The sequence below is a fragment of the Felis catus genome, chromosome A2 (assembly GCF_018350175.1).
Source record: "Felis catus isolate Fca126 chromosome A2, F.catus_Fca126_mat1.0, whole genome shotgun sequence".
NCBI classification, from domain to species: domain Eukaryota; kingdom Metazoa; phylum Chordata; class Mammalia; order Carnivora; family Felidae; genus Felis; species Felis catus.
The window spans coordinates 147,019,949-147,596,664 of record NC_058369.1 but is presented as its reverse complement, the minus strand read 5'-3'; the positions used below and the strand labels follow the sequence as shown (position 1 = coordinate 147,596,664).

The 576,716-nt window shown below is 42.5% G+C and overlaps 2 protein-coding genes and 5 long non-coding RNA genes across 14 annotated transcripts; 5 read left to right on the top strand and 2 right to left on the bottom strand.

Moving 5' to 3' along the window:
* Positions 1-43,712: 43,712 nt before the first annotated feature.
* LOC109497801 lies at positions 43,713-80,156 on the top strand. Of its 3 annotated transcripts, XR_006594577.1 has the most exons (5): positions 43,713-44,190; positions 44,853-44,958; positions 65,360-65,501; positions 77,304-77,552; positions 79,984-80,156. It is a non-coding gene; the product is annotated as an uncharacterized LOC109497801 (long non-coding RNA). The 3 variants fall into 3 exon arrangements; XR_006594578.1 differs by lacking the exon at positions 77,304-77,552 and having other exon boundaries at positions 43,723-44,190; XR_002154228.3 differs by lacking the exons at positions 65,360-65,501; positions 77,304-77,552; positions 79,984-80,156 and adding an exon at positions 59,481-59,747 and having other exon boundaries at positions 43,735-44,190.
* Positions 57,373-65,459, bottom strand: LOC123384033. Its single transcript, XR_006594579.1, has 3 exons — positions 65,282-65,459; positions 61,450-61,489; positions 57,373-59,323 (listed from the first exon to the last, which is right to left on the bottom strand). It is a non-coding gene; the product is annotated as an uncharacterized LOC123384033 (long non-coding RNA).
* Positions 80,157-96,633: 16,477 nt separating the features above from the next.
* PODXL (podocalyxin like) lies at positions 96,634-150,389 on the top strand. Its single transcript, XM_003983072.5, has 8 exons — positions 96,634-96,988; positions 138,308-138,961; positions 141,489-141,856; positions 142,145-142,216; positions 144,387-144,534; positions 144,773-144,834; positions 145,084-145,251; positions 146,271-150,389. The coding sequence occupies exons 1-8, from the start codon at positions 96,922-96,924 to the stop codon at positions 146,466-146,468; spliced, it is 1,737 nt and encodes a 578-aa protein (XP_003983121.3). The 5' UTR covers positions 96,634-96,921; the 3' UTR covers positions 146,469-150,389.
* Positions 150,390-162,492: 12,103 nt separating this feature from the next.
* Positions 162,493-540,850, bottom strand: MKLN1 (muskelin 1). 4 transcript variants are annotated; one of them, XM_003983064.6, is made up of 19 exons: positions 540,709-540,850; positions 514,212-514,336; positions 302,982-303,051; positions 278,314-278,456; positions 277,004-277,092; positions 269,132-269,241; positions 266,336-266,528; positions 248,481-248,558; positions 246,448-246,513; positions 236,173-236,285; positions 226,020-226,232; positions 218,713-218,934; positions 215,884-216,013; positions 197,099-197,246; positions 192,846-192,960; positions 191,190-191,329; positions 184,186-184,288; positions 173,201-173,255; positions 162,493-162,845 (listed from the first exon to the last, which is right to left on the bottom strand). In XM_003983064.6, exons 2-19 carry the CDS (start codon positions 514,226-514,228, stop codon positions 162,724-162,726), a joined length of 2,127 nt encoding a protein of 708 aa, XP_003983113.1. In that variant the 5' UTR covers positions 514,229-514,336; positions 540,709-540,850; the 3' UTR covers positions 162,493-162,723. The 4 variants fall into 4 exon arrangements, with proteins under 4 accessions (XP_003983113.1, XP_006929442.2, XP_003983112.1 ...); XM_006929380.4 differs by lacking the exons at positions 514,212-514,336; positions 540,709-540,850 and adding an exon at positions 383,118-383,140; XM_003983063.6 differs by lacking the exons at positions 514,212-514,336; positions 540,709-540,850 and adding an exon at positions 350,768-350,916.
* LOC102901703 lies at positions 350,122-360,262 on the top strand. The gene is made up of 3 exons (XR_006594876.1): positions 350,122-350,775; positions 351,039-351,160; positions 359,800-360,262. It is a non-coding gene; the product is annotated as an uncharacterized LOC102901703 (long non-coding RNA).
* Positions 441,913-459,695, top strand: LOC109497614. Of its 3 annotated transcripts, none has more exons than XR_006594877.1 (4): positions 441,913-442,048; positions 442,719-442,868; positions 455,505-455,972; positions 457,519-459,695. It is a non-coding gene; the product is annotated as an uncharacterized LOC109497614 (long non-coding RNA). The 3 variants fall into 3 exon arrangements; XR_002153924.3 differs by adding an exon at positions 448,144-448,264 and having other exon boundaries at positions 455,505-459,695; XR_002153925.3 differs by having other exon boundaries at positions 455,505-459,695.
* LOC123384160 lies at positions 512,390-514,493 on the top strand. The gene is made up of 2 exons (XR_006594878.1): positions 512,390-513,092; positions 513,902-514,493. It is a non-coding gene; the product is annotated as an uncharacterized LOC123384160 (long non-coding RNA).
* Positions 540,851-576,716: the final 35,866 nt, after the last annotated feature.

The following is a 576,716-nucleotide window of genomic DNA, read 5'->3' as shown; positions in this document are numbered from 1 at the left end:
GGGTGGCTCAGTTGGTTAAGCATCTGACTGTTGGTTGTGGCTCAGGTCCTGATCTCACAGGTTCATGAGCTCAAGCCTCACATTGGGCTCCTGTGCTGACAGTGCGGAGCCTGCTTGGGATTCTCTCGCTCCCTCTCTCTCTCTCTCTGCCCCTCCCACACTCGGGCTGTTTCTGTCTCTCTCAAAATATAAAAACTTTTAAAAATATATATTAAAGCCAGCACAGACTCTTCTCCTCAAACCTCTGTCCCACTCAGATGTCTACCTTTCCACAAACTGATCTACTTGGGTGCCATGTAAGAAGCTACCAACCCAGAAGGTGGCTGGTTTAGCATGTGCTCCATGCCAGCTGGGAATCCACTGCCAGAATTCTGACACCTAGCTGCCCAGGCCCATGGTCTTGGCATCTGATCCTTCTTTTGTTCTCCAGGCTCCGAGCATGGGTTCCAGGCAGCTGCCTCAGCTGAAGTGGGCTGGCCCTCTATTACCAGACCTGGGACACTCACTCATTTCTCCCGGTCTTGGCTGACCTCCCCATTTTACTTCAGACATGCCCGCCTTTCAGTCTTCCTCCTATCCGCCTAGATTCTCCTGCTTCTTCCTCAATAAATCTAATTCCTGGCTGAGTCCCAGATAACAAGTAGCAGCTCAATGACCAGCCAGAAGTCAACAATGGCCACTTCAGGGAGTTTAAGGGAACACCCAAGACAAAGCCCTGCATTCTCTCTCCCATAAGGAACAGTATCGACTGAAACAATTACTCCGGAAGGCAATTTGGCAATGTCTAGGGAAACCAAGGATGTGTGCCCCCAATCACCCAGAAGATCCATTGGTGGCAGTCACAAATGGATAGACTAAGACAGTTTGCAGCAGCTAAAAACAACTCACACGTGTCAATGGCTTAAAACAACAAAGGTTTATTTCTATCTCATGCTACCTGTCATCACAGCTCAGCTGGGATGTCTGACCCACACAGTCCTCACTCCGGAACACTGACAGAGCCTCCTTACCCAGAACTTCAACAGTCAGTGTAGCATGGAGAAGGAAAGGTCAAGTGACACACACAGGCTTGAGGAGGCTTCAAATGCTCAGCCATTGGCCAAAGCACGTCAGTCACATGAACTCGTCAATCCGCAAGGGGACAGGGAAGAGCAATCCTAGGTTCTCCCATGGGTTGGTAGTGGGGAGATGACCCCTTGTCTCAAATGGAAAGACAGCACCTGAGTTCTGTTTCCTGGACTGGAACCTTCCTCCCTCAGCAGAGAAGATGGAACTTCTCATAGGCTCAAGGTCGTTAGGGAAACCCAGTAATGCCAGCATCCCAAATCCAGACTGCCCAACATCAGACATCCTGCGTCTTCTTCTGCAAGAAGGCACATTCTCAAACTCCCTACGAAAAGGGAGACTTCGGTGTGAAGGGAAACCGTGTTGGAATGAAACCCACACCATGACCGGCAGGTGGCCTGGCCTGGCATGCCTCTCCCAGAGGTGATGGGGAAAGAGAAGGCACATGCAGCTCTGCCTTGCTGAGCCCGGTCTTGTGAGGTTTTCCTTTTGCCAGTAAAACCTATTTCTTTTTTTTTTTTTTAATGTTTATTACTTATTTTGAGCGGGGGCTCATGGGAGGGGCAGAGAAAGGGGGAGAGAGGGGATCCCAAGCAGACTCCACACCACCAGGACAGAGCCCAATGCAGGGCTTGAGCTCAAGAACCATGAGATCGTGACCTGAGCCGAAATCAAGAGTCAGACACTTAACTGACTGAGCCACCTGGGCTGCCCCAAGCCTATTTCCTTATGCATGTCTTGTGAACTGTGGGATTCATTTCTGACGAATGTCAGACTAGAGGGACCCACCTAGTATAAGAGCTCAGACGGGGAGAATCAGAAATCTTGGTGAACAGCAGTAACAACTGCCCAGCCAAACACCCAATATTTGATTACTCTCATTCTGGATGCAAAATATATTCACCCATTCCCCAAGGGAGACAACCCAAAAGCCCCATTCCAGCACAACACCAAGCTTGAAGTCTAAGATATCCAATTTTTCACAATAATTTCGACATCAGTGGGCAGTTGTCTCTATATCTAGATGTGATGCCTCTTCATCAGGAGACTAAGAAGGCCAGTTATCTTCTCCAACATACCAATACTTAATGACAGAACATGGGACAGGAAAATAGAAATAAACACTCCCACTCAGAAAAAAAAGAACAATGGGACATAGCGGACACTGGTCCATAGCAATTCCAAAATCTCAGAACATTCTTCCCCATGAATGAAGAATATTCTTTGATTAGATCCTGATCCCACCTCCTGAAATGTTTTCTGCAGGCTCTGGCCCTAACCTCCAAGAGATTTCCCTTTCTCCTTATGCTCCTTGGCCAAAGCTAAAGCAGACACCAGAGAATCTGCTCTCCCCGTGGACTGAACATCCTTCCAGCATACTTCCTGGGGGACCCAGATGCTGTTTTAAGATTCAAAGCCAAGATCAGGCCAGTGGTTTGGGGCAGTGTAATTCTCTTAAAACCTACAGTCTCTTATTTTATGATTCCAGGAAGCACTAAGTACCAACAGACACACTCCAATTTCCTTTCTAAATAAATCTCCTAAAATAAATATACATATATACATATGTACATACATAAATCTATTTGCTGTATTTCTTTGCTTCCTGACTACCATGCCACTCTGGATTTAATTGAAGGTATTTTGGTCTAGACCCTTAGTCTTCCCCCCCACCCCATACATTTTGTTCAATTGAAAAAACCTGGGTAGGGGCAGCTGGGTGGCTCAGTCGGTTAAGCGTCCAACTTCAGCTCAGGTCATGATCTCATGGTTCCTGAGTTCGAGCCCTGCATCAGGCTCTGTGCTGACAGCTTGGAGCCTGGAGCCTGCTTCAGATTCTGTGTCTCCCTCTCTCTCTGCCCCTCCCCCACTCCCACTCACACTCTTGTCTCTCTCTCAAAAATAAAAAATTAAAAATTTCTTCAATAAATAAATATAGATGTGATATCTATAGCGTTGATGCAACCCTTGCTTACAAAACTGAATTTCAATCATTCTTTGTCTCTCTAAGCCTTTCTCTTACTGTTTCAAAATCAGAAGCACTTGCTTTTTCTAGCCCTAAAAGTGTTGCACATGGAGTGCCTGGCTGGCTCAGTCGGACTCTTGATCTTGGGTTTGTGAGTTTGAGCCCCATACTGGGGGTAAAGATTAGTTAAATAAATGAATTTTCAAAAAATAAAATAAAATAGGGGTGCCTGGGTGGTTCAGTTGCTTAAGCATCCGTCTTCGGCTCAGTTCATGATCTCATGGTTCGTGAGTTCAAGCTCCACATCAGGCTCTACCCTGACAGTGCAGAGCTTGCTTAGTATTCTCTCTCTCTCCCTCTCTCCAACTCATGCTGTTGTCTCTCTCAAAATAAATAAACTTTAAAAATATATAAATAAATAAGTAAAATAAATAAAGTGTTGCAAACCGGCCAACTCTTCCCTGACCTCATCTTTTTCTTGTAATAGCTCACCAAACACTGTCAAGAGTGACTAACCCAACAAATACTCTGCTTTCCAAACTCTTTTCCTAAATCTCCAAGTTCATCATCTGCCCCCCAAATTCCTACAAGTGCAGTTTTAAAAAAAGTCTCTCTCGCGGGGCGCCTGGGTGGCGCAGTCGGTTAAGCGTCCGACTTCAGCCAGGTCACAATCTCGCGGTCCGTGAGTTTGAGCCCCGCGTCGGGCTCTGGGCTGATGGCTCAGAGCCTGGAGCCTGTTTCCGATTCTGTGTCTCCCTCTCTCTCTGCCCCTCCCCCGTTCATGCTCTGTCTCTCTCTGTCCCAAAAATAAATAAACGTTGAAAAAAAAAAAATTTTTTTTAATAAATAAATAAAGTCTCTCTCCACTGCATAATGTAAATGGCTATTTTTCCAGCTGGTAGTAAGTTTCTTCACTACACATCACCCAGCTACTAAGCCAGTAACCATAGTCAGGTGTCTTGTTATGGGATGCCCGTGTCAAGAATACCCTCCTAGTACAGATTCATATTTCAGACAGGATAGAAAAGTTGTGTTGGCTTTTAAAACTAACCTAAATTTCAGGGATTCAGATTAAGGTTAATCCCTTCCTCATGCTACACAACCATCATGGGATCCTAGGGGTTGGGCCCCACATCATTCTCACTCCAAGAAGCTGGCTGACGGACCTCAGCACCCGGAACAATGCTGGTCGCCGCGGCAGCAGGAGACAAAGGGCAAGCCACGACTAGCTGTCCAAAGCTGTCACCTGTAAGTGGCATGCACCACCACCACTTCTATCTGTTGGTGGAAGAAGTCACACAGCGAGGACTAACTTCAGGGGGAGAGGGAGTGCAGTTCTGCCCTGCGCCCCGCAGGGGGACAATGGAAATACTGGTGAGTGATAAATAGCACAAGTGATTACCGTTCCATTCTAGCATATGTCCTTGAAAGAGTCACATCTATGAACAGGAAGACTCAACTACAAGCCCATTTCTTGATACAGAGTTGGTAATAACAAAAATAGTAAATGGGGGACAATCTCTCCATTATTAGGAGAATGGATTTTTAAAAATTGTGGTATATTCAGATGGTGAATATTATATTCATTCGTGGTGTATTCATATAATTTTCATATAATGAAATATTTGTCAACAGTTGATTTTTTTGGTTTTTTAGATTTTTTTTAAGTTTATTTATTTATTTTGAGAGAGAGAGAAAGAGAGAGGAAGCACAAGCAGGGGAGGGGCAGAGAGGGGAAGAGACAGATTCCCAAGCAGGCTCTGTGCTGTCAGCACAGAGCCCAACATGGGGCTCAAACTCAGGAACCATGAGATCATGACCTGAGCCAAGCTCAAGAGTCAGACACTTAACCGGCTGAGCTACCCAGGCGCCCCTAGATTTTATTTTTAAGTAATCACTACAGCCAATGGGGGATCGAACTTACAACCCCAATATCAAGAGTCACATGCTCCAACTACTGAGCCAGCCAGACACTCCTTCAAAAATTTAAATGAGGGGCGCCTGGGTGGCTCAGTTGGTTAAGCATCCAACTTCAGCTCAGGTCATAATCTCGCAGCTTGTGGGCTGGAGTCCTGCGTTGGGCTCTGTGCTGACAGCTCAGAGCCTGAAGCCTGCTTCGGATTCTGAATCTCCTCCTCTCTCTGCCCTGCCCACGCTCATGCTCTGTCTCTCTCTGTCTCTCAATAATAAGTAAATGTTAAAAAAAATTTTTTTTAATTTAAATAAAAAACTTGAACTACAAGCATCAGCCTGGATGAATCTCAAAAACATAACATTGAGTGAAAAGTGCAATTTGCAGAATGTAACGGTGATGCTATTTGTGTAAATTTTTAAATATATATAATATTATTATACACTGTTAATGGAAATACATGTAACTGTTAAGTTGACCAAGCAGGACTCATGGGGACAATCAGAAAACAACTTTATTCTTGTCTATTAATGCTCCTTTAAATTTATTTGGAGCTGTTTCGGATTCTGCGTCTCCCTCTCTCTCTCTGCCCCTCCCCCACTCATGCTCGCTCTCTCTCTCTCTCTCTCTCTCTCTCTCTCTCTCAAAAATAAATAAACATTTTTAAAAATTTTTAATACAAATTTTTTTTAATTTATTTGGTTAGGCATATTCTTCCCCAACCCAGAATGAAATTTAGGTGGTTCTAGTCAGTAAATAATGTCTACCTTAGTGTAATCATTACAATTTTCAACTTTACTTGATTACTCCTTTTGTCAATTACTGCCATTGTTCTCAGGATTAATGCCACATAATAAACCATTCCAAGACCAGTGGCACACGGAAATAAGCACTATTTCTCGTTCGCAAGTCTGTGGTGGTTCTGCTGATCTCAGTGGCGCTTGGCTCCAGGCTGCGAGCTCTGTCCGGGGCTGCCCATGTCTTTCATCCTTTCGAAACCACACTACCTGGGGCATGTTTTCCTGAGGACGGCAGAAGTACAAGAGGAAAGTCCTCGATGCAAAGGAAGGAGGAGAAGGGGCAGGAGAGCTCCTACTTGCCTAAGACTGGCATCAGTGTCTCTGAGCCAGGAGATACTTGATGGTGACTCACCAACACTCCCTTCCTTGGGTTCTCCGGGGTCTTTGGGGATCTTCAGAGTTCTAGTTGATGCCTTTGGGATTTACGGTGAGAGAATGGTGCCCACAGCTCAGAGCTCACTAACAACAGCTGATGCCCTAAGTCCTCGTTGAATCCTGAACCCCTGACTCATTTATACTGTCATGGTAGATGAGGGTTAAGGGTTCTGCAGCTGGTTTTCCTTTGTAAATTCTTTAACATGGCCTCACACTTCATCCGCTGTCTGGGTGCCTCGACTGAACCTTCCACCTTACCCTGACACACAAACCTATGCAGTAACAGTATGAAAACATGGGGGAGGGGTGCCTGGACGGCTCAGTGGATTAAGCATCCCACTTCAGCTCAGGTCATGATCTCAAAGTTTGTGAGTTCAAGCCCCACGTCGGGCTCTGTGCTGACAGCTCAGAGCCTGGAGCCTGCTTCGGATTCTGTGTCTCCCTCTCTCTCTGCCCGTCCCTTGCTCACACTCTGTCTCTCTCTCTCTCTCTCTCTCTCTCTCTCTCTCTCTCTCAAAAATAAATAATAAACATTAAAATTTTTAAAGATTAAAACCTGGGGAAGGAACACACCAACTTCAGGATGGTTGCTACAGCCCTGGGAAGGAGGTAAAGAAAGGGAAGAGCATCCAAGAGGGACAGAGGGGGTTGTGTGATGGTGAATTTCATGTGTCAACTTGGCTAGGCCACATGATATTTTGTCACACATTATCCTAGCCATTTCTGTGAAGGTGTTTTTATTTTTTTTTTTAATTTTTTTTCAACGTTTATTTATTTTTGGGACAGAGAGAGACAGAGCATGAACAGGGGAGGAGCAGAGAGAGAGGGAGACATAGAATCGGAAACAGGCTCCAGGCTCTGAGCCATCAGCCCAGAGCCTGACGCGAGGCTCAAACTCACGGACCACGAGATCGTGACCTGGCTGAAGTCGGACACTTAACCAACTGCGCCACCCAGGCGCCCCTGTGAAGGTGTTTTTAGATGAAATTAACATTTAAATCAATAATAGACTTTGGAGAAGCAGATTACCCTCCATCATATGGGTGGGTCTCATGCCATCACTTAAAGATCTTAACAGAAAAACACTGAGCTCCCCCAAAGAAGAGGGAATTCTTCCAGAAGACTGCCTTTGGACTTGACCTGCAACATTGGCTCTTCCAGGGGTCTCTAGCCCACTGGCCTACCCGGCAGATGCTGAACTTGCCAAACCTCCACAGTTGCATGAGCCAATTCCTATAAAGAAATAAACACAGACACACACGCGCGCGCGCACACACACACACACACACACACGCATGCATCCTGTTTTTTCTGTTTCTCTGGAGAAACCTAACACAAGGACTTCTCTGCAGGAGGGCAAGGTGGAGTGAGATGAGCATCATAGCTGGGGAAAGTTTTCATTTTTTCTTTTTATTTCAAAACCTGCTTGGGCAGTTCCTGTCTTTTGCCACAGTGCATTTTATCCTTGGGTCAGGTTATGTTGCTTTTGGCCAAAGACTGCTTCGAGATAAATGCATTCCTGGAAACGACATTGTAAATCCAATTGTCATAAAGCAAGTTGAGCTTTCCCATGGAAACAATGTTATATTGAATAATAACAGCGGGAATAATATCAGGCACTTGCATAGATGTTTGCAGTTCAAAAAGGACTTTCACATACACTGTTGCCTTTAGTCCTGGAAAGTAGGCAATATGTTCTCTTCATTGGACAGATGGAAGAAACTGAGGCTTAAAAAAGTGTCTTGCTCGAGGTCACATGGCTAATAGGGACCTGCCTACTTCAGCAGCCTTTCCAACATCCCCTTAACTAAGTCAGGTCTCAGCTTCAACTGAATCATACACCTAACGAAAAGTTCATCAAATGCAAAGCTTCTAGAACTTAAGCCTCCACAACTGTTTAAAATTGTAAAGTTTTACTCTTAAGTCACATAAAACTGGCAAATGAGCATACTCATTACTCAAGAGACCCCTGAACTATAAAGCAGGCATAGAACACATAAATAATCATTATTACCTACCACAAAGCTCCGTATCCAAAACTGCTACACCATCAACATAAAGGCTTCATGGACAATCATTCACTCCACTGGAGGAAATGCGAAACTGCACTGAGACCACCTAAATCTATTTTTCCAAACCCTCTCCAATGCCTTTTTGTTACTCTGGTCTTCCTGACCACAAAATTTAAATTCATAAACAGTGCGGTTGTGTCTGTCCAGGTTAGGGGTGGAAGTGAACAGGGGCCAATAAGGCTGGGCTACAGGCGCCATGAAGTAGAGGCAAAGAAAATGCGGGTGGGATGGGTGGAGCTGGGGACCCGGGAAGGTCAGGCAGGCCCCTCCCAGCCGGGGCTGCCAGTGTTCCCAGAAGGAGCAAGACTCCCTCTGGCTCCTGACATCTTCCAGCCTGGCACTGCTTCAGCACTGTCAGGAAACATCACTGAGGCCTCAGTCTTCTCTGCCCCTGTCTCAGGGCCTTCTGACCACAGGGCCTGCCTGGTTTCCTTCCCTGTAACCTCTCCCTTTGCGCCTTGCCATCTCTGCGGATTCAGCCAGGCCCCAAGCTCTGGGCTGACCCTGTTCCTGGTGGGCTAGAAACAAAGGAGACCCTCTGGGGACTCAGCATCCATCAGCCCTGCCAGCTGTCTTGCTCCGCCTCCTTCCACTATTCACTCTGCAGGCTTCACTTCCAATTCTGGTTCTCGCTCTAGCTCCGTGTGGAAGAAATGGCTGTGGAAACCAGCTGGATCCTCTGGTTCCCCTAGACCTGGGATCTGGGGCTCTTACTGCTACTTGGACCTACAGTAGCCCTTGGCATGCTGCTTCCTGCACAGACCATCAGCCAACTGCACCAGGACTCCAACTCATTCTTGTTCCTGCTCCCAAGGGCTGCCCACGCTCTTCGTACCCCCACTTCTGGATGGCCCTCCTGAAGCTAGACGCCCATGCCAATAACCCATCAGCACCCACCCAGGCCACTGGGCTCACCTCGATAGACTTCCCTTCATCCTCACTTCCCTGTGACAGGATGGGACTGCCTGCATAGCTCCAGGGGTCGGGCATGTAGGCCTCTGTCCCACACATAATATGCTGAGGGCATCTTGGGCCCAAAATGCCTGGGCAGTGATTCAGGAAAGCAGAAAGAAGGAAGAAGGGATTCCAGTAGCTAGAGTTACAGAAGAACTAAAAAATATACACATAATGGGGCCTGGGTGGCTCAGTCGGTTAGGCCTCCAACTTCAGCTCAGGTCTTGATCTCACAGGTTTGTGGGTTCAAGCCTTGCGTTGGGCTCTGTGCTGACAGCTCAGAGCCTGGAGACTGCTTCAGATTCTGTGTCTCCCTCTCTCTGCCTCTCTCCCTCTCCCTCTCTCTCTCTCTCTCTCTCTCTCAAAAATAAATACTAAAAAAAAATTTTTTAACATGCACATACAAATTAGATTTAAACCACCAGCCCCTAAACGAAGGCCAGTGACAAAGAATGGCATGGTCTCTCAAATAGCCTCAGATTTTTATCCTTGAGGTCCACGTGAATTTCATACATACTGAAACACAGAAGGAGAAACTCAGTACCCAGTATGGAGGATCACCTGTGTGATTTCCTTCAGCCCCTGGGCTGAAGGGTTAATTCCAGCAGGTCTGGGATTCACCTTGTCCAGCAGGTGTGGGATTCACCTGGGACTGACCGGGGTTGAGACATGAGCACACTGATTAATAGTGTTGCTTTGTAACGATGCCCCCGAGGAGTTTGGAGTGGTTTGTACAAGCTTGTCAGAATGTGCTTTGGTAGCATTGAGATTGATGATTTACACCTGGTTTAGATGAGCACCCACCCCCCCCCCCCAACCCCGCCCCACAACGCACCCGAGGCTCTACCATTTGGAGGTGGTTACATAGTGAGACGATGCCTGCATGTCAACATTATAAGAAACCTGGGCCAGGACTCTGGGGCCCTGAAATATTCCACGTGCCCGTTGGTGGTTCCTAATTTGAAAGAGCATGTCCTGCCATGGCCCCTAACAGAGGGAGGCAGCGGGATCTGGGCCTTGGCTTCTCCAGGCCCCTTGCCGTGAACGGCCTTTGGCTGTGATGGTATCTCTACTTTGATGATGTTGCTGTGCTATGATAAATTGTAGGTTTGCAAGGGCTATCACTTTGGACCTCTGAGCCCTCCTTAGTCCTCGAATCTGTTCAGCTGCTACTCTGAGCGCATCCCCTGTTGCCCTGTTCAAGTGTGTTCCCCATTCAACTGTTGTGGGTTGAATTGTGTCACACCACAAGGCATGTGCTGAAGTCCTAATTCCTAGTACCTCAAAATGTGACCTTATTTGGGAGTACGGTCACTGCAGATATAATCAGTTAATGTGAGTCATTCCTGCAGTAGGTGGGTCCCCAATCCAATACGATTGATAACCTTATAAAAGGGAGAAATTTGAACAGAGGGAGAACTTCGTGTAAAGATTGGTATTATGGTTCTACAAACCAAGCAATTACCAGAAGCTAGGAGAAAAGACTGGGACAGAGTCTTCCTGAGTGCCTTCCAAGGGAGCACGGTCCCACACCATGATCTCCAAATAAATTTCTGTTGTTTAAACCACCCAGTTTGTGGTACTTTGTTATGGCAGCCTTAGCGAGCTAGCACATCCACTGGACGGCTTTGTTCTCTCCTTCTCCCTCTGCAACAAATCCTACAGTCAACAGGCACCCCTAGGCCTCCCCCCTACACATGGGACCCTAGGACTTTAATGCTCTTCTTCCCATGCAAATGTGTATCTTTTTTCAGTAAGCTGTACACCCAACATGGGGCTTGAACTCACAACCCTGAGATCAAGAGTCGCATGCTGTATAGCCAGGCACCCCCGTTTTCTTTTTAGCAAAAAGTATCGTTACCTACTCCCGGGATACAAGGAGTTTGCGCAGAACACGGGGGAGTGCTTGCACAGAGCCCTACATACTCTGCTTTCCAAACAAGATGTGCTGGCCAGGTTCACAGTCCATTTCAGACAAGGCAGGGCCTTAGAAGTCAGGTCGTCCAAACTTGGCCACTTACAGATGAGGAAGACAGGGACCAGGAAAGGGAAACCATTTTCCCAGGGTTGCACACAGCTCATTATTGTGTAAGGGTCGTGATAACAACCCAGGAATTCTGGTGCTCAATCCAATACTGTTCACTGGTTCAAGCCTAGATTTCTTCCGCAGGGATCACTTGCCACCAGCTGCCCTAAAGTGTGTCTGTCTTGCTCATTAGAAGTTAATCGCCTTTAGAAAAGGGGCCTTAATTGAGTCATCTTTGTAACCCCTACAGTCTTTCAGCCTGTAGATGCTGAGGAAATGTTTTGATTGATCAGAACACTCCTTTCTGTTCAGAGCTAACAGATCCACAAAAGTGTAAGACGTTAGGCCAGAGTTTCTCAAAATGTGCCCCGGGGAACCTTTGCATGGGTATCACTGCTGACAGTTTTGAGAGAAGTGTCCCCAGCCTCCACTGCAGACCATGCACTTAGAATCTCTATGGGTGAAGCCGAGAAAACGGGCCCCAAGTGATGCTTAACCCACGCTAAAGCCTCCGCTTTGGCTGCACAAAGGAATCACCCACCTGGAGAGTTTTTTTTTAATGCAGATGCCTCGGTCCCACCTAAATTAATTAGTCTGATTGCAGCCCAGGCCCCAGGATTCTTAAGAACTCTCCCAGGTAATGCTGTGTGTAGGCAAGATTGTACCCACCGCACTAAAGCTCCGGAGATTTAAGCATCCTGTGTTAAATGTCAGGTAACCAACTTAGCAGTTTGCCCAGGATGTCCCTGGTTTTGAAACTCAAAGTTCCACCTCCTGAGAACCCCTTTAGTCCAGAACAAAGGGCCTGTTGGCCACCCTGGTAAAAACCTGCCTCTCCGTGGAATTAAAGATCAAAGGGGCACAGATACACTGTGTAAGTAATGAAGCAAAGGACTGAGCCTAATGCTTTCCCAGTGAGTCCCTGCTCCCCACACCCTAGCCCAACTCTGGCTTCCTCCATTTCCTTCCATGGAGAGGACTCACAGGGAACTGCAGTTTTGCCACAGGGTGGTGGCTGCCCCCACAGCTCTAATCCTGATTTCCTGATAATTCAGAAAGCATTTCCACGTTGGCCCAAAGTTTCTGTTTCCTGTTCCCTCCCACGCTATTTTTAGGTGCAGTGGACATTTCCTGCCTTGGCCTGCCCCACCCACCCCAGTGTCTATCCCAGCCTCTGATATCCAGCAGTGTGGGCCTATAAGACGAAGTATCTCTTCCCTAGGGCCTGGGACCCTGATGCCCAGGGGAGCAGTGTCGCACCCAGCAGGAAGTGCTACAGCTATCTCTGATGGCCAGCTCTCACATACTGGGGTCCCCCCACCACCACCCCAGGTGGAATTGATTTTTTGTTTATCTTACAAGCTTTAAAATAAGTATTTTCCCATTTCCGTTTCCCATAGACCCGGCTGTAGCAAGTTGCAGGTATCTTTATGCTTCTGTCTACAGCCTAAAGGCAGAAAAGCCCAACACGATGGCCTATTAGCCAACTCTGCCACAAATCCACCGTGGCTAGCAAAGTTTCAGGCCTAAAGGTACATAGCCTCTGTTTTCCAAACACCTTCTGTAAAGCTCGCAGAGATCTCACGAGGTGGTGAGAATCTCTAGTCCCCAGGAGAAGAATCTGAAGCTCCGTGGTAAATTACCTACCTCAAGGTCACCCAGAGGCAGAGCTGGCACCCAATCCCAGTCTGACCTACTGGAAGTCTGTGTCCGCATTCCTCAGCACTGCTCTTCTAAGGGGCCTCTTTAGACAGTTTCCCCCCTAACTGCTCCCTGCCCCTTGAAATTTAATGCCACAGGTATATACCATATATCTCTTTATGTATTATAAGGATATCTGTGCATTAAACATGAAAAGAATAAGGCTTCGGGGTGCCTGGGTGGTTCGGTCTGTTAGGCATCTGGCTCTCGGTTTCGGCTCAGGTCATGATCTCGCAGTGCATGAGTTCGAGCCCTGTGCTGGGCTCTGCACTGCCAGTGTGGAGTCTGCTTGGGACATTCTCTCTCTCAAATCAAAATAAACAACCTTTTTAAAAAAAATACAAAAAAAAAAAAAAGAATAAGGCTTTTTCCTTCTTCAACAACCAATTTCATCCCCTCAAGGGTGACAGCATTCCAGTTAAGAGTGCCCGCCTGGTCTGCGGCCTCACTGACTTGTTCCCTTTGCACTGGATGGAAGTGGAGAGGAAGGATGGGAAAACCATAAAGAAGCTTCTTCCAAACCAATGCTCCCCAGAACCCTTGCATGAAGAGAGGAGACAGTTCACAAAAAGAGCCCCTTGGCCAAATACATCTGGGAAACGCTGAATGCAACCCCACCCTACCCTCCTGGAAAGTCATCTGATCAAAATCTCTGAGTAGCTACTTTAAAAAAAAAAAAAAAAAACCACTATTTTTACAGCAGTGCATCTTAACTTGAACATGAATCAGTATCTCTTCTCTCTGTCTCTACATTTGAAATTACTCTTTATGCGTTAATATTTATAAATGACTCTCAGTTCGTGCTTCCAGAACACACTTTTGGAAATGTTGCCATAGATACAGAGCTGCTTTCTTCCCTGAAGCGCATCTTTCTGGTGATGTTTGGCCACGAAGGTGAATAAACAGCTTTTTCCCTGATACCGTCAGGCCAGGCCAGCCAGTCCGCAGAGCTCTGTCGGCCCAGAGAAAACACAGCCCAGACCCAGTTCTCCGTGCCCCACCAAGATGTAGGCAGTTTTGAGAGTCACCCTCCCCCATGAGGCCTTGTCTCCACTATCCTATCCCAGTCATGGCCTAGAGAAGGGGTTATAAACCTGGTTTTCCATTAACTTTATAGAAGTCTGACTCCTGACTCCTGAATCCAATCCCAGACCTGATATACTAAGAACTCTGAGCATCACGATATGAGTTTTTACACAAATGAGTCTGCTGAGACCCGTGCTCGTGTACCACTAAGCCGCCAAATCTTGAATCCACCCCCCATAACAGGGACCACGGCTTTAGTGCAGGTGGAGGCCCCTGCTAACAGCCTCATGGGAGCATTTATCCTAAAGAAACTTCCTAGCCTGCAGTCAAGACCCTCGGGGGAAGGCGTGTTTTATTCATCTTTTTGACCCTCGCTCATCTAGCCAAGTGCCAGATGTGTGCTGAGCAGTTAGTAAATATTTGTTGCATCAGAAACAAATGAGTGAATGAATCAATGCATGAGGGGGGCAAAAATACCAACCCGTTCACTGGCTGTGTCTTAAAGGTCCAGGGCCAGCTCTTAAGGGAGCAGGAAGCAGGAGTTAAACCCAGAATAACACCTGTACAGGCACACCTGCCGTTAGTCCCAGTGTGTTCAATTATTTCGGAAACCTGCGCAATGTAATTTTGTTGGTCTGGAATCACGCTTTGTTTGCTTTAAAACTCCTTCTTAGGAAAAACAAAGCCGTTGGGTACTGTGTGGAGTAGAAATACTTGAACCCAGTTGCATCCTCCACCCTTCCCCATCACCCAGTCACTGCTTGAAGTCCTGGCAGGGATGGATAGTCCTCTGGGGTCCCAAAGGAATCGTTCCACAATGGCCACCTAATTAAGAATGATTCCACCCTGGTGCCACACTGGTACGGTCATTCACAGGGGGCCTAAGATCTACAAAATCCTTTTCATCCCCCCCCCCATTTATTTCATCCTCACAACTAAGCTGGGAGGCAGAAAGCTTTGGAGTTATCACCCCCGTTTATGTTTGAGCAGTTCAGGGGAATCCAGAGAGAAACCCACCCTCCTTGGAACAGAATTGGAGGAATCAGAGGGTACAAAACAGAGGCCGCGAAGAGCAGAAGCAAAAAGAAAACAGGAGAGGAGGACAGCAACAGACTCTGCAAGAGGATGTGTCCAAACCACAGCCTTGGTGAGACTCCCGTCACCCTGCCACTCTCGGCCACCAGGTGGCGGGCCCGGGCCGACTGAACCACTGACCGAACTGAGGCCCGAAGTGTAGCCTGAGGCTGAGGCAGCTCTAACAGAGGGGGAAGCGGACTAAGAGGGATGGACACACACACACACACACACCCCATCCCCCAACACACACACCCACACATATACCACATACACACCCCGTATCACACATACCACACACACCCCCACACATATACCTCCCACATACCACACACACATCACCTCCACCACCCCCAACACACACACCTCACACACCATGCACATACCACACACACCACATATACCATCCTTCACACCATTTTGGTAGATGCTGGCATGACCCTTTTCCAGCTTATCCCCTTTTCTCCTCGGTATCTATAAATTCCAAATTTCTCATCACCTTTTCCCTAATACTCCTACCCCATGCCTCTCTCTCCTACCATCCTATCCTCCCCCCAAATATCAACATTTTTCTTCCCTCCACCATCCATTCCTCAGGGGTAAAAATAAAGCCTCCCACCAGCACATTTTCTGCTCTGTCAAGTGCTTTCTCACCTGCCTCTCATTTGATTGCCTCAACAGTCTGAAAAGGCAAATATTATTACTGCCACTTTATAAATGAGGAAACAGAGTCTTGAGAGGTTGAGTTCCTTGCCCACTCTCGGTGGTCAGGACTACAGGCCAACTCCTCAGGCTCCCGGGATGTCCCTTTGCCTCTGCAGCCCCCAAATACCTCAGCACTTGTCCCTCCACACAGCTGACACCCACATTCTCACTCACTATCCCCCTCTCCTGACACAGGACGTCTGCACTCTGTCCCCATGTGATGGGTGGGAGGGGTGAGGAGATTGAGGGTCTGGCTCCCAAGCCCCACTCATTGGTGGGAGAGGAGGCGTGACTGAGAGAGGCAAAGAGAGGTCAGGCCTGCTTCTCCAGAAGTCTCTGCCCTCAGAAAGAGGTGCTTGTGACCAGAGCTAAATTCTCTGGGGCTGTCTTGGATATAAGCAGAAAAGACTGAGAAATGCGTCCCATGTGTTTATGACTCAGCAGAGGCCCCGCGGCACAGAGGTTCCCTCGGGCCCAGCACAGGGAGAAGCTGGGGAGAGGGCTCCGTGGGCCTGAGACCTCCACCTGCAATTCCTAACTTCAAGATGTCTTAAATGCAACAGAGTGGGCCACACCTCCTTCTGGAGGCATGAGGCACGAGCACAGGCTCTATGTGGCACAAGTGTCTTCGTCTGCATCCGCAGCCCCTTCAGGCGGCCCCTCTCAGGGACACTGAGAAGCAGTACTCAGGGACACACAAGGGACAGGCAGAGGATGTGCCTGGAACTCAGGCACCGTGCAAGTCCTGGGGTTCTGCTGCTCTCAGGCCAAACCCTGCTTACCAGGAGCCCAGATCACAGAGGAATCCCCGACTTCCAACCCATCTCAGGGTGGCTCTCGGACCCTAGGGCTGTGGCCAGCTGCTCCCGACCACGGGGAGGCCTCTCTCAGGCTCAGCCTCCAGCCGGGGCCTGGACTAGGGTGGGAAACAAGATGCCTACGGCCCAACACACAGGGGCACCCCCACCTCAGGCGGGCGCTCACCCTACTCTCGGCTGAGCCCCACAGCCTCCCTTCACCTTCCCAGCCTCCTCTTGTCCTCATCCTCCCACTCCTCAGAATCTTAATCCTTCTGTTTTCTCCTCTGAAAAATGGGGACCGTGCAAGTCTCACGTGGTGGTGCGACGACCAAAGGAGATAAAGCTGAAGTTTCCAAACTTTTTTCAGCTACAAATTCCATTGTTTGTTCTTCTTTATGATTCTTTTTAATGCTTATCAAAGCAGTACAGGTTCACAGCTAAATCCTTTGAAGGTTCCTCTGGCAGGGCAACGGGGATCTTAGGGGTCAGGAAGGTGGGCGAGTACAAAGACCCCACTTGTGTCCGTCTGCAGTGGATGTTCCTGACAGTGTGAGAACATCCCAGTAATGGGTTCCCAAGACACCACAACAGTCAGCCGCATTATGGAGTCGGTGCTCAGCAACGGCCAGCTGGATCAGAATCAAAATCCCAGCTGAACATTCCACCGACAGATGAATGGATAAGTAAATGTGGTATATCCCTACAACGGAGTAGTATTCAGCCTTTAAAAAAAGGCCATCAGGTCATGTACCACTATGGGGGTGAACCTTGAAGACATTCTGCCAAGTGAAATAAGCCAGTCACAAAAAGACAAAGGCTGTCTGATTCCACTTATAAGAGGTCCCTAGTCAAATTCATAGAGACAGAAAGCAGAATGGTGGTTGCCAGGGCCTGGGAGAGGTGGAAATGGAGAAGTTCTGCAAGATGAAAAAATTCTGGAGATTTGCTGCACAGCAATGTGGATCCATTTAACACCACTGAATGCTTACAGTGGTTAAAACGGGCCCCGGCTCACTCAGTCAGTGCAGCGTGCAACTCTTGATCTCGTGGTTGTTAAGTTCAAGCCCCACGCTGGGTATGGAGATTGCTTAAAAATAAAATCTTTCGGGGCGTCTGGGTGGCGCAGTCGGTTAAGCGTCCTACTTCAGCCAGATCACGATCTCGCGGTCCGTGAGTTCGAGCCCCGCGTCGGGCTCTGGGCTGATGGCTCAGAGCCTGGAGCCTGTTTCTGATGCTGTGTCTCCCTCTCTCTCTGCCCCTCCCCTGTTCATGCTCTGTCTCTCTCTGTCCCAAAAATAAATAAACGTTGAAAAAAAAATTTTTTTTTTAAATAAAATCTTTCAGGGGTGCCTGGATGGCTCAGTCGGTTAAGTGTCCAACTTCGGCTCAAGTCATGATCTCACAGCTCGGGAGTGTCTACGCTGACAGCTCAGAGCCTGGAGCCTGCTTCGGATTCTGTGTCTCCCTCTCTCTCTGCCCCTCCCTCACTCATGCTCTGTCTCTCCTCCAGAAATAAACAAACATTAAAAAATTTTTTAATAAAATATTTTTTTTAAATGGTTAAAATAGTAAAGTTTAGGGGCACCTGGCTGGCTCAGTCAGAAGAGCATACGACTCTTGATCTCGGGGTCATGAGTTCGAGCCCCACAATGGGTGTAGAGATTACTTAAAATGAAGAAATAAATTTTAAAAGTAGTAAGCTTTAGGTTATTTTTTACCACAATTAAAAATAAAGAAAAATAAAAGAAATCTCTTGGGGGCCCAAGAGAGCACTGGGTTTGAAATCTGAGTGGGGCAGCCAAGAGCATCCCTCCCTCCACCCCACAACCCACTTCAAAGGGGAAAGGAAGTCACAAAGAGCACCGTGGAGGAGACAGGAGTTTGCTTCTGAGCTGCTTGGGAGAATTTATGAGGTAACGGTCTGTTACATGGGTCAAAGGCCATTTTAAGCACCAGCTGAACATGTCCCTCCTTCCCTGGCACACCGGCCAGCCCGCCACCCACAGTCCAGCCCCCAAACTGCAGGTGCCGGCTCGGTGCTGAATGACTGCCTGGATGCCCAGTTCCCCACCCGGCACAGGCCTGGGACACACAGCCAGGGCTCCTCAACACACTGGTGGTTCCAGACGTCCCTCGGCGGCAGCTCCTACCGAGGGAGCACCATCGGTGGCCAGCCCGCGCCCCCTAGTGACTGCACAGCTTCCACCTATGTCCACCTGAAGCCACTATCCTGGAACGTGAACATCACCACCTGGTCTTTGGGGTAGCAAGTGCGCCGGCAAGGTGGGACCAGGGTGGACCTATCGGTAAGACAAGTGGTGAGGGCATCTCTGACCCCTTGGGCAAAGAACCTGTGCGGGAGCTTGAAGAGGCAAGCCCGTTGTGGTAGCCAGGGGCTAGAGATGGAGGCCAAGCACCATCACCACCGGCCGTGGTCCTACCACTTAAGGAGGAAACGCTTCCAGAACTCATGACATACGGTAGACATTTTACACAGCTTACCTTATTTAGTCCTCTTAACACCCCAAGAGGGGTGTGCATGCTCTATCTCACAGAAGTGGAGACGAAGGCTCCGATACCTTGACAAACAGCCAAGACAGCCAAGGTGGGTAGAGGAGGAACTGAAAGTCAGGTCTGCCCCTCAGGTCCCAGCACTGTCCCTCACGGCCTGCCTTGTACTTGGACAGTCAGCTGTGGCGGTCCAGGACCTTGGACCTCACCAGTGGTGACCTCGCCAATGTGGCATCCCCAGACAGGGCAGAGCATGAAGAGCACCCTCCCCAGCATCAGGCAGTAGATGTGCGAAACTGACAGCTTCACAACCAAGCTCCTTCACGCCTGCTCCCTACCCCCCACCTTCCCAAAGGCCCTCAGGTTTCCAGACCTCACCTTCCTCCCTGTGTAGCCTCAGATGCCCCCAGCCTTAGGGAAAAACTGACCCCACATGTCACGTCCTGCCAGTTTCTTCTGCTTCAGCTCTGAGTCTGCCAATCCTCCCTCTCTCCTTTTCTTCCCTGGCCTCTCCTTGTCAACTCATAGGACCACTCTGTAATCCTGCTCAGAGTTCTCCTACCAGGAACACATCCCTCATTTTCACAGAGGAGAAACACAAAACGCAACAGCACAGTCACCACACACAGAAACAGATGATTCCAGAGCACCGGGAGCAACCCCTCGCAAGGATGGGCATTGGGCGGGGGCAGGAGACATTCCTGGATTGGGGGCAGAGAGTCTAGGGTTATCTTGAGCTGACTGCACTTAAAAGTGGTTGCTTCACTTCAAAGGGGCTTTTAGGGGCCCTTTTTGTGGGTTCTGGCAGTCAGAGCCTACCCCCTGGGCAGGCGGTAAACCTATGAGAAGGAGCAGAGCCACAAGCCTGCCCACGTCACCCTGAGCCCCATGCACAGAACCGAGGCTTTCAGGACCGGTTTCAGAACTACTATTTAGTCATTACTGTGAATCTTGCCTCTTCCCAGGGTAGCCTCTTTTGTGACAAAGAGAGAAACTGAGGCAGGGGACAGGTGGCACCCAGTGCTCATGGAGCAATGAGAACTCTGGGACACACTGGGCCTATCTCTCTGCACCCGCTCCCCCGACCCAAACAAGTTTCTTGTCTCGCTGAGAGCCTTTCAACTTCCCAGGCTACGGGGGACAGTGCTGACAGAATGAGTCTGCAGCATCTAACAGAGAGACCCAGTGCTACACACAGTCCCTTCATACGTGCCTCCTCAGAACCTGGGCTTCAGGCTGAATCTCTAAGATAAGTTAGAAAAAAATAGTAATCGATGGCCTTTACTGAGCACTTACAGGGATGTTGCATATGTTTTTCTCCTCTAAGCCTCCTAACCACCCTGTGAGATTAGTGTCACACTCACTTTAAAAATGAGGAAAAATGCTCAACATCACTAACCATCAGGGGATGCCCATCAAAACCACAAGGAGATAACACCTCGCCCATTAGGATGGCTACTATCAGGAAAAGAGAAGAAAGAGATAAAGAAGGAAGGAAGGAAGAAAGGAAGGAAGGAAGGAAGGAAGGAAGGAAGGAAGGAAGGAAGGAAGGAAGGAAGAAGGAAGAAGGGAGGGAAAAAGGGAGGGAAGAAGGAAGAAAGGAAGTGAGGGAGGGAGAAAGGAAGGATGAAGGGAGGGAGAGAGGGAGGGAGGAAGAAAGGGAATGAGGGAGGGAGGGAGGGAGGGAGGAAGGAAAGGAGAGAACAGGTGTGGTGTGGCAGCAAGGATTTGGAGAAAAGGAACCCTCAGGCACTGTTGGTAGGAATGTGACATGGTACAGCCACTACAGAAAACAGTATGGTGGCTCCTCAAAAAACTCAAAATAGGATTACCATATGATCCAGCAATCCCACTTCCGGGTATACACCCAAAAGAACTCAAAGTGGGGTCTCAAAAAGATACGTGTACACTCGTGCTCACAGCAGCATGACTCACACTAGCCAAAAGGTAGAAACCCAAGCATCCATCAACAGATGAACAGGTGAACAAAATGTACATTACAATGGAATATTATTCTGCCATAGAAAGGAAGGAAATTCTGATACATGCTACAACATAGATCAACTTTGAGGACATTATGCTAAGCGAACTATGCCGGTCACAAAAAGATACGTATTGTATGATTCCATTTATATGAAGTACCCAGAGTTGTCAGATTCACAGAAACAGAAAGTAGGAGATGGCGGCTGCCAGGGGCTGGGGGGAGGGAGGAACGGGGAGTTGCTGTTTAACAGGCACAGAGTTTCCCTTTCGCAAGATGCAGAGTTCAGAAGACTGGTTGCACAGCAATGTGAATATATACTTAACGCTACCAAGATGTACACTTAAAATGGTTAAAACGGTAAATTTCATGTTACATTTAATTCCCATAATTAAAAAGAAAAAGAAAATGAGGGAAGTGAAGTATTCCAATAAAGGAACTCTCCTGAGGGGCAGAACTGAGATCTGAACTCACATCTCCTGGGGCGAAAATGTGCTTTCAAGCACCCAACCTCCCTGGAGCCAAAGGTTTTTGTAGAGTCAGCCACACTCCCTTCCTAGCTTGTGCCCTTGGCTAGCGCGAGCAGTCTCATCCTAGATGACAAGCTCTCAGCACAGTTCCGGGCATGTGCACCTGCCAACCAACGTGTCTCTGCTAAGCACTTTTCCAGGCTCTGTGCTAGGCAGCAGGGCGTAATGATGAATAAATAAAGCAGAACCCTTCCTCATGGCATTTACATTCTAGCGAGGTGAGCCAGACAACAGGTACATAAATACATACCCAAGGAAAGTATGAGCAGTGATAAGAACCGTTAAGGGAATAACTGTGAATGTAAAGGAAAATAAGTGAGGGTAGGGGGAAAGAACAGGTGGCTTCGGCTGGACATGTCAGGGACGAGCTCTCTGAGGAGGGGACATCTTAGCTAGGTCCCATAGACTGACCCGGAAAGGGTATTCCAACCAGAGGATACAGTTCACACAAAGACTTTAAGCCAGGAACAAGCTCCAAAGCTGGTAAGGGGATGGCCAGAGTGGCTAGCACAGAGGGAAAGAGAACAAAAGAGCTAAGACATTGGGGCAGAGGGCAGGGTCACCAAGGACCTCACAGGACTTGCTGCACAGCTTGGATTTTATAAGGATAATAGGAAGCAATTGGAGGATAGCAAGCAGGGGGAGACATGGTTTGATTTTTGCTTTAGAAATAACTCATGGTTATTGAGTTGAGGTGGGCAGTGTCCCTATGTGAAGTTAACTTTCCCATGGGGTGTCATCAAAACTCGGCTCTAATCCATGGAGCTCAGGGCTCAGACCAGGACCTCTCAGAGTGACCTGTGAGGCACACACACTGCCCAGGATTTTCTGTACACCTGCCTAATGGGGGAAAACTGACGTTTCCACAGGGCCACCCTGGAAAGCACAGGGGCTTAGAGATAACATCACCACCCCAGAGTCACGAGGAAATGCTCCAACTCACCACTGCAGGACTGAGGTCCTATTTCTGTCTGCTCCAAGCCTTGGCTTCCTCCATCTATAATACGGGGTCAGTATGGATGAGTTCTCCCTATTGCTCATCCCTAATAAATTATGAGTTAAGGAGGAACACGGGCATTGATTTCCCTAAGTTATAAGCTGCTCTTTCACTGAAATGTGGAGTGTTCTTAGCACCATCAACTTCAGCCTCCTAAAAAGCTCGACAGCGTCAGGAGCTGTTGACACACTAGACAGCTGATGTGCAGAAGTAAAGGTTCTGAAGGCCCTTATCACTGATAGAACCCAGGTGTTCCGCTCCTCCAGCATGTCAGCCCAGGGTCCCCTGTGCCCACCTCATCAGCAAGCAGGAGCCTGCACTCCCAGATTGATCAGTCTTGTGATTATGACACGTGCTGTCATCCAAGGCCCATTTAGGACCTTCTGACCTCTTTATCAGCTCCCAGCCCTGATATTACACCTCTCTCCATCTACCCACAATGTCAGAACTGCATGGGGGAGAAGCAATGCTTTCCTTGACCACCATGATGGATTACATGGAAATGACCCAGTGTCAGTGGGGGTGCTGAGCAAGCTCCCTGTGGGATCAGACTCTGGGCTCATCATTCGCTCTTTCCTGATATTCAGTGACCCCATCTCTGAGCTCTCCTCACTCTAACCCCTGACTCTCCTGCCATCTGCGTTCTCTGGTTTCTATCATGGCTGCCCCTTAAAAGTTGAGGGGGAGTCAAGGCTCCCCCTTTGGCCCTCTGGTCCTCACTCTACACTCTCCTGGGTTATAACCCTCACCCCTCTGCTGGTGAGCCCAAAACCAAAGCACCATTCTTAGTTTTGTTCTTGGTCAGAGAATGTCCTTCACGTACCTTAAACCTAGCCTGACAGGCATGAAAGTAGTCACTTCCTTCCCCAAATGGGCTCCTCTCTTGGGTTCCCCATCTCCCTTAAAAGTCACATCAGTTGGCAGCCAGACATGCATCATCTCTGACTTCGCCAGTGCTCACTTTCCACGAGAGGTCACGAGATGAGGTCAGTTCTACTTCCAACATACTTCATACCTCTCTCCTGTCCTCACCGTCCCCACCATCAGGACCCTCACTCGGGTTTTGCCATCTGTTGCCTGGATCACTACAGTGTATCTCAAATGGTCCCTAAACCTCCAAGCCCTCTGCTACACCTACTACCAGAGGTATTTTTCCAAGACGTAGATCTGGTGATATTATTCCCTTACTCCAGATCCCTTCCTGGTTCCCCAAGCCTTCTAGCCTTTCCTAATGCGACTCCACCACCTTCTGGTGTTGGCTCGAACCACTCCCCAAAAGCACCCTACTCTTCAGCAAGCCCGCGCTAGTCATTGTCTAAAGCCATGCACTCTTTAGGCATCTCTCTCATGCTGCACCTCTGCCCGGCATGTTCTTCCACCCTCCTCCCACTAGGCAAAGTCGAAGCTCTGAGGTGCTTTCTCAGACCCGCCCAGCCCTATTCCCAGATGGCCACTCTTTCTTCTGGATATCACTGCCTTGGTCCCGCCTCTGTGGCCCCAGCCCCTTTCGGTATGGAGTACGTTTGATGTTCAAACACTGGCAGAATTAGATTCATCTGTTCATATGCTAACTTATTCAGTCAATAAATATTTATTTAGACCCTATTCTATGCAAAGCATAGTCTTAGGCATTGGAGGGAGGGAGGTGTGCAAGGATTCTTGACCCAGAATCTACCAGGGAGCTAAGACGTGTGTCCTCATACCTGTGCCACCTGACGCCACGAGACGGGCACAGGGGCTCCCTGGACGGAAACCTCCCAGCACAGGTGCTGCCTCCACCTTAACAATCCAAGTGGCCCACTGGGACCCCGGACTGGGAAGGGGTTGGCAAGCACTGCTGAATTCCAAGCATCATCAAGCATCCCAGTTCAGCCCTGTTCAATTCTTGGGGCACCATGCTAGGAGCCACACAGAGCCATCTCGGTCCCCACCATCCTTCAGCCCCCCTATCCTTTCTGAAGTCGTCCCTGTCTGCCCCAGACCACTTGAACTTTCATGGCCCCCAACTCCTATAGCGCTCACACGCCTCTGCGTTGCGTACAGTTCCGCTCCGCTGCTTATTTTCTGTTGGTCCTGCTGTTCACATCAGCCAGTAACCCCGCAGGGAACAAACAGCACACTCGCACGAGGATAATTGTAGGAGAGTTTTTCAATGAGGGATGGGTTAGAGAGGAACCAGAAGAGATGGGACTACGCCCAGGGCTCTGTCACAACCCTGGAACTGAAGAGCTGAGGGAAAGGACTCTCACTGGACCCTGGAAGGTGGGGGTCAAACAGGATCCACGCAGGCAGAGCTGGCATTCCTAGCCAGCACCCAGGCTCTCTTCCCACCCTCTTCCCCCGCTCTCCCACCCCCATGCCACCCACTGTCCTGCACCTTTAGGACCAGAGAGGTGACCTGGAGCTGGAGGTGCTTCCTCCAAATGCCAGTGCTGATACAGACCCTATTGATGACCGAGAGGAACCCATCTGCCGGATGCCAAGACCCAGTGCTGGCCACGAATTTATCATCTGCTTGCCCTAACTTACTCAGACACTCTGGGCTCTGCCCCCCAACACTACCCCAGCACCCGGGCTGTGCAACACTGGGGCCATGTTGCCCCTTTCTAGGGGTGCCAATGTTTCTCCTTCCGAGAGAAAGCACATCACCTGGCTTGTAAACGTCTAAGAGGGAGGCTACGGGAAAGGGGCCGCTGAAATCCAGGGCTCTTTACCAACACTATTTGACATCACTCCCCAAGTTGTACCAGGAACGACGGGAGCCCGTAAGTCTGCCTGAAGTTTCTCTAAACAGCAGAGTCCTGGATACAAGGCAGCTCCAGCCACAGCCCCCACATGAGAGCTCGCAGGGGGTGTGGGGCTTTGCCCTTCGTGTCAGGCCGGCCAAGAGCCCAGCCTCACGAGCACCATAAACAGGGCCCTAAGAAGGGGGTGGGGAACGGAGGCAGAGGAGGTGATGGACTGCTTTTTTTTTTTTTTTTTTGCAACACAGTCAATTAATAAGAAAGTTAAAAAGGCCATTGTGTTATTCCACTTATGAGAAGAATGTGACCTGGGGCCGTGGTTCCAGGTACCTGCTCCCGGCAGCTCTGGTGGTGCTCTGGGTGATAAGGGAGGCTCTGGGGGAGTGAGGCTCTGTCTGGTCTCCTGTAAGTGCTTACACTGAGCAGCCCGCAGGGCCCGTGGCAAGGAAACCCCAGTCAGCAGGTTCATCTGAGGCTCTCCCCAAACCCTCCGCTCTTCTCCGCGAGCCCCAGGCGGCCCCGCAGGGGTCAAGCCCCCCAGCAGGATGCCCAGGCCTCTGTAGCATGTCCCCTCCTGTCTGTTCTGTGTGCTGCCTCTGTCTTCTAAGGCCACACATCAATGCACAGTGTGGCCTTGTCAAGTGTGAGGTCTGAATGGACAGGCTGCACCGCGGCAGCACCAGGGCCTGTGTCACTGTCAGCGCAGAAGCCCAGGACTGGGCAGACGCTTGAAGGCACCCAGGAAGCGCACTCTCACACACTGGCCAACGCCTGAAATTCCACCCTCAGACTTTCATTCTTTTCACTTAAAACACTTAATCATCAGGAGTTCTCTAAGAGAGAGGCGTGACCTGCCCCCCTCTTCCCTCCAAGTGGCCACATGTTCATTGTTCATCCTGAAGGCAGCTCTCCAGAGACAATGATCTTGCCCTTGCCTGAGTACGTGAGCCCTAGCACAGATGGGGTTGTGGCCCGCTACTGAAGAGGTGCTGCTGTGGGCTGGCCCCATCGAGATCAAATCGGTCACGGAAAGAGCAGGAGCCAAGGATCAGCAGCTGTGGATCCCAGGCTGGGTGAGCTTAAGAAGGTCGCTCCTCTCTCTAGGTCTCCATTCCCCCAGCTCTAAACTGAGGAGGTGGATGAGTGGTCTCCAGGCTTCCTCCCGGCGCCACAAGGCTCCACCATGAAAGGTCCTGATCCTCGGGGACCAGAGAGGCATAGTCCCAGCAGGCCCTGTGGCAGGCTGCGGGCCGTTCCCCCTTGCAGCTCAAGTTCAACATACACAACAGTCGCTTCCATTCTCCCCCACCTCTTCCCTCTGGCCCTCAGGCCCCTCCCACCAGGCCCCAGCCACAGGTCCCATTCCTCCTTCTGACCCACACCTGATTCGGCCCTCACCCCGCATCAAATGGTCTTCCAGCCCCTGAGTTCCTATAGGAGCAAGGTCTTTTGCCACCAGGGTCTGTCCTTCGTTGGACATGAACTTTCCAGGAGCCACCTCCAATGCCGCATCGCGCCTGTGTGTCACCGAGGGAGCTGGGCTTGGGGAGCCACAGCTGCTCTTCCCCCCAGGGCTGCTCTCCCGGCTGCTGCCCAGCAGCCTGCCCCAGAGCCCTCTCCTCAGGCCTCCCCACAGCCCCAAGTCCTGAGCTCCTTCACCTTCACCTCCAGCACTTCCAAACCCCAAGTCCTGGGCTTGTGAGACCCTTGCCAACTCTGGGCGAGGGAGCCCCACTTCCCACAGGCTCCTTGGTGATCCCTATCCCCCTTCCAGTAGTCCAAGGTCACATGAGGACAGAGGCCAAGACCAAACTGTATAGTTTCTTTCCTGATTTTGGTCAGCAGCCATGACAGCTCTAGATCTCTCTCCCACACCCATAACAGCTCCCGACTGACAGGAGAGAAAGATGCCAGCCCAAAGCCACCCTAAACTTTCTGTGTGAAAAGACTCAACCGGAGTCCTCCAGCAGGAGAACACCGAGGTCGTCAAACACCCCCTTCCACAGGGCAGCTGCCATCAATCTTAAGCCCCAGGACATCACAAGAAAGCAGTTTTTAAAAGCTGACCTCTACCATTTCTCAAGAACATCCGGGCACGTTTTCATCTGCAATCACTTTGGCAAAGGGGAGGTCAGGGGTTGCTTTTTTCTTAAAGATTTCCTCAATCTTGCCAAGTGCTGGGTTGGTGTCCTGTCTCTTTAGCAAATGTTGGGGTGGTGGGAGGAAGTGATGGTCATTCAGGGAAGGGAGGCGGGGGCGAGGCTGACGTCTGTGAGTCCTGTCTGCAGGTACGCCCCGCAGAAACCACCGTGCGTGCAGGCGTACCACTGACAGAAAACGGTTGTGACTTTGTGTTTCTGCCAGTGATTCATACCTCAGCACAATTTAGCTCTTCTGAAAGACTTAATGCCTAAAAAATCACTGCCCCAACTCCACCACAGAATCCTCTCAGGAGGTTGAAGGGACGTGGCTTGACATCAAATGTAAAATATCCAAACTTAAAATACAGATGCAGCACATTTAATCAAACATATACACACCCATGTTTTTTTTAATTTTTTTTAATGTTTATTTATTTTGAGAGACAGAGGGACAGAGCACAAGCAGGAGAGGGGCAGAAAGAGAGGGAGACACAGAATCTGAAGCAGGCTCCAGGCTCTGAGCTGTCAGCAGATTCCGACGTGAGGCTTGAACCCATGAACTGTGAGATCATGACCTGAGCTGAAGTCAGACTCTTAACCGACTGAGTCACCCAGGCACCCCCATATTTTTTTTTTATTTAATCTGTCCGAACTAGGACAGCTATGATTAATGCTATGGCTAGCTGGTTCTCCAAATTCCAGGACAACAATAGAAAGCGTAGTGAGAGGAAAGAACAGGAAAGAAAACACCACTTGAGGGGCGGCTGGGTGGCTCAGTAGGTTAAGCATACGACTTCAGCTTAGGTCATGTTCTCGTGGTTCGTGAGTTCAAGCCCCACATCAGGCTCTGTGCTGACAGCTCGGAGCCTGGAGTCTGCTTCGGATTCTGTGTCTCCCTCTTTCTCTGCCCACCCCCTCCTCTCCCCCACTTGCACACTCTCTCTCAGTAATAAACATTAAAATTTTTAAAAAAAGAAAAAAGAAAACACCACTTGAGTAATCAGTACTCTGAAGAGACGGGTCCAGGTAGGTATATAAACTGATAGCAAAAGTTTAGGATAAAGTTATAGATAGCCTATCCATAGTGGAATATTAAGAGCAAAATGGAATCTGGAGGCTGTCTCTGATCCTAAGGGTGACATCAGGGGAATGATCACCCACAAACCCAGGGTGCTCCCTTATCAGACACAGCTCTTCATCAGAAGACCACAGACCTTAGCCCACATGGCATTTCCTATACCCTCGTGGACACCCTCCAGCCTGATGAGGCCAGAAATTCCCTCTTCCAAACAGCTGAATATCAGCCAAATGCCTCTGCCCGGGCCTGAAGGTCAAAGCACAGAAGGTGGTGTTTTTTCATTTTGCTGCCTTTCTGTCTCTTTGTTCTTCCCCGTGCCTCATTATCTTGAGAGGTCTTTAATAACTGAGCAGGCCTGCAACATTCCTCCTCCCCTTCTCCCACATGGGCTTTTGCCATCTCCCTCCGTGGAGGAGGACGGTGAGAGTGCCAAGCTAGCTGGCCTGAGTGTCTCCTCCTGGGGCAGCTGGCTCACAGCCCCAGGGCAAGAACTGGGAACAGAGGGTCCTGGAGCCTCCCCGGAATCCATCAGCCACAGGAAATGAGATTTTAGCAGAAAAGAAGGAGGTCTGTCCACCAACACTTCCACCCTGCCCTGTGTGTACAACCGCACGCGCGCGCGCACCCCCATACGCCCCTGAATTCTCCAGCCAGCAGGGCCTGAGTCATGGTGTCCATGAGTTCATAAGTGAGAGGGGTTTCGAGGGAGGTGCCCTGGTTGGAACATGCCAAATCAGGTGTTTTCCAACAACTCAGGATGACGCTAGGAACACACCCCCACGGACAGGATATTACTTATGTGAACAGTAAGTCCCCAGCTGGTCAACATTCAAGTGGCAACTATAAACATCCCAGATCTCCCAAGTGCTCCTCAAACCATCACACTTCCTGTCAGTCCCAGAGCGAGGAAAGGTGGCTGGTGTAGTCAAGTCCTCAGACGGAGCACTGTGCTGAGATGGGGGCCCTGAGGAAGAAGCTGGTCCCTGACCCCCGGGGCCCCCAGGCTTTGAGAGGAGCCAGCACCACACACAGGAGGCTGCCAGTGGGGTTCTAACGAACTAAATCCCGTGAGAGCACCTACATGGGGTCAAAGGGAGGGACCCCAGAGGAGGTGGCACTGGAGCCAAGCCTTCACCTCGGAGGAGGATCTGAACTATCCCCCAAGGCAGGCACGAGGGTGTGAGCCCAGGGCACCACAGCCTGTCTGGAAGGAGGCAGAGCAGCTAGAGCGCGAGCTACTTGAGAGCCGACGAGTCTACAGAAAAAGCACCGGGTCACAGAGGACTTGAGTGTTGTGATGAGGGTCTGAATTTCATTTGCTCCAGGACGAGGGTTTCTAGCAAAGGCTTCCTAGTAAAGCAGAGATCCAAGAGGCTGACAGCCTGGGTTCAGGTCCCAGCTCTGCCACTTACTATGTGGGCCCTGGGAAATGTATTTCATCATTTGGGATGACTGTGGGATAATGTATTTCATCAATTACAAGATACATCCTTTTCATTCTACCTTTTAAAATCTGTAAAGGGGTGCCTGGGTGGCTCAGGCGGTTAAGCATCTGACTCTTGATCTCAGTTCAGGTCTTTGTCTCAGGGTCGTGAGTTCAAGCCCCACTTTGAGCTCCACGCATGGAGCCTAAATACACACATATGTACATACAAACACACATACATAAAATGTGTAAAATCATCTTAGTATCGTTGGCTAGGTGGGAAGAATGACACAGTAACATCGGCTGTGCATGCATAGCAAATATTACAAAATCAATGTCAGCTGTCTAGAAAAAAATTCATGCTTTTTTTTCTTAAATGTTTATTTTTGAGAGAGAGAGAGAGAGAGAGAGAGAGAGAGAGAGAGAGAGAGACAGCATGAGCAGGGTAGGGGCAGAGAGAGAGGAGGACAAAGGATCCAAAATGGGCTCTGTGCTGACAGCAGTGAGCCCACTGTGGGGCTCCAACTCAGGAACTGCAAGATCATGACCTGAGATGAAGTCAGATGCCAACTGACTGAGCCAACGGGCGCCCCAGAAAATTCATGCTTTTAAGAAATACTGCATCTGGGGCGCCTGGGTGGCGCAGTCGGTTAAGCGTCCGACTTCAGCCAGGTCACGATCTCGCGGTCCGTGAGTTCGAGCCCCGCGTCGGGCTCTGTCTGGGCTGATGGCTCGGAGCCTGGAGCCTGTTTCCGATTCTGTGTCTCCCTCTCTCTCTGCCCACCCCCCCGTTCATGCTCTGTCTCTCTCTGTCCCAAAAATAAATAAACGTTGAAAAAAAAATTTTTTAAAAAAAAAAGAAATACTGCATCATTGTTAATGGCACAGAGAATGTTATGGGGGCGGGGCGGAACATAGATTCTGAGGGCTCTGAGTGTTAAAATAATTCAGAAGGGTGGAAGCCTGAAAATGAGAAAATGTGGAGAACACCTAGACTAATTTACTTCATTGTGAACTTAAGTATGTGCTAGATAAATATATGACTTTGAAAATTTATGTCTAAACAAGTCTAAAAGAGCTCTTTCGGGTGCATGGGTGGCTCAATCAGTTAAGCATCCGACTTTGGCTCAGGTCATGATCTCACAGTTTGTGAGTTCAAGTCCCATGTCAGGCTCTGTGCTGACAGCTCAGAGCCTGGAGCCTGCTTTGGATTCTGTGTCTCCCCCTCTCTCTCTGCCACTCCCCCTTGCACGTGCTCGTTCTCTCTCTCTCTCTCTCTCTCAAAAATAAACATAAAAATTTTTTTAAATAAATAAAAGAGCTCTTTCATTAAATAGATAATAAAAATTTGAAGTGATAAAGAATTGTGTCAGAATTTTTCCTTCTTGTGGTGCCCTGGTGACTCAGTCTGTTGAGCATCTGACTTCAGCTCAGGTCATGATCTCATGGTTCCTGAGTTCGAGCCCTGCATCAGGCTCTGTGCTGACAGCTCAGAGCCTGGAGCCTGTTTCAGATTCTGTGTCTCCCTCTCTCTCTGCCCCTCCCCTGCTCATGCTCTGTCTCTCTCTCTCTCTCTCAAAAATAAATATTTTTAAGAAATTTTTTAAAAAGAATTTTTCTTTCTCAGTGTTACAAACATAAGGTGCATGTTACAACAGACAGCATCTTCAAGCCCATCACATACGCCTCATACAACTGTTCGGAGGATCAAAGGAACTAGTATTTATATTAACCACTGAGAATGGTGCCTGGCAAATGGTGATTCCAATATACACGCTATCAAATAAACAACCTGATTTGTGTCTTAGAAACGTTCCTAGCAGGGCTGTGCATTAAAGGAGGGAAGTGAAGTCACGGGCCAGGAGAGCCCTGAAGAGGACTGGGACAGAGACGGTGAGAGCCCGTGTCAACAGTGGCCGTGTGGACAGACAAGTGCCAGGCGGGCTGGAAAACGTTTCGGAGGTGGGCCCTCAAATATCTGATACCCCATGTGTGTGTATGAGGAAAAGGGAGGAGGTGGAAACACCACCACAAGTTTCTAGCTGGGGCCACAGAGCAGTGCTTTCACGTGAGATGGGAAATGCAGAGGAGCAGGTATGGGGGGAGAAAAGAGTGACATGGGTAGGTCATGTTGAATGGGGACGGCTGTGGGACATCCAAGTGAAGTACCTGGCAAGAAGCTGGCACTTAGGGTTTAGTGCTCAACAGACACACCCAGGACTGTAAAAAGAAAGTAGGGGAGGGAAGAAGGCAGGGAAGGAAGGAGGGGAGCTGAATGGATTCCTGCCACCACACAGCTTATGTCACCTGCACAGCAACCCCCCCCCCACGACCGTTCTCCTTAACACTTGAGGTATTCGTTTATTTGTCAGGCTCCCCACTCAAGAGCGAGCTGAGGGCAGGGATCAGGTCTCCCCTGTATGTGTAACTCAGTGCTTAGCCCAGAACGCAGCACATGCTAGCCATTCCATGAAGGTCTGTGGGTACCACCCCCATCAAGGGTAGAAGCCCTGACGCCCCGTCCTCTGGTTCATTTGTTCTTCACTCTGCTCCCTCAATCTGTGCTTGCCAACTGCAAACCGAAACTGATCTGAGCAGGGAAGAGGCACTGGTGCTCACCAGGCGAGTAGGGAAGAAGAGAGGGACAAGAGAGGGGCCAGGAGAGATGACAAACAAGACAAGACAGGTGAACACAGAGGATGACAGAGAGAAATAAGGACATTCCAAGGTTGGCCATGAAGGTCTGCTTGCTGTCTCCTGCTGTGGCCTCAGTGTCCCCCATGAGGAAACCCCACCCTCTCAGCCTTCCAGTTCAAGTAGTGCCTGAAGCGGGGGTTGAAAGAGGCCTGACCCCAGGAGCTTAGTTGCAGGGCCATCGGCCTCTCTATGGCAGGGTGACCACGAGCCAAACCCCTCACCTCCCTGGGTGGGTCTCAGTTTCCTCTTCTGTGCCCCAAGGAGGTGATGGATGTGGATGCCTGTTCCATCTCTACTCACAGCCCCTCCCCTGCCTCCCACCAGCATGCAGGGAGAGCGGCTACACCATGCAAATTTACCTTCGTGGTGCTTTGCTAGCACTTTTCACGGTCAGTGTGGTTCAGGTCTTGTCATCTTCTCCCACTCCCCTCTGTCTTTGCTACTTTTGTATCCAGCACCCTCCTCTAGACTCTGGTCTGCATCACCTGGTGGGCTTATCACTGGGGGCAACCCTCCGAGAGTCTTTCAGATGGCCCCAGGGCACCCCACATCCTACAACCCGAGGACCTGGCTTCAGCCCCACATACGCTCCTGCGATCGCAGGACTGTTCTGGGTGAGTCACTGTCCAGTTCGCGGAGAGTCTGAAAGGGAAGTTTGGGACCACCTCCCAGTACACACCCTCAGCCACAACGGGCTTTCTGACGAGCCCCCACTCGTAGGGGACAGTCCAGTCCTACCCCGCCTGCCCCCAGGGCCCAGGTTGAGAAAATGGACAGGAAAAGGGGCAGCCCACAGCTGTCCTGGTGTGAGCAGGCCCTGATAAAAGGCAGCAGGGGCAGCCCCGCACTGGGAGACAAAGGAAAACAGACACGGGATGAGATGAGGGAAGTGCCGGCCCACCCTGCTCCACACCACCGCACTTTCCAGATGCCCCAGAATGAATCCAGGCTCTATTTTTGGCCACTGCCCACCGGCTTCCCTGCCCCAGGCTCATCACAGAAATGCTGGGCCTGCCCAGCCTGAGGGTTATCACAGGGACACTCCACCCACCCCTGGAACTGGGGGACTTTCCAAAACCCCATGGCACATGCCACTGCCCCTTTTGCTCTCTCCTTGCCCCAGATGGCTGGCAGTGCATAAAGTCACTTTACTTCATCATGGCTCAAATTGGGGAGCTGGGACACTGAGCAGGAAAGGGGATGCCCGGAGGTCCCCGGGAGCCCACAGAGCCTGCAGGCTGCAAAATAGCAGCCGTGATGGCCCCCTGAGACCAGAGGGCTTTACAAGGAGACCCTGGAACAGAACAAGAGTTGGGATGGGCAGGGAGAGGCATACTCACAGGAGAAAGGAATAAGTTCCACAGAGAGGTCCAGAAGCCAAGCATTGTAACGTGAAGTTTTGCAGGGAGGAGGAGGGAGCGGTATGAGTGGGGGATCTGAGGAATGAAAACCCCAAAAGGCCCCGAGGTGTATGCAAGAAGAGGTCCTTGGAGGGCAAAGGCTGGCAATCCAGCCCAAGCACCACTTTTTCAGAGGGGAAAAGACCAGAAGAAATAAAAGAAAAACAGTACAGGTCTTGGAAATGGGTTTTCCTAGGTGAGTAGGGGCAGAGGGGGTGGGCAACGTGAGGGTTTCGCTCAGGAAGGCAAATGCTGGGGAAAGTCAGTTTCTTGATGCACTTTATGTCCTGATGCTTGGTTTATCCAGTTGTCAAAACAGCTGCTTCACCAGGCACGATGGACAGTCAGTTGAGTGGTCTGACAAGGTGCATGCTCTTTGAGGGCAGGGAACATCTTTGGTTCACCCTGCACTGATGGGTTTTTAGATATTTTAAGTTATAGATGTAAAAACCCATCAGAACAGCTGTCAGCCAGCACGCCACACCCACAGCTACCAGCTGGGTTTGTATCCCAAGCCATGCTCAGCCCCAGGAAATATTTGTTGCTTTGAACCGACTTGAGGTAGAAAGAAAGTATCGGTCAGTTTAGTTAAGTAGTAGGTTCGACTTGGGGACTGAAGGGACTTTCTTCTCCCTGAATTATGGTCCTAATCAGGGCTCTAGGCTGCCACACAGAGCTTGGAGCTGTTAGCACGTGGAGGGCACGGCCCTGGCTGCCGGCTGTTTCACGTGAGCTGGTCCCCGACCAGGACCAGCCCAAAGGGAGCAGCTGGGCCCTGCTGTGTTTTCAGAACTCAGGATTGCCTCTGGCATCAGCAAATAGCACCAGAAAGTTCCATCACAGACCAGGGACAAAATAAATAAATAAAAAGAAACCAGTGACAGCTGCCTGCCATCACCATAATTAAAATAAACATGCAGCCCACCATGGCCAGTCAGCCTTCTGCCTCCCTGGCACCCCCCCCCCCCAACACACACACAGGCAACAGCCACCTGTGGACAGACGGAGGTCACAGCCCTGGGGGGAAAGGGGCTCCCCAGCTCCAAGTGTGCCCACTTAGGGTCCTGTGCACCCTCTCCCTTCAGCCCATCTTCTCCAGTCTTCACGTTCTAGAACCTGCCAAGCTGGGTCTCTACCTCAGGGCTTCCAAATTTGCTGCTCTCGATGGCTGGAAAACATTCCTGCCTCATTTCCTCACTGCTCCACTCAAAAATCACCTCCTTAGAAAGGCCTTCCTTACATGCCCTGTTTAAAATAGCACGTTAGGGGCGCCTGGGTGGCGCAGTCGGTTAAGCGTCCGACTTCAGCCAGGTCACGATCTTGCAGTCCATGAGTTCGAGCCCCGCATCAGGCTCTGGGCTGATGGCTCGGATTCTGTGTCTCCCTCTCTCTCTGCCCCCCCCCCCCCCGTTCATGCTCTGTCTCTCTCTGTCCCAAAAATAAATAAAAAACGTTGAAAAAAAAATTTTTTTAAAATAGCACACGTGCGGCCCTCCAGCATTGAACCCTTGATTCTATTTTCATTTTCTTCTAAGCACCCACCTCTATGTGAACTTATATGTTTATGCTTTGCTAATCTGTTACTGTTCCCACCTCCCCAGCCACCCCTGCCCCAAGCCCCAGTCCTGCACACGTGTGCACCCCAAAGGACAGGGACTGTCTTGCTCACTGTTGTTTCCCAAGATGCCTGATACATACAAGATCCCAAGTACCTGCTACATAGTAACTTTGAATAAATAGGCATTTACTTACTGAATGAACGAAGTGTCATTCCTTCCACGCCAAGATGACCCATCTGACTTATATCAGAATAGCTGCCATTTCCAGTAAAGGGTGAGGTGAGAGAACTCCTATTCACTGATGTCACAAGGCCACCTACCAGATGGCAGCACAGGAATGACCATCATACTAGTCTCCTTGTGCCAGGCCCTCTACCAGGTTCCCTACACATAATAGATCTTTTCCTCCTTGTAGTCAACCTTACACATGCAGCATTTTCATCCCCATTTAACAAATGACAAAACCAAGGTGCAGAGAAGAAACTTTCAGTTTCCCATCTCACTGAGTTAATCCATGATGAAGCCTGGATTCTTTTTCTTTCTTTTTTTTTTTTTTTGTTTTTGTTTTTGTGTGTGAGAGACAGAAACAGAGTGTGAGTGGGAGAGGGGCAGAGAGCAAGGGAGACACAGAACCCGAAGCAGGCTCCAGGCTCTGAGCCATCGGCACAGAGCCCGAAATGGGGCTCAAACTCATGAACCATGAGATCATGACCTGAGCTGAATTCAGACACTTAACCGACTGAGCCACCCAGGCACCCCAATATGCTTTTTTTTTTAAGTTTATTTACTAATTTTGAGAAAGAAAAAGTGCGAGTAGGAGAAGGGCAGACACAGAATCTGAAGCAGAATCCAGGCTCTGAGCTGTCAGCGCAGAGCCCGGCACGGAACTCACATTCACTAACCCTCACATTCACTAACTGTGAGATCGTGACCTGAGGCGAAGTCGGATGCTTAACCAACTGAGCCACCCAGGTGCCCCTAGAGAGAGGCTGGACTCTTGAAGCTTTTTCAAGGGACAAAACTAGAGGAACTAGACCATCCCTACAACCCTCTTCCCTCCCCCAGGTACTTTTCCTACCCACTATACCGACAGCACTGAAGGAGTTAATGAGGCCTGTCCAGCCTCAACCAAAGCTTCCCAGAAATTCATCAAAGCCTTGAGGGGTAAGGGTGAGGATGAGGGGAGAAGGAAGAAGGGAGAAAGTGGCAGAGGACAGGCTGGGAGGTTAAATGATCTAAGTATGGCCCACCAGATATCTCAGGGCAGCAAAGGGCTCACTCAGACCCTCCACCCTTTCCCTGAACCTGATAGATAGACATCTCTCAAAGTTATCTCAGCCTCAAAAGGAAACTGTCAGCCCAGCAGCTGGGCTCCCCAGGCCCAGGCTGCCTGGGACAATGGGGCGGGGTTTCCGGCAAGGGACGACAGCAAGACGGGAGGCAGGGCCCCAGGCTGACCTGTGGGAAGCAGAAACTCAGTACACTAGCAAGCAGACCAGCCCACAGGGAGAGGTAGGCTCCAGGACCCCCAAGCTGTTGACTCACTATGTCTCAGGGACCTGTCACTTCCCCTAGGGACAGCTTTGTCTCCTAAGGACAGCCACCCACACCCATCCTCACAGGCTGTGAGGAGATAGACAAGGGCAAGGAAGAAGGAAGGCTGGCTCCGAAGGAGCACCCTTCAGGAAAAATGGTTTCTCAGCCTTAGTAAATTTCCTGTGCTCTGTGCTCCCTGGGCACTTTGTAAATATCATCTCCGTTGAACCTCCGCCACACCCTGTGAAGCCAGTTCCTTTCTTGTTCCCACTTTACAGATGAGGAAATAAAGCTCAGAAGGGTCAAATAATTCGCCCCAGTCACTTCAGTGCGGCATTTCTAATTTTAAAGGAAAATGAGCTCAGCCTTGCCACCTTACACCCGTTCTCGTCACCATCGACACAAGCAGGAGCCTGGAGCCGTGTGAAATCTTCGCAGGGGATGAGGGTATCTGTTTTGCCTGCAGGGACCACCTCTGGCCCGGCTAGGCCACATACAGCATGGACACAACGACAAATGTATGGAGACATGGGAATTGTGTTGTCCTCTTCCGACCCTGATTACACACCTTCCTCTTTACGCAACGGCCACAGTTTCTGGAGCCTCTGGGCCGACAGTTCACCACCTGGAGGAGGGCAGGGTGGCGATCCAGAGATCTGAATTGCAGCTCAGTTCTGCTGCTCACCAGCAGCATAACTCCATGTGTTGGGTGCCGGGAAACCTGCTCACAGAGGAGTGTTCGAAAGGCCCGTGATGAGCGGGAGACCCCCTCCCGGCCACTGTGTATAAAGCACCTGGAGCTGAGTTGAGCTGGTGAAAGCACAGGAAAAAGAAGGACACTTCCCACAGAGCGAGGAAGGACACCGGTGACGTCAACACTGGTTCGGCACAGTCCTGCTGGGGATGTCAAGGCAGAACCAGTTCTCCCGGGAGGCCCCATTCGCAGCATGAGCTTAGAGAGGACACCCACACACGCCTGAGGCAAGATCCAAGGCTGAAGGTGGGCATAACAAATCCTGCCAGGTCCCATCTATCCAAACATGAGTTATACCACCTAGTTCCTTTCCCCCTCAGTTACAATCTCCTCGGCCACACATGTAGCTAATCTGAACCTCATTAACCCCAGAATCCAGGTTATTGACCAAAAAGGCCCAAAAAGCACACAGATCTCTAAGACTCTTAACAGCAGCAGGAACAAAATCACTTTCTTGTGAGACATCACCTGTAGAGCACCAGACATTAGTTGCTGATGCTCAAAGTCCAGTTTTGATCAGGGCATCTGACAGCATCCAGACCAAAGATCCAGTTGATTTTTCTAGGTGTAACCCTCGTACCTCAGCAGACCCTTTGAGGTTCCTGTCAACTCTATTTTTGTCCCTGTGTCTGGGAAAACTGACTAAATTTCCTTTTATTTGGAACCAAGCCCAACTCTGAAGTTGGGTGGATGTAGCCACACTTCCGCACCCAAATTTCCGTAGGCTTGAAAACAACACTGGGTGTTGCAGAGAACAGCTGTGCTAACAAGCACAGTTCTTATCTGTCAGAGCCTAGTCTGCCGGGGTGTCCTGGAGAGCTGGGGTAGTGACTGAAGAGTGGCCAGCCACACCCAATTGGGACAAGAGTTACAAAGAAGCTGGTTCATCAGATAAGGAACCTGAGAGAAAACCCTTGGAAAGGACCAGAAGAGTCAGTGCAACATTGTGAAGGCCTCTCCCCCCGACAAAACTGCCTCCAGAACTTCTTCCAGAAAGACCAGACTGATTACTCTCAGGACACCCGAACTGCCTCCTTCCTCAGCATCTTCAACAGCCATGTCTGAACTGGCACAGGTTGGATACGGTGGGCATCACACCGAGTGTTCCTGTCTCTTTGTGTACAGGTTCTAGCTTGCTCACCAACATTGTGGTCAACTACAAGCCCCCAGAGGCTGGGCAGGCATCTCTGTACTGGCCCCTTTGTCCACTCCGGGGACTTTCTGCATCTGCCTCAGTGGTCCTCAACCCTGGCCACACATTGGAGGCATCCTGGGAACCTAAAAATCACCCCTGTTTGAGGGCTCACCCCAGAGGTTCTGATTTAAGGGGCGTGGCATGGGACTCAGACCTTGGCCTTTTAATTTATTTATTTTTTAAGACCTTCACATTTTAAAAACATGCAGCCAGCTTGGAGTCAAAGACTGCTCACTCTAAAGGCTGGGAGGCTGAAACAGGTAATCCAGGGAAGAGGAGGTAGAAACCCTTCCTGCAGCCACTGTTAGAGGAAGCAAAGAGAGCATCACTGGATGGGAGATGCTGGCTTGGGGAAGGGAACTGACCCCAGATTACAATCTTCCTCCTATTCAAAGAAGAGATATCATTTCTGGACTGGGGAGGGTTTTTTTAATATATTTTTTAAGTTTATTTATTTATTTTGAGAGAGAGTGATCAGGGAAAGGGCAGAGAGAGGGGGAGAGAGAATCCCAAGCAGGGTCCACACTGCCAGCACAGAGCCCGACGCAGAGCTCAAACCCACAAACCATGAGATCATGCCCTGAGCCGAAATCAAGAGTCAGATGCTTAACCATATGAGCTGCCCAGGCATCCGTGGGCAGGGCAGACATTAAAATATTTATTAATGGGTGTGGGACAGGCACTGGTCAGTCAAAACAGGTCACTGGATGCCTGCTGAATGCCAGCCCAGCTTCTGGGGCTTCTGTGCTCATCCTTTAAAGCTCACCTCAACCGTCACTACTCAACAAAATACTCAATAAACATTTCTCTTTTTCCATCTCTAGTTCCTCTTTTGAGAGTGTAAAAGTAATGTTTGCTCATGGTAGAAAATGCAAGAAAGCATAAAAAGAAAACCAAAATCATCCACAATCCACCATCCAGAGACAACCACCATGAACACACACACACACACACACACGCACACACGCACACAAACACACACACGGCACCTCTCTCCCCTCCTGCTCAGAAAGCTCACCCATCTTCCTCTGCTCCTCTCTGGCATGTGCCTTCCTTGATAGGGAAGGTGTGCCATCTGCAGTCAAAGGAAGAAAGTCCCAATGACCCCAAAGCCTCCCCAGGTCACTTTCTATTACCCAAGGGAGTAGGAAAGGAAATCCTAGTCCCATTTGAAGAGAAAGGGAAAGTGAGTAACCAGGATGGGATGTCACCTCCCAAGGACAGACCGAGTCAATCAGCAAACATTCCTGGAGTGCAAGGAATTTGGGGGATATAAAGATGTGTTACCCTAGTCTCTGCCCCTGAGGACTTCACTATATAATTAAAGAAATTAGACAGACTCCCTCAACCCCAACTACTGAGATTAAATGAACTAGTAACTATAAAGTGCTTAGAATAGTACCTGGAACATAGTAAGTGCTCTCCGTGTGTTTGCTGATAATCTTATTTTTATTACCCAAGACACTTGGCATGTATGTTCCAAGAGAGTGATAAAGATCAAAAGCGCTCTTTGTTTGGAGGAAGGAAAGATTGTTAGGGTTTAGGGGAGGCAGGGATGGGTTCCTGGAACCTGAGAGCAGACAAAGACCCTAGCCCTGAGCTTTGGAAATATCCCCAGAGCATGCAGGAACTTGGGACGGCCATCCACCCAGCTGGGCCCTGCACCCTGCAAAGGAGACTGCACACCCCACAATTAAACTCTTCTCTGCTTTAGGAGTGGTGGGATGAAGGGAGTGCCTGACTGGCTTAGTGGGTAAAACATGTGACTCTTGATCTCGGGGTGGTTGAGTTCAAACCCCACACTGGGTATAGAGATTACTAAAACAAAATAAAAATATTTTTTTAAGAGAAAAAAATTTTTAATTAAAAACAACAACAACAACAACAACAACAACAACAACAACAACAACAACAAAGGAGTGGTGGGATGAGGCAGGCCAGACGCACCCTGGGCAGGTTTAAGAAGGCACTCAAAGCACAGCTATTTATAGGGCAGCTGCTGGCTGAGGCGACTCTGAATCTGTTTGCTGGGTGAAAGCCGCAGTCTACAGACTGCAGGGAAATCCCGAGGAGGCCTGAGGGAAGGACCTGGGAAAGGCCCCGTTGCACTGGAGAAGAGAGGGGGTTTTAGAGTCTGAGTAAAGAACAGAAAGGGAAGAAGGGGCTGGCAGCCAGTGCTGAGGAACAAGGATGCAGAGAGGGCCAGGATGTCTACTGGGCAGGGAAGTGTTGCTGGGGGACTGGTGTGTGAAATGCCCTCTTCCTGACCTCCACAAAACGTCCAGGAAAATCTACTCTTCCTCCAGGACTTAGAGGCTAGATTACAGGCTGTAACAAAGTGTCCACTGACCCCAAGACTGGCATGGGTGGGCACAGGGCCCCCCAGGGGTCTTACTGAGGCTCACAAAAGCTGCTCATGATGTTAACTTCAAGCCAACTTGGGCCCCCAGGGATAAACCTGAAAGGACACAGGACCAGCCTTACAGGAAGACCTGGGGGAGGGCAGGGGGGTAAGACCCCACACCAGAGGGGTGGGGGGCTGTGCAGCAGAAGGTGCACAGGCTGCTTCACACACAAGATGTTTGTGCAAAGGGCTTCAAAAGGAAACACAAAATCCCCTCCATGTATATACACATGATCTGTCTTGTCACTCCACCCACCCGGTGGTGGATCCCGACTTAGTGGTGTAGGAGGCTTTGGCCCCTTTGATCCATCCTTATCTACCCTAGAGCGCTGTGAGGCCCAGAACTCCCCAGCTCAGCCCCCTCACCCAGCTGGGCTTGGCCTATAATTCATACACTCTGGCCTGGCTTCAGAGGGGCTGTGGTGGTGAAACTGCAGTCCCGGCTGGTACCAGCCGCACTCTGCCTCTCCCCCAGGCCCTGGGGATTAGGGCATGGGGGGCAACTGCATTCCTGCAGACCACCTCACCTCCAATCCCCTGCGTTAGGACCTCTCAGACTTCTGTGGGCCGGGCCCAGGGGCTCTAACAGCATTTCAACTGGAGAAATGAGGAAGTGAGACTGTTTCTCCTCAGGAACCTCAGGCCTTCCTCTGAGACAAGCTCTTTCCAATGGCATCCGTGTGAGTCAACCCCCAGTGCCTGGAGCCAGGAAGCACCCTCCTTAGTGCGTGACAGACTTGCCTCCGCAGCTCCAGTTGAGAAAGAACCAGCCAGCAGCAGTGGGATGGGGTCGCCCACCCACCGCTTCTGCCCCTGAGACGCCTCTGCCTTCACTGCTCCCTAACAAGGCAGGGTCTCTGCCCTGGATAAGGGCATCCATCTACTACCTATTCAACCACAAGCTCTTTGAGGGCAGAGCTGGACCCTCAGTCCCTATCTCCCAGAGTTTGACATAGGCCTGTGCAGAGAAAGGACATGGGCATTTCCAGGAAGCTTTTTTCTGCTTATGACTTCTTTCTTTCTTTTTTTTTTTCTTTCTTTCTTTTTAATTGGGGGGGGGGGGGGTGTGAGTAAGAGGCAGAGACAGAGCCCAAAGTGGGGCTTGAGCTCACCCAAAGCAGGGCTCAAACTCCCAAACCATGACACCATGACCTGAGCTGAAGTCGGATGCTTAACCGACTGAACCACCCAGGTGCTCCCATGACATATCTCTTTCATTTGTCCTTGGTGGCACAAGAACCCAGAGCTGATCTGGGAATCAGAACTCCTAGATCTAACCTGTTCTGCTCTCTGCGTCAGCTGCCCCATGTGTGAACCCCACAGTGGCTGTGGTGGAGGAAGATGGGCTGGGCCCCTTGGCTGGCCAGCACACCCCACACCCGCTGGAGGCTCCCTCCACCACTGCTTTCAGAAGCCTGTGGAGACGTGGCCAACTCCACAGTCAAAGAGCTGTGTCCCTTGAAGTGCTTCCAGTTAACATTTCCTCTCCGGAGGAGATAAACAGCAGGCCTGGTGACATCAGTGTAGCCGCCTAGGGCTTAAAGCGGGAGGACTGTTCAGGGGCTCCTCTAAATTCGGGTTTGTGCTTGGTGCTCCTCTATCAGCAACACTATCTCTCACCTTCACAACAGCAGATATTACTGTCTAGATTTTATCCACGAGGAGATGGAGACTGAGAAAACTTATTTGGCTTGCCCAAGATTTCATAGCTACCATGTGAGAGCCAGAACTAAACTTCAAGCTTCTAGCTCTGTTCTGTGAGCTGCATACCCTAGGGAAGAAAGGTCCCCCAACACGGGTCTCTTCTCTGGCTCCCCGGGACTCTGAAGGCAGGAGCGAGGGGACAGTTGCTCAATGTGAACCTCAAGGACGGGGATGCTCCCCCATATTCTACACCTCCCTACAATCCGCCATTTGTTCACTCATCAAATATTAAGTACTACCTTGAACCAAGCACAATAGCGCCCCCCCCCCATCTGCAGGGGATATGTTCCAAGACCCCCAGCGGATGCCTGAAACTGCGGGTAATACCAAACCCTATATAAACTATGGTTTTTCCTATACATACCTACCCATAACAATGTTAAACTTACGAATTAGGTGCAGTCAGAAATCAGCAATAATAATACAAAGAACATGTGTAACAATATACCGTAATAAAAATTAGGCGGATGTTATCTCTCAAAATATCTTACTGTATTCTACTCACCCTTCCTGTTCCCGTGATCACGCGAGATAGTAAGGTGCTGGAGGGATGAGAGGAAGTGAGGTGATGACGTCACACTGTGACGTAGAATGAGGCTACCATTGACCTTCGGCAGATTCGTCAGGACGATCTTCTGCTGCCTGAGCGAAGCTGACAACAGGTAGCAGAAACCCGGGAAAGCGAAACCGAAGATGGGGGACGGGTACCACTGCACTGTGCTAGGAGCCGGCCACAAAGATGCAATAACCTCTGGGCGGGAAGTGTGAAAAAGTTTCAGCCTAAAATGGAATCGGAGAATAGGAAATGGAGAATCTCACGCATGCGCCCTCAGAAGGATATGCCCGCTCTGGGCCTGATTATGCAAGACCGACGCTTCTCTCCTGACCAATGAACTTCCGCCAAGAATCCCTCCCCGTCCTCAAGCCAATGAACTTACAGCCTGGACTCTGGCGGAACTCCCCACTTTGCGTTCCTTGCGGGTAAATACTCCAAAACGCTCGAGGGACTGGCTTGTGGCTTGCTTCAGTCCGCGTTTCCCGTGTTACTCAAACTCTGGTAATTCGCGAGTGCCTCAATTTACCTTTTCATTTAGATTGATGGAAAAGACAGATGTTAATCAGCTAATGACAAGAAAGCCTGAGCCATGGGGGCCAGGGTGGCATTCTCGGAAGAAGTACATTTCAGGGGAGACCTGAGCGTGAATAAGAGTTACCCAAGTCACAGCAGAAGGCACCTCATCATCCAGGGGGAAATCTTTAGCACGCTGTTGTATATAAGAGAGGTATAGACTGCATAGAAGACATTTGAAAATTATTAGCCTAGGAAAAGATGACATTAGCCTTCCCATGCCCAGTATCCACGAGTCTCCCAAAGAGGCAGACTCTTGAGAGTAGCATGCAAACAATTTCTAAATAAGTTCTTTATTTGCAGTTCTAATCAGTTGGTCCCAGTAAGCGCTTTTCATATGGCAATTGGCTAACATTCTGCCTGGAGTTGGTCATCTCTCCCTTCTGCCCTTATCCCCACCTGGACTAGGTTTGCTTTTGTCTTACTCTACTCTGTCCCGCTCCCTCAGGCCAGTAGGAGATCCATCAAGAGCAGCCTTTCTCATCCCTGTGGCTCCCTCTAGCCAACATCCTGGTTCTCTCCTTCCTTTTCTGGGGCAAGCATGTTCCTACCGCTCTCACATCCCTGTTCTCCTCTGGTCTGTACTGCAGGAAGGCGGACTCCTGCAAGCTGTGTTCCCCACCCGTCGGCTGAGAACCAGTTTCCAGACAGGGCTGTCCAGTGAAATTGGGGAGCAGGAGAAAGAAAGAAACCAAGGTATTTGTCCCCCTTCTCTCTGCTCTGATTGGGGCTTCCAGCAGGAGCTTCACTTCCTTGGTATTTTCAGATCCTCTCAAGCAGCCCCTAACATGATTCTGGTTCCCACTAGGTAGTCCTTTATAATGCCAAGTCCCAAAAGGAAGCTATTGCTCCTGGCCAGTGGTACACCCGACCCCACCTTTGTCCTTCAGCCTCAAGGGCAGTAGCAGCTCCCAGTTAAGCCCCTCTGGCTTCCTGTCCACCCTCTGGCTTTTCTGCAATTCCAACAATCCTGTAACTAGCTACCTGCATTGTGTTCCCTGTATTGCTTCTCAAACTTTTTGGTTTTAGGATTCCTTTATATTCTTAAATATCGTTGGTGATATTTATAATAAGATATATTTAGTCTACATCCCCATCCTTGCCACAGAGCTCCTAAAACCCTTGGAATTTCCTACGTGTTGAGAGTTATCAAGGTGTCTTTTGTTATGTTAATGAGATGGCTCCGTGAAAGCTCCTAGGAAGGGGGACTGGTTGCCAGGACAACCAAGGTTGTATTTAGAGGGCTGGAACTTTCAGTCCCACCCCTCTAACCTCCAGAGAGGGGATAGGGGCTGTATACTGAAATCAGTCACCAACAGCCAATGACTTGCATGCTTATGTAAAGAACCCTTTATAAAAACCCCAAAAACAGGGACGGTAGGGCTTCCACATTGGTGAACAGGTGGAGCCCGAGGACAGTGCCATGCTGAGACAGCCCTATGCAGCTCTAACGTCTAACTGCCAGAGTTATACCCTTTTATAATATACCAATAATCTAGTGAGTGAAATGTTTCTCTGACTTCTGTGAGCCACTCCAGCAAATTAATTGAATCCAAGGAGGGGATTGGAACAGGTGACAACCTAGGCTTGTGATTGGGATCTGAAGGGGTGAAGGGAGTCAGGGGCAGTCTTGTAAGGCTGAGCCTTTAACCTGTGGGATTTGATTTCCATCTCCAGGTAGACAATGTCAGAATTGAGTTGAATTGTAGGAGACCCAGCTGGTATCAGAGAATCGTTTGGTGGTTGGGAAAAACACACACACACTGGAATTGGGTGCAGGGTCTTACGTTAAAGACACTAAATAGCTGGATTCTATGTACTGCTATTGGTCATATTAGAAGTTAAAACAGGGGCACCTGGGTGACTCAGTCGCTTGAGTGTTGACTTCTGCTCCAGTCATGATTTCGCAGTTCTTGAGTTTAAGCCCCACATCGGGCTCGGTGCTGTCAGCACAGAGCCTGCTTCAGATCCTGTCCCCCTCTGTCCTCCTGTCTCTGTCCCTCCCCCGCTTGTGCTCTCTCAAAAATAAATAAAACATTAAAAAAAAAAAGATGGGAATGCAAGCTGGTGCAGCCACTCTGGAAAACGGTATGGAGGTTCCTCAAAAAACTAAAAATAGAACTACCTACGACCCAGCAATTGCACTACTAGGCATTTATCCAAGGGATACAGGTGTGCTGTTTTGAAGGGACACATGCACCCCAATGTTTATAGCAGCATTATCAACAATAGCCAAAGTATGGAAAGAGCCCAAATGTCCATCGATGGATGAATGGATAAAGAAGATGTGGTATATATATACAATGGAGTATTACTCGGCAATCCAAAAGAAGGAAATCTTGCCATTTGCAACTACGTGAATGGAACTGGAGGGTATTATGCTAAGTGAAATTAGTCAGTCAGAGAAAGACAAAAATCATATGACTTCACTCATATGAGGACTTTAAGAGACAAAACAGATGAACATAAGGGAAGGGAAGCAAAAATAATATAAAAACAGGGAGGGGGACAAAACGTAAGACTCTTAAATATGGAGAACAGAGGGTTACTGGAGGGGTTGGGGGAGGGGGATGGGGTAAATGGGTAAGGGGCACTAAGGAATCTACTCCTGACATCATTGTTGCACTATATGCTAACTAATTTGGATGTAAATTAAAAAAAAAAAATTAAAAGTACTTCCTTTAAGATCAGGAACAGGTCAAAATGCTCACTTCTATTCAGCCTACTACTGGAAATGCTAGCCAGAACCATTAAGCAAGAGAAAGAAATAAAACAAAATTGGAAAGGAAGACATAAAATTACCTCTGCACATGAAATGATGGTATATGTAGAAAACCCTAAAGAGTCCTTTCCAAAAAATGTCAGAACTACTAAATGAATTAATTCATCAAGGTAGCAGGATACAAAGTCAACAAAAATGAGTTGTATTTCTATGTATAAACAATTAACAACCTGAAGAAAATAACAAAAGAACAATTCTATTTATAATACCATCAAAAAATAATAAAATACTTAGGAATGAACTTAGCCAAGGAGACGAGAGACTTGTAAAGTAAAAACTACAAAACATTGTTAAAAGAAATTAAAGAAGATATAAATATATAGGAGCACATCTCATGTTTATATTCATGGATGGTTAAAATATTAAATGTCAACTATTAATATACCAAAGTGATCTGCAGATTTCAATGTAATCCCTATCATACTCACAATAGCCTTATGAGCAGGTACAGTTATTCCTATTTTAATGAGGAGGAAACTAGGCAGTGGAAGGCCAAATTAATAATTGGATGCCACATGGACAAATGCAAGATGTGAATCAGCAGTGTGACTAGAATCTCTGTTTTTATATTACATTCCCTCCTATTGAATAAACCATTGCATGTAGAGAATTCTCCAGAGTCACAGGGTAAGAGAATTTGCAAAGCTGTATATATATTTTGCTTTTGTATTATTTTCTTATTCAGCTAGACTGTATATTTCACCCAGTCTTTGCATCACATGAAGTTCCATGATGTTCAGTTCCAGGAAATACTGCTCAGTTTTCTGTTTCCTTGGTTATTTTATAATTTTGGATTTTTAATTATTTGTAGCAGGATTTTTAATCTAGTGAGACTTTATGGGAATCTTTTGCATTTACTTTTTGTCAGTTGCCCCTGGCTGCTGACAAACTTAGAATTCAAGAACCATTTAACATCATTTTACTAATGTGGTCTTCCTTGCATGTTGTGAATGCCAAAATACACAATTTTCCTTTTTCATCTACTTTTGCTAGTCTAGGGTATTTTTCTCAACATTTTCATTGAAGCTATCTTCTAGGGTCCAGTATTAAACCCTAGTATTCTTAATTACTACAACTAGAAACGCCCCAAGTGTGACTATAGCTTGAGAGTTATCTTGCAATTTTTGGTTCAGATTTTATTTTTATTTTTTTGGCCTCTGGGATTTTTCTTATTCTTCTACCGGCACAGTGTTGCATTAACAAATGCTTTCTACATTTTCATAGCATTTAGAGGTGTTTTGTGTCAAGAATTTTCTCAGAGCATCTGTCTTGGCTTACCGATGGAAAAGCCTGTCCAGGTACTCTCTACTTTCTGCCAGTATAATAAACAAAGATCTTTGAGCTTTTAAGTTCCTAAGAGAAACCGTAACACTCTGAAAGGAGAAAGATGTAAAAGTCTATAAGGTATAAAGATATAAAAAGATATAAAATTTTGAGAACAAGGAAAATTCTGCAGTGTGGCCACAATTTCATAAATCAATAAGGAGGTAATCAAAATACCTCAATGAAGTGAGAAAATGTTTGTGTCGCTTATATCAAAGATGGATTTTTATGACCAATAAAAGCGATTTCTTTTTTAAGTGTGAAACCATTTGTAACCTCTGAAATCAATTGTTTTACTTTTGCTATGTAGAGAATTTCATTATAAAGTACTATAAAGTAAAAATCTCTCATAAAAAAACATTAAAAAAAGAAAGTAAAACAAAAAAATTAGTATAGACTCATTTAAATTAAAAATAAACCCATTCCACGTTAACGTAAATAACATTTTTATTTTTAAAAATTATAAAATCTGGCACCTGCTTGGCTCAGTTGCTTAATCCCCCGACTTCAGCTCAGGTCACGATCTCAGGGTTCATGGGTTCGAGCCCTGCTTCAGCCACTCTGCTGTCAGAGCCCCCTTCGGATCCTCTCTCTCTCTCTCTCTCTCTCTCTCTCTCTCTCTCTCTCTCAGTGTGTGTGTGTCTCTCTATTTGCCCTTTCCCTGCTCACACCTGCGCACGCACGTGCTGTCTCTCTCAAAAATAAACATTAAACTATAAAAACAAAAATATACTTGTGAACAGAGTGGCATTGTTTTACATGTCTGCAAATCTCTTCCTTGTCTGGATGAATAAAGGAATAGCTGGATTCTCATATCTGCTTCTGCATTCGATCTACCGTGATATGTTGTTTGGAATGAAATGTGAGGAAATTCTGGCTTCACTCAGATTTGCCATTGAGAATGGGTATAGTATTTTCATAGTCTTTGCTGATACTTGTGGGTATTGTTCTTTGATACCATACCAAAACTCAACAAGTGGTATAGTTTCTTCAAAGTAACTTGCAGTGTGGAACTTGAAAATACATTGTTGAACTTTTGTACTCTGTTACAATGATACATTAGTCTCTTGAATTTTGAATGGATCTTTGTCTCCGCGGTGTTGCAATCTCATGTATTGATCATTTACAAAATACCGGTGTGGGGGGGAGGGGCGCCTGGATGGCTCAGTCAGTTAAGCCTCCAGCTTCAGCTCAGCTCATGATCTCACAGTTCATGAGTTCAAGCCCCATGTTGGACTTTCTCCTGGCAGCACAGAGCCTGCTCGGGATCCTCTGTCCCCCTCTCTGCCCCTCTGCCGCTTACATTCTCAATCTCTCTCTCTCTCTCTCTCTCTCTCTCTCTCTCTCTCAAAAAAGAAATAAGCTTTTAAAAATATATATTGGTGGGGTGTCTGGCTGACTTAGTCAATAGAACATGTGACTCTTGATCTCAGGGTCATGAGTTCAAGCCCCACATTGGATGTGTAGCCTGCTTAAATATATATATATACACATATATGTAGATAGATAGATAGATAGATAGATAGATAGATAGATAGATATAGATTCACTAAATCATAAAAATCTTCCAGGTGAGGGAGAGCCCATTTCATATAATATCAAAGGCCACAGTCATTAATATGAACATCAATCCCATCAAAAAAGTCTTTAAGTATTGGGTAGCTGTCAAGCTCACAAAGGTGCTTTCCAAACCAGAGGTGGTTTGGAATTTGGAAACAAGGTTTCCAAAATTCTAGTTTCTAAAATTTTTTTTTAACGTTTATTTATTTTTGAGACAGAGAGAGACAGAGCATGAACGGGGGAGGGTCAGAGAGAGAGGGAGACACAGAATCTGAAACAGGGTCCAGGCTCCGAGCTGTCAGCACAGAGCCCGACGCGGGCCCGAACTCATGAACCGCGAGATCATGACTTGAGCCGAAGTCGGCGGCTTAACCGACTGAGCCACCCAGGCGCCCCCCCCCAATTCTAATTTCTACTTTAAAGCTGAAGTTTTATAATTGGCAACAAACAATTACTATCAGTTGTTCTCATTATAGTGACAGTCTCACTTTGATCACTCAAAAATAACTGCAAAATATCCAAGTGTAATAAAAAAATTGTCATTCTCTAAAGTAAAAAAATATATATACAGGATTCTATGAAGAAAGCAGTTAGTTCAGTTGACAAATCAAAAAAATCGCACATGCTTTTTCCTTAAAACAACCTTCATACTTCAATAGGCACTAGCAGTGTTTTATGCACACTTCCTATATCAACACTCAGAAGGATTAAAAAAAAAATCATGAGTTAAGTGGGGCACCTGCGTGGCTCAGTCAGTTAAGCATCTGCCTGTCGGTTTTGCCTCAGGTCGTGATCTCACAGTTCATGAGATGGAATCCTGCATTGGGCTCTGGGCTGACAGGGCAGAGCCTGTTTGGGATTCTCTCTGTCTGTCTGTCTCTCTCTCTCTCTCTGTCCCTCCCCTGCACACACACTCTCTCTCAAAAATAAAAATAAACATTTAAAAAAATCATAGGTTAAGGTTTAATAAAATTAATACCTTTTACAGCTTCATCAAAAACATTCTTAAGTGAAACTGACCTCCCCCCCCCCCCACCATGTGCCCAATGATGAAGAATACTGTAACTCCTACCATTTGGTGCTACTGCCTTGACTGATGGATGCTAAGTCCCCAGACTGACAGCATTCTGACATTTTTTAACTGCTTATTTATTTATTTTGAGGGTGGGGAGGAGCAGAGAGAGAGAGAGAGAGAGGGAGAGAGAGAGGGAATCCCAAGCAGGCTCCGTGCCGTCTAAACAGAACCTGATGACTCAGGGCTCGATCCTACAAACCACGAGATCATGACCTGAACTGAAATCAAGAGTGGGACGCTTAACCAACTGATCTGCCCACGTGCCCTGCATTCTGACGTTTTGGAAACTTCTTTACAAAACTTTCTTCTTCACCGATGGGCTAGTATTTTCCATTTGCCCCTCCAGATTCACTCCGCACCCTGAGCCCCAAGAGGCTGACACATAGGGACCATGCCAATGGACTTTCCCTCTGGCTTCTGGGCAGATGCAGCCAGTGGGGAGCCCCAGCCAGAGATGGAAAGATGGGAAGGAGGAGCCTGGGATATTTTTCCCCAGGCTCCCCCTCTCTCGGGTCACTGCGGGCTGCCCACGTTCCTGTGAGGGAGCCCTTCCATACAGCTGTCTCCCCACATTCTCTCCCTTTTCCCTTCGATCCACAGAGTGGTAATGGCTCCCAGCTCCTGCTGTTCCAGGGGTACTGTGCCCTCTCTTGTTGCTTTCTCCTACCCCTGCCCACCTGTTATAAAGTCATTTATTCAACTCTCTTCAGTAATCTTTGTGCGTGGCCTCATTTTCCTGCAGAGACCCTGACAGGCCATTAACACTCCCCAACGTGTGACACCTGACACTCCCCAACGTCATGGTCCAGGCTGTCACCATTGCTTCTCTAGCCAATCCTTGCCTTTGTGCTAGTGGCTCTTTCCTTTCTCACCTACCTGCAGGGCCACCAGCTTTATAAATGCTCCACTCCTCCTTTGCTTACTCACCCCTTTCTTCAGACATTCCTCCTTCACCTTTCATCTGGGCCATATATATGAGAAGAGGGATCGATGGATAGATAGAGAGATAGACAGAGACACCGACACAAATAATAGCACATGAAGCACCATCTGCTTTTAAATGGTCATTACGTACGATTCCTTTAAAACTAACATCATGAATACCCCCAAAGGAGCGACCCAGCTTCCATCTGAAGTTCCTTTTGCACCATCTTGCTCACAGCCCTCTCCATCCTCTACCTCAAGGCAACAAGGTGAAGGTTTTTTTAATTTTTAACTTTTTAATTTTTATTTTTTTTAAGTTTAATTTTTTTTTTAACGTTTATTTATTTTTGAGACAGAGTGACAGAGCATGAACAGGAGAGGGTCAGAGAGAGAGGGAGACACAGAATCTGAAACAGGCTCCAGGCTCCGAGCCGTCAGCCCAGAGCCCGACGCGGGGCCCGAACCCACGGACCGCGAGATCGTGACCTGAGCTGAAGTCGGATGCCCAACCGACTGAGCCACCCAGGCGCCCCTATTTTTTTAAAGCTTAAATAAATTTCTTTATTTTGAGAGAGAGAGAGAGAGAGCATGCAAGCAAGGGAGGGGCACAGAGAGAATGGGACAGAGGATCCCAAGCAGGCTCCCTGGTGATAGCAGAGAGGCCAGTGTGGGGCTTGAACTCACAATCCGTGAGATCATGACCTGAGCCCAAGTCTGACACTTAATCTGACTGAGCCACCCAGGTGCCCATTTTTTATTTTTCAAATGTTTTACTTATTTATTTGGATGGGGGCAGGGGGCAAGAGGGAGAGAGAATCCCAAACAGGCTCCACACTGTCAGCACAGAGCCCGACGCAGGGCTCGATACCACAGACTGTGAGATCATGACCCGAGCCGAACTCAAAAGTCAGATGCTTAACCAACTGAGCCACCCAGACACCCCTAGGTTTTTTTGTTTTGTTTTTGTTTTATCTTACTTTTCAGAGTATCTTCAGTGCCTTTGTATGCATCCCTAAACAACTATTTTTTTTTTAATGTTTATTCTTGAGAGATCGAGAGCACAAGCTGGAGAGGGGCAGAGAGAGACGGGGACACAAAATCAGACGTAGGCTCCAGGCTCCCAGCTGTCAGCACAGAGCCTGACTTGCATCTTGAACTCACAGACTGTGAGATCATGACCTGAGCTGATACTGGATGCTTAACGGACTGAGCCACCTAGGCAACTTTTTTTACTAAACAACTATTTTTTAAGTTTAGTATGGTTTCGAAGTCAGTTACGTTTTTTCTTTTTGCTAGTTTCCTGTCAGGACAAGCAGGCCATGCCAAACCATAATTTCCAGTCACAGCTCAGGACTGTCGGGGCTCCTCCTTGGCACTTCGGAGCTACTTCTAACTTGTGAGGCTGTGACCTTAAACGTAGGACTGAAGTGGAAGGAGCATGGACAATACCACATTCACTTCTGCCACATCCCATTGGTCAGGACTCCTATGGCCAAACCTAGCGGCAAGAGTGTCTGGGAAATGTAGTCTTGCTACGCGCCTAGGCAAAAGGAAGCAGGACTTAGAGAACACATTGCGTTGTCTCTGCCTCTCCAGTGTAACTCATGCTCCCAATGAGGGTATTTACTCCTTAAAGATATGCGTCCTGTTCAGTATAACTTTATTCCTCTCCTAGAAAGCACTAAATGCATTTTAACTGACTATTCAATTTTGGACCCATGGAAAAGACCATTCTCTGTTACTTCACACTCCAGTGTCACTAAAACTTGGGCATCATCTTTCGTCTCTGTGGCCTCTGTAATTTTGTAATGTATTTCCTAGGCCCTAGGAAACAATTGCCTGTCTACTGACTTTAGACTTTATGTGAGGATACAAAGTTTGACCTGTAAACAGCAGACACTCTTCAGATAGAGCACAGAGATAAGGGGAAGTCTGAGAGGCAGAATAATAGGGCAGAAATAGTCCTGGACTAGCAGTCAAGTCTGAAGTGTTTAGGAAGCTGAGATGTATCACATTAGTCATAAACACAGGGCTTGAATTCAGGGTTTTATGAGCTGAGAGGATGAAAATCTGAAAGATGAGGACTCACGTTGTACGTTTGTTGTAAGGATTAAATGAAATAGCATAAATAAAGTACTTAGCACAATACTTGTCACACTGTAAAAATTAACAAGTGGTAGTTGATGTGGGAAACCAAGGCAGAAGGAAAAGGGAGATCAAATTAAATTTCCTTATAACCTGCAGCCCACTGACAACTACATGAGGCAGACAGAGTATATTCCTTCAGGAACTCCTTACTGTCTTAAAGCTTTGCTAGAGGGAAAAACAACCTTAGGTTGACAATAGCTAGGCCTCCAGGATCCTGGGAGTCCTCTTTAGCGTATGAAAATCCCTTTGGAAAATTTCCCTTGCTTTTACCCCCGCCCCAATTCCCAAGTATATAATGAGTCACTCCTCACAATCCTGGGGCAGCTCTTTCTGCCCAAGGGTCCTGTTCCCATGCTTTAATAAAACCACCGTTTTTGGTCTCAGGTGAGCGTCCCACTCTTGATCTTAGCTCAGGTCATGATCTCATGGCTCGTGGGTTCAAGCCCTGTGTCAGGCTTTGCACTAACAGCACAGAGCTTGCTTGGGATTCTCTCCCTCTCTCTCTGCCCCTCCCCTGCTCACATGCTGTCTCTCTCTCTCTCTCTCTCTCTCTCTCTCTCTCTCTCTCTCTCTCAAAATAAACAAACATTAGAAAAAAATAAAACCGCCTGGGTGTCTCAGTCAGTTGAACATCTGACTCTTGGGTTTCCACTCAGGTCATGATCTCGTGGTTCATGGGTTCGAGCCCCAGGTCGGGTTCTATGCTGGCAGCACGGAGCCCACCTCAATTCTTTCTCTTTCTCCCTCTCTCTGCACCTCCCCAGCTCACTCTCTCCCTCTCTCTCAAATAAATAAACATTAGAAATAACCAAAAAACCTCAGTTCTCTGGACCTAAGGAGTGTGGGCACTGGAGGAGCAGGGCTCATGTTTAAGGAGCACAGAAAGGGGTCTGCAGGTCTCCCCTTTCAGAAAGTAAGGCAGGCAATCAGGGCTGTCACCGTCTCTCTACCCAAAACTCCCTCCTGCCTCCTGTGGCTCCCCTGGGTTAAAAAAAAAAAAACTGCTTAAAAAAAATTGTTTTTTTTTGATGTTTACTTATTTTTGAGAGAGCACACAAGTGGGGGAGGGGCAGAGAGAGGGGGACAGAGGATCTGAGCTGGGCTCTGCACTAACAGCAGCAGCAAGCCTGATGTGGAGCTCAAACTCACAAAAGGCGGGATCATGACCTGAGCCCAAGTCGGACACTCAACCGACTGAGCCACCCAGGCGCCACCCCCCAAAAAAGTTTTAGAACTGCAGGGGGCTTTCCCTAACATTGGGCCCCCCCAGCTTTCTGTTCCAGGAAACTTCTTTTTTTTTTTAAGTAATCTCTACCCAATATGGGGCTTAAACTCATAACCCCAAGATCAAGAGTCACATGCTCTACAAACTAGCCAGCCAGGTGCCCCATTTCCCAGGAAACTTCCAAACACGGTACCTGAGCACTGCCCAGCACTAAATCACTGTAGACTGGAGCATGAGACCAAACACTTGGCCTCATTCGTTCAGTCATTAATTATGATGCACCAGGCACTAAGTGCTAGGGCACAGTTAGGTGAAGAAACTAGTCTCTGCCCTCCTTCCATTCAAGTTGGGAAGGTAACACAAAATAGGCAATTAATTTCAGGTTGTAATCAGTATCACAAAGAAAAACCAGGTTGTAATGGGGTCACTAGGGTGGTTGAGAGGGACTTGTTCATCCACGTCACCCTCTCCTGGGCTAAGATGCAGGGGCTGCCAGCTGGGATGGAGAGAGGTATAGATAGGGAAAGTGAGAACAAAAGAGAAGAAAGGGTACAAGGAAAAGAGACTGGCTCATGAGGGGCAGGGCCCATCCTGGTTAGCTGAGCCCTTTTAGGAGCCAAAAGCTGCTGGTGGCCCAGGGCCCTGGCTTTCCTGGTGCTCACCTTGAGTTCATACCCTCTGCCTCCAGGCTTTTTCCAGGGGCCTTCCTGTCCCAAGTGTGAGAAGGGAGATGATTCATTTTCAGAAGTACTAAATAAAAGCTGTGCTGTTCAGTTAACAGTAAGTCTACAACCTGCTGGAAATATGTACAAACCACCCCCAACAGTGGAGTCCTAAACCTTTTTATACACTTAACTTTATACCTTAACTTAACACTATACCTTTATACACTTAACTTCCTGGTTCTTCTCCTGATTCAATGGCTATTTTCGTGGGCTTTGCAATGAACATGCCCCATAGAAGAAAGGGAGGAGGGACTGGAAGTCTCAGGGTCACCTCAGGGAATGTACATTTGTTCCAGTCAGCCTACTTGTTGCCTTACATGGGCATAGGAGACTTCCAGGAAAGGCCAAAACCTCTGGAGCACTCAGCCAATGAGGAACCAGGGGAGGGACCTGCGTGCTAGGAGATAAATCACCTGCTGTGACTGCCCTGGATGTGCCTCTCCATCAGACACCTGCTCTTGCAGGAATATTAAAGCCTGGCTTCACTGTGCTCCGAGTCTCGGCGTTCCTGCTTTGATTGGGCTTGTTTCACACACCAAGGTTGTGAGTTTGTAACAGCCTGGGAGTGGCCCCAGGGGAGACCTCTGAAGCAGACAGCTGGACACCCCAAGTGTGACCGCCAAACATCCTGGTGCCCCAAGATGACCTGGTTGGAATCATTGGTTTCTGATGGAAGGGTGGAAGCAGAACAGCTTTTCCCTGAAAATCAAGTGGCCCCTGGAGGCAGCTGTCATTTTGATGGGGCTGTGTATGCAAGACTCTCCTGGGGCTGCCTGTCTAGGAGCTCAGGAAACATGAGCCCCAGGGAGCGGGGAGTCACCACTTCGTGACAGCCACAGCAGCCCAGCCTGGAATTAAGAGCAGACACCAGGAGGACTGACTCAGGGCTGCTCTGGAGACAGGGGCAGCAGCCAGGAGAAACTCAGGCCTCAGCCTTCCCAGGTGCCCCACAGCTCGCTCCCAGAAGGCCACTGACCCATCTCTACCCTGCAACACCCCAGTCCACCGTGTAGGCCCCCTTGTCCATGAAGGACAACCCTCCTGGGTTTCCATCCAGGAGATCAAGAATTCTCTCTCCTGGATGGGAATCATGTGCTCACTCATAAATACTGAGCCTTCTATGTGGCAACAGATACCAAAAAAGGAAAGAAAACAATCCTTCCTTTAAGGAGATCACAATCTCCTAGAGCAGATTAGGAACTAAGCATGAGGAGTGCCGGGCATATGTGTGCGTGTAAATGTAAGAGTGTGTGTGTGTGTGTGCGCGCGTGTGTGTACATGTGTGTGTCACATATGACACTGCAAGCCCATGAGAGGCCATCTCACCCAGCCTGGGCCTTTTGGAGGGATGAATGGAACCTGCTGGGCTGAGTGCAAGAGTCCTTCAAGGGAGCAAAGAAGTAGGGGATCAACGTGTCCACCGAGTGAAAATGGGGAATGCATGGATGCCTCCTCAATATACTTATGCTAAATAAACATCAGCCATAACTTGCTTCTCGATTTTATTTGAACCAGGGCTTCTGCAGACCCACCACATCTGCAGACAATACACCATTAGCCATGCTTGCAAGTGGCAAAACAGTCCTGTCCCCTTTTGTTATCAAATTTTTGGTGGGGGAGTCATGAGAGAGAAGTATGAGAAGTTTCAAATGCAACAAAAGCTCTCCAGGATGAAAGTAGGGTGACAGTTGTCCCAATTTTAGCCCCAGATGTTCTGCATCCTGGGAAATCCTTGGTCCCAGGGAATCCAGGACAATGGGTCACCCTAAAAGAGACAGTGCAAAAGGGACAGGAAATCAGGGACCTGGCTAGCTGGTCAGTTAACCACCTTGGGGAAGTGAGGGTTGGCTGCAGGTGATGGAGAGGGTGTGTCTATATGTGATGGAGGGAAACTCTTCTCCTTTGGTAGCATTAACCCCACCTCTCTCCCCCACCCTCATTGTCACCCCATTCTGAATGCTCCTGGGCAGACTCCAAACAGCAGCCCCCCAACAGCGCTTCCTGACCTCTCAATAACCCCTTGGGGGCGCACAATGGGCTTGCATCCCTCTTAGACAGAAACAACATGCCTGGCATTGTCCCTGGTCTTATAGCAAGCCCCAGTGGAGTTGGGCTTTGGCAATGTCTCCAAGCAGCTATCTTTAACCCGTTCCTGCCCAGTACACATGGACCCCCTTGCTCACATTCTGTGCCCCTGCTACAGCCTTGAACCCTGACTGATGGCCCATGGGGGGAGGGGGATGATGTCCAGGCAGCTTGAGCTACGGACACTATGACTCTTCGAGTCTTCTCCTCTGAAAGGAGACATCTGACCTCCCCCCCACCCCAGCCAAGGCAGGGTCAGGAGGAGCAGCAATGTTGTTCCACTGATGCCACGCGTCTACCAGACCCCACGTCTACCCGAAAGCCACCAGTCACGCTCAATGCCGCCTCTGTTGCGAGGTTGCTCGTGAAAAGCCCCTGTGTTGTGGCTCCTGGCTCCAGTGAGGTCTTCGATACAAGGTCTCCATTCATGCCACGCTGGCCCTCCTCGGCTGCACAGGCAGCCCCTGCTCCCTGAGGAAAGCTGCCTGGGGTACAGGGTGGATCTTCCCCTCAGCTTCCACAAAGGCCAAGCACATACTGCCTGTATTCCCTCCCTCCACCCAGCACCGCCTTCCATCTGCCTTCTGGGAAACCCTGACACAGGTGCAGAGAAGCAGGGCAGGAATGCACACCACAGTGGGTCCCGGAGAGCCTGTACCTCTCTGTTAACAGCCATCCAAGCTCCTGGCTGCCACAAAACGTCAATGAGGACACACACAACGAAACATACAAAGGAAGCATACAAACTGTCTGAAAGGGATCTACCTCTACAGACTGAATGGACAGTCAGCTCTGGGGAATGGGGCAACTTTATTGGTTGGAGAGCTGGTTGGCTTTTTGAAGCTTATGGAGCATGGTGAGTCCTGTAGTATTCTGTAGTGCATTCACACTCCAAGCAATGGAAGAGAGCAGTGGTTCTCAAACATGAGCATGCACCAGAATCATCTGGAAGGCTTGGTACAGCGCAGATGGCTGGACTACCCACCAGAGACAGTGGTTCATCAGGCCTGGGGTGGAGCCTGGGAATTTGCATTCTTAACCAAGTTCCCAGGAGATGCGGATGCTGTGGTCAGAGGACCTCTCTGTAAGAACCATCATAATAGGGGTACCTGGTGGTTCAGTCGGTTGAGAGTCCAACACTTGGTCTCAGCTCAGGTCTTATCTCATGGTTCTGAGTTCAAGTCCTGCCTTGAGCTCCATGCTGGGCATAGAGCCTACTTAAAAAAAAATAAAAAGTAAGAACCATCACAATAGGGTCTCCCCTGTTAAAAAAAAAAAAAAAGAGAGAGAGAGAGAGAGAGAGAGAGAATAGGCCCAAAATGGAGTCACTTGTGCTAAGGCCGATGTCACCTAACCAAACTGCTGTTTCAGCCTTTCCCAGGAATGTAATTTTAACCAGTCAGTCTGGAATTTCCTGGTCAACACCAGTGACGAAATCTCCTTGACAGACTCCCGGCGTGCTCCAAAGGAAGGTGACCTTGCCTGAAACAGTCTACTCCTTGCTGGAATCACTACCTTGCCCTGACTCTTTCTGCCTATCAGTTTTCCCTTTTGTACAGCTTCTTGGAGCTCCTTTCCACTTGCTGGATGGGATGCTGCCGATTCATGAATCATTGAATAAAGCCAGTAAGATCTTTACACGTATTCACTTGAATTTTGTTTTTTAACACCCCGACCTCAAGATTATAAATCATTTGAGTTCCCAAAGGCAGTTCCAAAGCAAAAAGTACCCACAAATGCAGTGCAGACTAAATACATCCAAACTGAGGGGATTTGGGGGAAAAAGAGGTAGACATGTATTGAGCACTTATTACAATGTTCTCATCATCTCACATGATCATCATAAAGTCCTATAAGGTGGGTAATCATTTCCCAACTTCACAGATGAGGGAAGAGAAAGGCTCAAGGTCCATCCTTTCCCAAGGATAAGTAAGGGTGTCAGGCTACTCAGCGCTGTGAGGCCAGGCCTGCCTGAATGAGGGGAGGTGGGGTTTGTCAGAGGAGCTTCCTAGAGGAAAAGGAACTCAAGCTGGATGGTGAATGTGATGGGCAGTGAAGAGGGGAGGAGAGTTGGTGAAATGCCATGTTGAAATGGGGGACAGGAGGAGGGGAAGGGAGGTGCCCTCCATATTGGATGGGATAAGAGTCAAGGAGGTAAGAACAGACTGTTTGGGGAGAGGGGTGGGATAAATGGCAGGAGAGGGTGGCCCTGTTGAGGAGCAGTGAGAGGTGAGTTGTAGAGACTGGGAAGAGGGGACCCTGGGCTGCTGTCAGACCTTGAGTGCCACACCAAGACCACTGAGCCTGATACAGTGGTCAGCAGGTGCTCCTGAGTGTTCTAACATTGGCAACGGCATTGATGTGGGAAACAAAAGCAGAATTTAAAAAATAAAATTCCCTTATAACTTACAGCCCATTGACAAGTCTTTGAGACAGGCAGAGTGACATTCCTCTAGGAGCTCAGCTGCCCCCATGACGACACTTTGCTAAGGGGCAAAAGGCAATCTTAACAGTATCCTGACCCCCAGAATCCTGTAAGTCTGCTTTAACATATAAAAACTCCTTTGGAAACTTCCTTTATCTCTACCCCCCAAGATATATGTTGGTAATCATCCTCAAAGCTTAAGCCTCACTGATATCCATCTGAAGGGTCTCATGACTGAGCTTTTACTAAACAGCAATAAATGACCTTTCCCTAACAGCAGCTAGCCCCTCAGGGTCCTGGAAACCTTGTTGCCAAAATTCCTTAGAGACTTAATGGGATCCCTAACCTCCTCTCATCCTGAAGGTATATAATCAGTCACTCTTCACAACCCCAGTGCAGCTCTTTCTGCCTGTGGGTCCTGGTGCTGTGCTTTAATAAAACCACCCTTTTGCACCAAAGAGGTCAAGAATTCTTCCTTGCCCATCGGCTCCGAACCCCAACACTCCAAACCACATCAGCATGACTAGGCTAGGGCATGAGGAAAGCTGGGGAGCTAGGCGCATGCCAGCAGGGAGCAAGGAGAGAGCCTGCAGTCAGCCTGCCTACCAAGTTGTAGTTCAGGGCAGTCAGTGAACAAGGTTATTCCCTAATATTGCCATCTGATAAGTGGAACAGTCCATGTAGGACTGTGCAATCCAATGTGGGTTTTGGTTTTTTGGTTTTCTGGTTTTTTGAGATTTTATTTTTAAGTCATCTCTACCCCCAACATGGGGGTCGAACTTACAACCCCGAGATCAAAAGTCACATGCTCCACCAACTAAGCCAGCCAGACGCCCCCTGTGCAATCCAATGTTACCATTCCCACGCCACCCCCTCAAGATTTTCTATAGGTTGTTATCTTCTGTTTTTTCTCACCTTCTGATGGGTCACAGTGACCCCCAAAGAACGCAGCATTCTGCAGGGAAAGAAAAGGAAATTAGTGGTAAATAAGTGGGCACAGTGCGGCCAGCAGACATTGCCCAGACTGCCAAGGGCCTCAGGACCGTGAGTCGTCCCTGTCTGTGTTTCAAAGGTGTCTTCAAATGAGAATTCTGTGGGCTCTTTCCCAGTCTCTTTCTTCACTCCTCATAACGTCCTGGAAGCTTATTCCCTTTTGGTCAGCCTCCAAAGGCGAAGGAGAAACAAAAGAACCCTGAGCCGAATGAGGCTCCTTTCAAAGGCCCTCCCTCAGAAAGTGAGGACATTCTCATTGCCCTGGAGTGGGTGAGGTGCCTGGGTCTCCCCAACCCGCCATCACAGCAGTTACCCTCCCGCTGGCGGGGGGGGGGGGGGTGGGCAGGCAAGCAGGGGAGCCTGTGGGCTGCCCCCCGCCATGTCCCTTCACCAGGCCCACCCACTACCTGGGTTCACAGAGGTATCTTCTTACAGGAGCACAAGAGCAGGAGGCTTAGCAGGGAGATTCCTAATTTCATTTGTCCTCAGATCCAATCTTTTAGCGAGTGGGCAGCAGGCCAGGCCAGGCCCATAGAAGAAAGCCACCATTCCCATCGTGGTGCTGGTGGAGCCGAGCCAGAGGGTGGGGGAGACGCTGTTTGCAAGAGGCACTTTGGAAATTCCTCACATTTTTTGGCTTTTGTCTCTGGGCATTGAGATGGAGATCCACGTTTGACTCTACCCAGAGCTCTGGGACTCTCCTTTGCATTCAAAAGGAAGCTCCTAGCCAAGAGCAGAAAGAATTTGGTGGCTGTTTTCTCATCTCAATGACCAATTGAGTCATTTGGGGGTAGGGGGTACAGCAGAGAGATCGGTTTTCTTTTGCTGCTTCTTTACTACATTTCCTTCTCTCTCACCTCTGGCCCCAGCGCCAGGCCCAAGTCCTAAGTGATGTAAATGTGACACCTTTTCAGAGAAGAGCTGCCCTCTTGTGCTCTCAGGGCTCCATGGGAACATCAAAGGCACCTGCACACCACCGGAAGATCTGACTGGGAGCCAGGACGCCTGGGTACCGAGGACGCTGCAAGACCCCAAGCAAACCATTGCAGACTTGAACACCTGGTTCCTGCCCCCTCCCGACGTGGACAGGAGTTTGTTCCTGTCCTCCCATTTCCCATCCCAGTAGTGGTCAGGGAGGGTTGGATGTAAGACCAGCATTAATGAGGGGCGGGGATGCCAGAGCAAGGCTCCATGAAAACAATGGCCAGAATCCCCCGTAGGTCTGTAATTTCAGAGTTCCGCATTTCTCTCTGTCCTGCAAGGCTCCTGCAGTTGTTGTGAAGGAAGATCCCTGAATTACCAGTTTGGGAGCCTGTTCTTTCATTCTCCTGCTGAACTGGTGCCCCTCTCCCATCAGATGCCACTTTGCAAATCAACTGATTTGCAAGCAGCAGGGTGGGAGGAAGAGAGGAAGCAGGGAGCCTCCATGCTGTGACTAAGGTCACTCTGTGCTCCTGAATGCCATCAATTAGCTTCTCCTCCGTTCATTCTCTTCCTGAGTCTGTCAAAATCACCTACTCTTGGAAGGACTCAAGTCACTGTATCTCCTTTATGACCGAAATTAAGTCTTCATCAAGAATAACTGGCCCAAAGGAGGGGAGACCCTACAGATAAAATGAAGCGGAAGCTTCTGTGACAGTTTCCCAGTGGTTTCTCAGAGACACTCGTCCCTACTGTCAAGTTTTGTCCCCACCAGCCCAACCGCACTGACTTGATCTCCCTCCAGAAAGTTAAAAGAAAACTGATGTAGGGGCAGCAGCCATTGATGAAGAGTGCGCCAGGCCACCATAACTCACTGCAGGACCTCAGGGAGTCACTTAACCTCTGAGCTTCAGGTCTCTCTGAAAAATGAATGGGTTGGCAAGATCTCCCAATGTCCCTGGCAGACGTGACAGCCTAAAGCTTGAGTGTGAGCTCCACATCCTACCCAGGGAGCAACTCATCCATTTCCCCTTGCTGCTGTTGAGGTGTTGGCCCTGCCCCAAGGGACTGGCTGTGGCTGGAACCCACACCCTTCGTGGTCTCAACACCCCCTCTGGGTGCCTGTGCAGTGAGAACCACAGGCAGACAACAGCCATCCTTCTGGGCATCATGGGCGCTCCAGCCCAGACTGGTCATTTCTCCAGACGCTCGGAATCTTCCAGGGCTTTCGGGGGGGGGGGGGGGATTCTGAGCGGTGGGTCACAGACTAAGCAGACTCTCGGAACTCATCTGGATTCTTGCAACTTCTCCAAAAGCGTGTCTACTCCTACTTTTTTTTTTTTTCCTTTCCAACTTCAAGAAACACATTTTCTTGTGAAAAGGGATTACACTGAATTGGTAGCCACAGCACTGCACCCTCTCCTCTCCCGAAGATGAGCCGAGCAACTGCTCTGCCATGACATCCTGGGCATCCACAAAGATGGCCCTTTTTTTCCTTTTGCGCTGGATGCCTCCACCTCTGTGTGAAGGGATGAGGCAGCCTTCACTTGCACCAGACTAGGTCCGCTTCAGCCACAAGCTCTCTTCAGATCTCTGCTTGTGTCAGTGCATGTGGGTGTGCCCCAGTGAGTGTTGTGTCTCTCACTCTCTGTGTATCTCTCAGGGTTTGGATCTCTCTTTGTCTCTTAGTGTTGCAGGATTTCCTACCTCAATACCTGGCGTTCGTTTTCTCGCCACTTGGAAGAACAAAGAGGTGGACATAAAATGAGCAGCAGAGTTTAGTAGAGCATAAGATGACAAAGTAAGAATAGGATGAAAATTCTCTTTAAAGAGAGGGGGCAGGGGTGCCTGGGTGGCTCAGTCATTTGAGCGTCTGACTTCAGCTCAGGTCATAATCTCCCAGTCTGTGGGTTCGAGCCTCACATTGGACTCTGTGCTGACAGCTCAGAGCCTGGAGCCTGCTTGGGATTCTGTGTCTCCCTCTCTCTCTGCCCCTGCCCCACTCATGCTCTGTCTCTCTCCCTCTCTCAAAAATAAATAAAAACATTAAATAAATAAACACATACATACATACATGAATAAATAAAGGGGGCATTCGAGGTGAATACCCATGGACTGTAGGCAAGGGTCTTTGTTTTATAGGGTTCTGGTCAGCACCCCCCTTTTTCTCCCTCATTCCTTCTGAGGCTCTACCCTTATTGGTTGGATAAGTCTACGTGCTGGGTTGTCCATGCCTGATCGGCTCGACTCAGTTGTGTGAGGAATCACACTATGGTCATGCTGTCCCTTGTATAACATAAGTTTTATGGTTTACTTATTTTTAGTTAGGTATTTTGATTGTCAGGTTCCTGAGGGGAACCTGAAGGGAGGAGGTGGTGTCTGTTACATTCTTAAGAGGAACCTTACCCCCAAGGGGTTCGCTGTGGTCCCTGCTCCCAGTATTGTTACGAAATACGTGTTTTTCCCACCCATGGACCTCAGGTCCCAACTTTTCCCTGCCTATTTTATCGTATCTTTGTCTATCATATTAGCGTTCTGTCTTTCACTCCGTGTGTGTGTGTGTGTGTGTGTGTGTGTGTGTGTGTGTGTCTCCCCCTGGCATCTGTGCACACGTCTCCTCTGGGTCAATGTGCAGGTGATCCCGTGGAGGCATCCTATTTTCTCCTTCCACTCAGTGCCCAACTTCTCAAGTGTTTTCTACAGGTAACCAGTTGTGGGCCCCCAAAACCAGCCTCTGTTCTACACCTGTGTCCCCGCAGAGGCCAGAGTCAGCACAACCAACCTCCCTCCGAAAACACAAGTCTAAGGCCCAAAGTATTGATGCGCGACGCACATTTTACACGGATGACGGGGGAGAGATGGTATCCGCCATTCAGTCAAGCTTCCTTGAGACGTTTTTTTCTCTCTCCAGAATTCCTCTGAAAGCATCACTTGATCACGTGGTTTACGTCGGCCGGAGGAGCAGGCCCGGAAGACCTGCCGCATGGGCAGCCCCCTTGCTGCGCGGCACCCTGTGAGCCGGGGCCTGTGGGCCACAGCTGATTGGACCAAGGGTGAGCACCTGACCCGAGCGCTGCCCCTCTATTGGTCAGCCAGCCTCCTAGAGGTAACCAGACCGAGGGGCTCGTGAAACCTGAGCCTATACTTTGGGAGTTTGGGTCCATGTAGAGGGAGCGGGAGTGAGGGCGTTGTCAGTGAGAGAGGCCGAATGAGGAGGAAAGAAAATCGAGAACAAAGAGAGATTGAGATAGGTCCGTGGCAGAGTAGGATTGAGTAGGGCCAAGCGCTCCTGCTGGCAAGAAGCTGCAGACTCAGGGCCGTGTGAAGTCCTAGAGGCGCTATCACCATGCACCTTGCATCCCTGGTGCCTATCTTGGCCACCAGCCAGCCTCAGTGAGGTCCCGATACAGCTTGTTACAGGGGCCTGTATGCATTCCCGAAACATTGCTCCCCAGAACCACACCCCGTGTGTCTTCATACAGGTTAGGAGTACTGCTCGCTGGGGGCTCTGGTGCCCTTCCTGGAGTTATAATCTGTGAAACTGAGGCCCTGGGGGGAAGTGTGCCTTGATTCACTATTTCCAGATTTCAAGGTTGGGAGGGACCACCACCGAGAGGCTTTCCTCCCCCATCGTGTCCTTCCAAGACCCTCAGTGAGGACACTTCTTCCGCATTGTCCGGTCAAGAGAAATTCCAGATCTCTGTGTTTGGGTGGTGAGGACCATTCACAAGCACCCACTATTTGGTTGGGTCCCCATGAGTCCCCTCCACCCAATGTGTTCACTCTGCCTGGGCCATACAGTACAAGGGGAGTGAGTGAAACTGGAGAAGAATGTGTGGAAGTTTGTGGCTTTCATCTCTTAAACAAACACCAAATTCCTCCAGGCCAACGCTGCAGGCATTAAACAATGATGTGTTCGGGAAGGCTCTAAGGCGTTACCTTAGCAACGCCCAGGCTGTTTTCAGGCAAGATCTCATTAAAGAGGAAAAAGAACAAAAATAATAAAGGGACGAGTCTGGATGGGGTCCAGGAATGGGGGTCTTTTGGCTGAATGTGTGTGTTTTGTGTTCTGATGTGTTTGCAGCCTGCCTTTCAGCTAAGTTTCCTCTCAGCTCCCGGGTGGGGTCCACGGTGAAGGTCACCCACTGGCATACTAATGGCAGCTAAGAAAAGATAGCATGCTACATGGAGGACGGGTAGGAACGGGAAGGACATCATAGCAGGGACCACCTCAGCGGAAGAGATGTGTATAAAGCCTGCCAGGCTGGCTCTTGAAATCAAAAGGTCATGGGAGAAAGAGGGCAAGTCTCTTCGCGTGTGACCAATGCTTACGCCTTAGGGCAGAGGCCTGCAAGGTGGCAATCCATCAGACCCTTGCTACTCACACTGTGATCTGCCGACCAACAGCAGAGGCAGCACTGGGGAGCTTGACAGAAATCCAGAATGTCAGGCTGCCCCAGGCCTACAGACCAAGTCTGCATTTTCACAAGACCCCCCAGGTGATTCATGTGTGAGCTGCAGCTTGGGAAGTGCTGGGCAGGACCCACCTTTGTTGTGTGGAGGCATCTGCTAAAATAAGGTGGCTCTCTCACACAAACACAGGCATGTCCAGTTTGCTGATAATGCACTTGGGTATGTTTGCTTGCTTGCTTGCTCTAAATACTTTATTTTTAAGTAATTTCTATACCCAACGTAGGGCTTGAACTTACAACCTATAGGATCAAGAGTAGCATGCTGTGTCTACTGAGGCAGCCAGGCGTCCTGGTGTGTTTGTTTGTTTTTTAATGTTTATTTGTTTATTTTGAGAGAGAAGAGAGAGAGCACTTGCATGCACAAGCCCATGCAGGGGAGGGACAGAAAAAGAGGGAGCAAGAGGGAATCCCAAGCAGTCTCCAGGCTGTCATTGCAGAGCCCAACACAGAGCTCCATCCCATGTGCCAATAAGCTCCTGACCTACGGTGAAATCAAGAGTCTAATGCTCAACTGACTGAGCCAGTGTGTGTGTGTGTGTATGTGTGTGTGTGTGTGTGTGTGTGTGTGTTTATAAAGTTTATTTATTTATTTTGAGAGAGAGAGAGAGAGAGAGAGAGAGAGCATGAGTGGGGGGGAGGCAGAGAGAACAGAGACAGAGAATCCCAAGCAGCGTGGGGCTGAAACCCATGAAACCATGAGATCATGACCACAGCCGAAACCAAGAATTGGATGCTTAACTGACTAAGCCACCCAGGAGCCCTGTTTTTTAACATTGATTCTTTGTGGTGATGATGACAATGATGGTGCTGATGATGAAGGGGACATTAAGTACTATAATGGTTTGGATTGTGTGCCCACAAAGAGATATGTTCAAGTCTTAACTCTGGTACCTGTGAGTGTGACCTTATTTGGAAAGCAGCTCAGGTCATGACCTCACAGTTTGTGGATTTGAGCCCTGCATTGGGTTTTCTGCTGTCAGTGCAGAGCCCTATTTGGATCCTCTGTCCCCCTCTCTCTCTGCCCTTCCCCTGCTAGTGCTTTGTCTGTCTCTCTCTCAAAAATAAATAAACATAAGAAAGAAAGAAAGAAAGAAAGAAAGAAAGAAAGAAAGAAAGAAAGAAAGAAAGAAGAAAGAAAGAAAGAAAGAGAAAGAAAGAAAGAAAGAAAGAAAGAAAGAAAGAAAGAAAGAAAGAAAGAAAGAAAGAAAAAGAAAAGAAAGAAAGGGAGAGAGAGAGGGAGGGAGGGAGGAATAAAGAAAGAAATAGGGTCTTTGCAGATGTAATCACGTTAAGACTTGGTCACTAGGGTGGGCCCTAATCCAATAACTGGTGTCCTCATAAAAAGAGAGAAATTTGGATTCAGACACCCAGGGAGGATGTTGTGTGATGACAGAGGCAGAGATTAGAGATGCTGTCACAGAATGCCAAGGATCGCTGATGGCTACCAGAAGCTAGGACAGAGGCCTGGAACAGATTCCCCTCAGAGCCCCTAAGGAGGAGCCGACCTGATTTCAAACTTCCAGCCTCTGGAACTGTGAGACAATAATTTCTGTTGTGTTAAACCCATCCAGTGTGTGGTGCTTTGTTACAGCAGGCCCAGGACACTGATGTAGAAGCCTTATTTTTTATTTTTTAATGTTTACTTATTTTTTAGAGAGAGAGAGAGAGAGAGAGAGAGAGACAGAGCCCAAGCCAGGGAGGGGCAGAGAGAGAGGGAGACACAGAATCCTAAGCAGGCTCCAGGCTCCGCACTGTCAGCACAGAGCCCGATGCAGGGCTTGAACCCATGGACCACAAGATCATGACCTGAGCCGAAGTCGGATGCTCAACTGACTGAGCCTCCCAGGTGCCCCGAGAGAGAGAATCTTAAGCAGTCTTGACACTCAGCACAGAGCCTGACATGGGGCTTGAACCCATGACCTGAACTCAAGACCTGAACTGAGATCAAGAGTTGGCCGCTTAACAAACCGAGCCACCCGGGCGCCCCCTAAAGCAACTCCATTTAAGTTATCTTGTGAAAGCGGAGGCAGATTAGGTGTTTTATTCAGTTTTACAAATTAGAGAGTCCCCTTATTACTCTGAGAGGTCACAAAAATGAGGGAGTGCTGCAGCTGGGCCTGGCCCAGTGCTCTGTCATGCCTGCCTCGTCTGTTAGGGACTCACTCCACGGGGCCGTGGGCCTGCTGAGCAGCCTGTGTACCTGTATGTACCCATCCCTTGGCAGCTGTCCTGTACCTGCTGCCACTGGCCCTGAGGACACCAAGTAAGGAAGAGGCAAGACTCATGCCACAGGGTTCCTCTCGTCTCCATGTCTACCGTCCACATCATATGGATTCACTGGTGTCACCAGTAGTGTGCATCCTAGTCCACACTGGACGGGGCCCAAGTATGCATCCTTCTTGTTCTCCAGAAGTTTCTATTTAGTTGTCAAGTGTCACCCGAGAGTGACGTTTTCCCAAACCCTCTGGTTTTATTTTCTTTATCACACTTAACACCATCCCTAGTGCTCTGGCTTGTTTATATAATTACTGTTATATTTCCTGTTTTCGTTACTTGAATGTAAATTCTGGTCCACACAATAGAGCTTTATCCATGACACTTTCTCAGTAAAGAATGGGAAGTGAGCCTGTTAATAATATGGCATGTGCCTGTACTGAAATGTCAAGCAGTCCCTGAAAAGAAAAAGTTGGGTCCATGTGCCTTCTGTGGAAAGGTGGCTGTGACCTTACTGAAGGAGGGGAGTGATTTGAACGTGATACACATTGTTTGATCCTGTTTTTAAACATATGTCACTAATATAAACAGCTAACTGTTGGCAGGGGCTGCCTCTTGGAAGTGGCATTAGAGGGGAGCGTGGTGTGAACCCAGAGCCCAGGACCAGGACCGGGGCCAGGCTAAAGGAGTGGGGGACAAGTCAGTTACTCACAGAGACAGAGATTATCCTGAAGTCAGGGGAGGAACATGCAAGAGGGACACCAAGGACAAATCCTACCTCACTCAAGGGCTGACCAGGCCACAGGTCTGGGGAACCTCTTGTCCCTTTTTCCATTCCTGCTGCCATTGAACTGCGCAAGCCTGGGAAGGGTGGCAGCTGGTGGGAGTCTACAGGAAGAGCATCCCAGCTGCTCCCCTGTGACATAATGGAGGAGCCCCCAAGAACTGTTAGGCTCGTTGCTGAAAACCAGTAACAGAAGTGTGGAGCGGCCGCTCAGCTGTGAGGTTGGGGGTTGGTCTGGTGGGTGGGTTAAGACTGGTGACAGCATGTAACCAGGGGGATATGCTGGGAAGTGGGCACCACCCCAATTTATCTTCCACCCTCTGTGACCATGACAAAGGTACACACACCCAGATGCTCTCGTGGGCAGAGAAAAGCGGCTTCTCTCTGCGTCTCTCCTGCCCTCATGGAGACTGCAGTGTGACTGGGGCATTTTAAAGTTCAGCCCAAGCTCCCCCACCCATTGCCGCCTGAGGTATAAGGAGTAACCTCCCCTGCCCTGACCTTCTCCCACCCCCGCCCCCAAAGCAGCAACTCTTTTAGGAGAGCCTCCCACAAATTTCCTGCACTTGGCCAAAGTGCTCTTCCTTATACAAGCCCCAGCTCTCCTGCCTCTCTCGCCAATAAGCCTCTGGCTGTTTCCTCTGAGTAAAGGCTCCTTCCTCCCCATTCCCCCTGGTGTCCTGGGTCCAGGTGACCGAAGCTGGGTCACGAGCTTCCTTAAACCAGCACTCAGGGAGCTCCGAGTCCCTGTTTGGCACCAGCCTAGATTCTGGTTTAGCTCTGTTGCAGTGAGTCCCTAAACTTCTCAGCCTGTACGTCCTCACCCAAAAGCAGAGCAGAGCTGTCACTAGGATTAAAGTGATGCAGAGGTAGAGAACCACCCCGCCACCACCACCCCCCGCCCCCCCGCTGCCTCCAAACCTGCCAGGAACATAAAAGCTGTTCAGTAAAGGATGAGGTTGTTGTATCAGAGTGTGCTCTGTTCTCAGCACCTCACTGGACACCATGAGGAAATAAAGATCAGTGAGCTGATGTGCCCATACCCACATCCCAGAAGCCAGTGATCTGCTTGGAGAAACAAGACGGGTCTGCAGGGAGAGAAATTTCTGGAGACTAGGAGGGACGTGTCAAGTAGTAATAACTCCAGGCAGCACCTGGCCTCACGTATTCCGCACCCACCCTTCCCCCAGCCGTGGCTGTAGCAGCCAGCCTTGCCAGCACCTGCCAGATGCACCTGTCACCATTCTGCCCCCCAGGCTCCTCCATGACCGGGTACTCTGGACACTCATACACGTGACAGGATAATTCTTGGCCAGTGGGGGAATGGGAGCTTCTAGGTATATGTTGTCCCATTCTTCACAGGACAATTCTGAGACCCTTTCTATGTTTCCCTCAGAGGTTTCCAGCAGGATGGAGCCCCAGCTGCCACGGCAGTAGCCAGCCTGGAAGGGCTTCTTTGGACTGGCTTGCCCTCCTTCCCGCTTGGCTCTCTTCAAGCCCCCACTCCTATTCTTTGGGATCATTTTCTTTATTTTTTTAACTTGCTTTATTTGGGGGGTATTTTATAAAATGAGCCACCTATGGTGCCTGGGTGGCTCAGTCAGTTCAGCATCTGACTCTTGATTTTGGCTCAGGTCATGATTTCATGGTTTGTGAGTTCAAGCCGCGCATTGGGCTCTGTGATGACAGTGCAGAGACTACTTGGGATTCTCTCCTTCTGCCCCTCCCCAGCTCATACATGCATTTTCTCTCTCTCTCTCTCTCTCTCTCTCTCTCTCTCAAAATAAATAAATAAACCTTAAAAAAAAGTTTTTTTTAAAAAATGAGCCACCTAGGTCCAGGTGCTCACCTCAGGCTTTCTTTCCCAGTGGGAACGAAGTGCAGTGGCTCAAGGCACAGGCTGTAAGCTCAGACTGACTTTGTGGCTGTCTGGGGCTGTGAGCTAGGGCAAGGAGGAGTGGCATCCGTTCATTTACTCTGAGTGTACTAATCAGGGCTCTCTGGAGAAACAGAACCAACAGGATACCTAGAGATACATACAAAAGGAGATTTACTGTAGGAATTGGCCCATGCCATTATGGAGACCAAGAAGTCCCAAGATCTGCCATTTGCAGGCTGGACAACCAGGAAAGCTGGTGAGATAATTCAGTCTGAGGGAGAAGGCAGACACCCTCAAGAATGCACCCAGAAACAGTTTACCCACTCTCTGGGCATCCATCCCTCAGCCAGTCAAGTTGACCTATAAAGTTAATCATTATGCTAAGGGTTGCTGTGAAGTTCACCTGAGAGAGAAGGTTTAGCACTGACATTGAAGATACAGTCTCTGGAGCCAGACTCCTAGATTCTTCAGCTTGTTACCTGTGTGACCCTGGAGAAGTCACTTAACCTCTCTGTGCCTCAGTTTTCTAAAATGTAGCCTGGGGATGATAGTAACAGTGCCCACCTCCCAGGGTTGTGAGCATTGAACAAGTTAATACATGGATCTGAAGCAGTCTCCACCTGTTAAGTGTCTGCAAAGTGTCTGCAAAGCACTTACAGAGTACCTGTCACTATGGAAAACACTAGATAAAGTATAAGCCTGGTACAAGAAAAGGTATTAACCTTGTAAGGCTAGTCTAAGAAAGTATAGGAGAATATTTTTTTTATTTGTTTTGAGATGGGAAGGAAGGGCAGAGAGAGAGGGGGGGAGAGAGAGAGAATTCCAAGCAGGCTCTGTGCTGTCAGCACAGAGCCCAATGTGGAACTTGAACCCACAAACAGCAAGACCATGATCTGAACCAAAATCCAGAGTCGGACACTTAGACTGACTGAGCCACCCAGGCACCCCCATAGGAGAATATTTTTGTGACTTAGAAACTGGAAAGGACATCTTAAAATTTCAAAAGCATGCACAAAAATTTAAAAGTTTGATTTTGGGGGGATGCTTGGGTGGCTCAGTCGATTAAGCGTCCAACTTTGGCTCAGGTCATGATCTCTTGGTTTATGAGTTCTGTGCTAAAAGCTTTGAATCCTCTGTTTCCCTCTCTCTCTGCCCCTCCCCTGCTCATGTGCACAATCTCTCTCTCTCTCAAAAATAAACACTGAAAAAAAATAAAAGTTTCCTTTTTCTACACCAAAATGAAGGCCTCATTGACAAAGAAGGATACTATGAACAAAATTAATAGATGGATGATAGAATGGGAGAAGCCATTGCCAACACTGAGTTTATTCTAATTCTAGGTAAAATCTAGAATATACAAAGGACAGGGGTAGGTCATCAAGCCCAACAGAAGACAGACAAGCCTAAGGTATGAACAGACCACATGGGGGGAGAAAGCTCAGAGGCACATGAAGTGCTCTGTGGTTGATAACAAGATAGGCAAGTTGGGAGTGGAGCGGTGTGGCCGTTCTGGAAAGCACTGTGGCAGGACCCATTCCTTGGCTACCCAAGGAAACGCTCACCCAGGTCTGTGGGGCAGGGTTGGGGGGCTGTGCTCTGGATGTTCCCTGCTGCGTTGTCTCTAGGGGGCGAAGGAGTTGTCACCTTGACCCTAACCAATACTTCATCAATGTTTGCTGTTACTGCGTAGTCTAATCAGAGGAAATCAAAACCTGAAGTGGGGAAGGACAGTGACAAGAGACATCATGACATCTTCTTCCTTGTCATGAGTCCAGCCACTGACCAGAAGAACAGATGTGGTCAGTGACTCGTCTCCCTCTCTCTCTCCCTCTCTCTTTCTGTCATGCACACACACTCGAGCGTGCATACACATGCAGGACAGTGGTAGAGGCCCAGTTTGTTCGCTTTTTTAAAATTATTTCTGTAATGTTTATTTATTTTTGAGAGACAGAGTGTGAGTCGGGAGCAGCAGGGAGAGAGGGAGACACAGAATCGGAAGCAGGCTCCAGGCTCTGAGCTGTCAGCACAGAGCCCGACACGGGGCTCGAACCCATGACCTGAGCCAAAGTCAGATGCCTAACTCACTGAGCCACCTAGGTGCGCCCAGGAAGCCCAGTGTTTAAGCCTGGGTGCCGGCAGGATGGCAGTGCCAGCAGGAGAGTCAGGAACTGAGGTGCAGAACCAGGTGTGAGGTCCTGTAGAGACGGCCATGAGAAAACGTGCTGCAGTGAGGCCCGTGTGTGGATGGAGCAAAGCCTTGCCGGGAGGCCCGGAGAGGAGCCCGGGGGCCGGGGCCAGTGTCTGGGCCCGGCTCCCCACCCTCACCCCCGTGGTGTCTCAGTGCAGCGGGCTCAGCACATGGCCACAGCCCCACCCACTGCCATAAGCCTGTTTTAAGGGAAGCTCTGAGCCGGGAGCGGACGGAGGGCAGCGGGCCTGAACCAGGAAAGCGCCCATGAAGGTGTCACTGTCCGGGGTCTGGGAGCCGAGCCTTCAAGGACAAAGATGCTTTTTGAGGTGGAGAGGATGGGCAGGGCCTTCCACAGAGAGGAAATGGCGCAAACAGGGGCCCAGAGACAGGAAAACACATAGACAAGGAGGTCCCCCGGAGGGCAAGGTGGGCACGGTGGCTGCCTGCGGCCTGGAACTGAATCCTGAAGGCGTCTCGTGGTGGTTTCGGGCTTCAGAGCGTGTTCTGAAGTCGCCGAGGGCCACCGCTTGTCACAGCGCTGTTTTCAAGGAGGTGAGGGGTGGGAGCTGGGCCCGGAGCCTGCCAGGACTGCCCGCCCCTCACACCACGGGCACGCGCCTCCCGCTGGCCGGAGCTGCACACACGTGCTACTCACGCGTACACACCCATACCCGCAGCCCCGCACACGCGCCGCACGCTCGTACCGTATACACGTACTACGCACACCCCCCACGGTATACTGGACCCACAGACCTCACACGCACACACACACCCTCACACACACACCGCACAACATACTGTACTTACAGTCCCCACACCCACTGCGCGCACACATCCACACACACACACACACACACACACACAGTACACACGTGTACCGCACCCACGCACACCCCGCGCCCACCGCACACCCGTACCCCACGCGTGCATGCTGCACACACACATATATATGGCACACATACTTCACCCCCATACCACCCCCCACACACCACACACGTTACACGCACACATCACACACACTCAACTTCTACAACCACCAGCCCACACACGCACGCACTGCACCACCCCGGGCCGTGCCTCCAGTAAATGCGGGCAGGCAACTGATTCCCGGACAACGTGAAAGAGTAAAACATAAAGAGCCTGCGATCCCGGCGCTGTTTGGGGGCACTCGGACCCGAGTAAGTTCCAAAGCTTCTGGACTTGAGGGAACTTCCTGTCTCCATTTCCCATCAGAATCACAGGGGCTTCTGCCTGGCAGGGCCTGGGGATGAGACGCCCCCTCCCCAGGTGCAGCCCCACACCTCCCCCCTCTGACGCACCCTGGCACCTTGCTGTCTCGAAGGACCCTGTCCCCAGAGGGCCCTCTTGCCTTTCCTCCGGTAAGCACAGGTTATCTGTCCATCTGCTGGCCACTGGCCTGTTTATCTTCTTAGGACTCTCTTCCTGAAATAGCTCTGGGTTATCTAAGCTGCTAGAGCGGGCAGGCCGGCCTGCCTGACAGCCCCCCTCCCGGAGAGAGTCCCTCACTGGCAGCTTTCAACTCCTTCAATCCAGGCCCGAATTCCACACATTATTGAGTCAAGCTGGAGATCTTCCTGGGAAGGGCCAGCACCCCCGCTCCCATGGGGTCCCCCCCATCCCCCGACTGCAGCCACAGGAGCACCAGGTGGCCTCTGCTCTCCCGTCCCTCGGCGAGGAGGCCGGGGTCCCTTCCCCGGCTCTCTCACTACAGCCCTGGGCGGCTGCACACTTACACTCGCCAGTCCGGCCATCTCAAAGCTGGCAAACCCGTAGCCAGGCTCATGGGTCTTATCCCGAACCTCTTACCTCTCCCACATCTCCCTCTGTTCAGGCATGTCAAAACTTTCCTAGACTCCCGAATGAAAGTCTCAGTCCTCCCGCCATCCTGGCAGTGCCCCCTCACCAGCCCTACTGCCCACACCCCCACCCCCTGCCCTTCCAGGTTGGAGTCCTCTGGCTGCTCCCCAGGCTCTCGATTCCGAGCCCTACACACCAGCTGTCAGGGTCATCGCCTTCATCTAGCATTTCACCCTGGCACTGCCCTGCTCAAGAACCTGCCATGGCTCCCCCATTAATGGCTGCATCCAGTCCAAACACATCTCAAGGCGCATCTGCACTTATTTAACATCAGAGCCCACCATTCCGATTAGTACTGTCTCTGCTTCAGTCACACTAGTCCCCGCAGCCCCCATACAAGCGTGTTCTTTTGGGCCTCTGTGCCTGTGCTTGGGCTGACACGCTGACCAGCAATACCTTTCATTATCTCCGCCCCCTCACCAAGACTTCCTCCCCCTCCAAGTCCCAATTTTCCTTTTTTAAAATTTATTTTGAGAGAGAGAGAGTGTGTGTGCATGTGCGAACTGAGGAGGAGTTGGGGGGGGGGTGGAGGGAGAGAGAGAGAATCCCAAGCAGGCTCTGCACTGTCAGGGCAGAGCCCAATGTGGGAGCTCTATCCCACGAACGATGAAATCATGACCTGAGCTGAAATCAAGAGTCTGATGCTCAACTGACTGAGCCACCCAGTTGCCCCCCAAGTCCCAATTTTCTTAAGTCCTCTTCAGTGGTTTCCCGTCATTCGTTACTCAGCCACTGTTAATTGAGTGCTTGCTATGGAAAAGACTGTCTCGGGCCAGACTCCCCTCTGAGCTCCAATGGCACCAGTAGCTTTGGTCCCACACTTTGGCACAGAGTCCCTTGAGATTTTGTAATGTGTCACCATTGCAGGTCTGTGGCCCTCCACCAAGCCATAGCCCCTTGAGGGAGACAGCCCAGTCTTCCTCTTCCGTGCACCTCGTGTGGTTCCTTTACAAGCTGCAGGTGCTGGTGGTTGTTTGGTTTTTGTTTTTGTTTTTTGTTCAGAGGGCTAGCATAGAACTGTCACCTCTTTGTTCAATCAAACAAAAACACTTATTTTTTAAAATTTATTAAAGTTTGTCTGTTTGTTTGTTTGTTAAGTAATCTCCATGCCCAACGTGGGGCTCCAACTTGGAGATCAAAGGTCCTCTGCTCTTCCGATTGAGTCAGCCAGGGGCACCAAGTAAACACATTTTAAAATGACTGGGATGTCATAAACAAAAGCACATCTTAACACTAAGAAAGTCATGTTAGGGAGGAAGGAAGAAGATAATGCCAGCATAAAGGACAACCCTTAAAACTGAATACACTTAGCAGCGTGGGGAAATTCACATTTTTCTTTTTCTCCACTTCAGAACATAATCTCAGAATGAAGGGATGGTCCTTTCAATGGAATAAATTTAGCAAGCTGGAAAATATATCACGTTTCTCTTTCTTCAGTTTACAGGGGACAGGGGACCACTGGACCAGTGTTTATCCCAGTATCTGGGAGCCACTGTGTGCAGCTGAGCACAGCCCAAGTGAGCAGAGCGGGTGGTTAAAGTCTTCCGTCGTTGCCCAGAGAAGTGACCTGAGTCGCTGAGTCCCAGGATGCAGCTGGGAGCCAGGGACATGGCTTCCAATCCTTGAGCCTCTGTTTCAGACACATGGCCTGATTTTTTGCTCCAGGAGGCTCACCTCTGTGGGCATGTAGGTATTCTGGATGCTGATTGCAGCCTACTCTGGGGCAGAGAAATCCTGGGGTCCCAGGGGAGACAGGTGGGACAGAGACTCTGGAGTCTCGTTCGGGAGAAGAAAGCAAATGGGTCACAGAAGCAGACACCCCCACCCCATGGCCTCACAGCTCCAAGCCAGTCTGGAGCAGAGCCGGGGTGGGACCTCGGGGCTTCTTTCTGTCCCCTGGCCCTGGGATCCTGCCCTCTCCCTGCTGTGTCTGAGCCAGGCTTCTTCAGAAGAGAAATACAACTGAAACTTTCCATGGCTCAGCCCTGGATCCCCCCGGCCTCTTCCATAAAAAGCCATCACTGCCTGGACAGGAGAAAGAGAGAGAATTTTTCCAAAGGATGTATGTGTGTATTGTTGGGAGCAGCAAGCATTTCGGTGAACTCTGGGTCACAGCACAGCCTGACAAATGGCAGGAAGTTCAGGACTTGGGCCTGACATTTGTTGCACAAAGACCCTACAGCCCAGCCAGGTGAGCTGGGTCTGGGGACCGACACAGGGCCACCGCCCGGCACTTCCTGCCCTTTGTTGGGCCATGTGACAGCCTTCCCAGCGCTCTAAATGGCCTTTCTTTCGTGCCTGACTCCTGTTCTTTATTTATGGAGAGGAGCTCCTCAATATAGAAACGGGTGGGCCCGGAGTCGGCAGCAGGATGTGGGAATGCAGACTGGCGGGATGCCCACCACCGGGGACAGGATCGCTGAATTAAAATAATGCGGCTGTATACACCCAATAATAAGCCTGTCCGGTATTTATATACCTGATGAGACGTTCCACACACTCCCCTGGCGCATGTCAGGGGATCACAAGCCTGCCCTGCCATCAGCACCCCCGTTGGCACCGTCTTCTGGTTGCCTAGTCTGACCCTCGAAGTCGGCATGGGCCCCATAGAAGGAAGGGACGGACCTTTTCTTTCTCCCAGAGCAAAATCTTTGCTGTCTGTCTGCTTCCTCAGGGTTAGTCTTTGCCTCCAGATAGCTGGTGTATGCGTTTGGGGGCCACAGGGCACACAGGACCTCTGTCGGATCCCAATCTTTTCTTCATTATCATCATTTACGAAGGAATTCTTTCTAAAAGTAGGCACACATGTTCCCGATGTCTCAGATAGAAGACCTAGAACAGAATCTGAGGTTTTCTTGGGAACTTGGGGTCTCAGTTAGGATCCCTGTATGAGCAGTGGAAAGAACCCTGGGCCAGGTAGGACAAGGAGACCTGGGTGCCACTTAAGCTGCCCGGCTGGCTATGCAGACTTGAGCAAGTTCCTTCACCTCTCTGGCTCTCAGAGGTTGCCCTGTGTAGCATGTGGTCATACGATGAGGTCAACACAAAAGTTATTGAGGTATACAGAAGGCCATTTTCCGCACACGCTAAATCACAGCTGACTCTGACTTTCAAAACCAGTTTTGCTAGATTTCCTTCTCTCCTACCTTGTTTTTAGGCTAATTTTAGACCACTGTTTATAGACCCATCCATAGTAGCAACTCTCTTTCAAGTTTGTAACATCTAAATCTGTTACAACTGGGAGGCCTGGCTGGCTCAGTCCTGGAGCATGGGACTCTTGATCTGGGGGGTTGTGGGCTCCAGCTCCATATTGGGTGGAGACATGACTTAAAAAAAGAAAACCTGAAAAAAAAAAAAAAAAAAAGGCGGGGCAGAAGGGTGGCTCAGTCAGTTAAGCGTCTGACTTTGGCTCAGGTCATGATCTCACAGTTCATGGGTTCAAGCCTCGCATCAGGCTCTGTGCTGACATCTCGGAGCCTGGAGCCTGTTTCAGATTCTGTGTCTCCCTCTCTCTCTGCCCGTCCCCTGCTCACACTCTCTTTCTCAAAAATAAATATTAAAAAAAATTTTTAACAAAAAATAAATAAAAAGGCATAGCCACAACTATTATTTAAAACAAAAATAATAAACAAATAAACAGATAAATAAGTTTGCTAGAGCTATGTGCAAATTAAAAGTTAATAGGCCCAGGGGCGCCTGGGTGGCGCAGTCGGTTAAGCGTCCGACTTCAGCCAGGTCACGATCTCGCGGTCCGTGAGTTCGAGCCCCGCGTCAGGATCTGGGCTGATGGCTCAGAGCCTGGAGCCTGTTTCTGATTCTGTGTCTCCCTCTCTCTCTGACCCTCCCCTGTTCATGCTCTGTCTCTCTCTGTCCCAAAAATAAAAATAAAACGTTGAAAAAAAAATTAAAAAAAAAAAGAAAAAAAAAAGTTAATAGGCCCAGAGTAAATATACAAATGTGTGTATTTATGTGTGTACTTTGTGGTGTATTTCTGACTAAAGAAAAAAAAAAGAAAAAAAAAAGTTAATAGGCCCAGAGTAAATATACAAATGTGTGTATTTATGTGTGTACTTTGTGGTGTATTTCTGACTAATCAATGACCTTTTTTCCTTCCTAGTTCTTGACTCTCTTCCAGAAGGATGGATTGTCAGAAATGTGAGATCTGGAACAGTGCAGTTCTACTGTACTTTTTTCATATATTCCTATGGTGCTTTCAGAGAACATAGTAGAAATTTAATAAATCATTGTTGAACTGATAACTTCCCCTTCTACTCAAAATTCACCTAGAATAAAAGTCTGCCTCATGCAAGTTTATTTCTGAGCTCAGGTGCAGGATGCAAACTGGTCAGGCCTCCATGCTTGTCTGACAAACTCCTGCTCCTCTTCCTGCTCCCTACAAAACATATGTCCCCCGGGGGCGCCTGGGTGGCTCAGTTGGTCAAGCATCCAGCTTCAGCTCAGGTCATGGCTCACATTTCGTGAGTTCGAGCCCCACCTCAGGCTGTCGGCTGTCAGCACAGAGCCGGCTTCCGATCCCTTGCCCCCCTGACTCTGCCCCCTCTCAAAGATCAATAACCATTTAAAAAACAGGTGTCCCCTCCCTTTCCCATTCCCTCTTCCCTCCTTGCACGGACCCCCATCCTAATGCTCTCCCCCACAGCACTTTCCCCCAACACACACAGGAAAGACACGAGCGTAAATAGATGTCCCTCCCTTTCTCAGAGTGAGGTTTGGAAGCCACACAGAGACATTCCAGAGAGGTTGAGCTCAAAAGATGATAATAATGAACATTTGCATTGACTTCAAAATTCACAGAGTACTTCTGCATGCTGTACGTCACTTACTGTGCAATCCTGAGATGGTAGTGCCAGCATGTGCTGGATTAACTGAGATTGGGTACAGCTGCGTTGTTTTCCAGACCAATTTGGGAGCCCAGGACTTTCGCGCTGTATCCAGCTATGTCAGCTGGGGGGGGGGGGGGAGGCTGCAGGGAAGCAGGGAGGGCAAGGGGTGTCTTGGGAGCTCCCCTTCTTCCAAGAAGGTAAAGACAGTTGTCTTTGAGGAGACAGGGAAAGGGGGAGGGGGCAGGAGGGAGTGAGCAGGGGTTTGAAGTGAGACCAGGGCTCCCTTACTTGGCTCACTTGCTTGCCATCAGCGTGGAATGGGAAGTACCTGGGCCAGGGGTCAGAGGATCAGAAGACTTGGTCTGCACCTGGAGCTCTCCTGGTCCTGGGGAAAATTAAACTCAGAACAATACAATGATAACAATGGTAACAATAATAAACCCACAGCAGCAAGGGAGCAGACCCCGTGGAGATGTTCTAGCCACACAAACCACAATATCCCAGCAACTTGTTTTCACTCATTTCACAGAGATTCCTTGAACACCTACTATGCTCTGGGCACTGAGGCACGCCCTGGGGATTCAATGATAAAAAAGACAAGACCCATGATACATATCCTCATGGGTCAGTCTGCTGCGTCCCCCCACACCCCCCCCAACCCTGCCACTTTGGTCCCACCGGGCTGTGGACAGTGTGGGCCACTATTCAGGCACCGATGTCCTTATCCCTATTACTGTTAGCTCTTCTCCAAAAGCACCCTTTAATGTCACACCCCTCTGTGGACAAGAAGGTTAAGATTTGTGTGCCCTGAGCTTAGTCACCGACTAAAATATTTCCCCTCCCTTGCACCCCCCCCCCGCCCCGTCAATGCAGATGAATGCAGACCTCCAGTGCAGGCTTGGGCGTGTGTGTGTGTGTGTGTGTGTGTGCGTGTGTGCATGTGCGTGTCTGTGTGTGTGTCTTACCTCTCCAAATAGACCACAGGCCCCTGGAAGGTAGAGATTCACTCTCTTTCCGTGGTGGGTGCCAGAGGGAACAGACAAGTTGGTGAGAAATCCCTTGCAACTCTGGTGTTATTGATTTTCTTCCTGGCTCACCACTGAAGTGCGAAGCGCCTGACAGCATAGCAGGAAGTGTCTGGAAGTGCCTAGGACACTCGAGACGAGGGGGACCCTTCACTGATTTGAGGGCCAGAAGCTACTCTGTTTTGCACACACAACTAGTTCAGGGGCAAGAAAGGCCACCAAAGCTGTGACCTGGACAGTTTTTTCCTGGATCCCTGCCGCACACACCCTGCCCTCCTGAATCCCCAGCCTGTGGGTATTCCATGTAATGTCACAGCCGTCCAGCCTGGCCACCAACATCTTGCCCTCCTGTTGTGATTCCAGGTCCAGAAGGCACCTTTGTGCTAGTAAAGGCAAGGGGACCCCATATTCTAGGCAGGCCACATCCACACCAGGGCATAACCTTCCCAACCGCTCAGCAGCTCTCCAGGGACACTCTGCCCTTGATGGAGCTTCTGTCAACCAGAGCCCCCATGCCCTCTTGGTGCCCAGGAGAGATGTTACCTAAGAGTCTCTTTTTGCTTTTCTTTTCTTTGTGATTCAGCCCCCTCTGTATGGCAGCTGGCCCACAGCACAGCCTTGGGAACAGACGCTTGCTGGCCCGGAATTGAATCTCCTCCCTGACCTTGGCCTGTTGTTCTAGAACCTAAGCGATGTGCATGACTCTCTTGTTCCTTAGGCTGAATTCCCTGTCGGGAGGCTCCTCGGCTCTGACGCAGGCAAAGGCCTCCCTCTGATAGACCCAAGTCCCAGTGGAAACAGAGTCTACCCTCGTGTCAGGCCCTGGTCTTCATGGAGCCATGCTCAGGGTCCAGGAGTTTTAGTCTAATGACCTTCCATGCCCCAAGGCCCACCTGTAGTGCTTCTGTTGAACCACTTTAGTGATAGGCCCTACTGGGGCCATTTTACTTTTATTTTTATTTTAAAGTTTATTCATTTATTTGGGGGATGGGGAGGGGCAGAAAGAGAGAGGGAGAGAGAATCCCAGGCAGGCTCTGCTCTGTCAGCACAAAGCCCGACGCAGGGCTCCATCCCATGAGCCTGGAGATCATGACCCGAGCTGAAACCGAGAGTCAGACGCTTAACTGACTGGGCCACCCAGGTGCCCCTCCCCCACTTTATTTTTTAAATTGCTTTCACTGCTAGAAAGTTCTTCCTAGGTTCATTTGACAAATCTTTATAGAAGATATCCCTAACTCCCAGACCTGGTTCTCAATTCTGGAGACAAGCTAGATCAGGTCCCTGCTTAGGTGGAGCTTAAGTTTAAGGGCAGACAACACAGAGTATGCACATGGTAATCAGATGGTTTCAGTTATTGAAAAGCGCCATGATTAATGATCACGGAACATGGTGATTGATCATGAGGAAGCCTTCCTGGAGGCAGAGGGTGGGTACCTCTGAGGCCAGACCAAAGGGCCAGAGGGGACAGCCACAGGGATGGTGAGGGCAGGGGCTGTGAGGGCAGAAGAATGAGCCCAGGAAGGCCAGTGGAGCTGGAACAGGCCCTTGGACTACAGCAAGGAGGTAACAGACGGGGAAGGAAAGAAACGGTGATTCGATCCTCACTTTTAAGGAGTTCTTTTTAAGGGCAAAACCCGCCACCGCCTGCACCAGTCACACTGACCTGCTGTCATCTCCCCAGCTCCCTCCTGTGCAGTCATTTCTGCCTCTGCATGAGGAGGCTTCTGCCCAGCCTAACCTTCCACCGCCACCCTCCCAGCCCTGGCAAACTCCTGCTTAGCCACTGAGATCCAGCTCATAGGTCCCCTCCTCTGAGAAGCCTTCCTAGATGCCCAACCTTGGGCAGAGGTGGCTACTCCTCTCTGTCCTCCACAGAGCCTCCGGCCCCTCTGCCACACTTCTCCCACTCCTCAAGATGGTATCTGAGAGAGGGGGCTCAGAGGCAGATCCAACCTGGGTCCACCTCACCTGCTGTGTCCCCTGGGGTGTCCATTTCCTGGGGCTGCTCTGACAAAGCAACCCAAGCCGGGCTTACAAAACTCAGAACTGTATCGTCTCACAGTTCTGGAGGCCAGAGGTCTGAGATCAGGGTGTTGGTAATGATTTTTTTCTCGGGGCCAGGGGGGAGCTGTTTCATGCCTCTCCACTAGTGACAGCTGGCGATCCTTGACACGTTGCCTTGCCTCTCTCTTCACTCTGCCGTCTTCCTGCATTGTGTCTGGAGAGCCTTCTGCTCTCTGTCTCTCTCCTCTTAGAAAGACACCAGTTTTGGGGCGCCTGGGTGGCACAGTCGGTTAAGCGTCCAACTTCAGCCAGGTCACGATCTCGCGGTCCGTGAGTTCCAGCCCCGCGTCAGGCTCTGGGCTGATGGCTCAGAGCCTGGAGCCTGTTTCTGATTCTGTGTCTCCCTCTCTCTCTGCCCCTCCCCCGTTCATGCTCTGTCTCTCTCTGTCCCAAAAATAAATAAACGTTGAAAAAAAAAATTAAAAAAAAAAAAAAGAAAGACACCAGTTTTATGGGATTAAAGGCCAATCCCACTCCAGTTTGAACTCCTTTTAATTTACCAGATTACATCTGCAATGACCCTATTTCCAAATAAGTTTGCATTCTCAGATGCTGGCGGTTAGGACTTCAGCGTATTATTTGTCGAAACACAATCTAATCCATAACACCCGGGTAATTGTGATGTGTCCTCCTCTGAAATACATGCAAAGGAATACCTTCCTCTTAGTGGGAAGATAGAATGAGCTAACTGTACCAGAGCATAGTACCTAATAAATATTCAAAAAGGCAACTGCTGTGGATTCTATGTTCATAACTGTCCAGCCAACTATGAGTTGACTGCAGGTTTTTTTCCCCTTTTTTTTCTTTTAAGTGTATTTATTTATTTTGAGAGAGACAAAGAGAGTGTGAGCAGGGGAGTGGGAGAGAGAGGGGGGGGGGGAGAGAGAGAGAGAGAGAGAGAGAGAGAGAGAGAGAGAATCCCAAGCACGTTCCATGCTGTCATGGAACTGATGTGGGGCTCGAACCCATGTACCACTGAGATCATGACCTGAGCCAGAATTAGGAGTTGGATGCTCAACCCACTGAGCCACTCAGGTGCCCCTCCTTTTTTAATCCTCAGTGTTTAACACAAAGTTTGTGCTCAAAATTTTTGCCTTCTGAATGAGCCACTGCTACTTTGAGGGCAACGTTAAGATCAAAGGGATGATTTTGAACATCTCCGTTTCCATCAAAGAAAATTTACTGGGGAACAATTAGGCAGTGGTTCAAACTTTCTTGGATAAGTTTTTAATGAGCTCAGGATGCCTAAAAGGTATCTCAAAATTTATTGAATTATTAAATCAAAAATGCCTCTTAATCATTATCTCAAAATATCTTCAAATTATTCTCAAAAGCCTTTCTAACTTCTATGAAGGGCAGGGAGAATTATTGTTAATTAATCTTTAAATTAATGCTTATCACAAGTAATGTATCAGTCCTGGGAAGATTTATGAGGCAGAAATGCTGTACTTTTTATGTGCTACATGTACGTTTTATGGCTGATTGGGGCCCTTTGTGTAATCAATATGATTGGTACATTTATGTACATTTGTAAAACGCTTTGGAGCATAATTTTATTATTTTAAGTGATTAGAAAGGTTTATCGTTCTTTGCTCTCATGACATCTCTAGTCGTATCTGTGGTTTTGGATGCCAAGGCCTTACTTAGGATGTGACCTCCAGCTGCCTCATTATTTTTATGAAGAAAATGTGATCTGCTTTACAATGACTCACTTTATGGTGAGTTTCCAGAGACACAAAGTAGAGAAAAGTGGTTAATTTTCCTTTAAAACTTAATGCCACCCCATCTTCTCTCCTTACCCCCCTGGTCCCCACTCCCTGCCCAGCCTACTCCTGAGTGTAGGCTGAATTAACTGAAATAGGACAGGTTTTAACCAATCCTAAGTGGGAGCTGTTTGCAGACAAGGTTTAAGTTTTCTGTTATATTCCCCTTGGGATCCACTTTCTAACAAAGCCTGTGCAGATAGTGAGCTTATTAAATGTTGGATTTTAATTGATGGCCTATTATATTACTGGATATCCCAGCCAAAAGCAATTCATAAAATGCATATATATTACATGTTACATATTTTAGCCATAACATATATAGCTAATTTATTTGTATAGCTAATATATATGTTTTATATACACATATATGCACAATATATTATAACTAAAACTATTTTTTCTGGCACATGTATAAAATCTCTCTGGAAGAACACAAAAGAGAGGAATAGAGTTGGTTGTCTGCATGGAGGGGAATAAGGAGTTGGGGGGAAGAGGAAAAGGAGAGTGGTCATAATCCACTTACTTCTGAATCCTGTGACTTGCTACCTAGTTCAAAAAATGTTTTCAGTTCATGTGTGTCCAAAGCGAAGATGTAGATAAACATCTTTGTGCCCTTGCTGCTGTGTCCTCATAAAGCCTTGGGCTATATAGTTCAAAGGTGCATGCGTAACCTCCCAGTTAGACTGTAAATTTTTTAAACCTCTGAGATCATCGCTTTCACTCCATCTCTCTTCTCCAGGACCCCAACTAAGCACGACGCTCTCCTTGGTCCTCAGAATTGCTTGTGACAGAATCCACCACCTTCGTGTTTACCATTTTTTCTATCAGAAAACATTGGTGGGGCTTCTCAAGGAGCTGGGGGCGCCAGTGAAGGATGTAAGGCAACACCCTCCCTGTAAAGCAAGGGCAGGGGTGGGGAGAACAGGCTTGGGTGCCACCATTTTTTTTTAAGTTTGTTTATTTATTTTTTCAGTAATGTCTGCACCCAAACCAGGGCCCGAACTCATGACCCTGAGATCACAAGCTGCACGCTCTTCTGACTGAACCAGCCAGGTACCCCTCAGGCGCCCCCATGGATCCTGGAAGGGCCAGAGCTCCAACGTTGTGTGAATAAAGTGCCACAGGGGGGAAAGGCTCAGGACAGGCTCGCGGAAAGGGTGTTTGCGAGCTGACCCTAGAAAAAGAGCCCAAAAAGTTTTCAGTTGAAGGGCGGATTTCTTTTCTTTTCTTTTTTGTAATTTTTCTTTAATGCTTATTTATTTTTGAGACAGAGCGCGAGTGGGGGAGGAGCAGAGAGAGAGGGAGACACAGAATCCAAAACAGGCTCCAGACTCCGAGCTGTCAACACAGAGCCCGACGCCGGGCTCAAATCCACGAACCGCGGGATCACGACCTGAGCCCAAGCCGGACGCTCAACTGACTGAGCCACCCAGGCGCCCCCGCATTTCTTCTAAATAACTAGAGCACAAAGGTTCTGAGCATGCGCAGGCGGCTGCCACGGTTCTGAAGCTCCGCCACTAACTAGTTGTCTGCCGCTGGGCAAGTTACTGAGTTTGTTTGCTTATCTATAAGCTAGGAGAACCCTAATTCCTTCCTCACAGGTTTGTGGAGAAAATGAAATAAGACAACGCTTACAAAGCACTTCGCACAAGGCCTGGCACAAAGTAAGTGCTCAGCAAACCTTAGGGGGGGATTATTAGTTGTACTTGATGCATGAAGAAGAAAACCTCTTTAAGGACTGAGTCCTGGGTGAGAAATCTGGGCAGGTCCAGGCTCGCTGACTTTCTGTGGCCCAAGGAGTCCTTTGTGATGAGTGCACCTTAGTTCTCAAGTAACACCTTGCCGCCTTGGTGATTTTGATTTCAAAAATGGAGGGGAAAAAACAAAAACAAAACTCTGGCAGGCCACTGGAGGCAAATGAGGGGGCTGAGCTTCGGGTTTGGGGGTGTGGGGCTATGGGGCCGAAAGGTGGGGCACCGAGGAGCTTATGCGGGCTTGCACAGCAACAGATGAGCACGCAACAAAGAGGCAATCCCGTTTTCTTTTTTTTAAGACTAGATTTTTTTTTAAAGTTTATTTATTTTGAGAGAGAGAGTGAGCATTGTGTGTGCATGCGTGAGGGGTAAAGAGAGGAAGACACAGAATCCCAAACAGGCTGCGCACCACCAGCACAGAGCGCCTGGAGGGTCTTGATCCCAGGAACCTCAAGGTCATGACCTGAGCCCAGATCGAGATTCAGAGGCTTAACCAAGGGAGCCACCCAGGTACCCCAACAGCCCAGGCCTCTGACCCTGTAGGTGGGGGTTGCTCTTAAAAAGGCCTTTGAGTCATCAGAAGGGGAAGGGGGATGTTCTTTGTGACGGGTGGTCCCCAGCGACACTTTCGCGCTGAACTTAGGCTCCGAGTCTGAACAGTTTTAACCAAGGAAGCTCGCGTCCCTGATGGAGTCGGAGACAAGAACTCTGTGGACACAGAACTGCCGGATCCTCCCTGAGGGGCGAAGGAACTGTGAGTGAGATTCCCTCTCCAGTGTCTCTGTAGGAGGGAAGGGGAGGAAGCTGCCTCCTCCAGAATGGACTAGGTGCTGCCCGCCCGCCTTAGGTCTTGACCTCAGGTGCTCCTACGTCCCTCACTATCTCTGGGGGCACTTACAGAGATTCTCAAAAAGCAGCACAGAGAAGTGTCCATAAATGGGCTTCCAGGATTTGGGGGCTTAAAAAAGCAACAATCGTGAGGCACTTCCTGAGATAACATAGCATTCGTTCCTGGGGTTAAAATGATTTGCCGTGGCCGGAATCAGACACCAACCTGTGGGAACGCTAGGGGAGACTGAGAAAAGAACCCAGAAGAAGGGAGAGGGGAAACAACTACAAAGAGGGTTATATTTTTCTTTTTTTTTAAGATTTTTAAGAGACGTTTATTTATTTATTTCGAGAGAGTGAGAGCAGGGGAGGGGCAGAGGGAGAGAGAGGGAGCCCAAGCAGGCGCCAAGCTGTCAGCACAGAGCCCGATTCGGGGTTTGAACTCACAAACTGCCCGATCATGACCTGAGCCGAAAACAAGAATCGGACGTTTAAACCAACTGAGCCACCCAGGCACCCCTTAAGATTTTATTAAGTAATCTCTACACCCAATGTGTAGATTTATTAAGTAATCTCTACACCCACTGTCCTGAGACCAAGTCTCATGCTCTACTAACTGAGCCAGCCAGGTGCCCCAGAGTGTTATATTTTTCAAAGTTCATCAACAATTTTTGCTTCCAGAGTTTTATATCTCTGGAGGCAAAAATTATATATAAATATATATGTATATATTTATATATAATAACATATATAACACAAAATTACATATAATATTAAATTATATATAATATAAAATTATATATACTATAAAATATAAAGATTACATATATATATTTGAGAGAGAGAGAGAGAGAGAGAGAGAGAGAGAGAGTGAGCATGCACATTCGAGCAGGGAGGAGGGGCAAAAGGAGAAAGAATTGTTAGTGAGCTCCACTCTCAGTGTGGAGCCTGATGCAGGGCTTGATCCCACAACCCTGGGATTATGACTTGAGTCAAAATCAAGAGTTGGCTGCTCAACCACTGAGGTGCCCCCCTCCCCGAGTTTTTTTTTTTTTTAAGTAAGCTTTGCACCCAATGTGGGGCTTGAACTTACAACCCTGAGATCAAGAGTTGCATGTTCTATTGACTGAGCCAGCCAGGTGTCCCTTGCGTCCAAGGTTTTGAACCATCTCTGAAAAGGAGTTAGGGCAGATATTTTTTTATCCCATTTGGCAGATTAGGAAGGAGACACTTGGAGAGTTTCCTGATATCATAGGCTAGTGGATGGTAGAAGAATAGAAATACAACTTTTTAAATGATCTTTGGAGACGGATTCATTTATCCACCTGTATTTACCAAGCACCTACTATGGCCAGGCACAGTGCTAGATCCTGGGGATGTAAAAGTGAACCGAGAGAAAAGGACTGTGGTCTCATGGAGCTCTGAGTGCAGTGGAAAGGCCAGAAATGCACACACAGAGAAAAAAAATCTAGAAATATACCAACCATCCCTGCTATGAAGGAGTCAGGGGAGAACCCCTTACCCTCTAACACTCTCTGAACGTGGGGTTTTATTCAAGCTTCGCTGCTACATGATTGTCAGGATTCCTTCCAATCTGAGAATTCAGCAGTTCCCATGCAGCCTCCCCGACAAGAGTTTGTGATTGTACGAAGTGGAAAGTGGGGAGGTTCGGTTTTGTCTTCTGTCCCCACAGCCGCCCCTGTGTGGACTTGCCGTCCCTGAGCTGCGGGCTCTGCACGGTGTCCCTGCTGCAGAGAGGCAGATCTCCCAACCCCGGCTGTACACTGAGCGTGTAAATGTTATCAACAAGCCCTGGTGACAGGGGAAGAACAATGCTTCAGAGGTTAATGAAGTCATGGGAACCTCCAGTGCTGATCCCAGCCCTGTCCTGTGTCTGTCGTCCATCCATATCTGGGCCAGCTTGTTTATCTCTGCAGGTCTGTAGCCCTGTCCCTGTGGGTCCCGGCAGGCCTTGCAGTAGGTTTACTCATTCTGTAGCAAGGAAGAAGGACACATGGGCTAGATACCTCTCTTGGAGACCGAAGGCCAAGAAGCAGAAGTCATTCTGGGGTTGGATAAACCCGGGTTTTGTGAATCAATCTCCCAGTTAGAGTGAATAAAAACCCTTAAACATACCAGCCGATTAATGCAGTTTGGAAGAAGATCCTTGGGAGCGTGGAAAAGGAAGAGTTGGAGTGCAGTGGTTTCAAACATTGGGGAACGGTGTGGCAATTTTGATTTTTGCAGACGGGGCAAGTGGCCCTGAGATGTGATTCAGTGAAAAGTTCTTGCTGTATTTAACTTAAATGCAGGGCAGAGACGACTGCTCTGGGAATAATGAAGTTTCGGTGAATGAAAACTGGAGGGTAAGTCCATGTCAATTTTTTGAGTTGGGTGGACGTCTTTGGGGAACCAGAGCAGGACGGGTTTTGACAAGCGTAGGCGGGGTTGTGTGGGTGAGCAATCACTTCTTGAATGGAGAAAAACACCAGTAGTCTGCTTCATCTGTGTGGTGTGTTTTAGATTGCCCCTGGGGTAGGCATTTCCTCTTAACCATGTTTATGAAACACAGCAGGCAAAATTACAGTATAATGAATATCACTATTCATTCATGCATTTATCCACTCTCCGAATAGTATAGTTTTAGTGTGGTTTTAGGAGGCAGGCTGCCAGGTTGGAATCCTGACTCCGCTACCTAATAGCTGGGTGATCGTAGGCCAGGTATTTAAGTTCCATAAACACCTCAGTTTTCTTATCAGTAAAAAAATGAAAGTCTATGCATGTAAAATGCCGAGCCTCGTGCTAGCACGTGTGGTTAGGATCAACAAACTCCGGGTATTCTTTGCATTGTTTGTTATCAAATGCCCACTGCTCAACCAGGCTAGATATGGAACACACAAATAAATAGAGAAGCTTGCCCTCAGAGAAAGAACCTATGGGCTGTATGTGTATATAACTATGAAAAAACATTCCAAGTCAGTGAATCAGGGCACGAACCCAAGGCAATGGGAACGCAGAGGAGGAGATTATGATCTCGGAGGCAGGGGGGCAGATCAGAATAGGCTGCATAACATCTGATCCTTCCAACCTGGTCCGACTTCGGCTCAGGTCATGATCTCGCAGTGTGTGAGTTCGAGCCCGACGTGGGGCTCTGTGCAGACAGCACAGAGCCCTCTTGGGATTCTCTCTCCCTTCCCCACTTGTGCTTACACACACTCCCTCTCTCTCAAAATAAATACAAAAAAATAAATAAATAAATAAAAACAAAGGGGCAATTCTTAAATCTTTTAAAAAAAGAAGAGTGAAAATGAGTGTTGTAGTTGAATCTAAACAGCCATCTCCCTTTCAATGGGAGAAGAAGGTAGAAAGGTTCGTTGGGGCCAGATCTTGGAGACCTCGAATGCTGTTTGGGAATGCATTCAAGAGGCAGGCAGACAGGAGTTTGAGCAGGTGAGGGACAGGATTACACCTGATTCTGAGGACAACATTCTAGTGCAGGGGGAGGTAAGACAGGGGAGGAAGGAGGTGAGGGTGTCAGATGCAGAGCTGGGGACTGCCAAGGGTGCAGGGATAGGGCACGGCTGGCTCTTTCCTCAAGGAGCTCAGAGCTCACCGGGAAAACTGGACACATGCACATCAACGCCCAGAGAAGAGGGCCATGTGACAAATCTATCTCTGCCTTCAGGTGGATGCCAGGGAAACAAGGTTCTTGATACCTTGTCTGCAAAATGGGGTGATGGCAATATATTTACCTCTCCAAATTGTATGAGGATATAGTCATTTTAGGCAAGTGAAGTGTTTAGCACATGCCCGGAATACAGGCATAGCTCCATGCAGTTCTATTCAAGCACACGTTCTGGCCCTGGTCAGCCTCCAGGGTGGAAGAAGCTGACTGCATTCTGGTTTTTTGTTTTTTTTTTTTGCACAGGGGCAGAGGAAGGAGGGGGAGCTCAGGGGCTAAGCGGGAGATGAGATTGGAAAGCAGGTTGGGGCATGCGTGTCATGAAGATAGCCGGAGCCAATGGATCAGGCTTCTTTTATTTCAACTTAATTAGGACTTGACTCCTATCTCCTTCCCCTGGTTCCATCCCCACCGCACATCTTTTGTTCCTGCCATGGGACCTGTGGCTTTTTGAGTTGAGAGACCAACAGCCCAGGACACAGATGCATGAATGCAGATAATCTTGATAGGAAGGCACCAGGCTGTGTTACAACAGTGGCCAGAGTGCTATCCTGGTTCTTCTGGAGCCAGCACTGTTTACCCGCTGTGTGAGCGGGGACAGGTCAGCCCAACTTGCCTGGCCTTTTCTTCTCATGTGATAAGGGTGTTGGCCACTGGCATCTAACATGCCCTTGGCCCTAGCCTATCTCTGAAGCTGAGGTGTTTGGGAATTCCAAGGATCACAGGTGCATGGCTGCAATCCCTGCTTGCACGTCGATGGCTCTTCAATGTCTCTTTCCCGTCCTTTCCTCAAGTCCGTGCTTCAGTGTCACAGACACAACTTCTTAAGTGCCCCCTGGGTAATCAAAGTCAACATGTTCAAAATTGGACTCATCATTTTCTTCTCCCAAACTTGTTTCTCGTCTTATGTTCTGCATCCCAGTTAGTGACGTTCAACCACAGCACTCAGATAATCCACCTAGTAACCCAGCAGGGGAACCAGGACTCTGGAGCACCTGCCATGCCTTCATGCCCTGAACATACCACACACATCACATCCAATGAGCTGTTAACGCCTATTAATTCTGTCCCCCCCCCCCCAATACCTCTAGTGGCTGGTCCCTCCCCTTCCCTCCCACTGCTACTGAACTCATGCCCTTGGAACAGGGACAGATGCATTGGCCTCTCAAAGTGCGTGACCTCCTGGGTCTCCCATCTACATTCTGCTTAAGGCAAATACCTGCAGTTGTCAGCTCCTTACTCCACCTGCCTGAAATGCCTTTTCTTTTGCTCTTGCCCTCATGAGTCTTCCTCCTCCTGTGAGACCCTGTGCCCTCCTCAGGAGCCTTCCCTGACTTCCCTCTCCAGGCCAAGCTGAGCCTGTCCTGCTCTGTGCTTTGTGCCTGCTCACAACACTTGCCGCACCCTCTACTGCGCTTCAGCTAGGTGCGTTTGAGAGGGCAGGGGCTGTGCCGTCCAGGTGTGCATGTTCAGCACTGTGCCCAGAATGCGGCACGTTTTGCATGGTAGAGTGGGTGTTGCTGTGTAATCGTACCTAAGTGCATGACTTTGGGGAGAGGTGCCCAACTTGAACCCCAGCTGGTAGTCACAGAATCATACAATTTGGCAAAGATAAGGCCCAACCTCGTGGATAAAGTCCAACCACTCATTTATCTATTCATCAGTCTTTGTGTTTTGACTCCTTCTTGGAGTCAGGCACCAACTGTACTGGGCGCCGAGATCCCAAGATGAACGAAATACCACTCTGGGCCCCCAAGGAACTTGGAGGTCAAGGGTTAGAAAACCCAGGTAAGGGTGTCCTGTGCAGCTTATGAACAGCTGCTACGGCCTCAGGATGGATAAATGTATGCATTTGTCTCTTATTGGGAGGTGTGGTGGCTGAGGTTCTGTCCCACCTCTCAACTGAGATGTTGTGACGGGGGATTGAAGTTATTTAGTATGAAGATGAAAAGGACTTTACCAAACCAGCACTTAAGAGCAGGGTCAGCAACATGACCAAATTGCATGTAGAGCCCATAATCATGTCCCCTGACTTGGACAGGAACCAAGGGAAAAACCATTTTAAACCTTGTGCCTGTGTAGTATCTCCTACCTGGTGTTCATGTTTGCATTCAGTATCTGTATCTGTTGCTGTGATGTGATATGTTGATCTGGGTGGTCTGAAAAAGTACAAGTTGAGTAAGAAAGACCCCCATATTAAGAAGTTTAACATCTAGGGGAGCTAACTCATGCATGAATATAACCAAAATGTAATAAATCCCAGAAGGATTGTGGGATAGCGTTTATAAAGTGCTTTGAGGTTGATGGGGGGTGGGAGGGAGGGGAGGATAGGTGATGGGCATTGAAGAGGGCATCTTTTGGGATGAGCACTGGGTGTTGTATGGAAACTAATTTGACAATAAATCTCATAGAATAAAAAATAAATAAACAAATAAAAAGTAAAGTGCTTTGAGTTTCCGCTATAAGCTCAGGTGATCTGGGCCAGCGAGAGCTTACAAGTGGCAACAAGCTGCTAAGTAGGACCAAGGACACAGGCCAGTTACCTGGGGACAGATCTGCTCACTGACCATAGGTGACCCATAAGTCCAGCCAGCCTCAGGCCTCATTCCTGAAACTTCTATTGCGCGTAAGGTGTGTGTGTGTGGGGGGGTGCTTGGATACTTGGGGTCCAGAGCATTCTAATTTTGCAGAGTCTTCAGTAACAAAGAGAGGGTACCGCTTCTTAAACCCAGATGTCTGCTCTCATTTAAAATTTTTGGCAGTCTGGTAATGGGACCGATCCCAAATCGTGGGGATTTACAATGCCCCAAGTTTTGAAATATACATCCTCCCGGTACAAAACTAACACGTTCCTTTCCTGGTTTTTAGAGAAATTGACTCACTGAGTGCAAAGCACTGTTCAAATCAGAGAACATATAATGCAGATTTTTTAATTCCCAGTTTTTTAATTGCACTGCTTGGTCTCAGAGAAACAAGCTTTTGTTGACATGGATATTAGAGGAACAGTACTAAAATACACCAAAGATGGTCACACAGCCCACGGTGTTTACAGGGAACACCCTCTGTCTTTCCCATATGCTGCGTGGAAAACAGGGTCAGAACGATCCTGCAGAAACTTCCCGATGAAAACAGCATGGTCAGCCGTTCCCAAGGCTGAGCCTGGCTCCGGCGGAACCCCAGCTAGGGCTCCAGCGCTCCCTTCGCTGCTCCAAAGACTTGGTGCCAATCCGCCGGCGCTTGTGTGCAGCCGACAAGAGGGGCTCGTGGAGTCCAAGGTCCCTAGAACGGGGCTAGGTACAGGCACCCCACCCCACCCCCCTCCCATCCCAGACCCCTCAGAAAGATACTCCGGATTATCAACCCAGGAGTCTTGCGAGCTAAATCCAGGCTGCCCCTGCGCCCTCCCCGCCCAACCTCCAGGGTTAATCGCCCCTCCCCCTCGGGGTCCGCTTCACCCCACTTCCCCCGCCTGGCGCCGCGGAAGCGCCTCCCCCCCCGCAGGGGGTTCCAGGACCTGCATCACCAACCGCCCCGACAGCTTCCGCAAAACACAAAACAACAACAAACAACCAGGGGGTTCTTCTTTGTTCTTTCACTGGGTTAACTCGGTTTTTGGAACGCAACTCCCACCTCCATCCCAAGTAGGCAGATTTCTCTCACCTTCTCTTCAAATGCGGGCCGCTTCATTCTGTGTTCCCGGCCCAGGGCTAACGGCTCGTTCCGGATTAAATCTCATAGCAAGCCTCTGAGGTGGGCGGTGGTGTCCGTATATTACAGATGCAAAAAACCTGAGGTACCCAGAGTACCTTGCTTAGGGTTTTAGCCACTAATTAGATGGGCACAGCTGGATTTGGAGCCCAAATCGGGTTTGACCCCAGCGCCCTAAATCTTTATTGCTGTTCTTTACACACCGAGAATGAGAATAATAGCTAATACTTATTGAGCAGTTACTATTTGCCAGGCACTGTGCAAAGGATTTCTCCAACCTACTCTCAGAGGCGGGTATGCCACTTAACCACTTACTGGATCTTGAGCAAGTTTCTTAAACTCTTCTTGACTCAATTCCCTCTGCAAAATGAGGCTAAAAATATGGCTGCTGTAAAGAGTAAATGAAATAATAGGGGCAAAGCTCTGAGAACACAGACGGACACATATCAATCCCCCCAAAAGTCCTATTTATTTATTTTCTACCATCACCTCAATTTCACAGGTGAGGAACCAGACTTGGAGAGATTAAGCAACTAGTTAGCCCAGATTGCTCAGTGCACACTGCAGCGTGGACTTGCTCGGAAGTGGTGCGGCACGCGGGCCCGCCCGCAGGTGAGTTGCACCTGGCAGCTGGGAGACTCGCTTCTCCGGAGTTGGAGCACCGTGCTCTGCAGCCCTGAGGCCTCGAAAGATCCTTAGCGCACGCACGAGGCTGGGGGTCGCCACGCTCCGGATTTGGGCGTGCGAGGGCCCTGGCGGTGTCGGGGGTCCCTCCGGACCCCCTCAGAAGCACTGCGGACGACGCCTGTGTGCCAGGGCGAGCTCACCAGCGGGCGAGGAGCCGTCCGGCGTCAGGAGCCGCCCAGCCGCCCCGCGCACACACACTCACCACCCCGCCCGCCCGGGGGCCGCTAGCCCGGAGCCCGCCGCCAGCCCGCGCTCCCCCGCCCGCCGCGCTCCGGGCGGAGTTTCCTCCTCTGCTCATTGTTCCCGGCCCAGCGCCCGCCCCGCCCCGCCTGCCCCACTGCAGCCGCCCGCGCGCTCCTGGGCGGCGGGGCGGGGGAGGGTAGGGGGAGGAGGAGGGGGCGGGGCCGGGGGCCGGCGCGGACGGGACGGGAGTCGCCGCAGCCGCCGGCCTGGCCCAGCCGCTCAGACACCGCCCGCGACGCAGCCACCCGCCGCTCCTCCGCCGCCTGGCTCCGCGCCTCAGTCCAGCTCTGCCGCAGCGGTCGCGAGGAGGGGCCGCTGGAGCGCGACTCGGGAGCCCTGGGTCATCACCCGGCCGCCGGAGCCACAGCCGGGCCTCCCTGAGCGGCGCCCACGCTCTCGCTGTTCGGACGCTCGCACCCGCAGCCACCTGCTCCCGGCCCGAGGCCAGGACACGATGCGCTCCGCGCTGGCGCTCTCCGCGCTGCTGCTGCTGCTGCTGCCGCCGCGGTCGCTCTCTGATGGTGAGTGGTGGCCCGGACTCCGCTGGGACCCCACCGTGCGGGTGCGCCCCCGGCCGGGCCGCACCTCGTGGCGCGACCTGGAGCAGCCCCTGTGCTCGCCTTTCGCTGGGGGCACACGCGGAGCCCTGACCTTGAACCATTCACGTCCCTTCCGAACCCGCGAACACTGCAGGTGCCGGGCGGGAGCGCGGATCGTCCCTGGTCTCCATTCGGGTGGAGTGGGCGGTGGATTGTGGATTGTGCTGGGGCAAACCGAGGGGCGACAACCCTAAATGGGTTCGCGGGCAAATAGAGCGGGGAGTTGGGGCATGGCGAGGCTCAGCGTTTTCGCGGGATCTCCCCCCCCCCCCAGGTCTGGTCACTCTTTCTCTCCGTTTTTGGAGGGGATGAGCAACGGTATTGTGTAGTCGATGATTCCAGCAAAACAGCAGGCTGGAAGCTCACGCGGAAGTCCCTGAAGCAGGTGACAAGCCTCCAGTAACAGCTCAGGCGGCTGATGTCTTCTGCGTTTGCAGAGAGGTTTTTTTTTCGAGCAGTGTGTGCAGTTCAGCCCACCTGAGCCTGTGTTGGGACAGGTACAAGGGGAGTAAGTGGACCTTCCACAGTCTCAGAGTCGCCTAGCTGAGTAGGACCCCTGTCTCCTTTGCCACCAAAGGAACTGCTCCCTTCTTGGCCATGGCCAGGAAGGTGAGACACCCCCCTCCCTTTTATAAACAGGAACTTGTCTCCTGGAACAAGCTTGGATGCACGTTAGAAACAGCCCTCCTAGTTTTTTCTCAAGGTGAAATGTTATCCTTTGGGGGAGACGGGTGGCTGCAGACTCCTCCAAGAAAGTGTCCCAAGGCCCCTGAGAACAGCTGGAGGCTCGGCCCCAGGAAAGAGATGAATTTCTTTGTGGCCCGCCTGAGCACATGTCTGCCGCGAGAAAGAGTGGGGGTGGCGCTCCTACCCTAGGTAGGGCCAGGAAGACTTTGGTGACAGCCCAGAGAGGGAAGGGACCTTGCTGCTGGCAGGCGCTGGCATTTGGGGCTGAACTCTTAGGGCAGAGTGGGAGGGAATGGCTGTACAGCCTGTTCTCTGCACTGCATGGAACCGTTCGTGGTCGGGGGCTGGGTCTCAGAGGGCAAACAGGTGTGACCACTCTGTGGCCCTGAGGCTCCACCAACTTGGCCTGTAAAAAGGAAAGGGCACGGTCAGTGGGCAAAGGTGTTGTGCCCCCAAAGGGTATTTTGTGGTGTGAAGACTGGTCTGAACGGCTCTGAGGGTGACCGTCACCTTGGATTTGTACAACCTGCAGGGCCGAGAAGATGCTGGAGTGTGGCCACTCCTGAGCCCTGCTCTAAGAGCAGCCAGACTTCAGCATGGGTCTTGACGTGCACCTTTTTGGAGCGAGCTTCTTAGCACCACCTAGAAGGGAGATGGGTTGTGTCAGGAGGGATAGGCTAGTTTCTGGTGCTCCAGAGCCTAGAGACTGAGCTGTGAGGAGAGGCTGGGGGCTGTTGTGCACTAAGAAATGCGCCAGAGCCACCCAGGGGAATGCTCGAAGCCCAGCTTGCTGCTGGCTTCAAGGCTGGGATTGCCTTCCCCAGCATCTGGGCACTGCCCAGAAACTGCCTCTTTCAGGAAGCCCTCCTCAAGCCTAGCACAGGGCAAGGCACGTGGTAGGAGCTTGATACATGTTAAACAAGTGTGGTGAACAGGACCATACTCCCATCCCCCCCTCCCCAGTAGTCTCTGGGCCTTTCCAAGCCCCCAGTGCCCAATCCCTAAAATGCTAGTGCCATATACAATAAAGGGATAAAAGGAAATACTTTGAAACATGTAAAGCACAAGGGATTATTATAGTAGTAGCAGTAAAGTTTATTTATTTATTTTGAGAGAGTGCATGAGAAGGGGGGAGGGGCAAAGAGAAGAAGAGAGAGAGGGAGAGAATCCCAAGCAGGCTCTGCACTGCCCATTCAGAGCCTGGAACTCAGGAACCATGAGATCACGACCCAAGCTGTAATCAAGAGTTGGACACTCGACTGAGCCATCCAGGCGCCCTTATTGTTATTTTTCATACCTTGAGGCAGAAAAGGCTGAGGGGTGCAGGTGTGGTGTTCAATGGCTGCGCTGAATTTAATACCCTCCTATAGGGACTCCGTAAGGACTGTTCCATCTCTGCCCTTCCAAAGGTGGGGCCGCCTGGGCTGCAGTCACCAAGGATGGTGTAACCCCCGACGCCATTGGAATACCGTGATGCGATTGTAAACAATACAGGATTATAGTGAGTCTCCTCCACAAAGGAATTACCCCACCCAGGTCCCCTGAGAGCTTACCTTTTAATTAACAGGGGAGTGACACAGCCTACAGCATAAGCAGCATTAAATCCAGGGGGCCTGACAGTCCATGAGACTCCTTTTCGTACTTTTGGTTTGATATTCATTTAGTGGAACCACATGGCGAGCTGTACGAATGGGCCTCAGTTCCCTTATCTATAAGATAGAATAAAAGAGCAGAGAGCACCTCTAGTTTCATGTTATATAACATTTCTGGGGTTTTCTGGCCCGTTATCTGCCAGCTGAGTCGTACTATCAATCTGATCGAGTCATTCCATGGGTGAATCCTGGAGAGGGAGAGGCAGCTTGGTGTGGTGGAAAACACTCAGGGGCACCTGGGTGGTTCGGTTGGTTAAGCATCCGACTTTAGCTCAGGACATGATCTTGCAGTTCATGAATTGGAGCCCTGCATTAGGCTCTCTGCTGTCAGCTCAGAGCCTGCTTCGGGTCCTCTGTCTCCGTGCCCCTCCCTGCCCCCACTGCACCGTCTCTCAAAGTTACATAAACGTTAAGAAAGAAAGAAAGAAAGAAAAAGAAAGAAAGAGAAAGAGAGAGAGAGAGAGAGAGAGAAAGAAAGAAAGAAAGAAAGAAAGAAAGAAAGAAAGAAAGAAAGAAAGAAAGATTGATTGTGGGTCAAATAGACCCCCGGAGACCATAGACAAAATAGTGAATCTCTTTGAGCCTCAGTTTCCTCAGCTGTAAAATGATAAAGCTATCTTGCAGGTTGCCCTGAAGGTGGGTGATAACATAGAGATAACATAGAATGAGCTTGACAGTGTGCCCAACTACTCGAGGTCGGAGCTTAATAAATCCTGGCTGTGATGATTACTCAAGCATATTAACTGAGAACTTGATTGGTCTGGGGCAGCTGAGTGTCAGGATTCTGCTAATATCTGTGGAAATCAATGGATAGGTAGTTGCAAAGACTGAAGCCTTAGTGCCATAAGGTGTGGGAAAAGGAGGCACGTGGAAAAGAAGTGGTAAGGTGTGGGTAGGGGTGACCTAGGCAAAGCTGCCTGAAGGAGGTGGGAGTTTACACAGGGGTTTTAAGATAAAAAGGGTCACGGTGGGGTGGGCTAGCTGGGGCTGAATGAATTGCCGCTGGAGAGGAGACACGGGCTAGGGGTCATGATATGGGTTCTTGAGGTGGGGAGAGCTGCAGGAAGGCCATGGGGAGGAGGTGAGTTTTCAGAGCCCGGGGGGAAAGTTCTATGGGATGAGGTCAGAGCATGGTAGATATTCCAAGCATGGTCCTGCTTTGGGCATGGCTCTGAGGCAAGAGGGAGCAAGCCATGGGGGTTGGGAGCAGACTGGGCTCAACAGGTGAGGGGCGAAGGGGAGCGGTAGGGGTCACAAAGGCACCAGGTGGTAGCTTTGCCCAAGCTGTGGGGTGTGCTCCCTCCCTCCACCCCCCGAGGAGGGGCAGAGGGGAGGCATGTGTTGGAGGGGTGTCCTCTGGCAGGGAGCAGGGCACAGAGGTGGGGCAGAGGCACGGATTCTGAGCCACATCTGCCTTTTCCTCAGGCATCCATGTTTTGTTTTTGTTTTTTAATTTTTTTTTTCAACGTTTATTTTTGGGACAGAGAGAGACAGAGCATGAACGGGGGAGGGGCAGAGAGAGAGAGGGAGACACAGAATCGGAAACAGGCTCCAGGCTCTGAGCCATCAGCCCAGAACCCGACGCGGGGCTCGAACTCCCAGACCGCGAGATCATGACCTGGCTGAAGTCAGACGCTTAACCGACTGCGCCACCCAGGTGCCCCCAGGCATCCATGTTTGAAGGGAGAGGAGGGGCACCTGCTGGGTGGGGTTTGATACCTCTGCCCTTGGGAAGCAGAGAGAGGAAAAGGCTCCCACCTGATTCGAATTTCTCTGAGCAGGGAAGACTAGAGATTTAACTCTGGTTTACACCTGTCCTCAGGTATCATCTCTGCCAAGAAGCCTTCCCTGGTTTCTAGATGGACACAAACTATGTTCCGTGGTCTGTTTGGGTCTCTTGCAGCCTGTGGGGAGCCCCTCCAGGGTAGGGGCCACAGCGCATTTATCTCTCCATCCAGGGCCCCAAGCAGCAATGGGCACTGAGCAGTTGCTCAAAATTTTATCTGCACCTTTCAACTGAGGGGAGCTGGGGCCTAGGCCCTGGTTTCAGGCTCTTGGAAAGGGAAGCCGTAGCCCAGCTCACATCCTGGGCAGTGATGCTGGCCAGTGAGCTCTTTCTGCAGAAGCCGGAACTGGCAGGAGTGACTGCTGAGGGTTGGGGCTTCGGGGCTTCGGGGCTGGGGATCCAGGACCTGACCAGCGGCTGCTGTGGGGACAGCTTGGCCAAGCTTAGCTCAAGGCCCTCCACTCCTAAGGGAAGTGGGAGGAGCTCACCTGTGGACAGCTCACCGCACTTCTTGGGAGGGGGGTCGGGATTTAGATGGTCCTACCCTAGTGAGAGCTTGTTCTTCACATCCTTGGTGCAGAGGCTCCGGGAGCCCTCTGCAAGTTTGCTCAGTGGAAGCTCAGAGAGAGAGTGACCCTCTTCAGCCCATCCCCCGCTCAGCAGCCCCAGCCTGAGCCCCAGCCTGCCTAGAGACTTCCTCAGACCTAGAGGCCAGGGAGCTCGTCCCTCAGCTCTGGGCTCACTTCCTATTTGTGCTTTAAGGTATGATGCAGGGCCGGGAGCTCAGTTGGTGGGTTTTCCCTCACATTCTGTTCCCAGGAACACGGGTGAATTTGCATAGAGTTTCTCTTGTCATGGGTCTTGTCAAACAAGGTTGCAGATCTAGGTTTATGACTCTGGGCCATACAAGCCTCGTGACTGTAGGTATTCTCTCTCTCTCTCTCTCTCTCTCTCTCTCTCTCTCTTTCTTTCTTTCTCTCTCTTTCTCTCTTTTCTTCCTTCCTTCCGAGAGAATCTTAAGCAGGCTCCATGCCGAGTGTGGAGCCTGACACGGGCTCCGTGCTAGTGAGATCATGACCTGAGCCAAAATCAAGGGTCGGACGCTGAACCGGCTGAGCCACCCAGGCGCCCCTGTAGGTATTCTCTTAAGGAAAGCCTTCAAGAGAATCTCCACAGAAGATCCATTGCAAGGAGCCTCTTCATATTTGCAGTAGCATTTACCATTAGATTGCTACAAGTAGGCTGTTCAAAATAGAATTCAACTGGCAAAGGGTAATTTCCACGCTGCTTCTAAATAACCTAGAAAATCACAGAACACAGAATCCTAGAGCTGGGAAGCCTTCCGGAAATCATCTTCTGCACCCACATGTTTTTCAGATGAGGGAACGCAGACCAGGGAGTGGGTTCACTTGGCCAAGTCCTAGTGACTCCCAGTGAGATGCATGTGCAGCCATAGAATGTAAGAACGGGACTGAGCCTTTCTGTGCTAATTCCCTCCCGGGCACTGGAGAAACTCATTAGAACCCTTTCTAGAAAGGGTTTCGTGAAGGTGAAAACATTATACTGTGCCCAGACTCTCCCCATCCCTCCGCCTTCAGGGTATGTTGAGAGTTGGAGCTACTTTATTCCCCAGGAGTTAGGCTCTCCAAAGGTTCTCCCTGTCATGTCATGTCATGTCATGTCATGTCATGTCATGTCACAGTGCGGGCCACCATGCTGGCCACTCTGTATATGTCTGTCTCCCATTGCCTGTGAGCCCCAGTAATGACTGTAGCATCCAGCCAGAGTCTGGAACGAATGAGTGGGGTGCTTACCTGGTGCACAAATTCAGCCCTCCTCACATGCCCCCCACCCCAAGCCCTCGTTTGGCTCTGGACTGTGGTCTCACCCTGTACCACGATAGTAATGGCTGGCGCAGACCCTCAGCTTTGCTTGGCCTCCTGGCCACCCATCCTCCCTCTGTCCCCACCCCTTTCCCTGACAAACCACCGCCACCCTCTCTTCCTTTGTAGCCTTATCCCCCTCGGGTCAGCCACCTCGCACTTCCCTGCGGCCAGGGCGCAGGGTGGCACCCTGTCCGCCAATTGTCATGGCCGGAAGGCCGTGTGCCTCAGCCCAGGGGGAAGAGAATTCTGACGAATGGCTGACTGAGGCTTGCCATGCAGCCCCAGGTTGGGGTGCTGGGAGACACATGGGCTGACCAGGAGCCCAAACTGTCTGGTCTCGAACCTTTTAGCGCTCTGACCCAGGTCAACGTAGAAGGGACACTGGGGAGACCAGCCCTGGTGAGAGGGGCACTTTGCAGGCCTCACACCCCTTCTTACCTGAAATTCATGGAGTGCTGTCCAAGGGCACCCTCTGTCCCCATCCAGTCCGATTCCCATGCCGACTTGGCTTTGAACATCCTCTCTGGAGCCACAGTCTTCAGCCAGGATAGCACGAGGTTGTCTTGGGATGGCTTTTGTCTCACAAACCATTCCAGAGAGGGGAAACTGAGGCATAGCACTGAGGACTTGGAGTAGGTGACATAAACAGCTTTTCCCCCCAAATATCCACGTGCCTCACTCCCTCATTTCTGTTAGCCATCGTCTCAGAGAGAGCTTCCGGGCTGCTCGCATAACACGCCCTCCTCTCCTTACTCAGTGTATTTTCTCCATAGCGCTTATCACCCGATGCATGCTCGTTTCTGCCTTTGTGTGTCTCTCTCTTGAGTAGACTATAAGTTCCATGAGGGCAAGGTCTTCTGTTATTCATTGCTGTAGCCCCAGTACCTGGAACAGTACCTGGGAAATAGTAGATACTCAATAACTGTTTGCTGAATGAATGAGTGAGTGAGTGGCCGAGCTGGCTTAGAACCCAAAGTCTTGTCTGCTAGTTCTGAGCCGTCCACTTGCAAGGCTCTAACCTGGTTCCAGAAGAAGAGAGGCAGGTGGCTGGTGAGACCAGCCCGGGACGTGGGAGGGATGGTTGCCTGGGCACGAAGGTGGAGCAGGACTCCTGAAGGCAGGGGTGCTGTGGGAGGTGCAGCCGCCTCATAGCTGCTTCTGGCCACCTCCCCGCCCCCAGAGGACCCTTCTGTTGAAGGTTAGGGCTGCTGGTTGTTAAAACTTAATTTGGCTGCTCTTAGCAACTAAAAAATAGTGGACTGACCAAGACAGAAGTTGTCTGTCACTCACGTGAGAGAAGTTCAGAGCGCTGGGATGGCGGTCTGTTCTGCCATCATCAGCAGGCTGCCTCATGGTCCAAGATGGCTCCTGGGGCTCATCTATCAGGAGAAAAGAACAAGAAGCCTGTGGCCCCTCTTTCGAGGGCACCTGCCAGAAACCACACACAACACTTTAGTTACATTTGTTGAACAGAACTTGGTGCTTGGCCACACCTAGCTGCAAGGGAAGCAGGGAAGAATACTTTGATTAGGGAAGAGTATTTTTTATTTCAGGTACCCATATATATGCCTAAGCCAAAACCAGTGGTTCAGTGATAAGTCAGAAAGAATGGATATTGGAGTAGGTCACTGGCAAATACTACCACAGGCGAAGTCCCTGAAAACCTTGGGTTTCTCTGCAGCTGCCCTCAAACCTCGTCTTGCCAATCAGATCAGCTCTGCTTGCGTGAAACCCAAGTAGTTGTCCGCCATGGCCAAAGGCCTTGCCCCCGCTCTGGCTGAGCCATTTTCAGCTTATCTGTTGTCTTTTTTGTGGCTCCAGCGTGTTGGTGGACTGATGGAGGGTTTCCTTGTAATGCGCAAAGAAACCCAGCTCCCTCCCACGCAAGCCCCCTCGCCTTGAGCTGCACTAGTGTCCTGGGGAGGACAGATGAGCAGGGCTTCCTCCAGGGCTGCCCCTGGGGCACCTACTTTCTCCCACTGCCCTTTGAATGGCAAAGAAGTATTTCTACACCCTATCCTCCCCGTCCTAGCTCAGCAGGGGCAAGTATGGGGCCGAGGGAAGTACTGTCTTCAATGTTTGGTCCATGGGGCACCTGGGTGGCTCCATCGGTTAAGTGTCCGACTTTGGCTTAGGTCACGATCTCAGTTTGTGGGTTGGAGCCCCGTGTCAGGCCCCGTGTCGTGCTGACAGCTCAGAGCCTGGAGTCTGTTTTGGATTCTGTCTTCCTCTCTCTCTACCCCTCCACTGCTCGGGCCGTTTCTCAAAAATAAATAAACATTAGAAGAGATTAAAAAAATAAAATAAATATTTGGTCCGTGGACACTCCTGAGAGCACCAGCTGGAGGCCGGTGGCTTTCCAAACTGGTGGAGGTACTCTGTGGAGCTGTCGTGGGGACCACCGAGAGGTTGGGGTACACACCTAGAGAGGAAAGCTAAGAGAAGGCCAATTTGGGCGGGGGACTTTTCATCCCACCCCACTTTGCACATCTCCGTTTTTATCTGTTCTGTAGGGTAGGTCTCCACATAAGAGTTCCTCTGAGAAAAGTTCTGCTGTCAAGGAGAAGAAAAACTGAAATCTCTCGGTATGATGCGCCAGGATGTGAAGTTAGAGGCGTGGAGTTTAGCCTGGGCTTTGGCACTTGCTGGCCTTGTGGTTTCAGACTTGTTCCTTGGCCTCCGTTTCCCTGGCTGTGAAATAGGTATAATGCCTTCCTCTGCAACTGTGGGTTACACACTGGTGGTGTGCCTGACGCAGTTTGGTTTTACTTCTTTTACTGGCTTTAGGTCTAGCCCAGCGTGCGATATGATGAAGCAGACCTGTTCCCCCCTCCCCACCCCCCAGCGTGTGCCATGACCTCTCTGCGCTAAGCTTGTGCCCATTTATTCACTGTCCCACAGCCAGGCCCTTCAGGACGAGGGCCCCGCGTCTGAGGCTGTGGTAAGCCGCACTCCCAGGAAGGGGCTGCAATGTCCACCCCCCTCCCTGCCTCCCAGTTCCTGGTTCCCACCTGGTGCTTCCCACTCCATTTCTCAGGGACGCTGCCCTTTCACCTTAGGCTACAAGTCAGACATGTTTTCCAGAAGCCACCAAGGCCCTGATCCTGGAGCCCCTGAGGTTCTGGCCATCACGCTGTGAAATGGAGGGTCACATCCTACTGCTTTTTTTCTGGACCGGTGTCCCTCTGGCTGCTGTTTCTCTACTGCCCCTGTGCAGGCCACAGATCTGAGTATCACCCTCTAAATAGCTTCCTTCCTCCTCCTCCAACCCTCCCTGACTCTAGCACCAAATTCACTGTGGCACCATCCGAGCCAGGCAGCGAAACCTGGTGAAGGTCTTTATAGCCTCTCTGCACTCCCCTTCGAGGAGGAGGGGAAGCAATCCAGCAGCAAATATAAACCAGGGAACTGAGTATCTCCTCCCGGAGGTGAGAAGTGGGAGGAAGATAGAAACTACTCACCGAGCTGCATTTGACTTTCTGCACCGTAATCCCCAGGGACTGGTGTTGTTGTGTCTCACTTTACCCCTATGGTAAATCAGGGCTAGCACCCCACTTTTTTTCCTTTGGTCTTGTTTTTTACTTTTAAGTCGGTAGAATAAGCTGGGTCTCAAACTGTGCCCAAAGAGAACACCAGTAGTCCTCAAGATAGTAAGAATTCTGCTCCCAGTAAATGTTTGATAAATGAATAGAAAGTTTGTTGTGAGTAAAAGAGACGCGTGATCCAAAAGGTTTGGAAAAGGCTGCCGACTCGATTCCCCTTCTTGGAAAGTCAGTGCCTGTTAGGATCTTAAATGCTCCCAGATGCCCCTTACCGAATAGCCTTTGCTTAATTCAGCATCCTCCAAATGTACTTTAACTGTGGAAACAACCTTTCCTCCTCCTTTATAGAACATCCACGAACATCTAGTGGGGGGAAGTACGGATATGAAGATAGAGGGACCGCCTGCCCCAGTTTGCCCAGGACCGAGAGGCATCCAGGGATATGTGACTCAGGGCTAGAACCCACGCAGTCCTATGTAAAGACCGGACCACTGGGTGTGTGCGTCCAGTCTGGAGCTTTGCTAAGCAGGACCTTCTGGAAAGGGAAATGCAGCCTGACAGCGCCCTCCTTCCTGAGGGGATTTGTAGGAAACCACATGGAAGTTTGTGGCCAGAATAAAGGCTGCTTGTACCAGAGTCAGTGTAGGGAACAGGTTCCATTCCAGGCCAGTGGCCCTGCATGGGTGCTTAATAACGGTGTTGTTTCTCAGGTAGGAGTTGAAGGCATTATTACGAAAATTGTGGGTGGGTGTGTTTTTGACGTTTGATCTTTCCACTCAGATGGGGGCAGACGTGGCTTGCTGGTTGATTCTGGCTGCTTTTTTTTTTTTCCTGTTGTGCCTCTGCTCCTACTGCTTTGAGTCCCTGTTCCTGACAACATCACAGTTTCTGTTTTAAATCCAGTCTGAGGCTGTCCCCCTGTCCCAGGGGCTTGGAGAAGGGGATTCCCAAGGCTGTTCTGCCAGCCAGCACTGCCCTGGTGGCTCACCCGAGGCAGTGGTGCTGGGGCTTTGTCCTCAGCCCAGGGTAACGCCGAGCTCCTCCACCTTCGGGCTGTCATTTTTCTGGGAGCCAGGGAGCCAAATGGTGGAAAGGGGGTGACTCGTTGGATGGAATCACCGGCTTGCCCGTGCTTTTCGAGCTGCTGCCAGCACATCATACATCCTCCCAGCGGCGGGTCAGTGAGCTTGGGGTCCCCTCGCTCAGGCACATGTAGCTCCACACCCCAGGCGTAGGGGGCGCTGCTGAGTAGAGCGCGTCTGGGTCTCAGCCCGTCCCTGCGCGCGGCAGCCCCGCGCTATGAGCCCAGTCCCCAGCATGCCCCCTTCTCCTGGCCGGGCCACCGCATCCGGAGACCCCGGAGCCCCACACGGAACTACTTCTCACCCTGAGCTCATACTCGTTTTCAGCTTCTCAGTGGCCACAGTGGACATTGGAGGGCACGTGCTGTCGACAGCTGGCTCCTGGGGAGAGGCAGGGTGGGAGCTTGTCCACAGGCTCTCATTCTCCCCTTGGCATCCCGGGAGGTTGTACTTGGCTGGAAAAACACTTTGGCTTTCCTCCCAGGCACCAGGGAGAATCTGGAAGCCTGGTCCTGACCGCACAATATCACATCTCTGAATTCCATGAGCTCTCTCGGGCAGTCACGACATCACACCAGCTATAGCTGCCCCAGAGCCTCCTGTTAATTAAGCTTCAGTGTACGTAAGTGTGTCTGTGTGTATGGGGGGTGACGGCAGGCATAGGGCAGATACCCAGGAGGGTCCTGTGTTGGGTGTTGAATAAAGGGCAGGGAAAAAAAGAAAACAGGTTTGTAAGAGGAAGATGCTCCCTCCCTCCGGGGCCGGGAGTCCTCCCTGTGGGCCTCAGTTTTCTCATCTGTGGATAAGGGGCTGTGCCCAGCCGCCAGTTATGCAGGGCGGTGGACTCAGCCACATGTTGGCCCTGACTGCTCGGTAGCTCACTGCCTCTCTGGCCCCTGCTTCCCCAGCTGCTTCCTCAGCGGAGGGGTGGACATCAGCTCCTTTTCCGGTTGCATCTTTAGGCATGATGTCATTACTGTAAAAGCAAAGACCAGTCTGTAAGGGAAGACGAGAAAGGCAACAGTCTCTGGGGGCTAGTATCTCCACAAAGTCCTGTGGCCTTGGGTTGTGCCACACTCCAGAGGATTGCACCCGTTTTCCAGATGGGACATCCAAGGTGGGAGGATGGTGGTGAATTACCCAGCCACGAGCTAAGTCTCGGAGTCTTGAGGTTCCAGCTAGCTCCTTCCAACTTAGGTATGACTTAGTGCTCTGGGCCTGGGAGCGGCCAGATGAACTTGGCCTGGCCATCTGTACCCCTTGCATGGTAGCAAGACTCCTAACACAATAAAGAGCGTGGAGAAAGAAAGGGGAGATGGGAGCATGGGAGGCCAAGGTGTAGGGGATGGTTCTTCCCCTGCCTCCACCCATTCAGGAGCCCCAAGTCTGACTTTGGTGTCAATCTTGTGTGACCTAAGCAAAGCCTTGACCCTCTTTCCTGACCTAGGAAGTTTCAGAGGGAAACATTCCATTTTGCTCGAGGTTTCTTCTGAAAAGAAGAGCCGTGAAATCACCGTGTGTGCGTGCGTGCGCACCTTCCGTCCCTCCTCTGATGTAAGCCCCCTTGACTACTTTTAGGGGATGAATTTTCAGCTGCGTGGACACCTGGCTCCAAGCAGGCTGGCCCTGGGATTCTTGATTCACTTCCCAAGGCGGCGCCCCGTAGGAAACCCCGCTTCCTTGACGAGCTCTAACATCTCAAACGCTGGGGGACAACTTGGCTTTGTTTAAAAGGAATGAGGCTTTTAACTTTCCCCCCACCACCGGCCTTGGCGGGAGGTGGGGGGGGGGGGGGGACAAGAGAGCCAGCCCTCAATTGTTTAGCTGTATTCATTTATGAGGTTTGTTTGTTTCTCTTTAAGCAGTACTCCTACCAGATCCCTACTTCCCCACAGGCAAGCGGACCTCCTTTGTCTTTAAACTCCAAAGAAATCTAGATTTTGAGCTTAACAGGGGAGTAGTCCTGTTTTTCCCCGTTTCTTAGGGCCAAGCATAGTCTTGGGTGATGGAGTTTAGACTTTTTTTAAATTGTTTTTTAAAATTTTACTTGGGCGGGGGGGAGGATACAAGTGGGGTAGGGGCAAAGGGAGTGGGAGAGAGAATCTTAAGCTCCAATGCAGGGCTCGATCTCAGGACCCTGAGATCACGACCTGAGCTGAAATCAAGAGTCAGACACTTAAGTGACTGAGCCACCCAGGCGTGCCTTGGCTTTATTTTTAACTTGCTTTGCAGAGTAAGTGGGGTTTCGGGTGGGGAGCCAGCTACCCTGAGCCTTAGCTCCCCTCACCCCAGCACACACACATTTCGCCTAGGGAACGTGTACTAACGTGGATTATTCTGCAGCAAGAAGGATGCAGGTGTTATTCCTGGAAGGGGAGAATTCTCTCCAGGACAGAAAAAAAAAAGTTTGGAAATTTGGAAGGCTGTGCTTGCTGCCTTAACCTTCAGCTTCCAGCAGGCGGAAACTGGTCATTCCCGAGGAAGTTCACAGGCCCCATTTCACAGAACTTTCTCATTCGGCTCATAGAGCCCACTATCTCACCTTCTATTTGGGACTTCCCTCTGGCTTCTGGCCCTTGTTTGTTTTCAGCCTGGAGCGGAGACTGGTCCCTGGTGGAGGTTTCCAAGGGCGGTGGAGAAACCGGTACGCATCTGGTTATTTTCACGGCCTCGGGACCGGGAAGGTGGCGTGGGAATGACAGCGTGCTCCCTCAGAAAAATATTTACCAAGGTTGTCTTTGAACTGACCACCGAGGGAAGAGTTGGATTCTGAGTGTGCGCAGGCTTTGGCCGGAAGCCTGCGTGTGCCCGAGGGTTTAGAGAACAGTAGGTGCCCCGGGGGAAGCGGTGTGGTCAGTTGCAAAGTTGATGAGGCATGCGCGAGCCGTGGTGGTTCATTGTCATGGGCGCGCCTCCTGTGGACAGCCGGGGCTGGATCTGCTCTTGCCCCCACTGCCCCGGAGCCAGTCCCCAGTCTGCTCTGCAAAGAGCACAACGATGGGACCTTCCCAGAGAGCGTGGGAGACGCATGCAAAGCTCTCAGTTCAGTGTCTGGCCCGAATGATAAGGCCTCAGTAAGTGCAAGATAAAAGCTTAGGAGTGATACGATAAACTGGTTTGGATGGGGGGGTTTGTAGAAAATGCCACTGCGTGAGGAGGGAGGAAGTACATACTTGTGTCCTGTGGTCTCAGACCTGACGCAAGCCCAGGGGGACGCGCGGTGCCCCACCGGTTCCCAGCCCTAGCGTGCACACATTTGTGTCTCCAGCACGCAGGAGGGTGTTGGCAAGGTTGTCAGCCTGGCTTCCCATCCAGCCAGACCTGCCCCTCTGCAGATTTGAGGTATTTTGACATTTCCCCCCAAAATTTATACATTTTTTTAAGTGCTCATTTTGTTCCAAGGTAGCTATTTCTCTCTCCCTTGGCTGACAAGGCTCCAGACGCCTCAGGCTCACACAGGACCTGGGGTTCACACCCCAGGGCTCGCTCTTTTTGTGCATCATACACGGGGACCTTGAATCTGATCCTAAAGATGGGCCACAGGGCCCTGCGTTTCCTCCCCGGAGCACCGCCCTGTTGTCCTGACCCTTGTACAGGAGCCCTTCCTGGAGCTGGCGAGCTCAGCTGGCTGGGCATCACCCCTGCCGGCGCCCAGGCCAGGGGGTTGGCGGCTGCTGGGCACGCTGCCTGGTCAGACAGATCAGGATTCACATGGTCTGCAGCAGCTGAAGGGATTAGGAGGCCCTGGGAAGGGTATTGTTTTAAGGAGGTTAGCCTGTCTTTCCAGCTCAGGAAGAGCCCCAGCCCCTTTCCTGGACAGGCTGGCTGCCCTCACACCAAGCCTGAAACACCTGCCCCAAACCTCCAGGGGTCAGCACGTGCACACTCCTCATTAGGAATAGCAACGACAGGTGGCTCAGAGGCCAGTAGCAGGCCCCGGACAGGGACATCCGGGTGGGTGGAAGGAGGAACCCGGCAGGGGCAGCGGGGGCTCGGGGTAGAGGCAGGACTACAATCTTGGGTGGCACAGTTGACCGAATTCCAAGCTCTCCTCATACCTCTCTGCCTCCAGCAACAGAATTAGAATAATGAGTAATCCAAAGAATGTATTTAGAAGCTTCCTGCTGAGGAGCTCAGTCCTGTACAGGATGGGGGTGGGGTTCCACCCTCTGACCCCCACTTGGAGAGCTTCTGATGAGGGTGGGGTGGTGGTGTGCAGTCAAGTCTGGCCCCTCATTGTCATTAGGGGGGACTGCCGAGGTCATCGGAGCCACCCCTCTGTGAATCCTTTGGAAATCAAGGCCTCCTGAGGCTGGTCCTCCAGGGAAGCAGGAGAGAGCACAGTGCCCCAGAGCCCCTGAAAGCCAGATCTGAGTGACAGCTAGTCGGCCAGGGTGTGGGTCTGGGACGACCAAGCTGAGTGGAGTGGCTGGAGATTCCGTCTGGGTGCGGGATGTGGAAGCTCAGGAAATGGGGCCTGGGGCTAGCAAGCATTCCGGTTCCTAAGGACCCGCCGTGTCCACGCAGCTCAGCCTCCCAGCCTCTGCACGGAGCTGTGTGCAGGGCAGGCAGATGTTCCCCCAAAGGCAGGAGCTGCAGTGTTCATGCAGAGTGATTCTGTGCTGGGAGCCACCCGAACACCCATCAGCAGTGGAATGAGTGAGACATGGGGGGATGTCCACACAACAGAGAACAAACAGTCCACAGCGACGCGCCGTGGGAAGGATGAATCGTGCAAATAAGATGCCAAGGGAAAGAAGCCAGACCTAAACGTCAGTAGTGTGGGATACCATTGATAGACACACAGTTAGCCCGGGTATTTAAGTCAGCTGAGAGCTTACCCTTGGGGGATGGAGAGTGACTGGCAGGGAATACGGTGGGCTTCCAGGATCGTGCGTCCTGTTCTGTGATCTGGGTATGGGGTGTGTTCCATCAACACTTGTGATGGCTGCAGTTCTCTGAACGTATGTAATTCTTTTTAAGTTCCTGTATTCATTTTGAGAGAGAGAGAGAGCGCGAGCAGAGAGGTGCAGAGAGAGAAGGAGAGCGAGAATCCAGGCAGGCTCCATGCTGTCAGCTCAGATCCTCATGCGGGGCTTGAACTCCCAAACCGTGAGCTGAAATCAAGAGTCGGTCGCTGCTCAACCGAGTGAGCTACCCAGGCACCCCTGAATACACGTAATTCTTTACTAAAACATTGTTAAGATACAGGAGGAGGGGCTGTTCTCTGAGGATCTCCTGATCCAAGCCAGCAGCCCAAACCCCAGGGCTTCCAGAGAGTTCGGAGGGGCGTCCCAAGGAGAGAGGCTCTGTGGACCAGGAGCAACCAGCCTCGAGGGGAAGAGGAAGGAAACCACGTTAGGTGCACCGACCTGCGTGTCTGCTGGCTGACTTCTACCTTGGCCATTCCCGTGAGGGTCAAAGGGAGTACGGTTCTAGGCGGCCCCGAGCTTGGGAACATGGCAGGCGCCTGCTGGGAATGGGTGCCCGACAGGTTCCGGTGCAAGGAGACCGGCCAAGGCCCCTCCCACGATACCACCAGTAAATGGTAACAAACAGGGCCGAAGAAGCAGGGGCGGGGGTCCCTCTGTAGGGACCACCATGCACGCTCACCTCTCCGATGTCTGTTATTGGACTGTGGTGCTCTCGCATTTTTTAAGTCCTCCTTTTCTATTACCTTGAGTAGGTAGCAGTTTAGGTGTTTCTGCTTGTGGTATGAATTGCAAAACCTTTTTGCCACCGTGGTTTCTAATAGTCTGCTGGTACAAGTGGCCCTCACTGGGTCCTTCGGGGAAATCACAGAGGCTCGTGCACACGAGGCGGCGGTGGGGGGTGGTCTGCAAACTACAGCTCAGGTGCCTGCATTTGTCCCTGCAGTTTTAGTGGGACGCGGCCACAGCCATGTGCACCACACATACTGCCTGTGGTGGATTTTCTGGCTACAGTGCAGTTGAGGCCTAAAGCAAGGTCTAAAATATTTACTCTCGAGCCCTTTGCAGAGAAAGCTTGCTAATAACCCCTGTTATACATTACTGTGTCACGATGTCATTGTTCCACCAATGGAAAGCAAGGCCTGAGGAGTGTAAGTGGCCCCAGGCTGAGAAGCCGCCCGAATCAGCACCACGGGCTGCTCTGGGAAGAAAGCTGGTCCTCGGCTGACTGCGGGCCTAAGCCGCCTGACCCTTCAGTCGCTGTGGTGCTGAACAGGTCAGTTACCTTTTTTCACCTCCGTTCCTTATCAGAAACTTCCGGAGTTTTTCAGCATTAAGCGAGCTACCACATCAAAGCCCGCCCGCCCTCGGTTGGCATGAGGACATTTTAATATGTGAGTTCCCCACCTTTAAAAAAACATTTTTTTTTTTTAATGTTTATTTACTTTTGAGAGAGAAAGAGAGCACGAGCAGGGGAGGGGCAGAGAGAGAGGGAGACAGGCTCTAGGCTCTGAGCTGTCAGCACAGAGCCGGAGATCCATGAACCACGAGACCATGACTGGAGCTGAAGTCGGACGCTTAGCCGACTAGGCCACCCAGGCACCCCAAGTCCCCCACCTTCTTAAGGGCCAGACACTTATCAGGTTCTGTCATCTTCACACACACCCCTCAGGGTGGGATGGGGAAGGAGGCCGAAGGCATATAGTTTCGGTTCACCGAGGAGGAAACCCAGGCCTGAGAGAGAGGCACACCCAGCGTCTCTCCCCCCTGGTGCCCTGTGCACCCCCATCACGTGGGCTCTCACGCCAGACGCTGGTCCCAGAGCCCATGTAGCCTTAAACAGCTCTCCCTGAAGGGAGCCTGAGGCTGCCCGGACTTGCCCTGTGAGGCTGTGGTCTGGGGTTGCTGTCAGGGCAGAACTGGAGGCTGCCACCAGAAAAGCCCCTCCCTCCCTCACCCCTGCTCTCATTCCCCCCCCCCCAGGCTTCTCTGAGGAGGTGAGGAAACACTTCCTGGAGCAGGAAGATTCCCACTTATCCCTTCCTCTTATCTTGGAATTTGCTTGACCATAGCCACCCTGATGCTGTCACCTTCCCCTGCCCCTTCTCCTAAGAGGCTGTGCTGCCCTGGGAAACCTCGGAAGAGACCCAGTGGGTCCGAGGATGCCTTGCGTCCACCCTCCCCTGTGTCCAGGCCTGTAGAGATGTGAACACCCCCAGAGGGGGAGGCATGCGGACAGTGTGGCTCTGTAACCAGGGGAGTTGTGGCCGAGGGTGTAACTCCGGGCTCCCAGAGGGTATAATCATTTCTTTTTTTTTTAATTTTTTTAATGTTTGTTTATTTTTAGAGAGAGAGACAGAGCGTGAGCAAGGGAGGGGCAGAGAGAGGGAGACACAGAATCCAAAGCAGGCTCCAGACTCTGATCTGTCAGCACAGAGTCCGACACGGGGCTCGAACTCACAAACTGCGAGATCATGACCTGAGCCAAAGGCAGACGCTTAACTGACTGAGCCACCCAGGCGCCCTGAAATTGATTTTTTTTTAAGTTTATTTATTTATTTTTGAGAGAAAGAGAGTGTGAGCAGGGGAGGGGCAGGGAGGGGGGGGAGGGAAGGAGGGAGAGAGAGAGAGAGAGAGAGAGAGAGAGAGAGAGAGAGAGAGAGAGAGAGAGAGAGAGAGAGAGAATCCCACCAAGCAGGCTCCGTGTTCTCAGTGTAGAGCCTGAGCCGGGGCTTCAGCTCCCAAACTGTGACCTGAGCTGAAATCAAGAGTCAGATGCCTCACCAACTGAGCCACCCAGGGGCCCTCTGAGTACGTGCTCTTAACCATCACCCCATACTGCTTTCGTGGAGGGGAAGGGAGAGGGTCACAGTGGGACAGGGCAGGGATGTGTGTAGGCTGGAGCTGGCCACCCGCAGGCTCTGGGCCACCCTGTTGGTGCAGGGAACAGGAGAGAAAGGAGAGTTGTTGGCTTGGGGAAGAAGAGGTGGGATGAGGTCCTCTGGCTGTGTGCCCTCCCCTTCAGGGAGGCGAGTGCCCAAGGGAAGCCTGCCTTTCTCCACTGCTGAGGGACATCCACGTTGGACAGTGGCGGCCCTCTCCTGCCCAGGGAAACAGCCAGACGGGGCCCCACCCTGGGAGCGAGTGTCGGGCAGGCCAGCTGAAGCAAGCTGATAAGGGCAGAACAATTCTAGATTTGAAGAATGCCCGGAATTATCTCCCTTGAGGGGGCAGCTCTGCGCCCCTGTGGGAGAGGCGATGCCGAGGAGCCAGGCCCGATAACCCCCTGGGGTGCTGTCCTGCTGTCCAGAGACCCCAAGAAGGCAGGCTCATAGTGGGGCCAGCAGAACTGCCGGGGTGGGGGCCCCGGGGAGGGACAGGGAGGCTGGACCAGAACCTGTGGCCACACGTCTGCCTGGCCACTCAGCCTGCGTGGGGTGATGAGGGCCGGCCGGCCCTGGCCTTCCCTAGGCGGTTGAGGCAGCTCTTCCTGCCGTTTCTGGTCTGTTAACCTCCATCCGAGCCTCTGGTCTTAACTCGGTTTGCAACAGTAAGACACCACAGACTGGGTGGCCTAAGCATCAAACATTTGTTTCTCACAGTTCTGAGGTTGGGAAATCCAAGACCGGGGTGGCAGCGTGGTCGGGGGGCCCTTTTCTGGCTTGTAGATGGCCACCTTTTGTGTCCTCACTTGCCAGAGAGGGGCGAAGCTGTGTCCTTCCTCGTGTAAGGACATTACTCCCCCCTGGGGCCCCACCCTCATGACCCCATCGAACCTTAATCGCCTCCCAAAGGCCCCCGTCATACCATCACATTGAGGGGTAGGCCTTCAACCAGTGACTTTGGTGGTGGTGGGGACACAGCCGGTCAGTTCATAGCACCCCTTAGGCCAGGCAAGTTGACCAGGTGCATTTTGGGGGCCCTCAGCCCAAGAAGGGGGCTGTTTGGAGGGGGTACAGAGAACAGCCCCAGAGGGACCTGTGGCAAAAAATACCATGCTACCTGCTCCCCCACCCCACCCCCCAAAAAACCAACTTTAAATCCTCAAACCTGTCATCATCACCCTATTTGGACAAAGCGTCTTTGCAGATGTAACTAATAAGCTAAGGATCTTGACGTGAGGTTATCCAGATGGGCCCTAAATCCAATGAGGGGCTTCCTTATAAAAGAGACCAGGAAAAGAGGTGACAGCAGTGTGACCAGGTGGCAGAGATTGGCCCGTGCCCCCCAGAGGCTAGAGAGGCAGGGAACGGTCCCCCTTGGAAACTCCAGAGGGCCTCCAGAACCGTGACAGAATATACATTTCTGGTTTTTTTAATTTAATGTTTGTTTGTTTATTTAAAAAAAAATTTTTTTTTCAACGTTTATTTATTTTTGGGACAGAGAGAAACAGAGCATGAACGGGGGAGGGGCAGAGAGAGAGGGAGACACAGAATCGGAAACAGGCCCCAGGCTCTGAGCCATCAGCCCAGAGCCCGACGCAGGGCTTGAACTCACGGACCGCGAGATCGTGACCTGGCTGAAGTCGGACGCTTAACCGACTGCACCACCCAGGCGCCCCAATGTTTGTTTATTTTTGAGAGAGAGACTTGAGCAGGGGAGGGGCAAGAGAGGGCCTGAGAGGGCTTGAGCAGGGCAGGGGCAAGAGAGAGAGAGGGAGACACAGAATCCGAATCAGGCTCCAGGCTCTGAGCTGTCAGCACAGAGCCCGACTCGGGGCAGGGCTGGACCTCATGAACCACGAGATCACGACCTGAGTCGAAAGTTGGACACTTAACTGAGCGACCCAGGCACCCCTACATTTCTCTTGTTTTAAACCACTCAGTTTGCGGGGATTGGTGTGCAGCCAGAGAAAACTGATACAGGTCCCAAGGCGTAAAGAGGGTCTGGGCTTTACCCAGTACCCAAAGAGCCACGGCTCTTTCCCCAAAGAGCCCAGTGCACACCTGAGGAGAAAGTCGAAGCTGATTGGGAGAGGTGAGGGGAGTCAGCCTTCCTCTTCCCCTCCCTGGGCTCCCAGCCCAGGGCTCTGACTGACCTTTCCCAGTCGCTGTCCTCTGCCCACTGCCCACAAGCCCCTTGCTGATGCCGTCCCCCCAGGTCAGGCTCCCCCATCCTCCCTAGCCCCAACCAATGCCTGCCTGGGACCTTTGGGAGGTGGGAGCAGGGACTGGCTTTCTTAGAGCCATAGGGACGAGCATTTATAAGGGATGTGGATAGGGCAAGTGAGGAGAACATCGTAGCAACCAGCCTCCAAGGATAGGACCCATATTGGGTCAGAGGGCAGAATCCAGAAGAGCCTCTTGGTGGAGGCAGTGAGTGCTGAACTGAGTAGGAGGTGGGAGATAGCAGGGAAGGATGACCAGATAGGGCTGAGGCAGGGGACTGGTGAAGACCTGTATGGAATGAGGAGTGTGTGGGAGCACAGAGGTGGGGACATAACATGGATGAGCCCAGAGGAGCGCAAGGGAGTCAGTGTGGTGTAGAGAGTGGGCGTCTGAGTTTGGGGCTCCCCAAAGCTCCCCATCTGCCCCACATCGCTTCGCTCTAATTCCCAGCTACCACCCAGAAGCAATAAGCCCAGAGCAACATGGGCAGCAGGGTTTGGGGTCTGAGAAGGGTGCGCTCTAGCAGGCTGGGAGGGGCTCAGACTTCAGCCAGGCTGCACCTGCGGCAGCATCTGGCTCCTGGGGTGGGGGGGGTGGGGGTGGGGTGAGAGAGGCTCAGGAAACAGGTGGCACAGGCTGGAAAATGAGTTTTGAGGTCGGTCAGTTCTTGGAAAGGGGTGCCCAGAGGGCAAGGCCACTGGAGCAGCTGGTTAGCGTGGCTCTCTTGTCAACAGCAAAAGCAGACCTACCTGTGCCATGCTTAGGGAGGTGCCTCCACATCTGCAGGGACCTGAGAAACCTTGTCGCTTTCACAGATGTGCTTCGTGGGGGATCAGAGGCGGAACTGGGATGTGAAAGCCCAGATCTCCGGATTCCCAGTCTATGTGCTTTCCTTTATTGCTCCAGTCCCGGAAGACGCCAGCTTACCCCACCTGGTTTCTGCCATTTTACCGTGCCCCCCCACCGTCCCCCCTGCCCCTGGCTTTTTGGTGTTATTTCCCTGGAGATAAAAGTGTAGTTGGGGGTGATGAGCTGGGGGTAACAAAGGAAGGAGGGGGTGGACGCTGGTGGCCAGGCCTGGCCCTCCCTCCCATCTAACTGCCTTCCTGCCCTCCTTCCACACGCCCTCTTCCTGGGGCATTCTTTCCAGTTTCCTTTCTCGCTATTAATAGCCCAGAGTCACCCCAGGTCTGCCAGTGGCCAGGAACAGGAGGAAGGCTGGGAGCAGCCTTCTCCTCTCCCCAGGGGAGCAGACAGGCCGAGCCTCGCCTCCCACTCTCCCAGTGCGGACAGGCGTGCGGCCCCCTTCCCCCGCTCATTTCTTTCAAGACCTGCTTCGCTGTCCTCTCCTGCTCGCTCTTATCTCTGACCTCTTCGGCACCCCTCCCTCGCCGCACCTTCATTTCTTCCTCTCCTTCTTAATTCTGGGTGACCTCAGTGCCCACCCGTATAAACAGCGAGATACCGTGGCCTCCCACTTTCTTGACGGTGTCCCATCTCTGCTGTTTCACACCCTGTACCTTATCACCGCCACAAACTACCTCCTCTGAGATCTAAGCATTGCGTTCTTTGATTGCTCTTCCTCTGCTGTCCACTTCATTTGCTCAAGTACACCCGTACTTGAACCCGTACCTATACGTAATGCTCGAACCTAGACAGCCCGTCCTAGCGACCCACCCTCTCCTCGTGGGCCCCCATCTGTCCATAAGGATAACCCTCCTGTCCCTCGCCATTCACCATCATAGCCCGACCTCACAAATATCGAGTCCCTTGCACCCTTTCCCGTCCCTGTGCTCACCTGGCAAACCCCATTCCCGGATGGACCCCGCCTCCATTTTTTGCGTGCCCACACCTAAGGACTGGAACACTCCTGGGGCAAAGCCACGCACTGGCTGATGGGATTAATTTAAGATGTGTGAGTCCAGGCCTCAGTTTGGCACCAACTACTACTTGGCATTCGTTCTTTATTTCTCAAGGTGCAGACCTCTGACCAGCAGCGGCAGAATCCCCGGAACTGGTTAGAAATGTGAATTCTCATGCTCTATCCCAGACCTGCTGAATCAAAGTCTGGGGCTGGGTTCTGCACTTAGGGTTTTAACAAGTCCTCCAAGTGATTCTGATGCTCATTGAAGTTGGAGAACCCTTTTCTAGTAGGCTGTCTTTTCCCCTTTCCAAAACGAGCGTTGCGTACTTTTTCCTTCCACGAACTTCATCTGTAACAGCATGACTTGATTGAGAACACTTATCTTTCTGCCACCAAAATTACAAACGCACTTACGTCTGTGCCCGTCTTTTTTCCATTTCCAAGGCAGAAGTGTCCGACCTTCTAACGAAGGTCGGGTCTGCGGGGGGCGGGGGGGGGCACTTGGGATTCACACGCTTATATCCCCTTCCGTATCTTAAGGACCCAAGGAGACAGTAGAGAGGAAGCAAAACAAAAGGAGCTTTCTTTTTTTTTGGTGTTTGTTTATTCATTTGAGAGAGAGAGCGCGCGCGCGCACACGTGAGCTGGGGAGAGGCAGAGAGGGAGGCAGAGTCGAATGCAGGCTCAGCGCTGTCAACACAGAACTTGATGTGGGGCTTGAACTCACAAACCATGAGATCAGATGCTCAACCGACTGATCCACCCAGGCACCCCTAAATTTTTTTTTTTTTAACATTTACTCATTTTTGAGATAGAGACAGAGCATGAGCGGGGGAGGGGCAGAGAGAGAGGGAGACACAGAATCCGAAGCAGGCTCCAGGCTCCGAGCTGTCAGCACAGAGCCTGACGTGGGGCTCGAACTCACGGACCGTGAGATCATGACCTGAGCTGAAGTTGGACGCTTAACCGACTGAGCCACCCAGGCGCCCCATTGTTAGGGGCATTTTTTAAGTTTATTTTTTGATTTTTATTTTGAGAGCGAGAGCAAGCAGGGGAGGGGCAGAGAGAGGGAGAGAGAGAGAATCCCAGGCAGGTTCTGTGCTGTTAGCAAAGAGCTCTACCGTGACCTGAGCCAAAGTCGAGTTGGACACCCAACCAACTGGGCCACCCGGGCCCCATTAGGGTCATTCTTATGAATGCATCCTGATTCATACATGGCTCCCTAGGATAAATGCCTAGTGGTACAACTAAAAGATGTCTTTTTTTTTTTTTTTAAATTAAAAAAAATAAATTTTTTTAATGTTTATTTTTGAGACAGCATGAACAGGGGAGGGTCACAGAGAGAGGGAGACAATGTTACAAATATTTTCTGATTCGTTTTCATTTTCCTTTTGGTTTCTTTTTTTTAAAACTTTTTTCTTTTTAAACAATTTTAGATTTGTCGAAAAGTTGCAAAGAGGATACGGAGAGTTTTATATCCCTTTCCTTCAGCGTTGGCCTAATGTTATCGTCCTACATAATTGTGGTACATTTATCACAACTGAGAAATTACCACTGGCACAACACAACTAAACTACAGACTTTATTCCTGTTTTACCATTATTTCCACTCATGGTCTTTTTTGTTCCAGAATATATTGCATTCAGTCACCATGTCTGAGTAGTCTCTCCCAATCTGTGACAGTTTTTCAGTCTTCCCTTATTGTTTATAATCTTGCTGGTTTTTAAGAGTAGTAGCCAGATATTTGTAGAATGGCCTTCAATTTTGATGTGTCTGATGTTCTTAAATTTTTCCCGTGATTAGACTGGGGATATATATTATTTATTAATTTTTTTTTTAATTCAAGTCTTGCAGTATACTAATACAATCGTGTATTAGTTCTAGGTGAACAACGTAGTGATTCAACAACTAATATACATTAGGAAATGCTTACAGCGATAAGCGTAGTTACCATCTGAGGGGTTATGCATGTTTAGAAAGAGGAGGGCAGAGCTGAAGTACCCTTCTCATGACATCTTACCAGGGGACAAGATGACCGGTCACTGCTTACCATCGGTGATGTTAACGTTGATCGTTTGGTTAAGACGATGTGTCTACCAGATTTCTCCACTTTTTTTTTTTTAATAATTTTTTGAATGTTTAATTATTTTTGAGAGGTGGGGGGAGCAGAGGGAGAGGGAGACACAAATCTGAAGCAGGCTCCAGGTTCTGACCTGTCAGCACTGAGCCCCACGTGGGGCTCAAATCCAGGAACCCTCAGATCATGACTTAAGTCGAAGTCAGATGCTTAACTGACTGGGCCGCCCAGGCACCCCCCAGAGTTCTCCACCGTAAAGTTGCTACTAGTTTTCCCTTTCCATTCTCTGCTGGAAGAGAGCCCTTAAGGGGCGCCTGGGTGGCTCAGTCCGTTGAACTTCGGACTCTTGATTTCGTGTCAGGTCCTGATCCCAGGGTTGTGGGATCCAGCCCCACCTCTGGCTCCACGCAGTACACGGAGCCTGCTTGGGATTCCTCTGTCTCCCTCTGCCCTCCCCCCGTTTGCACAAACACGCAGTCTCTCTCAATTAAAACAAAAAAAAAAAAAAAAGAAAAGAAAAAGAGCCCCTAGGACCTGCACACCCTCTGATGGGGATGAGGGTGGGGGAATATAGTTCCTTCTGGAGGCAGGAAGGGTATCTACAAGTTGTTGGAATTCTGTAAACGATTTTGTTCCTTCTGCCCGTCTTCCTTTACGTGCAAGGACTCTCTGGGGCTCAAATCGCTGCAGGTATGGCCACTGGGGGCTCCTTCAGATTGCTCCCTAGGTCTTTTGGACTTGGCCCACTTTTTTTTTTTTTTTTTTTTTTTTTTAGCACTTCCTTACTTTCTGATGCGTCCCAGCCTCATCCTGCATTTTCCCTACATCAGCACTGGAATCAAGCCATTTCTCCAAGGAGCCCTGGTTCCTGATTTTGGAGAATGGTTGGGTATACTTAAGGCCACTACTTTTTTTTATTGTTTTATTTATTTTAGAGAGGGAGACAGAGCGTGAGTGGGGGAGGAACAGAGAGAGAGGGAGACATGGAATCTGAAGCAGGCTCCACGCTCCGAGCTGTCAGCACAGAGCCTGACACGGGGCTCGAACTCACGAGCCGCGAGGTCATGATCTGAGCCGAGGTCAGACACATAACCACCTGAGCCACCCAGGGGCCCCTGTGTATACTTGATAGTGCTGGCGTGTGGCTGCTTCTAGACCCTCTCAGTGGACAGAGCTAAGAAATACACATTTGTTTACCCACTTGTGTGTGCACACATCTGGATCGTTTCTTTGTATGTGCGTGTTAAATCATGCATTCATACTGACATCTGTCACTAATCAAACATCATAGGGTTCATACAGCTTCTCCCCTACCTGCCTTACTTATAACTTCCTTCTCTGACGTGGAGAAACTTGGCTCCTGTTATTTATTCATCATTTATTTACTTATATACCAACTCTAGTATACATACAAAGTAGATTTTTAATTGACAACCCACACTCTTTTGCTTTTTTTTTTTTTTTTTTTTTTAAAGTAGGCTCCATGCTCAGTGCAGAGCCCAGCGTGGGGCTTGAACTCATGACCCTGAGAGCAAGACCTGAGCTGAGATCAAGAGTCGGATGCTTAACCGACTGAGCCACCCAGGTACCCCAACAACCCGTACTCTTGTGAGGAACAAATTTACCCCTTAGAGTACACGGTTTGTGTATATTCTTTTTGTCTTTAGCTTTACAGTACCCAGTCAGTGAACTATTTTCACTTTGGTTAGCTGTTTTCTCCCATCTCTCCAGGGAGGTTATGTTATACATTTGTAACATCGTTAAGTTTATTTTCATAGTCTCCATGCATCCTAGGATTTTTTGATTTTTTTTCTTCTAAATTTGCACCAAGTTAATTCTTTGGGTATTCAATTCTATGGGTTTCAGCAAATGCAGTCTTATATCCATCACCCCAGTACTATAGAGAGCAAGCAGTTCCGGGGTGCCTGGTTGGCTCAGTCGGTAAAGCATGTGAGTTCGAGCTCCCCCGTTGGGTGCAGAGATTACTTAAAAAATAAAATCTTAAAAAAAAAAAAAAGGTTCCATTGTACTAAGTCAGTTCTTCTCCCTTCCCTCAAACACTGACCCGTTTTCTATTCCTACCGTTTTGCCTTTTCCATAATATCATATAAATGACCTCAGACACTTGTAGCCTTTTGGCTTCTTTCGCTTAAAATATCTTTCAGATTCACCCATGTAATGTGAATCAATAGTTCCTTTTTTATTCTTTTTTTATTTATTTTTTTTATTTAAAAAAAAATTTTTTTAACGTTTATTTATTTTTGAGACAGAGAGAGACAGAGCATGAACGGGGGAGGGACAGAGAGAGAGGGAGACACAGAATCGGAAGCAGGCTCCAGGCTCCGAGCCATCAGCCCGAGCCCGACGTGGGGCTTGAACTCACGGACCACGAGATCGTGACCTGAGCTGAAGTCGGACACTTAACCAACTGAGCCACCCAGGCGCCCCCCCTTTTTTATTCTTAAGTACTCGTTGTATGGATGTGTGACAGTTTGTTTATCCATTCATTTGTTGAAAGATATCTTGGTTGTTTCCAGTTTTCAATGATTATGAATTGGTGGTAAACATTAGCATTTAGATTTCTGTGTCACCACGAGTTTTCAGTCCTTTTGGGTAAATACTAAGAATGTAACTGCTGGGTCATATGGTAATTGTATGCCAACCTAAAAGAAACTGCAAAACTGTTTTCCAAAGTTTGCATTCCCGCTAGCAATGTGTGAGAGTTCCTGTTTAACTTGATATTGTCAGATTGTTTTTAGCCATGTAATAGATGTGTAATGGCATTGCAGTGTGGCTCAAATTTGCATTTGCCCAATGACACTGAAGATCGTTTCATATGCTTATTGGCCATCTGTATCTCTTCTTTGGTGATTTTTTCCTTGTAGATCTTTTGCCCGTTAAAAAAAGATTGAGTTATCTTTTTATTGTTGAGTTTAAGTTATTTAGGAGATGTTTTTCCCTTCTTACTGAACTGCTAGGACTTCCTGTACAATGTTAAATAGGAGTGGGGAGAGAGGACATCCTTGCCCTATTCCCAGATTTAAAAGCAAAACATTCAGTCTCTCCACATTAGGTATGTTAGCTGTTGGCTTAATTCAGAGATATCATTTATTAGGTTAGGAGAATTCCCTCCTATTCCTAGTTTGCTCAGCGCTGTTTTTTTTTTTTCAAGGCATTATTTTTAAGTAATCTCTACACCCCATGTGGGGCTGACACTTCCAACCCCGTGATCAAGAGTCCCATGCTCCACTGACTGAGCCAGCCAAGTGCCCAAGTTTTTTTTTTTAATCATAAATGATGAATTTTGTCAAATGATTTTTCTGCATATATTGAGATGATCATATGGTTTTTCATTTTGTTGTTAATATGGTGAATTGCATTGATTTTTCAAGTACTGAATTAGCCATGAGATGAACCTCGCTTAATCATGATATATTATCTTTTTTTATATATTGCCGGGTTTGATTAGTCATTAGGGAAATACAAATTAAAACCACTTCATGCCGAGTAAAATGGCTGTAATAAAAAGGTGGTAACAGTTGCTGGTGACGAGGTGGAGAAATTGAATCCTTACACACTGCTTGTGGGCGTGTAATACGGTGCAGTCATTTTTGAAAGCAATTTGGCAGTTCCTCAAAACGCTAAATCTAGAGTTACCATATGATCCAGAAATTCCACTCCTCAGTATATATGCAAGAGAAATGAAAACATATGTCTGCACGGAAACTTGTACATGAAGGCTCATAGCTGCATTATTCAAATAGCCAAAAGTTGAAACAACCCACGTGTTCATTATCTGACAAAAGGATAGACAAAATGTGGTATATCCATACACTGGAGTATTATTCAGCACTAAAAAGAAATAAAGAGCAGACACATGCTATGACTGGGGTGAAGCTGAAAAACGTTACACGAAGTGGAAATAGCCAGTCACGAGAGACCATTCGTTGTAGGATTCCATTTATGTGGGATGTTCAGAACGGGCAAATCCCCAGAGGCAGTAGCTTGCTGGTTGCCCAGCACCTGGCTTTCTCCTCTGCTGTGTCTTCAGTGTGAGGGTTTTGCGTTCATGCAGGCAAGAGTTGGGCTTCGTTTAAAACCTGTTGCGGGGCGCCTGGGCGGCTGAGTCAGTTAAGCCTCCGTCCGACTTCAGCTCAGGTCATGATCTTGCGGTCCGTGGGTTCAAGCCCCGCATCTGGCTCTAGCTGACCGCTCAGAGCCTGGAGCCTGCTTCGGATTCTGTGTCTTCCTCTCTCTCTGCCCCTCCCCCACCTATGCTCTGTCTTTCTGTCTCTCAAAAATAAATAAACGTAAAACAAAAACAAAACTGTCGCACCACGGGCTGCAAATCCCTGTGTCTCCCTGTTTGGCTGTGGATCTTCCCTTTCTGCTGCTCTGCAGAGCATCTTTCCCAGTTTCCGCCAGCTGTAGTCCACTCACTTGTACTTCACACTTGCTATTGGTAGTGATGAGGGTTTTGGGGGGTGATAGTGGAGTGTGTGGGGTCCGGAGTTGACGATCAACAAAGAATTCTTGAAAATGTCTTTGGTGCAAGAAGGTAGATTTTATCAAAGCTGGAAGACAGGACCCGCGGGCAGGAAGAACTGCCCAGGGGCCATGAGACCCTGGTGGTATACTCTGGGGGTTGGGGGAGGTAAAATCCTGGAAGTCTCCTCGAATGCTAAAGAAGACTCAGAGGAAGCTGGAGGCCTAGCAGTTGTCTGGCTAAGGTTGTTTTTCCCTCTAGCAAAGCATTAGCATTAAGACTGTAGAGTTAAGTAGTTCCTGAGAAGAAACGTTTTCCTCCGCCTGCCCCAAGTATTTGCCAGTGGGCTGCAGGTTATAAGGAAATTTAATTTTATCTGCCATTTCCTTCTGCCTTTGTTTCCCACATCAGCTAGCACTTGGGTTACTGGCAGGGAGAAGGCCATTCTCTGATGTTTTGATTAAACGGGATTCTTCCATAGGTGCTGGAACCTGGGGCTTGAGGGTGTGGCCTTCCTTGGCGTTCTACTTCTTTTCTAGAAGTTACTCTGGACTTCTCACGTATCCTTGCCCTCCCTAGGGCTAAAGAGCTTTTTTTAGTTTTCCTGTTCCCTTTCCCAGCTGCAATGGCTTTCCACCAGTGCCTCCAGGCTATAATGTTTTGCCTTTCTCCGGTAGTGTAAGCTTTTGATTCCTAGAAGAAATGGGAGAGCTGAATCTGGGCAGGGTTTCATTGCTATCATTTTCTATCCCCAGCTTTGGTGAGTTTCCACCCATGTCGTGTCCTCAGGCTATAGGTTTTGTTGACTCTCACGGAAAGTAGGGATTTTTTTTTCCCATAGGGGGTGTGGGTTTCATGGAGTTTCAGCAGTGACTACTGTTTTCTTCCCCTAGCCAGTCCCACCGGGGAACTTTCTTCTCAAGGTTCTCCCCAGCCCTCCTCATGAAGCCCTGGTGGGGTTACCAGGGCGAGAAAGCCTCCACAGGGTGGGAACCGTGTCTGCAGCTCCCGGGGCTTCACATGTTCACACTAGCCCATACTCAGCCTTTCATGATTCATTAATCTTATCAAACTCTGTCCCAGGCAAACAAATGCGTGGGTCTCATTTCTCCTGCAGTTGTGTCTCCACTTTTCAAGAGACTTGTTGACCCATGACCTCAGTTCTCCAGTGATTCAAGAAAAGTCATTAATTTTGTTTCTTAAGCTTTTTTCTTGTTCTAAGGATGGGAGCAATGTTCTTTCGGGCTCTGTTCTCGTTGGTTTAAAACTGGAAGTCCTGTGGTTCTTTGGATGCACACAAATTCTTAATTTTGATAAAGCCAAATTTATCCGCCGTTTTCTTTGGTTTGTACTTTACATGTTTTGTTGATTGACAACTGTGTATGAGCTAGTTCTTTAAAAAAATTTTTTTTTTAACATTTATTTATTTTTGAGACAGAGAGAGCATGAACAGGGGAGGGTCAGAGAAAGAGGGAGACATAGAATCTGAAACAGGCTCCAGGCTCTGAGCTGTCAGCACAGAGCCCGACGCGGGGCTCGAACCCACGGACCGCGAGATCATGACCTGAGCCGAAGTCAGACGCTTAACCGACTGAGCCACCCAGGCGCCCCTGAGCTAGTTCTTTTAACAGACACGCATATTAAGGCAGGCAGACTATGCTGTAGAGAAGTTCATGTAAAAGGCTGGAATTATTTGATCCTTGAATCCAGGCTTAGATTTTCTGTATGAGAAAGTGTTAACTAATTCACTTTCTTTAAGCGTATAGGATAACTTATTTCTATTTCTTCTTGAGTCATTCTGGTAAGTTGTATTTTCTTAAAAATTTGTCCATCTAATCTGCTTCAGACTTATCAGCACTCATACTAGCCTATACTATAAGTATCTGTTATTTTTATACTTCATATTTTGTATTTATGCATTCTGGGTTATGTTTTCCTTTGGCCAACCTCACCTAAGAGGTAGGTTTTAAAAAAATGTTTATTTATTTTAATTTTTGAGAGAGAGAGAGAGAGAGAGAGAGAGAGAGAGAGTGCGCGCGCGCGAACAGGGAAAGGGGCAGAGAGAGAATCCCCAGCAGGCTCCATCCATGCTCAGCGTGGAGCCCAGTGCTGGGCTTGATTCCACAACTGTGAGAACATGACCTGAGCCAAAATCAAGAGTCACATGCTTAACCAACTGAGCCAACCAAGCATCCCTTAGTTTTTAAAGAAAATCTGTTTTGGGGCATCTGGCTGGCTTGGTTGGTAGAACATTCAACTCTGGATCACGGGATCATGAGTTCAAGCCCCATATTTGGTGTAGAGATTACTTTTAAAAAAGTGAGTAATAATGGGGTTCCTGGGTGGCTCAGTCAGTTAAGAGTCCAACTCTTGATTTTGACTCAGGTCATGATCTCATGGTTTTTGAGATTGAGGCCCATGTTGGGTTTTGCATTAACAGCAAGGAGCCTGCTTAGGATTCTCTGTCTCTGTCTCTGTCTCTGTCTCTGTCTCTCTCTCTCTCTCTCTCTCTGCTTCTCCACTCGCGCTCTCTCTCACCCAAAATAAATAAATAAGCTTAAAAAATGAGTAATAAAATTTTCTTAAATTCCTATATTAAAAAATCTGTTTCTTTGTTGATATTTGCTATTGTCTTTTGTTTTCCATTTCATTGATTTCTGCTTTTATCTTTATTTCATTCCTCCTTTTTTTTTTTTTTTTTTTTTTTTTGCACCTTTCCATGATCAAATTGCAGAATATATACAGTACCAGATCTGAGTGGGTCCTAAATGCGTTGTAAATTGCAATGTGGCTCACACTCTAGCATGTCTGTTCCTGCCATACTGCCAGCCTTTCCCTCAACTCATCCCCAAAAGGCCCAAAGAGTATAGTTCCTTGTGATCAGTTGTCTGACGAGTGTGAATAAAGCCAAGTTATGTTTATGTATGTAATATGATGGAGCCAGGCAAGAGTGGACTGCTGTGGGATAATAGCCCTGTTTAGGGGAGACACTGAAGCATAGTAAGGAAGGAAAGAAAGTTCTTCCAATGGGTAGCACTTTGAATAGTACATTTCATAGTCGGGTTTTTTTTTGTTTTTTTGTTTTTAATATGAAATTTATTGTCAAATTGGTTTCCATACAACACCCAGTGTTCCTCCCAACAGGTGCCCTCCTCAACACCCATCACCCCCCCTCCCCTCCCTCCCACCCCCCATCAGCCCTCAATTTATTCTCAGTTTTTAAGAGTCTCTTATAGTTTGGCTCCCTCCCTCTCTAACTTTTTTTCCCCTTCACCTCCCCCATGGTCTTCTGTCAAGTTTCTCAGGATCCACATAAGAGTGAAAACATATGGTATCTGTCTTTCTCTGTATGGCTTATTTCACTTAGCATCACACTCTCTAGTTCCATCCATGTTGCTACAAAGGGCCATATTTCATTCTTTCTCATTGCCACGTAGTACTCCATTGTGTATATAAACCACAATTTCTTTATCCATTCATCAGTTGATGGACATTTAGGCTCTTTCCATAATTTGGCTATTGTTGAGAGTGCTGCTATAAACATTGGGGTACGAGTGCCCCTATGCATCAGTACTCCTGTATCCCTTGGGTAAATTCCTAGCAGTGCTATTGCTGGGTCATAGGGTAGATCTATTTTTAATTTTTTGAGGAACCTCCACACTGTTTTCCAGAGTGGCTGCACCAGTTTGCATTCCCATGTTATTTGTTTTTTTTGAAGGCAAGCTATACTGAGGTGAGGATCTGACCAGATTCACAGGCAATAGCTAATGATAGATAAGGACTTAGAAGGAACAAGAATAGAGAATCAGTGCAAGGAAGTGTATGGAAGAGGCGTGTGGATAGACCTCTTGGGATAGATCTGGAGTGCAAGGATTTAAATCTCACTTGGGATCATCAGATGAGTGAGATACTCGTTATGCCTCGGCTTCTTTCTCCATCCACCTACATGATTGCTCTGTGGGCTCATGAACAAGTGGCCGTGACGCAGGGAGGCTGAAAAGGACACATTCTGGATCTGAATGTATTTTCCCACGTGCCATGTTCTGTTGGCAACCCCATTCGCCATCATGATATTCCACAGAGCAAAGGGCTTCACCAAGGAACTCACTCTAAGGCAAAGTAAGTGGAGCATTATTAACAAGATTTTCTCCTCTTACTATGAATCGTACATGCTGCTGGAGGAATATGGTTGGGACTCAGAATACCTGTGGTGCCTCCCGACATTCATCCTGACAGCATCCCTAAGACCTAGATCTTTCAGAAATGAAATCAAGAAAGGAAGGAAGGGAGGGAGGGAGAGAGAGGGAGAAAGAAAAAAGAAAGAAAAATAGGGAGAGAGAGAAAAAAGAGAGGGAGGGAGAGGGAGAGAGAACGAAATCCAGTGTCTAGTAGTAATGTCATTGATGCGTGTACTGAATTAACCCATGTTTGGTGGTAGAAATGATGTCTTCTTAGACAAGTTCAGGAGAAAGGTTCTAGGTATGGTTTCTGACCTAAGCCTGGTTCGTTTGCCATCTTAAGTGATTTTGTTAGCTAAGGGATTATCTTTTTGTTTGTTTTAACCAGCTGCTTGGAGTTTATTTTCCACTTGGTGGGAGGCACACCTTCCTGGGGGTGTCAGGAAGGCTTGCATGTGGCTTGGATAGTAGAGGGTGGGGTTCTCTCAGCTTCCTTTTTGGTGTTTGCAGTTTTGATGTTAAAGACCCCACTGCTTCTGCCTGCTGCAGCCTGCCTAGTCTACGGGGAGGGGAGGAGAGGGACCCCGGGGAGCCTAGTGCCTCTTGAAGCCTGGTGGCTGGTGGTGGCCACTCAGGACTGGGGCGGGGTGTCGGCTTTGCCAGGCTGGCCGCCAGGCTGCTTTCTCGTGACTTCCAGAGCCAAGTCACAGGTGATTGTGGTGTTGGAGGCCTGGGGAGGTTCCAAGCCTGCGGAGTCTAACGCCGTAGCCATGAATGGGAGAGCGGACTTCCCGACAAAGAAGCTTGCCCACCAGTGACCTGGGTAGGCCTTGGGGGACCAGGGTGGTGAAGGATGGCTTCCCCAGGATATTCTGCACTTCCGCAGGAGCTGTTACTGGAAGTGGAACCCAGGCGGTGGCGGTAATAGTCGTGGGTGGCTATGAGCAAGCCGCGATAGGGGGTGGCTTCCTTGCTGTCGTTTGTGGGCTGGTGGAAACCTTGGCAGCGACCCCTCCCAGGCCTCGGCATGTGATCGTGGGTGGTGAGGATGGTGATGGGGGCGCTAGGCCACAGAACCAATTTGCAAAAGAGACCAGGGAAAACCGCTGCACAACTGAGATGCCCACAGGGCTCCGCTTTCTGTTTAATGCAGACAGAGTTGACTTTAAAAAATTTTTTTTAATGTTTATTTGTTTTTGAGACAGAGACAGAGCACGAGTGGGGGAGGGGGGTTGGGGGGGGAGGGAGGGAGGGAGGGAGGGAAGCAGATAGACACAGAATCCAAAGGAGCCTCTAGGCTCTGAGCTGTCAGCACAGAGCCTGATGCAGGGCTCGAACTCACAAACCATGAGATCATGACCTGAGCTGAAGTCGGATGCTTAACCGACTGAGCCACCCAGGTGCCCCAGACAGAGTTGATTTTCAGTGTTTGAAACTAAGAACCCTGGTTTCTACAGCTAAATAAGTCGGGTGGAGGAACAGATTAGGAGGTTGAATAGCATGCTCCCCAAAAGATGTGTTCATACCCTAATCCCCAGTACTTGGTGTCAGCCAATGTGACTTGATTTGGAAACAGGGTCTCTGCAGATATAATCAAGTTAAGATCATACTGGATTAGGTCATACTAGATTCGGGTGAGCCCTAAATCCACGACTAGTGTCCTTATAAAAGGCCAGACACACAGGGAGGAAGGCCATGTGATGCTGGGGCCATAAATTGGAGGGATATAACTATAAGCCAAGGAATCCACAAAGAAGCAAAGGGAGATGCTTCCTGAGTCCTTCAGAAGGGAGTGTGGCCCTGCCGATTTTGGATTTCTAGCCTCCAAAGCCACGAGAGAATACATTTATGGTTAAGCCACCCAGTTTGTGGTCATTTGATACAGCAGCCTTGGGAAATGAATACACACTTCATTCAAGGTAACCAGAGTCTGTGGAAAGATTCAGTTCTGTGAACTGGGTGAGTGGCTGACTGTGTTCTCTACCGTGGAGATTTGACACAGGCCTCTGTTTGCTGAGCCTTGAGGGGGGGATGTTAGTGGGCGGCCCCTAAAAGACCACATGATAGTTAGCCCCGGTCCCAGGTCCCTTTAGTTAGATTATTCCGATTAGCATGCTGATCCGGCTGTCCATTATGGTATTGTACCCACCTTTGTTCCGAGAAATGAAATCCTACTCTTCCCCCTACTACCCGAAGAACCTGGCTTCCATGCCCACTGAAATCAGTATTATCTCCTATGAGCATTCCCGGCCAATGAAAAACAGCCACACCAGTCTCTTAGAATATGCTATTAGTCTCCTCAACAATATCCCCAATTTAATCAAATCTAAGGCACCATCAATGATAAGACACACTATTACTTTACGAACTACTTAGAAAAAAAAAACACTGTCAAAGTTTGACCTGTAATAACTTATAATGCATCCGCATTTCACAGGCATGAAAAGATGTGCGTCTTAGAACTCATGGAACACAGTATTTCTCAAAGCCTTGGTGAAACAAGTGTCATTTGAACTCAGAACTCTCCGGAAAACAAAAGTGTGAGGGAGCAGATTATCCACGATAAACCATTCTACCCCTTGTGTCTCTCTGAGGTTTTGGATTTCTTCCTATTCGTTATTCCAGGGAATTTCTGGCAACTTAACTTTATTTAGTGTGGACTAACGTTGAGTGCAGCTTTCGGTTCACCAACTAAGAAAACGATGAGAACCCAGCTGCTTTAGGTCAGCATATTGAACCCCAAATCTCTGATACGCGTACCCATAACGACCGATTCAGCCTGATATGATGATCCCTCCTTGATCTAGCACCCTCCTGTCATATAACCAGACACACTTGCTAGGGTTATTATAGGTATTTCTTAGGGTGTAAGCCTTCTCCTGGGCCAGACTCTGTATTTGTCTTTCTGGAGCATACTGGAGTCTGACTGTCGTTACAGGTTTGGAAAAAGTGAAGAGTCCTAGAGACGATGAGGAAATGTGGCTTTCTGTGTCCGTGAGCTCACGTGAGCCTCTTTACGAGTTTTCAGGCAAGGTGGGAACTGCATCATCAAACAGAATAGCAGTTGAGTATAGGCAGGTGAGCACCATTCCAGATTGAGACTTAGAAAAAAAAATTTTTTTTTTGTAACATTTTATTTATTTTTGAGAGACAGCGCTCAAGCGGGTTTGGGGCAGAGAGAGAGAGCGAGACATAGAGTCTGAAGCAGGCTCCAGGCTCTGAGCTGTCAGAGAGCCAGATGAGGGGCTCGAACCCACAAACTGTGAGATCATGACCTGAGCTGATGTCGGACGCTTAACTGAGCCACCCAGGTGCCCTGCAGATTGAGACTTAATGGAAACTGTGACTCATCTGCATCCTCTCCTATGTCGCCATTTCAATTGTCAAGGCCCTATTTTCACCTAAGAGACTTGGTGAAGAATTACACTAACATTGGGGCACTGGGTGCCTCAATCGGTTAAACGTCCGGTTTCAGCTCAGGTCATGATGTCGCTGTTCATGAGTTCGAGCTCCGCTTAGGTCTCTGTGCTGACAGCTCAGAGCCTGGAGCCTGCCTCAGATTCTGTGTCTCCCTCGGTCTCTGCCCCTCCCCTGCTCGTACTGTGTGTGTGTCTGTCTGTCTGTGTCTCTCTCTCTCTCAAATACATAAAACATTAAAAAAAAAGAAACTAACGTTGTAATTTGGCAACTCGTGGGATCAAACTTTCACATTTGTCTTTTGGTCTTCTCTGTTCTTCAGCTGCAAACAATAAGAGATTCCTTTACTGTAGCCTCAGAAATTTCAGTCTGTGCTTTCGTAGGAGGATTTAGGAATTACAGCTTCTCTTTCTTTTCTTTTCTTTTCTTTTAAGTAAGCAAGCTCTATGCCTGCTGTAAGGCTTGAACTCAGAACCCCCAAGATCAAGAGTCACGGGGTCTACCGACTGAGCCAGCCAGGCACCCCTGTTAATTCTCCTTCTTTAAGCCAGTTTTCACTGGTAGTGATTTTTGTCTCTCCCAGGGTCCATGTGGCAATATCTAAAGATATTTTTAGCTGTCACAGCTGGGGAGGGATGTGTGTATATGTTACTTGCATCTGGTGGATAGATACCAGAGATGTTGTTAAATATCCTGTCATGCATAGGATACCCTCCTATAACAAATAAATATCCTGCCCAAAATGTCAGTAGTTCTCGGGTGAAGAAACCCCATCTTAAGCTACTCACCACAGTAAGAAGCAACCACCCTATCCCACGTCCCTTAGTTCCTCAAATATGCTTATATTCCCTTCAACAATCTCAGCTCTTTTGCCAAAAAAGTACCATGACATGATCAATGATAAGAAGCACCGTTATTTTATGACTGTGAAGGAAGAAGCGCTGGCGAACCATAATGGCACTTTGATTTTCAACACGCCCTTTTATGTGTGCCCTTCATGGGCACTTCATTCTAGATGACGGGATAAGGTAGCTGCTTCTCCACAGGATGCCACACGATACTAGAGTCACGTCCCCTCATACTTGCAGGATTCTCCCTTAAGCCCCAAGTAGACCCAATAACCAATCCTTGAAGTCCTCTTGCCTGCAACCACTTCTGATACAAATTTCTGCTTTTCAGCAGCACAGTTGGGTCCGTGTGCGTGTGCACGCGCATGTGTAAGATACGGTGGGTTCCTGTGTAGCTTGGGGAGGAACTGGGATTGCTGGAGACCACATTTACAACTACTTTTTTTTCACTTATTTTTTTTTTCTCAATGTTTACTTACTGATTTTTATTATAAAATTTTTTAAAATTATTTTTGAGAGAGAGGGAGAGACAGAATGTGAGTGGGGGAGGGGCAGAGAGAGAGAGAGAGGGAGACACAGAATCGGAAGCAGGCTCCAGGCTCCGAGCTGTCAGCACAGAGCTCGACTCGGGGCTCAAACCCATGAACTGTGAGATCACGGCCCGAGCTGAAGTCGGACGCTCAACCGACTGAGCCACCCAGGCGCCCTTAGGGCTGCTTTTAATAGCACCCAAGTTAGGCTACAGAAGTGGTCCTGCTGACCAGTGCCAAGCACTAGTGGCTGCAGTTTGGCTGTGGACACTCACTCTAGCATCACGTCTGCTGCTTGCACTTGAGCATGATGTCACTGTTAACTGCTCTCAGCCCTCCCTGCAGGCTGCTGCCTCTTCACTCGCTCACTGGCTGGGCTGGAAGTGCCTAGTTCACTAAGGATGGCTTAGCACATACGTGCTCGTGCTCCAGTCATAAGGAGGGATGGAAAAGGAAGTATTTGGCATTTTCAGCATCTATAATAGGAGACAAATCCTGCCACCATCAAACTTTTATTATGTGGGGAGTTCCCCGAACTCAGAGAAATGGCATAGATTTGGCTACAAAGAATGGTAAAGATCCACTACTACCCTTCCCACCACTCTCTCCCTTCTCCAAACAGAAAACCAGAAACAATCCTGGGTTCCCTTCTTCTGGATTTCTTTTCCAAAATATGATCCTTTTTCTTAAATTTTGAAAAATGTTTCATTACTTTTTAAGAGCATGAGAGAGAGAATGAGTCAGGGAGGGGGGCAGAGAGAGAGAGGGAGACATAGAATCGGAAGCAGGCTCCAGGCTCTGAGCTGTCAGCACAGATCCCGGTGCAAGGCTCAAACTCATGAACTGTGAGATCATGACCTGAGCCGAAGTCGGACACTTAACTGACTGAGCCACCCAGGAGTCCCTAGTCTTTTTTCTTAATGTAAACTCTAGCCCCAATGCAGCACTTGAACTCCTGGCCCTGAGATCAAGAGTCACATGCTCTACCGACTGGGCCAGCCAGGTGCCTCCATAATACAGTGTTGAACCATCCTCTTTTCATCGCCACTGCGAGTAACTTTGTACAGCAGACTGTTATCCATTCTGTCTGGATTACCGTCCTGGCCTTTTTCTCCCCGCTTCCGCTCACTCTCCCTTCCAGTCCACAGCCCTCGAAGTAGCAAGTGTGTTTCCTTTTCCTTCTTCTTTGCTTACAACCTTCCGTGGCTTCATTTTGCACTTAGAATAAAATCCAAAATCTTTATTTTGGTTTCTAAGCAGGGTGATCAAGACTCTTCCCTTTTGTTTTTTTTTTTAAGTGTTTGTTTATTTTGAGAGAGAGCGAGTGAGAGAGAGAGCACATGCTTGAGCAGGGAGGGGGCAGAGGAGAGAGGGAGGGAGAATCTCAAGCAGGCTCCACACGCAGCACTCGTGAGCCACGATCTCACGAACTGGGAGATCATGACTTGAGCTGATATGAAGAGTCGGATGCTCAGCTGACCAAGCCACCCACACGATCCAAGAGAGCCTCCTTTTATTCTCAAAAATTAATGCTTTGGACAATAAGTTACTGGCCCTTTACTTGTATGGCCCTGATTTTCTTTACATTTTTTTTTTTTAACATTTATTTATTGAGAGAGAGGAGAGAGACAGAGCGTGAGCAGGGGAGGGGTAGAGAGAGAGGGGGAGACAGACTCTGAAGCAGGCTCCAGGCTCTGAGCTGTCAGCACAGAGCCCACATGGGGCTCTATCTCAACGAATCACGAGATCATGACCTGAATGGAAGTCGGACGCCCAACCGACTGAGCCTCCCAGGCGTCCCTGTAAGGCCCTGATTTTCTGGACCCTGCTCCCTGACCCCCTGAGTCACTAACCCCCGCTCACATCTCCTCTTACCTTTCGCCCCTGCTTTGGGGCCTTTGAAGGTTCTGTTCTTCTGCCTTCTGTTTTCCACACAGTTTTCTCCTTGTCATCCTTCAAGTCTTAGCAAAATGGGCATCTGAGATGGCTTTCGTCACTTTTTTTTTTTTTTTAAGGAATCTTTATACCTCATGTGGGGCTCGAATCCACAACCCCCAGATCAAGAGTCGCATGCTCCATCCCCCCCCCCCCCCCGCCTGCCGAGCTGTCGAGGCACTCCCTCCTCACCTCTCTACCTAAACAGCCTCTATCTCTGTTCTCTGCACCATTTCCTTGCTCACTTCTTCCATAGATTCTCCAGAATTTGATGGCTTTTTTTTTTTTTAATTTGAGAGAGTGAGAGACCAGGGGAGGGGCAGAGAGAGGGGGAAATAGAATCCCAGGCAGGCTCTGTGCTGTCAGCACAGAGCCCAATGCAGGGTTCGAACTCAGAAACCACGAGACCGTGACCTGAGCCGAAAGCAAGGGACGGATGCTTAACCAACTGAGCCACCCAGGCGCCCCCAGAATTTGGTGTTTGTTCTGGCCACTTGTTTATCGTTAAATTCTGTCCACCAGAACGTAAGCTCCCCGAGGGTATGGATTATGTGTGTTTTCTTCACCGTGTGTCCTGGGGCCCACACGCCACAGTTCCCTTAATGAATAATATGTTAAACAGAAGAGTAAGATTCACCAGGCCTTCCCTCCCTGACCTCCTGGTAGGGGCAAGCTGCCTCGCAGAACAGAGTCAGACGGTCCGTCGTTCTCTTCCTTGCGCGTCTCACAACTATTCTTAGACGGCCATTTGTGTAATGTCACTATTGTCAGTTTCTCCTAGATTATACTTCCATGAGAACGGAGGCACATCTCTCTTGCCATGCCCACAACAAGGCAGTTCAGGAGGCATGAGTCTGCGGAACCTTCCGGAGGCTCATGTGCCTGCGAGCTGGGGAGAGGGAGGAGGAGGGGACCTTGGCTCTGTGGCGGCACAGTGAAAACAGGAAGGGCACGTGCGCGGCTCCGCAGGCCTCCCCGTGCAGGGTGATTAAGTGGCCCGGTCTTTCTCTTCTGCAGAATTTCCCTGGACTTCCTCTGCTTCACTCTTGTTGTGCTTAGAGGTTTCTTAAACTTCAGCAAATCTGGGTACGTGGAGGACCCAGGCCTTCAGCCAAGGCACATGGCAGGGATGGCAGCAAGGCCTCTGGATCCCCGGGAAGACTTGGAGGAGTGTGGAGAGGAACACTTGCAGCTGATGCCCTAACTTCTTTCTGTGTTGTCTTTGTAAACAGCAGTCCCGACCACTACTGGCTCAAAGACCACAGTAGAACATACAAAGACCGCAGTACAACATATAAACTCAAGCAACTCCAACGCAGCATCAGCACACGGTGGTGAAAGTCCAGTTGAAAACACAAAGACGACGACGGCCATGATGACCACGACGACCACGGTTCCACCAACTCCTGAGGAAAGGAAGCCGTCATCCACCACGTCAGCTGTGGTCACCAAAAGCCCATCTACGGCACCCGGCAACTCACCCGCCGCCCCGTCTCTAGCCCCGACGCAGAAAGACACAGTTGCCACTCCCAGTAACAAAGAGGGGGTGTTAACCAACCCCCCGACAGCTCCTGATCCACCAACCAGTAAGTCCGTGAAGCCCGACACCACACAGAGCCAGCCAGCCGGATCTGGAGCCCAGAGCAGCACCAGCGTTCCCACTGACCATACGACCACGCAGGGCACGGGGCCTCTGCTGCCACTGGTTAGCCCCACCCGCGCCACACCTGCTTCTTCCACGACCACCCCAGCAAGCCCTCACCAACCAGCTGCGACTGCTACTTTGAAGCCCCCGGGGGCACCAGACAAAGTCTCTACGGCTTCAAGTACTTTAGGCACCAAGACCAGTTCCGACTCCACATTACACGGGGCGCCTATCACGCCAAGTAAGTGATGTGCTCCCTACCCCCCCGCCCACCCCAGCAGGAAGAAACTTCTGAATGCTTATATTCTATACAGTTGCTCAGCTGGAAGATAGAATTCATGCTGAGGGTTACACACTGTGACTACACCACCTTCATTCAGGCCTGGGGTCCCCTTCAATGACAAGCAGAGGCTAACAATGCTGTGTTGTTCTGATGAGAGCTCGGGGTTTTGGCCTGCTCGGTTGAGCGCATAAACAAGCCAACAGTCTATTCATGGGTAAGACTTGGGCGGTTGGTTGCAGGGTGGAGGGAGCATTGAAAGTAGTTCAGAACAGCGGCGCCTGGGAGACTCAGTCTGTTAAACGTCCGACTTCGGCTCAGGTCATGATTTCACGGTTCGTGGGGTTGAGCCCCGCATTGGGGTCTGTGCTGACAGCTCAGAGCCTGGAGCCTGCTTTGGATTCTGTGTCTCGCTCGCTCTCTGCCCCTCCCCCACTCACACTCTGTCTCTCTCAAAAATAAAACAAACATGAAAAAAAAAAGAAAGAAAAAAGAAAAAGCAGGACTCCAGAACAGTGTTCCTCACATGTGTTTGATAGCATTTACAGTAGGAAATACATTTTAATTTTACACCACGATCTGGGACACGAAAATGTAACACACGTATAACAACACATGTAACTGATAACAAAAGTTTCACGTATCAGGGCTTATTCTTGCTGTATGGGATACGTCCTAATCATTTTCTACTCCATCCCATTCCTTTGTTCCTTTTTAAAAGTGCTGATCTTGGGGCGCCTGGGTGGCTCAGTCGGTTAAGCGTCCGACTTCGGCTCAGGTCACGATCTCGCGGTCCGTGAGTTCGAGCCCCGCGTCAGGCTCTGGGCTGACGGCTCAGAGCCTGGAGCCTGCTTCGGATTCTGTGTCTCCCTCTCTCTGCCCCTCCCCCCTTCATGCTCTGCCTCTCTCTCTGTCTCAAAAATAAATAAACGTTAAAAAAAATTAAAAAAAAAAATAAAAGTGCTGATCTTAACCCAGTAAGTAAATTTTAAAACTCACTGATGGATCATGAGCCTCAAGATCATGACCCATAGCAGATCTATTGAATCAGAACTTCTAGGTGTGAACCTGAGGGTCTGCATTGTCCAGAACTTCCTCGGGAATCGGGATGTACGCTGCTGTTGCCACTGTGGTGGTGCTGTCCTGCTGTTAAGAGCAAGGGCTCTGAGTTAGGGGCGCCGGGATTCACGCCCCTGTTGTGTCTCCCTGTTGTGTCGTCTTCTTTTTTTAAGTTTACTTCTTTATTTCGGGAGAGAGAGAGAGAGAGAGAGCAAACGGGAGGGGTAGAGAGAGAGAGACAGAGAATTCCAAGAAGACTTTGCACTGGCAGCGTGGAGCCTGGCATAGGCTCGAACACATAAACTGCAATCATGACCTGAGCGGAAACCGCGAGTCAGTCACTTAACCAACTGAACCACCCGCATGCCCCGTATTGTGCCATTTCTTAACACTGTGACCTTGGGCAAATCATCAAGCCCCTCTGACCCTCAGTTTTCTCCCTTCCCTCCCCTCCCCTCCCCTCCCCTCCCCTCCCCTCCCCTCCCCTCCCCTCCCCTCCCCTTCCTTCTTCCTGTCTTTGTTAAAACATTTTTTTTCATTTTTACTTAGAGGGCAGGGGAGGGGTAGAGACAGGAGAGAAGAATCCCAAGGAATCCCAAGCAGGCTCCACAGTGTCGGCACAGAGCCCCATGTGGGGCTCAAACCCACAAAATCGCGAGATCATAACCTGACCCGAAATCAAGTGTTGGGCGTCCAACTGAGCCATCTAGGCACCCCTGAGTTTTTTTAAATGTTTATTTATTTTTGAGAGAGAGAGTGTGAGCAGGGGTGGGGCAGAGAGAGAAAGAGGGAGACAGAATCCGAAGCAGGCTCCAGGCTCTGAGCTGCCAGCACAGAGCCCAACATGGGGCTCAAACCCACCAGCAGTGAGATCATGACCTGAGCCGAAGTCGGACACTTAACCACCTGAGCCACCCAGGCGCCACTCAGTTTCTTTATTTATAAAATAGGTTAATTATGGTACCTTCTTCGTAGGGCGTGGTGAGGATTAACTAAGAAAGTAACTCGGAAACACTCAGTACGGTCCCTCAGATGGAGTAAGTCCTCGTCTAGTATTAGCTGTTGCTGCTGACACCATTGCCATTGTGACTGCTTTTATGAGGCCTCACCCATCCTGGACTATGTTATGAGAATGGAGTTCAGGTGTTTACTTCTTCCTCCCAGCCTTGCTCATTACTCCAGCTTGTAGTCTAGGTGGGAGATAAGATCAAAGAACCTTAGGGAGCTAAGAACAAGAAAGACTGTCCTCTTAAAGGTTCCACTTATATTTTTTACTTTTAAAAAAAGTTTTATTAATTTTAGTAATCCCTACACTCAACGTGGGACTTGAACTCACGACCCCGCAATCAAGAGTTGCACACTCTTCGGACTGAGCCAGCCAGGTGCCTCCCACTCATCTTTTCTCATAGCATTTGCTTTCCAATTACAGCATCATTTGTTGCCTCACAAGGAAATCATGAGCACTCCAGCAAGGTGCCAGCTGTCCCTGGGACCTCTTCCTCCATCACTGGGACCTCTTCCTCCGCCGCTGGGACCTCTTCCTCCGCCGCTGGGACCTCTTCCTCCGACACTGGGACCTCTTCCTCCATCACTGGGACCTCTTCTTCCATCCCTGGGATCTCTTCCTCCGTCCCTGGGACCTCTTCCTCTTCGTCGGGACCTGTGGCCACATCTACTGTTATGGGACCTGGAAGCTTTGGCACTCACTTGGCTCCAACTACCCCCCAAGTCTCCAGCACATCTTCTCCTGCCTTGACTCATAGGGATGATGGGGTGCTGCCAGCAGCGGTGGGACAGGTAAGAGACCAGACTCAGATGGGAGGGGGCTCTAAGAGGTATTTCTAGTCTTCCTTATAGCCCAGGGCCCCTGGCGAGGACTGTTAGAAGTAGGCAGCCATCCACCCCCTCTGCCTCGCTTTGCCGGACAGCCAGGCACACACCTGGCTCTGTAACTGGCCAGCCCAGCTTGCCAGAAACTCCTTCCTTTGTGTCACCCACTCAGGGGGAGGGAGAGAGGGAGGGAGGAATTAGTGATGAGACCCTGCCAGGCTGAGCCAGAATCTGAATCTCAGTGGCTTCTTCTAGATACAGTGCGGACATCCCGAAAATCAAACCGAGAGGATGCTCATCCTGAACTTCACGAAAACCAGCCCCTGTGTGAGTACCCTGCTAATCCAGGCTGCACCCTGAACTACACCCCCAAACTGTGGTTTAGCGGCAGGGTCAGAGAAGGTAGAAGGGAATGGTGTGTTCCTTTTCCTGCCCTTGTTTTTTTCCTAGTGGGAAGTGGCCCCTTCCAGCTTACAGAGGGACAAAGTGAAGTTCAGATTCCTCTAAGTCAAGTCCCATGGGGCTGCTGTCAGGCCAGAAGAAGTACCCAGGTCTCCTGGACTCGCACTGTGTAATTGTTCACATGTTCTCAGAGTCTGGAGACCTCAGTCCTAGTTCCTGTTTGCCTTTCGCTCAGGCTGTGATTTAATTAAATTGATCTCTTTGGTCTTCAGAGGCTCAGTCCGCCTGCCTAACTTTTCCTGCTCTCATAGTCTGTGGTTTTATATTTGCTGGCCCATGTATTAATCTGATGGCCTCAGTGGTTGAACAGCAAGGAGATAATCTCCCTCTGGTCTGAGCAGTCCGTTCCGAAGCATCAGGGAGCCATTGCCAGCACTCAGGGTGGTGTGTGTGTGCTGGGGTGGGGGTGTCAGCTTGCGCATGACTCCATTTTCATGAAGGGGCGTGTCCTACCAGCCCAGATGGCTGCTCCCTTCTGCTGGCACCTGGGAGTGCAGCTGATGGGTGGCTCACTGCTGCCCTCTCCTGGTCAGTGACTGTTTTTGCAAACACCCCCTAGAATTAAGACAGGCTGTCTAGAAGAGGAGAAGGTGGGTTTACAACATTTTAATACCACCTGTATTTTTCCAGTCATTTTCTTTTGGGTGTTCGTTTTGCTGGGATTTTCCAAGTGAATTTTACAGAGCATGCATTTAGACTGGAGTTTGAAAGGGAGCGGTGCTGCCCTGGCCTTGGGTTATTGGACAAGGCAGGAATCCCACTGATGCGTGCCCAGCCATTCTCCTCAGGCTCTCTTTTTTGCTAAAACTTGCCAGGTTGTATGATTGGCTGGGAGAAGCATTTTTCCCCCCCGTGTGCTGTAAAAGGAGGGTTGGAAGCCCTGGATCCCTACCTGGTGTGAGGCTGAGGGATTGGGAAGCCTAGGAAATCCCAGGTAGAAACCTAGGGATGGTTTGTGGGGGTCCTGAGGTGAGCCATACCAAGAGTCCTTTTCTTTTTTTAACGTTTATTTATTTTTGAGACAGAGAGAGACAGAGCATGAACAGGGGAGGGTCAGAGAGAGAGGGAGACACAGAATCTGAAGCAGGCTCCAGGCTCTGAGCGGTCAGCACAGAGCCCGACGCGGGGCTCAAACTCACGGACTGTGAGATCGTGACCTGAGCTGAAGTCGGAGGCTTAACCGACTGAGCCACCCAGGCGCCCCAAGAGTCCTTTTCTTTATCCATCTCCATACCTCATTCCGAAATCAGGTCAGAGAAACGCCAGCTTGGTGTGCCTCTAGATGACATGGCAGGACCTGGTAAAAGCTGCCCACACTTTGCTTCCTCACCTTCAGCCCTAAAGCCATGTCAGCCATGCTCTGTCTGTTTAGAGATACAGGGCTTCCTTCCAAGATGTCTCCGTGTGCCTCTTCAAGATCTCCCACCGTGCCCTGTTCAGTGATGGCCTTGCCTTTTTCCCTGTCAGCCTGTTTATGGCTTCATGGACAGAATCTTAGTTTAGGGAAGGGCGTGCATCTTTCAACTTTGGGATAGATGTCCTTGGGCTGAGAGCTGGGGCTTCCCCTCCTGAGGTCTTTGAACTGGGCATCAATGCCTGGAAGGTTGAGAGAGGGCTGGAGTCTTCCCCACTGGCTGGGGGCTGGGGGTAGGGAGGGGTGGCAGTGGTTGCTGGGAAGGACCTCCACAGTTCCTTCTAGAGCAATGATAAGGGCATCAGGTCATGACCCCTGAAGAACTCTGAGAGAGAAAGGGAGTAGTGAGGTGAAAGGTATTGGTCAGCCACAGACAAGATAAACAGGGTGAGGGGACCCGGGGAGGAGATTCGCATGAGTCAGGGAAGGCAGGGACTGGCCCAGCTCGGCACCTAACCTCTGACTCCTTCCGGGCCTGCAAGTGGTCCCAGTTGAGGGAATAGAGAAATAGGTCCACACCAGGCAAATGCATTCTCCAGACCTTGGGTCCGACGGGCAGCCCCCAAAACCTAGGCTGTTGTTCTGATCTTTGAGGAATCACTTGTGGTCTCCCTGCAATAGGAGACGAACTTTTCGGATGACAAACTGGTCACACTACTGTGCAGAGCAGCAAAAGCCACCTTCAACCCACCTCAAGATCGGTGCCACATACGGCTGGCACCTATTCCCGAGACCCAGGCAGTGGCAATCAAAGAAATCGCTATCCAGAGTGAGTTGAGGGGAGGGGGTGCTGAGGCCTAAGGGGGGTGGGAACGGGGCAGGGGGTGACAGCTTAGGAGCCACGAGGATGGGTCAGGGCTGGTCCTTCCTCAGTACCCTAAGAAGGGTCGCGCCAAGAGAGACAGCACCCAGGAGACTGAGGTACAGCGTGTCCTCTTGGGGCCCTGTGTCCATCCCTAGCACATCACTCTGAGCTGGACCACTAGAAACGTCTCTTCTCCCCACAGCAAACCTCCTGCCCAGGGACGCGTATGAGTTGCTGAAAGACAAATGGGACGAGCTGCAAGAGGTAAGCGGGCTCCTCCCGTGTGCTGGGGCGGAAGCCTGTCCCTCGGAAGTCTACAGTTACTCTGCTCCGCAGCGCTTCTCGCTGTAGAGGGACCTCCCGCTTGCGAGCAGCTGGAAGACGGGAGGATTAGAGAGGGGACAGCCGGTGACGGAATAGGTCCCCCAGCAAACGCCAAGCAGAAGAGATCGTAACTGACCGGGAGTGACCCACGTTCCGTTTTCTGCCACATAACCTCCTCCTTCCTGGCAGGTGGGAGTCAGTAACATGAAGCTTGGGGACCAAGGGCCACCCGAAGAGACGGAGGACCGGTTCAGCATGCCCCTCATCATCACCATCGTCTGTATGGCCTCCTTCCTGCTCCTCGTCGCTGCCCTCTATGGCTGCTGCCACCAGCGCCTCTCCCAGAGGAAAGACCAGGTGAGGACTTCACTCCCCTCGCCAGGGAAGCAGGCCAGTTCACCAGATGACTTCACCCCGTCACCCCCATATTAGAGGAACCCTTTCGGACAGGCAGAGACCCTCCCTTACAGGAACTGCAAAGTTACAGGGAAATGAAAGAATCACGCGGGGGAAGGGAGGATCGCGGCCGCGGAGTCCAGACTTGGGGTAAAGCCCCGGCTCTGCCTGTTACCCACGTGGCCATGGGCACTTCCTGGAACCTCTAAGCTCCAGGTTTCTCATCTGCACGTGGGGAGAACGGTCACCTTGCGGAGCTGCTGAGGGTTCCCTGAAAGAAGTGGACCTAGGCCCACGTGTCTGACGTCTGACAGGAGGCTCTTTTACCCGCCTTCGTCAGATTCCCCTCATGACGGCCCCACCCAGACACGTAGTCCTCAACCCTGGCTGCACGCTATGGGGCCAGTTAGAGAAATTCGCATGCCGGCCTCCTCACAGGCCAGTTGAGACAATCTGGATCTGAATGTTTGTTCAAAGCTTCCCAGGTGACTCGACCGTGTGACCCAGGTTGTACCTCGGGTAAAGACGAGAGAAGAGCACGGGCTCCAGGTGGCTCCTGTCTGTGGCCGAGACGGCTGTAGGTCGCGCTGCACCCGTCTTGCCGGGGCTTGGAGAGGTCCTGGGTCACCCGGCCTGATGAAAGTCATTTCCAGCCCTTCCTGATTCAGTACAATGGGTGGGGTGAGGCAGGTGCCTGGAGAGTAAGGTTTGGAGGGAAGGAATGGAGGAGAGCGATCAGAGGACTCTGCAGAACAGAGTCCGTTTCCGCTTGCCTTCCTGGATTTGCCAGTAGGGGAAAGGTCAAGTGAGCTGGGAATTCTAGGATGCTGGGCAAGGCCAGTAGCCACGATGATCTCCAGGAGCACTTACTGCGCACGTTAGCCAAACTGAGGTTCCTGGATTGTGGGGCTAATGTGTAATATTAAGGCTATAGCCCCTAAACATTACCCTTTCTTCTTGGGTCATCTTCTCTGCCCTAGCAACGACTAACGGAGGAGCTGCAGACAGTGGAGAATGGTTACCATGACAATCCCACACTGGAAGTGATGGAGACCTCCTCAGAGATGCAGGAGAAAAAGGTGGTCAACCTTAATGGGGAGCTGGGGGACAGCTGGATCGTCCCCCTAGACAACCTGACCAAGGATGACCTGGACGAGGAGGAAGACACACACCTCTAATCAGGTCTGCGGGTGGCCTCCGACAGTGCCACAGCGCTCCAGACTGAGCCACCTCAAGTGCCATTGGGACAGGGGAGGAACATCCTTCCCAGCTGAGGGAGAGACTGGCAGGGGAAGGAGACTTGGTGGCTCCCTCCTCCCAATCCCCACGGGGCCTTAATTTCCCCTTTTCAGACTGAACAAGTCACATTCTGTCTAGATCTGTCTTGTAAGATAACCCACTAGTGCCTGAGCTCAGTACTGCTGGAAGGCGAGAGGGAGCTCACTCACGTGACCGTCTAGTAGGATCCCTTCATCCCACATACGTGGAGACCAAGGCCTGACAGGGGTATAAGGTCCAGCTCACACAGCCCCTGGCGGCAGAGTCAGGATGACCACAAAAATTCCCTTTTCCGGGCCGGTGTGCACTGCCACCCCACCCCACTGCTGTCACCACCCCCCCGTGCCCTCCCCTCCGATCTGCTCCCGGCTGGATGGAAGGGGCAGCGGGGCCAGATCCTGTCTCAGGGGAATCTGATTCCTTGAAAGTACGGGTCCAAGCTGTCCATCTCCTGTCCCCAGCCTCGCCTGCCAGTGTTCCATCCCCTTTTTGCCTCCCCCTTCCTTCACTCTGTATCCCCACTCTGTCCCAAGGACCCCTGGGACTCACACAGGTCATTGATGATTTTGAGTCCCTGGTCCTGGATTCTGGCTTCCTTGCATTTGCCTAGTGGGACTGAGTGGGACTCGACCCACACCAGACAACAGTGTGAGCGAGGTCAGGGATCCACCGGCAGGTGAGGATGGGTCCTGGCCCAGCACCCAGGGCCTCCTTGAAGGGGCTCCCCAGGAAACTGCTTGGCTTCCTACTCCCACTGGGAAGTAAAATTTGCAGCAGCGATGAAGGCCAAGTGCATCTATTTTGTTGTTCACTGCTCAGCCAGTGGGGTGAAGACCCAAGCTAGGTCCAGCAAGAGTGACAGACAGCTGTGGGGCAGACTTTCCCGGAGCCCAGTCCACGGAGAGGTGTCTTAGGAGACAATCGATTGACAGGAAGGATGGGCTTTACTCTCTGTTCCATAGGAAACTCAGGGACTTTTCAAGTTGCTGAGAATTTTGTTGTATTTGTGTTTTAGTCCAGCCCTCCACTGCCCAAAGCCAAAGCTCCAGCCATTGGGGGACTTTTCAGTTAACCGATCTCACCGATTTCTGGTTCTCCTGTGTCATAGGGCAAGAAAGGTCTAGAAAGCGTGATACATCTTAAGGTGCACAGGGGCAGCTTCGGGGGGCCTGTGGGGTTCCCGGTGACCTCTCACTGTTCCGGCATGGAGTTGGCCCTTGTCGTGTCCCTTGCCGTGTCCCCTTCTCTATATCCTTAGCAGGGCTACCCAGTTCTGTGGTTCTGGTGGCATCTCAGGGAAACAGCACCATGGAGGGTTTAGAGAAAGCTCAGCGGTCAGTTCCCAAGCAGAAGGCACCTGAGGACTGGGCAGAGTGTAGTTTAATCTGGTTTTCTGGGAAGAAGAAATCCAGTGTGGAACTTTGCCCACTGTCTCTTGTTCCTGGGTGTAACTTTCCTGACACCTAGGAAGATGGGCAGAACTGCTTCAGAGAGTGAAAATGGTAATATCAGAGCAAGAAGCCAGAACCTCAGAAACTGGAGGCCCAGGCTCTGATAGTCTTGATGAAATAGGTGGCCTGCTTTAGGACAGCTTATTTTGAAGGAGTTTAGCGAGGGAAGATCTCTGTTCTTCCCTGGCTGCCTTGATTCTTTCTTCATAACCTTTGGCCTTTGATATCTTAGGGGAAAAGAAAGGCCAGGGGTTCAGGTGGGGCCTCCAGTGAGTTTCCAAGAGCTAGAGAGATGCTAAGCTAACAAGGAACCAAAAGCATTTGCCTAGATCCTCCAGCATTTGGAGGTCAGCAGGATGGATAACAATGCTCGTTTGGGGGAAAAACAGAAGAAATCTTGTTACACTGGGAAAAGATGTTTGCTTCCTTCCTGCCCAACATTCAGTTCTTTCCACCCATTGGGTTTCTGTGGAAGAGGCCAGACTGGATTACTACTCTTTTGCTGATTCTGGGTCACATTTTACCAGCCAGGCATTCAGACAGAGACAGCAAATATGCCTCCACAAATAGATCAAAGGCTATAACTCCCAAAGGCTCTTAGGGAGAGATGATGTCCGGCAAGGACTAGAGTAAAAATTATATACTTGGTCAAGAGAGATGACTGTAGTTCTGTCCAAGGGGAATCTTGGGAAGCTTCGGGCTGGTTCACATGTTCCTTTTGGTGCATCCAGATTGGGTTACGCTGGCCTTTTAGGGCAACTTCAGAATCCAGTACCTTGCCTGGCCTTGCTCTTGTCACTAGACCTCTAGGTCAAGGGCCATACAGCCACGCATGTGCAAAGGTCATCTTCATCCCACGTCTGCATTGAGTTCTAAATGCTGTCTGATAAGTCAGATGCTGGGGCTGAGAAGAAAGAAGAGGAACACCAGGAACTCAGCATGACTTTCAACAGGCTGTGCCACAGAAAGATGATAAACTTTACATCGGTGGCAAACTGGTTTCCGTAAGCTGCGTAAAAGGCCAGAAACCACGGCTGATGACTGGACGGAACCCAGCAGGAAGCACGCTCTCCTGTGAACAAGGAGTGACTGCTTCTGAAGGAGGTACAGAACATGCTTTGCATCGTAGGACAGAACACGGGTTGAAGCTGGTCTAGACACCAGATTCTTCTTTTGCCCCCTCTTGAGAAGGAAAGCTGGCAGAAAGTTTATTTAAACCACTTCTTGAGCTTTAACCTTTTTGGCAACATACTGGAGAAACTTGGAAAAACTAGTCCAAGCTGATACATACTTTTTGATAATGTAAATACAACAGCCACATGTTAATCCACCCTGCACTGCTTTAAGTGAGTATCCTTTGTAAAAACATTTGTTAGTTAAGTGAGGTGGCTTCCCCCCCCCCTCTAAAACAGGAATGTAAATGTCTATTTCACTAGAAATGACAAGTTTTGTTTTGTTTTTTTCCTTAATGAAAAAAACGAAATGGAAGACAAGCTGATGACAAAGTATTTGTCTTACAGATCAGGCATCTTTGTTTTTAAATCTGGTCCTCACCCCCTCCCCAGCCAAGTCCTAGTCTATCACAGGCTTGGAGTCAATATGCACTGGTTAGAAAGTGATACTCTAGTCTTAGGGAGAGGCTTTTAGACACCTAGTCCAAGCTTTGTTTTGTTCTTCCAGAAAAAGACACTGAAGGGCAGAAAGATAAAGTGACTTGGCCAAACACATGGTTAGTGACAGAAACAGGATTAAAACACCGGTGCCGTGGGCCTTAGAAGGAATCCGGAAATTAAGGACAGGCACCAAAATGACACAGAATGCCCTTCTCAAATCTTACCCTGCAGGAAGCCTAGGGAGGGCGTGAGGACAGCAGTGGGAAACATACTGGTCTCTTCCTCTGAGTTACTTAGGCCTCAGACTTGAACGGTATGCTTTTCTGTCAGTTTTGGGTGAGCTTTGACATGGATCTTCTAGTAGGGCTGAGGCTTAAAGGGAGAAAGGTAGGGGAAGGCAGAGGGGGCAAGAGGAAAGCGATGGCGTATTTTCCATCATTCGCTAGCTGATTGGCTCAGGTTGGGGAGAACCCACTACTGAGTGGAAGGGAGGGAATTACTATTTGATGTGTCTTTTTTTTTTTTTTTTTTTTTTTTTTTTTTTTTTTTTTTTTTTTTTAAATTAGTGAATGTCAAACAGTTTGCCCAGGAGACTGGGGGAGCATGTGTCTTCATGGACAGGGGTCTGAAGTACACTGGAATTTACTGAGAAACTTGTTTGTAAAGACTATACTTAATTATTGCCATTTTCTTACAAAACTATATTTTGGAAAATTGTATACTGTCAATTAAAGTGCTTTTGTATAAGCTGGTTCAAGCCCTGTTGGTTGGACTTGACTGATTGGCTTGTGTTCTTACCCTGTGCGTGAGGCTCCTGTCTCAAGCGCCGCGGACGTGAGGCGTTCCGGGGAGTGCAGCGCCCTCAGCTCGTCTGCTATATGGCCGAACTGTGGGGGTGCAGAGAGCAAAAGAGAAAGCGGGAAGCTCAAAGAAAGGGGATCCTGGAGGTGATGACGGTTCCCCAGATTATCTTGGGTTGTTGGAGCGATCATGACGGAATTTTCCCTCACGCTTTTATCAGTGGTCTACCTTCTTCCTTTCTTCCACTTCCGCCTCAGATACAATTATGAATCACCCACCACTAAACATCCTTGAGCCCTGGTCAGGTGTGAAACACTGGTGTGGAGACAAATTAAAAATATAAAGAAATAAAGTTCCCTCCTGGTCCTGTTACTGCTCACAAAAGGGTTTACTTATCCCAAGAAGCCTCCCCCTTGTTCCTTGTCTACAGAGATGTTAGTGAAGATGAAGAATGTTCAGGAAAGGGAGCACTCAAAACCCATCCTGATTCTCTTCCTCTCCTGGGGTGGTACCATCTCCCTATACATTCCTCACTGGAAGGGGAAAACTGTCTCTCCCAACTTCCGAAGAGAAATGGTCAGATGACTGGGTCCACGTTCACACTGCTACACAACCATCTCTTCTCTTTGCCTGGCATCTTACAGTTTACAAAACATTTTTACGTTTCTTGTTTAGGAATGGGCGCTTCTCTACCAATAGGTAGAATTTAGGTACAGAGATGAAGGCTTCTGAGATGACACAGCTATTTAAGGGGTTAGTGTGAGGCCTTGAAGCTGTATTGTTTCTCTTCAGTCTTACATTCTTTTCCCATTCACATCAATGCCGGGGTTCCAGCAACAAGTACATTTCTAGAATGCATTAACAATATGATTTTGCTTCTATAGGGGAGTTCTGAAAGCCGGTTAACACTCTTAACTGTGGGCCCGAGTTGGGCCAGGGGTATTTTGAGGTTAACTTCAAGAGTGGGCCAAGAATACAGAAAAGAATACAAATACCAGGAACTCGGGCAGGCCCCTTGGCCATGCTTGAGGCACACTGTTCTAAGAACAGAATGACTCACAGTTTATCGTTGGCCACAAATTAGACCTGAGGCCTGAGGCTCTGTGGCTCCATTCTCTTCCTGAAGAGGTCATTCACCCTGCTCCCTGCCCTGCCAACCAAGAAGCAGTCACTCAGTAGTCCTAATGCACTAGGCCTCTGTCACTGGCACGTCCCCTGTCCCCCATCCCCCAAGCTTTCTTCTGTACCCTAAGGGAAAAAAGTAAAAATAGGACTAGTACTATAATTAGCACGTGATAAATACTGAGATAGTATTTTTCAAAGACCTTGGCATTTTACAGATTCAAAAAAAAATCAGTGGGATTCTAGCTAACAGGATCTGCCACCAACATTTACTTAGAAGATGGCTTGAGACTTCTAGAAGAAGGCTTGAGACTGCCCAGTGCTACACAGAAGTTCCTGCTGGATCTGGACATAAACCTAGGATTCCGGACTCTGCCCTGGGCCACCCATCCTGGGGCCTGAGCTCAGAGGGCAGCTGTATGAGGTGTGCTATACGTCTTGCCGAGTGCCCTCATCTCCCTGCTTGGGATTTGCCAACTATCAAAACCTACTGGCACAGCAGTGCACGGGCTGCCTCAACCTATAGCTTCCCTCTCTTCCCTGTAATAACCTTTCTGGAAAGGATGTAACTGCCTTTGCTTTGCCGTGGGGAGGAAAGTCCTCTGCGAACATCAGAAGTTTCAGAGTAAGAAGGATAGGAGTTTCAGGCATCGTGTGCTACTGTCCCGCATTCCCTATGCAACAGAAAGCCAGACTTCAACTCTTATTTTTCTTCCGAGACATTAAAAGGCAAAAGACGTTGCATATGTGGTGCTAAAGAAAAAACCTAACCAGCTGGTACTTAAGCCCAAGCCGGGACTGACGTGGGCTTCAGGAGGGCCCGCGGTTTGTGTTCCCACTCATACCTTCAGAATCTGGAGGACTGGTGGTGCCTCATGTTGCCCTCATTAATGAGGAAAATATTTTCTCAATTTCCACGGTTGACTCACACTCGGGAACGTGAGCACACGTGGCCATTTCCCTGCTGGCGCTGGATAGTCCCTGGGTGAGCAGAGGCTCTCGAGGGGGCACATCCAGCTCCTGTGGGTCCCCACACTTGCTGTGTGAGCAGCCGCCATCTCAACTGTTCACCATAAAGTCCTCTTGGCTTATTTGCTGTCTTCCCACCAGAGGACAAAATCTGTCAAGGGAGAGGGGGTAGTGTCCCACATTTTGATCCTTTTGAGTTAATTCTCTGGAGGATTAACCAAGGAAAGGCCAATTTTTTTAAGTATTTTTAAGAGTTTTTTTTTTTTTTTTTTAAGTTTATTTTGAGAGAGAGTGAGCGGGGGAGGAGCAGAGAGAGAGAATCCCAAGCAGGCTCTGCACTGTCAGCATGGAACCCAGTGTGGGGCTGAAACCAACTCACAAAACCTGAGACCATGACCTGAGCCCAAACCAAGACTCAGACGCTTAACTGAATGAACCACCCAGGCGCCCCTGGAAAGGTCAATGTCTTACCTTAACACCATACATCATGTTTTTCTGTTTTAAAAACAAAAATGTTTACTTATGAGTCATGTTCAAATCAATCAAAGCACACTCTAGAAATGAAAGCTACGTAGCAAGACACATTATTTGGTTTATGGATTGAGAAAACATAATCCCCATTTTGAACAAAGCTGACAAGTAACACGCACTGCAGAATACAGGATCGGACACCTGAGAATGTAAATGAGACCAGGAGAAGAAAAGGGTCAAAAGGAGGTCCTGTTGAATCCTTCTGGAGAACTCATTATTTTTTAAAATTTTTAAAAAACGTTTATTTTTGACAGAGAGCATGAGTGGGGGAGGGGCAGAGAGAGAGAGAGAGGGAGACACAGAACTGGAAGCAGGCTCTAGGCTCTGCGCTGTCAGCACAGAGTCCGACATGGGGCTTGAACTCACGCACCGTGAGATCATGACCCGAGCTGCAGTCGGATGCTCAACCGACTGAGCCACCCAGGCGCCCCCAGAACTCATTATCTTTGTTTGGCCTATCTGGGTTTATTTTTTCAAAGGTTCAGTCCTTAAAGTTCTTTCCCCTTCATCAGGGACAGGGATCTAGAATTTTTCAAAACTTTGCAACAGCTCCAACTCTCTCTTCCCTGTCTTTTCTACAATCAATTTTCTTCTAGTTCTTAAACTATACAGGTATGTCTCCCTTAAAGGAAACCTGGGAAACACAAGTCCAATTTACAAAACAGATCAAACAGGGCTGGTCAGCAATGGGACATAAAAGACACCATCTTATGAAATAACTTACCAGTATTCTTTCAAAATGGAAACTTCTCCAGGAAACTTTGTGAGATCCATCAGAACTTCTTTACTTCAGCACTGTCTCAAAGGAAAACACCAAAAGGCCCTTCTATGGTGTGTATCATTTTTATCTTTGGAAGCCTGAACAAAACTCAGCTTTTTGAGGGAAAAATACAACATATGAAAAGTATGTAAACATTTTAAAAAGTTGACTTCAAAGGTAGTTTCAACAAACACAAGAACCATTTTGTAGTGTCCATATATAACTTTTTATTAAGAAAATGAACAAAATACATTCTTTCTCCATATGTACATTACATACAACAGAATTCTACAATTGCAACCGTTCAGCAGATCACTCGTTTATTCACAAAGCAGTGTTAACACATTCACCAAACCTGGGATCAGAAAACTACTTGTACTAAAAAAAGAAGAGAAAAAACCCCTACGAGTCCATACAGACTGGGCAAAAATAAGATAAACCAAAGAGGATCATGAGGGGACTGGGGAAGATTGCAGAACACAGGTTCTAACACAACCTGGAACGCCAAGGATGAGAGAAGAGAGCTCCAACCAGCTCACACTGTTGCTCCACAGCCCCCTCATGATTTGTTTCAGATTTAGGTCCTTTAGGATACAGCCCTAAGCCACGTTGCCACACGAGAGGAAGAGTAAAGGAAAGAGTAGAACCTTGAAAGGGCTGCAGCTTTCTGCTTTACACACTAAGAAGAAAAGTCTCCTATGAAATACAAAACTTCTGAATCCTAGCTGGGGAGCAGAGAACTACACTTTTAGGGGGAGACATTTGTCCAAGTGTGGTAAGGGAACTCTGGTTTCCAGGACTCCTAATTCACATTTAGGTTCACTTCATCTGTTTTGCTTTTGCTTTGTTTTTTCTCCGCTTTTCCTTTGGCCTTTGGAAGTACTTCATTCTTTTTGAGTGTGGGTTTACTTATGGTCATATTAAAAAGTCCACCTAAACAAAGTTCTTTGTGGGTATGAATACGCTTCAAACGTCCACGATGGTGCATAAGGGGCTTAAAAGATCAAAATGAATTTTAGAGATGAAGTTTCCAATAAACTGAACAAGGCAGCTCCCTATAGGCTTCTGGGTACTACTCGACATCCTTAGTTCAGGCTTAAAAGATACACATCAAGAGAATTATTTTCAGACTGTCCGCCTGGAAAAGGGCACGGCTTGAGGGAATCTCAGTAAGGTAGGGACATAGGCTCACACCTCAGTCCTCCACACATATGGTAAAACATAATGAGAATGGCTGTATCCTTTTTTTTTTTTTTTTTTTTTTTCTGGGCTTTCCCACGTGGGGTAACAGAAGAAAGTCAGGAAAAACAAAATGAGTTAAGTCTCATCAGTTAGTTAATAGTGGTTTTCCTTCTTTACATTTAGTAATTTCCTAAAGTTCAATGATAAATGTATTTTTTATATCACAAAAATCAATAAATGTTTTTAAAAGTTCCATAAAAGAAATTTAATACTCTCCAACTTCCCGGTGAGCTGGTTGCTGTAACATCATGTTTCCAGTCTAGGAGATGTTCTAACAAAGAGAAGGGGCTGCCCACAGCATTAATAAGCAACCTGGGAAGACAAAATCTATTGTGCATATCCGGACGGAGCTGTATCTTCCTTCCCAGTCTAATTGCCAGTCCAACTTTAGTTTTGAGGATCTTTCTCTAATCTGAAGGGATCTTAATTTTTGGCCACTGAATACTAATTTTTTTTTAATGTTTGAGAGAGAGAGAAAGCGCGTGAGCAGGGGAGGGATAGAGAGAGGGACACACAGAATCTGAAGCAGGCTCCAGGCTCTGAGCTGTCGGCACAGAGCCTGACATGGGGCTCGAACTCATGAGCCGTGAGATTATGACCCGAGCCAAAGTCGGACGCTCAATCGACTGAGCCACCCAGGTACCCCCAATGAATACTAATTTATAAAGGAAGTAAAAGAGTGGACTTAAAAAAATTGTAGCTTCTTTCTCAATCTGCTTATAACATAAATAAGCCATTTTGGAAAGATGGGATAATGTTTGTTACCAAGACAAGAAAAGGAGGTTCTTGTCTTAGCTATCCTATACTCCTTCTGAGGCTGCAGGTTCAACTTTACATGGAGTCTGAAGTGGTGACAGTGAAGGAATCTCTTTTAAAAAGAAAGAAAAAATATCTCTATATATATGTCCATAAAGGAAATTTGCTCATAGGAAAATGCCACATTATTTTGCGATTCTGCAATTGAGCTGAAGACTATACACAAAGGAAAATGAATACTATACTAATTTATTCATTCAAAAGATATTTTGCACAAGTCAAAAAACCAAGGTGGCTTAAAGAATAACACAATCATAGCATCTCTTGGCCAGGCTGTATATAATACTTAAGAAAGGAAGTCCACTTTTATTTCTCTAACCGGGTGGTTTACAACTGAGGGAGAAAATAGTTTACAACTGGTCAGTCACCACAACCATTTTTTCTGGGAAAGGAAAAAAAAATCTCAAAAAGGAGACCAAGTGTATAACTTTTTGAAACACACATCTTCCCCACAGAAGACTACTCATATTTAAATTTTGGACGTTGGTACCCTACCGTCAGATTTGGGGTTGCGTAGACAACTACTTTCGTATGTCTTACAGTCTATATTCAGTGTTCTTGCAAGTATAGCTCATGTGTCTAGGTAAAATTAAGCGAGGCCTTTACAGAGGTGGAGTATCTGAGGACTTCTAAAGTAGGCAACTGAAAAAAGGTAAAGCCATGCATCCCTGTCCTCCACTCCCCCCCCCCCCTTCATCTGAAGAAGGTAAATACGGCAACTACAAGGCAACAGGCTAAAAAGGTCACTAGCAGAAATCTGAAGGCACAGCCCTGTTGGTATAAGATCCTCCTCTTTGTTGCAAAAGGAATTTATAAAGCTCTGCCAGCTGCAATGGAATCACACTTATTCCAGGTACCTTCTCTAATTACTCACTTTCCAGATGTGAAGGAGACCTAAAGAACAAACCAAAATTATGAAATACTTCCAATGCCAAGCCCAGAACTCGTGTATTTCCTGGCAAAGTGGATAAACAGAAACCCATGGGACTGTGCATAATTAATTTTAAAGTATGGAAAGCAACTGATGTCAGTTCAATTCTGTACAGGTTGTAAGTTAAACATGAAATGGCTATTTTCTTCCCATTTTAAAAGGCCAGAAAATAAGCACCAACAAAATGACACTGGCTAAACTATAACAAAGGCTTTTCCTTGAGATTTTTTTTTTTTAGTTTTTGTAAATCTTTATTTTTGAGAGAGAGGGAGAGACAGAGCATGAATAGGGGAGGGGCAGAGAGAGGGGGAGACACAGAATCTGAAGCAGGCTCCAGGCTCTGAGCTGTCAGCACAGAGCCTGATGCAGGGCTCAAACTCATGGTCAGCGAGATCATGACCTGAGCCGAAGTCAGATGCTCAACTGACTGAGCCACCCAGGCGCCCCTTGAGATTTGTTAACAAAGGAGAGAAATAAAGCTCAAAAAACCAGCTACTTGAGCAACTCCTTAATCATGCACACAGGCCTGTTCAGTATATCACACAGTGTTTTTCCTTCCTGCCAATTAATTTGGCATTAAGCATTCAATGAAACTGAAGAATGATGATCTCTTCAGGCTGGTATTTGTGTGGCAGACAGCTCAAATATCCAAACTAACTGCTGTGAATGTGAGCATCCCAGATGGCACAGAGCTGTGCTGCAGCAAGAGCTAAACGCGATGAAAAACCAGGTCCTGTGGGAGCCCACCAAAAACTGCAGGTTAAAATGTTTCATTGCCGGTTTTTCCGCTGGATCCTTATCAAGGAACTGGCTGAACCTAAGAAGCTGCTCACCTAGTTTAAACTCTAGAGCCCATCACACTGGCTTTTCTGTTTCAAGATCTCTAACAGTTATTTGGGAGAAATGGAGAAGAGAATCTAACCAGGAAATGCCGCTTTCCAAAAACTGTACAGAGTAAGTGAGCTTTGATGCCTTTTGACAGTCATCTTCCCAGCACTTCATTGGTAAAGTGAATTTAGGGTCAGAAATGAAGAGCTTTCTTTTTCATTTAACTTTGTGGACCTTGGAATCCAGGAGCAAAAAGCTCCTATTTTTCTTTCTCTAACATATCCTCATTCTCCCCTCTCCAGGGGTTCAAATGCCTCCAAGTGAAAAATGCCATATAGACAGGCAAAACAGAACCGCACGCCAATGTTTCCTAGTTCATTGGACTGTTTGAACAGCAGATAAAAAGGTAAATTATTTCATAATTATAAGTGATAATTTTAAAAAATGAGCAAATACCAATCACTGCATAGCAATCAAAGCTATTCCTAATACACGATTATATCAGAAACTGAAAGTCAATTCTTAATACAAATCCCAACTTCAGCAGAAACATCAATGCTACTCAGAGGTGGTAGGAGTAGAGGAAAGAAGGCTAAAAAATATAAAGACAAAGGCAAATGGAAATCTGGTGATGTGCTGCATTACACAAGCCCTGCTATGAAACTTGTACCTGATCAACCGTTTTGGGATGACATGCTTCCTAGTGCCAGGAAAAGAAGCTACCACTGGCTCCTCCGTTGAAGCTGCCATAGCCACGTTACTATCCTCCAAGCGAAAACTGACTCGAGGATTTTTATAGCAATGTCTGAACATTAATAATTCTTTACTAACGCATAATTTTTAATTTTACTATCTGTTGTCATAAACAAGGATAAAAGAGCATGTTTGCCTCAGATTTTGACTTTTTTTCTTAAGCAGTACAACACTTCTAAGCAATGCCACAGAAAACCTAGGGCTAAAAAAGCTGAGAATAAAGTCAGTTTAGCTAAGGAAATAATGGATACACAATATACACTATTTGGTAGGTAGGAGGGGATCAAGGTTAAAAAATTATGTAAAATAAAATCTCTAAGACAGCATTTTTTTTTTTTTTTTGAGGAAAAAGAGCATCTGGTGAAGAAATTAACAAACTGTAACTGAGTCCTCCTGCCAAAACAAACAACGGCAACATCATTGAGCTGATCTGGTTGGCTCCCAACGAACTGTTTCAACAAACTTGGAAACTTACACCTTCAATTGAAATACCTCTAGACCAGAAATTTTAGACAGCCAAGTCATTTCAGCATTGGTACAAATCACAGGGAGATATAGGCTACAGTCAAAAATCACAAAAGAATAATGTTATTTGACTAATAATACAAAAACCTTTGAGTGAAAGAGCCCAAAGATCTAATCTACAAGTATTGTCATATGCAGAGAAGATACTCTTCAATAACTATAAACTTTTACTGAGGAAGCATGCAATCCCAGATGAAGGACAATTTTAAGAATTTAAACCTTTGTAAAAATTCAGGCCAGAGTTTTATGAAAAAGGATGGAACTGCAGACGATCATGGATTTTTAAGAAAAGGAAGGTTCTGAAGGCTATATATTTTTTTCTTACAGCTAGATGACGTCGTTTAGAGTACACATTTGTAATGATCCCCTCCCACAGAAATCACTTCAAATCATAATTCTCAACTGCTGTTCAACATTCAACCATCTAAAGAGTTAATATAACATTCACTCAGGAGATAAGTAAATGACCCACAATTTTACCCAATGAATTCCCTTTATTGTCAAGAATAATTATGACTTCTTCATGTTGTAATCATGAAATGGAGTACAATTCAGAGACTAAAATCAGGAATATCATCCTAAATGCTTTATGATCCCTTAAACATCATTCTCAATCTAGTTTTTGTTTGTAAGTTAGATTTTAAAACTTTTTTATTACGTGAAATTTTGTTAACGTATCTCCAAATAGTGGGCCAACGTGAAGAGATCCATTAGAAGGATAAACTAGAAACCATTTACATTCAACATATATATTTCACCCAAGAACAGTTTTATCGTCTTAAATCATTGTGCTCTAAACCCAACAAGCCTTTCTGTGATAAACCAGTGACTTAACTTTCTAATGTTTTCTATCAGTTTTTACTTATTTAGACACGGACAGGTCTGTTTTAGAGTAAATGAAAACCATGTCTAAAAGGAGGATTTTGTGAAGAGTTAAGACCATCTGTCAGCTTGAGTAGTGAGTCAGGCACCCAAGTCTGCAATCCTTTGCTTGAGTAAGTGATGGATACATTTGAATTAATCAAACTGGCCACACGAGGTCTCTGTTATTCCACAGAATACAAATGCATTTTAGAATTATCTTTCAAATCAGGTAATTTCTCATGAAGTACAAGCACTGAAAATAATGTTAGAGATCTAGTTTACTATTCTGGAATAATATATTCCATTGGGAAAGAGAGAAACGGGAATGAAGTTGGAGCTAGGGATGACGACATTGAGCAAACTGTACCCTACTAACGAATGCATCTAGAGCATTAGCCCGATGTTTCAATCTGGGACTCACTAAGCTAGAAGGAAAGCCTTTCAAGTAGTAGAGCACAGATAATTTGGCCTATTTAAACACTGTGTCTAAATACCAAATTAGATTATTTAAATTATAATTTAAATTATACTGCTGGAATTCTTGGAAATATATGTAGCTTCTCACTATATATATATGTAATATATACTATAGTTTCCAATCAGGTTGTGGTGTGAGATGTGAGTAGTGTGTCAGTCCTGGTCATGGATCTCATAAAGCCCTACAGTCTCCTGCAATGATTACCAGCAGTGTTCCTTTAAAGCCCCATGGAACAAATTCTACCTAGTCAATAACCTCCTCGATACAGTCCACTCAAGTAACACTGAATGGTTCACTATGATTCAACCCTATCTAAACAGGTTGGTGTAAAAAAAAAAAAAAAAAAAATCCAGAAACGAAGAAAAGGGTAAAGGTTCCACCTAACTAAAGTGGAGAAAGATAAAATTCAAGCAAGCACATGTTAAAAAGCAACTAGTAGAGTAGTGAGTTAGGGAGAAACAAAATCACTGAGGTCAAGAACTGAGTTTCTTCCAAATATGGAGTCTAAGGAACTGGTGAAAAAAAAACAACAAAGAAAGCACTGTAGAAATAAATGGTGGAGGGCAGCAGAATTTCATTTGGTTAGTGTGTTTAAAGTGCCAGAATTCACAGTAAGCAAAACTAGAGCTTTTAAATTTAGAAACTCTTATCGAGTTCTTCCCTATCAACTCTGATTTGTACCTGTTTCCACAAAACTAGATTCAACAGCTACAACATTAGTGATAATATTTTATGTTCTTGACTGTCACTCAGGGGAGTCATTTTATGGAAACTGTACAGGAATGTAAGTAGATTCTATTTGCTTACCTCTAAAGTCAATTAGTTATTCTGCAGCTGCACAATTTGGTACTTAGTAAATTACATACTATAGCTTTCACAAGGCAAGGTACATATCTAATTATTTAATCACTACAGATAGCTTTGGGATGCTTGGAAAGCTAAGGAATCCAAAATTCAAGTCTAGAACTAGGAAAAATATATTGCTGTCCATTCCCAAATAAGTTAAAACCAAGCAACAAAGACAGAGTGAAGAGGGATCTCAGTCTCATTCCTATACATGAGACTTTTCAAAAGTGCAAGTCAATTTTTTCTCTTTCTTTGGTGAGGCCTAATCTCGCTATTCAGGGACATACTCAATTCCATTAGGTCATTACTTTTCACAGCTACTGGACTGATGAACATTTATTGTACCTAGTCGGCTTGAGGCACGGTGGGCATCGGTTGCATACAGCACACTTTTTGAGCAAGTGTAAGCACTGGCCAGGTGTGGGTTTCCTATACTGCACTCCACAGCACCTCATGGAATGACACATAATACCTCCAACCCCCACATCTGCCCTTCTTTCAATGAAAAAATATCTGTACCATTATTTTCTTTTTCTCCATTTAAAAGCCTGCGTGTGCTTAATGAAATCCCTGTCAGCTGTATTCCATCGGACAACTACAAACCATTATTCTTTAAAATATCAGTGTACAGAAACAGATGTAGGAAGCTAATGTATATGGAAATAACAAAAGCATAGCTCTGGAAACCCACCCTCCCAAGTGAAAATGCTACAAAAAGCACAAAGGAGAAATGGAAGCATAGCTCTACAAGAGAAGAGAGTCGTTTTCTTCCAAAATTTGCTACAAAGACATCAATGAACATATTAATCACTACTGGAATCTTCTTGCTGGTAATTTTTATAATGGCTCTTAAAGGTTTTAAACTATATTCTCCTCAGTTTAAGGTTTCTGTGACTCAAAGCTATTGTAATATCCACTATAAAATATATCATTATAGAAATACTATAGACCAATCTCAGATAAGTGCCTGGATCAATCTTGGGTTTCATTTTTTAGTTCTATGACAAGGGGCATAGAGCCCTCTGTTCTTCCTATTGTTTAATGTAATACAAGACTCTAGTCAACAGAGACACATACATCACTTTTACATCATTTGCCCTACAGAACTCCACACTTTTAAGAATGAATTAAAGAGGTAAACAAGTGACATGACTTATAAGCAGTTTGCATGATGCGAGGTAAACTGAAATGGGAAAGGAGGAGAAAGAAGGCCAAAACAAGCCAACAACAAAACCCCAATTCTTACATTACAGCACTGAGTCTGTTAATAGTGCTTACTTGCCCCAATTTTATAAAAATGAAATAAAAATCAGAAAAGGGTAAACTGCCTGATTACTTTTTCTTTTATACTCATTAGTTCTTAAAAGTTAAAGTAAGAAAAAAATATATATATATTTAAATGGAAAGTATACCAATTTCACTTTATTAGCCTAATTCAGGAATGGGATGAGGAGAAAGGGGCTGAGGTCAGGTATGAAGGAAGAGGGTTAAAACTTGTGACAGTAAAGATCCCTTCAAAATTCTGGTGCAGTCCTCAATCACTGCAGCCTAATTGTCGGTCAACAGAGTTGGACTCCAAAATACTGAAATCAGACGTTCTCCATTTCTGTCCAGTGACTCTTCAGTTACAGCGTGATGAGGTCTACCAGGTTGCCTTTGGGAGGAGTCATGCTGTCAGGAAAGAAATTTACTAAGGTGTCAAAGAGCTGAGTTCTTTGAGCATAGGTGTGATCCACATCGGAAAAGCCTGGTAAAGGGAGAGATACAAAGAAACTCATCCATTGTGTCTAAAACATGTAACGGAGAAGCTAGTTGAGAAAAGCAGCAATGTAGAATGCAAAAATCAAAACCAAATCTGATTTTAAAACCAGACAAACGTAGGTCCCGAACCCAGGTCTAGTACCTGGCAGTGGTGTGATCTTAGGTGAGTTAATCAGCCTTTCTGCAACTGTCTGGTCAGCTATAAATTTGTATTAATCTTGTATACTCATGGGGATATTGTGCATATTAGATATAATTATGTGAGAAGCACCTGTTCTGATGACTGGCACTTTAGTAACTAATATTGACTCTCTTCTTTTCTTTACATTTACCTCTTCTAGTCCACTGAGGAAATTTCTGCCTCTTTTCCAACTTTATAATACTTCCGACCACTAACATTTTTTTATAATAAAAAAAATACAATAAAATCAAAATGAAAAATAAAATCACTTTCTTTAGAAAGTGGTCTAAAATCATTAAGGTCCCAAGAGCTGAATGTAGTCTCAGAGAACTGAGTGAAAACATAACTGAGGGAAAGAAATACATGTATGATAGCAGAGAACAGTACCTGGCCATACATGTTTGATACTATGCACCATGCTCTACGCCAGGCATACGTTGTGTGAAAAACAGAGCAATGAACGACTTTTCTGCAGGTAAACATTAGAAAGTGGATGACAGAGGTGCCTGGGTGGCTCAGTCAGTTGAGCATCTGACTTTAGCTCAGGTCATGATCTCATGGTTCGTAGGTTTGAGCCCCACGTCGGGGTCTGTGCTACCAGCTCAGAGCCTGGAGCCTGGAGCCTGCTCAGGATTCTGTGTCTCCCTTTCTCTCTGCCCCTCCCCTGCTCATGATCTCTCTCTCTCTCTCTCTCTCTCTCTCAAAAATAAACATTAAAAAAAAAAGTGGATGACATTCTTAAAAGGTGGGGGCCAATGGAACTACAGGATTTTTTCCCCTTTAACCTTTAGTAAACATTTAATTTTCAAGTTCATTCCAGTCAAAGGAATATTCAGTGAGATGCTTCCTTCCTTTAGTTAGCTGCTGTATTGCTTTAAGCTGCCTCAAATGTCTTATGTACATATAACGAATGATAAACAAAGTAGTCTTTTGATTTCCCCATTCCTGAAATGGCTGAGACATGAGAGCCCTATAGACTACCACAAGAAACAGAAATAGTGCCAGAAAGAGTTATATATGCCATAATACTCAGTGAAAATTATTTCAAATTGGACCAATTTTCATTCAACTTAGAATACTATTTTAGGTGCACTGTTTTCATTCTTGTAAAGAACATGAACAGAACAGAACATTGCCAAGGATATCAGTTTCCTGGAAGGAAAATAAACAATGCCTCAAGAAAAGTACATTCTTTTTTGTTAAAAAATGTTTTTTTACTATTATTTTAAGTTGGAGAGCAAATGTTTACTTCTTTGGAGCTTAAGATTTAACAAAGAAATATCATGGAAAAGAACAGAAGGAAATACTCCAAAATGTAAGCAAAGGTTAGCTTTGAATGATGGTATTACTTTTTCCCCCTATTTAAATTGCTTTTCTGAATTTCTAAATTGCTTTATTTTCAACTTATTTTGAAAATTTTCAAATTCTTAGACAAGTTTCAATAATGCAACAAATATTCATATACCCTCACCTAGATTACTTAATTGTTAACATTGTCACATGTTCTCATTCTTTCTGTTGTTTGTACCCCACACATACTTTTTTTGTGGAACTATTTGGGAGTAAGTTGTAGACATTTTCACTCTTACTTGAGTTCATTTCACCTAAGAACATCACTTGAATAGCCACTATATATTAAATTTGGGAAACTTAACAATAGTCTTTTTTATAGTCATTTTCTCCACTGAACTAAAACTCAATCCACTATCAAGCACTGTATTTAGTTTTTGGGTCTTTTAAAGTTTATTATTTATTTTGAGACAGAGACAGTGCAAGTTGGGGTGGGGTGCAGACAGACAGGGAGACACAGAATCCCAAGGAGTCTCCGCACTGCCAGTGTGAAGCCCGATGCAGGGCTCAAACTCACAAAACCGTGAGATCATGGCCTGAGAGTCAGACGCTTAACCAAATGAGCCATCCAGGTGCCCCTTCAAGTCTCTTTGGCCTGGAATAGTTCCTCAGCCTTTTTTTTTTTAATTAAAAAAAACCCGTTTATTTATCTTGAGAGAGAAAGAACACAAGTTGGGCAGAAGCAGAGAGAAGGGGAGAGAGAATCCCAAGCATGCTTCACGCTCAGCATGGAGCCAGCCCAATGTAGGGCTCGATCCCACCTCAAGATCATAACCTGACCTGAGATAAAGAGATGCTTAATAGACTAAACCACCCAGGTGCCCCTCAGCCTCTGTTTTTTTAAATGGCACTGATATTCCTTTTTTTTTTTTAATGTTTATTTTTGAGAGAGAGAGAGACAGAGCACAAGTGGGGTAGGGGAGACACAGAATCTGAAGCAGGCTCCAGGCTCTGAGCTGTCAGCACAGAGCCTGACACGGGGCTCGAACACACAAGCTGTGAGATCATGACTTGAGCCGAAGTTGGATGCTTAATTGAGTCACCCAGGCACCCTGACACTGATATTCTTGAAAAGTACAGAGCAGTTATGTAGCAGAATGTGCTGGATTTGGGTTGTCTGACTGCTTCCTCATGATCAGAATGAAATTTATGCAGTTCTGACAAGAATACTACATAAGTGATACTGTGTCCTTCTCAGTGCATCATGTCAGGAGGCACATGCTATCAGTGTGTCCCAATGTTCACTTTGACCACTTAAGCTATAGTAGCCAATTTTTTTCCAATGTGAAGGTGTTCTTTTCTACCACTATAATTAGTAAAATATTGACGAGGATACAATTTGAGACTGTGTGAATATCCTGTTCCCCAAGAGACTTGCACCCAATGATATTAGCATTCACTGATGATTCTTGCTAAAATAATTATATCTTGCTAAACAACTACAATGCTGTTTTTCTAATTACAATTCCTTCTATATTTGTTGACTGACATTAATTATAAAGTTTTTTTTCCCTTCCATTTTATTTGTTTGCATGAGTATGTTCTCATGGATCCTTTTCTTCTTCAATATATTGTATTTATTACTGTCATTATTCATTTTAATACTCATACTGTCCCAATTTGGGCCAGTGAGAGCTCTTTTGAGCTGGTTTCTATGTCTTTTTTAAATGTTCCCATTAACGGGGCACCTGGGTGGCTCAGTTGGTTGAGTGTCTGACTCCAGCGTAGGTCACGATCTCGTAGTTTGTGGGTTCGAGCCCCACGTCCAGTTCTGTGCTGACAGCTTGGAGCCTGGAGCCTGTTTGGGATTCTGTGTCTCCCTCTCTCTCTCTGCTCCTCCCCCACTCACGTTCTGTCTCTGTTTCTCAAAAACAAATAAACATTAAAAAAGAATTTTTTTGGGGCGCCTGGGTGGCGCAGTCGGTTAAGCGTCCGACTTCAGCCAGGTCACGATCTCGCGGTCCATGAGTTCGAGCCCCACGTCAGGCTCTGGGCTGATGGCTCAGAGCCTGGAGCCTGTTTCCGATTCTGTGTCTCCCTCTCTCTCTGCCCCTCCCCCGTTCATGCTCTGTCTCTCTCTGTCCCAAAAATAAATAAACGTTGAAAAAAAAAATTAAAAAAAAAAAAAAAAGAATTAAAAAAAAAAACTCTGTTCCTTTCTGGCACAACAAGATATCCAAGCTCATCTTTACACAGTTCTGGAATGAGCCATTTTCCCAAGGACGCCTTATTCCTTTTTAGTGGTAACATTTAGAAACCAAGATCAGTTGTGCTAATGGCCAAGGGTGGTGCTGTTTCTAGGCCTATCCACATATGTACACACATATTATATAGCTTTTTTTAAGCCAAAATCATGAGTTCATGATTTCATTGATGATTCTCAGTTTTTAATAATGTTAAAGGATTCTTCCTCTCCTTATCCCATTCCCTATTTATAGTACCTCCTTTCTTCCACTAAGAAAACTGACATTCTGCAATATCATATTTACTCATTTGCTCAACCTGAAATACACACAAAACACATTCCAGAATTACTATACCCAAACCACTACAGGCAAAACACAAGATTTCTTTGCTTTCACTGTCTTTAAAATATATTTCAGTAGGAGTATGGTCTAAGCATTGTACTAAACATTTTCTCTCTTCCCCCCTGCTATTGGGTGGTAATGTTACCAACTGGATAAACAGGTTTCTGTTTGTAGTCAACTTTCAGGTTTTTCTTTATTTTCTATATTTGTAAAAAGGTGATGTTTTATTTTTAGGAGAAAATATTGATTCTGTGGTAATCCTCTAATGAAGTAATACCTATGTATTACTAATGAAACACCTGTCTTCTTATGAAATAATATCAAATGAAGTAAATACATTTCCATGAGATTAAATGATTTAAGAGGGAGGGAAACACTGAGTTCCTGCTGTGTGCTAGGTAGTTTATACATGACCACATTTCATTCTTATAAAAAAAATAATGAAGCGTTTATCATAAACTCCCCTTTCGTGTGAGACAGGTTAGAGAGATTCAGTAATTTAGTAAGATCTCACAGCTGATGAGAGAAGAGAATAGAACGTGGACCCATGTCTGTCTGACTCCAAAGCTCATTTATGTATTTTTATTAACAAATATTCACTGAGTGCTTAAACTGTAAGCAGTGTGCTAAGTTTCTTTAACCCTTAAAAGAACATGTTTAATTCATTTTCTGACTTAAATATTTTTATCATTGGAGTATACTGACATACAATGTTATGTTAGTTTCAAATGTACAACTTAGTGATTTTTTTTTTTTTAATTTTAGAGAGAGAGAGAGAGAGAGTATATGTGAGCAGGGGAGAAGAGCAGTGTGGGGGGAGAGAGAGAGAGAGAAAGAGAGAATGATTCAACGAATGAATGAATGAATGAATGAATGAATGAATGAATCTTAAGTAGGCTTCACAGTCAGCACAGAGACTGACATGGGGTTTGATCCCACGACCCTGGGATCATGACCTAAGCTGAAATTAACAGCCAGACACTCAACCAACTGAGCCACCTAGGTGCCCCACAATGTGGTGATTTTTACTTAACAATTCCATACATTACTCAATACTCCTCACAGTAAGTATAGTTACCATCTGAACAGGTTTTATTTTTATTCACCATTTACCAGTGAGAAGACTGAAATTTACACTATCATTAGATGAATGTTTAAATTATGGTAGATCCTATTATGGAATATCATAGATCACTCAATAAGAATACAATAGATTATAGTTTCTTGCAAACATCTCCACGCCACATCATTAAATTTTAAAATGTTATGTTGTAGAATACATATTTTACATTGTGTAATAAAACCAGAACATACAAAACTATACATCTGTGTCTGTGTGTACAGTCCATCCTTATTATTCAGATATTTGTGCATTTGTCTGCCCATTAAAATTTAGCTGAAACTCAAAATAAATACTTGTGGCACTATGTGGTCTTGCACAGACAAGTGGACAGCTGCGAAAATACACACACGTTCTCAGCTGAGGATGAACTGGGTGATGCTCTGCCTTCTTTTTTCACCTCTCACATTATAAACAAGCGTCCTTTTTGGTCTATTAGTGTCATGTTTTTTGCATTTTGTGCTTTTTGTTGGTGACCTCACTGCTTAAAATGATCCCCCAAATGTAGTGCTGAAGTGTTGTCTAGTGTTCTTAAATGCAAAAAGGCCATAATGTGCCTAATGGAGAAAATGTGTGTGTTAAGACAAGCTTCTTTGAGGAAAGAGTTACAGTGCTGTTGCCTGAGTTCAATGTTAATGAATGAACAATATAAGGAACTTAACTCCCTATGTCCCATAGGGTAATGGTTCAGTATTCACTAATTCAGCCGTAACAGAACAGACTGATGACTTAACAGAACTACTGTAAATAAAGAGAATCAGCTGTATTTGTTATCTGTGTATATGGTTGTGTGTATATGTGTGTTTGTGTAAAGATCTGCCAGATATGAAAGGTTACACTTGAGAGGAGACAGAGCTGAGGAAAGTTGTTCAGGAAGAATCTTAAGCTTTATCTGTAGTCAATGTTTTTTTAAAAAATACATTAAAAAGGGTAGGCACTAGGAATGTAACATGACTAATTAAAAGGCAGAGCTGGGACAAAAACGGTTACATTGATTATCATAAATCTCACACTCCTAATCAATGTTTCTTTCACTTGATTTTCATCATAAAATGGAATAAGAAATTAATCAGAGTAGTAGAAACTGGTAGAGCTCAATGAGAAGCAGTATAGTTGGTAGTTTATAGAGAGTGAGCTCTGAAGCCATACTATTCAAGTTTCTATCCTTGTTTTGCCATTCACCAGCACTATTCCCGGGCAAGCGTCCTAGTTTCTTCATACATAAAAGGGCCTCACAACAGTAGCTACTTCATAGGATTATTATCTAGATTAAATGAGTTAAGACATGTACAGTACTTAGAATAGTACCTGGCCCCATAGAAGTGCTCAATAAATACTAGCTATCACTTTATTGCTACTATCATGACTAAAGATAATGACTGCTCTAAAAAGAAAAGTGAACTATTAGGAATATACAATACTTTTAACTTAATATCCTATACGGACTAGGTAAGTTTTCCTATTCACATTTTTCTCCTGGATATAAGTTTATTTATACTTTCTATTGCTAATAATAAATTCACTATTATATAAAAAGTATCTGTAAACATGTGGGTTACAGACAAGAGGCTGAAGAAAGCATCTTTTATTAAAAAAAATTTTTTTTCATGTTTATTCATTCCTGAGAGAGACAGAGTGCAAGTGGGGGAGGGGCAGAGAGAGAGGGAGACACAGAATCTGAAACAGGCTCCGGGCTCTGAGCCGTCAGCACAGAGCCTGAAGTGGGGCTCAAACTCATGAGCCGCGAGATCATAACCTGAGCTGAAGTCGGACACCCAACTGACTGACTGACTCTCAATCTTTCTCTCTCCTTCCAAACAAACAAACAAAAAAAGGCAAAATGCTCTACAGGACAGATTTTTTCCTAGTTCTCACATACCTTGCTGAAAGTACTCTTAAACTGTACCAATGCATACTTTCTGGAACCAAGACACAGCTCTAAAAATTAGCAAAATGTCTGAGTTCAAGCTTAAAAGTGCCCACAGCCACCAGAAGCTCTAAAGATCCCCAGAGGTTATTTTGCTCTCAAGTCTGTCATTTTTCAAAATTAAGATGTCAGCTGTCTGTAAATCACTTTCCATTTTTCTATTTCTTTAAGGTACATAGGACATTAGTCGATAATTAATTCTCACTAGGAGGTTAAGAGAAGCAATTTGGAAGGAAGTCTGTCAGAAACTTTAGCAGAGGCAAATTTTTTGGAGAATTTAGAAAATGAAGTGTTTAGTTTATCTATACATGAAAAAAATGTATACAACTAGAGACACTGGGCTGGCTCAGTTGGTGAAGCGTGTGACTCAATCTCAGGGTTGTGAGTTTCAGGCCCACATTGGGTGTAGAGATTACTCAAAAATAAAAATCTTAAAAAATGTATATATCTACACGTGAAATACCCCACTTGATTTCAACTCTAAGTGGAGTGAAGATAAGACAATCTGATGGGAAATAAACAAGAGTCAGGAACTTGAAGTAGGCATGAAACATTAAGAAAAATACATTTTGTTTATAAATAATATACCAAATTTCTCCTTATTAAAATTGGCATACAGTCTGAATTTGCCTTTCATCCAAACTTACCAGTGTTACAAAGATTACATTTTTTTTTTAAATCCTTTTCTAATTTATTTATTTTGAGAGAGAGAGCGTGCACCCAGAGGGGCAGAGAGAGAGGGAGAGAAAGAATCGCTAAGCAGGCTCCGAGCTGTCAGCACAGAGACCGATGTGCAGCTTGAACTCATGGTTTGTGAGATCATGACCTGAGCCCGAAACCAAGTTCCCGATGCTTAACCAACTGAGCCACCCAGGTATCCCAAGAAGATTATGTTTTTGAGGGAGGTAATATTAATAGTACTCTGAATGGGGCACTTACTGTTTTATTGTGTTAAGTGTTCGCCATAATTATTTCACCTAATTCTCTCAACTTAAGGTAAGTACTCTTATTACCTCCATTTTATAAATGGAGAAATTAAATATTACAGAGGTGACTTGCTCGGGGCACCTGGGAGGCTCAGGTCACGATCTCACGGCTTGTGGGTTCAAACTCCCCATCAGGCTCTGTGCTGACAGCTTGGAGCCTGAAACCTGCTTCGGATTCTGTGTCTCCTTCTCTCTCTCTGACCCTCCCCTGCTCACACTCTTGTCTCTGAAAAATAATAAATAAATGTTAAAAATTAAAAAAAAAAATAAAAAGGTACTTGCAAAAGGTCACTTTTTTTTAAGTAGGCTTCACACTCAGCGTGGAGCCCAATGTGGGGCTAGAACTCACGACCCTGAGATCAAGATCTGAGCTGAGATCAAGAGTTGGATACTGAACCGACTTAGGCACCGAGGCACCCCTCAAGGTTGCTTTTTGAAATTAATTTGGTTAAAATTAGCAAGTGGCAGAACTGATATCTGAACCTAGATTCTGACTCTTAATCACTCTCCTACACTCTCATCTCTAACTACTAAACATACTGCCTCCTTCAAACACGGTAGGAAGTAAAACCCCACAGGAATTTTCTTTTTGTATTTTTTTCTATTGTTTGTATTGTTCTCAGTGTATCTGAGGTTTGCTTGGAATCCAAGTAAAACAAACTGTTCCTGAAAAATATATTAGCTGGCAGTGAATGGGGAAGAGACCAAAGAAAGGAGTTAAGTTAAAGGTAAAATATTTGCTGACACCAACCTAACATATTTAAATGACTGCCAAGACATTTTTGTTCTAAAGGCTAAATATAAGTCAGCCAGAGACATTTTAGTGCTGCCCACCAATAAAATAGAAATAATGGCCCTGGGCTGTGGTATCCATGCATAACAAGGCACTTGTTCATTCAAACAATATCTATGTGCCAGGTTCCTAATTCATGTATCACTAAATCTGTCTCAAATGATGAAATTCACAAGGGTATGGACTTTCTAAAATAATGCTTATACTTAAGTTCTTCATCACAGGGTTAAGCTCTCTGTTAGCCTCAAAATATTTGTATGGAATAGTGCTAAACAATTAACTAAATTTTCAGAGAACCTATGTTTTATAGCAAAGTGTGCTCAGTCCTACCCTGTGGAATCCTATGTGTTCCGGAATTAGAACTCAGGACCAGAGGTGCCTCTATCAGTGGAGAAGCCTCGATTACTGGTTATGGAATAAGAAAGGGCAAGACCCCAAGGAAAATTGCTATTCTTTCCCATCCCACTGAAAAACACCAGAATTATATATGTTCTGTTCCTTTGAGGTATAGCTCACCTTTAGGAGACAGAAGGATGATGAAGAAATTAAATTGCTATCCCAAAGTGTTATTTTATGCTAGAGATAAAGACTAGTATCTGTATTTCATATACTGGAAAATCTCAATACTACTGTTCAGCTCTAAGGCAAATTATAACAGCAGTGGCATGAATGGAATTAATAAGCATTTACCATGTGACTGTATTTGTAATGCCAAGAGGGGGGCTGGAAATTCCCATACTTCAAAAGCCTACAGTCTTGTTGAAAACATAAAGCTATCATAATGATGTATCCTAACAAAAAGATTCTTGAAAATTCACCTGATTTCTGCTGGATTCTGTAAGATTCCCCACTTCACTACAGTCTAGTTACGTTAATAATCCATTGATACTAAATGAGAGTACTCCTAAATGGAGACTGATGCCCATATCTGGAGTGTCAGAAACACTGGAGTTTCAAGTAGAGTTTATCTTAAACAATTAAAATAACAGCATACAAAATTTGGCATTTTCAGGGAAGAGATAATGCATTTTCTCTGATCTCAAAATGATTTTTTCACTGCCTACCTGTCACCAATCTGTTGATTCCACAAAGAATAAACTGAGAGGAAAAATCATCCCACCAAGAAGTGTCATCTAATAGTTAAGTGTATGAGTAGTACACCTACATTCCAAAACCATGCTATACGAGTTAATTTATTTTGATCATGCTTCTACTGCCATGTGTTTGCATAAGAACCCAGCAATTGGTGTAACAGGAACTGCAAACTGACCCATGAACTGGTGACTGATGCTTGGAAAATAACTCTGTAGCAGGTTATTAGAAATTTTGCAGGCTACCTTGAAACTTGTTTTGTTTAGATGAACATCTCGCCTGATGTTTCACTTAAAAGAAACCAAAATCCAATCCCCCAAATGGTAGGGCATGTAAGCTAGATAAACTAGGCTGGAATACTTACCTAGAGCTGTAAAATCTGAACCAGATTTGAATAGAGCAGAAGCTAGGAGCTGAAACTGTAAAAGAAAAATAGAAGCAAATTAGCTGGCTAAGCATATTAGAGAAAAACTACATGTCAGTTTGACCATTTATTAGCCACTGTAGGTCTCTGCACATGTGCTGCAGAAATCTGTTCACTAAATAGTAGCAAGAACACTACACTTAAAAAAATATGCTGATTTTTCTTTTTATTATTATTTTTTTAACGTTCACTTGTTTTTGAGAGGCAGAGAGAGACAGAGTGCAAGCAGGGGAGGGGCAGAGAGACAGAGAGAGACACAGAATCTGAAGCAGGCTCCAGGCTCTGAGCTGATAGCACAGAGCCCTAAATGGGGCTTGAACTCACGAACCACGAGATCATGACCTGAGCCAAAGTCGGATGCTCAACTGACTGAGCTACCCAGGTGCCCCAGATTTTTCTTAAAAAAAAAAAAAAAAAAAAAAAAAAAAAAAAAAAAATTAAATGTTTATTTATTTTTAAGACAGAGACAGACAGAGCATGAACGGTGGAGGGTCAGAGAGAGAGGGAGACACAGAATCTGAAGCAGGCTCCAGGCTCTGAGCTGTCAGCACAGAGCCCGATGCGGGGCTTGAACTCACGGACCGTGAGATCATGACCTGAGCCGAAGTTGGATGCTCAACCGACTGAGCCACCCAGGCACCCCCCAGATTTTTCTTTTCTTGAGACATTTTTTTTTTTTTTTTGAGAGAGAGCGCGTGAGCATGCACGAGCGGGGGAGGGGCAAAGAGGGAGACACAGAATCCCAAGGAGGCTCCAAGCTGTCAGTACAGAGTTTGATGATGTGGGGCTCAAACTCACAAACTGTGATTTCATGACCTGAGCTGTAATCAGGAGCTGGACACTTAACTGACTGAGCCACTGAGGTGCCCCAAGAATATACTCATTTTTCTACCAGACTGCTTTCCAAGATACTGGACCAAGTCTTGGAATTACTTTATTTTTAAAATTTATTAAAGTATGTATGTACTTACTAACACATAACGGGTCAACTGAAATTGAGAAAGTTTATAAGAACTACTATATTTACTTTAACTTGGGAGAACTATTCATCTTTATCTTGAATGAGGATGGCTGGAAAATAGGTAAGTTAAAGGAAGGAGTAGACCAATGAAGAGAATCTCAATGGAATTACTTAGCACTTTGTAAGATCTGAGTGGTTGATATCACTGATTCCTCAAGATGTGCCTCCAGTCTTTAAAATTTCAGGTATCAATCACATCAATATTTGTAAGCTCTGACTTATGGCCTTTTGAAGGGCAGAGACTGGACAAGTATTCCAGAAGTAATTATTTAAGCAAGAGTTAGGAAAAAAGGGAACAAAAGGAAGAATTTAAGATACATGGGAAGTGTTTTTGTTTTGTTTTTTTAAATATTCTCGGGGTGGGGTGTGCCTGGGTGGTTCAGTTGATTAAGCGCCGGACTTTGGCTCAGATCATGATCTCATGGTTCGTGAGTTTGAGCCCCGCGTTAGGCTCTTTGCTGACAGGTCATAGCCTAGAGCCTGCTTCGGATTCTGTCTCCTTCTCTCTCTGCCCCTCCCCCAGTTCACACTCTGTCTCTCTCAATAAATAAACGTTAAAAAAAAATTAAAAAAAAATTCCCCACTCTTAGAAAATATTCTGCCAATGGAATAAAGACAGTCTCTTTAGCAAGTGGTGCTGGGAAAACTGGACAGAGATACGCAGAAAAACGAACCTGGACCATTTTCTTACACCATACCCAAAAATAAACTCAAAATGGATGAAAGACCTAAATGTAAGACAGGAAGCCATCAAAATCCTTGAGAAGAAAGAAGGCAAAAACCTCTTTGATCTTGGCTGCAGCAACTTCTTACTCAACATGTCTCCAGAGGCAAGGAAAACAAAAGCAAAAATGAACTATTGGGACCTCATCAAAATAAAAAGCTTCTGCACGGTGAAGGAAACAATCAGCAAAACTAAAAGGCAACTGATGGAATGAGAGAAGATATTTGCAAATGACATATCAGATAAAGGGTTAGTATCCAAAATCTATAAAGAACTTATCAAACTCAACAACCAAAAAAACCCAAATAATCCAGTGAAGAAATGGGCAAAAGACACGAATAGACACTTTTCCAAGGAAGGCATCCAGATGGCTAACACACACATGAAAAAAATATCACCCATCATCAGGGAAATACAAATCAAACCCACAATGAGATACCACCTCACACCTGTCAGAATGGCTAACATTAACAACTCAGGCAACAACAGATATTGGCGAGGATGCGGAGAAAGAGGATCTCTTTTGCACTGCTGGTGAGAATGCAAGCTGGTGCAGCCACTCTGGAAACCAGTATGGAGGTTCCTCAAAAAGTTGAAAACAGAACTACCCTATGACCCAGCAATTGCACTACTAGGCATTTATCCATGGGATACAGGTGTGCTGTTTCGAAGGGACACATGCACCCCCATGTTTATAGCAGCACTATCAACAATAGCCAAAGTATGGAAAGAGCCCAAATGTCCATCGATGGATGAATGGATAAAGATGATGTGGTATATATATATACAATGGAGTGTATATATACTCCATATAGATGAACACAAAGGAAGGGAAGCAAAAATAATAAAAAATAGGGAGGGGGACAAAACATAAGAGACTCCTAAATATGGAGAACAGAGGGTTACTGGAGGGGTTGGGGGGGGGATAGGCTAAATGGGTAAAGGGCATTAAGGAATCTACTCCTGAAATCATTGTTGCACTATATGCTAACTAATTTGAATGTAAATTAAAAAAAATTCTGGGTATTAGTCCTCTGTCAGATATATCTACTGCAAATACTATTTAGTCTGTGACTTGTCCATTTTTCTAAAGTCTTCTAATGAAATTTTACTTCTGATGAAATCCAACTTAGCAGGCTTTTTACTTTTAGGGTTAGTGACTTTGTGTCATGTCCATGAAATTTCTGCCTATACCAAGGTTGTGAAGATGTTTTCTTCTTGAAGCTTTATTGTTTTAGGTTTTATATTTAGGTCCATCTTTTTTTTTTTAATTTAATGTTTATTTACTTTTGAGAGATAAGAGCACAAGCAGGGAGGATCAGACATAGAGGAGAGACACAGAATCCGAGCAGGTTCCAGGCTCTGATCTGTCAGCACAGAGTCCAACACGGGGCTCGAACCCACAAACCGTGAGATCATGACCTGAACCAAATTCAGACGCTTAACTGACTGAGCCACTCAGGCATCCTTAAAATTCTTATTTTCTCCTTCTTCTTTTTTTTTTTTTTTTATTAAAAAAAGCATTAAAAAAAATGTTTTTATTTAAAAAAAATTTTTTTTTAACCTTTATTTATTTTTGAGACAGAGAGAGACAGAGCATGAACGGGGGAGGGTCAGAGAGAGAGGGAGACACAGAATCGGAAGCAGGCTCCAGGCTCTGAGCCATCAGCCCAGAGCCCGACGTGGGGCTCAAACTCACGGACCGCGAGATCATGATCTGAGCTGAAGTCAGACGCTTAACCGACTGAGCCACCCAGGAGCCCCTGTTTTTGTTTATTTTTGAATGAGAGAGAGACAGAGCATGAATGGGGGAGGAGCAGAGAGAGAGGGAGACACAGTATCCGAAGCAGGCTCCAGGTTCTAAGCTGTCAGCACAGAGCCTGATGTGGGGCTTGAACCCACAAACTGTGAGATCATGACCTGAGCCGAAGCTGGACGCTCAACTGACTGAGCCACCCAGGCACCCTGAAAAATTCTTATTTTGTAATTGTTCATTGCTAATATAAAAATCACTTTTTGGGGCGCCTGGTGGCTCAGTCGGTTAAGCGGCCGACTTCAGCTCAGGTCATGATCTCACGGTCCGTGAGTTCGAGCCCCGCGTCGGGCTCTGGGCTGACGGCTCAGAGCCTGGAGCCTGTTTCAGATTCTGTGTCTCCCTCTCTCTGACCCTCCCCTGTTCATGCTCTGTCTCTCCCTGTCTCAAAAATAAATAAAACGTTAAAAAAAAATAATAATCACTTTTCCCCCCTATTGACCTTGTATTCTGTAACCTTGCTAAATTCACTTATTTTAGCATATTGTTTTGCGGACTGCACAGGGTTTTCCATATACACAATAATGTGATCTATACACACAATTCTGCTTTTCCCTTTCCAATCCATACACTGCTTATTCCTTTTTCTTACCTGATTGCACTAGCTATAACTTCTGGTACAATGCTGAGTAGAGGATGTCTGTTGATAACAGGCATCCTTTCCTAGTCTTAATCTTCAGGGAAAGAGTTTTATAATTAGGAGTGAGAGCTTCATAGATGCCCTTTATGAGATTTAGAAAGGTTCTTTTCATTCCTTGTCTGCTAGTTTTTTGTTTTTTTGTTTTTTATCATAAATGGGTTTTAAATTTTGTCAAATACTTATTCTCCACTTATTGAGATGATCTAAGGTTCTTCTCCTTCATTCTATCAGTGTGGTGAACGACTGATTTTCAAATGTTAAACAGACTTTATATTCCTAGAATATACTCTCACTTAGTCATTATGCATTAACCTTTTTATATATTGCTGAGTTAGATAAAATTTTATTAAGAATTTTGCATCTCCATTCACAAGAGGTATTATAGCTTTATAATAACACAAGAGGTTTATAGTTTTCTTTGCCTGTAGTATTTTGGTTGGGTTTTTAATCAGTCAAGGTGCTTCATAACAGGATGTAGAAAGTGTTCTGTCTTCCTCTCCTTTCTTAGAGTCTGTGAAGAGTTGCTATTTTTACTTCCTTCATTCCTGAATTTAGTGAGATAGCCATCAAGAGTCCAGTTTTATTTTCTTTCAAAAAACACTTTGAAAGTGTTTTATTTTTTTATTTTAGAGAGAGTGTGGGTGAGACAGCAAGCGGAGGAGGGACTGAGTTGGGGAGAGGGAAGGAGTGAGGGAGGGGGAGGGGAGAATCTTAAGCAGGCTCCCTGTTCAGCACAGAGCCCAATGTGGGGCTCTATCCCAGGGTCCCAGGATCATGACTAGGTGCCCTGAAAGTTGTATTTTGTTTGTTTGTTTTTTAAGCTTATTTATTTTAAGAGAGAGAAAGAGAAAGAGAGAGAGGAAGGGGCAGAAGGTTCAGGGAAAAAGAATTGCAAGCAGGCTCCATGCTGTGAGCAGAGCCCAGTGTGGGGCTGGAACTCAACTCACTGGAATTTATCCTTTACATTAAACCATAAGATCATGACCTGAGCTTAAATCAAGAGTCGGATGCTTAACTGACTGAGCCACTCAAATGCCCCCCCAAAGTTTTTAATTACAAATTCAATCTATGTCTGTAACTGATATGGAGCTCCTTAATATTTTCTAATTCTTCTTGTGTCTGTTTTGTTGTGCTTTCCAAGGAATTTGTCCATTTCAGCAAGTTGAATTTGTTGGTAGTTCATAATATCTCCTTATTCTCTTTTAATATATATAGGGTCTGTAATAATGTTGACAACTTATATTTTCACTATTTTTTTCTTCCTAAGTTTGGCTATTTTATTCACCTTTTCAAAGAACCAACTTTTCACTTAAAACATTTTTTTCTATTATTTGTTTTCTAGTTCATTATTTTCCGATCTTCTACTTACTTTAGGGTTAATTTGCTCCTCTTTTCTGACATCTAAGGTGAAAGATAAACATTACTGGTTCTACATGTGGAAGGATAGGGAGAAAACTATTATTTTAACAACCTGATTTTGTGGAACTGGTATGTACTGACCTAGGATTTTAACAGGTATCAAGTGATACTATATAGTCTGAATAAAGCCAAACCTGAATATCTAAGTATCACCTCAATGTATAAGGCTGGCCGTTCCACAAGCATCTCAAACTGAAGATATATCCAACATTATACTCCTGGTCCCAGTCAGGAGTCCCCACCGAGCACCCCGAACTGGGATGACCCACAGCCTTCTCATTTCAGTTGATGGTAACTCCATCCACTAAGGCTAGTAACTTTGGCGTCATTTTTTTCAAACACTACATCCAGTCGATGATAAAATTCTGTTGGTTCTACTTTTTAAAAAAGTTTTTAATTTTCAGTTAACATACAGTGTAATATTGGTTTCAAGTGTACAGCATCGTGATTCAACACTTCCATACATCACCGTGTTCATCACAAGAGCATTCCTTAATCTCCATCATTGACTTAACCCACTCTCACCCACCTCCTTTCTGGTAACTGTTAGTTTGTTTTCTATAGTTAAGAGTCTTTTGGGGCACCTGGATGATTCAGGTGGTAGAGGATGTGACTCCTGATCTCTGGGTTATGGGTTTGAATCCCATGTTGGGTGCAGAGATTACTTAAAAAAAAAGAGAGAGTCTGTTTCTTGGTTTGCCTCTCCTTTTTCTCCCCCTTTGCTCATTTGTTTTGTTTCTTAAATTCCACACATTGAATAAAATCATATCGTATTTGTCTTTCTCTGACTTATCCATTTAGCATAATATTCTCTAGATCTGTCCATGTCATTGCAAATGGCAAGATTTCATTCTTTTTTATGGCTGATAATATTCCACTGTGTATACGTGTACACACACACACACACACACACACACACACACACACACAATCAATCGATGCACACATGGGCTGTTTCCATAATTTGCCTATTATAGATGGTGCTGCTATAAATATCAAAGTGCATGCATGTATCCCTTTAAATTAGCATTTTTGTATTCTTTGGGTAAATATCTAGTAGTGCAAATGCTGGATCATAGGGTAGTTCTACTTTGAACTTTCTGAGGAAACTCTACACTGTTTTTCACAGTGGCTGCACCAGAGTTTGCATTCCCACTGGTGATTCCACCGTTAACATCTACTGAGAATCTGATCTACTCTACTTCTCACTATTTCTACTGCTGCTACTGGGTCTGAGCTACAATAATGCCTTCCTTAGAATTTCTGTGGTCTCCCTTATAGGTCTCTCTGCCTCCATTCTTATTCTCCTTTAGTCTATTCTCAATACAGCAGTCAGAATAATCTTAGATCTTAGTGATCTTAGGTAAGACATAAAGCAGATCTTATCACTCCTTAACTGGCTCCTTATTCATTCAGAGTGAAAACCAAAGTCCTAACAGTGACTTAAGAAGTCATTCACCATATGATTTCCCAATCCCTGCTCTTACCTCTCCGACCTCGTCTCTGACTCCTCTGAACATTTTTACCTCTGCTCTAGCCACAGTGGCCTCCTCGCTGTTCTACACAAAGCCAGAATGTTCCCACCCTCAGGTCCTTGTTCTAGCCCTCCCTTTGCCAGGAATTATCTTCCCCAAATTAGCTGCTTAGACTCCCTCACACCCTTGAAGTGTTTGTGTGCAGCTCATTTCTAAATGAGGTCTGTTATGATCATCCTACTTAATACTGCAACTGCCCAATTCTCACCCCTTCTAACTCTGATCTCCCTTTATTTACCCTTTTTATCTCTTTTTAATTTTCTCATTATACCTATTTCCAATGTACTATATAACTTATATACTTTATAAACTGTACTTTATAATTTGCTATATAATAGTTGATTGTCTTTCCTCAGTGGTAGTAATTACCACCCAAGAAGGTATTTTGCTTGGTTCACTAATGTACCTCTTGTGCCTAGAAGAATGCCTGGCATTCTTAATGTGTAAGGACTTAATACACATCGGTTAAATGAATGACACCAGTACTTTGGAAGCTCAGTAGAAATATAATTAATACAAAATGTGTAATACTGGCTGAAAACTTGTTTTTCTCATTCCTTCTCTATTATAGAATCTTCTGAAAATGGCAGAAATAATTTAGGCAACCTTCTCTTGGGCCTTTTCTAGAAAATTATATCATTTTCATAAGGTTTATCAGGACCTCATTGCCAATTTAGAATCCATGTTCTGGAGACTGAAGGAAAGCAAAGAATCATAATTTGGTATATAGCTGGTAATCCACCATCATTCCAATATAGGCACAATGATGATGATCATTATAACAGGTGCCCCCCAAAAGAGAACCACTTTTAGTTGCTGATACAATCATTTAATACACAGAGAACAAAAACAAGTTACTACAGAAAACAGCAGTAAGGTCTGTTTTTGATAAGTGGAACAGTATGTTATAAGGAGAGTGAAGATCTCTATGCCTTACTAACAAATACTGTGAGCATATATCCTAGAACTGTCACCAAGGGATTTCTTTTACCAAAACAAAATCCATTCACACATTTTAAAACAAAATAATAATCTCACAGACCAGTAATTCTCAATGTCAGGAGTGTTTTCAGTTTTCTGTTACATAAGAGCAGACAGAGAATCTTAGGGTGAGGGTATTGTTTTGAAAAAGTTTAGAAGTGATTCAGATGCTGACACACATGTGCACAGCACCATTTTAACTAACTTCAACTAGGGCTAAACAACTCTTAACAGATACAGCTATTAAGAAATGGAATGGGGGGCGCCTGGGTGGCTCAGTCGGTTGAGCGGCCGACTTCGGCTCAGGTCATGATCTCGAGGTCCGTGAGTTCGAGCCCCGCGTTGGACTCTGTGCTGACAGCTCAAAGCCTGGAGCCTGTTTCAGATTCTGTGTCTCCCTCTCTCTGACCCTCCCCTGTTCATGCTCTGTCTCTCCCTGTCTCAAAAATAAATAAAACGTTAAAAAAATTTTTTTTTAAAAAAAGAAATGGAATGGAAGTCTGTGGCATACAAAATCATAATTTGAAACTACTGAGGAAGCGATAAAAAGAGAAACCTGCTACCAAAATTTAAAAAATGGCTCAATTTGAACTCAAGATACCTCCCTGTCCTGGCTTTTCCCATTAGCTTAGCTTTAAGGACGAACTGTTCTCTTTGGCCTACTTGCAGCTGGCACAATTGAATTTATTTACTTTGCAATATTTTGTTTTAAGTTTTTAAGTCGTTGGGTTTTTTTGAGAGAGAAAGAGAAACGGGGGCGGGGAGGGGCAGAGAGAAAATCCCAAGCAGGTTCTGCAATGTCAGCGCAGAACCGGACTCACGGCTAAAACTCACAAACCGTGAGATCCTGACCTGAGCTGAAGTTGGATGCTTAACTCATTGAGCCACCCAGGAGCCTCTGTTCTGGCTTGGTTTTAAAAAATAAGAGAAAACAAAACAAACCAAAACAAAAAATAAGAGAAAAATGAATGTTCCCAGTAACAGCCATGTCAGAATAACTACGGAGAAAACACAAGGAAATTTATTTATAACGTTCAAATGCCTGGTCTAATACAATGCACATTAATGGACTCTTTACAACTATGTTCAGTTATAAGCCGTAACAGATTAAACCAAACATATTCTGCTCCTTGGGGATAATTCCCCATTTCAAATAGTATCATGAATTGATTGAAGACGCAAGGAAGACAATTAACTGTCCCCCTTCAGATGGTCCTAAATTGTGTTCTGCTGATTCTCCACCTAGGGAAGGGTTACAACCAATACTAAGTAAGAGCAACTATGAAAGAGAAGCTCTTTGTTTTGGTGCCAAGGACACACAGGTTCTACTGCTTGAAAGTACAATGAACCTGGTACCTGAAAGTGATTTGACATTAAATCAGAAGCCTGTGTTACTGGGGAACAAAGAAAAGCACTGCCTGATGTTGCTATTACAAAGTCAAAGTGAAACAACAGATAACAGGGAAGTAGATGGAAAGGACAGAACTAGATATCGTCAGCACCAATTCTGTGAGTAGAAGGTAAAATGGATTGCAGTTCAGATGTTGCAAGATGAACTATGAACAAGGATGCTTGGCAAAAGTTAAAGTGACAAAAGAATCTCAGAAGTTAGTAGGAAGACCAGCTATGACTATGAAATTCACTGCAGGTATATTCACACACCACAGACAAGCAAATATTCCCCACACTGGGGGTACAGATTACCCTTAAAAATATTATATCTTCTCCTTCCCTCCCATATTAGGTAACCACCACCACAACAACAAACCCCTGAAAAGTAATGACCTGCTATTAATTCTCAAAGTTAAGGACTCCTCATGAATGAAGTCAGTAGAATGTAGTCCAACTATCCTGCTATGACATCAAGGTGGAAGGGATTCTAACTCCTACCAACCTCTCTTCACTTTGTCCCTACAAAAGAGGAGAGTTTTCTTTCTTCTCTTAAGGGATTTTGGAGTACCAACAGAAAAGTTCAGGGACATGCAGGAGGCTCAGTCGGTTGAGCATCTGACTTCTGATTTTGGTTCAAGTCATGATCCCAGGGTCATGGGATCAAGTCCCGTGTGTGATTCTCTCCCCCTCTGCCCCTTTCCCCTGCTCACACTCTCTCTCTCTCTTAAAAAAAAAAAAAAGAAAAAGAAAAAAAAGACTCAAACTGAGGCATGTAATCCTTAAGTGAAAGAAGCATGGGACTATGAAAGCAAAAATTTCTATTTGCTTCCCAACACACAAAACTAAAGTCTAAATTAAAATTTTAAACCTGAGAATCCTTTTCTGAATGGATCAAGGGCTTTTTGTGTGACCTGAACCTTTTGTTATCACATGAAAGTAAGCCTTTTCAATTTTTATTTCATCTGCTCTGTGCCACTTTATTATTTTTTTTCAGAGACGGAGAGACAGAGAGAGAGAGAGAGAGAGAGAGCGCGCGAGCGAGCGAGTGTGCATGTGCACGTGTGCATAAGCAGGGGAGGGGCAGAGAGAGAGAGAGAGAGAGACAGAGAGAGCGAGCGAGCGAGCGCGCGCCAAGCAGGCCCCATGCTGTCAGTGTGGAGCCTGATGCAGGCTCGAACCCACAAACTGAAAGGCCATGACCTGAGCTGAAATCAAGAGTCAGAGACCCAACCGAATGAGCCATCCACGTACCCCCTGCTCTATGCCATTTTAAAAATTATTAGTGTCATCCCATTTTCCCCATTTTCCTTTAAACATCTAAGAGCAAAATCAGCAAGTAAGAGTTAGAAAGACTTTTTTTCTTTTAATGCTCACTTTCTGAAGTTTATTATCACTTTTACCTCTTTTGTCTCTTCTGGGTCTGAATGATCCACAGTTATATAAAGATCGTTTTGTAAATATTTCAGAGCACTAAGGGGATCCATTTGGGCCTTTTCTTCAAACCTAGAAAATGTAAACAAGAACAATAATTGTCTGGAGTTATGGGAAAACATCAGAAATGTCATTCAGACCTGGAGTAGAATATTGTGTCTAAGGAGTCACTGTAGATATCTAAAAAAAAAAACAAACCCTGTGTTTGGGAATCCAGAAGTAAGAATACTGCCATGGAGACAGTACAGCTGTGGAGTTCCTGGGGATGTCATGGTGATGCCAGGAGGTCACAGGCAGCTGTGGAGCAAGAGACTGGGTAGGAGTACCTCCTACCCTCTTCTTAAAACTACAAGCTAAGATTAAATCAACTACAAAACATAGTGAACATGTCAAATATTTTACATAACAAAACTGCAAAAGAGCCAAATATGTTTCATGAGAAACAAGTAGAGATAAAATAAAAATACTCGATTAGATTTGTGCAATATACATTCCATTAAAGGTCCTTAACAGGTCAGAAACAGACATGAGTATACTTTCTTTTCACGAGTATCATGGACACTGATTGAATATATATATATTTTTTAAATTGCTCAAATATTTTTAACAAGATTATTTCCTGTCTCAGTCAATAACAATAACAATTGTAGCAACCACTTATCAAGTATTTGTTATATGCTAGACAATGTATCAAGTATTTTACATATATTACTTCATTTATCCCCGTTACTATGACGATGTTTTATTATCATTTCTTAGAAAACAGATAAGAAACTGAGGTTCAGACAACGAACTTGGCCAATATAAGAGCTAAAAAAGAAACAATGCGTTAGTTCTCCAAAAGAATAAAATCTGCTTGGGACTATTTATCTATTTAAATAAGATACTATCCCATTGTTATAATTATATATGGATTTATTAATAACTAATAAGTTAGGATGTTTTTCAAAATATTGTATAGAGAATAAGTAGAGAAGACAATTTCATTTGGGTGAGGAAAATAATGAGACTTTCACAATGGTGTTCAGGCTGATGGCATCAATAATTTCCTGTCTTTAAGAGTTAATCTCAGTGATAGAATACCTGTATTTCAAGCAGGGCAAAGAATAGCAAAATATTACAGCTGTATTGTATCAGATAAGTGCCATGATGGTCAGTTAGCCTTTAAGCCCTCGGATGAGAGAGCTCCTTGGGCAGAGGTCATGTTACTCTACCATCTTGTCCAAAATGGTTTAGACCAGTTTTGCACCTGAGACTAAAGCAATCCTCTCAAGCTTGATCAGTTTTTAAAGTGTCCTGGCAGAATTATTCCCAATAGGGATACTATCTCCAGGGAGCCCTCTCTAAGAAGGTACTCTCTTAAAGAATCTGAACGTGAGATACACAAGGACACAAAAGGCACACAAAACACACAAGTCAGTAAACAGAAGGCACAACATGGTAGGTAGATTCCTTCCCTTCCTACCCCTCTTTGCCTTCCTTTTTTCCTATCTACCTACCTATTTATTTACTGAAGCTACATCTATCGATTCCTTCCTTCCTTCCTTCCTTCCTTCCTTCCTTCCTTCCTTCCTTCCTTCCTTCCTTCCCTCCCTCCCTCCCTCCTTCCACCCACCCACCCATCCATCCATCCATCCATCCATCCATCCATCCATCCATGGATGGATGCTAGGAGGTTAGGGAAAGCAGAGACTGTAATAATCAGCAGACAGGAGAAGTAGGTGGAAAGAAGCAGAAAGACAAGAGGCTGAGTTACAAGGAAAGCTATTATAGTGGCTCCTCACTAGAATTGTTCTAAGACGCTAAACGATTCTCCATTAGGCCTCACTGTCCAAATGCTGAGGGAATGCCTTAATTCTCTGGATATTCTCATAATAATTTCTCTTCTAGTGAGGGATCCTAAGAATGTCTTTATCCTTTGCTACCTGAAATAACCTAACCAACGTGCCTACCATCCTATTAAATCCAGTCAAGAAACCCATTTTCCCGGAAGGTATGTTTTCACTCATCTTTTTTCTAAGCTTTCTTTAGCCTGCAAAAACTTATCATTGGACTTATGTCTGCGATCTAGAATTCTATTTAGGCCAACAACTGGGCCCTGTACTGAAAGGAACAGGAATTAATCCTATAAAAAAGTTTTTCTTTTGCTCCTTTCTACCCCCAAATCATCGACAAATTTGGAAACTTGAACATTACAAGAAAAAATAATAGTGGCACTTTATTTACTGTATTGTGCAGTACCATTAAGAATAAAGACAGATTTCTTGGCATACAATATAATTCTCTCCCTCTAAATTTATATTTTAACTAAACAGAATACATAAATGTTTTCCATAAGAACACCAGAAATAAACAAGCTAGCCCAGTAGTATAGGGTAAGGTTTCATATAATGAAATACTAGGTATCTAATATGAAATTTAAATTAAAAAGGTAATTTTCATGCTCTACTCAATTCATATAAAACAACTTCTGTTTATTCTGCCTGCAATGTATCAGTGTTCCTCAAACTCCTGAATTCATCTAAGAGTTGGTATAAAAAGTGGTCTATGTTTTTTTCAAGTATCTAAAACAGGAGTGCCTGGCTGACTCAGTTGATAGAGCATGTGATTCTTGATCTCAGGGTTGTGAATTGAAGCCCCACACTGGGGGTAGAGATTACGTAAAGATAAAATCTTAAAACAATAACAAATATAAAATAAATATAAATATAAAATAAAATAAAATAAAATAAAACAAATAAAATAAAATAAAATAAAATAAAATAAAATAAAATAAAATAAAATAAAATAAAATGGGACTTTTATTGTATGTTGAAATTAGTAGCAGACAAGATTCTCAAGATGCCCTAGCTGTTCCCTGACTGCTCTCCTCTCCTACCCATGTCCAATCCATCAAGATATTCTGTTGGTGCAATCTTCAAAGCTTATCCAGAATCTTACTGGGCCTTCTTGATCTCTTTTATAGAATGTCTCTTCCTCCACCTTCCCTCAAATGGTGATGGTCTTCAGAGAAGGCCTGACATCTCTCTACTCTTCTCACGCTCTTGAAGCAAACTCCTTTTCCTTGTTGATGACTCATAAAGGTAATAATCGGCCCATGCCTTTCCTCCAAATGCTAACAGATGATCTCTAAAACCTAAAGTGCACTAAACTGAACTCATCTTTCCCAACACACGAACCTGTTGTTTCTGAAGAATTCCTCATCTGAGTGAAAACAGCCACAACCTTTTACTCAGTTCTTTTGGAAGAAAACCCAGAATGGTTTTATTAAAAGAAGACTGAGTGTGTTATTATTCCTCTACATAAAATCTTTCAATGCTATTCCTTTCACTCAGGGTAAAAGCCAAAGACTCTTCACCAGCTGTCCCCTTCTTATCACTCTGACCTCATCTCCTCCCACAATCGCCCTACTCATTCTACTTCCACCACACTGTCTTCCTCAATTTATTCCTCAAATAATCCAGGCATATTTTTAACCCTAGAGGCTTGTCTATTACCTATCTGGAATACTCTTCTTCTCAAATATCTACATGATTCATTCCCTCCTGTTCTTCAGGTCACTAGTCAAATGTCACCTTTGCAGTGAGGTCTATCCTAATATTCTTATTTAAAAATCATCTGTACAAAATAGTTCTTAACCTGTTTTAGTTCATTATACTTATTAACATAAATTTATTATGTTTATTACCAGTCTTCCTTCCTAAAATAGAAACTTGGGGCAGGAATTTTTGTTTGTTTTCTTCACTGACATATCCACAGAGCCTAGGACGATGTCTAGCACACTGTAAGTGCTCAGTTAACTTTCTTAAATAAATAAAGTTTCACTGATGTTTATAAAGACCCTTAGGTGAATGCTTTGGTCATTTTATACATGAGCAAAGTGATCTCCAGAAAGATTAAGTTACAAGGCTTGAAGATCAATCCAAGGTTCAGGTCTAGTACTTTTTCCAATATAAGACATTAGCTCGCAGCACTAATGTCAAAAAGTCTCACAATCAGAAAAAAAGAATACTGTGCTCCACATTTTTATGCTACTATTACTATTCTAATTGAAAATAATCTATATAAATGGATGGGGGGGGGTCTTTAAATATTCTTAAATGCTCCTTTTCTGGCTTTTCTGGTTTCCTTCTGAGATGGGCTAGCATACTCCTTTTCCCATGTAGAAAATTTCAAAGGCTGCCTCTTTGTTCAGTCACACAAACTTGTTGCTTCTCAGCTTCAGTTACTATTTATGAACCATTTTAATATTCAGAAAATTCGAGTCTTTTATCCTATATTTAAAGTTTTAAATGATTTGTTACCAGTTATTCTTTTATTCATTATCCACTTGCATTCCTTACTTTTATGCCTTTTTAGCAGCATAAGCCACTAACAATGATGTTTGTGCTTTATTAAAATTTAAAACATGCCATAATATGTAATATTTCAGATTCCCACAAATTGTCATTTAGTCTGTCCACGGATACATTTTCTTTTTTTTTTTTAAATGTTTATAGAGAGCATGAGTTGGGGAGGGGCAGAGAGAGAGGGAGAAAGAGCGTCCCAAGCAGGCTCCACATTGTTAGTACAGAGACTGACATGGGGCTAGAACCTACAAACTGTGAGATCATGACCTGAGCCAAAATCAAGAGTCGGACGCTCAACAGACTGAGCCACCCAGGCGCCCCGAACTGATATATTTTCACAAGAGAAAAACAACTGTCAAAGATTAAAAAAATAAGAATACTTCTTAAAATGGCTTGGCTGTGAGAAAATGAATAACCCTACTTATTTCTGGAAGGAATGAAAATTAACTTTCTGGAGGGCAACTGATAATTCATCAATTCTACCAATATCCTACAAAATTTTTAGATAGGGGTACAGATGGAAGAATATAAAAATATTAAATACAGTATTACTTATAATAGCAAATAAGCTGGAAATAATCTAAATATTTCATCCAAGTAGACTAGTTAAGTAAATTACACATAAAATAGAATACTACTGCAGTCATAATCATAATTTGTATTAAGATGGTGATATTTGTAATATATCATTCATTAAAAGAAATCAGATTCAAAGCAATATGATTCCTGTTTTTTAGCTAAACAAAACAAGAATCTACGTGTGCAAATATAAAACTTACAAAACAGTAAGTTGTTTTTTCCTCAATAATAGGATGATGATTCAATTATTTTGAAGGGTAAGAGGACTTTTTTTTTTTTAATTAACTATGCATTAATTTTTTTCAATTAAAAGACAGAGGAAAGTGGTTATAAAGTGAGTTCCAATTCTTTACATATAGTACTAAAAAATCTCCTTTAATCTAGGGGCACCTGGGTGGCTTAGTTGGTTAAGTGTCTGACTTTGGCTCAGGTCATGAGCTTGCAGCTCATGAGTTCGAGTCCCACATCAGACTCTCTGCTGTCAGTGTATTGGTAGAACTGATGACCTGCTTCATGTCCTCTGTCTCCCTCTCTCTCTGCCTCTCCCCCAATAGCTCACACCTCTCTCTCTCTCTCTCTCTCTCAAAAATAAACATTAAAAAAAAATCTCCTTTAATTTCTAATGGGCTTTTGGTCAGGAAATCTTTTATAAAGAGCTTAACTTAATATTCCAATTACCAGTTGTTATATATGTAGTAGAAAAAGAACACTAAAATTTCCCCAAATTTGTCTCATCCTTATAAAAACTTAACTTTAACATTAAGTAAAATATTAAGGAATAACATTTTAGCAATGCAAACATTAGTTGACAGTGCCTCATTAAATCTTATTAATAAAACAGAATTTATCTCTTGTCAGCCAGCCAATGTGAAGATTCAGACCCTTTCTCCTGTAGATTCTATAGGAAATACACTATTTATTCACAGTAATGCCAAAGTAACAGAATACCTAGCTTCTGTTACTAATTTTCCTCTCAAGTACAACTTGGGAAAGCAGAGAAAGGAACAGTAAGTAAACATGATATGATAAAGGAAAACAGTCTAATAACTTATACCTACTTATATTCTATACAAAACATAAATACATTATATATAACAGACATCTGAACGTGTCTGTGTATATAAGTATACACAAAGACATCTGTGTGTGCATGTGTGGTAGTCACAGTGGCAGTAAGGTGATGAACTCTGGAGTTACAATAGTCAGGATCACAACCTGGCTGTGTCACTTATGGCTTAGTGATCCTAGATGAATTATATAACCCATTTAAAAACACCTCATTTTTTCTTTTGCAAAATAGTGATAATAACAGAACTTATTCTGTATATTCTTATAATATACAAGATCTAGCACACAAAAATTGCTCAATAAACAGTAGCTATTATCATCAAAGTCTAAACTCTTTCCAAACTATAAATTTTTATTACCACAGAACACTGTCAATAACCAAAAGGACACACATGCTTTTCTACATTTTTCAGTAGCTTATCACTCACTACTAAAAAGCAAACATGACCAGGAGATATATATGAAAATGTTTGCTGACATGATTTTACAATTAAATGGCAAAGATAATTGATGTAAAATCACAATCATATTTGAAGTTGTACTGTGAAACACCAGATTAGACACCATTTAGTCAACCATACCATCACATCCACTGTTAAGAAAGCTATCAACAGGCCAGGCATACAGCAAGAATCTAGAACTGATGTGATTTGTAGTGATTAGGCCGTGAGTAGTTACTGGAAGGTTAGGCTCATCACCTTCATAGAAATTTCTTCCATTTAACACTTTCAAAATTTCCTTGTTCTATATTTAGAAAATTTTAGCATCAGTACGTATTTTCACTTTGTATCTTCCTTTGAAAAAGGAGAGCAAAAATAAGGAAAACAACACGGTAGTTATAAAAGTCATGATCTTCACAGTACGTACACTGTCATATTACTAAATTTCCAGAGACAAAGTCATATCTTCAAAATTTAGGTAATACCAACAGTAGCTGATAATGTTAAATAAAAGTTTTCAGTGAATTATTTTTATACCTGTGTTTTCTTATCAGGTACTTGCAGTGCCTCAGTAAGTAATCTTTTGAAGGCCTACATAACTTCAGTGACCAGAAGTCATCTAATCTCATCTTTGGGGAGCAAGATTTTCCTGGATTCCCACCAAATAAATAGTGAACCTATAATAAACAAAACAAGCCACATTTTAAGATGCAAGCATACTCAAGAAGCTACGGAAGTCCTAATAAAATTTCTTCACTTTGGTAGCCGTGTGTAACAGTAGTAAAACATTACTGCATTTCTACCAAATGTTTCTTTTGATTTTTCTTGTTCCCATTTTACTTTAAAATCCTATGGCTACTTCCTTAAATACTCTGCATTTTATGTTAAAATGAGTTGTATTACCACAATTATACTGACAATGGAAGACCTGAAGCAAAAGCAATGACAGTAAGAAGCTAATCCAAGATACAGAGTTTATTTAGGGCAATAAATATGGGGATTATTAATTTAAACAAGTGCTGGTCATAATAACAAACAAGAGGATTAATAAAACTCTGACACACATGTTGAATCACTGAAGGTCAAGAGTAACTAGAAACTTTTTAAATTTTAGCATCTTAATTTTTTAAAATATTTTTTTTCAACGTTTTTTATTTATTTTTGGGACAGAGAGAGACAGAGCATGAACGGGGGAGGGGCAGAGAGAGAGGGAGACACAGAATTGGAAACAGGCTCCAGGCTCCGAGCCATCAGCCCAGAGCCTGACGCGGGGCTCGAACTCACGGACCGCGAGATCGTGACCTGGCTGAAGTCGGACGCTTAACCGACTGCGCCACCCAGGCGCCCCTTTTTTTAAAAAAATTTTTTTTTCAACGTTTTTTATTTATTTTTGGGACAGAGAGAGACAGAGCATGAATGGGGGAGGGGCAGAGAGAGAGGGAGACACAGAATCGGAAACAGGCTCCAGGCATCTTAATTTTTTTAGGCTTACTGCCAAATATTAAATGATGTATATAATTGGTGATACTTTTTAAAATATTATATTATTCAATACCAAAAAAAGGAAATGAAAAAGGAATACAATAATGATTTCACTATTATAATTTTAGTGATATTCTGTACTTATACAAAGTGTTAAAGCAGTTCCTGAAATTTTGAAAACATTCACTGAACTACATGTAAAGTTTAAGGGAGACATAATTTAAAGAAACCACTCTGAACATTTAGTGACTCTAAAACTTCAGAATGCAAGACTGTTTTCATGAGGCCAATTGAAAAGACACATCACTCATAGGGGAAAAAAGAAAGACTTCGTACACAATGGGAAAATCTAAAGTCAGAAGTTACATATACTTTTTCATATCATGGGACAAGGTATCCTAACGCTAAAAACTGTACATCTTTTACTTGGGTATTCATAGTGCAGAAATAATAGGTTATACTATGAATCTGATCTATGCAGCTACAAAGCAAACAGAATAAGTGCCAGGAATTTTGGACTATGGAAAGTGTTTATTCTATTAAGGGGTTTAGAGAGAAATGATATTGAATGTCTGCTACATATTCTATGGATATCTGCTATGTATTATAACTTTTTATTCAAATACACTTAAAAATAGTAAGAAACCTATTTTGGGATTCTTTCAGATTATAAGTCTTGGAAAGTTTACAGGCCGATGCAGTTTAGGGTACCTTATGTAACTCATCATATACAAGCTGATGGGCAAATCTTGGACATGGCTCTTCCTCCTGAAGACTTTTACTTGGATTATCTTTTGCAGCTTGATCGTTCTTATAGACGCAAGACCTGTAAGACAGTACTTTTAAGGCATTCTATCCTTAACATACATAATGTTTATATATATTCTATCTATAACATACATAATGTTTATATACTTAGCAAGCAAATTAACTGGACGTCTAATTACCAACAAAAAATTTATAAATTTGTTCACATCAAATCTTAAAAGTTCTGGTCATTCTCATACAATAATGTGAATTTGTTAGAATTAAGTTCTTATGTTCTTTTAGTGTCAATCCAAAACCTCACTTAAGAACAACGTACTTCATGTTATGAAACACAAACACCATATATGAAAGCTCAAACCAAAGTCTGAAAGAGAAGATAATCCCATCTATTTATTCACAATGAAAAACTCATAGATTTCTTTCCGTTTTACTGCTTAATATAAATGTTCTACTTAGAAAATAATAAATTCTAGGGTGCATCAGTGGTTTACTAGGCTAAGCGTCTAACTCTGGGTCTTGGCTCAGGTCATGGGATCAGGTCGTGGGATTAAGCCCCATATCGAGCTCTGCATTGCCAGCATGGAGTCTGTTTGGGATTCTTTCCCTTTCTCTCTCTGCCCCTCCTCCACTTGTGCTCTCCTTCTCTCTCAAAAATAATTAAAAACAAATTCTTAAAAAAAAGAAAAGAGTAATTTCCTTAGTTGCTCTGGGCAGGTAGTCCTCTGAAGCGCCTGTGTTTGTAAAATATCCACTTATGCAGTAATCACAGAATATTACAGCAGGATTCTCTAGGCCAGTGTTTTCTGAAGCAAAACGTGCAGATACTCTATAACAAAAAGGTCCCGGTTTGAAAACACTAAATAATACCCCCTACCCTGCTCTACTGAAATCACTTCCTTTACCAAAACTAAGACCACCTGGAAACATGAAAAAAACCATTTTTCTCATGTTCACACATCTACTTGGTAGCAAATTCTAGACTAAAGTATAATTCTCTTGATTTCTGGACCAGGAATCATCTACTAACTGAAAAATTCAGAGGTAAAATCCATTCACTGAACATCACTGTAAACACAGGCACCAATATTGACTTCTTTACCCAATACAGGCATGCTTCAGGGATATTGTAGGTTTGGTTCCAGACCACCACAATATTTTTTTATATAAATGTTTGTTTATTTATTTTGAGAGAGAGCGAGCAAGCACAGATGTGTGAGTGCAAATGAGGGAGGGGCAGAGATAGAGAGAGAATCCCAAGCAGGCTCCACACTGTCAGCACAGAGCCTGACATGGGCTCAATCTCACAAACTGTGAGCTCAAGAGTCAGACACTCAACCAAATCAAGAGTCAGACACTCACCCAACTGAGCCACCAGGCGCCCTCAGACCACCACAATAAAGCAAATATTGTAGTTAAGCGATTCAAAGGAATTCTTTTGCTTCTCAATGCATATAAAAGTTATTTTTATACCATAAGGTAGTCTGTTAAGCGTGCAACAGCAATATGTCAAAAAAAACTATGCATATACCTTAATCAAAAACTACGTGATTGCTAAAAAAGGCTAACCATCTTCTGAGCTTTTAACAAGTCATAATTTTTTTTTTTTTGCTGGTGGAGGGGCTTGCCTCAGTATTGATGGCTGTTAACTGATAAGAGTGGTGGTTACTTAAGGATGGGGGAGCTGTGGCAATTTCTTAAAATAAGATAATACAGTTGACCCTTGAACAGTATTGGTTTGAACTATGTGGATCCACTACAATGCAGAGTTTTTACAATACAGTATGGTAAATATATTTTCTCTTTTCTCATGGTTTTCGTACTATTTTCTTTCCTCTATCTTACCTTATTGTAAGAATATGGTAAATAATATATAAAACATACAAAATATGTGTGAATCAACTTTTTTTGTTATTAATTTATGTTATTGATAAGGTTTCTGGTCAATAGTAGGCTATTAGTAGTTGGGTTTTTCCTGGGATTGTTTTGTTTTAAGTAGGTTTCATACCCAGCATGGAGCCCAATGCAGGGTCTGAACTCATGACCCTAAGATCAAGGCCTGAGCTGAGATCAAGAGTCGGAACCTTAAGCAACTGAGCCACCTAAGTGCCACAGATGTTGGGTTTTTAGGAAGCCAAGTTATACACAGATTTCCAACTGTGTGTGGGTTGAATCCTCGTGCTGGTAAAGGTTCAAGTGTAATGAAATTGGCTGCATCAACTGATTCCTCTTCATGAATGATTTATTTGTAGCATATGATGCTGTTTAACATTTTACCTATTAGAACTTCTTTCAAAATTGGAGTAAATCCTCTCAAACCCTGCCACTGCTATATTAACTAAGTTTATGCAATAACTGTAAATCCTTTGTTGTCATTTCAACAATCTTCACGACATCTGTTTCAGGAGTAGATTCCTTCTCAAGAAACCACTTTATCATGAGAGATTGCAGCAATGCAGTCTTATCTTCAGGTCCCACTTCTAATTCTAGTTCTCTTGCTATTTCTACCACATCTGCAGTTACTTCCTCCACTGAAGTCTTGAACCCCTCAAAGTCATCCAGGAAGGTTGGAATCAACTTCTTCCAAATTCCCATTCATGTTGGTATTCTGACCTCTTTCCATGAATCTGAATGCTCTTCATGGCATCTAGAATGAAAGGAATCTTTTTTTTGAGCAGTAGGTCTCAACAGTTGGCTTAAAATATTCAGTATGGGGCGCCTGGGTGGCGCAGTCAGTTAAGCGTCCAACTTCAGCCAGGTCACGATTTCGCGGTCCGTGAGTTCGAGCCCCGCGTCAGGCTCTGGGCTGATGGCTCAGAGCCTGGAGCCTGTTTCCGATTCTGTGTCTCCCTCTCCCTCTGCCCCTCCCCCATTCATGCTCTGTCTCTCTCTGTCCCAAAAATAAATGTTGAAAAAAAAAATTAAAAAAAAAATATTCAGTGAATTATGTTATAAACAGATGTGCTGTGTTCTGGGCTTTGTTGTTCCATTTGCAGAGCACAGGCACAGCAGATTCAGTATAATTCTTAAGGGCCCTAGAATTTTGAGAATGGTAAAGGAGCATGGGCTTCAAGTTAAAGTCATCAACTGCATTAGCCCCTAACAAGACAGTCAGCCTGTCCCTTTGAACTTTGAAGCCAGGCACTGACTTCTCCTCTCTAGCTATGAAAGTCCTCGATGGCATCTTCCTCCAATAGAAGGCTGTTTCATCTACAATGAAAATCTGTTCAGTGTAGCCAACTTTGTTAATGATCATAGCTAGATCTTGCTAGATAACTTGCTAGAGCTTCTACATCAGCACCTGCTGCCTCACCTTGTGCTTTTAGGTTATGGAGATGGCTTCTTATGTTAAACCTCAGGAGCCAACCTCTGCTAGTTTCATACTTTCCTTCTGTAGCTTCCTCAGCTCTTAGCCTTCACAGAATTGAAGAGAATCAGGGCCTTGCTCTGGAGCAGGCACTGGCTTAAGGGAATATTGTGGCTGGTCTGATCTTCTATTCAAACCACTAAAACTTTCTCCATCAGGTGTTTTGCTTTCTCATCATTCATGTGTTCACCAGAGGCACACTTTTAATTTCTCCAAAGAACATTTCCTCCGCATTCACAACCTGGCTGTTCAGCAAAAGAGGCCTATCTTTCTTCCCTTGACTCAAACAATTAGAAGCCTTTGTAGGGGTATCAACTGGCCTAATTTCAATATTGTTGTATCTCGGGGAATCAGGAGATCCAAGGAAAGTGAGAGAGGTGAGGGAACAGCTGGTCGGTCGGTGGAATGGTCAGAACACATACATTTATCAATTATGTTTGCCATCTCATTATGTGTGCAGCTCATGGTGCCCCAAAACAATTACAAAGGTAACATCAAAGATCACTGATCACAGATGACCATGACAAATACAACAGTCATGAAAGGGTTCAAAATATTCTGAGAATCACCAAAATGTGACAAAGAAACACAAAGTGTGCCAACACTGCTAGAAAAATGTCAACATGTTCGACACAAAGCTGCCACAAACCTTCAACTTGTAAAAACTGCAATTATCTGCCAAGTGCAATAAAATGAGGTGTGCCTGCACTGACATTTAAATGCATGACATCACAAATTGACATAAGCCTTCCATATTCCTCTTCTTTTGAATAAACCAACAACCTCAAACAAATATTACATTGGGATTGCAGCACAGACAAGAGCTCCTTACCAACTATTCCTCACAATGTCATAAATCCAGAATGAATTTCTGACATTCTCCTCCCTCTTCTCCTTGTCTTTGCTGAGTCCAGATAAGACATGTATTTCATTCAGTTCGGGATCAATGGTTGCTCTCTGTGTGAATCCTGTCATTGGAACTATAAATTGAAAAGAGGAAATAAGAGGACAACATTTGTGTTAAGTAAGAGTAGAACTACTATATACAAGATTAATCCCTCGTGACTGCTCTGCTTCTGTCCACAGCACTGATCTTCTCACATACTATAGAACTTTTATATCAAACAATAAACAATTGCTTATTGTTTTCTTCTAACTCTAGAATACAAGCTGTATGAGGACAGAGGTAGTTTGGCTCACTATTCTGTTCCCAATGCTTAAAACAGTGCCTGGCACATAACAATTACCCAACTATTTGTTGAAAGAATAAACGAATGCTAACTATCCGGAAGGAGTTACAAGGAGGGAAGAGGTAGAAAGTGGTATACTATGTCATCATTTTTATTGAGGGAAGAAAGGTCAATGTGTTAGTTAACTGATTTATTATCTGGATCAGTTCTAACTTAATAGTAAAGGTAAAATATTCAAATGTTGACCTGGAAAAACACAAATCTGACAGGAAGTAAAATGCAGGTTTGTTTAATAAGGTCAGGGTTGTTTAAAATATCTGTTCATGACATACAATGAAACGACATAATTTCCAAGTAAAAATAAAACATTTTGGGCGATAATATGCCATTTTATTTTCCTGAGTGGCTCAAAGTGACCAGAGTTAATAATGTTTTCTTTTTCTTTTCTTTTTTAATGTTTATTTTTGAGAGACAGAGAGGCACAGAGCGTGAGCAAGGGAGGAGTAGAGAGAGAGGGAGAGGCAGAATCAGAAGCAGGCTCCAGGCTCTGCGCTATCAGCACAGAGCCCAACATGCGACTTGAACTCATGGACCGCGAGATCATGACCGGAGCTGAAGGCGGACACCAAAGTGACTGAGCCACCCAGGCGCCCCAATGTTTTATTTTTCTAAGAAATCTATTAAATGAGTGATTGTTATTCTGCATTATCCAGTAATTTGCAAAACACAGCAAATGCAAATTTTTCTCACCATTGTTATATGGAAATATTAGTTGAAATGTAATTTTATGGATCATGACATAATTGCCTTGAATCTAAAACAATGTCATTGTTTCAACACTACATTCCCTTTATACATGAACAATCATCATATGCTCAAAACACAAAGTAAATATTAGACTGAAGTAAAATATTTCTTTTTTTAAAAAAATGTCTACTTATTTTTGTGAGAGAGAGAGAAAGGGGGTAGAGAGAGTCTCCAACGCTGTTAGCAGAGCCCAACATGGGGCTCAAACCCAACAAACTGTAAGACCATGACCTGAGCTGAAATCAAGTCAGACGATCTACCGACTGAGCCACAAGGGTGCCTCTGAAGTAAAATATTTCAATCAATCAAGAATATTATGGCAAGAGATGTTAGCCACATTGATTTTCATTTGTCTTTATCTACTTTAGCAGGGCCAAATAACCCAGCATTTATTTTTGCCTCATGTACTGAAATTCAAGTCTCCTTTCATGGTCCTCTTTAATAAATTTGTTTGGAATATTTTAGAGACTATCCAAATGCAGTCCATAGTATATATACTAAAATAATACAGACTCACACTACACAACACATAATTTGCATCTGTCCATACACAACGTTTATATTTATACATACATGCACATCAACCTAATCTGAATAATAATCTCAATCCTCATGCCAATAGTCTCTAGTGGGTATGTAAAGTCTGGTATTTTTTTTATTTTTATTTTTTTTTTTCAACGTTTTTTATTTATTTTTGGGACAGAGAGAGACAGAGCATGAACGGGGGAGGGGCAGAGAGAGAGGGAGTCACAGAATCGGAAACAGGCTCCAGGCTCCGAGCCATCAACCCAGAGCCTGACGCGGGGCTCGAAATCACGGACCGCGAGATTGTGACCTGGCTGAAGTCCGACGCTTAACCGACTGCGCCACCCAGGCGCCCCAAGTCTGGTATTTTTTAAATGAGGTTTGGTAAACTTTCAAAAGTGCCAACGTTCTACCCTATTTCTCAGATAACCTTGGAAGAATAAATAGTAAAGAAATGACAACACTTTTGTTAGTGGTAAAAGGAGAGGATTTAACTGCCTAAATTTACTGTATTTAAATCTCTCCATCCCATTACATCTTAATACTCAGCCTTTAAATTCAGAATTCTCTAAGATGGGCTGGCAAACTATGGTTTGATCTAGCCTGCCTAGGGTCAAATCAGGTCTCATCCATTCATTTACATTTTATCTGCGGCTATATCACCCTGTAACAGCAAGGTTGAATACCTGCAGCAACAGTGTAAGGCCTACAAAACTGAAAATATTCACATCTGGTTCTTCATATTAGAAGTGTGCTGACCCCTGTTCTATAATCTTCTAAAATACAAATTTCAGAAATGTATGACTTATAAATTAATCCAATAACCCACTTAAGTAAGAGCCTACCGAGAAAATTGGTATTTTGGGGTGGAATGGAAATCAGTGGAGAGGGAAAGAAATTTTGAATTTTACAAAATGGGAGTGGAATCACCAAAGAGAGGGAAAGAAAGGAGTATTGGGTTGGAGGAAGAAGCATGTGAGAAGATGAAGAATGCTAAGACCAAATTTTATATGCTTCTCTTTCTAGATCGTCACAATTTGCCTAGAAGCAGCTTAGGAGCAGAAGAGAACAAGGACAAGGATTGTTTCTTAAAAACAGAAGCAGTGGGGGGGTGCCTGGGTGGCTTAGTGGGTTGAGTGCCCAACTTAAGTCGGGTGAGTTCAAACCCCGCGTTGGGCTCTGTGCTGACAGCTCAGAGCCTGGAGCCTGCGTCGGATTCTGTGCCTCCCTCTCTCTTGCCCCAACCCACTCGCATTCTGTCTCTGTCTCTCTCAAAAATAAACAAACCTTTAAAAAAAAAAAAAAAAAAGAAGCAGTGGGCAGGTTTTCAATACTCAAGGGTATCACGCTTATAAAATCTATGCCGTAAGGTATTACAAAATATTACTTTGATTACAAAGCATACTAGAAACTATGTATTTCCCCATTTCTTTTATTTTCCACATCCACTATGCTTTTCACTCTTCATAATGTTGTTTTACCTCCCAGTTATACATTCAAATCTGTTACTGACTTTTAAACAGCTTTACAGAGATAATTCATATACCATACAATTCACTCATTTAAAATATTCACTGTAAAATCATCATCACAATCTAAGTTTTGACTATTTATAATACAGAAATCAGATCTTTGTGTTCCATAGGTTTTTGAAGGCCAATCTAGGAACTTAAATATGAATAAGCATTGGAAATAAAATAGAAGTAGAAAATCTTGTTTTAGTTTACCTTCCTCAATTAACTAAGTGATTTCATGCAAGAAACTTTTTTTTTTAATTTTTTTTTTTAATATTTATTTATTTTTGAGACAGAGAGAGACAGAGCATGAACGGGGGAGGGGCAGAGAGAGAGGGAGACACAGAATCGGAAACAGGCTCCAGGCTCCGAGCCATCAGCCCAGAGCCTGACGCGGGGCTCGAACTCACGGACCGCGAGATCGTGACCTGGCTGAAGTCGGACGCTTAACCGACTGCGCCACCCAGGCGCCCCTCATGCAAGAAACTTTTAAATTATTTTATCAATGTTTTTTGTTTGTTTGTTTTGTTTTTTTAGTAATCTTTATACCTAACATGGGGCTTGAACTCACGACCCTCGAGATCAAGAGTCGCATGCTCTTCCGATGGAGCCAGTCAGGTACTCCCTTGCAAGAAGCTTTTTTAGACCTCAGTTTTCTTATCCAAAATTTCAAAGTAGAGCTAGATAATGTACTGGGTCTCTTCAAAGTTGAGATTTCTGTTAAGATCAGACTCTGGAGGGTGAGAGCAGTAATAGTATGGGCACTTTCAGTAATATTAAATTAGTACTTACATGTAGCACAGACAGACTCCTGAGATACATGGGTCAATTAGGAAGTTGTTATGATTATAATAGGAGTGGACTGGAAGAAGGAAATAAGGAAATACTGATAGAGAAGCATTACTTCCACGAAATGGGTGTCATCAGCACAAGGAGGGTAAATACTATGTCCTAAGCACAAAAGTCCTCTGGACTGACACAACAGAGACCAAGCTTGAAGCAGAAATGCGTGAAAAGTATGAGTAAAAATGTTTCACTGAATTTTCTTGGAGGTTTCCAAATATTGCATTTAGGAATACTCAAAGGCAAAATTTCTATTAATCTTTATAGACTTTTACAAATATAATTTTTATTACATACTAAAGATAAGGAAAAATGTTTATATATAAAATGTTTATAATTAGAAAAAATGGAAGAACATACATCAAACTATAAATAATAGTTATGAAGGCACAGTTAGAACACTTTTACTGTCATTATATACTATGTATTTTTCCAATATACACTGCTTTTATAGTTATAAGGAAAAAGAAAAACCCAAACCAAAATATAAAAAACATATATCCGGGTATAAATATTGGGGAATTTTAGCAATGTGAAAAATTCTCACATATCCTCCCATATCTGTCATGAAGAAAATTTTACATGAATATCTGGAATGTTATTATTTAGATGGAAAGGGAATTCAGGTTCCAAGAGATGGTTTATTGGCACTAAAACATTTTTTTTCAAAACATTTTGCTGGCATGAAGTTACAAAACTGAAACTAGGCATTACTTTAGCTGAATTAAAGTATTTTTGACTTTTCCCCTAAAAAATAAAAATGGAAACTTGTACCTGAGGAGTTAGTTCCTAACAATCAGGGGATTAATTGAACCTTACACTAAATATATCTATGTTAATGGCCTTTTGCCTCAATTTTACAAATTGCACTTAAGCTTAATTCTTACTTCTACTCCATTCCACATGCAATAACAATTCAAAAACATTTCAACAACAAAAAATAATAAAGTTTTCCATATCCATCTTCAAAAGCACTCTAGATTTCTTGAAGAAACTATTAAAAATGTCACTTTCTGGGGGCGCCTGGGTGGCTCAGTCGGTTAAGCGGCCGACTTCGGCTCAGGTCATGATCTCACGGTCCATGAGTTTGAGCCCCGCGTCGGGCTCTGTGCTGACAGCTCAGAGCCTGAAGCCTGTTTCAGATTCTGCGTCTCCCTCTCTCTGACCCTCCCCCGTTGTTCATGCTCTGTCTCTGTCTCAAAAATAAATAAACGTTAAAAAAAAAGTCACTTTCTGTAATACTCCACATCTTTTACTTTTGTAAACAGGAAAAAAAAAACTTATTTTTTATTTTAAATGGAAAATTCACATATTCTTATTAAAGAAATATGTAAGAATTATAGCGTGGCACTAGTAAGCATTTTAGACTCAGATTTTCACTAACAGAAGCTGCTTACGATATCTAAAGTTTGGGCCTTTTGGTTTCAAATAGTAAACTAAACACTACATTATCCTTCTTCCCCATCACCCCACAAAATTGGCAGGAAGGATATTCTGGCAAAAAGAAAGAAAAATAGCACTAGAAAAGAAGAAAGTATGTCATCAAGAGATAAGAAATTTTGAGGCTCTCACAGCCAAGAAAAAGAGAGCCTACTCACCAGAGGTAAAAGATGGAAAACTTCCACATAAGTAAGTCATCAAATACAAAAGCACAAATAGGCTGTGAAGAGGACATCCCTGTGGGGAGCGTACTAAGGACACAAGGGCCTAAATGAGAATGAGAGCAGAGCCTAAAGTAACTCCCAACACAGATACTAGGGAAGAAAGCCTGGTGGACAGTATGTGCCATGCACTTATACAAAATCCCTGGTCAGTGTCTTACGTAAGGGAGAAGCCTGTGGGGAAATACGCCTATATACTGCACAGGAAGTCACTATCAATTATCTTTTTTTAACAGATGTAGTCCTTTATTCATAAATTTTAATGTTTAGACAGGAATTAGAAGACATATGAGAAAAATTTCAACAAAGATAGGAGCCTAGATAAACATACAGAATGGGAAAAATAAATCACAGAAAGAAACTTAAAAACAAACAAACCCCAAGCTCGTTATCTTTGTAAAGAATAAAAGAATATTACATGTGTAAAACAATAAGTTCCATAAAGAGGAATAGAAAATATAATATTAAAAAGTAAAACTGATGAAAAAAAGTAAAACTAACAAAAAAAATCAGATGACAAAATGAAAAACAATGTGCATAGTTAAAAAGTCAGTGGTCACAGGATAAAAATGATACAAGTATAGCAAAAGATACAGAAATTATGATAGAAAAGTTAAGGGACACAGAGGATAAAACCAATGAAGTAAGAAATCTGTCTGAGAAGAACTCTTGGGGTGGAGAAATCAGATAGAAGAAAAAAATAATTATAGAAAATTTCCCTGAATGGAAGAAACAAGTGGGAGTCCCGTCTGAAAGAGCCCTGGGTGCTAAGCATATTTTGCAAAAAAAGACTTTATATATAGGTACTCCCTGCTTTTTCAAAGTTTACATTAGGCCACTTTGCTTCTATGTAAGATCTATATTAGGACTTGATTTTGCTAACTGAAAGAGATCTGAGGAGGATCTTCAGTTTTATGAAAAAAAGGTAAAGGGCAAAAATAGCATTCAGGGCCTGTTGTGCAGTAAGCCCTTGTAGAGGCGGCGAGCACCCTGCAGTGAGAGTGGCCCGGCCCAGCACCTCCCCAGGAATCAGACTCAGCATCTCAGCATCAAGTAGCCAGAGCCGTGAACTGTGTGTGTGAGCTCTGTGCTTTATCTCAATTTATCTTGTGCATCAGTTAGCAAGATGTGTCCTAACGTACCAGAAAAGCCTGAGAGAGGGTTTTTTAGGGAATCTGGGAAGACGGAAAACGTTTTCTTTATAAATAAATGGTAATTGCTTCTTTGCTTTATGCCATTTTGGCTTACCAAAGTTTTCATAAGAATGCTATTTTTGGATACTGGGAGAAATTGAAAGAGAGAGATCTCCTAAAGAAACTTTAGAACTATAGGAATAAAAGTTCTAAAAGCTTCCAGAGAGGGGGAAAAAGCAGGCTATTACCTATGAAAGAATAAGTATCAAACTAACATTAGACTTTAAAAAAAAAAAATTTTTTTTTTTAACGTTTATTTATTTTTGAGACAGAGAATCTGAAACAGGCTCCAGGCTCTGAGCGGGCTGACGCGGGGCTCGAACTCACAGACTGTGAGATCATGACCTGAGCCGAAGTCGGACGCTTAACCAACCAAGCCACCCAGGCGCCCCTAGACTTTTTATCTGTAACAATGAATGCTAAAAAAAAAAAAACAAAAAACCCAAAACAATGAACGCTAGAATATAATAAAATAATAACTTAAAATTCTGAGGCATAAAAAGATGGAATTAAATTCTATTTCCAACAATGAGGGTGAAATAAAAGAATTTCTGGATCAGCAGAAATATGAAAATTTATATCAATGACTGCACATGAAAAATTATTTGAGGAGCTATTCCAACAAAACAAAAAAAAGGAATCCAGGAAAAAGAATGACACAGGATATAAGAAACAGTGGCAGTGACAGATGACACAGGAAAGCAAAAGGAAGCTTGAAAGAAAATAAAGATCCATTAGATCCTGAGCCTTGAATAAGACATTTGGAATGATAAAGTTTTAATAGAGAATATTTTCTTACCTGTAAGTCCAACTACAATACTTTAATTATATATGGTGGCCAATTTCCCCTTCCCTCATTTTAGTTTCATTGTTTAGAATTTTGGTCGTAGTGTTTTTCTTCTGGCAACAATCAATTTTCTCAAGAAAATTTGATCCATCACTTATCACATACTTTCAACATCTCAATTTATTTCTGAGTCTTGCTTCCAAATTGGTTTCCAATATGGGTCTTCCTATAGCAAACTTTCTGAGGCAAATATACCTAAGAATATTTTACTTCTCACTAACACATGAAAGTTGGGAGAATATAAATTTCTTGGTTTACAGTCATTTCAGGGTGCCTGAGTGGCTCAGTCAGTAGAGTGTCTAACTCTTGATTTTGACTCAGGTCATGATCTCACTCACAGTCCAGGGATTGAGCCCGCATTGGGCTAAATGTGCTAAATGTGGAGCATGCTTAAGATTCTCTCTCCCTCTCTCTTCCCCCTACTAAAGTCATTTTCCTCAAGTATTTTTAAGCTTTACTGTTTTCTTCCATTTACTACTGCTGTTGAGCTGTCTGATATTCATCCTTCTATCCATCTATCTTATTCCCTTGTAAGTCATTTTCCTCTCTGAAATGTTTCAGAATTTTCCCTTTGATTTTTTTAAAGTAAGCTTAACGTCTAGCACAGAGCCCAATGAGGGTCTTGAACTCATGACCCCCAGATCAAGACCCAAGCTGAGATCAAGAGTTGGATGCTTAACTGAGCCACCCAGGTGCCCCTTTGATACCCATGAACCATGAGGTCATGACCTGAGCCGAAACCAAGACTTGGACGCTTAACTGACTGAGCCACCCAACTGCCCATCCTTTGATATTCTTAATCTTACTTTAATGTGTAAGTAATATGTAATCTTACTTTAGTGTAAGTGTTCCCCTTATTCTTCCTTGCTGGTAGACTATATAAGCCCTTTCACCAATCTGAGGCCTTTGGTCTTTTCTTAATTCTAGGAAGTTTACTTCTATTATTTCTTCAAGTATTTTGCCTTCTTAAAATTTTATGTTTCTCTCCTGTTACTGCTATTAAGATGCTGGTACTTACACAATTCTTTTCCATGTCCTTTGGTTTTTCTTTTATATATTTTTTTATCTCTTTGTCCTTTTTTTTTCCTATTTCTTCCTGAAAGAGTATTCATTCTAATCTTTCAACTAATTTATTCATTCACATCCATTCTATTTATAATATTTGTTGCAGTCTTCATTTCAAATACATTTTTCATATCTAATATTTCCATTTGGTTCTGTTTTTATGATTTTTAGATCTTATTTCATATTATTAATATATAATACCTTTATTAATATATTATATATTAATAATTCTGGCATATAATATTCTGGCATATAATATATTATATATATTATATATTATATATAATATTCTGGCATATAATATATATTATATATATATAATATTCTGGCATATAATATAATATTCTGGCATATAATAATTCTGGCATATAATTCTGGCATATAATATAATATATAATAATTAATATATAATACCTTATTAATATATTATACCTTTAATTATATTAATCATGCTTATTCTATTGTTATTTTTTACAGTTTATTCATTTATTTTGAGACAGAGACAGAGAGAGAGAGAGAGAGAGCGCGCGCGCATGCAGGCAAGCAGGGGAGGGGCAGAGAGAGAGAGAATCCTACTGCAGAGCCTGACACGTGGCTCAAAGTCACGAACCATGAGATCATGACCTGAGGTGAAATCAAGAGTTGGACGATCAGCTGACTGAGCCACCCAGGTGCCCCAATCATGCTTGTTTTAAATTCCTGGTTTACCTATTATATTTCTGCTTTAGATCACATATGTTGTCAGTTTACCGATTCCTTTTGAGATAGCTGTAGTCCTCAACTATCTAGTTATATTGCTCTATGAGGTAATATTTTTCAGGGTGTCAGCTATTCTTTCATTAAGATATATTACATTGGGGGGGGGGGGGACCAAAGGTCAGGCCTTAACTAGCATCAGCACCAGTGAATTTAAGGAAAATGGAAGAGAAGAGCCATAAGCTAGTGAAGCCTAGGCACAAAGAATCAGATTAATCAATTCTACCATCATCCTCCTATGTAAGGGTTTCACACCTTTTGACCTTTTGGAGGAAGTAGAAGGCAGTCTTCTTGGACTTGAAGGGTGATGGGAGGGAGAAATGAATTTTATATATGTATATATGTATATATACGTATATATGTATATATTATGTATGCAAACTAAGAAGGAAGAAATGAATTATAGAGAGTAGATGGTCAGTCTGTATCTAGTGATATCAATTTTTTTTTTCAACTTTTTTTTTTTTTTATTTATTTTTGGGACAGAGAGAGACAGAGCATGAACGGGGGAGGGGCAGAGAGACAGGGAGACACAGAATCGGAAACAGGCTCCAGGCTCCAGGCTCCGAGCCATCAGCCCAGAGCCTGACGCGGGGCTTGAACTCACGGACTGCGAGATCGTGACCTGGCTGAAGTCGGACGCTTAACTGACTGCGCCACCCAGGCGCCCCAGTGATATCAATTCTTAATGCCAGTAGGGTTTATGCACTAATGTTATTCTTTGAATTCTGGCACTAGTTATACAGGCTACTGCTGCTGGTTTCTGTAGTGAAGGAGTAAAAATTAACTCAAGGTAATTTAGGGGACAGACAGCATTTGATCTCATTTAAAGAGTTTCTGGAGGCCAGTTGCCTCTCATTTTATTTTTCCAGGACTTATTTCTCGGGAAGGGAATCAGCCACCTATGTTAGTTTGCTACTTTGGCAGAAACTTTTCATATTATAGCATTTTATATTGTTTGAATTGTTTTATTAATTAGCACAACTGCATTACTTCTATAATAATTTTATAAAAATAAAAACTGGTTGAACAAAAATGGCATTATCAAAAACTAAAAAGACTTAAAGGTCAAAACCAAAAAAGTTTTCATTTTAACATGTTGTAACTATTAACACAGTCTTCTGTATTAATTTTCTTCCCAAGAAGAAAACAAGGCTATCTTTTCAATTTAATGGTTTCTAATGGGTCGTTGCGAGGGGAGGGAAAAAGGAGATTTACAACGTATAGTATTTTAAAGCTTTTAGACTCAACTGCCAAAAAGCTCAACTCAACAGCAGGAATCTTAATCAGTCTTTATAAATAAACTGACTCACAAAGAAAAATTAAAACAGATCAGTAAACAAGACCATATGTTAATCGTGAACTCATTTTGAAAGGACACTTGTCTGAGAAAATAGAAAATAAGAATAATACAACAAGCAACTATTACAGCCAACCTGTTTTTAGTTCTTCCTGGAAATTAACAATGATAATCCTTCGACTCTCTCATTTTTTCTTTAGCATCTTTAAAACTTGAAATAGGACAGCTAAAAAATATTTTATCTGACAATCTGAATCACAGTTTTTCTTTTCATTTTCTTCTGTTGACCCAACAGGGGGAAATTAAAAAGATCACAGAGGTATTTTTTATTTACTTATTTTTTTAATGTTTACTTATTTTTGAGAGACAGAGACACAGCACGAGGAGGGGAAGGGCAGACAGAGAGGGAGACATAGAATCCAAAGCAGGCTCCAGGCTCCAAACTGTCAGCATGCAGCCCAATGTGGGGCTTGAACCCATGAACCACAAGATCATGACCTGAGCCTAAGTGGGACACTTAACTGACTGAGCCACCCAGGTGCTCTGATAATAGAGGTATTTTTGAAGTCATTTCAATTCTTGAGGAAGATACATTATTCCATTAATTCATAAACTAATCTCAACTCTACTTTTGCTTCCTGATCCAAAGAACATATTATTAATCGCTTTAGTTAAGACACAGGAAAAATACAATTTTAGAACTGTCATGGACACATAAGTTTCATAAAAACAGCTTTCTAAAAATTGTTTTTTAGGATAGTTTCAGCTTTAAGTAAAAGAAAACCTGAATAAGTTAATTGGCTCATATAACAAAATTTTGCAGGTAGGCAGTTCCAGGATTGTTTCAGCAATTCAACCAAATCACGGTGCTAGGTTAGTTAACATCCCTACAATTCTCTTGGCCTTCCTTTCATTTCTGAAAGTTGCCAGTACCAGCTCTAAGCATTACATCCTTTCATACTACCTGTTCTGTTCCATTCCATTAACCTGTACAAAACTGTATCTTTATAAATATCCGGTAGTGTTAATACCACTTCATTACCTTCCATTTTCAAAACTGTCTCTAGTGTTCTTGCACGTTTGTTTCTACTGGCAAACTGTAATTCCCATTTACTAACAAATGACCTAAATTTTATATTAAAAATATGAGGGGCAACTGGGTGGCTCAGCCATTTAAGCATCCGAATCTTGGTTTTGGCTCAGGTCATGATCACATGGTTCATGAGTTCAAGCCCCACATTGGGCTCCGTGATGACAGGGCGGAGCCTTCTTGGGATTCTCTTTCTCTACCCCTCCCCTGCTTGAGCTGTCTCTCAAAATAAATAAACTTTAAAAAAAAACATATTTATAAGCTTGTAACGAAGCAAAAATACCTCTGGGAGAGTGGAAGGGGGCATTATGGAAAGTTATTATTAACTATAACATTGAGAGAAAAAAAGTACATAATCCAATTTTATCCGAATAATGGCACAAGTGGAAAAGATGCTAAATGGAAAGCAATGAAACCCATTATACTGAAAATAAGCACTACCGTTACCTAGCTCAGTAACTAATCTATGTTAATGACAACAACGCATTAGCTTCAGAATCTTCTCTATATGGCTGAATTAGCCTGATTTAGTTAATTGATAAAGTCTAAAAGGATAAAAACCGTAACGATTTATTCTATATAATTACATTCATACAAACACATACACTCTGTTATTAAAAAACAATGCCAATAATGTCAATGTTTGACCAATTCTGAAAGTTGAACTAAAAATCAGTAAGATTTTAAGGTTTTCATGAAAATATGTTTATAGCTAAATCAGATCTTGCAGACGTTACAAGCTTAGCCCTCATGTTAGTTTCACAGCCTGATAGCAGAAGGGAATGAAATTTAACTGTCAAAATTTTGGAGCTAGATGAGGCCTTAAGATCAACTGGTTCAATTTCCTCATTTTCAGATGAATAATCAGGCCCAGAGGAATTATGCATATAATTCTGCCAAAGTTGCAGAGGGATGAGTGGCAGACCCAGAAGAAGAGAGACCAAGTTTTCTGATTCTCAATTCACTATTCTTTCAATTATACCAATCTGTCACTATGGTTAGAACAGAATGGAATAAACAGTGACAGATGTGGGAAAATACAGTCAACAGATGTTAAGGAACAAAACAAGTAAACACATAACTACTAGAAGAACAGGGATTAGGTTGTAAGAGCTCTGTATCACCAAAGCTCGACTCAGCATCTGGCAAATGGTAAAGACTCGATCTGTGTGTGTTACCTTGAATAATACAGATATGAGAAAGTAATCCTATTACAATAAACTGAGTTTCTATAGCAAACTATAAAGCTCTGGTGGTGTAACAGACTATCTTCTAAACATAATTTTCAATTAGTGTTAAATACAGAGCTTACATATGGGGAGTCTGCTAAACCCCCTGTGCTTGCCAAAAGTTATTCAGAAATAAACCCAAATTTTAGATGTGCTGAATTTTGATGTAATTATGTATGTGTTAGACACAATACTAATAAATCTCTTCTTTCTAAACAGCTGCCAATCCGCTGATTTAAGTTGTAATCTCCTTCTGAGGGGAGCATAAAATTGTTATACTTTAGTAACAGTTGAGGTTTCTTTAGATCTTGAGATGTTAAATCTAAGACAATTCATTTAAATAATTGTAAAGAGCAACATTTAAGATTTTATAGTATCTGATACAAAAAATTATAATAAGCAGCAGTAATTTTACAATTACATATGCCGTCTCTAATTGGTGATCTTAATAGTTCAAATTTCTTCTATGATTTCAAACAATCCAATTTGAAACTCACATCATAAATGCAGTTTTAATCAAATAACCCACATTACTGAATCATAGATAAACATAGTAATTATATGTTAAGTCCATCTCAAATTACAGTAATTAACTGTAGTAGACAAGCTTTAGAAGAACAGTTAATAAACAGACTGTTTAAATAAGCTACAGAGCATCCATGTAATGGAACAAAACTGGTGTTTTCCAAGAATATTTAATAATGTGGAAATTTAAATAGTATCCTGCCTTGTCCTTAGAAGGACTTTTCATGGTTTAAAAATAATAATCTAGTAAGGTAAAATAAAATTAAATGGACTTTTAAAAATCAGGTGAAAGTAATCCTATGGGAGGACAATACAATATAACATAGTTCTGACATGAGGTTTTCTGATTGGTCTAACTTAATCCAGTGAAAGATTTTTTAGGAGATCTGGAGTACTGAAAAGATTGAACGCTCTTTAGGCAATCTTGATTAAAGTCTATGTATTTCAGATAAGCTTTTCACAGGTTTGGAAAAGCAGTCAAGATTATACTGTCAGATGAATATCTAGAATTGTGTTTACAATGAATATTAAAACCACATGCTTTAACCCTTCATCTGGGCTTGAGGAGTTAGAGAATTTCAGGAGACAATGATTTGTAAGCTAAGACCTGAAACACAAGCACAACATAGCTACACTTTGGAAGTCAGAGGGAAGAGTGATTCAGGTAAGGAGAAGAGCACGGGCAGAAACCCAAAGGCAAGAAAAAGTACTGTATCTATAAAGAATTAATATTCAGTAGTCATAAAACAAAGAATTGGTGGAAAGGTGAAGGTGGATCCTAAAAATACGGCTGCAGAACTAAGGTGGGGCATATCATAAAGGAATCTGAGAGCAGGCTGAGTTTAGACCTAATCCTGAGGGCAAGGGAAACCATGAAAAAAATTTTAATCAAGGAAGAAGACCTATCAAGTTGACATTTTAAAAAGAGATTTTTTTTTTTATCTCGCTAACACTAATCAAAGGTAAGGTTGTTAATCTACTTCTCTGTTCTCCCCATACACAACTGTAAGCTCTAGGAAGATAGAGCCCTTATTCCCAATTGTGATCTCTAGCACTTAGCTTGTAGGTGCTAGATACAAAAAGTATCTGTTGAATAAATGTTAAACCACATGATTCTGCACTGCACTGGTAACACAAAACTGCTATATTCTGCCTGCAGTATGGAGAAAGACTTGGGGGGAGAGGTGGGGTACACAAGAAGAGGAAGACCACTTATTACAGTCAAGTGTAATCAAGTAAATATTTATCAACTATATTCTCAACACAAAATGACTATAGTAAATACAAGAACTTGATAAGCCTTTGAGAGGTTTTAATGAGATAATCAATGTAACAGTCTCTGTTCAGAGTATATATGTTTTCAGGGCCCCTGGCTGGCTCAGTCGATGGAGCAAGCAGCTCTTGATCTCAGGGTTGTGACTTTGAGATTACTTAAAAATAAGATCTTTTAAAAACAAATAGACAAACCAAAAAAGAAGAAGAAGAAGAAGAGGAGGAAGATCAGGAAGACAGGCCAAACAGGTGATGACAGCCCACACTAGTGAGGTTGCAATGGGACAGAGAAAAGATGGAGGTAAAACTAGCATGAGTTAATTACTGAATAGATCAGTGAACCTACAGGTAGCACTGGCAGACTCTTGTGAAAATTGAGGTACCCAACAGTAACACCAGCTGAAACTAGAGGGTCAATCTGGCCACGAGCAGGGATACTACATAATTTTGGTTACTTATAGACACACAAGCTAAGGCTGAGAAATTAGGTAACTTGTCCAAGGTGACATGACTACAAACTGAGATGGGCTCTGGAGAGCTAACACAGTGGTTCTCAATTCTGGCCACAGGAGTATCAGAAACCCAGGAGGGGAGCGGAGTGAGGGGAGACAGACAGAGATATATGGGTGGGGGGTAGAGAGGAAGGGACAAATGGGAAGGAAGAGAAAAAAAAGAAGGAAAGGAGGAGAGGGAGAGAGACGAGGAAGGGGAGAGAAGGAAGGAGGGAGGAAGATGGAGGAAAAAGAAAGAAAAACAAAAATGAGAAGAACGGGATTTCAGTTTCATTTGAACACACCCGACAGAGCTGCTGAGGTTCCACAATTCTAAGTAAAACCACAACACTGTTAGGCGGGAAAACTTCCCAAGTATGTAGTCTAGCCAGATGCTCAACTCTGCCAGAAAAATCCTCTCTTAAAGCACCATACGACCTTTGGACGCTGCAACTTGTAGACACTGTCAAAATTAAGCACTTGAAAAATGTGTATCTGGACAAAAGAGTGATATTTGGACACAGAGTGATATTTTCAAAACTTCAATCAATCAGATCATGACCCTGGCATTAAACTTTTCAATAAATTCCTATTCTATTTAGAAAAAAAGAATTCCACATTTCTTGCATTTGTACAAGGCACTGAATAATCAGTCTTAACCAGTTTGCTAACCTCATTTGATACCAACTCTCCCCACCCTCAACTGGCACCAGCCCCATCTCTTTCTGGAATACGTTAAGTTCTTTCCTGCTTTGGGACCTTTGTACTTGCTCTTCTCTCACTTCTTAATGTGGTTCTTCCTAACTCTACTTCTCATCTTAAATCTTAAAGATGACCTCTGCAGAGATGGTTTCCAACCTGCTTTATCTACATGGGACATGTCTTATTCTCATGGGAGGTTTCTTCACAGCACTGAATGGCAACTGCAAGTCTCTCCAGTAGCATGTGAGTCCTCTAAGAGGAGGGATCTTAACCCCCAGGCCCACAGCTATTTCTCAAAGTTCTTAAACATACACAGCATACGGAAGGCACCAAAATATGTTAGGAGGGAAGACAAGAGAGGGTCAAACTTAAGATGTTAGCAGATGACCAACAAATATCATTAAATTAATAATTCACCATAAATCAATTAAAAATTAAAGAACACATAGCAAAACTGGTGATTCTGATTTCACAGAAGTTGACTATAGCAATAATTAGGGAATGAATCCACACTTGTCTTTTTTCCTAATACTTGTAGTCCAAGGTAGTAAAACCATATGATGAAAAAATATTAGCACAATCTAATGTTAATTTAAAAGTTGAATATAAAACTCTGCAAAGTTTCATACAATAAATACCTTTTTTTGAGAAACTGTTTAAAACAATTTTAATATTTATGTATTGTTGGGAGAGAGAGAGAGCATGCATGCACGTGAGCGAGTGAGCAGAGGAGGGGCAGAGAGAGAGGGAGACACAGAATCTGAAGCAGCTCCAGGCTCTGAGCTGTCAGCACAGAGCCCGATGCGGTGCTCAAAGTCACCAGCCATGAGATCATGACCTGAGCTGAAGTCAGACGTTCAATTGCCTGAGCCACCCAGGCACCCCTGGGAAACTGTATTATTATTATTTTATTGTTAAGGAATCCACTTCTATGACTATATTGAGGCCCAGGCTGGGTTAAGAGTAATGAGTCCTGGAGGTAACTACACCAGACTCTGAACTTTCTGGTTATAAGCACTGTATTCTCTCTCTACCTTAGCTGAAAACCCAGACTCAGGAGGCCTCAATCCCTGCTTCTCTATTCCCAGAAGATGCCAAAGCCAACTCTAAGAGGCTTTTTCAGAGAAGAAGACGACTTTGCCTTCCCAAAAGACAAACCCTTTACTTTGCTTTATGAGTCACAATAAATATTCAAAAACCAGACAGAAATATATCAAAATGGTAACAGATTATGTCTGGATAGTTTGATACATTTTCTTTTTTTTGCATCTTTCTAATATTTTCCAAATTCTCTACATATTATTACTTTTATAATGAAAACAAAATTGAACAAAAAAATAATTATCACATGTTGCTGGCTCTAAAGCTAGCCATAACCGTAAGGAAAGCATTATCCTGATCAATTCTGCAAGTTACTATATAATAACAACTAATCTTGAAAAATCTCCAAATGACTGTCATTAGAGCTTACTTAGAGTGAATTTTTGTACTAGGTCTTTGCTACTATCACACTTTGCTACTATCTTGGAAGTAGCTTAAGTATGGTGGAAAAAAAACACCTCTGTACTCATTTCCCCCAGAAAATAAAGCTCTAGCCTCTGTCTAGTAAGAAATATGGGAAAAGAGTCCTAAAGGTCCCTTCATGTCCACTTTTTAAGTATGGTGCTCTTTTGTCAAAAAAATTTTTTTAAGTTTTTCCTCATTAATATCAACTATTTTAATAAAAAGATCTATTTTCCTAAATAATAGCTATGGGGTGCCTGGGTGGTTCAGTTGGTTAAGTGTCTGACTTTGGCTGAGGTCATGATCTTGCAGTTTGAGTTTGAGCTCCACGTTGGGCTCTGTGCAGACAGCTCAGAGCCTGGAGTCTGCTTCGAGCCTGTGTGTGTGTCTCTCTCTCTCTCAAAAATACACATTAAAAATTTTTTTTAAAAAGCTAAAAGAAAAAAAAAAGCAAGCTGATCTAATTTCTCAAATTAGACATTTCAAACCATTGGGTCTTAAACAAATATTATTCTTCTGTGTGTGATAGTCACAGGGTAACTATGTAAATTATTATCCAAAATAAGACACCTGAGAGTGAATGGGGCACTATTAATAACCATGCAGGGCAATATGCATAACACTGGGACTATCTCAAGCAAATCAATCACCCTAGTACTTAGGAGAATAACTTGGATGCTGAGCTTGCAAACTTAAAAGGCATTACCAGTTACATTAGGTCCTCCCTCAGAACAAAGACATACTCTATCATGCTAGTGCCTGTTATATTAGTCACTATAGGAAAAGCAGAAGGTGGAAAGGATTAGCAAAAATAGAATAAGAGTTTTTAAGATACTAATTTTTGCAAAGCCCCTCCACCAAACAAGCACACACATAAATAATATCTTTAGAAATTTATAAAAGGAAATAATATAATAACTTATATATTTTAAACAGATAAAACTGAATAATTTAGCTGGTAGATTTTTCTTCCTCTTACTCAGAATTATTTCAATTAAAGACACAGGGAAAGGGTGAAGAATGGTTAGAAAGAAAAGATAATGGTCTACAGTCTTCTTTCTAAAGTAGCTAAGACGCGAGAGAAGAATCACTAAATGCCTTTACCCATTCCAGAGTCTTTCTTGGTGCCATCTGATATTATGTCTACATGATCAGAGTCCACATCATAACTAAAGAAATCATTCAAATAGGTCTTCGATCGCTGGCCACCAAATACATATAAGCAACGATTTTTCTGAAAAATAAGGAAAAAAGGGCAAAGAAGGGAGAAAGTAGTCACTTCCATGAAGAATTCAGAGTGATCCTTTTAAAATTTAAACCTCTATAAAAGCCATTTTATGACAGATCCATGCAATGGAGTACTGTGCTGGTATAAAGAGGGATGATGAAGTTCTCTCATACTAAGAGGTGGTGATCTCTAGGATACCCTATGAAAGTAAAAAAGCAAGGTATAGAATAATGTATACAGTGCTTCCTTTGCATAAGAAAGGGAAAAAAGGAATATGTATATGTTTGTTTCTTTCTTCAAAAAGAAACAAAGGAAAGAAAGTAATAAAAGACCTTTATGAGAAGGGACAAAGCAAGAAGACAGGGATAGAGAAATCTGATCACTCCAAAAGTATGGTTTTGCCTTTAGAACCATGTATACTGTTTTTATTTAATTAGAAAACAAAATTAACTCAAAAGAAAAAAACAATCTCTGAAATTTGAAAAACAATGAAATAAATCTATCTGTACATAAAGATATGACCACACAGGGACATAATCACACAGAGAAATAGTATTTCTAGTGATTTTAATTCATGTTTTTTGACTCTCCATCCCTAGCTATATCCTAAACAGAAAAATGAGAAAGCAACCTGAAACAACATTCAGTAATTTTTGTTAGTTCTGTGATTCTGTAACTATTACAGAAAAACAGAATAATGTAATATTGCCATTAAGAAGGATTTTAACCTTAAAAGATACACAAATACAAAATCAAAAGGATATTAAATTTTAAAACTCTATGATTTTTAATTTGAATTGGCCATGTTAGTAGGAACTAATGACTTAATTTTTCTCTTACTAAAAAAATATATAGATATGTGCATATATACATATAGCTATATGTGTACATAGCTCTATGTGCGTGTATAGTGGGAAGGGGGCACTCTTGGACAAAGAGAAAAATTGGGGCATCAATAATGACAGCACTGGATTAAACACATCAAATATATAAGTCCACAAGTTCATAATAATGCTTAAAAAAATACACTGGTTAACTGTGGAGCCTCAACTTATTAATATGAAAAGGTGACAAAGAGAAAAAAATCATGTATTTTTCTGTGTGGTGTACACATCAGGGTAGCCAAATCGTTAATGAGGGTAAGTTTTTAATATCAGAATCAATTAATAAATACAGAATAAATAACATAATTAGAAAAATATGTTTCACAAACCCTACACAATGATTATCAATGACTGCAAAAACCATTCAGTAAAAAGTTGACAAGAAACTTTATTACTGATGAATCAGGCTGTAACACCTAAACCCACAGAATATTCTTAACATCACCAAAAGTATGACAACTACACATTAAATGCCTCTTGACATTTTGCAATCAGACCATCTTTTAAGTATTCTTGCACCCCTCTTTTTGCCTTCCCTGCCTCCAAAAAAAGAGAATCTAAAATGAATGAAGCCTCTAGATCTAACTACCAGCTTACAGGAAATATAGAGACTAGACAATCACAACACTACAAGGATAAAATTAGCCAAATCAAGAATACAGGAAATTTGAGAGCACACATGATTCAGTTTAACAAGTAAATAAATGGCATGCAAGGGGGAAAAAAATAGGAGCAGGGAGTACTGTTATGGCTTAAAAGAAATCTCAGAGACATAACAACCAAAAACAATACACAGATCTTTTTTAGAGCCTGACTTGCCGAAACCTACTATAAAAAGGTATTTTTCAGTATTTCAGAAAACAAAATAAATGCAAACTATATATTAATGATAATATGAACTTGCTGGTGCTTTGGTTCAGTATTATAATGGTATCATAATTATGTTTATAAAAAGTCCTTATCTGTTAGAGATACACTACTGTATTTACAGGTGTAATGACACATTGTCTGGGATTTGCCTTAAAATACCCCAGCACAAAATTTAAAAATAAACTTAAAAAATCTACTCCTGAAATCGCTGTTGCACTATATGCTAACCAACTTGGATGTAAATTAAAACATAAATTAATTAAAAAAATAAACTTAAAAATCAGAGAAACATCAAAGAAAGAAGTGAAATATTAAGGGGCAGATATATGAAAAATGAATAGTGGAATATTGCTAATTGTTGAGACAGATAAATAAGTACACAGGAATTTATTACACTCTTCTCTATACTTTGATATATGTTCAAAATAGCCCACAGTATGTTTTTAAAGTTATGTTCACAGAAAGAAGCCCAGGTTTTCATTATAACATCTGAAAAGGTAAAACAAATGTTTCTATATTGGTTTTGCTGATAAATTTAAATTCTAATTCTATACAGTCAATTCTTAATTCCTCACACTTAATGGAGAGTGGCAAAGAGGAAAAGAGAACAACTGATCTTCTAGTTACTAAGAGAAATCAGTAAGTAGAAAGGTATTAAGAAAGAGAAATAGCTACAGTATCTGTATAAGCAGTAAAGTTAGTCATAAAAGTGCCTTGATTAATAGTTGAGTAATAACTATTAAGGAATTACTAGGTTAGTGGGAAGAGTCTCATAATTACCAAACAGTACATTGGCTAAGGAAGTTTTATTTTTGCCTCTCATTGCTAACACTAATCATGTATTTTTAATAAAAAGTTTTGATCTCTTTCTGAAGATTTAGATTTTACTATTCCTTTTCCTATTGAGATATACATGACAAAATAAGAATACGATATATAGAATATTCTTACTGAGTGGAATAGCATGCAGTGTCCTATCCGAGACTGGATGTCCTCAGGCCCAGCATTACAGGAGTCCTCTCGAAGAAGTTTCCAAGTTTGACATTGACAGTTGAAAGCAAACAACCCACTGAACTGTGGTTCACTGGCTCTGCTGTCGTCTACGCTGCCATTACATGTCAAAATTCTACCACCAAAGGTGTAGATCATATGTTTTTCTGAATCCATACACATCTATCAGAACAAGACAAGATTGAAGAGTTATAGATTGTTCCTGTCATATGTGCTAAAATGAAACCAACGTGTGCAGTTTTAGATTCTCAAAAAACTAAACTTCGCCTTAATAACACTAAATAGCACCCTTGATTACCGTGTGCACTTACTGTAATAATGCTCACCATCTGCAGAGATTCAGGATGGATTCCTTAATACTTGGTCAGGTTTCCATTTTTCCCAGTGAGAGTAAAATATATAGGGTTAAAGAGCTTTATGCTTTCTTTAAACTGTGTAATTTTTACCAAATCAATCAATAATACATGAAGTGCTAAGTTATACCTAAGATTGAATACTGATCATACTCTATGGGTAAAGTGATCACACCCTCCTGTTCATCCTCCTTATAAAAAAAACTCCCTTCTTTCTATTCTAGGCAAGCATCCATCCTATTAATTTTGCTACCATTTAATCAGACAGCAGATATGTCAATAAGAGTGACACAGCTGAATTCATCTTTCTGTATTTATTTTGCAACTCTTCAGATTATGTTGTTACAAAATAGCAAAAACAAACAAAGACATTTGCAGTCAATCCAGACTGACTTCTGTGGTGATGACTTTACCTCCTTTAACACACTACATATTTAATTTTCTTTGATGTATGTTTTGCAATTTATGTTCAAAAGCCAACCTTGATTCTTTCATTCTTTCCACTCAAGGAGATCATGGCTTTTCATAAAAGTATCTCTGAGAAAAAAGTCATATGCCGCAAGACAATAAGAACCAAATTCTATTTCAAAGTGGATAGACAAACTGGACAAATTCTATATAAGTCCAAGATGGGAATCAGATGTTGAACACAAGTGGCACTGATATTTAAAGAATAAATTGCGTATACAAAACATCTATTTTTTTGGCCAAAGCACAAATACCAGCCGTTGTATGCTCAATTTTCTCCTCCCATCAAATTGTGACATTCATCTCTTTTTGTACTGTTTTTAGGAAAAACCTATTTTAAATATAAATTTTATTTTTTAAATTCATATTAAAAAGAAAAGATTCTAGCATCTCCTAATTTTCCCCTAACCACTAAAAAAGATCCAGTCACTTGCCAGGTTTCTGACAACCTTCCATAAATTAAGGTGAAATTCTACTATTCCTCAAGGGTGAAATCTTGGTGAATATAGTTGAAAGTATTCCCACTCTTGAGACATTACCTTGTCTCAAGTACTTAATGCTCAGATCTCTCCAAGCACCTCAGAATCAGGTTGAAAATCTTGACTGACTCATTATATGACCCTATTTAAATTTTCATAAATTTACAAATTCACACTATTTTTGGCCAATCTCTGTTATCCAGTCCTTATGTTTCTGCTTCATATAGCTACAAAAGGGGTTTCTATTTCCTTCTGGGGATATTGAAGTTTAATTTTAATGTGGTTATTCTCATTTGTTATTAGTGGTGAAGCATAAACATATCTTTATCTCGGTAGCTCTCTCCAGAATACCAGACCAAACCAACTCAAAAAAAAAGAGTAAGATATTGTAGCAGCTTCACCAATTCTTTCCCATATCTTAGAACGAACAGGACACAAAACAGAAATAATTTTATTCCTTCAGTTCGGTTCTTCCCTGGATAAGATAAGCAGTTTCAATGAGAGTCAATTATCGAACAAAAATTGTTAATCACCCTAGGAAACTTTATGCTGTTCAGCAGTTTATAATTTCATTTTCACTCTTAATCTCTGAAAAAATTTTCTGAACAGCTAATGATTACTAAAGTTTGTATGGTAATATTAACATCTTTTCTCTGAAGATTTCCAGAGATCACCTAAGTCAAAAATTGGAACACCACTCACTCATCTACTCTATCAAGTTAGAAATTTAATTTCTAAAATCAAATAGTGGATAGCCACTTATTCCACACCCCAATGTTTTAAAATCCAAAAGAGTCTTTATTCTACTCTATCAAATGAATACAACATTGGCTAGGATTACCCTGGGTTCAAAATAATTCTCTCCTCACAAAATTTCAAGCTTTCAAAGCAGTGTTGCCCAAACCACCAACCTCTAAAAACGCCTCATACTAATCTGATCCTTGCTTACTTACAAAGGTAACCAGTTTCCTCTCTGCAGCCTTTAGGATTTTCTCTTAATTCCTGGTTCTAAAATTTCATTAAGGAAGTATCCAGGTAGGGATAGTTTTACTTCATTCATCCTAATCTGTCCCTGGTGTTTTAATTCTAAAACCTGTCCTTCTTCAGCTCTGAGTTTTTTTCCTTTTTAACCTTGAGGTTTGCTGTTTTTGGTTTGCCTCCATTCTTTTTCTAGAACTCCTATTAGGTGGATATTAGAACTTCAGGATCTTTTCTCTTTTCCTTAACATTTCTCTCATAATTTCAGCTAATTTAGTAACCACTTAAAGGTGACAGCTTTTTAATCAATTCACTGAGATTGCTGTTTTGCTGTCAAATCTTTAAACATATTTTTTCTAGATACTTCTTTATCATGGATGAAACAGCCTCCTGAGTTACTCTAAGAACATCACTTAAATTTATCTTAAAGGCTTCTTCAGTTTACAGTTCTAGCTGTTTTTGTTAATTCTCACTTTGCTGAATTCAGTACCCCTGTCTCATGGTATTAATTATTTGGAATTTTTTAGCTGCTGTTATAGGCCTTTTTGTATCTGTGAATCCCTATTCATCCGCCTCTTTATATCCAGCAGCCTTCCCCAAGGGAGCCGGTGGGGAGAAATGAGACATGATGCCATCAAGGGTGCCGGAGCAGCTCTCCATTGCCTCCTGGGAGTACTGTTCCATCATTCCAGCTCCAGTGTCTATGCTCAACACCTGATCTGTAGACAGTTATCAAAGGTAAGTGCTGCTCAAACTGGAAAATGCCCTGCTGTTCAGTCACCAATTGTTCATCTAATATTTGCCCTAGCTATATACACTTTGAGACTCAAGGAATTCTCCCCATTTTTTTAAGTTCCCCAAGAACACTCTTTCTTGTTTATTAACATTACTACCAGTGTATTCTTTTGCATTTCATAGATTGTGGGGCAGAAGGGCAGTAAAAGTATACATTCAGCCTGACAATGATCTAGTGGCCCGGGGAGAATGTTAATGAGCTGAGATCTCCAATGCTTTGATTAAAGTTTCTCCAGCCACTTCTTGGCTAGATTGTATTCTATTTTCTAGTAATTTCCCCCAAAAATGTTTATACTTGAAGGACAATTTGGCTTGATATAAAACCCTTGATTCACACTGTCTTTTCTTGAATACCTTCTAGATGTTGCTCTATTGCCTCTCTTGGCATTGAACATAGCTGTAGAAAAATCTGACACCAGTCTCATTTGATTTCTCTTCTAGGTGACTTGATAAGTTTGCCTAGCTGTATCAAAATGCTCTATCTTTGAAATTCAATATACCTTAGAGTTGAATGTCTAGGTCAATTTCCCCTGAAGATAGCATGCCCTTTCGATATGTAAGTAGTCTTGAATTAATTATTAATAAATATTTATTCTATTCCATGGTCTTGGTTTTCTTCTTTAATGTCTCCAATTATGTGTATGTTGGCTCTCTTTTGACTGCATTCTCCATCTATAATTTTCTGGCTAATCCTTTTTAAGTCTTTTTTCTGTTTTCTTTATCAGCTCTTCTTATTTCTATGCTATATGACACTTACCTATTCTTTACACACCTTGTAGATTATTGTTACTTTCTGGAAGTGCCAATATAATTTTCTTTTTTTTTTTTTTTAACGTTTATTTATTTTTGAGACAGAGAGAGACAGACCATGAATGGGGGAGGGTCAGAGAGAGGGAGACACAGAATCTGAAACAGGCTCCAGGCTCTGAGCTGTCAGCACAGAGCCCGACGTGGGGCTTGAACTCACGGACTGCGAGATCATGACCCAAGCCGAAGTCGGCCGTTTAACCGACTGAGCCACCCAGGTGCCCCCAATATAATTTTCTTTAATCTCTTTCCTGAATTTTATCAGGTCCACTTTCATTTGCACCTATCATTTGGCCATCTCATCTGCATTCTTGAACTTATGCTTTGTAGTCTTCTTGACAGTTGCAAGCTTCCTTAAGCCATTTAATTCATTTTAGAATACTGGGATATAATTTTTCACCTGCTGTTACATGAAGGAAAGTTTTGCTGGTTCTTTTTCTTCAGAGTACCTCTCTAAAGATTTGGTGTTTATTGCTTTTTCATTTTTCATATTTAAATGAGTTGAACTGCCCTGGATGGGATAACAGAAGGTTCCTAACAGAAGGGTGATGCTCTTGCTCCAGGATTCTCTCCTCTGCTGCTACTGAATTAAATGACTTCTTCAAAACCTGGTGCTACTGTGAAGTCACGTTATCTCTAACTACAAACCTTATCTGGTTTAGGGAGGGGTTTCTGTTTCATGCCTTGAGCTCTCCCCTATTACACTGTTGTGGGCTTCAATACTGGTTCTGGGCATTTCAGTTGTTTCTGGCTAAACTTACAAGGAATTGGGAGTCATGGGTTTTCTCTGGCTCCTGGTTTTACTGAAATGTGACCTATGGGGGTGTTTTTCCTTAATCTTTTTGTTTGGTTCTCATTGTTACTGAAAATCATACAAAGAAACAACTTGGAAAATTTCAGAACTAAGCTACCACTGTGATCTTAAGAAATCCAAAAGCTTTAAATTTTAGGGTATTTTTTTATGTTAAAATTCAAAATGGCAAAGTAACTTCTAAACATGTCTTCATGCCTCTAGCTTTCTCACGTTCTTCTCAAATTTGAATGTGAAGTGTCAAGTCTTAATGTGTCATAAATGACCCTAGGTAATTTTTGGAGTAAGTTCCAACGTATAGTTTTATTTGCATGAAATCGAATACAAAATGAAGACTTATAAAGATTGTGTTAATTGGTGAAATCCTGGTTTCTTCACCCCTAGTGTTCTTCTATTACATCTAATCAGATGAAAATCAAGCATCATGTAACAGAACCTAGCTTCCAAAGAACATTCAATTTTATTAAAGTCAAGACAAACCAAGGTCACACACAAGGACAATAAATGTGCTCCACTCAGACTACCCCTGAGCTATTCTTTTTTCAATCTATAAAAAGAAAGACATAAGCATCTTTTGTAAAAGAAATTTGTAACCAGTTGGAAGAAAATAAATGGTTTCCCTAACAGTGTTATCTGCTGATGCTCTGTTTTTAAAAGATTGGAACCAGCCTAACATTTTTTGGAGTATTTATTTTCCACATGAGCAACACTGAAGGTGTCAGCAGGGAAGTGCAGAGCTTTGCAGAGTTCAGTTATGTAGAGCCAGCAGAAGTTCTAAATTCAATCTGGGGAATACTCTGAAGACTAACATTTTTGATTTTCTACCCACTACTCACTTGATAGGCATAAAACCCACTCCTCTTTTCCTTACCATTCTCCTATAAAAACTACTTGTTATTATAAGTATGTCAGTAGAATAGTTTAAAGGCAAAGAATTAACAAAAACCTCCAAAGAAAATAAAGACTGGGGTTTTAATTCCTAAATAAGATATTAGGCCTAAGCTAAATTCTGTGATAATCTTAGCACCACCTACGATTTCTCAAGTACTAGATAATACTATGTTCATCAATGCAGTGCTACAGAGTTTTAAAAAGTCTTTTCTCCCTCATACTACAAAAAACCCTTTGGATATGGGGTGAGCCAAGTAAAACTGCCTACAGAATTGTTACTGGTTATTGTTTTGGGTACTGACCTAAACTGATATACACTAAATATCTAAAAACAGATAACAGTGACAATGACATTGATGGGGATAGTGATGAGCGTATTAAATTGTTAATATTAAAAAGGTTTACAGATCACTGTGTGTAGTCTTCTAGTTTATAACACCATTATGTGATTTCTACTGTTGCTCAGTTTAAATTTTGTTGTTGTTGTTGTTGTTTTTTAACATTTATTTATTTTTGAGAGGCAGAGGAGGCAGAGCATGAGCGGGAGAGGGAGAGAGAGAGAGAGAGGGAAACATAGAATCCAGGGCAGGTTCCAGGCTCTGAGCTGACAGCACAGAGCCCGATACGGGGGTTGAACTCACCAACTGTGAGATCATGACCTGAGCCGAAGTCGGACGCTTAACTGAGCCACCCAGGCACCTTTTTAAATGTTTATTTTTTTTGAGACAGAGAGAGTGTGAGCAGGGGAGGGACAGAGAGAAAGGGAGACACAGAATCTGAAGCAGGCTCCAGGCTCTGAGCTGTCAGCACAGAGCCCGATGTGGGGCTTGAACTCACAGACCATGAGATCATGACCTGAGCCGAAGTCGATGCTTAACCGACTGAGCCACTCAGGCACCCCTTATTGGTGCTCAGTTTAAACTTCATCTAGTATATGTCAAATTCCTATCTGCTTTATGATGATATACAAAAGTAAATATATTTCACTCCAATTGGAAGAAAAGCTCTGGATTTCAAATTCTCAAACTCATTATAAAATAATTTTAAATTTCTTCCAGGAATGCAGAATAAAGTTTTAAAAGTGTAAGTTGTTACTGTTATGAGTTATGACTGTTTATTATAAAATCAAAATTTGTTTTCCTAATATGTACTGCTCCATCTACTCTATAAAGTTTTTATAAATTAACACTTGTTCTGATATTAGTATTTTATCTTGCATCAAACAAGAGAAAAAAATTTTATTTATTTTTTATTTTTATTTTTTTTAATTTATTTTTTTTTTAATGTTTATTTATTTTTGAGACAGAGAGAGACAGAGCATGAATGGGGGAGGGGCAGAGAGAGAGGGAGACACAGAATCGGAAGCAGGTTCCAGGCTCTGAGACATCAGCACAGAGCCCGACACGGGGCTCGAACTCACGGACCGCGAGATCGTGACCTGAGCCGAAGTCGGATGCTCAACCGACTGAGCCACCCAGGCGCCCCGAGAAAAAAAATTTTAACTAACTTTATACCTACTGAAACAATAGTTACTTTTATTATCTATTATAGGTATTTATAGGAAATCACTAATAGACAACACAGCATAACATGCGAAATAAACTCTAAGAGCAAGAGTTACTGAGCACTAATTAGTTCCACCATATATTTATCTGTGCACCAAACCTGATGATCAAACACCAATTTTGGCCCTCCGTCAGCAGCAGTATCCTCACTGAGTAACATCCATGTGTTTGTGTCAATGTCATAACGATAGAAGTCACTTTTCAGAGATTTGCTGTTCCTCACAGAGGAATCCAAATAACGCCCCAATGTGTAGATTTGCCTTCGCTGAATGTCAATGCACATCTTATGACATGATCTGGCGCTAGGACCATTCTGTGAGAGCAAAACAAGAAAAAAGAAAAATACTCAAAGACCAAATAATAAAAAGTAAAATTAAATGTTCTTTTTTGTTGACTTTTATTGAAAGGTTTGCAATATAAGTCCAACACACAGTTAGATCTTACCACAGAAATGCTTAAAATCTACCAGGAAAGATGAGATGAACTATTCTGCACATGGCACTCTGCTTATAACACTCATACGGCTTCTGTGATATACTCACTGCACTGTAGTCATTTGTGCACGGAACTCTATTCTCTAGGACATGTTAATCTAAAGACACAATTGGTCTTTTAAAATATTTCTCATTACAATTTCTCATCTGAATCTAGCACAAAACAGACACCCCAAGAATAAGTAGAATTGCTGAATTTCGTAACTGTAAGGAACCTTAAAAAGATCTCTAGTTTAATAATCTCCTTTTAAAGATGAGGAAACATAACCCAAAGAGAAAAGGTATCCTGAAGACTAGTAAACTAGTGACAGCACCAGAATAAAAATCCAAATCTCTGACTTCTTCATCCATACTTTACATTATATAAAACGGACACTTCCGCTCGGACAAACAACACAATGAGGGAAACAGTATGAATAACACTATATTATCAACAAAAATTATTTAGTTGAGATCATTTGTATCACAGGACTGAATAAAAGGCAAAAAAAATATATTGCAGCATAAACAAAACAGAGTTCATGGAAAAAAAAGAACTTCAATTGGGCAGGATTTGATTAGTTGAAAGGGGAAAAGGAGAGATTTAATATTTGTTAAATATGTCCTAAATTCTATGTATACTAATTACGACATGTCTATGTATATTTCATTCAATCCACATAACTCTATAAGAAAATATTACCATTTCACAGATTCTAAGTAATCTGTTCAGTGTAACAGAACTAGGAAGACAGAGAATCTAAGCTTCAGTGTAACTAGAACCAAAAACTGTGTTCTTTCCACTCTTCTAGATTAGTTTTCCACAAGATAAGAGAAACAAAAGCAAAAATAGACTGAATACAATGTGTGTGGTTATGGCTGAGATGAAGAATTCCTACTGCAGAAATAGAAGAGTAATGCACAAATACAAGCCTGGTGAATGACTGACAGAGGAGACTGGATATAACCTCACAGGCAGTAAAGGACTATCATGGGTTTCTAGAGCAGGATAGAACATTAAAAAAGCAGTATTATATCGAGCCCTGCGTCGGGCTCTGGGCTGATGGCTCAGAGCCTAGAGCCTGCTTCCGATTCTGTGTCTCCCTCTCTCTCTGCCCCTCTCCCGTTCATGCTGTGTCTCTCTCTGTCTCAAAAAAAACAAAAACAAAAACAAAAACAAAAAAAAACGTTAAAAAAAAAGCAGTATTATAAAAAGAGCATTCTAGCACTGTTATTTACATTAAATGAATAAAGATTAGGCAGGAAGAATAATTTGACATTAGTGTTAGGAATCTAGATGTTAAGTTGATTTGAATCTGCACTTTAGTATTCATACTAAATATTATTTTAAAACTTATTTTTAAAGATTTTTGCCAAAGAAAATCTCCAGCAGATAAGGTGGAAATATTATTTTTTGAAAGAATTTTCTCCCTAATTAATCTCAAAAACAAAGATAGGGTAATGCATAATAAATCTATGCCATATATTCTAGAATGTGAAATTTGAAATTTTATTGGGGGGGGTAACAGAACTTCTTGCTTCAGCTTAATTAGCCTAACTGCTATTCAAATGAGCAAATTATACTCTTAATATGAAGAAAAATGGAAATAAAAAATAGGAACCAAGAGAATAGAAAACAGACAAAAAATTTGAGATAATTAACAAAGTTGGTTTCCTTAAAGATTAGAATTATAAACCACTAGCAAGACTAATTTTTTAAAAACGAAGAGAAAACACAAATTGCCAAATATGAGAAATGAAAGCAGGAACATAACTTACAGGCTCACTAGAAGTTAAAAAGAAAATAAGGGACCATTATGAAAAAACCTAGGTAAAATCTGGCAATGTTGATAAAATGGACATATTCCTTGAAAAACTGTAAACTTACCAAAATTGACATGAGATAAAAGAGACAATCTGAAGTCACTATATCTACTGAAAAATTGATTTCATAATTTAAAAACTTCCCATAGTGACACCTGGGTGGCTCAGTCCGTTAAGCCACTCTTGGTTTCAGCTCGGGTCATGACCTCACAGTTTGTGGGTTTGAGCCCCACATCAGGCTCTGTGTTGGCAGTGTGGAGCATGCTTGGGATTACCTGTTCTCCCTCTCCCTCTGCCCCTACCCTGCTCTCTCTCTCTCTCAAAATAAATAAATAAACATTGAGGTTTTTTTTAAATAGAATCTTCCCACAAATAAAATGCCAGTCCTAGATATGTATACAGGTAGATTTTATCAAACACAAGAAATAATATTCCTAACTTATTTTATGAGGATAAGAGAACACTAAAACCAATTAACAATAATACTACAAAGGAGAAAGAGGAAAAATAATTTACAGGCAACAAACACCAACCAGTATAACTCATGAACAGACACAAAACGAATCTTTAACAAAATATTATCAAATAAAATGCAGCAATATATAAAAAGGATATTCCTTAACTAACGGGGGTTTATTTCAGGAATGCAAAGTTAATTTTACATTTGAAAACTGATCAAGGTAATTCACCACATTAACAGAATTAAAGGGAAAAAATATGATCTTATCTATATAGAAAAAGCATCTGATGAAATTCAACAGACATTTATGAGGAAACTCATAGAAAACTAGGAATAGAAAGGAATGTCTTCAATCTGGTAAGAATGCATGAAATCCTAAATCTAATTCTTCACTTTTTAAATTTTTTTAGAAGGAGTGAGCGCTCAGGTGCATGCATGAGAGAGACAGAGAGAGAGAGGGAGAGAATCTCAAGCAAGCTCCACACCCAGCACAGAGCCCAAGGCAGGGCTCAATCCCATGACTGTGAGATCACCACCTGAGCTGAAATCAAGAGTTGGACACTCAACCGACTGAGCCACCCAGAAGCCCCTAATTTTTCACTTAACAGTGAAATAATGAACGTTGTCCTGCGAGAATCTGAAACAAGATAAGGATGTCTAGTCTCACTTGCTCTATTTAACACCATATGAGAAGTCCAAATCAGTGCAATAAGGCATTAAAAAAAAAGGTTAGAAAGAGAAAAAAAAAGAGCAAAAAGGAAGAAAGAAAATTGTCTCTATTCATAGATGACAAAACTGTTGAAACATCTTAAGAAATCAACAAAGAGAAATAATAAATGAATTTAGAAGTGTCATGATATAAAGGCAATAGTAAAAAAATAACTATATTAGCAGTAAGCAAAAAGATAAAAACAATTTTAAGCTCCATTTACAATAGCATGAAAAAACAAAATACACTGAGATCAATCTAATAAAAATATTCAAGACCTCTAACCTAAAAACTCCAAGAGTGCTGACAAATAATGAAGACTGAAATAAATGGAGATTTAATTTAACTATGCTCATGGATTAGAAGATCTAATATTATTAAGACATCAATTCTCAGCAAACTGATTTATAGACATTGCATTCTCAATCATAATCCCAACAGTTTTAGAAATTGACAATATTATTCTAAAATTTATATGGAATGTAAAAGACCTAGAAGAATCAAAATAATTTCTTTTTTTAAAGTTTATTTATTTCTTTTGGAGGGGAGAGGGGCAGAGTGAGAGGGGAAGAGAGAATCCCAAGCAGGTTCCACACTGTCAGTGTAGAACCCAACACCAGGCTTGATCTCATGAACCAGTGAGATCATGACCTGAGCAGAAATCAAGAGTCAGATGCTTAACTGACTGAGCCACCCAGGAACTCCTCAAAACAATTTTTGTTTATTTATTTATTATTATTTTTAATTATTATTGTTTTTTAATGTTAATTTATTTTTGAGAGAGAGAGAGACAGTATGAGCAGGAGATGGGAAGAGAGAGAGGGAGACGCAGAATCTGAAGCAGGCTCCAGGCTCTGAACTGTCAGCACAGAGCCTGATGTGGGACTCAAACTAATGAACCATGAGATCATGACCTGAGCCGAAGTCGGATGCTTAACCAACTGAGCCACCCAGGTGCCCCACAAAATAATTTTTAAAAAGAATAAAGAGGTCTTGTGTTACCTGACCCTCAAGAAGTGTCATAATGGTATATGAGCGGACCAAAAGATAATGGAGCAGGCTAGAGTATTCAAAAAGAGACATATACTTATATGATCAATTGATTTTTGACAAACACGCCAAAGCAATTCAATGGGGAAAGAAGATAGGGAGCAACCAGAACTTTCATACATTTCTGGTAGGAATATAAAATGATATAATCACTTTGGATAAAGCTTTAGTAGTTTCATCAATAGATGCTAAAGGTGAAAGTTTGATGAGTAATGGGGTATTTTCATAATCTCAAGATGTCTCCTCACAAATTACATATTAACTATAGAGGGGGAAAAATCTGGAGGGCACTCTCCTTAAACAAGTGATCAAAGGTACCAGACAAGCTGACACAATGCACCTCCTGACAGGATATACTAAGGGCTACCCGATGTCATCCATATGGTATTCCTGCTAAAAATGCTCAACCTAAATCCAATCCCAAGGAAAGAAGAGACAAAGCAACTGAGTGACAGTCTACAAAATAATTACTATGTGTTCTTCAAAAATGTCAAGGTCTAGAAAGATAAGGAAAGGTTGAGGAACTATTCCAGACTAAAGGAGACTAAAGAAACATGACACTGAAATGAATGCATGATCATGAACTGAGTCTTGGTCAGGGATGGGGGTTGGGAGTGACAGTGGGACACATATAAAGGACATTACTGAGGTATTACATGATTAGTGTCTAGATCTAAAAAGGGTCTGTGGATTAAATTAAAGCAGCAGTTCTCAGTGCATTCTGGGGTTTCCAATATACTTCAGGGAGTCCACACAGTTTTCTTTTGTTTGTTTGTTTGTTTAATACCACCACTAAGGGTAAGAATTTTGTCCTTTCACTCTTATTATCTTTTGAGTGTCCACGAAACTTTCCAGAGGCTACACAACTTCTGATATAATCACAGATTGGATACAGAAGCAGATATGAATCCAGCTGCCTTCTGTTGAGCTGAACATTAAAGAGATTTAGAAAACTAAAACAGGGGCACCTGGGTGGCTTAGTAAGTTAAGCATCTGACTCTTGATTTCGGCTCTCATGGTTTGTGGCTTTGAGCCCTGCGCTGGGCTCCACACTGCAGTGCAGAGCCTGCTTGGGATTTTCTCTCTCTCCTTATCTTTCTGCCCCTCCTCTGCTCTCTCTCAAAATAAATAAACTTAAAAACAAACAAACAAACAAACAAACCCATACTTAAAAAAAAAAAGAAAACCGTAAAACAGTGCTACCTGACACGCAGTGGTTATTTCAAGGAAATGTACCTTATGTGACTGAGTTACAAGCTGACCTAGTTGCTTTCTCCATGGAACACTATATTTACTTGAAAGAAAATTAACAATCCAAATATGGTTATCCAGACATCATGGCTATGACAGGCATTTTCTGAAAAATGAAGTATGTCATTTTGAAGGAAAACAGACAAAATTTGTATCCAATGATAAAAGCAAATTTTATTAAAATTTTAAAAAATACATATTAATTTTAAAAATTATTAAAAATTAATTTTAATGACTTTTATTATTAAAAACATTTTAAATAGGCTTCATGCCCAGCACAGAGCCAACATGGGGCTTGAACTCATGATCCTGAGATCAAGACTTGAGCTGAAATCAAGAGTTGGATACACTTAATCGACTGAGCCACCCAAGGGCCCCATTAAAAGCAAATTTAAGGAAAGAGCGTCCAATGGAAAAAAGACAGTCTCTTTAGCAAATGGTGCTGGGAGAACTGGACAGCAACATGCAGAAGAATGAAACTAGACTACTTTCTTACACGATACACAAAAATAAACTCAAAATGGATGAAAGACCTCAATGTGAGACAGGAAACCATCAAAACCCTAGAGGAGAAAGCAGGCAACAACCTCGATCTCAGCTGCAGCAATTTCTTGCTCAACACATCTCCAAAGGCAAGGGAATTAAAAACAAAAATGAACTATTGGTACCTCCTGAAGATAAAAAGCTTCTGCACTACAAAGGAAACAATCAACAAAACTAAAAGGCAACTGACAGAATGGGAAAAGATATTCGCAAATGACATATCGGATAAAGGGTTGGCATCCAAAATCTATAAAGAATTTAACAAACTCAACACCCGAAAAACAAATAATCCAGTGAAGAAATGGCCAGAAGACATGAATAGACACTTTTCCAAAGAAGACATCCAGATGGCCAACAGACACATGAAAAGACGCTCAACGTCACTCATCATGAGGGAAATATATAATCAAAACCACACTGAGATACCACCTCACATCAGTCAGAGTGGCTAAAATTAACAACTTAGGAAACAACAGAAGCTGGCAAGGATGTGGAGAAAAGGGAACCCTCCTGCACTGTCAGTGGGAATGCAAACTGTTGCAGCCACTCTGGAAAACAGTATGAAGGTTCCTCAAAAAATTAAAAATAGAACTACCCTACAACCCAACAATAGCACTACTAGGAATTTATCCAAAGGATACAGGAATGCTGATGCATAGGGGCACGTGTACCCCAATGTTTATAACAGCACTTTCAACAATAGCCAAAGTATGGAAAGAGGCCAAATGCCCATCAACTAATGAATGGATAAAGAAGATGTGGTTTATATATACAATGGAGTACTACTTGGCAATGAGAAAGGATGAAATCCTGCCATTTGCAGCAACGAGGATGGAGCTGGAAGGTATTATGTTGAGTGAAGTCAGTCAGAGAAAAACAGGTATCATATGTTTTCACTTATATGTGGATCCTGAGAAACTTAAGAGAAGACCATGGAGGAAGGGAAGGGAAGGGGGAAAAAAAAGTTACAAACAGAGAGGGAGGGAGGCAAACCATAAGAGACTCTTAAACACAGAGAATAAGCTGAAGGTTGATGAGGGCGTGCGGGAGAGGGGAAAGTGGGTGATGGGCATTGAGGAGGGCACTTGCTGGGATGAGCACTAGGTGCTGTATGTAAGCGACGAACCATGGGAATCTACCACCCTCTGTAAAGAGCACACTTTACACACTGTATGTTAGACAATTTGACAATAAATTTTATTTAAAAAAATAAAGCAAATTTAAAATTTTAAAATTTGTTTTTAAGCAAAATTAGAATTTTTTAAAACTTTTATCTGCCACTGTGATCTTGACTTCTATCTGCCACTTGTGATACTTAAAAGAGTTTTCTAATGAAATTGATAGGGATGTTAACAAAGATGGGGGATTTTGGGTATTGTATAATAAAATGTCAACATTTGGAAGATATGCAGAACTCAGGAAACTAGTAATTTTCAAGTGGTTGATACATGGGTAAAAAAAACCATGCATGGGTAAAAGATCCACTCAAAGAGCAGATAGAACAATGGATTTTAATGTAACAGAAAATGTTAGCTGATATGGTTTGAGTCTATAATGCAATCAATCACTTTTAAGAAACAACCACTTGTCAATTTGGGATATGAGACCAGATCAAAAAAGACCATGTGCAAGTATCTGAAAAGGCTATTAAAATACTATTCTCCTTTCCAGAAACATATCTATGTGAGGTCCAATATTCTTCATATATTTCACAGAAAACAACATGTCACAAGGGACCAAACAGAGAAGCAGATAGGACAATCTAGCTGTCTTCCACAAAGCCTGACATTAAAGAAACTTTAGAAATGCAAAACTAAAGAAAAATATATTTTTTTAAACCTTTATAAAAACTTACTTGCATATCTAAATGAACATTTAAAATAATTATTCTAGGAGGTGAACCACTCTATTATCTTTCAATCTCCTAAATGTGTTATTAGATACATATTTAAGTAAATTAAAATGAATTAAATTAATACTGCTTTACTGTACATCATACTTTTAAACCACATGTCTCACGGTATCATCAAACAATAACTTGTACTCACTGGTACAGAAAATAAAATTAGATATATGAAATACTAACTAACTGTTTAATTTTGGAAGAAATGAATATGAATATTTATGCTACAGCCATATACCATTACTATTTACTTCATAGATCAATAAAAGGTTTTTCAGCATCTATATGAAGAAAACAATAATAAACTATAATAAATCTGAACTCCAGTAATGGGTCATCACTTATCTCTATTGACTTCAAAATAACAGAAACAAAGTATTCTCATCAAAATAAAGTCTATATTTTTCCAGTATTAGTTTTAAATATTTATTAATTGCATTCCAAATATTGTTTATAACATATATAAATAATATAAAAGTAATACTCATGCCCAGCTTCAAAAGTAGAACATTAATATGACCTTTAAGGCTCCCTGTGAACTAACCCATCTTTTGCCAAAAGAGCCACTCTCCTGATTTTGCATTTATCTTCCCTTGCTTTTCTCCAGCATTAACTTTTCATCTATTGGAGGCAAAAGTTTAAGAAAGAAACCATAATGTTGGAATTAGTGTCAAAAGGAGTAGAGAGGAAGACATGTGAAATGCAATACTGGGTGCTAGAACTCTTGGAACTTACGCACCAATTAGGCATATTCAATGATGAAGAAGGAGGATTTCAGGATGAACCCTAGACTTAGTACTGCAAGAATAATTACAGATGCAATCAACTTGGATTTAAAATAGTTTAAGAAAAATAAATTAGGAATTTTTTTAGATCACTATTTTTGTTGAAGATAGAAATAATGACTTCAGAAAATAGTACTTTAATACTGAAAGACAAAGACCATTTTTATATATTTTTATGGGAAAACAAACAGAAATCAGAATTTTAAGATAGCTTTGAAAAGATAAAAACTACTCAAATTAATCAATGAACACCTCAAGTAAGCAGGAATCCAATTTCCTAGAATTAAAGGCATAGCACCAGATCATTCTAAAATGGCCATCCTGGATTAATAGGAGTGGATTTTGAATTAGGTCTCTTCCCCTCACTTTTCATTTTCAGCTCCTACCATTTTGTTAAGTTTATTTGTCACCTCATAATCTGAAACAGCTTAGATGGGAAGGTACGATAAAAAATTCTAGGGGCACCTGGGTGGCTCAGTTGGTTGAGCATCAGACTTTGGCTCGGGTCATGATCTCACAGCTCATGGGTTTGAGCCCTGTGTCGGGCTCTGTGCTGACAGCATGGAGCCTGGAGCCTGCTTCCGATTTGGTGTCTCCCTCTCTCCCTTCCCCTCCCCCTCTTGTACTCGGTCTCTCTCTCTCTCAAAAATAAATATTTTTAAGATTTCTATAAAGATTTGGAAAAAATAAATGAATTAACATTTGCTTTATACTAGTGTATAATTATGCACTTCTTTAATCCAAAGCTGTAAATCCAAGCCATCGTATTCACTAAGAAAATGCTTTATGTATATATGTATCAACACACACGTGAATACAATTTTAGTTAAGAATAAAATATACATCATTTGTGAAAACTGATATATATAGTCAAATAATAAGGGGCCAAAATAGTGAAAAAGCAAGGACATTAAAAGCATATTTTCCCAGAGGAAATTAAAATAAGACGAATGCTCAAAGTAAGAGTAGAGGTGACAGAGACATGAGAAAAAAGATCAATACATAGTTACATTTCCAGGCTAACATAGTTAAAAACTATATTATATTCAATACTCATTTCTATTTATCCCTATGAAATAGATTTGTTCATGTACCAGTAGTTGAAGAACCAGGTATAGAAGTTCACCTGCTCACCACGAATTCTTCTGCTACTACTGTGGACAGACATGAGAAAGGACTACAAATCATCTGGAAAAGGAAGTGTACACCCACACCCCTATCATTATACAGATGGATGAAAAGTCTGAGAACTTGCCTCTTTCTCAGTGTCTCTAGAGATACATGTCCACTGGTTCTCCTTCACACTGTACGCCCAGAAGTCAGCAAGATCTTGAGTTCCATCCCAGCCACCAAACAAATAAACGGTCTCTATGAAAATTAGAAAAATATGTATAAAAAAAACTTAACGATAAAATTTAAGTAAAGGCACCCAGATCTAGCCTTTGTTTCTAAGATCATTTAAGGCATATCTAAATAAACTTAAAAACGAAATTTGTAAATGGATGGCATTCCAAAATATACCCTAGACTAGTATCTCCTAAACATGGGTATATGGAAAGGCTGCTGTAGGACCACCATTTCGAGAGACTTATAAAAGTACAAATAACTAAGAGACATCCTCAAGATTCTGATTTCATAGGTCTTCAGTGGGTAAGAAGAGTCTGCATTTTTTAAAGTTTCCGGGGTGAATCTGATGTGCAGCCAGTTTAGGACTCTCTGTGTTAGGCTGTGGAAAGTTCACATTTGGCAGTTTCTTAGCAATGCAGCTTCACATCGTTAAAAAAAAAAAAAAAGAAAAAAAAAAGGAACCCTAAGGGAAAAGATGGCCTAAAATACAACATAAAGACATCTCGCGACTTCTGGAAAAAAACAAACAACCTTCACATTAAAACTATTTCCCTCTATCGCAATATCAAAAACGATGGTTAAAACTAGCTGTGAGTTAGTTAGACACCTTAAGAATAAGGTGATGTACAGCCTTGTCATTCCAATGGAAAATGGGGAAATTTCTTCCAAATATACAATGGTAGGGGTAACTCCTCAGAAATCAACCTTTAAGTCATTCTAGGTATCTTGAGAACTTGGTTTCTTTTAACTCTGAAATGTCTATTATATACCCATGGACTGCTGCACTGCAACAAAATAGATTTCTTGCCCAGTGGGTAGTGAAAATCTTTACACATAACACCATGTCCCATCCACATCCTTCTTTATAATAGTGCCTTTCTTTTCTTCAAATATAACCCCCTTTTAAATGACTCTGTCTACTTGTTACACAAGTCCCACCAATTTATTTATTTATACTTTTAAGTTATGGCATTTCTTTCCTTTTTTTTAAGTAAACTCTATGCCAACGTGGGGCTCAAAGTCACCACCCCAAGGTCAAGAGTCACATGCTCTACCAACTGAGCCAGCCAGGTACCCCCCTTTTTTAAAAAGTTAAATAAGACATACAGGAACGCTATAAAACCACCTACTACCTAACTGACACGCCCTAGGCCTACATATGTGGAGGCTGGCATCTAAGTTATGTCCTACCATGAAGGGTTACAATTCAAAGTGCACTTCGAAATACTGTGACACCATTAAGAAAATTCTTGCCATTCACAGAGCTAGGCTTTTGTCTAAGAAATTTTTATCATATTTTCATATAATTTCAAACCCTAAGTGAATTTTCTAAGTGAAATGCCCCATTCTATGCCCCAAGAAGCTAGGGAAATCAAAACAATGCTTCTGGGTAGGAACATACCATTGGGACAGGACCGAGTTCTAGTGCTAACTGGGTAGTCAAATCAAGTACAGGCCACAGAATCTCCCTGGGTCTTAGTTTTTTCACTTACAAAACTCTCAGTGTTGTGGTATAGTTCTTCAGATGTAAGTTACACAAAAACATTCTGAAGTCTATCAAGCATGAACAGCATTTTTACCTCTAAGACATGCACAAAAATAACAAATCCTCTGTGGTTACTAAGTGCCACAGATGCAATAAAAACAGCATTATTGTATCTGATTTCATGTCTAACTCAGTACCTAGAACACTCTGGCTCTGTACAAATGTGAAATAATGGCAATTATTTTAAACTGTTAAAAAATAATATCTCAGAACTATACAACAATCCATTTTCATTAGTTAAGTAACATTCTGTTTCCCAAATGACATGCGGTGATGCCCAGATACTTCCAAGTTTTACAAGAATAAAAAAATTAAAGAATTTTCATCTGCCTTAAAAATTATTTGCCAAGGCTTCACTGTAAATGAAATTAACCCTGATAAATTCTGAGGCCAGGAGAGGGAGGCGATATATAACTAAAATAGCAATAGCAATTGACCTTTTGTTTTATAGTGTTTCTGGGTACCCTTTGGATAAGGTTACCCTGGTTCATTAACTTTAATAACCCTTCCTCTTGGGCTCTGGGTTCTCAATGTTCTTTCTGAAAAGCAGGTCTCTTTGTACGCATAAATTCTCACAGCAAAGAAAACCCACATTTCCACAACAGCCTCATTGATAGCTGAGCAAAATAAAATCTGGCAGAGAGCAAGCATCCCAATGGAATTAATCCAAGATGTCATTCTTGTCTGTGAATGCTTTGTAGTCCCAGTTGAAGTTTAATAGTAAAATTGAATGAGTCGGATGGAAGCAGGACCTTTTGACATACCTGAATGAAATGCATGACAAATTTTTAATTAAATCATCTCATCATTTAAATCATTCAGAGATGAAATATTATCTAGGAATAAACACGAGCAAAAGTATTAATTAATGAGTAAGGGGTATCAAAAACTTTTAAAGATTACAGAAATCACTGGAGAGAACTGTAGGGAGAAGGAAACAGAAAAAACATTATTCGCGACGGGGTCCAGTCTCATGCTTATAGGTTATGTAACAATTCACGTACATCCCTGGGCAGTACAGTCCTCCTCAAGCAGCAGCTCTTTCTCTATATTTTTTTCTTAAAGGAGCACAGGCTATTGTGGCTATCCATTTCTCCCAGCACGCAGAGGATCTTGCTTGGGATCCTGTCTCCCTCTCTCTCTGCCCCTCCCCCTGCTCACACTAGCACGTGCTCTCTCTCAAATAAACATTAAAAAAAAAAAAAAAAGAACATAAAACAGGCACATAAGTCACCATAACGCAGGGCAGCCTAAGTGCCATAAGAAAGGTAAAAAGCACCATGGGGAGTTCAAAAGAGGGAAGAGAGTATACCTGGTGGAAGGGACTCAGGAAAGGTTTCATGGTGGCAGTGGCATGTGACCTATCCATCAGAAGATGGCTTTGGTGGCAGAACGGGAAACGGAGAGGAGGACTTTTCAAGCAGAGTAAAAAGTATAACAAAGGTACAGAGACAGAAAAACACATGAGAAGTATCTTAAAGCACATGGATTCTAAAGTCAGGCAGATCTCAGATAGAATTAAAGCTCTACCACTGTCGGTCTCCTTACATCCAAAACAGCACACAGCACCTAGTTTATAAAGCTACTGTGAGAGTTAAATTAAATAATGCATGCAAAGTGGTTAACACTGTGTGATGAATAAACGTACTGTTCGATTTAAAAGAACACAAAAGGTTAAAAAGACAGGTAGTGGCCAGATCGTGGAAGGGGTTAAATAACATAAAGGCTCTGAACTCAACTCCACAGACCATATAGTAGCTTCAGAAGATCCTAAGCAGACATGCAACTAGGCCAATTCTGAACGTGAAGCATGATAGGACTTGATCAAGAAGGAGAAGCCGGCAAAAGAGAGGGATTGGAAGTAAAATGACCAATAACGGCCTAAGTTCAAGATGTCAAACCAATTTCATTCTAAGAGACTGAATCAATGATCAATCAATCAATCAATCTGTTGTTACTGAGGCCACAAAAACTAAAATTCAACCACATTCTTAAGCACAAATGTTTTTGGCACCAGTACTAAATAAACCCTATAATTACTTACTACTAGCAGTACTCGTATACACATCTTATTTACACTAAAAATAAGATAGAAATGTTAACACATCAGTGTCTTAACACCATTCTGCACAAAGAGGCAGGCTTTTTATCTTATGAGCCCGACTGCAGTACCAATCCTCCTACTAATTCTTCTGGGTAAATCTGACTTTACTGTCTGAAAAATCCTCCACAAGATGGCACACTATTTTCGTAATTAGATCCATGCTTCCACTTTGAAACTGTATGGAATACACATACACTCACATAGCATGGGCCCAACCTTAAATAAAATTTATGTGCCAAAAAGGAGAAGGTAGGAGAAGAGTTAACAAGATAGTAAAGGAAGTTACTTTAATTCTTAGTTCAATTAATAATATAGACAATGAGAAAAACAAATGAAATTAAAAAAAAGTTTTAAGAAACACAAATTCATAGTCAAGATAAAAATGAAACCCTGTCAGGGCATTTAATTCAAGAGTTTAATCCTTCTGAAAACGCAGTTAGTAAGACCTTAAATTAACTTGAAAATTTTGAAGAGAGGAATACATGAGAAGGGGAAAGCTGTTTTACATATTCTTCAACCTTGTCTTCTTTAGCCTTGAACTCCCTTGAACTCTCATGACCCAACAAATTATCAACTGGATTTATCTGCCTCCCTTTTTAAATAGAACCATATTCTTACTATAGCTATAATTACAAAACTATCTTGAGACTGATCCTTTGGTTAAATTCAACATACACTTTCCCTGCTAAAAGGCTGTATTTTCAGTATATATATTTGAATATATTTTGTATCCTTAATTAAGGCTGGATTTCCAGGGTGTCTGGGTGGCTCAGTCAGTTGAGCATCCAACTTCAGCTTAGGTCATGATCTCATGGTCCAGTCCATGGGTTCGAGCCCCGTATCAGGCTCTGTGCTAACAGCTCAAAGCCTGGAGCCTGCTTCAGATTCTGTGTCTCCCTCTCTCTCTCTCTCTGCCCCTCCCCTGTTCATACTCTGGCTCTGGCTCTCTGTCTCTCTCTGTCTCTCTCTCTCAAAAATAAATAAACATTAAAAAAAAAATTTTTTTAAAGGCTGGATTTCCAGAATTCTTTTCTGGTAACTGTATAAACGAAAAAACACTCATGACATAGCTAAAGAAATATAGCCAAATGAATGTATTTGTAATTCACAACTAAAACTCATATTCACCTATTTCCTTCAAAAGTTTCTTTAAGGAATTTAAGGAAAATCTATATATGGCATTGTGGAAAGAAAGAAAAGAAAAAAGAAAAAAGGAAGGGTGGAGGGAGGAAGAGAGAAAGAAAGACAAAGAGGGAGGGAGGGAGAGAGGGAAGGAAGAACAAACGAACTTTCATATAATTAGTACAGAATAGTCAAAGGTTCAGATTTCCACAAAAGGGCTCTACCAAGTGACAAGCAACACCCCTTTAATTTCTTTTGTAGATATCAAATACCAGGACTTTGCCTGAGTCTTACTACCTATTCCTGAGAGAGGAAAAAAGGCTGCACGGCACTGCAGGTTCTCAAAATTCAATGAGAGTTCCACAGCAAAGAACTGCCTGGTACAATGGATATTTAAATTTTCATCTGACTTCTTCAGAAGTCTTTCAGACTTCTACACTGAAACAGAACAGACATGCCATTTCTCTCTTTAAATTTGCGTTATTTTACCCAGAGCTGAAACATAATTCAGAGTTGAAGAACTGAAGTAGAGAGGTACCAGGTATAGGGATTATAGTCAATAAAACTGACATCCACATTCAAAATAGGACAAATAGGGCAGTAGGACAAAATACCATATTTCTTCTCTACCACAGTAGAAATGATAGAATTCGCTTAGGAAGGTAGAAAGCTCTGAAATTAAATAGTAAAATGTATGCCATCAAGTACTTTTCTAAATAATTACTCCATCCTTAGAGCTGTAGCAAAATGAAAAAAAAAAAACAAAACTATCAAGTGGAAAAAAAAAGAAAATTTAGGCACCATTATATTTTTAATATTTAAGAAAATGAGACACATGAAACACTGGGAAGCAATAATTGCTTTGAAATACAAGCCACTTTAAGGAAGTTGAAATGAACTTTATGAAGTTTTACTGTAGTGAAGGTGTTCTTAACTTTTTGAGTTAAGGTTCTTTTGATAATCTGGGGGCACCTGGGTGGCTCAGTTGGTCAAGCATCTGGTTCTTGATTTTGGCTCAGGTCATGATGCCGTGGTTCGTGAGATCAAGCCCCACGTCAGTCTCTCTACTGACAGAGAGGAAGGAGCCTGCTTGGAATTTCCTCTCCCTCTCTTTCTCTGAAAATAAATATATAAATTTAAAAAAAAAAAAAAAAGAGGCTTTTGATGATCTGAATTCATGGATTCTCTCAGAAAAGTGTACATACAAACAAAATTTTGTATATATCTTCACCAGGTAAAGAGCTCTTGCCCTGGAGATCTTTAAAATGCATACTTAAAACAGTGACTGGGTGTCTCTAAACTACATTTTACTACTTTGGCATCAACTTTATAAACGTAAACTTCTAGGTTCTTTAAACTATTTGGGGAAAGTCATTCTTTACTACTAAACCTACTTAATCCTTATGAGCAAAATTCTTAAATTTTCTAAAAATCTTAGAAGTGTATTTATGATTTCCCTTCCTTTCTAAAACATCCATGACAATGTATATAAAAGATGAAACAAATTATACTGAAATAACATTGGTTAGTTAGAACGTGGGATTATGGGTAAGTTATTTTTTTTTCCTTAAGACTGCCTTTCAAGTTATTTTAAATTATTTTTCAAAAGGTTTTAGTTGTTTTAAAATATTTCCACTGTAAGATTCTGTCAAAAACACAAACAAAAAGAAAGGTCTCTAGACTTGCATAGAATTCTCTCGTCAGAACCAATCAGTATATATTGTATATTACTATGTTGCACACAAAAATACATACTGTATAAATAATATATACATTATATATATTATTTAATTCTCCCAACAATTTATTATTCCTATTTTTATCATCATTACAACTCATTCACGTTCAAAGAAAAAGTCAGGATTCAAACCCAGGTATGTCTAACACATTACACCCCTTTCTCACAAACTCAAACCTCAGCCTATACTTGGTTGCTATGTCAATAAGACTGGACTAGAAAAAGTCCTTTCAAAGATTTGCAATAAATATAATCTCTTTGAGGATGATTAAGGTCAACCTCATGGTAGCAGTTATAAGAGGGCTCTGGTACATATATTATGCAATAAAAAAGTATATGAAAACACTTTGGTAAATCATGCTATTAATAGTTTTATAACAGAAATAGAAAGATTTCTAAAGAACAAACCCAAAAACATCACAGATTCTGGTTTGTACCCAAATTAAATTCAGAAAGCACCAAATGTTGCCCTAAAGAATGCGAAGCTCATAACATTTAATTTTTCTACGTTGATCCTAAACTAATGATAACTACAGCTTTAAGGAAGCATAGTCTATGTTCAAGAGTAAGCAGAATCACCAGAAAAGTTAAATATATTAGAATATAACAACATAAATTCACCTCAGAAAAATATTAGTCTGTTATAATAAATGACATTATAACACAATCTACTCATCAAGGATTACAGCAATGTCAGGGTATAGTTTCCAAGTAAATATTTTTCTTTCTACTTGAAGGAAAATGGATTTTAAAATTTTGATTCAATTCAATGAATATTTAGTGTACAATTCCTCCAGACCAGGCTTTGTGGCCATAAAATTAACCAAGGCAAGAGGTCTGCCATTCCCCTCTCAGTAAGACCACTAAGACTGGGGGACAGAGATGGGGAAACTGCATAGAGAGGCAGGGGATACACACCACACATTCAAGCAGCTCTAAAACGATACGGAAATCGTAGTAAAAATAATAGTATGAAAAATGTGCTGTGTAAATACACAGAGGGAAATGATTATTCTGCCCAGACCTGTCTACTGAACCTCAAACTAATATATCTAACTACGTATTTGACAGACCTACTTGGATGTCTAACTGGCATCTCAAACTTAACCTGCCTAAACCTGAGTTGCTGAACAATCTACCATATTTGATCCTCTTGTTTTACTCAACTAGGGAATGGCTACACTATTTTTCCAATTGCTCAAGTCACAACCTTCAGTCATCCTTCACTGCTTTCTCTCACACCTCACATCCAATCCATCAGCAAATAATGTCAACTGACACCTTCAAATACATCCAAAATTCCACCAATTCTCAACATTACTGTTACCACTTTGGCGTAAGCCAATGCTATCATCATTCTCCAGTAAGCCAACTGCTTCCTAAAAGGTCTCTCTGCTTCTGCCCTTAATCCAATTTGTCTTGTTAAAATGTAAAGTCAGTTCATCACACTTTTTTTTTTTAACGTTTATTTTTATTTTTGGTAAGAGAGAGGGAGAACAAGCATGCGTGAAGTGGGGAGGGGCAGAGAAAAAGGTAGACAGAGGATCTGAAGCAGGATCTGCCCTGACAGCAGAGAGCCTGATGAGGGGCTCGAACTCACGAACTGTGACATCGTGACCTGAGCCAAAGTTGGACGTTCAGCAGACTGAGCCACCCAGGTGCCCCATTTCATCCCACTTCTTCAAGTCCAACAATGCCTTCCCATCTCACTGTGAATAAAGGTAAAGTGCTAACAAAGGCCTAAAAGACTGAACACAATCTGGCCCCTCATTACCTCTTTGACTTTATCACCTACTACTCTCTTCTTCATACACCCCAGATTTAGCAACAAATAATCTGGGAAAAATACAAGGAGAGGGGAGGGGTGGGCAACGGTTTACTTTGTAACACTATTATTTCAAATATGAATACCACTTAAGAATAAGTAATGAATTTTATTTGAAATTGTGACTACTTAGTTCAACACTATTTACCATAGAATGTCAAAAATTAATATAAGTATTAACCTTTAAAAAATATGGTAATGCAGGGTGCCTGAGTGGCTCAGTCAGTTAAACGTGCAACTTTGGCTCAGGTCATGATCTCATGGTTCGTGGGTTCCAGCCCCACATTGGGCTCTGTGCTGAGAGCTCACAGCCTGGAGCCTCTTCAGATTCTGTGTCTTCCTCTCTCTCTGCCCTTCCCCCACTCACGCTCTCTTTCAAAAATAAATAAACATTAAAAAAAATATACATATGTGTGTGTGTATATGTATATACGTATATGTGTGTGTGTATATGTATATATACGTATACATACGTATACATATGTATACATATACACACACACATATACGTATATATATATATGGTAATGGATCTTTGCAGTAAACTCCACAAAGACAGACAAAAATACTAAAAATCGTTTCAAGAGTATCCTGGGCCCCCATAAAGCCCATTCATAAATAGGACAGAGAATGGTGGCAGAAAAGAATATACGTGTAAAAGTTACATCTGGTTCATTAAGAAATAAGCATATGTATATTTATTGGATGCTCAGGTAGAAAAACAGATACTTAAGATTCCACAGCTGAGTCAAACTTGTACCTGTAGGAGGGAAGAAATTTGGGGAGAGAGACTAGGATTAGGAAAGCAAGTTCCTAAGCCTTGAAATGAACCTTTTCCAGAGACCCCAATAATACTCCTAAACCAGCTCACAGGTTACTATACAAATCTAGCAGTTAATTTTAAGAGAAATATTATCATTGCTCTTTTGTTACTTATAAAACATTTGTGAAAATATATTAATGCCTAGAAGATTATTACCTATGCTGTGATAACTTTTGTACTTAATTGTTTTATGATGTGAATCAACAAATTATTCCTGAAGCACTATGAATCAGCTTAATACAATAACAGAACTGCAGAAGTAAAACTAATTTATTACGTGGATCGATATTGGCACTCCCTGAAGTAAAGTTTTCTAAAACCAAACAATAAAGTAAAATTACACTGACTTCTTGGTATTATTTGCTTTTCCAGATGGTAATTTGAAATCTACTATAATTTTAGCATTAACCTCTAAATACAATGGTACCTAAGCTGTCCTAGGCTGTAGAAACCTAGGGAAAATTTTCAGTACCAAGGTACAGAATAAAATTTGAAAGGCAGCAAAGAAGAATAACTAAAACAAATTATTTATAGGCTTGTGAACAATGTTAAGCAATTAGTGGGTCTACCAACACTTAAGCTACTTAACTTGATATTCTTTCTCTCAAAAAAGATCTTAATTCTCTTTTATTGCAATAATGCCCATATTATGGCATGAAAATATGAATGCACTGAAAAGCCAGAAGAAATACTCCAACAGTTTGCTATGAAAATCAAAAACATATACAATCACACACACACACACACACATACACACACACACACACACACACACAGAGCTACAAAGGGCTACACGTTTCTTTTAGTTTATCTAATGTTCTCTGTGCAGCAGCCTCTCCTCTCTCATATATCGCTACCTTGTCTATATTAAAGCTATGGCTAATGTCTATTTTCTTTGCAACCTGGTTATGGTCGATAACATTTAACCTCTGCAACGGATGGGAAAAAGTACATTCGTGCTTACCTGATACTTTTAAATGTGTAATTTTTAAACGAATTTGCTTTCCATTGCAAGTATTCCTCACCTGTTTGAACATCAATAACCATCTGATGGCCCCCTCTCATTCCTGGTCGGTTATCTTCTCCATCACCTGAAGAAGAAACAATATTTTATCTTAAAAGAATAACACAGAATAACTGTAAATCTAGACTAACTTCGTAAGTCTGTAACGAGTAGTGTAAATAATACATTTACTCATTCAATATTAAGAACCAGTAAAAAGACTCAAAAGAAGAGTGTAACTGTGTTTACAGTAATTACCTTGCTCCTTTTCCTGCTTTCTTTCAGGCTATTAATGCAACAGGAAACTATTTTCAATGTATTTATGACCAGTGCCATAAATCAGCAAGAACAGAGGATATTCCACAAAAGCATAAGACAATAAACTCTAAAGTACTGGAGTGACACAGTAAAGGTGGAAAGCAGTTACAGACTGAGATCTCAGGTCTCTGTACCAGGCATACCTAACTTAGTATAATGAATTTCAAAGTTCATACAGCTAGCTACTGAAAACCAAGATGTTATCAAGTTTCATATTAATTTATATTACCGCGTAGTTTACCAAATATTTTGAGTACTGACTGAGAAGTGTTAAGATTTACTTCCTTTTGATTCCTATTTCCATCACAGAGCTTAATGGGAAGTTTGAAATATAATCAAGGAAACTTTAAAACTTCTGTAGAACTACTGTTCAACTTGTATCAAATCTTACTTTATACCAAATCTTGTATTAATGAAGATATAACTTCATTTCAGTGGTTCAGTAGGGTTGTAGGATTCTAATGTCTTACTTAATGTAAACCAAAAAACCTAAGATTTTCTTTATACCTCTCCTAATAATTGAAATACATTACTTTGGTTAATAATTTTCCCTGTATCAGCTTTCTCCTATGTAAAACAGGGACCATCCAAGATTTTACTAATTTCACAGGGGTACCATGAAAAAGACTGAAATGTCAGTTCTCATATGCAGAAAGAAAATGAGATGCGAAACAGAAACATTCCATTACTACTATGTTCAAGGACCATTCCTTCAGAAGTTCTCTGTAAACCTTCTCCTTTCCAATAGTTAAGATTTTGCAGCTCATTCTATTGAAGTTTGATCTTTTCTTCCTTCTTCCTCCCCAATCAGGATTGCCATTTTCAAGAATAGACTAAAACACTAACATTTGCATTTTATATATTTAATCCATTAGTTTTCCAATACACAACTAAAATCTGTCTGCTACGTGTTTCTCTGATGAAAATTACCTCAAAAATGACAGATAAAGGAGAAACGACGTCTGAATAATAGAAATTATGGAGGTTCATAAGCAATTTTTCCCAGTATATTAATGTTTAACACCATCAGGGGAGAGCTTTCTCACAATTAAAGAGAAGGGTTTAGCAATTTATGAAGTCTGTAGGAAAAAGTTAAATATCCATAGAACTGTCTTTCCTTAATGCAAGTAACTGCACTAACCAATTGCTACACTTTCCACTATGTTAACCATCTGGCAAAGCAGGGAGTCAAGAACAAGAAGTACCCTCTAGGGTCAACAGCTCAAAGACGGAAGCAAGAGTCCAAGGGTTTAAGGCTCCAAAGTCACTGTGATGCTCAATATAAGTGCCTGTGAAGAGTTAACCGTACTAGTTTTTATTTTTATTAGGGTTGCTACACTAGTTTTCATTAACATACGCTTAAAATGTTCCATGGATTTAGACTGGTAGGCCCCATTCCTACTTTTCTCATAAGCCCTGTTAGCTTCAGCGAGCAATTCTGCAGAATCGAAGGTTTATCAGGAACATGTCTAGCATTACAATACATATGCCCATAATTTTACAGTACCTCTATAAAGGCAGTTTATGAGGGTATTCTGTGTGAAAACCGCTCAGCCTTCTGTTTTGGTGGTGAAACAAAAAGATTCAAGAGAAAAATATAATAAACTAACTCATCTAGTTAAGGTACCTAGGTCTTGTTTTAAACACCTGCTTTTCCTTAGCAAAGCATTGGATAACTTGAGAAGAGTGAAGCTGAGACATGACAGCAAGACTCACAATCTAGAAAACAGGGCTTACCCTTGGTGCTTTTGGGAATGATTTGACTCCATCGTGGCTTATATTCTTGTTGACTGATATACTGATTGAATAAACCATCTGCAAATATCAAAGAACGAGAGAGAATTTTACATTAACCAGCTTACGCTTTTTATTGTAGTGAAAAAAAAAAACCCTTCATTAAGGGAAATTACGAATACACTAAGAATAGCACACTTCCATAAAATGTGTCACTTCAGTTCTCACGTTATCTCAAATATAAATAGTACACTACTAGTTGACACAACCATGTAAACAAACTCTTTTAGTGGCAGCTCATACTCAATTTACTGCTTTCCCTGTTTTGGTCGCTACTAAGAAAAGACTACAGAAGAAACTTTGCACCGCAACAACTCTGGTCCAGGCCCTTATAGCTTCAGGAAAAACAAAGTGAAAATTCATATTTAAAGTGAAAATTCCATTTTTACATCATTTTCTTTGAGTACAAAACTACAGAGATAAAAGTACCAGGTTACATATTTACCAAATACTTATGAAATGTTAAAATTCATTGTCTTAGTTAAGACAGACTAAATATGATTTAATTCTAAAATCAACTTTATAGGGGCACCTGGGTGGCTCAGTCAGTTAAGTGCCCGACTTCAGCTCAGGTCATGATCTTGCAATTCGTGGGTTCGAGCCCCGTGTCGGGCTCTGTGCTGACAGCTCAGAGCCTGGAGCCTGCTTTGGATCTGTGTCTCCCCCTCTCTCTGCCCTCCCCCCCATCACTCTGTCTCTCTCTGTCTCTCTCTCTCTAAAAAATAAACAAACATTAAAAAAAATTAAAACACCTTATGAACGAGGCATTATCATCTCCATTTTTACACATAGGGAGATGTGTGTTTACAGAAATGAAGGAACCTCACTAAAATCATGCAGCATTTAGTGGTGGACAGATATTTATGTTTCACAGTTTTACTTCTGAATTTATTATTTCATCGATAAGTTCTTAATCTACTTCTTAAGAGTTGTTACACTAGTTGCCATAGTGATTATGAAGACTGAACTACCCACATATATATCCATTTCATCCCAAATAATTATCAAAACCTAATCCCATGCCCATCAACAAAGATTAGTTTAGGAATGGTGTGGAACTCAATTCTGGCTAATGTGTCCAATGTTCCCTTTGCTTCTAAACAGACATACTGAAAAGAAAAATCTACTTCTATTCCTCTGGAAACTTTCCTATCTGTACGCAATATACATAACTGCTACAGCCAATCTGTAGAGGCAGGAGAATGAAGTCAATTCTCTAATGATGACAATGCAGAGAGAGAAAAAGAAACTGCATCACTGAACTGACTAACAATGAACTCTACCTCTGGACTTCTTATTATGTCATATAATAACATTTTCTTACCTTTTTAAAAATGTTTGTTTACTTATTTTTGAGAGAGAGAGAGAGAGAGAGAGAGCACGAGCAAGAGCGAGAGTGTGCACAAGCTGGGGAGGGGCAGAGAGAGAGAAAAAAAACAGAAAATCCCAAGCAGGCTCTGCACTGTCAGCCCAGAGCCCAATATGGGGCTTGAACCCAGAGACCGTAAGATTATGACCTGAGCTGAAATCAAGAGTTGCTTAACTGACTGAGCCATCCAGGCATCCCTACATTTTCTTCAACAAGAGTTTTCTTTTACATGAATCCAAATAGATTCTAAAGACAACTTTATTGTAAATTCTATCATTTGACTCTGAAAAAAAGGTTTTCCCTTTTACTTTATTTAGTCCCTGAACGTAAATTTGTAAGTAAAACTGTCTGTTCTCCATGACTGTGTAATACACAGAAATCTCCCTAATTTCTTTTCTGGGTAATTATGAAGATCAATTATAACCATATCCTTTAGCTTTCAAGTCTTTTCAGATGACTTTAACTGAAAGCTTCCATCTTGGGATATACACTCCTCTAGCTGTTCTTTTTCTTTGCCTTTAGGTCTTCAACAAAATTCTCGCAAAAAGAAAGTTTTAATATTCATCTTCCCTTTTTTAAAATAGCACTCACACATTAACATTTATATTTTAATTGTCAAAGGGGAACAAGGGGTGCCTGAGTAGCTCAGTCGGTTAAGTTTCTGACTCTTGATCTCAGCTTAGGTCTTGATCTCAAAGTCGTGAGTTCAAGTCCCACAATAGGCTTAGAAAAAAAAAAAAAGTATGAGGAACAAGTTGATTCATGACTTATTTTAGTGAGTGTTTCTATCATAATCCACCCCCTGCATGCTTTTCTTTTCTTTTTTAAGTTTTTTTTAATGTTCATATATTTCTGAGAGACAGAGAGAGAAGGAGACAGAGTGTGAGCAGGGGAGGAGCAGAGAGACAGGGAGACACAGAATTGCAAGCAGGCTCCAGGCTCTGGGCCGTCAATACAGAGCCCAATGTGGGGCTGGAACCCACCAACTGTAAGATCATGACCTGAGCTGAAGTCGATGTTAAACGGACTGAGCCATCCAGGTGTCCCTCCCCTGTGGGCTTTCCTGATAATTCTTGCCCATCCAGCCTACTCTGACCAATACTCTTCTCCCATTACAAGACTGGAAATCTTTTTGCAGATAAAATGTTGTGGGGCTCTGTTAGTAACGGTAAGTTGTGAGACACATAAAAGTTACATAATCCTTTTTCCAAAACCTGAAACAGAAGATAAAATTATTTGATAAAGATTTAAAAATATACATTAATTTTAAAATATATATTAATTCTACATAATGGCTAACTGAAGAGAAATGAAAAAAGTAAAAGATGGGAATATACAGAGATGAGTAGAAAACTAAGAAAGACAAACTGCAGACATGAAAAACACAAAGCAAAAATAGAGAAAATTAGAGAAGTCATAAATTTCACACTTTTAACAGTAACCAACTGCCATATTACCTACATCTCTCATACTAATTATAATTAGTTATACAACTTTGATAAGTAAGTTCCTTATCTCTAAAACTGGTGTTTAAGAGTTAGACAGGGCCAGTGGGGCACATGGGTGGCTCAGTCGATTAAGTGTCTTACTTCGGCTCAGGTCATGATCTCGCGGTTCACGGGTTCGAACCTCCCATCAAGCTCTGTGCTGACAGCTCAGAGTCTGGAGCTGACTTTGGATTCTGTGTCTCCCTTTCTCTCTGTTCCTCCCCTGTTCATGCTGTCATGCTGTCATACTGTCTGTCGGTCTGTCTCTCTCTCAAAAAGCTGGATAGAGCCAGTGGTTCCTTCCAAATTCTGGCACACTAAGATTACACCACAGTTACAACCAATATATTTACTGAACTACATGTGTCAGGTGATTCCACCTTATGTTCGTCTTAGAAAAGTCTCCATCTCCTCTTTCTCCTTAAGCCTTGCAGCACTATATTCTGAAAGAGAACTCAAATCCACTGGGGAAAATTCTTCTGAGAGCTGCTAAGGCAGTGATCACATCAACAGTTCCAATCCAATGGATGACCCCATCCCTGATCTTTAAAGTCCTTCTGCACATTGCAAGTCAAATTAAGCTCTCTAATTGTTTCTTCAGCCAATCCTTTCACCCCAACTCTTACTAACCTAAAAAGCACACAAATACTCATCAAGATCTTCATGTTGGTTTTTTTTTCCTATCAAATACAACTGACCTAAGAAAATACTGTCAGTAATTTTCAAAGTAAAAAGAACAAACCCCCCAACATTATATAATTTTTGCAAAATAATTTGTAAATATACACAGACACACAGATGGAAAAAAAATACAACAGTGCCATACATTGAAAAGGTGTGATTTTCTTTGGTTTCCAGGTTTAGGATGATTTTTTATTTGGGTATTTTTATTTGTACTTTACTGTTTCCTCAATTGTTTTGCATCCAGTACTACAATTACCAGAAGAAAAGCCACAAAGCAACTAAATATATGGAATTATTTCTAAACCTCAGAAGAACTTTGTAACATATTGATATTATAACATAATGTAACAAAAACCATTTTCATAGCCTTTGTTACTCCTGAAATGTCTATTCTTCACAACTCACTAGACACATCCACATTTCATCAGTGCTTTTATACACTGATGTTAGCTTGTTTTTAACAAGGACAAAGAGCCAAATACACCCAAAGTATTTACAATCAGGCCTGCAGAGGATATTACTTGCAAAATTTAAAATATTAAGTACTCCATGGGTTGTCTGGGTGGCTCCATCAATTAAGAGTCTGACTCTTGGTTCAGGTCATGATCTCATGATTCTTGAGTTTGAGTCCCGCTTCGGGCTGCATGCTGAGACTGCGGAGCCTGTTTGGGATTCTCTCTTTCCCTCTCTGCCCTTTCCCCACTCATGCACACTCTCTCTGTCTGAAAATAAATAATAAACTTAAACAAAATTAATCTTCTCATGAATAATGACAGTTAACAGCATAGCATCAGATATACTCAGTATATAATAAACGTTTAGAGGGGCACCTGGGTGTCTCAGTTGGTTAAGTGTCCGACTTTGGCTCGGGTCACAATCTCACAGTTTGTGAGTTCGAGCCCCAAGTTGGGCTCTGTGCTGACAGCTGAGCCTGGAGCCTGCTTTGGATTCTGTGCCTCCTTCTCTCTCTCTCTGCGCCTCCCCTCCCCCCCACCCCATCTTAAAAATAAATAAACATTAAAAAAAAAATTGAAGAAAAAAATAAAAGCTTAGAATAGAAAAAAAGGCAGGGGACAGGCAGAGTTTCCTAGCCACATGGTTGACATTTTTTCTCTGAGTCATCTTAATGTTACTAAGTATCTTACATTAAAACAAAATGCTCATAAAACTCCTACTTTCAATAAAGCATTTTCTTAGCATATAATGGCACCCTAACAAGTCACAGCATTTTCCCCAGAGTAGTCAAGCAAACATTTGAAAAAAAAATTTGGGGAACTTTTAAATTTGTCTCCATCTCTCCCTAATGAATTCCTTTTGTGTTCACTATTCTAAAAGACAACAATTCTCTTTGATGTCTCCTACTCTTCTGTGGAGACTATTATGAAACCTAAAGAAAATTATTCAGATATAACATTATCAAATCTAGAAATAGCTTTTCAAAAAAGATCTTACCAAAGAAAAAGAACTGACTTTTGCTGAGTACCAACTGTGAGCAAGACACCACAAAGGTTAAACTAATTTACTCCTTAAAATAAACCTATGGAATGATGATTATTAATTATTGCAAAGATTAAAAAGTCAAAGTTCAGAAAAGTTAAATAACATGCCCAAGGACTCTAAAAAAAAAAAATATATATATATCTTTATATATATATATACACACACACACACCCCTATATATATACCTCTCTCTATATATACCTATATATATACCTTTATATATGTGTGTGTGTATATATATATATATATATACACACACACAACTCTATATATACATACACCTTTATATATATACACCTTTATATGTACATACACCTTTATATATATATATATATATATATATATATATATATATATATATATATAACAGACTAACAGACATAGGACGGATCAGTTTGTTTTTAATTACATCTAAGATAAAACACTGTAACAGACATGGCAAAATTTACCTATTCAATAATACATGGAAAAAAAAGCAAGACTTTGGAAAATAAAACTTGCCATACCAAATCATTCTACTACATATTAAACAAATCCAATATTAAAAGAATAAAACTAAAAGAGTTGAAAAAATTATTTTTGATTTAAAGGAAACAATGTAATCTCCCTATAAAAACCTATGGGCTGCTGTGGCTAAAGTTTACTTGTTATGTTTCATTTCTTCCCTGGAATGCTGGTTTGTCCCTACTCTGGATTACTTACTTACCCAAAGCATTCCTGTCAGTTGGAAATGGTTCCTTATAAGCAATGGCTTGTTTGAGAATCTAGCTATTGTACCAAAAAACAAAACACTTCTTCTTTTGGAGAAATCATGGCTTAACATAAGACAAAGGTAGAAATCTATGAATTCCAGCCCTCTCATATTCCTTTCTACACTCCACCTACCCAACTCTACTATTAGTTTACTGACCTTCTTACATGTTACAGTATTAAATCATCTAACCACTCCATATCAAAAATTCTATAACAATTTTTAAAAAGCTTGCATTGTACAGAGGAACATGATAAATGAAGGATGACTCTCGTTTAATCTATTCTAATATGCATTACTGCCGCTTGCCAAGTAATCTGGGTTACCAATAAATAGTCCAGATTGGATCTGGAGTATGTTACATGGAGTGGCTACTTTCAGCGGAATAACATGCTTTAAGAATCTTCTTTTATGTCTTCAAAAAGAAAAGTAATAATGGAAATGTTTATTAAGGCTTTGGTAAATATTAAAATTGCTTTAAATCCATAAGAGATATACTAAAGAAACTTTACTTTTTTAATAGAAAAAGTGAAATGTCTAGAAATCGAACAAGCTTGAAATCCCTTGAAACGATCAATAAAAATGCTGCAAAGACTAAAGCAGGGTAAAGATTTTTTCAAAATACATTGATTTCGGTACCTTAAATTAAAATTACCTTTACCTCTTTTAATTTAAAAGAATTCCCTTTTAAGATCTGAAAATAAATAAAAAATTGACACCTCTCCACCCTAAACAGTTTCAGCATGTTCCCTATATTTCTAATTCTTGAAAGATCTTGCCTTTTGTTTCAGTATTCCTACTTGTAGGTATTTTATATGACTCAGCAAAAACTTAGACTATTAAAACAAATTAAAAACTGAGGCATTTACACATTCTTGTGAACTATCTAAGTTTAAAAATTACTTCTATGTTTTAAGAGGAAGCCAGGCAGTTGCTAATATTTCTATTTCTGACAAACATCAAAAGCAGGAAATCAGAAGGGTCTGATAAAAAGTAAAACTACCCAAAAGAAATGAAAATATCACTTAGGAGAAAGCATGCTATTACCTAGTTGCTAACAATTTTCTAACTATTTAAATTCTCCAGGACCAATACCACCTCATTTTTTTCACCTATGATTAAGACTATAATAAACACATTTCATACAGTCCTAACTAGGCACAAGATGTTCTTGTCTCTAGTAGTGAATATCCTCTCAAAAAGTACATGATAAAAAAATGCAACTTAGGAAGTTTTTACCAAAAGAAAAAAAAAATTCAAACCTCATCAAACATTAAAAAAAGAGAGAGAGAGCATGGATTATAGTACTGTAGCCTAAACCCAAACTTCTATCAGACTGATTTCTCATCAAAACAGAGATGACAGGGGCGCCTGGGTGGCTCAGTTGGTTGAGCCTCCGACTTCGGCTCAGGTCATGATCTCACAGTCTGTGGGTTCGAGTCCCGCGTCGGGCTCTGTGCTGACACCTCAGAGCCTGGAGCCTGCTCCCGATCCTGTGTCTCCCTCCCTCTCTGCTCCTCCCCGACTCTCACTTTGTGTCACTCTGTCTCTCAAAAATAAATAAATGTAAAAAAATTAAAAAAAAAAAAAAGAGATGACATTCAAAAGAAATACAAAATCACTTATAGGCAGTAACTTGTAGAACATAAAGTCCTTTTTGATAATTCAAGAATAATAATGGCTGCATAAAGCAGATTTTTAAAAAAATATATGCTTTTCAGCAGTTTGTTAGAATTTTGCAAAGAGACATAATTATGGCAGTTTATACTACAATAATAATAACTACTGGGGAAACTGAAGCAGTAAACATTTACTAGGACAGGAAAGCATAGTAAAGTACGGATCCAAATCTTAGCTCTGCCACTTACCACCTGCACTATCTTAGGCAAACTGCTTTTTTTAGATGGGGATAACAACAACGCTTACCCTAGAAGGTAGGTATGATAACTACATAAATTAATTCATAAATAGGGTTTAAAAAGGTAAATGGCACACTGCAAAGCCTTCAAATACATGTTAGTTATGACAGTGACAATGATGTGATATTTGGAACTATACTTAGCAGAAAACTAACCAGCTTTGATGCACAAAATGAGAAATACGGCACAAAAGCAAATAGGAGTAGAGAAGGGGGAGCAATTGATGTGTGGGAATAATAAAAAAGCGATCTTGGAAGAGCTGGCCTTGAAGAATTAGTTGGAAGTGAATAGTGATGGAAAGGAGTAATCAGGGCAGGGAACAAACAGGCATGAATGAACAGGAATTACAGAAAGAAGCAACATTTTGGATAGCAATCAGGGGGAAAAAAAGAGAGATTTTATATGATGAGTACTGCTGAGAAGAAACAGTATCTGAAAGGAAAAGAAGTATCATAAGGGAAAATCTTGCTATCCTGGAACACAGCCATATCTCCTGACCCACAGGAACTTCCCTAAAATAGTTAGGAAAAACTCACCTCATTTAAAGATTAGTACTACTCAAGAATAATCAACTCAAGTTTCACACAAAGATATAAAAAGGAAAAGGAAGAAAGAAACTTTTTAAAGTGGCAAATGAATCTGATTCAACAGGAAGATGTAGATAAAAACAACCAAATACCTCTCTATGGATGTAAAAAAGTTAAGCAACAACCCTCTCTATAAAACATTAAGAGATGTAAACAGTTGAAAAAGACACAGTAAAACAATAAAAGGAAATAAAACATGAATTGTCAGAGTTGAAGGTAAAGAGGAAGAAAAAAAAATATCACATAAATGAAGGCCAAAGTGCAAGGAGAGAAAACCCCACTTATAGAAAGGAGATGAAGAATTTAGAGAAATTTGAAAACTTCAAAGTAAATGTGCATTTAAAAAGGATAAATGAGAAAATGAAAGAAATGAATGACAAAGGCAACATATATTTGACTAAAAGAAAACCAAAATACACAATAGTTAACAGGGCTGCCACACTGGCATTGCCCTTTTAACGTAACTACAAAAAATAGTCTAGGCACCTGGGTGGCTCAGTCGGTTGAGGGTCCGACTTCGGCTCAGGTCTGATTTCATGGTGTCTGAGTTCAAGCCCTGCACTGGGCTCTGTGCTGACAGCTCAGAGCCTGAAGCCTGCTTCAGATTCTGTGTCTCCCTCCGTCTCTCTGCCCCTCCCCCGCCCACGCTCACTCTCTCTCTCTCTCTCTCAAAAATAAACATTAAAAAAATTAAAAAGAATAAAATAAAATCATCTAAAACAAAAATAAAATATTTAAACAGCCATAAGGAAAAAGAGTACATTCCAAGGAGCAACAGTTGAGAATTACAGTACACTCTCGACGGGAAAAATGGAAGCTAGTTAACTGTGGACTGATATCCAAAACGTATTTGAAGAAAATAACCCTCAGGGTGCGTGGGTGTCTCAGTAGGTTTAGTGTCCAACTCTCTCTCAAAATAAATAAATAAATAAAAATTTAAAAATATTAAAATTATAAAAGAAAAAAAATACTGTCAACCTAGAATTCCATATTCAGCAAAAATATCCTTTAAGAAATAAAATTTTCAAGCAAAGAAAAACCGAGAGAGTTCACCTACATTAGAAGAAATTCCAAAGGATATGCTTAAGGCAGAAGAAACTGACCCTAGATATAAGATCAAAGATGCAAACATCAACAAAGAACAAAAAAATTAGTAAATATTTAGGAAAACTTAATGAACACTGGCTGAAAATTGAGTTTTATAGAGTCTTTTAATATGGTATCAAAATAATGGACAACAATAGCATATGAACTGGAAGGTGAATAGATGAGAGTTGAAAATCCACTAAGTTCTAGTACAGGAAAAGGGAAAAGGTACTGATGAATTCTGTTAAATATGTGTACTTGGTATAATTTCTAGACTAATCATATAGTCTAGATAAACAGAGTATGCTGCCTCCAAACAAACATAAGAAAAAAATGGGGCACTTGGGTGACTCGGTTGGGCATCCGACTCTTGATTTTGGCTCAGGTCATGGTTGCACAGTTCCTGGGTTGCAGTCCCATGTCAGGCTCTGCACTGTCAGCATGGAGCCTACTCGGAGTTCCCCTGCCCTCTCTCTGTGTCCCTACCCCACTTGTGTGTGTGCTCTCTCTCTCTCTCTCAAAGTAAATAAATAAACTTAAAAAAAAAGAAAAAGAAAAACAATGAAAAGATTAAAAGCAAAAGAAGAGACAACAACCAAAAAATGAAAGATACGGCAAAACATATACCGTAAAATGGTAAGATTAAACCTATATATTTACCAATAATTCAATCATACGAAGTAAATAAATGCTCAAATCAAAAGAAGGCAGATTTTTTTTTTTTAAATCAAACTAAATCCTTCTTTTAAAAAAAGAATACAGAGGGGCACCTGGGTGGCTCGTAGCATCTGACTTCAGCTCACATCGTGATCTCATGGTATGTGAGTTTGAGCTCTGCATCGGGCTCTGTGCTGACAGCTCAGAGCCTGGAGCCTGCTTCAGATTCTGTCTCCCTCTCTCTCCGCCCCTCCCCTGCTCATGAGTGCGCACGCTCCCTCTCTCTCTCAAATATAAATAAACATTAAAAATAAAAAATAAAAAATAACAAAAGGATATATAATGGTTGAAAATAAAGGGTAAAAATAGATGTTATGCAAACACCAAATGAAAAGCTCAATGTAAGACAATTTATACCTTTTCAAGCAAAAACACCACTAGAGATAAAAACACATTTCATAATGATAAAAGATTTAATTCAAAATTAAAGAATTTAACATGTATATATACCTAGAAACATGGCTTTCAAAATCTATAAAGCAAAATTTGACAGAACTATAAGAGACAGGCAATTCTAAAATCACACTGGAAAGTTTAATATTTTTCTTAGTAACTGAGAGAATCAGATAAAATCACTCTCAGTAAAGAAAATTTATGAAACATGGTTAGCAAACTGGACCAATTGGGCATATATAGAAAATTGCCTTAACAAAGAATTCATTTTCTGTCCAGGTACGTATGATATGTTTATTATAGAAATTAAACAGACTGGACCATAGAAAGTCTTATCAAATTTCAAAGAACTAGAATCCTATAAATATATACTGTATTTATAAATAAATTTATAAATTTATAAATAAATAAGTTTATAAATAAATCCTATAAATACAATACATGCATTCATGCCAGAAATCAGTTATAACAATAAAAAAAAATCATAACATATTTGGAAATTAAAAACAAAACTACATTTCTATCTAACTATGGCTCACAAAAGAGCCATATTATTTCATAATGAAATTACTGAACTGGACAAAAATGAAAATACTTCATAGCACAACTAAAAAAGAAGTAGAGGGGGATTTATGTCCTTAAATGCACACATGGGAAAATAACAAAGTCTGGAAATTAATATGCCAAGCATGCATCTCAGTAAGTTATAAAAAGACAGCAAATTAATGCCAAAGAGAGAAAGAAGACACATTAAACATAGAGCATAAGTCGAAGATATTAGAAATAATGGAAAGAATCAACAAACCAGAAATTGGTTTCCTCAAAAGACCAGTATATACTTGATAAGCTTCTGGTGACAGTAAGAGTGATGGGGGGAAAAAAAGAATTCATAAATGAGAAACAGAAAGAATGAAAAGAGACATTTCAAGAAGTCCTGAAAACATTAAACAAGGGGATATCATGTATATTTTCATGCCCACGTTTGAAATTTTAAGTGAAACTGACAAATTCTTAGAAAAAGATATCTTGTTAAACGCTCAACCAACCAAACAACCCTGAACAGTCCTACATTTAAAGAAGTTGAATTGATAGACAAAAGTATTTCCTCCAAGCAATTTTGAAGCACAGAGAGCATAATGACAAGTTCTACCAAGCACATGAGAAAGAATTCAAATCTTACACATACTCAGATTACAGGAAGAAAAGTTTAGCTCAACCTTTTCTGTGAGATCAGTGTAACAATCATGCTAAACCTGAAGAGAAAGGTAAAAATTACAAGGCCAATCTTACTAATGAAAATAGTTGGAAGAATTCTAACAAAACATTAGTGCATCTATGTCCAAAATAGGCCAAAAATTATATAAGGAAGATAGGCTTATCTGAGAAATGAGAAGTTAAATATATCTGAGGTTTAACATTAGAAAATCAATCACTGATTTCACATATTAATAGAATTTAGGAGGAAAAAATCGTATCACAAAAGATAGAGAAAAAGTGGTAAAATTCAATACCCATTAATAACATAAACTCTTAGCAATCTAGGAATCTAATACAGAAGCTCCAAAACCCCAGATCAAGTAAGATACTTTGCAATGAAATGCTGAAAACATTTCTTTTGAGATAGGGATATCCACTATCATTATGTCATCTCACCCTTGTACTAGATATCCTGACCAAAAGATTAAGCACAAGAGAACAAAATAAGGCATAAGGAGGGTTGGAAAGAAAAGTGTGCCATTATGCATACGTATTTTAAACTGAACAGGAGTGAAAACACAACAAAGCAGAATTTGTGATATACAGCTAGCAGTGTTTATGTCACTGTCTGGATCCCAAGACCCACCAGCTCGTACTTAACGAGCATTTGTCTTGTTTTTCCTTAAGCTCTTCTTTCTGGTTTAGCTCTTAACTCAGGCAAATGAAACCTGAAACCACTCATGAGGTGATGGCAAGGGCCCTGACAAGACCCCACAGGCTCAGACCACCCAGACCTTTTCAGCTAAACTCCCAACTCCCGCGCAGAAGGACCATGGGGTGACCTCTGGAATGACTCACAACCACCTTTACCTCATTATAATACTAAAACCTCTGCCCAAAGAGGAGACTCGGCTTCATTTACATGACATACAATCTGTGTGTAGGCATGTTTCCTTAAGGCACATGGTGACCTTATGCCCTTCTCTAGAAGAGATCACAAGGCTTCCCAATCTAAATATTCATCCTAACCCTAAACAAAAGGAACCCATTTATCCCCTCTTTGGGAGTCACAGTTTTGGAAGCCATCCCCTGTGATCTCCTTCTATGCTACAGTTTTCTTTGTGCAACAACTCAACCTGGGGCAGTATCTGACTCACCAGGGAGCAAACTACATTTAAAAGAAAATTCTTTAACACTAAATGCTTGTATTAGTAAAGAAGGATCTCAAATTAATGGCCTCGGGTTTCATTTGTAAGAAATTAGAAAAAGAAGAGCAAATTAAAACTACACTATGCAGAAGAAAAAGGAAATAATAAAGGTAGAAATCAATGAAACAGAACGGACACACACACACACACACACACACACACACACACACACACACACACACAGGGGTGAGAAGAGAGAGAGGTAACAAAGAAACCAAAAGCTGTTTTCTTAAAATGAAACTAATAGATGTCTAGCCAGACTGCTGAGACAAAAAAGACAAATACAAAAGACAAAAATTACCACTATAAAAAATAAGACATAAAGGTGCCATAAAGGCATAAACAACTTTATGCCAATAAATGCACTAATTTAGATGAAATGGGCATGCCCTTTAAAAGGCACAAACCACTGGGGCGCCTGGATGGCTCAGTCAGTTAAGCATCCAACTCTTGGTTTTAGCTCAGGTCATGATCTCCCGATTTGTGGGATGGAGTCCCGCGTCGTGCTCTGCACTGACAGCTCAGACCCTGCTTGGGATTCTCTCTCTCCCTCTCTCTCTACCCCTCCCCTCCTCATGAGCTCTCTCTCTCTCAAAATAAATAACTTTAAAAAAAGACACAAACTACCCATGCTCACTCAGGATACATAGAATATGAACAGGCCTATAGCCACTAACAATACTAGATCTGTAGTTAAAAACCCTGCCACAGGGGTGCCTGGGTGGCTCAGTCGGTTGAGCGTCCGACTTCAGCTTGGGTCATGATCTCACAGTCTGTGAGTTCGAGCCCCACGTCGGGCTCTGTGCTGACAGCTCAGAGCCCGGGGCCTGTTTCAGATTCTGTGTCTCCCTCTCTCTCTGACCCTCCCCCGTTCATGCTCTCTCTCTGTCTCAAAAATAAATAAATGTTAAAAAAAAATTAAAAAAAAAAAAAACACCCTGCCACAAAGGCTAGAAACTCCAACAAGCCTAGAGATCTCACTTAAAAAAAATGCTGACAGGGAAACAGGCCAGCCACATAATTAACCACCACTGCGTAAACCACGGGGTGAGAAGAAACAGATAAAAGAGGAGAAAGAAAAGGGAGAAGAGGAGGGAAAGTGGGAAGACGATAAAGATCTCCAGCTGAAACTTTTGGACCCTTTTATTAAACTTGATTTTACTAAACTTTACTAAACTTTATCACTCCCTTACCTCACAAAAGCAAACTGTAATTTCAAGAGGAAATAAGATAAACACTGCAAAGTGATGAGTTCCTGTTCCTAGGTGATTACTTTTGCCCATAATCACTGGACTCTACCTTTTCCCTGGACACTGTCAACAAAAAAGTAGCATTAATTGGTTCAGGAATCACCTGTCATGAAATTAAATGTAAATGCAGGATGTTTCTCTTTTTTTTTAATATGAAATTTATTGTCAAATTGGTTTCCATACAACACCCAGTGCTCATCCCAACAGGTGCCCTCAATACCTATCACCCTCCCTCCCCTCCCTCCCACCCCCCATCAACCCTCAGTTTGTTCTCAGTTTGTTCTCAGTTTTTAAGAGTCTCTTATGTTTTGCCTCCCTCCCTCTCTAACCTCTTTTTTCCCCCCTTCTCCTCCTCCATGGTCTTCTGTTAAATGCAGGGATGTTTCTAACAACTAGGAAGCCTATTAGACACTTTCTTAAAATACCATACTTGAAGAACATGCTAATATATACAAAAAATCATTTTTTGTTTCATCCATTATAAGATGCTTCATAGAAAATGCTTTTCATTCTCTCAACTTTCCTATTTAGCAAACAGGAACTTCTTGCCCTTCTCTATGTTTTTAGTGGAACACAAGCCAAAAAACTCTTCAGTGTTTACTTCCTTATTTGTCCAACAAATCATCATCAGTGAAGTCAGCAGCAACTGAACACCCCTGAAAGGAATGTTTATTAACTAAATACTGTTCCAAGCCAGTTTAGGAATACAAAAAACATGACTTAGCTCTAAGTCTCAAGAACAGAGTTATGACCAATGTTCCCTAAACTCGGGTCCTTCCTAGAGCCAATAAGTCTCTGTAGTATCAGAGTTTCACATAGTTTTAACAGTTTCTCTTATAGGAGTATATTTATAAAGACACAGTTTTTATTTAGTTTTTTAAATTTATTGTTTATTTTGAGAGTGAGTGAGCACATGAGCAGGGGAGGGGCAGAGAGAGGGTAGGGAGGAGAGAGAATCTCAAGCAGGTTCTGAGCTGTCAGTGAAGAGCCTGACTCAGGGCTCCATCTCAGGAACCATGATTATGACCTAAACCAAAACCAAGAGTTGGATGCTTAAGTGACTGGCCACTCAGGTGTCTCCTAAAGACACAGTTTTTAAATGTAACTGTTTCTAGCCTAGTCATAGCATAAAGTTGCCAGTTGCTTTTGTTGTCATTGTTATTTACCTTAATAAAATACTACATGCCTTAAAGATCTGAAACAAAAGTAACAAACCATGAAAGCACGTATGACTTCCTCATTCTCAGAAATGGCATACATAGGAGGGCCTGGGTGGCTCAGTTAGTTAACCTTCTGACTCTTGATTTAGACTCAGGTCATAATCTCACGTGTTTGTGAGATCAAGCCCAGATTGAGCTCAGCATCGGGCTCATGGAGCCTGCTTGGGATTCTTTCCCTCCCTCTGTCTCTGCCCCTCCCCTGCTCATGTGTGCACGTGCTTTAACGCATGCTCTTTCTCTCCCTCTCTGAAAATAAATAAAGATTAAAAAAAAATGGCATACGTACATTTATACTTTCACTGGTGGCATTTGAATGGTTTGGGAAGAGATTAATAATCATACATATTCTATTTGTTTATATTCCAATGTTTATTCTATTACCAATATGGGAAAAATTTTTTTCTTCCCAATCTGCTCCCTAGTTCCTTCCCCCCTTCTACCTCACCCCAAACAGTAATCATTTATTTGCAAGAATCATTACCAAATAAATATAAATAAGCCCTAACAATGTATAAAGCTAAGAGACAAGTTGGTTATTACAAAGCAATGAAGCCAAAAGCAATTCATTTTAAGTTAATTTAAAATTTATAAACTCAAAGTAGGCTGTACTGGTTCCATTTTCTTCAGTTGTAAAATATTCAACCTATCTGATAAATGAGCATCTAATAACAAATGGTAACAGCAATAAGATTAAACTATATGAAAGCACAGAACTGAGAAAGTCTATTTTTCTTTCTCCCTATTAAAAAAAATCACCAAATTTCATTCCACAAGTTTTATACTGAACACTGAGCTGTTTTTACTCACAGTGCTTCTGATACCAAATGTGTGGGTTTTTTTTTTCACACCAACCATTTCTCCAATTTTCTGACACCAAATGGGATGTATCCAACATTTCAATTCTGACACTATCTGCCTGAAGTTACCAACAGGTCCCCATAAGTGAAAGGGCTCAGTTCCACAAGCCTACCCCACTTCAGACGCCAACTGCAAGTCCCAGGCCACTTATACTTCTGATTTACTGCATACGAATCTGGGGTTCCCACAACCCCCTTCAGGATGATAATAAAACCAGAGAGAGAGAGAGAGAGAGAGAGAGCGCGCGCGTTCCATGTGCTCTTCAGGCACTTCAATGTTTAGGGCTTTTCTTTTTTGGGGGGGGGAGGGGGATAGGCTCCACCACCTAGGCATTACTGATTAAAACATCAGCCACTGGTGACTGAACTCAGTCTTTGACCCCTCTCCCCTCCCCAGAGTTCAGGGTGGCGCTGAAAGTTCTAGCCCTCTGCACACGTGGTTTGTGTTTCTAGAAATCTGAGTCTATCTAGGGACCCCAGCCACCTGTCATTTCAATATCTAAGACACTCTTATCCCTCCACCAAATTCCAATAGTTTTAGGAGACAAAGACCAAATGTTTACTTGTTTTTTATTAAACCATAAGCACGTATTCTGCTCTTTGTCACTGTGAAAGTTAGTGGGAGATTTTTTAAAAGAATGCCATTCTATAACAGAGATCCTTTTTTAAAATAACAAAACAGGGTTGCCAGGGTGGCTCAGTGGGTTGAGTGTCTGACTCTTGATTTTGTCTCAGGTCATGATCTCTTAAGGGTCATGGGATCAAACCCTGTGACAGGCTTGGAGCCTGCTTAAAAAATATTTTCTCTCACTCACTCTCTCTCTCTCTCTCTCTCTCTCTCCCCCCCTCCCTCCCTCCTTCCCTCCCTCTCTCTCTCACACACTCTTGCTAAAAATAAAAAAATAAAAGAAAAAAAAAGAAAATAACAAAACATAAGACTTTAAATATTCAAATAGGTGCCATCATCCAAAACAATTACCTCTGGAGAGTATATCGTGTTCTGATATTCACATTTCTTTCAAAACCAGATTACAAACCACCCAAGAAAATCAGCAATTATGCAGCATCCATACCACACAGATATTTCCAATACAAATCTCCTAATTCATTATAGCTTTCAACTAATAATGTTTTTTTGGCATATCCAACTATCCATTATGCCAAATTATGCCATTAAAATTGATAATTGTATATCAACAAAAATACATAAAGGAATAAATAGGCCTCTAACATAGAAGGTAGCATTTAAAGCATTTTTTTAAACATTGTTTAGTGCTAGTCAATGTTAGCATTCAGAAATGCATCCTTCCATGGTTTCCTAAGATGGCAACTTAGATTTAGATATGTGAGTTCAAATATGTTTCTTTTCTGTTTTTCAAGTCTCATTATGAACCTATTTTTATATAAAAGAAGCACATAATTCAACAAGCTAACAATCTTTACAGAATGAAAAGACAGGGAAAAAAGTAAACTAATAATTGGCATAAGCTTATATTCTTTTCAAAAAACTGTTTCTTGTATATACTTGAAGTCACTCTAATAACCAAACTAAGTTTACACGTCTATAACATACCATTTACAGCTTTTTCAATCAATTCTTCACAAGCATCAAAATCACCCTTCAACACCAGTTTATCATGTAGATCTGTTAACATGGGATGTTCCAGGGCAATCCTGGTTTTTTTTTGCAGCGATTCAAAGGCCTCTGTATAGTTGTGTTGTCTAAAGTGTTTTAGGCAAAGGCGAATGGCTTCCTGTTCACGGTACTACTGGAACACAAGAGAAAGTATGAAAAGAAGAGATTTGCTTAGTTATTACTGTAGGCAATAATAAGTGACAACAAACCTAAAGTGAGCGTTTACTATGTGCTAAGCACTGTACTAACACTCTTCATTAATATCATTATCATTCCCACTTTGAAATGGCAAAACTAAAGCTTAGTCAATTGTAATCGCTTGCCAAAAGTCACAAAGTATATAGCAGAAAGATATGAAAAAGATAAATGTATACAAATATACCCACAGGTATGTATTTCATGAAGTTGAAAGATATAAAAAGATGAAACCAAACCTTGAGCCTGAACTTTTAAGAAAAGCAGAAAAACTGTTTATCAAAGACCACTGAAGACTACCAAGATTATAACGTCTATAGCTTTTACTAATCAGATTGCAATGGTGGTACTGAAAGCACAGAAACCATTACACGATACACAGAAGTCATCACGCTTTTTGTTCTTGGTTCTTAGTAATAAGTTATTACTTGAAAAGCAAATATTATCCAATGTTTATATATTTCAAAATTCACAAACAGGTTTTGTGCCTCAAAATGTTCAGAAAGAGATTACTTAAATTTTATAATTTTTTCCATGCCTGGCTACCTTATCTATTAAATAGCTATAAGGTAAACATCTCAATTAACTAGAATCCAAAAAGAATGTTGAGTTTATTAACTCTCTAATAGGATGAATGCCAGAAATACAAGCTCAGATTTTTTTGAAAAAGTAACTTCAAGAATACTTTATGAAATTTCCACAAATTTCCTAAGTTAACAAAATTAATGACAAAAAAGCAATGCATGATGACCAAACAAAAATATGATTTTCTTATAAGCATTATTCTTTAATAAGGCAAAAAATAATACTACCTTTTAGAAGATTTATAAGACTTGAAACACAAATAAGCTTACAGTTGGCTGATTTTTTTATTAATAAAATGTCAAAATATCTTTCCTTAAGTATTACAGTTAACCATGATTTTCCTTTCAAATAACAAAAGATTATTTATCCAAACTAACTTTACATTATTAATTTATTACCCTTGGCCTCTAAATAAAGATTTATCATGAATATCAAGAAACATACTAAACAGTGATACCTTTCAATCATGTTGCCTTTAGGAGTGTGAGTCGTATCCACATTTTAAGTTTTCTATCAAGTTGTATACAGATACATAGAAGGAGAAAATTTATGAAATAATAGAATTTTAATGCTTTAAGAAAAACACTAAAACTCAAAGAGGATGAAGAGTTATCTAATTTCTAGAGGTTCATAATAAATGCAGAGAACTTGAAAAGTGAACGAGGCTGAACAATTTTATGCTCTCAAATATAATCTCTCCACAAGGCTGGGGGGTGAACAGGTGAAATGTGCAACTTCCTACAATATCAAGAGATTTGTGTGAGTATGTTAAAGAAAACACACACCCACACACACCCACACACACACCATAGGCTAAAGGGAAAATTTTATTCAGTAACAGAGAAATTTAACCATTATTTTTTAAAAGAACCAACAGAATTTAGAAGATGTTACGTATGTACTATTATGTGTGTAACACTGTAAAAGTGATTTTTAATATTTAAAAATATTGTCTCTACCTTGAACGAACTTACAGTATTACAGGGAATCCAAGAATGTATGAAAAATACAGAAAATACTAAAAGTCGGCATCAATTTTAAGTTGAATATAATCAAATGCCAAAAATAAATTAGTCAAAGACTTCCTCAATTAAACTAACCAGAAAAAAGCTGAAATTCTACACTAAAAACCTAAGAATCTACATTGCTTCCCAACCTTCTAGGAGTAGATCAGTTCACCCCTACTTGAAAATAAAAATAACAGGAAGTGGTGATTGGACTAAAATTTTATTATCTTCTTGACAAGAGAGCCCCGCCCCCCAAAAAGTCATGAGTCGAATAAATATACATCAAAAACAAAAAACAAAGTATAAAGGGTATGCAAAAAACCCAGAAGATCTATTCCTCAATAATTTAAACTCACATTTTTCAGACTGCATCTATTGTATAAAATAGTCTATGAATACAACTGCTCAATATAATTCTTATACTTCCTATAAGCACAAGATCATAATATTTATAGAAACTATTTCAAATTCTTTAAAAGAAAATATGCCTATTTTATTCAACAAATACAATGGAGTAATGTATTATAAAACCAATATAGAATCAAAGCTAGTCCACTAAAAACTGTGTTTAAATATTTCTATCAATATAGGCTGAAAACAAAATTCAGGGTCAGACAGGTAGTAACATAATGCCAGACCATCTGAGTTTATATGCTGGCTTGGGCACTATACAATTGTGTGGACTTGGGTAAGATACTAAACTCTCGGTGCTCTATTTCATCATCTATAAAATAGGGATGATAATTGTACCTATCTCACAGAGTGGTAATGATTAAATACATCATAAAGATTTCTTAGCAGCTGGCAGAATGTAAATAATAAATGTTAGTTAATTAAGCATTACAGTTATTATTATTCTCAATAGCAATGAAGACAAAAGACTGACACATGTCTCCCTTTATAGGAATCAGAAACATAAAATCAGGATTTTAAAGCACAGTCCTACCTTGCTATACCAGTTGAGACAGGGCTGTACTACATCAGGATCATCAATGCCACTAAGTTCAACATACCAGATGCTAAAGTTAAAGCTGGGTCCCCAGGATAAGAGTGGAACTTTGTGAAGATAAAAAAGAAAGAAAAAGAAAAAAAAATTAACATAGTTCAAATAAAACTTTAGCAAAGTAAAATCACTATTCGAGCCTATTAAAATTCATTCAGCAAATTTTTTGAACATTTTCTAGAAGCCTAACACTGTATTATTAGGTGCTGGGGCTACAATAAAAAAAATTGAAACAAAAATAAAAATAAAGAAAATATGAATCATGCCATCTAGAGGATTCTTTGACTATAAAAACACTATAAAATAAGTTTAAAGTGCTCATTTATTTACCCCTCTAAAAACAGGACAAGGCTAGATGACTAAGTAGGCAAATTTTATCAAACCCACAATAAACAAATAATTACTATATAAATTAAACTATATCGACACACAAAAAGAGATCAAAAGTTCAATTACTTAACAAGTGGCATAACCCTGAAAACAAAACCAGAAGAAAAAGAACTTAAGGCTAATCTCAGCTAACTATATATTCAAAAATTTTTAAAAGTTGCAGAAACATTCTACCAGGTTTTCACTGTAACCAAATGGGAGTTCACTGCAGGAATGGAAGGATGGTTTAACAACAGAAGCTATATTAATAATTCACAATGTTAACAAAGTAAAAGAGAAATGTGTTTGATAACTTCAAATAGCGCTAAGAGTAAATTAATAATATTCATTTCCTATTCATTAAAAAAACCCTTTTAATATATAAGAAATAGAAGGCAAAATAAAACTACCTAAGCTAGATTTTTTTTTTAATATCAAAGGCCTCAAAAACTGAACTTAACGGAGAAACATTACATGTTGCCACTCAAGTCAGGAATCAGACAAAGCCCAATTATCTCTATTATGCAACACTATATGGGAGATCTTATCAAATGTGGTGAGAAAAAAATGCAAATTAAAAAATATTAACACTTGAGGAAGATAAACCTATCTTCTTAAATAATTCAAGAGATTCAACAGGAAAACTTAAGTTTGTATGCAAGGTAAACATAAAAATCAGTTTTCCCTCTACTTATAATAACCAACTAGAAAATATAATGAAAAAGTCCTGTTTAAAATGGCCAAAAGAACTTACAATATCTCAGAAGAAAGTTTAAAATATGCAAGATCTATTTAAGAAAATATAGAGTTTTACTTAAGAAATGAAAAAAACGAAATGACATACTACGTTCCTAAACGGAAAAACTCAATGTTGTAAACATCTCAGTTCCTCTCAATTATAAATTTAATGTAATCTCAATCAAAGTCTCAATGGTACATATCCATTTTATTCTTTAAAGATTATAAATAATCTATGCGTGGGGCTCGAACTCACAACCCCAAGAGTCGCATGCTCCACTGACTGAGCCAGACAGACACCCAATATTCATTTATCTCTTGTCATGTAATTGAACAAATTGGTTTTTAAAAAATGAGTAACACAAGAATATCCAAAAGAAAGTAAACATTCTAAAAATACATAGTAATTACAAGTTTGATATTAGTGGGGGAAAAGGAAGATAAATTACTGAAGCAGAAAAGTATATCCAAAAATCTCAAGATTCAGAGGAATTTACCTACCACAGGATGAAGGTAACATTTCACTTCAGTAATGACAGAACAAAGTAAAGGTTTTAAACATACGATCTACTGTGTCTTGGGGACCCCTGCAACCTTTTCAGGATGTACCAAGTGGTCAAAACCATTGTTTATAATAAGACTAAGATTTTATCATTATTTATCATTACATTTTTAACTGTACTGACATTTGCACTCTTGGTGAAAAGACAATGGTGAGTATAACTTCCGACACATCAGCAGTGCCATGAAAAGCAGTAGCATGAAAATGTGTTAGTATTCTTGATACAGTAGAGACTGCACTGTATTCCTCACCATCATATACTCGCAGTTAAAAAAAGTAAAATACTGGGGCACCAAGGTGGCTCAGGAGCTAAGGTATACTAACTACATCAGTCGGTTAAGCGCTCGACTTCAGCTCAGGTCATGATCTCACAGTCTGTGGGTTCAAGCCCCACATTTGGCTTTGTGCTGATAGCTCAGAGCCTGGAGCCTGCTTTGGATTCTGTGTCTCCCTCTCTCTCTTCCCCTTCTCCGCTTGTGCTCCCTCTCTCTCAAAAATAAACATTAAAAAAAAATGTTGAAAAAGAAAAGCATGGGGGAGGGGGGGCCTGGATGGCTCAGTCAGTTAAGTGTCTGACTTTGGCTCAGGTCATGATCTCACGTTCGTGGGTTTGAGCCCTGTGTCGGACTCTGTGCTGAACGTTTGCTCAGAGCCTGGAGCCTGCTTTGGATTCTGTGTCTCCTTCGCTCTCTGTCCCTCCACCGCTTGCACTCTGTCTCACTGTCTCTCAAAAACAAGTAAATGCAATAAAAAAAATTTTTAAAGGAAAGAAAAGTACAAGGTCACCTGGGTGGCTCAGGCTCAGTCGGCTGAGCATCCGACTCTTGATTTCGTCTCAGGTCATGATCCCAGGGTTGTGAGATCAAGCCCCGCATTGGACTCCATGCTGAGTGTGGAGCCTGCTTAAGATTCTCTCCCTTTGCCCCTCTTCCCTGCTCACTCTCTCTCCCTCCCTCTTTATTTTTTAAAATAAAAACATTTTTAAAGGACAATTCATTTAAGAATGTCTTTGATGACGCAATAAAAATTTTTAATAAATTCCTAACATTAAGGACAAATCTTTTTAATATTCTGTGTGACAAAATGGCAAGTACACATAAAGCACTTCCGCTGTATACCAAAGCATGGCGGTTACCTCAAACAAAAGAACCCGTACAGCTGTTTGAGTTATGAGCTATAATTGTCATTTGTCCCCACCACCACCAATAGGATACAATTTCCTCTTAAAAGAAAAAGTTATAGGCAATCTATGATTATTGAGTTTGGGGTATATGCCAGATATTTATCAATCATTTCAAAGAAAACAACTGACAATATTTGTTGCCAAGGATAAAGTTCAAGCTTTCAAGGAAAAATGAGAATTTCAGAAAATTGGTATCTAAGGTTGTGAATTTAACTACTTTTAGGCAATTTCTGATGAGACTGATGGTGATACATTAATGACCATGATTTTTTTAATATTACAGAATGAAATGTTTCCACATTTGGGAGATCTGCATAACTCAGTAAACTGTATTTCTAAATGAACAATGAATGATGTTACAAAACCATGCACGGATAAAAGACTAACTCAAAGTGTAAGATAAGCCAATGGGTTTTAATGTAACACTAATATGGTTCAGAATGAATAATGTAACTATTCAGAAGCTAACACTTGTCAAGTTTTAAGTACCAAAACAGAACAGCCATCATATTTGACATCAAACCTATTGATTTCCAAGTCCACTGCTCTCTTTTAGCACATCGTGCTCAATGAGGAGCTACGTCAGATGACTTCCTATCTGTGTGAGTGAAGAAACACAGAGGCAGTAGCCACCAGTTATTAGGATATATGACTGACTATTAGGATGTTTAATATGGCTTTCAGTTTACATGTGCAAACGACAAAAATGTCAAAAAGTTTTATACCACTGAATACTAAATTATCATCATTGTTTTGGTGTTCATTCCTTTATGTAGCAGTACCATTTAAAAAGTAAAAAGTTGATCTATTACATCACAGCAATAACCATTAAGTAGTAGGAGTCAAAATAAAACAGGATTCTAAACCCAAGGCCAAAAGAACATATAGTCTCTAAGTATAACCAGACATTAGTTAGTAATTTGAAGTTCCAGGTCCAAGTTCAATAAGATTTGGAGGAAAAAAAATATCTTAATATATCTTACTCAAGTCCCAGTAAAATGTTCACTTTATTAAAGACCTTTTAGCAATTGTGTTTTAGTGAGATTTTGTCTATATACTGGATGACCCAACAGAAATATTTCTAGACTAATATTAGTTATAATGCTTAAAACCTTTCAGAGAACAAGAAAATCATATATTAAAGATGAAGAGTATAATTTTTTAACAAATTGAAGGGCTCTATAAAGAATAAGCAGAGTAATGTACACTCACTTCAAATTTTACAAATGATTTTTATAGCATTAATAATTCTAATAATACATAATAGACATACTACACATTATATTTCTGAAATCTAGGGGCGCTTGGGTGGCTCGGTTGAGCGTCCAACTTCAGGTCATGATCTCGCAATCTATGGGTTCGAGCCCCATGTTGGGCTCTGTGTTGACAGCTCAGAGCCTGAAGCCTGCTTCAGATTCTGTGTCTCCCTCTCTGGCCTTCCCCTGCTCGTGCGCTGTCTCCCTCTCCTCAAAAATAAATATTTTTTTAAAAGTTAAAAAAAAAAAGAAAAAGAAATTTAAATGTGATCTGCAGCTTGAAGCACATGTCCTTTGCTCCCCAATGAAAGATGCCTTTGCTCCCCCCTCAAATAAAGATTAGAAACTGCTAATACACATCCTAAGGCTAAGAGTTTGCATCCTAGGGCTCAACCATCAGTTTTCCTCACGGCACAATCAGACACGGATATGATCAGGATCAGTGCTTCCCAAACTTCTTCATAATGACATGCACAAACAGTGATAATGTTTATGGAAAACAAGGATAAGAGCCTGCAGGCTCTTGTTACTCTAGGATCAAGGGGGAGGGGGGTCAACACCTCAGCACAATGAAATGCATCTGTGACACATTCAGTGTGCTTTAGCAGTATCCCTTAGGAAGCTCTTAGCTAGATGGCTAAAACAGCTGTTAGAAGATGACAGTAATTTTAAAGTTCTGAAAGATCATCTTAAAAGTTCAAGACTAACCACTCTGAAAGGATGCATCTATTCTCTTATAGAGTTAATAAGTATACAAAACATCTAGCACAGTAACTGGCATGCAGTAAGTGCTCAATAAATGTCAGCTATTATTATTATAAGCTATTACTACTATATTAATTTTCCTCTTAATAGTACACTTTTTAAAATGTCACCTTTCCACATGCTTTCATAAAGGGCCACCATCAGGGCACTCACACCCGTCCCAGACTTAGTATTCATTCTAGACTTCTAAATACTTTTGAGGATCCAGAATGCAGGCCCAATCCAGCCAGAGCTGAAGCTTCTCCCTGAAGCCCCCACAACTATCCAGGCTGCAAAAATCCAAAAAGTCCACAGAAATCCAAGTCATTCTAACAATTTATGCCAAGCAGGCAAACAAATATCTGCTAAATCACCACCAAGAGACAGCTACACATCACAAGTGCTTTTTCAGAATGACCTTTTAAGAAAACAGTGATAAACTAAAAATACTAACCTAATAGTTTCACATTTACCTTATTTTCAAACAAAACATATCAAGAGAATGTTGAAAAGACTAGAAAGCAAACACACAGCTGACCATTACTAACATCTTTTAATAGAAAAGAAATATGAAGTTATCTAAATATTAATATCCTAAATATCATGAGTTAGTAAGTGCCTATAATCACTTGAAAAGCTCAAGTTAACATTTGCCTGAAAACCATGAAACTAACCCAGGGTTAAGTAAAAGGCATCATTATACTCTGTAATTAAAGGCTGACAAAAAGGGCTGGAAAGAGGTCCAATTTCTTGTCTTTGGGCAGTTGAATGTCTAACTCATCCAGAAGAGACCTCTGTTTTACAAATTTTTAAGAAACTATGCAACTTCCCTAAATAGATATTTATTCACACTTCTTCTAATGACAAATACTAGAAGACTGAGAGCTATAGCAGTACATATTTTCCTTAAATGTAAACCAAAGACTGTAGGTATCATGCAAAAAAGCACAAATAAAGCACATAAAGAAATTTCATTTTGTATGACGAAGCAAAATAGAAGCTGAAGAAGTACTTTATAGGAAAATATAAGATATTTCACTACTTGTATATCTGAAACACGTAACTATGCAAAGGACTGTAGGAGCCAGCGGTCCACAAACTGAGGAAAGCAGTACTTGGTTAAAAAAAAAAAAAGAAAAAAGGACCAAGAGTTAAACATAGTAAAAAAATCTGCTTCTTCATAAATTCTCACAGGAAAACAGGAAATAGGTTTTTATTTACAATTATTCATTATAATAACAGAAACTATAGTTATAAAAGAAAGCACAGTGGATAGCCCAAATATCCTTTTTTTTTTAAATTAAAAAAAATTTTTTTAATGTTTGTTATTTTTGAGAGAGAGAGAGAGAGAGAGAGAGAGAGAGGGCGTGCGCGCGCGCACATGAGCAGGGAGGGGCAGAGAGAGAGAGAGAGAGAGAGAGAGAGAGACAGACAGACAGACAGACAGAATGTGAAGCAGGCTCCAGGCTCTAAGCTGCCAGCACAGAGCCCGATGAGGGGTTCAAACTCGTGAACTGCAAGATCATGACCTGAGCCAAAGTCAGACGCTTCACTGACTGAGCCACTCAGGGGCCCATGGATAGCCCAAATATTCTAAGAATAGCTTTCCCTGTAGAGTAGTCTTTATTAAGACCTTAATATATTCTTTTTGCCCAATAGAACTATTTGATTCAATGAAATGAACAGGCCACCTCTTGATAGGTTGGCAATGACAATGAGGTACACTACTTGTTCCAAAAGAGGAATTTTTCTCTCAAATCAAAACATGGGATTCCAGCTTTTATTACTATTCTTCTCTGAAGGATCTAATTCACTCTAATTTTAAGATAATATTGTCATAGTTATGCAACATAGATACAAATTAAAATTGTCAAGTCCTCAACTTTTCTACCTTCTAAATAATAAATCCTAAAGAAAAGCAAAATAACCCTAAAATTAATAATTTTAAGGAAGCATTACAAATACTGTCTTAAGCTAAATAAATACATGCCTTAGGTAGTATTTTTTAAACATTACAATGCACCATATTAGTGGGCCGTAAAATTAGTTTAATGAGGAAAAAAAAAGACAAAAAACAGAATAGGAGGGGCACCTGGGTGTCTCAGTCAGTTAAGCGTTAACTCTTGGTTAACTTTTGGTTAACTCTTGGTTTTGGCTTAGGTCATAATCTCAGGCTCTGTGCTGACAGTGCAGAGCCTGCTTGAGATTCTCTGTCTCCCTCTCCCTCTGCCCCTCCCCAACTCACACTCTCTCTTTCTTCAAATAAATAAATAAATAAATAAAGTTAAAAAAAAAAAAAGAAGAGGAAATAGCCATAATATATTGCCTTAAAGAATTCATCAGTATTTAGTTTAGAATATTATAGCTTTACAATTTGATGAATCCTCTATGAAACAATCAAAGCTGAAACAAGTCACTTATCTCATTAAACCTTTTTTCTTTTAAGTTTATTTATTTATTTTGAGGGGGGGAGGAGGGACAGAGAGAGAATCCCAAGCAGACTCCACAACGTCAGCACGGAACCTGAAGGGGGGCTCAAGTCCACAAACCTTGAGATCATGAACTGAGCCGAAATCAAGAGTTAGATGCTTAACTGACTGAGCCACCCAGGTGCCCCTCTCATTAAACCTTCTAAGAAAACTTTCAAATGAAAAAATATTTAGAAAAGGTCCCACTTGAAATAATTGTCATTTAGTTATAGATGTATAAAGTAAGGATCAGAAAACTTTTTCTGCAAAAGGCCAAGCAGTAAACATTTTGTCTCTTGCAACTATTCAACTATGTCTTTGTTGCGCAAAAGCAAGATACAGACTTATATAACCAGTGAATAACAAGTGTGGCAGTGTTCTCAAAATGTTTTAAAAAACAGGAGTCCTGAAGGATTCAGCTCAGCCCACAGGCTGTAGTTTGCTGACTGATGGTATGAAGAATTTATTTCTATTTCAGAATGCTGAAAACCTTACCTATTTTAATGAATCGACAAGGGAACATCTGTTCATCAATTTTATGCTTCAAGGTGAATGTTTCTTTGTTATAATCATTCTTTAAGCCACTGTGAATTAAAAATAAGGTTATTAAACACACTAAAACAAATTCAGATCTTAAGGTTAAACAAAATACATGACCAAGACAACGTAAAGTAGTAGTTGAACATGAGAATATAGGTCAAAACTTGTACATTCACATCAACTGCATTGTAACTGTGTTCTCTTAGTTATATAAAGGTTGATGAAAAATGTTCAGTGTTAATTAAAGGATGTGGCTACAGTGCAGGGAAATGTGTGATAGGACCTAGTATTCTTAGTGTATAACTGAAAATGACATAAAATATGTAAGCAGTAAGAAAAAAATTAAAAATAATCACACTCACATCTGTCAACTTAGAGCCAAATATTAGAAAATTCTGATTAAGATGCCAATAATGTTCCTTTTATAGCTCAACAAATTTTCAAAGACAACCTTACTCCATTAGTTTAATAGCATCCACTTCACCCTAAATAAAAATAAATCCATATCACCTAATATAAACAACTAGGATTGAAACACAAGTATTTATGGGAAAGTCACTTACCTTCAGGTTGCCTTATGTCCTAAAACACTTTCATGACTTAAATCAAATGCAGTATAGATGTAATATTTACTCATATAAAATGCTGTGCTGATGGGACATATTATATCATAAATACATTCTAAAATAATATGGTTTTAGTTGCCCACTCTACTGGCTATCTGATTTTTCATGATCTATGGGGCAAATTAATACTTTCATTCCTCGTGGTCTATGTTGTGAAAACTCATATTTACTGAGCTCCTTCCAAGTGGCAGGTACTGTGCTAGTCTTATACCTTTTCTCTTTCTAGTCTCTAATTTTTACTAAATGACCAAAATATTATTTCTGGATTAGGGCAATTGATCTTAATGTTTTGGATAGAGTCTATAATTTTTATAGCAAAGATTTTTATTAACGCTGAAAATACTACTGAGCTCATTTACAGTTCAAAAATAAGACTGAAAAATAAGTACGAAAAAAGAAACCCAAATTTTATTCTTTATTTTTTAGTAACAATATTTAGTAGTGGCTGTTGGTTAAAAAAAAAAAAAAGCTAACTCAAGCCACAATATTAAAATAAGGCACTAGAAATACAATAGTAGAAATACTCTTTTCTCCCTTGAAAGAAAAAATCAAACCATGCAGATTTAGCCACAAAGAGACAAAACTAAGACTACAACTTGTTTAAAAGAGAACTCTTTCTTCCCCATAATCATAACTCACCTGGACAACAACTCTGTCATATTTTCTTCATTCATTCCACCGAAGACTTTAAATTTCTTCAAATTGCAGACATGAGTTTTCTCATATTTTCCAAATGTGATGTTCTGGACTATAGCAGGCCTTTCAAGTTTCAGAATCAAGTACTAAAAAAAACAAAAACAAAAAAACTAAGCAAGTTATATCCTCCTTTGTTTAGAACAGTTAGACAACTTTAGAAGTGAAACCTTTGGACAGTTAGCAGAGGAATGTGTAAGACCCGTCCCATCCATCCTGCACTGATAGACTGTGTTTTTAAAGCTGACGAAGAGAATTCAACAGCCCTGTATAGGCTACCATACCACCACCACTTTCTCCCAGCTAACTACATCATCCTGAACACTGTAGATGAAGGGGGGAGAAAAGGACTAGTAAGCTACCTTCTAATCAAGGCATGCCATTCAGTAAAAGATATACAGACTAAGAATTACCAAATAAAACAAGATTAGATTGCAAAAGCAGCAATCACATTTTCTCATCAACTATATTCTGAGTGGTAAAATGTTAAACCTAAAAACAAACTTAGGGGTACCTGGGTGGCTCAGTCAGTTAAGCGTCAGACTTCCGCTCAGGTCATGATCTTTGGGTTTGTGAGTCTGAGCCCAGTGTCGGGCTCTGTGCAGACAGCTCAGAGCCTGGAGCCTGCTTCAGATTCGGTGTCTCCCTCTCTCTCTGCCCCTCCCACGCTATGTCTCTGTCTCTCAATAATAAATAAACGTTAAAAAAAATAAAATAAATTAAAAAGTAAACAAGAGATTTACTAACCACCCCTGCCAATTTTTAAAAATTAAAAAACCTGGACCTACTGTAGATATGTCTAATGTAGCTCAAGATTTCCTGTTATACACTAAATAAAATGGAGTCATTTAGGGAATACATTTTACATTATGTAGATTGTTTCATTTATAAAAATCAAGAAGGAAATATGGAGAAAGAAGTATTCAGGAAAATGATTCAGATGGCTTTTGCAGTGGCTTCATGCTAATAATGGGTAATACAGGTGACAAATGTAGAAGAGTAAAATTGGTGGTTGTTCCTACTTCCTACCATGCACAGAAAATGAACTCAGAATGGATCAAAACCGATCCAAAATCAGTCCTTTAGAAGCAAAGATCTAAATGGAAGAGCTAAAACTATAAAGTTCTTAGATGCAAATAGAGGTAAATATGAGATTCTGGATTTGGCAGTGATTTCTTAGATATGATATCAAAAGCACAAGCAACAAAATCTAAAATAAATTGCCCTTCGTTAAAATTAAAACTTTTGTGCATCAAAGGATACTACCAATAAAGTGAAAATATAACCTACTGAATGGGAGATACTCCTCCATTGCTTATCTGTTCTCTAGCATACAGTTAGTTGTATCCTTAAGAAACTTTGAATTAACAAAAATCATATTACCATACCTATTACTTTGATATGGATAAAAAGAATAGCAATCTTAAGTTTTCTGTGGCAATTCTGATAATAAATTTGAATTGCTACCTAAAATGTGAAGAATATATAAACAGTTGTTACGGTGTAGTGGTTAAAGCCTTGACTTTGCAGTCAGTGAATCACTAGAGAGGCTTTTAACTTGAAATAACAGAAGGTCCTATTATAGTGGGTTCAAACAAATCAAATCCCTCCTTCCCCTCTCCCCCAAAACTAGAGTTAGACAGCTTCTGGTGAAAGTTGAGTGGCTCACAATTGGCTGACTCTGAGATGCTCTTGATTTGTTTTTAAAATTTATTTAAATCAAAGTTAATTAACATAGTGCAATAATGGTTTCAGGTGTAGAATTTAGTGATTTATCATTTACATATAACACCCAGTGCTCACCCCATCAAGTTCCCTCTGTGGTACCCATCACCCATTTATCCTATCCCCCACCCACCTCCCCTGCAGCAACCCTTAATTGATTTGTTCATGATTGCACAGTGGTTGTTTCAGTATCAGATAGCAAAGAGGTAGCTTTTTTTTTTTTTTTTTTTTTAAGGCAAAACTGTAACCCCACAGTAAACTTCTGCTTACATCTCAGAATTCTGTCATGTATCTACCTTTGGCAGGAAGGTGGCTAGGAAAAACTGGGTTGAAAACGGTGGCTGGGTCAGCCAACCAACAATATCAACCAGACTGATTTTTAAAGTCACATCTGTCCGTGATTAGTGTTGTAATGATGGTTAAGTTAGCCTTTCTAAGCCAAAATTTCCTCACCTTTAAGATAAGGATAAAGAGGATACTTATTATTATTATTAAGATACTACTTCTAATTCTCTTATTCCTACTAAAGTGAGAATGCATGTAAAAATCTGAGCAATGTGCCAGACAAGGGAGTTTAGTGCTCACAACATGTTAACTCTGATTTTATCATCATCATTATCATCATAATCTTTCATGTCAACATCAGCTTCATTCTTTTGTGGAGGTAAAATTGACATTACATAAAACTGATCATTTTAAAATGTGCATGTTAGTGGCATTTAATACATTCACAGTATTGTGCAACTATTCTATCTATCTAGTTCCAAGGTATTTTTATCACTCCATAAGGACGCCTGAGAGTGTCTCCTGTTTCCCTTAACCCAGCTCCCGGCAATTACTAATCTGCTTTCTGCCTTTGTGAATTTACCTGTCCTGGATATTTTGTATAAATGGAATCCTATAATACATAACCTCCTATATCTGACTTCTTTCCCTTCGCATGTTTTTGAGGTTCATCCATGTTGTAGCATGTAACAGTACTCCATTCCTTTTTATGACTGAAAAGTATTCCATTTTATAGAAATGCTTCATTTTGTTAATCCATTTATCAGTTGATGGGCATTTAGGGTTGTTTCTATTTTGGCCATTGTGAGTAGTGCTGCTCTGAACATATGTGTACAAGTGTTTGGATACGTTTTCTCATTTCTTTGGAGTATACACGTAGGAGTAGACCTTCTGGGTCGTATAGTAATTCTGTGTTTAACTTTTTGAGGAACTGCCAAACTATGTTCTGTATCATCTGCACCATTTTCATTTCCACCAGCAATGTCTGAGAGAGTTCCATTTTCTCTATGTCCTCACCAACCATCATTATCTTCTGGGGTTTTTTTTGTTTTTGGTTTTGGTTTTTAATTATAGCCATCTTAGTGTGGTGTGAAGTTGTATTTCTTTGTGGTTTGAATTTGCACTTCCCTGATGATTAGTGATACATCTTTCTATGTGCCTGTTCGTCTTTTATCTTCCTTGGGAAAAAGGCTGTTGAGGTCCTTTGCCATTTTCAAATTGGGCTGCCTTTTTTGTTGTTGAGTTGTAAGAATTCTTTATATTTCTGGATACTAACCCTTATTAGGTTTATTATTTGCAAATATTTTCTCCCATTCAGTAGGTTATATTTTCACTTTATTGGTAGTATCCTTTGATGCACAAAAGTTTTAATTTTAACGAAGGGCAATTTATTTTAGATTTTGTTGCTTGTGCTTTTGATATCATATCTAAGAAATCACTGCCAAATCCAGAATCTCATATTTACCTCTATTTGCATCTAAGAACTTTATAGTTTTAGCTCTTCCATTTAGATCTTTGCTTCTAAAGGACTGATTTTGGATCGGTTTTGATCCATTCTGAGTTCATTTTCTGTGCATGGTAGGAAGTAGGAACAACCACCAATTTTACTCTTCTACATTTGTCACCTGTATTACCCACTATTAGCATGAAGCCACTGCAAAAGCCATCTGAATCATTTTCCTGAATACTTCTTTCTCCATATACTCAACCAGTAGTAGTTTCCTTCCTCATTTTTATAAATGAAACAATCTACGTAATGTAAAATGTGTTCCCTAATTAACTGACCCCATCTCCATCTTTCTCATTAACCCACACTCCCTCTCATTCCTGTCTCCTTTCTCTGGTCATCCTTTAAAGTCTCAGTTTAGATGTCAGCCTCCCCTGACAGCTGGTTAGGTACAATGTTGTAACTAATATTAAAAATGAGTTTTTATACATCTGTTGTGCACCATCCATCACTCCATATATGATACCCCAAAATCCAGCAGGAAGTTGTTACATATATATAATTTTATTAATAACTAAATCGAATTTTTGTTATTAAAAAGTTACGTAAATAGGGGTCCCTGGGTGGCTCAGTCGGTTAAGCTCCCAACTCTTGATTTCTGCTCAGGTCATGATCTCACAGTCATGGGAACGGGCCCTGCACTGGGCTCTGCATTGAGCATGGAGCCTGCTTAGGATTCTCTCTCTAATACCTTCCATGCTTGCTTGCTCCTCCACCCCACCCCCAAAAGTTGCTTAAGGAAAATTAAACTCTCTAATCGGAAGCAAACCATAGTAATTTGATAGAAACCCTTCTTAGGTAAAAATTTTAATGTTTGGGGCACCTGGCTGCCTCAGTCAGTACAGCATGCAACTCTTAATCTCAGAATTGTGATTTCAAGCCCCACGTTAGGTATGGAGACAATTAAAAAAAAAAAAAAAAAACAAAAAACTGAAGCAACCTAAATGCTCTGGGAAATTAGTTAAGCTTAATAAAATATTTTTTGAAATTTTAATTTTCAATCACATTTGGCTTTATTCATAATGAAATAATAATTCCCATTTTCCAACTCTTGAATATAAATGCTGAGTAGTGTTACTATTAAACAATGTTGTCCTATAGTTAAATAGGTTTTCATTAGTTTTAATTTGGAGAAATAACTGCTGTAGATATAGCAATACAAACTAAAAAAATTTTTAAAAATTGAAGTTCATTAAGAACAAACATTTTAGAAAAACTACTTTAGAACCTATTAGAGGGGGCAAGAGGGGGCTGCCCCAAGATGGGCCACTATGGCATAAAGATTATTTCAAGTTAAAAGTAATCAAAACCTGGGGTGCCTGGATGGCTCAGTCAGTTAAGCCATCTGACTCGATCTGGATTCTGGTCATGATCTCAGAGTTTGTAAGACAGAGCCCTGTGTCAGGCTCTGCGCTGATAGCTCAGGGCCTGCTTGGGATTCTGTCTCTCCCTCTCTCTCCCCCTCCCTGCTTGCTCTCTTTCTCTCTCAAAATAAATAAACTTAAAAAAAAAAGTAATCAAAACCCAGCAAATACAGGAAAAGCTCTCTATCTCCCCCTCAACTGCCAAAATTTACATTGGAAAGGAGCACCTGTACCAGGAAGAGAGAGCTATTAACAGAAACTCTCCTTTACCTAAGGAATTTATCTGCATAACAGGACAATCTTGTTCTTCCAAACGTCTCTTTTTCTAAGGTCTCCCCATTATATCCTCAGGCCCTACCCCTCGCCTCAGCTCATATAAGCTTCCTGTTGCCTGTCTTTGGATTTTCATGTCTGTGTGGATGCCCCACATGTATACCTATTAAATTTTATTTTCTCCTGTTAATCTGTCTCATGGCAATTTGATTCTAAGTCCAGTTAGAAGAACCACAGGGCAGAGGAAGGCCTTCCTCCCTGATACTATATATCAACCTTTGAATTGTGAGTATATAAATATTAATACATTAATTTTATAATAAAACATAATGTACCACAATCTCTTTTCCAAAAGTGGGGGGCACACCAAAAATTCAGCCACAGAATTAAGCAAGCAATGAAAAAAAATTTTAATGTTTAAAACTTGTTCACAATTTCAAACTTAAGAGATTTTTTTCAATGTGAGAAAGGTGATTTTAAAAATCATTTTTAATCAGGGGCACCTGGGTGGCTCAGTCAGCTAGGCGTCTGACTTTGGCTCTGGTCATGACCTCATACTTTGTGAGTTCAAGCCCCACACTGGGCTCTGTGCTGTCAGTTCAGAGCCTGCTTCAGATCCTCTGTCTCCCTCTCTCTCTCTGCCCCTCTCCTGCCTATTCTCTCCTCTCTCTCTCAAAAAGAAACATCTAAAAAAATGATTAAAAAAATAAAGAAGAATTGCTGAATCAAATATTTGTGTACATCTAACATACTTATATTTTTATTTCTAAGAGGCAGAGCCCTACAAAGAACTGAGTAAGACAAATGTACTCTCCATATTGAGAGCCTTTGCCAGATTATATTTCAAAGACTGTAATAATTCAGATTTTCAATTTCAGATTTTCAAATGTATAGGTACCCTTCTTCCCAAATTCCTGCAACAATGAGTGTTACCATTCTTTGAATTATCTCTATAGACATTTTAAATAATCTATAGGCTAAAAAAGAAAAACACTATAAAACTTGATATGACATGAAAAGGAAATATCTGAAGGCACAGAATACCAGAGTGAACAGAAGCAACCTCTGGGGGAAGTGCATGCTCGCTGATGAAGGGCAACCAATAAGCTGTAAAGCAGGTCCTAGCTCCAAAGCTTTTAGCGTGCAGCTAAGTGCACTCTTAGAGCAGACACAGCAGCAGTCAGAAAGTAAAGAAACCAGGAAAGTAAAGTTGGGGACCCATGAAAGTTGAAGAAAGTGGCATTTCAAGGTTCTCCAGAAAAACAAAACAGAAACAGGAGGCTGAGAAATCCCATAAAATGTGATCTGCAAGCTGGAGAACCAGGTAAGGGAATCCTCCAACCCCAGGCAAACCTTGGGATAACTGCAGTCCTGGCCTACACCTTGAGTGCAGCCTTGAGCCAGAACCGCCCAGCAACGTCCCTCTCAGATTCCTGACCCTGAGTAACAGTGTGAAGTAATAAATGCTTGTTTCTAACTGCTAACTTTGGGGTAACTTATTACACAGCAATAGATAATACAGCATCCAAGGCCAAAATAAATATTAACAGTTCCATTTATTAAGTAGTTAAGTCCAAACAGCTTAATAAGCGTTTATGTACTGACAACTTAGTAGCCATTTGAAAAACAACAGACATAAATTAATACAAAAATATTTGTATTTCATTCCTAGATAAATACAAGTACCTACTAATGTGCTTTGTGTACCTGCTGGACAGCGCACAACGACGCAAACATTTGAATTAGACTAGAATCTATCTACCACTCATATTTCCTAAACCACATTGATTTTCTATGTAATAATTGTTTGTTTATCACAGCAAACGAAATTCTCAGCCAACACAGAATTTTGCCATGGCACCACTGAAAGGGAAATACAGAAATTAGTAAGACACAATGCTACTTTTCAAAGATCTTACTTACAACCTAACGAAGAAAACACACACTAACAACTAACCACAACACAAAGTAGAATGAAAGGATTTGAAAAGTTTGAAAAAAGAAAAAAAGGATTTCACATTAACTAGTAATAGAGTAATGCTTCCATTTACCCATCACCTTCAGAAAATGAGGCTTCCAAATAATACAAACTATAAAATTTGGAAATCTGGAAATAAAACACTTTTTGGATAACCCTAAAACCTTATTTTTATTGATGAAGAAATACAATCCTAGAGACATGAACTCTCTGACTTCAAATTACATAGAGTCAATGGTAGATTATTTACAACAATATGAGATAGAGACAGAAGGGATATAAAACATAGTTAAGGGGTGCCTGGGTGGCTCAGCTAGTTAAGCGTCTCTTTAAAAAAATTTTTTTTTTTTTAACATTTCTTCAGTTTTGAGAGACAGAGCATGAGTGGGACAGGAGCAGTGAGAAAGGGAGACACAGAATCTGAAGCAGGCTCTGATCTGTCAGCACAGAGCCTGACGCAGGGCTCGAACTCACAAACGGAGATCATGACCTGAGCCAAGTAGGAAGCTTAATCGACTGAGCCACCCAGGCACCCCCACATCTGACTCTTATTCTCAGCTCAGGTCATGATCTCACGATTCACAGGTTAAAGATCTGAGTAGGGCTCAGGGCTCACAGCGCAGACCCTCCTTGGGATTCTCATATATTCTCTCTCTCTCTCTCTCTCTCTCTCTCTCTCTCTCTCTCTCTCTCTATCCCCCCCTCCCTCCTCCTCCTTCACTCACGCATATGTGTCCACTCTCTCTCTCAAAATAAACAAACATATAAAAAATATTTAAAACATATTTGAGAGAATATAAAAGCAGTAATTTCCCCTACCTTTTCTTCCTTGTCAAAAATAACACCCACTCAGAAAAGAGATGCAATATTCATTTTTTGCATTTGGTTACTTGTTAGCAGAAGGCTTAAAAATGTATACATATGATCTTACATTTTTCAAAGTGTTTTCACAAGCAATTTTCATCATCTGGTCAACTACCACCAAGTCAAAAGCTACCAAAATCTCTGGCCTGGATTATTGCAATAGCACTTTTTACCTCTGAATATGTTATTTAGTGTATTGTCTTTCTCCTCAAGAAATAAGCTCCATGAGAGCAGAAATTTTTCTTGTGTCCTGCTTAGACCTCACTGATTTTCCTTAGTGATAAACCCCAAACACCTAAAACACAGTCTGACCTATTTATAGCAGCCAATAAATCTGTACCTACTGAATTCAATGAATGAAAGCTACAGACAAAAGGTGAGAAGGTACTGCACGCATAATTCCTGGTCCCTGTTGTACACAAACCTACCTCTCTCAGATATTCAATCAAGCACTAACCTAGTGAAAGTAGTACGGATAGATGTAATTATGTTTCCAGATCAGTTCGTTTTAATTAAAACAGAGATTATCTGGGTGGGCCCACCTAATCGTGTGTCCTTTAACTCTGAGTTTAGAGATCAGAGACAAGAAGTCAGAAATTCAAAGCACAAGAAGGAATCGATGCACCATTGCTCGTTTGAAAATGAAGGGGGGCATGTGGTAAGGCATGGGGGCATGGTCTAAGAACTAAGAATAGCTCTTAATTTATAGCCAGCAAGAAAACAAGGACTTCAGTCCTATAACCACAAGAAACTGAATTTTGACAACAAAGCTCACTGTCGTCAGGGCCAGCAGATGAGAACCTAACCAATATCCGGATTTCAGCCTTATGATACTCTGAAGAAAGAATCCCACCTGGGGGATTGTAACCTAGGAAGTGGCTTTAAACTAAATCTGTGATTTGTTACAGAGCAATACCAAAATAATAATAGAGGGACCCACCATAATGAGGACAATGTTAAAATCACAAAACCACATAAAGCTTTAAGATTTAGAGTCAAATTCATTAGAATTAGAATCAAAGTTCCATTCAGGGGCGCCTGGGTGGCTCAGTTGGTTAAGCTTGGACTCTTGATCTCAGCTCAGGTCATGATCTCACAGTTGGTGAGATTGAGCCCCGCGCAGGGCTCTGTGCTGACAGCACGGAGCCTGCTTGGGATTCTCTCTCTCTTCCCCTCTCTCTGGCCCTCCTCAGCTCACACACCCATGCTCGCTCATTTATTTTAATAAATAAATATTTAAAAAAACGTTTAAAAAAAGAATAAAGGGTAAAAAGTTTAATTGGGGTCCTTTCTGGCAAAGCTTCAATGGATAGAGAAATGAGGACAAGAATGAAAAGCATTATTATTTATTCCAGTAAGTAAAATTAAGGAAGGTATGCAATATCTACTGAAATATACACTCTAAATATAGATTATTATCTATTTTTCCAATAAAGACCCCTAAATGTGACACTTTTCTTTTTCTTTTTTTTCTTTTTTTACACTTTTGTTATTCTATTTGTTACTTAGATTTTTCTATCTTTTCCATCACAACACTTTGTCAGTTGTTCTGTTTGTCAGCTTGCTGTTAACGTGCCTATCTTTTATAGCTGTGCCCCCATACACAAAGTTGCATCCAGTTGCTGAAAAGTGAAGAAGTAACTAACTAAACAGAGTAACTTTTTTTTTTTTAGGTATTTTATTTTATTTTTTTTCCAATATATGAAATTTATTGTCAAATTGGTTTCCATACAACACCCAGTGCTCATCCCAAAAGGTGCCCTCCTCAATACCCATCACCCACCCTCCCCTCCCTCCCACCCCCCATTAACCCTCAGTTTGTTCTCAGTTTTTAAGAGTGTTCTTATGCTTTGGCTCTCTCCCACCCTAACCTCTTTTTTTTTTTTTCCTTTCCCTCCCCCATGGGTTTCTGTTAAGTTTCTCAGGATCCACATAAGAGTGAAAACATATGGTATCTTTCTCTGCCTGACCTATTTCACTTAGCATAACACTCTCCAGTTCCATCCATGTTGCTACAAAGGGCCATATTTCATTCTTTCCTGTTGCCACATAGTACTCCATTGTGTATATAAACCACAATTTCTTTATCCATTCATCAGTTGATGGACATTTAGGCTCTTTCCATAATTTGGCTATTGTTGAGAGTGCTGCTATAAACATTGGGGTACAAGTGCCCCTATGCATCAGTACTCCTGTATCCCTTGGTAAATTCCTAGCAGTGCTATTGCTGGGTCATAGGGTAGGTCTATTTTTAATTTTCTGAGGAACCTCCACACTGTTTTCCAGAGTGGCTGCACCAGTTTGCATTCCCACCAACAGTGCAAGAGGGTTCCCATTTCTCCACATCCTCTCCAGCATCTACAGTCTCCTGATTTCTTCATTTTGGCCACTCTGACTGGCGTGAGGTGATATCTGAGTGTGGTTTTGATTTGTATTTCCCTGATGAGGAGCAACGTTGAGCATCTTTTCATGTGTCTGTGGGCCATCCGGATGTCTTCTTTAGAGAAGTGTCTATTCATGTTTTCTGCCCATTTCTTCACTGGGTTATTTGTTTTTCAGGTGTGGAGTTTGGTGAGCTCTTTATAGATTTTGGATACTAGCCCTTTGTCCGATATGTCATTTGCAAATATCTTTTCCCATTCTGTTGGTTGCCTTTTAGTTCTGTTGGTTGTTTCCTTTGCTGTGCAGAAGCTTTTAATCTTCATAAGGTCCCAGTAATTCATTTTTGCTTTTAATTCCCTTGCCTTTGGGGATGTGTCGAGTAAGAGATTGCTACGGCTGAGGTCAGAGAGGTCTTTTCCTGCCTTCTCCTCTAAGGTTTTGATGGTTTCCTGTCTCACATTCAGGTCCTTTATCCATTTTGAGTTTATTTTTGTGAATGGTGTGAGAAAGTGAGTTTATTTTTGTGAATGGTGTGAGAAAGTGGTCTAGTTTCAGCCTTCTGCATGTTGCTGTCCAGTTCTCCCAGCACCATTTGTTAAAGAGACTGTCTTTTCTCCATTGGATGTTCTTTCCTGCTTTGTCAAAGATGAGTTGGCCATACGTTTGTGGGTCTAGTTCTGGGGTATCTATTCTATTCTATTGGTCTATGTGTCTGTTTTTGTGCCATAAACAGAGTAACTTATAACCAGTGTAGATTCTAGGAAAGGCCCTCAGGACCTAAAATTTCATCACAATGATTTTGCTTTTTCAGAGTCCTCTTTTTTTCCTTTCGGATTCTCAGCTCTGTTCAAAACATGATAAATGAATTATTAGATCCCATACAGTCACTCCTCATTATTTGTGGATTCCATATTTGTGAATTCCCCTACTCACTAAAATTTATTTTCAACAACAAAATCACTACAGATTTCGATACCTACAGCACTTTCAGAATCATTTCCAGACATGTGCAAAGCGACAAGAAAGTCTGAGTTGCCCAATGCACTCTCTCCCAGCTGAGGTCAAACAAGGGACGCTCTGCCTTCTTGGTTTAATTCTATCATAAACAAGCGTCCTTTACACCGTCTGCTTAGTGCCATATTTTTTATATTTTTGTGCTTTCTGCTGATCTTGCTCTCTACAATGATCCCCAAGCAGAGTGTTGAAGCCATGTCTAATGTTTCTAAATGCAAGAAGGATGTGATGTGCCTTCCAAAGGAAATAGGTGTCAGGCTGGGGCAGTGATGTCCCCCTCCCTAAGGAATTTCAAAGTTCCCTGAGCCCCTGGGGAATTTCAATCCCCCCTTCAGTGCCCACCTGGTTTTTAAAGCTCTAAGGAAGAGACCACTGCACTCCCGCAGCAGCAAAGGGAGCACCTAGAGCTAGTGAAACGAAGGGTCCTGGGGCGCCACCTCTACGTGAAGCATTTCTGAGTTCTCAGGACCTATAGGAAGGCATATATGGGCAAGTTTCTCAGAATATGTTCAGTTTTCTCTGGATAAATCTAATTAAGACAAAACCTTAGCTTCCTCAGAGGTCTGCCACATGCCATCAGGCAGATCCTGAGAATGACTGTGGAAACTCTCTGGCTTCACCGTGGCAAGACTCACTCATATTGTGATTCATGGTCTCTGGACTCTTATTTCAAGCTTCATTTCATTCAGGCATTAAGTTATAGTGCTATGGCTGTAGTAAGTTGAATGCTAATGAATAAATAATATATATAAAATAAGGTATGTGTAAACAGAAACACACATAAAGTAAGGTCATATACCGTTTGGTAAACAAGAATGTTACGACCAAAGGCACACAGGAATCTAACCCTGTATTTCCCCTAGAAGCAATGGCTCAGTATTCACTAATGCAGTGTTCATGGCGATTTTATAAAATATAACTATTGTAAACTACACAATCAATTATCTATAAAACCAAAACACATTAGAAATGGAAATACTTTTCAGAGTTTTAGGGCACTAAAGTAGCTAAAGTACATGCACCAAACCTTTACAATCACCATATATGGTCATGGGGGGATTTAGAATAATTAAAAACAAATCTGGAGAAATAGAGGCAATTCTCATACTAATTATATGGTACCACTTCATGAAATAAGGTTTCCCCTTATCCAAAATCAAAATAATAGAACTAAGTTATATATCCTAAGTAGTGCTTTGAAATAGGCAGGTCAAGTAATAGTTTATTATAAAAATAAGCTACAAAGGTAAGTAATTGTATGTATCTGTCATATAAATTATTACTAACAATTATTTTTCAGTGATCTATGACAATATTTCCACTTTACATAAAGTATATTTTACTTAATTTTAAATTTTTAATTAAAAAAAAATTTTTTTTTAATGTTTATTTATTTTTGGGACAGAGAGAGAGCATGAACAGGGGAGGGTCAGAGAGAGAGGGAGACACAGAATCTGAAGCAGGCTCCAGGCTCTGAGCCATCAGCCCAGAGCCTGACGCAGGGCTTGAATTCACGGACCGCAAGATCGTGACCTGAGCTGAAGTCGGATGCTTAACTGACTGAGCCACCCAGGTGCCCCTAAATTTTTAATTTTTTTAACCTTTAACATTTTATTTCCCTATTTTTAGAGAGAGAGAGAGACAGAGAGAGAGAAAACAGGCAGGGGAGGGACAGAGAGAGGGACAGAGACTCCCAAGCAGGCTCTATGCCATCAGCACAGGGCCTGACACGGGGCTCAAACTCATGAACTGTGAAATCACGACCTGAGCCAAGACCAAGAGTCAGACACTTAACCAACTATGCCATCCAGGTACCTCAATTAGTTAAGCATCACACTCCTGATTTCTCTTCAGGTCATGATCTCACTGTTCATGAGTCCAAGCCCTGCATCGGAGGGAGCCTGATTGGGATTCTGTCTCCCTCTTTCTCTGTGCCTCCCCTGCTTAGTCTCTCAAAATAAATAAAAATAAACAAACAAACAAACAAAAAAAACAAAACAGGGAAAGTGTTTCTGGACAGTTCTTTTATATTCTCAACTATAATCTGCAATTTTGGTTACTGTATTTTTCATTTCTTTTGGTTCTTTTTTTTAATTCCCTGCCAAAATTTTCGTTTTTTTTTTTATATGAAGTTTATTGTCAAATTGGTTTCCATACAACACCCAGTGCTCATCCCAAAAGGTGCCCTCCTCAATACCCATCACCCACCCTCCCCTCCCTCCCACCCCCTATTAACCCTCAGTTTGTTCTCAGTTTTTAAGAGTGTTCTTATGCTTTGGCTCTCTCCCACTCTAACCTCCTTTTTGTTTTTTCTCCCTTCCCCTCCCCCATGGGTTTCTGTTAAGTTTCTCAGGATCCACATAAGAGTGAAAACATATGGTATCTGTCTTTCTCTGTATGGCTTATTTCACTTAGCATAACACTCTCCAGTTCCATCCATGTTGCTACAAAGGGCCATATTTCATTCTTTCTCATTGCCACGTAGTACTCCATTGTGTATATAAACCACAATTTCTTTATCCATTCATCAGTTGATGGACATTTAGGCTCTTTCCATAATTTGGCTATTGTTGAGAGTGCTGCTATAAACATTGGGGTACAAGTGCCCCTATGCATCAGTACTCCTGTATCCCTTGGTAAATTCCTAGCAGTGCTATTGCTGGGTCATAGGGTAGGTCTATTTTTAATTTTCTGAGGAACCTCCACACTGTTTTCCAGAGTGGCTGCACCAGTTTGCATTCCCACCAACAGTGCAAGAGGGTTCCCGTTTCTCCATATCCTCTCCAGCATCTACAGTCTCCTGATTTCTTCATTTTGGCCACTCTGACTGGCGTGAGGTGATATCTGAGTGTGGTTTTGATTTGTATTTCCCTGATGAGGAGCAACGTTGAGCATCTTTTCATGTGTCTGTGGGCCATCCGGATGTCTTCTTTAGAGAAGTGTCTATTCATGTTTTCTGCCCATTTCTTCACTGGGTTATTTGTTTTTCAGGTGTGGAGTTTGGTGAGCTCTTTATAGATTTTGGATACTAGCCCTTTGTCCGATATGTCATTTGCAAATATCTTTTCCCATTCTGTTGGTTGCCTTTTAGTTCTGTTGGTTGTTTCCTTTGCTGTGCAGAAGCTTTTAATCTTCATAAGGTCCCAGTAATTCATTTTTGCTTTTAATTCCCTTGCCTTTGGGGATGTGTCAAGTAAGAAATTGCTGCAACTGAGGTCAGAGCGGTCTTTTCCTGCCTTCTCCTCTAGGGTTTTGATGGTTTCCTGTCTCACATTCAGGTCCTTTATCCACTTTGAGTTTATTTCTGTGAATGGTGTGAGAAAGCGGTCTAGTTTCAACCTTCTGCATGTTGCTGTCCAGTTCTCCCAGCACCATTTGTTAAAGAGACTGTCTTTTTTCCATTGGATGTTCTTTTCTGCTTTGTCAAAGATGAGTTGGCCGTACGTTTGGGGGTCTAGTTCTGGGGTATCTATTCTATTCCATTGGTCTATGTGTCTGTTTTTGTGCCAATACCATGCTGTCTTGATGATGACAGCTTTGTAGTAGAGACTAAAGTCTGGAATTGTGATGCCTCCTGCTTTGGTCTTCTTCAAAATTACTTTGGCTATTCTGGGCCTTTTGTGGTTCCATATGAATTTTAGGATTGCTTGTTCTAGTTTCGAGAAGAATGCTGGTGCGATTTTGATTGGGATTGCACTGAATGTGTAGATAGCTTTGGGTAGTATTGACATTTTGAAAATATTTATTCTTCCAATCCATGAGTGCGGAATGTTTTTCCATTTCTTTATATCTTCTTCAATTTCCTTCATAAGCTTTCTATAGTTTTCGGCATACAGATCTTTTACATCTTTGGTTAGATTTATTCCTAGGTATTTTATGCTTCTTGGTGCAATTGTGAATGGGATCAGTTTCTTTATTTGTCTTTCTGTTGCATCATTATTAGTGTATAAGAATGCAACTGATTTCTGTACATTGATTTTGTATCCTGCGACTTTGCTGAATTCATGTATCAGTTCTAGCAGACTTTTGGTGGAGTCTGTTGGATTTTCCATATATAATACCATGTCATCTGCAAAAAGTGAAAGCTTAACTTCATCCTTGCCATCCTTGCCTTTGATTTCCTTCTGTTGTCTGATTGCTGATGCTAGAACTTCCAACACTATGTTAAACAACAGCGGTGAGAGTGGACATACCTGTCGTGTTCCTGATCTCAGGGAAGAAGCTCTCAGTTTTTCCCCACTGAGGATGATGTTAGCTGTGGGCTTTTCATAAATGGCTTTTATGATCTTTAAGTATGTTCCTTCTATCCTGACTTTCTCGAGGGTTTTTATTAAGAAAGTTGCTGAATTTTGTCAAAGGCCTTTTCTGCATCGATTGACAGGATCACATGGTTCTTATCTTTTCTTCTATTAATGTGATGTATCACGTTGATTGATTTGTGAATGTTGAACCAGCTCTGCATCCCAGGAATGAATCCCACTTGATCATGGTGAATAATTCTTTTTATATGCTGTTGAATTCGATTTGCTAGTATCTTATTGAGAATTTCTGCATCCATATTCATCAGGGATATTGGCCTGTAGTTCTCTTTTTTTACTGGGTCTCTGTCTGGTTTAGGAATCAAAGTAATATTGGCTTCATAGAATGAGTCTGGAAATTTTCCTTCCCTTTCTATTTTTTGGAATAGCTTGAAAAGGATAGCTATTATCTCTGCTTTAAATGTCTGGTAGAATTCCCCTGGGAAGCCATCTGGTCCTGGACTCTTATTTGTTGGCAGATTTTTGATGACTGATTCAATTTCTCTGCTGGTTATGGGTCTATTCAAGCTTTCTATTTCCTCCTGATTGAGTTTTGGAAGGCTGTGGGTGTTCAGGAATTTGTCCATTTCTTCCAGGTTGTCCAGTTTGTTGGCATATAATTTTTCATAGTATTCCCTGATAATTGCTTGTATCTCTGAGGGATTGGTTGTAATAATTCCATTTTCATTCATGATTTTATCTATTTGGGTCATCTCTCTTTTCTTTTTGAGAAGCCTGGCTAGAGATTTATCAATTTTGTTTATTTTTTCAAAAAAACAACTCTTGGTTTCGTTGATCTGCTCTATAGTTTTTGTTAGATTCTATATTGTTTATTTCTGCTCTGATCTTTATTATTTCTCTTTTTCTGCTGGGTTTAGGCTGTCTTTGCTGTTCTGCTTCTATTTCCTTTAGGTGTGCTGTTAGATTTTGTATTTGGGATTTTTCTTGTTTCTTGAGATAGGCCTGGATTGCAATGTATTTTCCTCTCAGGACTGCCTTCGCTGCATCCCAAAGCGTTTGGATTGTTGTATTTTCATTTTCGTTTGTTTCCATATATTTTTTAACTTCTTCCCTAATTGCCTGGTTGACCCATTCATTCTTTAGTAGGGTGTTCTTTAACCTCCATGCTTTTGGAGGTTTTCCACAGTTATTCCTGTGGTTGATTTCAAGCTTCATAGCATTGTGGTCTGAAAGTATGCATGGTATGATTTCAATTCTTGTATACTTAGAAGGGCTGTTTTGTGACCCAGTATGTGATCTATCTTGGAGAATGTTCCATGTGCACTCGAGAAGAAAGTATATTCTGTTGCTTTGGGATGCAGAGTTCTAAATATATCTGTCAAGTCCATCTGATCCAATGTATCATTCAGGGCCCTTGTTTCTTTATTGACCGTGTGTCTAGATGATCTATCCATTTCTGTAAGTGGAGTGTTAAAGTCCCCTACAATTACCACATTCTTATCAATAAGGTTGCTTATGTTTGTAATTGTTTTACATATTTGGGGGCTCCTGTATTCGGCACATAGACATTTATAATTGTTAGCTCTTCCTGATGGATAGACCCTGTGATTATTATATAATGCCCTTCTTCATCTCTTGTTACAGCCTTTAATTTAAAGTCTAGTTTGTCTGATATAAGTATGGCTACTCCAGCTTTCTTTTGACTTCCAGTGGCATGATACATAGCTCTCCATCCCCTCACTCTGAATCTGAAGGTGTCCTCAGGTCTAAAATGAGTCTCTTGTAGACAACAAATAGATGGGTCTTGTTTTTTTATCCATTCTGATACCCTATGTCTTTTGGCTGGCACATTTAGTCCATTCACATTCAGTGTTATTATAGAAAGATATGGGTTTAGAGTCATTGTGATGTCTGTAGGTTTCATGCTTGAAGCGATGTCTCTGGTACTTTGTCTCACAGGATCCCCCTTAGGATCTCTTGTAGGGATGGTTTAGTGGTGACGAATTCCTTCAGTTTTTGTTTGGGAAGCCCTTTATCTCTCCTTCTATTTTATTTTTTTTTTTTAATTTTTTTTTCAACGTTTATTTATTTTTGGGACAGAGAGAGACAGAGCATGAACGGGGGAGGGGCAGAGAGAGAGGGAGACACAGAATCGGAAACAGGCTCCAGGCTCTGAGCCATCAGCCCAGAGCCCGACGCGGGGCTTGAACTCACGGACCGCGAGATCGTGACCTGGCTGAAGTCGGACGCTTAACCGACTGCGCCACCCAGGCGCCCCTCTCCTTCTATTTTAAATGACAGACTTGCTTGATAAAGGATTCTCAGCTGCATATTTTTTCTGTTCATCACATTGAAGATCTCCTGCCATTCCTTTCTGGCCTGCCAAGTTTCAGTAGAGAGATCGGTCAGGAGTCTCCCGTTATATGTTAGAGCACATTTATCTCTAGCTGCTTTCAGAATTTTCTCTTTATCCTTGTATTTTGCCAGTTTCACTATGATATGTCGTGCAGAAGATCGATTCAAGTTACGTCTGAAGGGAGTTCTCTGTGCCTCTTGGATTTCAATGCCTTTTTCCTTCCCCAGATCAGGGAAGTTCTCAGCTATTATTTCTTCAAGTACACCTTCAGCACCTTTCCCTCTCTCTTCCTCCTCTGGAATACCAATTATGCATATATTATTTCTCTTTAGTGCATCACTTAGTTCTCTAATTTTCCCCTCATACTCCTTGATTTTTTTATCTTTTATTCAGCTTCTTCTTTTTCCATAATTTTATCTTCTAGTTCACCTATTCTCTCCTCTGCCTCTTCAATCCGAGCCGTGGTTGTCTCCATTTTATTTTGTAGCTCATTGATAGCATTTTTTAGCTCCTCCTGGCTGTTCCTTAGTCCCTTGATCTCTGTAGCAATAGATTCTCTGCTTTCCTCTATACTGTTTTCAAGCCCAGCGATTAATTTTATGACTATTATTCTAAATTCACTTTCTGTTATAGTGTTTAAATTGTTTTTGATCAGTTCGTTAGCTGTTGTTATTTCCTAGACATTTTTTTGAGGGCAATTCTTCCGTTTCGTCATTTTGGATAGTCCCTGGAGTGGTGCGGGACTGCAGGGCACTTCCCCTGTGCTGTCTTGAATAACTTGCATTGGTGGGCGGGGCCGCAGTCAGACCTGATGTCTGCCCCCAGCCCACCCCTGGGGCCACAGTCAGACTGGTGTATGCCTTCTCTTCCCCTCTCCTAGGAGCGGGATTCACTGTGGGGTGGCGTGGCCTGTCTGGGCTACTTGCACACTGCCAGGCTTGTGGTGCTGGGGATCTGGCGTATTAGCTGGGGTGGATCGGCAAGGTGCACGAGGGCGGGAGGGGCAGGCTCAGCTCGCTTTTCCTTTGGAGATCTGCTTCGGGAGGGGCCCTGCGGCACCGGGAGGGAGTCAGACCCTCCAGAGGTGTGGATCCACAGAAGCACAGCGTTGGGTGTTTGCGCGGTGCAAGCAAGTTCCCTGGCAGGAACTGGTTCCCTTTGGGATTTTGGCTGGTGGATGGGAGAGGGAGATGGCGCTGGTGAGCGCCTTTGTTCCCCGTCAAGCTGAGCTCTGTTGTCCGGGGCTCAACAACTCTCCCTCCTGTTGTCCTCCAGCTCTCCGGTTCTCTGAGCAGAGCTGTTAGCTTATAACCTTCCAGATGTCAAGTCCCGCTTGCTGTCAGAACACACTCTGTCCGGCCCCTCCGCTTTTGCAAGCCAGACTCGGGGGCTCTGCTTGGCCGGCGGGCAGCCCCTCCACCCCGGCTCCCTCCCCCCAGTCTGTGGAGCGCGCACCGCCTTGCCACCCTTCCTACCCTCTTCCCTGGGCCTCTCGTCTGCACTTGGCTCCGCAGACTCCGTTCTGCTAGTCTTCTGGCGGTTTTCTGGGTTATTTAGGCAGGTGTAGGTGGAATCTAAGTGATCAGCAGGATGCGCAGTGAGCCCAGCGTCCTCCTATGCCGCCATCTTCCTAAACTCCTCAAAATTTTCATTATTGATTTTCATCTCTTTTTTTTCCTTTAAGACATTAAGGGCACGTATTTAAATTTTTTTTTTAAACATTTATTTATTTTTGAGAGACAGAGACAGAGTGTGAGCAGGGAAGGAACAGAGGGAGAGGGAGACACAGAATCCGAAACAGGCTCCAGGCTCTGAGGTGTCAGCACAGAGCCCGATGGGGGGTGGGGGGGGGCGAACCCGCGAACCATGAGATCGTGACCTGAGCCAAAGTTGGACGCTTAACCGAGTGAGCCACCCAGATGCCCCTAAAGGCACTTATTTTAAAACCTGTATCTAAAATTCTATTATCTGTAAACTCGTATTTTTGGTAGATATCAAATACGGAAAACTAAAAATAACTAGATGCCAAGGATATTAACTTCCTCTAGAAGAGGTATATCTGCTGCAGGTCTATGACTAGGGACACTACCACTTCTTGATTATTTTCATCAAATTTTAAGGACTAAGATAATATGAAACTGGGCTTCCCTGTCAGGGTGAGAGTATCTTTGGTTCACCCTTACTCCTCTAACATAGCTTCAGGATCCTAAATCAGAGAAGGGAATCTACCACATTCCAGGCTCTGATTTCTGATCTTTATCTTTCTGGCCTCAAGAGTTTGTCAGAAGTGCTGTTCAGCTTTTCAGGATCTTAACCACTTCTTTAGGGGTCAATAGATACCCAGTGGAAAAGTGGTCCCAAAGTAGGTCTCCTATCTGGGTTCCTGTATCTTCCTCATCTTGGCCCCATCACTCTTTACTTCCTTGTTACCAATACACTGCACTTTCAAAAAAAAAAAATCCTGGGGCGCCTGGGTGGCGCAGTCGGTTAAGCGTCCGACTTCAGCCAGGTCACGATCTCGCGGTCCGTGAGTTTGAGGCCCGCGTCGGGCTCTGGGCTGATGGCTCAGAGCCTGGAGCCTGTTTCTGATTCTGTGTCTCCCTCTCTCTCTGCCCCTCCCCCGTTCATGCTCTGTCTCTCTCTGTCCCAAAAATAAATAAACGTTCAAAAAAAAAATTAAAAAAAAAATCTTTTTTCTTATTTCATCCTCCTTAGTAGGACAGTTGGTCAAAATTAATTTTTCTCATTAAATTTTTCATTTGAAGAAGTTTTATTTGGTTGTTTTTCAAATCTGTTATATCACTTTTTAAAGTTTCCTATTCCTTACAAATACCTTTTATTTCTTTAAATACAGTATGTTATTTTAATTGCAGTATCTTTTAGTACTTTTACTTCTTATGCCTAATGTTTTTGAAGGTTTCTCTATCATTTCTTCCTAGTTCTTACTAAAGGCACCTTGTTTCCTGGTACATTTGGTTATCTTTGCGTGTGCACTGCTTACTTTCCTTGAATAATGATCTATGGAGACTACCTCAAGATTTGGGAAAGGTAACTATCTCCAGAGAGGATCTGCACTTGCTTTTATTGAGAACCTTAAGAGCACTATACATCCAGGATCACCAGGTTCATCCAGGATCATCCAGGTTTTCTTCATTTTCTCCTCCTCTACTCAGTGCCAATGTAACTCTTCCCACAGTCCCCCAGAGGTGGAGATTTCTTCTGTTTAATTATTCTGAGAATTCATCAATTTAGGGTCCCAGCTTTCATAAACTTTATGTATGTGTGCATCTTTTAAAAATTCAGCCCTTTTAGGGGCGCCTGGGTGACTCAGTCAGTTAAGCATCCGACTTCAGCTCAAGTCATGATCTTGTGGTTCTGCTGACAGCTCAGAGCCTGGAGCCTGCTTCAGATTCTGTGTCTCCCTCTCTCCCTGCCCCTTCCCCTCCCTCCCCCCCCAAAATAAACATTTAAAAAAATTTAAAAACTCAGCCCTTTTAGTAATTTTCAGAATATGGTTTGAGTAAAAAAAAAAAGAAAAAGAAAAAGAAAAAGAAGAAAAAGAAAAAGAAAAAGAAAAAGAAAAAGAAAAAGAAAAAGAAAAAGAAAAAGAAAAAGAAAAAGAAAAAGAAAAAGAAAAAAGAATAAGCATTGGAATTAGTATTATTGACCTAGCTCACATCCACTAGGAGTACAAGACTACTTGCTACATATCTATACCTTAAAACTGTATCCATTCTATCCCATATGGCAGTTTCACACAAAACTAAGTAAAATCAGAAATTACTTTCAATTATATTTTTTCTGACAAGACTGCTGTTCTTTGAGATTGGCTACATGGAACCCCAGTTATATCTGATGTGTAATTACAATGAGGGAAAACAGATTCATGTTACCCATTTCCATGATAAGTTAGTCTCTTTTATTTTTATTTACTTATTTTTTAAAGTAGGCTCTGCATCCAGCGTGGAGCCCAACATGCGGCTTGAACTCACAACCCTGAGATCAAGACCGGAGCTGAGATCAAGAGTCAGACGCTTAACTGACTGAGCCACCCAGGCATCCCAAGTTAGTCTTTTTTAAATCACAAAAACTTTAAGTAACTTCTACTCTCAGGCTTAGCACATTGAATATTAATTGATTCAGGGTATTTCTTGTCTCATTAAGAGGAAAGACAATAGTTAATTCACTGCTATAAAGTTTGGCACCCCATGGGTGCTGACTAAATAATTTTTGAATAAATAAGCAAATGAATAAGTAAAAAGACATTAAGTAATACTGCCTTCAAAATACTGTTCCATAAGAAATAAAAGAAATTTCACAGTAAAGAGGTTACCACCATTTCAGTAATAATGAAAAAGATTATATTCATTAGTAAGACATAAAAACAACTGAATAAAAACAGAAACACCAAATTTGAGGGCTCAAGTAAAATGAAAAGATGAATAAGAAAAACATGATTGAAAACACAATGTATTCAACCTCAGTGTGAACAGGAGGGGGTGTGTACCAATAACATACAATATAACCCCACAAACAAATGCAAGAAGGTCTGAATGTAAACAGGAAAATGCAAATTAAAGCCACAGTGAGTTATAATGAAAGATCTAACAGACTGGCAAAATCTAAAAATCAGCCATATAGAAGTGATATGGAGACTGCAATGTACAGCATTTTTCTTTTTATTTTTTTTATTTTTTTTAATGTTTTTATTTATTTATTTATTTATTTATTTATTTATTTATTTATTTATTTATTTATTTTTTCAACGTTTATTTATTTTTAGGACAGAGAGAGACAGAGAATGAGCGGGGAAGGGGCAGAGAGAGAGGGAGACAAAGAATCTGAAGCAGGCTCCAGGCTCTAAGCTGTCAGCACAGAGCCCGACGCAGGGCTCGAACTCACAGACTGTGAGATTGTGACCTGAGCTGAAGTCGGACGCTTAACCGACTGAGCCACCCAGGTGCCCCTACAGCATCTTTCATATACTGTCAGCGAGAATATAAATTATACAGCCTTTTTGAACATATGATCCATCAATTGTGCTCCAAGGTATACACCATAAAGAAAATCTTATACATGTGTACCAGGAGACAACATACAAAAATGTTCATAAGCAGCCTATTCATAATAGCAAACAACTATAAAAAACTGAAAAGCCTATCAATTGCAAAATGGATAAATACATTTTGGCATACTTATACTGCACTGGAATACTACACAGTAGTTAAAATTAAGAAACTACAATTATACTCAGCAACACTAATAAATATATAAATAAATAACAAAGCAAAAGAAAAGCAGATCAATATTTATAATGATTCAATTTATATTATATTTATAAAAAATCAAAGTCAGATAAAAGGACATTTATATGTTGTTTTTTGTTTGTTTTTTTGAGACAGCATGTGTGTGCGTATACAAGCTGGGAAGGGGCCGAGGGAGAGGGAGAAAGAGAATCTTCAGCAGGCTCCATGCCTAGTGCAGAGCGCAAAGCAGGGCTCCATCTTATGATTGTGAGATCATGACCTGACCCAAAATCAAGAGTCAGACATTTAGCTGATTGAGCCACCCAAGCGCCCCAATATAGGATATGTATAAACATACACATGTATGATCCTGTGAGAAAATGCTTAACATGAAATAACAGTTACTAGGAGTTGGAGAAAAATATAAGACAGGACTCACAAGAAGCTTCAACAGGTTGTGGTTGTTTTGTAAAGGCAGTTGATGAATAGATACTTGTTTTATTATTCTTTATACTATATATAAAAACTATGAATATGTATTCTTTGGATGTGTATTTTGCAATTAAACATTTAAGTACCAGGTGATCCAAAAGATATGCAGTTAAAAATATATATAAAAGGAAAAATAAGTATAAACATTAGGTTTCCAAAAATTACACTAGAAATTACACTGGAATTCACTTACCCATCTGCTTTCCTATCAGAGCATTAATTTCCTCCAGGATATGGACATATTATATGTTAATGCTTAAAGAATATAACCGAAAGAATGACTTTTTAAATTCATATGACCTCAGACAGCACTTTTCAAGGAAAGAATTTAGTTCATGGTCTTGATATCATCTAAATATACCACTTTAGTAAAATAACAAACTATATTAAGTTTATTTTCCCTAAAAGGCAGTCATTGAGTCCAAGTCCAACTTACTAACATTTCCTTAAACATTTACAGACCGACTTGAGTTTGAATACAATAGAAGTCACAACATCTTCTTGGATCAGCACTGAGATCAGTTACTGCTCAAAATAGTAACAGCACCTAAGCCAGTTCTTTTCATTAACATTTTCCTCAAAAGGTATCAAGAAACTTAATTTTGCATCATTAGTTATCTGGAAAAAACACATATTAGATTTTAAATGCTCCAGGAGACACAAGTAAGCCTATGTTTCATCAAATTCCACACTGCATTTGTCTATGAAATAAACATTCTTTCAAAACTAAAAAAAACAAAAAACAAAATAAAAATCTACCTCACATTTTCAAAGACTGAATAAATTATTAATGGATTCCAGATAATTGCTGTCAATTAAATGCCTATTTAAATTTTGACTTCTAAATGGTATCAGGAGCTTCATCTTACCTGGGGAGGATAGTTGCTCTCTGAGGACCACCTTGAAGATTGGTCATTTGGTTTATCCACTAAAATGTTCCTGAAATAAAGAAAATTATAGCAAATAATTAAAATTATAAGTGAATATGGGGGATGCGTGGGTGGCTCAGTCAGTTAAGTGTCCGAATCTTGATTTTGGCTCAGGTCATGATCTCATAGTTTATGAGTTTGAGCCCTGTGTCAGGCTCTCTGAACTGATAGGACAGAGCCTGCTTGGGATTCACTCTCTCTCCCTCTCTCTCTGCCCCTCTCTGCTCACACTCTCTCTCTCTCTCAAAATAACTAAAACTTAAAAAAAATAAAATAAAATTACAAGTGAATATGAATATGCAAAAAGAGGAATAATCTACCAGATGCTGAAATTACCATAGGTATATAATGTTTGGAGCTTGAACAGAAAGAGAAAATAAAACAGAATAAGGAACAGAAAAGCTCTAGTATATATAAGATTTTGAAAATATGATAAAGGTAGCATTTCAAACAATGGAGAAAAAAGCAAGAAAAAATATACTTCTGCTTCATACCAAGTGACAAAGTGAACAGTACACACATTTAAGGTGAAAAAACAAAATACCTAAGAATAAATAAATTACCATATATACACATCATATATATCACTATATTACACAATTATATTGTTATATGTTATATATATAATACATATATTAACATCATATATGCATATGTATATACATACAATCAATCTTTAGATTAAGAAGTCTTTAAAGTACAGCATCTGAATCAGAACTCTGGGTGAAAAAAAGGAACTGATGTAAGTAACTTTAGAAGATGGTGCCTTCACCTGAAACTACAAGGCTAAAGACAAATGGAACCATATATAAAAACTGTACTTTATTTTATGAAGTTGTTTTCTAAGATATATGGGTTAATTCTGAAATAGTTTACATGTAATGTATACTGGGGTTGAATAAATAAGTAAATGGATGGCAGATAGTGGGAGCCAAGCTTCTCACTTTGGAGTGGAAAGTTACAGAAAAGCAAAGGGAGGATGGTTAGAATGAACCCTGAGGTACTGGATCAGAGCCAGAGACATCAATCACTGTGAACTCATGTTTAGTTTAATATGGACACAGATAAATATAAAAGTAATTATAGATATATATGTGCATGTATGCACACACACCACAGTTTTTCCTAACTCTGTTTATTAAAAGGGACTAGAATTAGTGACACCCCAGTAGCAATGAGCACTCACAGCACCCAGAGCTTGGTTTCTACATAATATACCCCAATAAAAGAAAATAGGGATTCTAGGGGAAATGGCTGGTTCTAGGATTGGAACAGGGTTCAAAAGATAAACCTGGAGCATCCTGTAGCACTCAAAAAAATTAAAAAATAAAGGATGGAGACATATCAAAAAGACACAGAGAAACCAAAATAAAAGAATGAAAGAATGAATGGCCAAAGCTGAAATAATTTAAATAACAAAATAAATAGTGTAGTACTGGATTATAACCAAAGAATATAATAAATATCCATGAGTCCATACTAATATAATCCCACTCTAATCATCCAACAAACTCAAATTGAAGAACATTCAACAAAATATATGACTAACACTCCTCAAAACCCTAAATATAATAAAAAACAAGGAAAGAATGAAAACTTGCCACAGACCAGAGGCAAGTAAAGAGACATGATAACTAACAGTAATGATAGTTTATTTATTTTTTCTTAGTAATCTCTACAGCCAATGCAGGGTTCAAACTCATGACCCCAAGATCAAGAGTCACATGCTCTTCCAACTGAGCCAGCCAGGTGCTTCAAAAGTAGTAAGTATAAACATAAACATAAATACTTATTTATCTTCAATGTACAGATTAGGAAACTCAGAGAGATAAACTAATTTGCCTAAATATATAAACACCTAAGTAAGGATTTGAACCCAAGGCCATCTGACTCCAAAGTCAATGCTCTTAATTATTATACTCCACAGCTTGAGAATTATTCCACTTCTTGGAACTTAACCAAAAAAATAATCCAGGGGATATAAATCATCCACATTCATCACAGCACAGTTTATAATAGCAAACTGTAAGCAACCTAATCATGTAACAATAAGGAATTAATTAGACAAATTATGACATAACTGTGTTACAGAATACCATGTACTCATGATCTACAGGCTAACTTTAATGTCACTGGAAAATGTTCACTACACAGTAAGTGAAGAGAAAAAGTAGTTTATAGTGTGTGTGTGTGTGTGTGTGTGTGTGTGTGTGTGTGTGTGTGTGTGTATATATAACAAACCAAGTATTTTAAGTAATAATATTCATACATGGAGAGATAAGTTAAAGAACATATACTAAATTGTCAGTGTCACTTTCAGTGATGAGATTACATGGACTTTTCCCGTTTTCTGTACTATTCAAGCTTTCTAAAATTAACACACAGTACTTTCATAATAAAAAAAGTTTTTTAAAAAAGAATGAATGGTAAAACACAAAATGAAAATAACCCTACACAAAAAAATTGTATTGCAGTTAAAAGCTAAAGCTAAAAAACCAGGATTAAAAAAAAAAAATCACTGACATGAATGTTATAAAGCATGCAAGAAAATTGAACATAGAACTATAATAAAATGGAACCACAAAAAAATCATTCATGTTAATGAACGACATGAGGGAGTTTAACCAGTCATAACTGAAAGATGAGCAGATGGACCACTAAATGCAAAGTCAAAGAGGCCAAACAGTTGCAATATGTTGTGGTCTTGTGAATTTTGAAATGCCTATTAAATAGTGTTTTGGAGATTCAGCAGTTGGGTATCTGAGGCTAAAACTCAGGGGAAAATACATGTATCTTTAGGGACATCAGTACATCATAGCTAAAGTATTTAAAGCCATGATACTGAATGGGATGACCTAAGGCCTGAAATGGAGCTAGAGAAGCCAAAGGACTCATTAAGCTATGGAGGTCCATCATTTTGGGGGTCTAGATGAGAAAGGTCAAGCAAAGGAAACTAAAAAGGGACAAAGGTGAAGAAAACAGAAACTCAGAAAAGTGTGGATGCCAAATGAAAATATTTTAAGTAAAGAAGTGAAAAACTACATAAAATGCTGCTGAGAAGATAGGGACTAGGTGTATTCACCCTCATATGCCTCACTCCAAGGCTAAATGCTGCTACATGCAAAGTGCTTAATAAATATTTGATAATGATACGAACAGATAAATAAGTAGCACTACAAAGAAAAATTAAAATAGAACCATCAAAGCATAAAATATATTAATCATACTTATTACCTGCAACTTAAGCTTATACTAAGTCAAAATGAATGATAAATGGGGCAACTGGCTGGCTCCATTGGTGGAGCATGCAGCTCTTGATCTCAGGATTGTGAGTTTGAGCCCCACTTTGGGTGTAGAGAATACTTTAAAATTTTTAAAAATAAATAAATGACAAATAAAATACAAGTCAGAAATAAAGTGAGGTTAGCCTGAGGTGGTTTGGAAAGATGGAGGCTTGAATATATTCCTGATAATCTCCAGTCACAACATTGGGTCAACTACTAAGCACCTCTCCTGCCTGTGCGCAGCAGGTGACAGAGGCCAGAACCAGAACTTTAAGAACCATAACAAAAGCTTGGCCATAGGAATATCAAAAGACCCATGGACATCTCTCTCCCCAATAGAAAGGCATCAACTGCATGAGCATTTCTGGGACAATCTGCTCGTCTCCCTGGCTCACAAAGAGCTTCAGGAGAGCTAACCGATTGGGTTCCCTTTACCACTAAACTTGAGAATCCTCTTAGCTGAGGATATCCAGATACTGAGAGATGTCTCCTGGTAACCCACAGAGAACTAACAACATACAAAAAGACTGCTGGTCTACCCGCTATCTGAGGTATGACAAGCTTTACCCAAAGAGCACACAACACAAGAAAGCTTGCATAGAAGAATAAATGCAAAAAGAGAGCCAAGAAATCTTTTAAGAAAGAATAGTGAAAGGAAGTCATGTTATCAGCTTTTAAAAACACTTCAAATCCCTAGAATTAGAAACAGTAGGGAATGGTATAGAAACAGACTTATTTCAGAGAAACAAAAACCCAGAAATTGAGCCCAGTGTATAATAGAATTTAATATTTGATAAAGGCGGTATTTTATTTCATTGGGAAATGGTAGTTCATAGTTAAATGATGCTTATGCAACTGATGGGAGAAAATAAGTTAACTCCTAACTAATACAAAATTAATGTCAGTTAACAATTTTAACATACATACATACATATACAAAACTCTTAGGAAAAGTACTTAGGGGCCAATATATGCAACCAAAAGTGTTAGATCTTTTTGCCAAGAAACCAGAAGGTGTGAAAAAAAATAACTATTTGATTATGAAAAAAACTTTTAAAACACCATAAAGAAAACCCAGAAACAAACAATAGAAAAAAATGTTTGCAACTCATAGGAGTAATAAGGTATTTATATCTAAAATATGAAAAATATTATTTCACATTGATAATAAGACAAACACAATGGAAAAGCAGAATAAATGATACTAAAATCATTAAAATAACCAATAAACAGCAACAAAAATTAACATAAGATATTCTTTTTCATCCATCAAATTGATTAAATTAGATCCCTACTATCAGGAAATCAGGTAGAAAAAGGTAGACATGTCCATTACCCTAGGCTTTATGGAAAGTTAATATGCAGCATCTATTAAAACTTTCAATGTTCATATTCTTTTCCTTAGCACTCTCATTTCAGAATCTATCCCATAAAAATAAAATCATCAGTACATAAGGACATATGTATACAGACTTGTATATATGAGTCTGTTTAATGCAGCATTTTTACAGTATCAGAGAAAATAAATTATAGAACATATAAACCATGGAACATTATACATTATACCAGAGAAAATAAATTACAGAACATACAAACCATAGAATATTAAAGAATATTTCAGGAGTGCCTGGGTGGCTCAGTCGGTTAAGCATCCGACATCAGCTCAGGGCATGATTTCACAGTTCACGGGTTCAAGCCCCCTGGGGCTCTGTGCTGACCTGGAGCCTGCTTCAGATTCTGTGTCTCCCTCTCTCTGCCCCTCCCTCACTCACACTCTCTCTCTCCCTCTCTCAAAAATAAATAAACATTAAAAAAAAATTTTTAAGAATATTTCAGTTCTATGTCAGCTAAGTGGGGAGAAATTTCTGCAATGTAAGATACAAAGAAGCATCTATGATTCTATCATTGTTAACAAAAACCTATTAGTTATATATTTGTATACAATTCAATTAACAAGCATGGTATGACCTAAATTTATATCAAGTTATATAAAGCAAGCACAGATACAATAAGCCTAAAATGGAACATAAGTACTATTAAGGGATTTTAACATTATTTATATAAACAGTAAAAATCATTATTGTAAAAATATGACAGTTGAGATGTTGACAAACTTTCCGTATTTCTGGCAAACTGACTACACTAAGTAAGATCAGATAATCAAGTCGGGGTCAATCTTTCTTTCTTATTAAAAGACATAGGAGATGCAGAAGCAAATAATAAGGACCTGTTGGCTCTTAAAATTTTTAAGTGACAGGTTATCTCCCAAAGCTTAAAGTCAATTGTAGATTGTTTTTAATTCTCCCTCCTGAATGTTCCTTTCCTCAATCCATTTCCGCTCTCCTGCAAAGCAAATTAGAAAGGAGATCAAGGCAGTGGCTATTAACATCAGTCCTTCACCAACAGTAACAGAGGCACTTATGGAAGCATTCTATAAAACATGTTCATTTAATTATCCTTCCTGGTGTACTTCCTAAAGGCCTTTTGAAATCCACCGCTACTACTGGCATAATATAATAGTTTTTCCTTCTTTTAATTCTGAGGAATGAGCAAGAGACATTAACCTCTAATGCTAAACATATCAATCACAATAGCAGTTTACAACCTCTGGTTTCTAAAAGGAGAAATACCCCATCTACAGCCTCTACTGAAGGAGCAATCCTAGACAGTGATGTTTTATACCTGTGACTTTCCCTAACAACTATCTAAAGGACAGTTAATCTAGACTGGCAAATGACCAATGATGAAAAAGCATAAGACAAAAAAAAAAAAAAAAGTATAAGTAAACAGAACCATTGAAACAGCAAAAAGATACAGAATAAGAATAAAGGAACAGAAAAAGAACAGAAAGGAGAAGCAGTCAGTAGTGAGATAAGAATGCAGCAGACAGGGACGCATGGGTAGCTCAGTCAGTTAAGTGTCTGACTTCAGCTCAGCTCATGATCTCACGGTTCCTTGAGTTCGAGCCCCTCGTCGGGCTCTGTGCTGACAGCTCAGAGCCTGGAGCCTGCTTTGGATTCTGTGTTTCCCTGTCTCTCTGCCCCTCCCCTGCTAGCGCTCTGTCTCTCTCCCAAAACTGAATAACCGTTAAAAAAAAAAAAGATTGCAGCAGACCAAAAAAAAAATTTTTTTACTATTGTCTGAAAAAATAAATGACAAGCAAAGAAAAAAGTTATAGAAAACACAATTCAGTATAGAAACTATAGGATTCAAATAATAATGATTAATATAGTAAGGTTAAGTATTTGCCATTCTAAAATACTTCCTGGGGTTCCTGGGTGGCTCGGTCGATTAAGCCTCTGACTTCGGTTCAGGTCATGATCTCTTGGTTCTAATGAGTTCCAGCCCCGCATTGGCCTGTGTGCTGAAAGCTCAGAGCCTGGAACCTGCTTCGGATTCTGTGTCTCCCTCTCTCTCTGCGCCACCCCCCCCCCACCTCCACCCCCCACTGCTTGTGCTCACACTCGCTAGCTCTCTCAAAAAATAAAATAAAATACACTTAAAATACAAAATGCAAATAATAACTGAAAACTGGTCAAGAGGAACTGATAAGGAAGATGGGCTGAGGACTAAAACGACTTTCCATGTTCACCAGGGTTTCTAAAACATACATTTTAATTTAATTTTACTTATTTGTTTAAATGTTTATTCATTTATTTTGAGAAAGAAAGAGAGCAGGAGAGAGGGAGGGGCAGAGAGAGAGGGAGAGAGAATCCTAAGCAGGCTCTGTGCTGTCAGCGCGGAGCCAACACGGGGCTCAAACTCACGAACTGTGAGATCACGACCTGAGCTGAAATCAAAAGGCAGATGCTTAACCAACGGAGCCACCCAGGCGCTCCAAAGTACATTTTAAAATTAAAATGTAATTTTTCATCCCTACCAATGCAGAATGAAAACTGAGGGCAATAAAAATGAGCCACATTAAGCCTTCAGACACAGAATACAAAGCTGTGAGTAATTAAATTCTTCAATAAGGACTATAAAATTTATAGTGAAACACATGGGCAAGTGAAATATGTAATACAGTGTTAACTTTTTCCAAGTTATGTCTCTATTTTGCATATTTTAAAATGTACTAAATATACACTATCAATTAAACATCAGAAACAAACTATTAAAATTCATCATGAGAAGACAATTTATTGGACATTTTGAGTTCAAATCAGCAAATTAAAAACCTTTTTTTGATTAAACATGCTCAAACCATAAGCCTACCCAGCAATACCTTTTAAATTACTGCTCTTAAGAATACTTTAAATATAAAAAGCAGCACTTGGGCAAAAAAAAATGGAGCATTTAACATTTTTTTTCTGCTAATGGATGCTCAGAATACTTATTGGTAAATCCAGTCGATTTTAAATTCAGAGTTTTAGATACTCAAATACTTTGATGTGAAGAAGTCAGTCCAGAAGAGTATTTTAAGGATTCAAGTCTGGAATATTTTCCTTTTAGTAGCTTAAAAACACCATACTAAAACCTGTGCCCTTTTTTGTTGAATGATGATTTAAACTTTGACTGGGAATCAAAAGATTACAGAGGTGGCCACTAATTGGTTGGGTGACCTTGAGCACATCACATCATCTCTCAGGGTTTTAATTCCTTTATCTGAAGTACAAAGAGAAAGGCTGAATTCCTTGGTCTTAAGTTTCTTCCAGCTTTAATCAGAGTGGCAGCATTACACAATTCTGCAAAACACCACTCATGAAGCCATGCTAACATTCTACAATTCTGTGAAAAGCCTTTTACATCCTTGCTCTAAGTATCATGTATAATCCTCTTCCTACATAGCAGTCAATAACAACAGACAACCCAGTGATTAAATAGTTTCCATTATGTGTGAACACTGCTGGGGTACCAGCATAACAGTACAAGAATGGGTACCTGTGGCCAAAAAGGTACCCGTGTATTTTTTTTAATTATGTTATTATGTATTTAAAAAAATTTTTTTTAATGTTTGCTTATTTTTGAGAGAGAGACAGACAGCGAGAAAGCAAGTAAGGTAGGAGCAGAGAGAGAGGGAGACAGAATCTGTCTGGAGCAGGCTCCAGGCTCAGCACAGAGCCCTACGCAGGGCTCGAACTCACAAACAGCAAGATTGTGACCTGAGCAGAAGTTGGGCGCTTAACCGACTGAGCCACCCAGGAGCCCTATTATATCTATCTTTTAATAAACAGTAAATGGAAATAACATAAAACTTAGAAAAAAATTATACAATAAAAAGTAATTCAAATTTTAAAAACAGAAATCAACTCAAATCAATTTTGAATATCCACAGCTATAGAAAGTTAAAGAGTATACTATAAAAATAATAGCTTCTCCAAAAATTACTTATACTTGTACATATCACAGAGGTTTAGACTCCTTTCCAAATACTTCCCAATTTTCACACAGAAGCATGGTAGGGAGGGGGCCTATTATAAGCTGAAGTTACTTAATTCAACAAATATTTACTGAGTCCTATATGCCAGACGTTGTGTTGGGCTCCAGGAATATAGTGGTATATAAGACAGGATCCCCACTTGTTTCTAAAAATTATTTTCAACTTTATTTATTTATTTTGAGAGAGAGCACAGGAACAAGCAAGGGAGGAGCAGACAGAGAGGGAGAGAGAGAATCCCAAGCAGGCTCTGCACTGTCATCACAGAGCCCAATGTGGGGCTCAAACTCACAAGTCATGAGATCATAACCTGAGCCAAAACCAACAGTCAGATGCTTAATCAACTGAGCCACCCAGGTGCAGACAGGATTCCCACTTGTGATACTAATGTTCAAATGAGAAGCAATAGAAAACAAGTAGAGTTGTGAACAAGATAATTATAGAGTATAAAAAGTGTTATAAAAGAAACAATGGGGTGCCTGGGTGGTTCAGTCTGTTAAGTACTTTTGTTTTCAGCTCAGGTAATGATCTCACCGTTTGTGAGTTGGAGCCTGGTTTGTGAGTTTGAGGCCCGAGTCAGGCTCTGGGCTCTAAGCTGTCAATGCAGAGCCTGCTTGGGATTCTCTCCCCTCTATCTCTGCCCCTCCCCCATTCTCACCCAGAGGAAGTCTCCCTCCCTCTCTCTCTCTTGCTCTCAAAATAAATAAACATTAAAAAAAAAAAAATTTTTTTTTAAGAAACAAACAAGGAATTGAGATATAGCAGGGGAGTTCATTTAAACCCTCTGAAAAAATGCTAACTATTCTAATTTAAAGGAGCCACCCAAAAATGAAAGTAAAATCAATTCTTTACAAAGCAATTAACAAGTTTAAAATTCTAGCAATAGGAAATAATCTGGTGAGGGAAATTTGAGAACTGAATAAAGTCAGATAATGTTCTCACAGGCTCTAAGATGAGGTAAATGCAAAGAAGGTAGGAAATCTCTAAGGGGCTGAGAACATTTAAAAAAAATGGTGTTTCTAGACCCTAAGAGGATTTCAGAACTATCCCACAAACATGCTCTTACTTTTAGAAGAACAGAGACTCACTCTGTGAAAAGAAACTGTGAGGAACAGAAAATAAGTTAAACAAAGAATAAAGAATGTCGACTCCAGGAGAGATCAGAGTCATATTCTACGTGGGCAGAGATCTAAGTCACACAGACTTAAAAAAGCACAACAGCAAAATACATTTAAAGGTGACTCTTCAGAGAGCAAAATACCCAGAAAACTTAGTTATAAAGGTAAAAAAAAAAAAAAACAAAAACAAAAAACACCTCAGTACATCTCAAAAGTCCAAAAATTTTTTTAATGTTTTTTATTTTTGAGAGAGAGAGAAAGAGAGAACACCGAGCAGGGAAGGGGCAGAGAGAGAGGGAGACACATAATCTGAAGCAGGCTGCAGGATCTGAGCTGTCAGCACAGAGCCCGACGTGGGGGTCGAACTCCAATTTTTAAAATACTTCACAAAGCCCAAAAACCACATCTCTTCTGCCTACAGAAGTTCTTCTAAAACTAATGGAAAACCAAACTTACTTAAACGCTAAAAACTAAAAAGCCTACAATAAGATATTTTAGGGAAAATATTAAACGTGAAACAAATATTACTCTAACAGATAATAAAAACACATGAGAAATACGCAGCCACCAAAAAGATAAATGTCACTAATTATTACTTCAACACGACCTTGTTACAGAAACTGGTCTGGATCACCCGGCAGAAGAACCCAGCGGCACTCAGAGATCTTGGAAGGCAGGAGGTTTATTTTACACTGGTGGGCTCAGAGGAGATCAATCTCCAGAGGTCTGAGCCCAGAGCATCAACAGAGGGGACAATTTATAGTCTGTTACTTCTCCATTCCTCATTAGTAGTAATTTGGCGCCAGGGGCGAGCAGGGTGGGAAGAAGAACCCGGAAGGGGAGTCTTCAGGCAGGGACTGAAATTCCCCTACCAGTCCTGTCAGCCATCTTATACCAGATTTTTCCCTACCAACCTAACACAAATTTTAAAAATTTATATTTAAAAAGTTATAGTTTAATATGAAGCAGTAAGTCAAAATTACAACAGGTCAGAAATATTATGACTAGACAGCAGGGAAGTATTAAGACTCACCAATAAAAATGCAAAACCAGTAGAAAGAAGGAAATGATGAAGATTAGAGAAGAAATAAAATAGAAACAAACACAATAAAAAAGATCAATGAAACCAGGAGCTCATTCTTTGAAAAGGTCAACAAAATTCATAAACCTCTAGCCAGACTCACCCAAAACAAACAAACAAACGAGAGAGAAAGAGAAAGGACTCAAACAAAATCAGAAATGAAAGAGGAAAAATAACAATTGACACTACAGAAATACAAAGGACTATAAGAGAATGTTATGAAACAGTATATGCCAACAAACTGGACAATTCATAGGAAATGGATAAATTCCTACATATAACCTCCCAAAACTGAATCAGAAAGAAATAGAAAATTTGAACATTACCAGCAATGAAATTGTATCAGTAATCAACAAACTACCAACAAACAAAAGTCCAAGACCAGATGACTTCACAAATGAATTCTACCAAACATTTTAAGAAGAGTTAATACCTATTCTTCTCAAACTACTCTAAAAGATAGAAGAGGAAAGAAAACTTCCAAATTCATTCTATGAGGCCTGCATTACCCTGTTATCAAAACCAGACAGACACCACAGGGGCGCCTGGGTGGCTCAGTCGGTTGAGCATCTAATTTTGGCTCAGGTCTCAATCTCGCGTTTGTGGGCTTGAGCCCTGAGTCAGGCTCTGTGCTGACAGCTCAGAGCCTGGAGCCTGCTTCGGATTCTGTGCCTTTCTCTCTCTCTGTTCCTCCCCCGTTTGCGTGCTCGCTCGCTCTCTCTCTCTCTCTCTCTCTCTCTCTCTCAAAAAATAAAATAAAATGTTAAAAAAATTAAAAAAAAAAAGACACCACAAAAAAAGAGAACTACAGGCCAATACCTCTGATAAACATAGATGCAAAAATCCTCAACAATATATTAGCAAACTGAACCTAACAATACATTAAAAAAAATCATTCACCATGTTTGAGTGGGATTTATTCCCAGGATACAAGGGTGGTTCATTGTTCATAAATCAATCAATGTGATATATCACATCAATAAAAAAAGGATAAAAACCATATGATCATTTCAAGACACAGGAAAAGCATGTAACAAGGTACAACAACCATTTATGATAAAAACCCTCAACAAAGTAGGTGTAAAGGCAACATACCTCCACATAATAAAGACCATATATGAAAAATCCACAGCCAACGTCATACTCAGTGGGGGAAAACTGAGAGTTTTCCCAAGATGAGGAACAAGACAAGGATCCCCACTCTCACTACTTATATTCAACACAGTAATGGAAGTCCTAGCCACAGCAATCAGACAAGAGAAAGGAATAAAAGGAAGGAAACTGATGAGGAAAAAGTAAAACTTTCCCTATTTACAGATGACATGATACTCTATATAGAAAAGATTCCACCAAAACACTACTAGAACTGATAATGAGGTTGCAGGACACAAAATCAATTTACAGAAATCCATTGCATTTCTATACGCTAATAGTAAAGCAGCAGAAAGAGAAATTAAGAAAACAATTCATTTACAACTGCACCGAAAATACAGGTGGAAATACCTAAGAATAAACTTAACCAAGGAAATGAAACAACTGTATTCTGAAAACTATAAAACACTGATCAAAGAAATTGAAGACAACCCAAATGCAAAAATATTCCATGCTCATGAATTGCAAGAATATTGTTTTTGTTTTTTTTCTCAACGTTTTTGTTTTTGTTTTTTTGGGGGGGGGACAGAGAGAGACAGAGCATGAACAGGGGAGGGGCAGAGAGAGAGGGAGACACAGAATCGGAAACAGGCTCCAGGCTCTGAGCCATCAGCCCAGAGCCCGACGTGGGGCTCGAACTCACGGACCGCGAGATCGTGACCTGACTGAAGTCGGACGCTTAACCGACTGCGCCACCCAGGCGCCCCAACAAGAATATTGCTAAATGTCCATACTGTCCGTAGCAATCTACAGATTTAATGCAATCCCTATCAAAATACCAACAATATTTTCACAGAACTAGTACACATAATCTGAAAATTTGTCTGGAACCACAAAAGACTCCAAATAGCAAAAACAATCTTAAAGTAGTAAAATAAAGCTGGAGGTATCACAATTCCAGATTCCAAGCTATACTACAAAGCTATAGTAATCAAAACAGTATGGTAGTGGCACAAAAATAGACACACAGATCAAGAGAATAGAAATCCCAGGAACAAACTCATGATTATATGGTCAGTTAATCTTCAACATAGAGGCAAGAATATGCAATACGAAAAAAGTCTCTTCAACAAATGGTGCTGGAAAAACTGGACAGCTACATGCAAAAGAATGAAACTGAACCACTTTCTTACAATCATGCACAAAAATAAACTCAAAATGGATGAAAGACCTAAATGTGAAACCTGAAACCATAAAAATCCTTGAAGAAAGCACAGGCAGTAATTTCTCTGACATTGGCCATAGCAATATCTATCTAGGTATATCTATCCTGGGCCAAGGGAAAGAAAAGCAAAAATAAAGTATTAGGACTACAGCAAAATAAAAATCTTCTGTACAGCAAAGGAAACATCCAACAAAACTAAAAGACAACCTACTGAATATGAGAAGATATTTGCAAATGACATAACCAATGAAAGGTTAGTATCCAAAACATAGAAAGAACGGATACAACTCAACATCCAAAAAACAAATAATCCAATTTAAATGGGCAGAAGACATGAATAGACATTTCTTCAAAGACATCCAGATGGCCAACAGACATATGAAAAGATGCTCAAAAATCACTCATCATCAGGGAAATGCAAATCAAAACTACAATGAGATATCACCCCACACCTGTCAGAATGGCTAAAATCAAAAACACAAGAAACAACAAGTGTTGGGGCACCTGGGTGGCTCAGTCCGTTAAGCATCCAACTCTTGGTTTCAGCTCGGGTCATGGTCTCATGGTTCATGAGTTCAAGCCCCACACTGGGCTCTGTGCTGACTGTGCAGAGCTTGCTTGGGATTCTCTCTCCCCATCTCTCTGCCCTTCCCCCACTCACTCTCCGTATCTCTCTCTCTCTCTCTCTCTCTCAATAAATAAATAAACTTAAAATTTTTTCAAAAGAAAAGAAACAATAATTGCTGGCAAAGAAATGGAGAAATAGAGACCCTTGTGCACTGTTGGTAGAAATGCAAACTGATGCAGCCACTGTGGAAAACAGTACGGAGGTTCCTCAAAAAATTCAAAACAGACCTACCCTACAATCCAGTAATCACACTGCTGGGTATTCACCAAAAGATTATGAAAACACTAATTCAAAGGGATACCTGCAACTCCTATGTTTACTGAAGCATTATTTACAATAGCCAAATTATGGAAGCAGCTCAAATGTCCATCAACAGGCGAATGGGTACAGAACATGTGGTAACACACAATCACAAAATTTAGTAACTATGTCAATATAAATTAGTAATTAAATATATAAAAAAATTAAAGTGAAAAAGGAACAGATAGCAAAATACAAATATTAAAAATAAAGTTGCTGGGGCACCTGGCTGGCTCAGTCCATGGAGCATGTGACTCTTGATCTCTGGGTTGTGGGTTTGAGCTCTGCATTAGGTGCAGAGATTACTTAGAAACAAAATCTTTAAAAAAGAAAAGAAAAGAAAAGAAAAAGGGCGGGTAAGCAGAGACTCTTTTTAAGAGTTACATGGCTACTTTGCGCAAGTCTATGGAGACAAATTTGAAAACTCAGATGAAACGTATAACTCTCAATGGGGGGAAAATGTACCTCCTGATTCCAGTAGACATAGAAAGTTAAAAGAGAATTTCCATATAAGAAAGAGTTGCCAGAATTCAACCATCAAACAACATCAAGTAGAGATGGTTCCAGTAAGGAAATCTATCAAAACATTTAAAAAGGATAGACCTAATATAACCGAAACTATTGAAAAAAACAGTAAAAAGATAAAAGCATGTTTTAAAGAAGTTAGTATAAACACTGATATCAAATCTGATAAAGACTATTAACTCAAAAAAAAAAAGAATACTAACAGAAACACACAGAAAATTACAATCAACTTCAGTTATATTCATTCAAAAAATCTCTTATGAAAATCCTATAAAAAGTGATAGAAAATAAAAAACTACAGCATTAAAAATCTAAACCTAGTACGTTATTCCAAAACTGCAAGTGTGTTTCATTCTTAGGTCCTGCATTGATACAATGTCATAATAAGAGATCTATAGAGAAAGATTATTCTGTCATCTCAATAGATGCCTCAAAAAAGCACTCAATTATGACAAAAGCACTCAAACTTAAAAAATGATGGCTCCATCTTTAACTTGATTTTATATACATATAAAACATATAACCAAAGCCAGCACCTTAAACAACAGTTAAACACTAGAAGTATTTCTGCCAAAATCAAGGACAAAGATGCCCATTATCACCACTACTATTAACCTTATAATGAAGGTATTAGCCAATGTAATTTTAATAGGGAAAGCAAAGGGATTTCCAGATTCGGCTCCAAAATGTAAGAGCTAGTAAAAGTTGTCTATCATTCACATCTAGACAACACAAAAGCTGAACTAAAAATCAAAGATGTTTCTTAGGTCCTTCAAAGCGCTGAGGTTACTGAGGAAACCATGACCCTGTAATCTGGACAGATAGGTAAAGACAGAATCACAGCTGAGATCACTTTACCCAGAGCAAAAGCCACTGGAGACAGTAATTAACAAGAATAATTAAAATGTTATTTTGACAAATCTTGGGAGACTGAGTATGGACTACCTTGAGCGTCAGAAACTCGTGGAGGCAGTCTTAGGGATCCCCACACTTTTGCAGTTTTTACTTCCAGTAAAAGAAGACCAAAAAACCCCGCCTGGAACAAGGTAGAAAAAAGCAACTATTTTTTAAATACTCCAATTCTTTAAATACTCTCCATTCTTCATAATGAAAGCCGGCCTTCTAAAGGCAACTACATTACCATAGCCTTACCTGACATGGGGAAGAGCAGTTAGACAACCCTAGCCCTGTAAAGCCTTCCTTACTCACATAAGGGATGGGGGGGGGGGGGGGGGGGGGTGGCACGAGGCTAAATAAATAACATTTTGGAAATAAGAGTCCAGGGATTTAGTCCCAGTTAAATAAGTTAAAAGTCTATTATTAAAGTGAGATATAATAAGATTAGAAAATTCTTCCCTAACCTCACAGCTAACCACCACAACAGAAGTAATGTATTACAGCAGTATATTACAAGTGAAAGAGCTACAGGGCACAATCCTATTTTTCTTAGAGCACTCAAAAAATGAAACAAAACAACAAAAAAGGGGGGAGGGGAGGACAAGGACAGTAAAAGAAAATGATGCTTCTGGCACCTAAGGTTACATTAAACATAAAATAGCCCAACTTCTAACCTGAAGAACACAAAACCTCAAACTAAAAAGCCTAATTACCTCAGTTCCCATTACCCAATACATCCTAGCTGGCTGCCAACAAAAAACTCAAAAGTATGCAATGCAGAAAGGAAAGAAAAAAAAAAAACAGTCTTAAGAGACAAAGCAAGCACCAGAATCAGATTCAAACATGACACAGAGTTTAGAATTACTGAAAAGGGAACTTAAAAGAACTATGATTAAAAATAAATAAATGAGCTACAATGAATACCTTAAGGGCATTAATGGAAAAAGTAGGGGCACCTGGGTGGCTCAATAGGTTGAGCGTCCAACTTCCGTTCAGGTCATCATCTCACAGTTCCTGAGTTGGAGGCCCATGTTGGGCTTTGCATTAATAGTGCAGAGCCTGCTTTGGATTCTCTGTCTCCCTCTCTCTCTGCCCCTCCCCCACTCACACTCTCATTCTCTCCCAAAAATAAACATTAAAAAACAAACTTCTGGGGTGCCTGGGTGGCTCAGTCCGTTAAGCGTCCGACTTCGGCTCAGGTCATGATCTCGCGGTCTGTGGGTTCGAGCCCTGCGTCGGACTCTGTGCTGACAGCTCAGAGCCTGGAGCCTGTTTCGGATTCTGTGTCTCCCTCTTCCTCTGACCCTCCCCTGTTCATGCTCTCTCTCTCTCTGTCTCAAAAATAAATAAATGTTAAAAAAAAAAAAATTTAAAAAACAAACTTCTTTTAAAAAAGCAGACAACATAAGCAAGATAGACGGTTAATGTACCAAGAAAAGAATCAGTGAGCTTGAAGATACGGTCAGCAAAAAGTTCCCAACTGAAAGAGCAAGAAATTTTTTAAAGGAAAAGAATATCAAACAACTGTGAGAAAATTACAAAAGCTATAACATATATGTTTAAATGCAATAGTGGAAGGAGAAGAAAGACAGTAAAGAAAAAATATCTCAAGTAATTATGACTGGAAATTTTCCAAAATTAATGACAAACACCAAACCACATATCCATGAAGCTCAGAGAAAACCAAGCAGAATACATACAAAAAAAAACCAAAAACAAACAAACAAACAAAAAAAAACAGAAGCAAAAAAGAAAGAAAAAAAGGGAAAAAAGAAAAAAAGAGAAAAACAAAACCCAAAAAACTACATGCATTCAAACTGCCATAAAACAAAGAAAAAGAAAAAATCCTCTCGAATGAAGGCAGTGGGAAAAACTCCTTATCTATCCAAGAACAAGGATAATTACTTTGAACTTCTCACCAAAAACCATACAATCAAGAAAAGAGTAGAATGAAATGCTTCTAAGCTCTGAAAGATTAAAACCACCAACCCAAAATTCTATATCCAGAAAAACTGTCCTTTACAAGTGAGGGAAAAATAAACACTTTCTAAAACAAAATCTGAGGAAATCTGTCACCAGTAGATCTGCCTTGCATAAAAGTGAAAAGAAGTTCTCTGAAGTAAAATGATACAGATCAGAATCATAGATATAAATACAGAGGGCCTGAGAATGATTAAATGAAGATAAAGTAAAAACTTCTACTTTTTATTCTTAACTGAGCTAATAAACTGTTCGAAGTAATAATGACAACAATGCATTTGGGTGATTTAGCATATGGAAAAAAAAATTAATGAGAACAATGTTATAAGGGATGAGAGGGAGGAACTGAAAATACTGTTATAAAATACCTAAAGTACCTGTGAAACAGTATACTGCCATTTAAAGCTAGACTTAATTAGTTGCAAATGTGTATTGCAAATTCTGGGACAACCACTAAAAACATATTTAAAAGTATAACTGGGGGCGCCTGGGTGGCTCAGTCGGTTGAGTGTCCGACTTCAGCTCAGGTCGTGATCTCGCGCTCCATGAGTTCGAGCCCCGCGTCGGGCTCTGTGCTGACAGCTCAGAGCCTGGAGCCTGCTTCTGATTCTGTGTCTCCCTCTCTCTCTGACCCTCCCCCCGTTCATGCTCTGTCTCTCTCTGTCTCAAAAATAAAATTAAAAAAACGTTAAAAAAAATTTAAAAAAAAAAGTATAACTGACATGCTCAGAGAAGATGAAATCACACTGAATATTCATTTCAAATCAGAGAAAGCAGAAAAACAGGAGAAATTAAGAAAACCAAACACGTGCAATAAGTATAAAACAGACACAAATATGGTAGATATCAATCTAACTGTATCAATAATTGATTAAATATAAATGGTCTAGGGGCACCTGGGTGGCTCAGTGGGTTGAGTTTCCGACTCTTGATTTCAGCTCAAGTAATGATCTCACGGTCATGGGATTGAGCCCTGCATTGGGCTCTGAGCTGACAGCACAAAGCCTGCTTAAGATTCTCTCTTTTTTTCTCTCTCTGCTCCTCCCCTGCTCTCTCAAAAATAAATAAACAAGCACTAAATAAATAAATAAATAAATAAATAAAGCCTAAATAAACCAATTGTAAGACATAGACTGTCAATAGTGTTAAAAAAAAAAAAACAAGATTCAAATATATTGTTTACAAGAAATCCACCATAAATCTAAGGATACACAGATGAAAAGTAAAGAAATAGAGAAAGATATACCATGCTTAGGAAAGAAACCTGGAGTTACTATATTAATATCAGGCAAAAGACTGAAGAACAAGGATAAGTATCACAGATAAGGGAGGGCATTACATAATGAAAAAAGTGTCAATTCTCCAAGAAGACATAACAATCTTTAATGTGTCTGCACCCAAAAATGAGTGTCAAAATACTTGAGGGAAAAACTGACAGAATGACAAAAAGAAATAGACAAATCCACTATTATGACTGAAGACATTAATATCCCTCTATCAATAATTGACAGATCCAGCAGGCAGAAACTCAGTAAGGATACAGTTGAATTAAACAGCACCATCTAACTGGATCTAATTAACATTTATAGAATTTTTTTTTCAACACAGCAGGATACACATTCTCCATAAAACCATAAAACACATGTTAATAAATGTAAAAGAACAGAAAATCATACAAAGAATGCTCTCTCAGACCACAATGGAATTAAACTAGAAATCAGTAACAAAAAGAAAGGTGGAAAATCCCAAAATATCTGGAGTAAACAACATACTTCTAAATAATACATGGGTCAAATCTCAATATTAATTTTTTAATATATCAAAGTAAATAAAAATAAAACATCAACGTTTCTGTGATGCAACCAAAGCAAAGCTTAGAAGGAAACTTACAGCACTGAAAGCACATATTAGGAAAGATCTAAAATCAAGCACCTAAGCTTCCACCCTTGGCAACTGAGGAAAGGAGAGCAATTTAAGCATAAAGCAAGCAGAGAAGATAAATAATTAAAAGCACAAATCAGTGAAACACAAACTATAAAACTCTTAGAAGATAACAGAGGAGGGGCACCTGGGTGGCGCAGTCGGTTAAGCGTCCGACTTCAGCCAGGTCACGATCTCACAGTCCTTGAGTTCGAGCCCCGCGTCAGGCTCTGTGCTGACAGCTCAGAGCCTGGAGCCTGTTTCAGATTCTGTGTCTCCCTCTCTCTCTCTGACCCTCCCCCATTCATGCTCTGTCTCTCTCTGTGTCAAAAGTAAAATAAAAACGTTAAAAAAAAAAAAAAGATAACAGAGGAGAAAATTTAGGTGACTTGGGTACGACAGTGGCTTTTTAAATATAACGCTAAAAGCAAAATCCATGAAAGAAAAAACTGGTTAAGTCAGATTTTTTTAAATCAAAATCTTCTTAGTTTTTACTGGAGACTGTTTCTTCTAAGAGTATAAAATTCTGCTAAATGTAATTTACACTGATGGCAATAAGGGAAATCTTTGAAGAGGAATTTTTTATATGTGGTTAGGACTAAAGTTAAAATCAAAAACTTCTGCTCTGCAAAAGACACCATTAAGAGAAATAAACAACAAACCACATATGGGGAGAAAATCCCATGCAGAATAATTCTGAATAGATTATGCAGCTATCCTACTATAAAGGAAAAGAGTATAATTCCTTACTCTATGTGTGGGCTCTATCTGTGGAATGTGCATAGTAACTTTCTCCTAAGAGTACAGTATGGAAAGAGGGAAAAAAATGAGTAACTTGACAGGGAGACACCTGACAAACACTGCCTCAGCCAAGTGATCAAGGACAAAATCAACAGTGAAAAATCATACTAATAATATGCGCCCTTGACCTAATGCGATGAAAATGACACTTTATCTCTCTGATCTTGCTCCCCAACCCCCAAAATCCCTGTCTTATAATCATAAGAGGGGGGGGGAAATCATACAAATTCCAACAGAGAGGCACCCTACAATATACCTGGCCCCGTACTCCTCAAACTGTCAAAGTCATCAAAAACAAACAAAGTCTGATAAATTATAACCACTAAGAGGAGCCTAGGAAACATGACAATTAAATGTAATGTGGTATCCTGGATGAGATCCTGGTACAGAAAAAGGACATTAGGTAAAAACTAAGAAAATCTGAATAAACTATAGACTATAGCCAGTAATAAGATATCAATGTTCATTAAGTGCAACACATATATCATACTAATATGTAAATAATAGGAGAAACTGTTGAGGAATACATGCGAACGCTCTGTACTATCTGCTCAACATTTCTGTAAATCTAACAGTGCTCTAAAAATAAAGTCTATAATTTAAAAAAAGAGAAAGCAATTATAGCACACATATTAGAAAGGAAAATGAAAAACTGTTTGCAGGTAAGATTATATATGTAAAAAACACCAAAGAACTGATGGAAAAAAATACTACAAAGAGAATTTGAAAGAGTTTTGAAAAAAATATCAAGTTAAAATAAAGAAAAAGCCTTCACACATTAAAGCAAAAAGTAGTTAGAAGACATAATGGAAGAAAATATCCCAATTACAACAGCAACAGAACAAAGTAAAATAGGTGGCACAAGCTTTAAAAAGAAATGTACAAACCCTAAGAGAAAAAATTTAAAACAACTCTGAAAGACACATAAGCCTGAAAAAATGCAGTCATACCATGTCCCTACATAGACTCATCATCAAGATGTCAATTCTCTCTACATTTATAAAGTTAATTACACCAAAAAATAAGACCAAGTTATTTCCTTAAAACTAGACACTAAGGTGATATCATTCACATAGATAATTTTCTATAAAAAAATTAAACCAGCTCAAAAATTCTGGGGGAAAAAAAAAGCCTAAGAGCAATAAGGGAGAAATCGACCCTACCAGAGTTAAAGCATACTATGAAGTGTCTATGATTAAAACAGTGGGGGATTTACAAATGAACAGATACTTGGAAACAAAATAGAAAGTACTGAAATAAAAATTTATAAAATTTAATAAATGATCAAGGTAGCATCACAAATCAGTAGGGGAAAACATGAAATTTATAATAAATTATGTTGCAACAATAAATAGCATAGCTATTTAGAAACAACATAATTAGATTTGTACCTCACACTGTTTACCACATTAAATTCCAAGAGGATCAGAAAATATAAAAACATAGAAGTAGTAAAAGAAAACATATGTAAAATGATTTACAACCAAACAATGAAAATACACTCCCTAAATATAATTCAAAATCCAGAGAAAAAAAGGAAACCTAACACCTCCAACCTAATAAAAATATGACTTCCAAAAAAGAAAATGACATTTTCCCTGTTTGCAGACACATAATTTATCTACATGGAAACCACCCCCTCCCCACCCCCCCAAAGCCTCCTAGAACTAGAGAGTTCAGCAGTGTTGCAAGATACAGTACCAACACACAACAGTCAACCACGTTTCTATATACTAACAATGAGTAAGTGGATGAAAAAATTAAAGACACAAAACCATTTATAATTGCTTCAAAAGAAATGAAATAAATATAAATATAACAAAACACATACAGGAAGATTTGTATCCTGAAAACTACAAAATGTTGGGGGCGTCTGGGTGGCTCAGTCTGTTAAGCATTCAACTCTTGATTTCAGCTCAGATCATGATCTCACGGTTCAGTAGTTCAAGCCCTGCTTGGGATTCTCTCTCTCTCCCTCGCTCTGTCCCTCCCATGTTTTCTCTCTCTCTCAAAATAAATAAACTTCAAAAGAAATTACAAACTGCTGGTGAAAAAAAAATCAAAGAATGCTGGTGAAAAAAACATCAAAGACAACTTAAATAAATGGAAAGACAGATCATGTTCATAGATAGAAAGACTCAAAATAGAAGAGATGGCCTAAGGAAAAAAAAATAGAATTTTAAAATCGTAGAAGTTACAATCCCATAACTCAAATTTGAACTGGAAATAGCAGTAGGAACTCAAGATATTTTTTTCTTTTATATATAAATAAATATATATATTAATAAATATATATATAAATAAATATATATATTAATAAGTATATATATATAAATAAATATATATAAATATTTCCTAGCTGTGTCCCCTAAAAGGATCTAAAAGAAATGACAATCCAGGAGCAACAGGCATTCCTAGTTTCCAACTGTAAACAGCAAACATCATTCCTTCATCAAGGCAATGATAGATAAAGGGCATCTCGCCGTGCCAAAAAAAGCAACAAAATAAGTAAAGACTGTTGAGGTCAAGTCAAAGGAATATAGGAGCAAGCCTGAAGGGGTTCCCACTTGCCAAATATGGAACAATCTGGCATCAAAAGGACTACGGACACTTTAAAAAACACAATGGATATATAAAAAAACCTAAAGTTAAAAAAATGCTTTTCTTTTTAAAAACAAAAATATTAGATACCAACTCCTAATACCAACTCACCACTCTGGAAGTTAGTCATTAAAAGAAATATTTATCTTGTGTTTCCAAGAAAACTGTATTTCAGAGTAACCCAAAAGCTATAATGGAGAGAGAATTCTATTAAAAATATTCCAGCTAATGAATATTTAAAAATATTTAAAAAGTGACAGGATTTTTTAAAAATCCAATTCTGATAACTTTAATAAAATAGCTTATTCTAACAATGGTTATCTTGAGATATTGAAACCATTAATGAAAGGTGGATCGGAAATTTTACACTTAAGGAATCAAGTTGTCTGTCACTCCCAGACTTTGTGTATCTCCTGAAGTGAAACAATGCAAAGTACCTGGCAACCTCCTAGGGAGTAGTTTTTTTTTTAAAAATTGATCCAGGGGTATCTGGGTGGCTCAGTTGGTTAAGTGTCCCACTTCAGCTCCAGTCATGATCTCACAGTTCCCGAGTTCAAGCCCCTGGTCGGGCTCTGTGCTGACAGGTCAGAGCCTGGAGCCTGCTTTGGATTCTGTCTCCCTGGCTCTCTGCCCCTCCCCCACTCACACTCTGTCGTGCTCTCTCACAAATAAATAAACATTAAAAAAAAATTTACAAAAATTGATACAGAGGCACCTGGGTGCCTCAGTTGGTTAAGCGTCCAACTTTGGCTCCAGTCATGATCTCACAGTTCATGAGCTCGAGCCCCTCTAACAGCTCAGTGCCTGGAGCCTGCTTTGGATTCTGTGTCTCCCTCTCTCCTGCCCCTCCCCGCTCATGCTCTGGCTCTCAAAAACATTAAAAAAAAAAAAAAATCAATCCAAAATCTAAATAAGTCTTTCCATCTAACTTCCTATGTATACAAAGTATGACAGAGGAATCAGTCAAACGCCACTACAAAAAAGTAAATGGACACAGCCAGAACGTGGTAGCCTTTTTAGGGCAAATAACCTAGTTTATTCAGCAAATCAGTGGATGAAAGAAAAGTAGAAGGATGGAAGACTATTCTTTATTTTTGAGAGAGAGAGAGAGAGAGAACACGTGCACACAAGCAGGGAAGAGGGGCAAAAGGAGACAGAATCTTAGGCTCCACACTCAGCACGGAGCCTGTAGCAGGGCTCGATCCGCAAAACTGAGATCATAGCCTGAGCCAAAATTAAGAGTCAGATGCTCAACCGACAGAGCTACTCAGGTGCCCATAGGATGGAAGACTATTCCTGAAGAAAAGAATTTTAAAGAAACACAACACATACAATGAGTTTTTAGATATTGTTCAAACTGTAGAAAGAGGGATGCGTGGGTGGCTCAGTCAGTTAAGTGTCTGACTTCCACCTAAGTCATGATCTTGGCCATTCCTGAGTTCAAGCCCACACTGGGCTCTGTGATGACAGATCAGAGCCTGATGCCCGTTTCAGATCCTGTGTCTCCCTTGCTCTCTGCCCCTCCCCTATTCACTCACACACACACACACACACACACACACACACACACACACACTCTCTCTCTCTCTCTCTCTCTCTCTCTCTCTCTCTCAAAAATAAACATTAAAAATTTTTAAATCAAACTATAGAAAGACATTTTTTTTTCAACGTTTTTTATTTATTTTTGGGACAGAGAGAGACAGAGCATGAACGGGGGAGGGGCAGAGAGAGAGGGAGACACAGAATCAGAAACAGGCTCCAGGCTCTGAGCCATCAGCCCAGAGCCCGACGCGGGGCTCGAACTCACGGACCGCAAGATCGTGACCTGGCTGAAGTCGGACGCTTAACCGACTGCGCCACCCAGGCGCCCCTAGAAAGACATTTTTTAAGAAACAGAAAATGGAATACGGATTAGATATTATTAAGGAATTACTGATAAATTTGCTAGGTAAAAAAATGTCATTGTGGTTATTTATAGTCTCTGAATTCGAGAGAAATTCAAGGATGCTCCCAAATAATCCCTACTTCCTAGTTAGTAATCTCTAGTAACTTACTTCTACCCACAGAGTACAGTAAAGGTAATCGGATATCATTTCTGAAACTAGACTACATAAAACTGTGACTTCTGCCTGCTAGCATATTCTCTCTCTACTCTCTCCCTCTACTGGCTGCAATATTGTGATTTATAAGAAATATACATTTGGACATTCAGATGATGAAAATATATTCCCAAAAGTTATCTGATCTTCATACAGAGCTCCTGAAACTCAGAATTTCCAGAGATGAGAGCAAAATGTGTCTTTTGTTATGTTAATGAAGGCGACTCTGGGACCCCATCCAAGGGCTGTGGCTGGTTGCCAGGAGGACCAACTATGTGATTACAGGGTTGGAACTTTCAGTCCTACTGTACCATCACTTCTATGGGAGAGGGGCTGGAGATTAAATCAGCCAATGGCCAACGGCTTAATCCATTAACACTATGCAATGAAGCCTCCATAAAAAACCTAAAAGGACTGATTTCAGAGAGCTTCCAGGCTGGCAAACACCTGAAGATTAGGGAAAATGGCTCGTCTGAACAGGGTATGGAAACTCCCTGCCCTTTCTCCAAACCCTGTCTGATGTACCTCCATCCGGCTGTTGATTTACACCTTTTATCATATCCTTTAATAAACTGGTAAATCCAAGTGTATTCCTAAATTACATGAGCCACTCTAAAGAAAATTAATTGAACCTAAAGAGGAGGTCACTGAAACCTCTGATTTCTGCAGCTGGGTAACAAAGTACAGCCTGCAGTTTTTGACTGGTTTCTGAAATGGGAGCTGGAGGGCAGTCTTGTAGGGCTGAACCATGAGCCTATGGAATCTGATACTATATCCAGATAGACAGTGTGACAATTGAGTTGAATTCTGTGACACCCTGTGGGTGTCTGAGAATTGCTTAGTGTTAGGGGTCGGGAGACACACATCTCCTCCTCCAACAATGAAACTGGGAACACCAACTCTAAAAGACTGGCTCTGATGAAGCAAAACACCATGTTAGAGAGGCCCTCAGAGCAATGAACTACGGGCAGCCTTGGCCAACAGCTTTCAAGAAACTAAATCCTACCTACGAATATATGAGCTTGGAAGCAGATTCTTTTCCACTAAATACTATACATGAAACCCCAGCTCTGGCGAACACCTTGACTTGTAAGAGACCTGAAGCATAAACTATATATAAGCTATGTCTAAAATCCTGACCCTTATAAGCTGTGAAATAATAAATATGTATAGTTCGAAGCTGCTAATTTGTAATAATTTGATATGGAGCAATCAATAACTTACACAATGTGCTTGATGCAAATTAAAAGAAATACTTAAGAATGAAATGGCATAATTATATTTATCTTAAAATATACAAGAAAAAGAAGTGGGTGCAACAGATTTAAGAAAAAAAAGTCTGGCAAAATGCTGATGTTGTTGAAGGTGGCAACATTTATATTCATCTTACTGTACTGCTGGGTATGTTTGGAAAATGTTCACTGAAAGGTTTTTTGAAAGAATAAGTGAGTGTGACAGCAAATACACAAAACTCTCAGGAATTTATCTATGCTGAGAAGCAGATAAATGTAAGATGTAAGGTAAAGGCAAAGATTTTTAAAGACTAGTGCAAGTTGGTCTGATGGGCTCTGAATGGGAGGCAGGAGAAGGAATCAAGTGGTTCATAACCAAGTAAAGAAAAGATAAGTGAATGAACAAAATCAGAGTAGGACCCAAAGTATACATGAAAGAACAAATCTAAAATGATCTCTCCCACTGAGAGACAAAAAAAGGAAATTAAATGCAGATAAATTTCATAATGCTTAAGTGTAAAATGTACATAAAACGATATCACTTCCATTAACAAAAAACTTATATTAAGACTAAATGAAATTTAAAATTGTTTCACATTGTTAATGTATTCTAATCATGCAGAAACTATGACTGGATTTATAAAAATGTAGATTCTAAACTCAGCTCTAATGCCTATTTCTTCATAAATAACCTGAAGCTGTTATACTCTTATTGGCCTCAGTTTTTGCATTTGTAAACTGATCCCTCACTTTGAAGAGTTACTGTTGAGAATTACAGGATGTCAATGGCCCAGCAAATAGTAGGCCATCGGCTTATCATCATACAGAACAAAACACAAGTCAGCTTATTATTATCAAACACTTCAAAATGTTTGAACCTGTAGTAATTATTTCTAAGGACTCAAAGCACTTTGGGAAGACATACTGACTCACACACTCCACACAAATGAAGCGTAGCAACGACTGGGAAAACAGAATGACAACAAAATAAACAAACATTCTCACATAGAAGAATGGCAAAACAGGAAACTCATTAGCCAAAAATCAAACTGGAAAGTTAGTGGTTTGGTGTCTAAAAAACCAAAAAACAAAACAACAACAAAAAAAAAAAAAACAAAAAAACACCACAACCAGAAAAATCTACTCAAATATTCACATAAAAATAGTCCTCATTTGCTAAATATCTCAAAATGCTTGAATCATCAATCTTTTCCAAAATTTAACAACTGGCCCTTCAGAACATACTTCACAATTAAGAATTGCCCCTTTCTACCTAAAGCAAAGACCATTTAAGTTAGACATGATCTAGGAAAAGTATACTGCTGTTTAATATGCACATTCTTCAAACCTCACACAAAATAACAACACATCCACAGAGGAAAAAGATTTAAGATACCAAACGGTTTCCAAGCACCCTCAAAGGCTTCATTATATGAAAATAATTTTACAGAAACAATCACTATCATCTTCTGACTAAATCGAGTTCTCAAAATATCTTGCTGGGCAATAATTTAGCTTGCTTGTTTGAAGTTACTCTATGTGTGAGGAGGGCACTTATTTAAAAAACCGTTCTGTAATATCAAGTCTTTACTTTCCTGGGCCAAAAAAACCTTAAGTATCTAATCCTCTTATTTTCTCTGAAAATAAATAAAAGGCTGGAGAAACTAAGTAACTGATACCAAATTGCTAATTGCTGGCAGAACTGAAATAAGAGCCCAAGTCGGCTGTCCTTGTTCAGTGTTCCCTTTATACTATACTGTTTTGATTTTTTCATGTTTTTCCTTTGTATTAGATCTAACTTTTTCCTAGATTAATGAAGTAATTTAAATTGTACTAATGGTTGGGGCACCTGGGTGGCTCAGTCAGTTGAGCATCCAACTTCGGCTCAGGTCACAATCTCACAGTTGATGGGTTCGAGCCCCCTGTCGGGCTCTGCACTGACAGCTCAGAGCCTGAAGCCTGCTTCAGATTGTGTCTCCCTCTCTCTTTGCCCCTCCCTTGCTTCCGTGCTGTCTCTCCCTCTCTCAAAAATAAATAAACATTAAAAAAAAATTGTACTAATGGTGAATAGTCAAAACAATATTAATTAATCTAAATCTGTTCATTTTATGGGAATTCTCCCCTTATCCCTGTAACAGGTATCTTTGACCAAGGCACAGTATTTTTCAAATTCTATTCCTCAGATACACTCCAGAGGCTCTACAAATATTAAAAATATGTATTTACTCTTAAAACTAAAAAATTCAAAAGCATTATAGACCAAATATTACCACAATGGATACCACCCTCCATAAAATTTGTGTATCTTGTTTTTGTATCACTTTCAGAGTAAAAATTCTACCAACATCTCTATACCCATATGAACTTTTCAAAGCGTGTCACTGATTAATAAGACTGTAATTGTATACTAGTCTTCTAAAAGTTCAGTTCTACTTGTCTATTCATGTAAAATTCACAAATAAATTCAGAACTAATAACGTAATTAATAGCTGGACAAGGCTCAGGGCTGTTTGGTTTTAATGCTCTCCTCAAAGATTAAGATACGTCATATGGCAAGTCACATTAGAGATCACTATAGTACAGAAAATAAATCTGAAGTGCTTTTCTAACTTTTTAATTATATGGAATGTGAGCAGTTTAATGACATAACTTTAAAAACAAGTTTATTACAGATAATCAACTTTTCTCATTCAACTTTTCAGACGACTCACATTTACATATCCTGTACTGAGAGCTCTCAGCCTTTCCTTTATCAAATTCACAATGTTCATCAGCTGATAAACTTACAGTTACTGTGCCAAACAACATGCCACATTCTAACATGACCCACTTGCCAGCCAACATTTGTTTCCCAAGCTCTGCTATCTTTATAGTTCAGGGCCCATTTTTGCAATTTTTAAGACATTTCATTGTTTCTCTCCTGGTGTTTTATAATGGATGGAAAATGAAAATACAAAAGCCTACTAGCAATATTAATTCAACTGAATGATAATGAGAATCATCAGGTAATCCAAAAGAATAAAACTTCAAATACTAAGTAGGCTTAACCAGCTTAAACATAAATGAGATGCTGATAAAACAGTCTAATGATCACATCAAATGCTAAAGCACAGGTGTGTCAACTATGGATTTATTGACCCCCCCCCCCCCAAATTCACCTTTTTGCCTACTCTCTAAAATGAATTTGGGCTCTTTAGTATTTTTCCTTTGCCAGCTGGCACAATGTTAAGCTCTGTCAGTAGAGGAGGCAGGAGAGTCATCTCAGGAAGTGGTGTTTTTGCTTGCTCTTCAGGAAGTAAGGGGGGTTTCTGTTTCCTCATTCAAGTGTGATTGCCCAGAACTTGCCGAGCTCTTACATCCTGCAGTACAGATGCTTCTCCAGCATCCTGCTCCCGCAGCGTATGTGGCTTCCCCAAAGTTCACGAGTGATGTGAGTAACTAACTTCTCTAGCACCGACCTTCTACATCAGAATGTATACTACGTGTGGGTACTTTTTTCTGTCTTGATATTTAGCAGGCCTTTTCAAACTAATAACATAAATCTTACTTCGGCTCAAAATTTTCCTCTTTTTTAAAAATTTCTTCCTTCTCTATTTTTCCTGACATCTTTCTCCATTTACTACCAGGTAGAAGTCATGGGGCTGCTAGATATTGTTGTACTGGTTGTACTTTGCACAAGAAAATCCCACTGAGGAGTAAAAGCTGAAATCCAACCTATGTCCCACTTACCAAATTCTGCATCCTGGTCAAAAAGCATCATCTGTACATTAAGCCATGTGACATGAAAATGAGAACATGGACCTTCTGGATCAAGAGTAGCTTTCACATCTCAATTTTTCACTAATATTTTCCTTATCTTTTTATTTTTGTTCTAGATTTCAAATCTTTTTATATTTATGTAACTATAGAAAAAATAGATGTGTCTGTACATAAATGTAAAAAAATTATCATTTAAAAAAATTATCATTTTTGTGGGAGCTTCATGGTAACTCTAGTATTTTGGACCCGGGCCCAAAAGAATAGATTTTCCGAACCGGAGGCATCAGGACTTTTAAAAGCTCACCAAGTGATGTGAATGTACAAACAAGACCAGGCTCTACTGCTATACTTTAACAGTGCTCAAGCTTTTTTGCTCAAATACTCCCTAAAATAATTGTGAAAATCTATGCATATCCTCACCATTTTTAAATTGGCAAACAAAATTTTTCATAGCTTACAATGACTACAGAAGTTGCAATTCTAATGTACTCTAAATATTGTCACTTTTAATAAAGCTGTGATATTTGTTTTCAAAAATATCAATAGAACAAAAATACCATCATCTATTTTTTAAAACATATAGACTCTTCCCACATAGTCTAAAATTTATATTATTCTTGTTTTTCCATAAATTTCCCCCACAGAATTTTTTTGTGTGCTTGGAGCACAACACAGAGCTTGAACTCACGACGCTGAGATGAGATCAAGAGTTGGATGCTTAACCCGCTGAGCCACCCAGGTGGTCCCAACCTCACAGAATTTTAACTAATGTAATGTTCTTTTATGTTGGAGGGTCTTTATGACTTCTGTGGAAAAAGAGGATGCAAATTAAAATTAAGCTTTTTTTGTTTTTTAACATGAGTTTCTAAATAATTTTAAAAATTTATCTTGGATGGGGCATCTGGGTGGCTCAGTTAAGCAGCCGACTCCAGCTCAGGTCATGATCTTGCAGTCCGTGAGTTCGAACCCTTCATTGGGCTCTGTGTTCACAGCTTGGAGCCTAGAGCCTGCTTCGAATTCTGTGTCTCCCTCTCTGCCCCTTCCCCATTCACACTCTGTCTCTCTCTGTCTTTCAAAAATGAATAAATGTTGGGGCGCCTGGGTGGCGCAGTCGGTTAAGCGTCCGACTTCAGCCAGGTCACGATCTCGCGGTCTGGGAGTTCGAGCCCCGCGTCGGGCTCTGGGCTGATGGCTCAGAGCCTGGAGCCTGTTTCCGATTCTGTGTCTCCCTCTCTCTCTGCCCCTCCCCCGTTCATGCTCTGTCTCTCTCTGTCCCAAAAAATAAATAAACGTTGAAAAAAAAAAAATGAATAAATGTAAAAAAAAATTTTTTTAAATAAAAAAAAATAAAAATTTATCTTGGATACTATTATCAATATTATAAGTACATTATTGACCAAAACAATGTAAATATATTACAAAATTTGACAGATAATGATTAAATATCGAGTAAAATGCTATTAGAAATGATTCTCAAAGACACAGGCCAAATTTGTTAACAATTATTTCATGTGTATATAGATGAATATATCTCATCTATATCACTGCTAGAATAAGGTGGAACTGACCATGCTTTTGAGTAGCAACGCCCTAAACCACAGGCAAGTTCTCTGGCAGTTCAATTTTTAAGAATGGATACACAAGAATAAGAAGAGTCAGGAAACTGAATCCCTTAGAACTATTTGTGCCTATGTACCCCCTGGAAAGTCTGTACTCCCAGGGATGAGCACACCACACTCTGAAGACTGCTATTCAAATTAGCTACTAAACATTAAAACTGCCGGGTTTTAAGAATGTTTAAATTGTTAAATTATAAAACACAGACTTCACTCACATCAGTTCTCTACTTAAAATCCTTTGATGGCTCCTAACTTTCCAAAACATAAAATTTCAAAGCATAACGTGGGATACAGGACCCTTTGTAACTTGTGTTTATAATCAAACAAATCATACATACACACAACCTCTATTTCTTTTTGTTTAAAAGTAATACTTATTTGCTAAAATGAAATAAAATTTAAAACTTTGCGCAACACCCAAAGAAAAGGCATTAAAAAAATAAAACAAACCCAATTACTACAATCCAGGCATAATCACTATTAAGACTCTGGTAAATGTCCTTGCAGTTTTTCCATATGCATAAGCATAAAATGTGAGTGTGCGTGTGTGACAAAAAAAAAATGGGGAGTTTTTTTGCCCTGTGTTTTTTTAATATGTCTTTATATCTGAAGCATTTTATCTCCAGAGTTAAAAAATATTCTAGAGCTTATATTATAATGGCATCCTAAGAGCGCATCATAATTCAAGAACACCTCAAAGAACTGTTTTTTTAAATCTTTATTTATTTATTTATTTTTTCAACGTTTATTTATTTTTGGGACAGAGAGAGACAGACCATGAACGGGGGAGGGGCAGAGAGAGAGGGAGATACAGAATCTGAGGCAGGCTACAGGCTCTGATCTGTCAGCACAGAGACTGACGTGGGGCTCGAACTCACGAACTGTGAGATCATGACCTGAGCCAAAGTTGGACGCTCAACTGACTGAGCCACCAGGTGCCCCAAAAAACTGTTCTATTAAACTCAGTAAATCTCAGAGCAACACATCACTATCAATATCATTGTGTATTTGTTAGAGGATTAATTTGCAATCCATGCATTATATTTTATTTTTTTTATTTTTTTTTAACGTTTTTATTTATTTTTGAGACAGAGAGAGACAGAGCATGAACGGGAGGGGCAGAGAGAGAGGGAGACACAGGATCGGAAGCAGGGTCCAGGCTCTGAGCCATCAGCACAGAGCCCGACGTGGGGCTCGAACTCACGGACCATGAGATCATGACCTGAGCTGAAGTCGGACACTTAACCGACTGAGCCACCCAGGCGCCCCCATGCATTATATTTTAGATAAATATAAAAATAAGCACTGTCCTAAATACCCTGGAAAAGCAGGTTAGAGTACCATAAAAAAATTCAAATTATCTTAACATTCTTAAAAGAATGAGATAACATTCAAAGAGTTTTGTTTTCATTACACTAATTTTTTTCATAGTCTCCTAAATGCATCTGCAATAAATGCATGCTTATATCTCCTAACACAGAGAATCATAAAGGAAGTATAAATAAAGAAGAGTTCACTGACAAATACAGAAAAAAGGGGGAAGATGTGAAAGGGGAAGATGACAAATAGGGGAACACTATTAGCTGAGTTACCTTCAGTAAGTAAACTCTTTCGTAATAATGTAACTACGAAATAAATCTGAACAAAAAATAAAAAGACTTACTTAACGCATTAACAAGTGGTGGCTTTGGACAGAAATATGGGCAAGGATACCAGTACACACATGTAATATCTAAGGAAGAAGTATCTGACCAATGACCCAGCCTGCATCAAGCATCCTGTAAAGCACAACTATTTGACAAAAGCACCAAGCACCTCCCTGGTTCTGATACACTACAGTAACCAAATTCCAAATGCTAACACAATTTCCCAAATAGAAGTTCTTGAATATGCATGAGAGTAAGGATAAATTGCTGCATTCAAGAAATTTGAAGGATAATAAGTTATATCTGTACACAAAGGCAGGCACAGCTCATTTACCTCTTCCAAGAAGTCTCTCCTCAAGCCCTGGCCAACAGTAACAGCTCCATCCCCTGAATTTCACTTCTGATTTCTGTAACATTTACTGCTTTTATTATACATCTAAACTTAGCTTTTGTTACCTTCAATATGTATCGTTTGTGCTACTGTATGTATATAGATAGCTCACCAACAAAGATTCTTCTCTTATACCTTCAAATAGGTCTGGCTATTACCCAGGAGTTAACAGGCACCAATAACTTATGGTAAGACAGCCAAAAATGTGAAAAGCCATAATAGCAATTTGAATACCACAATGCAGCAAAAAAACATATAAATAATAACCAGTTTTTCCTTAACCTGTCACCTACTGTGGCATTTTAGATTATACAAAATGGACATTATATAGATGTCAAAGCTTAAACCTTCAGACCTAGATGTATGAATTTTCCAATTATCTGAAATTGCCTCTATGTTCTGTAAGAAACCATTTTGTCAATAAAAGTTATTTTCAGCTCTTTTAAAATCTATGCCTCCATTTGTTTAAAGAAAGACTTCATAAACAAGTTTCATAAATATCTTCCACTCAGTATTTCAAATGTAAGCAAACCATATAAATTTTAGAAAAAAAACATGCCAGGGGGGCCTGGGTGGCTTGGTCGGTTAAGCGTCCGACTTCGGCTCAGGTCATGATCTCACAGTCCGTGAGCTCGAACCTCGCGTCGGGCTCTGTGCTGACAGCTCAGAGCCTGGAGCCTGTTTCAGATTCTGTGTCTCCCTCTCTCTCTGCCCCTCCCCTGTTCATGCTCTGTCTCTCTCTGTCTCAAAAATAAAATAAAACGTTAAAAAAAAAAAAAGAAAAAAACATACCAACTTTCAACTCACATCCCCACCACTAACTGCTCAGAAAAGTATATATGTATTTCTCCATGTATGTATACTGTGACAGCTGGGTAGGTATCTTAAGAAATGAAGATATGGAGCCAATCCATAACATATATTGTAAACAATAATAAAGGAAGATAATCAAAGGAACAGAATAGAAAGCCCAGAAATTGACCTACAATTACATGGTCATTAATCTTCAACATAGAGGCAAGAATATGCAATAGGAAAAAGACAGTCTCTTCAACAAATGGTGTGAGGAAAACTGGACAGCTACATGCAAAAGAATGAAACCAAACCACTTTTTTACAACATACACAAAAATAAACTCAAAACGGGGTGACTGGGTGACTCAGTCAGTTAAGCATCCAACTTTGGCTCAGGTCATGATCTCGTGAGATCAAGCCCAGCATCAGACTCTGCACTGATAGCATGGAACCTGCTTCATATCCTCTGTCTCCCTCTCTCTCTGCCCCTTCCTGACTCATGCGCGCGCGCTCTCTCTCTCTCTCTCTCTCTCTCTCTCAAAAAACAAACAAAACTTCAAAATGGATTAAATGTAAGACCTGAAACCATAAAAATCCTAGGAGAAAGCATAGGCAGTAATTTCTCTGGCATAGTATGTCTATCCTGGGGCAAGGGAAACAAAAGCAAAAATAAAGTATTAAGACTGCATGAAAATAAAAAGCTTCTTTCTGCACAGCAAAGGAAACATCCAACGAAACTAAGACAACCTGCTGAATGTGAGAATATATTTGCAAACGACATATCCCACAAAGGGTTAGTACCCAAAATGTATAAAGAACTGATATAACTCAACACCCCAAAAAACAAATAATCCAATTTAAAAACGGAAAGACAAGAATAGACATTTCTCTAAAGACATCCAGATGGCCAACAGACACATGAAAAAAGGCTCACCATCACTCATCATCAGGGAAATGCAAATCAAAACTACAATGAGATATCACCTTACACCTGTCAGAATGGCTAAAATCAAAAACACAAGAAACAACAAGTGTTGACAAGGATACGGTGAAACAGGAACACTCCTGCTCTGTTGGTAGAAATGTAAACTGGTGTAGCCACTGTGGAAAATAATATGAACATTCCTCAAAAAATTCAAAACAGATCTACCCTACAATCCAGTAATCACATTATTGGGTATTCATTCAAAGATTATGAAAACATTAATTCAAAGGGATACATGCACCCCATGTTTACTGCAGCATTATTTACAATAGCCAAATTATGGAAGCAGCCCAAATGTCCACCTGTAGATAAACAGATAAAGAAGATGTGTGATATGTATACAATGGAATATTATTTGGCCATAAGAAAGAATGAAATCTTGCCATCTGCAACAACATGGATGGATCTACAGAGGATAATGCTAAGTGAAGTCAAACACAAATACCATAGGATTTCGCTCATATGTGGAATTTAAGAAACAAATGAACAAAGGGGGAAAAAAGAGACAAATCAAGAAACAGACTTAATTATAGAGAACAAACTAATGGTTGCCATACGGGAGGTGAATGGGGGAATAGGTGAAAAAAATGAAGGGGATTAAGAGTACACTTATCTTCATGGGCACTGAGTAATAGATGGAATTGTTTAAACACTATATTGTACACCTCAAATGAATATAACACTGTATGTTAATTATATTGGAATTAAAATATTTTTAATAAAATAAAAAATAAAGGAAGATAAATGAGTAGCTAAATTGTCACAGAAAGTTCTCGGAGCAATAAACTTGAAGTCAGGCAATTTGCTATCTAATTTCAGATGGTCCTTTTCCTTACAGGGATTCAATTCATATGCATTAATCAGTTTCTTGCTACTCATTCAATAAAAGAAAAAACACCCAACCAACAGCTGGTAATTGCTCAGTTAAACCTGGTTACCATAACCCAGAAATTCTAATCTTAGGCATTCACCCAAAAGAAATAAAAAGATACTATACAAAAACTTGTAAACAAAGGTTTATGGCAGCATTATTCATAATAGCTAAAAACTGATATGCAACCCAAATGTCCATCTACTAATGGATGGATAAACAAAATGTGGTGTATAAACAGAATAGATTATCAGCCATAAAAAGGATGAGGTACTGATACTTGCTACAAAACCGATGAGCTTTAAAAACAATATGCTAAGTGAAAAAAACCAATCGCAAGACTACATTATTATATGATTTCATTTACACGAAATGCCTGGAATAAGCAAACCTATAGATACAGAAATTAGTTTAGTGCCTAGAAATGGCAGAGTAAGCAGTTAATGGCTAACAGTACAGTTTTCTTTTTGAGACTATAGAAATGTTCTAGAATTGACTACAGTAATAGTCCTACATATCTGTGAACATAGTAAAAGATATTAAATTATACACTTTAAATGGTCAAAGTGTATGGAATGTGAGCTTCCAAACCAAAAACACTGTTATAGAAAAAAAAAGTCAACAAATACTTATATTCAAGGAATTAAATGACACCATCCTAAAATTAATCAAAATATAGATAAGATACTCTAAAACTATTAAAAACTATTAGGCAAATCAAATTCTGTAATAAACCCCAATTTTTTGCTTTTAATAACCTTTTAATTCACAATATCTTTAGATTCACAGAGAAATTGTGAAGATAGCACCAACTTCCCTTATATCCCACATACCGTTTCCTCTTATTAATTTTTAAAAATTTTATTTATTTTTTTTTAATTTACATCCAAGTTAGCATATAGTGCAACAATGATTTCAGGAGATTTCAGTGATTCATACCCTATGTATAACACCCAGTGCTCATCCCAACAAGGGTCCTCCTTAATGCCCCTTACCCATTGAGCCCATCCCCTCACCCACAACCCCTCCAGCAACCCTCCGTTTGTTCTCTATATTTAAGAGTCTCTTATATTTTGTCCCTCTATTTTTGTATTATTTTTGCTTCCCTTCCATCATGTTCATCTGTTTTGTATCTTAAATTCCACATGAGTGAAGTCATATGATATTTGTCTTTCTCTGACTAATTTCGCTTAGCACAATACCCTCTAGTTCCATCCACGTTGTTGCAAATGGCAAGATTTTGTTCTTTTTAACTGCCGAGTAATCAAAAACTAAATATATTCCATTGTATATATATGCACCACATCTTCTTTATCCATTCATCTGTCGATGGACATTTGGGCTCTTTCCATACTTTGGCTATTGTTGATAGTGCTGCTATAAACATGGGGGTGCATGTGCCCCTTCAGAAAGAGCACACCTGTATCCCTTGGATATATACCAACTGATACAACTGCTGGGTTGTAGGGTAGTTCTATTTTTAACTTTTTGAGGAACCTCCATACTGTTTTCCAGAGTGGCTGCACCAGCTTGCATTCCCACCAGCAGTGCAAAAGAGATCCTCTTTCTCTGCATCCTTGCCAACATCTGTTGTTGCCTGAGTTGTTAATGTTAGTCATTCTGACAGGTGTCAGGTGGTATCTCACTGTGGTTTTAATTTGTATTTCCCTGATGATGAGTGATATTGAGTATTTTTTTGTGTGTGTGTTAGCCATCTGGATGCCTTCCTTGGAAAATTGTCTATTCATGTCTTTTGCCCATTTCTTCACTGGATTATTTGTTTTTTGGGTGTTGAGTTTGACAAGTTCTTTATAGATTTTGGATACTAATCCTTTATCTGATATGTTATTTGCAAATATCTTCTCCCATTATGCTGGTTGCCTTTTACTTTTGCTGATTGTTTCTTTCACCGTGCAGAAGGTTTTTACTTTGATGAGGTCCCAATAGTTCACTTTTGCTTTTGTTTCCCTTGCCTCTGGAGCCATGTTGAGTAAGAAGATGCTGCGGCCAAGGTCAAAGAGGTTTATGCCTGTTTTCTCCTCTAGGATTTTGATGGCTTCCTGTCTTACGTCTAGGTATTCATCCATTTTGAGTTTATTTTTGTGAATGGTGTAAGAAAGTAGTCCAGGTTCATTTTTCTGCATGTCACTCCAGTTTTCCCAACACAATTTGCTAAAGAGACTGTCTTTATTCCATTGGATATTCTTTCCTGTTTTGTCAAAGATTAGTTGGCCATACGTTTGTGGGTCCATTTCTGGGTTCTCTATTCTGTTCCACTGATCTAAGTGTATATTTTTGTGCCATACTCTCTTGATGATTACAATTATGTAATACAGCTTGAAGTCCGGGATTGTGATGCCTCCAGTTTTAGTTTTCTTTTTCAGAATTGCTTTGGCTATTCAGGGTCTTTCCTGGTTCCACACAAATTTTAGGATTGTTGTTCTAGCTCAGTGAGGAATGCTGATGTTATTTTGATAGGGATTGCATTGAATATGTAGACTGCTTTGGATAGTATTGACATTTTAACAATATTCTTCCAATCTAGAAGCATGAAATATTTTTCCATTTTTTTGTGTCTTCAATTTCTTTCACAAGCTTTTTATGGTTTTCAGGGTATAGATTTTTCACCTCTTTGTCTAGGCTTATTCCTAGGTATTTTATGGGTTTTGATGCAACTGTAAATGGGATTGATTCCTTGATTTCCCTTTCTGTTGCTTCATTATTGGTTGTAATAAACTCAGCTTTAAAGTTCTCAAGGTCTCATTAGAAATATTGGCTATAAGAATTATAAATAACTTAATACAAACTTTTTAAAACTCCAGGATAAGAAGTTTTCTATTATTCAAGTCCTTCCAAATATAACATCTCTCACTCAACCAGTTTCACTTAAAATATTCTCAGAAATTGTCAAAAGCTATGGGAACCATGAAAATTCATAGCATGGATTTAAATATTACTAATTATTTGGGATTTTGAACATAGCCAGTATATGACTCCCTCTAGCCCCAGATTAAAATTGCATTAAAGTGGGGCACCTGGGTGACTCAGTTAGCTGTCTGACTCTTGATCTCTAGTCAGGTCACTATCTCACGGTTCATGAGTTCAAGCCCTGCATGGGGCTGTGAGCTGATTCTGTCGCTCCTTCTGTCTGCTCCACTCCCACTTGTGCTCACTCTCAAAGTAAATAAACTTAAAAAAAAAATTTTTTTATTGCATTAAAGAGAGAAAAGTAGGGGCGCCTGGGTGGCTCAGTCAGTTAAGCGTCCGACTTCGGCTCAGGTCATGATCTCACAGTTAATGGGTTCGAGCTCCATGTTGAGCTCTGTGCTGACAGCTCAGAGCCTGGAGCCTGCTTCAGATTCTGTGTCTCCTTCTCTCTCTGTCCTTCCCCTGCTCCCTTTTTCCCTCTCTCTCTCTCAAAACTAAATACACATTTAAAAAAAGTTAAAAAAAAAAAAAAAAAGACAGAAAAGTAGCCAAAATGCCTAGTTAATTCAGTCACTTATTCATTTAAAAAACATTATGCTGGCCTACAATGATGAGGGGGAAAAAATTCCATAGTCCCTATGATATTGTGGTCAAGTTGGGGGGATAGCTATTAATCAAGAAATCACAAAAATAAATGCATAGTTATAAACTGTATAAAGGGATATATGAGAAAGGTATACACTTGTATAAAAACATTTAACTGCTGGGGCAAAGGAAAGGGTGCCACACTTACTGGGGGGGAATGGAGGTAAGACAGGGTTTCCTGAGAAAGTGACATTTTAGCTGACAGATGAAGAATAAGTAGGAGTTAGATTAAGGCTCTTCTGATCCAATTACTTAAATCAAAAGGGAAAAGGGAAGAAAGGGGATAATGAGAGGAAGGGGAAAGGGGACATTATCCAAGGATGCCTGAAATAAGTTAGCATTTCTGTTTATACAAAACAGCATGCCTTAAGAACAAATACATAGGTGATGACAAATAACAGTCATACTAAAGTAACAAGGATATTTAAAAAGTATTAAATACTAACAATATTTACAAACCAAAAAATTTACATTAGACCATAGTATCTTCCTTCTAAATAATGTCCTCACATAAATGTAATATTCCCAAGAAAGTTGTTTTTTGTCATTAAAATTCTAATAAAAAGGTAGATAATATAAAAAGTACATTATAGGAAAGGAAATAACTATTTGCTTATGACAAAGATTAAACTCTCAATTTCTGGGAGCACCTGCGTGGCTCAGTCGGTTGAATGTCCGACTCCAGTTCAGGTCATGATCTCACGGTTCATGAGTTCAAGCCCCACATTGGGCTCACTGCTGTCAGCACAGAGCCTACTTCGGATCCTCTGTCTTCCTCTCTCTGCCCCTCCCTTGCTTGTGCTCTCTCAAAACATTAAAAAAACTCAGTTTCTGGACTTCATGAAGAATTAAGTCTCAAAAAAAGACTTATACATCACCAACAAAACCAAGAATAAATCTCATTTTAACTTAGTCAAAAACAACTTAAAACAACTGCTAACAAATAATGTTATTTATATTTCATAATTTTTCCCATCAGGTATTAGGAACAAGCAGTTAAGATGTCAAAAGGCAAAGTGAAGGAGAACACTTGGCAAAAAAATTCTGGAGCTCAAAGGTTAAGTTAATACATTAAAAGAATCATGAGGAATTCATAAGCCTACAAGATACAACAATCTATTCCATAAGAACTAAACACAGAAAGATTTCTCCTTCTGGATATAACAGAATAGCCTGTAGCAGATCAACGTTCCCTCTTAAAACTAGAAGAGCTGTACAAAATAGAACAAACATTCTTAAGGTATCAGACACTTTCTGAGGCACCTAGGACTTGAGATCCCACAGAATTCATTAAAGGGAACGTCACATTCTACACAGGGCATTGCTCCTATCTCTTTAACGGCACAGGGAAAGGAGCTGGGAAAGGACAGCAACTAAAAGGCAGAAAATCAGCAGAATTTCTGGCAATTTTCATGCGGCCAGGAGGACAAAACTTGGAAACTGGGTCTTACCGTTATATCCAGGACTTAACAGGTCAAGATCCTATAGTGAAAAGAGGCACACAAGAACAAGCCAGACACTGGGTACTGATTTCCCCCTTGAGGCACCTGTCAAGTCTTGAACTGTATACACAGAGCAGAGGCTAAAAAGTCCACAGAAAGCAACTGAAAAGCAAAGAGGAGCTTTTAGGATTCTCACGCTGCTGCGGAGACAAGCAGAAGAGGCCTTAGAAACAACCAGTCTCTCAGCTGGGAGGACTACCAAAGTTAGGCAAACTAGAGGTTTACAAAACCAAAAACCCAGCTTCAAGTGCGTTCTTTTTATTTTTTTTAATTTTAATGTTTATTTTTGAGAGAGAGAGACAGAGCATGAGTGGGGGAGGGGTGGAGAGAGAGGGAAACACAGAACTCAAAGTGGGCTTCAGGCCCCGCACTGTCAGCACGGAGCCTGATGTGGGGCCCAAACCCACGAGCGGTGAGATCATGACCCAAGCCGAAGTCAACGCTTAACCGACTGAGCCACTGAGGCGCCCAAGTCTGTTCAGTTCTTGACTGAAGGTCCAATTGAGGCGATGTGCCTCTATTCCACCTGCCTGCCATAAGACAGGTGAATGTCCTCTAGAGAAATATATCATTAGGTACACAACTGTAATTTGTACCTGTATCTAAAATTCTATAATGTCTGGTATTTAACCAAAAATTACCCCCCAAAATGGTGGTGATGATAGTAGTAACAATAATTATATAACATATAACATAGGACTATGTATAGTTACATATAATAATAATTAGTATATTATCAAACAAGATACTTAACCAAAAAAACAGAAATCAATGTACAGGTGATCCAGATATTAGAGTCTTCAGAAATAGACTTTAAATAACTTGATTGATATGTTCAAGAAAATAGGTGACAATATGGATATTTTCACCAAAAAAAAGAGACTCTATTAAGAAGAAAGAGAGAATCAAATAAAAATTCTAGCACTGTGGCACCTGGGTGGCTCAGTCAGTTGAGGGTCCAACTTTAGCTAGGGTCACGATCTCATAGTTTGTGGGATCAAGTTCCATGTCAGGCTTTGCACTGACAGCCCGGAGCCTGCTTCAGATTCTCTGTCTCACTCTCTCTCTGCCCCTCCTCAACTCATGTGAGCAAGAGCAGCTTTCTCTCTTTTTCTCGCTCTCTCTCAAAAATAAACATTTAAAAAAAAAATTCTAGCACTAAAAATATTATAGCTGAAATCAAGAAATATAGATGGGGTTAAAAGCAAACTGGACAAAGCTGAACAGAGAACTGGTAAACAGGAACACAGGCAAGGAAAACCTATCCAGAATGGAATAAGGAGACCCCCCCCAAAAAAAGATAGAAAAGACAAGGAAAAGCATTAGAGACATAGAGAAGATGACAAAAAGTAGAATATAGATTACACTGCAGTCACAGAGGGAAGGAGAAAAAGAATGGGGCAGAAACAATATTTGAAGAATATCAAAATTTTTTTCAGAACTGATGAAATACTCATGCTACAGATTCACGAGGTGACAAAAACCAAAGTAAATACAAAGAGCCACTCTTAGGTATTAATATCAACATCTCTAAAATTAAAATCTAGAAATCTCTCATATTTCCAAAGATAATTTAAGATTTTATTGTTAAGTAATCTCTACACCCAAAGCTGGAACTCACAACCCCGAGATCAACAGTCACACGCTCCACCAAGTGAACCAGCCAGCCACTCCCCAAGAATGATTTGTGAACGACTGAAATACAGCAGTCAGATCACCACAAACAGCTGAAACGTATCTTATCTACATGTAAAATATCACGAAGTCCCTGTATCAGGCTCCAAAATAATTTATTCAAAACCTACTATATTTACCTAGAAGTTAATGCAAATGATAGAGACATCTACCTACCTGGAAAAAAATAACAATATAAAACCTCCTTAGAATTTGATCAAAATAAAAACTATTTCTACATAAAAGGAAACTGATGATGCTCAGAGAAGAATCATTAACTTTCTAAAAGTCACAAAGATCCAGTTCCAGGATCCTTTCAGTCTCTAGTCCTTCATCCACCTCAGGTTCCTTTCTTCTATCCTGGCTTATCTTTATTTTTCCAAAGTTCTAAGATTATCAGACTGAAAATATCAGAACTTTCAGTGGCCAACAAAGTTCCTAAGCCAGGCCAGTGTCTAATTTCGGTTTAGGGAAAGGGAAAGGAGAGAAAGGAAGAACATGACAGTTTCCAGTCTCCAGGAAGTGGAATACCTCCAAACTAGTGATTTACATTTGTGGGTTTGCAGGAGACTATGGGATTGTAACAAATTCTCAAGTTCATTATGCACAATGATCTTTAATTATTTGATATTAATAAAGAACACTAATAGGAAAAAAAGGTGACCACACTTAAAATGTATCAAATCTTACTACTTAAGCTATTCAAGTCTTTCAATAACATGTAAACCTGAATAATTCCATATCAATGAAATTACCTAATGTATAAAAAAACTTTTAAAGGTCCTCCCAGTTTTTATATTAATACATTAAAGCCTTAAAGGTCAAGAGGAAATATAGCTAACTATTGTTCTCTTTCTCTAACCTTATAGCACAGCACTTCTTAATTGTATTCACAATTGTGAATGTACTATAGTCCTGCAAAGTATTGAAGCAGCTTTGGTAACAGAAGTCAGAAGGCCCAAGATCAGAATACTATCTCCTATCCTTTCAACTCTTGGACTTGGGCAAGTTAGTTTACCTGTCTGAACTTCAGTTTCCCTATTCTGTAACACAGAATAATATTTACTATAAAGTGTTTGTGAAGACTAAATCAAAAAAGACACACTGAGTGCTAAGCATAGTGCCCAAAGAATAGAAGGTACTTAATAAGTAGTTGTTACTAGAAGCACGTGCAATAACTTTTAAGTCAGAGAACTTGCTAAACCTTTTGAAAACTATTATGTTCAACATGGCAAGTTACCTAACCTGTATGGACCTCAGTTTCCTCACCTACAAAAATAATAAAATTCATCTTGCTGGTTTGTTCTAAGGATTAAGTAAAACTATGTAGAAAAATCATCTAGTATATAATAAGTGCTCAATAAAGTGCAATTGGTATCACTATTGGTTAGCTACGTCAAGAAACAGTTGAGTATATGGGGCGCCTGGGCGGTTCAGTCGGTTAAGCGTCCAACTCTTGCTTTCAGCTCAGGTCATGATCTCATAGTTCATGAAATTGAGCCCTGCGTTAGACTCTGTGCTGACAGCACGAAGCCTGCTCAGGATTCTCTCTCTCCCTCTCTCTCTCTCTCTCTCTCTGCCTCTCCCCTCCTTGCTCTCTCTCTCAAAATAAGTTAAAAAAAAATTCAATTATTTTTAAAAAGAAACATTTGAGTATAGAGATTAGCAATTTATAAAATATTCTTAAATATAAACTCTCATGTAAATCTAAAAATTATTAAAATGTATTTCTCTTAATATCCAAATATAAATTTCAGAAAAATGTAAACTATGGCAAATTTAAGAGCTTTGCAAAACAAAAGGCCACTTCGTTAGTTTCAAAATAAAAATGTACATGTATAACTAGATCTGCTTTAATATTTTTAAGGTCTTAATAAATCTAAAAGGGTTATAAGGAAAAAATGTGGTTTTTTTCTGCCTTTAGGAGAAGGAAAAAAAATTCTAATTCCTTAGGAAGAAAACAGATATCTGAACTTTTCCTTTTTTTTTTTTTTATGACTTCACGTTTTTACACAACAAAACTTTAAGTGCCTTTAATATAAGAACTCTTTCCAATCTTTGAATTCCTGTCTCTACCTTTGGGCACAAGCAGAACAGCACTATTAAGGCTATGGAACCTGAATCGAGACTGCCTAGGTTCAAATCATGACCTCAGCTAGCTGTGTGACCTGAGGCAAATTTTAACCTTTCCATGTCTGGTTCCTCATCTGGAAAATATAAATTCTTCATACAGCTGTGTGAGAATTAAATGAGTTAATACATTTAAAGTGTTCATAAGGGAGCCTAGCTTATGGAAGGCACACAGTTTCAGTGTTTCCCATTGTTATTATTGTTTTATTATTCTCCCCTCCAAATGTCTAGGTCTACGACTTGTAATCGGTAAATGTTTGCCACCCAAATATTGTTTGTCTACTGTCTACAACAAATGGCTTTACTTAAAATTAGACGTTTTTAGGAGATACCTAACATGACGGTCACTGCCAATAAAGATACAGCAACTGCTGTTAAAGAGAATTTTAGGGCAAAGGTAAAGAAGGTCAATTCCCTTTCTTACACTTCATATTATACAAAGCTATACCATGCTTACTTGCTAATTGCTCAGTACAAAAGTTTTACAATTTAGGCATGGCCCACACCAATTCAGCAGACACAAAATTCTCAAACTCAAGCTCCATAATAGTCATATTCTTTCAAAGAAAAAAGCTCCAATTACTCTATTTTAATAGTTTAGTGCTTTAAAATAAAAGCTGTTCTGCATAAAACAGCAGAATATCGTTAAGGGTTAAATAAGACATTGTAAATGAAAGCGTCTGAAAATTAAATACGCATTAAGTACTAATATATGAACATATTTGAGAGAATTATAACAATAGATTTCTCCACAATTTCAAACAGCTGCCTTCTAACCACAACTAGTATTCTATCCGGTTCAAATCTTGGGCCAGGATAATGAGGCGTAAGTCAGAGTAAAGTTGCCATCCCCCTAAACCATTTCCTGCGTGAACTGTACTCTTCCTTTTTTATTCAGAACTCTGAAGGGACTTGTGATATGCAAGCCCTGCCCCTATATCACAAACTTAAGGAGTCAAATCCTGGAAGTAGCCTAATTCAAGACCAGGAAAATTTCTGTTTTTAAAAAACTTCTCTGAAGTTATTAAATCAAACGATGCCGCCCCAATTCCTTACTGCCTGCGTTCCTAAGCTGGGGCAGAGAAAAATGCTAATTTTCTTCAGATTCAAGACTTTGTTAGCCTCAAAAAATCAGAAGTCAAGCACCAAGGGCCACATTTCAACTCCAGCTGAGGGCTGTTTACCTGGCTCATTCTCAAATGAAAAGCTGGGAGTCCAACATCAATCAGGGACACAGCCACGCAGTAGCCATCAATAGGCCACACAGGCCAGATCTGACCACAAGTCACTTGGCACCCTTCACTGAAGCAAACCCTACTGAAGGCCTGACTGCCAACCCTTGACCTGGTGAATGGGAGTTAAGAGCGTTACATTCTTCTAAGTCACAGACCCATTTGCAGATTCTTGACTGAAATCAACGTCGAGAAAATGTTAAGAATTTTTAAAACACAGATGAAAAAAAAAAAACTCTGAGTATGCTTCACAGATCTACTTCTGTCCAGTAACATAAACGATAAATTATCTGTGACTTGTTTTGTCCACAAAAGCATTCTTGGTTGGACTCGTGAAATGATGTTCCAGGGGTCAGCTAGTACTTTTCTTCCCCGTCTGCACACAGATCTTCAAACTTTACTAAGCCAGTTTCTCCATCTGCATGTAAAATGGGACTTACATGTCCTTCTCTCGAAGATAAGCTAAAGGTAAGCAAATACTGTACGAAAGTACTTTCAGCATTTCAGAAGGAATTTGCTACCAAAAAATACACAAGTACTAATGCAATGGAACTCTTTTTAACCCCGAATCGGCGGCGACCCAGACCAAGCCAGTGCTGGAAGTCAAACTGATTAAAAGTCCAGACTTTTATGTCTATATTTGAGTTTCTGGGCTGGGAAGTCGGTCTGTGTTTGTACAAACCCGTGTTCCGAACCATAACATAAAGGAACTCTTCTGTAATGTCCCAGCCCACTCCCTACCTTTTTCAGAAACACCAGCCAGAAAAGGACAACCCTCGGCAAATCCTACAAACCCTCCCCACTTGCAAGGATTCACACGGATCCCACAACTTTTCAGCCTTCCGTGACTTTTACCACTCTTCTGGAGCTAACCACTTTTAATGACCCCCCCCCCCCCCCCCCCCAGGAACAATCACTCTTCTTCTCAGCTTTACACTTTGTCCCGGCAGCAATCGGCTGAGCCGTCCCCCGTCTCCGGCCAGCTCCGACGACCATAGACTCCTTCACCCGTTTGCTACCCGTCGGGACCCCGAAAGCTCCGGTTCCTGTCCCAATTCCCTGAGCCAGCCGCCCCCAAGCCTCCCTCAACCCCCAAATCCCGGGCAAAACATCACCGGGTTCCCCGTTGTCCTACGCGCTCCGGATCCGCGCGGGGTACACGTCGCCCCTTCCCCCCCGGAACCCGCTCTCCCGACCCTAACCCCTCCCTGAGGCAGGGGGGTGGGGAGGGCAAAGCTCTCCGCGGCTGGACTGAGACTCGGGAGGCCAAGCGTCCCCCTCAGCAGGCCCCGCCTGGGCCTCTCGGCTCGGCTGCCCTCCACTGCCCCCCTGGCCCCGCCGTGCTTATGCCGAAGAGCAGGGCAACACGAGCCCAAGGCTCGGCACTTACTCGGGAAGGTAAGTAGAGGAGAAGGAGCTCCACTTGTGTAGCGCGTAGGGCAGAAGCCGGCACTCGGGCGCCGCAGCGACAGCCCCGCCAGCCGCCATCTTGTCAGCACCGTAGCGGCCGCCACCGACCGCCGGCCGCGCCGGGAGGAGGGGAGGGGCGTGGCCTGCTCTTAAAGGGGCCGCGGCGCGCCAGGCCGTCCACGCTCCGGGACTGGGATGTTGCCCACCGCGGAGAGGGCTGAGGCGCGCGCGTGTCCTCGGTTCTCTCCTAGAGTTTCCACCTGCTAAGACTCCTTAATGACTGACCAAAACTGAGACTGGACTGTGAGCACCTGAGGGCTTTCCTGTGGAGCTCGGAGGGGAGTGGCGCAAAGGACTTTTCTTACAAGCCGAGGTAAGGAAAAAGCCCAGAATGTTACGAAAAGAAAGAAATTGTGGTTTAGGAGCCGGGAAGGGAAACTGAGAGGACGAACTTGGAGAAGGGACGCCGTAGCGACTTTGGAAGCCGCTGCCCTCTCCCGTTTACAAATCCTACAAGGCAGCGGCACTGAAGGGAGCTGGCGCGGAAGAGCTAACACCCTCTCCCTCTGCCCTGGTCCTGGTTTTAAATGTCTTGCCCCGCGTTCCCGAGTCACATGGAGACAGGAAAAGGAAATGCTCGCGCGTCCTCTCAGCCTGTGCCGTGTGCCGGTGGCGATGCCCGTGCTTGTAAACATTCGTGGCGAGCCCTCTCACCCCAGCCCGGGCGCTCGGCTTGCTCGGTAATGACATTCACCCCCCGACCGGAAAAAAAAACAAAAAAAAAAAACAACCTTAAGGAGTAGGGAAGCCGTGTGTCATCGTTTTGGTTTGGTTTGGTTCGTTTCCAGTCGTTAAGTCCGCCCGCGGGTAGCCCTGACAGAAACTTAGCCCCAAAGTTCAGAAAGAGCGAGAGACGGGCAGCGTTGTAAGAAAAAGAGCCGAGAGGGAATATGCAGTCCTTGTGCTCTCGATGCCACACGGGCGGCGTGCCAGCTTCTTATCCAAAAAAAAAAAAAAAAAAAAGGAACATTCGCTGCAAATATCTGGCAGCTGTAGATAATGCTCCCAGCAGGTACCGGTTTGTCGAGGGTTATGCAGGCTTAGTCCCTGGCTTAGCCCCTGCGGTTACCCAAGTGCTCGGCACTCCCTAGAAAAGCCCTAAAAGCTCTACCCCTGAGAGCCTTGACCGTAGCTTCGTCTCCGCCTGACCCATGGAAAAAACTCAGGCAAAGAGTTTCTCCGCGAATGACCAAGGGAGTTGAAAACCTCAATAACTGTATTCTCTTCCCCCTCACTAATCACTAAGCTGCCCCAAACCTCCTCACATCTTTCCCTGGCTCCCTCTTTCCATCGGGCAAAACTCTATTGATAGTGGCCTTCGCTAGCACATCAGGTCAAGAATGCCCAAGAGAAGGCCACAATTGGTTAACGTCTAAAAATCACACGCGCCTTGGGTGTGGCGGCAGGTTGGAAAAGTATTTGTTCCCTGAGGGAATCATGCCGTGACCCCAGTGACTCGAGCTGGGAGTCCAGAGTCAGGGGCAGAGGGCAGAGGTTATCCCGAAGAGGCTTAGTGTGAACTTTGGGAGAAGAGAGGCTTGTGAGGGGAGAAGATTCAGATGGTGTCTCAGTTCTGTTAGTTCGGGGTGCTGGGTTTGCCAATTACACCTCTTACCCTAATGTAAGTAGGGTCTTTGTTCTTTCCCAGATACAGAGCTGCGGTTTCTGGATGATGCTTTTAAAAAATCGAGGGGCGGGGCGCCTGGGTGGCGCAGTCGGTTGAGCGTCTGACTTCAGCCAGGTCACGTTCTCGCGGTCCGTGAGTTCGAGCCCCGCGTCGGGCTCTGGTTTGATGGCTCAGAGCCTGGAGCCTGTTTCCGATTCTGTGTCTCCCTCTCTCTCTGCCCCTGCCCCGTTCATGCTCTGTCTCTCTCTGTCCCAAAAAATAAATAAATGTTGAAAAAAAAATTTTTTTAATAAAAAAAATAAAAAAATAAAAATCGAGGGGCACCTGGGGGGCTCAGTCGGCTCAGCCTCTTGACTTCAGCTCAGGTCATGATCTCACAGTTCATGGGTTTAAGCCCCACGTCGGGCTCTGCGCTGACGGTTCGGAGCCTGGAGCCTGCTTCGGATTCTCTGTGTCCTTCTCTCTCTGCCCTTTCCCCACTCTCTCTCAAGAATAAAAAACAGTAAAAAAAAAAAAAATTTTTTTTAATAATAAAAAATAGATATAAGCCAGTTCTTCCTGAGATGACTTTCAGTGACTTTCTATTCCATTTAAGTTATATGGAAATCCTTTAGCAGCGCCCTCTCATGTCCTGCCTCGATTACCTCTCCAGCCCTCTCTCTTCTTTATCCTTTGCAAGCTTTTCTCCTGCCATACTAAACTAACACTGAATTGGCTCCTGTGAGTTCTGTGCTCTCTCAGGCCTCCAGAGCTCAGCCTAAGCCAAGCCAGGAGCACTCCACCATTCTTTACCTGGCTAACTCTTGTTCATTTTTCAGATTATTTCATTCTGGAAAATCATTCCTCGTCACCAGTTGTGTTTTTTTTTTAAGTTTATTTATTTATTTTGAGAGAGATAGAGTGAGCGGGGGAGGGGCAAAGAGAGGGGGAGAGAGAAGGAATCCCAAGCAAGCTCTGAGCTATCAGCACAGAGCCCAACATGGGGCTCAAACTCACTAACTGTGAGATCATGACCTGAGCTGAAACCGAGAGTCAGAATGCTTAACCAACTGAGCCACGTAGGCACCACTCCTCATCACCAATTTTGAGGTTAGGTGCCAGTTTCTATATTTCTGTTGGCACCCTGATTTTCCTTCCTTATCTTAGCAGCTACCACAATACATTTTAATTTACTCTTTTTTTTTTTTCCCTGTTCTTTCTCCCCTAAACAATAACTCTCATGCAGGTAGGAATTGTGCATATCTTGTTCAGAGTTACATCCCCAGGCCTGTTGGGTCTAGTACATAGTAGATGCTCAGTAAATATTTATTGATAAACAAATAAATTATGCTAAAGGAGAACTTGGGCTGCAAAGGAAAGAGAATGTGGGAACTTCTCAGACGGCAAACATGTATCCCTGAGGTGCTATTGCCATGGAGAATGTAAAGATCCAGGATAGCTTGGCTTCCTTGCAGCAAAGACTTTACAAGCGGTGGAATAATTTAAAGTATTCATATGTTAACATAAATATGGATATATTATGATACTGAACCCAAGATGTATGTAAATGTTAAGATAAAATAGAAGACTAAAGAAATTTCAAAATCTGCAGGAGTCTGCTAGTAACTCAGATCTCTTGGAGATCTATCTTTATACCCTCCTCTGCGTTTGGGGCGTTGCCTTAGGTGATGGAGTTCATCAAAAGGATACGTGGGGAAGGCCTGGAAACTTCAACTGCTGCTTCGTCCCTCTAGTGCCCCCACACTTCAAAGATTGGGACATATTCTCACTTTATGGGGAACTGGATAATGGATCATTATTATTCAGAGATCAGCAGCTCCAGTGACCTGTCATCTCGTCATCCCTTAAAAGCAATCATCTTTTACTCTTCTGATGCCTTCTCAGTATGCTTCTCGTAGTAAATACTTACCAGAGAAAGTAACTGATTGTATTTGGTTTGTCACTATTCACTATCTTTTCCTGAAAAAAAGAAAATTTATCAAGAGGCTGTGATATGCCAGGTTTTGTCTAGGTGCAAGAGAGACAGGGATAAACAAGCCAGACAAGGGCCCCGCTTTCGTGGAGCTTACATTCTGGTATGGTAACATATAATAAATAAGTCAACTAGATAATTTTAGTCTGTGTGTTTTGAATGCTAAGAAAAGACTACACTGGAGTAATATTTAGATTGGATAGTAAAGGAAACTTCTCTGAGAAGGTAATAGTTAAGCTAATAGTTAAGCTATAGTAAGAAAGTGCCAGGCACACAAAGGCCTGTCTTGTATCAAAAAGATAAGAAATAACAGGTGTTGGCAAGGATGTGGAAAAAAAAGGGAACCCTCTTGCACTGTTGGTAGGAATGTAAATTGGTGCAACCACTGTGGGAAACGGTATGGAGGTTCCTCAGAAAATTAAAAATAGAAATACCATATGATCCAGTAATTCCACTACTGGGTATATACCCAAGAAAAATGAAAACACTAATTTGAGAAGATTGGGTGCCTGGCTGGCTCAGTCAGGAGAGCATGTGACTCTTGATCTTGGGGTTGTGAGTTAAAGCCCCATATTGGGTATAGAGCTTACTTTAAAAAAAAATGAAAACAGGGGCACCTGGATGGCCTTGGTTAAGCATTCAACTTGATTTCGACTCAGGTCATGATCTCATGGTTCATGGTATAGATCCCCATGTCAGAGTCTATGCTTGACACTGTGGAGCCTGCTTGGGATTCTCTCTCTCCCTCTCTCTCTGCCCCTCCCCTGCTCTCTCTCTCTCTCTCTCTCTCTCTCTCTCTCTCTCTCTCTCTTTCTCTCTCTCTCTCTTTCTCAAAATAAATGAATAAGCTTTAAAAAAAAAAAAAGATGTATCCCTATGTTTATTGCAGCATTATTTGCAACATCCAAAAAATGGAAGCAATTCAAGTGTCCATTGATAAGTGAGGAGTAAAGAAGATGTGGTATATACATATATAAAAGAATTAAATCTTGCCATTTGCAACAACATGGGTGGACCTAGATGGTATTATGCTAAGTGAAATAAAGTCAGAGAAAGACAAACACCATATGATTTCACTTACATGAGGATCTAAAAAACAAATGAACAAATCAACAACAACAACAACAACAACAACAAAAACACTCTTAAATACAGAGAACAAACTGGTGATTGCCAGAGGGGTGGTTGGTGAAGGGATGGATGAAATGGATGAAGAGGATTAAGAGGTACAAACAAACAAACAAAAAAAGAATTCTGACATTAATGAACTATACAGGGTATATCTGATAGATATCCAAGGGGGATTGCCAAGTATGCAATATGAAGAATCTATTTTGGTCAAAGTCTTATACCTAGTCACTTTAGAGGCATTTGGCTTTCTCTTATTATTATTTTTTTATAATAGTGAGGGAGGGACAGAGAGAGGGAGAGAGAGAATCCCAAGCAGGCTCCACGTTGTCAGCACAGAGCCCAACTCACAAACTGTGAGATCATGACCTGAGCCGAAATCAAGAGCTGGACACTTAGGGCACCTGGGTGCACAGTCAGCTGAGTGTCCGACTTCAGCTCAGGTCACGATCTTGTGGTTCCTGAGTTCGAGCACTGCATCAGGCTCTGTACTGATAGCTCAGAGCCTGGAGCCTGCTTCAGATTCTGTGACTCTCTCTCACTCTGCCCCTCCCTCACTTGTATCCTGCCTCTCTCTCTCTCTCTCTCTCTCTCTCTCTCTCTCTCTCTCTCTCTCTCTCTCTCTCAAATAAGTAAACATTAAAAAAAAAAAAAAGGAGCCAGACACTTAATCAACTGAGCCACCCAGGTGACCCTGGCCACCTTTTTATCTAACCGATCTAGCGGTTGCTTCTTTTGGCTCAGGCACTAATTCCTGAGTCAAATTTTTCTCTGAGCAGCAGAGTTACTGGAGCTCCAGGTATAGCAGCTCTAGAGAGAAGACACCATCTGTGGCAACCTTCTGCAGTAGGGGAGTAGGGGCACAAGAATAATCCGTGGAAGGAAACCTAGAGAATGTGTTAAAAATCTTAGTTTTGTTCCTAGGTCTGCTACTTTTCTAGCTATGAGACCTTGGGAAATTCACATAACTTCTGAGTCTCATTTTCCACCTCTAAAAGTAAATTTAATCAAACCTATCCTGTCTACTTCAGGATTTGAAGATCAAATGAAGGAAGAGAATGATTCTAGAGTGCATAGTTTGTCTACTATGAAATAATGTAAGTTCTCATTTAATTCATAGAAACTCTTGAGATACAAATATTATTCCCCTTTCACAAATGAGAATGAGACTTAGAAAGGTTAAATAATTGTTGTCTTTGATTTGCTTCTTCACACGTGTGGGACAGAAGAGAGTGAGGTAAGGGTATTCCTTCCTCTGTCTGTAAGGTCACTCTGGGCCGACTGGCCCTTTGGACCAAAGGTCACACGTCCTCCTCCTCCCAAGTAATCTCTCCACACCACTCTCTCTGGTTCTGGGTTCCAGTAACCACCCCTGCTCCTTGCTTCCTGTGGTTTCCTGGTATGTTCTCACACTTTTATAAATAGTCTCTTTATTAAGCCTCTTAAATTGCCCAATTTCAGAATGCCATCTGTTTCCAGCTGGGACCTTCAGTGATATAATAACTTATTCAAGGAGGTGTAGCTAGCCAGTGACAGCCAGAATCTCTTTGGTTCAAAAGCCAGTCCTGTTTGATCACATCCCATTCTTCTCAAGTGGGAAGAGACTTAGTAAATGGTAAAGTATGATTCAGATATAAGATGTTGTCAAAAAAGACTATCAGAGTTAAAAAGCAAAACCAATTTGGCTGATTTATTTATTTCCAGGCAAAGGAACACACTAGACTAAGGGGGAAAAGAGGTGTTTTTAATTGTAAGGAAGGGGTTTCATGATTGTTATACTCACTGAAGATTAAAATAACCCCTCTCAACAGGTTGGAATAAGTCAACAATTCTGTACATGATTGGTTAAAACAAGCCCCATACTTCAGCGGTCAGAAAAAAATAAACCTTCAGATAGGTCTTGTAAGGATCTTGCTTTAGCTGACATGGGTCATGCAAAGTTCATGGTTTCTTTCACAGCTTTAGCTATTTAGGAGAGTAGGAGCACAATACAGTATTCAGTGTGCTATCTCCTAGGCAAGCTCTGCTGTAAATGGGAGAATTTCCTTTTACAATATTATGCAACAGATGAAGAAACTAATACCCAATTATGTTCAATGTCATGTCTAAGGTCATCCACACAGTTGGCCTTTTGCAGATCTGAATCCAGAACCCAAGTACCTGATTCTCAGTCCACTTTTTTCCTCATGTATTTAGTGGGAACTTTTGAGGACTACACCTGCATTATTCTTCTTCAAACCCTCCATAACTGGCACATAGCAGATACTCAAGAAATATTTCCTGAACTGCATCTCTTAGTTCCTCCCAAATTTCTTCTCACCAGTTGTCTTAGGCAATTAAGTCTGCTATAACAAAAATGCCATAAACTTCATGGCTTAGATGACAAACACTTATTTTTCACAGTTCTGGAGTCGAGGAAGTCCAAAATCAAGGTGCTAGTAGATTCAGTATCTAATGAGAGCCCTCCTCCTGATCTGCACACATCCACCTTCTTGCATCCACCCCTGGTCCCCCAAAATGTGTGTCCCTCTCACTTGCTAAATACATTCATTTCATCCCAACAGCCCCAAAGTTCTTATAGCTCATTCCAGCATAAAGTCTAAAGTCCAAAGTCTTATCCAAATATTGAAAGAGTGGACCTAGACCAGCCGACTCCATTTTGTTCTGTGTCCTCCATCTTGAGTGACTATGTCCCCGACATGGCCCCCTTTCCGGGAAAGCCGCAGGAAGAAATTCCCGCTCAAACCTCACACCACGCCTCCTCCCCTTGAGTAACTTCCCGATCACCTGTTCAAACTTTCCGTTCAAACCACGCCCGGCAACTTGTGCAACGGGACTCTGACCCTTCCCCATCCAATTGGCTAAGACCACTCCATCACCCCACCAACTGCCCCTAGATTCCTATAAAACCTTTGTGCTTTTGAAACTCACTCTCCAGCATCTCACCACTGCGTCAGTGCAGGTAGGGGATTGAGCTCGAGCTAGCTTGAATAAAGGCTCTTTGCTTTTGCATCGGACTCAGCTCCCTGGTGGTCTTTGGGGATCATGAATTCTGGGCATAACATTTGGGGGCTCATCCGGGATCCCCAAGACCCCCGAGGGACCCCTGACCCGGAGAGCCTGACTGGCCACGGTTAGTGTCTGTTCATTCCCTGTCTCTTCCGTGTGAGCTCATTTCTGAAATTCTGGTAGTGCCCGGCGTGGCCTAAGTGGACGCACTGGAGGACCACGGGCCAGGAGTTTCAGAAGACATTCCGATCCTCCCTTCTGGAGGGACATGGATTCCCCTCAAAGGTCTGAGACGAGGCAGGTCGCTCCTGCCGGTCGGCGTGAAGCCATCGTCTAGCTTTCAGTTTTGCTTCCACGGAGTTGGAAGACTGTTTCTATGGGCTCTCTGTTTGTCTGTTTCTGTGTTTCTCTGTTTTGTTCTGTGGACTTACTGGACGGACATTATGGGACAGACTCAGACTACTCCTCTAAGTATTACGATTGATCACTTTAAGGATGTCAGGGGAAGAGCTAACAACCTCAGTGTGGAAGTCCAAAAGGGTTGGTGGCAGGTTTTTTGTTCTAGCGAGTGGCCAGCTTTCAATGTTGGATGGCCGCCAGAGGGAACCTTTGACCTCCCTACCATCCACCAAGTCAGGGGTATCATCTCTCGGCCTAAGACAGGCCATCCTGATCAGCTCCCTTACATTATCACTTGGCACGACCTTGTAGAAGACCCACCCTCTTGGTTTAAGCCCTTCCTAGCCCCACACCCTCCGGAGCGGAAACCCATTCTTGCTTTGCAGGGGACAGAGAAGAAGGAGAACAAGAAAAGTCTTACCCAGCCTTCAGCACCCCTCTACCCTGTCCTACAAGGTGGGACTGAAGAATTAATTTTTCCTCCCCCATATAACCCCCCTAGGATGCCGGAAGAACACCATCCTCCCCCTCCGGGGAAGCAGACGCTGTTCCAAGAGCGGGAGGTGGAAACGCTCCAGTGGGAAGCCTGCCCTTTACCAGACAAAGGGCTCAGAGGGAGCAATCCGCCTCTGCCACCAACTCCACTATTCTGCCCCTGCGAGCCACCGGACTCCCAGACACAGAGGGGAATCGGCACCATCACTATTGGCCTTTTGCCACTAGTGACCTCTACAATTGGAAAGCTTAGAATCCTAAGTTATCCGAGAAACTGGCAGGGCTTGTTGATTTATTAGACTCTGTTCTTTTTACCCATCAGCCCACGTGGGACGATTGCCAGCAGCTTTTGCAGGTCCTGTTCAAGACTGAGGAAAGAGAAAAAATCCTCAATGAAGCCCGAAAACTAGTTCCGGGCGCAGACGGGAATCCCACCACCAACCAGGCTCAGATAGATGCCTCCTTCCCCCTAACTCGGCCCAAGTGGGATTTCAACACAGCAGAAGGTAAGGAGAGGCTCCAGGTCTACTGCCAGACTCTAATGGGGGGGACTCCGAATGGCTGCTAGGAAGCCAACGAGTTTGGCCAAGGTAGGAAATGTGCAACAGGAAAAAGATGAATCTCCAGCTGCATTTTTAGAACGGATCATGGAGGCTTTCCGTACCTATACCCCCATGGATCCAGAGGCTCCAGAAAGCAAGGCAGCTGTTATCATGGCCTTTGTAAACCAATCGGCCATAGACATTAGGAGAAAATTACAGAAAATAGATAAACTAGGAGAAAAAAAGTCTGCAGGACTTACTGGTAGTAGCCGAAAAGGTATATAATAACCAGGAGCCTCCTGAGGATAAGCAGGCTCGCGCCATGGCGGCTGCCAGCAGTAAGCAGACTCAAGACCTGGCCAGAATACTACTAGCTACCACTGCTGACTCCCCCGAGGAACGAGACCGCCGTCTCTGGCAACTGGCAGACGACTCAAGAGGAGGTAAAGGAACCACCAAGGTGGGGGGAAAGCAGAAGCTGCAGAAAGATCAGTGCACATACTGCAAGGAGATAGGGCATTGGGCCCGAGATTGTCTGAAAAAGGCCAGCGGGAAGGGAAGCAAGACTGATCGAGTAAAAATCTTAGAGCTAGATAAACTGAGTGATTAGGGAAGTTGGGGTTCGGATCCTCTCCCCGACCCCAGGGTAACTCTTAAAGTGGAGGCGACCCGTGTTGACTTCCTTGTCGACACCAGAGCGCAACATTCGGTCCTCCGCCCCCTACTAGGAAAGCTAGCCAGCAAGAAGTCCTGGGTACAAGGAGCAACTGGTACGAGCCAGTATTCATGGACTACCCGAAGAACAGTAGATTTGGGGACGGGACGGTTATCCCACTCCTTTATGGTAATACCAGAATGCCCCTACCCGCTGTTAGGACGGGACTTACTGACCAAGATTGGAGCTCAGATAACTTTCAGACAAGGGGGGCCTCAGGTCACCAATGGCAAGGGCCACCCCATCCAGGTCCTGACCATGAAACTAGAGGATGAATACCGCCTCCACCAGGAGGCGCTCCCGAGAGAGAATAATATAGACAGATAGCTACAAGAATTCCCATCGGTTTGGGCAGAGACAGGGGGAATGGGACTAGCTGCTCAAAGGACCCCGGTCCTGGTAGAGCTCAAGCCAGGAGAAGGTCCGGTAAGGATCAAACAATACCCCATGTCTCAGGAGGCGCAGAAGGGGATCCAGCCACACATCTGGAGACTATGAAGCCTAGGGGTACTAGTTCCTTGCCAGTCTGCCTGGAACACCCTCCTACTGCCGGTCAAAAAACCTCACACAAATGACTGTCGACTGGTACAAGACCTCTGGGAAGTAAATAAGAGGGTCACAGACATACACCCAACTGTTCCCAACCCATATACTCTCTTGAGCTCCTTGGCACCCTCCAGGGTCTGGCATACTGTACTAGATTTAAAGGACGCTTTCTTCAGTCTGCCGCTGGCACCCCAAAGCCAACCCTTGTTCGCCTTCGAGTGGCATGATCTGGAGGAGGGCTACAGCGGGCATCTCACTTAGACATGGCTGCCTCAGGGGTTCAAAAATTCGCCCATCATGTTCGACGAGGCACTACACGAGGACCTGGGTGAGTACAGAAAGTACTCCTACAGTACGTAGATGACATCCTGATTGCTGCGGACACGGCCAAGGACTGTGAGCAAGGGACCCGGGGCCTGCTGGCTACCCTGGGGGCCTTGGGGTACTGGGCATCCGCGAAAAAGGCTCAGATATGCAGGGAGAGGGTAAGTTACGTGGGATACATCCTGGAGGGCAGACAGCAGCGGTTATCAGATGCCAGAAAAGAAACTGTCCTGAAGATCCCTCCTCCCACCTCCTGAAGGGAAGTAAGGGAATTTCTAGGATTGGCTGGCTACTGCCACCTCTGGGTTCCGGGTTTTGCTGAGATCACCAGGCCTCTATATGAAGCTACCAAAGAGGGGAAAACATTTGAATGGACTGAAAAAGAAGAAACTGCCTTTAATCAGTTAAAAAAGGCCCTCCTAAGTGCCCCAGCCCTGGGCCTGCCAGACATTACGAAGCCCTTCCACCTCTTTGTAGAAGAACACAAGGGAATAGCAAAAGGGGTTCTAACTCAAGCCTTAGGCCCCTGGAACCGCCCGGTGGCTTACCTATCCAAGAAGCTAGACCCAGTGGCTGCTGGCTGGCCGCCATGCCTAAGAATTATTGCGGCAACAGCACTCCTAGTCAAGGATGCAGACAAACTGACCCTGGGACAGGAGATTTGGATCACGACCCTACACGCCATTGAAGGGGTCCTGAAACAGCCTCCTGAAAGATGGATGAGTAACACACATATGACTCATTACCAGAGCCTCCTACTCAACCCTCCATGGGTGTGGTTCCACCCCAGTGCGGCCCTCAATCCTGCAACCCTGCCGCCCGACCCTGACCTAGATGCTCCACTACATGACTGTGCGGGGATCCTGGAGCAAGTACATGGATTCCGGACAGACCTGACCGACTGGCCCCTCCCCGATGCCAAGGCTACTTGGTTCACTGATGGCAGCAGCTTTGTGTGGGACAGACACAGGTATGCGGGTGCAGCGGTGGTCACCTAAACGGACACCGTATGGGCGGAGGCTCTACCCTCTGGAACGTCAGCCCAGCGAGCAGAGCTCATCGGCCTCACCAAGGCGCTGACACTGGGAGCTGGAAAACGGCTTAACATCTACACAGACAGCCATTATGCGTTTGCCACAGCTCATATTCATGGGGCAATTTATCAGAAGAGGGCGTTACTGACGGCAGAAGGACGGACTATAAAAAATAAGCAGGAGATACTTGACCTGCTTACGGCCTTATGGCTTCCTGCCAAGCTGACCATTATCCATTGCCAAGGGCACCAGAAAACTGATAACCCGGTAGCTAAAGGTAATCGAAAGGTTGACCAGGCAGCCAAGGCAGTAGCCCTTATTTCAGTCCCCACCATGACCATACAACTACCGGACCCGGGAGACCCAGTTTTACCAGACCAGCCCAAATACTCCCAGGAGGAGTCACAGCGGATCAAGAAACTCCCCATGGCCCAGGAGATAAAGGGATGGTGGTATACACCTAACAAGGAGCTCGTGCTGCCAGACCGGCTCGGAGTCTCAGTATTAGAGCACATGCATCGGTCTACTCACATGGGGGCCCGAAAATTAAAAGACTTAATCCGACATGCCAGAATCAAGATTCACCAACAGGACACCAAAATAGAGCAAGTTGTATCTGCCTGCAAAACCTGCCAACTCACCAACACGAGAGCCACATCAAATGAAAAAGGAACCAGGCTCAGAGGCACAAGACCAGGAGCCCAATGGGAGGCCGACTAAACTGAAGTTAAACCAGGAAAGTATAGTTATAAATATCTTTTAGTATTTACAGACACCATCTCTGGCTGGGTAGAGGCATACCCAACTAAGCATGAAACGGCTCAGATGGTGGCTAAGAAGCTACTAGAAGATATCTTACCCAGGTTTGTTTTTCCTGCCATGATAGGATCAGACAGTGGACCAGCTTTTATCTCAAAGGTAACCCAGGCAGTAGCCAAGGCTATGGGGGCAAACTGGAAATTACATTGTGCTTATAGGCCCCAGAGCTCAGGACAGGTAGAAAGAATGAATAGAACCCTAAAAGAGACCCTTACCAAAGTAACCATGGAGACTGGTGGGGACTGGGTGACTCTCCTACCGTATGCCCTTTACCGGGTTAGGAACACTCCTTACACCTTGGGTTTTACTCCCTACAAGATCGTGTTTGGCAGGCCACCCCCTATTATTCCCAACCTTCGAGCTGAACTTCTTGTTGAATTTAAAGATCAAGAACTTTTTCTTTCCTTGAGAAGGCTCCAGAAGGGCCGCGCCTCCGTGCCATCTACGAGGCTGGCCTGACTCCAACACCTCATCAGTACAGGCCGGGAGACTGGGTCTACATCAAGAGGCACTGCCGAGAGACCCTCGAGCTGTGCTGGAAGGGACCCTACATTGTGGTGCTGACAACCCCCACTGCTCTCAAAGTAGACGGCATCATGACCTGGGTCCATCACACCCACGTTCGGCCAACAGACCCCTCCTCGATCTGGAAGGACTTCGTCACACGATGGGCTGTCAATCGGGACCAACACAACCCACTCAAGCTCAAGCTACAACACATTCGACCCACCTAATATTGGTAACTGTTAGCTCTGCTTGTCACTGCTCATGCTGCCGAGAGTCCCCACGCCCCCCAAAACATCACCTGGCAGATCATAGACACCAGCTCAGGGATGATACTTAATCAGACTTCCCAGAGCCACCCCAAGGACACTTGGTTCCCAGAACTTTACGTAGACCTCCAAACTCTGCTCCCCTTGTCACCATATGCCCCTGGATTCCATGCGCAGAACCTTTATTTCTACGTCTGCCCCGGCCACTCTTGCTCAAGCACATGCGGGGATGCAGCTGACTACTTTTGCGCCTCCTGGTCATGTGTCTCGACAGGGCACATCTGGTGGACCCCACCACACACCAGAGATCTCATCGTGGTAAAGCGGCCCAGTGGCCCCCGATCGCCATATGCCTGGGGGTGTGGTAATCCCATAGTTATATCCTTTACAAACCAAGGTAAGAAAACAACAGGATGGGAGAGTGGAAAAACCTGAGGACTCAGGATATACGACCGGGTTAGGCTGGGAGCCAAGGACAAGGGAACATTATTTACCCTCTGAATGCAAGTGACTCCCCTTGCCCGGCAGTCCCCCATGGGGTAGGACCCAACCAAGTACTAGTTCCCTGACCTGCCCCCGCCCGGGCGGCCATGCCCAGAAATACCCAGGCCCCGGCCACACAGCCCTCCATATCCCCTGTCCCTACCAGAGCGTCACCTGCATCTCCTGCCCCAGGTCACAACTTACTATCTGATACAGACCTCCTGTGGAGCACGGTTGTCGGAGCATACCAGGTACTAAACACTTCTAGGCCCGACCTGACCAAGTCCTGTTGGCTCTGTCTAGATGTCCGGCCCCCATATTACGAAGGTATTGTCATTAAAGGCAATTATACAACAGCCTCCAACTCTAGCTCCTGCAGATGGCAGCAGGCTACTGCAAGACTAACCCTCCAGGCGGTAACAGGGCAGGGCACTTGCGTAGGCCACGTGCCCCCTGGGCAGTCACATCTCTGTAATGAAACCCTAACAGTCCCCAGGGAGACAGTGTATCTACTTCCCCCCCAAAAATGCATGGTGGGCCTGTTCCAGTGGCCTCGCTCCCTGCATCCACCCCCAAGTCTTTAACTCCTCGAAAGAAGGCTTCTGCATACTCATGCAGTTGATCCCCAAGCTAGTATACCATTCGGGGAAAAAAATACTTAACAGGTTAGGCTCTACTAACCCCCAAAGTAAGAGAGAGCCTATTACAACCCTAACTCTGGCTGCGCTCTTGGGACTGGGATTAGCGGGGGCAGGGACTGGAATATCCTCACTCGTCATCCAGGACAAAAACTACGGAACCCTAAGGGCAGCCATTGACTTAGACATAGAAAGAATTGAGAAATCAATTTCTCATTTACAAGAATCCCTTACTTCCTTATCAGAAGTAGTACTCCAAAACTGAAGGGGATTAGACTTATTCATGCAGCAAGGAGGACTATGTGCAGCCCTAGGGGAAGAATGTTGCTTCTATGTTGATCACTCAGGGGTCGTAAAAGAATCTATGGCCCTCATAAGGGAAGGGCTACAAAAACGAAAGTTAGAGAACAATCTCAGTCCTGGTACGAGTCTTTGTTCAACTGGTCTCCCTGGTTAACTACCCTCATCTCAGCCCTTGCCGGACCCCTCGCCATCCTGCTCCTACTAGTAACCCTCGGACCCTGTATCATCAACAGGCTGGTCTAGTTTGTCAGGGACCGCATGGGGGCCATCCAACTAATGGTCCTCCATGCTCAGTACAAGGCCTAATAACAGAAAAGGACAAAATAGAAATGCAGCCAGTCCCATGATTGGGTCCGCAAGCTATATGACAAGGGGGGAATGAAAGAGTGGACCTAGACCAGCCGACTCCATTTTGTTCTGTGTCCTCCATCTTGAGTGACTATGTCCCCGACATGGCCCCCTTTCCGGGAAAACCGCAGGAAGAAATTCCCGCTCAAACCTCACTCCACGCCTCCTCCCCTTGAGTAACTTCCCACTCACCCGTTTAAACTTCCCGTTCAAACCACGCCCAGCAACCTGCGCAATGGGACTCTGACCCTTCCCCAGCCAATCGGCTAAGGCCACAACCATCACCCCTCCAACTGCCCCTAGATCCCTATAAAACCTTTGTGCTTTTAAAACTCACTCTCTGGCATCTCACCGCTGCATCAGTGCAGGTAGGGGATTGAGCTCCTGCGAGCTCGAATAAAGGCTCTTTGCTTTTGCATCGGACTCAGCTCCCCGGTCTTTGGGGATCACGAATTCTGGGCATAACAATATCATCTAAATCCAATATGGATGAGACTCATCCTGAGGCAGAATTCCTCTCCAGCTAGGAACCTGTGAAACCAAGTTAAGTGCTTCCACAATAGGGTGGTAGGACAGACTAGAGACAGACATTTGCATTACAAAAGAAAGAAATTGGAAAGAAGGGGTGGTAAGTCCCATGAAAGCAAGGGAAACTGAATGAGAGCTTAAAGCCTGAGAATAATCCCCTTTGGCCCCATGCTGCCTTTAGCACCACCTTTTGGACCCCCAAAAGAGGGTCCTGTTGGGGATGGCCACTGCTTTACTGTCTTGCCTGAGAAACGCTCTCCAGCTCTACCCCGGTGGTGGTCACACCCCCGGGGCTCTGGGTAGCCCCGCCCCAGAGCTGTGGGTGGAAGCCATCTGGCCTGTTGTAACAGATGATAGCCTCTCTTTTGAAATCCTGATGGTACCCCTAATGATCTCAAATTGTTTTCAGGATCATTCTTTCCCTGTCTTGAAGAATAGCTTTTGTTCCAACCTAACAGCTCTGTGGTCCTAGTCCTATAAAATGCAAGACGTCCAACAGCCTTTATTCATTCCATCCATCTCCATCCCCTTCAGTTCAATGGAGTATCCCTGCTGGGGTGGCTGATTAGTTCTACGATTCATATCCACGCTAATCTCTTTATCAAATGGTCAGTAAACCGTACCTTTAGTTTCTTTAAATATGCTTTCTCATTTTTTGTAATGTGGACAGTCTTAGGATTTTCCAAAGCTTTAAATTCTGGTTCCTTTTTGCATAAATTCTATCATCAGTTCATATCTCTCTTCTCTTATTTTACCAATAAGCCGTCAGGAGGAACCAAGCCACTTCTTCAACACTTTGCTTAGAAATCTCATCTTGAGATTTCACAGGGTACAAGAACAAGATTACAAATCAGCCAAATTCTTTGCTACTTTATAACAAAGATCACCTTTCCTCCAGTTTCCAATAACCTGTTCCTCATTTCTGCCTGAAACTGGAATGGCCTTTACTGTCCATATTTCTAGCAACATTCTATTCATGTACTATCTAAAAAAAAAAAAAAAAGAAGGCATTCTCTCCAGCTCTCTTCTTTCTGAGCCCTTGGCAAAATCACCTTTAGTAGTCTCTTCACAACAATATTGAGTTTTTCCATCATGCACCCCACCCCACCCCCCGACTCCAGCCCCCACCCATTATCCACTTCCAAAGCTGCTTCCACACTTTTAGGTGTTTGTTACAACAGTACACCCACAGTTAGCCTGTGCTACTGTAACAAAAATATAATAGACTGGGTGGCTTAAACTAACCTTAACAATAAAAGTTATTTTGCCAGCAAAAAATGGGTTTACTCAGAAATAGCAGATGGGTGCCTGGGTGGCTCAGTCAGTTAAGTGTCTGACTTCGGCTCAGGTCATGCATTGTCTCACAGGTTATGAGTTAGAGTCCCGCGTCGGGCTCTAGGCTAACAGCTAGGAGCCTGGAGCCTGCTTCAGATACTGTGCGTGTGTGTCTCTTTCCGCCCCTGCCCCATTCTCACCCTGTCTCTCTCTCTCCCTCTCAAAAAATAAACTTAAAAAAAAAAGTTTAGAAATAGCAAATAGCAGAGATTGCAATTCAGGACGTGCAAGCTACTGCAAAACCATACATAAGTTCAACAAACAAAGGAGAGGGATGTTATTTTAGGAAGAAGAAAGAAAGAGGAAGTCCGGAAGGATTGTTTTGAATGAAAGGCCATTGGAGAAAAGCAAGAGTTCAGGGTGATGACTTCTCATTAGCTGGTTGCAGAGGGAGTCAATGTCTTGTAGAAGATACAATATACATCTTTTCTCTGTTAGGGCCTGTAATTGATGATTCTTTCCTGGTGATGATTCTTCTGTTGGGGCCTGTAATAGACACTTATGTTGGGAGTCTATAATGGACAATTCTTCCTATAACTGACATTGAGTGGTATGTCTGCCCTCTGTCTTCTTTAGTGAGGTTTTCCTTTATTAATTTTCATACAACAAACATTTATTTCTCACACACGCAGGCTGGGAAGTCCAAAATCAAGGCACCAGTAGATGTGGTGTCTACCACCCTATTCCTAGTTTGCAGATGGCGGCCTTATTGCTGTATTGCTGAGAGAGAAGAGTAAAGGTCTCATCCCCCACCCTTTTTTTGTTTGTTTGCTTAATGTTTATTTATTTATTTTGGGAGGAAGGGGCAGAGAGTGGGAGAGCCCACTTAGTGGGGCTTGATCTCATCAATCACTTAACCAGTTGAGCCACCCAGGCACCCCTGGTCTCGTCCCGTTATAAAGGCCCTAATCCCATCAAGAAGCTCCACCTTCATGACTTCATTGAAATCTAATCACACCTTTCAAAGGCCCCCACTTTCTTTTTTTTTTTTTTTTTTAACGTTTATTTATTTTTGAGACAGAGAGAGAGCATGAACGGGGGAGGGTCAGAGAGAGGGAGACACAGAATCTGAAACAGGTTCCAGGCTCTGGGCTGTCAGCACAGAGCCCGACACGGGGCTCGAACTCACGGACCACGAGATCATGACCCTGAGCTGAAGTCGGCTGCCCAACCGACTGAGCCACCCAGGCACCCCAAAGGCCCCCACTTTCTAAAACAAACACATTGGAGATTAGGGCTTCAACATACAAATCTGAGGAGAACACATTCATTCAGCCCATAATGTAGTTTATGATTACATTTTTTTTTTTAAATCAAAGGAGTTTGCTTAGGGATCATCTATAGATAAGAAGACTAGAAAGAATTAGAAGCATGGGGGCTGCCCATCCATTTTTGGCTAGTAAATGAAGAAAATGATCATAGGGATTAGAATTTACCCCAAAATAATTCCCATTGAGCATTTCTTGCATACCAGGAATATGCATGCATTATCTCAATTAATCCTCACAGCAATCCTGCAAGTAAACTCAGATTTTGGGAGGTCAAGATTTGGCAAACTCATGTGTGCCCTATTATCCAATTCTCAATGTATGCATTCAGGATTCAGAAGGCCAAGAGGAATATGTGATGTATTCCCACGACTAATGGTTCTGTCTCAGTCTTATTTCTGTTCTCTCATGGTTCCCATATTAACTCATTTCAATTTTGGTCTTGTTTGGAATCCTTTCTTTGAGCACAACATTGCAAAAAGGGGAAGATGAAAGCCAATTTGTAAGTAAGCTCTTTGCAAGTAAGAAGATACCACCTTTATTTTTTAGGACAAGGAACTTCTGCCAGCCCCGGTGGGACCTCTGTCCTCCCAGGTCACAGGTGAACACGGAGATTAGTTTCAGGTGTGAAGCTCAGGTCTGTCTGCTCCCAGGAGATGGCAGCAGCAGCCGCCACAGCCTCAGCCTGCTGGAGATAGCAGACAGGATTCGTCCTTTTGCCTCTTGGCATCCAAACCTAGAAATTCCTGGTATTAGAGACCACTTTATCCCTCCCTTGGTTTGCTCGGCTTGGTTGCAGCTGAGGCACAGGGAATGCAGGAACTGGCAATGATTCGTCATCTCATAAACGCCTAGTTTTTTTGTAAACACTTTGGTCTGAACTGTGACCTTGAAGCATGTGTGAAGGAGGACCAGGAAGTCTCTGGCCAGAGAAAAGAGCCTCAAAAAGAAACAAATACAGTTGACCCTTGAACAGGGTTAGGGGCACCAACCTCCCTCCCCATTCTCTTGCAGTCCAAAATCCATGTATAACTTTTGACTCTCTAAAAACTTAACTACAAATATCCTACTGTTGACTGGAAGCCTTACCCATAACATGAACAGTGAATTAACACGTATTTTATCTGTTATGCATATTATATGCTGTATTCTTACAATAAAGTAAGCTAGAAAAAGAAGAAAACATTATTAAAATCATAAGGAAGAGAAGATACCTTTACAGTACTGTACTATACTTATCAAAAAAAGAAATCCACTTATCAGTGGACCCATGCAGGTCAAAGCCACGCTATTCAAGGGTCAGCTGTAGGAACTTAAACACTTACATCCACACAGGTGTAAATGCAGAACCCCAGCTCACAGTTTGGTGCCACACAGAGAATATAGAGTCTCAACCCAGCCTCCCAGCTACCAGCCAGCTGACCTTGTCACTGAACCTGTCAGAGCTGCGGTTTCCTAGCAATCAGCTTAGCACGGATGCAGTGATGTAAAGTGCCTGCTAATTCTTAAATTATGAGTTACTGTACTTTTATTTTCTGGATTCAGTAAGCTTGGGCCTTCACCCTTTCAGAATGTTAAAAATCCCAGACACAACAAGTGCTACAGGAGCCAAGTAATCCCAGGTGAGCACATATCCTGGTTCGGCGAACACTGCCAGGAGGTGGGCAGGAATCCCAGGAAATGTCTGAACACCACGCAGCTATGGATGAACTGTCAACTGCTGGGGGTTGCTTTGCAAATTACCACATCTAAATGAGGCTGACAAAATAATATTCCAGAAAGCAATTAAAACTGATTCCTAGTGTATTTGGAACCAGAAGTCCTTTTGGGAAAAGTGAAACAGGCTCAGAAAAAATTATCCTAGTCCTCTGGGTAGAAATGTTTGAGGTTAAGGGGCACCTAGGTGGCTCAGTCGGTTGAATGTTGGGCTCTTGATTTCGCCTCAGGTCATGATCCTAGGGTCGTGGAATTGAGTCCCGCCTCAGACTCCGCACTGAGTGTGGAACCTGCTTAAGATTCTCTCTCTCTCTCTCTCTCTCTCTCTCTCTCCCTGTGCCCCTGTCTTCCACTCACGCTCTCTCTAAAATAAAAAACATTAAAATTAAAATAAATTAAAAAAAATTTTAAGCAAAAGAAGTGTTTGAGGTTAAGGGAATTCTTAAGTCATGATCTGTCAGTGCTTCTGTCCCATTGTTACTGTCAGGAGCTCAACATGGTTTTTGCAAAAGAGAAAATGTAACTCACTCCTCTCATTTCCTCCCTGCTTCATGACCTCCTTGTCCTTGTCTTCATCACCTGGACTGCTTCAACTTGCATCTATTTATTCAGTAAATACTTACTGGTCCCCTACTATGTGCCAGGTGCTGGGAATATACCTAGCTTATTAAGGAGGTCACAGTCAACTAGTCCAAATATGAAATGGGTTAAATATACAAAGTAGCCAGAAAGGATTAGCATATAAATATAAAATACAAAGTGACAATAGTGGCCATAGTGGTGGTTAGCAGTAGCATTATCTCCATAAGAACACAGGCCAAATATCTTTCCTAATTAAAGCTCTATCTAGAATATAGTAGACTCATCTAGACTAGACCTACAGGTGTTAGCACCTGCGAGTCTGTAAGGCAACCTCTTCTTCCCCTTTCACATGAAAGTCTTCATATGAGAATCCCTTTCTGAGTTAAGAAACTTTGGATCCAAAAAGACACTTTATTTATTTATTTATTTATGTTTATTTATTTTTGAGAGAGAAAGAGAGAGAGAGAGAGAGAGTGAGTGGGGGGTTGGGAGGGAAACAGAGGATCCCAAGCAGGCTCTGCGCTGATAGCACAGAACCTGATGTGAAGCTTGAACTCATGAACTGTGAGATCACGACCTGAGCAGAAGTCAGACATTTAACTGACTGAGTCACCCAGGCACCCCTAGAAAGCCACTTTAAATGGAAATATGTACTATGTCACCTGACATGAAAGGATCAGGCTGACTGGGGACGACTTCTTTATGTTTTCTGCGTTAGGACATCAGCACAGTTGATGATCAGGTTAAATAAGTTTCAATGTTAACTGAAACAGAGAACTACAAAATGACCAAAATAGAAGAGCATAGTGACAGCGAGTTCTAGGTGGTTCTGCACTAGAAAGGAGAACCAGATCCAGCATGCAGAGCAGGTCAGAGAGTAAGGGAACAGGGATGTCGTGGGACAAGGGACTCGGCTGAGCTGCACAGTACACCGAACAAACACAAAAGAAGCAAACCAGTTCTCCTGGTTCCCCAACATCTCAGATCAGTCAGAGGAGGTCAACTGAAGTTTGTCTTCAGAGAGACACCAGATGCCTTCATACTGTTGGAACAGGACCAAATCATTTCTCAAATGCAAATATTTATAGAGACCTTATATTGATAATTTTCATTTATTTTCTTCCTGTATATTTCCAAATAAGCTCAAAATCATTTCCTGTCCCTTCACCTCTACAACCAACTTCCAGCAATGCCACTTACTAAATATAGAGCACAAAGGTCAAGAACCTCTGGCCTTTGGCCTAATTTTATGCAATTTCATGTTCAGGTCACTGCTGTAAGAGCCCAAAAAATAACCAGCATTATAATGGGATTCTCTGGTGAGCATGTTCAGAGAGATGCCACTGAGCAGTGGCTCTCATTCTTGGCTGCATGTTGGAATCACATGGGGAGCTTTTAAAACTTCCCACACCACATCCCCAAACAGTTACATATCAGGGGTGGGACCTAGGCATTGATAACATTAAGTTTCTCAAAAGGTTTCTCTTTTTTTCTTTCCCTTAAAATTATGGATGTGGCTTTATTTACCAAAGATGCTGGCTGGGGCTGGTTCTGCCAGCCAGGTGCTTAGCTTCTCAAAAGATTTCTATGTGCAGCCAAGGTTGAGAACTTTTCCCCCTTATGCTTACAGGAAGCTGTTGGTACCTGACAGCTAAGCTCTCCTCCCTTTGGAATTTATCTTGAGAAGTAAGCATCAGAAAACCAGATGCAGCAATGGCAGCTAGTTTGGACCTCCACTTAGTTGTAAGATTCCCATTTTAACTTTCCCGCCTTGTCCACCAGGTCTACAATGAAAGTTATTTGGTACTTAAAGTTGTGTTTCAGGGAGAATTGATAACAGGTGATGCCAGTGTAAATGCCATGCTCTAGGGACCCCACATTCATCCTAAAAGCAAACAGAAATGCTTTTTTAAATCCCCCATACTAGGTCCTTTTCCTCTCCTTTTAAAAAAATTTTTTTTACATTTATTTATTTTTAAGAAACAGAGTGAGACAAAGCGTGAGTGGGGGAGGGGCAGAGAGCGGACACACAGAATCTGAAGCAGGCTCTGAGCAAGCGGTCAGCACAGAGCCTGATGCGGGGCTCGAACCCACAGACTGTGAGATCATGACCTGAGCCGGAGTCGGACGCTCAACCGACTGAGCCACCCAGGTGCCCCACCTCTCCTCCTTCTTTACCCATTTTTCTCTTCCCCTCTCTTCCTACCTATCTCCTTCACTGCTCTCCCATGCTATCGCTGACTCTCTGTCCTATTCCTCTTACCCCTTGTTTATCTTTCATTACCTTCTGCATCTCCCTGTTCCTTTTGCATCTGACTTGACTCCTTTCGCTCTTTATTGTCTTTTCTCCCCCTTACCCACAACACACACCTCTCTCCTCTGTTTCATCATCTTTTCCGCTTGCTGCTCCTTAATGGACTATGCTATAGAATAAAACCGTTGTCAGATATTTATAATTACTGAATCAGGTATTTGTTGTTAACTTTAAAAGCAGAGATAAGTCGTGGGGTTCCTGACTGGCTCAGCCACTGAAGCATGTGACCCTTGACCTCCAGGTAGTGAGTTTGAGCCCCCCCCCTCCCCCCCCCACCTTGGGCATAGAATTACTTAAATAAATGAAAGCAATTAAGTTCTGAAAATGCTATATATGTCTCTCCAAGGAGAAAGAAAGAAAAAAAAACTTGCTCATAGCATTCTTTAAATACTAACTATAATAATTATTTTTCTTATAACTTCCTTTATTGACCTAAGATTACTTTTGTCATGTAGTTCAGTGACCCTCAATACAAAAATGGTCCTTTGTTCTTCAACAATCCGGACAGCAGTAGCTGACACCACCTTAAAAAGAGAAACAGGCTAAAAACAGTAGTTGAGTGTATGCGCCCTGAATTGCATATTCAGTTGCAAAATCATCATTATCATTATTATTGTAATTGCAGAGAGGAGGCATTTAAATAATTGTTCAAAGTATCTTCTTGAGGAAATAAGTAAATCAGGGCCAGCTGTCACAAATCAACCTACAATAATAATCCCGTATGTGCATCCTCAGTATTCATAGCAACTCTATAATAACAAATTTGTGCATTCATCTAATGTCCTTAAACAACCTAAAAAATAACAGACAAACCTTGATCAACTCCAGTGTCTCACTTGGTAGTTGACCTATGCTTTTAAGCCGTGTCCCTGAACAACCTTAGAATCATAAGCCACCAAACAAAAATTGTACCACCAATTCAATGACAAACTGGGTGGGTAACCCAGCATCTACCTGCTCTGTTATGGCAACAATTCTGGGTACACAAGTAGAGTGGAAACAGGATAGATAGACCAGCAGACAACTAAAACATTTAGGAGAAATATCCACAAAGATAGACAAAGATTGACTTGAAACTTGTAAACAAGCGGGAACTATGAGAAAAGAGGAAAGGTCTTGTTTTTAGTTTAGTGAAATCAGCCAAAAGTATTTGAGATTTTTCTCTTCCCAAGATACAGCTGTGAAATGACTAATAGGAATTAAGTGAGCCTGCACCAAGAACTGAATGTGCCACTTCACTGGGAACAGAAAATGTTCCCCTGATAGAGGCTGTCCTCTCAGATTAGTACCTTGGGTATTTTAAAGAGGATCAGCCAGACACAGATACGGTGCATTTACAAAGAACAAGAATTATCCAAGCATCTTTGAAACTTTTCGCTGTATCATTGGTGCTTTGGGATCATGTTTATGTCTTTAATTCCATGTCCCTGAAGAAACTCAGGAGAGAGGGAAAAAGGAAGAGGGAGAAAGAAAATTTCCCGCCACGTTGGTTTTTCCTTGCTGGGCTACTGTCGTGTTCTAGTAGAAGTCTTCTTGCAGAAGACTTGGCCTGGCCAATTTAAGAAGGGTGAATGACCAGTACTTAAGAAAGTTAGTAACTGCCCTGATCCAACCTTCCCAGGGTCTAAAAATCACACAACTGGTTGCAATGGATCAATATTATTTGCATATTTGCATATCCCCAGCTAAAATCATGCTTCCTACACACAGCCTCATCCTGTTTCAGTAATTAAAATATTTTTTCTACAAAAGTATCAGAAGGGGTACTGATTGACATTTTGAAAGATGTTTCAAGGCACAATCTGTGTATTTTTTTTCTCATTGTAAAAGTGAGACACCAACTAAATTCAAACTTCAAAAAAGTTTAAAGGGGAAGGGCACCTGGGCAGCTCAGTTGATTAAGCAGCTGACTTCGGCCCAGGTCATGGATCTTATGGTTCATGAGTTCCAGCCCGGCATTGGGCTCTCTGCTGTTAGCACAGAGCCCGCTTCAGATCCTCTGCCCCACTCTCTCTCTGGGATCCCCTGTCTCCCTCGCTCTCTGCCCCTCCCCTACTTGTATACACTCTCTCTTTAAAAATTATTTTTTAAAGTTTAAAATGGAAAGAAAAATCTCACTCTTATCCCAAGATAAGCACTGTTAACTATTTGTGTATTCTTTCCACATAAGCATATATAATATATACACCATTTTTATACAAAGCAGGTCATATAATATACAGTGTCCTATTGTGAGATAATAGAAAATATACATGTTGGTTTCTAACCCCTCAGTTCCTCGCACAGAGCTCCTAAGGCCCTTGTACATTTCTAAGTGATAAGAGCATCTTTTGTTCTAATATTTGGTCTTTGATCCCACTTCCTGACACAAGTTCCTAAATCCCTTTGATTTCCTGGCAGTGTCTTTTGTTCTAGTGAGGTGGGCTCCTGGATGGCTCCTGAATGGGGGCTGATCCCCAGAAAGACCAAACCATGATTACAAGCTTGGAATTTTCAGCCCCACCTCTCACTCTCCACAGAGGGGAGAAGGGCTAGAAATGGAGTTAATAATTGATGATGCCTTCATGTTGAAGCCTCCATGAAAATCCCAATAGTATGGGGTTCAGAGAGCTTCCAGATTGGTGAACACATCCAGTTAACGGGCGGTTGACGCAGCCCACCCAACTCATTAGGGACAGAAGATCCTGCACTTGGGACCCTCCCACACCTCATTCTATATATCTCTTCATCTGGCTGTTGTCCATCTATATCCTTTACATTATCCTTTATAATATAATAAACTGGCAAACATAGTGTTTTCCTGAGTTCTGTGAGCTCTTCTAGCAAGTAATCGAATCCAAAGGGTTAAGAGGTCATGGGAAACTCTGATTTGTAGCCAAGACAGAAGTTGTGAATAACGTAGGGACCTACTACTTGAGAATGGCACCTGAAGTCAGGAGCAATCACATGAGACTGAGCCCCTAACCTGTGGGATCTTACTCTATCTATAGGTAGGGCCAGAATTGAATTAAATTGCAGGATACCCAGTTGGTGTCACAGAGAATTAGCTGGCATGGGAAAAACTCCCACATATCTAGTATCAGAGTATTGTGAGTATGGTGGTAGTGTGAGAGCAAAGGAGACACACGGGAAGAAGACTGGGTTTTTCCTAAACACCCATACCTTGCTTCATTCATTTAATAATATGTCAGAAATATTTCCATGTCAATACATGTAGAGCTTCCAAGATCTTTTAATCACTGGATATGCCATAATTTATTTAACCATTGCTCCATTGAGGAACTTTTAATTTTTTTTTTCAACGTTTTTTATTTATTTTTGGGACAGAGAGAGACAGAGCATGAACGGGGGAGGGGCAGAGAGAGAGGGAGACACAGAATCGAAACAGGCTCCAGGCTCCGAGCCATCAGCCCAGAGCCTGACGCGGGGCTCGAACTCACGGACCGCGAGATCGTGACCTGGCTGAAGTCGGACGCTTAACCGACTGCGCCACCCAGGCGCCCCACCATTGAGGAACTTTTAAATCATTTCCACTTTTTGGTATTAAAACCAATGTTTCCATGAATCATTGGGAACTTGTATGACTCTATCTGTAGAGTAAATTCCTTTAAGTGAAATTGCTAGGTCAAAATATATGTACATTTAAGATTGAATTAGATGTTTCCATATTGTAACCCCAAAATAGTTGTTCAGAACACATTTCTACCAACAGTACAAGTTTACTTATATCCTTGCTAAAACTGAGTTTTATCAAACTTGCAACTTTTTGTCAATCTCATAGGTAAAATCGTATCACATTGTTGTGATTTGCACTTTGTAAGCACTAGTGGAGTTGTGTTTTCTCCCCCGAGTAGTTTTTGCCATACTTACTTTATGAAATAGTTGGCCATATTCTTTGCCCATTTTTCAGTTTTCCTCATAAAACTGTTAAACTTTCTTTATATAATAAATAAGCACTTTTTCTCTTGGGTTTCAAATAATTTTTCTTCTGTGCCATTTGTCCTTTGGCTCTATTTATAGTGTTTTCTTGTTTTCACTGTTGTCATATTAGTTTTCACCATATGAAAGTTTATTTTTTTAATTTAATTTTATTTTTAAGTAGACTTCATGCCCAGCACAGAGCCCAATGCGTGACTTAAACTCACAACCCTGAGATCAAGACCCAAGCTGAGATCAAAACTCGGATGCTTAACTGATTGAGCCACCCAGGCACCCCTACCATATGAAAGTTTTAAATGTTTTATACCAAAGCATTTATCAACATTTTCCTTTTTTGGTTTCTGAGTTTTGTCTCTGTTTTAAATACTAGCCCTCTGGCATGATGGGTCTCTTTGTAGTTACTAACACTTTAATGTATCAGGGCTTGATTTGAATTCCACTGTGTCATATAGTATAGGTTAAACGATTGGATTTTACTATGGAAAGAAGAAACTTACAAAGTCAAAGTTGTTAAGAGAAGGGAAGATCCTCTTATTGTCCCTGGCTGACCTGCTGACCTCACGGAATGGATTGTGTTCCAGGGAAGGGAACTCTGCCTCTCTTTTGATCTCTTCTTTGTATAAAACAGGTAAGTGTGAGAGTAAGCCTTATCAGTGAAAGGAAGAATCAGACTGTCTTGGCATTAGGCAGCCTGGATGTTAATGCCAGCTATTTACCAGGGTCGCCTGGGAAACACACAAACTGCCCAGCATCTAGACTTTTGGGCCCACGGGATGTTAACATAAGCAAAGCCAGTGGTCCCACGGGAAGCTGAGCGTGTGGACAGCTCCTCAGCCTAGGAGAAACCCCTTTCCTCAGGCTCCATTCCTCCCCATACCTGGTTTGAGCTAGCTCATTGTCCACGCAATGCAGAATGAGCACCTACATTCATTTACTATAAGCCTACTCTTTGTATCACATTAGTTAAGGAGTTAGGGAATGGAGGTGAGATGGACTCTTTTTTTTTTTTATTCCCAACTTTTTATTTTGAATATTTTCAAAGGTCACAAGAATGACACAATGGCTGCCTTTACATTCTTCACCTAGATTCACCAATTGTTAATATTTTGTCATCTCTGCTGTCTCTTTCTATAAATACACATTTTTATGCATTGAAGCATTTGAAAGTGAGTTGAATACTTTATGATGGTTCACTAAAATAATTCAGTATACATCTCCCAAAAATAAAGGCATTATCCCACATAACTGCAATGCCATTTTCAGACCTAGGAAAATTAATGATTCAATATCTTTAATTCCACATCGAAATTTCTCTAATTGTCCTAGATGTCTTTTATGGCCATCTTTTTTTGTTTGATCTAAGATCTTAACAAGGTCCATACACTACATTTGATTCTGTCTCTAGTCCAGGGTGCCAAGGTGAACATCCAGCTTTTCATTGTCATGACTGGGGGTGCTACTGGCATCTAGTGGATAGGGACCATGGATTCCTGCCAAGTATCCTATAATACACAGACAATCCCCCCCCACACACACACACACAATGAAGAATTAGCTGATTCAAAATGTTTAATCTCAACTAGTATTAAGATTAAAAAACCTCTCTAGTCTATCTAGAACAGTCTACTCACTTTTTCATCGTTGTTTTTCATGACACTGACTTGTAATACCCAGGCCAGTTGTAATGTAGAATGTCCCATGCTCCAGGATTTTCTAATTGTTTCCTCATGGTTAGTTTCCATTTGAACATATTTGGCAAGAATATTACTTAGATCATTGTAATAGTTAGCTACTACTGCATACCAACCCACCCCCAAACTCAGTGGCATTCTATTAACAGCCATTGACTAGGTAGTTCTGCTGATCTGGGCTGGGCTAAACTGATTTTGGCTGGACTCATTCATGGATTTGCAGTCATTTGGCAGATTGGGGGCTTGCTGGTCTAGGATGACATCAGCTAGGATGACTGGGCTCAGCTCCATTAATTGATCACACTTAGCAGGCTAGCCCTGGCCTATTCTCATGGAAGAGGAAGGATCCGAAAGAAAGTGGAAGTATGTAATGTCTGTCAAGGCCTCGGCTTAGAACCAGCACTCTGTCACTTCAACTGCATTATGTTGGCCAACAAAGATAACAAAGCCAGCCTATATTCAAGTGGTAGAGAAATAAACTCTACCTCTCGATGGGAGTTGCTGCAAAGTCACATTGCAAGGGGTGTGGATAGGGACGGAAAGAATCTGGGTCTATTGCATTCAGTCGATCAAAGTGATATTGTGTACCTTATCATACACATATGATACACATATACACATATCATATACATATGATTGTGTGCATCATATCAGGAGGCACATAATGTCAGCTTGTCCCACTATTAGTGATGTTAAGTTTGATACCTGATTAAGTGGTAACTGACAGCTCTCCTTTGGAAAACCATATCTTTCACATACGTGGGTGATGCTTTGGTGCACTGCTTTCCTGTGTCTATTCTGTTAGCCACTATTTTTAGTTTCCTAGGGCTACTGTAAGGACGTACCCACAAATTGGGTGGCTAAAACAACAGAAATTTATTGTCTCATAGTTATGAAGGCAAGAAGTATAAGAACAGTGTGTCGGTAGGGCTCCCTGTACAACTTTAGGGGAAAATTCTTCCTTGCCCCTTCCAGCTTCTGGTAGCCCAGACATTCCTTGGCTTGCAACGGCAGCACTTCACATCAGCCACCGTATTCCCATGGCCTTCTCCCTGTGTCTCTGTGTCTTCACATGACCGTCTTCTGTAAGGACACGGGTCATACTGGATTAGAGACCTCATCTTAACTAATTACATATGCGATGACCCTATTTCCAAATAACATCACATTCTAGGGTCCTAGGGGTAAGACTTCAACATACCTTTCTTGGGAAACATAATACAACCCATAACACCCATCAACCCTTCACCCAAGGTTTTATCATCCACTCATAGTCCTTGATTGAATGAGTTCTTACATTGGGGATTGCATAACTGTTTTTCTTAAGCCTCATCATTTCTTTAACATTTATTAGCTGGCATTCTTCTGTAAAAGGGAAGGTTTTATTTTCCTATTTATTTCCCTTCTCTTCTCTCCTCCCCCTTTTTAATTACTTTGAATGTGTGGCTTTTTCTTTTTATACACCATCATTTTTATACAGCCATACAACAAAATTTTGGTGCTATGATTGTCTCAAATTTGGCTAGTGAGAATCCATAAAGTCAACTCTTAAGGAAAAAAGCACAATAAGGATTTAAACTTTAATTAAATTTAAAAATTTTTTTTTAATTTTTAATGTTTATTTATTTTTGAGAGAGAGAGAGAATGCAAGCAGGGGAGGGACAGAGAGACAGGGAGATACAGAATCTGAAGTAGACTCCAGGCTCTGAGATGTCCACACAGAGCCCAATGCAGGGCTTGAACTCACAAACCGTGATGAGATCATGACCTGAGCTAAAGCTGGCTGCTCAACTGACTGAGCCACCTAGGCACCCCTAAAATTCTTTATTAAATTGTAATGTGACTACCCCCACTAATCTATCCCAGAGGACCTACCTCTGCTGTCCCAATTAATCAGGGCTTATATTTTTTTCCCTGGGGAGGCTATGTGGTTGTTTCCCATGGGAAAAGTCATTCTCCATTCCTAAAGTACAGCCATTAAAAAAAAATAATAATAAACCAACCTGTCATTTATTGAGTATACTGTTTTACGTACATTATTTTATTCTGTTTTTTGAGAGAGAGAGAGAGAGAAAGAGAGTGGATGAGGGGCATCAGGAGAGAGAATTTCAAGCAGGCTCCATGCCCAGCTCGAAGCCCAACTTGGGTCTCGATCTCCCAACTATCTAGGTACCAAAAATAATGGGTTGTGATACTACTTTATTGGGGCTGAATGTGTCAGCACCCTGTAGGAGACCACCAACCTGCACAGGGGTGCCATGACCTCAGGTGTTGGACGACCCAGAGGCAGCTGCCCTTGAGAGTATTTAAAGGACTTAGGCGTGAGCCACCCATGCTGCTCCAGACACTTAGGACCAGCACTGGCAGAGTCAGTCTGGAGAAGAGAGAGCACTGGGGAGATTATAGTCATCCAGGAATGATATTAATGATCATAATTGTCACAGTTTATTCAGCATTTACTGTATGCCTAGCACTGTGCCAAATGCTTTAGAAGCATGAACTCTATAGTATCATCATCCCCAGTTATGGATGAAGAAACTAAGGCTTAATAAGGTTAAGTAAATTGCTCAAGGTCACACACAGCTGCAACTTATGCATAGCTCTGCCTGTCTCCAACGCCCATGTTCCTACTCCTTTATTCTATGCTGTCTGGGAATATAATTCTCTCTGGTGTTTCCTTCTATAACCCTCAAAATACTGTCTTGCTGGAGGAAGTCCCAGTTCTGAATTTCCAACTGCCTTTTGTTTTTTTGTTTTGTTTTGTTTTTATTTTTTTAACGTTTATTCATTTATTTATTTTTTTTTTCAACGTTTATTTATTTTTGGGACAGAGAGAGACAGAGCATGAACGGGGGAGGGGCAGAGAGAGAGGGAGACACAGAATCGGAAACCGGCTCCAGGCTCCGAGCCATCAGCCCAGAGCCTGACACGGGGCTCGAACTCACGGACCGCGAGATCGTGACCTGGCTGAAGTCGGACGCTTAACCGACTGCGCCACCCAGGCGCCTCAACGTTTATTCATTTTTGAGAGAGAGAGAGAGAGCACGTGAGAGCATGAGAGCGCAAGCAGGGGAGGGGCAGAAAGAGAGGGAGACACAGAATCCGAAGCAGGCTCCAGGCTCTGAGCTGTCAGCACAGAGCCCGACGTGGGGCTCAAACTCAGGAGCAGTGAGATCATGACCTGAGCCTAAGTCGGACTTTTAACCAACTGAGCCACCCAGGTGCCTCCCCGCCCCCCCCCCCCCCCCCCCCCCCCCAGCCACCAACTGCCTTTTGGACATAGCTGCAACTTTCAGCCTTAACCTTCCTTCTAATGTTGAGTATACCAGACACATCTTATGTGCCTCATCAGATTCTCTTATCATCATTTTGCCACTTATTTTGTCTCTGCCACTGCTGCAGCTGCCTTGCTTTGTTTGGGCCCAGGTAGGCCCCCAACCTAAGGCCGGACTTACCTGCCACTTTCCCAGCCTGGTCCCTACCTTGACTGCCACTGCGTGACCAGGCTTGCCAGCTTCACACCATGAATTTCTGGCTTCTCTCTGTACTCCCCAACCAGGATTAAAAGCCATACTGTAGAGTATGTGGCTTGCTGAGAGGCTAACAAGGGGAACATATCATATAAACTAGAAGTATGAGGAAGGTTACTCCTGGTGTGGTAAATCTTGATCAGTGGGAATTAGGACATGGGAGGGAATCACAAAGACGGATTCCTTTTCCTTTCTCCCTCCCAAGCACTTACCTGAGCATGTTTGCAGCACATAGCATCTGGAGGTATTCTGCATGGACATGCAGACATGCCTACTGTCTCTGCAGTTTGTTCAAACATCATCTTGCATTGTTTCCCATCTTTCTCTGTCTTTCTTCCCTTTTTCTCTCACTCTTGCTGCCCTGGGATTGCATCTCCTAAATAAAACAAGCATTAATTCTTGGTTTGAGTTCTATTTTCTTTTTTTTAAGTGTATTTTTAATGTTTATTCATTTTTTGAGAGAGAGAAACATAGAGCAGTAGGGGACAGGCAGAGAGAGAGAGGGAAACCTAGAATCCAAAGCAGGCTCTAGGCTCCAAGTTTTCAGCACAGAGCCCGAAACGGGGCTCGAACTCACAGACCGTGAGACTATGACCTGAACTGAAGTCAGCCACTTAATCAACTGAACTACCCAGGTGCCTCTTGAGTTCTATATTCTATAAAACATAGGCTAAGATTTTCAGGGTCAATTTCTCTAAATGGGACCACCACTTCCTAAATTCTCTTGGCTCAAAGCCAAGAGACCAAAAGTCCAAGAGTGCATTCTAGAAGATAATCCTAACTGATAATAATTTTGTCAATATCATCACTATAACTGATAGAATTCATGTATTACCTCCACAAAGGTGCAGTTTATCTGGAAGAAAATAAAAATAATTAAAAGGATCCTTGGTGGTCAAAAGGCTCTGAACCAACAGTTCAAAACTAGGCTTAATCCTAAACTGGACAACAGAAGCTCATCTGGGTTTTGATAATCCCCTGAAAGCATCAGAATGCCTGCCACATCCTTAACACCCTTGGGGTTTCTAATAGACAAGAAACCAAATTATTTACCAACTTATTCTGCCATTCCAAACAAAACAATTTATTCTAGGAGCAGGCCCCTGACCTAGGACAATAAACCTATGATGATGTGACGGGTTGCCAAGAAAGCTCTGCCCAATTGTCTGTCCTTGATGGTGAGCAGCCAAACCAGTCAGGTCCTTTGGGACAGTTGACTATGAAATACAGAGAGGGAGTCAGCAGTTAGCAATGGGCAGAAGCTAAAAGACACAGAAGGAGGGAAGAAAACTGAAGTCACATGGCGGCAGAAACCATGAGGCAGTAAAAGCTGTGAGACAGAGAAAAGAATAGAAAGTTCTTAGTAGCAAGGGCAGCAGAAGCAGAGAGTCCCAATAATTGACAGAGTACAGAGCAACAGATATTTACTATGGAAGAGGCCACAAGATAACCCAGCTGCTATGACTGTACTGTGTGCTGAATCACCTTCCAGTTCCCACTTGTCATTACTTAAACTTAGATTAAGGCAACCTGAGTCTGTCTGTTCTGTAAATTAAATTTTTGCCTCATATCTATATCCAGCAAGATCGTGGCAGGAAACTGAAGGTACACTCAGCTAGGGTTTTGAAAATAATTTGATGAAGACATACGTACAAGGATGTAGGCGGGGTTTAGGAACTTAAGAGGAATACTGAAGCACTTGAGGACTAGCAACAGTGGAAAACCAGCGCTAAAGAGACAAGGGAAACGTTGTCTAAAGCTAAAGAGACCTGGGAAGTTCCCCAGATGGCTCAGTCAGTTAAGCATCCGACTTTTAATCTCAGCTCAGGTTTTGATCTCAGGGTCATGAGTTCATGCCCCACATTGGGCTCCATGCTGGATGTGGAGGCTACTTAAAAAAGAGAGAGAGACAAGGGTACCAAATTAGTGTTGTGGGAGTCCCGAAGGAGGTTATATCTATGATGGGAAATGGCTGCTGCCAGACCATGGTGCTAAAGCAGGGAGAAAAGAAGAAATACCTCAACCCCTTTTCCCCCCCTACCCTCTGATACTTGCTGCTGCCTCCCATTGGCCAAACCCAACAGCGAGCCAGTGCACTGAGGAGTCCAAATCATGTCATCACGGTAATAGCTTCATGGGGCACAGAGCAGGGCAGAGAAGGTTAGGGGGCTGTTGTGGGCTGACTAGTGGCCCCTTCAAAAAATAGGTTCACATGCTGATCCCCAGAACCTGAGAATATTATATGGTATAAGGTGTGATTAAATTTAGGATCCTGAGGGGCGCCTGGGTGGCGCAGTCGGTTAAGCGTCTGACTTCAGCCAGGTCACGATCTCACGGTCCGTGAGTTCGAGCCCCGCGTCAGGCTCTGGGCTGATGGCTCGGAGCCTGGAGCCTGTTTCCGATTCTGTGTCTCCCTCTCTCTCTGCCCCTCCCCCGTTCATGCTCTGTCTCTCTCTGTCCCAAAAATAAATAAACGTTGAAAAAAAAAATTTAGGATCCTGAGAGGAAGAACTTATCCTAGATTGCTTGGGTGGACCCTAAATGCAGTCACAGATAACCTAATAAAAGAGAAGTAGTGGGAGTTTTGAGAAAGAAGAGGAGGTAACAATGTGACCACAAGATCAGAAATTAGAGTGACATGACCACCAGCCAAGGAATGCCTGGAGCCATCAGAAGCTGGAAGAGGTGAGGGACAGACTCTACCCCAGAGCCTAAGGGAGGGAGACTGGCCAAAACCCTGATTTTTGTCTTCCTAGCCACCAGAACTATGAGAAAGTAAAATTCTGTTGTTTTAAGCCACCCAGTTTGTGGTAATTTGTTATGGCAGTCGCAATGTGGTAGAGCCCCTCCCTAAGGAACGTGACCAAAACCTCAAGACAAGGGAAGGCAACCTAGCTATGTACATGTACATGACCTTCCTCATGACTCTGTAACATAGAACGCCCAATCAGACTGTATGTCTGTATGTTACCATGTACGGGAGACAAAGAAGTAGAAATCGTATAAAAGGCTGCACCCCACTCCGCTCAGGGCTCAGTCTTTCAGGCACGAATCCACTGAGCCTGGCTGGCACAAATAAAGTTGCTTCCTGGGAAGAAAAGCCTTCATGTCACGACTTTCTGTGCAAACCTTGCTTCCATTACATTTCTTGGGGTTTGCATCCAGGAGGTGGAGATGGTGTTTTACCTCTCTTGTTGCCAGGGTTCAAACCTCAGGGCACCGGGAGAGGTGACCTCACCTGGCACCAGTGGACTGCTTGATCTGTGGGAGACTAGCCCCTCCCAGCGTGCCCAGGCAAGGACCCCAGATGCACAAAGGAACCAGGTGAGGCCCAGGAACCAGCTCAGGGAGCGCTGCCCTTCAGACTGGTTAGAACCAGGGTTCATTTTGGTAGATCTACCCCTAAGAGGCAGAAGAGAAGCCTGATCACCTCCTGGAGTTGCCCGACTAGTTCCGTAAGGAATAAAACTGCAACTCCAAGGCACTGGGCCCTGGGGGGGCGGGGGGGGGGGGCGGGGGGAGGGGTTGGAGTTGCTGTGTGACTGTGTGTGAATGAGATGGGCAGGGGAAAGGTTCCAGCCTGACCAAGGGGCCAAAGCAAGTGTTGAGTTTGGATCCGTGGTTCTGTGCCAACCTCATAGGGCTTAAGGTGGCTTGAGATTTCTTCAGGAGTCTGATCTGGGTCAGGGAATGGTACTGAAGCCGCCAATGCTAAGAGGCACCTGAAATATCTCCAAGAGGAAAGCAGCCGGAAACAGACAAAGCGAGGGTAGGTCCTTGCCAAGTTAGCCCCCCCCCCCCCACCTTTTCCCTCTCTTGTGCATGAAAGTTGTCCATTAGGAGAAGAAATGGGTGGAAAGCAGAGTAAACCGACTCCCCTAGAGTGTATGTTGAGGAATTTCAAAAAGGGATCTTCAAGAGATGATTGTGTGAAATTAACTCCTGAAAAGCTCTGCACATTCTGTGAAATTGATTGGCCATTGTTTGGGGTGGCCTGGTCCCCCAAGGACTCACTTGATAAGGAACTAGTTGGCCGAGTGTTCAGGATCGTTGTGGGGGATCCAGGCCACCCTGACCAATTTCTTTACACTGACCATTGGCAAGACCTGGTCCTATCCCAGGCACCGTGGCTATAAGTCTATATTGAAGAGAACTGTAAAGTTATGATGGCTTGTGTCACGGCTTCCTCCAAATGCCAGCCCAAAACTGAAAAACCCATACCATTTGGAGAACCTGTGGAAACCCCACCGCCATATGCCCTACTGTATCCTTCACTGCCACCTGCGCTTCCGGCTGCCTCAGCTGTTGAAACCCCATCTGAGCCTGCCCCTAGTCCCAAGGCCTTGCCACCTCTAGCACCACCGACCTCTCCAGATGCGACCAGCTCACCTGGACCACCGGTCCTAATCACATATGCCCCTCCCAGAAGGCAACTAGAAGATCAGACCAGTGGAGATAGTCCCTCCCTGCAGCAGATGCCATGAGGGAAACTAGGGGAGCCATCTATTATGATCAGGAAAGCCAGATCTGAGAACGCTAACGTGTTTTTGTGTACCAACCCTTTACCACTACAGACCTCTCAACTTGGAAGCACCATACTCCCTCCTATCCAGAGAAGCCCCAGGCTATGATTGAACTAATGCAGTCCCTAATCCAAACCCATAAGCCTGCTTTGACAGACTGCAGCCAATTCCTCCTGACCCCCTTTGACATGGAGGAGCGTCGCTGAATTACCCAGGTGGCCCTAAAATGGTTAGAGGAGAATGCCCCAGCTGGGACACTAGACACCCAGGCTTATGCTCAAACTCACTTACCTGGGGAGGACCCCAAATGGGACCCAGATGTCTCAAGTGTAGATGGAGGGCTCACAAGGACTGAACGGTATCAAGAAGCCCTTCTAAATGGCATGAAGGAAGAGGGGGAAAAGGCCATAAATATGAGCAAAACATCAGAAGTACTCCAGGGACCCAAGGAGAGCCCAAGCCAGTTCTATGAGACTCTATGTGAGGCATTTTGTCTCTATACCCCTTTTGGTCCAGAAGCACCCGTTAACCAGCAGATGGTCAATGCGGCTTTTGTAGGTCAGGCCCAAGGGGACATTGGGTGCAAGCTGCAAAAGCTAAAGGGTTTCACCAGCCTGAATGCCGGTCAGTTGCTGGAAGTAGCAACTAAGGTGTTTGTCAAACATGACCAGGCAGCTCGGAGGGAAGAATGCTGGAAGATGCAGAAAAAGGCAGACTTGTTAGCTGCTGCCTTGGTGGAGCAGTCAGAACACTTCCAGAAAGATAATTCTCAGCAGAAAGAAAGAGGCCATGTGGTCCAGGGTTGGTACCAGCCAACATCATGGCCACATGGGGCCCCCTAAGATGATTTTGTGGGGCTAACCACCATGGAGGACTATGAGGAGGACTAGGACAGACCAGGCTCTATTTTGTTAGTCCCCCAAGAACCTATGGTCCAAATGAATGTGGGGGGCCAAGCCATCGACTTCATGGTGGATACTGGTGTGGAACACTCGATGGTGACCCAGCCCGTGGGCTCCCTCTCACAAAGACAAGCCACCATTGTGGGGGCCACAGGTAGTCGGACACACCGTCCCTTCCTGCATCCTCAATGATGCAATTTAGGCAGCCATGAAGTCATCCATGAATTCCTATACCTCCCTGACTGCCCTGTGGCTTTAATGAGCATGACATATTGGGAAAGCTGCAGGTCCAGATAACTTTCAACTCTCAGGGACAGGCTGACCCTACAGAAACCAGAAGCAAAGATTATGACTCTCATGATTCCCCAAAGAGAAGAGTGGTGCCTCTACAGCCTCATGGAAGAGCCACAACAGGAACCTGGAGCTGCCCTTCAGCATACTGGGGGTGTGGGCTGAGGATAACCCATCAGGACTGGACCAGAACATACCTCCAGTAATTGTAGAACTAAAGCCAGGGAGAGAGCCCACCCACCAAAAACAATATTTCATCCCTTGTAAGGCACAGATGGGAATACGGAAGCACTTGACAAGACTTCTAAAACATGGGTGCTTCAACCCTGTCAGTCATCTTGGAACACACCCCTCCTACCTGTGCAGAAGCCGGACACCAATGACTATCAGCTTGTTTAAGACCTGCGGGGAGTAAACCGGGCCGCTGCACCCTGTTGTCCCAAACCCATACACTCTCTTAGGTCTTACCCCACCAAAGCTGCCTTCTTCACATGCCTAGACCTCAAAGATTCCTTCTTCTGCAACTGCCTGACCCCCAAGAGCCAATCAATCTTTGCCTTCCAGTGGGAGAATCCTGAAAATGGTCACAAGGGCCGGTCAACTGGACCAGATTGCCTCAGGGGTTTAAAAACTCCGCAACTATTTTCGGCACTGCATTAGCCTCAGACCTAAGAGCCTTCCCAGTGGATCAACATGGCTATGTCTTGCTTCAGCACGTAGACAACTTACTGCTGGCTGAGGTCTCAGGAGGACTGCATGGAAGGAACTCGGCAGCTCCCTACCCTCCTATGGGAAACTGGTTATAAGGTCTCAAGGAGAAAGGCCCAAATCTGTCAAAAGAAAGTCAAGAACACTGGCTTTCACCTCTCCCAGGGGCAGTGCCAACTCAGCCCACAGAGGAAGCAGGCCATTTGTTCAGTCACTGTCCCCTTGATCTGATGTCAGGTTCGGGATTTTCTCAGGGTCACAGGTTTCTGTAGAATCTGGATACATAACTTTTCAGTCCTGGCGAAACCCCTCTATGAAGCTACAAAGCGGGGAGAGCGGGAGCCCCTGATGTGGGGAATCGGTACAGCAGAAGGCCTTTGAGGAAATAAAGTGAGCCCTCACTAATGTGCCTGGTTTGGGGCTCCCAGACATGACCAGGCCTTTCTTCCTATATGTCCATGAGTGCACTGGCATTGCGGTGGGAGTCCTAATCCAGATGTTGGGGGTCATGGCATCACCCGGTGTCATATCTCTCCAAGCAGCTTGTCTCTGTTGCCCAGAGCTGGCCACCCTACGTATGAGTACTTGCAACCATAGCGCTCTTAGTGTCTGAGGCTGACAAGTTAACTCTGGGACAAGAATCGACAGTCCACGTGCCACATTCAGTATTGACGTTAATGGAATGCAAGGGACAATACTGGCTAACCAATGCCAGGATGGTCAGATATCAGGGAATTCTGCGTGAGAACCCACACATTCATCTGGAAGTAGTGAGGACGCTAAACCCTGCAACTCTACTGCCTGTCGGGCTGGGCCAGACAGACCACGACTGCGTTGAAGTCATGGATGAGGTGTTTTCCAGCTGACCAGACTTAAGAGACTGGCCCCTCAAGGACCCTGAGGCTGAATATTTCACTGACAGTAGCAGTTTTGTGAAAGAGAGAGTGCCTTGCAGGTTACTCCATGGTGACCCCAAATTCTATCATTAAGGCCAAACCCCTGCCAAAGGGGACTTTGGCACAAAAGGCAGAACTCATTGTGCTAACCCGAGCCCTCCAACTGGTGGCAGGGATATGTGTTAATATATACATAGACTCTAAGTATGCCTTCACCACCCTCCACGTACATGGGGCTTTATATAAAGAAAAGAGTCTAATAAACTTAGGAGGGAAAGACATAAAGTATGGTAAGGAAATCCTTGAACTCTTAGATGGTGTGTGGGCCCCTAAAAGAGTGGCAATCATGCATTGTGTGGGACATCAAAGGGGAGACACCACGGTTGCATGGAAAAACTATCAGGCAGACCGAGAAGCAAAACTTGCAGCCCCCAAAGGAACAGCGGAATCAGCAGCTTTAATCGCCACACTGTTCCCCAGTCCATTGGCAGAATGGGACCCTAATTACTCACAACATGAAAGTACATGGTTTAAGACTGAAAAATGGAAGCTACCTCCCAGATGGATGGTAGAAACTTGAAGACAGCTGAGTGCAATTCCTGAGGCCCTAGCTCCAGCTTTTGTCAAGCACTTCCATCAGGAAACCAATTGGCTGGACAGCTCTTGAGACTATGTTGAGCTGACGTTTCTACATCCCTTGACTCTCCAACATAGCCCGAGCAGTATGTGAGCAATGTGAAACATGTGCCCGGACTAATCCATGCCAGGAACCCAAGGCCGCCCCTGGGGTGTAGAGTGTCAGGAGAGCCCCATTTGAAAATATGATGGTGGGCTTCACCGAGCTTCCCCGGGTCCGAGGCTGTAAATATCTGTTGGTCTTTGTGTCCATTTTCTCAGGCGGGGTGGAAGGCTTCCCTTCTCACACAGAAAAGGCACAGAAAAGTGACTCGACTTCTAAAAGAAATCATTCCTCGATTTGGGATCCCTATCACTGTGGGATCAGATAATGGGCCAGCATTTGTGGCTGAGGTGGTGCAGCTGGTGGCAAAGGGGTTAAAGATCACCTGGAAGCTACACACAGCACACCGACCCCAGAGCTCCAGGAAGGTGGGACAAATGAACCAAACCCTGAAGCTGCAATTAAGTAAACTATGCCAGGTGTTGGCAATAGCCTTGGTAAGAATCAGGTATAGACCCACTAAGCAGATGGGGTTCCCTCCTTATTAAATCCTTTATGGGCATCCTCCCTCCATCATCAAGGGCATAAGGGGGGGTCTAAATGAGATAGGCAATCTATCCCTAAGGCAACAGATTCTGACCCTTGGCTTTACCCTAACCACCTTACACCACTGGGTTAGGGAGTGATTACCTGTGAGTCTGACCACGGACGCTTACCTCTTTAAACCAGGAGATGCTGGATGGGTGAAGGAATGGAATGTCCAATCCCTAAAACCCCTCTGGAGAGGCCCGTTCACTGTCATTTTGTTACCCCTACTGCAATAAAAGTGGCCGAGATGGGTCCCTGGATTCACTACCGCAGAGTGAAGGCAGCATTCCTGATCCATCAACACCGTGCAAGCTGACCACACAGAAGAAGCAATCTGCACCTCCAGAGGCTCTGGGAGATTGTAGCCCTGCTTTAATCACTCCGGAAGTTTACTAATCTACACACGGCCGAAGCTTGAGAAATCGATGGTCCGGTGGAACAGATCGACTGTCCTTATCTTCTACCTCTGTTTCCTTACTGTGATGTACTGTCACCCCTTGTTTCTTGCCGTTATGATTCTTGCTATACCTTTTGCCATAGGATTGGCAGAGGCTGCCCGGCCAGTTGGGAGTGTGGTGAGTGGTTTCTGTTAGTGTTCACCTTCCTTTTGTGGATGGGATGCTCTGCTGGTATTGGTTGCTTCTAACTCTGAACCCCTTCAGTAGACCTAGATTTCTCATCACATGACCCGTGTATTCACATAACCAGGTCAGGTCAGGGAGTCACTTGGACCTTACTATACCATACCCACTTCTCATGCCAGGGAGAAGTCCTGAGGACCTGCAGACACAATAAGACCACCTATTTTATCCGCCAACAGGAGAGTCAATACACTTGTTTTGACCTACGGTATTCCCAACCGAGGAATGGTTGGAGGTCTGACACTCCCAGGAGGCTGGGGAGGGGTGGATTAATCAGCCAAACCCAGGTTACTAATCCCCACATGCCTGTATCAGTACTTTTTTTTTTTTTTTAATGTTTATTTTTGAGCGAGAGAGAGAGAGAGAGAGAGAAAGAGAGACAGTGTGAGCTGGGGAGGGGCCGGGAGAGGGAGACACAGAATCCGAAGCAGGCTCCAGGCTCTGAGCTGTCAGCACAGAGCCCGACGCGGGGCTCAAACCCACGACCTGAGCCAAAGTCAGACACTTAACCGACTGAGCCACTCAGGTGCCCATGGTATCGGTACTTTTTGATATGTTTGCAGCTATTAACAAAAACCCTTTTTGGGTTCAAAATTGTGGAGGTCTCCCATGGGAAAAGGATACAGGCTCAGTGACAAGTGTATGTGTGAACAGACCTCATCCCAAGCCATGTGTTATGGTGACCGCTGGGCTTACTGCCTCTATTGGAGCTGTGTCTCGGCCACTTGGAAAGGTAAAGACAAGGCGGCACTCCTCCAAAAGGGGGCTGCAACCTCCAGCTGTAAACTGGGAGCCTATAACCCCGTTAATTTTATTATCTTTTTTTTAATGTTTATTTTTAATTTTGACAGAGAGAGAGAGCAGGAGAGGAGCAGAGAGAGAGGGAGACACAGAATCCCAAGCAGGCTCCAGGCTCTGAGCTGTCAGCACAGAGCCCGATGTGGGGCTCAAACCCACAAGCTGTGAGATCATGACCTGGACCGAAGTCAGATGCTTAACCAACTGAGCCACACAGGCACCCCTAATTTTACTGTCTTTAATCCAGGAGCCCCAAAATGGGAAAATGACCTCAGGATTGGTATATATATATATATATATATATATATATATATATATATAGTATGTATATATACATATACATATACATATACATATACATATACATATACATATACATATACATAGGTGAGGCACTGCCCCAGAAGCTGTGTTGTACTTCAAGAGGGTTGCTGTCTCACTCCAAGCCTCAACTCATGAAGTCTTTCATTCCTTTTATGGAAATTGAAAGTAGCCCTCCCCCCATCTCCCCCACAACAAGAGACCTGTCTCTTGCTTTAGCAGAAACTATAAAGATCTCTTCTTGCTATGTATGCGGGGGAACCAACATGGGGGATCAATGGCATGGGAGGCTAAAGAATTAGATATCTGCAAACCTTGTAATGGAACAGAATGCCCAGTCCTACTACCGGGGTTTGGCTCCTCAAAACCTCGATTACTGGGAAGAACTGCCTTGCCCGGTGGGGAAGAAAGTTCACCATCCCTTTTGGAAGCTTAACATGCCTAGGCCAAAGATTTTAAAATTCAGCTGCCTGGGAAACCCAAAGGCGGGGGTCCCCAGATGACCTTGAGCCAGATCCCCACCCCTTGTCTAACTTCTTTCATCTCCAAGAGGCCCGGGACAATGTCGATGCAGCCATTGAATGGCAGGCCCCAGGTGGACTATACTGGATATAGGGAAGGACAGTCTATACAATACTTCCCCCAGGCTGGTCAGGGTCATGTGTGCTGGGAACTATTCATCCATCTTTCTTCCTGCTCCATTTCACCAGGGAGGAACATTTGGGAGTCAAAGTGTATGGGGATGGGGAGACTCAAAGGAAACGACATGCCCTATAAACTGGCAATTGGAAAGATGATGAATGGGCTCCCGAGCATATAATCCAATATTATGGCCCTGCCACCTGGGCAAAGGATGGGTCCTGGGACTTCTGCACTCCCATTTACATGCTAAACTGCATAATCAGACTACAAGCCATTGTAGAAATTATAACTGATGAAACTGCCAGAGCTCTTAACTTACTAGCCACGCAGCAAACCATCTATCAAAATCGCTTGGCCTTAGATTACTTGCTTCCTTCTGAGGGAGAAGTTTGTGCAAAGTTTAACCTGAGCAACCACTGCCTACAGATAGACGATGAAGGAAAAGTCATAGAAGAGATCACAGATCAATTGAGAAAGGTTGCTCATGTCCCAGTCCAGACCTGGAAAGGTTGGGACTCCAGTGAGTTATTTAGAGAATGGTTTTCAACTCTTGGGAGATTTAAAATCCTCATGGCAATTATCCGCTTGATTTGGGGAGTTTGCTTAACCCTACCTTGCCTCGCTCCCCTGGTTATATGGCCTCCAGCCTCACGGAGGCAATGGTCATGGTCGAAAGGAAAATGGCCACACAGGTGATGGTGTTATGGAAATATAAACCTCCAAACCAAGATGATGCTCTTTGACCCCAAACAGGGGGGGTCCGAGCATCAAAGGGTGGAATGTGGTAGAACCCCTCCCTAAGGAATGTGATGAAAACCTCAAAACAAGGGAAGGCAACCTAGCTATGTGCACGTATGTGACATTCCTCACGACTCTGTAACATAGACCACCCAATCAGACTGTATGTCTGTATGTTACTGTGTATGGGAGACAAAGAACTAGAAATTGTATAAAAGGCTACACGCTGCTTTATTCAGGGCTCAGTCTTTAGGGTATGAACCCACAGAACCCGTGCTAGCACGAGTAAAGTTGCTCCCTAAAAGAAAAGCCTCAGTGTCATGGCTCTTTGTGCAACCTTGGTCCCATTACAGCAAGTAACTAATATGGGCTAAATGGAGAATAACCAGCACAAAATCTATTAATCTCAAGTACTATGTTGACCGCAATGATATCCCTGATTACCTTGGCTGGAAATTATTTTGCCTACCTTTCTGTATTCTCTTTGGTACTTCTTTATGGACCACTCATATAATTCAAATGGAATGCTCTGAAGTTATTGTTACATTTGCATACAAAGTATATTTTCATCCTAACCAGATTATAACATTCTTTAGAACAAAAACCTTGTCATGTACATCTTTGTATCCTGTGAAAATCCTAGCACAGTGCTTTGAACAGAGTGGACATTCTGTAATTGGTAAATGAGGAAGAAAGCTTCCATTTGTCCATCTGTAAATGGAAAATAAAAATTTCCACTGACTCGCCTTTCAGAGATAATAATGGCAGTGTTTCCCAGAAACAATTTCTGCACCTGCAACAGAATGATATATCTGAAACACCCAATCCTGCTGAAGCAATTCCTCAGAAAAAATTGCATCTAGTTTTAGCATGCCCTCCATTCTATGTGGAGCTGAAACTTGGGCAGTTTCACCCCGAGGAGGAAAAGACAGGGGATAATTAAGAAAATATAAGAGCTCAGTATTGGTGTTTTCTCAGGAACTTTGGTTCATCCAGTAGATATTTATCAAAGGACTATTATGTTCAAGTACAGTCTGTAAATGCTGGGAAAACACACACACACAAAGAATAAGGCATGATCCCAAGTGAGTAATTGTCACACAATTTGATGAATGTTTTTTATAAGAAGGAAATTCTATGGAACCAGAAAGAAGGGAATGATTAACTCTACTGATGGGCATTTCACCAAAAAAAAGTCACATTCAAGCTGGTCTTTTAGGACTTCATCAGGCAGAGGCAATGTCAAGAGCATTCGGGGACCAAGAGAAATAATTTTGCCTGAACTGTTGCCAAGCAAACCGCACCCTCAGCTCAGCCCTATTGTATTCACAAAGACCTATTTTTATTCATTATCCCCACAGCTACTTTTTAAGAAAGGAGGAGAATGCTGAGTACTTCCTATTTTGCATCTTGGTACTTTGTGTGTCAAAGAAAGATTATCCGTAAGGAAAGCAGAGGTTAACTTGTAACAGGTCTAATAATGACTAGTCCGAATAGCCATCCAGTGAACTAATGAACTCTCTTAACTTTTCCTCAGCTTCTACTTCATCCCTGAAAAGCGAGGCAGGCTATCCTCTGCAAGTGCTTGGTACCAGCTCAGAAGAAAGCAGGCAAGGCATGAGAGCACCCTCTGGTCTCACTGCCCAGCACGAGGAGGCATAGGGCTGAAGCCCTTTTCCCTCCCCTAGGGTGGCCTTCACATTACTTTTTGAGCCTTTTTGACCTTCACATTACTTTTTGAGACGAGTCTGGTCAATAGATGAGTCTGACCGCCCAGTTTCTCTCCCAGGACAGTCCTACTAGGCCTCTGAGACCAGAGCTGGCTGCTTCCAAGTAGGGCAAAACTCAGGAAAGCAGCCAGGAGGGAAAGACCAGTCTAAACCCACCCAGGGGCAGAGGGTTTTCCATCTTCAGCCTGTAGCGCCTCCTGGAAAGTAGGGAAGCTGGGAAACCAGATTCCAGCCTCAAAGTACACATCACTTGTCTTTGTTTTCTCAAGAAGCCTCTACCTTCCGGACCTTGCCAAGAAGCTAGTGACATTTTCATGAAGCAGTAATAACAAGGACAGAGCGTTCTAGCCTGCTGGAGCCTACTGCCCGGTCACTCTTTCCACTGCCTTTTGTTTTCATGCATCATTCCCTCACTTGCTTCTCAGATTCCTCAGGGCTTTGAAAAAGCTGCAAATGCTCCCCGCGGTGACACCACCCAGCGTGCTGGCAGACGTTACTGACTCGCACCCTGCCCTAAGCCATGACATGTATGCAAGCCTGACAACTGACACTCAGCCATACACCTAGTAAGAATAAGACAACTTCTAAAAAGCACCCCCCCCCCCCCCACACACACACACACACGTCGTAAGCCTAGCTAGCAAAGGTAGGACTTTAGATTAAGTACTACCCTATGGACTGGTAAATCACATACCCCCATTTGATTCAAAATGAATCAGTAAAGCATGTTGCGGAGTGGTACTTCTCTATCCTTTCTTCAAGAATCTAAATGGAGCAACACGGTGTTACCAACAAAGCACTGAAGTACTCTCACTGTGCTAATTCACTTATCTGTATATTAGACTGCATACAGACATACATACATGGGAGCAGAGGTTCTCAGTGATATTTGTGTTTGAGTATCACCTGTGGCCTGTTTCAAAATACACTGCAGACCTACCCTACCCGAATCTGAAAATAAGGCCTACGTGACGTGTATTTTTATTTTTCAATTATTATTATTATTTTTATATTTTTGAAGTTTATTTTTACTTTATTTTGGAGAAAGACACAGACAGCAATGGTGGGGACCATCCAGGTGCCCCCTTTTTCTTTTTTTAAAGCAGATATGTGTATTTTTAAAAGGCTTGACAGTGTTGGTTAGAATGTGGGAAAGAGAGGGGCGCCTGGGTGGCTCAGTGGGTTGAGCGTCTGACTTTGGCTCAGGTCATGATCTTGCATTCATGGGTTCAAGCCCCACATTCAGGCTCTGTGCTGACAGTTCAGAACCTGGAGACTGCTTTGGATTCTGTGTCCCCCTCTTTCTCTTCTCCTCCTCCTCCCCTGCTCATGCTCTCTCTCTCTGTCTCTCAAAAAATAAAATAAAACATAAAAAAAATTAAGAATACAGGAAAGAGAAATTCTCACATATCCCTAACAAGAGTAAAAATTAGTTTAGTCACTGTGGAGAGTAATCTAGAGAGCAATCTAATAACTTTGAAAATGTACATATTCTTTCGTCTAGTAATTTCCATTCTAGATATAGTCTCTAGAATTCTCATACATGAACCCAAGGAGGCATATGCAAGGACATTAATTACATCATGATTTGAAGTAGCAAAAACCTAGACAACACAAATATTCATCCTCAGAATAGATCCTAGAATATTTATACAATGGGATTATATTGCAGTACTGTATAGTATAATATTGCTACATTACAAAGAATGGAATGGTTCTACTAGTATCACATAGATAAATCTCAAAAACTTGATGTTGGAAAAAAAGTTTCAGAAAAATGTGAACACTATTTATCTACATATTTAAACACCCAAAACATATATGGTGTGTAGTAAAAATATAAAAACATGTGGGAAAGGGTCCCAGTGTCTTCAAGACATTGGTTACATCTGAAGAGAGATAGGATGGCAGGGCTTCTTTTGTAACTATTTTTTTTTTTTTATTCTTTTAAAAAAATCTGAAGCAACTATGGCAACTTGTTATAATTTATTAAATCTGGTTAGTGAATGTAAATCCTGCTGGTTACTCTGAGGGTCATCCATAATAGAGGGACCTTTTGAGATTTTTAGGATTCTCAAATACTGAAAATAAAAGTTTGTTTATGGAAATGAGCCGTTCCCATAAATACAGACGACACTGCTGAGTCCTCTTAATAATCTATGCACCTTGAGATGTTTTTCTTTTTTTCTTTTCTTCTTCTTTTTTTTTTTTTAAGGTGTTTTTCATTAATGGAGGAGTTGTTGCATAGATTCACACACACTCTCTTACTCCGGTAAGTGACCTCCTGGATTTATGAGCATCCTTGACAGTCAGAAGTGCAACAGTATGAAATATCATATGGATATCATTATTATAATATTACCTACAGATTCCCATACTTGGATGAAAATCAGAATCAACTGATAAAAATTTTAATGCAGTTTTCCATACCCCAGCCTCTGATAATATGATGCATTAGTTCTGAGGTGAGACCCTGGAATCTATGTTTTCAGTAGTGTTGGCAAGAGATTCTAATGATCGCCCAGGTTTGAGAAATGATGATAACTAACAATAGTTACCTTGTACTAATGTTCTCAAAGAAGTCAGGTAGGGAGAGAGATGGGATTTTTAAAAAGCAAGAAAATTAAAGGAGGAAGGGGAGAATGAAGGGAGGAAGGAAGCGACAGAGTAAGCCTGAATTCAAATCTTTCCTATTCTATTTTGTCCAGACCTCTCCAGCCTTGAATTGCTTCTCCATCCCTTGAACTCTGCTAGATTCTAGTTTATCTTTAATGTTCATTGGCAATTCTGAACTTCCCTTTACATTGCTGTAATAGGCTATTATTTATTCAATGGGATTATGTCTTACTTCTTGAATTAGGCTATAAATTCTTCAGGACAGAGGCCATATCTTGTTTATCTTTGTATTTTCTATCATGTCTAACACAATACCTTGAACAGAATAAGCAATAAAGCATCATGATTAAGAATACAAGATAAAACGAGTTTTGAAATGTGGCAAGATACAAGATCAATATACAAAAATCAATTGTGTTTCTATGCACTAGCAATAAACAACCTGACAATTAAATTCAACACAATCTCTATCCAAATCGTAGCTTTTTTTTTTTTTGGCAGAACTTGACAAGCTGACCCTACAGTTCATATGGAAATGCAACCCAGAATAGCTAAACACTCTTGAAGAGACAGAACAAAGTTGGAAGATGTTCATTTCCCAATTTCAGACCTACAGCAAAACTAAAAAAAAACTACAATAATCAAGACATAAGACATAAGGATACACATAGAGATCAATGAAATAGAATTGAGTCCAAAAATAAACCCTCACATTTATGGTCAAATTGATTTTTTGACAAGGGTGCCAAAACAATTCAATATAGTAAGAAAAGTTTTTGCAATAAATGGTGCTGGGATGACTGGATATGCACATGCAAAAGAATGAAGTCAGATTATACCTCACACCATACAAATAAATTAACTCCAAATGGACCATAGACCTAAATGTAAGACTTAAAATTATAAAACTCATAGAGGAAAAACATAGAAGTAAATCTTTATGACCTTGGATTTGGCGATGGTTTTGAGCTATGTCATCAAAAGCAGAAGTAACAAAAGAAAATAATAGATGCATTAGACTTTAAAATTAAAAACTTTCGTGCTTCACAGGACACCATCAAGAAAGTAAAAAGACAACCCACAGGATGGGAGAAAACCTTTGAAAATCATATATTTTACAAGGAACTTATATCCAGAGTGTATAAAAACCTCCAACCCAGTAATAAAATGACAAATACCCGGTTAAAACATGGGCAAGGAATTTGAATAAATATTCCTCCAAAAAATGCCTGCAAATCGCCAATATGTACAAGAAGTGATATTCAACTTCACTAATCATTAAGGGAATACAGATCAAAACCACAATGAGATACCTCTTCACACCTACAATGATGGCTTTCATAAAAACAGACAATAACAAGTGTTGATGAGGATGTAGAGAAATTGGAACCTTTATATATTGCTAGCAGACATGGAAAATGATGCAGCTACTTTGGAAAACAGTTTGGCAGTTTCTCAAAATGCTAAACATGGAGTCACCAGATTACTCAACAGTTCTAGTCCTAGGCACGTCCTCAGGAGAAATGAAAACATATCTTCACCGAAAACTTATACGTGAATGTTCATAGCAGCTTTACTTATAAACAGCTAAAACGTGTAGACAACCTATGTCCATAAATCAATGAATGGATGAACAAAATGTGGCATATCCACTCAGTGGACTATTTTCCGCCATAAAAAAGAACATGGGTGAAACTTGAAAACATGCTAAGTGAAAAAAGCTATTCACAGAAGACCACATATTGTAGATAAGGTCTTTAAAGAGATAAGTAAATTAAAATGAGGTCTTTAGGGTGGGCCCTAGTCCAATATGACTGGGGGCCTTATAAGAAGAGGACATTTGGATGCATACAGAGATGACAGGGCTGTGCCTGCTCAGAGAAAAGACCAGCTGAGGATATAACAAGAAGGGAGCCATGTGCAAGCCAAGGAGAGAGGACTCAGGAGAAACCAGACCTGCTGACACCTTGAATTTGGACTTCTAGCCTCCAACACTGTGAAAAAATAAATCTCTGTTGTTTAAGCCACTTAGTTTGTGGTATTCTATTATGGCAGCCATGGCAAACTAGTGGTTGTTTGAATATGTGATAATGATGTGGTATATACGAAAGGCCTATGCTTTGAATTATTGTATTTTGCAGGGTGGCATCTTCTGATCACTCGTGTCACCAATTATTAGAAATATGAGAACTTACGTAAGAGACTCTTAAAAACTGAGAACAAACTGAGGATTGATGGAGGGTGGGAGGAAGGGGAGGGTGGGTGATGGGTATTGAGGAGGGCACCTGTTGGGATGAGCACTGGATGTTGTATGGAAACCAATTTGGCAATAAATTTCATATTAAAAAAAAAAGAAATATGAGAACTTCCCCATTTTGCAAGGACATGCTAAGTGAAATAAGTGAGTCAGAGAAAGAAATACCATATGAGCTCACTCATCTGTGGAATTTAAAAAACAAAACTTTTAAACAAGCAAAGGGAAAAAAAAGAGGGAAGCAAACCAAGAAACAGACTCTTGACTATAGAGAACAAATGGATGGTTACCAGAGACGAGGTAGTGGGGGGGATGGGTTAAGTAGGTGATGGGGATTAAGGAGGGCACTTGTAATGAGCACCAGGTGTTGTATGGAAGGGTTGAATCACTATATTGTACATCTGAAACTAATATCACATTGTATATTGGCTAACTGGAATTTAAATAAAAACTTAAGGGGCGCCTGGGTGGCGCAGTCGGTTAAGCATCCGACTTCAGCCAGGTCACGATCTCGCGGTCCGGGAGTTCGAGCCCCGCGTCAGGCTCTGGGCTGATGGCTCAGAGCCTGGAGCCTGTTTCCGATTCTGTGTCTCCCTCTTTCTCTGCCCCTCCCCCGTTCATGCTCTGTCTCTCTCTGTCCCAAAAATAATTAAACGTTGAAAATAAATAAATAAAAACTTAAAAAAATATATGAGAACTTTCCAGAAGATCAAATATTGTACAGTAGTTACCATGCACAGACTCTGTAGAGCCCTGGCCTTTGAGGATGCCCTGTTTACCAACCCAAAAAAATATTTGGAAGAAGTTCTCTCCAGACCCTCGGGATTTTCATAAATTGGTAGAGATTGATCTAGTTGTGCTTAAAGCCAGGGAAAATGTCATTTAAAATGATGTTTAATTACTAAGAACTTTTAATAACATGGGAAATGATTATATTATAATGCCCAGTAAAACAATTCAGCATGCAAATTTAACATGTAGAGATAGAACCATCTTATTTGTGTAATGGTATGCATAGAAGAACGACTAAATAGAAATATAATTAAAATTAACATTAGTTTTTCATTATGGAGAGATTGAGTTATTTTTGTTTTTTTCTTTATACCTCTATATTTCTGAATTTTCCATAGCGAGCAGGTATTAGTTTTATAATCACAAACTATGTTTATGTTTTAAAGATTGAAAACGAGGGCAGACTAGGATCGAGAATCATAATCAGGAGACACAGTTTCTTGGCTCATAGGTCAGATCTGACTGCTTTTGTAACCCTGATACCCTCCTGTCCTCTTGGGATTTGGCCATTGGATGTTGCCCCATTCCTGGAAATTCTGAATATGATCCTGCAGGTGCCCTTCTCTCTAAAACAGGTCTCTGAACACTGATCCTCCCTTCATACCTCTACCCCTGACTCGGAACTTAGGCTTCTTTTTCTGGATCCAGGTGCTCACCCTCCTTCTCTACCAATGACTCAAACCAACTTCTCCTACCCTCTCTCACACCTTTCCCCCAGCCTTTTGTACTCTGAGTGTACCCTGTATGCTGACAGCTATGTCCTTCATGAGCAGAGTGACTGAAAAGTAATAGGTACAAAATGAGAGGAGGGGGACCAGAAGAAGGAAACTTTTGAGGGGGGAATGCTTCTAAGGTTTCCTTCTCTGTGGAGGTCTGATGCTTCTGGCCTCTGTCTACTCCTTGTCCCTCCTCTAGGGCTTAATCTGGTGAGGTACACAGGGCATGCTCAGTTTAGCTGCTCTTTTCTTCCTCTTAGGTATCTGCCTGCCCACAGTGAGGATGTCACCTTGCTCTGCTCCTCTGAGCAGGGTCCTTTCCCGTTCCTACACTCATCTCCACCCTCAGCATGAGAAGGCCTGTCCTGGTCAATTGTTACTTGCAACTAGGTGAAAAGTCTACCTAATTCTACAACTCATTTAGTGCTTATTTATTCATTTAATACATATATTTTTTTAATGTTTATTTATTTTTGGGACAGAGAGAGACAGAGCATGAACGGGGGAGGGGCAGAGAGAGAGGGAGACACAGAATCGGAAACAGGCTCCAGGCTCTGAGCCATCAGCCCAGAGCCCGACGCGGGGCTCGAACTCACGGACCGCGAGATGGTGACCTGGCTGAAGTCCGACGCTTAACTGACTGCGCCACCCAGGCGCCCCTCATTTAATATTTTTTAATGTTTATTTTTGAGAGAGACAGAGTGTGAGCAGGGGAGGGGCAGAGAGAGAAGGAGTCACAGAATCCAAAACAGTCCCGAGGCTCTGAGCTGTCAGCACAGAGCCCGACAACCCACAAACCACGAGATCATGACCTGAGCCAAAGTTGGACGCCTAACCGACTGAGCCACCCAGGTGCCCCCTGCAACTCACTTAGTATTTAATATCCCACTATTTCTCACAATAAACAGCATTTATCAGCAATCAAGGTGGTATTTTGGTCTCCATCTGCTCACTCTTGTCTCATTTCTCATCTTGACCAGAACCCAGGATGGGGATTGGGGAAAAGAATGCTATTAATGGGAACTTCTCAGAGACCTGAAAAGGAAATAATACTTGTTAAAAGCCAACTAGGTGCTCAGCATAAAGAGAGGAGTCTTACCTATGTTAGTTTATTTGGTTCCCACAACCACCCCTATAGTTGACATTATTTGCCCTTTTCACATAAGAGGAAACTGAGGCTCAGAAAGGTTTAGAAACTTGCCCAAGGTCTTACAGCTAGTGGGACTCTGACTTCAAAGCCCAAGCACTTTCCACTGCATAAGACATTGTCTTTGGGTGCTACCAAGAAGCTCCTCAGGGACTGAGGCAGCAATCTCATCTTCATTAATACTTCATCCTAACCAACTGAGCTAGCAATTAAGCAACATTCAGGGAGGCAAAGGTGATACAGTCAAAGAACAAGGAAGAAGGCGGTCATAAAATTCTAGATGGAATAATATCAAGAAATTTTATTTTTCCCAAAATTTCTTGGAGACTTTTGGACTTGTGCTGCAAATAATGCTCTGGCTTCCCAGGTGTAAAATAATTCAATTATACCTGGTGGTGGTGGTGCTGCTGCTGTTGCTGTTTCTTCTTTTTAAAGAATTTCTTTAAGTTTATGTATTTGTTTTGAGGTGGGGAGGGGCAGAAAGAGAGGGAGACCAAGAATCCCAAACAGGCTCTGTGCTGTTTGCTTGAACTCACAAACCGTGAGATAATGACCTGAGCTGAAGTCAGACACTGAGCCAACTGAGCCACCCACGTGCCCTGATCCCTGGTCCTTCTTAAGTCAGACCACACATTATGCTCCTCTGAGACTGGCCTCAGCACTGTTGTCCCTATGCCTGTACTTGCTATTAAAAGACAAATGTATGTCACATTGCCTTACCTTCATTATAATGAATAATGAATGTCTTCATAGTATATGAAAACAGAGGTAGTGAACTGATAAACAGAAAGTGATATTTAAATGCCAGCCATAGGGGCTGACCCTTTAAAGAGACCCTTTAAAGAGCTAAAGATGTTTTGATCTGACACTGAAGGATAGTCAGCTGGTGGGCTGAACCACCGTCACTGAGAGGGCCAACAATTCCCCACATGCCAAGGAACTAAGCAGCATTTCCAGGAGCGAAAACCCCAGTACTAGTTTCTTCTCATCTTTCCAACAAAAGCTCAGAAAGTACAAGGGCACCCAACAGGCCACTAAGCACATTCTCACTCACCCTCCAGGGAAATCTGATGCTGAAAAATGGACCTTTTCCAAAATAGTGGTTCAAGCCAGATGAGGAATTACAGAGAAGACAGCCTTCCATGGAAAATACCCTGCCTCCAAATCCCCAATGTCTTCATTAGGGAACTGAAAACACAGGCACACCAGCTGGTCTCAACTGCTTTGAAGCACTGTGGTACAGTGGAAAGAGCCCTGCTATTGAGATGGCAACAAGAGACGAGCCTTCTAGTCCCCAACTCTGCCGAGTTTTAGCGAGGTGACCTTGGCAAAGGTACTTAACTTCCCTGGGCCTCACTTTCCTCACTTATTAAATGAGGTTTGGCTAGACTATGATGTCTTCTGGTTCTGAAAGCCTATCTTTCATCTTTGGATTAGCATCTTACATTTAAAGAAAATTAAAGCAGATTCTTGGGTGTTGTGTTTCTCAAAGATTCTGTTATTCCAGCAATCATACCTCTCACCTTTTCAGTATTCTTCTTTGGCTTCCCTTCTTCCACAAGAATAAATCTAAATTTTTCAGCATGGCATTCAAGGCCTTTTCTGATCAGCCCATGCCTATCTATCCAGCCACCCTCCCCTTACTCCCACCAATCACTTATTTTACACTGTGGCAGCACTGGGCTATTTATACTCCCCCATAATACTCTTACTGCAATATTGGATATTTATTGAGCATGTACTCTGCGAGACACTCACCTTGGTAAGCCTTTGTACATACTGTTCCTGTGTGCTTGGACTGCATTGTATTAATTAAGGTAGAGCTTGCTATTATAACAAACAAGCTATATAATACCAGTAGATTAACACAATAGAAGATTATTTCTTTGTCATGTAACAGTTCGGTGTGACAAGCAGCCTTCTACCCAGGGCCTTTCGACTTTGCAACTCTGCCATCCTGTAAGCTTGAGACTCCTTTACTCCCAGAGCTAACAACTGAGGAAGAAGAGGAAGAAAAGGCACACTTTATTTCTTAACCTAATCCGGAAATGATACACATCACTTCTGCTCACATCCCATTAATGAGAACTGGCCACCTGGCCCCACGTAGGTGTCTAGGGGATTGGCAATTGGTTGGGCCACTTCCCGGAAGAACATCATACTGTGAAGAAAAGCACAAGTCTTTGATGATCAACCAGCCATGTCATGCCCTTCCTTGACTTGTCTAATTAGCAAAGGCTTATTCACCCTTCAAACTTCAGTCCAACTGCTACTTCTTTTGTGAAGTCTTCCTTAACTTATGTAGGCAGATGTAGGTCCTCCCTATGCCCCACTGCACTTTTCACATTTCTCCATTATGACAGTTATCATACTGTACTGTGTGGTTTGCATGTCAGTCTACTCAACTGGATTGTGACCCTTGAGGGCAGGAATCTTGTCTTTTCATTTTTATATTTAGAAATCTTAGCATAGTGCCTGATAAATAGTAGTTTTACAATGATATTTAATGAATTAATGAATATTATCAGTGAATGAATGAATGATTACCCTAAAGAAAAACAATTGGTCTTTTTTTTTTTTTTTTTTAAGGTAGCCTCTATGCCCTATGTGGGGCTTGAACTCACGACCCTGAGATTAAGAATCGCGTGCTCTACCTACTGAGCCAGCTAGGCACCCTAAGCAGCTGGTTTTTATAGAGGAACAAAGACCTCAGTTAAAACCAAAACAAAATAAAACTACTATTTGGTGATTCAGGGTTATCCAAACACTAAAAAGAAAATAAACCTCCCATACAAATACTTTAATTACATTAATAATTTACACTATTATTTATTTATTTATAATGTTTTTCTTGAGAGAGAAAAAGCGAGCATGAGTGGGGGAGGGGCAGAGAGAGAGGGAGACAGAATCTGAAGCAGGCTCCAGGCCCTAAGCTGTAAACACAGAGCCTGACACGGGGCTCAAACTCATGAACTGTGAGATCATGACCTGAGCCGAAGTCGGACGCTTAACTGACTGAGCCACCCAGGTGCCCCTGCACTATTGTTTATTTAGAATCTGTCGCAGAGCTTAATTGAAATAAGTAAATAAGTAAGTAAATAAATAAATAATAAATAAATAATAAAAATTTTAAGGACTCCTGGCTGGCTCAGTCAGTGCAGTGTTCAACTTCTGATCTCTGGGCAGTGAGTTCGAGCCCCACATTGGGTGCAGAGCTTACTTAAAATACATACGTACATACATACATACATACATACATACATAGAGTCTGTTTCTCACATAAGTTCCATGAGGGTAGGGATCTTATATGTTTGTTCTTTGCTCTGACTCCAGTACGTAGCACATTCTCTGGAACATAGTAGGTACTCAATAAATATTTTAGAATAAATGAATGGCTAAAGAAATGAATAAATACATGATTGAAGACTGAACCCTTAATCCCATGAGCCATATAATAAGTGCATGGCTTGGATTTTAAAAGCAAAGTATGGAAACTTACCACCACAATTAGAAAAACAGCAGAGGGGCACCTGGGTGGTTCAGTCAGTTAAGCGTCTGGCTTCAGCCCAGGTCATGGTATCATGGCTCATGAGTTCGAGTCCCACATCATGCTGACAGCTCAGAGCCTGGAGCCCGCTTGGGATTCTGTGTCTCCCTCTCTCTCTGCCCGCCCCCACCCCCCACCCCCTGCTCACACTCTGTCTCTCTCTCAAAAATAAACATTAAAAAAAAAAAAAAAAGGAAAAGGAAAACAGAGCAGAGTGTACATGAGGACCTTACCTTCATTACCTTGTCCAGTCCATGTTATCATTCTCTTTACATAAGATGAACAAACATCATTGGAAGAAGCTAAAATCTCAATGGGAATAGTAGCCTATGAGTAAATGAGGACAAACAGATGTCTCTAAAATGGTTGCACTATGAAATAGCCTTTGTTCATTGGTAAATGAGAGAAGGAGGAAGCAAGAGTGCAGACAGTTACAGAGTTCTGACAGCTGAAGAATATATCGATTGAGAAAAGACAACATGTTTTTTATAACTTTTGACGTGGTATAGAGGTAGTTCTTTAAATGTTTATAAAACATTTATTTTCTTCTCATAGGTGCCTTGTGACAAAGCTTGGTTAGATATTATATATGGCTTCTGGTGATTACCTGCCAGACTTTGTCATGGTAACCATCTAACCAGAAGAGCAAGGTACAAGTACATGGGCAACTTCCAAATCAGAGCCTCTGCACAGGCTTAATCCAGGTATCTTGAAACTTTGGAAAATCCTAAATATAAACAGGTAAGTTCACAGTGTGGAGTCATTTGTGGTGGTGATGAGGTTGACGCTGATATTGACAGATGGGCTTTTTCCAAAAACTGACCAAGATATTAATGGTAGGTGTAGGCATGAAGTGACCTGAAAATAAGGCAGCACATTTATTTTGCATACCTTTGATGATATACAAGAACAGAACAATCAACCTGCATAAGGGAGCTGTCTGTCTCTCCTTGTGGGAGAAACTGCTATGGGCTGGAGACGCAGCTAGACTACCTAGCCTCTCTTGGAGTTGGGCAGAGCACTGTGAATGGGTTTTGGCCAAAAGAAAATGCATGGAAGTAATGGGTGCCATTTCCAGGGCTTCCCCATAAAAAGCCTCCTGGGCAGTGATGGCAGATTCTTTCCCATTGGCTGAATGGAAAGAATTCTGAGAACTTAAGGAAGGATAGAGCCACAAGCTGGAAGAAGTCTATTTCCTTGATTTACTTCATAGAAGACTGACCAGCACATTCCACATACCTCGACCCCTACCAATTCACATTGAACTGTATGTGATAAGAACAGTACATTTTAATTATATCAAACATTGAGATGTTGAAGTAACTTGTTGTAATAGTCTATGAAATAGTCAACCCTATTTCCCAACTTTTCTCTTGGTTGCAAGTAGTAAGAGAGACCAGGGTAAATTTCTGGAGTGTCAGAGGATTGAGATAAAAGAAGGTATCAGGGACCAAGCTCACCATAAGGGAATATTGCATTTAAGGGGATTCTGGGGTTAATTTTAAAGCCTTAGAAATTCACAGAGCTGAAGCCATGCATGGTAGCCTCTGCTTATCTAACCAGTCCCCTCTGGACACTATTCAGTTTTGGAAGAACAGTGAATAACCATCTCCAAACCAGTTCATATGAATCCCAAACACAGCCTATTCAATTTAAAATGCTTAGGATCTAGTCAGACAATACCACCTTTAAACCTATCTTGCTTCTGCTTTTGTGTTTTGCTACACATAGTGATTAAGAAAAATAAGTTGGTAAGTAACTTTGTGTTAGGAGGTATATTTTTTAAATGATTACACAAGGTTTGATTGAGCACAGTACTAATGGGCAATTATCAGGGAGCCAAACACTGTGGCAAAAATGAGGTCTCTGGGTGGCTGCCTGAAGATGTTTTTGGGAAACTTTTGTTTACTTATCAGACTTTGAAAGCTAAATCCTTTTTCAAATAGCCTCTGGGTGTTAAAGACAATAAATAAAGATGTGCTGATTGAAAACATTTAGAAAACAAGTTGTTACAGTCTTTAAAATAACAAGGTATTAATTCAGCTTAAGACAGAATATTCCACATTCATTTGGCCTGCTCCACAGAAACTCCGAGCTTAAAAGCTGGGTCCTACAGGGCGTCTCTGTAAAGATGCTCTACCAAATGAAATTTAGCAGGGGCCTGGGACAAGGGCTCTGGAAATTGCTGATAGCTTCTGGCTGTTAGTTGGGAACTCGAGCGTATTTATGGAAAGCAGGGGAGGGACAACTGATCTCCCTATCTTGGGGGTGCCTACAGAAAGGGATGAACTGGGAAGTAGCCAAGGCCCATTGGGAGGAAGAGCTAAGAGATTTAGGAGGAAAGTTTCATTGTTTAGAGGAGTCCCTATGGGGCTGAGATGGAAGAAGCTGACTTGGGACAGTACTTTTCAGGAAATAAAGTCTATTGCCCCATTTTCAAGGAGTGCAAATTAAGCTTTGATGATCCTCAGACTTGCCTCATCTCTTCCACAAACTTCATCTTTTGTTCCCTTTCCCAAGACACTGCATTCCTGTTTCCTTCCCCCCAAAACCCCATGTCTCCATAAACAGTCAGACAGCCAGGAGCAGACCTGGTGCTTCTTGAAGCTCATCACCAGAGTTATGTCAAAATAGCATAGGAGGGGTGCCTGGGTGGCTCAGTCAGTTAAGCATGCAGCTCTTGATTTCGGAGTGGGTCATGATCTCACGGTTCATAGGATCAAGCCTGGCTTTGAGCTCTGCAGTGACAGCCTCTGAACCTGCTTGGGATTCTCTCTCTCCCTCTCTCTCTGCCTCTCTCTCTTCTCTCTCTCTTAAAATAAATAAATAAACTTAAAAAAAAAAAACTTAAAAAATCACACAGAATCCAGCAAGGAGCAGGTGAGCTTAAGGAAGTGTTGCTAAGGTATAGTTAGGCAGCTGAGTATCTCCCTCCGAGGATGCATTCATCAGCTCAGAGGATGTGCCGTATCTTCTTGTACATCCCTTAGTCAGAGCCCTCAGGACTTGACATGAGTTCTTAAGGGGATATGGGTGTGAGCATGTAGAGCTATGTTATATGAGTGCTTCCCAATCTCTTTTCTCAGTGATCAGAATCATTTTTCCCCTAAGAGCTATATGCTTTGGGAGATTTTTATCTACCAAATAAATCACATTTATAAAGAAAACCTATTAAATATTTACTGAGTACCATGTATTATATTAATGAGCGCTTTATACCCATTATTGAAAGTCCTCAAGCAGTCTGAAAACTGTAAATTACTACTTCCATTTTACAGGCAAGTAAACTGAGGTTCAGAGATGTTAAGTACATAGCCCAAATCTGATTGCTAGAAAATAAATCCTGACCTCATCTCCACACCCACATTCTTTCCGGTATACTCTGTCTGCTCTCTATAGACAGCTCATGCAGCCAACCAGAACTTCTGAATATGATGATACATTCTTTTTTTTTTTTTTTAATAACTCTTTTTTTTTTTATTTTTTTTTTTAAGTTTATTTATTTTTGAGACAGAGAAGGACAGAGCATGAACGGGGGAGGAGCAGAGAGAGAGGGAGACACAGAATCAGAAGCAGGCTCCAGGCTCTGAGCCATCAGCCCAGAGCCCGACGCGGGGCTCGAACTCACGGACCGCGAGATCGTGACCTGAGCTGAAGTCGGACGCTTAACCGACTGTGCCACCCAGGCGCCCCTGATGATACATTCTTTACAATGATTTAGTATGGCATAATCGCCTCATCTTCCAGCACCCCTCCCCCCCAAAGAAAGGAAGGAAGCTTTCCATTATTTAGTCAACCTGTTCAAGCTTTATTGTGAGTAAATATGCAATGTCTTTGGGGCTTCTTTTGAAGTACTGGACATGATTCAAGTTAATTCCATTACTATCCTTATAGAACTGTGAGATCCTAGAGAAGCCAGACTGGAAACTGGAATTTGCAGTTCGAAACAAATGGAAGTTGGACAGAGGGAGTTCAGAACACAGATCAAGGCATGGACCTCCTTCTCTGGGATTCTCCCTCCCTAGGATTCTCCTGTTCCTTCGATTCTATCAAGTATTCAGTGACACAGTGCTGTACCACAGGTTGATGTAAGGTAGGAAATCCTTCGGGAACACAGAAATTGGTGGGAATAGGGGGAGTCATCAAAGCATACCAGCCTAGGATAATGAGTGGCAAAATAAGCAAAGAAAAAAAAATGAGGGAGAAGGGACAGGGACAAGGAGAGAGGCAGAAGAAGAAGAAGGAAGGACTAGAAAAGAAGGAAAGAAGGGGTTATATATAAAGAGGAAAAAAAGAAGAGAAAAGAAAAGGATGGGTGACTCTTTACACTATTTGGTCTTGTAAACTGCTTGTGTGATCTTCATTAGCAAGTGTAGTAATCCCCAATGGAAACTATAGGCATGTGTTGCTAGGTTCACTGGGAGTGCTGCTATTAAACTATCTCCTCAAAGGGACCTTTGCCACCTCCCTCACCCAACTAGTAACTTTGAAGCCAGAATCTTAAAAAAAATACAGAATAAATGGAGAAAGAGGATATTGTCAATTTCCATCGTAAGAGGAAAACTGGTAGTCCCATACCCTAAGGTTAAGTTCTGTCCTGTGACGCAGAAAGTTCACAACAACTTAATCTTTGTGCTGGCCGAAAAACAAAATAACAACAAACACACACACACAAAACCAGGCAATAACAACCAAATAACTCCCTCTGGGTATCCAGAAATGCACAACAACCCTGATCAGAGTTTAACTGATTTGAATATTTACTTGCCGTAAAATAAAAGTGTTGATTTTAGGATTAAAAAGAACTAATTTCCCTTAGAAACCAAATTCTAGTTAAAAAAAAAATTTTTTTTTAACGTTTATTTATTTGTGAGAGAGAAAGAGCACAAGCAGGGGAGGGTAGAGAGAGACAGAGACACAGAATCCAACGCAGGCTCCAAGTTCTGAGCTGTCAGCAAAGAACCCTACACCAGGCTCGAACTCACTAGCCATAAGATCATGACTGAGCCAAAGCAGGACACTTAACAGACTGAGCCACCCAGGCACCGCTCAAATTCTTAGTTTTAATAATGAAATCCCTTAACCTCATTGCTTATATTTTCTTCCCTTCTCAGTGCATTTCTAGTCAGGGTACGCTAAATTCTATCCACAAAGAAGAATAAGGATGGCAATGAACTTCATGATGTATATAACTATATATTTATAAACCAGTTATTTAGTTTATAGTAGCTAAAGACAAGAGACAAACATCAAAGAGAACAGATGCATACTTTTTCCTTACTCTAAACAGTACTCAAGAAACATCAAGTGGCACCTGGGTAGCTCAGTCTGTTAAGCATCTGACTTTGGCTCAGGTCATGATCTCATGGTTTGTGGATTCAAGCACGAGCCCCATGTTGGGCTCTATGCAGACAGCTCAGAGCCTGGAGCCTGCTCGGATTCTGTGTCTCCCCCTCTTTCTGCCCCTCCCCTGCTCGTACTCTGTTTCTCTCTCCCTCTCAAAAATAAAATAAACATTAAAAAATTGAAAAAAAAAAAAAAGGAAATATCTAAAGATCTGTCCTGCACCCAAAGAAAATGCTCACCCTTAATTAAAAAAAAATTTTTTTAATGTTTATTTATTATTGAGAGACAGAGACAGAGCATGAACATGGGAGGGGCAGAGAGAGGAGGAGACACAGAATCTGAAGGAGGCTCCAGGCTCTGAGCTGTTAGCACAGAGCCCGACACGGGGCTCGAACTCACAAACCCAGCGAAATCATGACCTCAGCCGAAGTCAGACACTTAACTGACTGAACCACCCAGGTGCCCCTCATCCTTACCTTTTTATTCTAGAGTCTAAAGTGGTTTTGGAGGGGTGGAGAGGAGTAGCAGGTGGAGGATGAGTTATTTTAAAGTGCCATAAAAGGGCGCCTAGGTTGCTCAGTCAGTTAAGTGTCCAACTTCAGCTCAGGTCATGATCTCACAGTTCATGGCTTCGAGTTAGGCTCTGTGCTGACAGCTCAGAGCCTAGAGCCTGCTTCAGATTCTGTGTCTCCTCTCTCTCTCTCTGACCTTCCCCTGCTCACTGTCTGTCTTTCTCTCTCTCTCAAGAATAAATAAACATTAAAAAATTTTAATAAAAAAATAAATAAAGTGCCATAAAAGATTCCCTTAGGGGAAAAAAAGATTCTTCTGTATCTGAATTCCCAGTGTTTAGACTCTTTTTATCAAGTGTTAGTCAAAAGATCTATTTGCCGATGGTTAAATTCTGGCTAATGAGCAATTTCAGAGTAACTTCTTCTAGACCCAGAGAAAACATAGTCTCTGTTAGACTTCATATTCCAGAAATTTCTGCTCTGATTGGCCACCCTCAGAGATAAACTTGAACTTCTGTGTCTACTCCATAAAGAGGATAAAGCCTCAGTCTTAATCCTCTTATCCTTTATACAGGATAAAGGTTGTCTCCTAGGTGCTAGGCAACAACTCAGAGCCCCTTTATCTGAAACTTCAAAGTAGGGATAATCATTTTAAAACAGCGTAAGTGGTCAAGTCCCCATTTTTAAAAACACATTTTTTAATAAGTTACCATCACTTTAACCTAGTGATCAATATCAGGTTTAGCAATAGTGGGACAACCAGATATTATGTACAGGTTAATACGAGGTAGTAGGAAGTACACAGCATTACTTATGAAGAATTCTTACCAAAATATTGAACCTGATTCTTATCAAGCCTTTAGACCAACTTTGAGCTTACCAAAAAATACAGAGGACAGAAGAACAAGTTTAACAACACCATGAGAAAACAATCAGACAAACCCAGAAGGTAAGGCATTGTGTAGAATAATTCGTCCAGAATCATCAAGAAGTCAGTGTCTTAAAAATAAAATGTATTAGGGCACCTGGGTGGCTCAGTTGGTTAAGTGTCCAACGCTTGGTTTCAGCTCAGGTCATGGGCCCCCGCGTCAGACTCCATGCTGACAGTGTGGAGCCTGCTTGGATTCTCCCTCTCTCACTCTCATGCTCTCTCTCTCTCTCTCTCTCTCTCTCTCTCTCCCCCTCCCTGTAGGTCCCTCCCCCACCCACTCTCTCTGTCTCTCTCTCAAAAACACATAAATAAACTAACTAAATAAATATAAAATGCATGTGGGTGTGGCACAAGGAGACTGTTCTAGAATTCTCCCCACTTTGTTTCTATGAAAACATGGACTAGATAATCTAGATAATTATCATTTTAAGGTGATACATGTTATATATCTGAGGGAGAGAAATGGGCTGGGTAATCTTCCCAAACACTGTAACTATGGGCAAGAGAAGCACATCATTGGGCACATTTGGATCATTTGATATATTTGCCATTTGGTATAATATTAAAATAAAAATGAGAATGAAATTAATATGCTAATTAAAATCCAAGTAGATTTGGTTAGATGCTGAGGTTTCAGAAAGACCATGAACCTAAAGAATGTACTCGTGGATGTAAAAGGATAATGGTGTTAGAAACACAAAGTGGCATCAGTAATAAATGTATTGAGGCTATAGAAAAAATTCTCCCCGCTTTGTTTCTATGAAAATATTTTCTATGTTAATGTGGGAAATAAAAAATAAAACAATCTTTGTATATCTCAAAAAATTCTTTGTCCATTTTTATTATTTTTTAAAATGTTTTTTAATGTTTGTTTGTTTATTTATTTATTTATTTATTTATTGGTGATGATATTATTTATTTCCTTGGCAAGATCTCAAATGGAACAAGAATTGGAACTCTATTGAAAATTAATTTAACTGAATGGCGAGAATACCAGAAACACTTTGGATATTTTTTTCATTTAATATCTAACATGTTCAAGAGATATAAATTACCTCTATACAGTTCAACTATATTCAACGTATTTGTCCAGCATTCCCATGAAGGACAAATGTAATTAATTGGACCTTTATTTATTTATTTATTTCCTTTTCTTTTTTTTTTCCAGCTATTACAAATTTTATTTTTTTTTTTTCAATATATGAAGTTTATTGTCAAATTGGTTTCCATACAACACCCAGTGCAATGTTTATTTTTTTTTGAGAGAGAGAGAGACAGACCATGAACAGGTGAGGGGCAGAGAGAGAGAGAGACACAGAATCTGAAGCAGGCTCCAGGCTGTGAGCTGTCAGCACAGACCCTGATGCAGGGCTCGAACCCAGGAACAGTGAGATCATTACCTGAGCCAAAGTTGGACGCTTAATCGACTGAGCCACCCAGGAGCCCCTCTTTGTCCATTTGTAAATTGGGTTAAAGTTTTAAATCAACGTGTAAGTATTATTTATTTATATATTTTAAATACAAGTTTCTTATCTGATACAGGATTTGCAAATATTTTCTCCCATTATCTAAATTGTCTTTTCGTTTTCTTAGTGATATCCTTTAAAACATGCAAGTTTAGGGTCACCTGGGTGGCTCAGTCAGTTGAGTGTCTGACTTCAGATGCTCAGGTCATGATCTCGTGGTTTGTGGGTTCAGGCCCTGCATCAGGCTCTTTGCTGATAGAGCCTGGTGCCTGCTTCAGATTCTGTGTCTCCCTCTCTCTCTGCCCCTCCCCTGCTCCCACTCTCTGTCTCTCTCTTCGACAATGAATAAACATTAAAAAAATAAAATAAGGGGCGCCTGGGTGGCGCAGTCGGTTAAGCGTCTGACTTCAGCCAGGTCACAATCTCGCGGTCCGTGAGTTCGAGCCCCGCGTCAGGCTCTGGGCTCATGGCTCAGAGCCTGGAGCCTGTTTCCGATTCTGTGTCTCCCTCTCTCTCTGCCCCTCCCCCATTCATGCTCTGTCTCTCTCTGTCCCAAAAATAAATAAAAAAAGTTGAAAAAAAATAAAATAAAACATGCAAGTGTAAATTTTTTTCTTAATGGTTATTTATTTTTTAGAGAGAGAGAGAGAAAGAGACAGAGTGTGAGTGGGGGAGGGGCTGAGAGGGAAACAATCCGAAACAGGCTCCAAGCTCTCATCACTGAGCCTTAGGCAGGTCTCGAACTCACAAACCGGGAGATCATGACCTGAGTGGAAGTCGGACACTTAACCAGCTGAGTCACCCAGACACCCCATAAAACATGCAAATTTAAATTTTGATGAATTTTAATAGTTTTACCTTACAGTAGGTCAGAGGTCCATCTTGAGTTAAATTTTGTTAAGTCATTGTTTTGCTTGTGAATATCTGGTTGACCCAGCATTATTTGTTGAGAAGACAATTCTTTGCCCCATTGAATTTCCTTGGCACTTTTATCAAAAATCAGTTGACTGTGAGGCACCTGGGTGGCTTAGCCAGTTATGCATCCAACTTTGGCTCAGGCCATGATCTCATGGTCTGTGAATTTGAGCCCTGCGTCAGGCTCTGTGCTGACAGCTCAGAGCCTGGAGCCTGCTTCAGATTCTGTATCTCCCTCTCTCTCTGCCTCTCCCCTGCTCTCTCTCTCTCTCTCAAAAATAAATAAACCCTAAAAAAAAAATCAATTGACTGTAAATGTGAGGGTTTACTTCTGGACTCTTTATTCCCTTCCACTGATCTTTATGTATATCATTATGCAGTACCACACTGTTAATTATTGTCCTCCAACTTTGTTGTTTTTTCAAAGTTTTTAGGCTATTTTGGATTGTCTTTCCACATGAATTTTAGCATGATCTGATTAATTTCTGGGGGAAAATACAGCTAGGATTTTGATAGGAGCTGGGTTGAATCTGTAAATCAATTTTGGTGGTATTGCCATGTTAACAATATTGAGTCTTCTGATCTATGAATGAAGGGTATCTTACCATTTCTATAGGTCTTCTTTAATTCTTTCAACAACATTTTGTAGTTTTCATTGTAAAAGTTTTACACTCCTTTTATTAAATTTATACCTAAATGTTTTATTCTCTTTGATGCTTTGATGCTTTGTAAATGAAATTCTTTGCTTTTTTTTTTTTAAGTTTATTTATTTTTGAGAGAGAGAGAGAGAGAGCAGGGGAGGGGCAGAGAGAGGAAGAGAGAGGATCCCAAGCAGGATCCACACTCTCAGTGCAGAGCCCAATGCGGGGCTCAAACTCATGAACATATTTTTTTTGCTCTGCTCTGCTCTGCTCATGAATCATGAGATCATGACCTAAACTGAAATCAAGAGACAGATGCCCAACCAAGTGAGCTACCCAGGCACCCCATGAAATTGTTTTCTTGATTTTGGGGGGGGGAGATTGTTCTTAGCTAGTGAATAGAAATAAAAGTGATTTTTATATATTGATCTTCTACCTTGCAATCTTGCTGAGCTTTTTTATTAGTCATAATAGTTTTTCAGTGGATTCCTTGGGATTTTTTTTATATACAAGATCATGTCATCTACAAATAGATACTTTTCCTTCTTCCTTTCCAATCTGGATGCTTTTTATATCAATTTCTTGCCTAAATAACCTGGGTAGAACCTTTAGGACAATGTTTTTATTTGTTTGTTTTAAAGTTTATTTATTTATTTTGAGAGCGACAAAGAAGAGAGAGTGCTCAGGGGAGGGGCAGAAAGAGAGGTAGAGACAGAATCCTAAGCAGTCTCTGAGCTGCAGCATGGAGCCTGACGCAGGGCTGGATCTCACAAACTGTGAGATCATGACCTGAGTTGAAATCAAGAGTAGGACACTTAACTGACTGAGCCACTCGGGTGCCCCCTCTTTAGTACAATGTCAAATAAAAATGGCAAGAGCACTTTTCTCTTGTTCTTGATCTTAAGGGGAAAACATTTAGTCTTTCACTGTTAAGTATGATGTTAGCTGTGGGTGTCTTGTAGATGCCTTTATCAGGCTAAGAAAGTTCTCTTCTGTTCCAGTTTTGTTGATTTTTTATCATTGATGGATACTGATTTTGTCAGTGCTTTTTTTTCCCCATCTATTAAAACAGTCATATGGTTTTTGTGTTTTATTCTGTTGATACGGTATATTACATTCATTGATTTTAGGATATAAAACCAACTTTGCATTCCTGGGATAATTCCCATCTGATGATTGTGTATAGTCTGTTTTCTTCAATTTTTATTTATTTCTTTTTGTGTTTTCTTCAATTTTTAAAAAAAATTTAATATTTATTCATTTTTGAGAGACAGAGAGAGACAGAGAGTGAGCAGGGAGGGGCAGAGAGAGAGGGAGACACAACCTGAAGCAGATCCAGGCTCTGAGCTGTCAGCACAGAGCCCGATGCAGGGCTCGAACCCATGGACCGTGAGATCATGACCTGAGCTGAAGTTGGATGCTTAACTGACTGAGCCACCCAGGCGCCCCTGTTTTCTTCAATTTTAAAAAATTTTAGTAAAATACACATAACATAAAATTTACTATCTTAAACATTTTAAAGTATACAGTTCAGTGGTATTAAATATACTCATAATGTTGTGCAACCACCACCAGCATACATTTCCATAACTCCACTCATCTTGCAAAACTGAAAGTCTCTATCCATTAAACAATAGCTCCCCATTTCTTCTTTCCCCCGTTCCCTGGCAACTGGCTTTCTACCTTTTGTCTCTATGATTTTCACTATTTTAGGAACCTCATATAAGTGAAATTAATATTTATCTTTTTGTGACTGGTTTATTTCACTTAGCATCATATCCTCAAGGTTTATCTATGTTGTAGCATGTTACAGAATTTCCTTCCTTTTTAAAGCCAAGTATTCCATCGTATGTATATACCACATTTTACTTCTCCATTCTTCCATTGATGAACACTAGAGTTTCTTCCATGTTTTAGCTATTGTGAATAATGCCATTGTAAACATGGGTGTGTGAATATCTCTTTGAGACTCTACTTTCAATTCTTTGGGGTATATATCCGGAAGAGGAATTGCTGGATCATATGATAATTCTATTTTTAACTTTTTGAGGAACTACCATACTGTTTTCCATAGCATCTGGACCATTTTACATTCCCACCAATAGTGCAGAAAGGTTTCAGTTTCTCTACATCCTCACCAACACTTGTTTTCTGTTTGTTTGTTTTTGAGAATAGCCATCCTACTGGGTATAGCGTGGTATACCATAATAGTTTTGATTTGCATTTCCCTAATTACTAGCAATGTTGAACATCTTTTCATGTGCTTGTTGGCCATTTGTGTATCTTCTTTGGAGAAATGTCTAGTCATTTGTCCATTTTTGAATTGGTTTTGTTTTTTGTTTTTGTTTTATTGAGTTTCAGGAATTCTCTCTATATTCTGGATATTAATCCATTATCAGATACATCATTTGCAAATATATTCTGTGTGTCGTCTTGTTACTCTGTTGAATATGCCATCTCACTGTCTGCCCTCTATTGTTTCCGGTGAGAAGTCAGCTGTTATTCTTATCTGGGTTCTGTATAGGAGGAGTTGTTTTTTCTTTGCTAATTTCAAGATTTTCTTTCTTTCTCTTTCGACATTTTACTATGCTGTGTCTAAATGTGGATCTCTTTGTGTTAATTCTACTTAGAGTTAGTTGAGTTTCTTGGATATGTAGATTAATGTTTTTCATCAAATTTCAGAATTTTCGGCCGTTATTTCTTCAAATAATTTTTTCTGCTCTGCTTTCTCTCTCCTCTCCTTCTGGTAGTCCCATTATGCATATGTTGATATGCTTAATGGTATCCCATATTTCTCTGAAGTTCTGTTCATATTTCTTCATTCTCCTTTCTCTGTGTTATTATATGTATTTATGTATCTATCTTCAGATTTGCTGATTCTTTCTTCTACCAGTTCAGTTGTACTATTGAGTGCCTCTAGTGAATTTTTCTTTCCTGTTCTTGCACTTTTCAAGTTTAGAAAATCCATTGTGTTCTTTTTAAAAAAAAATAATTTATATCTCTTTATTATCTTATGAGACATTGTCATCATACCTTCTTTTGCTTTCTTAAGCATGGTTTCCTGGGGCACCTGGGTGGCTCAGCCAGTTAAACGTCCAACTAAAGCTCAGGTCATGATCTCACTGTTTGTAGGTTTGAGCCCTGTGTCAGGCTCTGACAGCTCAGAGTCTGGAGCCTGCTTCAGATTCTGTCTCTCTGTCTCTCTCTCTCTGCCCCTCCTCTGCTCATGGTCTGTTTCTCTCTGTCTCTCAAAAATAAATAAACGTTAGGGTGCCTGGGTGGTGCAGTCGGTTAAGCGTCTGACTTCAGCCAGGTCACGATCTCACTGTCCGTGAGTTCGAGCCCTGCGTCAGGCTCTGGGCTGATGGCTCAGAGCCTGGAGCCTGTTTCCGATTCTGTGTCTCCCTCTCTCTCTGCCCCTCCCCCGTTCATGCTCTGTCTCTCTCTGTCCCAAAAATAAATAAAAACGTGGAAAAAAAAATAAAAAAAATAAATAAACATTAATATATATATACATACATACATACATATATATATGTGTGTATATATATATATTTTTTTTCTTTTTTTAAAGCATGGTTTCCTTTAGTTCTTTGAATATACTTACAATAGCTGCTGTGAAGTCTTTGTCTGCTAAGTTGGATATCTGGACCCTCTCACAGGGAGTTTCTATTGACTATTTTTTTCCTCTTGTGTATGGGTCACAGCACACTTTCTTGTTTCATTGCATGTCTCATAATTTTGTTGTTGTTGTTGAAAACTGGATATTTTATTTTAAGTGAGCTCTAGCCCTGGGGCTTGAACTCATGACCCTGAAATCAAGAGTCACATGCTCTACCAACTGATCCAACCAAGTGTCCTGAAAAATGGACATTTTAGATAATGTAGCAACTCTGGATACTGATCCCTTCAACTTTATTGTTTATTTTCGAGCTAATGAGCTTACCATTGTAGTTTGCTTTTTTTATTTCTTTAGTGACTTAGCTAGATTGTTTTAGTGAAGTCTATTTCCCTGCAATGCGGAAACTCTGCTGTTTCTCTTCAGAAAGTACACCCTTGGTCATATATGTGCATAGTGGTCCTGGGATGACAGTGATTTTAACACAGCTCTCTTTGACTCATCTCTCTGTTAAGTCGTCTGTCTCTGTTGGTATGATCCCTAGCTGTTAGGCTCCATTAGTTGTTAGCTAATCACTGCATTGTTTTCAATATGCCCCAAGGCATAAATTGCTCCACAGTCTGATCCAATTAAATTTAAGGCCCTCTGCAGAGGTAGTTTTTGAGGCCAGTCTTTGAGACTTCTTCAGACCCCAAGAGAGCTCTTTTTAGCTGTCTTTCTCCCTGTTTCTCTCTGGTAAGCTAGCTGGCTTATGGTCTAACTTTTGCTGCTCTCAGAGCTATTGGCTCCCTCTTCATTGCTTCGCACCAAATTCTCCATTGTTTTCCAGAACTCCCTTTGGCTTGAACTTCCCGATACTCTATTCCAAACAAAGCCAGTTCACTTATGGAGAGCTTCAAGCTCTCTGTTCTTATCACCTACATCTTCCCCTGGGCAAAACCTGGGAGACTAGGTTCTTGAACTAGGGGCAGGGACAGTAACCCACTTCTCTTGGAGCAATACCCTTGCTTTACAAGCAGAGTAGGGTTGGTAGCCTCTGGTCTTCTTGACTCTTATGTCCCTTTGTAGAACAACAACTTTAAATGGTTGGTTTAATAAAGATTGGTTTTTGAAAATTATGGTTGTTTTGTTCAGGAGTGGGTCTATGGAGCTCCTCACACCATCATTCTGGAAATTGTCCCCTAATAGGATCTTAAGAGCAGTAAACATTTTCTTGACTGCCAACATCTTTCTGAACTGCTGTTTAAGATTTAAGTTCTGATGGAAAATAAGTAGAATATTAGAAGACTAAATTGGAGGTGAATTTGGAGATAAAGATACTGATAGATCACCCCTGGGGGGAGGGGTAAGAAAACTTTATAGAGAGGCTCTGAGAACCATCACCCCTGTGCATTCTAAGCACAGAATACCAGCAGATACTGATCAAAATAAACCACTAAACCCAGTATCAGGAAACAAAGATTCTAATTCTTAGCTCTCTTCTGGCTTTTCTGGGTGATCCTGAATAAGCCAGTCAACTTCTTCTGAGCTCCAGTTTCCAGGAATAGTATATTTTGTTAAAGGATTTGTTTCACTGCTCGTCCCCCAAATAGGTTATGTGGTTGATATTGTGCTTATGGTGAAGTGACTTTCACTAAATCTTTCCCATTCCTCTTCCCTTCTGCTTTCTCCTGTGATTGACATCATGCATCTGGGAAGTATCTGTCTGGGCTTTGAGAATTATCACTGCTTTGGATCTGTGAACTCTCCACTGAGCTTTGGCCTATAAGCACCATGTTCTAAACACCTTGAACTTGTTGTATGAGGAAACAAAGTCACAAAGGCTTGTCCCTTCCCTCATTGAATGTTTTGATTTATGAAAGAAAAGGGAATAGGACACTTGGAATTTCCAGCTCTTACTGCCTGGTTATAATCTACCATTCCAAGCCAGAATTATATCTCATCCTCCACAGGCACTATTGTTTCTGGTTATTTATTTATTTATTATTATTTAAAAATTTTTAAATGTTTAATTAATTAATTAATTGATTTTTAATGTTTATTTATTTTTGAGAGAGAGAGAGAGAGAGAGAGAGAGAGAGAGAGAGGCACAGAGTGTGTGAGCAGGGGAGGGGCAGAGAGAGAGGGAGACACAGAATTCCAAGCAGGCACCAGGCTCTGAGCTGTCAGCACAGAGCTCTAACTGGGGCTTGAACCCACAGACTATGAGATCATGACCTAAGCTGAAGTCAGATGCTTAACTGACTGAGCCACACAGGCACTCCTATTTTACATTTTTTAATATTTATTTATTTTTGAGAGAGAGCACAGGTGGGGAGGGTAGAGAGAGAGGGGGACAGAGGATCCCAAGTGGGCACTGTGCTGACAACAGAGAGCCTGACGCAGGGCTCAAACCTGCAAACCATGAGATCACGACCAGAGCTAAAGTCGGATGCTTAACCGACTGAGCCACCCAGGCGCCCCTTGTTTCTGGTTATTTAAAATGAAGTTGATTCCTAGACAATTTGTCTCACAATTATGCCCAACTATCTTTGGAACTAAGTTTGCCTCCAGTGGAATCTTTCCAAAAGCCTGTGGCCCTGACTTAATTTTTACTGACTTCTTAATAAGCACTGCCACAAACGATTTGAATACTTTGGAAATCAAGATTAATAAGTCCCATCAGTCATTAAGATGGTTAAAATCTGTTTCCCTCCAGAGATTAGGTTTAACAAGTTTACCCACAGGACAAGGACTCTGGCCAAAAAACCCAATTGCTCTGAATTGAGAGCAACTGACCGAACCAAGATCAGCCTAGTTGTCTTTATCCTCCCCGGTAGGCAGAGGCTTTGCAGTACAATGAAGTTGTTTAAAACTTTGAGGGCCAATAGACAATTACTGCTTAATGGTTTTGAAAAGAGATATCATGACAGTTACACAAGATTATGAATGTAATTAATGCCACCAAACTGTACATTTAAAAATGGTCAAAATGCTAAACTTCATGCTATGTATATTTTACCACCAAAAAAAAAAAAAAAAGCCACCTGGGGCCCCAGTGTTGCTGGTTCTCTGTCCCGAATGTTCTTCCAATTGCTTAATAATAGCATTGAATCTGAGGCTTTGCCAGCACCTGAGTTTCCCAAAGAGCTCCAAAGGTTGCTTAAGTATTACTGCCATCAGCATGGCAAAGAGAAAAAAAATTAACTTTCCATATTTTGTGCCTTTTTCTCCAGAGATTTAGAAATAATATGAAGCTACTTAGAATCCAGGGATGGAGAAGGGCTTAAGATGGGTGTATGTACATTTGGCATTAGCCTGAGTTGGCATCCACTTCCTTGTGCCCTCATTAAGTGGTACCTGAAATAACTAGCAGGATCATTAAGTGGCTTACCCTAATCCTTCTAAATTGTTAGACTTAATCTAGAATTATGACGATACAACTCCAATTAACTGTCAATAGTTTTTGAACATCCTTTTCTATTGACTATGTCTTTTTCCTGTTTATCTGTTAGCCTGCCACAGCCTTGTGACCCAAGGCTTGGAATGGATCAGGCCTCCTACTCACTCCCTCCTGCGCACACCACATCTCCATGGTAACAGCTTGTCGGGCCCCGCTTGGTGCAGGTTCTGAAGACCTCTCATTTGCAGTCTCAGTCCTGCACAGATTCAGTCTTAATAAGCCAGGCTTCTAAGAGGAGCTTGTGTTAGGAGCACCATCTCTCTAACTGGTAGGGTCTGAAATTGTCCTTAAGCCTCCTTTGGGGTACACCTGAGGAGTCCCCAGTGCCACTGAGTTGCCCTGACCTTCCACCACTGCTACTCAGGCCAGTGGCAGGGTTTCTGCTTCAACCTGAACTCATCGCCTCCTTCCAGCAAGTTCTCCTCCTGTCATCTTCCTCCATTCATGAAGCTGAGAGACATTCAGAGCATTTCAGTCCCTACCTGTGACTGATCCCCAATGTCAGTTGGTACTATTGCTTTGTATCTTTCCAACTCATCTTTCTCTGCATTCCTCTTACCTTTACAATGGTTCAGGCCCACATTGTTTCCTTCTTCAATTACTGCAAGACCCTCCAACCCGGTCCTCCTACTTCCATGTTTGTTTTCCTTGCATCCAATTCCCACATTCCAACCAACGAGAAAACTTCCTAAAAAAGCAGACCTGACACGTCCTTCCCCCACAGAGAGTCAGCATTTCCCATTGCCCTCAGGGTGGATTTCAGACTTACTTGTATGACACACAGGATTACACCTTTATAATGTGGCTCCTGCTCACCTCTCCAGGATCATCTCTTGCCCCCTCCCCTGCATTATTCTTACCTCAGCCACACCAAAACACTTTACTCCTCCAATGACCCACTGTTCTCTCTTGCCTTTGTGATTTCACTGCTGTCTCCCCCACCTGGGGTGTCCTTCCTCCTTCCTTCTGTATAAGCCTTTCGTACATTGTTGGGAAAGTTTTCCCAGCTCTCAAATCTTATGTGCCTGTTCTAAGTTCTCCTAGAGCTCCTGTGTTTATTCCCCTTCTGCCATTCTGCTGAACTGTCAACTCCACAAGGGTAGAGTGTGCCAACCTCTAGCTCAGTGCCTACAATATTCATTCAAATGTCTGTTGTGTAAGTGAAAGAACGAAGAATAAGCCTTTGGAATAAAAATATCACCACGTGCTGATTATAAGTACATCCTTTTCCAGAGTCTTCTGTTGTTGGGCACCATTCATCCACCAGATTGGACCAGATAGGAATTTGCTACACCACCAGGATGTTGCAATTTGGACTGCTGGCCACTGTCCTTAGGGACACTTCTACAAATGGGTCATTTGCCCCAGCTCAGCTCTGGCTGGTCCTGGTTGCCTCCTTTTTGTTGGTCACTAGGGAGCTCCCTGCTGGCCTTGTGGCTGAACCCGTGTGGCTTCTGTCAGCAGCTGGAGAGCCGTTCCTAAGAGCTGAGGTAGTGAGTCAACCCTCCTTTCATTGCCCAGGGAAGATTCCTTTTTCCCTGGTTATGCAATGTCACCCAGGCTGTGTTTTCCTTAGTGGAATCCAAGATTTGGAATCATGGCAAGAGGAGAAAGAGGCAGATAATCTCAGGAATAGATATGCTCTGTCATGTTTCTCAGGAGAATTTGGTGGGAAGGGAGGGTAGGGGCCAGGGCAGGATGAGGAAATTGGTAAGGGACCTGTGTTCGTAGATAAAGGAGGAGTTGAATGGATATGGATATGGATACTCTTCCCCAGAGAGTTCAATGGGTTATCTGGGAAAGAAGCCAGAAAAAGAGATACCTCTCACCAGATCTGGGTGCCCACCCACGTGGGTACATAGTATTAAAGAGCATTCAGCCCTCAGCAGTGTTCCATTCACTTATTCCTAAATCAACACATTCTCTCATATTCCAGAAATTAGAAACCAGCCAACTTTTTGCCATGGACCTGGATAAGATGCAAAAATAATGGATTTTGTCTCAAACTGAGTTCCCTTGCTACCAGGCTTACAGAGATAGGGAGGAATAAGGACTTTGGGAAGAGGAGGTAGCAAAGCAAAGGCACAATTTCATTTTCTCCTCTGCAGTAAGAAAGCAAAAGATCCATTAGATGAGAAAATGTATGTGAAAGCACTTAGCACAGTGCTTGGCAAATAGATGGGATTCAATAATATTGACTTTTTTTGTTTTATCTGTGCTCAGTGTAAGGACCCATAAGGCAGTCTAGTGTGTAGGAAGAATAACCGGGGAGCCATTTGGAGTAAGGGAGTGTTCTCTACCTGGATGATAGTTAAAATTTTGCTGTTAGATGGGAATGCAAGCTGGTGCAGCCACTCTGGAAAACAATACAGAGGTTCCTCAAAAAACTAAAAATGGAACTACCCTACGACCCAGCAATTGCACTACTAGGCATTTATCCACAGGATACAGGTGTGCTGTTTCGAAGGGACACATGCACCCCCATGTTTATAGCAGCACTATCCACAATAGCCAAAGTATGGAAAGAGCCCAAATGTCCATTGATGGATGAATGGATAAAGAAGAAGTGGTATATATATACAATGGAGTATTACTTGGCAATCAAAAAGAAGGAAATCTTGCCATTTGCAACTACGTGGATAGAACTGGAGGGGATTATGCTAAGTGAAATTCGTCAGAGAAAAACAAAAATCATTGACTTCATTCATATGAGGACTTTAAGACACAGAACAGATGAACACAAGGGAAGGGAAGCAAAAATAACATAAAACCAAGGAGGGGGACAAAACAGAAGAGACTCATAAGTATGGAGAACAAACTGAGGGTAACTGGAGGGGTTGTGGGAAGGGGGATGGGCTAAATGGCTAAAGGGCACTAAGGAATCTACTCCTGAAATCATTGTTGCACTATATGCTAACTAATTTGGATGTAAATTTAAAAAAATAAAAAATAAAACAAGTTAAAAATTTTTGCCATTAGAGTTTCTTTCCTTTGACTCTATTAAAAAGCAAATACCAATTGGGGATAAAACACATTGTTTTTAGACATTTCATTTTTACTATTGATGGTTGATTTTATATATAATAAGTATATATGTATATAAAGTATAATGTATAATGTATTTATGTATAATAAGTATATATGTATACATATATAAATATATGTACATATTATATACATATTTCTTTTTTACAGCCAGTAGTGGAGATAACATAAATGTCATAAATGAGGAATAAGTACAAATTTACTATTTCTCAAAGCTAGACAAAAACCTACCAGTCTGAACTGGAAAACTCTTATCGCTTCTGCTGTTTAAATTTTTTTTTTTTAAGTTTATTTACTTTTGAGAGAGAGAGAGTGAGTAGGGGGCGGGCACAGAGAGAGGGAGACATAATCTGGAGCAAGCTCCAGGCTCTGCACTGTCAGCACAGAGCCCGATGTGGGGCTTGAACTCACGAACTGTGAGATCATGTCCTGAGCCGAAGTCAGACACTTAACCAACTGAGCCACCCAGGCGCCCCTATAACTTCTACTATTTAAATAAATAACTTTAGGGGCATGTAGCTGGCTCAGTCAGTAGAGCATGTGATTCTTGATCTTGGGTCATGAGGTTGAGCCCCACATTGGGCATGGAGCCTTCTTCAAAATCTTTAAATAAATTTAACATTTACAAGTTTCTTATAGAGAGGAGACAGTAATGTAGAAACCAAGGAACAACCAGGTTATTTGCCTTAATACTGAGGCACTTTCTTAATCGGACATGTGAGGTATGGCAGAAGGTCTTATCTATTGACAACTTAGAAAGTGATATCTGAGGCCAAAGGAAAACAGAAATCACTGCCACTTTTATGCATTTAAAGTGCTTAATAGGCAGCTTCTAATTCTACTTCATGTATTTTTAAAAAAAATTTTTTTTTTCAACGTTTATTTATTTTTGGGACAGAGAGAGACAGAGCATGAACGGGGGAGGGGCAGAGAGAGAGGGAGGCACAGAATCGGAAACAGGCTCCAGGCTCTGAGCCATCAGCCCAGAGCCTGACGCGGGGCTCGAACTCACGGACCGCGAGATCGTGACCTGGCTGAAGTCGGACGCTTAACTGACGGCGCCACCCAGGCGCCCCACTACTTCATGTATTTTAATACTACCCAAACCTAGAACAGCACACATAGTACTTGTAAGTGCTCAATAAATGTTTAAAACCAAACTAAAAACCAAAATAAAGCAAAACCAAACTGGTATTTGTTGACACATGTCAGCTATGTCCCACACTAGGTTCAATAAAACTATCAAGTTCATGCAAGCCCTGAAAACAAAGTGCCCACATTCTGTATTTGTGGGGACTACCCACATGTACTTTCTTTTTACTCTCAACAGTTTCCTGAGATATGTATTAATACTAGCCTAGAGTTCAAGATTCCTAATTCCAAAATTAATAGACAAAAGTAAAAGACTAAGAAAACAAAATAAAAACAGAAAAACAAGCAACTTTTTTTTGGGGGGGGGGAGAGATTCCCCTTTATTTTAATAAAGAACAATTACAAGTCAATAATTAAAACACAGAAAAATTGACAAAGGATCCAAACAAACAAATCCTAAAAGGAGATCTCTGTAACAATCAAAGAAAGGCTCTGCCTAAAATCTGAGTTCAGAGCTGTCTGCTAAATGGCCTGGACCAGACCTCATAGCCAAGGCTGAAGATAAATGGGCCTTTTTCCATGCCCTAATCCCAAATCTAATCTTGCAACTTTAACACCCTCCACCGGGAGTGAAGACATCAGAAAGCCAAGAGCCCTGGAAAGAATAGGTCAGCACTGTCCGGGCTTCATGGATAAACACAGCTGTGGAGGAGGAATGCACAGGGCAGCCTTCCAGAGCCTGTGGACCCCCTGATATTCCTTGCAGAGGGAATCAAGCTTTGTCTGGCCTGTGCAGAGCCTCTAGAGTCTAGCTGCTCAAAGTATCGTTCGTGAGCATCTTCAAGAAGCTTACAGAAATGCAGAGCCTCTAGAGTCTAGCTACTCAAAGTATGGCTCGTGAGCATCTTCAAGAAGCTTACAGAAATGCAGAGCCTTTAGTGCCCACTCCAGGCTTCTTGAACTAGAACCTGCATTTTAGTAAGCTTCCCAGGTGATGTTGATGTGCATGCACAGTGGAGCTTGAGAAACACTGCCCTTGGGGACCTGGCTCAGGGTTTCCTCATTATAGGTGCTCAGTAAATGTCTGCTGATTGAATGAAAGACTGGACAGGGTATCTCTGGGGTCCCCCTCTAAAGTAAATCATCTGACTTACTGAAAACTCGTCACTCTTCATGCTGAGTAAAGCATTAACCATTTTACAAAGGGCTTTAAGTAAGATTAATGAATTAATAACAGTATTTTGGTATTGATATTTTCTACAGTGAATTTAGAGTTTCTTATTAATAATACCATTTCACTAGGCTTCTTTATATGCCCAGGAGGCACCAAGGAGGCACAAATCTTTCTCTATTGCCCTTTCTGGAATTACTGAGAATGTAAAACCAAATGAGTAAAAACGAGAATAACAAATCTGAAAATGCTGGAGAAAAGGGTGCCCACCAATGCAGGACACTGCTGTTTTACTTGACTTTCAGAGAATGTAGTCCATAAGCTTTCACCTTGTGCCACATGGGTCTCTGTATGTGGAGGGGGTGATGGCGAAGAGGGAAAGAAGAGAAAGAAGAGACCAAGGATTAAGGACCCCTGTGCTGTCCTATGAGCAGAATCACCAAATCTGGCCATTAAGGTGCTTCTGAAGCACCTGTTCACCATTATCATTGTCATTACCATCACCATCACTTTTAATTCTACTTGCTGTCTGCCAATGTCTTTACTGAGAAGACCGCCTTCGTAGTGACCCAAACCTTAATGTCAAGGTTGGTCATCGACCTTAGGCTGCCAGGAAACCAGTTAAAAGAAAGAGACAAGAGGGATCCATGGGATGGAGAAGGATTCTGAGTTCCGCTAATGAATGAGGTGACTCACGTCTGACTCAGACAAGCGAAGCCGAGCCTGGGAGATGGGAGGCGGTGCAGGGCAGACCTCAAAGGAGCTCTGCTGAAATGTTCAAATGGGAGCTGGGCTGCCAGGGACGTGGTGTTATTTAGAGAACTGCCTGTAGCTCTGGCATTGGAAGGAAGAGTGGATCCTGAAAACAGAAGGAGAAAATTGCACCTGAAGCCAGAAACCAAGTTGTGAATCTTCTGTGCTTTGACAAACATGTAAAGTCTCTAGTGACACTGACCTGCTCTTTGGGAAATCTCAGAATATGAACTCAATAGGAATTCATTGTCATCAGGTCCCTGGGGAGTAGAGGTAAATCATGTGTCACCCTCTGTTTTTCTAATGCTCTCAATTAGAAAAATAAGCCTCCTTTGACTTTATTATTATTATTATTATTATTATTATTATTATTATTTGTAATGTTTTCATTCATTTTTGAGAGACAGAGCAACAGACTCTGAAGCAGGCTGCAGCCTCTGGCTGTCAGCACAGAGTGCGATGCGGGGCTTGAACCCGCGAACCATCAGATCATGACCTGAGACAAAGTTGGACGCTTAACCAACTGAGCCACCCAGGCATCCCCACTTTCTTTAGTATTTTACTTTTGGAGAACATTGTGATGCAACCTGTGCTCATGGGTAGATTTTTTAAAAATCTGAACATGTGACTAAGGCACCTTCTCTCTTATTAATGTCTAATTGAGGTTCTGAGTTTGAAGATCCTAAGGTCATATATTATTACGAAGGTTGGTAACTGCACTGTCCTATGTGAATTGTATTGAAATGATATGCACACAAGTGACACAGGATCTGTATGTAGATCCCCTGAAAAGCATGCATTTGTGAGATGGCTGGCTGTAGGTATGACTATCTGGGTGACACAGTTTGTCTCCATGTGCTAAGTAACCCACACAGATATTAACCCTACAACCTCAGCCTCATTAAGATGATGCATACCAACAAAGCTCTCTAAAAATAATTTTGGTTAATTACATATTTATATGTGATTTGATGACTATGGTCACAAACGCAGTTCACCAGAATGGCACCAAGGCAGTGGAAGAGACAGGGGTTCTCTGGCATTTTGCCCACCTGTGAACTTTCAAGAAATGAAAATTAAATTGCTCCAAAAGCAAAAGTATTTCAACTTTGCCTGCCCCCAGCAGATGGCAACAACAATTGGGACACCATTGTTTTAGCATTGGTCAACTAGTTTTCTGTCATCAGCAGGTTTGCTCTATTTAATTTGGGGTGCTTGGCAACATTATTAACCTCAGTATGTCTAATAATCGCAAAAGCAATAAGAACGTTGAATGTGCTATTGAGGAGAGGTTTAGGATTTTGAAGAAAATAAAAGATAGTCACAAATTGAATGTGGTAAGAAAAATCACCATTGTTGCATGTGGGTAAAAGATGGATCATTAGTTAATAGAGGTGATTCAGAAAGACAAAGAGAGATTAAAAACGTGAAAAAAACCTGGCAGGGTCTATGCAATGAACAGTAATCAGTAAGAAATGAGGAAAGGTAATTCAAGAAATGGAAGTAATCTGGAGTGTGAGATTAGAGAACTGACATCAACTTTAGTGCCTATACAGTTGACTATTGAACAATGCAGGGTTAAGGGTGCCAGCCCCCCCCACACACACTAAAAAAATCTGTGTATAACTTTGACTTCCCCAAAACGTAACTACTAATAGCCTACTGTTGACTGGAAGCCTTACTGATAACATATGCAGTCAATTAACACATATTTTGTATGTTTTACATATTATATACTGTATTCTTACAAATAAAATAAGCTAAAGAAAGGAAAATGTTATTAAGAAAATCAGAAGGGGAGGGGCGCCTAAGTGGCTCAGTCAGTTAAGCATCCGACTCTTTTTTTTTTTTTTAATTTTTTTAATGTTTATTTTTGAGACAGAGGGAGACAGAGCATGAATGGGGGAGGGTCACAGAGAGGGAGACACAGAATCAGAAGCAGGCTCCAAGCTGTCAGCACAGAGCCCGACGTGGGGCTTGAACTCGCGGACTTGAGATCATGACCTGAGCTGAAGTCAGATGCTTAACCGACTGAGCCACCCAGGCGCCCCAAGCATCTGACTCTTGAGTTTGGTTCAGGTCATGATCTCACAGTTCATGAGTTCAAGCCTTACATTGGACTCTGCACTGAAGCCTGCTTGGGATTCTCTCTCTCTCTCTCTCTCTCTCTCTCTCTCTCTCTCTCCCTCTGCTCCCCCTCCCCGCCCCCGCTTGTGTGCATGCTCTGTCTCTCTCTCTCTCTCTCTCTCAAAAAAAAAAAAAAAGAAAGAAAAAGAAAATCATAAGAGAAAATACATTTACAGTACTATATTATATTTATCAAAAAAATCTGCTTTATGTAAGTGGTTCAAAGCCATTATTTAAGGGTCAAGTATAATCCAAATATTAATTCAGGTAAGGCCTGAAAATATGTACAACACTTTTTAAAAAATTAATTAATTTATTTTGAGGCTCTGTGTTGTCAGCCTGATGCAGGGCTTGATCCTATGAACCAAGAGATCATAACATGAGCCAAAATCGAGCCAGATGCATACCAAACTGAGCCACCTTGGTGCCCCTGTCATAAGCATTTAAAAGCCAGGTGTTGTAAAAGTCCTCATTCTGAAACCTTTGCTGAACACCAGTGATAGTTCCATAGATTCAATATCTGTTAGATCAACACAACATTAAATTCCCTGTGGAAGCTGCTGAAGAGTTCTTTATCATACTTGGTGCAGCCTACCAAGGGCTGCCTTGACCATTTCTCAATATATATGAACTGGTCTGTTTTGGATAAAGAAGCCCAGTAGAATGGATATCAGCAAGGAGAGGAGAATGCTACCTAGGTTTGAAGCTTTGAAGGACCATGGAACTCCCTTTTGGTGGAAATGTGTCTTTCTAAGTTTAAGTCACTCTTAGCCATTGTTGTCTTACTAATGGTCTTTCACAATTCACCTGTTTGTAAGGTGCAAAAAATGTGTATATATGTGTCTCTGTATTTTTTTCCCAATCATGCTTTTTTATTTCACATGGGGTTGTAGGATTTTCCTTTAGGCTTTAGTTAATTCTTTAATATGATTTCCTATGGCAGCTTGATATTCCATTTCCTTATTATGTCATTTGATCCACCCTTTGCTGAACTAATAAGAATGCTGATATTTATATAACTTGGCATAAATTATTATGCTTTTCTGAACACTTCACTGGGATAAATTAGCAGAATAAAGTTACTGGCTCATAATGTTATGAACATCTTTAGAGTTTTAATATATTTCCAAATTTGCCTTCAGAAAGGTTTGGCCATCTGATAACTCTTCCAGAAATTTATCAGTGTTCCTCTTTCCATGTACTTTTGTCAGTACTAGATACTATTTTATCTCCACTCATTTTTGAGGGTATTTTAAAATGTTTTATTTATTTGGTTGTTATCAAGACCTCTTTCTATGATTTTAATGCATGTTTTTTGTGAATTTTTCCATCGAAATATTTGCCTTTTAATTATTGACTTGTAATAGGTCTTTGTATATTAAGGAAGCATACCTCTCCCCTCAATTTTTTATTAGTCTTTTAACTTTATTTATAGTGGCCACCTTTGTTTTTCATCTCTAAAGATAATACCAGTCACAATTAATTCACATGGCCAATGAGGAGACCAAATATGAAATTATTTGTGAAAATGCTATAAAACATAAAGGATTTTTATCATATACTTCTAGGGTTGATGCTACCCAGAAATTGAGATTATTTATTGGCCTACAAGTCTAAAATGAATTTGTAGGTAATTAAACTTCTATTCTCGGCTCTGACAGTACCTTACAAAACAAGAAATTAATTTAAATCTTTTGTACCATAGTTATTAAGAATGTTATAAAAAATAAACAATGATGTCAGATATAAAAGTGCTCTGAGACTTTTCAATGGTTCTACATAAAACCAAGTTGTTGCATTATTATTCTTTTACTTTCTTTTCAAAAATCTAATTAATCCAGTATAGGTGCATTATAACAGGAAAGGCACTATATTGATCACTACTGTTACTTTAGGCTCATCAGTTATGCCCTGCTCACCTTCCCAGATAGTCCTTTCCTCAAGCCTTTCTTTACTTGAAAACAAAAAGAGATCCATCAGTGAAAAACTCTTCTCCAATAAAAAGAAATGGTTTCTTTCTTTCTTTCTTTCTTTCTTTCTTTCTTTCTTTCTTAGCAGGCTCCATGCCCACTGTGGGGCTGGAACTCACAACTCTGAGATCAAGTCACATGCTCCACTGACTGAGCCAGACAGGTGCCCAGAAGTGTTTTTCTTAATTGCATAGTTTTATAATTAACTAAGTAATATTAGTAACAATATTTATTATTATTATTATTATTATTATTATTATTATTTTAGTAACAATATTTAAAGGCATGCGTGGACAAGTCTTGCTCCCAGTGATAAATCCATCCTCCCTCTGGCCCCACCCTACTCCCTATGGCTTCTTTGTATTCTTCCAGTGTTTCTTCATATGTATGCAAGCAGGTACAAATAAATATTATCACTATAATTCCTCTTTTCATTCACAAAAGTTGCATACTATATACATTGTTCTCTACTTTGCTTTTTTAAACTAAACAATATATCTTCAACAGAAGACCTTCAATAGGAAGATATTTAATGTAAACAAGAGACATGATGACATTGGCATTAAACAAGAACGTTTTAAAATTCCTGTGTCAGTTCTGTCACCGTAATTATAGAAGCTTAGAGCTGGATACTGTGGTAAAAGCTTTGCTGGGTCAGTCATCAAACCTGTTCCTCTTTTTCTTCAGCACAGGACTGCATTTGAAGCTTCCCTTGCTGTTGGGTGTGACCATATGACTGGATAGAAAAAACGTGAGCAGAGCTTATGTGCACCACTTCTAGGTCCAGCCTATAAGGATCTCTCCGCGCAATCCTCTATGTTCTTTCCCTGTCAGCAGGATGTCAACACCTACAGTAACCTCATAAGCCACATGCTGAAGATGGCAGAATTACAAGATGGAAGGGCCTGGTTCCTTGAACAACACTTGGAAGAGAGCCACCCACCATGAGCACCCATTTTGGATGTTTTATGAGTGAGAAATAAGTTTCCTATCATGTTAATAGTGCAGTAAATATGGGGCACCTGGGTGGCTCAGTTGGTTAAGGGTCCAACTTCAGTTCAGGTCATGATCTCGTGGTTTGTGAGTTCAAGCCCTGCACTGGGCTCTGTGCTGATGGCTCAGAGCCTGGATCCTGCTTCACATTCTGTGTCTCCCTCTCTCTCTGCTCCTCCCCCACTCACACTCTGTCTCTCTGTCTCTCAAACATAAATAAAACATTTTTTAAAAACTTAAAATACTGCAGCAAATATTATCTTAATTAGCTTAGATAACAACTTCAAATCTCCTCTAGTCCAATGACTGGCATATGGCAGTTGCTCAACAAATGTGTCTGGATAAATGAGTGAATATTTAAACACCTCTGGAGATAAAGAATTAATCCACTGCCCTATCGGCCCATTTAATACATTTCAATCAGCTGGAATTATTGGAAAATTACTTATATGGCGCTAAAACCCATTACCTCTAACTTGTACTCAAGACTGCCCTTCCCAGTCATTCAAAATTAAGTCTGAACTCTTTTCAAGGCAGCCCTTCAATTATTTTATACTTCCTCTCATTCCGTCCGTGACAAACCTCTGGTCTCCAAGCTACATAGCCTAATGTTTTTAATTGTTCTTATTATGTTATAGTTACTAAAACTCTTATCACCATCTTTACCCCCTTCTGGGCACTTTTGGGTTTGTCATTGTTTCCCATTCAGTGGGTACTCAGAACAGAATGTCATACTCTTGGCAGACACTGACCAGCCCTGGAGGGTACCAGTTGCCTTTCCTAGTCAGGACTCCATACTTCAATCAAAACAGCTTAATATTTTAACAGTCTTAGAAGTGGTCGTATCACCTGTTGACTCATTTTGAGCTTGGTCAATCTTCCTACTTCTCTCTCCTCTGCACCCCGCATACACCATAATTTATTTATTTATGTTTATTATTATTATTTTTTTTAGTGTTTATTTGTTATTGACAGGGAGAGAGACAGAGCATGAGCGGGAGAGGAGCAGAGAGAGAGGGAGACACAGAATCCGAAGGACAGAGCCTGATGCGGGGCTCGAACTCACGGACAGCAAGATCATGACCTGAGCTGAAGTCGGACGCTCAACCGACTGAGCCACCCAGGTGCCCCTACACCATAATTTATTATATGACCTTAGACAAATCATTTCACTTCTTCTCTAGGACTAATTTCTCATGAGAAAAGTGAGGTGGTTGGAGCAGATGATTTCTGAGTTATTTATCCCCCTGCCCATCTTAATATTCTTTGGGTCTAAAATAGGAAGTTCTGAGAGCTCACATAGTATGTACCTTTTTTAAAAATTATTTTTAATGTTTATTTATTTTTGGGAAAGACAGAGATAGAGTGATAGTGGGGGAGGGGCAGAGAGAGAGGGAGACACAGACTCCAAAGAAGGCTCCAGTCTCTGAGCTGTCAGCACAGAGCCCAATGCAGGGCTCCAACTCACGCACTGTGAGATCATGACCTGAGCTGAAGTTGGATGCTTAACCAACTGAGCCACCTGGGCGCCCCTGTATGTACCTTTTTATGTAGAATCCTTCACCTATAGCAGTATGAAAGTATAAATTTGCCTGGAAACATTAAACTCATTGAACAACATGAAACCGTACAGGTAATTTTTCTCAGCTTCCATTCACAGATATGTGGACAACATGTGGGAAGTTGTATCTATACAACTAAGGCCAAGGACCTATGCCAAACTATAGTAGTCAAGGAGGGAAAAAAAAAAACACAGGCAAAAAAAAAAAAAAAAAGAAAAGAAGAAAATAAAACAAGCAGTGAGAGCATGAGGGGAATCAGGGTGTGGTTTTCTCTGAAGGAATACTCCATCCATCACTTTGTTAACCCAAGGGACGATGACCATGAAAAAGAGGATACACATTTCACTCAGCAGAAAGCCTGGTTTGATATTTTGTCAATTTCCTCATCTCATTTCACATATCATCCAAACGTGCCAAAACCCAAAACAAAACAAAACAAAAAACCACTCAACCACTCAATGGGCAAATAAATGTATGTGCTGTGGGCGGAAATCAAACCATGTCTCCATAACCCTTGCCCTTGGTTAGTTTCTTATAAAGTAGACATCTTCCGTGATTTTAGCTGATTAATTCCTCCTGGTGTTTCTGCATGACTGTCCTCCATCCATGCCACAGAGGCTGGTTCCACTTTCCAGGCTCCACTGAGATTCTCCGCATTATTATTTGACCTCTTTTGAAAAACTCATTGCCAGCTTTATAACCCGATCTGGGCACACCCCCCGTTGGGGCCTGCATTTCCTGTGGATGATGCGTTGGTTTCCTAGGTGACAGTGGGAAGGAATAGACCTGTTAGCTTGTGGCTTCTGACTCACTCTCTGCAATGGACGTCACAGAATCGTGGCTGAGCAAGTGGATGCTGAGAAAAACATGTGCTCCAGGGAGCAGCGGGGCACCAATGGTTAAAACCGTCCCATTGTACCAGCTCTCTCTCCCACTAAGCAAGCCAACAGACTGACATAATATCAGATCTGAAAAAAAAGCAACAGATTTGGAACCTCTCTGAACTCCCAGTCGTATAGAAGTGCACAGTGGAGTCCTAGTTACAACACCAATATTTTGTTCCTTTCCTTGTTTAGAATTTCCTTTTTTTTCTGGAGTGTGAAAGTACCAGGATTCTCTAATGAAATGTCAGATGGAGGCTGAAGAGCAGGAAGTAGAGACAAACCAAAAACTCACCAAAAGCCTGTTTACTAAGATGACAGCTCTTTTTTTTTTTTAATTTATTTTTGAGAGAGAGAGAGAGAGAGAGAGAGAGAGAGAAGGGGGGGGAGAGAGAGACGGAGCGTGAGCGGGGGAGGGGCAGAAAGAGAGGGAGACACAGAATCCGAAACAGGTTCCAGGCTCCGAGCTGTCAGCACAGAGCTCGATGCGGGGCTCATACTCATGAGTCACAAGATCATGACCGAATCCAAAGTCGGACACCTGACTGAGCCACCCAGGCGCTCCAAAGGAGACAGCTTCCTTTGATCTTTCACATTTGCTCCCCGAGAGGAGAAGGTTAACTCACAGTGGGCTAACCAATTATCAGAGTCCAGGATGAAAAATACATTCTGTTGTGAAATTAATCTTCAGAAAAGCTGGATTTCATGAAGCCTAGACACACACACACACACACACACACACACACACACACACAGAGTGAGGGGGGTGGAGAGAGAGAGATTAACTTTCTAGCTACCTCTTTTTCTATCAGCTGAACCCAGCAACGTACAAGTCAGGGAAGACTGCCTGGAATAAAACACACGGAAGAGTTCCTTTGTCCTTTAAATCTGAACCACTAAAGACTGAATGGATTCTTTAGATTCTTGAATTCCTTAAATGACCAACAAACCTAAAGGTTCTCTACTGGAGATAATGCATCTTGTTTTCCACGGAGCCTTAAGGGATGCTTTAAATAGCATCAGCAAGCATCCGAATGAATTAGACAGCAAATGTAGGTTAGCTTTATTTAGACAGATAAAGACAAGCAGAGAAAGTTGTCTGGTTCAAGGGCAGTGCAGCCTGACACGACAGCATTTCTCAGAGGAGGGGAAATTGCTTTGGGAGAGAGAGGTATTTTGGGCAAAGAGCAAAGTTCCTTGGATCACCAGGGGAAGCAATGCTAAGTTCTTCAGTACAGAGGAGCAGGAATTAAGAGTGGCCTGCCACTCACTGAAGGAAAGATCTATAGATTTAAAATGTAAAACAGAACTCAGCATCCCTAAGTTCACATATGCATCCTCTTTTCTCTCTCTCGCATTCCTTGGGAGCACCATCAGAAAGGACACACTTCCCAGAACATGAGCTGAGGCAGGGAGTTTATCAGACTCCTCTGGAATGGGACTCTGCATCCCCAGCAAGTTCTGCTTCAGGAATATGTCCAGATGGAGGGCCCCTGGAGATGGGGGAGCCCAGAAAGCAGGGAAACTGGCAAATACGAGGGCATCCACTCATTAGACAAAAATGTAGGTGCCTGGAAAAAAGGTGCAGTGCATGAATTTGGTTTACTTTTTTCTCCTTTTCCCCCCATCCCTTGAATTATTTTCTGAAAACAAACTTCTTTTTTTTTTTTTTTCAACGTTTATTTATTTTTGGGACAGAAAGAGACAGAGCATGAACGGGGGAGGGGCAGAGAGAGAGGGAGACACAGAATCGAAACAGGCTCCAGGCTCCGAGCCACCAGCCCAGAGCCCGACGCGGGGCTCGAACTCACGGACCGCGAGATCGTGACCTGGCCGAAGTCGGACGCCCAACCGACTGCGCCATCCAGGCGCCCCTGAAAACAAACTTCTTATAAAAAGCAGTGGGTCTAGAAAAATGTGTACAACTTTCTGGTTTCATTTGTTTTTACTGTGTTTACGGTTTCTGGTCTAACTTTTTGCTAACTTTTCTCCTCAGCGGGCCAAAGTCAAGTGATATTTGATGTCAGCTTGTAGCCCTATCAGTAATTTGTTTTAAAAATAAAAAACAAGTTCAATCCATTATGATGTTCCAAATGTAGCACTGAATTTAGACTTGTAAAAATATCTTCAGAAAAATCTAAAAATTTAGATTTGCATAGATTTCCATTTCCTCCAAATCTAATTTTTATATGTTTCCTTTTTTAAGGGTCTCGTAACTTCTGAAAATTATACATCTTTAAATGTCGCCGAGGCAGGTATAGCAGAGGGAAATACTATGTTATAACCCTGTCATGAAGCAGAAGTTAAGCTTCATTGTGAATTAGGCATGTATTCCACTTTCTTTGTACTTACCATTTAATAATTCACTTCCTTCTTCCCTCCCTCCCTTCCTCCCCTCCTTCGTTCCTTCCACAGTTATTTACTGAGAGCCTACCCTACACAAACAGTGAGCATCAGACTTACTTGCTCCCCTTCTCCATTACTGGGGGATTCTCTCCCTAATCATTGCCTCTCCCCTCTGTCTACCCCAAGCCCATTCACTACTTACCTGGTAAACTAGCATATGGACTAATAATGTATTCACTTGGGAACTACTGTTTTGCACATTTACCAAAGCACACAAAACTTCTCTCATTCACTGCCCCAAACTCACTATACTTTTAGCCATTTGTAAAACTGGCAAATCAGTTAATCAATTTAATTCTAAGAAGGAGGTGGAAAGCCAATTCCTGTGACTATATTTGTAAAGTAGTAGAGTCAAAAGACTCATATGAGACCTGGTACCATGCTTATCCCAGTGTTATACTAACTTTTTTTTTTAATGTTCATTTATTTTTGAGAGAGACACAGAGTGAGCAGGGGAGGAGCAGAGAAAGAGGGAGACACAGAATTGGAAGCAGATGCCAGGCTCTGAGCTGTCAGCACGGAGCCTGACATGGGGCTTGAACTCATGAGCTGTGAGATCATGACCCGAGCCAAAGTTGGACGCTTAACCCACTGAGCCACCCAGGTGCCCCAAATGTTATACTAACTTTTAGTAAAACCCCCTCACCTAAAGTCTTCATTTTTGTAGTTACAAGAATGTGATCAAAAGGGAGACTAGTCTTTTATTCCTTTTTGGTAAAGACACTAACATTTCTATATGAAGTGAAATGAAAAAACTTAACATCCCTGAGGGGCGCCTGGCTAGCTCATTTGAGAGGAAGTGACTCTTTTGTTTTTTAACCTGTTTTTTCTTTTCTTTTCTTTTCTTTTCTTTTCTTTTCTTTTCTTTTCTTAATATAATTTATTGTCAAATTGGCTTACATACAACACCCAATAAGAGAAAGTGACTCTTGATTTCAGGGTCCTGAGTTTGAGCCCCATGTTGGGGGTAGAGATTACTTAAAAAGAAAAGAAGGAAAGAAAGAAAGAAATGGAAAGAAAGAAAGAAGAAAAAGAAAGAAAGAAAGAAAGAAAGAAAGAAAGAAAGACAACAAAACTTAACATCCTTGGGATCTATATTTCTTGCTCTGACATCTGCAATCACTTCACTATTATTAGATTATCTTTATTAAAATTTCCCAATTTGTGCTAATAATGAGACTTTTTAAGTGTTCTTCAATAAGTCAATCTCAGAACTCACTTTTAATATTTTTTAAGTGCTGGAGGGAAAAAAAAAACTTGAATATGGAGGTAGAAGACAAAGTTATAATTGCTAATCCAAATAAATAAAATACGATGTACGTAACTTTAAAAAAATCATAACAATCTTTTGTTCCCCACGTTTGCTACACTACTATTTCAGTAATCTTAATAATTCTCTGAAGAAGACAATGCTTTCATAGTGTTCGACTAGACTGAGAGTCACACATTTTATTTTTGTTTTGTGACATTTGTGGCTCTTCAGCGTGACACTGGCATTCTTCCTCCTCTGATGCAACTTCCTTCTCTGTTTCACTCTGTTTTGGTCGAGGTTGTTTCAACCTCCCCCCTTCTCTGTGTAGTCTTTCAGCTGGACCAGGAGAGCCCGAGCTGTCGCTTTGTTTTCTGAACATCCACTTCTGTTTCCTGTGGCAACACCTGCTGATAAATACGTAGCTGGCTACCCAAACGGACACTGCCCGCACCCCCCAGGCGCTCTCCTCCGCAGGCCCGCGCAGACCCAGGTATGCGCGCACATGCGTGCTCAGCTCCTCCACCCTCCCCCAGGGAGCTCAGAGGACTCCAGCTGTTTTCCGGCCCTGGCAACAGAAGCGGCTGCAGAGCCTCTAATGTTCCTTCTCTGGAACCAGCGCTGATCGTGCTGCTGCTGCTGCTGCTGCCAGAGAAGGATTTAAGTCACCTGGACTGAGGAGAAGGCCGCTGAACTGTGTAAAGACGGTGGAGCCAGATACTTGAGGCTATTTGAAGCCATCAGAGGGGAAGGAACCAGACTTGGGGTTCCTCCCCGCGAAGCCTGTTGCCCGCATTGTTGACAACCACGTACTGATATTTCAAGACTCAGCTCAAGCATAATAATCTCTTTCTGAAGCTTTTCCTGATAGGCTGCCTGGCCCTTCTATACCTGTCACATTGTTATTTCATTTAGGTGCTTATCTCCCCTCCCCCCCCCCCCCAACCCCACGTTAGATCCAAACTTTTAAAGGCGTACACCTTGGCTGATTCATCTTAGTATCTTAGTGTCTTAGCATCTTGGCACATAACAGGTGCTCAATAAATGTTGGATGGATGAATGGAATTCACTGCTCCCCTCCCATGGGTGAAAGTAGCAATTGACTTTTGGTGGAGGGGGAAAGAGAATAGTGTCCTAACAGGTGTCTTTTCTCCTCTTTGAAGTTAACATTGGAAATGAAGAGCCCACTGTGATGGTGTGAGGATGCCCCCCCCCCCCGCCCCCAAACATGTGAAAATAACTCAGCAAAAAACAGAGCAGCTGCCTGGTCATCTTCCCCATCGCTGGGATTTCTTCAGGTAACCAATAAATAGGTAAGTCCGATCCTGCTTACCAGATAAGCCTTTGAAAAACTCACAAGCGGGAGTGAGAGGAAACTGTTGTATCAAGGAAGATTGTATTAGCAACAGGAAAATGTGGCGCGTATCTATTAAATTGACTGATGCAATTCATGTCCCAGAGTAAGATGTTTCAACATTTAAAATGTTTTAGCATCAAGGGATGGTAAGGATAAGACAGACTGTGTTACGTTCATAACTTGCATTATCTCATTTTGATTCTCCCCAAAACCCATAAAGAGACCTTACTGTCTTCATCTTACAAATGAAGACAATGAGGCTTGGAAAGGAAGCCATCTTGGTACTAATACTCAACCGAGCTTAGATTCGAACTCAAATCTGTCTGGCCCCAGAGTCCTTTCTTCATTCCTCTTGGGTCCTCTCAAGAGCTGTTTTAACAATATCGACATCAAGTTTTCAGAGAGGTTGAAAAATAAAGATTGAATATATATATATATATATATATATATATATATTTATCTATTTATTTTGAGAGAGCATGAGTTGGGGAGGGGAAGAGCGAGAAGGAGAGAGAGAATCCTATGTAGGCTCTGCATTGCCAGTGACAAGCCCAATGTGGGGCTCAAACCCACGAACCATGAGATTATGACCTGAGCTGAAACCAAGAGTCGGATGCTTAACCCACTGAGCTACCCAGGCTCCCCAAAGATGAATATTTTTGAACACCGACAATGAGCCACCTACAAGGCAGGGCAGTAAGGGAGGTTGCAATGGACTGTTCTCTACTCAAGGAGCTACGTAGCTGGTGTAGGAAGCCGGTACCCAATATAGGCTGAACAACAGATGATGAAATAAGGGCTGCTGTGAAGGGGACAGTCAGAACTGAGGGAAGGAGTGATTGGCTTGGTTGTGCACGGAGAGCAGGGAAAGTTCACAGAACACCGGAAGGTGTCATTTTGAAAAGACTCTGAGGAGGTGGGGGGAAGGCACAGCAGGTTTGGGGACACTGCAGAGTGAGGGAACATGTTACAGGAGCTGGGTGGAAAGTTCAGGAAAGTTCAGGGAAAGTTCAGGGAAAGTCAGTGCATGGTTGGAATAGTGGAAGGTGAAGGTGGGTTGGAGCCAGGCCGTGGAAGGCTCTGAATAGGCGCCTGAAACTGAAATGGGTAATTATTGAAGGTTTTTGAGTAGGGGGAAGGCAAGGTTCCAATCAAATCCTTGACAAAGACATCCAAAAGTATTGCTGAATTCATCCTGACACCAGATCACAAGTACACAAAGTACACAAAATTGAAAAATATAGAAAATCAATATTCTTAACCAAGACTCAAAACAATGGCCTGCTTACTTCTGAAGAAACACACCAAATGAAGTGGATAATATGCCTGAATCATCAGCTTAAACCCGAGCCACCCTCTTTCTTCCACACGGGCCAAGAACAATCCCATTCTCATGATTCCTAAGACAGCCTCATCAACTCAAAAACCTGGGGCAACACATACAATCCCCTCCTCCCTCCCCCTCCCCCTCCCCTCCCCCCCCGAAAAAAATTCCAGCAAGGAAATGACAATTCCTTTCACTTCCTTCCTTTCTTCAGCGGCCAGCCAATGAAGATTGCTTCACCGTTCTCTCTCTGATACACCAGACACACATCCTAGAGTAGGAATTGGATCCTGATGGCTTAATTGAGTTAAAAAGAAAAGTGCAGATTATCTAAAAGCCTCTCAAAGGTTTCAGAGTGGCTCTCACATCTCAGAAAGCCCAGTGGTGGCTCTCAGTTCTTTGGTTAGGGCGGAGCTGAATGAATTTCGTAGCACAGAATTTGAAAGCACTGGAAGTCAGCAGTTCTGAAGGACTGCAGAAAGGGCTTGTTTACACTTTTCTCTCGGGCTGAAACCCATCTATTTAAACTTTAACCAGAGACAATTATAAAACCTTGGTTAGCCAGGGATCGCAGGCTGCGCAAGACGGGAGACAGATGCCAACAGTCTGGCATTGGAGGAGGGAAGGTTGAGAATATTTTGAGGAAAGGGATCAAAGAAGAAGTACAAAGTTCTCGGAAACAGGTGGCACCCAGGTTGGTCTTCATGGGAACAGGGAGGGACGGGGGAAGGAGTGGGTGGGAGAAGACAGGCAGGGTGGGCACGGAAGACCCACAGCTTCCGATGGTATAGGCGGGACTGGGGCTGTCACTGTTCCACCAGTTCAAAAGTGCCACCCGGGCAGAGCCAGCTGCTTTAGCTCCACTGTTTACACTTTTCTTTCCGTCTTGGATTCCCTCCCCTCAGGGGGTCAGTGCCTCTGATAGAGGCACCCAGCCCACCAGGACACAGGCTCGCTTCCCCAAGGCCAAGCCTGCTCTTCAATTCAGGTTTTCCTGACAAAGACCTACTCTGGAGCTGACAAGTGACGTCAGAGGAAATAGCCCACCTGACAAAGGACTGTGCTCCAATTGCCAATAAACTGAACTCCCTCACGTGCCCTGTTCTGGGTCCTAGGATCTGGAGAATCCTAAGAACACGCTCAAAGAGAGATGGTTGTTGCTGCAAAGTAAATGTTTTTATTCTGGATTTGAGGATGTCCGTGGACCTGATATTGACATGAGGGCCAGTTTTAGGTGCATATACAAATGTGGGGAGACCTACGGGACACCAGCTCCCCAGATCTCTGTGTAAAGGAGTCTGAGATTCCACCCCTAGATACTCAATCTTTTTTTTTTTTAACTTTTTGGTTTTGAATATTCCTATTCAGATACAAATGCAACATGTAGAGGAGAGCCCCTGCCTCAGATGTTACCAGCGAATTTGTTAATAGGGATTCATTTTCTAGCCAAGTCCAGTCAGATTAGAACTAGGGCTCAATAGGAGGAAGGTTCAGGACACACATTTTGGAGATGGAGAATGGGCAGAGGCCCTGGATCTATGGGTGGGAAGCTCGTAGCAGTCATGGAAGAGGCCAGAGACAAGTCTCTGTGCAACAACGAGTCCCAGTCCTTCAACATAGGTCAGAGTTCATGAGGACAGCAGAAAGCCAAACTAATGCTAACTTCCTGTGAAGCTTCCTTCTCTGCGAATCCAGCTTTTACCAGGGAAAGCCATTTGGGGCGCAGCCAGAGGGAGATAGGGAAGGTCAGAGGATCTGCAGATATTCAGGGCCGCAGCATGGTCTTCCAGGGCAAAGAGGCCAAAGTCATGGGCTTCTCTCCAGACCAGTTTGTTACACTCACCGGAAGATCTGTGCTATAGCTCTGAACGTCACTCCCAAGTCCAGCCAACCATCTAAAAAATTCATGATGCTGTTCACAAGGGTCTGGGTAGAGAAGGTGGGGACAGCTTCCCGAGAACTCACCCCAACTGGGAACAGATCCCAGGGTAATGTCATCGCTTATGGGGGTTGGGAGGTAAGCACTTTATACAAGGTGTGACATAGTATGACATATATTTTTTAAATTTATTTATTTATTTTGGGAGAAAGTGTGTGCATGAGCGCATGCACCCATGTAAGCAGGGGAGGGACAGAGAGAGAATCCCAAGCAAGCTCCATGCTGCCGGCACAGAGCCCGACATGGGGCTCGATCCCGCCAACTGTGAGATCATGACCTGAGCCGAAATCAAGAGTTGGACACTTAACCGACTGAGCCACCTAGGTGCCCCATGACATTTTATCTTTAGTAAACATATGCTAAAATTGTTCTTTCTTAAAGTCTGTGTGAGTGCAGATTGCTTTCTTATGCCCTGATCTCCAGAGGAAAGGGAGGAGGTCTGGTTCTTATGTCTCCTGCAGGATGGAGCCTGTGAACACGTGATTGCTGGCAGGTAGCCCAAGATCTGCGCAGAAATTTCAGAGGGATACACACGTTGCCCAGCTCCTACCAGAGGGTGTTATACCGGGGAGAAGATATTCTATAAAATCGGTCATGACATCTCCAAAGGAAATCCTGGGAGACTGGGCATAAACCAGAGGGGCAGTATAGTGCAGGTGCCGCCCACAATACAAAAGTGGAGCATTCCTACAAATCCTTTCATAAGCTGAAATGGCATAAAGCAAAGCAGCTATTACCATCAATTTATAAGAAATAACCCCTCTTAGGCTTTTCCTGATACCTCAGGACACATCTTGCTAACAGGTGCACAAAATAAATTGAGATAAAACACAGATGCTCCCAGACCCAGTTCACAGCTCTGGTGGCTCGATGCGGAGATGCTGGGTGTAGTTCGTGGGGAAGGGGCTTGGCGGGGCCACTCACGCTGCTCAGGGCGTGCACTGCCTCTGGTCGAGCTCCGCGCAAAACAAACGCTGAACCTGCTGGGCTTTTCTGCGTAAAAGCAAAAATCCTCTTCGGATTTCTTTCGGTTAGCAAAAACAAGTACTAATGTAGGTCTTCTGTAAAAGGGAAGTGGTGTAATGTATACTTTCAAAAAGCGAGGGTATGTTACCTATATGGTGGCTAAAAGCATGGATTCAGGAACCAGGCTGTCTGGATTCAGATCCTGATGCTACCACTTATTAGCTTTGGGACCTTGAGCAAATCGCTTAACCTCTCCGAGCCTCAGTTTCCTCATCCATAAAATTCAGGCAATAGCAGTTCCCAGTTCACACGGTTGTTGTGGGGCTTAAATGAGTTAATATTGAAAGGGTTAAATGAGTTAATATTGAAAAGCACTTCAAATAGTGTCTATCACAGCAACAGCTATTTAAACATTGCATTTTCAGGGTTTTTTTTTTAATGTTTATTTTATTTTTGAGAGAGAGAGAGAGAAACAGTGTGAGTTGGGGAGAGGCAGAGAGAGAGGGAGACACAGAATCTGAAGCAGGCTGCAGGTTCTGAGCTGTCAGCACAGAGCCCAACGCAGGGCTTGAACTCACAGACTGCGAGATCATGACCTGAGATGAAGTTGGACACTTAACCGACTGAGCCTCTCAAGCGCCTGTAACGATTGCATTTTAAAAGTAACATGATCGGGGCGCCTGGGTGGCGCAGTCGGTTAAGCGTCTGACTTCAGCCAGGTCACGATCTCGCGGTCCGGGAGTTCGAGCCCCGCGTCGGGCTCTGGGCTGATGGCTCAGAGCCTGGAGCCTGTTTCCGATTCTGTGTCTCCCTCTCTCTCTGCCCCTCCCCCGTTCATGCTCTGTCTCTCTCTGTCCCAAAAATAAATAAACGTTGAAAAAAAAAAAAAAAAGTAACATGATCAACCCTCCAGGCCTGGAAACCTCGCTTGGTTCTATGATTGACCCTGTCTCCAAGAAGGTCTGGGGTGACTCTGGTCTGCACTTTTTTCCACCCTACTAGCTTGAGGAGGCAGAAGAAAGATACCCTGAAGACTTTCTCCTCCGGGCTTCTTTTCCAGCGTTAGCCATGGCACTTCTGTTCTACGCTTGAAGCCACGCAACATGCATTCCCCGGGGCCGAGGTAAAGTCAGCAGCAACAACAGGGAGCGCTGTCCGGTGCCCGGGCCAGAAACGGGGAAATTCCTTGATGCAAATCCCTCAGGCCCTCGGGCAGGCTCCGTGTTTGTGCTGTAACTAAATACCACACTCACCTGTCCTTCATGGGTACCGGGCACAAAGCCAGGGTTACAGAACGCAGGGAAAAGCCCTCATTGGGAAAGGTAGGAAAAACAGAGAAAGACGCAGGTAGCAGGAAGAAGGATCATGGCAAATGGGAAACCAAACACATGAGGAAAAAAGAAAAGCTGCAATAAGTTCAAGGGAACTTTTTTTTTTTTTTTTGGGTCTCTCTATTTTTGACCAAGTGAAAAAAAAAACAAACACAAAAGAATAAACTAAGCAACTGGAATCAGATGGAGCCAGTGAAGGGGGGGGGGGGGGGGGGAACAAGCAGCAGAACTCTACAAATATATGCTAATTACCTCATCCTTCCTCCCGTGCCCTGCAAGCGAGGCTCCAGAGCCGGTTTGTACATTGGCCTAATAATGATTTCATTTCACAGACATCTTTCCACGTTTTTTTTTTTTTTTTTCTTAACAAAGTCCATCACAATTCTGTTTTGGGAAGTAGAAACAGTATCTATCTTTAGGAAATTTAAATGCCAAAGAGCTCAGATAAGCATAATTGAGAAGTAAAGAATGGTTGGTGTGACCAGGACAAATATCAAATCACAAATATTTGAAATTCTTCCCCTTCGGGGCCCTAAGGAGAGAAGTGCCTTTGTTTGCTGAATTGGCTCACAGAGGACCTGGCCTTTGCCGTGTTGCGTAGGATGTTGGACGGGGAGGAGAAGCCAGAGGAAGGTCAAATATTTAAGAGCCTACTATGCATCAGGCGTTCTGTTAGATGCTAGAAATTTAAGAGCATACAAAACAGGCCCCTACCCTCATGAAGCTAATACTTTTTTAGACTTTAAACAAAAATGTAGTAAATTGCACGTAACATAAAATTTACCACCTTAACAATTTTTTAAGTATGTATTTATTTTTGAGAGAGAGACCACGAGCAGAGCAGAGGAGGTACGGGAGGTAGGGGATGGGGGAGACAGAGGATCCAAAGCAGGGTCCTCGCTAACAGCGGAGAGTCTGATGCAGGACTGAAACTCACAGACCATGAGATCATGACCTGAGCGGAAGTTGGACACTCAACCGACTGAGCTACTCAGGTGCCCCAACTACCTTAACCATTGTTAAGTGCAAAGTTCAATAGTGTTAATCATATTTACACTGTTGTGCATCCAATCTCTAGAATGTTTCCATCTTGAAAAACTGAACTCAATGCTCATTAAAGAACTCCCTCCCTGCAATCCCCCCCTGCCAACTACCCCTCACCCCAAGGTCTGAGTCACCACCATTTTACTTTCTGTTTTTATTAATTTGACTATTCTAGGTACATCATGTAAGTGGAATCATATAGTATTTGTGTTTTTGTAACTGGTTTATTTCACTCAGTATATCCTCAAAGTTCCATGTTATAGCATGTATCAGAATTTTGTTGCTTTTTAAACCTGAATAATCCACTGTATGCACATGACACATTTTGTTTATTCACTCATCTGTTGATGAACATTTGGGTTGCTCGTACTTCCGGGCTGCTGTGGATAATGCCACTGTGAACACAGGTGTACAAATATCTCTTTGAACTAATGCTCTTTTTAAAAAAATTTTTTTTAATCTTTATTCATTTTTGGGAGAGAGACAGACAGGGCATGAGCAGGGGAGGGGCAGAGAGAGAGGGAGACACAAACCGAAGCAGGCTCCAGGCTCTGAGGTGTCAGCACTGAGCCCAATGTGGGGCTCGAACCACGAACCGTGAGATCATGACCTGAGCCGAAGTGGGACGCTTGGCTGACTGAGCCACCCAGGTGCCCCTGAACTAACACTCTTTTAGGGAGCTTATCCCATCATATTTGGATTATTTATTTGCCCATCACTTGGCCTAACTATATGGTTAGCTGTACAAGGACTGTGTCATTTATCTTTGTATTCCAACTCCCTATACGATGCTGGCACGTAGTAGGAACGCAATAAATACTTGTTGGCAAAATAATTTATTTTTATACTTCTTAATCACTACTGCTGCAGCTGGCTGTTTTACATATTTTAATAAATAAGTTTTGCAATTTTAATGAATGCTATTTTGATTATATTTACATACTAAGCTAGTTTATACAAGGAGGTTAGTATAAAAATCTAAATCTCAATCAAAATTCACTTTCTAGATGAAATGCCATTGACAATTCCTTTTCATTCACTTTGCTTAAAATCAGCTATTGTTGCTCTTATTCTTGTCCTTCCTTTCCTCCCTTTTTAAGTCAGCATTGCCTAGATATTAAGGAGTCTCCTCACATCATGAGACATCCTGTGGAATAAAGCTAGGCATGGGCCTAGGGTTGAGTTTGCTCAGCTCAAACACTTTCATTGAGCGTCGTTTTGTCTGAGGTACAAGACGAACAAGGCACAGCCCTCCCTTTGGAGAAACTCACAGTCTTGCAATTCTGTCTGGTTCTTCTTGGCCACGATTAAGCAAGAAACCTCAGTTTTCTCAGGTGTAGAAAATAGTATTTAATCCCCATTTCCCATACTCAGTTGAGGAACACAGACACTATAGCATTCACAAAGCATGAGGGGGTGAAGGACACTGAAAATTCTGGGTAGTATATTTGATCATAATTGCTACGTGTGGTGTCAGCAGGGGTAGAAGCTAGTTCTGTAATTCTTTACAAAATAGACATTTGGAATCATGATTTCTGGTCAAGGAAGCATTATTGTACATTAACCTTGGAGGGACTTTCTCAGCTCTAAACACAAAGAATGGTCTTTAAAATATAAAAGAGAAGGGCGCCTGGGTGGCTCAGTCGGTTGAGTGTCTGACTTCAGCTCAGGTCATGATCTCAGGGTCCATGAGTTCAAGCCCTGCTTTGGGCTCTGTGCTGCCAGCTCAGAGCCTGGAGCCTGCTTCGGATTCTGTGCCTCCCTCTCTCTCTGTCCCTCCCCTGTTCATGCTCTGTCTCTCTCTCTCTCAAAAATAAATAAACATTAAAAAAATATTGAAAAATAAGTAAACCCATAAAATAAAATACAAAAGAGAAAGATTAAAAGTAACAGTTGGCCCAAAAGGTAAAATCTTCTAGGAACTAGGAATGCAGAGCAATAAATGAGACTGAAGACATGGGCCTGTTGGGCTCCAGGTCTGAGGCAGAGGAGGCTGGAATGGGATCTCTACAGGGTTAGGGAGACTAAAAGTGAGGAAAGTGTGTGGGAGCCAGAACCGCAACCAGCCAGAACCAGGTTTTCTGTTGGAAACTACCAATGGTAGTTTCTTTCTTTCTTTCTTTTTAAAATTTTTTAATGTTTATTTAGTTTTGAGAGAGAGAGAGAAAGAGAGACACAGAGTGTTGGCTGGGAAGGGACAGAGAGAGAGAGACACAGAACCCGAAGCAGGCTCCAGGCTCCGAGCGATCAGCACAGAGCCCAGCACAGGGCCCAGCACAGGGCCCGAACTCACAAGATGCGAGATCATGACCTGAGCCAAAGTCAGATGCCCAATGGACTGAACCATCCAGGCGCCCCATCTAATGGTAGTTTCAAAACAGGGGCTAGGGGCATCTGGGTGGCTCAGTCAGTTGAGTAACCTGCTGTTGACTTCTGTTCAGGTCATGATCTCAGGATTCATGGGATCAAGCCCTGTGTCAGACTCTGTGCTGACAGTGCAAAGCCTGCTCAGCATTCTCTCTCTCTTCCTCTCTCTCTGCCCCTCCCCTGCTCATGTGAACTCATGCACTTGCATTCTTTCTCTCTCTCAAAAATAAATAAATAAATAAACGTTAAAACAATAACAACAACCAAAAAAAAAAACCCACCCCAAAACAGGGGCTAGACTGAGAACCGCCCCCCCCCTCCTAACACAAAGTCCCTTATTAAAGAGGCTAAAAAAAAACCCTTGCCACTGCCTGAAGATGGGCCTTATGTGAGGGAATGGTCTGGCAGGAAGACAAGGAAGGGCACAGAGCCCTCATGACTGCCTCTGTGGCATCTCTATTACCACAGTATGGGAAAAGAAAAGACAAGCTCTCTTTAACTGGGTAATATGATTGTCTATAAGGAGAACCAAACAGACCATACTGAAAAAATATTAGAACTACAAAGACAACTCAGCAAAGCTGCAGGGTCTAAGATGAAGAAATAAAATTCAATTGCAATCCTATATCTCAGTATTTATCACCTACGATATTTAAGAAACCAGTTTTAATAGTTTTAATAGCAATAAGCGAGGAAGTACCTAGGAATAAATGTAATACAGATGTGGATTTTTATCTATAAATACAATGTTGACATTATGTATAAAAATTAAAAAAAATTTTTTTTAATGTTTATTTTTGAGAGAGAGGGACAGAGCACAAGCAGGGGAGGGGCAGAGAGAGAGGGAGACACAGAATCAGAAGCAGGCTCCAGGCTCTGAGCTGTCAGCATAGAGCTCGACGTGGGCTTAAACTCAAAAACTGTGAGGTCATGACCTGAGTCAAAGTACGACATTTAACTGACTGAGCCACCCAGGCACCCCATGTATAGTAATTTTTTATGGAACAAATTAACTGAGATTTAATACATGGAGACATAGAGCATACTCATGAATTGGAATATTCATTAAAATGAAGAAGACATTTCTTCTAAAGTTAATGTTTGATTTCAGTGCAAACCCAATTTTTAAAATCCCAACCTGATTAGGTAACACGCAACAATGGTCACTGAGTTCATGTAAAACAGTAAAGGTCAAAACTAATTATAGTAGGTGGAAATGTCTTTGGCAACAAGTGAGGGAATATACAACTTAAAGTGGCTTAAACAATAACAGGTTTATTATTTCACATCACAGGATGTCCAGTGGTAGGCGGTTTCAGTATTGGCTAATTCAGCAGCACAATGACACCTCCGAGACCTAAGGACTTTTCATCTCCCTGCCTAGCCATTCTCAGTGTGCTAGGCTCTAGCTTGTCCTCTCAGGGTGGCAAGATGGCTGCCACTGTTTCAGCCATCACTTTCTCCTCCAACTCTGTACAAAGATAGGAAGGGCAAGTCATCTTCTTTTGTACGTTTTTAAGTGAGAAGAAAACTTACCTATCCTATCTCTACTCTAACACAATTCTACATAGGTTTCTTTCTTTTTTTTTTTTTTTAAGTTTATTTATTTATTTTGAGAGAGAATGTTTGAGTGGGGGAAGGGCAGAGAGAGAGAGAGAGAGAGAGAGTGGGGGAAGGGCAGAGAGAGAGAGAGAGAGAGAGAGAATCCCAAGCAGGCTCTGCACTGTCAGTGTGGAGCCCAAGCAGGGACTCGAACCCACGAACTGTGAGATCATGACATGAGCCAAAAATCAAGAGTTGGACATTTAACTGACTGAGCCACCCAGTTGCCGCCCCCAAGTAACTAAAGTTTAAAACCAGAGGCAGCATAACAAACCTGGATTAAAAAATGAGTTAGTTAATAAATATGTGTTGGAATATTTATACATATTTTTTCTATTTCACATTACAAGATTTTAAGTTGGTTTAAAGACCTAAATTTGAATAGTTAAATTTAATACCTCTAGGAAAAATATAAGAGATTATATTTATACCCTTGTGATAGGAAGAACTTATTAAATAAAGCACAAAAGAATAAAATCATCAAGGAAAAGGTGAATAATTTTACTACCTCAAAATAAAAATATATCATCAACAAAGAGAGAAGATATTTTTTCAGACATACAACAACCGAGATATTCATGTTCAAAAATTATAAAGAACTGCAAAGCAATAAGAAAAAGAAACAACTAGAAAGAAAAATTGACAAAGAATATAAATAAGCAATTCACAGAAAAGAAATCCTAATGGCCAATAGATATACAAGATGTTCAGTCTCACTAGAAATGAAGGGAAAACAATATTAAATAATAAAAAGTTACCATTTCGTAACTATAAATAGGCAAACATTTTAACATTTGAAAATACCAAAAATTAGTAAGATGTGGAGAAACAGGACACTTAGAAAGCAAAGTGGTGATATGTATTTATATAAATCCTAAGACCCAGCAGTTTCTCTGTTCTCTAGATTAGTGGTTCTCAACCAGGGTGATTTTGCCTCCTGGGAAATATTTGGCAATATTTGCAGACATTTTCGGTTGTCACACCTGCGTGGGGGTGGGGTGCTACTGGTACCTTTGGGGTAGAGGTGAGCAGTGCCGCTAAATATCCTATCCCACAGCAAAGAGTTATTCAGTCCAAAATGTCAATAACACCAAGGTTGAGAACCTGTGGCCTAGAAAAACTGTCACATGGTGTGCACCAGGAGATAGGTATTTAAATGTTAATTGCAGTATTGTTTATTATAGCAAATAACAACACACTGAAAACAATTCACACATCCATAATGCAGGAAGTGGATAAGTAATTTGTGTATTTCAAACAAGGGAATAATATACAACAGGTATATTTAATGAATTAGTTCTTCAGGTTACAATGTGAATCAATCTAAAAAGAAATGATGACTAGGGACACCTGGGTATCTCGGTCAGTTGGGTATCCAATTCCAGCTCAGGTCATGATCTCACGGTTTAGGAGTTTGAGCCCTGCGTCGGGCTCTATGCTAACAGCTCAGAACCTGGAGCTTGCTTCAGATTCTGTATCTCCCTCTGCCCCTCCCCAGCTCTTGCTCTGTCTCTCTCTCTTAAAAATAAATAAGCATTAAAAAAAATTTTTTTTAAGTAACATTGACTAAAAATGCATTGCAGAATATTATGTACAGGGTGATATAGTATTCCTTTACAATTTACAAATACAAAGCATACTATGTATTGTTTATGAGTATATACATATAATATAAAAGTATAAAAAACATGCATGGGAATGATTTATAGGAACTTCCAGGTAGCGATTACTTTTCAGAAAAGAGGAAAGGAGGGAAAATAGAGAAATGAATGAGATCGGGAGTAGATAATGGGTTTAAACTACTTGTAAGAATTTTTATAGCAAACAAACAAACAAAACCCCTAAAGCAAATAAGCAGACATTAAGATCTGTTGAGTGTTTTATGCACAGATGTTTGGTAAACTATTTTCTATATTTTTCTGTCTGTTTGAAATATTTTATGATGAAAGTATTTTAAAGTATTTTAAAGTATTTTAAGAGCTGCATCTGCAAGAAATGACTATTCTGTTTGTGTTTCAGGAGCATAGAGTTGGTAGAGGGAGTCAATGTTTCCAGAAGAAACTGTGCCACTCCAAAGGGAAATTAGAAAAGGAGAAAGTGACCCTTGAATAAAGAAGAGTTTATTCATTTAAAGACCCCTCTCCGGGATTCTTGGCAGGAAGAGTTCACTTTCCTGCTGCATCGGGGATTGGAAGGCTATTCCTCTGTCCATGGTCCTATTCCTCTGCTTCAAACAACTTTAGAAGAATCCAGAGGGAGGTTCAAATCTGCAATGTAGAAAAGCATTGAAGTGTTCTAGATACAGCTGAGAAGCTGAGAGAAGACGGAATTTGTGGGTATAGCAGATCTTTGGAATCTTTGAAAAGAAGTTCTGTCTGCAGTAGATCCCACCAGCAGAAGGGGATCCTGCTGGACAGCCATTCTTTTCAATATTGATGAACGGCATCTATCCGTGGAGTGAGCTCCACTTGAGCTGAAGCCTGCTTGGTAAGAATGACACTATCATCTCCCTAACATTTCATATTTTGAAAGAAAGTCCTTCCCATTCCTAATGCTTCTCATCATTTTTTTCCCAACACTCCTGTAAGACCAGTCACCATTCACCTGTGCTTTTATAGCGATGAAGAGAGACTAACAAACTCAGTAACTCAACTGAGAAAGATATTTTATGGGCAGCCCATAGTAATCGCCTATCTTTTAAAAAGAAACAACATTTCTTGAGATCCCAGGAGGTGTCTGGCACTACCCGAAGTGGTATGAGCATGAGAGTGCAGAACATAATGTTTGGGAACATAATGTTCCTCCGGGGACTTAAAAATTAATGCAGATCCAAAACTGTTTAAAAAAATGTGGGTTGTAATAAATTACGGGAAAACAAAGTGAAAGGTGTAGGGGCAAAAATCCCAAGCATAGTGATGAACTAGAGAACATGGAAATGGAATATGATGAGCCAATTAACCTCAGGAGGACAGAGACTCACGGTATGGGCAGAATACAAGACACTTATCTTGAGAAGTCAATTTTGCAGACTCAGTTACTTGTCCACACACACAAAATCAATAGCTATTTCTGATAGGCTGCTGGCAAAAAAAAAAAAATACTGTTCTTTTCTATAGATGGAGTCTAAACCATCCAGCATACAATAAAGTGTTTAAGAGAAAAAATATATGTGGGCTGGCAAGCTTTCAATCTACAAAGCTGGTGATCTAGTTTTGGGTGATAGCTCTAATGGAAATAGGTGCAATTGGGTTTGTAGATACTGATTTTTATCAGCAACCAGAAACTGTGCTAAAAGCTCAATTTGGCCTACTTTAGGTTCCCCGGGTAAGTTAGCGAGGGAATTTTCATTAGGTTATTTGTGATATGTCAAAAGAAGAAATAAAGCAATGCATGAACACTGTGATATGTAGGTGAGAAGGTATCTTAATAGAAATACTACTCTAGTCTAGAACAGTGTTTCTCCACCAAGGTGATGGAAAGTACTGGGAAATGCAGAGACCTAACTTGTCCTCAGACTGAGCTTTCTTCATTGCCCCAGCTTTCCCGTTTTAATAACTTCAACCTTGCTAACCTGCCAGTACTAGGGAAGTCAGTTTCATGTACTGATGTCAGCCTTTGATTTGGACTCCCTCATGGTCATTGCAACTTTGTTCACTTTTGTAATTATTTTTTCACATTTTCTTGTTTTACAGCAATACGAAAAGATAAAAATACCTAGAAATGTTTTTTTTTTCCCAATGTTGAAGGGAATAATTTAGACAGTCACTTCCACATGGATATCTAATAGGCATCTCAAACTGAGTACGGCCAAAAGAGAAGTCTTGATTCTTTCTCTTAATCTTCTTGAATCAAACAACCCCAAGAGGCTTAAATAGAGTTTTACTTTTTTCATAAAGAGATGTCTGGAAATAGATTATTTCTGGTGTTAATTCAGCTGCTCAACTACACCATCAAGGACCTAGGTAGTTTCTCTTTTTTCCTGTCACTATCCTTAACATGTTGGCCTTTAATTATCCTGTCTTTTATTTTGTAGTCACAAGATGGCTGCTGTGACTCCAGGCATCGTGATGGTGCTCAAGATAGCCAAATCTGTCCCCAGAAGCCTTTCTCTTAGGTCTCGTTAGCCAGAAATGAATCATTCCTGGCTGCAGAGGAGATGGGGAAATTGAGTATCTAGCAAAAGAGAATGGGATTATTATAATTGAATTGTACTGATCATGATTCATCACTTGGAGCTGGACATATTGTCACCCTCAACAAAGTCAGGGCTCTGTTAGCAAGGAGGAAGAGAACAGCTGTTGGAGAGGGAAGTGACACAGACTGCCACACTTCTTATTCCCAGCCTACCTGTCTCACTGAATAGCATCACCATCTGCCCAGTGCCTGAGCCAGTAACAGAGGAGAGAGCTTGGATTCCTTTGTTTCTCTTATGTCCCCCATAAAAAAATACCACACAGTTCTGTTGACTCTACTTCCCCTGTGTACCCCTAATCCACTCTATTCGCCTTTAGTCACTGGTAACCTAGTTCAAGCTAACATTGTTCACCTGAATTACTGCAACTGCCCCCTAAAGAAACAGAAACAATCACTTCCTTGTCTAGAACCTCCCATCGGCTTCCTATCTCATCTAAAATCCAAATTTATTACGCTGACCTTCCATGCCTAGAAGATCTAGGTTCTGCTCACTGGTCCAACTTAACTTGTTCCACTTTTCTGTTTGCCCCTGACTTCCAACCATGCAGGGTTTCTTTCTCTTCCTCTGACGCTAACTTGTTACTGTCTTGGGAACCTTGGAACCACCTGTTTTCTCCATCTAGAGTGCTTTGCATTTCTGATCTTTTCATGACCAGCCCCTCCTTGTCATTTAGATCACTGTTCAAATGTCATCTCTTCAGAGAGATCTTCTCTGGCCACCAATCTAAAACAGCAAACTGGTTGGTCATCCATCACTTCATCCTATTTCATTTCTTTATGTTTGCACCTACCACTGTCTAACATTATCTTATTTACCTCTTTATGTGTCATGTATGAAATGTAACTATTTATTTCCCACCTCCTTCACACTAGAATATCAGCTCCATGACAGGAGAGACCTTGTGTGTTCTGTTCACAGCTGTATTCCTAGCACCTAGATCAAGGCACATGGCAGGTTCTCATCAAATATTTCTGAGTGAATGAATACATGAGGGGAAAGATTTTTTTTTTAAGCGGAAACTTTAGCAATAAAAGAACATCTGTAAACTATTATCAGCATCCTTAGAGTTGTCCTTCACAGAGAAAAATAACTTTGTTAGTTGAAGGATGTAAAATGTGTTATGCTTTAAAGACATCACAATTAATAAGCAATACTAATTTCTTCCACACAGCCTCTTTCCTCCTGTGTCCTACTTTCCAAAGCTTAACAAGCCGCATGTCTTCATGCTCTATCAGTGCAGTTACTAAATGCCTTCTCCATTGACTTCTCTCTTTTTGCTCCAATAATGTGATTACCTTTTCTGACCATTTTCTGAAGTTCTGGGACAATTTAAAAGAAACATTTGGGCGATGTCCTCCTTTCCTCCATTTTTTGGCCAGAATTTCAAGACGGGGAAAACCAAAATGTTCTTGGACGAAGAGAGAAATACTTAGCATCTAAAATTTTCTGCCTTTTTGTGAGGTTTTCATATTTCTGTATATGTTCTTCCTAAAGGCTAAAACCATTTGTACTCTCTTCACCAGAAAACCAGACTTTTCGTAAGACCGTCCTTTGGGTAAAATGTTAAAATTGGAGAGATTGATCGGCAGCCTTCATTCATTTCCCTCCATGATCCTTTTAGTCCTTTCCACACCTTCTCAGTCCTGAGGCGACCTTTTGCAAGCCCAGGCTTCTGGATCAGCAGCCGGCTGGGCCCACGGGCTCAGCCTGCATACCAGACATCCCGTGCATCTGGCGGGCCATAGCACATTGAAATTGTGCACCAGAAGCTTTGAGAAGTTCAACCTCTTCACACTGGGGATACAGCATTCTGGTGATGGAGGTCCAGCATACTCTAAAATGCCCCTATGTTTAGAAACGTTCCCCAATACTGCTCATAAATTGCACACAAAGAATCCCGGGGTGTTTGAACTTCTGGACTTGTCAACAGAAAATAGCAAGCAAAATGATTCTCATCCTCAAAGGTCTTCTGTGAATACATCATAAACAAGAATACACTGTTCCTCTGTACTTAACACAATCTCAGCCTCTTGCCTGTCTTCACCTGCCATCACCAACCCCCCCCCCCAACACACCCATGTCTAACTTCACACCTACATCTTAACACTTGGACATTCACAGGCCCCTGAAACAAAACATATCCCAAAATAGCCTTGGCAACATTTTTGATCATACATCCGTAAGAAATGTGGCGATGTGCACCTCCAAAATACATACATTAAAAAATAAACCATACACATATATTTCTTTAAAAACACATTAAAGGGGTGCCTGGGTGGCTCAGTTGGTTGGGCGTCCGACTTCAGCTCAGGTCATGATCTCGCAGTCCGTGAGTTCGAGCCCTGCGTTGGGCTCTGTGCTGACAGCTCAGAGACTGGAGCCTGTTTCAGATTCTGTGTCTCCCTCTCTCTCTGACCCTCCCTCGTTCATGCTCTGTCTCTCTCTGTCTCAAAAAAAAATAAACGTTGAAAAACAAAAACACATTTTAAAAAACAGGAATAAAGTAATAATTAAATTATTTGATTCAATACTGTCGGGAGTGTATTTCCAGACCCCATCTCAGGTTAACTGGGTAATTCTATTTCCTTATGGTTATCAAGATTCTAAAGATAATTCCCCAAGAATCCCATCTCCTAATCTAGATACTGCTCTGAAGGGATTTTGCAAGTTACAGTCCTAAATCAGTTTACTTTAAGATATGGGGACTATCCAGATGGGCCTGGGTCAATCAGGTGAACCCTTTAAAAGAATAGTTTCAGGGGCGCCTGGGTGGCGCAGTCGGTTAAGCGTCCGACTTCAGCCAGGTCACGATCTCGCGGTCCATGAGTTCGAGCCCCGCGTCAGGCTCTGGGCTGATGGCTCAGAGCCTGGAGCCTGTTTCCGATTCTGTGTCTCCCTCTCTCTCTGCCCCTCCCCCGTTCATGCTCTGTCTCTCTCTGTCCCAAAAATAAATAAACGTTGAAAAAAAAAATTAAAAAAAAATAATAAAATAAAAGAATAGTTTCCTCAGTTGGTACCAGAAGAGGGAAGTCAAAAAGATTCTGAATGTGAGAAAGATTTGAGGGTGATGGGAATGCAAGCTGGTGCAGCCACTCTGGAAAACAGTATGGAGGTTCCTCAAAAAACTAAAAATAGAACTACCCTATGACCCAGCAATTGCACTACTAGGTATTTATCCAAGGGATACAGGTGTGCTGTGTCGAAAGGACACATGCACCCCAATGTTTATAGCAGCACTATCCACAATAGCCAAAGTATGGAAAGAGCCCAAATGTCCATTGATGGATGAATGGATAAAGAAGACGTGGTGTATACACACACACACACACACACACACACACACACACACACACACACACAATGGAGTATTACTCGGCAATCAAAAAGAATGAAATCTTGCCATTTGCAACTACGTGGATGGAACTGGAGGGTATTATGCTAAGTGAAATTAGTCAGAGAAAGACAAATATCATATGACTTCATTCATATGAGGACATAGGAGACAAAACAGATGAACATAAGGGAAGGAAAACAAAAGTAATATAAAAACAGGGAGGGGGACAAAGCATAAGAGACTCATAAATATAGAGAACAGACAGAGGGTTACTGGAGGGGTTGTGGGAGGGGGGATGGGCTAAATGGGGAAGGGGTAATAAGGAATCCACTCCCGAAATCATTGTTGCACTATATGCTAACTAACTTGGATGTAAATTTAAAAAATAATAAAATAAAATAAAAAAAGATTTGAGGGTGAGTGCCGGCTTTGAAGATAGAGAAGAGCACGGGAGGAAGAATGTGTGTGGCCTCTAGGAACAGAGAATGGTTCTCGGCTGACAGCCAGGAGGAAATCGGGCACCTCAGTGCTCCAGTCACAAGGAACTGGGTTCTGCCAGCAATCTGAATGAGCTTGGAAGCAGATTCTTCCCCAGAGCCTTCAGATAAGAGTCTAGCCTGATACCTTGACTTCTGCCTGGTGGGATCCTAAGCAGAGAACCCACCAAACCCACCCAGACTCCTGAACTACAGAACTGTGAGCTAACAGACGAGATGTAGTCCTAACCCCCTAAGTTTGTGGAAATTTGCTGCACAGCAGTAGAAAACTGATACATCCCTTTGGTTTTCGCATCTCTAAATAAAGGTAACAATTTCTGGCTAAGTCCTAGGATCACTCAGAAGGCAAATATTAATAAGATTTAATTACTATGGTTTAAGTTCAATCAGAAAAGAAATAGATTCAATTATTTTCAAGATGGTATGATTTTTAAATTAATTATAACACCCACTGAGGTTCAATCCGGGACAGTTAGACTTAATCCTAGTTAGGTTTGCTTTCTCATATTCATTGCAATTGCAGAACAGGACTAACTTTATGTCATAGGGGCTTAAAACATGGAATTGTTGCAGGATATGATTTAACCTGCAGTTTTTTCATTTCACATGTCCTGAATTTATAGGTATTTTACTGGATATCCCACCTGTCAAATAGAAAGATTTTTTTTTTTTCCTTAGCTATATTTCCTTCTCTGAAAAACTTGGCCTTTATTTTGGCAAATACGTTGAAATTCATTAAACTGTATTCTGAAATTGAAAAAATTATGAGAGAAGAAGAATAAGATGATCATCCCTGTTTTAATAAAATTGATCATGGAGAGAAGAGAAAACCAAAAAGTGGGGCAAGAACATTCTGACCACATAATCATTCCCTGGGTAAACAGAGATATGAATGGTGCTGAGCCTGCTGACCCAGATTTCTCCTCTTCAGAATGGTGGATAACCGTGGAGTTCTCTCATGAGCACAACCCCAAGACCAGATGTAGTTTAAACAAAGTGATCTGGGGAAGATAGGAGGAAGGAAATGAAAAGTAAGGGAGAGGTTGTATACAAGGTGAGAACGTTCCATTTTAGTGAGTAGACTTTATATACAGGATGGGAAGTATAGCTTGGTAGTTAAAAGCAATTTGACCATAGGCAAATTACTTAAATTCCCTGAGCCTCAGTTTCCCCATGTCTAAGTAAGGATAGTTTTTCAATGTTCTCAGCACAGGACCTACCTAGGACACGGAGTCCTCAGTAAATGATGGCCGCATTAGGGTCGTGCAGTCTCATCCTTCCGCTCTTGTTCAAGAATCCTGGATAATCATCGCTATTCTAATGGATGCTAATAGCCCCACTGGCTAGTCCAGAGCATCATGTTCAAAGCAAAAGGCCTGATGTCTGGGCCAGAAGTCTAACACAAACACTCCCTTAGGAGAGGGAGGGACAGAGAGAGTGGGTCTGGCTATGAAGAGCTGATTCCTCAGGCGAGGGCAGGTTACTTAATAGATCCACAGAAGGAAGGACCTGTAGGCAAATATTCACAAATAAAAATCTCTTTCTAAAACAATCCAATTTTCTGGCCCAATCAGTTGACAATAATTTGGCCATTGAAAATCATATTTTTCCAACATGGTCCATTTTCTTGGCTTTCCTAAGTCATTAATTATGACCATGTTTTCCCAAATGTGGAAATTCCCCTTGCGCAGATGCCTCTGCTGGCCAACCCTCCTTTCCTGAGAAGTCTCCACAGCACAAAAATATTTTTGTTTTCCCCAATTGCCCACAGGGAAAATTTCCTCACTCTTTATTTCCCTCCTCCCTTAAAGCCCTCTGGCAATTTCCAGGAATCCGAGTAAACCAGAATCAGTTAGATCACTGGAGTGCCTTTTGGATATTCTACTTCTAAAATGGCAAAAGAGAATCCTGAACTTTAAATTTAGCATTATTAAACCAATCTTAAGAGTTTCTCTTAATAACCAAAGGCAATGCTACTGAAATCAAAATACCTCCCACTCCTGCCCAAGAATATGGCTCTGGGATTTGGGAGCTTAAATTATAAACAGAGGTGGCCAAAGTGATTATCCTTGTATCTGGATCAAATGCTATTATGTGAAATATGCTTCATACACATTAAAGCCCTATACAAATGTAGGCCTTTGGCCAAGCGGGTATATACTCTGAATAGGAAGTGATTATTCAAATCGTAAAAATTTGTTAGAATTGACTCTGATTACCTTATTCATCTTCTGGATTTACAAAGTGCTCTGTGCAGGGCTGACAATAGTATAGGTACTTACTCCAGAGATATTTTGTTCTTTCCAGAACATTCATCAAGAAGCATTCCCATGCCAGAAACTAGATTTACTTGGTGGGGAGGGAGTCGTAGAGTGGTGAATCAGATTGGATCTCTGCCTTCAAGGTCTTTAAAATCTAGTAAAGAAGGTATGACTTCTTTACTTACTCTCTTCTTTACTTACATACTCTCAATGGTTCTCAGCCAGGGGCAATTTTGTTTCCCGCACCCCACCTCAGGGAGATTTGGCAGTATCTGGAGACATTTTCTTAAAAATATATTTTACTTATTTTTTAAAATAGGCTCCGCACCCAATGTGGGGCTCGAACTCAAGACCCCAAGATCAAAGAGTTGCATGCCTTACCGACTGAGCCAGCTAGGCACCCCATGGAGACATTTTTGATTATCCAAACTAGAAGTGGGGGTATTGCTGTCCTCTCATGAAAGGAAGCAAAAGATACCTTTTGCCAATGCACAAGGCAGCCCTCACAACAAAGGACTACTTCGTCTGAAATGTCATCAGTGCCAAAATTGAGAAACCCTTAACTAGCTATAGTACCTGGAACAAAGGGCTTGTTGGTTGACTGATTGGTGTTGATCTACATGGCAAATGACCTTCACCCCAAGACCTCAGTCATTTTGAATTTGTGCCTGTGCCTAACCCATTACAGCTGTTAGAAATCTTTTGAATAAATGAGTAAATTTAGACAGGGACTGAATAAAGCATGAGATAAAGTGTCATAGGCAAAATGAGTGATAATTCAGAGTGAATTGCTAAGTCAAGAGGACAAAAATTTTCTAGCATGATGCCAAGCATATAGTAACTGCTCAGTGAATGTGAACTGAACATATTTAGATAGCCTCGCCCCACTCATTTGCTTAAAGCTTACAGTGCACAATATTGAAGAATCTTAACGTTAAAGCAGTCCTGGCAGTAGCCTTCTTGGAAATACTTCACTATAGACTGCTTGAGTGGCATATTGAACCACAAAGGGATACAACTATGAATTTTTGATAACATTATAGCATTCAAAATTTTCACTAATTCAAATTGGTCCTTTCTCTAATGTGCCTAATTAGTGAATGTTAATGAAGTGTGATATTTCAAACATCCAAAAACTGAGGTGGCCACTTAATGAATTTAGGGAAGGAGGAAGAAGTATTTTGAAGTGTGGTCTCAACTTCTTTACATAGAATGTGGGTTCTGCTGTTTCTGTACAATAAAAGTAAAAATAAGTAGCAGAGGCATGGGCGTCCCAACTATTGCTTGATATGCATGAAACGCCAACAATAACAGAATGGTTAAGTGCCACTCTCAGTTAAGAATCAAGTAAAATGAAACTATATCTTTAAATTAGAATATGTCCAGGGCACCTGGATGGCTCAGTTGGTTAAGCATCTGACTTCAGCTCGGGTCACATGGTTCGTGGGTTCGAGCCCCACGCTGGACTCTGTGCTGACAGCTCTCGAAGCCTGGAGCTTGCTTCGAATTCTGTGTCTGCCTCTCTCTCTCTGCCCCTCCCCTGCACTCTTTGTCTCTCTCTCTCTCTCTCTCTCAAAAATAAACATTAAAAATTTTTTAAGTAAATTAGACTATGTAGAAAAATGTGATTTAATTTACTAAATTTATTTACACTTTTTTTTCCCAGAAAAAATGATCAGGTGGTCTAATGTTCTAGTGTTTACAAGATAAACAGAGCTACTATTGCATGGAAAATCTGTACTTTGATTAAGCAATTACCTTCAATTGTGATTATGTAGGTTACCAAGGAAATATTGGCTTTCTTCTTTCACCTATTCGACCTGCATTTTCTCAATGTAAGTTGGTGAGTAAGTCAGGAAATGGCATCTAATTTTGTATTAACATTAGTCAAATGTAAGTAGGAGGAGAGAGCTACCATTAAAATTTTAAATGGAAATAACGGGGATAATCTGCCATTTGGGTAATCAATGTTCCCTGAATTTAACACAGATAATGGAGACCACAATGTCTCCGATTTTTGCAACATAAAGGAGCAAAATTTTCTTCAAGTCTGAAAATTCCCAGTTAAGTCTTTGTCTAAAAGTGACTTTAATGAGATATGTTTAGGAGTGGGGGAGGGGGAGTTTTACTCTACTTTGTATGAAAAAAACAAATAAATAAAAATTATTTCACCTATGCAAGAGAAGGAATCTTATGGGGTAAGTTTACTAATGAACGAATGAAATTAAAAAATGACACATTTTTAAAAACATCAAAGGCTAGAAAATTAAAAGAATAAATCTTGGATCAGGGAAATATTTAGTATGCTCAGAAGAAGAGGCATAACCAGTAAAAATAGATCTTGATCTGACATATAATAACTGGCATAGCACTGGGATTGGTCAATCAAAATAGATGCCCAATTAAGCAGCATGTACAGTTGGCCATAAACAACATTTGGAATGGCCAAATTAATATGTGCCAGCTAAACATAAACCCTGGTTATTTTATATGACATGAGACTCAGTATGACATTGATTTCTAAACTGGAAAACATTATGGAAACATATATATATATGTATATATATATATATATATATATACATATATATATATGTATATATATATATATATATTTTTTTTTTTTTGAGAGAGAAAGGGAGTGCAAACAGGGGAGGGGCAGAGGGAGAGGGAGAGAGAGAATCTTAAGTAGGCTCCATGCCCAGTGCCGAGCATGCCGCAGGGTCCATCTCACAACTGTGAGATTATGACCTGAGCTGAAATCAAGATTTGTACACCTAACCAGTTGAGCCATCCAGACTCCCTGAAACATATCTTATTGTAATGTAATATATTTTATTTTATTTTTTATTCAAAATTTTTAATTATTTATTTTGAGAGAGGCAGAGATAGTGTGAGTGGGGGAGGGGCAGAGAGAGAGGGAGACAGAATCCCAAGCAGGCTCTACAATGTCAGTGCCGAGTCCGATGCTGGCCTCGAACCCATGAAACTGAGATCATGACCTGAGCCAAAACCAAGAGTCAGACGGTAACCGACTGAGCCACCCAGGCGCCCCTGCAAATTTATTTTTAATGTTTATTTATTTTTGAGACAGAGAGATGGGGGGAGCAGAGAGAGGGAGACACAGAATCCAAAGCAGGCTCCAGACTCTGAGATGTAAGCACAGAGCCTGACTCAGGGCTTGAACCCACGAACCTTGAGGTCATGACCTGAGCCAAAGTTGGACACTCAACTGACTGAGCCCCCCAGACACCCCTATAATATGTTTTAGATGCAGGTAAATCAAGAGTCAGATCATGGATATGTAGACAAAAATAAAAATATCTGCTAATTTCTATTGAACTCATATATTTATAGTTGTTTATGGACTAAGGATTCATCCTGCCTTTACATCCTTTCATTACTTTTCAGATGAAGTAGACATTGTTATAAAAACTTAGGTTTGGAGTCTCTTTAGACCATCATCAGTAAGACCACCCTTCATTGCCTGAGTGCAAATCTCTTTGAAAATTCTAAAATATCCCTTTTTTCCATGTCTGGAATGATATTCCCATAAAATCTGTGATGGTGATTTTTAGTTGGTAGGATATGAAGTGAGTATTTTTTGTTTTCTTCCTTACATTCTTCTGTGTTGTTTGAATTTTTTAAATAGCTTTTTTACAATTCATTCAAATAATAATCAGTTTTAAAACCTCTCTGTTCTATTTATTTAGCCAAAATTGTAGTTCACAGTCTTTCTTCTATTAGCTAATTGATTTTTTGAATTTGCTCCCCAAACTCAACACTACTTTCATTTTTTAGGACCAAATTTTTAGTTAATAATTTTTAAAGTGTTATTTATTTATTTATTTATTTATTTATTAGACTTCAAACCTAATAAAGCCCAGCATGAAGCCCAACATGTGGCTTGAACGACCCTGAGATCAAAACCTGAGCTGAGATCAACAGTCAGGCGCTTAACCAACTGAGCCACCTAGGTGCCCCCAAAGTTTTTATTTTAATTCCAGTTGGTTAATATACAGTATTATTATATTAATTTCAGGTGTACAATATAGTGATTCAACCATTCCATACATCACCCAGTGCTCATCAAGACAAGTGTCCTCCTTAGTCCCCATCACCTATTTAACCCATCTCTCCACACCTCCCTTGTGGTCACAATCAGTTTGTTCTCTATAGTTACGAGTCTGTTTCTTGGTTTGTCTTTCTTCTTTTTTTTTTTTTTTTTCTGTTTGCTCGTTTGTTTTATTTCTTAAATTCCACATGAGCAAAATCATATGGTATTTATCTTTGACTGACTTATTTCGCCTAGCATTACATTCTCTAGCTCCATCCATGTCATTGAAAAAAAGATTTCATTCTTTTTTTATGGCTGAATAATACTGTTGTTGATATATATATCTCCCATCTTCTTTATCCATTCGTCAATCGATGGACACATGGGCTGTTTCCATACTTTGGCTATTGTAAATAATACTGCTATAAACATGGGGAGGGTCATGTATCTCTCTGAATTAGTATTTTTGTATTCTTTGGGTAAATACTGCTTTCATTTTAAACTCATCTTGAAAGAATCTCCTGCAGAGCCAGTGTGAAACGGCAGGAACTGCTTCCACATGGCACACTATCTTTGAAAGATTTTCTTTTGTTATTTTTATTCTTTGTGTTGTCACATCTAGTTATTTGATAATACTGCTAAACACTTCAATTTCCTTTGAAAGGAATACTACCGTATGTATGATTTAGGTAACTTGGGAACACATTGCTCAACTTAGATGGTATTTGTAAGTGTTGGAAAGATCCCTGGATAAAACAATCTCAGAAATTTTCCTTTGTCGTACAGGTGTCAGAGTGACAAAGGGGTGTGGATTCAGGAGAGACTGTGGTATTGAGGCTTACTAATTCTTTACACAATCTTCCTTCCTTCCTTGACTCTAATGGGGTGATGGACACCATGAACTAATAAAATCTCCAAAGTGTCTTTAAGCCAAATAGTTCAGTCTCTTCACATTTCTCATGGATCTTAAAGGGTTATATTTACTTGAGGCTGGGGGATCCTGGATCAGTAACAGAAATTCAAAAATAGTTGATTTTTTTTTAATGGTAGCAGGATAGGAATAACTTCTTTTCCCTCCTTTTTTTGCATTGTGGTGTAATGCTGTTTGTGCTCTATCTACCCATCTATCGGTATATAAGTGAAAAAAGTAGGACATTTTTCATCATTGGAAAATTTTGAGGTCAGGATGACTATCAGGTATGCTTTAGAAAAGACATGCATTTAAAGAGAACTTGACTAACATGACCTCTCAAATTCCTTTCATCTTTAAATTCCGTGCTTTGAAGTTTACCTTCCAATCTTATGGTGGTGATGCTCCACATTGGAAGTATAGGTGTCTTCTGGCCACCTTCCTCACTATGCCTTGAACCTGCAGCTTCTGTGAGGGTGGCAGCTCTGGTAAACAGGAAATGGAGCGTGGGAGAGTATTCCTAGGAGAGCTGGAGCTGTCCAGCAGTGGAAGGAACTGCCCACACACTAAGTTCCAACCAGAGACTGATGGATGGCAGGTTGGGACAGGACTTCAAGTAGGCTAGTCTTTTTTTTTTTAATTTTTTTAATTTTTTTATTTTTTATTTTATTTTATTTTTTTAACGTTTATTTACTTTTGAGACAGAGAGAGACAGAGCATGAACGGGGGAGGGTCAGAGAGAGGGAGACACAGAATCTGAAACAGGCTCCAGGCTCTGAGCTGTCAGCACAGAGCCCGACGCGGGGCTTGAACTCACAGACCGTGAGATCATGACCTGAGCCGAAGTCGGCCGCTTAACCGACTGAGCCACCCAGGTGCCCCTCTTTTTTTTTTTTAAATACTTTTATTTATTTTTTTAAAGTTTATTTATTTATTTTAAGAGAGAGAGAGAGAAAGAGAGAGAGAGAGAGAGAGAGAGAGAGAGAGAGAGAGAGAGAGAGACCATGAGCAGGGAAGGGCAGAGAGAGATGGAGGAAGAGAGAATCCTAAGCAGGCTCCACACTGTTAGTGCAGAGTGGGGCTTGAACCAGCAGATTACAAGATTATGACCTGAGCCGAAACGAAGAGTCCGACGCTCAATGGACTGACTACCCAGGTGCCCCAGGTAGGCTACTCTTGACCACCAAAGGGGTGTGCATGTAGCACATATGTATGTAGAAGTTCTGTACATGCTTACTCATCCCAAGGAGATCTTTCTTGCTTTCTATATTCTTTTTCATTTAAAATGGGATCAAAAATCTTTTAAATTCTGTTGGAAGAAAAGAAAGTACAAGAGACAGAAGGGTTGAAGAGGACAGAACGCAAAAATAGGACTACTACATTGTACCAGTCTTTCAGTTTGTTAATTTCAAGCTATTTAGACACACACACATTATATAAACATACTCTATCAAAAGAGGGTTCAAGTCTATAGCAGCTTCATTACTTATAATTTGCAATCATAAATACTGTTGTTGTACACACCATTTGAACAAAAATCAGTATGTTGAGTATTAGCTTACAAAGGCTTCCCAGAATATATAGCTAAAAAAAATTAAAAATAAAGTTAATTTGGCCTTAAAAGGTTTCTCAGTCTTTCCCTTTTCAAGTGGCAGATGCTTTCACTTTGATGAATGCCCACTTGATTGAGGTGCTGAGGCACGATGCAAAAAATCTTTAAGCATGTTTATAGTTGTTTTTGTGGGTTTTTTAAATAAATGGCTGGATACCTAGCCCTTTTCTTTTTTCTTACATTTTCTTCTGAAAGGAAGAATCAATGTTCCCGCAGACATCCTAGATTTGAGAAGAAAGAACTTTGGGGAAACATCTCATCCAGCTCCCATATGCTAGGCGGTTAAATAGTAACCCAATTTTATAGGTAGAACAACCGAACGTGGGGAGGCTAATTGCTCCATAAGTTTTTAACAGTTTTTAACTTTATAGAATAACATGTATTCATGCATTGCAGAAAATTTGAGAATGCAAAAATACACATGCACAAAGAAAATGAAAATCCTCCTAGAGGAACTATTATTTACATTATGATGTATAGCCTCCTAAATACAGATGTATCATCGCATATGTACTTCATACTCAATATTCTTTGAGGAAAAAATAAAAAGGTTGAGTGGAAGAGCTGTTGGTCCATCTGATCCATACCTGGAATCAATGTCCACATATTTTTAACCATCTTCTTTAATGTGTCTCCTCTCCCCTGAACCTAATCTGACAATAGATTATAAATAAGGTGTCAAATTTCCTATTTAGAAAATAGTGCTAGGATTGTAGGCAATTCTTTACCTTTCTTTTCCTGAATAGAGACCCAAGAGATTGCAAAGGAAATATAATACTGCAAATATGGCTTTATTTTGGGGAGGTAACACTGGAGGTCCCTATGTTGACAGCTGCAAAGGCAGTCACATGCTTAAACAGAGCAAAGAGCCCTACAAAGGAAGAAGTTAACTTTAGCTTTGAAAATCCTTTTATCCTCCATGATTTTGATGGCTTTAAATTTGTCACCTGAATGCAATATTAACATAATCGTCTGCATTTCAGCTAATGAATGCACCTGCTTCTACGACTTTATTTTAGCAGTTTTAATGAGCTCTTCAAAAGAGTTTGCCTGGACTTACTGCACGGCTAGAGAAATAGCAGCTGTAAGCAACTAACAACACATTCAGTATTTGAATCAAGTTCTGCAAAGTTGTTAAACTTGAGAAGGCGTGTCTATCCATCTGTCTGTGATAAGGGGAATGAAGCTGAGACGTAGCTGTGATCTTTGGAAAAAGCAATAGAGTAAGTGGGGCTGGCCGGAGGCGGTTATTCCCTGCTTGGCCATAATGTATGGATCCCAGGCAGTTCATTTAAGCTCTCTATATCCCGGTTTCTCAGCTATATGATAATAGTACCTAGCTTATAAGCTTGTTGCAAAGATGAAATGCCTCACCTGTTGAAAGCACTCACTTATGTTTAATTTTATTATAATTATTATGTTTATTATTAAGTAGATGGGGTTTTAAGTCAATGAATCAAATTCTCTTTGATCGGCTAGATGTTGTTAAGATGGTTCTTAGATGAATAGCTGCTCCTGGAGACCTATAGAAGACAGACCAAACTGATCTCTTGTACTTATCAGGAAGTCTGTTTCAATGCTGAATCATACCTTAACCCCACAGTGAAGATTTTTGAAAGAGAAGATGTCAGCCAATTTCTAGAAGTCCAAATACCTAAATAATCCAAATGTAAGCCATTTAGGATTTCTGAATACCATGTAGATGCTAGGATACTAAGATAGTTACCTGCTTTTTAAATATACATATTTTAACACTTATATTATCAAATTCATTCCACGCTTATTATGCTCTGATTTCAACAACACATTTTTTCATGCTGGGACTCTCCCTGTTTTTTTTTGTTTTTGTTTTTGTTTTTTTGCCATATGTTCCTCTATATACATTAATTTGAAAAGTAGTAATAACCCATCCAAAGTTCAACTGAATGGAAAACAAAAAGCGAGGACAAATGTTGCTTTAAAGATACACATGGCATACTTTAAAGATACAATGGCAGATACATTACAGATCAATTGGAGGTAACACTTGGAATAAAGATGCCACAGATTTTTATCTCTCTCAGTCAAATAGGTAGCACAGGGGTGAGATAGCTGTTCAGAAAATGGAATTTTTTCCTATTTCTTTTTTATTTTATTTCACTAAAAGTGAAACAATTATTCTGGTTGAAATGGAAGTAATTTATTTTCCAGATTCCTTTTTCCCTTTACACCACTCTGGCCAACAGCTTTCCTCCCTGAATAATCAGAGCTAGTTCATTGGTGTTTCACCCCACATGCCACAATGCTAGAGAGTCATTCAGAAGACAGGACCAGCTTAGGAATTCTCACCAACTTGTTACAGGGGTTTCTCTGGAAAGGCATTGCATTCCAGAAACCATCAGCTCCAACCTGCTGAGTAGGCAGGCTTCTGGTAACTGCTTGCATCTCTGCATTTCAAAAGATCCATTTTATTCAGACTTGCGTGAAGCATCTTTCCAGAAGGCATTCAGTTCTACTCTTAGACCCTAGCTTTGTAACCTAAGAGAACAACCCAAGGGAGCTCGCCTCTGGCTGCCCTTTGACTGTGCTTTGCTGTTGAAGGAAGGCAAGCTGACCTCATAGTGGTAAGGTTTATGTTGTTGATGGTCTGGTCACTCACAGTGTGGTCCTCAGAAGGGCAGCATGAGCATCACCTGCGAACCAGTTAGAAACACAGGGTCTCGGGCCCCACCCCAGAGCTACCAAATCAGAATCTGCCTCTTACCAAGATTCCCAGGTGATTTATATGCATGTTTCGTTTTAAGAAGCAGTGGGCTAAGGAATCTGCCTGAGATTCTTTTTGCAGCAATGGAACTCACCATCTCCTATTCCAAAGCTGTATCCATCTACTTTCTACTCCCAGTCTCTACGCAGATTTCTCTGCAGTGTTCCAGGGCAAACTATCTCTATTTTGGACAAGTTCCCAGCCAGTGGGTCTTGTAGTGATTTGCATTTCTCTGTTTCAGGTGGTCAAATGTGTATACAGCCCAGCCTACGCTAGCCAACGATACCCATTCTCCTGCAAGTTATCTTGCCCTCCTCATTCCCACAGCTGTAGTGTTACCACGTTCATAAATTATTGTTAAAGAAGGAAATTACCAAAAGAAAAAAAAATAGTCTCCATAAACCTGCAGAGTTTAGAGCTAAAGAATATGTTAAAATTTTCCATCGTGGAAATTTCCCAGCTACTGGGCTCTTCAGATTTTTTTTTTTTTTTTCAGAGCTGCAAGCAAAGAATGGAAATTTCCAATTGCAGCATCGAGGGCTGCTGTTCTGCTGACTGTCTTGCTCAGCCAGGGTCATCTGCTTCTCTAAGACATCAAGGAATGCCAAGGTAGGTCTGAGAGAACACACACTTCCTCTGCAGGAAGGAAGGAATGTCTTTGTGCTGCCTCCAAGCTGTGATAAGGAGAGGGGCAGGGGAGGTGACACAAGCCCTACTCCTTCCACCTGAGTGTGAATTCGGTTGGTCTTTACCACCTATCAAATGCTTATCATATCTGACATCTTTCCAATGGCCACTGGCTGGCCGGTCTTCTGTTTTTTAAGAAGTCCCTGGGGTGGGTTGGGAGATGCAGAGAGAGGAAAGGAACTGACATTTTTTGAGGTCTACCCTTCCAAGTACTCTGCCAGCTGTTTCATGTATGTTATATCATTTGGCCTTTATGTGACATCGCCCAAGGTTAACTTCTGATTTCCTGCACCCAGATTTTGGAAGCTTCGTTTGTTCTTCCTAGGACAGCCCTACCTCCCCGCAATCCTCCCAGAAAGGAGTCATCTGCAAGCATTCTGAAAGCTTCCTCTCCACCTCTTCAATCATAACAGTTCAGTTTGTTTTCCCTCTATCTAAATTGACATACATTTCCATTCACAGCTGGTCCTGGTGTCTGAATCAACAGGCGTCTAATAGTCCCTTAAATCCTGTTATGTTCCTCCCCATGCACTGTTGCTGCTATTACAGAAGTCTGATGGTGGCAGTTCCATGAACAAACACGTGTAAAGCCATTGGCACCTTGAGGACAAGGCCAAACACCTTGACTGGTTCTAGGCCAGAAAGAATGTTCTCAAACCTAAGCAAGAACTACCTATGCCTACTCTCTTCTTACTGACATCCCCTGATACCAGGAAAAGAAGAGTTAAGGAGGATTTCTGACATCCACTGTTGCTATTTATACTTATTACTTATTGAGGCAAGTCTGGTAATAATGAAGATATTTCAGCATAAAAAGATTATATCCTCAGATGGCTCCTAAGTTTTAAAAAAGAATATTTATTCCCTATCTGTGTTTTTGATCACACCCATATCCATAGATAGCAATGTCATCTTTGAGTACAGTGACCAATTTTAATGCCAACTGAAAACAGAAGTGGATGGGAGTGTGAATGGTCAACAGGAATAGTGTAGGTCCATTTAGGCTTTAGTCTCAAAAGCTAATGTTTAGTCATTGGTTACTTCTGTAACGATGGTTTTGCTTATCCCCTTAATCCATTAAGACTGGGTCTAATTCCTTGGTGAAATTTGTCAACTGGCATTATAATGCGGGTCTGGGTCTCATATAATATGTACCATACTTCTGACAGGCTCTTTCCACTCCTCTGCGTTTGTCATTACCTAGAAGATGTTGGTCCTCTTAGTTGACAATACTGGTGATTCATACCTGTGGGTGGGGCTGAATAGACGCCTGATGACTATTCTTTTCCACGTTAGACCACAGAGATGATTAAAAAAAAATATGGTTGGATTATATGCTGGTCTAATTGCTGATTGATTGACATCAATCACAGCCCCAATTCTCTCCTTCCTGTTTCTCTACTCCTTGCAATGTGACTTTTCAGTAACTCGTACCAAGAGTTAGAGTCTATTTCCCGACTGGTCTTTGACTTGCTTTGGCCACAAGAATGAAGCAGAAGTAACAGGGTGCCTATTCCAAGCCTGAGCCTCAAGTATGTGTTTCCACTTCCTTTCTTGGAACCCACCATGGCTCCTTGCCTAAGTCCATTCTAACCTGCTAGGGGATGAGAGATCATGTGGAGTAGAGATGAACCGTTCTAGCTGAGGCCATCCCAGACCAGCCAGCCCAGAGCTAATGTACCACCCGACCACAGATGCATGGACAAGCCCACCAAGATCAGCCAGGCCCAGCCTGGATTAGCAAAAACACTCAGCCAACTCACGGTCTCATGAGAAATAGTAAATGGTAGCTGTTTTAAGCCACTACATTTTAAAGTGTTTCTTTATGAAGTGATAAGTAACCGAAAACAGTGACCAATTCCCTTCATTTTTTTCTTCACACCTCCTCTCCCCACCCCCCGATTGCCAGAAGCTCGAGTCAACTCTGAAGGCCAATCACAGAATCTATGTTTATTCATTTATACAGATTTATTGAACTCTTTACAGCTAACATATTTGCAATCCTCTCTTTCCTTGGTAGAGAATTTTAAAAATTTAATAATCTATTGTTTGCCATGTTCGTTCTAAACCAACTCAGTCTTCTGTCTTAAATATTAGGTGATTTCTACTTAACGTCAGATTAGAAGAGATGACCCTAGAGCAAGACTGGCAAATGTTTTCTGTAAAGAGCCAGCTAGTAAATATTTTAGGCTGTGCAAGCCATACAGTCTCTGTCACAAGGCTGCTGTTATAGTGCTCAAGTGGCCCTAGACTACACGTAAACAAATGGGCATGGCTGTGTTCCAAAAAAAACATAATTACAAAAACAAGCAGTGGATAGGATTTGGCCCTCAGGCCATAGTTTGCTAACCCTTGAACTAGGGAATCTGCGTTACTGTGAAAAAACATTTTCATCTATACCACGATGCCATCAACTTTGTTGTAATTCAGCTCAATCACTTTGAAAAACAGAGAAATTAAGTCAATTTACTTCCTTGATTAGAGGACTAAGAAGGGGCTTGCTCTTCCAGAGCAGAGCTGTACGGAGACTAACGACATTAGTACCAGGGCAAGTACTACACTAAACAATGGAAAATTCCCCAGCCACCTAGTCTGTGACTGGCTATTGAGTCAATGCTAAAGGCCAGGGTGACACAAGCGATGCCTCATTTGTTTTGTTTCATTTCCCAGCCTCTAATCTCAAATACTCATTTAACAAACGTGCGCTGTATGTCACAACGAGGATGGGACTCTGGTCGTACTTGCCTACTCGGAGTTCCCTGAATGTATTGTGCTATTTCACGGCTCTCTAGCTCTGCACACAATGTTCCTTCTGCCTAGAACACACTTAGTCCTCTTTTCTTACTGGCTAACACCCACTCGCTGATCAAAACGAAGCTCAGTGATCCTGCCTCTTGGAAGACTTCCCTAAGTGCTCCTCCACCTTCTCACCCCCAACCTCCAGTCCACACACAAAGTCTCAGCATTCTTCCTACCAAATTAATAATTAAAATAGTTAATGATACTTATATGGTGCCAGGCTCTTACTAGGTGGCAGGCACTGTTCAACAGAGTCATTTAACTGAAATGATCGGTATTCTTGCCCGTTTCCCCAATCCATTCACATCCCCAATCCATACATTCAAAAACATGTGTCGAATACCTCTGTTTTGTGAGGCAAAAAAGATAAATAAAACACTAAGCTATACAATACAGAGTGTAAGCCCACTGAGGGCACATGCTGTATCTTATTTGTTTTTTACATCTCAACACGTAGCAGTGTCCGGATCTAAGGTGTTAATATTAGAAGAACGAACAAATGAAAATAGCTGACACTTATACAGTGTATAGTGTGTGCTGGGTGATATTCTAAGCTCTTTAGATGTCTCAACTCATCGAACCCTCATGACAATTTTATGGGGTAGCTGGCATAATTATCACTTTTCACACGTGGGGAATCGAAGGCATGGAGAGTTTTTAAGTCACTTGCCCAAGGTCACACAACTGGTATGTGACAGAGCTGATTCTAGAGCCCATTTTCATAACCACTGGGTGAAATCAAAGTCTGAGTGACTCAGCATAAATCCATTGCCACTCCTGAAAAAATAATTCAATGGCTGCATCTTTGAGAGCTTGAATAGTCCAGTGGTAGCAGCTATGTGCGTGGGCTTAGGAGTCAAACAAAATGTGTTCACATTTGTACTCAAGCGCTCAGTGTAAGTGAGCAATGTTGTTGGAAGTGTTGACGGTGCCTCCGAAGCATACCCTCACATTTACTCATAGCTCGTTAAGGTTGCCTTCCGACTCCAAGTTGATTTCTCCCACGCCCTCGCCTCCTCGCATTGGTGGGCACGCATCAATGCTTGAGGAATGACTCTGGCACTGGTCTGCCATGTGGCCAGTGTTTGGACTCTTCACCTGTGGCAAGCAGGATTATATAGGACATCCATCCATGCTGGCCTACTCCAATGGACACTTAGCTAATCAGCACGTTGAAGAAGACCACACAGGAGTGTCCATAATGCCGGTAACCTGGATAACCATGTGCATTATTTTAAAAGATTGCTGTCAGTCACTCACTGATGGCTTTGGAAGTCCTCCTGGAGCCTCTCAGGTAATATGCCACTCAGGGGGGGAGATATAGACAGGGAGAGACAGTGGCTGGCCTGCAGGTATCTCTGAGGACAGATTTGCTCTGTTGATAAAGAACAGATATTTCCAACAGAATTTTGCTTCTGAAACAAAAATGGGTTTGGAAAGTTTTAGGTTTGAGCATTAGAACATTAGGAAATGAAAATGATCACAAAGTCCCTGTAGACCTTTGAAGTCCACGGTTCCGCTGGGTGTAGAACAAATGTGCCCATTCTTCTGCCTCTAGGCAGTTACCTTAAAAAAAAAATTCAACTCGTTCTTACTTCTCTTTTACTCCCTCTGCAATTAGGTAAATAGGAAGAAGCCAAGAAGCAATTTGCTTCGTAGCCTCCATTGACGGCCTAGAGCACCTAACGAAGATGTGCCAGGGCTACTCGCTTCCACAAGCTTCCAGTTCTCAGATGGAGGTTCAACAGAGGCTAAAAGTGATTCAACACTTTAAGAATCGGCTCTTGCAATCAACCATGTGTCACCAGAGCACGGTGCAAGATTGTACCTGTAAGTACATGATAGTGTATGAAAAGATACTGTCTTCTCCTTTCTCCTCTACAGGCTTTCCTCCCAGTCAAGAATTAACCATGAGGGGTGCCTGGCTGGCTCAGCTGGTTAAACATCCGACTTCGGCTCAGGTCACGATCTCACGGTTCATGAGTTCGAGCCCTGTGTCGGGCTCTGTGCCCACAGCTCAGAGCCTGGACCCTGTTTCGGATTCTGTGTCTCCCTCTCTCTCTGTCCCTTTTCCAGCTCACGCTCTGTCTCTCTCTGTCTCAAAAAGAAATAAACATTAAAAAAAAAAAAAAAGAATTAACCATGGGACTCGTCCAGGAAAGCATGGATTGCTTGGCTGGAAGACTGGAGAAACATTCAGTTGACCAGCATTCTTGGGCACCTGCAAGTGCATGTTCCAGTGCTTGGGTAGAATTTATCACACCTTATTTACCAATTAAAATAGCCCAAATGTTATTGTAGATATAGCCCATTTCATACAGTTTAATGCTTAAGAATTCTCTGCTTGCTTCATTATGTAAAACTTGCATTTTCCCATCTAGGTCATAAACTCTCTGAGGGCAGGGATCATGGCTTTGCTTCCTTTGAATCCACCACAGGACCAAACACAGAATAGAGGGCACAATACTGGGTGGTCAAAAGGGCATGACCACGAGACGGTGTCTGAGACCTGGGTGGCTTCCATGCCCCCTGCCCCATCTAGCTGGATTAAGACCTTCAGGAAGCACTGAAATCTCTGAGATGTAATTTCCTCAAGTTAAGATTGCCCCACTCACCTCATTGGTTCATTGGGAGGATCGGATAAGATAATGTACGTGAGAGTATTTTGTAAACCAAGATTTGCAAGCTACTGAAATGTGAGAAATCATCAGAAGAGGCACTTAGTAAATATCTGATTGATTTTTAATGATAAAGTAGTGTCTTCCTCTCTTCCCTACATTCAGTTCTTCAGGGGTTTCGCTTCTCAGGATTTGAATTTATCTGAGTGGAAAGCTGTCTATATCTTTCTGATTCTGTGTAGAATGTCTCCTAGTGCATTTCACCCTATAGTTATCTTAAAGTTTGATTGACATTTAATCAAATCAACCAAAAAAGTCACAAAGCATGCCATGGTCACATCTATCACATAGGCCTCCTGGAGACCAATAGCATTTGTAACTCACTAGAGTTCCAGAGCCTTTTTTTCTGCCTACTCCACTGTACCCCGGGCAAGGATTATGTATATTTCTATATTCTAGCACATACTTGATACATGGGAGTGTCAGATCATTGCCCTAAGCCCAGGCCAGCTGAGAAGAAAATGAAAAAGTGGCACCTTATATGAGAAATTTTACAAAGAGATGACACTATGAAACAGACTTTTAGAATGGTTCATTTATTTAGAGTCTTCATTTTCTACTTGTTCTTAGCAAAGAAGACAATCTCTCCATAGTAACAGAATTCTATATGATACATTAGAAAACTCCCCTTTCAAACATGGTTATCCTTCAAATGCTTCTGTAAGATATCAAATTTAGGCACAAGGTTTCTTCTCACTTAACTGGAAAAAAAAATGGAGACACCAAGACATAAACTAAGTTGTATAGTCTAGAGATTATTATATGGATTTTTGGTTCTCTAATACTCTTAGTCTTAGTAACATGAAAGAAGAAGCAACTAGAGAACTAATGACTTTTTTTGGTCATCTTTACTGAAAATGTTCCATTTCAGTATTTTCGGTTAATTCATGAAAGCTGCTTGATTGAGCCTTTTTTTCTTCCCCAAGTTCAATCACAGAGTATCAACTGCAGGACTTATATACAGAGTTGAGGCATTTTGGTGATATGTGGAATCCAAACCAATTGTGAACTCCATTAATGAACATATTTAGGATGCCCTTTTTTATGGGGCATAAAAAGAGAAAACTATTTTTCAGAATTAACTGACCCAGAACAGTTTTCGGAAACCTCATTTCTATTCTTTTAAAATTGATTACAGAAAGTTTCAAACATACCCAAAGGTAGAAGAATAGTAAAAATGAACCCATTCTTATGAACCTGTCATCCAGCTTCAACATAAGGGCAATCTTGGCAAGCCTCATTTTTATTTTTTAATTTTAAAAAATGTTTATTTAGAGAGAGAGAGAGAGAGGCAGAGAGAGAAGCCCAAGCAGGCTCCACACTGTCTTCACTGAGCCCGACATGGGGCTCAAACCCACGAACCGTGATCTCACGACCTGAGCTGAAATCAAGAGTCAGACACTTAACCTACCGAACCACCCAGGAGTCTCAAAAATGTTTATTTATTTTTGAGAGAGAGAGAGAGCAAGCAGAGGAGGGGCAGAGAGAGAGAGAGGGAGAGAAAGAATCCCAAGCAAGTTCTGCACTATCAGCAGTGAGCCTGATTCAGGGCTTGAATTCACGAACTATGAGATCATGATGAGCCGGAGTCTGATGCTTAACCGACCGAGACACCCAGATGTCCCTATCAGACACTTTTCTTTTTCATTCTTGTATCTCTGTCACCTCTCCTGAGGCTGACATGGGGCCAGCTCCTTGAATAGTCCATACTAGAAGAAAAATACTAAACAGGAGGAGGAGATGGTAAATTTTAAATTTATTAATTTATTAATTATTCTCTACCTGTGACACAGTGCCTTGTTTCTTCTGACTAACATGCTGCAGGGAAATAGTGATAATGGGAAAGAAGGCATTTCCAACAACAGAACTGACTCTTTGTCCCTTTGCCCCAATGATATATAGCAAGTGGCAGAACGAGGGGTCACTCCATTCTTGATCCTAAAGAGAAAGGCCCAGGACAAATCTTGTAACCCAAATGTTTCAAGGCAGAGAGTTTCTTATATGTAACATATTACTCATTTTATATATATATATATATATATATATATATATATATATATATATATATAAAATTACATATATATGTAAAATTTTTTTGCAGAGTACAAATAGCATGCTGTATTATTGTTCTAAGATTTATCAAAATGCATACCAATTTGTAGCCAAATCATACCCATAGGGAATCTAAAATAATAATAATTTTTTAAAGTAAATTAGAGGGGCACTGAGGTGTCATAGTTGGCTGAATATCCAACTCTTGATTTGGGCTCAGGTCATGATCCCATGGTCATGAGATTGAGCCCTACATTGGGCTCCATGCTTAGCTTGGAGCCTGTTTAAGACTCTCTCTCTTTCCCTCTGCCCCCTCTCCCACTTGTGTGCTCTCTCTCAAAAAAAAAAATAATAATAAAAATAAAAATAAATGAAAGAAGTAATGGGGCACCTGAGTGGCTCAGTTGGTTAAGTGTCCAACTTTGGCCCAGGTCATGATCTCACAGTTGGTTGGGTTTAAGCCTCGCATCAGGCTCTCTGCTGACAGTTCAGAGCCTGGAGCCTGCTTCAGATTCTGTGTCTCCTTTTCTCTCTCCCCTTACCCCGCTCACACTCTGTCTCTCTCTCTCTCTCTCTCTCTCAAAAATAAAATACACATTAAAAATTAAAAAAATAAATACATAAAAGAAGTAAATTAGAATGATGAATTTGGGTAGAGGTCATATGGCTTTAACAAAACTTCGATTTCTTCCTTTACGTTGTTCCCCTGGTAAAACAGCAAAATTCCTACCTAGATGGTAAGACTTGTACCATTTGCTTAATTTTAAGATCCTTGGTTGCTCTTGGGAACAAGTATACTGCTGTGGCATGAAGTGGAAGGTATAATTTGAAGCCAGACTAGAGAAAAAAGGCTCCTTTTAGAAATAATATATTCATGAAAATGTAAAAGTATCAAAAAAGGCTTAATAATTTCACCAAGTAATGTAAAGCTAAATGTCATATGCAAGTTCCTTACAGAACTATAACAAACTTTGTAGAACTCAAGCCTTCCATGGAAGAAGGTTTTAAAACTTCTTTTAAAGCCAACACAATGGGAAGAGCCAACCACAGAATGTGTTGCACTGTTACTCCCTGTGGTTATTTGCTTTATCAGCCACGATAACTGATTTTACATTCAGTAAAGACTTAAGAAAGGTTGGGGCGCCTGGGTGGCTCAGTTGGTTGAGCATCCGACTTCGGCTCAGGTCATGATCTCACGGTCTGTGAGTTTGAGCCCCGCTTTGGGCTCTGTGCTGACAGCTCAGAACCTGGAGCCCGTTTCGGATTCTGTGTCTCCCTCTCTCTCTGACCCTCCCCTGTTCATGCTCTGTCTCTCAAATAAATAAACGTTAAAAAAAAAATTAAAAAAAAAAAGACTTAAGAAAGGTAAAGATGAACACTTATCATATTTCTTTCCCATGTGGACTTTTAAAATCCAGGACAATAGCTTCCCTTTTTCCTCTAGTAATTAGACTCTGAAAGGAATCTGGAAAGTGTTACACACCGGAGTGGTATTCAGTCAAAACAGGGCTCATTTCCAGCTCTGCTTGAGTTTGTTGCTGTCTACGTGTGATGTTGAAGGGAGTGAGGAAAATAAACTTCCCCAATTATTACATGGTGCCAATGACTTGACTTGGCTTTGAAGAAATAAATTGCATTGCTTCCTCAGTATATTCACAATCAGTCTCTGAGATGCAGGGATATGGTTATTCCATCAGAAAAAAAAACACATTTAATTATTTAAGACAACTAAGTACTTCATGTGAAAACTACCAACTTAACAGAAGGGAGGGAAATAACTCTTAAAATAGGCTCAAGGGGTAGGGGTGCCTGGGTGGCTCCATTGGTTAAGCATCTGATCAAACCCTGTGTCGGGCTCCATGCCGGGTATGGAGCCTGCTTAAGATCTTCTCCCTCTGCCCCTTCCCTCCCTCCCTCCTTCACTCTCTATCTCTCTCCCTAAGAAAAGAAGGAAGGAAGGAAGGAAGGAAGGAAGGAAGGAAGGAAGGAAGGAAGGAAGGAAGGAAGGAATAGGATCAAGCCAGTAAACCTAAGGAAAGGGGAAAAAAACAAAGAAGGATAAGTAATAAGAAAAAGAATGAAAATAAATATATCCATTACCATAAAACTTTGAATGAATCAAATTTCCCTTTTAAAGACAAACTTTCAAGTTAGGTTGAAAAACAAAATTAAACTATGAAACTGACTTCAAATAAAATGGCAAAGAAAATTGGAAAATAAATTATTGGGTAGATGTATGTCAGGCAAATCCAAAACCAGGAGTGACAATATTAATATCAAACTCAAGGCCAGAAACATTAAATAGGAACAAGAGGATGGAATGTGCCACACAGTGGCAGAGATTGCTAGATGCCTATGCCATCCACACCCATCCCTCTTTGCCCTTGCTAACAAAACCTCAATTTAATTTGGTACAGCAATGTGTACAGATAAAAAATTAATTTTCCTATCCTATTTTACAATTAGGAGTGAACAATAAGTTGTAAGCAGACATAAGTTGATAGGTGGGCCTGCTGACGTCTAATTGAGTTGGAAGCTACTCTTTTCTGACTTCTTTTTCCTCCTTCATGACTGGAATATACATGTGATGGCTGGAGCTGCAGAAGCCATCTTGCAACCATGACTTGGAAAATGGATACCACATACCAAAAGGTAACAGAGCAGGAAGACAAAAGGAGCTTGCATTCCCGATGACCATGGAGCCACTATACCAGCCCTGAACTTTTTACCACCAGGTGTATTTTATGTTTGAGAAAAACACATTTCTATTCAGCCACTATTATCTTGGTATCATTTTATATGTAGTCAGCTCAATTTCCTGTGGCACAGATATAAACTTGAAAAAATATAACAGTTGTCAGTTGTTATGCACTAAAAAGCATAGCATAAAAATTGTTTTAAATCAAAACCACCAGAGAGTGTTAAAAGAGAAAAGAATCCACTAGAAAGACATGCAGAATTTGAGGAAATGGCAAGCTTAGTAGTAGGTTTTCATTCAATTCTTTCAGAGTTTGATAGAATATGAAATCAAACACAAGCAAGAATATAGAAGAATGTAATATATAATATAATAATATAACTAATATAATAATAATATAACTATAGGCTTATAATAATGTAACTATAAGCTTATTATATATGCATGAATATATGAATTTATGTATGATTCATATATAGTATAAAAAATAAATTTATACCTTACAAAAAAGAGAATATGCAATCTTTTTATAGGTGTGTGGAATATTTACAAAATCAATCATGTACTTGGCCGTACAGGATGAAAGCTATTGTGGTATCAGGTACAGAGGAAAGATGCTGGAACTCGATGGGTCTGGTCTGTTCTACAACTTGCTGGCAGTGACCTTGCGCAAGTTACTTAACCTTCTAGGGTTTTGTTTCTTTATCTACAGACTTGGGATCATAACAGCTAGAAATTTTATCTTTTACAATTATTTATTTTTTTTTAATTTTTTTGTTAACGTTTATTTATTTTTGAGACAGAGAGAGACAGAGCATGAGCGGGGGAGGGTCAGAGAGAGAGAGAGAGACACAGAATCTGAAACAGGCTCCAGGCTCTGAGCTGTCAGCACAGAGCCCGACGCGGGGCTCGAACTCACCGACCGCGAGATCATGACCTGAGCCGAAGTCCGACGCTTAACCGACTGAGCCACCCAGGCGCCCCCCTTTTTTTTTTTTAATTTTTTTTAACGTTTAATTATTTTTGAGACAGAGAGAGACAGAGCATGAGCGGGGGAGGGTCAGAGAGAGAGGGAGACACAGAATCTGAAACAGGCTCCAGGCTCTGAGCGGTCAGCACAGAGCCCTATCTTTTACAATTATTATGATTTCTCCCAGCCTAGCATTTTCCAGCTTGATGTCCATCCATCTCCCTACACAAAGCTGCTGGCACTGCATGTAACTGACTCTAGGTGGAGGTGCCAGGCCATCAGATGGTCATCACTGTGTCACAGCGGGAGGGTCAACAGCAGGAATAGAAGGTTAACCTCCCTCAGATTGGTGAACACGATGCTGTCTACAACGGAATTCAAGAGCACCAAAAGAATGTTAAATGGATGAATTGTTACTTGCAGGAAAAGAAACAGGAACCATGTTTCCAATTATTCCTCATTTCAGACAACAACTAGCTGTTTCCGTTGGCTGGCACGGTAGCTGAATGGGGAATGCTATTGAGTAAACTCTGCCGAAGAAGGATGAATGCGGGCCAGTGAATTTTCTGACACAGTCCCAGCTTTATTTTTGCTTATTGCTGGCAAGCTAATACGAGGGACATTAAAAAACAAGTGACAAAAACTTTATAAATAAGGTTTAAAGGACAAGAAGTCTCCATAGTCCCCCCAAATGTAAACATTTTGTACCGATAAGGATTATTTGTGACATAAGACAGAATCTCTAAATTTAGCTGTTGGTTAGAAAAAAGAAAAAAAACCCCACTTAATATAAATCTTTTAAAAACCCATAAAATAAAACATTTCTTAATATCACAAAAGCAGAACTCTGAAGTACTTAAAAATATATTTTTAATGGTTATTTTTTTTTAATTTTTTTTTCAACGTTTATTCATTTTTGGGACAGAGAGAGACAGAGCATGAACGGGGGAGGGGCAGAGAGAGAGGGAGACACAGAATGGGAAACAGGCTCCAGGCTCTGAGCCATCAGCCCAGAGCCTGATGCGGGGCTCGAACTCACGGACTGCGAGATCGTGACCTGGCTGAAGTCGGACGCTTAACCGACTGCGCCACCCAGGCGCCCCTTTAATGGTTATTTTTGAAAGACAGAGAGAGCGTGGTCAGGGGAGAGTCAGAGAGAGAGGGAGACAGGATCAGAAGCAGGCTTCATACTGTCGGGGCAGAGCCAGATGTGGGGCTCTAACCCACAAACCATGAGATCATGACCTGAGCTGAAGTCAACGCTTAACTGACTGAGCCACCCAAGCACCCCTGTACTTAAAATATTTAACATAAGGAAAATATGGTATTTTAATTTTGTGAGCAAGTACTTTAATACATGAAAATATACGACCCTAAGGACACTATTAATTGTATGTTTTAATAATTATTTCATACAAGTAAATTATAAATATACAGGCCATTTTATAAATTATAAACATTCAATATGTTTATGCATTTAAGTAAAATTAGACTTAATAAAATATTAGACCTATAAAAACATAAAAGTTGTATCCCTGAACTTAGGGGGAAAGCAGAAATGAACTAAAGATAGTAAGTCTTCCCCACTCATTTTAGGTTGCAAACACTTGATAAACTGATGTCAGCAGGGAATGAATGGGGTGTATGTTCCTTTGCTTTGGGGGGCCTGCAGTATCATCAGCAGAGTGATCTTTATGTTTTGCCCATTTATCAGATGTTTCATCACAAACATTAATGTACAAATAGATAAATTCAGGATGGTTATTATTTTTGGTCCAAACTATATCCTAACTCATGAGCTATTCCTATGTTCTCTCAGCATTATCTTAGTGTATCAGTTCTTTACCAATCTTTACTCATTCCTCTCTTTTAAAAGTTTTGTGTGACAACATCAGCTCCCATCTTTCTGCTTAGAATGAACTTCTTGCTAACCTCTGCACACATAAATGTCCTTTCTCAGCCTCTCCGTAAGCTGTTGTCATTCACAGAAGCTCCATCACAGAAGCTCCATGTATAAGAGAGCATTAAACTCAGGAAGAAGTCCCCCCCCCCCACCTACGGGGTTTCAGACTTACTCAGATACAAGGCAAACAATGCATGCTTCCCCAGCGAAGATACATAGAGAGTGCCCATTTAGCTGAAGACAGAGAGAGACAGAAACAGAGAGGAGAGAGGCGGAGACCAGACTTCCCCTGTCCAAACTGTACTAGAAGTAGAGATTCTGTACTTCTGTAATGCAGATTATTAGCACAATGCTATCAGGATTACATGGATTGTTTTTTTATTCAACTTGGCAGATAGTAGTACATACTTACCAGATTGACTTGATGAAATCAGTGTTAAGAACTACTTTAAAATGATTAGAAGAATTCTTTTTCTGGGGGCGCCTGGGTGGCTCAGTCAGTTAAGAGTCCGACTTCGGCTCAGGTCATGATCTCACGGTCCGTGAGTTCCAGCCCCACGTCGGGCTCTGTGCTGACAGCTCAGAGCCTGGAGCCTGCTTTGGATTCTGTGTCTCCCTCTCTCTCTGCCCCTCCCCCCCCCCTCTCTCTCTCTGAAAAATGAATAAGCCTTAAAAAAAATAATAAAAATAAATAAATTTTTAAAAAAAGGAATTCTTTTTCTGGTCTAGATATTTTTAAAGGATTTTTTTTAATCATCCCCCAAATTGTCTTCCTAAAATTTGTTATGAGTCTATCTAATCACCTAAGGCACAGGATCGTCTTGCATTCCTGCCTTCTCCCAACACACGAAGGTCAGATGCCTCATGCTGCCTCATCCTCGTGATGGGAACACATGCCACCAAGCAATTTTAAAGGATAAAGAAGGGTTAAGAAGAACAGAGAAGGGGTTCTGAGGAAAATACAGCATATGAAACCAGCAATCTTTCTGTCCACGTAACTTGTAAAGCTTTTTTGAATCTATCTTGTCCCCTGTTGTTTTCCCTGCGTCAGGCAGGGAACTCAGTTATGCCTATTAAGAACTCCATCTGCCTCTGAACAGGAACAGATCGAGTCGGGTGGGGTTGTGGGGCGAAAGATGGGGATTAAAAGTCTTTAGAGTTTGAACAAGAAGAAAGGTGAAAAGTGAAAATTACATGTAATTGTCAGTTTCTTCCTCAAGCATCACTCGGGTTACAAGATAATTTGCAGTAGGCGGCCACGTTTTTTACAAACCTAACTAGCATCATCATTCTGGGACCGGGATGTGCTTCCCTTCCACTTGCTGGTCAATATCTCACTCAGAATCCAATCATTTACAATGAGTCACAATGCATGACTCAAGATTCAACTAGCTACAGTATTTTTCCTCATATTAGATTTAATGTTCCTTTAAGATTGGCTTGTGGGAGGGTTCCTTCCCCACTCCCAGGTAGCTATAGATTTTTGTCACATTGTGTCTGTTGTATGAACATCTCTATGTGGGAGTGTGAGTAAAATGCAATGTGTACATATATAGTGTTGGAGCAGTGCTATCATCAGAAACACAAGTTTAAAGAAAATATTGATTTCACCAATTCATGCAAGGAAAAGACAAATTAACTAAAACAAACACCATATTACAGAATGCATCTGATTTCATTTTTAAAATCAAGTAATTTTTACTCAAATTTTACAAATTTGATTCAGTCATTTCTCATATGCTAGGGATCAAAATCTCCCTCATATATTTGAATTATTCATCATAGATGTCAAACATTACACAAAGATTTATGGTGAAATTAATCCTGTGGATCAAGCACACGTGGCTGCTCCCCAATTGCATTTGACAGCATTTCCATCTTTCAGTGGTTCCTGAAAAGTCTAACCACAGGTTTGCATAAGTCAGAGCCTTTCTCGCTACCAGAGGCATTTCCATGGTTTTTCATGGTGTGCAAGACAGGTACATTTGAATCCATATCATATAACTTTGCTGGGTATTCAAGTGTGATCACTAATTAATGAATCTTTGTGCAGCTGGATTGATCAACCCTGAACCAAATCCTTCCAAGACGTTTTTTATTGCTTCTGGCCGAAGGTGAAAGGCTCACACTCCCAGGTCGTGCATTCATAGCCTTTGACCACTGGCCCCAATCTGAGCTTCTGCTACATCCATCCCTTCTGTGCTGGTCCCACTCACATCCTCACTCTGCTCCAGACACATCCTGTACCTTCCCACCTTCGTGAGTTGACTCAGACTGCTCTTCTCACCTGGAATATTCTTTGCTTTTTGCTCTGTAAACTCAGCTCTTATTCATTCTTTTTGTCAATTTTGTATTTTTTAGGTACCCAAAATAATGCATGACCACATTCTCCTTGGAAAGCTCTTCAACCAACATAGAAGTATATATACAGGGGCGCCTGGGTGGCGCAGTCGGTTAAGCGTCTGACTTCAGCCAGGTCACGATCTCGCGGTCCGTGAGTTCGAGCCCCGCGTCGGGCTCTGGGCTGATGGCTCGGAGCCTGGAGCCTGTTTCCGATTCTGTGTCTCCCTCTCTCTCTGCCCCTCCCCCGTTCATGCTCTGTCTCTCTCTGTCCCAAGAATAAATAAAAAGCGTTGAAAAAAAATTAAAAAAAAAAAAAAGAAGTATATATACAGTACAAACTGAAAGTCCCCATGAATTCTAGCCCTTCCCTCCACTCCCCACTATCTGCCAGTGGAAGTATATATACAGTACAAACTGAAAGTCCCCATGAATTCTAGCCCTTCCCTCCACTCCCCACTATCTGCCAGTGGAAGTATATATACAGTACAAACTGAAAGTCCCCATGAATTCTAGCCCTTCCCTCCACTCCCCACTATCTGCCAGTGGCACTCCTCTCCTCCCAATTTGCTAGCTATCCTTCCAACTCTTTCTCTCTGCATTTAACATACAAGTACAATTTTTGTTTATTTTGTTTTTAAGTAAGCGGAATTGAACTCTACAGTCTGTTCTGTGGCTAGGTTCCTCCTCCTCGAGGCCACTATTAAATTCCTGCTCTCCCCTGAGGACCCCCTCACTGCTATAGCCTCTCTCCGCCTCCCCCATTACCCTGCCTTGAACCTCTTACTCCTGACACCCATGGCACTCTATTGGCTTCTGATTCACCTCTATGATATTGGGTTCTTTAACTTCCTTATGTGTAAAAGTCTTCTCACTGGAATGCAAAGTCTTTGAGGGCAGGAGGTTATCTATATCTTTTGTGGTGTTTAGAACTGTATTATGCACAAAGTAGGCATTCAAACTAGTTTACTGAGTAAGTGAACTCGATTCTCCATGTCCTGTCTACGGTGGGAAAGCTGTGCTTAAATGGAGAGAAACATACAAACGTACTGTAATGGCATCCTTTAGAGTTTCCATGGCCTCTCCTAAGAATTTCCCCCAATGTTTCCTATGTGGCGGGCTGGTAGATTTCTACACGTCAGCTGAGAAGTGCAGCACTTCTGTGACAGGTCAGAGAGCCCAGGCAAAACTTTTCTTCTGGGACCTCTCAGACCAAGGACAGCTCCACCAGCTTAAAAACCCACAGAGAAAAAAACTTTCTTACAGTGAAGGGAAGTTTGTAGTGCAGACTGATGGAGCAAAGGGTCACGAAAAAAGCATAGATGACCCAAGGAAAACTCACTCTCAGACGTTTAGATCTAAAATTTCAACTCTCATGGAACCACTTCTCCGGTGGAATTAATCACTGGCACAACAGCCATGGCAATTCAAAAAGCCATTCGCTTTTCCTTTTAACATAAAAGCTGTAAAGTCAAACTTGGTATTCCTTTTTACAAATGTGATTTTCTCAGGTCATAGAGGTAGCAAAACAACCAATATGACATCTCGTGTTTCATTTTAAATGCTGTCTCTTGAATAAGTCACTAAATACTTCTATGCCTCAGTTTCTTTATCTCTCTATAAAGTGAATATAACAATAGTGCCTACACTTCTGGCTTCTGAGCATTAAAACGAAATAATCAAGTGCAATATGTAGCAAAGTCTGACTCACAGTAAGCACTCAAAAATGTTAGCTATGATGAGGATGATTACATTATGGCTTCTCACGTCTATGTCAGGAGCTGAAAGGTTTTTCTACCAGGGACTTCAGCCAAAGAAGGCAGACAAGAAAGAACACTGTTGAACTGTTATAATGGTGAACATTATGAGCAATATTTCTTGGAAAATGCTACTCAATTCCTTCAGTCTCATTACGACGAATTTGCTTAGAATCTTTATTAAAGTATTACTTGAAATAAATGGATTATTAAATGCAAAAAATATCTTTTTTTGTTAGAACCTTCCTCTGAAATAGTATTAGTCATAACTGGATTTTACATTCCTTTTGACATCTTACATGTCTTCTATTAATAGTGTCAATTCTTGGGGTGCCTGGCTGGCTTAGTCAGTTGAGTGTCTGACCCTTGATTTCAGCTCAGGTCATGATCCCAGAGTCATGAATTTGAGACTCATCGGGCTTCATGCTGAGCATGGAGTATGCTTGGGATTCTCTCTCTGCCCTTCCCCACATGCTCTCTCTCTCAAAACAAATAAACCTAAAACAATTTTTTAAAATAGTTTCAATTCTTAAGTCCAAATAACCAATCAAAAGGATCTAACTTAATATTTAATAACTAATTTGCTTTAGCAATAAAGTTGCTGTTGGTTTCAAAGGAGAGCTTCTAAATCCTTCAAGTGAGGTCATTAATCAAAACAGATAAAATCAGGGGTGCCTGGGTGGCTCAGTCAGTTAAGTGTCCAACTTCAGCTCAGGTCATGATCTCACGGTCCATGAGTTCGAGCCCTGTGTCTGTGCTGACAGCTCAGAGCCTGGAGCCTGCTTCAAATTCTGTGTTTCCCTCCCTCTCTCTCTCTCTCTCTCTCTGCCCCACCCCTGTCTGTGTCTCTTTCTCTCTCTCAAAAATAAACATTGGGGGAAAAAAAACCCAGATTTTAGTTAATAACTAAATACTTAGAATACTGCAGATAACCAACATAGTTAAAATACTTCAAATTTTTGGTTTTAGGGTCTCAAATCATTATGGAGACCCACCCTGTTACCAAGTCCACACTGTGGACATTCACAGAAAAAATCTGAAGCAACGAGCCAGTTACTTCTGACACAAAGGCACCAGTCACCGGAGAGTTTCAGGTTGAAATATTCAGTTATGCAATTGTTTATTTCACCCAGGCGATTTCTATATAATAAATCAATGTAGACTATCTGAATATTTAAGATGTGTTCATCAATGTACAGGCTAAGGCCATAGGATTTGAGGTCAGAAAGATAAGAGTTTCAATTTCAACTTGGTAACCTCCTAGTAAGTGGACTTGGGCAAATTGTCTAACCTTTTTGAAGACTCAGTTTCCTCATCCCTAAAATGGGACTATCACTTGTTTTGCTGGATGGAAAGGATACACACTTGATCTTAGCCAAAAGGCCGAGAAGCGATTGGATGGAAAGGATAAAATGAGGTGATATATAGAGTTTAATTGACAGTGGGTAGACACTGAGTAATTTTTTTTTCTTTTTAGCCATTTCAGTTTCTAAGCTGTGCCGATAAACAAGTAAATACATAATGTATCAGGTGGAGAACACGTGGGAACCCTAAACGCCAGCCAATTGGGAAAGGAGTAGGCTACAATAAGAAAAATGAAAAAGTAGATGGAGATGTGGATGAGGTGGCTTAGTCTCAGTCCATGCATATAAATGTCATCAAGAAGCACGAGCGAGTTGTGCTCTTTCTGTTTTCATTGTTTCATACTTGAGACCATCACAAACAGGAGGACACAGCCTATAATTATGCAGGCAAGTGGAGAAGAGGAAAAAGTTAGGAATGAGGAGGTGGGGGAGCTGAGATTGGGGGGCTAATGATCTGTAGGGCCAGCCATTTGTGACAGTGGCCTCAGTCCTAAACACTGGCCCTCAGTCCTAAACAGCGTCCATGGGCCTGGAAACTCACATTTCCCATTGGTACCCAACAATGCAGTCTAGAGAGTATGTTGGGTTGTAGCAGCAGTTTCTTTTGATGATTAAAAAAAAACTGCTTTAGGGGCGCCTGGGTGGCTCAGTCGGTTGAGTGTCCGACTTCGGCTCAGGTCATGATCTTGCAGTCTGTGTGTTCGAGCCCCGTGTCGGGCTCTGTGCTGACCGCTTGGAGCCTGGAGCCTGCTTTGGATTCTGTGTCTCCCTGTCTCTCTGCCCCTCCCCTGCTCATGCTGTCTCTCTCTGTCAAAAATAAATAAACATTTAAAAAAATTTTTTTAAATTGCTTTAAAAATAAAATCACCGCATTTACAGGAAGGATAGGACAAATACAGCAAATCTGAAAGATTTAGAGAAAATAAGCCACCTAAAATCCCATTCGCCTAATGCATTTAATATCAGCGTTTGAGTTTATTTCCTCCTAGATTTTCTGTATGTATATTTGAAGATGACAGAAATCACACTGTATACAATTATGGATTCTGTGCTTTTATTTTTATTTATTTATTTAATGTTTATTTTTATTTTATTTTATTTTTTTTTTAATTTTTTTTTTCAACGTTTATTTATTTTTGGGACAGAGAGAGACAGAGCATGAACGGGGGAGGGGCAGAGAGAGAGGGAGACACAGAATCGGAAACAGGCTCCAGGCTCTGAGCCATCAGCCCAGAGCCTGACGCGGGGCTCGAACTCACGGACCGCGAGATCGTGACCTGGCTGAAGTCGGACGCTTAACCGACTGCGCCACCCAGGCGCCCCCTATTTTTTAAAATATTTTTTTAATATTTTCTTTTTTTTTTTTTTAATGTTTGTTTATTTTTGAGAGAGACAGAGACAGAGTGCGAATGAGGGAGGGACAGAGAGAGAGGGAGACACCAAATCGGAAGCAGGGTCCAGGCTCTGAGCTGTCTGCACAAAGCCCTACGTGGGGCTCAAAATCACCAACCGTGAGAACGTGCCCTGAGCCGAAGTTGGACGCTCAACCGACTGAGCCACTCAGGCGCCCCAAAATATTTTTTAATGTTTGTTTATTCTTGAGAGCGCAAGAGACAGAGTGTGAGTGGGGGAGGGGCAGAGAGAGAGGGAGACACAGAATCTGAAGCAGGCTCCAGGCTCCGAGCTGTCAGCACACAGCCCAGTGATGTGGAGCTCAAACTCAGGAGTCGTGAGATCATGACCTGAGCTGAAGCTGGAAGCTCAACCGATTGAGCGACCCCGGTGACACTGTGCTTTAAAAAAATTTTTTTAATGTTTATTTATATTTGAGAGAGAGAGAGACAGTGTGTGACTGGGAGAGGAGAGAGGGAGAGGGAGACAGAATCCAAAGCAGAATCCTAAGCTGAGCTGTCAGCACAGAGCCTGATATGGGGCTTGAACTCCCAAGTCGTAAGATCATGACCTGAGCCAGAGTTGGACGCCCAACGGACTGAGCCACCCAGGTGTCCCTAAATATAAGATTGTCTCATACGCATTTTCCTTGTTGCTAACCAGGTTTTCCTAACTATCCTTTTAACATATGAATAATACATTGTTAAATAAACAAATCGTAATTTACTTGTATTGTTAGATGTTTAGACTCTTTCCAATTTCTTGATATTATAAATATCACATCAATACACATTTTCCTGTATATTTTCTCTTCCATGCTTTAGATTACCTTCTTAGAATTGATTTTCAGAATTTTCAAAACATAAAATGTTCCAGGACATCAACATTTTATGACTCTTTATATATACTGCCAAATTGCTTTTCAAAGGGATTATATCAAGGTGTAGTCCCAAGAATGACGTGTGAGAATAACAAATCTCAGTGTACCCTTGAAAACAGTGGCCTATTACATCATTAATTTTTTTTTTTTTTTTTTTTGCAGTTTCAGTTTCCAGGATGTGATAATAAACAAGTGAATACATGGTATATCAGATGGTGATAAGCACTGTGGAGATCAGCAAACTGAGGGAAGGGAAAGTGGTAAGGGGTTGGGGGTTGCTATTTAAATAGAATGATCAGGAAAGACCTCTCTAAAAGGTTGGCATTTGAGTCAGAGCTGAAGGAAGAGAGGAAGCAAGATGTAAGGATCATCTGAGCGAAGATGCTTTCCGGCAGAGAAAACACCAAGAAAGGCCCTAAGGTAGATTTCTGTTTATTGAACAGTCCTGGAGGAACAGCAAGAGGGCCAGAGTGTTCCTGTTGCTGAGAAGAGGGGTGTGTGGAAAGAGAGGAGACCAAAGGGAAAGCGGGCAGTCAGGACATGTAAGGCTTTATCAGCCACTGTAAGGACTTTCTTTTTTCTTTGAGAGAGAGAGAGCATGCTCATAGTGGGGGAGAGGAGCAGGAGGAGAGAGGGACAATCTTAAGCAGGGTCCATGCTCAGTGTGGAGCCCAATATGGGGCTTGATCCCGTGACCCTGGGATCATGGCCTGAGCCTAAATCAAGAGTCAGACACTCAAGTGACTGAGCCACCCAGGTGCCCCATAAGGACTTCTTTTATTTTGAGCTAGATGGGAAGGCACTGAAGAGTTTCCAAAAGAGGGCAGTCGGGAATTGTCTTTTGTTCTATATGATTAGCCGATGTGTTCAGAATAGATGAAATATGCTCAAAACCAAACTCGGCCTCTTCCCCAGCAAACCTCCTACATTCCTAGCATCTCCATCCTCTGATTCATCAGTGCTCAAAACCTCAGTCATCTTTTGCATCTCAAAACCAACTGTCACCAAACCCTGTCAATCCTCCCTCCAAAACGTCACTTGCGTTTGCCTTCTTTATCCATTCCTATTGTCTAAACCCTACCACGATCTAACTGGTCCTCCCATCTTCTATCTTTCTGTTCACCACTCATACCACTCAGTGCTTGTCAGAGCAATCATCCTAGCAAAGCTGGTCATTTATGGGTTTACCCTTTATCTTTGCTACCCCTTCCCCCAATAAAGTCCAAATTCTTTAGAATGGAATTCAAACTCTACCACAATCTGATTCTAATCCAGCAGTCAAAACTTATCTCCCATTCTTATTCAGAATTAAGTGTGCCTTCCTGTCTAACAAGTTTTCGGACCCAGCTGTGGACTTTCTCACCATACACCTTTGCTTACATTGTCTCCCCTTCCCTTCCGGCCCCACCCAGAAATCCTACCCATACTTCTAGGACCACCCCAAGTGTCACTTTCTTCACGAATACATACTGAATCTCCCTGGCTGGAATTTATGCTTCTTTCTTTTTTTGCTCCCATAAACTCTACTTCATTACCCACACATTCTGTATCATATTAAACCAGAGTTTTGTGGGTATGCTTTCCTTCCTACGTGGTGATAAGTTTCTTGAGAACCCATGTCTTAGCCATCTTTATCTCCTATAGTACTTGTTACAATGCCTTGAAGAGGGGTGCCTGCATGGCTCAGTCAGTTGAACATCCCACTCATGATTTTGGCTCAGGTCATGATCTCTTGGTTCATGGGATGGAGCCCCATGTCAGGCTCCGTGCTGACTGTGCAGAGCCTACTTGGGATTCTCTCTCTCCCTCTCTCTCTGCCCCTCGCTCACTCATGCTCTCTGTCTCTCTCTCTCTGTCTCTCTCTCTCTCTCTCACAATAAATAAATAAACATTGAAAAAGAAACCAATGCCTTGAAGATATTAGGTGTCCAATAAATGTTTCTGGAATTTAAACTCTCCAAGGCCCTGTTGCTAATTTGTTGTTGAAACAGAACTAGGTTTCAGATCATCTGATTCTCAGCTCTGTGCCCCTTTCCCCATACCATTCTTCTGCTTTCTTCTCTCTGTGATTTATTGTCATCTCATCTGAAGTACGTTTGAAACGTCTGAGGAATTTTAACAAAGAATGATTAAACAAAGAGCAAATGGTGGAATTTATTTCCCATGCAGCCATTTAAGTTAAAGTGAACCTAATTTAGGGGCGCTAAAAATCTGACTTTGGAGGCACCTGGCTGGCTTAGTTGGTAGAACATGGACCCGTGATCTTGGGGTTGTAAGTTCGAGCCCACATTGGGTGAAGAAATTACTTAAAAATAAAATCTCCAGGGGCGCCTGGGTGGCGCAGTCGGTTAAGCGTCCGACTTCAGCCAGGTCACGATCTCGCGGTCCGTGAGTTCGAGCCCCGCGTCGGGCTCTGGGCTGATGGCTGGGAGCCTGGAGCCTGTTTCCGATTCTGTGTCTCCCTCTCTCTCTGCCCCTCCCCCGTTCATGCTCTGTCTCTCTCTGTCCCAAAAATAAATAAACGTTGAAAAAAAAATTAAAAAAAAAAATAAAATAAAATCTCCAAAGCAAATTTGACTTTGAATTTAAAAATAAAAATTATAAAACATGTTTTATAAATAATTATATACATGATTAGAAATTTTTTAGCTTCTTAGAGTTTGATTTTTGAGTTACACTTAATCTTTTAGGAGCCAAGTCACCATGTTTCTTAGTAGCTCTAAATTTGTAGTCTGGGGGAAAAAAGTGTGTTTGATTTGGTTTAACAGCCGGAAGCAACATTTCTAGCCCCTAAGAATAGGAGAGGGCTTAAACATTTGGGATGAGACCCTGAGGCAAAGTATAATTCCCAATTCTCCCAATCCTCCCCATCTTGGAAAAATAGCGCAAGGCGCTACCGTTCTCAACTAGGATTCCCCTTTGGTAGTTGAAGTTAAATAAGTAAATTATATTCCCGCGTGTGTTATACATAAGTATATGTAAAATGCGTGTAAAATTAAGTTATAGTATTGAAAATATAGTAATAGCTAGCATTAGTAGGTACATACGAGAATTCTTTTTGAGTGATGAATGTGGATACCTTGGGGAAACGCAGACTTGACTGAATTCAGACACGTATTTTAGGGAGACCGTTAGAGAATTGTGTAAGGTAGCAGGGGGGAAGAAAGGTGATGGAATGACTCTTTCTCTCCTAAATAGTTTTGCCTTCTCTCCGTTGCAACTGGGAAGAGGTCAGCACTGCTATGAAAAATGTCCCGTTGAGGTCTTCACAAATTCAAAAGAAATGGGATGAAATTAAAGCCCTATGTTTTATAGGGGGAAAAAAGGACAAAACTGAAGCACAAATTCTCCTCCCTCTGCTCTGTCTCACCCTGAGGGTTATGGCAACAACTGACCTGTGAACCTGATGACAATTGTGATGCAGGATCATAGAAGTGACAGTAGCCTCAGAAGTAGTTTCCTCTACCTCCTTTCCTTGGTGAGTAAGCCCCAAACTGCCCCAAACAAAGAGTTAGCATTTAAGAAACTTTCCCATAAGCAATTTCCCCCAACTATAACCTAAATTCTACCTTACAGAGTGATGTGGACAATTTTTTCTTGAGCCCTACATGGAAATGTGAAAACAGCTTTTTGCCATAGCTAATGATGATAACCATTTCTGTATCATAGGGGTTATATTTCTGGGCCATGGAGAGAGAGCACAAAGTAATGGGTACAAATTCAGGCTTGGAGACAGACAGAGTGGTGCTTAAGCCACAGCTGTATGATCACTGGCAATTTACTTAAGCTCTCTAAACCTCAATTTCCTCACCCATAATGTGAGGATGATAATACCATCCAGCCGATCAAATTACTGTGAAGAATAGTCTAGAACAAGTGCTGTCCAATGGAAATATAATTTGACTCTGCAAATATGAGTTCCATACATAATTGAAAATTTTCTAGTAGGCTCAGTAAGAAAAGTAAAAAGACACAGGTGAAATTAATTTTAGTAATATATTTTCCTTAACACATCCAAAATATTTCAACACGCAAAAACAATTAGTGAGATAATCGTGTGAGATAATTAGTGAGGTATTCCCTTTTGTGTACCAAGTGTTTGAAATCTAATGTATATTTTACACGTACAGTTTATCTCAACTGAAACCAGCCACATTTCCGTGGCTATTAGCAAACTATAGGTCTAGAAAAAGGCTACAAAGCATCTAGCATGATGCTAGGCGTGTAGTCAATGTCAAGAAGTTGGTGCTTCCAAAATTATCATTAATATTATTCTTAGAGAACAATGTCATCTTCTCAAAGCCTTTGCTTTTCCAGACTGATGCTAATAGCACTAGGATGCCATTAGGGGTACCTGGAGAGACTGGCGGGGGTGTTGCTCAAGCCTGAACCTTCCATCTACTTCAAGGGCAACATCCTCATGGTTGCTCTCTATCCTGTTATACGGAGGGGTCCACAATAAGTGGGATCTGCCTGGAGAATATATCCACTGAATGCCAATGACTTTCAGGTACTGACACATTAAACCCCAAGAAGTAGGCACCTCCCCTCATCTGCTACCTTCTCATAGAAACAGGACAGGCTAGGGCATTTGCTAATGCAACCATTTGCTCTGATATTTTTTCCCTTATAAATAGTGAGGTGCCATGCGATACGCTGTGTTCAAAAGTTGATTTGATAAGTTAAACATTGTTACCATATAACCCAGTAAGCCCACCGGGTATCCCCAAGAGAGTTCTAAAACATACCCACACAAAAACTTGTAACACAAATGTACATAGCGTTATTCAAAAAGGCCAAGAAGTAGAAGCAACCCAAATGTCCACTAACTGATGAATAAGTAAACAAAATGTGGCATATGCTTACAATGAAACTTTATTCAGCCATAAAAAGGAAACGGAGGGCTGACAAGCATGAATGGATCCTGCAAACATTATGCTGAGTAAAAGAAGGCCCCATACTGTACAATTCCCTTTATCTGAAATGCCCACAGTGGGAAAATGCGTAGAGACAGAAACTAGATTAGTGATTTTCAAGGGCTGCAGGGAGGGGAGAATTGAGAGTGCCTGCTCATAGGTATGGGGTTTCTTTCTGGAGTGATGGGAAAGTTCTGGAATTAGATACTGGCAATGGTTATACAACATTGTGAATGTATAAGAAACCACTGAATTATATTAAAAAAAAAAAAAAGTTGATTTGTTGTCCCAGGGAAGCACTAATCAAACAAGCAAGTATGCCAGAATTTCAGAGTAGAGAAGTATTTGTAAGACTTTAAAATTAGAAGAGATTAGGAGCATCTGGGTGGCTCAGTGGGTTAAGCGTCCGAGTTTGGCTCCGGTCACGATCTCACAGCTCATGAGTTCAAGCCCCACATCAGGCTCTGTGCTGACAGCTCAGAGCCTGGAGCCTGCTTCACATTCTGTGTCTGCTTCTTTCTCTCTGCCCCTCTCCCACTCGCTCTGTTTCTCTCTCTCAAAAATAAACAAAAACGTTAAAATTTTTTAAAAAAACAAGTAAAATTAGAAGAGATCAAGGGCACCTGGGTGGCTCAGTCGGTTAAGCCTCTCATCCTTGGTTTTGGCTCAGGTCATGATCTCGCAGGTTTGTGGGTTCAAGCCCCTGCATCAGGCTCTGCACTGGCAGCATGGAGCCTGCTTGCATTTCCCCCACTCCCTCTCTGTGCTCCTCCCCCACTCACGCTGCCCCTGTCTCTCTCAGAATAAATAAATAAACTTAAAAAAAAATTAGAAGACTGGGGTGCCTGGGTGGTTCAGTGAGTCGAGCATCCGACTCTCGATTTCGGCTCGGGACATGATCCCATAGTTCATGGGTTCAAGCCCCACATTGGGCTCTGCGCTGACAGTGGGGAGCCTGCTTGGGATTCTCTCTCCCTCTCTCTGCCCCTCTCCTGCTCTCACACACACACACTCTCTCCAAATAAATAAATGAAGTTAAAAAAAAAATTAGAAGAGATCACTCACGCCAAAAAAGATTATTTGATAGGCTATCATCTTTAACCAGAGCATACATAATATCAAACCTTTCTCTCCTTTCCATCAATTAAAATTGTTCTGCACTTTACCATTAAGCTATTAAGTAAGAGAGTACAAACCCGAAGGGCACACACACACACACACACATACACACACACACACATACATAAACATAAACGTGTAAATGTGTCAGAGTGTTCTGGAAGACCGAACTCTCAAGGCTCCCATTTTGCCCTCAGGATGGCCCCACCGCTCTCCAGTACCACCTGCCCTACTGTGTGCACAGCAGTTGAGGCACGGGCTCCATTCTGATACCCTATGTCTTTTGGTTGGCGCATTTAATCCATTTACATTCAGTGTTATTATAGAAAGATACGGGTTTAGAGTCATTGTGATGTCTGTATGTTTTATGCTTGTAGTGATGTCTCTGGGACTTTGTCTCACAGGGTCCCCCTTAGGATCTCTTGTAGGGCTGGTTTAGTGGTGACAAATTCCTTCAGTTTTTGTTTGTTTGGGAAGACCTTTATCTCTCCTTCTATTCTAAATGACAGACTTGCTGGATAAAGGATTCTCGGCTGCATATTTTTTCTGTCTAGCACCCTGAAAATCTCGTGCCAATTCTTTCTGGCCTGCCAAGTTTCAAAAGAGAGATCAGTCACGAGTCTTATAGGTCTCCCTTTATATGTGAGGGCACGTTTAGCCCTTGCTGCTTTCAGAATTTTCTCTTTATCCTTGTATTTTGCCAGTTTCACTATGATATGTCGTGCAGAAGATCGATTCAAGTTACGTCTGAAGGGAGTTCTCTGTGCCTCTTGGATTTCAATGCCTTTTTCCTTCCCCAGTTCAGGGAAGTTCTCAGCTATTATTTCTTCAAGTACCCCTTCAGCACCTTTCCCTCTCTCTTCCTCCTCTGGGATACCAATTATGCGTATATTATTTCTTTTTAGTGTATCACTTAGTTCTCTAATTTTCCCCTCATACTCCTGGATTTTTTTATCTCTCTTTTTCTCAGATTCCTCTTTTTCCATAACTTTATCTTCTAGTTCACCTATTCTCTCCTCTGCCTCTTCAAGCCGAGCTGTGGTGGTTTCCATTTTGTTATGCATTTCGTTTAAAGCGTTTTTCAGCTCCTCGTGACTGTTCCTTAGTCCCTTGATCTCTGTAGCAAGAGATTCTCTGCTGTCCTGTATACTGTTTTCAAGCCCGAGGCACGGGCTCCAGAACCACACAGCCTCTGTGAAAGTCTGGGTCTGACCACTCACTGATTTGTGATTTGGGGCAACTTTCCTAATGTCTCTATCCCACAGGTTGTCTTTGCAAGGATTAAGAGAGTTAGTATATATAAAGGACGCCGATGAATGCCTGGCCTGTGGTAGATACTTTGTAAGTGTTTTAAAAACAAAAATTTTAAAAGTGTTTTTAACCCCCTGGCCCCACATCATGCCAGAGGTGCTGGAGTGTACTTTCCCTCTGTCTGGAGCGTTCTTTCTGTACAATAGCACTGGCTCTCTCTTCTTTCAGTGCTGTGCTCAGATATCACCTTAGTGGCCCCGATCGTTCTCCCCCCTTCCTGGCGTGTTTCTGTTTGTAGCATTTACTGCATTCTGATATACAAAATGATAATTCGCTTATGTATCTTCTCGGTGGCCCATCAACTCCTACCAGAAGGCAGAGATCTTATCCGTCCGTTTGCCACTCAGCCCTACGTGTCCAGAGCAGCAGCTGCTACAGAGAAAAGTACCCCACCGTGTTTTCTGGTGAACAGATGGGGGTTACTCCTGGGCAGCGTCCTGGGGACCAGGTTAGGAGTAGGTGTCCCTTTCACGGAATACCCCTTTGCATTTCGTATTTTACCACGTGCTTCTGTTCCTTTTGTAACAACAAAAAGTGAGAAATAAAATACTGGAAATTAGAGAGTACAGGGTCCAGAGAGAAGCCAAAAGCACGAAGCATTAAGACTTCAGGCAGTGACCAGAGGAGGATTCTAGAGGAAGGCATGAGCATACTCCTACGGGCCCCCGTTAGACTTCGTCCCTGAGTAAAAAGTGGAGTGACACCTCAGAAATGGCACTCAGCCCTAGTCTTGAAGCACAGCACGTACACAGGTTAGCGAGAAGTCTTAATAAGATCATTCGTATTATGCAATGTGTGTCCTGTACCTATGGGTACAATGAGAAATTTTTCCATGGCAAAAGGCCTGTTTCCAGGCACAGTAAACAGAGCGTTTGCTGAGGGTTGTTTGCCCCCTTCCACCACGGCAGCGTGGGCAGGCAGGTGGCCGTGGCGTGTGCGACTCCTTGGGCAGAGACAGACGGTCTGTGTCCATGGCCTGAGAACGCTGCCCTTCCTCATTTCCTAATAAGTCCTCTGGAAACACGATAAACATTAAAGGAGCCCTTGTAAGAGACTTGGACTTCAAATGAACTGTTCTGTAAACGTATCCCAGTTGATTTGGGGTAAAACTCTGCTCTAAGCTGCTTTTGGGGTCCCCTCATCTCTCTTTTCAGTCTCTCCCTTTCCTTTCCAATGCTATACTACCTTTATGCTCTCTTCTGTCAGCAGAAAAACAACTGACGAGGCCCTAGCCCCTTGGATAATGTATTACTCCTTCCACATTTCTTTTGCATTTAAAGAGGGGTTAATTGGAAAGAAATAATCATGGTGATGCTGTTGATAATGATATAAATATCTATAAATCTCCAGTAGAGTAATTTACTTCTAGGTTTGAATAACAGAAGTGCTCTTTTTACCTGATTTTATTTTATTTTGAAATGTTTATTTATTTTGAGAGAGAGAGAGAATGAGTGGGGGAGGGACAGAGAGAGAGAGAGACAGAGAATCCAAAGAGGGCTCCACGCTGACAGCAGAGAGCCCAGTGCGTGGTTCAAACCCACAAACCGTGAGATCATGACCTAAGCTGAAGTCAGGCACTTAACCTACTGAGCCACCCAGGAGCCCCTCACCTGATTTTTTAATGTGCTTGTTGATTTATTTCCTATAGGTTTTTTGTTGAAAAGGTAGCATGACAATAGAGTTTCAAAGGACAACACCCCAAACCTCATTTTCCTAACGCAACAATTATTTTTACTTTTTACATATTGTCTTCAAGTTTTGCTAATACTAGGAAGCTACATGGTGAGGGCACTATATTGAGTCAGATTGGGATTTTTATCTCTCACTGTCGCAAATTAGCTGTACAACCTCAGAGGGTGTGTAACCACCCTTTGCTTTAGTTTCCCAAAGTATAAAATAAAGAGGCTAGACCAAATGGATGATCTTTAAGATCCCTCCACCTTTAACAGTCTATGAGTTTTATCTATAATCTACTTTTTTGTTTCATGATATTCACATGGAATGGTATATGGAATAAACACGCTAAGAAATGTTTGCAAAGTTAGTTGACTTTGTAAACTATGTCTGGGAAATATTTCCATATATAATGAGTTCTGCAAAGGTAGGGTTATAATGACAAACCCCAGGGATTTCAAAAGTAGCTACCAGATTACCAAAAAGCTACAAAAATTAATATCAATACATTCGTGATATGTTTGCAACTAAAGTGTTAGCAAGCTCACCCATAAATTCTAAGTAATACACTTAGTTTGATAAGACCGTTCTCCTCTTTGTTGATATACAGTTGTTAATTCATAATGTAAATACAAGAATGTTACATCAGTGTAATTTTTCCATGTGGTATTCTTAACTTTTAAAGGCTCTTTATAAGGAAATCAAAGAGGAAGAACAAAAAGAAAGGAGTGACTCTATCTAACTTAGATCATATTGGCAGAAACATGTGAATATAAACGTCTAAAATGTCAATAACTATTAATGGGATGAAGGAGTCACTCTCCCACACTGCCGCGTGGTGTGTGACCCGGTATAACCTTTCTGGAGGCGACTGGACAATACTAATCAAGAGCTTAAAAATGTTCCTACCCTCTGTCCGGGTAATTCCACTTACAGGAATTTGTACTAGAAAAATAAGACGTGCACAAATGCTTGGTTGCAGTATCGTATATAACTGGAAAGAACTGGAAAGAATCTAAATGTCCAGAAATAGAATAGCTAAATAACTGATTACATACATTACATAAAATATACATTAAATATGTGAATATGCATATTTTTGATGTATATTCATATATTATGATGTATATGTGATAAATATATATTTGTTGATATATATGTATATGTCTACAGACTTTTTTCCTGCCTCAGTCAGGTCTAATATAGATACCAAGGGTGCTCATTGCTACTGGCTTAATCACTATTAGGTCTTTTCAGTGAACAGAGGAGGTAAGAAATATATGTAAACACATACATATGTGTCGTAAGTTTATATCACTAACTTCTCTTTTTTTAAATAATTTTTTAAAACTAATTGCTATGCCCAACACGGGGCTGAACTCACAACCTCAAGATCAAGAGCCCCATGTTCTACCGACTAAGCCAGCCAGGTGCCCCTTATATCACTAACTTCTAATTCAAATTCAGAACTATGGGGGTTTTACCTAACCTCTTCTCTTTTACATCTCAATTTCCTTCCTCCCGTGCTGTGAATCTTGGTTCTCAAGGACACCGAACCTGATAGAATTAGAAGATCCCATAATTAATATTTGCTTATCCCGTATTACCCGGAACAGCAGTATCGACAGCACCGCCAACCATACGATTACCAAATATGGTTTAAAAAAGTGTTTTTGCAGTCCTTTTTGTCCTTAGGAAATATCCCGTTTAGGGATATGCAGTCAGATTGCTGTGTCTTCAAGTTATTCAAAAGAATTTCTCTGTATCCCACCAATTGTATGCAAAATTAGGCTTTTAATAAAAATTAGGAATTGGATTTTTTAAAATTAGTGTTTTTATAATTATGTAGATATTTACATAATTCCAAAGTCAGGTCTCAAGGTAGACAAGTCTAATTTCTATCACCGTCCCTTCTACTTCATTCCTTTCCCCCTTTTACAGGTAACTATTACTCTGTGATGTCTATCCCTCCACATGTGTATGTATGTATATATGTGTATCTATGTGCGTAAATATATATTTATATCCGTTCTGACATAAACGGTAGGCTTACTTTTCTCTCCCTTGCTATCTACTTACAATGTATCCTAGAGATCAATCTATGTAAGTATATGTAAAGGTCCCTAATTCAATTTTATAACCGCACAGGACTCCATTGTGTGGATGCACCATATTTTGTTCAACGAGTCCTCTATTAATGGACATTTGGGTTGTTTCCAGTCTTTGTTATATAAATAGCTTCTGTCCTATGATTTGGTATTATATTTATACATACTCAAGTCTTAAATATAAATAGATTTAAAAAAAATAGACTTTTACTGCATGGAACTATACAAGATGACCACCTTACACCAAATAACAAGGACACTGTCAAAGACTACTAGAGTCATGTCAGAAGAAGCCAGGAGCTGATTTGAAGATGCTACTACAGGCCACATAGGGATAATTTAGGCATTAATGAGAATAATAAATAAGATGTATTGAAACACATTGAATATGTTTTAATTAATGAGCTCAAATGATACTTACAAATGACAACAGGGGCACCTGGGTGGCTCAGTCAGTTAAGCGTCCCACTTTGGCTCAGGGCATGATCTCAGTTTCTGAGCTCAAGCCCCAAGTTGGGCTCTCTGCTGTCAGCACAGAGCCTGGTTCAGATCCCCTGTCCCCATCTCTCTCTGCTCCTCCCCCCACCACAAAATAGACATAAAAAAATAAATAAATAAAAACAACAACACCAAAAGCAAAATTAAAAAAAAAAACACATGACTAACCACCATGGGCACATGCCAGAAAATCAACTCAAGGAATCGTAGGATTAAAATATTACTATTTTGCAATTCTTAATAAACTAATGAATCTACGTAACATAAAAGAAGAGGTTATTACACAGTGTGCACCTCCTAATGGCAAAACATACAACTACCCATGAAAGTGTCTTGCAAAAAACCCCAAAAAACAAAACCCACCCCCACAAAAACCGAAACACTGAATCTGATAAAGCCTGTAGATAATTGTAGGAAATACACAAGACAGAAGAGACGTTAAACTACATATGGGGAGGCAATGCGAAAAATCCAAGCTGTGGGAAGGTCTACAGACGAACAGCTTGGTTTCTTCAACAGATAAATTGCAAGGAAAAAAATATTAGAGTGGAAACCCATATATATTTAAAAAGATTTAACAGACCTATCAGCCAGTCTTAGTACGTGAACCTTATTTGGATCCTGCTTCAAACAAATTATGAAGGGGCGCCTGGGTGGCGCAGTCGGTTAAGCGTCCGACTTCAGCCAGGTCACGATCTCGCGGTCCGTGAGTTCGAGCCCCGCGTCGGGCTCTGGGCTGATGGCTCAGAGCCTGGAGCCTGTTTCTGATTCTGTGTCTCCCTCTCTCTCTGCCCCTCCCCCATTCATGCTCTGTCTCTCTCTGTCCCAAAAATAAATAAACGTTGAAAAAAAATTTTTTTAAAAACAAATTATGAAAGTAAATTACAATATTTATGAGACAATTAGAAATTTGAACACTGACTGGTTCATATTATTAAACTATTATTAAGTAGTTCAGGTGTCATAATGGTTATGTTAACAAAAAAAAACCTTATTTTTAAGATCCAAGTTGAAATATTTTTGGTTTAGATGATGTAATTTCTGGAATTTGCTTTAAATAAAATGAGTAGAGGGATGCCTGGGCGGCTCAGTCAGTTAAGTGTCCAACTTCGGCTCAGGTCATGATTACGGTTCACGAGTTTGAGCCCTGCGTTGGGCTCTGTGCTGACAGCTCAGAGCCTGGAGCCTGCTTCTGTGTCTCCCTCTCTCTCTGCCCCTCCCCTGCTCGTTCTCTCTCTCTGTCTTTCTCAAAAATAAATAAAACATTAAAAAGATTTTTTTTTTATTTTTTTTTCAACGTTTATTTATTTTTGGGACAGAGAGAGACAGAGCATGAACGGGGTAGGGGCAGAGAGAGAGGGAGACACAGAATCGGAAACAGGCTCCAGGCTCTGAGCCATCAGCCCAGAGCCCGACGCGGGGCTCGAACTCACGGACCGCGAGATCGTGACCTGGCTGAAGTCGGACGCCTAACCAACTGTGCCACCCAGGCGCCCCTAAAAAGATTTTTTAATGAAATGAGTAGGGAAGAAGAAGAAGGTATTGATGGGTTGGCCATCATGGGTTGATGAGTACATGGGGTTCATTATGCTCTCTGTCTACCTTTGTTTATGTTTTAAATTTTCTATAATAAAGCACTAATATGCATTTATATATATATATATATATATATATATATATATAATGGGTATTTTGAGGTATGTGTGTATGTATAAACATCCATTATAAAAAAAATACAAGAAAATGTTAATAGTGTTTATTTCTGGATGATAGAGTTATGATTTATATTTCCTCATTTTTACTCTATTGTATATTCTATAATTTTTATGCTGCACGTATATTCTTTATCAGGAAAAAGCTATTTAAAAAGAAAAATCTTTTGTATAGCAATACCATTTTCACAGTTCAACTAGAATTCACTTCTGACATAGTGAATAAAATAACTTCGTATATTTTAAATATTACTGGGCAAAGCAAATTATTTAATATTTAATTATATTTAGTTTTGAATGGGTGCAGATAATAGTTCATAAAAATATAACTCTAAGGTTTGAGGTGTGGAAATTGTGTCATTTGGTATAATAGGATAATCTTAAATTTACGGCTTAGGAGTAAACAGTTCTTTTTTTTTTTTTTCTCCTTCTTACATAACACAAAAACAACGGATCCAGTTTGGCACCAATTTTCTCCTCCAAAGTCACCTTTGTGTGAAATGTAGCACCTCAGGTTTCAGTGAAATAACTTGCAGATGAGAAAAGGTTTCTTAACAAAATTTTCTTGTAATTTTACTACAGTGTTAGTTCCTGGCAGCCTCGGAGAGTCCTTTTTTTCATAGGTAAGTGGGTGGGAGGAATGTTCTTCTCTCCTTTCTAGAATGTAGAGAGAGCGAGCAGTTGAGATCACTCCTTTTATATCGCTGAAATAAACGCAGGGCTATGACAGTAGATGCAATTAAACAAAAAGATAGATAATGGGTAATTTTAGCGTATTAATAGTTAATACAGTGTACCTCAAGGTTTGCTATTCGATTATGGGAAATGAGTTCTTTAAGATCAGGAAAATAGTTTAAAACCAACTTATAAAAACTAGCGTGATTTATAATTACATATGGACATCTAATAATCGTTATATCATCTGAATGATCTGTAATCAGATAAGTAACCCTTCATTTATTCTGAAATAAAGAGGTTTCATTTATCTAGTGTTCCTTCTTTCTTTTGTTCACATGTAATTTTCTCCTAAAGAAACCATACTTAGCTGGGTTATGAAACACAGTAACTGAGTATCGTTCAAGTAACATTTTGTTCTAAAAGCAAAATCATGGGTAGCTGTGATTATTCATTTGGAAGTGCAATTTTCTGATTTAACAAACGGCTAGGGGGCAGATAATGTTGACTTGGGTCCCCTTGTCCCTTTGAGGTTCCATGGATGATTATAGATTTCACATAAATTCAGTCTACAGTTGCAACTATGTGCCAGGCTTTGTGCTAAGTGTTTTCACATATAATCTCAATTATTGACTACAATAACCCTGTGAAATAGTTATTTGGGAGAGAGGTTAAGTTTCTTGCTCAAGGTCTCACGGTCATCCAGTGCCTTGCAAATCTCATGTTACCACTTTTAAGTTATGAACACTGGTGAGTGAGAGCATTCAAAGCTGTCCTTGGTGCCTAGTATGGAACCTTGTACTGGAAAGTACGTCACGTCAGCTCAGAGGATGATATTCATCTGTCTCATTGTAAAGACAGGGTTCTCTGCCTCCCCCACACTGTGGGGGATATGCAGGGGTGCAGCGTGCTTCCTGTTACAGTATAGATGGAGCATTTCTCACGGAGACACAGACTGAGAAGCATCAAGGAGAAGACACGGGGAGATCTGTTCTTCACAGCAGCAAGGCACGGCTCACTTTCTGCCCTGATCTTTTAACAAACGTTAGAAAGTCAGACGTCTTTAACTCTGGGAACCAACCGTTTTGGATCTGATGACCAACAAACTAAAGCTCAACCTGAGAAATTTGATTCTTGACGTATTTCCAACAAGGGTCACTTGTTTCATCCCAGGGGACTCAAAGTTAAGAATTAAAAACCTCAACGTTAGTAAATTATATGTCTGAAGTACGGAGAGTTCTAATTAGATGTGCATCCCAAATGCCAGTAGAGCCCACTCTGTTCATTTACTCATAACTTTATGAAAAACTGTTTGTTTGAGATGTGGTTTTTAAAAGCAATTTACCTTCAGGCTTCAAGAACGGAATGTGTGTGAAAAGAGTTTTCCAACTTTTATCGACTCGGTGATGAAAAGGAAAATATGAGAATTTGTCTGCGTGGTAACTCAAAATTAATTGATCTATGAAACCTGAAATTTCACATGAAATGCCAAACCCAATTATAAATTTCAAACATTATTTTTCAAAGCATACCTGTGTTCTAGCTACTAATACTACAGAATCATTCTGATGGGCATTAACCGGGCATCGAATTATTAAGTATCCCTCTAAGGTTGTATTAGAAGCTACTACTAAGAATATTTTATTTGTGGAGGCGTAAATACAGGTTACACAATACCTGGTAAGTTGACTTGAACGAAAGGATCTTAAAAATAAATAGGAACAACAAAAATAAAACATGACTAACTCTCCTGGTATCATCAAAACAAATGTTTCCAAGGACCTGAAGCCAAGAAAAAAGAAATCCAGAAACACAAAGGCCGAGATAATCGGTGAATCTACCAGGCCTCTATAAATGACAAAACACTAAAAGCCAAACCAAACAAAAAAAATCCCACCTGCTTTGAAGGAACGAATGCTGAACAATGTTCACCCTTTCTGCCCCTCTGCCTGCCACAGAAATCCCAGCCTCCAGCTAATCTTAAAATTACCAAATCTCCAAAAATTATGGGAGATGTATGTCTTCAAATGCAGTCCTATCCAATTGCACGGATCGTATCCACATTAGCTGAAGTAGTAATTATTGAGGGAAGGGTAATCTACTTCATTCATGTTAATAACCAATTCTTTCTCCGATTTGCCACAGAGCCAACTCAACTTAATTATTAAAGCACAATAATATTAGATTGAACTATTTCTCAATCCAAGAATTTTTATTATAGAGAAAAGGCTTGGACAATTTAAGCAATTATGTGCTTCATTTCTCCTTTTCTGTAACTCCAGTCTTGCTTATTTATAAGGTATTGAATTTAACTTGCTTCATTCTTAAAGGTTTACATCCTGTTGTCTTCTTTAAAAATTTTTAAACTAGATTTTGAAAGGCTGCAGAGTGTCAGGGTGGCTAGTTCCTATGAGTAACAAATCATAGTCCCTAGAGCTCAGAGTGCTGCCCTGGAGAACAAGCCAAATTTTGGCTGCCCTGAAAACCCTGCGTACACAGCTGATGCACATTCTAGAGTTTACCACACCTCTCCCCAAACACTTGCAAGGGTGCCCGCCCCACACAACCTCTCCTTAGATCCAGGCACATGCCATTTCTTTTCACTTGGATGCAATATCGCTAAAGGGCAAGGCCTCTTGGAAGAGAATTGAACTTGGAGTCAGAATCCAAGTGAGTTCCAGCTCTTGAGGGGACCAGTGGAAGGTAATTTAGCTCCGTGGGGAAGCATGTGCCTGCTAAAGCCAGAATGCAGAGATGCGAATCCTAGTTTTTTCACTTTCTCGCCGTGTGACTCTGGGCAAGTCATTTCAATCTTGTGCCTCAGTATTCCCGTCTATAAAACGCCAGTGATAGCAGTAACAGCCTCAGAGAGTAGTTGTGAGTCTCATTAGGGCCTAAAACAGAGCCTCAGGTATCCTGAGCACTCAGTAAATGTCAGCAATTGTTATTACCAGCTGCATGACCTTGGAGAACTCACCTAACCTCTGTGAAACTTTACATCATCTCCCGTACAAAAAGGGATCACAACCTCACACGGTCTTTATGAAGACCAAATAAACTCATAGAAAGTACGTGGCCGTCATTTTTAAAACAGAAGTACCAGGCAACTCTTTCAACCGAGTAGAATTAGTTCACACACACACACACACACACACACACGCTCCTGAGATAGCACTTGTAACATTGCATCAGAAGAATTTGCTGACCTGTCCATCTCCCCCACTAACATTACATCCTCTGATTCGCCTCTGCACCCCCAGCATGTTGCACATACTTAGCACAGGACAGGTACTCAGTAAATATTTGTCGAAATGAGTATCATCCAAACGACTGGACGGGAATTCTCAAGGCCTTTGCTAAAAATGATGGATTTTTACCACTTTTTGCCAAACGTCCTCAGCAGACCACCCAGAAATTGGCTTGTTTTCCCTCGGGCCCAATATATTGAGATTTTGTCATTTCGAATGCAGCCAATCTTGTGTGGTTGCATTCGCTCATTCTTTTTGCTTAATAAATAATTATTGAGCACCTATTGTGTGTCAGGTCCTATGCTGGGCTCCATATGGTGCACCATGAGTGGCAAATGCCCACACGAATTTAGTGCCTGTGTACTATATTGAAAGAAACTATTTACTATAGAATCATTTACTACTGGAGATAATAAGCTCCTTGGTTTGATTACTTCATTAGAGTGATAGAATCTCAGGGTGGGAAAGAAGGGTTTTCTTGAAGTGGGAGTCCTTTATAGAGTAATAATTGAGATCAGGGATGTGACTGTTTAAGTTCAAATCGTTGCTCTGCCTTGTACAAGGTGTAAGACCCTTGGGCAAATTACTGAACCCCTCGGAGCCTTATCGTTTCTCATCTGTAAGATGGAACTGGTATGATTGATGTGAGTATTAGACATGATAATGCATGCTAATCACTTATGGTACCCGTCATATAGTGGACACTCAATACGTGTTTCCTATTGTGATGAACCTGATCCCTCACCCCAGTGTTTGAACTTCCATCACAAATATATCCAGCAAATGGGGCAAAAATGTCTGCATTCTGCTTGAATAGCCTCAGGGTCAGAGAACTTAACTACCTCCAACAGTTATCCACTTGATTGGTGGGCAAGTCTAATTGTTGATAACTTCTGGTGGGTTGAAATGTACATGCTTACATCTTCCACTCGTGGCTCCTCCCTCTGTCATTTGGGATTACTCAGAAGAAATCTGATCTCTCCTCAGCAGGATAGCCCCCCCCTAACTTTGGAAGGTAGCTACATAGGCTAGCTGATATCCCCATCTTCACACACCCACACACGATGTTACATTTCTTTAACCATTTTTTACATGACACTGTTTACCAGATCCCTTATCCTTTTTACTCGTGTTGAATAATCTTGTGTTTATCAATGTCTTTCTTCCAGGCTGAAGATCAGGATTCACCACATGGAACAAATGTAGCCTGGTCACAGGTGAGTACTAGAGAACGACTTCCCAACTTGAGCACTATATTTCTATTAATATAACAAAAGATTGATTTTTTTGAAGTCACATCACACTGTGTTGACTCATCATCTACTAACAATCTACAGGAGACTCTAAATCTTCCTACGTGCGCAATTGTAAGCCTTCTCGCCCCCAATCTGTACTTGTACAATTGAATTTTGGGATCTTTGAGTACTTTATATCTGTCCCTATTAAACTTCATATTATTAGATGTGATTCATGATTACATTTTGTCAGGATTTAGCTGGGGGGGGGGAGTGGGGGGAGATCCTGATTGTATCATCCAGCTTATTTGTTACCCTTTCTAGTTGGTATGTCATGTCTAAATGTGTTTATCACGCTATCGGTGTCATGATTTTAGTCATCGATGAAAGTGTTAAGGGCGACAGGGCTACAAACCAGACCTGCATTAGATGCCTAGAGACCTAGGTGTGCATCAGCCTCTTGAAAAGTTTTTTAAAAAGCATCATTCATTCAATCAACAAATATTTATTGAGTGCCTACCATGTATCAGCTACTGTTCCATGTGTTGAGTATAGAGTGGTGACTAAAACAAAATCCCTGCCCTCATGGAGTTTACATTCTAGTAGAGGAGACAGATAATAAATAAGAAGACAGATTATTAATCCTAAGGGTTTTAAATGAAAAACTAAAGTGGGTGCAGAGCTAAGGAAGGTTGACAGTGTGGTGGAATGCAGGGGAGTCCCTAGACAGTATGGCTAAAGCTGAGTTGTTTTTGACGTTTGATGGCGTTGCTCGTGTCCTCCATTCCTAGTGTGCCTCTGGACCGAAAGGTGTCCCAGAGTGGGCGGCAAGTTGATTTTTCAAAACCCATTTTTCTCTATCTGGGGTCACATTAAGAAAGCAACTGATAGCACGGTGGTGAAGGACGTAGACGGTTGTGAAACCAAATAGGAAATTTGAAAGGACATGATTCCTCAAGAGACTTGACGACATCTCTTCATACGAGGACCTGCGGACCCTGTGAGGCCAGCGACACTAGAAGGGAAGCCAGGTCACACCTCTCGATGAAGACTCCAGAAAGGAGAACTGAAAAGTCGAAAAGGAGAAAAGGTGGCACTTACCTTATTCCAATCCCCATCTTCTCAAATATGGAGTGGGTTGTGAATCCAATAACTTACGAAAATTCAGGAGGATGGACTGCTTGGGCGATCCCAAAACTTGGCTCAGAGAATCTGGATATTGAACTCTGGAAAAGAATCCCACAAGGAACAGATGTGAAATCTGGCTCTATTAACTGCTCTCTGCTCATGATTCTAATGCTGATAAGTTCTTCTAAATCGTTTTAGATAATCTCCAATCCCCTTTGATATTAGAGGGACTTGATAAATCTTTCTCTGGTAAAATCCGAATTGTATTTTCTGATTTGAAATTTATATTTTCACAATGATACTTTTAACATTTACATTCCTTCATTTGTTGAACATCTATTTTGTCCTAACTACTGGGTGGAGCTAGGAATACAAAGGTGAATAGAATGAATGTGGTCCCTGCTTATAGGGGCTTTATAGTAGAGCTTCTCATAGAAGGCAAGCTAAAAATAGGAGAGGAAGCTCTGATAAAGAAGTGTACCAAGAGCTCTAGGAGGGTCACCTAACCCAGACGTTGGGAGAATTGAAAGTTACTGATTCCTAGGGCTGCCTGGGTGGATCAGTTGGTTGAGCAAACAACTCTTGATTTTGGCTCACCTCATGATCTTATGGTTTGTGAGACCAAGCCCCACGTCAGGCTCTGTGCTGATAGCTTGGAGCCTGCTTGGGATCCTCTCTCTCCCTCTTTTTCTGTCCCTCCCCAGCTCTCACGTGTGCCTGGTCTCTCTCTCTCACTCTCAAATAAATAAACTTAGTAAAAAAGAAAGTTAGTGGCTTCTACATGGGGACTTACAAGTTATGGAGGAGTTAGTTAAAAAAAAGAAGGGGCACCTGGGTGGCACAATCGGTTACGTGTCTGACTTCAGCTCAGCTCATGATCTCTCATGTTTGTGAGTTCGAGCCCCACGTCGGGCTCTGTGCTGACAGCTCAGAGCCTGGAGCCTGCTTCAGATTCTCTCTCTGCCCCTTCCCAACTCATGCTCTGACTCAATCTCTCTCTCTCTTTCTTAAAAATAAATAAACGTTTTGGGGCGCCTGGGTGGCTCAGTCGGTTAAGCGTCCGACTTCGGCTCAGGTCATGATCTCGCGGTCCGTGAGTTCGAGCCCCGCGTCGGGCTCTGTGCTGACAGCTCGGAGCCTGGAGCCTGTTTCAGATTCTGTGTCTCCCTCTGTCTCTCTGACCCTCCCCCGTTCATGCTCTGTCTCTCTCGGTCTCAAAAATAAATAAACGTTAAAAAAAATTTTTTTTTAAATAAACGTTTTTAAAAATTAAAACAAAAAGAGGAGCAAGCCTGTTTGAGGTGGAGGGTGTTGCAGATGTGCATTTTTGAGGTGACAGAAATGACCGTGTGCGCTGAGCAGCTGAGCACTGAAAATTAGTTCAGCATAGCTGAGACAGAGTGGTCAGAGACGACACTGGAAAGGTAAGCGGGTCCCAGTCGCTCAGAATTGTACAAGCTATGTCATAGAGGAGGTGGAATCTACTAAAATGTGTGATTGCTTGATCGTTGGAATTTTGAAGGGGGAAAGTCAAGACTGCTGCTCAGATGTTTGGCTTGAACAACGGGATGGACAGTGATGTCAGTCACTGGGACAGCAAAACGGAAACACAAAATAGAGGAGCTGTGGAGGAGAAGGGGAGAGTCCAGACGGGGTCACGTTTGGTTTGTGATGCCCGGAGAACACTGGCAGGGTAGCAGCAGGTAGTTTGATCTAGAAGTCTGAAGATACAGGTGTGGGAATCACCAGTACCTGACAGGCCACAACAGAATCCACACGGATGAAAGAGTTACCCTGAGTGAGCGCCGGGGAAGAGAAAAGACCCAAGAGAGCGCCCAGAGGAATAACAACCTCAAAGAATGGGCAGAGAAAGGATCCCCGGGGTGGAGGCCTTTGGTGGCGGGGGTTTGGGGGGGGGGGAGTGAGTAAGAAGGTGAAATCAGAGGGAGGAGAAGGAAACAAGAATGTGAGGTATCACGGAGGACAAAGGAGAAACACATGTCGAGTAGGTTGTGGTCAACAAAGGCAAATGCTGTCAAGAGATCAAGAAAATGTTGAGAAGCAGTCATGGGGTGAGCACCAAGAAGGTACTTGAGCAGGTGCTGGGCAGGAGCAGCGTCAGTGGAGGAGGAAGCCAGGTCATGGTGAGTTGAGGAACAAGTGGAGCCAACGAATGTAGACAACTATTTTGAGATGTTTGCCTTCGAGGGGCACCTGGGTGGCTCATTAGGTTGATCGCCTGACTTCGGCGCAGGTCATGATCTTGCGGGTTCATGGGTTTGAGCCCCGCGTCGGGCTCTGTGCTGACCGCTTGGAGCCTGGAGCCTGCTTCGGGTTCTGTGTCTCCCTCTCTCTCTGCCCCTTTCCTGCTCGTGCTCTGTCTCTCTGTCTCCCTCTCAACAATAAATAAGCATTAAAAAAAAAATTTTTTTTTAAAGTTTGCCTTAGAAATGGAACACATAATCCCTAGATCTTCTTCCCAAAGGTGAGGAAAGAGGACCACCACAAAGTCTTCCCCACCGCCTGTAGCCACCTGTAGCTCAGCTGACTGTGTGGCAACGGTCTTGGTAGGCATGGCCGGTGTGCGAGACTGTGGTCCTACAACCAGCACTGGCTGTGGCTAAAACTGTAGAGTTAACCAAGTCTGCCTTCTGTGCTCTGCACCCAGCTCTTCCTCTGCACCCCGACCTTTCACTAGGCCTGGAAGGCCCACATGGTCTTGCCGGCTCCCGGCCCACTGTGCTGTGCTATGTAAACTGACCTCTCTGAGCAGCACCCCCCCCCCCCCCAGGTAAAAGTCTGGTCAGATACCGTTGCTATATCATCATCGTTGTTCACCTGCTGCTATAGCTCCTGGATTGGGACCAGTCAGAGGGAGAAGAGAGAGATTTGGTCACCTTGGAATCTGGAGCAGGCAGCTGGCCCCACAGCTGGCCAGACAGCTCTCCAAGCAGGGGGCCTCTCTGAGAACAAAATCCAGAAGCCAAAATAAATGGGTCAGGTGGAAAACAGATGACCACCACTAGAAACAACGCTGAAGGTCGGTCCTAGGGAATGAAGGTGAGCCAATACATAATGGATGAACACTGTAAGGGGTTTGGACATGAGGGGAGGGGCAGGGGGCAGTCCAAGATCAAAGACGAAGAATCAGAAATGGGCTGAAGCTGTTCTGCACACACAGAGGCCAGGCACCGTTATGCTGGACAGTCTATCCCACCAGCTCTGTTATCCTTCATCTTCCCGGTGTGTTCTTCCAGTGACTCGAACGGAAGTTCCCGACGTTCACGGTTCCCCAAATCTTATTTCCACAACCCCTCTCCTTCCGTCATAAGCCTGTATTGCAAGAGGAAGATAGAAAAAGCTCTGGCCTGGGTGGTGCTAATGGGGAGCACAGAGGCACTGGCAGTAATAACCTGAGAAGGTTGTAGTTAATAGCACTCCCCGAACCTCGGGACCATGAGTTGACGCAAAGGCCTGACAAGGTTCATTTAGGCCCTTAAATCAGTAACAAAACTAGTTGCATGGCTTAATTAGTTGAAGCATTGTTTCCAAATTGCAACTGTTCCAGGATGTCCATCTTCTGTAAAATGCACGAGGTGACTGAATGGCAAGCCTTAACTGTCTTCAGTTTGTGATTACAGCCCAGAGAGGTGATAGAGAGCGGTGATGAGCATCACAGATAAAGACAATATTTTTGCCTTGCGCACCGACTGGCTATGCTGAGTTTTCAGCTAAAGATTTTTTTTTTTTTTCATTTCACTTGAGTCAATAATCATTTACCCACTGGATATTGCTTAAAGCCTAGTTTTCATCTAATTCTCGTTTAACGATATTGAAAAGGAAAAACTAAATAATAATACCTCATTTGTGTCGAGTGCATGTCTTTCAGAGAAGACATCTTAACCCATTTTATCCTATCTAATTTACAATAACAACACTTTTATAATGTAAATATGAGTAAGGGCTATTAGCATTCTACAAAGTACGCATGAAAGAAACTAAAGCATGTTTGGATAAAATGATGGGTTCAATGCACCTTCCATTTTAGAGGTGTAACAGCTGGTTTGTTTTCTTTCTCTTTCTTTTTCTCTTTCTTTCTTTCTTTCTTTCTTTTTTTTTTCTTTCTTTCTTTTCTTTCTTTCCATTTTCTTTCTTTCTTTTCTTTTCTTTCTTTCTACAATGAAGCCATGCTTCAGATAAACATGTTTATTAAGGTGTACCTTGCCCTCACATTTTAAGATGAAAAACACCTTGATTAAAAAAAATAACAGGGGCACCTGGGTGGCGCAGTCGGTTAAGCGTCCGACTTCAGCCAGGTCACGATCTCGCGGTCCGCGAGTTCGAGCCCCCCATCAGGCTCTGGGCTGATGGCTCAGAGCCTGGAGCCTGTTTCCGATTCTGTGTCTCCCTCTCTCTCTGCCCCTCCCCCGTTCATGCTCTGTCTCTCTCTGTCCCAAAAAAATAAATAAACGTTGAAAAAAAAATTTTTTTTTTTAAAATAACAAACACCAGGGGCTCCAGGGTGGCTCAGTCGGTTGGGCGTCCGACTTCGGCTCAGGTCATGATCTTGCGGCCCACGAGTTCGAGCCCCATGTCGGGCTCTGTGCTGACAGCTCAGAGCCTGGAGCCCGCTTCAGATTCTGTGCCTCGCTCCCTCTCTGACCCTCCCCCGTTCATGCTCTGTCTCTGTCTCAAAAGCAAATAAACGTTTAAAAAAAATAACAAACACCAAAATGTTCAGGTGTCCTACAGATCAAATCTCTCTCTCAAATCTAGATCGAAACCAATCAATTCTTTACTACCCAACTCTGACTTCAATCAGCACGCTTCTCACCAACTTGTGCTACACATATTACTAGTCGATTGTACTAGCTCTTCCTTATATGCATTATGCTGTAATGATCTTCTCGTCTCAGCTGGATTTGGCACGTACCTTCCCATGCACAAATTCTGCATATATGTGAAGTCACTGACATTTTTATGCTTGTATTAGCAACCTTTTGGGGGATCACATTTTTCTGATCTTTTTATGCATCCATTCACTCGTTCTCTCATTAACTCTCTCAAGCCTTCACGCATCCGTTCAAACCAGTGATCATGTGCCCAAAACGTACAAGCGCTATTCTAGATGCACAGAATGAAAATAAGTAGAAGACAAAATTGCTGACTTCAGGAGACTCAGAGCCCAGTGAGGGAGCCAGAGGAGTAAACAACTGTAGTTCAGTGTGGTAGGTGTGGTGATGGAATGACAGATGAGAATGGTCTGGGGAGCACAGAGAAGGAATCGGTCTGTGTGTGAGAGGATGAGGAAGGCTTCTGAGAGAAGGTGCCCCTAGATCTCAGCATGTCAGGAAGAAGGGATTGGGGTATTCCAGGTAGAAGGCACAGAATGCACAAAAGTGAAGACAAACAGGAGCACTCTATGCATCTGGCAAACTACGGGGAACATGGTAGCACAGGAAGTTCTCAGATATTCTGTGGTGAGTTCTATGTCACAATCCAAGCCCTGGACTTCACCATAGACAATTCTGTAAAGGAAAATATATGGCCCCTAGGGTTGTTTGTCCTTAGTCATGTAAGTAAAACCACATTCTACATGGGATCTATACCAAAGTGCCTTTTAAGACACTGAGTAACGTCACGACATCAAAGCTCGGGTCTGGTCTACCCAAAGTCTGTGGTCTCCATACTTCCTTACGATTATACTCCAGGGGGTGGCAGGTAAGAGCAGCCTACTTCTTCCTCAAATATCGGTGGTCACATAGCCCATTCCATTAGTATTTCAGTATAAGAAATTTCTATAGAAATATTCCCAAATACAGCATTTTCTAATGTACTGTGTTGGAGGGGTCAGGTTTTTCCTGTTCATCTCTTCCCAATCATTCAGATGTGGTACTGCCCAGCCTCCAAAGGAGTGAGAGCCAACTTTACAGGCTTCTTACAGCAACCCCACACACTAGCAAGAGGCATTCGGAAAGAGTCTCAATATACACCTAGGGTCTGCAAGGACAGCTCTTCCCTGAAGCCTCTGAGGAGTCCTGCATGAAGGTCCTTATGAACTGGGTCAGCAGTAGATAAAATGTGATCACTACAGAACTCACACAGAACCTTCCCTAAAATAACCCTACTGCTCGGTTAGTCCTACTCTGAATTCCCTTGTCACTTAAGAAAAGCTTTGCATCATGAAATCGCATCCTTGTTTCTATTTGGAAACTTTTCAGAGACTCTAAGTTCAAAATAACTCCTCTATTTTGGTTCCCGACCAATTATGGAATCCTCTCTAAGACATCATTTCTTCATTCATCCAACACGTCACCCATTCAACAAACATCTACTTCCTCGTTTCTGGCTATCTCTTGAAGCCAGTTCAATCAGCCTTCTGTTCCCCATTACTCCACTGAAAACACACACGTGAAAGTCACAATGACCTCTATGTTGTCCAATTTAAGGGTCAATTGTCCGTCCTCACCTTACTTTCCTCTCAGCAGCTTCTTGGCACTGATGATCACTCCCTTGTTGAAACATTTTCTTTACTTGGCTTCATACCCACACTGGCTTTCCTCCTACCTCATTGTGTATTCCTTCTCATTCTCTTTCGCTGGGTCCTTCCTCATTTCTGAATGCTGGAAACCCCCTTGGGCTTGGTTCTCTACAATTACCCAGCCAGTCCATTGCTTTATTTTATTTTATTTTAGATTTTAAGTGATCTCCACACCCAACGTGGGGCTCTAACTCACAACCCCGAGATCAGGAGTCTCATGCTTCACTGAGTGAGTCAGCCAGGCACCCCCAGTCCCTTGTTTTAAGTACCATATCGTGGGGTGCCTGGGTGGCTCAGTCAGTTAAGTGCCTGACTCTTGATTTCGGCTCAGGTTATAATCTCACGGTTTGTGGGATCGAGCCCGAAGTCAGGCTCTGCGCTGCGTGGGATTCTCTCTCTCTCTCTCTCTCTCTCTCTGTCCCTCTGCCCTACTCCTGCTCACTCTCTCTGTTGCTCTCTCAAAATAAATAAATTTTAGGGGCGCCTGGATGGCGCAGTCGGTTAAGCGTCCGACTTCAGCCAGGTCACGATCTCGCGGTCTGCGAGTTTGAGCCCCCCATCAGGCTCTGGGCTGATGGCTCAGAGCCTGGAGCCTGTTTCCGATTCTGTGTCTCCCTCTCTCTCTGCCCCTCCCCCCGTTCATGCTCTGTCTCTCTCTGTCCGAAAAAATAAATAAAAAACGTTGAAAAAAAATTAAAAAAAAATAAATTTTAAAAACTTAAAAAAAAATAAATATCATGTCTTGTGCCCTGATGTCTGACTTGCAAGTTAAAAAGTGTTTTGTTTGTTTGTTTCTTTGTTTTTTTCTAGAGATGCTAAAGTTTGGGTTAGGCACTGAAGGAGGAGATGAGTTGGTCCTGTCCAGGGGAGAGGAGAGGTATTTTCCCTACGGGAATAGGATGAAAAGGGGTACAAAGCTGTGAAAAGGCAAACTGTGTTCAGAGAAAAGAGGGAAGTCTGGTGTGAGTTGAAAGTGTCTATCATAAGGTAGGTTGTAGCCATATCAAGAAGAACCTTGATTTACAGGTAAGGAATTTGGACTTTATACTGAAGACAATAAATAATTATCAGAGGTTCTTAAATAGGGTAGAGATGTGATCATTCATATTAAAAAATAAATAAGACTTTAGCTGGCAAGATGAAGGCCGCACTAGAAGAAGGGGAGACTGGAGCCCGGAAAGCCAATTAGAAGGCCCCTGTAATAGTCTAAGAAAGGGATTAAGGTCTGAATCACCATAGCAGCAGTGGAATGAAAAGTAGTGACAAATCCAAGGGAGATTTAGAAGTAGCATTGAGGACATGGTTATTGATTACATAGGAGCTTGGGAGCAGGGGAGAGAGACCAAGGTTGAAGTGTGATGACAGTAACTAAGCTAAAAGGGGGAAGGAGAGCAAGCGTGGTGGGGGTCATGAGTAGCATATTAAATTTGCAGTAACGGTGGGTTACCAGTGGCGAAATGCAAAGGTCTGCAGATCAGGAAAGAGGTTTAGACTGAGTGTGTAGGTTCAGAAAGCAGTGCCCAATGGTAGCTAAGTCCTCAGAATGGATGGGATATCCTGGGGAGGGTGCATGGGGACAAGAATGCCAAAGGAAAGTATGCAGACAGTTGTCAGGGGAGGAGGGGGCTGAGGAGGAACAGAAAGGGAGCTTGCGTATGGGATGGAGGAGGTCCACAAGCAACAACAGGGGGAGAGCCCTTGCGAGAGGAAATAACCAAGAGTTCTCCCTGGGGTAGGATGACTGATACCATTATGTTTGGTGATTAGATCTCACGAGCACATATTCTAGAGAATTAGAAGTCAGGCTGGAATGGATAGAGTGAAGACTCCTCTTTGAAGTTGGCTGGGAGGGAAGCAGGTAATGGCTGGGGAAAAGGGTGGAGTTGGGCAAGGTATAGGGATTTCTTTTTACGGGATGGTCGTCTTTATTACAAAAGGTTGCCGGCCGGCTTCCACCCACATATTACTACCCCACAAGGCAAACTTGTTGAGTTTTTGAGCAACTGAACATTCCATAGAGTTCAGTACATATATGGAGTGCCTGCTGTGTCTAAAGCACTGCGCTTGGCATTTTAGTGCCTAAAAACATGTGCAAGATATGGTCATGTTTTAATTTTTATTAACTGGCCCAAATCTGCCTCCTTCCAGCCACAGCTCCCTGTCTTCTGGAGCCACACACAATATAAGAAGGATCTCTTCCTCTCATTGAGGGTGGTTTTCAGCTACCTTCTGGGTATTCTCATTGAACTTTTGTGAAATAATCCAGTCTTTACGTATGCATACTTGCATAGGTGTATGTATGTATTTGGTTACCAGCTAGCAGCTCTCCTCTAGACATTCCATTGCTGTCTGTCCTTTTTAAAATGTGGCTCCCAGCGGGGCACCTGAGTGGCTCAGTCGGTTAAGCGTCCGACTTCGGCTCAGGTCATGATCTCACGGTTTGTGAGTTCGAGCCCCGCGTTGGGCTCTGTGCTGACAGCTCGGAGCCTGGAGCCTGCTTCAGATTCTGTGTCTCCTCTCTCTGCCCCTCCCCCACCTCTGCTCTGTCTCTCTCTGTCTATCAAAAATAAATAAATGTAATAAAAAAAAACTTAAAATGTGGCTCCCAGAATGAATCTCAATTTCTCTTATCTGGTATAAGCAGTGTACAAACCAGCTGGAACATTCTTGCACCTTCCCAGGACATGGGTTTTCTGTTAATGCCATCTGAGACTGTATCAGTATTCTGATAGTACCAATACTTACTCATAGTACTTCACAATCAACCCACATCCTGAGATCTTTTGCACCTGAAATGTTAATAAAATAGGTCTCATAATTCTTGTATTTATACAGTTGACTTTTTTTTTTTCAACGTTTATTTATTTTTGGGACAGAGAGAGACAGAGCATGAACGGGGGAGGGGAGAGAGAGAGGGAGACACAGAATCGGAAACAGGCTCCAGGCTCTGAGCCGTCAGCCCAGAGCCCGACGCGGGGCTCGAACTCACGGACCGCGAGATCGTGACCTGGCTGAAGTCGGACGCTTAACCGACTGCGCCACCCAGGCGCCCCTATACAGTTGACTTTTTAAAGCCAATTGCAGAAGTTTGTTTCCCACTAAATACTATATTTTTCCATTTCGTGTGTTTATATATATATGTGTATATATATATATATATATATATATATATATGTATCTCTCTCTATATATATTAACGTTTCTTTATTTTTGAGAGAGAGACAGACAGACAGTGTGAGTGGGAGAGGGGCAGAGAGAGAGAGATGGAGACACAGAATCCAAAGCAGGCTCCAGGTTCTGAGCTGTCAGCACAGAGCCCGACGTGGGACTCGAGCTCATAAACAGTGAGATCATGACCTGAGCCAAAGTTGGATGCTTAACTGACTGAGCCACTCAGGCCCCCCTTACGCTTTGTTTTTATTAGCCAGTAATAAAAAGAGCAAGGGCTTAGGAGTCAGGCAGGTGTAAATTTGAATTCTGGTTTTGTTAGGTAGCTCGTGACCTTGGTCATGTCGTGCTCGCTCTGGCTCAACTTATCAGTGAAAATAGGGATAATCATAACTACATTGCAAAGTGGTTCTTTGCAAGAAGAGGCTTACAAGAGGCAGTACAGTACCTAATATATCACGAGGGCTCCATAAACGTTGGTTTTCTCGCCTTCGTTCTCTTCCATTTTCTCAGCATTGTGTTCTTAGCAGAACTATGCCTTTTAAGTTGTCACTCAAGACTAAGAAATCTTCCTTTTATTTTGTTTAATTATTTATTTTTTTGTTTGTTTTTATTATTTGTTTGCTTGTTTTTAAGTAGGCTTCATGCCCAGCACAAAGTCCAATGTGGGGCTTGAACTCATGACCCTGAGATCAAGACGTGAGCTGAGATCAAAAGTCAAATGTTCAACTAACTGGATGGGGGAGCCATCCACCTACCCCATAGTTATCTTATTTTTTTTAAATTAAATCTTCCTTTTAAAAGAAAAAAGTAAGTTGAGCAGAACAGGGAGGAGCCCAGGACCAAAAGAATACTTTAGTCTAACAGTGGGGCATGAGGGCGCTGAGACCAGACTTGCTGTGACCGAATCCCAGCTCCACTACTGACTTGTTGTCTAATCAGAAGCATATTCATTAACCATCCTGAGCTTTGTTTCCTCATCTGCAAAATGGGGATGATGGCAGGGCTTGTGTTTCTGGGTGTTGGGGAAGATCAACTGAGATGGTAGATGGAAAGTACTTTTGCACAGAACTTGCACATGCTAAGTGGTAGAGTTCTCATTACCCACTTAGAAACCTCCAGGTAAATAATGTATTTAAACTCTTAAGTGAAATGACTGTGTTAAATGGCTTGCATATGTTAGTTTCTTATACACAATGCCGAATTGCTGAGCCAATTTGAACCAACAGAATGCTTGAACCAATTTTCATGCCCAATATTGTATGATGGTGCTTATTTCCCTGTATCTTTAGCCACTCAACGTACCATTTTAAAGTTCTCGACAACTTGCTAGTCGTAAAGACATCTGGTTTTACCTTGATCAGTGTCTCTCTAATTATTAGTGAGGTTGGACTGCTTTCCTTTTATTTTTTTTTAAGTTTATTTATTTTGAGAGAGAGAGAGTACACGCGTGCACGTGTGTGAGTGGGGTGAGGGGCAGAGAGAGGGAGACAGAGAATCCCAAGCAGGCTCCTAGCTGTCAGCACAGAGCCTGATGTGGGGCTTGATCTCACAAACTTTGGGACCATGATCTGAGCTGAAATCAAGAGTCAGATGCTTAACCCACTGAGCCACCCAGGTGCCCCTGGACTGTTTTCATTTTAATTGACCAACTGAATTTTTTTTTTTGCCTTTTCATGTTCTTTACCCATTTTTTTCCGAGAGGTAGTCTTCTTATAAGTTTGCAAGAACACTTTATATATTAAGGATACTACTCTTTGTCATGTCTATATTTATATATATATTTATATATATTTTTATATATTGTATATATTATATATATTTTATATATATGTTTACATATATATAATATGTTTATATATATATTTTATATATATGTTTATATATTTTTTATATATATGTTTATATATATATTTTATATATATGTTTATATATATTTATATTTATATATATGTCATATATAATTGCAAAGTTCTAGAATCTCTCATTTATCTGTTAATTTTGTTTGTGGTACTGTTGTATCTACATAAATGTAAGTGTTGTAAGTAGTCAAATCTATAAATATCTTTCTTTTATAAACTATAAGCCTTTACTTCTTTGCCCATGAAGGCCTTTAACATGTTAAGACCAAGATGTGCTAATATCACATCTTTTCAACACTATTAACTTCTTTTATATGGCCATTTTTCACATTTAACGTTTTAACCCATCTGAAATGCATTCCATTCCTTCTTAGTCATGTTTATTCATTCTTTTGAATAAAAAAAAAATGCTTTGGTTTCAAGAAACAGCAAATTTAACTCAAATTGGCTTAAACAAAAAAAATATTTATTGGCTCCCGTAAGTGAAAAATTCAAAGGCTTCAGGGTCATGATTCCCACGTGGTTTACACAATGTGGAGAGTACCTGAACACTCCCTTTCATTTATGTGCTTTAATCCCTGGTGATAGCTCCATTCTCAACAGACCCTCCCCTTGAGGCTCCAAGATGGTGGACAAGAACCCCCAGCGTTAAAATCTCGTGCATCCAACTCCTGAAGAAAATGATCTTCGTTCTGGCATTTCCAGCCCGAATCCTGACCTTCTCCTTCAGTGGACCGACTTAGGTCACATACCCATACCTGAAGTAGTCACTGTGACCAAGAAAATGAAATTCTTTGATTGGCTTAGTCTGGAACACATGCTCTACCTCCCAGAGATAAAGGGAGAGTCAGCTTTCCCAGGGCTACGCGGATGTCCCCAAGGAAGCAGCTGCTGGGAAAGGGGAATGCGTTTGAGAAGGAAAGTAAGGTAAGGACTATATTTTTGAATATCAAGATTATTGTTTTTAATAGGCAATGAGAAATTCTTGGGGCACCTGGGTGGCTTACTCGGTTAATGCCTCCGACTCTTGGTTTTGGCTCAGATCATGGCCTCACAGTTTGTGGGTTCGAGCCCTGCGTCCGGCTCCGCGAGGACAGTGCAGAGCCTGCTTGGGATTCTTTTTCTCTCTCTCTCTCTACCTATCCCTCTCTCTCTCTGTCTTCCCCTGCTTGTGCTCTCTCTCAAAATAAATTAATTAAAAATTTAAAAAAAAGAAAATGAGAAATTCTCTGCCATTTAAAAACTCATTTGTTGGGGCGCCTGGGTGGCTCATTCGGTTAAGCGTCTGACTTCAGCTCAGGTCACGATCTCGCAGTCCGCGAGTTCGAGCCCCGCGTAGGGCTCTGGGCTGATGGCTCAGAGCCTGGAGTCTGCTTGCGATTCTGTGTCTCCCTCTCTCTCTGCCCCTCCCCCGTTCATGCTCTGTCTCTGTCGCAAAAATAAATAAACATTAAAAAAAAAAACTCACTTGTTTCATCACTATTAATATGGTAGACACTAAGAATTAAAAATCATGAAAAAACATGGTCCCTTCCTCAAGTGCTAAACTCTTTACATTCAAGCTACATAGGGACCATCTGGGTACATCACACTTTGTAAAGGTCTAATCATGATGGTTGGAACAATTTCCGTCATGGCCAAATGATCTATAGGTTCTATGAAATTCTTCTTTAATATGGATTCTGTAGACCGGGTGGAAATAGACCACATCCTCCACTCTCCCCTGTATTTATTCTGGTAAAACCATTGTCTTATGGTCATTTTGTTCTCTTTTTTTTTTTTTTTTCAACATTTATTTATTTTTGGGACAGAGAGAGACAGAGCATGAACGGGGGAGGGGCAGAGAGAGAGGGAGACACAGAATCGGAAACAGGCTCCAGGCTCTGAGCCATCAGCCCAGAGCCCGACACGGGGCTCGAACTCACGGACCGCGAGATCGTGACCTGGCTGAAGTCGGACGCTTAACCAACTGCGCCACCCAGGCGCCCCTGGTCATTTTGTTCTCTGGTTATTCATTTGCACTATTCTTTGCCTTTTTTTTTTTTTTAATTCAGGGTTTTATTGATATCACTTTGCAATGTCTTTTCCTAGTTTGAGACCCCAGATCTATATCTTGATCTAAACATTTTCTATGTTGGACCCTGGAGCACCGAGGCTCTACGCTGATCACAGCAGTGATTCAGAACGTAAGACACAGCAGTGCCCACAACTATGAGCCAGGCACAGTTCAAAATGTCCTGCCCAAGACAAGCCGTCCTCCATCCCACCCCATGGATGGGATTCGTGCTCTTATAAGAAAAGACACAAAAGAGATGATCTCTCTCTTTCTATGTGTGTACAGATACACAAGAAGATGGTTATCTGCAAACTAGGGAATGCCTCTTACCAGACACCAGAGCTGCTGGTGCCTTGATCTTGGACTTCTTACCTCCAGAACTGTGAGAAATAAATGTTTTTTTGTTTAAGTCACCCAGGCTATGGTATTTATTATGGCAGCTCGAGCTAAGACGTCATCCCTTCCCCCTCTGTGACATGCCTATAAATTGACTAAGCCTCTGTGGGCCAGCAATAGCTCTTTTTACTCCCTCTTAGATGTTTTGACCATGGTTTTCCTCTCTTGTCTCAGTCCCGTCTCTAATATTTTCGACACTTCTATTCTACATTAGTGCTTATCAGCCCTCCTCTGCTCCCCTCCATAGGGCGAAACATTTTTGAATGGGGCCTCTAAACTGCTTTCTGATCTCTCCTACCTTTGGCGGCCAGCATTGCCCCTGCCAGGACACAAAGTGGACCCTTCATCTGCTGAGCGTGATTGATCCCAGCAGAGCTACGTGAACAAACCGCCATTTAAGAAATTCTATTCTCGGGCACCTGGGTGGCTCGGTGGGTTAAGTGTTGGACTCTTGGTATCAGTTCAGGTCATGATCTTGCGGTTCTGAGATCGAGCCCCACGTCAGGCTCCATGCTGAATGCCGAGTGCAGAGACTGCTTGGGATTCTCTCTCTCCCTCTTTCTGCGCCTACCCTGTGTGCATGCATGCCCTCTGTCTCTCTCTCTCTCTCTCTCTCTCTCTCTCTCTCAAATAAATAAATAAATAACCATTAAAAAAAAAGAAATTTGAAGACCAATTTATTGGCTGATGTACCACCATTGAATTACTGTTTTTAGAACCCTCCTCCAAAACACTACCACATTAAACATATATACTGAAGATACATTCTCCTGCTTCAAATATAAAAGATGTGAGAGGAGAAAGTTTGTACCTTACAATCTAGGAAATGCTGTAGTTGAATGACTGTGTTTTTCAAATATCAGTATTAGATGGTCTTCCACATTCAACAGCACTTCATTATTCTTCTTCATTATTATTATTATTATTATTATTATTATTATTCATTATTATTCTTATTACAAACATAAGCAAAAAACAAACAAAAACCCATTAACTGTCTTCAGTACTATTTCCAGATCCTAGTTGTCTCTGGACATTAGCTCTCTTGCATTCTCTTCACAGACCTGAGCCCTTCCTTGGAACAAGGCCCTACTCCTGCTTTCTGTACGTGTCCTTTAAACATATGAGCTTATCGGAACACTTCTGGAGCAGCCACATTGATCATATTTATTTGTCACTTATTTTTTAAATAAATTGTATTTACTTTGAGAGCGAGAGTGCAAATGGGGGAGGGGCAGAGACAGAGGGAGAGAGAGGATACCGAACAGGCTCAGTGCCGCCAGCGTTGAGCCTGATGTGGGGCTCTGTCCCACCAACTGTGAGGTCACGAATGACCCGAGCCGAAATCAAGAGTCGGGCACTTAACAGACTCAGCCCACGTTGATCTTTCTCACATGCTCCCTTTTCTTCATTGAAATCACCTGTTGTATAAAAATTTAAATTTCTTTTTAAAAAATTTTTAATGTTTGTTTTTGAGAGAGAGAGAGAGAGAGAGAGAGAGAGCGCGAGAGCAAGCATGAGTGGGGGAGGGGCAGAGAGCGAGGGAGACACAGAATCCGAAGCAGGCTCCAGGCTCTGAGCTGCCAGCACAGAGCCTGACGCGGGGCTCGAACTCATGAATCGTGAGATCATGACCTGAAGTCAGACACTTAACCGACTGAACCACCCAGACGCCCCGAAATTTAAATTGCAAGTCATTTTACTCCTCTTTCACCTTCTTTCCTAGTTCCTGGCCAGACAGAGCCTTGTGCCTATCTTTTCTCTTAACTTGCTCAAGTCTTCTTTGTGTCAGGTTAGCAAGTGCAGAATTGCCTTCGCTGGCTATTACAAGTTCAAGGATGCTGTGGTCACTTATTTTAAGTTGCATGTCACTTCTACTTCACCAACGCATTCTTCTTAGGTGGTGAGAATTAAGCATAGAATAGTACCTCTTCTAAGTAATTTAGATTTAAGTCATGCCAACTTTATTTGATACTCTTTTCACCAGAATGAGCTTGTCAGTGGATGTTGAAGTCCTTCATTACCCCTGTATCATGCCCCTCTGCCAATAAGTGTGTCATTTGTATTGGGAAAGCGTTATTAATGTTGCCATAACAGGATCGCAAGGCTTGACAACGCACGGCCAGTGGAGAGAGAGTATAAGCCAAGACTGGGGTGGGGAGTACTCCCCGGGGCATGGGCTGCGAATACAGAAGCTGGCTTGGATTAGGGCAGCTAGGCTCCTCAAGCCTGGTGTCTCTTACCAAGGTAAAGTTCAAGAAGCTATTAATACTAGGCAGTCCAGCATGAAGGGCAAGGCCAATGTGTACCATAGTTTTAAGGAGATCACAAGCAGGGGTATGGGCATCTCTAGGGAAGAGATACACTAATAATGTCAGTGTCGTGGTAAAGAAGGGCAGGATTCAGGAAGGGGTCCCAAATCTACAGGAAGACCGGGATGCAAGGCAAAATGACCAGAGACTGAAGGTGTGGAGGTCAAGGTGGAAGCCCCAAATTGGATAAACGCAGGAATGGAAGGCAGGATAGGAGCAATCTACAGCTGTGTCTGAGGCTCACAGCTGACCAGACTGGAAGAAAGCACGATGCTGGGGCTGATACGGGTGACACGCTTTGTCCCCAGTCAGAATGGTGTTTAAGTATCGGGAGATCAGGGAGCTAGACCCCCCTCTAAGGTGGAGCTCCTTAGACAATCCAGCACTGGTCACCAGGAAAGGCAAAGATACAGCTGCTTTACTGTATGCTCCAGTGACAATGTCACTTCTGCTTTTATTTTCACCCAAATCTTCTCTACCAGGCATTAACCCTCAGGCTTGTGGGTTTCTATTTGTGTTCAGAAGTTTTTAACTCACAAGGTTACTCTGCTTTGCCTCCGATTGTGTGCTTTTCTTTCGAGCAAATTGTATAGCTTCATGTTGGTGGAATACAACTACAGCTACTATTTACTGATTATTTACCACCTACCAGGTACCACACTAGCTGATTTACATACACGAGTTTATTTAATCCCCACGACATCCTTGAAAGGCAGGTATTACTATCTCTCTCTTAAAAAAGAGGAAACTGAGGCTTATAAGGTTTATGTAATCAGCCCAAGGTCACACATCTGGGACACAAAGGGGCTTGGATTTAAACTTAGTTTTGTCTAACGACGTGTCTATGTGTTGCTAAAGTGGCTACATTTGTTCCATGATACATCCAAACAATTCTCATTGGCACCTATTAGCTACTGGATTTTTCATCTTCCTAAGTATCTACCCATCTACCTGATTCATCTATCTTCTTTTATCTCAAATTCCGTAGCGCTCCGTACTGCACTATCTAAGAAGCAGATCATTAATAAGTACTTACTGAATGAATTAATGCAGTTTAAAAACATGATTAGAACTACCATGTCCTCTCTCGTTTGGGTATTCAGAGTCAAGTAGCAAGACTTCATCAGTTTGCTTTACCAAAATACCACATCCGTACACATTTGTTCATTACAAGGAAGAAGAGGGGCAAAGTCTTAAATCAGTACTGAACTAGGGAGACATATGTTATTCCCAAAGAAATCAGACGTGGGCAGATGTGTTTGTATGTTCAAATAAATTTGAGACGTTAAAATAAACGGGTATACAAAAAACGGATTATCGTCTTCAGAAGTCTGAATCTGAAAATCTTGCTTGTGACATGATTTTCACATTTCTCCAAATCCAAGGTTGCCAGACTACTGTCCCTAAGCCAAATCCAGCACACCCCTTGTTTTTGTGTAGCCTGTGAGCTACGAATGGTTTTCCCGGTTTTAAGTAGCTGAGAAAGACTTTTTAAAAAGATGATATTTTGTAACACGTGACAATTACATGAAATGCAAACCTCAGGGTCCACAAATAAAGTTTAATTGGAATACAGCCATCCTCGTTCACTTATGTATGGTCTGTGACTGGTTTCACACTACAGTGGCAGACTTGAGTAGTTGGGACAGAGACTGTATGGCCCACAAAGCCTAAAAGATTTCCCATCTGGTCCTTTACAGAAAAAGTTTGCTAACCCTTGGTCTAACTGAATAATACAGGATGTCATAACATTTTAAATATTGTTTAAACTACACCTATTATTTTAGTTTCTAATTCAAGGACACTAGACTGAAAGGTGATGACATCTCTTTTGCTATGTAGAAGGTTTCCATGTTCTCAGGATAAGGTCAATCTCCTTTGGTAGCCCTACAGCCTCTCTTGACAACGGTAGCACCTTTCTGTAGGAATGGTAACAGACCAAGAAGCTGGTGGTTTCTCTAAGAGGTGATATATCTCTTCCTGCTAAAAGTCATCTTTCTCTTTGATGGAAAACTGGGGCTGGGTATCCTTGTGAGTGGTTACAGTGTGTTACAGAACTGTAGTGGCACCGAAATGGATTCTCCAGACTCCATCAACTGATTCAAGGTGGTATGATGGGGTCAGATAGACGAGGAAAAGCAAATTGCTCTTTTTGTCATCACCCAGGACCTAAATAAAGACAAAAATGACTCAGAATGACCAGACACAGGTGAATATTACTTATCAGAATGTTTTTAGGAGGCACTTAACATCACAACAACATGGCACTCTGAGAGCTCAATCGATGTGATGGCTCAAGAGCAAAACCAAGGGAAGAGAACTTCCTTATTTTTTCTGAGATCAAGTTTGGTTTGCAATAATGTTTAAGGGAATATGTCTTATTTATTTAATTTTTGAGACCCAAGGATACATTCTATTATCTTTCCGTATCTCTGCCTTTTTTCTCTCTCTTCCTGTAACCTTGTGTCTCTCTTTTTTCAATGTAACAAAAGTTTATTGGTCACTTATTATGTGTGAGGCACAGGACAAGGATTTATGAGAGAAACAAGTGAGAGTGAACTTTATGGACCTTTTGGCAGCATTTAATATGAGTTGATCCCCCTTAACATATTATTCTCTTAGTTTCTTTGGTCCCATAGTCTCCTGGTTTTATTTTTCTGGTTTCTGATTTTCAATCTCTATTGCCATCTCTTTCTTTGTGTCCAATCTTTAAATGACCAGAATTTAGTCCTGGGTCTATTTTTTTTAATTCTGTCTACCACCCTTAGTCAGTCTTCTCCCCAATTTATAAATCCAACCCTAGCAGCTCTCCTGAGCTTTGGACCCATATCACAAGTCTGCAGTAGACATCTGTACTCACACAGAACTTTGGTCTTCCCCTATAATTTTGTTACCACACCAAGATTCTTGTGTTTCCTTTCTATCTTGGAAAATGACACCTCTGCTCATGCACCAGATCTTGGAAAGACACTACCTCCCTCCCCACAACCCCTCCATTTCCCTTCAATCATCAAATTCTTTAAAATAACTCTCGACTCTGGTCATTTTTCTTCCTGTGAATGTTGCCACTATAGTCTGAGAAACCATCATGTCTCACATGAATCTGAAATAATATATCCCCAGCTGGTCTCTCCACATCTGCTCTTGTCCTGCTCTGTTTTATCTTCTCACAGATAATGTCTTTCAGGCAAAAAAAAAAAAATACATACATCATATATATACATATACATATATATATATATATATATATATATATATATATGATCTTTTGACATCAGTCTACCTAGAACTACCTCACAATTTTTAACAGCTACCTATCACTCACTTATATAATGTACCATGATTTACTTAACCACTTTTCTCTCTTATTTATTTATCTATTTATTTATTTGAGGAAGAGAGAGAGAGAGAGAGAAAGAGAGAGAGAGAGCGGGGGGAGGGGGTAAGGGGCAGAGGAAGAGGAAGAGCATGGAACCCGACATGGGGCTCAATCCCATGACCCTGAGGTCATGGTATGAGCTGAAATCAAGAGTTGGATGTTCGACCAACTGGGCCACCCAGGAGCCCCTCCTTAACCACTTCTCTGTCGATGGACATGTAAGCAATTTCCAGTCTTTAACTATGGTAATTAATGCTCCAGTGAAGACCCTACAAGAGATATCCTTCAAGGTCTGTGTGAGTAAATCTACTGGACAAATACAGAAAAGTGGAATATCTAAGTCAAAGGCTTTGTACATTTAAGAATTTGATAAATACTGCCAGGTGGCTCTCCACAGACATGGTACTAACTGACCGCGTAAGCGAGTGCCTGCTTCCAATCCTGGCCAAGTATACTATTAAACATTTTGATTGGTGTCAGCCTGATATGTAAAAAATACACCTCACTGCAGTTATAATTTGCATACCTCTTGTTAAGGGAGAACATTCCTTGATTTGTCATCCTTTGACCCAGTTTTCCAACATCCAAAGATATTTTCTTATTGATTGATAGGAGTGCTTTGAGTTCTTAAATAATCTGATTTCTACGTCCTTTCAGGTATCCTAGTGTTTTTTAAAAGCCACACTTCAGCCAATTTTTTTTTAATAATAAGTAATTGGTGGCGTATAAGGTCCATTATGGGGAGCGCATATGAAGAGCTCACATGTAGAGGTCATGAATTGATTTGCAGAAGCCCTGACTTCCTGAAAATAGCTGGACAAGACAGTCTTACATGCATACCTGTTTTAGTTCATTTAATTTTACTAACAGCCCTGTGAGGCACGTGTTATTATAAACCACAAAGTGAAGTTCAGAGACTGTGAATGTCCAGGATCACACAGCTAGAAAGTTGTCGACTTCGGGAATCTTAAGAGCATAGTAATCCATCATCACTCGTGGATCATTCCTCAACCACACGAGGCTCGGATCCTTGATGCCTTTAATTTCTAATAATTATTGATCCTCTCTTTCTCTTTCTATAAACATCCTATGAACATTTCTGAGGGCCTATGAAATGCCAGGAATCTCCACGGGCATTACATTTCAAAGGGGTTATCAGCTATAAGCAAAAACAAAGAAACAAACAAATAAACAAAAACCTTAATAGTGATCAAGTTTTGCCCCTACGAAATAAATACAAAGGATGATTGGGAAGGTGGACAGAGAAGGATACTTTCATCAAGGTGGTCAGGCAGGGCCTCTTTGAGGAGGTGATATTTAAACAGATTGGAACGACCAAAAGAGTGTTCTAGGAAAAGGAGTAGAAAAAAGGTCATCGCGATTGAAGTCAGGGGGCAGTGGCGGGAGAGGAGATTGAAGAGGGAGTCTGGGATGCTGCCTAAGGCTTTGCAGGCCAGCAAAGGAGTCTGGACTAGATTCCAAGTGCAATCCGAAGACATGGAAGGATTCTAAGACGAGAAGTGATATGACATGATTTATGTCACTTTAGCTGTGAGGAACAGGGATAAGAGTAGAAGCAGGAAAACCAATTAGAATGCTATTATACGAGACCGGAAGATGACATCTGACAGGGGGTGACAGTGGAGGTAGAATGAGACTGATTTTGGAAATGTTTTGGAGGTAGAGTTGACCCACATTCTTCATGGACTGGATATGAGAACTGAGGAAAAGAGAAGAACCACAAGGAGCTACGTGTTTTTTTGGCTTGAGGAACCGGTGCACGGTGATGACATTTAGTTTGGAGGAGAAGGCTGCAAGAATGAAGAATTGAGTATCACTGTATCATTTCCTTATTTCTTTATGCAGCCTCTACCTCACAGACCACGATTTCACTCTTTTGTTAAATTTTAAATTAATTTTTAAAATTTACATCCAAGTTAGTTAGCATATGATGCAACAATGATTTCGGGAGTGGATTCCTTAGTGCCCCTTACCCATTTAGCCCATCCCCCCTCTCACAGCCCCTCCCGTAACCCTCTGTTTGTTCTCCATATTTAAGAGTCTCTTCTGTTTTGTCCCCCTCCCTGTTTTTATATTATTTTTGCTTCCCTTCCTTTATCTTCATCTGTTTTGCACCATGATTTCACTCTTTTCCCAATACCTTTATTTTCCTTCTCTACTTGCCCTGGCCTCTTTCTTATCCCAAACAGCCACTTCTACCTATTTCCTCTACCCCCATCCTCTCCTCAATCCCATGCAATCTGTTGCTATCCCCCCTCTATCCCAATAAATTCCTTCTTGCCAAACACAATGACCTCCTTGTTCTGAAATCCAAGTCCTCATTTTTCTTGACCTTTCTCTAGCGTTTAATACTGTTGACATTTCCTCCCTTGGCTCCTCTGAAATGATTTGTTTCTGGTCCTTCTAACCTTTATGGATGTTCTTCCCCTGTATCTTTGTTTCCTTACTTTTTCTTTGCCTCACCTTTGAAATGCTGGCATTTTCTTAGGGTTCCAGAGTAGGTCCTCTTTTCCTCTTACTCTGTACCTTTTCTTTTGGGGGTTTTATCTACTTCCATGAGCTATCACTTATTCTGATGTCCCCAGTGTAGCTCTCTCTCCTGGGTTCTAGACTCTCCTGTTCAATTACATAATAGAATTATGTTCTAGACTCTCCTGTTCAATTACATAATAGCTTCACTTTGATATCTTGTGGACATTTCAAACGCAACATGTTTAAAATCAAACTACTTACCTTCCCTCCTCCACTTAGTGTTTGTTCTTCCTGAAGTCTCCATCTTAGCAAATGGTATCATGATCCTCCCATTTACCTAAGCCATAAATCTCCTATTCCTTGATCTTGCAAATATAATCAATAATAAAATTCAGTTGGTTCTATGTCTTTGATAGTCCTCGAATCCTTCCCTTCTCTCCATTTCCATTCTTGCCCCCTATATTTTGATGTTTCTCATTTCTTTCCTGTAATACTAAAACAACCGCCTAAGTAGTCTCTCTGCTCACGGTGTTAATCACACTAATAAATTCTCCAAACTGGAGAATTTCTAAAGTGGACAATCTTGATCCCCTCAGCGTGCTCCTTGATCTCCTCAATGTCTCTCCATGGGCCTTGGGATAAGTTGAAACCTCTTAGGAAGAAATAAAAGACTTTTCCCCGTATAAGACCTTGCTGATCTTTCTGGGTATGTCCTTTAGAACCTCTGCCAAGCATTCATACAATGCATTTACTGAGAATCTACTATTTGCTGGGCACTGCCTTTCACCTTCAACTCTCTGTGCACAACTTTAAAAAAAAATTTTTTTTTAATGTTTATTTTTGAGAGAGAGAGAGAGTGAGAGAGACAGAGTGTGAGTAAGGGAGGGGCAGAGAGAGAGGGAGACACAGAATTGGAAGCAGGCTGCAGGCTCTGAGCTGTCAGCACAGAGCCCCATGCAGGGCTCGAACTCACAAACCAGGAGATCATGACCTGATCTGAAGTCATTGCCTAACCGACTGAGTCACCCAGGCACCCCCACAACTTTTACCAGGACTCTACACAGAGTACGTTCTCTGCCTAGAAAACATTTCTCTTTAACTTGCCCACTTGTCTGGATACTTCTGTTTATCCTTCCAAACTCGCTTCCAAATTCATCTTCTCTGGTAAGTTCTGTCAGGGTTAGGCACCCCTCTAATAAGCTCCCTGTTGATGTTATCTCACTGTTGTGTGATCAACCGTGTCCTCATCTGTCTCCTTGTTACACTATAAGTCCTTTATTTATTTAAAAAAATTTTTTTTCAACGTTTTTTTAAATTTATTTTTGGGACAGAGAGAGACAGAGCATGAGCGGGGGAGGGGCAGAGAGAGAGGGAGACACAGAATCGGAAACAGGCTCCAGGTTCCGAGCCATCAGCCCAGAGCCCAACGCGGGGCTCGAACTCACGGACCGCGAGATCGTGACCTGGCTGAAGTCGGACGCTTAACCGACTGCGCCACCCAGGCGCCCCTATAGGTCCTTTAGAACAGGCTGTGCTCTTCATCTTTGTATTCCCAGTGCTTAACACAGTACCTGGCACACGGCAGGCACGCAATCGTGAATGAATTAAAGCGGCAGAGCTAGGTTTCAGAGTCAGGTCTCTTCTCTGTGGCACAAATCTCACCCTTCTTCTTGCTACATCTTCAATCTGAAAAATTTGAAAACCTGGGATAGGTGTATTTTTTCCTATCATTAATTAAAATATAGACAAATAGATTATTAGCGCCATGAGGATTCAGTTGACTATTTATTTCTTGTTTAGCTCTTCCTCATCACTCCACGGTTTTGTTCATCAAAGTACTTGGGTTAACTAAATCTAAAATGACCAAAACGTCTTTCCATACACTTTTACATCCTTTCTACCTCTTATCCTGTTGCTTCTACAACACCACCAAGGAAGCAGAGAGTAAGTACATCGGGAGTAAGGTTGGTTTTATTTTGGTTGTCTGGTAACTGACACTAAAAAATAATGTATCAATGGCAAATCACATCCCATCGTCCCTTCCCCCAAGGTCTCTATGGATGGGCGTTCAAGTTCCAGTGTTAAAATTTAACATTGCAAAATCCAGCTAAAATTGAAATGTTTATGTAGTGACTTCAGTATAATCACAGAACTTTGCAAACGGAAGGAAGCTTAGAGATCTTTAGTCTAGCACTTTCATCAAGCTTCTGTGAGGAAACCAATGCTGGGAGACCTAGAATGGCTTGCCCAAGGTCAGCCGGTCTAAAGGAGGGGTAGGGGCAAATTTCCTGACTTCCAGTTGCCTGATATTTCCTCTAAGCACCCTTTTATTTTCCATCTAAACAAATCATCCACACCAGAACCCACCTATTCACACAGTGTGTATTTTTATGATATCGCCTTTGTAGTATTCTTGTCATAAAAAGGAAGGACCTTAAAAAAGAATTCCCCCGTCTTGTCCAGGGGGAATTGGTAAAAGAGACAATTAGTACAGAAAGTAACGGGTTCCTATTTTGCAGGGTAGCCCTGTAATCACACTCTGTTCTCTGAGCGCCCCAATGCTAACCCAACCTTATTTGTGCTCCCAGGGCCCGGATTCCATTCAATTTCATGCGTTATTTAGTCTAAATGATCTCCACAGCTTCCATGTGTATTTTCTGAGCTTCATTTTAGAAATATCATACTTAAATCTACTCTCTACTTGAGTTTGTTTTAGTTCTGATGCTGAGGAATGAGGATTCTGGGTAAAAGAAATAAAGGTGATAGATTTTTGTAAGCCTTTCATCTCAAGAATGGTTTTCTCAAATGGCAACTGGCAGTCTAATTTATTCCTCAAATGATGACGTTTTCCATGGGAATTAGAATTTAATTGGGATAATTTGTTTTCACAGACAGCAGAGATTTCTTTCCAAGAGTTTTCAGTTTGATAATGTTTTACCAGCGAGTGCACGGAGACCAAATATAAACCAGTTCTGAGAAACAGGAAGTGAACCTGACTGGTCTAGTGTGCATGTCCCTGGCAGTGACGCAAATACAGAAATCAAATTAGGAAAACAAGATATGTGGGTGTGAGGCAATCAATAATAATCCAGGATGCTACAACGCAGGGAAGAACGCCTTTAACCGAATGCCACTCATTTTAATAACACCCTGAGAAGTTTGATTTCCACTGAACATGCTAGGGGTTCGGAGCAGAATGAGCTTGGGTTCCCTAGCAACAGCATGTGCTTTTGAGACCGTCATTAGCCTTTCAGTTAATCCCGCCAACCCCTTACTTCTAAATGTATGACTGACATTAAAAAAAAGAGAGAAAGAAAGAAAGAAAGAAAGAAAGAAAGAAAGAAAGAAAGAAAGAAAGGAAGGAAGAAAGAAATGGTATTTCAGAAAGTGCTTTGAAATTTCCAGGAGCAAAATGGAAAAGAATTAAAAAAAAAAAAAAAGTTGTCCTGAGAATTGTATCAGGTAAAAGATGTTCGTCGGTGCCCAGCCTTTCCCCACATTCACTGCTCTCAATTCTGTTTCTGAATCTCCTGTTGGAGGGGAAATGGTTGAGAGTTTAGGGCAGTCCCCTCATGCAACATCAGTCCCAGTCTGAAAGTGGGGTGAGTAGTGGGGTGGCAGTTTGTGTGGGGCGGAGGCTGGGGGGTGGGTAAGTGGGATGGGAGGGAATAAAACACAGAGGTTTCTTTCCCCATTTTATGCAGATTACATTATCCTGGTCGGAGGAGCTTGGGGAAGGAGGGTGGTGAGGGGGAATGAAGCTATTTTTCCTATTGATTGTTTAATTGCACCAGAGGCTGTTTGTCCGAGGCCCCTGGCCAAGAGCATTATTTTGGTGGCTAAAGTGAGGCCGGGCAGGTTTCCATCCCCTTCCCTAGTTTTAAGCAAGACAACCCTTAAAGCGCAGCCGGGCTATAGGAATATGGTGTATGCTGACTTCTGCTACTCAGATGTACCCTAAAGCGCCAAGCCTGATGGGACGGTGGTTTTCAAACCCTGAATCATTGCTCTAGCTCTGTCCTGGGTTCGGGATGCACAACTCCTCTTTGTAGCCTGGGTCAACGGCGGGGCGTTATTAGAATGGTAATTATTGCTGCGTTTGGCTGGTCATCCTTATTACGGCCTGGGTCCTTTTCGACTGGACACTGGGCTCCTTCAGTTTGGCCGGGTGACTCCTAGTTCTCCCCGCCTCCCCACCTAACCCCCCCCTCCCCCCGCTGCGCGCTCCCTTCCCAAGGCGACCACCTGCGCCGCCCCACTTACCATCTGCCCCGCGGGGAGGGCCCCTCGGGGTAGCGGTGCCCTCCCTGCTCCCGGGCGGCTCTGGGGGAGCTCGATGTTTGCCTCCAGCCCTCCGCTACCGGAGAGATCAGGTTCCTCCCCTCCTCCCCCTCCAGCTCCGGCCGCCGCCGCCGCCGCCTCCTTCTTGCATGACACAGCAGAACCGCAGCTGCTGCAGCAAGTCCCAACCATCCGCCCAGGAAGCGCCGCAACCGGGACTCGGGAGGGGCAGAGGGGGGCGAGGCTGGGGCCACCGCCGAGGGGGATTCTCGCCCCCACTTTGCACCACACACTTGTTTCCCAACCCAGGGGCATGGGAACAAAATCAGGCTAAAGCCGACCAGGCCGAGCCTTTGAGGAGTGCTGGGGTTTGGCGTCAGAAGGGATGGGACCAGAGAGAAGGGTGCGAAGGAGACCCCAGTAGGGGCAGGACATTGCAGGGAAGGAAGAGGCCGAGAAGTCAAGGGCCAGGCTGTGAAGGAGAATAAAGGAGGTCAAAGAGAGGTAAGGAGGGAGAGTTGTTGAGAAGGGAGACGGAGCTGGGGGGGGGGGGTGGAGAGCTGCAGGGGAGGGAGGACCGGGAGGGAGTACTGGGGGAGGCCTGAGCTAAGTACCCAGGCAGCATGAGGGCTGAACTGGGAGGCAAGGGCACAAAAGGGGAAAGGGATGTTGGATTTAGGCATTACATAGGAAGGTAAAAATTGGGGGACATATTATGGCATTAGAAGGGATGTAGTGGAGATCATTCATCATGGCTGATGAGGTAAACTGATGAGGTGGAAAGAGAGAGAGAGTCGAGGCAAAGCCAAAAGAACGGGTGATCTTACATCCCACCCTTTAGTTTCCTGAGAAGTTTTTCCTAATTCCGCCAGTACAAACAGGGAGTTTTCCCTATAAATGGAACAGCATGAACTAAAGCATAGAAGTAGCTGTTTAGCTCAGATTTACAGCACAGGATTTCCATGGTCCACAAAAACTTTAAGGCAGAGATTTGGGATTTAAGGCATAAGCGCATAAAGGGGTGGTGATTCAGTAATCCCGAGGGCACTCAAAACTGATGTTACAGTTTCCACACAGCACTGGATTTGAATAAGTATTTCAGAGTGTTTGTTAAATGTTTCAGTTAAATGCACTGGAAATGATGACAAAATTATTGGCTGCAACTATCCTAAAAATGCACCTGCTCTTTTTCTTTCTCTCTGTACTCACGTACACACACATACGTACACACACACACACGTACACACACGTGTAATTTCGAGGGTCTAGCATGTACAGTATGATTAAGGGAAACATGTTTTTCGGTTGATTTCATTTCCTACCAAAACACACGCTACTAGCATTTTACAGCAAACCAGCTGCTTCTCACCATTTGAAACAATGTGGTCAGAAAACTAATGCAAACACTGCCACTTTGGTTTTGTTTGTACCTTCCAGGTCACATCTACGTACCTCACTTCCTGACACAAACAAGTTTTTACTGTTGTCAGCAACAAAGCCCTAATATAGCTGCGGAAGAGAAAAACTGCATTGCATTTAGCCTCCTGCAAGCATCATCAACAGTTACCGGAGGAATGTAATTCCAGAAAGCTTTAAAGCTGGTGGTGATGGTAATTATGTATCAGATGCCTGATTCTATTTCTGTTATTATTGTTTTGTCATTTCTGTTCTACCCAAGAGCTGGCTGAACTCGCAGAGAGACGAATCCAGTTTTTTCTTCTTGACTGGGTACAAAATTAATCAGACCTGATAGAAAACTCATTGCTCTTGGGGAAAATCAAGTAGGAGCCACGAAATGTCATTTTAGCAGAGCGTGGGTTTTGCGACTGTAGGAAAGGATTTGAAGACGCTCCTTCTGTTCGGTTTCCTATGTAACGAGCAAAGGCTACACGCACGCACAGACGCCACAGCTCCCGGATGCTGTGGCTCCCTTATCTGGGCTCCTGCAGCGCCAGAAGCCCCTTCGGGATGCTGCGAGGGGCTCCCGGTGGGTGGTGGTAGGAACGCTGCGGCCGCGGCCACTCCAGCCGCTGCTGCTGTTGTTGCTGCTGCAGTCACGTGGGAGCCCCTTTAAGTTTCCATAGAGAGGCCTCTCCGGTGTCACATGATGGACATGATATAATGAAACAACATTGTGGAGAGGAAAGCATTAGGGGAGCCCACGGCTACGAAAACAAGTGAGTGAGAAGAGGTGGGAGGAAGAGAAACTACGCCACCTCCCCTGCAGCCGAGCCGCACGCAGCAGCCAGCGAGAAGTGGGCGACGCCGGGGGGGAGGGGGGGCAGGGAGACGGGGTCCTCAGCCCCGGCCCGGGGACCCCGCCGCCCACCGCGGAGAGAACAACTTTTAGCCGGCAGCCTCGGCCACCGCCGCACCTGTCTCCGGAGCCTCCATCGCTCCTCGTGACGATCAAAGGGAAATTCTAGAAGAATATGCTCTACAAATATACATGCGCATCATTTTCCTCCTCGCGTCTGGCTCTGGAAGGAGGAAAGAGAAAGGGATTCTAGCGGCAGCGTGCGTTCCGCCCCAAGGTAAGTTGTGGAGGGTGGGGAGAGCCGGCCCAGCGGGACTTTGGGGTGGGAATTTTGTTCCCCGTTTAGCCCTCCCGAGGTGAACGGGGCGTCCCCTCGCTCCTGACGAGGCGGACGGGTCGGATGGTCCAGCAGAAACATTTCCACTGTGGACTGTTATTTCCTCTTTCGCACGCCCGGCGGTCCCACCCTCGGACTCCCCGGGGCCCCTGGCCTCCCCCCGGAAGGGGCGGCAGGTCACGGCCGGGATGTTCGGGAGCGGGGCGAGGGAAGGTAGGGGTTGTGGCGTTGGCCGGGAATGCCGAGGCGGTTTCGCCATGTTTGTGTTGCTAAGAGCACTTTTTTCCCCTTTGAGGTGGCTTGATGCCACATGGCTCCTCCGGAGCCGCTGCCGGGTTGAGAGAGAGAGAGAGAGAGAGAGAGAGAGAGCGCGCGAGAGAGTGTGTGTGTGTGTGTGTGTGTGTGTTTTCAATGTCCGCATTCCAGCTAATGTTGCGCAGATAAAATTCAAACTTGAGGTAAACAGAAGAGGAGGAGGAGGAGGAGGAGGGGGGGGAGGGAGGGGGAGACTGTTTCCATTTCGAGATCCCACCTCTTCACTCCGCGGAAACCAACATCCCGAATCTGGAGAACGCTTGCTGGTTTCTCCCACCTACCCCACCTTTGCTGTCGACTAGAAGTCAGGCGGCGAGGGGGAGGGTACTTATGGAGGACGCGGCGTCTGGGTTCAGAAAGGGAAAAACACCCCTGGCACTCGGGCCTGGGGCTACCTCCTCCTTTTCGCCGGGAGGGATGGAGGGTGTCTTGGGATCGCTCTGGGCCTGGGGGACGGGAGGTCGGCGCTCCCGGGCGGGGCGAGGAGGGGGTGCTTGCCCCACTCCCTCCCCTCTTACTTTCGGGGACCGGACGGTCTCGCTCCCACCCCACCCCAGGCGCAGGTTCCTGCAGGCGGGCTGGGTGGGTCTCCGGGCTTCCAGAGGGCTGGTTGCGTAGCAGGTGTGTGGTGGGCATTTCTATTTTGCAAGTCTTGCATTTGGTGGGACGACGTGGATGGACAGAGCTGCGTCTTAATTTTTTTTTTTTTTTGCAAATTAGGGAGAAAAATCAAGACGTTCCACCCCGCCCCTCCTGTTTTAAATACGGATTCAGCTCGAAGCTAGGCTGAAGGGTGAGTGGGGATGTTTAAGGGTGAGGGTGAGCTTCGTCATGTGGAAAACTAGGCTTTTGACAGCTTGTGGCCACCCCCCCCCCCCCGCCCGGGCGGAGCGCGGGCTCGGTGGTCTGACAGGGGTGACGTCCCGCGGGGTGGGAGCAGGCGCAGGGTCCCGAAGTGCGCGAGGGTCCGCAGCCCTTGTCGCGGGGGAGTGCCTGGCCACGTGAGGGTGGTCTGCGGAAACGCCGGAGCCGAGAGATGGGCGTGAAGTGCGTAGCACAGTGGTGCCGGGGGCGGACACGAAACAGCCGTGGGCGGTGGAGCGCGGAGGAGCGGAGACTCGCGCGGGCCCGGCCCCGGCCCCGGAGCCGAGGCGACCGTTTTATTCCGAGCGGCGGCCGGAGCCGGGCGCCTTCCCCGCCGGGCCGGCGTCCCGGGCGCGGGTGGGTGCGCACTTCACGGCCCTCTCCCGGGAGACCGTTTCCGGGCGGGGTCCCCGGCCACGAGCGAGGGCTGTAAACAGGGTGGCGCCCTCTGCCCTCCCGCCCCCGGCCTGCCGGGGCGCGCGGCCGGCGGCGCCCGGAGCGGCGGAGGCGCGGCCGCGGCGCCGGCCAGTGGCGGCGGGGGCGCGCCCGCTCCCCGCCGCCCCCGCGCGCCCCCGCCGCCCCGCCGGCCGGCCTCCTCTGTTTTTGTTTTGATGGAGCCCGCGTGCAGCTGGCGCGTGTCGAGTCACGTGCCAGGGGCGGGAGGGGGCTGGGGCGCGGGAGGCGAGGGCGCGGTGACGCACGCGTCCGGAGGGCCTGCCGCAGGGCTAGGGGCGAGGGGGCGTGTGCCCCCCCGGCAGATCCCGGTGGTGCAGGGTGTCGAGGCCGCGTCTGGTGGGGTTCGTGGGAGTTGATGCTCGGTAAGCCGTATTCGGACGTGGGTGTGAATCCCACCGCACTTCTAGTTCGTCGTCAAGGCATCTAGGCGAGCCTCATCCATCCGGGCGGGGGCCCGGCGTGCGCTGGTTCGGTCCAAGATGGAGCAGACCTACCGGCGTGTGTATTTTCTGCGGGCACGTAGAGACCTGTATGTCGTGCTTAATCCTGGCTGCAAGTTATAAACAACTTGAGAAAGACTCCTGTGCGTGGCCCAATCCCAGACTGATTGACCCCCAAATCCAAATAGGGCTTGGACGATAGAGTATTTAGAAAAAAACCTTTCTCGGTGTGTTTGATGCACAGTGAGGGGCGAGAACTTACAGAGGTCGCCCCCGTGATGGCATAGATGTTTGTGAAACGATCTGTAGGGAGGAAATAGTAAAAATAGCTTAAATAGTTAACACGTATTAACACTAGAGGGGTCACTGTCTGCACTGTGGCGACGCGGGTATGGATATTTGATGAAACATTGTCGTCCCCATTTCACAGCTGGGAAATTGAAATTCACTAGGATAGGTAAGAGTTGGTCAGTGATGATACCTGATTAGTACCCGGGGAGGCTGACTCCAGACCTCATGCTTTAGACCATTGCATATGCTGCATCTGAAATAACACCTTGACCTAAGGGCCATGGATTTGAGTGAATAGGAATACTTACATGTTTGCCCACGATCCCGCGAGTGTATGTGCGTATGTTTATATATATTTTTCATCTACGAAGTTTTACTGGTATTGTCGGGGGGATAGGGGAGAATCACTTGGTGAATTCGTTAAGGCCTATAGGCTACTAATATTTACATGAAGTTTATTGTGTAGAGAGAGGGATCCGAGTAGTGTGAAGAGAACAGATTCTGTGGAAGTGTTTTGTTTTTGTTTTGAGGCTTGAACATAGCGTTTGTGAAGTGAAGAGTCTGGAAGGTGCAGATATTTTCTAAGGATTTACATGAGCAGCCACAATAAGCCCCTTCGGTTCTTACTAAGGACTGCTGTCTAGTATTTGTTAGCTCTAAAGCAGACATAGGCATGTTACCGAGTTTTAGGATTGGTTTTCATGGGGCGTGCAGTTTGGGTTAGAAAAGTTTATAGACCCACTGAGGCAAGCCGGACACAAATATGAGTGTCATGGGTCTGGCATGGAAATGATGTCTCTCCTTCTCCTGTCCTCCCTGTCCTCCTTAAGCCACCAAGAACACTTTTCTCCAGCGTTGCCTAACCAGTTGTGGTTCATTTGCACAGCTCTGCACAGGTTGTTTCTCTGCTTCTTGAGGACCTGGTTCCAAATTTCCCCTGGTTTCTGTTCAGAAAACATTTAAATACCCTCCCTGTGTCACCGCTGTGTTCTGTATGTATCTGTGTTGCTGCATGTTTTACAACACAGGGTATTTTTGTTTACATGTTAGGCACTCTGACTAAATCCAGCTTGTCAAAGGTGCTAATGGTGATTCTTTGTATATCTCTGGGACACAGTAGGCATGTAAGTTTATCGTGTGGGTCTGAATTAAATTTGTGTTGCGTTATACGTGGTGTTCGCCTCTGTCACCCATCCTCATTCTTAAATGTCTTCATCTCCTCTGCTGCTAGCTTATTAGGCTCAAAGCACACATCCTTGAACAGAGAATACGGAATACTATGGACACGTTCTTGGGAAAGGAACAGAACCGAAGGAGCAAAATGTAATCAATTTTCACTTGTTGCCGAATTTCATTCCCAGTTGGCTAACTGGACCGCGTGAATTTTCTTGGTTACTCCTGTAAACTGGGACGGATGCTCAACATTCTCACTTTTCAGCTTGTTTAGGAAAGAAGAAAGGGCACTCTGTTATAGATGGATGTATTTTATGTGCCATAGCAGAGTATAGATGCTTAATCACTTTTCATTACGCTGTAATTTTTAGATTTAGTATTACTGGGGTATTTATAGAGCAGCATTATCCCGTAGAGCTTTCTGAGACCATAGACATGAATTTTACTGATATATTTATAATGACTTCAAGTAATAGCCACTAGCCACTTGAAGAGTTTAAATGTGGCTAGTGTGACATAAGAACGGATTTCTAGTTGATTTCAGCGTAAAGAGCCACCACTAGCTAGGGGCAAAGGTATTGGACAGCACAGCTACGGAGGATTCGCTTATGGTTAAGTCTGGTACTTGACAGGTAAACGTTTAGGCTGAAGTTATTCTGCCTTTACAAGAAAAATCTTGATTCATTTCCTAGGGCCTAACACTGTGCTTCTCGTTCGTAGATTATAAGGTGTTTACTAGGTGATATTTTCGACCTATATGAGGTCTTCATGTTATAGAGCATTTGTCTGTGTGTTCTGGGAACTTTCCACGTAATTCATGTCATCTCCCTTTTTTTAGGAGCAGAGTGGAGTGATTATGAATAGTTGTAATTATGAGCAGCTACAAGTCAAAGGGATTTGAGCCCTTGACCTGTACACTGAATGAAAGTCCCATAAGCGTAATCATTACTTCTCTAAGATGTGTTGTGAAAAGCAGGCACTGTGTTTGTCCTGCTGACCCTTGTATCCCTGGTGCCTCATGCAGTATCTGACACATACCAAGCGTTTATAATTAGTTGTCGAATGGATGAATGTTCAAGTAGGTTAACCCCTCTAACGTGGCTTCAGAAGGTACGTGTATAGAGCTGAACAAGAGGCCGAGTACCAGTAACTACACCGTATTTATGGTTCTTCCAAGGAACGCAGTCTTTCCCAGGACGTTATTGTTCACTCAGTGACTCTGATTTCTTCCCTGTAAGGTATGTAGCAGGACTTGTGACCCTTTATTGATAACACAGAAGTCAAGTCACGAGAAGATTGGTGGTCAGATCATACAGAGAGAGTTGGAAGCGTAAGTCAGATTGAAGTAGTTACTTCTATTGCCTTATGCACTCGTCCCCGATTCTTTTTCAGTGAAATAAACTCATGGCACTGAGCTATGTTAGAAAATTTGGTTTGTAAAGTTGAAGGTAATTATGTATGTTAATAGAGTCTGAAAACAGCTCTGAAAATACATCTAGTATGGCATGACATGGAGAAAAGAGCTTCAACGTGAGAAACGGGAACGGAAGCATTTATTTCTTAAATCTCTAAATCTCAGTCTGTGGTAATCCTAACACCCAAGTTATAAATTTCTCGAAGGGAATATTTAAAAACGTAAATAGAAACAGATGTTTAGGTTGTGCAGATAACCACTACCAGGCTTTGAAATATTTATGTCGAAAGGTACTGTATACATCAAACATCTGTTCAGAACGAGAGCCCCAAGGCCCACGATTGTAGATTTCATTTCATGTGGTGGGTGCTGTATTGGGGAGTTGATGACGGAGCCCGATATGTGGTCTGGTGCTTGTCGAAGGTGGTGCACAGGCTGCTGTCACCGCTGTGCCTCAGACTTCCCTTCCTCGTGGTGTGAGGTGTGGCTGGGTTACAGGCTCGTCCTCATGCCTAGGACGCAGGCTAGCTTCCTATATTTCTGCCACTATGTGTTCCACAAATGAAAACTAATTTTGTACTAGGGTAAGTAAAATATATTTGAAAATGCAAATCTATCGTTTAGAAAAGATCACGTGATACATTCCAAGATAAAACATGAAGTGTATTTTTCGGGGGGGGGGGGGGAGCGGGGAGGGGAGGGCAACTTTCCCTTTAGCGATTTCTGGCCTCTTAATCCGTGGCTCTTTACACACATTTGGTGTGCGCTTCTTTGATGTCAGTGGTAGTGGGGGGAAGCCCCAAAACTGTTAACCACGTGTCCCATAAATTTGGGGGCCCTTAAAACCAAAACCAAAACACAACTATAACAAGACAAAGCTGACCTCTCCTGTCAGCAACAAAAGTTAACCCAAGCAATCAATTAAATATAAAGGACTGTGAGATTTGAGTTGTGTAGAGGTCGGTAACACGAAGGGTTTTTTTTTTTTTTTTTAAAGGCACTAAATGTAAATTATTCTAGATAAAAGAATTTATATGTGTTTAACCATGTAGCAATAATAAAAGAATTCATACTGCAGTAGGTCAAGATGGATGTATTTGTCTAGAAGATCCTGTGGGACCACTTCGGATTCAGGTGTGTAGTTAAAGAATCATTTCAGGTTTATTGAGAACTGTCCCTAGTGACGTCGGTCACTAACTTGGTATAATAATTGAGGGAAGTTAACTGGTTTCATTTCTTTCTCCTCACTGGGGTGGGTGGATTGGATCACTGGTTCCCAGACAGCGTGTGTTAGGCTCACCCAGGGCTTGTTAAATCCAGATTGTCGGACCCCCGGCCCAGAGTTTCTGACTCAGCAGGTCTAGGGTGGGCCTCACGATCTGTAGTTTTTGCAAGTTTCTAGGAGATGCTGCTGCTGGTCGGGACTACATTTTGAGAACCACTGGATCAGATCATCTTTTATAAAGTTGTATGATCTTGGGCCTGTTTCTTCGTTTTTCAAGTGGCAGGCACCTGTCCTTTGAATTCTGCAGTATCGTGTCCTTTAAAGATTGCTGGATGGCAGCCTGAGTTGTAAAAGTTTAAAATGGATTAATTTCATTTTATGAGAATTCAGGTATTTTGCAAAATCTTTGGATCTGTTCAAATTTAGATTGGGTATTCTCACCCAGTAGTCAAGGTCCCCAGTTAAATTGTACTGAAATATTTCCGATGTTGTTAAAAGACAACACTGTTCTCTGTTTCTTAAACCTGAATGTTCTATCAAATATAACCAAGCAACTTATAATAGCTCCAGCATATGATGGAGCACATTACATAATTGGGAGCTCACTAAATAAAATGGTGTTTATGAGACAAAGCTCCTTTCCTAGTTAAAACTCTGTGAGTTTGGGTTCTTGGTAGATGGATAGCATTAACCTGGACATCCTTCCAAGTTAACTGCTTTAGCGGAAGAGTCACGGCTACAGGAAGGAGATGCTCGTTAGGGGATTAAGAGTAAGTTGTCACGGCGTGGCCATTCCCTGTCTTGAGGACTTTGGGGAACAGTGGAGGCTCTGCAGTTTGTAAATGAGGACGTTTCGGGCTCAAATCTGGTAGGACGGCTGTGGAGCCGGGAGATGTCACAAAGCGGCCCTTGCAGGCCGCGTGTACTGTTCTGACCCAGAGTGTTTATTTTTGTGGTGGTGGTGGTGGCAGGGGGAAGTAGTGAAGGGGCTTTGGGGAGGGGTTGGTGGTGATTCTAAGGCATTCTGACAGGTTGTGCTCTGGAAATATTCCATGTTAAACTAGACTCCCAGGTGCCAAGGGCCAGATGGACTCACAGTCTGAGGTGAGTTGAAGTGAGGATTGACAGTACATTCTAATGTGAGTGAATTTATGGGAGAAGAAAGGATCGCAAGAATTGTTTTTTTTTTAATTTTTTAATGTTTATTTTTTCTTGAGACAGAGACAGAGTGTGAACAGGGGAGGGGTGGAGAGAGAGGGAGACACAGAATCCGAAACAGGCCCCAGGCTCCAAGCTGTCAGCACAGAGCCCGACGCGGGGCTCGAACCCACGAACTGGGAGATCGTGACTTGAGCTGAAGTCGGATGCCCAGCCACTGAGCCACTCAGGTGCCCCAGGATAGCAAGAATTTTTAAGGGAAAAATGTTACCTGAGAGCAAGGAAATAAAAAAGAAATGGGTGAGGTGTAGGGGATGGCAGGGTAAAAATGAAAGGTTTTAAGTTTTTTAAATGTTCTAAAACGGTGTGTATGTCAAGACTAGTTAATAGCACAGGGTTCTTTGTTAGAAAATAACTTAATGAGTTTTCCTTTTAATTTCCAGTGAATGCTTCAAGATACCACCAGATGCTATTATTTGACTTCTCTCGCATGCCTTTCCAACGTTATGCCCAAGATCCATACAGTGCTTACTTTTTTAGATTGCTTTATGATCGTTAACTTGTTTAAATCAAATTCCTGGAAGGCACACACAGTGTTTATTATTGGATGTGTTTTACGGATTAGGAAGCAAATCATTTGTGTAGCACAGGCCACAAATCTGGGCGGAGGCCATGAGATCTCGCTGCTTTTCACGTCTGCTGGTGTTAATTTTATCTTGAAATTCTCGGTTTTCTAACTGCTTTTATAAAATGATTGAACCTTAAATCTTAAAGTTGAGTCAGCATCCATAGAATTGATTTTAGACTGCATTTCAAGGAAAGGGCCTTAGATTTTGATGTACTGTTTATTTCTTTGAAAAGGACCACATGTGACTTGCTGCTCGTCATTTCTTGACTCCAACCTCTGTGACATAATCTTCGGAACTAAATCTGTGACACTGGTTTGAATTCTTTAGACTTGTGAGTTTGAGGCTGGGGTTGGCAGTCTCTGTATGACCGGAGTGCTGGGGCTGGCCCTTGGACCAGTTTTCACTCAGCAGTGGGAGGCGGGGTGTGCTGCTGTGTTACCTCCCGCCTTCCCCTTCCTCAGCATCTTTTAAAAGCCTCCTGTGCTTCGGGGAGTTAAGACACTTAAGTGTTTTTCTTGTATTTAATCACATTAGCACCGGGCAACATCGTCTTTGCCCTTGTCACATGTCTTCAGTTTCCTCTCTTCCAACTTGTGTCACTTTTTTTCTTAGTTAGGCATCTAGCTTCTCAGGCTGACTTCTGGTCGGCCAAAGCCCCCCATCTGTGGATTTCCTTCATGATCCTGCCTCCACGTGTTTCTCTTCTTCCTTTCCCTGCCAGTTCTCTCCTTGTGCTGTGGCCGATTTTATTTAGTTTGGTGGAAAGGGTATTAAGGTAGAGTAGTGTCAGTAACTATAAGAACGATTAGTGGGTACGTGCCCCTTGGGATGCTCTGCTAAGTGCTTCGTGTTCTTCCCACGGGATCCTAGTTCCCACTTGCTACGGAACCGTGGGGGAGAATGTCCAACTCTGTGGCATAGGCTGTCATCTGGAAAACGGGGGCTTGGTGGAGTGAGGTGTGTCTGGCCCTACAATGTTGTGATTGAGTTTATTCACCCTCGCAGGAATACTTCAGCTTTCTGAAAGATACCTGTTACTCAAGACTGGGGTCTCACTGTAGGGGTGTTGCTGCTCAGTCCCAGGAGCAGGATCCAGGACTCCTTATTTCAGACTGCCTGCAGTGTGGCCGGCCTTCTTTTTCCTTCAGAAGCCAGGGAGGAGCCTCAGGGCACCCTTCTCCATTCTTGTGCCATCTACAGTAGAAGACCTGAAAACTGAACCTGAACACTCCACTTTGGAAAGGTTGTTGACCCCGATCTGGAAGATTTTGCCACTTCTCCTCTCCGTGGTGGTGGCATTCTGGTTCTAAAGACATCTTTTTTCATTGATGGTTCATTAGGGGAGTTTCTGGGAACCTGCTTAATTCTTCTGTTAATTCTTGAACAGCTTATTAAAAAAATGCTACCTCACAGGTTTTCTCTTGCAAAATTATACGTGGTCTGTGACCTTGAGTGCCTGTTTCCTAGTTCTGGGGGAATTTTTGTTAGTACTGAATCTTTCTGTAATGTTCACAGCTACGCCAAGCCACTTATCTGTTCATTGTCAAGGCCACTGACAATTGTTTTGCTTTCTGCTTTCGTATTGATGTATCATGCATTCATTGCACGTATTGTCCATTTTCTAAAAATCTATGATTATCTTTTTTGTTTCTTTATGTTTCCAGAGAGATTAATCATGCTGTGCTAGGAACACTTACTTACTCAGCTTTGTCTTCAGTGTTGTTCATATTCCTTCAGCTTTTCTTTTTTAGTTTTTCAAAATTGTATGGGACCTAATTCTTAGAGGCTGTATCCCAAAGGAATTTGTGAGGACTCTTTGAATTTTAGGGATTACTGCCCGAGGATGCAAGTATTTGGTAGCAACAAGTGAAAAGTATTTTCTTTTAAGTTCATTTATTTTTTTGAGAGAGCGAGAGTGCATGCACATACACGGGGGAGGGGCACAGGGAGAGGGAGAGAGAGAATCCCAAGTAGGCTTCACACTGTGAGTGCAGAGCCCCACGTGGGGCGCCGTCGCACGACCTTGAGATCAGACCTGAGCTGAAATCAGGAGTCGGATGCTCAACTGACCGAGCCCCCCAGGCACCCCAAGTGAAAAGTATTTTTAAATAGAATGCTATTCGTAGGCTTTCTTTGGACTTTATCTTTAAAATCTGTGGTCTAGTTGATTATGCCTTTTAGTTGGTTTGTGAACAGTTAACTGTGGTTGCTGTGTTTATAAGCTTCTCCTGTTTTCATGACAAAAGGTATAAAAATCCTGTTTTTCTCCCACTCTTAAAGGGTTCAAAATTAAAATTCTTTCTGCTACAAATTTAATTCTTCTGAAAGGGAACATAGGAGTTTGCCCTTTGCCATTTATATTTGTTACTACCTAGCTAGTAGTTTGGCACAAAGACTTTGTAGGCTTACTGAATCAACATGCTGTTCAGTCCTTTCATATCAGCTACAGAATATTTTTCAGTAGTAGCAGATCATTTGCGATTGTAAACAACAGAAATATCCCAACAACAGATTTGCTTTAAAAAGATTTTTAAAATGTTTATCCAGATAAGAAATGCCTCCCCATAGCTGAAGAACATTTGCTCCTATGTGTGTGGGGTGGGGATGGGAAAGTGGTGGTGATGGTGGTGTCCTGGCTTATCCTGGGCTCATTCTGTGTCTCATGGTCCCAGCCCCTTAACCCCAGGAAGGGCCCAGCAGTTTTAGAGGACATTGGCAGTGGGACCCCGAGAGGGACTGGAAACGCCCTCGTCCTTACTGCGTTTCGTTCTTGTTTTTGCAGGGTACTCGTTGTTTGAAAGCACTGAAATGCAGTTGTATAAATATACATATTGCTTGCCTGCATCTTTTTGGATCATTGTGCTCTTTTGGAGTTAAGGGATCTAAACTCTGGGAAGATTACTAATTAGGAACAGGTCAGGTCCTGGATATTCCTGGTAAAATCCAGTGTATTTTGGATTGCAGCACTTTTCTGTGTTACTTTTCATGCATTGGAATCCTCCTAATCCTGGACCTGGAGTCTAGGAGCAGGCCCTAGTTAAGTATGTCCTCTCTGGGCAACTTTTGTGTCCAAAAGTAAACCAAAGGAAACAAACAAACAACGCTTAAAGATGTCTGGGGTCCGTCTGAAAGTGTTGTGTGATGTTGGCACACCATGGCCTTGGGATGCTGACAAGCCATTTTCGGCCATTCCTCTCTTTCTTGTTTATTCTTTTTTTCTTCCTGTGTTCTTTACTGTCTTCACTTCTTTCCCCTTCCCCCCCCCCCCTTTGGGTTCTTTTCTGTTTCTTCTGTTCTTCCTTTCTCCTTTCCCTTTGCCATTCCTGGTATGGATAGCCTAGTGACCCCCTGAAGTTACTGTAGGCATTTTTTTTTAACCTAATGGCAGCCCAGAGCTAAATACAAGTTTTCCTCTACGATTCTGTGCTGATGCAAACAATCTCTGAAGAGTTTCACATGTTCATATAGCATATTCTATGTTGAATGGAAAATATTGTGCGAGATACATTTCACATGGATGTTCAGATTTTGTGCTCAAGGACACTCTGCCAAAATTTAGGTAATAGTAATCATACAGATAATGAACTTCAGGATTCTTTCTATTTATGAAATTGTTGGTAAACGGCGATGTTGTCTGAGTTAACGTAATGATTTTAAATTGCTTAAGCTTGGGGTAGTTGGGTGGCTCAGTTGGTTAAGTGTCCGACTTTGGCTCAGGTCATGATCTCGTGGTTCGTGAGTTCGAGCCCCACGTCAGGCTCTGTACTGACAGCTTGGAGCCTGTAGCCTGCTTCAGATTCTGTATCTCCCTCTCACTCTGCTCCTCTCCCACTCGTGCTCTGTCTCTCAAAAAATAAATAGACATTAAAAAGAATTTTTTTTTAAATTGCTTAAGCTGTAACAAAGTTTGGTGAAAAAATGTGACAGTCGAATGGGTTGTAAATACGCGATGATTACTTATGCCATTCTCAAGGGATCAGAGTATATTCTAGTTCCAGTGGCTTCACAGCTGATTGAATGCCTCTTCTTATTTTATAAATAAGGCAGCTTACTTAATTTTACACGGCTGGTTAGTGGCATAGATGACCACAGTTAGGTGTTCCACTTCACTATCCACCCTGCTTTTTTGGACAGAAAGTTTAATTTATGAAATTTCGAGGTAAAATGGGCAGAGAAGCCTGAGAAGAATGTACAGGTTCTAAACCTAGCTTGGCTTGAATTTATTAGTTACGAGGTGTTGGATGAGGTGATTAACTTCTCTGGATCCCAGGTTTTGGACGGATGTACTTGAAGCTCCCCTCCAGGACCGTGACTTGTACTCAGGTGAGAAAAATGAAAGAGACACAGGTTTTCTTGTTGTGCATTTCCGGGATTTCAGTGTGTGTCTTATTTCAAGTAGATACTGTTCCCCCCCCCCCCCACCCTGCCCTGCTTTTTTTGGTGGGTATCACTCGTGTATTTTCTTGTCAGTGAATCAGCTTTTCTAAGGATATTGTGGTTGCCTCTGTATTCAGGTGTCTCCAGCTTCATCTTGGTTAACTGAAGTAAAAACATTTAGAGGCAGGTCTCTACTAGTTTCAAACTGGTGGAAGGGTACCATATGGGATATTCCATAGGTGGATACCTAAGAGGTGCTTTATTCAAATTGTTTGTAGTTTCTTACGGTGTTAGAAAGAAATGTCATGTGAATAAGATAGAAGAGAATTTGGCTCTTCCGGTTTCTAGAGTTGCTTTATTTGGGATTGTGGAACAGGTTTTTCCATTCTTAGTAGGATAACCTGGCATTGTTTGTGTCAGAGAGAAGACAGTTGTGACAATCTGGAAGGATAGGAAAGATGAGAGGAGTTGAAAGCCTTGGAGAGAAAGATGAGGAGGCTGGAGTGTGACAGTGAACTCTGATCCCCTTCCCTCATTGCTTAGAAGCAGTTACCATGCTCTGCTTCGCCTAAAGAAACCCCTTGCTTCAGTTAAGCACTTTGGAACGCCTCTCCTGTGCATCACATCGAGCTGGGTGCGAGGGGAATTACCAAAGAATCATCCGTGAAGACTTCTTCCTCTAGATGTTTACCCTCCAGCTGGGTGTCTGATGCATAGGCCGTGAAAGGACCGGGTGAACGTCTAAGTGCCCCCAGAGTGGTGGAGGCAGGAGAGAGAAAAGAGTGCAGCGGTAGGGAAAGACCCTGGGGAGCCCTGCAGTTGCAGCAGCCTGAAGCCCTGGTAGTTAAGGACCCCTAGAGAACTCGTTTGCATATGCTTTTGCCCGAGAGTGCAGGGATGCTGTCGGGCTAGGTTAGGACCCAGGCTTGGGTGTTGGGAAATGACCGTTGCGTGTTTTCAAGTGGCAAATGAGGAGACCCTGTGAAGGTACCAGAGCCTTTTTACCCCATCTTTTTATTTTGAAAGCTTGAAACCTTGAGCAAAACAGTCCCGTAAGCACACGTATATCCTTGCAGATGAAACAGTCGTTAACATTTTGCCGTGCTTTCCCTCATGCTCACTGTATGTGTGTTTTGAATCAAATGTGGTAAGTAAATGTATAATGTTTTGCCTCACCACTTGAATATAAGTTTCAGATACCATGACATTTCACCTCTAAATACCTGCTAAAGGGGACCTTCTTCTAATAATAACTAATAACCGCACTACAATGATGACACCTAAGAAGTTTAGCATTGATATAATAACATGGTCAAATATATACAAAATATTTTAATTTGGGAGTGGAATGTGTATTTATTTTTGTTTTTAAAATCAGGAAGACTTATCTGGCACAGTGTGTGTTGAATGAACTGGTGGGACAAGACACAAACTGGTTTGTACGTATTTAAAAAGTCACATATAGTCATAAAAATAGAAGGAGGTTCACTATTTTCTTGAGTATATTCATGATCTATTCATGATACAATCTTAAGTAAGAACAAGACGTGGGAGAGTGTCAAAAAGAGAATTTATAGGGGCTCCCGAGTGGCTCAGTCGGTTAAGTGTCTGACTCTTGATTTTAGGTCAATATATGTAATTTACATTGCATCTATATATGCTGCCTTTGATGATAAAAGAGAAGTGTGTTTAAAAAGCTGCTAAGAGAAAATGAGTGTTTAGGAGTAATGTCTTTTTTCTTTAAAGGCAGATTCTTGGGTTTTATTGCTGATTGTATGAAGGTTAACAACCTTTTTGAGAGTATAGCAGAAATCTGTTTTATTGGTAAATTTTTTCCATTTGATAGCAATTTGATTATTTCATGTGATGATTTTTATAGAATCGTATAGTGAATTTGTGTGATACTTATCTTTAAAAAATAACTTTTTTGCAATGTTTTGAAATACATTGCATGAAAGGTTAAAATTAATTTTGGAGTTAACTCAGCCACAGTTTATTTTCTGTTGTTGTATGATTAACAAAGTTATTGATTGGTACTTAGTGCCTTTTTCTTTTGAAGGGAAGTGTTTATTAATTAGTGAGTGTTGAATTGCTCCCAGTGTCCATTAGGCATCCTGTGGTTAATAAAGACAGATAGCCTGCTCTTGATAGATGCTTCTGGAAAGTTAACTTGTCAACAGTGGTAGTTAAATTCCTGTCAGGGAGGGAAGCCCCTGATTGCTGGGACAAGCCTTCAAGAGGAAAGGAACTCCAGGCTGCTTAATCAGGCACCTAGGGTGTGACTTTGCAGATGAAGAAATCTGATTTTGCTAGTTCATTCAGAGTTGATGGGGAATGTGAGACTGAATGAAGCCTGCCAAACAAGCTTACAGGAGACTGAACTTCCATGTGTTAATTTGCAGTGGGAGATGTACTATGGCCAGCTGTAAATTTGTTGAAAGGATGACATTTGGATCATAACTTTACTTGGTGAACATAGAAATAAGATGGGGGGGCAAATTAGATATTTTCAATTGCTATTTCCATCAAGTCATTAGAATTTGATAGAGGACTTTTCATTTATTTGTTGCCCCGGGGGCTATTCTGCTTAGAAACTGGGGCCTGGGGTACCTGGGTGGCTCAGTTGGTTCAGTGTCTGGCTTTTGATTTTGGCTCAGATCACGATTCCAGGGTTGTGGGATCGAGCCCTGTGTTGGGCTCCATACTTGCTTAAGATATGCGCCGCGCCCCCCCCCCCCCCAAGCTTCAGACTCTGGATATTGGCTCACAGTCTTTCAGTCCTGGGATGGAGCTCCGCTGTTGCTTGGGATTCTCTCTCCCTCTCTCTTCCTCTCCCCCGGCTTGGGTGCACACTTGTGCACTCTTGTTCTCTCTCTCTCTCTCAAAAATAAATAACCTTTAAAAAAAAAAAAGATTCTCTCTCTCTCTCCCCCTCTGCCAAGCGCACATGCGCGTGTGCACGCGCTTGCTTGCTCTCTCTCTCTAAAATCAACAACAACAACAACAAACCCAAAACAAAACTGGGGCCTAAAATTAGAGCCTCTTTAGTATAGTGTGGTGCTAGATAAGAACAGGATGAATTCTTTTCCAGTTCCCTTTGTAATCAGTTACCAAAGGCCCCATAGCCTTATTTATGCCGGGTACGTTATAATACAGTAGGGAGACATAATAATAATAGTGAGTGCTTAGCATGTGTTGGGCATTTTACTAAAATATTTTTCTTCTGTAATTCCATTAATCCCATAATAGCCCTAGGAAATAGGCACTATTATCATTCTCACTTCATAGACGAGAAAATCAAAGTTTAGGAAAGCTTGGGGCTTAGAGCCCAAGTTCCAAGCCAGGTGGCCTGACTCTGGAGACGCTTATGATCTTAGCTTATGATAGAATTTCTTTTGCACATTGCAACTTCTTTCCAATTGTGTTTTCCTTAGGATATAGCGTGGTCATTTTGAGACCCCTTATCTCCCAAGTGAACACGTAGGAAATGTAGTTAATGTTAAAATATTTAAGCACTAACTCTTAGGGTAGTTTTTTTTTTTTTTTGTTTTGTTTTTTTAACGTTTATTCATTTTTGAGACAGAGAGAGACAGAGCATGAACGGGGGGAGGGTCAGAGAGAGGGAGACACAGAATCTGAAACAGGCTCCGGGCTCTGAGCTGTCAGCACAGGGGCCCGATGCGGGGCTCGAACTCACGGACTGCGAGATCGTGACCTGAGCCGAAGTCGGCGCTCAACCGACTGAGCCACCCTGGCGCCCCTTTTTTTTTTTTTTTTTTAAGATGCTGATTTTAATCTATGATAATTCTGAATAGTTTCATTTGGAGGATGGACCATTAAAAATTTAAAAGGTTGCAAAAACCCCCAAACATAATGCAAAGAACAGCTATTTTTAGTTCACCTATTAACATTTGGTGCCTATTTTCTTGCTCTCTGTATTTATGTATATATGTGTGTGTTACATGTATATATTTTTTTCTGAGTCATTTGGGATGTTACATATTGCATGACCCTTTATTTCAGTGGGCATTTCCTAAGAACAGAGATTTTTGGTTATATACAGTTACTACCTCATACATTTATGTTGTTAAAATAGTTTTATCTAATCTGCTATACATATTGTGATTTTATCAGTTATCCTAATGAGGTCCTTTTTAAAATATATTTTCTTAAAGTTTATTTATTTTGAGAGAGAGAAAATGGAGGAGGGGCAGAGAGAGAGTCAGAGAGAGATAATCCCAAACAGGCTTCACGCTGACAGCTCCAGGCGTCAACTCATGAATTGTGAGATCATGACCTGAGCCCAAGTCGGACGTGCAACCGACTGAGCCACCCAGGTGCCCCCTAGTAAGGTCCTTTGTAACATTTTTTCCCCCTGTGGTAGGAGATCCTGTCTAGGGTTATATGTTATAATTTGGAATATTTCTACAATTTTTTTGTCATTTTTTAGATTGACATTTTTGAAGAAGATAATCATGCCTGTTCTTTTTTTTTTTTTTTAATAATAGAAATTTTTTCATTGTGTGTTTGTCTGATGTTTCCTCATCTTTAGAATCAGGTTATGGGGCAGAACTTACCTGTTCCCCTTCTTAATAAGTTTATTCTTTTTAAAAATCAGGAAATTAACACTCATGTAATAATATTATCTAAGTACAGACCTTACCAGATCATGTGTTACATCTAGTCTTATTTTATCTGGAACGGTTTCCCTGTCTGACTTTCATGGCATTGACATTTTTGGAGAGTATTAGCCAATTATTTCTAGAATGTTCTTCAATTTTGGTTTGTTTGAAGTTTCCTCTTGGTTAGAGTCAGGTTTTGCACTTTTGGCAGAAATGCTGCACAAGGGACATTGTGTTTTTCTCAGTGCGTCATACTTGGAGTCACATGATGTCTGTCCCACTGCTGGTGATACTCATTTTGCTTATTTGGTTAAGGTTCTGTCTGTTAGGTTTGCCCAGCGTAAAGCTACTCTTTCCCTCTTTACAGACAATAACTATCTTGTGGAGTGATGTTTTTAGTTAATGTCCTAATTACTCCTCAAACTTTTACTCATAGGCTTTAGAATCCTTGGGTGACTCTTGCCTGAACTGGTTGTTCTTATGATGCCCACTGGTGATTTAAAATGCCATCATTCCTGGGGCGCCTGGGTGGCTCAGCCAGTTGAGCGTCCGACTTCAGCTCAGGTCATGATCCTCACGGTTCGTGAGTTCGAGCCCCGTGTCGGGCTCTGTGCTGGTAGCTCAGAGCCTGGAGCCTGCTTCAGATTCTGCGTCTCCCCCTCTCTCTGCTCCTCCCCCGCTCATGCTCTGTCTCTCTCTCTTCTTCAAAAAGAAATAAAAACATTAAAAAAAAATGCCATCATTCCCTCTTCATTTATTTTTTCTTCCACAAAGAAGAGTGTTCCCTTAACTCTTGTTTATTTATATTGGTGTTGACTCATGGATTTTTACTGTATTCTTATTTTATATTATCCTTACTTACTGCGTTGCTCAAATTGTTCTGGATTTGGCCAGTGGGAGCTCCTTCACGCAGGCTCCTAGGCCCTTTTGACACTGTCATTTTTGGGCACGTCCTTACTTTCTGGCACAGAGTAGTCCTTGTGCACTTTCTCCGTGTTAGCCCTGGAAGTGGCCACTTCTCCATTCTTCCTGTGTGAGAATCCCTGTTTCTCCAAAGCATAACTGTTTACTTTTTGCCAATGTGGTGGGTGAGCAATAGCAATTCAGTGTAGTTTTAACTTCTGTGTCTTTTACGAATTGAATTGGATGTCTTTTCCTGTGTTTAAGGGGTATGTATGTGTATGTATATGTGTGTGTGTAATCATGTTTTTGGCCCGTGTTTCTGCCAAGTTACTAGTATTTAATTCTTCAATTTTAAGAGTTCTTTATATATTATGATATTAGCCCTTTATCTCATTTTATTTATTGTCTTTGGTTAATGATGTTTTTTTCTTGTCATGCAGATTTTATTAAACATTTTGGTGTAAGCGTATTATCAGTCTTTTCTTGTAGTCTACCTGATTTTGAGTCATAGTTAACATTCTTTTCCTTAGGTCATCGTTAGAGAAGATTCACCATTTTTTCCCATGTAGTACTTGGATAGCTTTATTGTTTTACATTTAGATCCCTGATTCATTTGGAGTCTGTTCTTGTGCGTGGTATGAAGTATGGGTCTAATTTTATCTTTTTCCAGATGGCTAACCAATTGTTTTAACCATTTATTAAAAAGTTAGTTTTTGCCCCAGTGATTTTTAGATGGTCCCTTTATCACACACAGTATTAAAGTTCCATCTGAACTTGGGTCTGTTTTTGACTTTTTGTATTACCACACTGATTTGTCTGTTTACTCATGGGTCAACAACACACTTTTAATTATAGAGTCTTCAGAGTATAATTTAACGTCTGTAAGGACCAGTCCTCTCCTCTAGCATTTTAGTGTTTTCCTGACTGTTCTTGCACATGTGTTTTTAATATGAGGTTCAGTATCAATCGTTAGCTTCATTTAGAAGAATTATTGGTATATTTGTGGGGATTGCATTAAATTTATAAATTAATTTATAGCAACTTGACATTTTTGATACTGACTTGTGCTGTATGCCCAAATAAGAAATGTCTTTCTATGCGTGAAAGTATGTGCCCTTTTAGGAATGTTTTAAAGTTTTTCTTGGACGGGTTTTATACCTTTGTTGTTAAATTATTCTTAAATATCTTACTTCTCTGTGAAAATTGTTTTTTTTTTCACTTACTATATCATGGAGATCTGAACAGTCATGTCAGTACGTGTAGACTTATTTTGTTTTTGAAAATGGGTTCATGGTAGTGTACTGCACCCTAATTTCATTTAATTTTTTCTCTATTGATGTACTTTATGTTGCTTCTGATTTTTTCCTATTACAAACAGTTCTGTGGAGAACATATTTCTACCTATGTTTTTGCTCACTTGTGTTACTGTATCTGTAAAACAGATTCCTAGAAATGGAATTGCTTATTCTTAGGCCATGTGGAATTTTTTGGTAATATATTCTACCACATTATCCTCTCACATTATTTGACCCTTTTTAAAAAATTTATTTATGAGCGAGAACACGCAATTTGGGGGGGGGGTAGGGAGGGGAGACGGACGAGGATCTGAAGCAGGGTCCACGCACTGACAGCGGCGAGCCCGCTCTGGGGCTGGAACTCCGAGCCAGGAGATGATGACCTGAGCTGAATTCAGATGCTCACCTGACTGAGTTACCCAGAGCTGCCCCGATGTGACACTTTCTAAGTCAAGTAAGCTTTTATTGTATATGTCGGTTGTTAAAGGACATTCTGGGGCGCCTGGGTGGCTCAGGCGGTTAAGCCTCTGACTTTTGGTTTCGGCTCAGGTCATGATCTCAGGGTTCACGAGTTCAAGCCCCATGTTGGGCTCTGTGCTGACAGTGCAGCTCCCTCTTGGATTCTCTCTCCCTCTCTCTCCGCCCCTCTCCTGCTCACTTGCTCTTTCTCTCTCTCTTAAAATAAATAAAGAAACTTAAAAAAAAAAAAGGACATTCAGAACTTTTTTTTTTGAAAGAAGCTCCATGAGCATTAATTCTAAACAAAAAGTTCTATGTGTGTATTAGTGTGGGGAATATAAACATTGCAGAATTATGATTTCTACCTTAAATAACTTACAGTTTTGGGAATCACATGTATATTTATTTGTATGCATTAAAAATAGAGACCTATCTTTGGTAGGTTGACTTTGAATGGAGCCTAAGAGGAAGTGTTGAATTTAGTTAAGTGGAGAGGATCAAGGACATTTCACGTGGGTATAGCTCAGGCTCACGTAGAAGCAAGATCTTGCCATCACCTGCGAGGTCAGTGAAGTCCCTGGTGCCAGGCTGAAGCCGTGTGTTTGTATTCAAAAGTAGAGTGGGGTGGTCCGCGGAAGGCCTTGAGTGGCCAGGGTTTAGATTTGATCCACTCGGCAGTAGAGGCCTCCGGACTTGGTCATCTATTGCCGTGTAACAAAGTACCCCTCATGGTAGTGGCGTAAGGACACCGGTAAACATTTATTGTCTCTCAACAGTTTCTGTGCATCTGAAATTTGGGAGTGGGGAGCACTCTTGCCGCATTCCCCTCCTTAGAAGTGAGCGGTAAGTTCAGCCCACATTCCGGGGGAGGAGTGCTAAGTTGCACGTTTTAAGGAGAGGGGTGTCAAAGACTCTGGGAACACACTTCGAAACCACCTCGCTGTGTTGTGAAGAAGAGGGGTGGTGGTATGATTTTGACACTGAAAAAAACCATCCTATCTAGTGGAAGATTAATCTGGTGACAGTGTAAAAGATAAAGGGAGGAATGGTAGATGGGAGTGAGGTGATCCAGCAGGAAGGTGCTGATGAGGAAGGAGAGGTGGGATCACATCTGAAGGATGAGCAAAATGAGGACAGAGAGGAAGATGGGAGTCGAGGTGGCCCTAGGGGCTTTCAGATCTGCATAAGGATCCCATGTAGTTACTGGAAAGAGAAGCCAGATTTAAGGGGGTACTTGTTTGGTTTTAGACACTCTAGGCAACATTGCTAAGCAGTTGAGGGAGCCAGGCTCATGTTGAGATGTCCAACCAAAGAGGGAGAGTTCATATCTGTCACCCAGAAGTGATGGTTAAATTTCTCAAGGGAGGAGTACGCAGGGAGGCCAGAGTGCCGCGACCAAGCCCCGGGGCGGCCGTGGCTCAGAGTACCGCCAGCCAGACAGCTGGATCTGCCCCGTGAGAGACAGAGGCCCCTGTTCGTGGGCACAACAAAACAAGTGGAGAAGCGAGAACTTCAGATGTGGCAGGATCTGAAGAGAATGGTGTTTGAAATGAATGCATTTGCCTGTGAGATGATTAGAGGTGACAGCAGTGTAAGTGGAGTAGAACAATTTTGGAAATTGGATTATAACATTTAATTCGATGATTAACTTTTTAAAAAGTGCTCGAGGTAGGAGGATGAATGGCTGGCATGCCTGCAGAGTTTGAGATGTTACATGCTTCTTGCCTCCCTTTAGCCCCACCATCCCTCCCTGGAATGGTTCTCAGTGCTTGGATTGAGGGATGAAGTAGGATTTTACCTCACTTGTGTCCAGAGAATCTTAAACTGTGAGTGAAGTCAGCTTAGTCTACAATTCTTTTACTTCACCTGCTGCTTTTAACTATTCTCACCTGTGCTCTTGCCCTCCTCCCTTCCTTGTCCTTCCTCTTCCTTCCCCTGGTTTGTATGACTTCTGAGATCAGATCCCAGACTTGAGATCATCCCCCTTTTCCTCTCCCTGACTCCCCAACTTGGAGAGTGATTCTACTTCTCATGTTTTGTTAACTGAACTTGCAGGCAGGCAGTTAATGCGTACTAGATATGGTTACAATTAGTAACTGACAAATGTCAGTACTAAATTGAAAATGATTTTTACAATTCAGTGTAGTATCTGTACATGTACAGTTTTCAAATTAGTGAAATACTTGTCAACAAAAACATGAAAATATTCTTACAATCACTTGGTGTGACAGTATATTTCAAGATTTCCGTAAGGATTTGAGATTAATGGGCCAAGAAATTGTGTAGTGAAATACTGACAAAGCTATAAAAAAGTAAATTTGAGTTTTCTCCACTACATGATATGATTATTATTTTAATTTTTTCTGGTAGTGTTACTTTTCTTTTAAGAAAAACTTTGGAGTTGCCTGGGTTAAGTGTCTAACTCTTGATTTTGGCTCGGATCATGATCTCACGACCGTGTTGGACTCCCATCTGCACTGAGGGTGCACCTGCTTAAGATTCTCTCTCTCCCTCTATCCCTCTCCCTGCTTGCACTCTCGCTCGCTCTCTCAAAAACAAAAAAGAAAAGAAAAACTTTGGTTTCACTGAAGACTTCAAGAAACTAAACCGAAAAGCTATCAACCATCATTCCAAATTAAAGAGTAGACTTTCTGCTGTGAAAAAAAAAAAACAACTATTATTGATCAATTCTTTGTAGCAAAAAAGATAGCATTGTTCTCAGTCACATCATCTTTGAATAAATAGGGCAGCACTGAGTGATGTAACTTGGCTCTGCAGAATGCATAGAAGGTGAGCCGGGGAGAGACGAAAGGGGCTGGGGGACAGTGAGCCCAAGTCGTAGGAGGGAGGGGAGTCTGAGAGACGTTGGTGTGGACAGCACAGGTAACAAGGGGCAATTGAAGGAGGCACGGACAGAGAAGCACTGCCATGAAGGTTCTTTCATGAAAATTTTTTTAAGATTTTATTTTTAGGGTATCTCTACACCCAGTGTGGAGCTCAAAACTACAACCCCGAGATCAAGAGTCGTATGCTCCACCAACTGAGCCAGCCAGGCGCCCCTCATGAAGTTCTTCATTACACATATTAAGCTTTTCCTGTGTGTCGGGCGTGTGAGAGAGGGACAGGGAAAGAAGAGGGAGTGAGAAGGGGGTGTCAGGAGAGCGAAGATTTGTTTGTCTTCACAATTAAGGGTCTGGATATATTTGCAAAGATTATGTCATGACTTTTACTATTTGCACTTGGACAGCTGTCGGAAGGTTAATGTGGTTAATTGATGCAGTTTCCTTTTCCTGTCTCCCACTTGTCCTGTCCTCGCCTCTTTGCCTTATCTTTGCTGAGGCTCGTTTTAGGCCCCATCAGTCCTAGAAGCTTTCTTCAGTGGCTGCTTCCATTCCCAGTGCCCAATACTTGCTGGGCTAAATGTCTCCTCCATGCCCCTTCTCCAGAATGTCTTGGGAATCACTCCATCACTGGGCTTCTACAGCATGTTATATGAGTATCTGTTTTACGTTTCTTTTCTTCACTAGACTGGGAGTTCCTTAGCGGAAGGGGTCAGTTCTTACTCACCTGTATGTCTTCCCATCTAACAAATGTTAATTGAATGGACAAATGAATGATTTTCCCATGCTTTGTAGTAGACACACCCCCCCACCATCCGTCAGTGTGCAGTGATGTCACTGAGCTTTGATGGTTGGGAGATCCATGGCTATGGAGATAGACCACTTGAGCCTTAAAGAAATCAGGATGGCCTGAAAAATAAGTAAGGTGGAGTTTCTGATCTAGAGATGCTCCACTAAGGATTGAGGGATGGCTGGGAGCAGGAAACAAATTATGCAGTGCTGTGTGGGTGTCCCTGGAGAGACCTCATATGCAGGCTGCTTTGGAAGCCTGTGATTAATTCATCCTGGGGAGGTCCTGGGAAGGCTGGCATTTGACTTGAGTCTTGGAGTATGTGGTTGCTCACCAAGTGGAAAAGGAGGAGCATGTGCCAAGCTGTAAAGGTATGAGGATCATTTTCTGAGGAGTTGAGAGGAAGTTTGAGGTTCCCGGGAGTTGGGGAATGGGAATGTGGTGGGAAGTGAGATCAGGAGGAGCCGCATGTGTAATGATGATGTAGCTGGTCTTTACTCTCTTGGCTGCGGGGAGCCATTGAAGGCTTTAAAATCAGAGGAGTGGCACGCATTCACGTTTTAGAAAAATGCCTGGCAGCAGGGTGAAAATTGGATGGGAAGGGAAGAACTAAAGTGGATACACTGGTTAAGAAACAGGTGCAAGAGTCCAGGTGTGCGGGATGAAGGGCCTGGATTAAGGCATTGTAGTGGAGGTGTGGAGAGAAGGCAGTGAACGTGTGGCATATGATGTGGGGAGGCAGGATTTATGACCTGTTTGTTGAGCTACCTGCGTGGAAGAATAGACAGTTGTTGTAGGTTTTTAATCCTCCAGCCACTGGCTGGGAAAGTAGAAAGGAAGCGTTGGGGTTGGTTTTGGACATTTGAGAATGGGACATCCAAATGGTGATAACTAGCAGACCGTTAGGAATGGTCTCCCAAGTTGAGGAGCAAAAGATACAGTGTGTGGAGTCACGTGTGTGGAAGGGTGTGATTACAAAGGGAGAGCTAGCCGAGCAGTGAGGAAAGGCCAAGCAAAAGACCCGGGACACTGTAACATTTAAGGGCATACTCAGGGGAAGGCCATATAAGAACAGATTCCAAACGGGAAGTAGTCAACATCAAATGCCACCAAGAGGTTAAGTTGGGATGAGAAGTAAAATGAGGCCATTGGGTTTGACCAAATCAGAAGCTCTCGATGAGAAAAATTGTAATAACCGGCATTAGAAACTTCATTCCAGGGACTAAGTGCAGTGGGTGTTAAAGGGTAGAGAAAATGAATATAGACCACTTTTTTTAATGCAATTAAAAAATAAGAGTCTTATTACAGATAAAGGGTAGAGGGAAGATCATAATTCTAGTGTAAGGTAGTGTGAGTATAAGGCAGTGGTCTGAACGTGTTTACACATGCTTGGAACAGCCACTGTAGGAACGGAGAAAGAGCTGACTGGGGACAGGTCCTGGCACATTGCCCAGGAACGAGGCCCTGGCTGAAGTGGAAAGCAAGTTATTCTACCAAAGGTAGCATTACCTGACTTTTCTCCCATTAGCACACTCTTTATCTTGGGAGCTGGAACAAGTAAACTACATGTTTGTTTATTTTACTAAATCATTGTTTTTTCAAAACAATGTACTGTAAGGTCTTTTTTTTTTTAAGATTTCTTAAAAAGTTTATTTATTTTGAGAGAGAGGGAAAGAGTGCTTGTGTGCACACAAGCAGGGGAGAGGCAGAGAGAGAGAGAGCATCCCAAGCAGGCTGCACGCTGACAGCTACTCCACTCCTGAACCGTGAGATCATGACCTGAGCCAAAAATCAAGAGTCGTATGCATAACTGACTTAATGCGCCCCTATTGTTAGGTTTTTTTAAATAACAAGTACTTTCCAGTATTCTTTTTTTGTGTGTGTGTCTGATAAAATCCATGTAAGACTTGCCATTTTAAACAAAAAAAATTTAACTATTTTTAAGTGTACAGTTCTGTTAACCTTAAGTACGTTCACAGTATCGCACATCCATCACCACCATCCATCTCCAGAACCTTTTCCTCGTTCCCAGCTGGAACTCTGTGCCCATGAAACACTAACTCCCCATTTGGTCCTCCTCCCCAGCCCTGGGCAGATACCATTCTACTTTCTGTCTCTGTGAACTTAACTCTTCTAGGAACCTGGTGTAAGAGGAATCATACAACATTTGCCCTTCTGTGACTGGCTTACTCACTTAGCATGTCTTCACGCCTTATCCATGTTGTAGCATATGTCAAAATTTCCTCCCCTGTTCTTAAAATATGATTTGAACGCACCACGTTTCCAAGAACACAACTGCTCCACAACCATTATGAAGTCTCAAGACGTGAGTTTTCCACAGGGAAGAGAGGTAGAAGACAGTTCACATTCATTACGTTATCCCATTTACCAGGTGTCGGGTGCTGCATTGGTTGCAGAAGTTTCATGTGACTCATCTGCCATCACAACAACTCTGGGAGGTGAATATTACCGTTACTGTCCTTCCACAGCTGAACGAGTGGAGTTTCAGAAAGCTTAAGCAGCTTGTACAGGGTCCTACAGCTGGCAAGTAACTGACCCAGGATTCAAATCCTGGTCATCCTGATACCAGACTCCATGCTCTTTTTACGACCCTTCAGTACTCTGTGTAGTACCGTATCTAATTATATTATTCTAAAGGAGTCTAATCTCTTTGCTTTGACTTAACGAAGATGTGCTTTTTAAGGTTTTCCTGGTGTTCAGTGAACGTACTAGGCTCCTCATGAGCATTAAAGCATTCCTATTTTATATTTAAGCTTTTAAGAACAGAATCAAGCATTTGCCAAAAGTGGAGAATTACTCGTGTAATTAATTGACTTCATGTAGTGAGTTAATGTTGTCTGGTGTATTTATCCAACTTGGAATTTATCTGAGATAATTTATAGCACTAAGTTGATTGATTGATAGCATAGGTCTCTGGAGGAAAATACTTTTATTGACTGTATATATTTCAGTCCTAACCACAAACAGAAGAGGAGAAGAATTTTTAAATGAAAATACATAACTATTCATTTTTGAGGATCTCACAAAACAAAATATTATTCAAGTAATCCGACTTCAGTATTTGAAGCAGTATTTGAAGCCAAAAGCCACAATCTGATATTTGCCTTGCTGAAGGGTTTTTTTTTTTAACCTATTAATGTTTTTCTGAATTCTTGAATCCTCTATCCTGTGCCAGTGAAAGATATTTTTCTTTAGAGATCTAAGCGATGACAGTGACATCTCAAGGTTGTTGGAGTGGATGATCCTGATTAAAAAAAAAAAAAAAAGTCACAGAACAATTATTTCCAGAACTTGGGACCTTTGTGGAAGTAAGCCAGTGAGCTTTGGTGGTGTTTGAAGGCTGTACTTATCTTTGCATCTTCGTTTCAGTGTTTTGCTCTGAAGGCTTTGGGAGCACCACTGAATTTTTGAGTTTCATCTGCATTCCGTGACCAATTGATGGTTAGACCCAAAGTCTGAAGTTTGTGTTGACTTTACAAAGTCATTCTTTGAAGCTCCTTTTTGGAATGAGTTTAAAGAAGGAAGAGTACCCAAAGCCAGGTTCAGTCTTACCGTGGAGGCCTGCAAAAGGAAAAGCAGTTCTCTGGGACCATTACTTTCTTTCTTTTTTTTTTTTTTTTTAATTTTTTTTTTTTAACGTTTATTTATTTTTGGGACAGAGAGAGACAGAGCATGAACGGGGGAGGGGCAGAGAGAGAGGGAGACACAGAATCGGAAACAGGCTCCAGGCTCCGAGCCATCAGCCCAGAGCCCGACGCGGGGCTCGAACTCACAGACCGCGAGATCGTGACCTGGCTGAAGTCGGACGCTTAACCGACTGCGCCACCCAGGCGCCCCTGGGACCATTACTTTCTAAGTAACGATGCAAACAGGGAAGTTGGAAGTAACGTAAGACACCCTAAATTCTTCCTTCAGCTAGATAATACCAAGTCAGCCAGGATATATCGTTGTTTCTGTCCATTTTGTTTTTTATTTTTTCTTGAAGATTGACAGAATTAGAAATTTCACAGCCCTGGTCCGTGGTGCAGTGTTTCAGTATCAGGTGATTGGGAGGTGCGGAATCTCTTCTGTTACATCAAGGCTCTGCATAAAACTTAAAAACAACTAATTAACATCGTAGTGAAAAATTTCTCGTCCGTCGTAAAAGTCACGGACAAAGAGCACATTTGCCTGCCTCAAGTCAGGGACTTAAACTATCATCAGACATTCACGCCGTGTCATTTTATTCAAATGTAAAGGAAAGAACAATGCTCAAGTTATGTAGCAAAGATATTTGTAAAGCAACACTTGTGTGACTCTTGCTGAGTCAGGTGAGTGGGTGATGCTGGGCAGAGTTGTAGGGAAAACTGACTTCGAGCAAGGATTGAGAACCCGCGCCGCGTACAGCAGGTGTGGGGCTGAGAATATGCTCAAGGAGAAGGAAGTCTCTGGAAGGGGGACAGCTGAGTGGTTAGGTGGTGGGTCCAGTGCCTGAGGAGAAAGCTTTTTACCTGAAAGGACTAGATTTGGGGCCCAGAGGCTAAAGGACCTGCTCTCTTTACCTCAGAACCTGTGCCTGCATCTGGATAGAAGCAGAGTGGCCTGACAGAGAGGACGGACTCCTAGGAATTGTCTGCACTGTTGTTCAATTTTGTAAAACTTAGTAGAGTGTTCTCTAGTTTACATTGAAGCCAGAATTATTCTTTGATATCAGGCAACACGTCAGCTGGCTTTCTCAGTATATATTTAGTCACCTGTGGGCACATGCTAAAAACAAGCGTACTGCATGCTTTGGGTGGATACTAAAACGCATCAGAGGTGGACATTTTTCTCAAGTTACCTGATCTAATGGGACAGATGATGGGTTCTGCAGTCAGACCCAACCTAGGTTCAGATCCTGGAATTGACATGTGGTAGATAGATAACCTCGGAAAAGCTACTCAATCTCCTTGAGGCTTCCAAGGTTAAACGTCTAGTATATAGCAACCCCAGGACCTAATAGTCCCTGTCTCATAGGAGTGCCGGAGCCCTAAAGAGATAGTGGCCACACAGAATTTAGAACGTAGGAAGGCCCCTGTCAACTTTGGAGCACACACACGGATTTGAGTAGAATGCTTTCCGATGGGTCCAGGGCATTATGACTTTGCTGGAGGTTCAATGTTAGAGATACAGCTTGGGGAGTTACATGTGTGGGAGCAATGACTGAGACCGAAAGACACTGAAAAACATTGCCAGAGGCACATACAGGAAGTGATGAGACCGAACACAGAATCTTATATTTTTTTATTCACAAAAGTGGACTGGCAACATATTACATTTCTTATTTTCTTTGATGTTCTGTTTCTATTAACTTTGTGGTAATTTGTGTATTAACTTTGTGGTAACATCCTAGATGTTAAAGGAGTTGAATCAGCCTGCCATCAATATGAAGATAACTTAACTCATCAGTTTTTTTTAGGATACAGTTACTGAACCTGTTGTGTACTCTTGTCATGGATTCTAGCACTAGATGTAGTTTATCAGCACTGCGTATCAAACAACTGAAGAGCCATTTTTGGTGGTTAGCTCTCAAATTCAGGAGCTTGGCCCACTAGTTGATCGACCAACTTTGGCTCAGGTCACGATCTCACGGTTCATGAGTTCGAGCCCCGCATCGGGCTCTGTGCCAACAGCTCGGAGCCTGGAGCCTGCTTCTGACTCTGTGCCTCCTTCTCTCTCTGCCCCTGCCCCACTCATGCTCTGTCTCTCTCTGTCTCAGAAATAAATAAACAGATATGTGGTTCTAAATGTTTGAGGGTTTTCAGGCAAAATGCATGAAACTATGAAGTAGTAAAGAAGAGGTCGAGTTGGATTGCTTAGCTCACTATTTTGCTCAGACATTGTGGTCTCAACTTATTTTAATGTCTAAATATTTAATATCACTGATTGCTCTGTGATGTGCCTTATTCTTAAAAAAACTGTAATATTTGGTATATGCAAAAGGTTGTTTGTATAATTCTGTAAGTTAATGGAATATTACCTACCAATACATTGAAGCTGCCATGTGAAGGGGAGTTTAATCCGTTTACTGCACGGTTCGAATTAAATATACATTCGTCAGTCATGACATATTTCTTGAATGCCACCTCTGTTTCTCCTTCCAAGTGTCTGATATTGGTCTTGGGCCCTTGTTGGTCAGTAGGCCCACTATTTGGGAAAAAGAGCTGAACGTGGACCAGCGGGGTGGGGTGTGAGGCACGCCGGAACCTGCCAGTGTCCACGTCTGTCACCACATGTACCCAAGAAGAGAGTCATGATTTCAGAGGGTGACTGCTGCTGTAGTTCCCCCTTCCACATCTCAAGTAACTTCCCCTTTTGGCCCCTCTGACCTAGCAGCATTTATGGAAGGGGAGCCTGGGAAACGGAGTTCCACCTTAACCAAGTTGCCATAGTACAACCCACCACACGTTCCCATGCTTACTGTTGTATCGTAAACAGGAGAGACACAGTTATTGCTGCCTAGAAAATGTCTGGGACGCCTGTGTGGCTCAGTTGGTTACGCGTCTGGCTTCGGCTCAGATAGTGATCTCACAGTTCATGGGTTTGAGCCCCGCATCCGGCTCTCTGGTGACAGCTCAGAGCCTGGAGCCTGCTTCGGATTCTTTGTCTCCCTCTCTCTCTGCCTCTCCCCTCCTGCTCGCACTCTGTCTCTCAATGAATAAACATTAAAAACTCTTCAGAAAATAATCAGAATAGTTAAGATATCATGATAGCTTAAAAATAAAATTAACTTGATTATATTGTGGTTTTCTTTTCCATTAAATCACATCTTTATTTTTAAAGCCATGAAATAAGACAGGAGTAATATAACTCATCTTCTTTTGTTAAAAGAAATTATTCTTCTAACTTGACAAGTAAAGTGGATCTCATGCTAACAAATTTTAAAAAAAATTATCCAATACAGTGCCATCTAGTGATAAATAATTTACTTTCCGGTTATTGAAAATAGTCCACTACCACATTTTACTTCTTAATAAAGCAAGAACTTCACTTTCAGTTATGCCTAACTCAGAAGACATTACAGGGGACTATTTCTAAATGAAATTTGTAAATAATTAGAAAGAACTAGAAAAGGAAAAAAAGAGTTAGAAAAGATTTTTTTTACCCTTAGAATTTATTCTGCATCTACATATGTAATGAATCACAGTTTGTTCATTTACTGCCTACTCGTTAGATCCAGGAGGAAAATAATTTTTTAGTTTATGAAAAGAATAGCGTTATTTTAGAAATGTGATGTGACAGAATGAATGTGGATTTCAAAATCAGGCAGGTAAGTGTCTTCTTAGTCTTATTTTTCTTACGATCTGGCAGGCAGTGCACTAATAACTTTAGATGCGTTGAATTACTGAATATTCACAAAAACCTGAGGAGGCATTTCACAAATGAAGAAACCAGGGCTCACAGAGCAGTTAAATTGTGGGTACTTATCTCATTGCTTTTTGCTTTTTGGTTATTTGTGTGTTTCTCTAATACAGAGTGACCCTTTGCAGGGAAGGGAAGCATTTCGTGCTGTGTTTTCTCAGCTTCAGGAACATGTTCATAAGTCTCCAGTTCAGTGGTGAACGTTTGATTTTTTTCTTCCATGAATGAAAACACAATAGCTACAATGAAAACAATAGAAAAATTAAGTTGTTCAGATAAAACATCAGTGTTCTATCTCTCTTTTATTCAAGTGGAAAGAATATATATAATTTTAAAACAAGTATTATATAGTCAGAAACCCTAGGTTCTAGCGTCTCCTTGGCCACTTAAAAAAAATTTTTTTTAATGTTTATTTATTGTTGAGAGACAGAGACAGAGCACGAGTGGGGAAGGAGCAGCGAGAGAGGGAGACACAGAATCCGAAGCAGGCTCCAGGCTCTGAGCTGTCAGCACAGAGCCCGACGCGGGGCTCGAACTCACGAACCGCGAGATCATGGCCTGAGCCGAAGTCGACGCTTAATCGATGGAGCCACCCAGGCGCCCCACCTTGGCCACTTTTTAATTTAATTTTAATCTTAGTTCTACATGCTTAGAATTTAGAATCCAAGAGTTATACAAGGCTGGTTTATAAAATCCCCGCCCAGCTCCCTGCTCTTGGGAGTTCAACTCTAAGACTTGATTCTCTTGTTATTCACCTCCAAATCTCTAAATGTATGTTGCTCTTCCCAGCTTTTAAATTTTCAGTCTTAGGCATTACCTTTGACTTCTCATGGTAGAAGAAGAGGACTTGATATTTCTTTTGCATCTCACCCTGTGTGCAGAGCCCTCCTCCCTTCTCACATAGTTAAATTTCGAGTAAGAGTCAGTGTTTACATTATTATCACTATGGTAACATTATTCACAGCTGAGGCATACAATCCATGAAAGTTGCGTCTGGTGTTAATAATTGTCTTTTTTTAGAGAGGAGGCTGTTGGTTTTCTTAGATTTTATGTATTTATCACCGACTCATTTGTAAATTGTTTCCCAGGTGTCTAAATGTAGTTACGACATGTGACCTTGAGCCAGTTGCTTAGCCCTTCCGATAAAATACTTTGTCATTCATAGAATGCAGTGTCCAGATGATGTGAAGACTTACACTGCTTGTACCTCTACAACTTTATGGTTCCATGAAACAGACACCTGGGGATTCTGCGCGGATCACATCACTAGCGGGCAGTGTAGCCCGCCAGCACACAGCCTTCCTGGCTGACCGGCGGTCTGTTCTCAGGTTGGCTGGAGCATCTCGGCTGCCTCCCGGAGGGCCTGTGGGACTCAGGGTCTGGGTCGAGGTAAGGCCCCGTTTGCGTGGGACCAAGACTGCTTATCAGCAGGAGCCCCCTCAAATACGCATTGTAAGCTTAGAAATACCCTCATTCCAGTCAGAAGATCAGGGATTCTTTGAATAAGGAGACTTACTTAAGTTTTTTGATGGGTAGAAACGCTGGTTAATTTTTATAGTGAATAGTCCAGGAGAAGCAGAGTGGATCCATTAGACTAAATGGCATATACGAGATGAGCAAACAGCAGTTCAAATCTTGTTTGAAACAAACAAAAGTAAAACAGAAGCCCTGGGAGTACAGCTTCTCACAGATTGTTAAAGAAAATAATGCTGGACACATGAGCATGAACGATCTAATGACTCTTAGCTCGGTAGATACTCTGCTTACCTCAGTCATGGACTTGGTAAGGCTGTGGGTAGCGTTGAGATGTTGTTTTGGGGGGTGGTGTTATTACCATACGTAAACGTGGAGGAAAAACTAGACGAGAGAATGAGTACACGTTATTTTAGCAAATAGAGTTTGCCACAGAAGCTGTCGTGCTAGACAGCCAGCACTAGGAGGCCACAGAGATTGGGATTCTGATGGAGGGGTTTTAGTCCTGCATCATTCCTGTCAGACTTGAGGAAGAAACCGAGGCTAAAGAGCCCTCTTGAAATGCTGTAAAAACTTAAAATTCAGGATCAGACAGACTCGATTAAAAATTCATTATCTTATTTTTCATAATGCAGTAGTTCATGAGTCTGACACATGCAACACTGCTTCTTTATGTGCTTGTGACGTGGTTTATAAATCAAGTAGGTATACTCAGCGTATAACCACCACTTTTAAAAACTGCTCTTCTCATTTTTAGTTCTTGAACCTCTGATCCCAGCCCCTGGTTTACCGTATGCCTGGACGAGTTCAGTAGCTTCCTGATTGATCAGACTTCTTGTCTCATTTTCCTCCAGTCCGTTCGGTTTATTGACAACAAGAGTTTTTATCAAAAATGGTTTTGGTCCCTTGAGTCCTCCAACGATTAAAACCTTTGGTAGTTTCTGGTCACACAGGATTTCAAATCCAAGCCTGTTCGTTCATTCGTTCATTCACTCATTCATTCAGTGAATATGTATGAGTGCCTTTTTTTTTTTTTTTTAATTTTTTTTTTTCAACGTTTATTTATTTTTGGGACAGAGAGAGACAGAGCATGAACGGGGGAGGGGCAGAGAGAGAGGGAGACACAGAATCAGAAACAGGCTCCAGGCTCTGAGCCATCAGCCCAGAGCCCGACGCGGGGCTCGAACTCACGGACCGCGAGATCGTGACCTGGCTGAAGTCGGACGCTTAACCGACTGCGCCACCCAGGCGCCCCTGTATGAGTGCCTTTA

Bases quoted from the DNA above. Each gene is read 5' to 3' on its own strand.
- MKLN1 (XM_003983063.6), bottom strand. From the start codon at position 350,865: ATGGCGGCTGGCGGGGCTGTCGCTGCGGCGCCCGAGTGCCGGCTTCTG. The intron at 278,457-302,981 runs GTAAGATGAAGC...TGTTTTTTTTAG, and splicing joins AGAGCAACTATCCTCCCCAG to TACTTGATTCTGAAACTTGA. The intron at 266,529-269,131 runs GTAGGACTGTGC...GTGTTCCAGTAG, and splicing joins GTCTCAACTGGTATAGCAAG to TACCGTGAACAGGAAGCCAT.
- PODXL (XM_003983072.5), top strand. From the start codon at position 96,922: ATGCGCTCCGCGCTGGCGCTCTCCGCGCTGCTGCTGCTGCTGCTGCCG. The intron at 144,535-144,772 runs GTGAGTTGAGGG...TTCTCCCCACAG, and splicing joins CAAAGAAATCGCTATCCAGA to CAAACCTCCTGCCCAGGGAC. The intron at 144,835-145,083 runs GTAAGCGGGCTC...CCTTCCTGGCAG, and splicing joins AATGGGACGAGCTGCAAGAG to GTGGGAGTCAGTAACATGAA.